Here is a 576,716-nt window from a genome sequence, read left to right on the forward strand (position 1 = left end):
AATAAGGTAAAGCTAGCTATGTGTGTCAGAGAAAGTTCAGTTCATTTCAGTCGCTCAGTCATATCCAACTCTGTGACTCCATGGACTGCAGCATGCCAGAGAAAGTAATTAATATTTGTTGAGCCCGTACTGTGAGCTCTGCCCATCTATATATTATCTTATTTAATCCTTAAAAGTTATAAGTTGTATTAAATATCTTCCATTTAAGAGAAGAAAACTAAGCTTTAGAGAGATACTATAACTCCTGAGTACATTTACCTTCTAAGTAGGTAAGTAAGGTATCAAACCAGATCTGATTCTAAAGGCTGGGCTCACCAAAATCTATTATAGTTCCACACTTCTTTAATAAAGAGATCCTCCTTTTCATGATATGTAAAACTGAGAAATATTAATTGGTACATGAACTGCTTATACCATCTATAAAGGATTATTCCTAGATATTCAAATGACTAAATATACAAATACTATAATATTTTAATATTATATATTAGAAATTATATATTTAAATTGTATAATGTGTGTTCAAACAATTTTGTATTTAAATTTAATATATCACATCACATTGTTAAGTACTTCCTATACACACACATACATATATATATATATCACATATACGTGCACCACATAACTTTTTTTTTTTAATTGGAGGCCAATTACTTTACAATATTATAATATATTTTGCCATACATTGACATGAATCAGCCATGGGTGTACATGTGTCCCCCATCCTGAACCCTCTTCCCACTTCCCTCCCTCCCTCAGGGTTGTCCCAATGCACCAGCTTTGAGTGCCCTGTTTCATGCATTAAACTTGGACTGGTGATCTATTTCACATATGGTAATATACATGTTTCAATTCTATTCTCTCAAATCATCCCACTCTCACCTTCTCCCACAGAGTCCAAGTCTGTTCTTTATATCTGTGTCCCTTTTGCTGTGTCACATATATGGTCATTGTTACCATCTTTCTAAATCCATATATATGCGTTAATATACTATATTAGTATTTCTCTTTCTGACTTACTTCACTCTGTATAATAGGCTCCAGTTTCATCCACCTCATTAGAACTGACTCAAATACATTCCTTTTAATGGCTGAGTAATATTCCATTGTGTATATGTACCACAGCTTTCTTATCCATTTGTATGCCGATGGACATCTAGGTTGCTTCCATGTCCTGGCTATAGTAAACAATGCTGCGATGAACATTGGGGTACACGTGTCTCTTTCAGTTCTGGTTTCCTTGGTGTGTATGCCCAGCAGTGGGATTGCTGGGTCATATGGCAGGTCTGTTTCCAGTTTTTAAAGGAATCTCCACACTGTTCTCCATAGTAGCTGTACTAGTTTGCATTCCCACCAACAGTGTAAGAGGGTTCCCTTTTCTCCACACCATCTCCAGCATTTATTGTTTGTAGACTTTTTTTGATAGCAGCCATTCTGACCAGAGTGAGATGGTACCTCATTGTGGTTTTGGTTTGCATTTCTCCGATAATGAGCGATGTTAAGCATCTTTTCATGTGTTTGTTAGCAATCTGTATGTATTCTTTGGAGAAATGTCTGTTTAGTTCTTTGGACCATTTTTGATTGGGTCTTTTATTTTTCTCATATTGAGCTGCAGGAGCTGCTTGTATATTTTTGAGATTAGTTGTTTGTCAGTTGCTTCATTTGCTATTATTTTCTCCCATTCTGAAGGCTGTCTTTTCACCTTGCTTATAGATTCCTTCGTTGCACAAAAGCTAAGTTTAATTAGGTCCCATTTGTTTATTTTTGCTTTTATTTCCATTACTCTGGGAGGTGGGTCATAGAGGATCCTGCTGTGATGTATGTCAGAGAGTGTTTTGCCTATATTTTCCTCTAGGAGTTTTATAGTTTCTGGTCTTACATTTAGATCTTTAATTCATTTTGTGTTGGGAGCCTCATTAGACATTACTGACAAAATGAAGGCACGGCCCCAGACCCCTCTTCTCATTCTGTAGGCACTGCCCCAGGATGAAGGAGTTAGGCCTTGTAATTCTGACTTGTCTTTTCCTTTCCTTGGCTAAGTTGACTGAAAAGGAATATTAAGGTGCTTATTGTTCCTGAGAAGAGCATGAGAAGGCACAAAGCCTTCTGCAGCTGTGCTCAGAAAATAATTCATAAAGTTAACCATTGACATTTGTTCAAGGATTTTTACAAAAGAGTGTTCCAGGATGAGTACATAGGCCATAGCTTGGGGCCATGGGAGGGATTGCTATCTGAAGCCTATTTGTGAGGAGAATGTTTATGGCAAAGGAGTTTACTGAATTTAGGGCTTAGAAATAATTAAAACAGTTAGAAGTTAAAGATTTAAGGAATGTTGTAAAGTTAACATATTTTACTATAGCTTATAGAAGTTAGGAAATTTTATTTTATTTTATTTTATTTAGAAGTTAGGAATTTTTAGAGACACTATAGCTAGAAGCCTTTTTAAGAGATAGTGAGTTCAGGATGTTAGGGGCAAACAGGATTTAGGAAGATAAGTACTAAACTGAGGAATGTAGCATGAGTTACTAGGTAATCACAAGTTAACTATAGGACACGTTAGAGGAGGTAGATAATAGATGATAAGGCTGATTCCAAAAGAATCACTGAAGCAGGAACTCTGTTTGAAGAGCAACAATGATTTATGGAGATAATAAATCTGGGACAGGGGGAACTGAAAATGTCAAACCTCTGGTCTAATGTTTTTGTAAAAGTATAAAAGAGAATCTTAAACTTGAAATAAACAGGCAGTCCAAGAAAAATAAGAGGCTGTCTCATTCGCCGACACCGTTCACCTCTTCAGGTTGAATCCCTGGTTGCTGGAGTTGGAATTGCTCAGGCAATTTTGAGTTTATTTTTGTGTATGGTGTTAGAAAGTATTCTAGTTTCATTCTTTTACCAGTGGTTGACCAGTTTTCACATCACCACTTGTTAAAGAGATTGTCTTTTCTCCATTGTATATTCTTGCCTCCTCTGTCAAAGATAAGGTGTCCATAGGTGCATGGACTTATCTCTGGGCTTTCTATTTTTTCCATTGATCTATGGTTCTGTCTGTGTGCCAGTACCATACTGTTTTGACGACTGTAGCTTTGTAGTATTGCCTGAAGTCAGGCAGATTGCTTCCTCCAGTTCCATTTTTCTTTCTCAAGATTGCTTTGGCTATTCGAGGTTTTTTATATTTCCATACAAATTGTGATATTATTTGTTCTAGTTCTGTGAAAAATATTATTGGTAGCTTGACAGGGATTACGTTGAATCTATAGATTGCTTTGGGTAGTATACTCATTTTCACTATATTGATTCTTCCAATCCATGAACATAGTATATTTCTCCATCTAAGAAATCTTCGATTTCTTTCATCAGTGTTTTATAGTTTTCTATATTTAAGTCTTTGTTTCTTTAGGTAGATTTATTTCCAAGTATTTTATTCTTTTCATTAAAATGGTGAATGGAATTGTTTCCTTCTCTTTCTGTTTTCTCATTGTTAGTGTAGAGGAATGCAAGGGATTTATGTGAATTAATTTTATATCCTACAACTTTATAATATTCATTGGCTAGCTCTAGTAATTTTCTGGTGGTGTCTTTAGGGTCTTCTATGTAGAGGATCATGTCATCTGCAAACAGGGAGAGTTTACTTCTTCTTTTCCAGTCTGGACTCCTTTTATTTCTTTTTACTCCCTGATTGCTGTGGCTAAACCTTTCAAAACTATGTTGAATAGAAGTGGTGAGAGTGGGCATCCTTGTCTTGTTCCTTACTTTAGGGGAAATGCTTTCAATTTTTCACCATTGAGGATAATGTTTTCTGTGGGTTTATCATATATCACTTTTATCATGTTGAGGTATGTTCCTTCTATGCCTGCTTTCTGGAGAGTTTTTATTATAAATGTACATTGAATTTTGTCAAAGGCTTTCTCTGCATCTATTGAGATAATCATATGGTTTTTATCTTTCAATTTGTCAATGTGGTGTATCACATTGATTTGTGAATAGTGAAGAATCCTTGCATCCCGGTATAAAGCCTACTTAGTCATGATGTATGATCTTTTTAATATGTTGTTGGATTCTGTTTGCTAGAATTTTGTTGATGATTTTTGCTTCTATGCTCATCAGTGATACTGGCCTGTTCAGTTCAGTTAAGTCACTCAGTTGTCTCCAACTCTTTGTGACTCCATGGAGCAAAGCATGCCAGGCCTCCCTGTCCATTAACAACTCCCGGAGATTACTCAAACTCATCTCCATTGAGTCAGTAATACCATCCAACCATCTCATCCTCTATCATCCCCTTCTCCTCCTGCACTCAATCTCTCCCAGCATCAGGGTCTTTTCAAATGACACAGCTCTTTGCCTCAGGTGGACTAAGTATTGGAGTTTCAGCTTCAACATAAGTCCTTCAAATGAACACATAGGACTAATCTCCTTTAGAATAGACTGGTTGGATCTCCTTGCAGTCCAAGGGACTCTCAAGAGTCTTCTCCAACACCACAGTTCAAAACCATCAATTCTTCGGTGCTCAGCTTTCTTTATAGTCCAATTCTCACATCCATACATGACTACTGGAAAAACCATAGCCTTGACTAGACAGACTTTTGTTGACAAAGTAATGTCTTTGCTTTTAATATGCTATCTAGATTGGTCATAACTTCCTTCCAGGGAGTAAATGTCTTTTAATTTCATGGCTATAGTGACCATCTTCAGTGATTTTGAGCCAAAAAAATAAATAAATAAAGTGTAAGGGAGTAAGTGTCTTTTAATTTCATGGCTATAGTGACCATCTTCAGTGATTCTGAGACAAAAAAAAAAATAAAGTCAGCCATTGTTTCCACTGTTTCCCCATCTATTTGCTATGAAGTGATGGTACCAGATGCCATGATCTTAGTTTTCTGAATGTTGAGCTTTAAGCCCATTTTTTCACTCTCATTTTTCACTTTCACCAGGAGGCTTTTTAGTTCTTCTTCACTTTCTGTCATAAGGGAAGTGTCTTCTGCATATCTGAGGTTATTGATATTTCTTCCGGCAATCTTGATTCCAGCTTGTGCTTCATCCACCCCGGTGTTTCTCATGATGTACCATGCATATAATTAAATAAGCAGGGTGACAATATACAACCTTGTCATACTCCATTTCTAATTTGGAACCAGTCTGTTGTTCCATGTCCAATTCTAACTTTTGTTTCCTGACCCGCATACAGATTTCTCAAGAGGCAGGTCAGGTGGTCTGATATTCCATCTTTTGAAGAATTTTCCACAGTTTGTGGTAATCCACACAGTCAAAGGCTTTGGCATAGTCAATAAAGTAGACAGATGTTTTCTGAAACTCTCTTGTTTTTTTGATGATCCAGCAAATGTTGGCAATTTGATCTCTGGTTCCTCTGCCTTTTCTAAAACCAGCTTGAACATCTGGAATTTCGCCATTCATGTACTGTTGAAGCCTGGCTTGGAAAATTTTGAGCATTACTGTGCTAGTGTGTGAGATGAGCACAATTGTGTGGTAGTTTGAGCATTCCTGGGCATTGCCTTTCTTCGGGATTGGAATGAAAACTGACCTTTTCCAGTCTTCTGGCCTGTGCTGAGTTTTCCATATTTGCTGGCATATTGAGTGCAGCACTTTCACAGCATCATCTTTTAGGATTTGAAGAAGCTCAACTGGAATTCCATCACCTCCACTAACTTTGTTCGTAGTGATGCTTCCTAAGGCCCACTTGACTTCACATTCCAGGATGTCTGGCTCTAGGTGAGTGATCACACCGTCGTGATTATCTGGGTCATGGAGATCTTTTTTGTATAGTTCTTCTGTGTATTCTTGCCACCTCTTCTTAATATCTTCTGCTTCTGTTAGGTCCATACCATTTCTGTCCTTTATTGAGCCCATCTTTGCATGAAATCTTCCCTTGGTATCTCTAATTTTCTTGAAGAGATCTCTAGTCTTTCCCATTCTGTTGTTTTCCTCTATTTCTTTACACTGATCACTGAGGAAAGCTTTCTTATCTCTCTTTGCTATTCTTTGGAACTCTGAATTCAAAAGGGTATATCTTTCCTTTTCTACTTTGCTTTTTGCTTCTCTTCTTTTCACAGCTATTTGTAAGGCCTCCTCAGACAGCAACTGGACTCATTATATTTTTTGTTGTCCTGATGACAATAGCAATATATGGAATTAGTGTTCCATCCAAAGGGTTGTTTAGATTTATAAATAGTAATGCTGTGGTTTTTATGCTGTATTATTGATGGAATGAAATTTACATTAACCCCCTCAGTATCATTACCCAGTGACTGTTGGCATTGCACCTAAGAAAAACTGCCAGTAAGACAGTTCTTGTCAGGCTAGCTCCATTATTCCCCATTCTTAACCAGCGGAAGTAGTATATGGATGTGTATAGCTGAGGGTGGAAATCGACTTCTCGGTTTCTTCTTTAAAATGTTTTTTCCAGGCTTTTGATCCAATGGAGAAACGATGTGGTTGGAAGCAAAATCAAATGGGCTTTACCAAAATAATTTACATTCCAATTTAGAAATGAAAGAGCAGAACAGAGCAGTAGAGGTCTGGGAACTTAGAGGTGTACGGGGAACTGTTCAGTTATGACTTGATTCTCCAAATCAGTTCTTGTTCCCAGATTTAAAGCACATGTATTTGGAATTGCAGTTAACTGATCTTTTGCTAAAAGAGGACTTGGTGATATGAAGCATGTCACAAAGCTTCCACAACCTTTGATTTTCTCCTTGGCTCACATTTCTTCTTAGAAGAAGACACACCACAGCTCTACCATAGGATAAGTCCTTTCCTTCCATTCCTCTCTTTGTATGTTTCAGAAGATGTTTCCTAAAATTAAATGCTTTTGCAAGCAGCATTCCTGTTTCTTCTATGTCTATCTGTTACATTAGTTACCATGATTATTTTCCCTAAATTGTCTTCATACTCTTTGCATGTGACTGTAGTTCTTCCTAGAAAAAGGTGGAGCATATTTTCCCACCCCTTGACTCTAGACTCAGCCATATGATTTGCTTTGACCCATAAAATTGTGTAGAAGTGACCAGTAGCCATTTTCTTATTCTGGACCTAGGCCTCAAGGGGCCTACAACATTTCTTCTTGCCTTCTTGTCATCACCATGAGAAGGATGAGCCAAGACAAGCCTGTTAATGCCAGTAGGAGGCTGAGGACCTTTGGACCATATCTGTACCAGGTCAAGTGCCTCAGACAAGCCTCGGCTAGATCAGAGCTCCTCACCAGCCACAGTCATGTGAGCAAGCTCAGCCAAGATCACCTGAGCCCAGGCCACATCAGCTGTCAGATGACCCACAGACATGAGCGTTATAATAATAGAGGGTTGTTTCAAGCTACTGAGTTTTGAGACTATTGTTATATGACAGTAGATAACTGGTACACCTCTGCAGAGGCAAATAAGTTCCTGGTTGACTTCTGAGGTCAGATTAATATCAAAAGGATTTCTCCTCTAAAAATCAGAGACATTTCATTAAAACCCCAATGATTAGATTTTTGGGCTTCTGAAATGCTTCCCTCTTCTCTGACCTTTCTGGGATCAATGTTCTCCCACCAGGACCTCCAACTCTTCTGTGTGGCATTAAATGCACTTTGGCATCAACACATAGAATTATCTGGAGCAATGCCAAGTAGCTATCCAGCAATCTTAAGTATATAAGTTGTAAGTGTATATACAAGCTTCTGGTCAGGCTGGGCACATTATGTGTTCTGTCTGGCTCTGGCCCACACTCATCCCTTCTCATTGTTCCAAAGTTCAGCATTCAAGACAGGTTCATATAATTGCTCTCTCTATATGCTCATATAATTACATGCCAATACTTTTCCCAAATTAGAAATTATATTCAGGCTAGATATTCCGCTGACACCACATTTCTCACCAAATGTCAGAGTCTCTTAAAAAATATTCTTAGCTCAAAAGGCCTAATTAGGTTTTCAGTAATTCATGTCATTGGTCATTAGGACAATCATACAAATCAGCAAGCACTCAGGTATTCAGACACTAAGTCAGAACATGAATCTAAAAGAGCACAGGCAACAACCCAAAAGATATCAGGAAAGTTTTCTCTATGCTTTCATTAACCTTTTCCTTTGTTTTCACATTTCAGGCACCAAGTTTTAAAGACATAAAAGTTCTCAGCAGGAAGGTTCAATGTAAGCAGAGGAAAATATGAATAGGGCTATTTAAATAGCGAATAATTGGGATGGCGTTATTAAACAGACATACACATGCATACGGACTTCCCTGGTGGCTCAGATAGTAAAGCGTCTGTCTACAATGTGAGAGACCTGGGTTCAATCCCTGGGTTGGGAAGATTCCCTGGAGAAGGAAATGGCAACCCACTCCGGTACTCTTGCCTTGAAAATCCCATGGACGGAGGAGCTTGGTGCAGGCTACTATCCATGGGGTCGCAAAGAGTCGGGCATGACTAAGCAACTTCACTTTCACACATGCATACACCCTCACTGAATTCTCTTGCAACTTTTGCAGATCCTGCAGACCCAACTCTCCACTACCTCCGAGATAAAGTAATGGTGACGATGGTATGAAGGGAGAGAAGGGTACTTTATTTCTTGTGTTCCCCAAATGGCACAGATTATTCTTGAGAGACAGAGGTACTTATTGGTTTAATGAAAAAATTGCAGTCTTTGAATGGACTCCCAAATGAATAGGGATCTGTAACTTATTTAGCAGTGAGGCCTGGAGCGCAAGACTCAAAGTCCTGAGCCTCACTTATCTCATCTGTAAAATGGCAAGAATGGTGATTACATCAGAGACTATTGCCTTTTAAAGAATAAAATACAAATGTTAAGGAGAAAATGACTCTGTGTGCACTACTGAATGCAAATTGGAGCTTTTGGCAGAGCAGGGAAACCCGGTAAAACAGAGTGTAGATTACAAAGATGGAGGCAGTAAAAAAATAGGTATTTTTTTTTAAATATCAAAACTATGAACAGTATCTTTTTCTGCATTAGAAAGACAAAGTCTCTGAGAACTGCTGATGTGCTGGTGCTATGTGGTCTAATAGATTAGCTCCTGGGCAAATTCTGGCCTGTTTGTAGTTATCCTTGGAAATGGTCTTGGAAAACAAGACCTTGGAAAACACCCATGGAAGGGTCCTCATTCTAGCTTAAAGTCAGATCTGTGCCACTGTCAGCACGCTCAATGGCCCTGTCAAGGTCTGACATAAGCAAAAGGACCACAGGACCAGCTGAACAGGAGACACGGGATGGATGTACGTTCACCTTACTCTGTTCTAGTCTACTGCAGTTTGTAGCAATATGGACGCACATGACCCAGTACAACTAAGACTGATAGAGTGTTGTTTGGGGTGACATCACCTCTTCTAATTCAATCAGTTAGTTACTTGCTTCCTTTGTAGCTTCAGGTCAGTTCAGTTCAGTCGCTCAGTTGTGTCTGACTCTTTGCGACCCCATGAATCACAGCATGCCAGGCCTCCCTGTCCATCACCAACTCCTGGAGTTAACTCAGACTCACGTCCATCTAGTCAGTGATGCCATCCAGCCATCTCATCCTCTGTTGTCCCCTTCTCCTTCTGTCCCCAATCCCTCCCAGCATCAGGGTCTTTTCCAATGAGTCAACTCTTCGCATCAGGTGGTCAAAGTATTGGAGCTTCAGCTTCAGTATCAGTCCTTCCAATGAACACCCAGGACTGATCTGCTTTAGGATGGACTGGTTGGATCTCCTTGCAGTCCAAGGGACTCTCAAGAGTCTTCTCCAACAACACAGTTCAAAAACATCAATTCTTCGGCACTCAGCTTTCTTCACAGTCCAACTCTCACATCCATACATGATCACTGAAAAAACCATAGCCTTGACTAGATGGGCCTTTGTTGGCAAAGTAATATCTCTGCTTTCCAATATGCTATCTAGGTTGGTCATAACTTTCCTTTCAAGGAGTAAGCGTCTTTTAATTTCATGGCTGCAGTCACCATCTGCAGTGATTTTGGAGCCCCCAAAAAATAAAGTCTGACACTGTTTCCACTGTTTCCCCATCTGTTTCCCATGAAGTGATGGGACCAGATGCCATGATCTTAGTTTTCTGAATATTGAGCTTTAAGCCAACTTTTTCACTTTCCACTTTCACTTTCATCAAGAGGCTTTTTAGTTCCTCTTCACTTTCTGCCATAAGGGTGGTGTCATCTGCATATCTGAGGTTATTGATATTTCTCCTGGCAATCTTGACTCCAGCCTGTGCTTCTTGCAGCCCAGTATTTCTCATGATGTACTCTGCATATAAGTTAAATAAGCAGAGTGACAATATACAGCCTTGACGTACTCTTTGTCTTATTTGGAACCAGTCTGTTGTTCCATGTCCAATTCTAACTGTTGCTTCCTGACCTGCATATAGGTTTCTCAAGAGGCAGGTCAGGTGGTCTTGTACCATCTCTTTCAGAATTTTCCACAGTTTACTGTGATCTACACAGTCAAAAGCTTTGGCATAGTCAATAAAGCAGAAATAGATGTTTTTCTGGAACTCTCTTGCTTTTTCGGTGATCCAGCGGATGTTCACAATTTTATCTCTGGTTCCTGTGCCTTTTCTAAAACCAGCTTGATCATCTGGAAGTTCATGGTTCACGTACTGCTAAAGCCTGGCTTGGAGAATTTTGTAGCTTAGTCTATTGCGTCTGTGACCTACTGTGCTATATTGGAGGAGGAGAATATTGAATAATTAGAAGAGACAGCTTTAAATATCCTCCAAGGCCAGAGACCTTGAAACCGTCAATAAATAAACTTCCTACCTCTCTAGGCTTTTCCCTCCTCCTTCCCCATACTCCAAGTCCCAAAAGTCAAAGCTCCAGATACAAAGCAAGTGTGTGGTGGTAATGGGGAAAAAGCAGTCACACTGCACTTCTGTGCTCAAGCTTTAGTCAGAGCAAAATAGAAAATGAAAAGCCTTCCTTCACAATGAAGATTGAGTTGTCAAATTGTTGATTAATATCTTGGACTGAACATTCTTCCTTGCTGAAATGAGACTATGTTTTGTGATTTCAAGTAATTACAGAACTGTCTATTAGCTCTCAGTGAGCCAAAAAGTCATGAGTCCTGTCCAAGTTTCCATCCAGGGATAGGGGACTCAAAAAGAAGGCTCTTTTCTTCTGGGATGTCTGGTTCTTTAGACTGAAAGTCATTGAATGGACACTACAGCAACCAAACAATTGCTGATTTAGCCCCATTATTATTTGTATACCTAGGCTTAACAAAGGAAAAATGGTCATCTGTGTTGCGGAATCCATTAAGTGGCAGCAGTTAGGCTGCTGAAAGAAATTAAGCAGTTGATAAAAACCACATTTGTGATCCTTTCTTGCTTACTGTTCCTTCCACTTTCTCCTCTTTCTCAAGTCTACCCACACACCAAAAACAGGATGCCACAAATTATCTGTTCACCACTACAACTAATGAGATGACCTTTCTATTGCACACAATTACAAATTCGATTCAGTAAACAAATGCATCTTTTGTTGTGTCCTGATATGTAACTTTGTAAACAGCTTTACAAAAGCCTCCCAATGACTGCCAATGACAGTGGACTTAAAGGACTAGAGGTCATTGATCTAAATTAGTGTGTGGTCAGATTAGAAAGCCCAGTGCAATGCAGTTCATCCTTTAAAGGAACTTTTCCTAAATTAAGGTAACATATGGTTAGAGTATCATTTCCTTTAATTTCTTCTGTATCTCAGGCAGCTAATAATCAACATGCAAGAACAATCATTCCAAGTTCAACATTTAATACCACTGACACATCCTTCCCTTAGAAGTTAGCATTTTAATCCCTTTATTATTAATTTGATTAATGCAAACTACTATATATGGCTGTGAAGGAACAGAGGCAAATCAAAGTTACCACATTGATTCATTTAAATTTAAATTGCTGAAAATTTATCCTGTGATATCAAGCAAAAGAAAAAAAAATATTCCCTGTACAAAATAATAGATTTGTTCCTATATGAGGAATCCAAGGAAATATTTCAAGTTCAAGATGACTAAATGCATTTAGGGAGGATACATATTCTCCATGGATTTAAGGGAGGAAAAATAAAATTCATAACACATATGAGTAACAGCAAAGTAACTCCAAAGACATCTTATTTAAACAAGAACTCATGTGCTAAAGGTGTGGGGTGGGGATCATCTGGGCTGAAAACAACACCACAGAGAAATATATCCAAGATAATTTTATAAACCTCATTTATGTTTCATTTTCATGCTGCTGCCTTTTTTGCATTTCACTGATCATCATTTTAGGCAGAAGTCTTTCTTCTTCACCTTGACGAATACATGATGTTCTGTACAAATAGCTCCATATGTATTTCAATTTTAAAGAGTAATACACACACATACATAATTTATGCACATAATTATGCAAATGATTAATATAAAGATCAGAAAGTAATTTCTGAAGAGTTTAAATTGACTGTAGGAAAAAATGTTTTTGTTTTGATTGTTGACTTGTTTGCATAGCCCACTCATCTAAAGTATCTTTATTTTTCTCTACAATTTTCAGATGTTTCTTTTCCTTAAGATTAAAATCAAAATGGATAAGGGTGTGATCCTTATTTTTTTTTCTAATGACTTCCAAATACCTATACTAATGTCTAGTTCATGACAGACATTCAATAAATATGTGCAGGAAGGAAGAAAGGAAAGACAGGGAGAAATTAGGGAGAAAGGGAGGCTGTTGCTGAAACACTGCTGCTGCTGCTGCTAAGTCGCTTCAGTCGTGTCTGACTCTGTGCGACCCCATAGACGGCAGCCCACCAGGCTCCCCTGTCGCTGGGATTCTCCAGGCAAGAACATTGGAGTGGGTTGCCATTTCCTTCTCCAATGCATGAAAGCAAAAGTGAAATTGAAGTCACTCAGTCATGTCCGACTCTTAGCGACCCCATGGACTGCAGCCTACCAGGCTCCTCCATCCATGGGATTTTCCAGGCAAGAGTACTGGAGTGGGTTGCCATTGCAGTAAGTAATTTAAGAGAGGATTTAACCCAGGCAGTCTCCCAGCTGGTTCTGTCTCCACACCTCATAATGTTTAAGCAAATACGTTATTTTCCACTACCATATTTAGCAGTGCAAAGGCCTTCATTTTTCTTTCTCACATTTTAACACCTCTGTAATCAAGATACAAGTTATACCCAATGACACCTTATTTTGCCTCACAGCATTTGTGCCATAGATGTCACTTTACAAGAAAATATGAAAATTTATAGCATCGAAACTTGCAGAATTAAATTTCAGTATATTGGAGGAAAATCAGAAGCACTCTTTTACCTCATAGGATAAAGGCATTTGCAGGAGGAGGTGGGAAGGACATGAAAAAAAAATGGATTAAGTTCTAAGTGGAATTCAAAAGTAGACTATCTGTATATTATGGCAAAACTGACAAGTACCCAACACCAGTGGACTTTAAGTATATTTTGGCTCTTGATGGCACAGAGGAAAATGTATAGAAGAATATAGACCTTGCTGACTGAGTTGAAAAGCAATGTAGGAGAGTCCACATTGCATGCTAAGAAATTTTAGGAATCCTTAGCCAACATAGTTTGCTAATATCATTAATTTTATATATAATAACAGTGATAGGTGATGCAAAATAAATGTCTAAATAATACCATAGAAATTCCTTCAATGGGTAGCAAATAAAAATTCTAAATGATGAAACATTGTATTTTACCCTAATTGACAGCATTTTTCTTGGTACATGAAATCATTGAGTCTTGTAATTGAAGGTATTTGAATCAATTAAATATAATATATGATAAATAATCCAGGGACAAGTCACAAAGAGTGATTTGCATTTTAGCTAGAGAGGTATAAGCAATACTTTCTTCAAGAATTTCCTATTCTATTGTCAAGAAAGCAATGATGTTGAACCTTTGAAATCGTCTTTGTTTGTAAGTGTTGAGTGTCCTTGGGGACCTTGGAGTAGGAAATGGCAACCCACTCCAATATCCTTGCCTGGGAAATCTCACAGACAGAGGAGCATGGCAGGCTACAGTCCAGGGGGTCACAAAGAGTTGGACACAACTGAGCATGTGAGTACACACGTCCTTGAGGACATCACTTATCCTTTTGTAAGCCCCAGATTCTTCATCTGTATAACAATGAAAGCAATGCCTCTCATACAAGATTGCTGAGAAATAAATGAGCACAAAAAATCCAGTGCCTTGCCCCTATAAAGCACTCATGAGTGATTGCCATTATTTTTATTTATTTGTGTCTTCTCACGTCTACATTCAAGGTCTTCCAGAATGCAGCTCAATGCCTATTATTTCCTACAGGAACAGCTTGCTCCTCCTTTATTCTTGTGATATGGTCCCTGCTTTCAATGCTTTCCTCTAAGCCCTCCCTTCTCCTATCAAACTTCAATCTGCTTATCATTCCAAATTCAACTCAAGTGGCTCAGCAGTAAAGAATCTGCCTGCCAATGCAGATGTGGGTTTGATCCGTGGGTCAGGAAAATCCCCTGAAGGAGGGCACAGCAACCCATTCCAGTGTTCTTGACTAGAGAATGCCATGGACAGAAGAGCCCCGTGGGATACAGTCCACGGGATGGCAAAGAGTTTGACATAACTTAGTGACTGAGTACATACATATACATTCCTTGTAAACACGTGGTTAAATGCAGATGCTTGAGTAGATTTAGTTGCAATTATCTAGGCAAACATCTCTTGTAGGTTGTAATATGCAGTTCCTTTTGTATCACATCAGGAGGTTCATGCCTGATAGTCTCAGTTTTTAAAAAATTGTGGTAAATATGCATAGCATAAAATGTGCCTGCATGCTGTACTTTGTGCTGTGCTCAGTTGCTCAGCCGTGTCCAACTCTTTGTGACCCCACGGACTGTGGCCCACCAGGCTCCTCTGTCCATGGAATTTTCCAGGCAAGAAAACTGGGATGGGTTGCCATTTCATACTCTAGGGTATCTTCCCAACCCTAGGATTGAGGCCAAGTCTCTTGCATCTCCTGCATTGGCAGGCAATTCTTTAAAACTGCGCCACCTAGGCACCAGCATAACCACTTTTAAATGTACAGTTCAGGAGTATCATATTCATTTATATTGTTATGCAACTGTCAACACTATCTAGCCCTACAGCTTTTTATCTTATGAAATTGAAACTCTAAAACTATTATAAAACAACCTACTTTCCCTTTCCCCAGCCTCTAGCATCCACCATTACACTTTCTGTCTTTATGATTTTGACTATCAGAAGTACCACATACAAGAGAAATCACAGGATATTTGTCTTTTGTCACTGGATTCTTTCACCTAGCATTATAACCTCAAGGTTCATCCATCTTGTAGTATTTTCAGAATTTCCTTCCTTGTTAAGCATGAATAGTATTCCATTGCTTGTGTATACTATATTTTGCTTATCCATTCATCCTTCAGTGGACACTTAGGTTGCTCCCACATTTTAGCTATTGTGAATGGTGCTGCTATGAAAACAGGTGTCCAAATCTCTCTTCAAGACCCTGATTACAATTTTGGTAGATATACACTCAGAAGTGGGATTGCTGGACCATATCAGAATTCTATTTTTAATTTTTTGAGGACCTGCTGTACTGTTTTCCACAGCAGTTGTATACATGTCAACCAGTAGTGCACAAGGGTAGCAATTTTTCCACATTCTTACTAACACTTGTTAAGTGGTAGTCACACTTTTAATGATTATTAGATTTGGGGTTCAAAGTATTTCTTATGAATTTCCCTATCAATCTTTAACAAATGGTTGAACATACATTGATGACCTTTTTCCAGCTCCATTGATAACCTGGAGGTTGCAAATGGTGATTTTCTAATTATACCATTATTTCAGCATATGTTAGAGGAGCTGCTGCTGCTGCTAAGTCGCTTCAGTCGTGTCCAGCTCTATGTGATCCCATAGACAGCAGCCCACCAGGCTCCGCTGTCCCTGGGATTCTCCAGGCAAGAACACTGGAGTGGGTTGCCATTTGCTTCAATTCATGAAAGGGAAAAGTGAAAGTGAAGTCGCTCAGCTGTGTCTGACTCTTAGCAACCCATAGACAGCAGCCCACCAGGCTCCTCCATCCATGGGATTTTCCAGGCAAGAGTACTGGAGTGGGGTACCATTGCCTTCTCCGATATTAGAGGAGAGTCTTCTATAAATAACTACACACATTAATTACTTAGTTACCCTACCCTAAAGTTTCTACAGGAAAGGAAGAATAGATGCCTGGTTCTTCTTGCATCAGTTTTTAGAGGAACAGCATTGGGTCTTACGAACTCCAAATGGTAACCAAGGAATAGTTTTTCCTCAGGAATATTAATGAGCTAATGGATTTTTATATATCATATGCATTTCAATCTATCATTGGCATTATTATTATTTTGATGCTCACATTGTCCTATTCATCATGGTCTGTGTGCAGGTTGAAAAAGAATTTCCAAACACGAGGCAGAATGAGAGGAAAATAAAATTATTAGAGTGGGAGATGCTGTTAGAACAGCAGGCCTGCTCAAGGGAGAGCAAAACCATTTCACAGGCTAGTAGCCAATTTTTATGGCCTCGAGACAGAGAAAATTCCTTCTAGAAAGGTGGCACTAGGTGATTGGTTAGGATGCTACAGGGTGCGTAATAGCATGGGTATTTTTACCAAACATGGGGTCAGGGACCTGGCCAGTTTAGATCACAAGGCTCAAGGCAACAGCTGCTATGGGGCTTGGTAAGTTCCAGAGATTTTTCTCCTGTGACTGTGGTCCACGGCTGCTGCTGCTGCTAAGTTGCTTCAGTCGTGTCCGACTCCGTGCGACCCCACAGACGGCAGCCCACGAGGCTCCCCCGTCCCTGAGATTCTCCAGGCAAGAACACTGGAGTGGGCTGCCATTGCCTTCTCCAATGCAGGAAAGTGAAAAGTGAAAGCAAAGTCGCTGAGTCTTGTCCAACTCTTAGCGACCACATGGACTGCGGCCCACCAGGCTCCTCCATCCATGGGATTTTCCAGGCAAGAGTACTGGAGTGGGGTGCCATTATAGGGCTCCACATTTTAGGCCAATAGGGAGAGAGCACTTTACATTTTGGTTTCTGTTTTCTTTTGATGTGAGGACATTGGTCTAGACAAACTCCTTATTTCCTGTTACAGTAAGATGTCTCAAGTTCATGTTCCCATCATTTGCCCCAGGTCTGGCTATAAACACTTATTTCATCAAGAGCCCTGGAATATTTTAGTAGAAATTATATTCACAAACCACACAGCTTCTCGTTGCTATTAGGTGTTTTCTGTGGACAGAGTCAAGAAATGTGCTTGTTTTTTAAGAGAAAAATGAGTTTCCAATTCAAATTTAAGCTAGCAGTTTTACATTTAACTTGTTTTACTTTGCATATCTTTGTTTTCTCACACTGAAAGTCTCTTTAACTACCTTAATATAATTAAGTGACCACAGGTTAAAAAAATTATCTCTGTGTGGTTACCTGAAAACAGAGTTCATTTGTTTACTGGTACAAATTGAAACTATTTCTTTTTTTGTCATTCTGATATGTAATATAGATATTTTAATTTACTGTTAATGTGCTTTCCCTAATCTTGAAAAACATTAAGTGTCTTTGGTATTTCTTTTTACGTGAAACAGTCACAGAACTGTCTTTTTTTTTTTTTTTTTTGAGAATTCTGTGCCTTTATTGGCAGAGCAGGCTACTTGAGCACTGGAGTGGGTGGTGCACTCCCCCCCACCCGCCCCCCAAGAGCTTCAGAGGCATATAGATGACTGAGAACATGCTCAGGTGGGGGCCCATCAGGCTTGATTTGCACCTGGTTGAAGCTCTTGCAATTGTAGCCCACCCACCCCATCCCACGCTAACCACCATCTCAGGCAGGACGATCATGACCCACACATGCATCTTTACCATCTCAGGCTTTCCATGGGCGGCGCCTGGGTTTCAGCCTCACGCAGCCGCGTTGGCCCAGAGCAGGCTTCTTGCAAAGGTCTCTTCCGCCCGCCGCGCTGTCCCCGCTGCTTGCGCTGCTGGTGGGATGTTTTCAAGCGGGTGATCGAAGTCCACGTCAAGGTAGGTGACCTTGCAGAAGGTCTGCTTCTTCTGCTGATTTAATTTTTGGGTTTTCTGCTCAATTTTTGATACTCTTTATATTTTAGGGATCTTGTATTAGCCAGAGTCTAGAGAAACAAAGCCAGTAGGAGAAAGAAAGAGATTTGCCTTAAGGAATTGGTTCACATGATGGTGGGGCTTGCGAGTCTTGAAATCTGTACAGCAGGCTGGAAATTCAAGGCAGGGTTAGTGTTGCAGTATTCAGTCCAAAATCTGAAAGCTGGGAATCTGCTGGCTGGAAACTTAGGTGAGGTTTTTATGCTGCAGTTTTGAGGCCAAACTGCTTTTTTGAGAAACCCGTTTTTGCATTTAAGGGCTTCAGCTGTTTAGGTGAGTTGTGCACAGTATAGAGACTAATCTGCGTTCCTGGGTCTACTGATTGCAGTGTTCATCACGTCTAAAATGTACCTTCAAAGCGACGTCAAGATTGGTGTTTGACAAGCGATTGGACACCATAGCCTAGTTAAGTCGACAAGTAAAATTAGTCATCACAAATGTTAAGGATGTTTCCTCAAAATGATCAACTATATTTTGACATTATCTAAGCTCAAAATCTTATGCATAACAAGTATTCAAATATTTGTTGAAGTTAACGGATGTCTATTTACAGATATTAGCCATTTTATGGAACCTAAGATGCCGACTGAGAATTTAATTGTAGTCTTCTTTGCATGTCAATTGGAATATTAATTTGTTTATGTGAAGGTTTTAGTGAGTAACTTAATTTTTTAATCACAGAACTAAAATTAAGTGAAAACTTTTTATGTATCACAGAACATTAGGTTTCTTTAAGAAATATCTGCCTTAAGATATTTCCACAAGAGGAAATACCCTTTTAATTTTCAAATCTGTAGATATGTGTGGTTCCTCTATGGTGAATGTAAACATTTGAAAATCTGATAAAGAATTCCCACAAAATAGTCCATTTATGTGAACTTTCTCTCCGCATACGCAATCTCCTTTTCTCCTGGGAAATGCTTTCCTTTTTCCTATTCTGAGTCATGCAGGTGGTACTCATTAGCATCTTCAATACTCTGCCTCCTGGTCACAGTGATGTTCTAAAATGACAGAAGTCTCTTTACAAGGAGTCGTCTCCTGAGACCTCTTGGGAAGAGAGAGAACCAGTTCCTCTCGAGTATGGGTGAGTGATAGTCTGAATCCATGCCCCTCAACATGTTTTTGAGGAGCTGGTCAGCTGTGTAAAAGTGAATATGTTATGCAAAAACTAGGTTTGCTGAAATACGCAACCAGAGATCGGGAGGAGGGATTTATTATTACTTGCAGCAAGTATGAAGAATGCGAGGGATCGTTCACAAAGTAGTGTCTCCCCAACACCAAAATGAAGGAACCCTTGACAAAAGGGTATGTGTGTACTTGAAGGGGCTTGAGCAGAGCAGAATTCATTATAGAATTGGGGCAAAGGTTGCCAGAGTCCAAGCTTTAGTTGATTGAAGTTTGGAGGATCAACATCATCATTCCATCCTCCACCTGGGTGGGGGGACCTAGTTCCTGTAGAACTCAGATTTGTATCAGATTGTTGTGTATACCTTAGAGAAGGAACCAGGACTCTGTTGTATTTTTTTTTTTTTCTGTTGTATTTTGAATGACTGTTTCTTGACTACTTTTCCTTTGTTTCTGCATTTCCTTAAGAACATCAGTTACTGAGACCTGCTCAAGAGCAAGCATTCTAGCTAGGCTTAGATCACAAAATGGTTAAGGCCAAAATAGTTTCTCTTATGTAAAGAAAACCATGCCTGGTTCTCTTTCTCTAGGACCCCCCGACACCCTATCTGCTTACAAATAATGCCCATTTGAGAAAGAAACAGCTACCAAGTGGGGCAAGCAACTTGGCTGTATTCCAAGCCCTGGTTCCACCTGTTCCAAGCTCCTCAGGCTTCTACCTGTACTTTCTTGTCTGGGTAAGTTGATATGGGTTCAGTTTCTGTCACTTGCAACTCAGAGTCCTAACATACACAGGTGCCCGGAAGTTTTGCTCATTGTTTTCAGGGTATTTGTGGACTTCCTGGGGAACTCCATCTTTGAAACTTTATCCATGGTCCTCAAATATGGGACCTCTGTTTAAAGCTATCCTTCCGTCTGTGAACGTGAACCGCTACCCAGGAAAACACTGTCATAAACTGTTTCACCTGGTAGCTTTTGTGTATTTAATTGATCACATTCAACTCATATAGCTACAATTCAACTCTAATAACCACAACATTTTCATTTTCATAGACACTTTCATCCTTGTTTTATACCTAACGACACTGGGGCTGGAAAGGGTAAATAACATTTTCTAAAGTGATACAGTTAAACTAAACCTAGTGTTTTGTCTCAAATCTGAAGTTCTTTCTCCTATACTGAAGTTTATTGTTGACTTTGACTTTAAATCTTTTAAGTTACAACTTTGAAATTTGTCTTTAAAAAATATAATTGACACAAGAAAGTAGTCACTCTTGGTAATATAAAAATGTTAATAATGGAAAGATGCATAAAATGTGATTTTAGATTGCCTATTGCATATCCCCCTTACTTCAATTTTTAAACAAATAACCTGTGATGAATAGCAGTACCCTAGAGCATGCTGAAATCTAAGTCCTTAGGAGAAAAGAGCCATAGTAATAGAAGTGTCATTATAAATAATTAGAAATGTCTGTTACACATCCACCTTCAAAGATTTGTTGAAAAACTGGCATGTAACCCACCTGGATTAATCTTCCCAGTTTGGTTCAGTTTCTGCGAGAATCTAGTTCTCCCAGAGAGAGTGGAACTCTGAGAAGAAAACTGGGAGAACAAAGCCCACAACTGTGTGGGAAGGCTTGGGTTTTTCCTAAATACAAATCTGCCCTTGCACTTTTGCATTTCAGAAATAATTGAGACAGCGGGGCGATCATGCTCCCCGTTATCTCCAGCTGGAACAGTCTGCTCTTCCAAGCTCCTCAGGCAAGGCAGAGGGACGGATCCACTGCAGAGATAAACTAGCCTCTGCCCTCCCCAACCCTTCTCTGTTCACACAGGAGGTTTTCCTTTTGATCAGGCAATATTCACAAATGACAGATCCAAAAACTTAAGTACTGAGTAAAAATAAAGACACCAGGACTGTGGCTTCTCTGTGGCTTTGTTGTAGCTGCTGTCCTAGATTTTGTCCTCTCTGTGAAGCGATCGCACAGCATTTACCTTCACTGGGTTTACAAAAAGCTTCTGTGCTCCTTTGTGACTGGAATACATACTCTCACTGTTCTCAGTGGAGTTTTCAGGTTGTTCAGCAGCTCTGTGATTTACAAGGCCCCCTGAGTGCTCTGAATCTGGTTAACTTTCAGCTTCCTTACTCCAGGAATGAATATTTTCTGTGCTAACAATACTTGCCAGCTCAAAATGAGCTCTGCTTGAGTAGAGTACATTGTGGTATGACATCTTCCAGCTAACCTTGACTCCCTGGCTTCTCTCAGGCCTCTGAGCAGTTGGTGGAAGGAGCAGCCAGGCAGGAGGTCCATCATCTCTTTCCTTTGTCTGCCCTCACTGAGCCTAATCAGGTGCTTTGAGCCCAGTGGGCACCTGGAAAACGTGCCTGTCTGTCAGGCCGCCTGTGGTCTCATAGCGGGTGGGGCCACAGTGTCACTGCTTCTTCCCAGGAAGGCTCCATCCTTCCCATCCCCGCCACCAAGCACGGGAGCTCTGAAATTACACAGTTGGGGTATTTCTGCAGCTACGTGCTCACAAATTGCTTCTCTGAAGTTGTGACAGGGCTGAGTTAAAATAGGCAAGAGGCTCAGAGTAAGTTTTTAACAAGGGGAATCAAGGATAGACTGAGCAAATCGGTGTGTAGAGAAGGAAGACCCATAGAAAAGTTGAGCATCAGCTATGTGCTAGGCATTTCCCTTTCGTGTGTTCACTTAAGCTTCAACCATTCTTTACCAGAATGCATTCTTCTCTCTTTCATAATTGAGAGAAGCGAGGCTTGACTGATATAGATCCCCTACAGAGAGACGATCAGTATCCTGTATCCTGCTTGCCTCCCAGATTACTCTGCCTCTCTGCAGAAGTGCTAGTACAGGATTCATGTTAATATTCATCTTGAATTTCTTTACAAACTTCTTGGTGGCCAGTAGAATAGATAAGAATGGTGGAAAGAGATAAAAAGTCATACAATAGCTTAAATCTGGAGAATGACTGGAAATTTCCTGGGAGAAAACTTGCAAAACAAATTTAGGAACATAATTGGCTTTAGAGATAAACATAAAAACTGGGGCATTTTAAATGCACAATTACAATGAATGGACTTTTAAGTGCTTTGTAAGCATGCAGTGTTGCTGGAAATGGGGTAGTTAAGGACGCGATCACTCTTGTACCCATCCAGGTCCAAATTCTGAATAGGTTGACTGCACTGGTTCACATACCGTATTTGGGTTTTTCACTCCTCCAGAGAAATGGTCAGCTGACTATGGGCCATAAAGCATCACTGTCTGCTCACAACATGTTCCGGGAACACTTGTGTGGCAGTCAACAGCAGCTGCTGCTTAGAAAGAGATAACAGGTTTTCATCCATCACTCAGAGTAGGAAGGAATGGCAGGTGTACAACCCACTGATTCAAGTGCTGCGACCTCTTATCTCGAGTGGAGACACTCACAGGCAGGGTTTAGAAGAAGATCGCAGAAGATACTGACATTTATCCATCACCAGCCACTTCCTAATTATTGTACATCAATTCCTTACAACAATCCTGAGGTAAATGCTACTGCTCCATTTTACAGAGGGAGAAGTGGAGATTCAGGGAGGTAGAGTAAATAAGCCAACTCTCTTGAATGTGATTCCAGGTTCAGCACTTTACATTATATCACAATGAACTCATTATGCATAATGGTTAATGCCTAGATTATGTGTTGCCTTGGAATCAGACAGTAGCAGCAACAGTAGTAACAGTAACAGCAGTTTTTATGAGATTGCCATGTACAAGGAATTTTATAAAATTTGGCTCAGTTACTAGTCAAAACAACTAAATGAATTAAATGCTTTTATGGTTTTGGTAAATGAAGAATTTTGTCTTTCCTCCCTTGAGGTTGGAGTGCGATGTGTGTGTGTGTGTGTGTTGGGTTGGGTAGGGATACAGATAGCTGCCTGGGCTGGTGTTCACAGCAGAGGAATGGATCATATGAACTCTAGGCTCCATCACTGAAAATGAAACAACAGGAGGGTATCTTTTTAATCAAAATTGGGGATGTCAGTGAATTGGTGGAGCTTTTCGAACTAGGCATGTCTTGGATGTCATGTAGAGTATTAAGTGAGTTGGGTTTATGCATATCATAGTCTTGCTCATTTTTTCCCTCTACATTCTGGGCTATATGTAGAAGAAAGATTCTTTCTTTCTTCTACAGATTATTTCTTCTGGTGTTATCTTGATCCTAGGTATACACTTTAGAATACATACATTTATGAATACTATTTTCTAACTAATAGAATACATACAGATATACATACATTTTCTAAAGTACAGATATACATACGTTTATGTATGTATATGGATATACATGCATTTATGTGTGTATGTATAGAAAAACATCTACTTCTGTTTACTGACTATGCCAAAGCCTTTGACTGTGTGGATCACAACAAGCTGTGGAAAATTCTTCAAGAGATGGGAACACCAGACAACCTGACCTGCTTCCTGAGAAATCTGTATGCAGGTCAAGAAGCAACAGTTAGAACTAGACATGGAACAACAGACTGGTTCCAAATTGGAAAAGGAGTACGTCACGGCTGTATATTGTCACCCTGCTTATTTAACTTATATGCAGAGTACATCATGAGAATTGCTGGACTGGATGAAACACAAGCTGGAATCAAGATTGCTAGGAGAAATAGCAATAACTTCAGATATCCAGTGACACCACTCTTATGGCAGAAAGTGAAGAACTAAAGAGCCTCTTGATGAAGGTGAAACAGGAGAGTGAAAAAATTGGCTAATACTCAACATTCAGAAAACTGAGATCATGGCATCTGGTCCCATCACTTCATGGCAAATAGATGGGGAAACAGTGGAAACAATGACAGACTTTATGTTCTTGGGCTCCAGAATCACTGCAGATGGTGACTGCAGCCATGAAATTAAAAGATGCTTGCTCCTTGAAAGAAAAGTTGTGACCAACCTAGACAGAATATTTGAAAGCAGAGACATTACTTTGCCAACAAAGGTCCATCTAGTCAAAGCTATGGTTTATCCAGTAATCATGTATGGATGTGAGAGTTGAACTATAAAGACAGCTGAACTCCAAAGAATTGATGCTTTTGAACTGTGGTGTTGGAGAAGACTCTTGAGAGTTCCTTGGACAGCAGGGAGATCCAACCAGTCCATCCTAAAGGAAATCAGTCTTGAATATTCATTGGAAGGCCTGATGTTGAAGCTGAAACTCCAATACTTTGGCCACCTGATGTGAAGAACTGACTCATTTGAAAAGACCCTGATGCTGGGAATGATTGAAGGCAGGAGGAGAAGGGGATGGCAGAGGATGAGATGGCTGGATGGCATCACTGACTCAATGGGGATGAGTCTGAGTAAGCTCCTGGAGTTGGTGATGAACAGGGAAGCCTGGCATGCTGCAGTCCATGGGGTTGCAAAGAGTCAGACACGACTGAGCAACTGAACTGATATACAGATGTACATAATACAGATATGCATACAGATATAATAGAATACATACATCTGTAAGCACCATGTTCTATCACTAAGCACATCCCTACAAACATTTGTATTAATAAGTGTATATTACAAAGCCCAGGGGATTATGTGAAGCTGTTACCGAATTTTGAAGAAGATAAAGTTTCCCATCAATGGAGATTCTCCCTCCTTGGTTCTTGTCCCTACCCCACATGTCCCTCATAGTGGCAGCGGGAGAGGCTGTGTATTGTTAGGGTCATGGCCTTCTTTCCCTTCTAGGTATGTAACACTGAGTAGTTATTGCTCTCTTTAGGTCACTTGTTTTTCTCAGCTAATGTGGCATTAGATTAGCTCTCACTTATGTCAGTTGTTACCAGTTTAAACTGCTCCATAGGTTGTGTACTAAACCTGCACATATCTGCCACGTGTGCCCTAATTCTAGCAGCTGCCTTCTGCTCAAAGATGGGAACTTTCCTGAAGGGAAAGAGCCAGTACCCCTCTGAGACTCATCCACAAAATCAATTTTTACATCCGTTCTTAACTTGCCCTCGAAACACAGATGCTGTGCTTAAAAGAATAATTGATCATTTTATTTCAATTGCACAGAAATGATGTTGAAAAAATGAGCAGACCTTGGCCATTAGAGCTCAATAGTTGGCAAAAGCAATCTGCTTATCAATTAAAATCAGCAACTCAAATCCCCACTGTTTCTGATTGTCAAGGTAATAAAGAAAAATATACCCCCAAATGGTACAGCATTGACTCCAAATTTATTCTCATGAAACTGTGTTTATAGTGTTAGCATTGTCAATTACAATAGGAATCTGCTAGCTCTAATAGCTAATAATTTATATGTATTTTCCTTCACCACAGCCCCTAAGTTAAATGTGATATTTTTTATATTCAATAGATCCGATTTCCCTTTCCACTACATACTTTACATGAAATCACTTCCTATTATTATTGTTTGTGTAATTTAATAACATACACTGTCTCTCCATATCATTCTCTCTATTTTACAAGTAAAATGTAATTTGGGTCATTAGCAGTGAAAGAGGACCAGGAAATCCAAATTGCTTTGGAAAACCAAGAAAACAAGACTTTTGTGACTAAATTATCACTTCTCTTCTACGTTTTAAATTACTGTTTCCAATTAACAGTCACTTGGTCCCACTTACATGCCTTGCACTGTGCTTAGTGTTATAATTGAATCAAAATTAAGATAAAGAACTGGCCCTCAAGGGGAACAGATTCAAAAACATACAACAACAGCATAACATAAGGCCAACCAGGATCAATAATAAGGCACTAGCAGGATGTTGTTGGAAAACAAGAGGAGGAGGATAATTTTTGACTAAAGGATACAAACAAGATTTATGGAGAAAATAAAAGTATCTGGTTAAGAAATGAAAAGAACTTTAATACACAGAGAAGGGGAGTTTGGAGCCCTCGAGCTAAGGGAAGAACATCAGGAAATGTACCAGGGTGTAGAAACGCAGTTGTATTCAGGGCCTGGGTTGGGAATTGCTAAGCCATTTGACCAGAAGCCTGGGGAGATGAATTAAGAGATGAATCCGGAGGTTTGGCAGATGGTCTTTGATGCTGTGGTAGATCGCAAAAGCAGTCACAAATTCATCTTATCCTTTTATGCGTATTTCTTCCTCTAGCTATTTTTTTAAAGGCTTTCTAGAGAATTTACAGGAAAACTATGCCAAAAGAATGGATTCCCCATATACTCCTTTTCCCCAACCCTCCTTTCTCCCCCCTCTCACACACATGCACATTCCTGTTATTAATAACTTGCATTAGTATGGTACATGTGTTCCAGTTGATGATCCAATATCTATATTATAATTACCTAAAGTCCGTAGTCCACATTAGGGTTCACTCTGTTGTGCATTCTGTGGGTCTTGACAAATGCATAATGCGGTGTGTTCACTGTCAGCATCATAGAGAATAGGCTCACTGCCCTAAAAAGCCTCTGCTTTCCACTTGTTCATCATTCCTTCCTAACAGACCTCTAGTATCTATCCATTGATCCTTTATTGTTGCTACAGTTTTGCCTTCTCAAGCCTGTCATATTGAAATCACACAGTGGAGAAGCTTTGCCAACTGGCTTCTTTCATTTAGCTATATGCATGTAAGTTTTTTCCATGTATTTTCATGGTTTGATAGCTCTTTTCTTTTTTTGTCACTGGATCAAATATTGTGTCTGAGAGATAAGGTTAATCCTAAATCCCTTGCTGCCTGGAGTGTCTTTCCTCTGGGCATGCACGTCAGCACTCTGCTTTCAATTAACTATCCACAAAAGTATCACCTACCAGACTTTATTTGATTGTAAATTCCAAGATGACCCTGCTTCCCACAGCACACCCCTTATCACATACCTGTTTTATTTTTCTTGGCACTTAGCACTTCTGGTGTGTATGTATGTGTGTGTGTGTGTGTATATATATATATTTATATAATTTGTTTTCCGTGTCACATTGTCTCCAGAAGATGGCCATACCCATGAAAGCAAAGACATGGTATCTGGCACATCCTCAGGGCCCAGGACAATACTTGTTTTTAGATACTCAAGAAATACTTCTGAATTATGGAGTAAATGAAAGAATAAATGACTATTAAATTTATCCAAGTGTGGCAAGGAATGGAATTTTGTCCTTCAGTCAAAAGAGGCTCAGGTTCTGGAGCTCTTATTAATGTAAGTCTCCATTACACCTGGGCTTCCCTGGTGGCTCAGATGATAAAGAATCTGCCTGCAGTGCAGGAGACCCAGGTTTGATCCCCGAGTCGGGAAGATACCCTGAAGAAGGTAATGGCTACCCACTCCAGTATGGACAGAGGATCCTGGCAGGCTACGGTCCATGGCGTCATGGAGAGTCAGACATGACTGAGCAACTAACACAACAACAAAAGGAGACATCTATGCATCATCTATGGTAAACTTAGGCAAACAGAAGCTGGCTGTTAGGGCAGGTGACAAGTAATGATAAGTTTCTCCTCACTGATTGTATTGGTTCTACTGACAATAAGATACATCATGTGAAAAGGTGGTGGTGAAAGAGTATACCTCACAAATGATAAAAATGCAGAACTATAATTTCATAGTAATTTTCTGCGTTAATCATTATTTACTGGAGGTTTAAGATGGAGATCACATGGACCACAGCCTTCTCTAACTCAATGAAACTAAGCTTTGCCATGTGGGGCCACCCAAGATGGACGGATTATGCTGGAGAGGTCTGACAGAATGTGGTCCACTGAGAAGGGAATGGCAAACCACTTTAGTATTCTTGCCTGGAGAACCCCATGAACAATATGAAAAGACAAAAAGATAGGACCCTGAAAGATGAACTCCCGAAGTCGGTAGGTGCCCAATACGCTACTGGAGATCAGTGGAGAAATAACTCCAGAAAGAATGAAGGGATGGAGCCAAAGCAAAAACAATACCCAGTTGTGGATGTGACTGGTGATAGAAGCAAGGTCCAATGCTGTAAAGAGCAATATTGCATAGGAACCTGGAATGTTAGGTCCGTGAATCAAGTAAATTGGAAATGGAACGTCGACATTCTAGAAATCAGCGAACTAAGATGGACTGGAATGGGTGAATTTAACTCAGATAACCATTATATCTACTACTGTGGGAAGGAATCCTTAAGAAGAAATGCAGTAGCCATAGTCAATGAAAGAGTCCAAAATGCAGTACTTGGATGCAATCTCAAAAACGACAGAGTGATCTCTGTTCGTTTCCGAAGCAAACCATTCAATATCACGGTAATCCAAGTCTATGCCCCAACCACTAATGCTGAAGAAGCTGAAGTTGAACGGTTCTATGAAGACCTATAAGACCTTTTAGAACACCCAAAAAGATGCCCTTTCCATTATAGGGGACTGGAATGCAAACGCAGGAAGTCAAGAAACACCTGAAGTAACAGGCAAATTTGGCCTTGGAATACAGAATGAAGCAGGGCAAAGACTAATAAGAGTTTTGCCAAGAGAATGCACTGGTCATAGCAAACACCCTCTTCCAACAACACAAGAGAAGACTCTACACATGGACATCACCAGATGGTCAACACCAAAATCAGTATGATTATATTTTTTGCAGCCAAAGATGGAGAAGCTCGATACAGTCAGCAAAAATAAGACTGGGAGCTGGCTGTGGTTCAGATCATGAACTCCTTATTGCCAAATTCAGACTTAAATTGAAGAAAGTAGGGAAAACCACTAGACCATTCAGGTATGATCTAAATCAAATCCCTTATGATTATACAGTGGAAGTGAGAAATAGATTTAAGGGACTAGATCTGATAGAGTGCCTGATGAACTATGGATGGAGGTTTGTGAAACTGTGCAGGAGAATGGGATCAAGACCATCCCCAAGAAAAAGAAATTAATAAAAGCAAAATGGCTGTGAAGAGAAGTGAAAAGCAAAGGAGAAAAGGAAAGATATACTCATTTCAATGCAGTGTTCCAAAGAATAGCAAGGAGAGATAAGAAAGCCTTCCTCAGTGATCAATGCAAAGAAATAGAGGAAAACAGTAGAATAGCAAAGACTAGAGATCTCTTCAAGAAAATTAGAGATACCAGGGGAAAATTTCATGCAAAGATGGGCTCAATAAAGGACAGAAATGGTGTGGACCTAACAGAAGCAGAAAATATTAAGAAGAGGTGGCAAGAATACACAGAAGAACTGTACAAAAAAAAATCTTCATGACCCAGATAATCACGATGGTGTGATCACTGACCTAGAGCCAGACATCCTGGAATGTGAAGTCAAGTGGGCCTTAGAAAGCATCACTACGAACAAAGCTAGTGGAGGTGATGGAATTCCAGTTGAGCTATTTAAATCCTAAAAGATGATGTCAAAGTACTGCAGTCAATATGCCAGCAAATTTGGAAAACTCAGCAGTGGCCTCAGGACTGGAAAAGGTTGGTTTTCATTCTAATCCCAAAGAAAGGCAATGCCAAAGAAAGTTCAAACTACTGCACAATTGCACTCATCTCACACACTAGCAGAGTAATGCTCAAAATTTTCCAAGCCAGGCTTCAGCAATACGTGAACCGTGAACTTCCAGATGTTCAAGCTGGTTTTAGAAAAGGCAGAGGCACCAGAGATCAAATTGCCAACATCTGCTGGATGATCAAAAAAGCAATAGAGTTCCAGAAAAACATCTATTTCTGCTTTATTGACTATGCCAAAGCCTTTGACTGTGTGGATCACAATAAACTGTGGAAAATTCTGAAAGAGATGGGACTACCAGACCACCTGACCTACCTCTTGAGAAACCTGTATGCAGATCAGGAAGCAACAGTTAGAACTTGAGATGGAACAACAGACTGGTTCCAAATAGGAAAAGGAGCATGTCAAGGCTGTATGTTGTCACTCTGCTTATTTAACTTATATGCAGAGTACATCATGAGAAATGCTGGGCTTGAAGAAGCACAAGCTGGAAACAAGATTGCTGGGAGAACTATCAATCACCTCAGATATGCAGATGACACCACCCTTATGGCAGAAAGTGAAGAAGAACTAAAGGGCCTCTTGATGAAAATGAAAGAAGAGAGTGAAAAAGTTGGCTTAAAGCTAAGCATTCAGAAAACAGATCATGGCATCTGGTCCCATCACTTCATGGCAAATAGATGGGGAAACAGTGGCTGAATTTATTTTTCTGGGCTCCAAAAATCACTGCAGATGGTGATTGCAGCCATGAAATCAAAAGATGCTTACTCCTTGGAAGGAAAGTTATGACCAACCTAGATAGCATGTTAAAAAGCAAAGATGTTACTTTTTCAGCAAAGGTCTGTCTAGTCAAGGTTATAGTTTTTCCAGCGGTCATGTATGGATGTGAGAGTTGGACTATGAAGAAAGCTGAGCACAGAAGAATTGATGCTTTTGAACTGTGGTGCTGGAGAAGACTCTTGAGAGTCTCTTGGACTTCAAGGAGATCCAACGAGTCCATCCTAAAGGAAATCAGTCCTGGGTGTTCTTTGGAAGGACTGATGTTGAAGCTGAAACTCCTATTTTGGCCACCTGATGCAAAGAGCTGACTCATTTGAAAAGACCCTGATGTTGGGAACGATTGAAGGCAGGAGAAGGGGATGACAGAGGATGAAATGGTTAGATGACATCACTGAGTCAATGGACATAAGTTTGGGTAAACTCCAGGAGTTGGTGATGGACAGGGAAGCTGGCGTGCTGTGGTTCATGGCATCGCAAAGAGTTAGACACTACTGAGCAACTGAACTGAAGATGGAGAGAATATTCAGATTAAAATACGTACCAAACTGTTGCAGAGACAGCCATTGTCCTATGTCATGTCCATTCTTCCCCTCCTCCTTGGTATCAGATCCATGAGTTTTACTAGTTCATATCTCTCAGAACTAAATATTAATTCCACAGGTTTCCAGCCACCCTTAGAATGAGATTGGTCACATGCTAAGTTCTGACCAATGACACAGAGATGGAAGTGTCGTGAGGACTTCAAAGTACACAGCTTAAGAAGAGTTGACTTGGTTGGGAAATGCTCATTTTTAGTAATTCTCCATTTAACCCTCAATAGGGAGGGGATGGCTGGAAACCCCAGGAGACCAATTGTGCTCTTGGAGCATAAACTGTTGCTGAGGGTGGCAGCCATGTTGAGGAATAAAGACAGCAGAGGGAGTCCTGAATCATTCCCTAGGGTCACCACAGCGGCTCAAATCTGCCCACCTCCCCATAGAGACAACAGAAAAGAACTTCTGTCTTGTTCCATTCTGGATATATGCAGCGAAACCCAATCCTAAATGATACATCTGGCTTCAAGAGTTATAACAGATTTTTAATGGAAACAATCCTGGATTTATGAAAGCATGAATTCCTGTTGTAGATTTCCTGATGACCAAATCATCACTTACAACTGAGAAAGTAATTTAATCTTTTGGAGAACATTTTCTTCCACTTTAAAATTTGGCAAAATAATGCATACTTATAAAGTTGTTGTGAAAGTAGATTATATAGAGTATTAAAATTAATTCTAAACAAGAAAGGGTCTTTGCAGAAAAAAAAAATCCTTCTACTGGCCTATTTAAACATTCCTAGAAGCAATTAGTGTCTTATTGTACAATGTAACTGACAGTTTGGAACTGCCTACTATCTGCAAATCAGTCTTGGATGTTGTGATGAAAAAATCATTTATAATACCAGCCACCAATCAGTTCAGTTCAGTCACTCAGTCGTGTCCAACTCTTTGCGACCCCATGAACCACAGCACGCCAGGCCTCCCTGTCCATCACCAACTCCCGGACTCCACCCAAAGCCATATCCATTGAGTCGGTGACGCCATCCAACCATTGCATCCTCTGTCGTTCCCTTCTCCTTCTGCCCTCAATCTTTCCAGCATCAGGGTCTTTCCAAATGAGTCAGCTCTTCACAAAAGGTGGCCAAAGTATTGGAGTTTCAGCTTCAACATCAGTCCTTCCAATGAACACCCAGGACTGATTTTCTTTAGGATGGACTGGTTGGATCTTGCAGTCCGAGGGACTCTCAAGAGTCTTCTCCAACACCACAATTCAAAAGCATCAATTCTTCTGTGCTCAGCTTTCTTTATAGTCCAATTCTCACATCCATACATGACCACTGGAAAAACCATAGCCTTGACTAGATGGACTTTTGTTTACAAAGTAATGTCTCTGCTTTTTAATATGCTGTCTAGGTTGATCATAACTTTCCTTCCAAGGAGTAAGCGTCTTTTAATTTCATGGCTGCAATCACCATCTGCAGTGATTTTGGATCCCAGAAAAATAAAGTCAGCCACTGTTTCCACTGTTTCCCCATCTATTTGCCATGAAGTGATGGGACCAGATGCCATGATCTTAGTTTTCTGAATGCTGAGCTTTAAGCCAACTTTTCACTCTCCTCTTTCACTTTCATCAAAAGACTTTTTAGTTCTTCTTCACTTTCTGCCATAAGAGTAATGTCATCTGGATATCTGAGGTTAGCCACCGATCAACTCCAATCTAAATAGAAAGGAGAAATTTTTACAAATCGATTATAAGCCAATGGTGAATTACTGCTGCCCCCTCACTATGGGCTTCCTGGGTGGTGGTAGTGGTTAAAAAAAAAAAAAAAAAAAAACCCACCTGCCAATTCAGGAGATGCAAGGGACACAGGTTTGATCCCTGGTTCGGGAAGGTCCCCATTAGTAGGAAATGGCTACCCATTCTAGTATTCTTTCTTTCTTTTTTTTTTTTTTTCACTCTAGGTTACTTTTATTTTCTTAAGAATTTTAAGGAAGACTGTCCTTGGAGATAAGAACATACACACAATTCTGTGAACGTGTATTTGGTTCAGTCCCTTCTTCCTAACTCTGTCCTCCACTTTCAGTCACTGATAACATCACCACTGATAATGCCCTCGTTAGCCACTACCCTTGGACTTGTCTTGTGACTCAGCTGGTAAAGAATCCTCCTGCAATGCAGGAGACCTGGGTTCATCCCTAGATTAGGAAGACCCCTGGAGAAGGGAAAGGCTACCCACTCTAGTATTCTAGCCTGGGGAACTCCATGGACTGTATGTCCATGGGGTCACAGAGTCGGATGTGACTGAGCCATTTTCACTTTCACTTAGTCCCTTTTCTTAATGCTCTTTCTTCCTCTCTATTTGTAACTGCAGTATTCTTCACCTTTATTGTGTTTCATTTGTTCAGGGTTTGAAATTCAAACTATATGTTCTGACAAATGAATCTGGGCCAAAGCATTAATAGCCACTCCAGTATTCTTGCCTGGAGAATTCCATGAACATGGGAGCCTGTGGGCTACAGTCTATGGGGCTGCAGAGAGCCAAACACGACTGAATGACCAAGCACGTGCACATACACACACAGCCCTCACTTTAAGACTAAATGATATAAGTGACAAAAATTCATTTTGGTTTATATCTACTACTAATCTTTGGCTCGCTTTTGTCTTTCCTTGGGGTAATTGAAGAGACTGAGAATCTTCAGATTATTTTCTGACAATTCTCATGCAAGAAAGCTTTCAGGCAACATTTTAGAGTGAATTTGGCAAAATTCCACACTTCATCCTCCAGCTCTTCTATAGCGTGTATAAAATATTTTGTTGACAATACTTAGAAAAAAGGAAACTGGAGATTCAGAAGAGAAAAAGGAGACAGTAGAGTAGAAAGAGCTGTTTTTGCAGTACATCCTTCAAGATATAAAATAAGTGGCAAGAAACAAACTGTGTCAAAACCTTAGAAATTACACCTCTGCATTTGTGGGGGAGAAAAATGAGAGGTGGGTTGAGATGTTATTAATACAGCATGGTAATCATTAATGATGACTACAAGTATTTCTGGCTTCCCGCCTTCTCCACATATAGAATAATGTGCTTTTTGGCCTCTCTGTGGATGGGTAATAAGGTATAAGAAGATATATAGCACATCTGGACCTGTGCATTCAATTATTGCTTTCAAACCACCTCCCCCCCCCAGCACCCCTACCTCCCCGCCAGCAGAGCTCTCTTTTCTCCTGTTACTGTGACCAGGAATGTTTGAGATGGTGTTTGCTTCATCAGACTAAGTTCTGGAGTGTGGTGGGAAGCCACAGCAGGTATGCAGAAAGGGCAAGACATATGTTTAGATTTTTTTCCTATCACCAAGATTTTGGATTCCTTTGTTACTATGACTTAATCTAGCTTTTTCTGCCTATATAGTATTATGAAGTTTGCTGTAATAATGCCATGAAGAGGCCATAGGTAGGGGTAGGTAGGAACTATATAATTAATGAAGGAGGTGGGAAAATTATATAACTGGGTGTCGATGGAGATTTATTCCACCAGTTACATGAACCTAAGTAAGTTAAAAATATGATAGAAAATAATGACAGAATAATCAGCTATTTACTGACTTCTCAGAAAAATGGAGTGTAGGAAGACTGCATGCTTTGCTGAGCAAATGGTAAGGCTCTGTATCTAGGGGAGGAAATAAGGGAAAGATTATATTAATAGCAAGACCTGAGAATAGAAGTGTTGGTGAAATCCAAAGTCAAGAGAGCTGGAAACATTGAGTTCTGAAAGGATGGGAGGGAAATAACATGACTGTAGATGCATTAGAACTTTGGAGACAGAACTCAGAAGTCTAAGGGGGGAGTTATATTGAGTATTTTTGTGTGGCAAAATTTTTGCAAATACAGCCCTCTCCTCCTTTTTCCTACAAAATTTGTATTGAATCCCCCAAAATGAATTTAATTTCACAAAGCCTTAGAAACTGCTATAGGTTTTACTGAAATGTTAATTCCCCCTTCAAGGTAGGTGTAGGATAAGACTATTAAATCCCCATGGGGCCCAGACACACTTGGTAAACACATATTTTATCCTTATTTCAAGCCTTTACATTACTCTGTACTTCTAGAATCACACTGAGACTTTTTTGAGACTGCAGAAAAAACAAGAGACTTATAAGTGTAAAAATTGTCAAATATGTAGGAGGATAATTTATAACTACCATTTTTACAATTTTCAAATACATTTTTGGGGAAAGCTTGGGTTGTCTTCCATTTTAATTTGATGCTGTTTTTTTAAAAATGCAGGTATGATTTTGTTCTCAGTAAAAACTTAAACACTGATGGCTTTTAAACCAGTGGCAGCTTAACAGTAGGAAGGAGACCAAGACAGGGAAGCAGTCAGCTTCCAGCATGTCTCCCATTCAATCAGAGTGTCTTTGCTTTTGTGTATTTTAAATGTTAGAATTCCACATAAGAATTTCTAATTTTTTTAAATGTTTAAAAGCTCGATTCTTTTGTGAAGGCATAAATACTTATGTGTATATTCTCTTTACTAGATAACACATAGTAGCATCCAATCTAACTCAAATTTCAAATACTTGTTTGCCTAGTCTCTTCTGAAAAATCTCCCTGCTAGGTTTTTTCCATACACCCACTCCCTCCCGCTAGTCAGCTCTGTTTCACGTGTTGGAAGCTCCCTTTATTGTACCCTCAGGACAGGTACAACTGCCACGCTGACCTTATGTATTAGAACATCTGTGGCACTTACCTAGACTTCTGCATCCTTCTCTGGTTTCTATTAATGATTGTCACTTCACACTAAAGGGATAGATCTTCCATATCTTTGAAGAGAATGTCAGTAAAGCAGTTGCCATTTTATTGTTCAGTCAACTTTTCATAGGGAGCTTTCTCATGAGACCAAAAATGTGGGACGAGGGAGAGGAATCAGTGCATCGGGTTTAAGTATGCTATACATATCAGTCACCTGCTCATGCAAAATTCTTGCGCCATTAGATGCCGCTCTGCTGCTGCACATGCCCAGATGGCTTAGGCCATGGATGATGCTCAATGTAACATGGGTAGTTCAGGTTCCTGGCTCTTTGGTGACAGACTCCTCCAGTCTCTACTAGAACCTGCAACAGCCCAAAGCTATGTCTCAAAAGGAGAGTTGTTGAAAAGAGTGTTTTATTGCTTGAAACTCTGAAACACTCATATGGAGTTTGTGGCAGGCTCCCTTTAGCATTCCACTGGCCCACAGAGAAGGAAATGGCAACCTACTCCAGTATTCTTGCCTGGAGAATCCCATAGACAGAGGATCCTGGCAGGTTACAGTCCATGGGGTCGCAAAGAGTCAGACACGACTGAGCGACTTCACTCACTCTGGTCCATGGGATATTTAAGCACTGTTTGATCATCTGAAGACTCAGGTGATAGAGCTCTTGGAACACAATCTAGGACAGCTGGGGCACCTACTCTGCTGCTGCTGCTGCTGCTAAGTCGCTTCAGTCATGTCCGACTCTGTGCAACCCCATAGACAACAGCCCACCAGGCTCCCCTGTCCCTGGGATTCTCCAGGCAAGAACACTGGAGTGGGTTGCCATTTCATTCTCCAATGCATGAAAGTGAAAAGTGAAAGTGAAGTCGCTCAGTCGTGTCCGACTCTTCGCGACCCCTTGGACTGCAGCCTACCAGGCTCCTCCTTCCATGGGATTTTGCAGGCAAGAGTACTAGAGTGGGGTGCCATTGCCTTCTCTGTTGGTAGATAGAGCAGTACATCCCGATATGATTATGTTGCATCCAAAATCAAAGAGGCCCACTGAATATTTAACCTTTTCGCTGTAGTTGGTAGGACAAAGTGAAGCAATTGTCATTCCTCTACAGCTGTACCATGCCTGGAAATAGACATCCAGAAATTTCCCTAAACTGGCATGTCCTTGAATGTTCTTGGGGTTTATTGTGCATTATCTGCATGCGTTTTTCTTCCTGAGATATTATGTGTATTATGCTCATCAAGTCCAGTAGACATGAAGTCTTTAATGTAGCAGACAGGCAATGTTCGATGGAAATGTGATGACAGAAATCCCTGTGGACCTAGGTATGATGGAGAATTAGAATGTTAACATAGAGATTAATTAAGATTGTAAAAAATACTATTGGCTCTTCCAAGTGAAAGAAAATGGATTCTGATAGACTTGGCTTAAAATAAACTAGTACAGCCACTATGGAGAACAGTGTGGAGATTCCTTAAAAAACTGGAAATAGAACTGCCATACAACACAGCAATCCCACTGCTGGGCATACACACCGAGGAAACCAGAATTGAAAGAGACACGTGTACCCCAGTGTTCATCGCAGCACTGTTTATAATAGCCAGGACATGGAAGCAACCTAGATGTCCATCAGCGGATGAATGGATAAGAAAGCTGTGGTACATTTACACAATGGAGTATTACTCAGCCATTAAAAAGAATACATTTGAATCAGTTCTAATGAGGTGGATGAAACTGGAGCCTATTATACAGAGTGAAGTAAGCCAGAAAGAAAAACACCAATACAATATACTAACACATATATATGGAATTTAGAAAGATGGTAATGATAACCCTGTATGCAAGACAGCAAAAGAGACACAGATGTATAGAACAGTCTTTTGGACTCTGTGGGAGAGGGAGGGGGGGATGATTTGGGAGAATGGCATTAAAACATGTATAATATCATAAAAAAAATAATAAACCATCTGCCTTCTCAGTAACTTTGTACTATGTACTAGAGATTTTGTTGATTTTCTTCAGGCAAGGCCCATCTGAGTAGTCAGCTATAATTGAGGTTACTACCTGATCTGCTAAGATATTGAATTCTTCAAGACCCATCTAACTTTTTCACTGATGAAATGGAAGTTAAATGAAGATAGGAAAGGGATCAGGTCTCTTGTATTTTCCTATGGCTGCTGTTACAAAGTATCATAAGCTGGGTGTCTAAAAACAACAGAAAATATATTGTCTCACAGTCTTAGAGTCGAGACATTCAAAATCAAGTTGTTGTAGGGCCATGCTTCCTCAGAAATCTGCAGAGAAAAATCATTTTTTGCCTCTACCTGGCTTCTGGCCCTGCCCATCAGGCCTTGGCATTCCTTAGCTTGTAGCTCATCACGTCAGTTTCTGCCTCCATCGTCACACGGGATCATCCCTCTGTGAGTATCTGTGTCTTAACATAGCATTCTCTTCTCTGTGTCTCTCCTCTTCTAATAAAAAGACACCAGTCATACTGGATTAAGAAACCACACCAGCCTGATTTTATCTTAATTTAACTAATTATATCTGCAACAACCCTATTGCCAAATAAGGTTACATTCTGAGGTACTGAGGATGAGGATGGAGGGGGACACAACTTAACCCAGACCAGCACTCTTATATCTTCTCAAGACTTGATGTTGGTACTCACTTTTGACATTTTTCCAAAGGTTAAGTATTGTGTTTTATGGGTAAGGATTACTTTAGGGGTTTCAAATATCCCGTTTTCATTTTAGCAGGCTTCACTCCCTTGGTCAGGGAGCCAGTGGTAGAACTGTGTTAGTTGCAGCGTATGTATGTACCAATAATGCATTCATAAGGAAAATGACCTTAGAGTGTATTTGCAGACTCACTTGGCCTATTCTGATATGCACTTAGGCTGAAGTTTGGTTTATCTCCTGACCCCCTGCCCTCAGCCTGTCATGTCTTATGCTGGCATCCAGACTCCCAGAGCCAAGGTCCTTTCCTGGTTGGCTGTAACTAGTAAGGAGATGCAGCACCTTTGTGGAGGCTGTAAAGAAGCTTTGCATTACATACTTGTGACAGTGTCAAAGGGATACCTTATCTCCTGATTCAAAGGTCTTAGATAAGCCAGTCTAGATAAAACCAGTCTCTATCATTATAATGATAGAGATTCAAGTTAGGGGCACATAGATCAGACCTGTAGCTTGATAGGATTTAGTTTGTTGTTCAAAGAAAAATATGTTTGGCAACAGTATTCCACCCAAATATTTTAAGCCACTGCCAGTGATTCCTAATTATCAAAACATTTTGATTAATATTCTGGACTTGGTTTCTATTACAGCAGCCATGCTTACTGATTCTAGTGCAGTCATTTGTCTCTGCCTGCACCAGTGGGGAAGAGAGATCAAGGAACTGGTTTCCATGATTGTGAGGCCTGGGAAGTCAGATCTGCAGGGCAGACCAGCAGGCTGGCCACTCTCAAGCAGGAGCTAACTGCAGTCCACAGATGGAATTTCTTCTGACTCAGGGACATCTCAGTTTTGTTCTCCCCCACCCAGTTTTATTAAGAGTTGGTTGACACACACCACTGTACAAGTTTGAGGCTCATAGCATCATGGTCTGATTTCGGCTAATATCTGTCATCTCATATAGATACAAAAAAGAATAAAGAAAATTTCCTACGATGAGAACCTGTTAAGATAACTCTCTTAACAACCTTCTGTATATCATGTTGTTTGTTTAGTTGCTAAGACATGTCCGACTCTTTTGTTACCCCAAGTGCAGTAGTAGCCCGCCAGACACCTCTGTCCCTGGAATTTGCTAGATAGGCAAGAATACTGCAGTGGGTTGCCATTTCCTTCTCCAGGGCATTTTTCTAACCCAGGGACTGAACCCTCATTCCCTGTACTGGCAGGCAGATTCTTTAAGACTGAGCCACACTCTTAAATTTCTATATATCATTTAACAGTGTTAACTACAGTCATCATGTTGTAGATGAAACTCCTAGTGCTTCTTTATCTTTTAATTGGAAATTTGTGCCTTTGACCACCTTCCTCCAGCTCTTCTCCCTCAGCCCTCAGCCTCTGGTAACACTAAGTCTGACCTCTTTGAGTTTGCTTTGTTTTTTATTTGTCTGAGATTCTATATAGGTGAATTCATACACTATTTGTATTCTTTCTCTGACTTAGTATACTTAGCATAATGCTTTCAAGGTCTGTCTGCACTGTCCCAAATGGTAGAATTTTCTCACTTTTGAATATTCCATTGTGTATTTATACAACTACTTCATTCATTCATTCATTGGTGGATAATTAGGTAGTTGTCATGTGTTGGCTTTTGTAAATATAATACTACTATGAACACTGGGGTACAGATATTTTCAAGTTAGTGTTTTTGTTTCCTTTGGATACATACCCAGGGATGGAATTGCTGAATCATATGGTAATTATACTTAAACATTTTTGAGAATCCTTTGTATTATTTTCCATAGTGGCAATGCCAGCTTATATTCCCACCTGTGGTACACAGGGGTTCCCTTTTCTCCACATTCATGTCAGTATTTATTATCTTTGTCGTTTTGATGATGGCCATTCTAAAAGGTGTGGTGATATCTTATGTGATTTTAATATGCATTCCCCTGAGGAGAAGGCAATGGCACCCCACTCCAGTACTCTTGCCTGCAAAATCCCATGGACGGAGGAGCCTGGTAGGCTGCAGTCCAAGGGGTCGCTAAGAGTCGGGCATGACTGAGCGACTTCACTTTCACTTTTCACTTTCATGCATTGGAGAAGGAAATGGCAACCCACTCCAGTATTCTTGCCTGGAGAATCCCAGGGACGGGGGAGCCTAGTGGGTTGCTGGCTATGGGGTCACACAGAGTCGAACACAACTGAAGTGACTTAGCAGCTGTGGTGTTGGAGAAGACTCTTGAGAGTCCCTTGGACTGCAAGGAGATCCAACCAGTCCGTTCTGAAGGAGATCAGCCCTGGGATTTCTTTGGAAGGAATGATGCTAAAGCTGAAACTCCAGTACTTTGGCCACCTCATGCGAAGAGTTGACTCATTGGAAAAGACTCTGATGCTGGGAGGTATTGGGGGCAGGAGGAGAAGGGGATGACAGAGGATGAGATGGCTGGATGGCATCACTGACTCGATGGATGTTGAGTCTGGGTGAACTCCGGGAATTGGTGATGGACAGGGAGGCCTGGCGTGCTGCGATTCATGGGGTCGCAAAGAGTCGGACACGACTGAGTGACTGAACTGAACTGAATGACTAGTAATGTTGAACATCTTGTCATGTACCTGTTGGACATTTGTACGTATTCTTTAGAAAAATGTCTATTATGTCCTTTGCATGTTTTTAAGTTGGGTTATTATTATTATTTTGCTATTGAGTTATATGAGGTTTTTAAAAATATATATATATATATGTATGTATTAGATCCCTTATCATATATATGATTTGCAGATATGTTTTTTCTCATTCTGTAGGTTGTCTTTCCATTTTGTTGATTGTTTCTTTTGTTTCACAAGAAGCTTTTTAATTTGATGTAGTCCAATTTTGTTTGTATTTGATTTTGTTCTTTGTGCTTTAGGTGCCATATGCAAAAAATCATTACCAAGGCCCAAATCAGGGAGCTTTATTCCTATGTTTTCTTTCAGGAGTTTCATGGTTTTAGGTTGACATTTAAGTGTTTAATCCATTTTAAGTTGTGTAGGTGGTGTAAGATAGGGATCCAGTTTCACTTTTTTGTGTGTGAATATCCACTTATCCCAGGACCTATTTATTGAAGAGAATGTATTTTCTCCATTGAGTATTCTTCCCTCCCTTGTAAACCCTCTCTACTTGGTTTATATTTTAGCTCTCAAAGGTGTTTCATTGGTCTACTGTTTTGATGAATGTAGTTTTTTGTTTTTGTTTTTGTTTTTGCCATTTTTCATCAGTTTCTAGTTGATTTTTTTCTAAAATTTATTTTTTAATTGAAAGATAATTACTTTACAGAATTTTACTGTTTTCTGTCAAACCTCAACATGAATCAGCCATAGGTATACATATATCCACTCCCTCTTGAACCTCTCTCCCATCTTCCTTCCCATCCCACCCCTCTAGGTTGATACAGAGGCCCTGCTTGAGTTCTCTGGGACATATAGCAAATTCCCATTGGCTATCTATTTTATGTATGGTAAAGTAAGTGTCCATGTTATTCTCTCCATTCATCTCACCCTCTCCTCCCCTCTCCCCATGTCCTTAAGTCTGTTCTCTATGTCTGTTTTCTCCATTGCTGCCCTGCAAATAAATTCTTTGGTACCATCTCTCTATGTCTATATATATGCATTAGTATATGATATTTATCTTTCTCTTTCTGACTTTACTCTGTAAAATAGGCTCTAGGTTCATCCACCTCATTAGAACTGACTCAAATGTGTTCCCTTTAATGGCTGAGTAATATTCCATTGTATATATGTACCACATCTTCTTTATCCATTCATCTGTCAATGGACATCTAGGTTGCTCCCATGTTCTAGTTATTGTAAATAGTTTGCTGCAATGAACATTGGGGTGTATGTGTCTTTTTCAATTTTGGTTTCATCAGGGTATATGCCTAGGAGTGGGATTGCTGGGTCATATGGTGGTTTTATCCCTAGTTTTTTTTTTTTTTTTTTTTAAACTTTACAAAATTGTATTAGTTTTGCCAAATATTGAAATATCCCTAGTTTTTTAAGGAATCTCCAAACCATCTTCCATAGTGGCTGTATCAATTTACATTCCCATCAACAGTGGAAGAGTGTTCCCTTTGCTTCACACCCTCTCCAGCATTTACTGTTTGTAGACATTTTGATGATGGCCATTCTGGCTGGTGTGAGGTGGTATCTCATTGTAGTTTTGATTTGCATTTCTCTAATAATGAGCAATGTTGAGCATCTTTTGATGTGTTTGTTAGCCATCTGAATGTCTTCTTTGGAGAATTGTCTGTGTAGGTCTTTTTCCCACTTTTTGACTGGATTGTTTGTTTTTCTGATATTGAGTTGTATAATCTGCTAGTATATTTTGGAAATTAATCCTTTGTCATTTGTTTCATTTGCTATTATTTTCTCCCATTCTGAGGGTTGTCTTTTCATCTTGCTTATAGTTTCCTTTGCTGTGCAAAAGCTTTTAAGTTTAATCAGGTCCCACTTGTTTACTTTTGTTTTTATTTCCGTTTCTCTAGGAGATATAAGGACTTCCCTGGTGGCTCAGACGGTAAAGTGTCTGTCTACAATGTGGGAGACCTGGGTTCGATCCCTGGGTCGGAAAGATCCTCTGGAGAAGGAAATGGCAATCCACTGCAGTACTATTGCCTGGAAAATCCCATGGACAGAGATGGACATGACTAAGCAACTTTACTAGGAGATGGGTCACAGAGGATCTTGCTTTGATTTATGTCATCTAGTGTTCTGCCTATGTTTTCCTCTAAGAGTTTTAAAGTTTCTGGTCTTACATTTAGGTCTTTAATCCATTTTGAGTTTATCTTTGTGTATGGTGTTAGGAAGTGTTCTAATTTCATTCGTTTACAGGTGGCTGTCTGGTTTTCCCAGCATACTTATTGAAGAGGCTGTCTTTGCCCCATTGTATATTCTTGCTGCCTTTGTTAAAAATAAGGTGCCCATAGGTGCATTGGCTTATTTATAGGCTTGATGACTGTAGTTTTATAGTATAGCTTAAAATCAGGACGTGTGATGCCTCTGGCTTTGCTCTTTCAGGATTTCTTTGGTTATTCAAGGTCTTTTGTGGTTTTATGAGGCCTCCCTTGTAGCTCAGCTGATAAAGAATCCACCAGCAATGTGGGAGACCGGAATTTGATCCATGCGTTGGGAAGATCCTCCGGAGAAGGGAATGGCTACCCACTCAAGTATCCTTGCCTGGGGAATTCCAAGACATGACTGAGCAACATTCAGTCATGTGTTTTTCCTACTTTCATAAAAGTAGGAAAGTGTTTTTCCTACTTTCATAAAAAATGCCATTTGAATCTTGATAGAGATCATATGAATTTACAGAAAGATTTTGATATTACTGATTGCTTTAACAACATTAATTCTTCCAGTTAATGACTAGAGGATAACTTTTCATTTGTTGGGTGTCATCTTCAGTTTCTTTCATGAATGCCTTGCATTCTCAAAGTAGAGATCTTTCACCTTCTTAAATTTATTCCTAAGTAGTTTTTTTTTTTTTGATATTTTTGTAATAATTTCAGAAAATTTTTTGTTAGTATATAAAAACACTGTTGGTTTTTGTATGTTAATTTTATCTGCAATTTTAGTGAATTCATTGATTAGATCTGTTTTTTTGGTTGAGTTTTTAGACTTTTTGATATATAAAATTATGGCATCTACAAATAGAGATAATTTTAACCTCTTCCTTTTCAATTCCGATACCTTTTCTTCTTTTTTTGGGGGGGCTGTAATTGCTCCAGCTGGAACTTCTAGTACCGTGATAGAAGTGATGAGGGTGGACACACTTGTCTTGTTTCTCGTCTTAAAGGAAAAACTTTCAACCTTTCACCATTAAGATGTTAGCTGTGGCCTTGGTATGTCATTTATGGGCTTTATTATGTTAAGATATTTTCCTAATATATGCCTAATTTGTTAAGTTTTTAAATCATGAATGAATACTGAATTCTGTCAGATGCTTTTTTTGCGTCTGTTGAGATGATTATATGATTATTTTATTTTACTCATATGATGTGTCATGTTGATTTTTTTGTATATTGCATATTGCATATCTTTGCATTTCAGGGACAAATCCCATTTGATCATGATTAATGATTCTTTCAGTGTGCTGCTGAATTTGGTTTGCTAGTATTTTGTTGAGGATTTTGCATCTATATCAGGAATATTGGCCTGGAGTTTTATTTTCCAGTGCTGTCTTTTTGGTTTTGGTATGAGGTACCAGGGCTGACCTTGTGAAATAGGTGTAGGAGCACTCCCTCCTCTTGGATGTTTTTGGAAGAGTGTGAGAAGGATTGATGTTAATTCCTCTTTCAGAGTTTGGTAAAATTTATCAGTGAAGCCTGCGCTTTTCTTTGTTAGGAGATTTTTTAATCACCGATTCAACCTCCTTACTAGTAATTGGTGGTGGTGGTCGTTCAGTCACCAAGTCGTATCCGACTCTTTGAGACCCCATGGACTGCCGCATGCCAGGCTTCCCTGACTGTCGCAATCTCCTGGAGTCTGCCCAAGTTCATGTCCATTGAATCGGTGATGCCATCCAACCATCTCATCCTCTGTTGCCCTCTTCTCCTGCCTTTAATCTTTCTCAGCATCAAGGCCTTTCCAGTGAGTCAGCTCCTTACATTATGTGGCCAAAGTATTGGAACTTCAGATTCAGCATCAGTCCTTCCAATGAATATTCAGGACTGATTTCCTTTAGGATTGACTGGTTTGATCCCCTTGCTGTCCAAGGGACTCTAAAGAGTCTTTTCCAGCCCTACAGTTTGAAAACATCAATTCTTTGGCACTCTGCCTTCTCTAAGGTCCAGCTCTCACATCCATACATGACTGCTGGAAAGACCATAGCCTTGGCTATATGGACCTTTCTTTGCTTTTTAATCCACTGTCTAGGTTTGTCATAGCTTTCCTGCCAAGAAGCTGTTGTCTTCTAATTTCATGGTTGCAGTCACAATCCACGGTGATTTTAGAGCACAAGAATAGGAAATCTGTCACTGCTTCCACCTTTTTCCCATTTATTTGCCATGAAGTGATGGGACTGGATGACATGGTCTTAGTTTTTTTAATATTGAGTTTTAAGCCATCTTTTTCACTCTCTTCCTTCACCCTAATCAAGAGGCTGTTAGTTCCTTTTCGCTTTCTGCCATTAGAGAGGTATCATCCACGTATCTGAGGCTGTTGATCCTTCTCCTGGCAATCTTGATTCCAGCTTGTAACTCATCCAGCCTGGCATTTTGCCTGATGTGCTCTGCATATAAGCTAAATAAGCAGGGTGACAATAAACAGCCTTGTGTTCCTTTCTCAATCCTGAACCAGTGAGTTGTTCCATACAAGGTTCTAACTATTGCTTGTTGACTCGCATACAGGTTTCTCAGGCATGCTTGTGTATTTTAGAGCTTAATCCTTTGTCAATTGCTTCATTTGCAAATAGCTTCTCCCTTTCTGAGGGCTGTCTTTTCATTGTGTTTATGGTTTCCTTTGCTGTGCAAAGCTTTGATTAGGTCCCATTTGTTTATTTTTGTTTTTATTTTCATTACTCAAGGAGGTGGGTCAAAAAAAGATATTGCTCAGATTTATGTCAAAGAACGTTCTGCCTGTGTTTTCCTTCAGGAGTTTTATAGTGTCCTTACATTAGGTCTTTAATACATTTTGAGTTTGTTTTTGTGTATGTTGTTAGGGAGTGTTCTAATTTCATTCTTTTACAAGTAGCTGTTGTTTTCCCAGCACCACTTATTGAAGAGACTGTTTTTTCTCCACTGTATATTCTTGCCTCCTTTGTCATAGACTGGGTGACCATAGGTGCATGGGTTTAATCTAGTTTTTCTAACCTGTCCCATTGATTTATGTTTCTGTTGTTGTACCAGTACCATACTCTCTTGATCACTCTAGCTTTTTGTATGGTCTCAGGTCAGGGAGGCTTGTTCCTCCAGCTCTGTTTTTCTTTCTCAAGATTGTTTTGGCTATTTGGGGTCTTTTGTGTTTCCACTCAAAGTGTAACATTTTTTGTTCTAATTCTGTGAAAAATGCCATTGATAGGAATTGCATTGAATCTGTAGATTTCTTTGGGTAGTATAGTCATTTTTGGAATATTGATTCTTCCAATCCAAGAACATGGTATATCTCTACATCTATTTGTTTCATCTTTGAATTTTTTCATCAGTGTCTTATAGTTTTTTTGTGTACAAGTCTTTTGCCTCCTTAGGTTTATTCCTAGGTCTTCTTTTTGTTACAATGATAAATGAATTAACAACTTACAGATATCATCCCTTCGGTCATTTATTAGAGTTCTTTAATTTCCTTTGGTGCCCTATTTATCTGCCTTTTCGTGACTCTTCCTTATGTTGGCATCTCTGTATTTGCATAACTGGGTTCCTCTTCCAGACTTTACAGGTTTGCTCTGACAGAGACAGATCTTCACCAGTCAACTCAGTTTGGGTTTCTGGACATGTCTGGTGGTAATGACTTTTAACAAGAGGGACCTGCTATTATTGTCTATTTTGGGAGTGTGGCAAATATTTAAATTCCAAGATTGGGCTGTGCCACTGGCTGAGAGCAGTTGGATAGGACTGCTTTCTTGGTCCCCTACCTACGTGATATAGGCTATATATAGGATGGGCTCCACAGTTGCCTGGATTCTCTGCTCAGGCTCACAAGGTGACTGAGATGGGGTACTGTATTCAGAAGTAGCTGGGGCTATGAATTAGCTTCCCAGCCATAGCAGGGCAGCAAGATTAAATCCAGGGCCTGTACAGCTCACTGTCTGGGAACCTGAAACAGGCAACAATGTGCACTGAACTCCCTGGTTGCATGAGATCACCAGTTGTGATCTGCAGATGAGGAAAGTCATGGGCTGTGCTCTCTCTTCAAGCACTTCTGTAAGCAGCATCATTGAATGGGCTATACAGCTTCTCTTATGCTCTGGTTCAGTTCCCTGGTCATGTAGGATGTGGCTTTATTCAGGAATGAATGGGCTGTGGACCTGTTTCCTTATATGAATGCATTGTGAGAAGCAGCTCTAAGGCTGGTAAAACTCTTGTTTATTGTCTTGTCATTAACTTGATCTATGCCCCAAGCTCCCTGGCCAAAGAGGACCACTGGCTTTGCTCTGTAAACCATTGGCTCTGCATTCCCTTGTGTTGGCTTGAGTACCCCTGGCTGCATAGCTTCCAGGTTCTTCCCAGCCCTTCTGGCAAGATGGGGTCAGGAGCCACAGTCAGTAGGGCTGTGTCTCAGCTCCCTTGCCTGGGTGAGTGGAGGAGAATCCACTCCAGGCAACTCTCAGTTTCCCAAACAGGTTCTCCAGTTGGGAGGAGCTGAGTACCACCCTTAGCCTTGGCTATGAATTGCTCCCTCTACCTGTGTCCAGTGTTGGCTTTGCTCTGGAAGAAGTCAGCTCTGCCTGCCTTCCTCTTGGTGTGAGAGTTGCTGGGCTATACAGCTTCCAAATGCTCCTGGCAGCCCATCTAGTCAGAAGTGGCCAAAAGACATTCTCCACAGCAGGTAGAGGTGTGATTAAGCTCCTTGCCTGCTAAGTTGCTTCAGTCATGTCTGACTCTTTGTGACCCTATAGACTGTAGCCTGCCAGCTCCTCCAACCATGGGGATTCTCCAGACAGGAATACTGGAGTGGGTTGCCATGCCCTTCTCCAGGGGATCTTCCTGACCCAGGGATCGAACCTATGTCTCTTAGGTCTCCTGTATTGGCAAGAGGGTTCTTTACCACTAGTGCCACCTGGGAAGCTCCTTGCCTGGGTGTGGGCAAGTCAACCTTTAGGGCCAGCAAAATTCCTTATTTGAGAATCTACATCAGGCAGATCTGCACCCTGCTGGATTCTCTGGTCAGTGTATGCCACTAAGTTGGATATGTGGATGAGCAAAGCCTCTGACTGGTATCTGCTGGGCACTGGAAGTACGAACTCTGTCTTTCAAGCTCCATGTGCTAGTATGTTGCAGGCCCCCTTCTCCATTCCAGTGAAATTCCCAGCCTGGGTCCCACAGATGCCCCTGTAGTCCCAGTGGTGAAAGATCGGAATAGGGGCTCCCACGGTGCTGGAGTGGGCTGATGTCTTTTCCCATTGAAGGAACCAGAAGCTCAAGGGAGACTTCTCTGCAAGGTGCTGAGCTGACCTAGGGGAGAAGTGATGAGTCAACATATTTCCACTTCTCTTAACCTTCTAATGCAGTATGTTTTGGGTTTTATGGTTCAGGGGGATGTTTTAGCCTTAACCCCATGTTGTAGGATTCTTGTAGTGTTATCTTGCTCTTGAATGGTTCTTCTTGTGAGGGAGGACAAAGTCTGGAACAACCTATGTCACTGTATTGGTGATGTCATCCCCTCCAGTTTTGTTCTTAAAGCTTTCTAGGGTCACCCAGATTATCAGGGCTAATCTCCTGAAAGTCAACTGATTATAGATGTTAACTTCATTTAGTAAATACCCTTACAAGGTATTCAGGAATAATGTTTAAGTGAATAACTGAGCACTCTGTCCTGTCAAAACTGACTCATAACATTAACCACCACATTTCTCTTTTGCAGATACATCAACTCATGAAATAAGTCAGACCATGTAAATGGCAACATTTCCCACATTAATGCTAGCCTGTAAGGGACAGTCTCTGTAGTGCTTTGTAATAAGCTGGTGCCTCTCTGACTTGTGCATTTGTCAGTGCTTTGGTGAAGAGTATGCTCTTTGGGTTCTCCTACAGATGTAATTTTAGTTAGGATAAGTAAGCTATAGATAATAAATATCTTCCTAAACCTTTGTATTCTTTTTTCCATCATAATAAGAATTTTCTGGAATGTTTATATCATTCCATGTAAGCTAGTCTTAGTCAGAAGCACTCCCAAATGCTTTCGTTAGCACACTGAATTACAAATCTCTGGAAAATGTACACACATTGATAGATTAGACCTAACCTGAAAAATTGAAGCTCTCTTCCTATTTAGGACCTCAGGAATCTATTCTTGCACATTTTTTTCACATGGTCAAGCCAAATACATTGGCAAAATCTTAACATTTTGCTGTAAAGCTGTCTCATCCCATGTTGGGTTTTTTTGGTTGTTGTTGACCCCTGGGTATGCAGAGTTCAATTATTCTAAGTCAGGAGACTGTAGCATGTCATGAGGATAGTGGGGTTTTTGCTTATGAGGTAACTAATATGTGTGAGAACTTAAAGAATCTCTAAACAAAGTAGAATAACCTTATAAGACAGGAAGGAGAGGCTGCTTCTGCTGACATGACATCAGTAGATTTGGAGGGCAGAGAGTTCAGATTTCTTTGAATCTGCCTAGGTATATTCATTGAAACTGGGGAAAAATTTTCTGGAAAATTACACTAAATTGTATAGGACAGTTGATGACATTGTATTTTGATCTATATTTTAATTTGATAGCCTGTGTGATCAGACTGTACCTTTGAGTTTTAGCTGTATCACACTAATAGAGAACATTTTAGAGCAGGCACAGGCTTCTGGTACATGGTAATATCTTAAAGCAAAGAATTTAAAATCTTGACTTTGTCATTTTGACTTTGTCAATCATGATTTTGTCATTTTCTTCAAAGCACCCTCCTTTTCCCCACCATCCTTTGTTTTGTCTCTCTGCCCCCTCTTCTTTCCCCATCTCCCTCTTTTTCCTTCCCTCCTTTTCTTCCTTCCTATTTTCCTCCTTCTCTTCCCCCCTTTTCTTAATCTGTATCTGATGGAATTAACAAGCTACCAGTCCAATTTACAGTCTCTGTATTCTTTTTTGTCTCTGTCAGGGCTCATTTTGGAAACCTATTGTTTTAACAAACTCTGTTCTTTATTCTAGGTGACATTGTATGATAATTTAAGTAAATTTTTTGATCATTTCATGCACTCTATTTTGCATATTTTGTTTTCCAATGATAGCATGCCATTACTGCCTTTAATCCAAACCAAGTAAAATAATCCCAGATAATTATCTTTGTGTTAACTTCTTACTCCACATATTTTATGTGTTGAAAAAAGAAACCACTTATAACCATTTATATTCAGAAGTTAAAGTTTAATATAGAAAACTAAGTGGTTAGAACATTATTCGAAGGGCTTAAGAAAGCTGTAGCTTTGGTCTGTGGCTTGATTTCCAGATTTATACAGGACTGATTCACTAGAGTGTTAATTCACTAGAGGCCAATACTAGAGTTCAGAGTTTAAGAACACCCCTGGGGTTCTGATTCAGGCTTTGTAAACTTGGATATGAGACGTTGAACCCTCTCTTAACAAGGAGGAAGAAAGAGAATAGACATATAAACACTGCTGCTTAACACCGCCTCTCTTAAGCCTTCCAAATATTAAACTGGTTCATATAACCGAGTCTAAATCAGATAAAAAACCTTAAGTTGCAAGGGAATCTGGAAAATAGAGTTTACACCCTTCCAATCTGACTGATAGGATGGTCAGTTGGAGAATGAGCCCTTAATTGTGTCAACAGTGAAAATCTGGATGTTGCCACTGAGAAGGTGACATAAGGGGCTACTGAATTATTCCTCCCATGGACCCGTTGACTATGCAGCTGCACACAACAGTTCCTTCTGAGAGAAATGCAGAAACCAGCTCAGTTGACTTCTGTACATCAGGCAACTGGAAAAAAAAAATCAAAACAGGAAAGTTATTGAGACACACTCTCAACAAAAACCCCACCTCTGCCATAGGGCCATAAATGGGGAGGGAACCCCACTCCCAACTTTACCTTGAGGAGCAAAAGTTTTGGGCCATATATCTAGAGCCCCAACTATTAAGGCTACCCCCTGAGAGAAGGGCCCCCAAGTCACCTAGGTCTGAAAGCCAACAGAGCTTGCATTCATAAGTCCCACAGGCCATAGTAAATGAAGAGGCAGTCATTAACAGGCACAGGAGCACTGGCTGTGGCTATCCCCCCAGGGCTCAGTGCAGAGGATCCAGGCAAAACCATCCATCTCCCAGTCTTTTTCCTGAAGTTCAGTTCACTTGCTCAGTCATGTCTGACTCTTTGCAACCCCATGGAATGCAGCACACCAGGATTCCCTGTCCTTCCCTATCTCCTGGAGCTTGCTCAAACTCATGTCATCGAGTCAGTGATGACATCCAACCATTTCATCCTTTGTCGTCCCCTTCTACTTCTGCCTTCAATCTTTCCCAACATCAGGGTCTTTTCCAGTAAGTAAGCTCTTCACTTCAGTATTGGAGCTTCAGCTTCAGCATCAGTCCTTCCAGTGAATATCCAGGACTGATTTCCTTTAGGATGGACTGGTTGGATCTCCTTACTGTCCAAGGGACTCTCAAGAGTCTTCTCCGACACCACAGTTCAAAAGCATCAATTCTTCGGAACTCAGCTTTCTTTATAGTCCAAATCTCATATCCATACATGACTACTGGAAAAACCAAAGCTTTGACTAGATGGACCTTTGTCAGCAAAGTAATGTCTCTGCTTTCTAATGTAATGTCTAGGTTGGTCATAGCTTTTCTTCCAAGGAGCAAGCGTCTTTTAATTTCATGGCTACAGTCACCATCTGCAGTGATTTTGAGCCCCTCAAAAATAAAGTCTGTCATTGTTTCCCCATTTATTTGCCATGCATTTATTTTGCCAGATGCCATGATCTTAGTTTTTTGAATGTTGAGTTTTAAGCCAACTTTTTCACTCTCCTCTTTCACTTTCATCAAGAGGCTCTTTGGTTCTTCTTTCTGCTGTAAGCGTGGTGTCATATGCATATCTGAGGTTATTGATATTTCTCCCAGCAATCCTGATTCCAGCTTGTGCTTCATCCAGCCCGGCATGCATATAAGTTAAATAAGCAGGGTGACAATATACAGCCTTGGCGTACTCCTTTTCCGATTTGGAACCAGTCTGTTTTTCCATGTCCAGTTCTAACTGTTGCTTCTTGACCTGCATACAGATTTCTCAGGAGGCACGTCAGGTGGTCTGGTGTTCCCATCTCTTGTAGAATTTCCACAGTTTATTGTGATCCACACAGTCAAAGGTTTTGGCATAGTCAATAAAGCAGAAGTAGATGTTTTTCTGGAACTCTCTTGCTTTTTCAATGACCCAACACATGTTGGCAATTTGATCTCTGGTTCCTATGCCTTGTCTAAATCCAACTTGAAACATCTGGAATTTCTTGGTTCACGTACTGCTGAAGCCTGGCTTGGAGAATTTTGAGCATTACTTTGCTAAAGTGTAAAATGAGTGCAATTGTATGGTAGTTTGAGCTTTCTTTGGCATTGCCTTTGGGATTGGAATGAAAACTGACCTTTTCTAGTCTTATGGCCACTGCTAAGTTTTCCACATGTGCTGGCATATTTATTGGAGCACTTTCACAGCATCATCTTTTAGGATTTGAAATAGCTCAACTGGAATTCCATCACCTCCACTAGCTTTGTTCACTTCCTAAGGCCCAGTTGACTTCTCACTCCAGGATATCTGGCTCTAGGTGAGTGATCACACGATCGTGGTTATCTGGGTCATGAAGATCTTTTTGTATAGTTCTTCTGTGTATTTGTGCCACCTCTTCTTAATATCTTCTGCTTCTATTAGGTCCATACCGTTTCTGTCCTTTATTTCCATCTTTGCATGATATGTTCCCTTGGTAGCTCTAATTTTCTTGAAGAGATCTTTTTCTGGAAGCAATTTGCCTAAGTACTTTCAGAGCTGGTCCCTGAGGGTTGGGCTTCTGATCAGACTTAATCTCACTGCTGACTATGATCCTCCCAGGAGCCCAGAGGAGTCAGTATGCACTTACCATATCTTCCCCTTCTGTCTCACTCCATTGGTAAAACTGAGTCTCCTCCCTGGAAGGAGCTTGTCCACACCTTTGGACAACTTGGGGACTTGAGTGAGGCCTTTACAAGTACTACAGGACCCTATTAAACAAACACAAAAAGCAGTTTTCAAATGTGCAAAACAAATGCTTCCTGCAGCTGTCTCCCTAGGATTAAGCACAGAGGAAGCAGGCAAAAAGGTTCATCTTCCTGTTTCTTTGGAAGTGATATGACTACATGCTTCCCCAGCTGCTGCTTGAGGTTCTGGCTTCTGATTGCTGCAGGTGCTAACTGGGATCCTCTGAGGAATCTGAGAGAGCTGGTGGGCACATCATTTGCTGTTTCCCTACAGCTTCCTCCAATGATAAAATCAAATGTCCATTTTCTCCCTGGAAGGAGCATATCTACCTATCTAGGACCCCAACTGTTATGGCTGTCACCCAACTGTTAGTGACTCCAAGTCACCTAGCATTAGAAGCTGACAGGGATTGACATTCTTGAGTCCCCAGGAACTACACAACATAAAGAGGCAGTTCTGTTTGGGTGCATAAATAATTCCAGACACTATTCCCTCTGGCTTAGCACAGTGTGAGTGGACAAAATACCCAGCTCCCAGTTTCTCCTTAATCAGGGCTAGACTGAGTATCTAACATCCTGACTTTCTCAGCTGCTGCCTGAAAGTTGAGATTTCAATTAGTGCACTGGGGAGCTGAAGGGGCAAGCAGTTAGTAGTCATCCCAGAGCCTGAACAGGCATAAGGACATTTCCCATGCCTTTGGGAAACTGACAGGTCTTGGCATATCCTCAATTTCCGAGAGCCACTAATTACAAAGATGGTGGCTTGGACAATCACAAAGGTTTGAGAGGCAAGTAGGAGCTTCAGTCTGGCTTGTTGACAGGGTTCATCTACTTGAGGCAGTCTGTCAAAATAGAAGTGCCTCTTTAATGTACAGAAACCAACATAGAGAGTTAAGGAAAATGAAGAGACAGGGTTATATGTTCCAAACAAAAAAGTAAGATAAATCTCCCAAAAGCAACTGTAATGAAACAGAGATAAGTGATTTATCTGATAAATAAGAATGTATATGAGTTCAAATTAATGGTCATAGAGATGCTCACTGAGGTAAGAAGACCAATGCATGAGCAAAGAAAGAATTTCAACAGGGAAAAATTATTAAAAAGTATTAAAAAGTACCAACTAGAAACCATAGAACTGAAAAATACAATAACTGAATTGAAAAATGCAATAAGCAGTTCTATAGTAGAGAAGTTTAGCAAATGAGAGGATCAGAGAACTCAGGGTCATTTGTTAAGCCACAAAAAAGTCTTAACAAATTTAAGCTGATTTAAATCCTATTTAAGCCCCATCATGATGGTATGAAAGTAGAAATCAGTTACAAGAGGAAAACTGGAAAATACACCGACATGAGTATGAAACAACATGCTCCTGAACAACCAACCAAAGAACAAAGCAAGAGGGAAATAAATTACTTGAGATAAATGAAAATGGAAGCAAAACATACCAAACTTATGGGATGCAGCAAAAGCGGTTCTAAAAGGGAAGTTTATAATAATAAATGCCTGCATTAAGAAGAGAGAAATCTCAAATAACCTAACAGTAAGCCTCAAGGAACTAGAAAAAGAAAAAACTCAGCCCAAAGTTAGTAGAAGGGAAAAAAAATAGCAAATATCAGAGTAGAAATAAATGAAATAAAGGCTAGAAAGACAATAGAAAAGATTAATAAGTGGTACTGAGAAAACTGAATATCCACATGTAATAGAAGGACACTAGACCCCTATCTTATACCACATAAACACACACAACTCAAGATGGAATAAAGACTTGAATAAGACCCCAAACTATAAACCACCTAAAAGAAAGCCTTAGAGGGGTAAGATCCTTGCTACTGATCTTGCCAATGACTTTGAATTAGACATCAAAGCAAAGGCAACAAAGCAAAAATCAACATAAAAAACCTTAGAGCAATGTAAACCATCAACAAAATGAAAAGGCAACCTGCCAAATGGGAGAAAATATTTGCAGACCACGTATCCAGTAAAGAGTTAATATCCAAGGTAACAAGGAGCTCATAGAATTTTTTAAGTAGGCAGAGGACCTGAATAGACATTTTAAAAAAGAAGACATACAAATGACCAACATGAAAAGGTACTCAACAGCAATCAGAGAAGTGCATATCAAAACCCAAATGGACAGTACTTCCCATTTGTAATGATGGCTTTTATCAAAAAGGCAAGAAAGGCAAGTGTTGATGAAGATGTAGAGAAAAGAGAAATCTTTTGTACTGTTAGTGGGTATGTAACTGGTGAAGCCACTATGAAAACAGTATGTAACTTCCTCTATAAATTAAAGATAGAACTAAATGATCCAGCAGTCCCATTTCTACATATATATCCAAAGAAACAAAATCATTATTGCAGTGAGATATCTGTATTCCCATGTTTATTGCAGCATTATAACAATAACAAAGGTATGCAAACAACTTAGGTGTTCTTTGATGGACAAATGGGTAAAGAAAAGCTATGTAAATGTTTTATATAATGGTCTATATATCTCTCTCTCTATACACACAGACACAATGTTATATGTATATACATGTGATGTTATGTATAAATGTATATACATACACACACAAAATATTATTTTTAAAAAATAAGGAAATCTTACCACTTGGAATAATGTGGATAGACTCAGAGGGCATTATGTTAAAAAATGAGAGAAACCAAAGAGTGAATGGTTAACAATGCCAAAGAATGTTCAAACTACCGTACAATTGCACTCATCTCACATGCTAGCAAAGTAATGCTCAAAATTCTTCAAGCCAGGCTTTAGCAGTATGTGAACCATGAATTTCCAAATGTTCAAACTGGATTTAGAAAAGGCAGAGGAACCAGAGATCAAATTGCCAACATCTGTCGGATCACTGAAAAAGCAAGAGAGTTCCAGAAAAAACATCTACTTCTGTGTTATTGACTATGCCAAAGCCTTTGACCATGTGGATCACAATAAACTGTGGAAAATTCTTCAAGAGATGGGAATACCAGACCACCTGACCTGCCTCCTGAGAAATCTGTATGCAGGTCAAGAAGCAATAGTTAGAACTGGACATGGAACAATAGACTGGTTCCAAATCAGAAAAGGAATATGTCAAAGCTGTATATTGTCACCCTGCTTATTTAACTTGTATGCAGAGTACATCATGATAAATGCCAGGCTGATGCAGCACAAGCTGGAATCAAGATTGCCAGGAGAAATATCAATAACCTCAGATATGCAGATGACACCAGTCTAATAGTAGAAAATGAAGAACTAAAGAGACTCTTGATGAAAGTGAAAGAGGAGAGTGAAAAAGTTGGCTTGAAACTCAACATTCAGAAAACTAAGATCATGGCATCTGGTCCCATCACTTCATGGAAAATAGATGGGGAAACAGTGGAAACAGTGTCAGACTTTATTTTTGGGGGGCTCTAAAATCACTGCACATGGTGACTGCAGCCATGAAATTAAAAGACGCTTGCTCCTTGGAAGAAAAGTTGTGACCAACCTAGACAGCATGTTAAAAAGCAGAGATATTACTTGCCAACAAAGGTCCATCTAGTCCAAGCTATGGTTTTTCCAGTAGTCATGTATGGATGTGAGAGTTGGACTATAAGGAAAACGGACTGCTGAGGAGTTGATGCTTTTGAACTGTGGTGTTGGAGAAGACTCTTGAGAGTCCCTGGACAGCAAGGAGATGAATCCTGAGTATCCATTGGAAGGACCGATGCTGAAGCTGAAACTCCAGTACTTTGGGTACGTGATGTGGAGAACTGACTCATTTGACAAGACCCTGATGCTGGCAAAGATTGAAGGCGGGAGGAGAAGGGGATGACAGAGGATGAGATGGTTGGATGGCATCACCAACTCAATGGACATGAGTTTGAGTAGGCTCTGGGAGTTAATTATGGACAAGGAAGCCTGACGTGCTGCATTCAGTCCATGGGGTCACAAAGAGTCTGACATGCCTGAGCAACTGAACTGAACTGATCACTTATATGTAGAATTTCTTTAAAAAGTCATAGATACAGAGAGTCGATGCTGGTTTCTGGCACCGGGTTGTGGGGGTGTGTGAGTGGTAGAATATAGAGAAATAGGGAGATGTTGGTAAAAGGAGACAACGTTTCAGTTATAAGGTGAATTCATTGTGAGGATCTAATGTATAACGTGGTGAATACAGTCATTAACACTGTACTGAATAATTGAACAACAGTGTTCTCAAAAAAGAAATTTATGCAGTAGAGACACACCTTGTGATGCTGTTTTGTTAAATACTTGTCCAGCAGCTTTGAGTCATATGTGGAGTCATATGTTGTTAAAATCCTATAGTTTCTGTTGTAGATTCCCGATGTATGGCCCTCATTCTGATGATGACCCCACTCTACCTGTGCCCAGGAAGTAGGTGGCCAGCAGCCTGGAGACAGGACTGTTCTAGGGGCACTGAGCTCTTTCTGAAGACCTGCCTGATGTTTCACCCAGAATGATTAGCATAGACAGACCTCCCTACTTCATAATAGGAATATTGACCATAGCTCTGGCACATCAATCATCCTATGCCTCACATCTGACACTCCAGACCCTAGGACACTTAAAAACATTGGGGCGGGGTATATCCAGAGTGGTAAAGAACACTGGGGTAGAGGAGCCCTAAATTTTATGTTAAGTGTTTTCAGAATGTAAATTCTCTGTATGACATCACGGCCAATTTGGAGCTATCAACAGGATGTTGAAAATGGAAGAGATGCACATAATCAGCTCTTGAGGATCTTCTGGGGCAGACTTCTGCACTTCAGACTTCCTAGCAGAGTGGAAGAAGTGTGCATTTAGTTCAGCTTTGGCTCACCTTGGTCTGAGGCCTGTTAGTACCCCTTCTCAATGTGGTTCTGAAGCTGTTACCACGACTGGGTAGTTCTGGAGTGAAGAGAGAGCGTTAGAAGGCTAGCAGTGGTGTTTGATTCTAGGTGTTTGATGCAGTCCCTATTACTATTGTCTGAAGAGGAAGGGAGCGGGGGGGTGTCAGTCTGGGAATCCCAACCTGACTAGTTGGGCTACCTTTGGAAAGATGCTGAGTACACACCTGATTATCCTTAAATGTAGAACTGTCTTTCTTTCTGTCTCAGAACTTGCATCAGTTCATTATAGATGTGAATAAGCATTTCTATCATGCGATGCCTTTCCATGAAAGAGCCATGAAAATTTGTACCCTATATGCTCTTATTCATTATTGTATTCTCAGTATCCAGTAGTGGCACCCAGACTGGCACATAGTGGAAATTTCCAAATGCTTTTAAATTAATGAATGAAAAAGTGAAACTGCATATTTTGAATAGAAATAAAATGTTTGACCCCTTTGAAAATTATAGAATGCCCAGAGAATTTCTTTTTTAAGGTGATCTACCTTGGTCACACAAACCTGCCCATTAGCAGAAAGGCTGTCCACAGCCATATTAAGCCTATAGACATCCCCAAACACACTACTGGGCACGGCACTACCCTTCAGAGAGACAGGATCCAGCTCCATCCACCAGAAAACAGGCACAAGTATACCCAACCAGGGAACCTTCTTAAGGCACTCGTCCAAACCCATCCATGGAGGGGCAGCCTGCAGAAAGGAGACCCCAAACACAATAAATCAGACAAAATGAAAAGACAGAGAAACATTCAAGCAGATGAAGGAACATAGTAGAAACCCACAAGACCAGACAAATGAAGAAGAAATAAGCATTCTACCTGAAAAAGAATTCAGAGTAATGGTAGCAAAGATGATCCAAAATCTTGGAGATAAAATGGAGGCACAGATAAAGGTGATCTACTAATTCCTTGTTTTATTTGTATGCCCATAAACTGCTTCAGATGGCCCTGGATCATATTATAATAAAATAACTAAATTATCCTTTTGGATACCTTGTGAGCAGTGTTCTAATACAGGTGTACTTTGCATTTGCTTTGCTAAATATACAAATGTACCTTTTAAATCTTCATTGTAAGTCAAATACCTTTATAACCCTCTTTTTCAGATATTGTATAGCCAAATAGTGAATGCAAAGAAATATATCCTGAGTCTTAATAAAGTCATATTTCTTTCTTTTATTTATGATAAAGACCTTCATACTATTCACATTTAAGGACATAGTAAAATCCCAGAAGAATGGGACAGATGAATCATACTGAGTTTACTGTTATTAAGGTAAACGAGAAGAATCTAGGATAATTCTTCAATTGTGGAAGGGTTCAGAGATGCCTCCTAATGAGACACTGAACTTAGAAGATGAAATCTACTTCAGTAACTTTCTGCCTGCATTTCTAAACCAATCTGCCAATTTCATATCCACAGCTGAGATCATTCATTCAAAAATGTGTTAAATAGCTACAGTCTCGGAACCCCTCTTTGCCCACCTTTAAATTGCTATGATGCATGCAGGGCTATGGATTTCTTCAAGGGAGACAGAAAAGAAATCTAACCAAAAGATAAGTGAAAATTAATTTCAAGGACAGTACAAAGAGCCAAAAGTAATAAAGAATTCTGGATTAGTGAATGACAAAATGTTTTTGATTGTCAATCTCATCAGTTCTTCACAATGGAAAGATTCTAAGAAAATTCACAACACTTGGAGAAATACTGTGCCTTACAAACTAAATCCACACCATTCAGTTTGTGCACCCAGCAGTCTCCTTCTGGTGCTATGTCACCTAACAAAGACAGCAGTAATTGATTAAAAGCTTTCCAGTTGTAGAAAAACTGTCAAAACACGTAAGAAATCTTAAAGGTTGACCTAAAATGGAAACTAGTTAAACTAAGTCTGGATCTCTATCAGATGGGAATTTGGGGTCAATATTTATGTATTAGGTGAGGAATTGATCTAAGTGATTTATAAAGCCTGTCACCACACGCAGAAAGAAATGATGGATGTTTCACTGGACTGTATCATGGTAAAAACCCAAGGGCACCATAAAGTTTCCTGACTGTCTACATATCTTGATGTCAATTTATAAGCTTCACAGAATCATGGGATGTCTGTCTACTTAACAGAAGAGAAAACTGCTTACCCCTGCTTTGTAGTATCACCATATTGATGGTTTTGCAGAATGCTGATGTGCTTTGCTCACAGTTACAGAATCATATGCAGTTACATTCGGAGACAAAGCAGGATCTCCTGCTTCTAACATAAGTGCAGGTTTTTTACTGCTCTACCTTGTGTGTCAAGTTACAGCCCCATAAAGAAGAGAGACCATGTGTATTTAACTTCTCACGCTTTCGGGAAAATAAATATGCTTAAAATATGTTAGCCACTCCTGTTGCTACAGAAGGCATTTCTGTTTTTAAAATTGTAGAGTTAGGAATTTTGAATAAGCAGACACACTCCTCTAATACCTCACCTTAAAGCATCTTGCATTATGCTGAAAGGTAATTTAACTGCACAACAGCTCAAAGGCTGGGGCTAGCACGAAAGTATAAAGTCCCAAATGCAAATAAGTCCAGAGGTAAGAAACGGTTATTTGGGAAAATTGCTGTAGAATTTCCCCCTTGTTTTGAAAACTTCTGAGAGCAGTTTAGAAAGTCTGGCGCTAGATGAAAGATGCTTTTTAAATACACTTTAAAAAATACAGTGCACTGAGAATTAAATCACCAGGCAGCTCCCAACTATAGGGTAAATGAAACTACAAATTGCATTTATAGGATACATTTCATCTGAAGGAATCCCAGAGTACTTTATAACCTGATTAGAAAACACACATCTAGGAATCACACACCTGCAATTGAAATGCTGCTGCCTTTGGGGCCAGTCCTCCAGCTCTTTAGCAAGAGAGCCAACCACACTCAGACAGGGGCAAGGAGGCCACGGACTCATCACCGACACGAGTTACCTCCTGATTCAGTGCCACGGATCTGCTATTAAAAGCCTGGCCTTGAAATGAGAATGTCTCGGAAATTACATTAGGACCAGCCATGTGGGGAATTGTGGTATTTTTCTCTCCTAGCACCAGGATTCCCTGGTGGCTCATCTGATAAAGAATCTGCCTGCAGTGCAAGAGGCTTGGGTTCGATCCCTGAGTTGGGAAGATCCCTGGGAAAGGGAATGGCTACCCACTCCAGTATTCTGGCCTGGAGAATTCCATGGACAGAGGAACCTGGCAGGCTGCCGTCCATGGAGTCACAAAGAGTCAGACATGACTGAGCAATTTTCACTTTCTCTCATAGCACAGTAAAAAAAGCATAGGTTTTGGTGTCAGACCAGCCTTAGGAAGAAAACTCAGTTGACAGTTTACTAGCTGAGTGACCTTGGGCAAGTTATCTAACTATGCAAAGTCTTAATTTCCTTGTATGTATTACTATATATAGTAAATGAGATGATAGATGATCTTAGCTCAGTGCTTGGGACATAGTAGATGTCCAGGAAATCTTTGTTCTCTTCTTTTGCTTACTGGTTACAAAAGTCATCTTTTACTTTTAAACAGTATTTTATACCTAAAGTTGCTTTCTTATTCACGCTCACCATCATTTTTGATATACACTTGTGTGTGTGCTTAGTCGTTCAGTTGTGTCCTACTCTTTGTGACCCCATGGACTGTAGCCCACCACGCTGCCTCTGTCTCCAGGCAAGAATACTGGAGTGGGTTGTCATTTCCTTCTCCAGGGGATCTTCCCAACCCAGGAATTGAAGCAGGGTCTTCTGCATTGTAGATGGATTCTTTACCAGCTGAGCTACAGGGAAGTCCTCCCACAATGTATTCTAGCACATTTATGGTTTCACCCTTCATATATAAGTTTTCACCCCAGCTCAAATTTCTTGTATGAGATAGCAACTTAAATTTATACTTTAAAATTTCCAAAGCCATTAAAAAAAAAAAAAACTTGATTTATTTTTGACTGTCTGAGTCTTTATTGCTGCGTGGGCTTTTCTCCAGTTGCAGTGCACAGGCTTCTCACTGCAATAGCTTCTCCTGTTGCACAGCATAGGCTCTAGGTACACGGGCTTCAGTAGTTGTAACAGTTTTTCATATGAACTCACGCAGATATTAATTAACCCATCCAAAATCCTGGGTGCCGAACTGACAGCTGACCTCTCTTGCGGTGCCCTAATCTTGTCCATGGTCCTATACTGTTTCTCACCACTGTTATCTGTGAGTTTCCAAACATCCCTTCAGACACCCCTTTCTCTCACCAAACAGCCCCTATCGTCTTTGGTCAGTTTCCTGGGCATCCTTCACCTGACCATTCTGCAGTGTGATGGTGGTATCCACTCTTCTGATGCTAAAATCTCCTTACTCTCCCACAGTGCCTCAATTTCTTATCTCTCTGGGGCTTCTTCTTGGAATTAACTTCTTTTCCTCCCCTTATTCATGCCTTATACATCATCTCCTTATTCATGCCTGGTGTCATGTGGACATGTGAACCTGATTGAACCAAGCTATCTCCCTTTGTGCATGAATCCAAGGAGCTAATTACTCAGTGAATGTGACTGCTTCCTTTCTTTTTTTAATAATTTTGTTTATTTTATTTTATTTTTTTTAGCCTCATGGGCTCCAGAGTACAGGGTCAGTAGTTGTGCTGCATGGACTTAGCTGCCCCACAGCCTGTGGGATCTTCTTGGACCAGGGGTCGAACCCATGTCTCCTGCATTGGTAGGTGGATTCTTCGCCTCTGAGGCACCAAGGAAGCCCTCCAAAGCCATTTTTGACAGCCTAAGTTTTCCCCAGTGATTTGAAATTACAACATGACGTATCCCAAAGATTAGAAAAAGTCATCTTGTCTTTTGGGCATCAAATGAAACGGTCTTGAACTGGAAACCTGGAACTCCTTCTACTCTGGATATTTTTGTGGAAGTTTCTATTCTTCCAGTCATCTTGGGCTTAAATTGAATGACTTTAGCTTTTGTTTATCTAAAAGAAAATTGTATTTTGTTGTTTTTGTTTTCTGGAGGATATAGATTCTAGATTGAGAGTTTTTCTTTTATTATGTTAAAAATGTTATCTTTATGTAATATTTCTTTTTGGATGGGGAAGGAGCTACTGCTTAGATTTTTCTCTCAATATTTGTCTTTCAGAATGGAAAATTGTGTGACTTGGTATGATACTCCTCAAGTCAGTGAGGAATAATCTCTTCCAACTTTCAAATTTTTCAAACAACATTTCTCCACATATTTTTTTCCTAAGCCCTTCTCTCCTCTTGATTCTTCAGTTATACACGTTAGAACATTTGGAATGGATCACAGGTCAAGTGATGCTCCTTTTTCAGTCTGTTTCTTTATGCTTCATTCAGATATATGTTGTTGATATATATAACTAAAAGGTTAATTTAGGTTTTTCCATAACATTTTTTGGAAAATCCCAAATTAATGTTTTGGCCAGTCCAGTATCTTCATGTGTGTGTGTGTGTGTGTGTGTGTGTGTGTATCATATCTGTTCAGTCCTGTCTGACTGCAACCCCGTGGACTGTAACCCACCAGACTTCTCTGTCTATGGCATTTTCACAGCAAGAATGTTGGAGTGGGTTGCCGTTTCCTCCTCCAGGGGATCTTTCTGACCCAGGGATTGAACCTGCGTCTCTGTGTCTCCTGCATTGGCAGGTGGATTCTTTGCCACTGAGCCACCTGGGTCTGTATCTTCAAATACTATATTTAATTTGCTGTTCAGCCAGTGCAGTGAAATTTCAACTTCAGACATTGTGGGTCTCATCTTTAGAAGTCCCTTTTATTTTTTAATAGCTAACATTTCTATATCTAATTTTATCCATATTTTCCTTAAACACTTAAATAATATCATATACAAATTGTGATAGCTATTGTGATATACTTTTATGTTTGTTCTGTCATTTCTCACAATTCTGCAAGTGATTCCATTGGTTGAATTTTTCCTAGTGAGGAGTTACATGTTCCTGCTTTTTGGCGTATCTAGTAATTTTTACTGGACATTATGATCATTTGTTGAAGGTCTGGATTTTGTTATCTAACTTGAAGGGCTGCTGGGCTTTCTTTTAATAATTTATTTATCATCATTGTTTAACAATAAGTTATTTATAGTTATTTAAAGTTTTATCTTTTTGAGGTCCTTCTTTTAAGTTTTGCTTGACTAAATGGACATACGTTTGAGCAAACTCTGGGAGATGGTGAAGGACAGGAAAGCCTGGTGTGGTGCAGTCCATGGGGTCACAAAGAGTTGGACCCAACTGAGTGACTAAACAACAGAGTGAGTCGAGGGCAGCGTACCCTCTAGGGATAATTCAGTCTTACTGCTAAGACATAAAGCAGCTGGGTCTCCACTGAATGACCTGATGATCAGTGAGGACTTCCTACTTGGTTGGAACTCTGATAACTCCCTAGCCACTGTGAGCTGTGGGAATTGCTCACCTTAGAACTCCTTCATTGTTCTTCATTTTGTGTTGTGGAGTTTTACTCTATGCATGTGAGACATAGTCCTTGACAAAGACTCAAGGAGAGGCCAGTGCAGATATCTGGGACAATTTTTCTGCATACCTCTCTCCTTTTCTGGAACTCTGTCCACAGATTTCTTTTGCATTGGTCTCCCTTGATACCTCCAATTTTTCAGCTCTATAAGATGCGGCTGCTGCTACTGCTAAGTTGCTTCAGTCGTGTCCAACTCTGTGCAATCCCATAGACGGCAGCCCACCAGGCTTCCCCGTCCCTGGGATTCTCCAGGCAAGAACACTGGAGTGGGTTGCCATTTCCTTCTCCAATGCATGAAAGTGAAAAATGAAAGTGAAGTCGCTCAGTCGTGTCCGACTCTAGTGACCCCATGAACTACCGCCTACCAGGCTTCTCCATCCATGGGATTTTCCAGGCAAGAGTTCTGGAGTCGGGTACCATTGCCTTCTCCACTATAAGATGCTATATACTGTTTAATTTTTACCTCTTTCTGTTCCTGAATTGGAAACTTCTTATTGCCCAATGTCTGAAAACAGTTGTTTCTTGAACATTTTTTTCAGTTAGTTTTCTGGTTAATTATTTACAGAGATTTAGTCTTGTTCATGTTATGTCTTCATTGCTAGAAAAAAGTCAAAACTTTTCTGTTGGGCTACTTATTCATAGGTGTGTGATCTTTCTGCTTGATTTGTTTTTCAGGGCTCTTTCATAGCCCTTGGGAATATCACTATAATGAATCAGCTCTATCTTCTAGTGTTCAGTCTCTATATCTAGATGTCCTAATTGGTCCTTATTCAAATTTTTATTGCTTTTTTGTCTTTTTTTTTAAATTTTTCCTTACCACAATAAATATGATCTGTATTTATTTTGTACTGTTTTTCACATTATCAGTTTAAGGGTATTGTACTTTTAAGATCTAAATATGCAGGATTTTTCGAAACTTAGCTCTTCAAATTTTCAAAGGATACTTGTTTTCTGTCTGGAGGATAGGTTGAGATGGGTAAGCTTCTTCTCCAATACCCTGTGTTTTTGTGCAGACATTTAAAAAAATAATCTGCCTTTTGCTAAGTTTTTAGCCTTTTGAGATCCTAGCTTTATGTAAGAGTCTCAGTTTTAGCTCCTACGTTGCAAGGACCCACAGTCCTATCAACTTTCTTTTGCATGAACTTTACAAAACACGACCCCCCCCATTTGTTTGTTTGTTCAGTCGCTCAGTCATGTCTGACTGCAACCTCATGGACTGCAGCATACCAGGCTTTCCTGTCCTTCACTATCTCCCAGAGTTTGCTCAAACTCATGCCCATTAGTCAGTGATGCCATCCAACCATCTCATCCTCTGTCGTCCCCTTCTCCTCCTGCCTCAATCTTTCCCAGCATCAGGGTTTTTTTCCAGTGAGTCAGTTCTTCACATCAGGAGGCCAAAGTATTGGAGCTTCAGCTTGAGCATTAGTTTTTCCAATGAATATTCAGGGTTGATTTCCTTTAGGATTGACTGGTTTGATCTCCTTGCTGTCCAAGGGACTCTAGAGTCTTCTCCAGCTCCTCAGTTCTCCCCTTGCATGATTCATTATAATAACAGCCCCTTGAGCAGCAACGATATGAGTTCATATGCTTATTACCATACTTTCAGTTTGCTCTTCGTTTCTTGCATCTTGAGATTTTCTTTCCATCCTTACAAGCCCTGTTATGAATTTCCAATTACTTTTATTGTGTTTAGCGTTTTTACTTACTTTTAGGAGCAATGTTTCAGTGCCACAGATAATCATACTGCCTGACCAGAAATTCCATACTATTTTCTAAAGCATCAAAAATGGAAGTTGCTTCTCTGTGAATCACATATTGAAAGTCATAATGGTCAAGAAAGATTTCCTAATTCTTCTTTATATTTGGAATTATCTATTAATTTTATTTTGGGAGGAATGTATTCACTAACTTTTGGACTCATAAAATATCTTACTGAAGTTGAACATGCAAGGGTATTCTGTGTTCAGTTTTGAATGCCACTGTGTGAATTCAGGAGTGGTAAAGTGTAATTTCTAGTTTGAAACAGTGGTTTGTAAACCTGGCTCTGTGTTAGAGAAATTTTTAGAGCTTGGTGAAAATAATTTTGAGATTGTGATTCAGTAAATTTAGGGTGTAGCCATGTATAAATGGAATTAACTCTTAATCCTACTTCAAATATGTCCCGATACTCTCATGGCCTCAAAAATCTTGTGGCACACCAAGTCTAAAATGTTACAAATCAGAATCTAGCTAGCTCTAGAATTTGTTGATAGTAAAAAAGAAGGAAAGAAAGGGGGCAAAACAGAAGCACTCATTTGAACCATAACATTTTCATTTAAGGCATGCAGACTAGTGTATTCTGCCCTGCCCAGCCCATGTGGTAAAGTGCAAGTTGGCATAATTTTATTTTTGGGAGGTACAGAAACTTAAGTTTTTATCCTGCTGATAAGTGGAACTAAATGTCCTGATTTTTTGTCTTATTCACTTCAGCTTACTTTAAATGGAGAAAGGTTTAAGCTCTATATATGATGGACATGCTGAGTTCTGCTTTGTAATTCTTTCAGAAATCTTATTATGTTTTCTAAACTTCTGTATAGTGTTTGAATTTTTATTTGCAATTATCCATGTAATTTTTTTTGCTCAAGAAAACTGTAAAATTCTTGGGGTCAAATACTCTGAAATAAATAGCCTTCAGTTTTACCGCTGTGTCTCAGTTCAGTTCAGTCACTGAGTCGTGTCCGACTCTTTGCGATCCCATGAATTGCAGCACGCCAGGCCTCACTGTCCATCACCAACTCCCGGAGTTCACCCAGACTCACATCCATCGAGTCAGTGATGCCATCCAGCCATCTCATCCTCTGTCGTCCCCTTCTCCTCCTGCCCCCAATCCCTCCCAGCATCAGGATCTTTTCCAGTGAGTCAACTCTTCGTATGAGGTGGCCAAAGTATTGGAGTTTCAGCTTCAGCATCAGTCCTTCCAATGAACACCCAGGACTGATATCCTTTAGAATGGACTGGTTGGATCTCTTTGCAGTCCAAGGGACTCTTAAGAGTCTTAGAGCACTAATACAAAAATACTCCATACTTTTTTGATACTTATTTGACATCCATTTTTCACAGAATTACCAACTCCCTAATCTACTCTCATTTCATTTATTCATTTTTTCTCGCTGTACACTTCCTGAAAGTGAAAGTGTTAGCCACTCTGTTGTGTCTGACTCTTTTTTGACCCCGTGGACCGTAACCCACCAGGCTTCTCTATCCATGGAATTCTCCAGGCAAGAATACTGGAGTGGGTTGCCATTTCCTTCTCTAGGGGATCTTCCTGACCCAGGGATTGAATCTGGGTCTCCTGCATTTCAGGCAGATACTTTACCACCAGGGAAGCCCACCCCTTCTTAAAACCCAACATAAATGTCAAATCTGGGAGAAAACACACTAATACATTAAAAATGGTAGCCTAGAAGTAAGTGCCTGTTCTGCTCATGAATGAGTAACTGGTGTTGGATCAACCCATTTGCCAACAAATAAGAAATGGAGAGAGAGAGTGTGTGTGTGTGTGTGTTTAATGATACTGGAGAGAAAATAAGTAAGAGAATAGAGCACAAACCCAAACTCTGATTTATATGGGCTGAGGATACCAATTTAAGTGCTGCTGATACAAGAGGAGTACAATCCCAGAGGAAAAGGAGGCTTAGAGAAGAGAGGATAAAAATTCATGTATAAGTGTACCTTACCTTATTGACTCCTAAACTGCATAGAGATAGATTTTACAAAACCATGAAAATAGCAGCAGTAGCAGGAACTTGAAGAGTTTAGTACAGATCTCAGTGCTATCTGGGGGACCTACCGGTGGATGTTCAAATCCTGTTAAATTAGAGGACTCCAATAAACACTTGCACATTCCTGTAGACCCCAAAAGACCATATCCTAGGATTTCAGACCTATCAAAGACTAAAACTCACCTCAGAATTCTAGATTCACCTGAACTCTAAAACAAGAACCTCTACAGTTCCCATCCACAATGTCAAGCTTACAATCAGAATAATAAGATAAGCAAAAAAAAAAAAAAAACACACACCAACTTAATAGACACAAAGATGATTCAGATTTTTTTCAGGAAAAATCTTTTTTAGAAAAGATTTTTAAATGAATGCAATTAGTATGTTCAATTAGTGTTTGTACTTTCAGAATATACTTGGATTTTATAAATGTAAGTCAGAGAATTCAGTTTTAAAACAGAAAAATGTAACTTTAAGTAATTACCAAGAGAAAAATGACTGTATCATTGAAAAAACTGATAATGGAATAAAAAACTGGAATGATTTTAAAAAGTTTATTTAAAGGAAGGCAAAAAAATCAAGAAATTCATAAGCAAAAATATATGAAAACAAATAGCAAGACCATAGTCTTAAACGGAAGTATATGATTAATTAATTGAAGTTCATTTGGTCTAAATACTCCAATTAAAAAAATAAAAATGATCTTCCTGGCTAATAACATAGTTATATATATTTATGGGAAACACACTTTATGTAGAGAAAGTGTTAAAGGATTGAAAAATGTATCATGAACACATTAATCAAAAGAAAATGAGTGTGGCTTTATTGTAGAAGAAAAATAGGTTTTAAGGAGGAAATATTATCAGAAATAGTATTTCATAATGATAAAAGTCAATTCAATAGGAATGTGTAACAGCCCAAATTTATATGCAACTAATACTATAGTTTCAGAATATATAAATAAGGTTGTGTGTGTGTGTATGTGCACTCAGTTGCGTCCAACTCTTTGTGACCCCCAGGCTCCTCTGTCCATGGGAAGTTCTGGGAAAGAATACTGGAGTGGGTTGCCATTTCCTACTGCAGGGCATCTTCCTGAGCCAGGGTTCAAACCCACATCTCTTGTGTCTCCTGCATTGGCAAGTGAATATTTTACCACTGTGCCACATAGGAAGTCTATAAATAAGGTTGCATGTGTGCTAACTCGCTTCATTCATGTCTGACTCTTTGCGACCTTATGGATGGTAGCCTGCCAGTCTCCTCTGTCCATGGGATTCTTCAGGGAAGACTACTAGAGTGGGTTGCCCTGCCCTCCTCCTGGAGATTTTCCTGACCCAAGAATCGAACCCACATCTTTTATGCCTCCACATTGTCAGGTGGGTTCTTTACCATCAGCACTACTTGGGGAAGCCTGTAAATAATGTTAGTAAAACAAAAAATGAAATAGACAAAAGACATAATTCACTAGAGATTTTAACAATCTAAAGTGTAAAACATATATGAAAAAAAAAGTATAAGTATCCAACTTAATTTAGTTGGCTTCAATTACATTTATAGAATATCATACTCTGCAACTGCAGAACAAACATTGTTTCAACTGCAAGGAATTTTTATAAAAATTGGCCATACACTGGCATCAAAGCAAATATCAATAAATTTCTAATAATTAAAATAATGCATAGTATATTTTCTAACTACTTTAGAATTAAATTAGAAATAAAAAGATAATCATTTTGTTTTCTGTAAATTAAGCAATATACCTCTAAAGAACCAATTCCACTCAAGAGAAATGAATGCATATGTTTACCAAGAGAATGTGTAAGAATGTACATCACAGCTCTATTCATAATAACCCTAAACAGAAAATAAACTGCCCTTCACTGGGTAAATGAACAAAATATGATATATTCATACATAGCAACTGAAAAGAAGAGACTCTTGCAGCATGGAACCAACCACATGGATGGATTTTATAGATGTATTGTTGACTAAAAGAGGCCAGACATGCAAATGAGCAAATACTTTATTCTATCTATGCTATGCTAAGTCACTTCAGTCGTGTCCGACTCTGTGCAACCCCATAGACGGCAGCCCACCAGGCTCCCCCATCCCTGGGATTCTCCAGGCAAGAACACTGGAGTGGGCTGCCATTTCCTTCTCCAATGCATGAAAGTGAAAAGTGAAGTGAAGTCGCTCAGTCATGTCCGACTCTTAGCGACCCCATGGACTGCAGCCTAACAGGCTCCTCCGTCCATGGGATTTTCCAAGTCAGGTCTGACTCTTTACTACCCTATGGACTATACAGTCCATGGAATTCTCTAGGCCAGAATGCTGGAGTGGGTAGCCTTTTCCTTCTCCAGAGGATCTTTCCAACCCAGGGATTGAACCAGGTCTCCCAGGTGGATTCTTTTTTTTTTTTTTTTTAGTTAGTTTATTTTCAGTTCAGTTCAGTCACTCAGTTGTGTCCGACTCTGTGACCCCATGAATTGGTGGCTAATTGCTTTACAATATCGTAGTGGTTTTTGCCATACATTGACATGAATCAGCCATGGGTGAACATGTGTCCCCCATCCTGAATCCCCCTCCCACCTCCCTCCCATCCCATCCCTCAGGGTCGTCCCAGTGAACCCAGCCCTGAGCGCCCTGTCTCTTGCATCAAACCTGGACTGGCGATCTAGTTCACATATGGTAATATACATGTTTCAATGCTATTCTCTCAAATCATCCCATCCTTGCCTTCTCCCACAGAGTCCAAAAGTCTGTTCTTTATATCTGTGTCTCTTTTGCTATCTCGCATATAGGGTCATCATTACCATCTTTCTAAATTTCATATATATGTATCAATATACTATATTGGTGGTTTTCTTTCTGACTTCACTCTGTATAATAGGCTCCAGTTTCATCCACCTCATTAGAACTGATTCAAATGTATTCTTTTTAATAGCTGAATAATATTCCATTGTGTATATGTACCACAACTTTCTTATCCATTTGTCTGCCTATGGACATCTAGATTGCTTCCATGTCCTAGCTATTGTAAACAGTGCTGCGATGAACATTGGGGTACACGTATCTCTTTCAATTCTGGTTTCCTCAGTGTGTATGCCCAGCAGTGGGATTGCTGGGTTGTATGGCAGTTCTATTTCCAGTTTTTTAAGGAGTCTCCACACTGTTCTCCATAGTGGCTGTACTAGTTTGCACTCCCATCAACAGTGTAAGAAATTTCCCTTTTCTCTACACCATCTCCAGCATTTATTGTTTGTAGACTTTTTGATAGCAGCCATCTGACTGGTGTGAAATGGTACCTCATTGTGGTTTTGATTTGCGTTTCTCTGATGATGAGTGATGTTGAGCATCTTTTCATGTGTTTGTTAGCCATCTGTATGTCTTCTTTGGAGAAATGTCTGTTTAGTTTTTTGGCCCATTTTTTGATTGGGTCATTTTTTTTTTTCTGGTATTGAGCTGCAGGAGCTGCTGATATATTTTTGAGATTAATTCTTTGTCAGTTGCTTCGTTTGCTATTATTTTCTCCCATTCTGAAGGCTGTCTTTTCACCTTGCTTAGAGTTTCCTTCGTTGTGAAAAAGCTTTTAAGTTTAATTAAGTCCCATTTGTTTATTTTTGCTTTTATTTCCATTACTCTGGGACGTGGGGCATAGAGGATCCTGCTGTGATTTATGTCAGAGAGTGTTTTGCCTATGTTTTCCTCTAGGAGTTTTATAGTTTCTGGTCTTACATTTAGATCTTTAATACATTTTGAGTTTATTTTTGTGTATGGTGTTAGAAAGTGTTCTAGTTTCATTCTTTTACAAGTGGTTGACCACTTTTCCCAGCACCACTTGTTAAAGAGATTGTCTTTTCTCCATTGTATATTCTTGCCTCCTTTGTCAAAGATAAGGTGTCCATAGGTGCGTGGATTCATCTCTGGGCTTTCTATTTTTTCCATTGATCTATATTTCTGTCTTTGTGCCAGTACCATACTGTCTTAATGACTGTAGCTTTGTAGTATAGTCTGAAGTCAGACAGGTTGATTCCTCCAGTTCCATTCTTCTTTCTCAAGATTGCTTTGGTTATTCGAGGTTTTTTGTATTTCCATACAAATTTTGAAATTATTTGTTCTAGTTCTATGAAAAATACCATTGGTAGCTTGATAAGGATTGCATTGAATCTATAGATTGCTTTCTCTTGCTGATTGCTGATTCTCTTCCAGTGAACCACGAGGGAAGCCCAAATGAAGTTCAAAGAGCAGTGAAATTTATCATGATGAAATAAAAAATAATGGTCATTTCTAGAAGAGAGGATAGTAATGATTGGGATAGCACATGATAGAGCATTTCGAATGAAGGAAAAATTTCTAAGTCATCTTCTAAGATGTAGTTACAGATATGTGTGTGTGTGTGTAAATTTACTGTAAGCATGTTATACACTCTGTTATAGACTAAATTCAGTCAAAACTTCATATGTTGAAGTCTTGACTCCATGAGAATGTGACTGTATTTGGGGCTAAGATCTTTAAGTAGGTAATTATAGTTACATGAGGTCATATGAGTGGATGTGAATCTGTTCTAACGAATATTCTTATTAGAAGAGGAATTTAGACATGCAGAGACACCAGAGTCATGTGTGCACGGAAGGAAGACCCTGTGAAGAGGTGGCAAGAGGGTGATCATTTGCAAAACAAGAAGACATGTCTTAGGAGAAACCAACCCTGATGGCACCTTGATCTTGGAGTTCTACCCTCCATTTATCTTCTGTGAGAAGATAAATTTTTGTTGTTTAAGCCATGAAGTCTGTGGAATCTTGTTATGGCAGCCTGGAAAACTAATACAAGCCCCCAAATAGAAAATAATAGCTAACATTATAAGCATTTACTATATTCTCATTTAATCCTCTCAACTTTACTATGAGGTAAATACAATTACAGATTATCTCTTTTATGGAAAATACTTAAGATGAGTAACTTGTCAAAAATCATGAAAGCAGTAAGATGCATTTCGGTGATTTTTGACTACATGCTGCCTGACTCCAAGTCAATATGTTTAATTCCTAGATATGTTAAATTTCTAGATGATGCTCCTAGATTACAATATGAAGTTTCTTTTATGTTGGTAGGTAATAGGCTGCAGTGTCCTGCAGAAATTTCCAGGAATATTCTTGGACATGGATACTAAAGACAAGAAAATTTCAGAGCATGGGGGATTGCCAAAAAGAATCAAGCTAAAGAGGACCTCTGACACTGAGTGTGTAGTTGAGGATGGCTGCCCTGAGGGTACCCATCCTCTGGGTTAAGTGTTACTAACAACAAGGAGACTGTTCACACTTGCCAGTAGATCCTTGATTCATTCCATTCTAACTTGTTATGTTCCCCACCACATCCCCAGACCTTGAAAAAAGACTGTGTCTCATTTCCATTATTTTATATGGGACACTGGGTACACTCTCAACAAATGTGTGTTGAATTAAATGGAAAGGACTGACAGATCTTCCCAAATGACCTTGTCCTCCTTTATACTTTTTCCTTGAAATTATTCCTACTCTCATTTCAAATCTCTAATGGTGGAAAATAAATTGCAGGCTTACTTCCTACTTGACAAGTTCTGATAAGTTTTATTTATTAACTCCAATCAAATATGTTAAAGATGCCTGTTGAAAATAAAATGAGACTCAGCAGTGGATTTTTGGTGCCATCTTTTCTCCATCCTTCTAATATCTTTATTCTCCTCTAGAGCTTTGTTTTATCTCTGTGTCTTGCCTTCCCTCACTCTCATCCTCTGTATGCAGTCGTCTCCTTGTCTTTTTCTTCCATTTCTTCTGATTTACTCTCTTTTTGGGGGGACTGTCACCAGTTCAGCAGCTAGAGATTGATAATAATGTCTTGTTCTTGCACTGTAATTGCTATGTCAAGACAGCAGGCGCAGCAGACTGTCACAATTTTAACACCAACTAAAGAGGAAATTTGCTGTGTGCCGATTAGTATCGGGGAGGAAGGTGCCTCAAGTAAGGATGTGACTGTCTCACAAGAAATGCATCCTACCTTCACTTTAAAGATGGAATAACTAGCCATGTGCAAGCACACTGATTCACAGTGGTCAGAGCAATGCATCTTCCATGATATTATTAATGAGTTTTGAATAGTCTTTTCAGAACTTTTCAAGATAATGTTTATTTAATTTTTCCCAAGTTATTTTAAATCAGTGAGAGTCTGTAGTACCATTTTTTCCTTATAGATAAGGAAACTAGGTCACAAATAGTACAGTTATCTTTCTCATCATCATGTAAAGAATCATTAATGATGACACAGCTAGTATTTCAGGATATTTTTCCATTAAACCAATTTCAGATTACATCCTTTCTCAATGCACTGAAATATACACACATACAGTTAATTGATGTAAAATTACTATAGAGAGCTTACAGTTGTTTGTTCCTAATATTAAAATTTATCACTAAAGGTATGTGGTGGAATTTTACATTTGACAATGAGTCAAAAATATCCACCTTAGTGAAGCAATGATAATGTTTGACTCACAGGGAGCCAGAATATATGTGTGTGTGTGTATTGTTGTTATTCAATCACTCAGTCATGTCTGACTCTTTGTGACCCCATGGACTGCAGCACGCCAGGCCTTCCTGTCCTTCAACCATCTCCTGGACCTAGCTCAAACTCATGTTCACTGAGTCGGTAATGCCTTCCAACCATCTCATCCTCTATTGTTCCCTTCTCCTTTTGCCTTCAGTCTTTCTCAGCATCAGGGTCTTTTCCAATGAGTCGGTGCTGTGCATCAGGTGGCCAAAGTATTGGAACCTCAGCTTCAGCATCAGTACTTTCAAAGAATATTCAGGATTGGTTCCTTTAGGATTGACTGGTTTGATCTCCTTGCTGTCCACACTACTCTCAAGAGTCTTCTCCAGCACCATAGTTTGAAAGCATCAATTCTTTGGTGCTCAGCCTTTTTTATTGTCCAGCTCTCCTATCTGTACATGACCACTGGAAAAACCATAGCTTTGACTATAGGCAAAGTAATGTCTCTGCGTTTTTGTCTAGGTTTGACATTGCTTTTCTTCCAAGGAGCAGTGTTTTTTAATTTCATGGCTGCAGTCACTGTCCACAGTGATTTTGGAGTCCAAGAAAATAAAGTCTGTCACTCTTTCCATTGTTTCCCCATTTATTTGCCGTGAAGTGATGGGACTGGATGCCATGATCTTCATTTTTTGAGTGTTGAGTTTTAAGGCAGCTCCTCTTTCACTTTCATCAAGAGGCACTTTAATTCCTCTTCACTTTTTGCCATAAGACTGGTGTCATGTGTATAGCTGAGGTTATTGATATTTCTCCTGGCAATCTTGATTCCAACTTGTGCTGCATCCAGCCTGGCATTTTGCATGATATACTCTGCATATTAAACAAGCAGGGTGATAATATACAGCTTTGATGTACTTCTTTTCCAATTTTGAACCAGTGAGTCAAACATAATCCATCTTAGTGGGTGAAGCATTGATAATATTTGACTTACAGGGAGCTAGAATATATATAGAATATTTATATTTTAACCTATACAATTAAGGAAACATAATTGTCTCTCAGTACAGTTCTAGTCATTCAGTTGTGTCCGACTCTTTGCGACCCCATGAATCGCAGCACACCAGGCCTCCCTGTCCATCACCAACTCCCGGAGTTCACCCAAACTCATGTCCATCGAGTCGGTGATGCCATCCAGCCATCTCATCCTCTGTCGTCCCCTTCTCCTCCTGCCCCCAATCCCTCCCAGCATCAGGGTCTTTTCCAGTGAGTCAACTCTTCGTATGAGGTGGCCAAAGTATTGGAGTTTCAGCTTCAGCATCAGTCCTTTCAATGAACACCCAGGACTGATCTCCTTTAGAATGGACTGGTTGGATCTCCTTGCAGTCCAAGGGACTCTCAAGAGTCTTCTCCAACACCACAGTTCAAAAGCATCAATTCTTCGGCACTAAGCTTTCTTCGCAGTCCAACTCTCACATCCATACCTGACCACTGATACTTTAAAAATTTTCGTATGACCGGAAGTTTGGGTCGTCTGTTAAGAATATGTGTTTGCTCTCAACTTACATAACTAAAAATTACTGTGCAGGCTATGAATTCCCTCTTAGAGTTGGAAGAAATGTCATGAAGTGACCAAAAATAGCAAACAGCTCTTAGTCAAGAAATCCAGGCAAGCTTGGGTCTGGATGGCACGTGGTGTGCATATCTCTTAAGATAACAAGGACAAAGCAATGAGGTCAGGAAGCCGAACAGGATGAGGTCTTGAGAGACCTTCTGGGTCTATCCATCCATGAAAATAACTCATCAGTAATGCCTCAAATAAGTTCACACTTCGCACATTTGCTTTAAAGGTTTCTTCAAGTGGGTAGGTTTTTCAGTATGTGCTGTGAGTGTTTTGAGATAAAAGAAGAGACTGCAAAGCCCTCAGCTGCTGCTACTTATCTCTGGGCTCCCAGAACTTAACACTTAGGGATTTATAGCAAACCTACAGCCCTGATGGAAACAAAAGGTCACTCATCTTGCTCAGAACTAAACTAGGAAGTGCCTAAAGTTAATTACACTAATAACATACCAGAGACATCCATGTAGTGAGGTGAAAGCCAGTGCAGAAGTCTCCCAGCAGTTCTGCCTTAAATTGTTGGCTTCCAAATTCCTGCATTATTGAAGTTCAACTGAAAGTATACGTTTGTCTAAAACATGTCATGCATGTGCTTCTGGATTATTACTGATAGGGGTCCCAACAATCGGATCAGGTGTATATAACTCTTGTGTCATTGAGCTAACTTCTCCACTTCTGGGAAAGATTGAGGGCAGGAGAAGTGGGCGACAGAGGATGAGATGGTTGGATGGCATCATTGACTCAATGGACATGAGTTTGAGCAAACTACGGGAGATAGTGACAGGGAAGCCTGGCGGGCTGCAATTCATGGGGTCAAAAAGAGTTGGAAGTGACTTAGCAACTGAAAAACAACAATACCGGTTCTCCAATGTCAAGGAAATGCAAGTTTTCAAAATTGTCTTCACAGTCCTGATGAAGAGGCTGAACAGTTTCTGTGTGTGTGCTCAGTCATGTCCGATTCTTTGTGAACTAATGGACTGTAGCCTACCAGGCTCCTCCATCCATGGAATTCTCCAGGCAAGAAACACTGGAGTGGGTTGCCATTTCCTTCTCCAGAATAGTTTATATAGAAAGTTTTTGCCATATAGATATATCTTTTTCATGTCTCTCTTTTTTTCAGCTTTATTGAGGCATATCAGGCAAATAGAATTGTAATATACTTAAAGCGTATTACCTGATAATTTGAAATGTATCGACATTGTGAAAGCATTTCCACAATCAAGTTAATCAAGTTAGTCAACACATCCATACCTCTTATATTTACCTTTATTTTTTTAGTGAAAACAAATGTCATACTTGGCAAATTTCAGTTACGTAATACAATATTATCAACTGTTCAGTCTCTCAGTCGTGTCCGACTCTTTGCGACCCCATGAATTAGAGCACGCCAGGCCTCCCTGTCCATCACCAACTCCCGGAGTTCACTCAGACTCATGTCCATCGAGTCAGTGATGCCATCCAGCCATCTCATCCTCTCTCATCCCCTTCTGCTCCTGCCCCCAATCCCTCCCAGCATCAGAGTCTTTTCTAACGAGTCAACTCTTCGCATCGGTGGCCAAAGTATTGTAGTTTCAGCTTTAGCATCAGTCCTTCCAAACAACACCCATGATTGATGGATTGATCTCCTTCAGAATGGACTGGTTGGATCTCCTTGCAGTCCAAGGGACTCTCAAGAGTCTTCTCCAACACCACAGTTCAAAAGCATCAATTCTTTGGCGCTCAGCTTTCTTCACAGTCCAACTCTCACATTCATACATAACCACTGGAAAAACCATAGCCTTGACGAGACGGACCTTTGTTGGCAAAGTAATGTCTCTGCTATGGAATATGCTGTCTAGGTTGGTCATAACTTTCCTTCCAAGGAGTGTCTTTTAATTTCATGGCTGCAGTCACCATCTGCAGTGATTTTGGAGCCCAAAAAAATAAAGTCTGACACTTTCCACTGTTTCCCCATCTATTTCCCATGAAATGATGGGACCAGATGCCATGATCTTTGTTTTCGATTGTTATACATTATTTAGCTTCTAACCGGAAGTTTGTACCCTTTTATCAACCCCTTCCCTACTCAAGGAGAAGCTTGAAATTGGGGTTTCTCTCTGGGGTTGAATGGGGCTGGGCGATTATTGGGCTTTTGGCAAGAGTGTGTATTAGCTGTTTAGTTTAGATGTGTTTAGATTTTCTCAGCTGTCCAATGTGTAGGAGTCACTCAACTAGTTTCTGGATTTCTCTTAGGTTGGATTGTGTACTGCTATATATTCAGTACATCTGTGGAAGATGGGAAAATCAGGAGCCTCTCATATTGCCATTTTGGTAATGCCCTCCTCCCCAGATATATGTAGATTTGAAAGAATCTATAGAAAAAGTTTAGTTGAAACTTGATGTGTTGTAGATGAGGAAATGGGCCTGGAGAGATGATATGACTTGCTTAGAGTTTCAGAAACAAAAAATGGCAGTCATTCATCTGACTTGAGTGAGGGCAGAACATTTGTCATGTGTCTTTATATGACAAGAAGGAGATCATGAACTAATTACTTCTGAATTTATGGATGGATATTGTTGGAGACAAGAACTCTTTCTCAGGGCTTTTCCCACTGAGATGACCACGTTTCTGGAATTGCCCTCTAAGAACTTGGATGAGATGTGGAGATAGTTTATTAGAGTGATTGGGAGAAAATAGTCTATAAACAAGCAATGAAAGGGTTCTGGTTCCTGGTTTTTGTAAAAAATAAAAACATGTAAATAATTTAAGAATATATACTTTAAAAAGTGTAGAAAGCATCACCAAAGTCTTTTAAACTTGCCCATGGATTTTTACCGTGTCTCTGCCATATAGTAAGCCCCCTACATACCAACCTTCAAGGTGAGACCTTTAGAAGATGTTAAGCTGGCATGCTGCAGTTCATGGGGTCGCAAAGAGTCAGACACGACTGAGCAACTGAACTGAACCTGTGTTCGCATGTCCACTCATGTAGGTTGGTTCATGCGTCTGGCATACATTGTCAGGTGTGTGCATCCTCTACAAGTGACCGTGCTTTTGTGTAGTTTACAGAGCACAGTTGTACAGTATCTTTATTTCAAGCCCAGGATGTCCAGATGCAGGTGTTAAAAGCAGTGGTGATATGGCTGGTACAACTGTACTTTTCAAAGTAAGGTACTGTAAGATTAAAAATGTTTTCTTTATTTTGTGTGTTTGTTTTTTTTTTAATGCACTATTTGTGTGAAAAGTATTATAAAGCTATTACAGTACAGTACTATGTAGCCGATTGTGTTAGTTGGGTACCTCGGCTAACTTTGTTGTTACAAATGTGCTCTCAGAATAGAACTTGTTCCTATGTAGAGGACTTACTGCAGAAGGCAATGGCACCCCACTCCAGTACTCTTGCCTGGAAAATCCCATGGACGGAAGACTTCTCTCTAGGTGAGGAAATGTGGGCATGAAGTAAAATCTGAGAATGCTTAGTTTCACTTAACTAAAGAACTCAAAATTAGAGCAGGAGCACTGCTAAACTCTGCTGTGATTTAGCATTTTATCTGTGATGTTTTATCAAATCCCTGCCATTCTGAGTAAATGAATGCTTGACTCTCAATGATATCAGAACAGATTTTAATCAACAGTGGAGGGTTTGAATACTTCTGAATTTTCCAGGTGGAACTCTAAAGGAAAGCAAGTGCTCTTGAGCCAGTCTTCAATTCCAAGTGAGTTTAATTTAAGGGGTTAATATCACAAAGGATTGAGAAGTCACGCGCTGAAATAATAGTGGTCCTTTGAGAGGAGAATAAGAACATTGGTCTTCTCAAGGTGCTGAAGTGATGATGAGAGGTGTAAGTGTCCTCACATGCTATTAATGCGAAAAGCAAAGTATATTCAAGCTGAATTTGCAGTGTCCTTAACATGACAAGTTTATAGCCTCTCAGAGATTAACAGCCTGGCGGCCAAAAGTGCTTCTGTGTTACACACTGGAGCTTCACAAATGAAACAGATGCTTTTTGATGTAACCTGTGAGAATATTAATTTGTTCCCTTTTCCTGTTAATTGGCTTCTCACTGAATCAAGCAGTTAACCACTTTGGCTGAGAAATGGCATGCTGTAACATACCCTTTTCTTTGCCTCTTTTTAACATACACAGCAGATTACTAACAAAATAGCTACTTATACACATTGACCATGGCTAGCTGGAATGACCCATGGTGCTAGGCCACTTTGAAATGCAGATTGTTCTGCATTTCTCAAATCGCTGATCACTTTGCAGAACTTCCGGTGCATAGTTCACCTTCAGCTACCTGACTCTGTTTACTTTGCTGATACTGTATACCAATTACTAAATCATTCTTAATTTAAAAAAAAAAAAAAGCCAAACAACTGGTAAGGAAGCAAACACGTTTATCGTCCTGGCCCACACCTGCTACAGTACGAGGTGAAGGCAACTTGCTCACTTTCATTTCCCTTTCTTGTCCACAGAAGGATTGCTGAGATCTTGCCTGAGTATTTTTAGGTCTGTTTTTAATATCTAGTGTGTAGAGTGGGACTAATTGATGGATTATAACTGTCTATTCTTGTAAATTGTTAACTGACTGAGGGAAATTTTTTTTGTTCTCTGGCTTATGAATTCTCTCTGTGTGCAAAGAGAATATACCAAGTGTATTGTTCCCATTTCATAAGAGATTTGGGAAACATATAACCTTGAAAACGAAAGCTAAAACTTTCCCAAGCACAGAGTGCTGTATAAATGTTTAATGATGTTAGCACTGATTAAAAAGCCCAATAGAGACACATTAGTCTTGCTTTTGACCATCGAGTCTCCCTTATTTTGCAAGAAATTCCAGATAAATAATATTGCCAGTTGCTCTTGATTAAACATTCATACAAATAAGTACCTTGGTACTGCCGTTTTTGACTCGTGTCTGAATAGCCTTAGGGCCTAGGTGTCTGTGATTAACTTTAATTTTCAGCAAAGATAGCTTGCATTTTACATTGGAACATTTCTTCAGGGAAAAGTTCAGCTCTTTTTGAGAGTAATTTCAGCACTGTCACTGATATTCTGGGTAAGATGCTGCCAGATGTTCTATTTTAGGCCCCATATATTTACTCCCTAAACAAGCTAACACATGAGCTTTGCATAGTTACTGGAGGAGAAAGAATGTCTGCAGTGAAGGGAGATTTGGGGATGAGAGTGGACCCTAAACTGTTGGGTGACAAGGAGGAGAGGATCTCCAGTGAAGAGACTGTTGCAGATGGGGGTGGCAGTTAGCCAGAGTTTGCAGCTCAAGGGTTTGGACGATTGAATTTGCCAGGCAGGAAGTTTTTCCAGAGAAAGAAAATGGATCCACCCAGCTCACAGCATCTTCCCAGAGAAGGACCCTCTAAAGATAGCCACCTGCATTTGATTTTTTTTTTTTTTTGTCTTTAAGCTAAGGAAACCTTGGAAATCTCTTTGAAGTGAAAGAACTTTTGCTTTATTTTTAGTAATCCATTAACTGAACACTTTGAAACTAATGAGCTGTGAAGATAATAATGTATGATATTTTCTCTCCAATTGCTACTTTTGATGATTGGTTCTCTTTTTTTCTTGTCTGGTCACTAACATTCTAATTCAATCTATCCTGTCCACTGAATCCCAGCCCTGCCAGGCTTCAACCTCAGGGATTTGAGAAAAGAAGGTGCAAGATTTATTCTTTTCTACCCTTCCTCTTCACATTTATGTTTCTGATTATTCAGTACTGGGACAGGGGAGGAAGCGTCAAAGGGAGCAAAGTTATTTTTGCTTCACAAGTGTTATTGTAGTGCATTTTTTACTTCCTCTATGTAGTAAGTCCCTAAATGTGAACTCTGCCATTAAATTAATGTCCAAGTTCTTTAGGAGGTCACTCACTAGGTTATTGTCTTTTATTTTTTTAATGGAGGTTGAATTGACAATATTAACTTCAGATGTTTGACATAATGATTTGATATTTTATATATTACAAAATGATAACCACTATGAGTCTAGTTACTGCCTGCCAGTATACCAAGTTATTATATCTCTGTGACTTATTTTATAATTGGAGGTTTGTACGTCTTCATCCCCTTCACCTATTTTGCCCATTCTTCCACCACCGTATCCTCTGGTGAGTTTATTCTCTGTATCTGCGAGTGTGTTTCTGTTTTGTTTGTGTTGTGTATTGGAGCCTACATATAAGTGAAATCATATGGTATTTGTCTTTCTCTGTCTGATGTATTTCACTTAGCATAATACCCACTAGGTCCATCCATCCATGTTGTTGCAAATGGCAAGAGTTCATTCTTTTTTATGGCTGAGTAATATTTCGTATACACCCCCCCACCCCCCGCCATATCTTTATCCATTCATTTAGCACTGAGCACTTAGGGTGGTTTCATTCCTTGGCTGTTGTGAATAATGCTGCAGTAGACATGGGGGGGATGCATATATCTTTTCAAATTAGTGTTTTTGTATTCTTTGGAAAAATGCCCAGAAGTGAAATTGCTAGATTGTGTGGTAGTTCTATTTTGAATTTTTTGAGGAGCCTCCATACTGTTTTCCATTGTGGCTATACCAATTTACAGTCTCACCAGTAGTGCCTGAGGTTTCTCTCTATTCCACATCCTCAGCAACACTTTGTCTCTTGTCTGGTGTATGAGGTGCTATCTCATTGTGGTTTTGAGTTGCATTTCCTTGGTGAGTAGTGACATTGAGCATCTTTTCACGTACCTGTTGGCCATTTGTATGTCTTCTTCGAAACAATGTCTATTTATGTCCTATGCCCATTTTTATTCAGATTGCTTATTTATTTATTTATTTTGTTGAGTTACATGAGTGCTTTGTATGTTTTGGTTATTACCTCTTATGGAATATATCATTTGCAGCTACCTTCTTCCATTCAGTGGGTTGCCTTTTTATTTTGCTGATGTTTTCTTTTGCTGTGTGAAAGGTTTTTAGTTTGATGTTGTCCCATTTATTTTTGCTTTTGTTGCCCTTGCCTAAAGGAGATGGATCCAAAAAGAATATTGCTAAGACCAATGCAAAAGATCATACTGACTATGTTTCCTTCTAGGAGTGTCATGATTTCAGGTCTTCAATTTAAGTGTTTGACTGATCTTTATTTTTGTATATGGTGTATAAATGTAATCTACTTTCATTCTTTTGCATGCACCTGTCAGTTCTCTTTACTGTTTATTTAAGATACTGTCTTTTCTTCATTATATATAGAATCCTATATCCATTATATATTACCTCCTTTATCAGAGATTAATTTACCATATAAGTGTGGGTTTACTTTCGGCCTATGTGTTCTGCTCCATTGATTTGTGTGTCTGTTTTGATGCCATGCTGCTTTGGTTACTATAGTGTTGTAGTACAGTTTGAAATCTGGGAGTGTGATACTTCCAACTCTATTGTTTATTCTTTAGGCTGCTTTGGCTATATGGGGTATTTTGTGGTTACATTAAGATTTTAGGATTATTCTATTTCTATTAAAAAATGCCTCAAGTATTTCGATAGTGATAGCATTGAATCTATAGATTTCTTTGGGTAGTATGGATATTTCAAAATATTAATTCTTCTGATCCATGAGCATGCTGTATTTTTCCATTTATTTATATTGCCTTCAGTTTCTTTCATTAATGTGTTATAGCTTTCAGAGTATAGGTCATTCATATCTTGGTTAAATTTGTTCCTAGCTATTTTTTTTAATGCAATTGTTAAATGGATTTTTCCCTAAATTTTTCCTTCTGATAGTTTTTAGTGTATAAAACTGAACAGATTTCAGTGTATAAATCTGTGTATTGTAGTGGTACAATGTGGTAATTATTTTGTAATATATAAAAATATCAAGTCACTATGTCAAATAAATGATATTGTTTAGTTCTAATAGTTTTTTGGTGGAGTCTTTAGGGTTTTCTGTATATAGTATGTCATGTACTAACAGTGGCAGCTTTACTTGTTCCCTTCCAAATTTTTATTTATTTACTTTTGGTTGTGCTGGTCTTTGCACGTGGGCTTTCTCTAGTTGTGGCAAGCAGGGGCTACTCTCTGTGGCGGTGCATGAGCTTCTCACTGTGATGGCTTCTCTTGTTGCAGAGCACAGGCTCTGGGCACACAGGCTTCAGTAGTTGTAGCGTGTGGGCTCACTAGTTGTAGCTTGCGGGCTCTAGAGTGCAGACTGAATAATTATGATGCACAGGCTTTAGTTGCTCCAAGGCTTTGGACTCTTTCCAGACCAGGGGCTGAACCTGTGTCCCCTGTAGGGACAGTGAGCATCTTTGTTTTATTCCAGATCTTAGGGGAAAAGCTTTCAGCTTTTTACCATTGAGTATGATTTAGCTGTGAGTTTGTTGTTTTGTTAATGTGGTGTATCACATTGATTTTATGAATACTGTATCAACCTTGGATCCCTGGAATAAATCCTACTTGCTCATGTGTGTATGACCTTTTTAATGTATTGTTGAATTCCATTTGCTAATATTCTGTTGAGAATTTTTGCATCCATCTCTATCAAGAATATTGGCCTGTAATTTTTTTGTCTGATCTTTGTCTGGTTTTGGTATAATGGTGATGCTGGTCTCATAGTATGGAAGTGGTTCCTTCTCTGTGATTATTTTTGGTACAATTTGAGAAAGATATGTATTAACTCCTCTTTAATGTTTGGTAGAATTCTCCTGTTAAGCCTTCTGGTCCTGGTCATTGCTTTCTGGGAGCTTCTGCTTTTTTCGATTACTGATTTAATTTCATTACTAGTAATTGGTCAGGTCAGATTTTCTATTTTTTCTTCTTTTGATCAGTCTTAGAAAATTATGTTTCTAGGAATGTATCAGTTTTTTTGGTTGTACAGTTTGTTAGCATATCTTTGTAGTCTCTTATAATTGTACAATGACTTTTGAAAACAGTGGTTTGAAATGCATGGTTCATTTATATGTGGATTTCTTTCAATAATAAATACTACAGTACTACAAGACCCATGATTGATTGAATTTGTATGTGAAACCACAGATATGGAGGAATGATAAATAAGGAGGGCCAACTCTAAGTTGTACACAGATTTTTGACTGTGTGGAGGGTCAGTACACTAACTCTTGCACTGTTCAAGGATTAATTTTATTTCTTCAATATCTTTGATACCTTCTGCTCTTCCATTTGTAGTTTTATTTGGGCCCTCTTTTCTTGAAGAATCTGTCTGAAGGTTTGCCAATTTTATCTTTTAAAAGAACCACCTCTTAGTTTAATTGATATTATCTTTTTCTACTCGGATCTTTATTATTTCCTTGTTTCTACTAACTTTGGGGGATTATTTGTTTTTCTTTTCCTAATTCTTTAAAATGTAAAGTTATGTTCTTTGAGCTTTCTCTTATGTCTTGATTGATGTAGGTCTGCATTGCTATGAACTTTTCTCTTAGAACTGCTTCTGCTGTATCTCATAGATTTTGAAAAGTTGTATTTCTGTTTTCATTTTCAAGGTATTTTTTCTTTTCTGTTATGGTTTATTACAGGATATTGAATATAGTTTGCTGTGCTCTACAGTAGGACTCTGTCTATCTATTTTATATGTAGTAGTTTGTATCTATTAATCCCAAACTCCTAACTTATCCCTCTTACCTCCTTTAGCCTTTGATAACCATAAGTTTGTTTTCTATATCTGTGGGTCTGTTTCTATTTTGTGAAAGTGAAAGTCACTCAGTCATGTCTGACTCTTTATGACCCCATGGACTGCAGCACACCAGGCTTCCCTCTCCTTCATTATCTCCCAGATTTTGCTCAAACTCATGTCCATTGAGTTGATAATGCTATCCATCCATCTCATCCCCTGTCACCCCCTTCTCCTCCTGCCCTCAATCTTTCCTAGCATCAGGGTCTTTTCCAATGAGAGTGCTCTTTCCATCAGGTGGCCAAAGTATTGGAGCTTCAGCTTTAGCAGCGATCCTTCCAATGAATATTCAGGACTGATTTCCTTTAAGATTGACTGGTTTGATCTCTTTGCAATCCAACAGACTCTCTAGAGTCTTCTCCAGCACCACAGTTTCAAACCACAGCTTGAAAACATCGCTCTTTGGAGCTCAGCCTTCTTTATGGTCCAATTCTCACATGCATATATAACTACTGGAAAAACCATAGCTTTGACTACACAGACCATTGTTGGCAAACTGATGTCTCTGCTTTTTAGTATGCTGTATAGGTTTGTCATAGCTTTTCTTCTAAGGAGCAAGTATCTTTGTATATCTTGGCTGCAATCACTGTCCATAATGATTTTGGAGCCTAAGAAAATAAAGTCTCTCACTGTTTCCATTTTTTATCCATCTATTTTCCATGAAGTGATGGGATCAGATGACATGATCTTAATTTTTTGAATATTAGGTTTTAAGCCAGCTTTTTCACTCTTGCCTTTCACCTTCATGAAGAGGGTCTTTAGTTCCTCTTCCCTTTCTGACATTAGTGTGGTATCATCTGCATATTTGAGGTTGTTGATATTTCTCTCAGCAATCCTAATTCCAGTTTGTGCTTCATCTAGCCCCACATTGTGCATGATGTACTCTGCATGTAAGTTAAATAAGCAGGGTGACAATATACAGCCTAGCTGGACACCTTTCCCAATTTTGAACCAGTTCATTGTCCCATGTCCTACTGTTGTTTCCAACTGTTGCTTCTTGGCCTCCATACAGGTTTTTCAGGAGGCAGATAAAATTGTCTGGTATTTCCACCTCTTTAAGAATTTTCCAGTTTGTTCTGATACACATAGTCAAAGGCTTTTGTGTAGTCAGTGAAGCAGATGCTTTTCTGTAATTCTCTTGTTTTTTTTTTTTTTTTTCTATGATCCAACAGATGTTGGCAATCTGATCTCTGGAACCTCTGCCTTTTTCTAAATTCATCTCGAACATTTGGAAGTTCTTCATATACTGTTGAAGCCTAGCTTGAAGGATTTTGAGCATTACCTTGCTAACATGTGAAATGAGTACAATTGTGCAGTAGTTTGAGCATTCTTTGGCATTGCCTTTCTTTGGGATTGGAATGAAAACTGACCTTTTCCAGTCCTGTGGCCACTGCTGAGTTTTCCATATTTGCTGGCATATTGAGTGCAGCACTTTTAACAGCATCATCTTTTTAAGATTTGAAATAGCTCAGCTGGAATTCCATCACCTTCACTAGCTTTGTTTGTAGTAATGCTTTCTTATGGCCACTTGACTTCACACTCCAGGATGTCTGGCTCTAGATGAGTGACCACGCCATACTAGTTATCCAGGTCATTAAGACCTTTTGTGTACAATTCTGTGTATTCTTCCCACCTCTTTTTAGTATCTACTGCTTCTGTTAGGTCCTTACCATTTCTAACCTTTATTGTGCCTATCTTTGTATGAAATGTTCCCTTGGTATCTCTAATTTTCTAGTCTTTCCCATTCTGTTATTTTCCTGGATTTCTTTGCATTGTTCTTAAGAAGACTTTCTTATCTCTCCTGCTCTTCTTTGGAACTCTGCATTCAGATGGATGTATCTTTCCCTTTCTGCTTTGCCTTTCAGTTCTCTTCTTTACTCAGCTATTTGTAAGGCTCCTCAGGCAACTGTTTTGCCTTGTTTTTCCTTTTCTTGGGGATGGTTTTGGTCACTGCCTCGTGTACAGTGTTACAAACCTCCATCCATCATTCTTCAGGCTCTCCGTCTGTCAGATCTAATCCATTGAATCTGTTTGTCACTTCCACTGTATAATCATTAGGGATTTGATTTAGGTTGTACCTGAATGGCCTCGTGGTTTTTCCTCCTTTCTTCAATTTAAGTCTGAATTTTGCAATAAGAAGCTCATGATCTGAGCTACAGTCAGCTCCTGGTCTTGTTTTTGCTGACTGTATAGAGCTTCACTGTCAATTTCTCCCTTTATTCCCTTTATGTCTGTTAACATTTGTTTTATATACTTGGGTGCTCCTGTGTTGGGTGAATAAGTATTTCTGAATCTTCATATTGACCCCTTTATCATTATGTAATGCTCTTCCTTTTCTTATAATCTTCATTTTGAAGACAGTTGTCTAATTTAAGTATGGCTATCTGAGCTTTTTTTCTTTTTTAAACCTTAGCTTTCTTTTTGTTTTCGTTTACATTGAATATCTTTTCCCATCTTTTTACTTTGCCTTTGGGTGTCTTTAAACGAGTCATAAAGTGAGTGAAATGAGTCTCTTGTAGGCAGTGTATATGAGTCTTGTTTCCTTATCCTTTCAGTCACCCTGTGTCTTTTGATTGGAGCATTTAGTCCATTGCTATCTAAAGTGATTATCAATAAGTATATCCTTACTGCCATTGTGTTAAATGTTTTTTGGTTGCCTTTGTAATTCTTTTTTCTTCTTTAAATCTTCCTTTTTGTGGTTTGACTCTCTTTAATGTTATATAGGTTCCTTTATTTTTTGTGTATCTATGATACGTTTTTGCTTTGTGGTTACCATGAAGTTCATGTCCGTCTATTTGTTTAAAGCTGGTAGTCAGCTAAGTTTGAACACATTCTAAAAGGTTTAGGTTTTTTTTTTTATTACCACATTACCTCAATATTTTATGCTTTTGACATCATATTTAATATCTTTTTATTTTTTATATCCCTTAACTCCTAGTAGTGATAGCTGATTTTGTCTCTTAACCTTGATACTCGCTATTTAAGTGGTTGATCCATTGCCTTTACTATGTATTTGCCTATAAGTGATAGAAACTTTTTTCCCCTTTAAATATTTTCTTATTTCTGGGTGTACCCTCTTCTCTTTTCCTTAAGATCCTTTAACATTTCTTGTGAGGCTGGTTTAGTGGTGATGGACTCTCTTAAAAAGGTTTTTGCCTGTCTGGGAAATTCTGTCTTTAATTCTTGGTAATAACCTTGCCAAATAGAGAATTCTTGGTGGTAGTTTTTCTTTTTAGCACTTGAAATATATCATGGCACTACTACTGAAAACTTGTGCTGAAAAATCAACTCTGTGGGGGTTCCCTTGTATGTTTTTTCTGTTGCTGCTTTTAACTTTTTCCTTTTCACTGTTACTATCTGACAGAAAATATTCAGTGGCAGGGTTCCCTCATGCCTGGTCCAGTGGAATACAAATCATAGTCTTTTTGTACTTGGGGTATTGTGTTCTTGTGACAAGACGGCTCAGGGTCAGCTGCCTCAACAGGGGTCTGCTTGTCTTGTAAGAATATATATCCTTGCCCTGCAAACAGTGAGGCTCCTTCTCAGGTGATTCGCTGCCAGTCTCTCTTCACTGTCTTGTTTTCACTTTGCTCAGACACAGACGGCACATCAGTAAGTCCACTGTGTAAGCAGATACTCAGTGGAATGCAATGAGTTTCTTAATCTCTGTAATTGACTCTCTTCTGGACTTAACATTGTTTGGCTTGGGAGGGGTGGATTCAGTCAGTAACATCACACCCATTACTCCCTTCTCCCAGGCCAGCCCCTGAGTCCATCATCTTCTGTGTATATATCTAGAGGGCTGTGGATGAGAGTGCTGCTCCTAGAATGAATCCTGCAGAGGTTTGCTAGGTGGGTTTTAGAATATGGAGGCATTTAGTTAATACCTGTTGCTTTCAGTACTGGGGCTTTAGCCTCATTCTAGGAAAAGTCTTCAATCTGTGGTTTAGTTTGAAGAGACTAAAGGAACCCGCTAATTTTGCCACTTTTCTCTATATCCCAAAGAAAAAAGTTATTTGTTGTGCTTGAGCTAGATTTTAAACTTTAAAATTTCATCATTGATAAGAGAGCTTCTGAATATTTGGTCTGGGGGGGGAGGTGTCAATGTGGGAGAATGTAGCTCTTGAGGAACCCAGAGTAACCATGGAGATTTAGCCACATTATCATCTCTAATCTCTACTTTCATTGTACTGGGCTTTGTGTACCAAGTACAGAAGAGCACATGATGATAGTAAATGTTTTATGTTAAAAAACTCAACTCTACAATTTGTCAACAGAATGTGTAGCTCATTACCTTTCAGAGTTATAAGTTTTCTCAGTTTAGCCAGAACAATCTTGTTCCTTTGCTGTCTACCTTTTGTTATATGACGTAACAGGATAGATCTGACATGCTCCTTTGCCATCTACTCTGCAGATCCTAAGAGATGAAATGGGGCTTAAGTTCTTTAAGGAATGCGGTAATTAGAACTGCCACTTATTGAGCATTCAATGGTACTAGACACATTTTAAGTTCTTTATCAGTATTGACTCACAAGCCCCCTATAAATCCTTTACTGTAGGTTTAGCTGCTATTCTTATTTTACTGATGAAGCAATGGATGCACAATGAGGTTAGGACACCTAAGGTCATATAACTTGGAGCAGAGGTAGGAACTGATCTTAGGCAGTCTGATTCCAGAATTAAGATTCCTGCACTCTTAACCACTGTTACGTCATGGGAATGTGTGAGTAGTAGTTTCTTGGACATGTTTGTCATAAACTCTTTATGAAGAATTAAGTATTCTTAAGTTACTAAAAAAGAATAAATTTAAAAATTTATCTCTAAATTTTAATCTAGCTTTTGTGAATCTGATTTCTTACTAATTTTGCTCCCCATCCATACAGTGAAGAAAAACTTAGGCTTCTACTGTAATCACATTAGTGAGTAGACTTATCTATGTCCTGGTCCATGGATGAAGAAAGCAAATTAAAGAGACGGCATTGCATGCAGGGAGCTGGTTGCAGAGCTTTCAGAACTGTTTCCACTGTTGGCTGCTTAAGAGTGCATTTTCATCTATTTGAAGCATTTTGTTTAGTATGTGCTGGGCTCTATAGTAGGAGCTTGGGACATAGACATGTATTAGACATGCTTCCTCTACTACAGAAGTTCAGTCTAGTTGGGGCCATCTGTGGAATGAAGTAACTGCAAAAACCACACTATAAGCATTAGAATATGGTACTATGTGAGATGTAGACGATGACATGCTTAACTCAGACTGTGGGATAAGATGAGAAATGCTTCACAGAAGAAATACTTGAGGTATTAAAGAATGAGTTGGCTAGGCTGGAAAAGGGGAAAGGAACAGTCAGAAGAACTAGCAAGTATAAAGATGTAGAGCCTATGTGGACAGTTGCCAGCTCAGCAGAACTGAAGAGGGTCTAGGACAGGAGGTGAGTAGGAAAAGGAATGCAGACAAGGGATCTCTACCATAGAGTATTCAGGGGTTTTACATGGAGGCGGCACATTGAATTTGAATTTCAGAAACTTCAGTCTGCCTTGCACTAGAGCCACAGAGGTCAATTACAGGCTATTAAAAATTCTAGGGGAGTCAAAATTAAGACCCCAAAGAGGGTGGTGGTAGTGAGGATGAAAAAGCAGCAAAAATAGGTAATTAAGAATACCACCCAAGTTTCTCTTGAAAATCAAGAGGGACATAAAAGAGAGGCCTGAAAATTAAATTTCCCTTTAGTTTATAGCCAGATTGTAATTTGATGTGGCAATTCCTGTTAAATACCCCCCAATCTCTAAGCATTTTCATGGATGTTATCATCTGAGTTCCAGCAAGTGATTCCTAACCTGATTCCTAGGACCTGAGACGCTGCGTGGCCCTTCACCTTCGGTCATCAAGGTGGCCTCCTAGTCTCTTCTGTGTTCCAAGCATCCTACTACTTGTCACCTTTGTCTAAATAACAAGTGTTCTATCATGTGTGCTGTTCCTGTTTGAAAAGCTTTACCTCCTGAGTTCTTAACAACAAAAACCCTATTTCTCTTTAGGCTAACAAAATGCTATTCAGTCTTATTATTTCTCTGACTTTTCAGAAGGAACATATCACACCCTACTTTGACAGTCCTAGAAGAGGCATGATGGTTGTTGCATGCTTTAACACTAAGTTCCTTGCATATATTAAGGGCCCAACATAGTTCTTCTGGGGCTTCCCTGTAGCTCAGCTAGCTGGTGAAGAATCCGCCTGCAATGCAGGAGACGCTGGCTCAATGTCTAGGTCGGGAAGATCTGCTGGAGGCATATGCCACCCACTCCAGTATTCTTGGACTTCCCTGGTGGCTCAGCTGGTAAAGAATCTGCCTGCAATGCAGGAGACCTGGGTTCTTAGCACTTACCATATGTACATAATGCCAGTACAATGTGATAACTTCTGTACAGTGTTCTCTGTATTGGAATTATGTGCTTGCAGCTCCCATTTAATTGTGTGTTCTTTGAAAGTATAGTTATTACTACTATGCATGTACCAGTGATTTTCACAACATTCTGTTATGGTTTCTGATATAAAAGCAGTTATTAACATGGTTTGTCTCCATTGTCCTCTCCCTGATATGTACTGGTCAGTGACAAATGATTAGAATAATCAAGAATTTAAAGAATATAAAGAACAGATGTTACTTTTAAGAAATATCAATTATATGGTATGTCATTAGAAGACAATCAGCTTTTCCTGAATTTGATATTTCTTACTCAGAGCCTTAATATAACTTTGACTTTTCAGTTCTAAGGCATGGGAGTAGCTTATCTATGTGAAATACCTTTAAATGATATGGTTTTGTTATTTAATAATTGAATCATTTGGGATGGGTACTTGATACAATGTTGACCATTAGCTCTGAATGTGAAGATAAAAAATACAACATAGAACTGCTCTGAAATGTTTGCATTCATTTGAAAAATAATATACCAACTCTGCTTTTGTTAACATTCATTTTATAAAATACCTTAAAAGAACAGATAAAATTGTACTGGAGTTTACATAATAATAACCAGAATTGAAAAAGGATGAATAAAATATAAATTAATTGAACACATAGCTATTTTGCCACATTAGACAAGTTTTAAAAAGGCATTAAAAATAAAATAGTAATTGAGAAGAAAACCCTTCACTCAACTGCTGTCATTTTCTGCAAACTCTTCCTAGAAGCACTAAAATTCCAGGTCAACAGGCAGTACCTGTATTGTTGAAAACATACTGTGATTTGCTTTCAAATCTGTCAGCATAAGAGAAAAAAAACTGAAAAATTTAACTGGGTTAGATAATTCAGTGCAAATTAAAGCTTCAAGTTGAAGATCTGAGAGGAAAAATAATGTCCAAACTGTAAGAAATGCTTCTGGAACTGAACAAGAGAAAAATTCACATTATGAAGAAATCTTTGCAAGTGTTCGTGTGAGTGGAATATTGAGTTAACCAATGGGCCCTCTGAGGTTCATGGGCAATTAGGGTTCTGTTATTAAGACTATTTGCAATATAGGCAAGGGAATATGGACGGGGAGGGGTCACCTTTATGGAAAGAAGTTCAAGTTGACCATAAGCTCTGCTGATTCAATTCTAGAAAATTTGGCCAGGATAGATATTATAGACATCAAAGGGGAAAGAGAGATTAATTATGGAGATAATTTACTGGATTATCTTTAAAGGTAAGTACTTCTGCCCCAGAATATGTTAGGCACAGGGGAGAGCAGGTTAATGTTGGCCACGATCTGTTTTAATTATATAAATAGCATGTTGTACTGGCTTTAAAAATAATCATATTACCAAATTTTGAGAAATCAGAGGAATGTCAAACTTTGGATCACAGTGAAACCAAACCTGGATCATTTCCAGCCATTAATGGCTAGTCACTTTTATGATTAAAAACTGTGTTTTTAATTATTTCCTCAAAAAAATCTTTTTTGAGTTAAGTAATAGGTAGCAGTAAGTTTTCAATGACAGTGTTTGATAGAAAGTTTCCACTCTTTCCATTCCATACAAATTTTTGATTTGGTCTTTTTCATGGGAAAACTAATGGTTGCTATTGAGAACTAGGTACAGAGAGATTTTCGTGCAGGCTAGTAAGTTTTCTTGCAAAACAGATTTTAAAAATTTCAGATCTAACCTTACTATGTTGTCACTATTTTTTTTCTCACTTTCATTGGAAATGTTCACTCATTTTTTAAGATTGTTTGAATGAGATTATACTATGCTTTCTAACACTCACATTTTACATCCTTCCCTGATCTATTAAGAATGTTATACAATGTTATCACAATGAAGTGGCAACTTTTGGCTTTTAGACTGTACCGAAGATCAGCAACTCATAAAACAAACTCAAAACACAGTGCTATTTCAGCATGACATCAGAAACTAATAAAAACAAATGAAAAATCACGATGCTGTAACATGGAGTTCATAAAGCGATGGAGAATTAGCCAATGCAATTTTTAAAAGTATAAAAAACTGCCCTCATATACTTACAGGAAGAACATTTAAGGCAAATTAAAAATTCTCTTCCAGGGACATGAACCAGCTCAGAATCAGATGAAGAAATTAAAACATGAGCACAAACTACCCAAGGCCTATGACTCCTCAAGGACCTCATGTTAGGAGACCAAGTTGTCAAGTCAGGGCACGTGTCAGCTCGCAAAGAAATGTGCTGCTTCCCTCCCCGGGTCAACACAAGGACTGTACAAGTCTTGACTTAGTTTCCTTTGGCTCTGCTACACGTTTGGTCACATGCTTTCAAATCCCAAAGAGGCACTCATTATCAGATGCATCTTTTTACATCACACTGTGTGAAGGTAAACGAGTAACAGAAATGTGCACAAACCCGCAGGCAGTACACATTTAGAAAACCACCTGTGGGTCAAGCATTTAACACAGACCTGGTTTTGTCTCAATTCTTTACTAAATAATAATTTAAAAAGACGACTGCCTGAAAATTCTGAAGCGCTGGTGGAAACCTTCCATGCTTTTGTCTAGCAGAGACACTTTCTGACCATCCAAAGTGCGGATAAAGGATAACAGAATACCACAATGCAATCACTTTGTGATGGTTTGTGCTTTAAGAACACAGTGCCTGACAGCACAGAGCACATCACAGGTGCCCAATAAATATCTGTAGGTTTAAAAGTAATAATGTGGTTTCTGAAGAACCTACTTTCATTTTGCAAAAAAGGCAAAACTATATAAATTTCTTTCACCTGACTGGATGGAACAACGTGGAGCAATGAATGAGACTCTAAAAATTAAATATGAACTCTAATTTGATGGTACAAAATTATTAAGAATTTTGCAAAAAAAAAAAAAAAATACAACGTTGCCACAGTAGCATTAGCACTTAACAGTGCATCAAAGATTTACTGTTTCCACTGCAAGATGAACTGGTTCCTAAACTTGTTAGGTACCAGAGTGTAATCACTCAAACAGGAAATGAAGTCTGTTCCACTTTGGGAAAGGTATGCTCATAATTTTATCTGAAAATTACTAATACACTTCTGGGAGATGGCCCTCTTACTCAGTAGGCCTCATCGGTCATGCGGGCATAAATACCAAGGGACCTCGTGATCTAACTTGAGCATGGCGCTGTCATCTGCGAGAGTATTTCTCCCACCTCTGCAGTAGTTGCTTTCCAATATTTCAGGTTATTATTGTTTGTTTGTTTTTTTTTATAGTCATTACACCTCGAGGATGACAAAGATGAGAGTGTGGAAGATTAACGATCACAAAACTTACACCAAAAAGGGAAGCGTGTCTATAATATATGAAAATCCCTTATAAAAGGCAGTTCATTAACCAAAAATGCTTTATACATTCAGATTTTCCCCATCTCTCAACAGTGATGGTTTCCAAAGAGAACACTCAGCAGTGAAGGCCACGCACTTGTTTTGCATTAGTTTGATATGCTGAAAATCAGAACCTTTAAAGCATCTTGTAAATGGGAGAAATGAAACTGGACCTGGGTAGGGGGCTGGGATGGGAGCGATCACAATGAATATGTGACTTCGCTGTTGACGCACACAGCAAGGGAGCTGGTGGGAAATGTTACAGCAGACCTGACCACTGCACAGAGGGTTGATCAAGAACACAGTACAGGTATCAAAAAAAACCAAAAATCTGAAAACAAAAGTAAAAAACAAACTGCAACTTTGCCAACTTGTAAACAGGAAAAGCATTTCACAGATTCAAAGTTCAAGGGAAGTAAACGTTTTAAATTATTTTTGTCAGTTCAACCCTGATTTAAAAGTATGGCTAGCAAGAGGAAGGAAGCCGCAGCCCTTGGCATCCTGAGCAAGCAGCAGCTGTCTTCTGAGAAGCAGCCACTTCCAAGCCTCTCTTCTCAAAGATGCCACGTGAGGAGGAGAAAGCTTCTCTCTTGAATCCCGTCTCTTTCTCTCCACACGCCTGGGATAGTCAGCGATTGCTTCACCTTCTGGTCTTTATGATCCTGGTTGCTATAGATTTAGACGTGGGGAGACTGGAGGGGGGAAGGCAAATTCCCGAAGGATGCTACGGGCCACTTCCACGTTATTCTGGGCTATCTCTAAGGCTCTTTTCACTTCTTCAAAGGCATAACCCTCTCCCATGAGTTTTGCAATTTTTGCATCGACATTTTCCAATGCTGCCTCAGGCCCGTGGGGTTTTCTGTGGTGAATTTCTGGTGCAGTCCTGCGGGGTCGTGGTTTAGGAGGTCTGGCTGGTGCTTGTGAACCATCTGAGTAGATTTTAAAGAGAAGTATTTAAATAAAGAGATAAAAAGAAAGACATTATACATCAGTAGGATTTCATTATTTTATATTAAAACAGTTTTTCATTGTTTCTACAAAAACCATTTTTATATACTGTGGTTGAATAGGTTATATTGTGTCTACTTTGAATGTCGGGAAAACAAAGGTAAGGTGTGTTGGAAATTTGAGAAATTAACACAAATGTCTTCCCACTTCTACATATTATTCTTTAAATCAGATGAAATAAAAGATATAGAAGGAAAAAAAAATAACTGAAAAAGAAAAGCTTTCACTCTGGCAATACAGTAACCCTTCTCTACTATGGTGGAGATAATTTCCTGGGAAGTTGCTACTGAAAGAAACTGTTATAAGCTCAATGATATTCCTGCTAGAACATCCCCATCAGGTCCTACGTCCCACCCCATGTCATAAGCAAGACTTCTGAGAAATATGCTTTGCAGCATATTTTTCCAGTTAGAATGCTGGTGAGGCCTTACTGATGCTGGGGGGAAATAATGAAATAGCAGATGCTTTCAGACAGCCGTTAGTCAATAGGTTGGTGCTTTGCTGAAATACTTCATCCAGATTCCAACGTAGAAAGCTTAGCTTGGAAAAAAAAAAAAAAGCAAAGCCAGCAGAAACAGTGGAGAACTGGGTTCCAGGTCAGTCTCTTGGTATTCGTTTCCCAAAGTTAAACCAAATGACACTGGTGTCCAAAAATGGAAAGTAATCTCATTAAGAACAAAGAAAATATAGGCCACCACCATGCAGATCACCAGGAAGTGGGCCAGTAACTTAAGGGGGCACTTTTATCACATATTTCCATTTATCTGTACATGGTATGTACTATCAAAAGCCTAGATTTTAAAGAGATTAAAAGTTGTCTTAAACCCATAAATGTTTGATGGCATACATTTGACAAGACAGACATCAATATTTATTTAATCCCTTTTTTCTTAGATGACTGACAAGTGCAACATTCAGGGACACAGTTAAACAAACGAAGAAGTGAGGCTAGAACACAAATGCCTCATGACTCCTGTGCTCGTCCTGTCCTTCCTCATCTCTACTCCGCCAACTTTCCTGATGGCGTCTGCAAACACTGTAAGCTGATATTTTCAATAATAAATGTAAATCTGAGAATCATCTGATACATTATTTCACATTTTCTCAAAAGTATATTTGTCTGAGAAGGTAATAAAAAAAAATTCTATTTGCAATTCTAGCACTATCAACATACACAAAAGCTTCCAGGATGAAAATATTTAGTTCTACACAAAATTGGATGATAGTCTTATTTTTGTTTCTTTCTTACAGAATAATATCTAGTTTGAAAAAATATTATAGCTATAGATAAAGCTCATTCTACTTAGACATAAGAACACACATTAGTTTCTGGTTCTTGGTAAAGTCTGCTGTTTTGTGTATCTGTAACTAAACATCTCAAATTATTATGGTCTAGTAAATTGCACTTCTTACTGTTGAGGTTTCATTTATTTTTCTATTAAGTATTTCCATTAATGTCATGCAGAGATGGACAATAAATTATGCTTCTAATCCCTTCCAAAAAACTATTAGAGATTCTAGCAAGACTTCCTTTAATCAGTTACCACGGAATTTATACATTGAAATACTGTCTGTTCTGGCTTATTTTTCGGTGAAAAAAGGACCTAGAATTAAATACAAAGTTAAATTCCTTGTAGTTTTTGAAGAATTTTTCCAATACTGTTCTTTTATTCCTGTCTACAATACTGAGAAAGGCACATGACTATGAAGCATTTTTGATAAGTATAGCTGTGTAGACTACTCAACTGGGAAAGATGCTGTAACAGCAAGACATCTCATGGTATAATAAAAAATTAAGTTTTAGAACTTTTAGATTTTAGACTTAATAAACACATGTCTTTGATCTCAGTAGATGACTCTAAAAAATATGACATCTATCACCAAGAAAATCCCCCAAGAAATCTATTCGCTCTATGAGGCTGCTGTAGGTAATACTGGCCAAATGTAATGGGAACATGCAGATGATAATTTTTTCTTGAGAAAGTTATTCTCTTCTTAAAAAATCATAAGAACTAAGCATAATTCAGGAAGCCCAAGTTAGGTTAAACCAAATGTTAGGGAAAATGAAACACCCCACAAAATGATTAAATTAAAACTAGAGGAGTTAAGGTGTCTCTGGTCTATTTCAAATATCAATAGATATGATATTTGAGGAAATGATTCAAACCACTTGTGGAAAGAATCACAATAGATTTTGGATATATTTTCAGTAAAAAGGACAAACCTCCGAAGTAAAGATTAGTGCGTCCACAAATACATTTTTTTTTAAAAATACAAAACTCTCGTATATACCGGCTTATTTAACCCTAGTCCTCGCCACCCTAACCTGACATGTCTTTGGAATCTTACAGATGCCCTGAGTTGAACAGTATCATGTATTAGAGCCCATGAATGGAAGTAAGTGGAAGATATGTTGTGACTTTTTGCCACCTGTTATATATAAATTTCTATTTATTGCTGAGTATTTTATTCAATTTGGAATTTAATTTTTTGTTTGACTGTTTTATTGTATAGTGTAGCTCTGCACCAGCAACTGACAGCTACAACTTTTCCAGGTGAGGATGTCAATGAGGAGCACCACTCAGAGACTTAGATTCATCTCTGCTTGGCCACTAAGATTTAGAGTGACTTGCAGCTAAGTAAGCAGTTTGCTTTTATAATTCTCACTCTGCAAATATACTTTTTTGTCTCCATTTTTAGAGGTGTAACTTATCTCTTCTCAGGGAGTATATGAATTAATGTAATGCTTGGTGTATGTGCTGAGGAGACTGAAAAAGAGAAGACAATGAATTCACATCTGTAATGGTAACCACTGTACTCAAATGCTGTATAGAAGAGCAATTACTATAAATCAATAGGGATTCAAGTGTGGAACAGGAAAAAAAAACCTTGGAATTTATAGTGAGCTCTTATAAACTTTTAAGCAAGATACCAACAAGCAAGATCTCTTACAACTTGAAGTGTAACCTTTAAGAATTAAAAAAAAAAAAATGTTAAAAAAGCTTCATGCTGATGATTATATCACATCACTTAAAGCCAACCCCTCTCTCTAGACACCTCTTCCTAAAATTCATGGGCTTCAGCCTTCTCTGTCCCCACTTCTTCCTCACAGTGTCTAAAAGAGGAGACACCAGGTCCTTACATTGGAATGTGTAGATGAAGGAAAGGAGCAGATGAACCCATCTTAGAGTTCCCTCAAAGGAGTTATGTTGTAGTTTTGTAGTACACTGGAATGACTGTGAATTTTACAAGCTCTGTGGGGATTTCTGTACCTGAATACATGTATACTTAAAAATGTGATTGGAAACACATGTGTTTATTCTGGGGTCACTGTCCATGCTCATGGTATTTTTGAACTCCTAGGAGCAAGGGCAACAATATCCAAGTAAGTGCAAGAAGATGAGGAGCCACCAGATACAAACAGTACATCTTCCTGGTCACTAGTTTTACTCAAGGATATGAGAGACTTAAATGTTTTTAAAGATGGAAATGTAGACATACCAAGTAAAAAGTAAAATTTGTAGACATTTTTGAAATAACAAAGATTTTTAAGGCAATTCCCTGCATGTGACTGTCCACTTTTAGTTAAAGACGTAATCCCCTTGTCATTCAGAGTTAGCTCTTTGGTGGGGAAAAAGATTTGAGAAGTGCTAGTGTGAGAGTATATCAAAACGATGGACTATCATACAATAATTTAAAGTGACACTGACATTTCAAAAAAAGTTTAATGATGTGTAAGAAAGGTATGATACTATATTATACTGTGGAGTATGATTTCCACTGTGTGAATGTGTGCATGGTCAACCATTAGAAAGACGGGCTCCAAAATGGCAATACTGTTTCTATTGATGACATGGTTCCAGGTGACTTTTGCTTCTTTAAATTCTACTTTATTCTCTAATGTCCATGTACTACTTTAATAATTTTAAACAAAGCTTAAGATTCTGTCTACTGTGCTTTTTACAAGTCTGAATCTTAAAGAATCTTGAGCTTCTTGAGCTTCTTAAACTCAAGAATCTTAAAAAAGTACAGAAAGCACACAGTAGCTCCCTAAAGTCATGTGATCATAATGCAGTTTTGAAATCTCTCCTACAATTTTAGATTTCTTAGTACCCTCTTTCTTCGCTACTGTTTTTGATTTTTCTAATTGGTATCTCCAAACTCAGCTTAGCAATCATTATTATATGAATGGGTGAGTTAAGTTTTTAAACCTAACAATATAAATGGCTGCATACTTACTGAGTCAAATCCCATCATTTACTAGCTTTGAGACCTTGGGTACATTACTAAACATTGCTGTCTCTCCCCCATTTAAGTTATGGCTAGATCTTTATCCCATAATAAAAACTACTGAAAACATATTAAACTAAATTCTGTTATCTATATTTAAAATTATAGGTGCTAAACTGTACATAATCTTTTTTAAAGTTTGAGATATAATTTCTAAGATTATTTTAGTAATTCACTGACAACACTTGGGATGGACATGAAGAATCTTGGAATACATATTTGTTCATGTATAACAATACCTGAGTATTAAAAATAAATAACTCATTAAGACATAAATCTCATTTTATTATTGACACATAAGTTGGATCAATTATTTCTGAAACTCATTATGTAAACTTGAATTGCTACCACTATCGATATACTCTCTAATTTTAGAAGGACATGTTTTAGATACACAGTTTTTACTAAATTACAAATATCTTCACATACACTATAGTAGGTAATTATGATTGTTAAAAACAGAGCCTAGGTTATAACTTTTTTAATACATTCAGAAAATTGTTATAGAAGTATTAGTATTATGTTTGTAAGAAAAACAACACTATGTTCTGTGGTTTTAAACCTGAAGCTGTGTATAAGGAAAAACATTTTAGGTAGCTGAACTAAAGTAAAACTCTATAACACTGCAATTTCCTTTGTTGGAACATAAAACCTTAAAAACACTATCTTAAAACATCTCTAATAACAATACACAATTCCAACTCTTATGTGAAATGAAGCCATAGTTTCCAATTGAGGTCTTAATATAAAATTCATTCAACATCTGATCACTTTTCCTTTAAGCTAATGAAGGAAAAGTAGTACTGGAATCAATTCCTTCTATGAGACCTCCTTTACTTTGCAGGTATACTTGGTAATAATATCTGTTACAAACACATTTAATACAAGTCATGTGCTGAAATTCTAGCATTAAGTGTTGCCTTAAATGTCCTTCTAAATACTAAGAATATTAAAAAGCTCAGCTGTACTCATCAGCATGAGCAAAAACACATCATCATTACGACTTTGTATTCTGTCAGCTGGATTCCCTGGGTTTTTAAAGAATGGTATTCAAACTGTAGCACATATGTGTCACAACAAGAGAAAAGCGAACTGAAGAATGTGTAAAAGCTCCTGCATAGCTAGTATAGACATGAACCCCACGTGAAGAAATAAGCAGATTATTAGCAAAATAATAATTCTGCTAATATATGTCACCCATATACAGGTATATATGAATTTAACACAAGCTGGTAAAATCCACTTATTAACTATCATTATAACATATTCATATCATTAAATACTGTTAGATCTAAGAACTTTAGAGAGTTATAAACTTTTGGAGGGGGAAGAATAAAACATTTGGAAGGCTCTTTGTATATGAAGACATGCACACATCTTTTTTAGGTAAGTGTATAAGGAAAATACTTTTAAATCAATTAAAATTTTGGAATTAGAAATATTCTTTTCATAAAGTTTATAAATATAAATTGATCACCATCAACTAGACCACCATAAAAAACAGAAATGGAATTTATAAGATGCAGCAAATTATACTGGAATCCTCAACAGTCATCTTAAAAAGGCCTTAATGGTATAAAAATGCTACTGCAAAATAAGTGCTGTTAGTATCCCAAAGGCACGTATCATCCAGTCTCAAGTTTTTGATGGAAAGATCTAATCCAGAAGGCAAGCTAAGTCCCTCTCCTAGTATGAAATAAACTAGTGGACAGCTTGGTAGCCCTGTGAAGGAGCATGTGAACAAGTATCTTGCTAGAAAAAAAGTATCTTATTTTCCGTAGTTTGACTGTGTTTGTAAAGAGAGTTCAAGGAGTCAGTTGAAATATTTGATGTTACAGCTAGCTGAGACCCTCAAAGTAATATCAAGACTAGTTTTTCCACTCAGGTAAAAAGCCAGTTCAGGCTTCTGGTAAATGCCTATCTGGGGATGTTTCAACGGGTTTGTCACTCAGAGTTCTTCCTTGAAATTTCTACCAGTTGAAATCATATATGTAAATGATGTTATTCTGGGCTCAATAATACCTGCATGCTATGGTGTAAACTATAAAGTTGTGAAAATAGAATGTTTAGGCCACAATCCTTTTTGTAACTTGAGAATATGTTTCTGTTAATACAGAGCTGGTGATACAGAATGTTATTTTTAAATCAGTCAAGGCACTGTTCTCAAAGTTGTACTTTAACATCTCAAGGAATTTGCTTTATTTTCATATATATATATATGCTGCTAAGTCACTTCAGTTGTGTCCGACTCTGTGCAACCCCATAAATGGCAGCTCACCAGGCTCCCCCATCCCTGGGATTTTCCAGACAAGAACACTGGAGTGGGTTGCCATTTCCTTCTCTAACTATATATATATATATATGTGTGTGTGTGTGTGTGTGTGTATATATATATATATATAGTTAGATACTGTCTTTCCTGACTTTCACATTTTTCTATCATTCTGGAAATCTTCCCTTTCAACTGAAAATAGTGTTTCAGTGGGTATCCATGGATATATCTGAAACATTGGACTGGCTAGAAGTAAACTGGTAAAGACAGCATGGACCAAAATTTGAAAAAGTTAGTAAAATTTTCCGAGTTATATTCAAGTGTGAAAACTTATGAAACTACAGAGGGATTTTTACGTATCTCCCATGCGTGTCATCAAGTACAGAGCTATTGTGTTAGTAATTCTCAAAGCAGCTATCTACCTTGATTGGATGTTACAGAATGGACAACTGCTCACTATTAACAAATCTGTGAGCTGATATTTGAGCTTGAAAGCAAACTGAATTCAACAATACATTAAAAAGGATCATACATCATGATCAAGTGGGATTTATCTCAGGATTGCAAGGATTTTTCAGCATCCATAAATCAATTTGATATATATCACATTAACAAGCTAAAGACTAAAAACCATATGATCATCTTGATACAGAAATGCTTTTGATAAAATTCAACATCCATTTCTGATAAGAACTTTGGCATATAGGGAACATACCTCAACATAATGAAGAACATACAGGGCAAACCCATTATGAACATCATACTCAACAATGAAAACCTGAAAGCATTCTAAGATCAAGAATAAGACAAGGATGCCACTCTTGCCACTTTTGTTCAAAATAGCTTTGGCAGTCGTAGCCACAGCAGAGAAGTAAAAAAAAAAAAAAGGAATCCAAATTAGAAAGGAAGAAGTAAAAAAAAAAAAAAACAAAAACCTGTCACTTTGGAAGACAGCTTGCTATTATACACAGAAAATTGTAAAGATGCCACTAGTAAACTACTAGAGCTTGTTAATGAATTAGGTAAAGCTGCAGGATACAAAATTGATATACAGAAATCTGTTGCATTTCTATACATTAACAATAAAGTATCAATGAAATTAAGATAACAATCCCATTTACTGTCACAACAGAAAGAATAAAATACCTAGGAATAAACCTACCTAAGAAGGCAAAACACATACTCTGAAAACTATAAAACACTGATGAAATAAATTGAAGGTGATGTAAACAAAAAGATATATTCTGTTCTTGGATTGGAAGAATAAATATTGTCAAAATGACTATACTACCCAAAGCAATCTACATATTGAATGCAATTCCTATCAAATTACCAATGGCACTTTTCAGAGAAGAAATAATTTTGAAATTTGTATCAAAACACAAAGGACTTTGAGTAGTCAAAACAATCTTGAGAAAGAAGAATGGAGCTGGAGGAATCACCCCCTGACTTCAGACTATACTACAAAGCTACAGGAATCAAAACAGTACTGTACTGGCACAAAAACAGACAACAGGAATCAATGAATAGGACAGAAAGCCCAGAAATAAACCCACACACTTATGGTCAATCTCTAACGAAGGAGGCAAGAATATGCAATGGAGAAAAGACAGTTTCTTCAATAAGTGGTGTTGGGAAACTGGACAGTTGTATATAAAAGAATGAAATTAGTAGCATATACAAAAATAAACTCAAAATGAGTTTAAAGACCTAAATAGAAGACAGGTGTTATAAAACTAGAGGAAACCAAACAAGGGATTAACTTCCAAAATATATAAACAATTCATCCAGATCAACTTTTACAAAACACAAAAAATGGGCAGATCATCTAAAGAGACACTTTCCAAAGAAGACATACAGATGGCCAAGAGGCACATGAAAAGATGCTCAACACTGCTAATTATTAGAGAAATGCAAATCAAAACTACAATGATATATCACCTCACACAGGTCAGAATGGCCATCGTTAAATGTCTACAAACAATACATGCTGGAAAGGGTGTGGAGAAAAGAGGACCCTCCTACACTGTAGGGGAGGATATAAACTGGTACAGCCATTATGGAGAACAATATAGAGATTCCTTAAAAAATGAAAAATCAAGTTACCATATGATCCAGCAACCCATTTCCCAGGGATATATCTGGAAAAGATAAAAAAATTCAAAAAGATACACGCACCCCAGTGTTCATAGCAGCACTATTTAAAGTAGCCAAGATATGGAAACAACCCAAGTGTCCATCAATAGCTGAATGGATAAAGAAGAGACTATATATACACACATACATACATAGTGGAATATTATGTAGCTATAAAAAAAGAATGAAATAATACCACTTGTACCAACATGGATGGATCTAGAGATTATGATACTAAGTGAGGTAAATCAGACAAAGACAAATATCATATGATGTCACTTATATGTGGAATCTGAAAAAAGTGATATAAATGAATCTATTTATGAAACAGAAACTCACAGACATAGAAAACAAATTGGTGTAAAAGGGGAAAGGAGCAGGGAGGGATAAATTAGGAGTTTGGGATTAGCAGATATATAGTACTACATATTGGAGAAGGCAATGGCAACCCACTCCAGTACTCTTGCCTGGAAAATCCCATGGACGGAGGAGCCTGGTGGGCTGCAGTCCATGGGGTCGCTAAGAGTCAGACACGACTGAGTGCCTTCACTTTCACTTTTCACTTTCATGCATTGGAGAAGGAAATGGCAGCCCACTCCAGTGTTCTTGCCTGGAGAATCCCAGGGACGGGGGAGCCTGGTGGGCTGCCGTCTATGGGGTCACACAGAGTCAGACACGACTGAAGTGACTTAGCAGCAGCAGTACTATATATATAATAGGTAAAAAACAAGGTCCTACTGCATGGTACAGGGAACTATATTCAGTATGTTGTAGTAACCTATAATGGAAAAGTATCTAAAGATGAATATATATATATATATACACACACATACACACACAGATATATATACACAGTACATATATATACACATACAAAAAAAGATCTTCACAACCCACAAAATCACGATGGTGTGATCACACACATAGAGCCAGACATCCTGGAATGCGAAGTTAAGTAGGCCTTAGGAAGCATCACTACAAATAAAGCTAGTGGAGGTGATGGAATTCCAGTTGATCTATTTCAAATCCTGAAAGATGATGCTGTGAAAGTGCTGCACTCAATATGCCAGCACATTTGGAAAACTCATCAGTGGCCACAGGACTGGAAAAGGTCAGTTTTCATTCCAGTGCCAAAGAATGCTCAAACGACTGCATAACTGCACTCATCTCATAAGCTAGCAAAGAATGCTCAAATTATCCATGCCAGGCTTCAACAGTACATGAACCGTGAACTTCCAGATGTTCAAGCTGGGTTTAGAAAAGGCAGAGGCACCAGAGATCAAGTTGCCAACATCTGTTGGATCATTGACAAAGCAAGAGAGTTCCAGAAAAACATCTACTTCTGCTTATTGATTATGCCAAAGCCTTTGACTGTGTGGATCATAACAAACTGTCGAAAATTCTTCAAGAGATGGGAGTACCAGACCACCTGACCTGCCTCCTGAGAAATCTGTATTGCAGGTCAAGAAGCAACAGTTAGAAGTGAACATGGAAAAACAGACTTTTCCAAATTGGGAAAGGAGTATGTCAAGGTTGTATATTGTCACCCTGCTTATTTAACTTATATGCAGAATACATCATGAGAAATGCTGGACTGGATGAAGCACAAGCTGGAATCAAGATTGCTGGGAGAAATATCAATAACCTCAGATATGCAGATGACACCACCCTTATGGCAGAAAGCAAAGAAAAACTAAAGAGCCTCTTGATGAAAGTGAAAGACGAGTGTGAAAAATTTGGCTTAAAACTCAACATTCAAAAAACTAAGATCATGGCATCTGGTCCCATCAGTTCATGGCAAATAGATGGGGAAACAGTGACAGACTTTATTTTTTTGAGCTCCAAAATCACGGCAGATGGTGACTGCAGCCATGAAATTAAAACATGCTTGCTCCTTGGAAGAAAAGCTATGACCAACCTAGACAATTTATTAAAAAGCAGAGACATTACTTTGGCACAAAGGTCCGTCTAGTCAAAGCTATGGTTTTTCCAGTAGTCATGCATGGATGTTGAGAGTTGGCCTGTAAAGAAAGCTGAGCACTGAAGAATTGATGCTTTTGAACTGTGGTGTTGGAAAAGACTCTTGAGAGTCCACTGGACAGCAAGGAGATCCAACCAGTCCATCCTCAAGGAAATCAGTCCTGAATATTCATTGGAAGGACTGATGCTAAAACTGCAGTACTTTGGCCACCTGATACAAAGAACAGACTCACTGGAAAAGACCCTGATGCTGGCAAAGATTGAAGGCAGGAGAAGGGGACGACAGTGGATGAGAAATGGTTGGATGGCATCACTGACTCAATTGTCATGAGTTTGAGTAAACTCCGGAGTTGGTGATGGACAGGGAGGCCTGGCATGCTGCAGTCCATGGGATTGCAAAGAGTTGGACACGACTGAGTGACTGAACAGAACTGATATACACACACACACACATATATATACTCAGTTATATAATACTTTGTTATACACCTGAAAGTAACATATTATAATCAATTGTACTTCCTATATCAGTATTTTTTTAACTATATTTTGACATTTTCAAAAAAAATGTCAAAATATAGTTAAAAAAATACTGATATAGGACAAGAATTTACATAGGAAAAACTTCTGATGCTTCTAATTGTGAGACAAATATATTGTTTTAATTGTTTAATATGTGTATGTTCAGCATAACATCTATCAGTTACTCTTCCCTCCTCCCTTGTATCCAGCCACTCATCCAAAAAAAAATGTGCTAGGCACTCCTCTGGACACTTGGGGATATAGCAGTGAACCAAATCATGATATATCTTTAAAACATTAATATTCAAGTGAGGAGATAAACAGTCAAGCAAACAAATTAATGGAAGGTGGTATTTAGAAACATAAGGCAAAAGAAGGGGATAGAAAGTGACTGTGTGAAGTAGGGGGAGCTATTTTAGATATGGTGGGTCAAGGAAGGCATCCTGAAGAAGCAGATCAGCAGCATTTCATTAATAATGGCTATGAGTATGACTTGTACTTACTGAAATGGTACATCCTTCTATTGGGTTAGTCAAAAAGTCTGGGTTTTCCGAAACATCGTACCAAAATCCTGAACCAACTCTTTGACCACCCCAGCACTTACTGACTGGCAGCTGAACATTGCATGATAGTCCTAAATAAGCTTGAAAATTAACAGTCTGGTGCTAATAGGAATTCTAAAGAGATTTTTTTTTTTCCTTAATGGAAAAATAAGAGAATGCAACATTTCAGTGTATATAGACATCTTTCCCATTTCTCATATTTGATAAGGCAAAACAAAAGTTAGAGAATGCAGTATTTACTTACTTGGATGCCTTGGATCTTCCCATGAGCTCAGTTAGAGAATGAATAGATTTTTGAGGCACAGAACACGCCTTACTGACAGATCAAAATTAATATTAAGGCTTAGTTTAATATTTTCTGTGAGACAATTCTATAGGCATTCTTCACATAATACATGCTTTATGAGCAAATGCAGAGGTGATAAAAATACTTTCTTAGGCTGGCAGCACTCGTTAAATTATATAAAGAATGAAAGGTGCTCTAAAAAGCACTATGCAAATGTAAGTATTATTCTTAGTACTGTTAGCCAACTCACCTGAAGATGAAGGAAGCGGATCATAGTCCTGTGATGCTCTGTTGGATTTGACATTTTCACCTGGTAATCTCCTAGCAGGAGGCAAAGGAACTTGGCCACTTGCCGGATCAAAAAAGGGATCTTAAAAATAAAGGTAATTTTCAGATTAAAACTATTCTCTCTGCCAACTGGCTGAAGAAAACAATTAGAAATTCTCTGTAAAGATCAATTTTTGAAAGTAAGAAAACATTTCATGACTGATAGTAACCATTTCTAATCTGCCTGCATATTTTCAAATTTATTCATCACTTGGGCAAAAATGCTTTTCCCTGTTTTTCCTAACTGATGCACACTACTAATTTTGTATCTTTCAGATCTCTTATTTGATGGCAAAATTGTTTGATGATAAAAACTGTTTCTAATTTTAATTTTATGCCCCAATTTGTCCTGTACAATAAATATAAACTGTTGTAAAGTCAACAAGAAAAAGTGGATTTTGAATTTTGCCTGTTATAGTATTATCATATCAATTAATCTCTCTCGAGCATTAGGCAGACATAATCTGTAAAATGGACTTGACATCTAAAGGACAGGGACCTTATCTTATACTCAACTGGTTTGAATTATTATCTCCTAACAGAAACACGGTACCAGGCACACTGCTTGGTAAACAGCTTGCACTTCATAGATATTTACTTTTAACTACCAAAAACTAATTTAGATTCTGATTTTTCATAAATTCAAATTCTGTGAAATTTGTATTGCTAACATAAGGCTAAAATGTTAACTATTAAAGAAGAACAGATATTTCATTGTTTTAAATTTCATTTGAGTTTGATATTAAAAAACATGTAAGAATTTGATAATTTAAGAAGGAAATGCATACTCAGACTAAAGTTTGACTAGATAATGTAAGGCAAGAGTTGAAGTCATTATTTTCTTTCCTTATTTGAATACAATAATTATCCCTAGCTTTGCTAGAGACTTTTTTTTAACCTAACCAAGGCTACTTAATTTGCTTTCATTAATTTTGAGATTAAAATGAGTCTTAGATTCTGAGTTTTCGATAATTAAAAGGTCAATAGATCAGCCTCATTAATTTTGCTGAAACATTTTAGGAAGGAGTAAGAAGATAAATTCCATGCAACATATATTAATCTTTTGATTTTGGAAGGCTAACCAAAGGGACCAAATATGGTTATTTCTGCATAAATACAGGAAATTTCCAAAGATTTACAGTTAAATGTTCAATAAAATTTACTTTTAGTTCTTGTTCATTCTAAAACATCACAGATTTATTATTGGGTCAGAGAACAGACTGTCTTCTACAATACATAAACTTTTCTGTTTCCTTAAGGGTAAATTTACAGTTTTGTTAGATATACCTAAGCTATTTCTAATCATCTATTTAAGGCTAAATATTAGATTCCAGACTGATTACTGAGTCATAAATAGACTACATAATATACAGTAGTATGATATTGTACCATTAATCTATTGCATCTAAAAAGTCACTGGGTACAATGAAATGTGAACATAAATAGCATGGAATATTTAATTCAATTCTGAATCACTATGATGCTTCATGATAAGTTTGGCTACTGGTCAGGTACAGGGTAAACTGGGCTTCTGCAGCAAATTGTAATGTTGGAAGGGTTCCTGCGCCAATGGGAAAATACATATGATACAGTTCCCACAGAGAGCACAATAATTACCAAACTTGAAAATCAATAGTTTTTAAAAATAAATTCTTCAAAAATCCACTAAAATAAAATTTTATATCCACACTTAGGATTAAAACATACAAAGTGAAAATACCATAGCCAGTGTATCATTATATGTAGTAATAAATGTTTCAGAAATGAATGAATAAACATGATGGGATTAGTCTACTCTAAAATGCAGGACACTACTGTCTCTGATTTATAGTATGGTAATGCTAAACTGAAAATTTTTAACACTTATTTTAAGAGATTATTAAAAACTGAGGAAAGATTGGGAGGAAAAGGTTTGCTCTGCACTTTAAAGTGCAGAAATAGATATCAAAATAATGCTGTGCAAGAAGGAAACCTAACGAGGTTTTCTCTGGGAGGAGGCATTATGCAATTTTCTTAATTCTTTTTCCCCACTATCTGAAATACTTACAATCTTTTACTCAAGTGTAGGAAAAGAGGCAATTTGAACAGTTAAAACAATGGCATCTTTCCTCTGGACTGCCCCCAAATTATCTCAAAGATACTGCCCAAAACTTATCTCAAAGATTGATCCAATACTCTGAAAGTTTTAAAAGACTATCAATGCTAGATGTAACTGATAGGCTTGTAATAGGGTTTAAAGAGCTACTGAAGTGAAACAAAACTCCTCACTCTTTAACTCATATTCATAAAATCCCCATATGTAGTGGTTTGTCACTGATTAAGCCTTCCAGTGTTAGAGAATTCAGTACCCATCTGAGATATACGAATTATTATTAATTCAGGAAGCTTAAGAGGAATGCATTTTTTCACTCCTAATTCTTCTCACTGGTCAGTCTTTGATCATTTGAGGAGACATGGAAGAAATCTAATTATTCTCTCACAAATACAGTGGTTGAAGGCAACTCTATATATTCAAGATCTTCGATCCTCTTGGCTAAAACACCGTCAGTTCCTTTGATGTACCATAGTTCACATGGTGTGGTTTTATTTCCCTTTCTCATGCTGGCTGCATTCCATTCCTCCAGGAATAAGCTAGTCTCGGGTTTCTCCAACTTGGGCATGCATCAGAATCACCCCAAAGGCTTGTCAGAATACAGACTTTTGGTCCTACTCCCAGAGTTTCTGATTTAGTAAGTCTTGAGTAGGTCTAAAGCACTGGCATTTTTAACAAATTTCTAGGTGATGCTGATGCTGCTGGTCTCAAGACCACAATTCATGGTTTTACCCCATGAATCCTTCTGTTCTACCCCATGAATCCTTCAACACTCAGACATCGTAGTCTCCACACTGGCTGTGCCCCAGGGAGGACCTCGCCTCACTGGATCTCTGACCTGAACTCTGTGAGGGCAACCCTCAAAGGGCATGAACACCCTCGGAAACCATGTCATGGGTGTGCCTCATAAAGGTCATAGGCAACCAAACCCCTAAAGCATTCCCAGTAACTGTTGCTAATGATCCAAGCTTTCTCTGTACTGTACTTATGCAATTGCATTTCTGGATCCCAGTGAAAAACTCTCCTTTATCTCTAATAAAGATAGCTAGCTTTTTTGGCTAGCTTTCAGAGTTGAATTGTGACTTTCAGATTGGATACGGACTTCAAAAGATTCCAGGTAGAAATACAGTGAGGAAAGGTTCAGTAAGGGCTGCCAGATACATTGTGTATTTTGTGCACTGCACAAAGACGCAGTACTGGGAATGAGCAGACATAACTACAGCCTTGGCTTTGTTCCTGGAGCACTGGCTCTGGCACAAAGCAGAGGGAGGCATGCCTATTTCAACCCACCAACACAAAAGAAATGTCTTTTTGTAATGCACATAAAAGCATATATGTGCTAGCAGTAGCCCTGGTTTGTAGACAAGAAAGCATAAAGCTTTTTTTGAGGACTCTTCAGGTTTTGTTAAGATATGACTGACTTGTCCAGAGTAGATGGCTCATGTATCGTGGGGTGGGTATTCCTATTTTACCAAAAGAAATCTTGCATGAAGGCCTACAATGGAAACCAGATAAAAGCAGCATCAGAGCTGTGTCCCTGCTTCACTTCCCCTTTTTGATCGTATAGGAGCCCTAAGGCTCTTTTGCAGAAACACTGGGCCCTGTAGTTTAAAAACCACTATTTTAGAGCAGTCAGTGGGCTTGTAAGGCTGGAACGGTGGGCCTGACTCAGGTGTGCAGGGCACTGAATGCTGCAATAAAGAGGCTGGTTTAAAGAGGCACTTAACATCATGAAGATATCTAACCTCTGTCTTTAATTAGGGATACTGATTTCCTCAAGGAAACCAAATCTTCATAATGCCAGAAAAGGCTTATCATTACACTGATCTAAAGTTTTAAATGGCAGTAAAATGCTCATATATCTGTTTAAATTTAGCAATCACCTTTATTTACCTTATATGGTTTTACAACTACTGAGTTAAACTTCGGTTTAGTATTTATAAATGATTCTTTTAGGAAGTTCAATTCAGAGTGAAGAACTGATTTTATGATTTTCTATTTCACTTTTTAGACACTATAATGTGTTAATCCTTTGCAGAATTATATAGTCAAGTGCTTATTTATAAGCTGAAAGAAACCTTCGTGTTCTATGATATTCCATTAAGAACAATTAAAATACTTTTTTGATAAAGAGGAAGTCTAATACATGTGGTTTAAAAATGAATAAAAACAGTGACTCATTGGATCTCATAAAGCAACTAGCAACAGACTAGAAATCTGTTCTGTGCAGAGTACATCATGAGAAACGCTGGGCTAGAAGAAGCACAAGATGGAATCAAGGTTGACGGGAGAAATATCAATAATCTCAGATATGGAGATGACGCCACCCTTATGGCAGAAAGTGAAGAGGAACTCAAAAGCCTCTTGATGAAAGTGAAAGAGGAGAATGAAAAATTTGGCTTAAAGCTCAACATTCAGAAAACGAAGATCATGGCATCTGGTCCCATCACTTTATGGGAAACAGATGGGGAAACAGTGTCAGACTTTATTTTTTGGGCTCCAAAATCACTGCAGATGGTGACTGCAGCCATGAAATTAAAAGATGCTTACTCCTTGGAAGGAAAGTTATGACCAACCTAGATAGCATATTGAAAAGCAGAGACATTACTTTGCCAACAAAGGGCCGTCTAGTCAAGGCTATGGTTTTTCCAGTGGTCATGTATGGATGTGAGAGTTGGACTGTGAAGAAAGCTGAGTGCTGAAGAATTGATGCTTTTGAACTGTGGTGTTGGAGAAGACTCTTGAGAGTCCCTTGGACTGCAAGGACATCCAACCAGTCCATTCAAGAGGAGATAAGCCCTGGGTGTTCTTTGGAAGGAATGAAGCTAAAGCTAAAACTCCAGTACTTTGGCCACCTCATGTGAAGAGTTGACTCACTGGAAAAGACTCTGATGCTGGGAGGGATGGGAGGCAGGAGCAGAAGGGGACGACAGAGGATGAGATGGCTGGATGGCATCACTGACTCAATGGACGTGAGTCTGAGTGAACTCCGGGAATTGGTGATGGACAGGGAGGCCTGGCATGCTGTGATTCATGGGGTCGCAAAAGAGTCGGACACGACTGAGCAACTGAACTGAACTGAATGACTGGAAACAGGGAAGAAAGCTGCATTTTTTTCTTCTTACAAGTATTTAGTATCAAGGGATGTCGATATTATTTGGAATGGAATTACAGTACTTCCGTGTATAAAAGTAGGTCAAGTGCGTGTGTTAGTTGCTCAGTCATGTCTGACTCTTTGCGAATCCATGGACTGTAGCCTGCCAGGCTCCTCTGTCCATGGAATTCTCTAGGCAATAATACTGTAGTGGGTAGCTGCTCCCGTCTCCAGGAGATCTTCCCAACATAGGGATCAAACCTGGGTCTTCTGCATTGCAGGCAGATTCTTTACCCTCTGAGCCATCAGGAAAACCCAAAAGCAGGTCAAGAGTGAGTCAACAGTTTCAAAAGACCCTGCTCTGGTCTCATGTTAGCCTCACACCATAGGCTAAGGATAACTGCTCCTGAGTCTCTCTCTGGCAGTCAAGCAAAGCTATGCATGAAATAAAACAGTTTATACAAGTTTCATTCTGTCTAATAAAAAAGGTGACTTTTCATTTTGAAGTATTCCTTTCTCGTAATTAATTATGAGTAAAAAATTTTTGAAGATTTTTACAAAGCGCAACAAACAATGAAATTATGATAACTGAAATATATTACAACTGATTCTTTTGAAACAGGTAAAAGCATGTGTGTAAAATGTTCTAATTCCTAGAAAGCTTAATTTTAAAAGAAGTCACTGCACTTAGCTTTCATTCAATGGGCTTAAATGTAACTGAGACTAGTAGCATTCAGTAAATTAATGGGATCCATGAGGTCAGGGAGGCATTTCACAGGGTGAGTGACACAGGACAATTCAGTATTTAGTGACAAAAAATTAAACTCAAAATTATTCCTTGAACATAAACTATAAACTGCCTTTAGAACTGAAGCTATTATATATTCCAAGTTATATGTCTATAATTTTGTGTGTCATATGTACAAACTGCTTCAAACTTCTAAATTATCAAGCCAAATTGAAAAAAAGAACCATGAGAAAAGTGTAAAAGGTGAATGACAATGGTTAAGATCCCGAAGTTTTCTATGAAGCATGTAGGTGGTCAAAAGACAAAGTTAGTACTCTTAAAAGGCTTTCATGATTTATCTCATACATATAAGTAAAGCAGTTGCTAAGAAAGAAAATCTTTATCTTATGTTTAATCAAACCAAACTGAGGAAGCAAACGTTTGAGTATAGATCACAGTATCACCAACAGGGCTGACTGGAACAGTTAATATCAGCAGATTCAATATAACAGAATTTTTTTTCCCTGATAATTGTGACTAGTGAAGTGGATGGTTTACTAAGTCTTTTTATTTCTACTCCTCACTTGATTTTACAAAAAGCTATATATTAATTTTCCTCAACCAATAATTTTAGTACATACACTGAGGCATTAGAAACAGTAACACAACAATCAAATGCAGATATTTCAGAAAAAACATACCTACTAATATTACAGCAGTATAATTTACGAAGATAGTGAGTTTTGGAATAAAAAATGACCCTAAAGCATATTTAGTAAAAAATTTTAAACACGTTATTAGAAATACCACACAGAATTAGGAGCGAGTCTAAATTTGTCCCCATCACTATTAGCTCAAACACAGCCCTTCTGGTTCTCAGGGATGCCTTTTGTAGCATAGAGGTGTTATTTGTAGCATACAGCAACATTTCTAAATTCTGTGATTCCTTGTTGCTTTCACCATTTTTAAAAATCCTTTTGGCAATAAACCAAACAACTGACAAACCCACCCAACTGCTATTTTCCGCCCAGGATTTTTCAGCTTGAGAGCTAGAAATCAGTGAATTACTAATGCTTATTTGACAGTATGATCTTAGAAATACTTTCACTTCAAGTGAAAGGTTTGCTTGGGTTTTCTCTCCTACCTGAAGGAAGGAGGAAAAGGTCCTGTCCTGAGGATGGTCGGCTGCCAGAGCCAGGAGGTTTCGAATGTTCGATGAGACTGTGCCTTGCGGGAGGTGGGGGAGGTGGGAGGGACGGAGGCAGAGCGTCAAAAGCATCTTCGCCTGCATTTAAAGAAAGGTCAGTATCAGCAGCAGAACTTCAGGCAAAACTAATAATCTTCTGTTACTGCTTATAAAGAACTTCGCCTGCAGTGTTTATACAGCAGTTGACCAACTTTGGTAAAGGGAGCTGATTATTTTGTGGGGGGTGTCTGGAGAGAAGTACAGACACACAAACACACACATGCAGACTTTTTCTCTCAGGTCTTTCTGTTAAAAAGCTGTGTAACCTTTGTAATATTAAGACACTGGAGGTTTGAACTAAATATTATAAGATCAACATCATCAAAACAGAATTTCTGTGTAACAGTAAGAGTTCACAGTCTAACTGGAAAATCACTACATGCACACAAATTTAATGTCCAATAATTTAAATTATCTTTTAAAGTTTGCTCCACTGGATTTTAATTCATTTAAGCTAATGCTCCCCATATATTTCATTGTCAAAATATACAGAAAATGTACCTGCAGTAGAGGAATATCATCTTTTTCTACTTACCAGATATCTCTAGAGAGACACAGTTAAATATAGAAATAACTCTTGTGGTGGTCCCGAAGCTAGTTACTTATATTTGCATAGTTCCCGCCTTTTCTAACTATAAAATACTGCAGCAGATTTTTATGTCTACTTATGTTTCACTTGCCACATCTTACTATCTCCTATTCATATTTTTCCTCATCTTGATTGTTTAAGAAGTAAAATTGCAGTATATGTATTTCTGTAAGCAATCGCAAATACTTGTGAATGAAATGGAGTATAAATACCTACATATTATAGTAACAAATATTCTTCTGGATTTAAATATATTGACTTGAATATAAAGGTTTATTTAAATACAAATGGTTTCACCACTCATCCAGCTTGCCTTGGGAAAAATATTCTGAATATCTTTGCTAATGATCATTAGAGAAACTTTTCTAATGTAAAATATATGAAAGTATAGAAGAGAGAGCTTAGTTCTTAGTATCATTTGAACCTTTAGCTATCTCCTACACTATCTTATTTATTCAAATCCTTTATCTGCCCCTACTGTTATTTTCCCCACCCTGATATTCCTGTATACCATGCTAGGCACATGGATAATGTAAAGATCAAAATCATAAGGCCTTGACCTGAGGAGCTTAGATTCCATAAAGAGTTCTAAAAAAAGTTCACAAATGATTCAGAGGTGAAAGTCCCATAGGTCACACAGAGAGAGAAAGAGATGCCTTGTAAGAGGGAAGAGGAAGGTAGAAAGTGGCATTCAGCAAGGTGTTACCAAGAAAAGGAAGGTCTGGGATATTAGGGCTCAAAAACATTTGTTCATCAAATACACTCTGGAGAATGGCAATCTACTCCAGTATTTTTGCCTGGAGAATCCCATGGACAGAGGATCCTGGTAGGCTACAATCCGGGGGATCACAAAGAGTCAGATACAACTGAGCAACCTTACACTACATCAAATACAAGGATGGTATCTTCTAGGTTGAGTGAATAGTATAAATAAAATATGAGATGTACATGAAGAGCCAAAGGATGAGTTATATGTTGCTGAATGGCAGAAACCAACATAACACTGTAAAGCAATTACCTTCCAATTAAAAATAATTTTAAAATGAAGGTTGGAATGCTTCTCTGCATTGTCCGATATGGTAGTAACCATCTACATACAGATATTTAAATAAACTAAAATTCAGTTCTACAGTCATACATACAGATCTTTTATGTCACCACATAAAGTTCTATAGGACAATGCTGATCTAATCATAAAGACTTAGGTAACAGGTAAAAAACCAGCATAGAGGAAGAAGCAGAAGAAAAGAAAAAGACTAGGTAAAGAAGGCCCTTGTAATCCAGGTAGGTGATAGTAAAGCACTCAACTGCAGAAAGAATAGGAGCAGGACATTCAACTGCGTAACCAGAAATACCAGGTGATGGTGTCTTTGGGGGGAAAAAAATGGAAAAGTTCATTTCCAGTAACCTAATAATTCAAATAAGCTCACAAAAGAACCTTCATCATACATTATTTCATGTTATGGTGACACATTATTGTGAAGCTTTAACTTCTAAAAGTTGTCTTCCTCTGAAAATAGGGTGAGAAACTTCCTACCTAAAATTAATGAAATAGACACCCACACCAGACAACTTTTATGTACATATACACCTGTGGGTACCTTCACACATACACACACACACACACATTAAGTGTACTTCATAGTAAAATCTGAAACAGATTATTTCTAGCTGCAATGATTATAAGAGAGAATTTGTTTTTGGCTCTCTGCAATAAAATACATAATTCCTCATAATGTAATTAGCTAAGTGGAAATGGGTCATTATATACTGAAAGAAAAAGTAAATACACATTCAGTAAGAACTGTACTTTAAGAGAATCTCAGAAGAATACTCCAAATCCATAAGAAGCACAAGCACCTGAAGGAATGAACAGTGCCCTCAGAAGATGTTTTACATGAAGAGACAACTTGATAAAACCCTGACCAATGCCAGCTACTTACAGCACTGTTTCAATCATCTAAATGGAATAATGGTCACATGAACTTGAGAGCCACCATCACCTGGAGATTCTAATCTGCATTCTAATTCAGACAATTTCAGAACCCAACAAGTCTGCACTGCATTGAACCCTGAATTCTGATAATTCAGATGTTAATCGAAAGAGATGGCAGAGTGGTTTGCTTGAAATTGTTTTAAAGGTTTCAACCTAATGGAGGGATGAGAAGATCATAATCAGAGGGCGTCCTGTTGAGTGAAGAACCATGCTTTGGATTGTCCCGAGTTGGAGGCCTGGCAGGTGGCAATGGCACTGGATCAGAGGCTGAATCAAAAACATCTCCTAGAGGATAACACAAAATCTTAATGTATCTTCAGTACAACAATGGCATGGAATTTTGCCTTTAAATTCTGACCTTAAGATGTAGAATACAAAGAGAATGTTTTATACATACCCTTTAAATATATGCCTAACTCAGGGATGTTTGATTTCTTCATCTCTGAGGATGTGCCATGTGTTCCATTCAATATACAGTGACCGTTATCACAAGATCTAGAGCAGAAATCAAAGGACAAAAATCGTAAGGGTCATTGCTTTCCATTTAAAAGTCATTTGGGGGTGGAGATGATGGGAACCAGCAACCTTGCTCATATGATAAAGTTGGAAAATAAATATAATTAATTGACTTTTCTGGAAAAAGTACAGGTAATGTTATCTACATACTATTACTCAAATACCTTTACAAAGCAGAAGTAAATATTCCATAGAAGACAATCATTTTTAAAAAAAACTGCAACCAATAATTAGAAGGAACACAAAACTGTTCATACCCTAAACACTTGTGGAATTAATATATAATTTTGGAAGATTTCCATATTATCAAGTTTTTGAAGAAAAAAAATGTAATATGCAGGCAAAAATATGTAAAAGTCCCAGTGACTTCATTATTGATTAGTGATACTTAACAGTGTATTTATATTTCTGTAATTTAAGCTTTCCTTATAAAAACCAGGAACCTATCAAGAAAGGAAAGAAACTGAAAGTCGTTCAGTTGTGTTCGACTTTTTGTGACCCTATGGACTATATAGTCCATGAAATTCTCCAGGCCAGAATACTGGAGTGGGTAGCCTCTCCCTTCTTCAGGGGACCTTCCCAACCCAGGGATCGAACCAAGGTCTCCCGCATTGCAGGCAGATTCTTTACCAGCTGAGCCACTAGGGAAGCTCAAGAATACTGGAGTGGGTAGCCTATCCCTTCTCTGGCGGATCTTCCCGACCCAGGAATCGAACTGGGGTCTCCTGCCTTGCAGGTGGATTCTTTACCAACTGAGCTATCAGGGAATTATCAAGGAAGGAGAATTATTAAATATTCAGCAAGTCCATGAAAATTCAGATAGGCATTTTCAAAGAACTAGAGCCTGGGGCATAATTTCACCATTGCCATGAACAAAACTCTGGTATTTCTGTCAAGTAGAAAAATGACTTTTATTTCTTTTTCTGCTCTGATTGCTGTGGCCAAAACTTCCAAAACTATGTTGAATAGTAATGGTGAAAGTGGGCACCCTTGTCTTGTTCCTGACTTTAGAGGAAAAGAAGAAGTAAAACTCTCACTATTTGCAGATGACATGATCCTCTACATAGAAAACCCTAAAGATTCCACCAGAAAATTACTAGAAATAATCAATGACTATAGTAAAGTTGCAGGATATAAAATCAACACACAGAAATCCCTTGCATTCCTATACACTAATAATGAGAAAACAGAAAGAGAAATTAAGGAAACAATTCCATTCACCATTGCAACGGAAAGAATAAAATACTTAGGGATATATCTACCTAAAGAAACTAAAGACCTATATATAGAAAACTATAAAACACTGGTGAAAGAAATCAAAGAGGACACTAATAGATGGAGAAATATACCATGTTCATGGATTGGAAGAATCAATATAGTGAAAATAAGTATACTACCCAAAGCAATTTATAGATTCAACGCAATCCCTATCAAGCTACCAACAGTATTCTTCACAGAGCTAGAACAAATAATTTCACAATTTGTATGGAAATACAAAAAACCTCGAATAACCAAAGCAATCTTGAGAAAGAAGAATGGAACTGGAGGAATCAACCTACCTGACTTCAGGCTCTACTACAAAGCCACAGTTATCAAGACAGTATAGTACTGGCACAAAGACAGAAATATAGATCAATGGAATAAAATAGAAAGCCCAGAGATAAATCCACGCACATATGGACACCTTATCTTTGACAAAGGAGGAAAGAATATACAATGGATTAAAGACAATCTCTTTAACAAGTGGTGCTGGGAAATCTGATCAACCACTTGTAAAAGAATGAAACTAGACCACTTTCTAACACCATACACAAAAATAAACTCAAAATGTATTAAACATCTAAATGTAAGACCAGAAACTATAAAACTCCTAGAGGAGAACATAGGCAAAACACTCTCTGACATACATCACAGCAGGATCCTCTATGATCCACCTCCCAGAATATTGGAAATAAAATCAAAAATAAACAAATGGGACCTAATTAACCTTAAAAGCTTCTGCACATCAAAGGAAACTCTTAGCAAGGTGAAAAGACAGCCTTCAGAATGGGAGAAAATAATAGCAAATGAAGCAACTGACAAACAACTAATCTCAAAAATATACAAGCAACTCCTACAGCTCAACTCCAGAAAAATAAACGACCCAATCAAAAAATGGGCCAAAGAACTAAATAGACATTTCTCCAAAGAAGACATACAGATGGCTAACAAACACATGAAAAGATGCTCAACATCACTCATTATCAGGGAAATGCAAATCAAAACCACTATGAGGTACCATTTCACACCAGTCAGAATGGCTGCGATCCAAAAGTCTACAAATAATAAATGCTGGAGAGGGTGTGGAGAAAAGGGAACCCTCTTACACTGTTGGTGGGAATGCAAACTAGTACAGCCACTATGGAGAACAGTGTGGAGATTCCTTAAAAAACTGGAAATAGAACTGCCTTATGATCCAGCAATCCCACTGCTGGGTATACACACTGAGGAAACCAGAAGGGAAAGAGACACGTGTACCCCAATGTTCATCGCAGCACTGTTTATAATAGCCAGGACATGGAAGCAACCTAGATGTCCATCAGCAGATGAATGGATAAGAAAGCTGTGGTACATATACACAATGGAATATTACTCAGCCATTAAAAAGAATACATTTGAATCAGTTCTAATGAGGTGGATGAAACTGGAGCCTATTATACAGAGTGAAGTAAGCCAGAAGGAAAAACATAAATACAGTATACTAACGCATATATATGGAATTTAGAAAGATGGTAACAATAACCCGGTGTACGAGACAGCAAAAGAGACACTGATGTACAGAACAGTCTTATGGACTCTGTGGGAGAGGGAGAGGGTGGGAAGATTTGGGAGAATGACATTGAAACATGTAAAATATCATGTAAGAAATAAGTTGCCAGTCCAGGTTCGATGCACGATACTGGATGCTTGGGGCTAGTGCACTGGGACGACCCAGAGGGATGGTATGGGGAGGGAGGAGGGAGGAGGGTTCAGGATGGGGAACACATGTATACCTGTGGCGGATTCATTTTGATATTTGGCAAAACTAATACAATTATGTAAAGTTTAAAAATAAAATAAAACTAAAAAAAAAAAAAGAAAGAAAAATGACTTTAGCAAAAAGGCCTTGGGTACACAACAAATATTTTAATCTGGGTGTCACTAAGAGGACAATACTTACTAAACAGGTATTTTTGTTGTTGGCTTTAATGCTTTGGAATCAAACTGAACACAATGGATAAGTCCAAGGCACAGGAAGAGAAGCACTGGGCTTATTTTGTTTTCAGAATATAACTGTGCAGCAGACTATCTGCTCACTCTGCTCACAAAGAGCTACAGAAAGCAGAGTTTATATTTTACTTTTCCTCAATTTACTCTGAATTCTTGGGGCAAAGTAAAAGTACATATATAATGGAGGAGATATTGGACATTTGAATAGTTATTGCAAAGCGCTTCATCTGAAATTCACTTCCTTTCTCTCTGGTGGCCACATCTCTTTAAGGGGACAGAGATGGTTCATTTAAAAATAGTTACCATGTATTTTCATAAAATGATGGATTTTTACTGAAACTGAATTATTCATCTACAGTTTAACATTTTCTATATATTGACAATTTACTTCTCCTGATATTCCAAAAAGAGGAAAAATGCAGAAAGAAAGGTGTCTAAGTTTAGAGTGCTTTGTAGAGGACCTAAGAAGATACTTCATCCATCAGCTCTCAAGATCAATCAAATAAAAAATTCACTTCAATTAAATTTAGGGATTATCAACATTTATTATTCCTCTATAACTGTAGAAAGATGCTAATGGTGGTCATAAATCAAATTTATTTTCAGGATTTCAGAGGCCTGTCACCAAAAGTCTCATCCAATATGATGTGACAATTAAAATTTAAAGTCTTAAAATTATACCCTTTACTTCTCCAGTGATGAAAAAAAGTGAGATCCCAAGGAGACCAAAAACAAAATCTCATCTTACTTCAGTTTTTAAAATTACTACAAATTTTTAAGAGCCAGGGGAACTGAAAATTTTAACAGTAGATATTTGATGTTAAGGAATAACTTTTTTCTCTTAATAAGAGCAGTGGACATACGGCTCTTCTAACATAATAAATTCGGAGAAGGTAATGGCACCCCACTCCAGTACTCTTGCCTGGAAAATCCCACGGACGGAGGAGCCTGGTGGGCTGCAGCCTATGGGGTCGCTGAGGGTCGGACACGACTGAGCGACTTCACTTTCACTTTTCACTTTCATGCATTGGAGAAGGAAATGACAACCCACTCCAGTGTTCTTGCCTGGAGAATCCCAGGGATGGGGGAGCCTGGTGGGCTGCCGTCTATGGGGTGGCACAGAGTCGGACACGACTGAAGCGACTTAGCAGCAGCAACATAATAAATTATTATCTCTCAGTTATTTCTCTGTCTTCTCAATGATATTGTTTTACCAATAAATGCCCTTAAGGCCAGCAATCTGCAAAAGAACACTGGTTTTCACTGTGAAATGTGAAAGTGAAAGTGTTAGTCGCTCAGTCATGTCCTATTCTTTGTGACCCCATGGACTATTGCCCACCAGGCTCCTCTGTCCATGGGATTCTCCAGGCAAGAATACTAGCATGCGTAGCCATCCCCTTTCTCCAGGGGATCTTCCCAACCCAGGATCTTCTGAGCTGTGATGGTAAAGAATCTGCCTGCAATGTGGGAGACCTGGGTTTGATCCCTGAGTCAGGAAGAATCCCTGGAGGAGGGAACGACAACCCACTCCAGTATTCTTGCCTGGAGAATTCCATGGACGGAGGAGCCTGGCGGGCAACAGTCCATGGGGTCACAAAAGACATGACTGAGCGAATAACACTTTGAAATGTGAAGCGCTGGACGGCTAAGTGTTAATAACCCTGGTTAATAATTGTGCAGAGTGCTGAAATGTGATAATTCTAACCATGTAATTCATTAAGGCAGATCTATGCTTTAAATGGAAATTTGCTTCTCTTTTTCCAAGTATTATAGTACAATACTTGAAGAAAGGCATCAAAACATTTTTTTTAGATATTTCTTCTGGAAAGGAACACTCCACTCATAAAACACTCTGTTGACTGACTTGACCTCAAAAATAAATGGCACATAAGTAAAGATGACATAGATGACTGAAGTGTTCAACAGCTCTCCTATTCCTCAGTCAATAAAGAGATACTGCAAGGCAAGAAGGCTGGGATATGAGCAGTAGCTGAGCCCTCTTCTGTATACACCAGGCAGAGCTCCAGGGATGTAATTATACAAAGAAAACTGGAGCTCAGGAAAGAAGTTTGAAACTGAGATTTGACTTCTTGAGTACTAAATATATTTGGAGAAGGAAATGGCTACCCACTCCAGTATTCTTCCCTGGAATATCCTACGGACAGAGGAGCCTGGTAGGCTATAGTCCATGGGGTCACAAATAGTCAGACACGACTGAGCATTCACTGAATGTTAATACGTCAGATGTAAAAAAAAAAAAAAGTGAAATATTATTAGATTATGATTTACTAATTCAATTATATAAATGCAGAATCATAAAGACAATCTAATATTTCAATACACACCACCCATTTTTAATAACAAAGACCGAGGCTGTCTCCATAGGAGGAAGAATAAACAGCTGACAAGAAGAAAAGAAAGCCAAACACTATTCCTCACATGCTTGTTTAATCCAAAAGGGAAAGTAAAATAGTACCTGATAAAAATAGTTAAGTGAAATAATTTGTTTCAATTCTTCGAGATCTGAAGCAGGTAGCACACCAAGAAGGAAAATAAATATGTTATACTAATCCTTATATTATAAAGAAAAATTCTAAGGAAGGTTGGTATAATACCTTAGTTTCTAAGCAACAGCATTTCTTCATGAGATATGTGCTTAGAAGTGATAAAAAGCATTGAAAATAGCTTACTTTTGAAAATCCATGAAAATCACCACTGTATGTACCCTACAGCAAAGTTTTACTAGAGTATAATTTGTTTTTTTGTGGAGGGGGGGCAACAAATTATTCCATCAGACTTTTAGTCAACTAATTTAGTCAGAGGGCTTCCTAGTTAAATAGAAATCTGCATCGTTTTGTTTTCTCTGAAAATCATGGAGAAAAACAGTATTATAGGTGGAAGAGGTTTTGAGCAAGAAATGAAAGGTTTTTCAGTAGACAGATGTGATTCAGTTTAAAAACAAATACCATAAATGATAATGCTTATCCAGATGTGAGGTGACAAAAAATGGCCCATAGTCTTACCTAGGAGGAGGTTTTACATTATGGCAATGAGATGGTTGTGAACTCAAGGGAACAGGATGGGATGAAGGAACCTTGTATTCATCGTCATCTTCCTCTACCGGGTCTCTTGTTTTCTCTGAAAGGGAATTCGCTAGTGGACCAGTACACCTACCAGAGGGGGAAAAAAAATCCAGTCTAGTTTTAGCATAATAATTTAGGACAGGCAACTCTGATGTGACCTATTTAAATCAAAGAATCTATGTTGTCACTTGGGTTCATTTTTTAATTACAGGGTAACATCCCTAAGGGCTATTCTTATACTAAATACAAATGAAAAGGATTTTTAATCTTTTGTTAAGACCCTATTGATGAAATAAAAGCATTTTCATACTTATAACTTCAAAATGGCACAATAAGAGAAACCAGTAACCTATCAAATAAAACGAAAAGTTCCTGGAGTTGTAAGTGAAGGCATAAAACTATTTATATCAAAGTTAGTAAAATATTAACATTTTGTTTCAACTTAAATTTATAAATTAGGATGATATATATGCATAGATGGTTGTTTTATACATTAAGTATTTATAGGTCAACTTTCAGTCTCCTGTATTACGTACAGTTGAAAAAAACCCAGTTTCACTAATGAAACAGTTCTTTCTCCTGCGAAGTTACAATTCAGATTGTTAATTTTTGCCCCAACAACAACTAAGATCTAAAAATGACTGGGACAATTAGAAGTAGATAATAAAAGAACTTAAGTCTTTAAGTAGAGTCCATTGTTTTCATGGTGCAAATTTCCTGGCTATATAAAAAAGAATGAAAATATGTAAAACAATTACCTAAAAAGAAATTTTTTCAAGCATTTTACTCATTCATGTGAGTAAATAAACAAAGTCAATTAACAAGCCCAGAAAAAAGTATTTTTTTTTAACAGTTGTTATTAATGGAGTTTACTCTAAACCCTTGCTGACACCAATGAAAAACACCAAAGTAGAAGCACAGAAACCTACTGTGACAAACTTTAGGACAACCGACCAGTTTGCAAGACACTGGAGGTACATATGGATCCAAAACATTTTGTGAATCATGAACCTCAAGATAAACTTGTTAATGTCTTTTTTTTTTTTTTTTAAAATCTTTGTGACTGCAATTTTGCAACACCTTCTGTAGAGGGAGCAAGAGGCCTTTGGTATTTGAGCCATTAAGACAAACAATTTTTTCATTTTTATTTCTCCTTACTAGTTTGAATGAAAACAAGTTTAAGACTTTTTCTCCCTGCCCATTAAAAGAAGACATTCTGAAAAACCTAAAGGTTCTCAAATTTCAACCATATATCAGAGTCTCTAGGAAGTTCAGAGATGAATTTTCAAGTCTATTTTTGCCCGTCTTTTGAAGACTTTTTCAATACTGATTTTTGAATTCTTGTTTGTTTGAGCGACCTTGGGATTCAAAATGACAGTTCAGGGTGAAATCAAAGCACAGTGATGCAGTGACAGGAGTCCACTGTCACCAGCCAGAGCACAGCTAATAACCTAAGGGTTACACCTACCACGGTGTAACCTAGAAAGATGTACATCCCAAATGAAGGCCATTGAGTACACGGACTGCGAAATGGTGATCTGATGGGAATTAGAGCAGGGATTTCAAACATTAACTTTTCACAAATTCTTATAAACATGGATATAAATTTAGCTAACACAATGGCCAGAAAGGGTTCTGTTAGCAAAAGAAATGAAAAAAGTCCACATACTTTCTATGTCCTAACATACTTTCATGAACAATGAATTTTTTTCCCCTAGGAAATTGAGGCATATATCATATAAAATAAAAAGATTTGTTAACCAAATATTCAAAACTCATTAATGTCAGGAATGTTCTGCTTGTTCCAGCTTAATTCTAAAGATTTAAGAGTTTTCAAAGAAGCAGTGTACTATCACATAAGAATGTACAATTTTTGAAATCAAATCTGGATGTTTGATTTTCTCTTCAATGATAAAGAATTTAATCAAAGTAGTTCCCCCCCAACCCCCTGCACTGTTTAGCTGCAAATCAATAGATGGAGTATCCTGAAGAAAATGAAAAGCAAAGGGCATCTAATATTTTACTGCTAAAACCTACTGTGGAGTGAAGTGTTTCAGACACTCAGTTGGGTCTGACTCTTTGTGACCCCATGGACTGTAGTCCATGGAATTCTCTAGGCCAGAATACTGGAGTGGATAGCCTTTCCCTTCTCCAGGGGATCTTCCCAACCCACGGATCGAACCCAGGTCTCCCGCATTGCGGGCAGATTCTTTACCAACTGAGCTATCCAACTAGTTGTAGAGAGTTAGCTTAAATATATTTTAAGGAAAGTCTTCGAGTGGCATTTGCTTCATATCTAAATCTAAAAAAAAAGGCCTGGATATCCTTATATCCCACTCATCACCATCTTAATAAAGTTCTAAATAGATTTTATTTCTCTTCTTTATTGTATTTTTAATGCAGACTTTTTATATCAGTGTAATATTCTAATTAAAAATAAGCCAATATATAAGAATACTATTCCAGCAGAGACATTACTTTGTCAACAAAGGTCCATCTAGTCAAGGCTATGGTTTTTCCAGTGCTCATGTATGGATGTAAGAGTTGGACTGTGAAGAAAGCCGAGCACCGAAGAATTGATGCTTTTGAACTGTGGTGTTGAAGAAGACTCTTGAGAGTCCCTTGGACTGCAAGGAGATCCAACCAATCCATTCTGAAGGAGATCAGCCCTAGGATTTCTTTGGAAGGAATGAGGCTAAAGCTGAAACTCCAGTACTTTGGCTACCTCATGCGCAGAGCTGACTCATTGGAAAAGACCCTGATGCTTGGAGGGATTGGGGGCAGGAGGAGAAGGGGATGACAGAGGATGAGATGGCTGGATGGCATCACCGACTTGATGTACATGAGTTTGGGTGAACTCCAGGAGTTGGTGATGGACAGGGAGGCCTGGCGTGCTGCGATTCACGGGGTTGCAGAGTCGGACATGACTGAGCAACTGAAATGACTGACCACTATGATGAAGGTCACTGAAAATGAAGATGGGTAGGCATGTGTAGGGACTTCCCTGGTGGCTCAGACGGTAAGAGAATCTCACTGCAATGCAGGAGACCGATGCTCTACCCCTGGGTCGGGAAGGTCCCTTGGAGAAGGGAATGGCTACCCACTCCAGTATTCTTGCCTGGAGAATTCCATTGACAGATAAGCCTGGCAGGCTACAGTCCATAGGATCGCAAAGAGTTGGACACGACTATGTGACTAACACTTTCAGGCACGTGTGGGGGCTATACAGAAAATATCTGTAGCTTCTCCTGAATATTGCTGTGAATCAAAATGGCTCTAAAAAATAAAGTGTTAATAAAGACTCTAAAAAAGAACAGATGTATGTATATATAACTGAATTAGTCTGTTCACCTGAAAATAACACATCACTACAAATCAATTATACTCTAATAAAATTAAAATTTCTTTGGAAGGAATAATGCTAAAGCTGAAACTCCAGTACTTTGGCCACCTCATGTGAAGAGTTGACTCATTGGAAAAGACTCTGATGCTGGGAGGGATTGGGGGCAGGAGGAGAAGGGGACGACAGAAAATGAGATGGCTGGATGACATCACTGACTCAATGGACGTGAGTCTGAGTGAACTCCGGGAGTTGGTGATGGACAGGGAGGCCTGGCGTGCTGCGATTCATGGGGTTGCAAAGAGTCGGACACGACTGAGCGACTGAACTGAACTGAAAATTAAAATATTAATAAAATGAGAAAGGTACAAATAGATAATTTTCATATAAAATCTGCCTGTAAATTTGTCTATAAAATTTTATTGTATATAAAATACCACAAAAGAAATCTTAATTTATGAAAATTATTACACTATTTGTAATTATTTTGGGAATTTTGTGTTTTTTTTGCCTTCAAAAACTCATTCAAAATATAGGTTCAATTTTACTTGCAATCAGATAACTGGTAAAATTAAGTTTAAGAACTTTTGATAACTATCATGTATGTTTACTTCTGGTAGTAGAGAAAGTAATTTACGTGACATGGGGGAAGGTTCACTCATTGATTTAGCTCATGGGACATTTTTAGGATACCAAAGGAATAAAATAGAGCAATTTTATTTGGTTGGTTCCAAGTTAAAGCTGCCAAGTAAACCATCTTTCCATTTACAGCCAGTACTTCATTCCCTTTATATTATCATCATACATTCACAGAGTGCTCTGCACTGTGGCTGTCATTTCTGGGTTAATACACTGGTAATGCACAAAGACACACAGTACTGAAGATACATACCCATCCTTCCCACAGCCTGCACATCTTGTTAAATTCAGCATGTGCTATTTAAACCTTTAGTGAGAAATACATCCACTTTCAGCATGTGCACACTTGAAACAGAACAACAATGTATTTTCTAATGCTTTTATTAGTGATTTTTGCATTCTGAACTGAAGGCTCACAGATACACTCCTCTACAGCCTTCGACATTCCTGATTTCAGAGGTATATAATCAGAGGGGTGACCATCTGCATAGCCCTTTGGCTTCACCTATATAACTTATACCTCAAACATCACCCTTACCAAGTACTTTTTCCCTTCATTTGAGCAGTTCCTGATACCTTGATTAGTTCATTAGCTTTTCCAGAACCAAAGCAAAGTAGGAACATCCATCTTTACTGTTTATAGATGAACCTCCTGTGACATTGCCCCACAAAACAGTAACTTTCTTTGAACTTTAATCTTTTCTATTACAATTATTTAGTAAATGTTCATTCATTGACACTGTGTTTTCTATATAGTCATCTATGTCTTCCTTCTTTTTCTGTCTTAATTGCAAAATGCTTAAGGGTAGACCCTGAGTCAACCAAGATCTGGCGTGGTGTGTCCCACAGAACACTCACGGCTTTCAGACAAAAAGAATGAGAGGCTACTAGAGAGATACATGACCAAACTGTTATGGGAAAGAAAGCTATTTTTAGCAACCCTTTATAATGTAGAAAATGTTTGAAATATATTATTTTGCTTATTTTCCACATGTAACAAGCTTTAATAATCTCTGAAGGCAAGGTTTTAAAAAATATCTTTTATTAAAGTTGAATATTCAGAGCCTGGCATATATCTTAGTCCATAGGTCTTATACTAATTATCCTGGTCCTAAATGAGAAAACACCCAACTCAGAGAAATCACAGCCCAGCAAAGTGGTAACACATAATCCAGCTGTATTTGAAATGAGGATTACATATGTGCCACCTGTAAGCCAAATATTTCCCCAGCATCTCAGAGTGTGCTCTATAAACATACATACTAATTTTGAGGATTCTTTTTATGACATCAAGAAGAACCAGGGTGGTATATTATTAGGCCAAATGTAAGCCTTAAGTATAAACACTTTCACTAACTTGCTTTTAAGTTGGAGAAACAAATCTTAAGTTAATTTTTAAGTTAACTTATCTAGGCTCAATATGCATTCCTAACACTTCAAAAGGACTGTTTTAGAAATCAAGAAGATAAATGTTTAGAAAACGTTTTTTTTTGAGAATCTAGTCTTCTATTAACAATGCTGAACATTAAAAACTTCACAATGATATTAAAAGTGTCACTACTTATAACTGCCAATAACTAGAGATGGCTGGATGGCATCACTGACTCGATGCACACGAGTTTGGGTGAACTCCAGGAGTTGGTGATGGACAGGGAGGCCTGGCGTGCTGCGATTCATGGGGTGGCAAAGAGTCGGACACGACTGAGCGACTGACTGAACTGAGACAACTCGAATGTCCCTCAGTAGAGGGATGGATAAACCACAGTGTGTTTTACAATGGAATACCTACTCTGGACAGTAAAAAAGAAACAAGCTATTGGTACGCTTGACAGCTTAGATGAATGTCAAATTCCCTGTGCTAAGTTAAGTAGAAAGAAGCCAAACTCAAAAGAGACTATAACTAACTGTATGATTCTATTTATATGACCTTCTGGAAAAAGCAAAACTATATGGACACAAATCAGATCGATAATTTCCATGGGTTTGGGTAATGGAAGAAATTGACACAGGGCCTGGGGGACTTTTTTTGGAGTGAGGAACTGTTCTGAACTGTGGTAGTGAATACATGACTCAGAATTTGCCAAAACTCACAAAACTGTACACTAATAAAGCAGGGTGAATTTCACTGTATGAAAATTATGCTTTAACAACTGGAAAATTTTCACTTAAAGTCCGTAAATTCACTTTAACTCATTTAAAATATTGCAGATAGGCATCTTTCACAAATATGCTTAATATCCTTAGTGGCTTTCAAATTACTTATCTAATTCTATTTGCGTCTACAGAGAAATGTTGACAGAAACAAGAAATGTTTGAATGTGGTGGAATACGTCAAGATGCCTGTGCTTAATGTGAAAACAAAAATCTCATTCTAACCACATGCCTTCTCTATAAACAGATCAATATATTCATGGGGAAATGGAGAATATATGATAAACTATGCCACTGTGGGACAAAAAAAGACAGTATGAGGAATATAGTTTAGATTGTATATTTAAATAGAATGTAGTGGCTCACGTTTTTGTCTAAGACTTCTAATTATTTGTGAGCATAAATCAGTTGTATAGTAAATTACAAGTAAATTTGTCAGACTACTGGGATTAATGTTAATATCAGTTTTCATCTGAGCTTTCACTCAGAGAAAACGAAAGATTAGTGAAATTAGTGGCATTCCCACACCCAGATTATAGCCATCCTCCAAATGTCATTTTAACCTCAAAGGAGAGAGAGAGATTACAATACTGTATCAATTTAGATATTATAAAACTAAAAAGGAGAAAGATAATATCCATAGTGTTTTTTACCTTTTCCACATATTCTCTTTCTGTTGAGACTAGTTTAAAATGATATACTTGCAGCCCTCAATTCTTTTCGTCACTGTGTCAACAAGTAGGTTTTAGGGATCCACCACAAAACATTAGAAAACATGTGTTAGGATGGTCAAGCTGCTTTGCAGGAGATTTGAACAAAATTTATAAGTCAATAGGAATATGCAGAAAAAATAAAGTCTGAGTTTCAAATACTGAGTTATATCAGTAGGTCAAAACCAAATGCACACACATTTCTACATAATACATCAATGAGAGAATGCCACAGCAATCATTGTGAACAAACTGAAAAGAAGGACCCAGTGATACCATTCCTTACACATTAGGTCGATTGTAGCTTACAAAGAACTGCCATCTTCAATAACAGTGCACCTTTCCATCTACCCAAGGTAAAGCAAACAAAAATGAAACAATACTAATGTATCACCTTGACAAATATTGAAAATATTTTTACTTGAATAAAAGCAGGTTCAAAAATTAACAAGAGCATCACTGTTCATTCACTAGGGTTAAGAAAAAGAGCAGCTGCTAATTACATCTTGATCTTCCATCTAAAGTTTTCTACCATCTTTTCTTATCTGTAAATCAATGAAATTGATTCCTTATTGTTAAATATAAACAGGATTAAGGTAAAAGTGACATGCATACTGTCTACACAGATCCTCAAGTGAACAAACAGAACATGTTTTTCTGCTCTTTTGCCGTTAACTATAAACAATGAAGCCTGGTACGCACCGTATATAAGATGAAAAATTTCCATCAAGCTTCTTTCCCTTAAGCTTTTAAAAATTACAATGTGATGTTTGCTTTAATAGCTCCTGTGGCTTAGTAATTTCTTCTCTGTTTTTAACTCCCCGGTCAAAACCAAGAAAAACAAAACAAAAATATCCCTTCTCCCATGAATTTGCTTATATATAATACAAAGTTTAAAGCCTCGATAGTATGTCCAACTGTCCCCTCAGCATCACTATTTGGACGTGTGTGTGTAATCAGCACCTGAAACTCAACAAATCCTTAAGTCTTAAATTTACCACCTTTGCCCCCTACCCACACCTGCTCCTTCTCCAATCTCCCTCCATCTGATAAATGGCACCAACCCATTCACTCAGTTTCTTTAATGAAAAAACCTATGTAAGAATCATCCCTGATTTATCATACTTCACAGACATCCAAATTATTAACAGGTACTCTTGGATGGTGGGCCATGTAACTCCATCACCATCATTCTGGCCAAAGCCCTGGCCATCTCTTACTGGTTCAGTGCATCAGATGACTTCCGACTGACTACACTCTCACTGGTCTCTCTGCCCCCATTTCTGCTGTCCTAAAGACGGTTCACATAGCACCGAGTGAAACTCTTTAAACACACAAACCAGCATCAGGTCACAACATTGATCAAAACCCTTCATGGCTCCTAAAACTTATCAAACCAGAGTTCTCTCATGGCCTTAAAGGCAATATATGATTTAGCTCCTGTCTACTGTACTCAACTTCAACCCTCCTGTCCCTCTTGCTCTTCTCCAGATATGCCAAAGGGATTCACCTGCTTCACTGTTTTGTACTTGAGTTCTACCCCTTTATGCTCTTCACCCTGACAGCTTCAATGCTTGCTACCTTCTTTCAGGTTTCTGTTCAGTTATTACCTTTCCTGATGACCTCAACCAAAATATAAACCTTCCTTATCACTATTTATCTCTTTCCTTGGTTTATTTTTCCTTCCAGCACTTACCACAACCTGACAATATACTATGGTTATTTGTTTACTTGCTGTTCTCCCTAACTAGACCACAAATTCCAATGAGGGTGTGACTTTACCTAATTGACTCTGAATCTCCAGTCAGTACATGCAACTGAATGAAAACAGAATAGTAAGGCAAAACTATTCACTGAGCTTTTTGAACTGTGGTGTTGCAGAAGATTCTTGAGGGTCCCTTGGACTGCAAGGAGATCCAACCAGTCCATCCTAAAGGAGATCAGTCCTGGGTGTTCATTGGAAGGATGGATGTTTGAGCTGAAACTCCAATACTTTTGGCCACTTGGTGCGGACAGCTGACCATTTGAAAAGACCCTGATGCTGGGAAAGATTTAGGGCGGGAGGAGAAGGGGACGACAGAGGATGAGATGGTTGGATGGCATCACTGACTCAATGGACATGGGTTTGCGTGGACTCTGGGAGTTGGTGATGGACAGGCCTGGCGTGCTGCGGTTCATGGGATTGCAAAGAGTCGGACACGACTGAGCGACTGAACTGAACTGAAAACACTAGCACCTTATCTGTTTAGAAAAAAATCTATAACAATGATCAACACCACCACCTCCCACAACAAAAAACCTTTCTTACAAAACTATGAAGTAATATTGATTCAATTTAATATTGTGTATTTAAAAGCTTAGTAAGTCAAAAGTACAAAAGGTCTATTCATAAAGGACAAGAAACAAAAAGAATATTCTTTTAAAAAATGATATTCCTCAGCATTTCAGAACATTATCTTACCTGAAGTAATTATTCCATTAATACCCATAATAATATCTTTGCTTATTGGCCAACATCTTGTGTAAAGTAAAATAAATATTTTTAATTGTTTCAGGTTTCTATTTAATTTGAAAAATCAAATTATCTCAAGATAAAACCTGACAATACAATGAAAAGAATCTACATAAATTTTTCCTTCTTCCCCTAAATTACAATTACCCACATTCAGTTCAGTTCAATTCAGTCGCTCAGTCGTGTCCGACTCTTTGCGACTCCATGAATCGCAGCACACCAGGCCTCCCTGTCCATCACCAACTCCCAGAGTGGTGATGGACCAGAGTTCACCCAAACTCATGTGCATCAAGTCGGTGAAGTCATTCAGCCTCTGTCATCCCCTTCTCCTCCTGCCCCCAATCCCTCCCAGCATCAGGGTCTTTCCCAAATGAGTCAACTCTTCACATGAGGTGGCCAAAGTATTGGAGTTTCGGCCTCAGCCTCAGTCCTTCCATTGAACACTCAGGACTGATCTCCTTTAGAATGGACTGGTTAGATCTCCTTGGGACTCGCAAGAGTCTTCTCCAGCACCACAGTTCAAAAGCATCAATTCTTCGGCGCTCAGCTTTCTTCACAGTCCAACTCTCACATCCATACATGACTACTGAAAAAACCATAGCCTTGACTAGACAGACCTTTGTTGGCAAAGTAATGTCTCTGCTTTTGAATATGCTATCTAGGTTGGTCATAACTTTCCTTCCACATTTCAAGCATTTATTTAAGAATTTATAGCTAAGTGTCAATCATCTTAAATAGAAACATTTAAGGAAAAAATAAATAAATCTATACACACTAGTTGGGGTTCCCTTGTAGCTCAGCTGCTATAGAATCTGCCTGCAATGCAGGAGACCCTGGTTCAATTCCTGGGTTGGGAAGATTCCCTGGAAAGGGATAGGCTACTCACTCCAGTACTCTTGGGCTTCCCTGGTGGCTCAGACAGTAAAGAATCCACCTGCAAGGGAGAAGACCTGGGTTCGACCCCTGGGTTGGGAAGATCCCCTGGAGGAGGACATGGCACTCCAGTATTCTTGCCTGGGACAGAGGAACCTGGTGGGCCACAGTCCACGGAGTTGTGAAGAGTTGGGCACAGCTGAGCGACTAAGCACACCACACACTAGTAGTTTCAGCTTGCTTTCACGAGAATATATTTTAAAAATTAATTATATATTCTTCTAGGTCACCAGATAAATTACACCATAAAAGTCACAGAATCATACTGTTTTACAAGAAAGTAAACACTATCACAGAGTAACCTCTTCCATCAATATAATGGGAATCAGAGTAACATCAAATGATTTGACAATTACATTTCAGTAAATACTAATAACACAGTATAGATTTAAAAGTAGACATTAGGTGTGACATTACTGAATTCACCATTGGGGCTTTCAACATGTGGGAGGCCCGGCCAAAGTCTGTGTTGGGTAGGTTCTTTACCATCTGAGTCACCAGGGAAGCCCCTATGTTGGGTAGCAGTCTGTTATTTTGCTATGGCATAATTTTGAGCCATGCACTAAGACACTAACTTGGAAACAGGGACTTGAATATCCAACATCCCTGTATCACTGATGACATTTTGCTAAGACCTCTATTCTACAACCCTCCAGAGCTGAGAATCTATACTCATTGTACTCTGGTTATACACTCTAATGAAGCTGAAATAACCAAAAAGAAAGCAAGCAAATAAAAAAACCCAGAGTAGTAATCCAATTTACACTGGCTTCAAAAATGGGATACAACCAACTAACTAAATATAAATGGACATTCAAGTTGCCAAGTATACATTTGTAATTAATACTTTAGATAACTTTCTCTTAGAAAACCACTGCATGAAACCTAAAAAGTTGAAGTTCTAAAGGATTTAATTTTGTTTGGCTGCTAAATTGTATCTGACTCTTTTGTAACCCCAGGGACTGTGTAGCCTGCCAGGCTTCTCTGTCCATGGGATTATCCAAGCAAGAATACTGAGTGGGTTGCCATTTCCTCCTCCAAGGGATCTTCCTGACCCAGGGATTGAATCTGCGCCTCCTGGACTACAGGCAGGTTTTTCACCAAGCCACTAGGGAAACCCAAAGGATTTGAGACACCATTTAAGATAAACAGATCCCTTCATTTATCAGATGGAGAAAGTCAGGCTCAGAGAAGTTCCCTTGTTGAAAGATACACAAATACTTGATACTGGAGTCACCTCTGGGACTAAGTCTGATTTTATTAATATTTTAATATTCACCTCAGAATTCCATCCTGGTTTCATAATAAATACAGTGTAGCATAAATAATTAAGAAAAATGCTTATTAAAATACTGACAAAGGACAGCATGAAAGTATCTCTACAATATAATCTAAATCATATAAAAAAGTAAAAAAAAAAAAGTAAAATATTAAGACGCTGGCCATTGATTGATATTTGGGGTATGTATATGCTTGTATTTATGTATCTGTTTAATTTTTTTCTTCCTTTATATATTTTCCATATTTTCTACAATGAATAATTGCTACCCATATGTCAGAGTAAATAATAAAATGGAGAGATAAACATGCTATTAAAAGCCAACACTTGTAATTTTAACTATGGTTAATTTGCAGCATGCAAAATAGGAAATTAATTTGCTATTAAGGATGCACTGTTAAAGTATTTTTCTGTTAAGTAAAGCAGCTACATTGTTTCTGAGGGAAAAAAAATCAAGAGTAATTTTACTATGGGACAAAAATATATCCACCTACATATACAAAATGAAATGTTATAAAAATATCAATTAAATGTAGTTTACTACGAATTTGTTGTTCTTTATTTATAGGAAAAACAAACACTTCATATTAAATATAAATGAAGCAAATTGTAACCTCTGCCTTTTATCCCATTTGCCAATATGAATTTAATAAACAGAATGCAAAATTTTAATCTCTAATTGTAGCCAGATTTCATGTAATTCATTTTCTGACGTTCTCTGAATTAGAGGTAATTGAGCTTAGATGTTTTAATTATGTATACATATATCCAGAGTTCATTTGGGGCTATAATATCATATGTTATTACTAATGTAGAGCCCACTACACAGAATATGTATATTTGCTTCTAACTTCCATGTCTTCTACATATCTGGCAGCTCCAGGAAAACTGGCCACTGGAGGATGGTCCAATTAGCTTAGTTCCCCACTGTCCCCTAAATGATGTCAATTTCACACGCTTGGCTTTTCCTCATGGACACTCCTTCCCAACTGTGCCCATCCTCTGTGACTCAGTAAATTTCCAACTTCTCTAAAAACATCCTTGACTTACAAAGTCTATACTGCACTCTTCTCCAAGCATGCACAAAAACTACCAAGTTAGATTCGTTCAATTTACTGCATGATGTTCTCTTGTGATTTTATGTATATTAACTTTATTTTAAAGCAGATTGTAAATTTCTTGGGAGCTGGTATGGACTTTCCAGTTGGTGCTAGTGGTAAAGAACCGCCTGCCAATACAGGAGATGCAGGTTCGATCCCAGGTTCAGGAAGATCCCCTGAAGGAGGAAACGGCAACTCACTCTAGTATTCTTGCCTTGAGAATCCCATGGACAGAGGAAACTGGAGGGCTACAGTCCATGGAGTTGCAAAGAGTCAGATACAACTAAAATGACTTAACATGCAGGCATGGTATCTAGCTAGCTTATTGTTCTTTTGCATTCAGTGACCAGCAGAAGAAGGACTGAAGATGCTCTAAGATGTTCAATTAGAAATGAGGGACTTGGCAGATGATAGAGTTAAGCAACAAAGCATTCTTAGTATACTCACTAAATAACAATTGTTGTAAGGTATTAAGGGAAAAGCTGAGATTACAAGAAAAAGTTTTTGCCCTTAAAACCTTACAATCTTTTAAATGTGGAAAGGCACTTTAATATCAGAAAACAGTAAAGTTCATAATTTAATGTGTAAAAAATACACTTGAGGAAGAAGAGGAATGAGATTCAGTCTTTTTATCATCACTATAACAGAAGTCTCAGTTTTCATAAAGAAGTGGAGCCTGAGACATGGATCTTGAGAATAAAGATTCTGAAAATCTGGTGCATAGGAGGGTACTGTATGGATGCACAAAACCAAAAAAAAAAAAAATCAAGACAAGATTAGAGGGCAAGCATTAGGAATTCCTGAACAATATTTTAGTTGAGTAGAATTCTGTGGATCTTACTGATAGCAGGAGAGCACAGAATTAATGTAAAAGGAAAGAAAGAACAATGTTGAGTTTTGAGTAGGAAAGTGATTTGTGGAAAGCAGAATTTAAATTAAATCAGCTATGTGAATAACATATATTGGATGGGAGACAAGCAGCTGGATTTAATATAAGGAGGAGGAGAATGGCAATCAGGAGATTTGGTTTTCTCCAGGTTTTATCTGGATAGACACTATCACTTAACTATCTGATGTTGCTTCTTGTGTCCCTATTTTTCAAATGAGACATTTGGTTAAACTAATTTTTCTAGCTTTAAAATCCATCGATGTTAATTCTGAGATCAGGTAGAAGGCTATTTCTGCTGGCCTGTTATAAGCCAAAACTAGTGCAATGGGGAAGATTAGATGAATATGAAAAACTCAAAAGAACAATCAACAGGGATGGGTGGCTGAATGGATTTGAGGAATGAGACTACTGGAGGAACCAAACATCACTTCACAATGTCAAACTGGGTAGCTGGCATAAATGTGACACTTCTGAGGAAGAGACAGGGGTGGGAAGGGGAGCACTGTGCTACTGGAGCCTCCATCTGGATGTAGGGAAGATTTAGCTTTTTCTCTGTTGGTTTCTGCATAATCTCAGAGTGTAGATAAGTCTCAAAAATGCTGTCGTTATTAGCAAAGAATCAGAAAGGATCTGATTTCTGTTGCTTTACTTTAAAAATCCAGCTGGTTCATTTTCATCGACGCACTTCTATTCACCCTGTACTTTTCGTACTGAGAACCTCAAAACCACTCTGGACAGCAACTTTGTGCATGGAAAATTGGTCTCCAAATCCAGAAATACTTACTTGATGTTGGGGAGAAGGGTGGCAGCTGGAGGGGGAGGAGAAAGCCGGGGAGGAACATCATATTCTTCACTTCCCAGGTGACCGTTGGAAAAGACCTGAAAGGAAATCAAAGGGTTAGCTTAGAATTTTAACTTCTGGAGGACCTTAAAACAATAGCAGCTCTTAGACATTCTGTAATTTTGAAAAGAATATATCATTTCAGCTTATTCGAACAAGTGAAATATCATATAATTTACTTAGAAGAACCATAGTGATTATCTGCTGCTACCCAAAATAATACCTAGTTATGTGAAAAAATAAAATACAGCATAATTCTTAAACACACTGAGGGGAGATGCTATAGTTTCTATAAATCAGATACAGATCAACTAGATAAGTAAGTAGTAAAAGTTCCCAAACATGATGAGTTTTTGTTGAAAAGTTAGCACTCTCTGTAAGGATTTAATAAGGGAAAAAAGTAGCACTGGGTGCAATTCTTGTTTCAATTCCTCCCAAATAAATTATATCTCTCTGGGGTTAACAGAACATTTCTAAAGTTCTTGACAAAATAACACAGGAGTATAATCAGAAATGCCTTTGTTCTTCCAAGGTCGAAGCTTCAGCACTACAGGCAATTAGAGACCTGGTCTGACTTTCAAAGAGCAAGCAACATTAAACATAGTTTTCAGTGTGTGAACAACACAAACCAAAACTTATGTTACCTTGCTCATAAGATACAACAACCAGCATTTAATTATTCAGAATTCAGGAATTCTGATTTCCAGGTTGCTCAGTCACATTATGGGAACTGAACAACTGCTCTTCACTAATCCAATAATGTGAAATTAAAGCAATTTAAAAGGAAAAAAAGAATAACCTTGAAGAGACAGATTAAATATATTTAAGTAATGATTAGCTCTCTCCCAAACTATGTATTAGTTCCTATATAAATAGTACAGGCTAATCTGTGGCAAAAAGGATGTGATGTAACTAGTTCTAGGTAACCCAATGAGTAACCTACCAATTTCCTTCCCCCTGCCTCAATATTCTAGAATGATGCTGAAGCTTTAGAAGTGAAACAGCCACATTCATCCTTGTCAACATAAGAAAAGGAACATGTTTAAAGAATCCATTTGAAATATATCAATGTTTGCAATTCAAAGCTACACAGTATAAATTTTATATCATTCAAGTTATCACTAAAAAAAAACACCCTGTGCTAGTTTTTGATTTCTCATTACATTCAATACACTAGAGATGAACTATGATAAAAATATCAATAAATCTTTAATTTTATCATAGGTTATGACTATGGATGAAAGAACAAGGTAGAGTTTTTTAGATTTTGCTACGACAAGAAATTTCTAAGTCGATATTAATTTTTGTACAGATCAGTGAAAAACTTTAAACATTAAAAATCCCTTTAACCAACAAATACGCCAAGGGAACATTTCATGCAAAGACTGGCACAATAAAGGACAGAAACAGTAAGGACCTAACAGAAACAGAAGATATTAAGAAGAGGTGGTAAGAATACAAAAAAGATCTTCACGACCCAGATAACCAAGATGGTGTGGTCACTCACCTAGAGCCAGACATTCTGGAGTGTGAAGTCAAGTGGGCCTTAGGAAGTAACACTACGAACAAAGTAGTGGAGGTGATGGAATTCCAGCTGAGCTGTTTCAAATCCTAAAAGATGATGCTGTGAAAGTGTTGCACTCAATATGGCAGCAAATTTGGAAAACGTGGCAGTGGCCTCAAGACTGGAAAAGGTCAGTTTTCATTCCAACCCCAAAGAAAGGCAATGCCAAAGAATGTTCAAACTACCACAAACTTGCATTCATTTCTCATGTTAGCAAGGTAATGCTCAAAATCTTTTCAAGTTAGGCTTCAACAGTACACGAACTGAGAACTTCCAGATGTACAAGCCAGATTTAGAAAAAGGCAGAGGAACAGATCAAATTGCCAACATCCATTGGACCATGGAAAAGCAAAAGAATTCCAGAAAAACATCTACTTCTGCTTCATTGACTACACTAAAGCCTTTGACTCTGTGGACCATAACAAACTGTGGAAAATTCTTGAAGAGATGGGAATATCAGACCACATGAGAAATCTGTATGCAGGTCAAGAAGCAACACTTAGAACCAAACATGAACAACACACTGGTTCAAAATTGGGAAAGGAGTACGTCAAGGCTGTATATTGTCACCCTGCTTATTTAACTGATATGCAGGGTACATCGTGCAAAATGCTGTGCTGGTTGACTCACAAGCTGGAATCAAGATTGCCGGGAGAAATATCAATAACCTCAGATATGCAGATGACACCACCCTTATGGCAAAAAGTGAAGAGGAACTAAAGAAGCTCTTGATGAAAGTGAAAGAGGAAAGTGAAAAAGTTGGCTTAAAATTCAACATTCAAAAAATGAAGATCATGGCATATGGTCTCATCACTTCATGGCAAATAGATGGGGAAACAATGCAAACAGTGACAGACTATATTTCCTTGGGCTCCAAAATCACTGCAGATGGTGACTGCAGCCATGAAATTAAAAGACACTTGCTCCTTGGAAGAAAAGTTATGATCAACCTAGACAGCATATTAAAAAGCAGAGACATTACTTTGACAACAAAGGTCCATCTAGTCAAAGCCATGGTTTTTCCAGTGGTCATGTATAGATGTGAGAGTTGGAGTATAAAGAAAGCTGAGCACTGAAGAATTGATGCTTTTGGACTCTGGTGCTGGGGAAGACTCTTGAGAGTCCCTTGGACAGCAAGGATATCTAACCAGTCAATCCTAAAGGAAATCAACCCTGAATATTCCTTGGAAGGACCGATGCTAAAGCTGAAACTCCAATACTTTGGCCACCTGATACAAAGAGCCCACTCACTGGAAAAGACCCTGATGCTAGATAAGACTGAGGACAGGAGGAAAAGAGGATGACAGGGGATGAGATGGTTAGATAACATCGTTGACTCAATGGAAATGAATTTGAACAAACTCTGAGAGATAATGAAGGAGAGGGAAGCCTGGTATAGTGCAGTCCATGGAGTTGCAGAGTCGGACACAACTGAGGAACTGAATAACAACAAAAATATTCTGATCCTATCATTCCTGTGCCAAAAAAGCTTTAAAAGCACTGTTTTGTCTACCAAATTAAAAATAACATAGTATAGAATATAAGATACTTCGTAATTGCTTTCATTTTTTACTGCCATAGTTTGACCTCCTGTACTCTCTCTCTGTATGCACTACAGTCTGTCCAACATTCACTTCCTGCACTGTGCTTATATTCCCACTCACATGCTACTCCTTCCTGTCCTGTTTACACAAACATTACCTACTGATCTTTAATGCCAGTAACCAGTGACTGTCTTTCATGAAGCTTTCTTTAGTCCTTCTTCTACTCTGCATCTCAATTAGAATGTTTTCCCTCCTTGGAGATCCCACATTGTATTTTCTAGATGCTTCTGCTATGCCTCATCTGTTAGGTAACTGTATATCTGTCTCATCCTCACTAGACTCTGCTTGATTTGTTTTGTATTCTCCTCCGTGTCTTGAATATCCTACTCATTTAACTCAAAGAGGTTGAAGGAATAAGAATACTTATTAAGGGGAATTTATACTTGTGGAAGAAGTATAACCTGAGTTATCACAAAATTTATTATCAGATGTGAAAGCTGGACTGTGAAGAAAGCTGAGCACTGAAGAATTGATGCTTTTGAACTTTGGTGTTGGAGAAGACTCTTGAGAGTCCCTTGGACTGCAAGGAGATCCAACCAGTACATTCTGAAGGAGATCAGCCCTGGGATTTCTTTGGAAGGAATGCTGCTAAAGCTAAAACTCCACATGCGAAGAGTTGACTCATTGGAAAAGACTCTGATGCTGGGAGGGACTGTGGGCAGGAGGAGAAGGGGATGACAGAAGATGAGATGGCTGGATGGCATCACTGACTTGATGGACATGAGTCTGAGTGAACTCCGGGAGTTGGTGATGGACAGGGAGGCCTGGCGTGCTGTGATTCATGGGGTTGCAAAGAGTTGGACATGACTGAGCGACTGAACTGAACTGAACTAGGTTACCCTAGATTAATATTTTTCTACATGCCTCAAATTTAATATTTTATTAATATTTTAATAAATATTAAAATTAATATTTTCCTACATGCCTTTCATCATAACTTTGAAGTTCGAAATGTTTTCTTATGGCTCAGATATCACCTAAAATTAACATGAAAGCATTTGGGGCCCTCGAGATGTAGGGAAAACACTATTTGACACTGCTAGCACAATTAAGAAAAAGCCTTTTTAACATACAAAATCTGAAACACAACCTCCTTTTCCCCATCCCACACATGTAAACCCACACCTGCACAAAACCGAAAACATGCTATAATTTATCCTCCAACAACATTAGATTAAAACTACAACACTGTACACAGAGGACATATTTTCTGAAAGATGACACTTGAGATTCACAGATAAGTTTAAGGTCATTCTTATAAACATGTGCCTCTCTACCAAAATAGCAAAAGCCACAATATCAAAAAGAGGAATCATTCCATGTATTTATCTAGCAGTATCTTCAACAGATTCTTGTGCACAGGGTCATTTTAGAATGATGTCACTTGAAGTAACATGACAAGTCAGAGATAGTGTTTAATCACATAAGAAACAGTAGCATTCTTAATCTTTTAAGAGGAACAAATAAAGACAGTTGGACACGGTGTCAGTATCTATACATAAGCAGATAAATTTCAAGTTCCCAATATCTTAAAACATTTAGTGCAAAATATTTTTACCTCAGATAATTAAAACAAACAAACCAGCAATAATAAACAAATATCTAGCCAACATAATATGAATTAAGGAACAGGTTTATAATGGGGCTGGAATTTGAGGGAATAGAAACAGTCCTATAGGAAAGAAATCTCATACCAATAAAATAAAGCAACCTGATAACTCTTAGCTTGCAAGTCTCATGTTAAAAGGAAAGTAGTACCTTAGCTAACTTGATTATGCTAGGTGGGATGGGGGAAGGGAATGGGGAGTAAATGAAAGTCACAGAAAATTCTTACACTCCATTTTAACTATGAATTAGAGGGCTTTTTTTCCCTTAGAGCTCTCTACAGTTAGCAAAAAGAGCAATTAGCATTTAATTTATTCTTGCTGCCGTCACCATTTATCTAGTGAAGATGCAAATAAAAAGTGCAAATAGTTCTAATGGATGACAGGGGCTGGCACACCGACAGAGGACACACGGCAAAGGGGAGCGAGTCCTCACTGCATTTACAGAATGTTCCATTTTATGAATTCCCTTTATGGTGTTCCATATGTACACTTAACTTTAAATTTTTAGTACGCATCTAAGTTTTCTTACCTTTAAAAAGGTAGGATGATATTTGAGACATTTCCTTTAATAAAACAAGTCTAAATGATAGTTGTTACTATTTGACACAAAAACATTATTTTCTTACGTTTGGAGTCACTGATGGGTTATTTGAAGATAATACATCAGCCTCCAAGTATCTAAGTCCCTATACCCTTTATTCCCAGGATAATATGTTTTTAAAAACAGTTTTTAAAAACTGCATACAATTTTTGCAGGGTGAGGATACATTGTAACACTTAGCATTTCATAAATATATCAGATCAGATCAGTTGCTCAGTCGTGTCCGACTCTTTGCGACCCCATGAATCGCAGCACACCAGCCTCCCTGTCCATCACCAACTCCTGGAGTTCACTCAGACTCAACATCCATTGAGTCAGTGATGCCATCCAGCCATCTCATCCTCTGTCGTCCCCTTCTCCTCTTGCCCCCAATCCCTCCAGCATCAGAGTCTTTTCCAATGAGTCAACTCTTCACATGAGGTGGCCAAAGTACTGGAGTTTCAGCTTTAGCATCATTCCTTCCAAAGAAATCCCAGGGCTGATCTCCTTCAGAATGGACTGGTTGGATCTCCTTGCAGTCCAAGGGACTCTCAAGAGTCTTCTCCAACACCACAGTTCAAAAGCATCAATTCTTCAGCGCTCAGCCTTCTTCACAGTCCAACTCTCACATCCATACATGACCACAGGAAAAACCATAGCCTTGACTAGACGAACCTTTGTTGGCAAAGTAATGTCTCTGCTTTTGAATATGCTGTCTAGGTTGGTCATAACTTTCCTTCCAAGGAGTAAGCGTCTTTTAATTTCATGGCTGCAGTCACCATCTGCAGTGATTTTGGAGCCCAGAAAAATAAAGTCTGACACTGTTTCCACTGTTTCCCCATCTATTGTCTTCTTAAATCAAAATCATTCTCCAGTCCTTCTTCCCTTCTCCTTTGTCTCCCTCTTACTGTGACTACCTATGTATAATGACTGCTTGTCTAAAAGAGTAAAAATTCCTATTTTAAACACACCCACAAAAATTAACATTCAACTTTTGGCTGAAAGCCAGTGCTGGAACAATACATTAAAAAAAAAAAAAACCTCTCATACTGTTAGTGTACCATGATCGTCCTCATCCTCCAAGCCCTTTCCTGCCTGACTCGTGCCCACTGCCAACTCCAGCATGCAGACTCTTTCACCTCCATCATCAGTTTCAGCACTGTAATAACTCAGCAACCAGTTATAGAGTGCCTTTGGAATATTCATTAGGAACTATGCTGAATAAAAGGAGAGAGGAAGGGGAGAAAGAGATAATGATTTGGTTTTAAATTATAAACAAAAATAAGGAGAATTATTGTAAATGAAAATGAACTCCCTACCTGGTTTGTTTTTATTCCAAAACCAAGGGATATGGAGATTTAGATATCTGGAGGGAATAGATAACTCTTCCCCTAGAAATGAGGTACTATTATTGGCTCATTTCATAAAGTAAGGGAAGTAAGTGGAATCTGGGGCAAGGATGTAGTAAGTTGCTTGTACACAACGAAGCCAGTAAGTTCTAGAGCAGGAAGTAAAATTCAGGCCTGATTCCAGAGCATGGTTGATCTATGTTGATGAGATTTTTTGTTAAAATGCAGCTATCAGATTTGCCTTATCATTTTTACTTCTGCCTAAAGCAGTTGGATGGATACTCTTCTACAAAAACACTTTGTTAAATTTGAAAGGAGAGAGAACACTGGGAAACTGGTTATCCTGATCACTTGGAAAGTCTTGCATGTAGAAAGTATTTACAAATATATATTAAGTAATTAAACCAGTCTGGATTGAGGAACTACAAAGACGTAAGATGAGAAACAAACTCCAATCCAAGGTCATGCAGAAACGAACTACAGGATTCTAGATGGACTCATTCTTTCATCTGCTGGACTCATTCTTCCATCTGCTGAAGTCAGACTGTTACATCTCCCAACAGTGAAATGAGAAGAATTAGGCTTTTTCTACTTTATGTCAGTTGTTACATGCTCTGTGGCCTACCAAAGTGGAACTATGTTTCCTTAAAAAGATAATAAAAAAGGAGACTAAGGGCAGACATGCTCTGTTTTATGGCATTTAATACATTATATATAAATCCTTCTTTATAATCTGCCTTAAAAGTCAGACAGCTAGACTGAAATGAGAAATCTTAGACGTCTAATTTGGGTTACAATAGTCTAGTTGTAACGTGTAATTAACTTTGAGACTATAAGCACTGCAATGCTAATACACACAGCATATGAGATTAGACCCTAAAGAATTTTAATTAGGATTATTTAGATAGAACTAAATAGATCCAGCTTTCAATAAGAGGGAAAGTTTGCAATTTAATCAATGTCCTCTGGGATATTAACATGTATCAAAGACCAGGACATGAAAGTTCACAGAAAAAACATGCGAAGGAATCTTTATAGCTGAAATCACTATTATACCTAAAGTTATTATACCTATAGTTCATTACACCTATAGTTAATATAATAAAATAAAATTCTCTACCTATAACCTAAGCAATTATAACTCTAATTTAAAAAACCACCACTATTCATAGAGAAATTAATAGCCTATGTTCTAGGGCTTAGAAGGGCAAGATTATATTAGTGTTAAGATTATATAACATATTATCTAAGAAAAACCCTGAAACAAGAGGTCTTCAATGAACTGGATAGTATAATTATTATATTTTAAGTATTTCTCAAGTTCATTCAGGAAATAAGTTGTAATATGTTGCTAAGATATAACTATTCATGTCAGAGCTTGTCTGAACATTCTCCTGAAGTCAAGTGTGACCATGTATGAATGAAAAGTAACAGACACTAAAGGAGGAAAAAAAAAAATCACTGGAAAAAAAGACAAGTCATTCTTACCAAGATTCTAGGTTGTAGAAACATACTTTTGAGGATGAAGTCTCCATTTTTAGAGAATACTATAAAAATGCTTTTACAAGTACTATCTCTTCCATTTACATCACCTTTACATGACCTTGGAGAAAACCTTTAAAGATCTTCATATTTATAATAGGTGAAAGACTGAAGGTACCCACAGGAGGCACGAACAAAAACTTTCTGCAAACTGCCACCACTCTTCCCCTTTGTTTTGAGTGCCAGAGTAGATAGTTTGACTCCTGCTATCCTGGCCACTCTAATAATATTTAATTATTAGAAAACTAATAATATTATACAAAGTATTCCTTCACACATGTGCATGCACACACATATGTGCACATACACAGAAGAATTTAGTACAAGCCATTTTTCACACTTGTTTCTTGATTAACTCACCCACTACAAACTGTTATCTGGAAGGAACAGTCTACTCCCCTAAAATAACAATGTAAGATCAAAAGAGATAGGAACACTTTAACATTACAGTCTTCAAAAGAGGCAAAGCCTTCTGCAGCTGCAGGAAGATGGTGACAATCTAATCCCAGAGTCAAAAATATCATGGAAGCAAATACCAGGAAACATGACAGGACAGCTCTGTCAAGGGCCCACTGAGGGGTCTAAACTCAATGAGTTCTGCTGTTGCCTCTTGGTTTCCTGTGTGCTTAAATTCTTTCCTGTACATGTAACTGACAGTGGTAATATATAGCATGTTAAAACTCATTATGTGTGAGGGTCTCTTTCAGTATTATGGAGAAAGAGCTTGCTCTGTAACAATGAACTAAAAAACTTGGTGTTTTGATGTATGTGAGAAGTTTAATTTACCTGTCTAAGGTATACATACTCTCCCAGGCAACAATAATTCCAATGACTGACTGACGATATGCTATAATAATACAACTTTTTTTCAAATTAGATGGAACTAGAAGAGTTGGGATTCCCTGGTGACTCAGACAGTAAAGAGTCTGCCTGCAATGCAGGAGACCCGGGTTGAATCCCTGGGTTGGGAAGATTCCTTAGAGAAGGGGATGGCAACCCACACCAGTACCCTTGCCTGGAGAATTCCATGGACAGAGAAACCCGGTAGGCTGCAGTCTATGGTGTTGCAGAGTTGGACACAACTGAGTGACTAGCACACTTTCCCACTCTTTTTCCTTTTTTTCAGATGAGTTAAAAAAAAGTGCTGATTCTCCCATGATAATTTATTAATGGGAAAATATTCTGCAGATGAAATAAGAGAAGGTATACTAAACCTCTGGCAAATTGTCTAGTATCTTCCTATGAAACTTAAATCATTACTTAGACTCTTCTTCCTGACTTCTTTTAGGTTCAAGTTTTAATAAGCTTCTGATTATTTATAACTTGCAGATAAATAAAGACTTGCATGGAAATGTCACACTAGACACAAAAAAACACCGCCCAACCTTTTATACTACCTCCTATCAGAAGATTATAAGCAGGTTGTTTAGCTTCTGCTTTGTGTATTTCTTACCTTGGCTCCTTCTAAAGGCAAGTCATTGCGTCTGTGTTTCCGGAGAAGCACTGGGTCAGAGCCCATCCGACTATGCCTTCCATTTGCATTGGAACTTGCTGTGATTCCGGGCTTCGGAGAGCCATCCCCAAGGAGGCGACATCCCACTGACTGATTAGTCCCCAGCACATCCCGCGGGCACCAGGCTTCAAGAGGCATGGGCTGATCTCTGGAAGGCACACTTTCCACGTGATGGAAGTGACGACTCAGTCTGTTGTCAGGGGGGACTGGGGGAGGTCTCTCGGGTGGAGGGGGAGGAGGGTCTCTTAAGGGCGGTGGTGGGGCTGGGAGTGGTTTATCTTGTTTTCTCACCATGCAAGGAGAAGACTGAAGAAACACAAGAGGAAAAAAGAAAAGATGTTCCATGCACTGAAATATCTTCCAGACTAATATATTATTGCTATTGTTTTCTAAGCCACAATAGAGCTTTATTAGATTCCTGTGCCTTCTTTTAATGAGTTTCTTTTATCACCAATTAATGAAAGTTTAAAAAATTATGAAAAACTCAAATATATCTCATTAAGATTTCTTTGTAAAAAATGAATATGTAAACTCAAAATTTAGGATAATAAGGACTACAGGGAAAAAAGCAGAATATCAAAATTATATGATGATTCTGACCAGTTGACATTAAAATAATGTCATTAAGTATTTTATTTTCACGTTTCTATGATTTAAGAGAGACAGCAGAAACCATCAAGAAGTTGTTGTTCTACTTTTTACAAGAGCACCTTGATTTGCAACATCTCTGAAAGGCAGAAAATGCTGGTTTTGTTATTTTTGTTTTCACCTCTGTAATACAAAGCAAATGACAAGGGCAAGATGTGCTCTGGTTCTTTATCAGTCATTAGGTGGCGCCAGTGGTAAAGAATCCACCTGCCGACACAGGACACGTGGGTTCGATCCCTGGCTGGGAAACATCTCCTGGAGAAGGAAATGGTAACCTACTCCAGTATTCCTGCCTGGAAGCTTCCACGGACAGAGGATCCTGGGTAGGCTATAGTTCGTGAGGCTGCAAAGAGTCGGACGTGACTGAGCATACACACACCCCCCAGAAAAATGAAAAATCACAAATAATAGAGCAGCATTACTTATAGACCTTATTTGAATTGTATTGATCCTTGGGGAAAAAATCAGTTTGATTCTTATATGGAAATATAAAGGTATAAGCTGCTAAACTGATCTATGTGACTTTCACAGGCTTTATTTTCATTTACACAGTTCATCTGACAAATGATTTGTGCTTTCATTGTTAGAAAATATTGCAGAAAAAAGGAATGTGTTGTGTTTACATAATTCTGACTAAGAAACATCCTAAAAAGTCTTAATATGATCTTAAAACCATGTTAATTGTAATGTAGAAAAATCCAGTATTACTAAAACACTGTGTTTCCAACTAGTTTTACACTGTAGAGCATATCACCAAATGGGATTAATGTTTAAAATCTTATATTTAATAAAGCAAAATATTGCCTTATCAAATTTGGAAAAAAAAATCTGCACAGAACTAAAATAAACTGTGGGCTTAAATGTACAGATAGAATTATGTCTTTAATATTAAAGAGTAATATAATTACTTTGCAAATACTGTAATTCTTTGTAATTAATCCCTTCATATATAAAAGGTACATACAATTCCCTCTTCTGAGTCACCCTGAAACATGGGTGATAATTTATCACATCTTAAGCCTTTATGCAAATACACTTCCGTAACATTTTTCTTGTCAAGACACTATGAAAATGAATACAAAATATCATTTAATAAGAACATGCAATTTATTTTAATACCTATAATGACCTTTTAAATCCATTTTACAGAATAACTATACTTACTCTACTGTTTATTTTAGCAAATCAGGGGGCTGTTACAGACATGTGCTTTCTTTGAATAATTATGCAACTCTTACAGTAATAAAGGCAAGGAATATGACAGTGGATTTGCTACACACAAAATGAGAGACCCATCAAAGTAGCTCATAAACGAGAGTATAAGAAATATGATTAATGGAGATTTAAAAACCTGAGCAATCAATAATCATCACATAAAACTATTATCTGTGTTTCTAGTAATATTGATTTACCTTTGGTGAACCAGTTGGGCTGCCACAGGGAGACCGAACTATGCCTTTCTGAATTAGGTCCAGGCGGGGAGGCACTGGTGGGAGGCTTAGATGTGGGATCTGGAGCGGGTCTGGGTGTGGCTTTCTTCTCTGTGCCAGGGGAGAGGATCCAGGTGACGTGACTGGGGAATTCTGCCTGTCAGTACACTAGAATATAAAAAGAGAACGATGCTGCTTATGTGATGGGTGAAGTGTGTACCCTTCAGCTCTTAACACACTTGGTTTTGAGAATGTATCTGCCATTGAACATCTGTTAAAATAAACTCACTTAGTTTACTCTGATTAATAGATGGAAAGAGCATACATTGTTCCCTCAAGGGCAGTATTATGTAAAGAATAAACAGATTAGTTTCTCCTACATATTGCACAAAGGGCCTAGGAAAAAAGCAGCAGAAGTGCAGTTTAAAGACAATCAAATGCAGCAGGCCTTCTAGAAACCTGTCTCCAGAAACACACAATGCAGTGATGCACATTGCTCTTGGTTATCTATGTTATAGAATTTTCTTAGGTGTTTGGTTTAGAGTACAAATCTTTCTGTTCCATATAAAACATGTATACTATCTAACGTGTAATCTACTTTAATGAATAAAATCAGTTTTAAGTTGTATATTTAAAATAAACAGCTTTAAGACCAAATATTTCCCCCTAAGTCTTCACATGGAAATTAAATCCTCAAGTTAAATGTTCTTCTTGAAAAACAATTAAACCTAGGAAACTCTGTTACTTCTAAAACACTGATAGATTTCTATACTATTACAGGGCTTCCATGTTATTTGGTAGATAAAAGAGCAGCAAAAAGCCATCAATAAGTACTCTGATTTGTATGTATGTATGTAATCCTTCTGATTTGTATGTTATGTATGTACGTATACTTTCCTGGTGGCTCAGACAGTAAAGCGTCTGCCTACAATGCAGGAGACCTGGTTCAATCCCTGGGTTGGGAAGATCTCCTGGAGAAGTAAATGGCAACCCACTCCAGTATTCTTGCCTGGAAAATTCCATGGACGGAGGAGCCTGGTAGGCTACAGTCCATGGGCACAAAGAGTTGGATACGACTGAGCGACTTCACTTTCATGTAACCCTTTCTATTTCAAAAGAGTGTGTGTACATGTGTGCGTCAGACATACCCTGATTTCCATATTTGATGTAAAAGTTATCCTAATTAATTAAACAATATTCTATTCTGAAATACCAAGCAGTTTTCTTTTCAAGGCTAAGTTGCTACCTATTTATTTGGAGATCTAGCTTACGCTTGATACTTAACATTAATCTAATATGATTTGATATTCATCTGTTTCCTAGTGTGAGTATTTATGAAGAATTTGAAGCTTGTGTTTAAGCCATTTCCCTCCTAACATTACTCACCTTTACAAGAGTAGTCAATGTCAACTGTCAATTTAATTTCAACTCTAGCAACAGCAAGAAATTTCCTTAACTGAGATGAGATAATAAATTTGTGTTCACATCCACACTAAGTTGCATCATGGAAGGTTTTCTTTTTTAATTTACTAAAATTGAGGTTTGTCTGATTTTCTTTTCTCATGACTAGACTAGCCTTATGGGTTTCTGGGAGGAAGGCCATGTTGATCAACTAACACTTTAATCACATCACATCAAGGTTGACCTTGACTACCTGGTTAAGGCATTGACTGTCAGGGTTTCTACACTATAAAATTACTTTTTCTACCCTTTCCCTTACTCTACTCTTTGCAACAAAGTTACTATGTGAAGCCCACATCAAAGGAGTCGAGACTTGCTTTTTAAAAAAAGCATGTCTAAGCAGAAGCTTCCAGGCCATACTTCAGGTATACCTGAATATCGGCATGACATCACTAAACTATCAATTCTCTGCCTCTCTACTCTCTGCCAAATAACTGAAAAATAGGTCAATAAATGTTGATGTACTTTCACATGTAAATTTTAAGAACATTTTCTTTTTATTCATTTCATGGTTCTTTTTTTATATCTCTTACCTTGTGATAAGGCAAAACATTCAACTGTTACTTAATTGAAGGAGAAAAAATAGTCATAACCTGATTTTAATGCAGCTAGTCACTCTTATTAGTAAAACAACAGTTTTACCCCAAAAGCCATGGAGACTCAGATGGTCATGAATTTGAACCTGACGGAGTAAAACCAACAAAAATGATCACACAACAGAAAAAAATCCTGATGTCAAACTACCAGCATCACAGTACGTAGCAACTCAGATCAGGAGAGGTCACCAGACAACTAATTCTACCCAATTCCCATTAAGGATAAATTACATTATTTGAGAACTAGCGAAACTGATCTGGTTATTATTCTTTACAAAAAAAGATTCAAGAAACAAAGCTATCTTATGTAAGTTTTACATATACATGGACACACACACAGAATACAGAGCATGTCATTGTTTCAGTTACTTAGAGAAATTTTTCAGTGCTAGATCCATTCACAGGAGAAGGGGGTGACAGAATATGAGATTGTTGAATGGCATCATCAATTCATCAATGGAGTCTGAACAAACTCCAGGAGATAGTGAAGGACTGGGAAGCCTGGGATGCTGCAGTCCACGGGGTCACAAAGAGTCGGACATGACTTAGCAAGTGACAACAACAAGTTGCATTCACTGCAAAGACTATCTATGCTCCACCATGCGTTTTTTCTTCCACAACTATCTGCGTGCTTCCTTAATTACCTGGAACAGGAAGGAGAATTCTGACAGAGTCAGCGGCCCACTGTCACCATCAGAACTTGACTTCTGCTTTAATTACTAATTTAACATTTAAGCAATACCAAATACCCAAGAAACAGAAATTCAAAAAAGCAAAATGGCTGTCTGAGGAGGCCTTACAAATAGCTGTGAAAAGAAGAGAAGCGAAAAGCAAAGGAGAAAAGGAAAGATATACCCATTCAATGCAGAGTTCCAAAGAACAGCAAGGAGAGATAAGAAAGCATTGCTCAGTGATCAATGCAAAGAAATAGAGGAAAACAATAGAATGGGAAAGACTAGACATCTCTTCAAGAAAATCAGAGATACCAAGGGAACATTTCATGCAAAGATGGGCTCGATAAAGGACAGAAATAGTATGGACCTAACAGAAGCGGAAGATATTAAGAAGAGGTGGCAAGAATACACAGAAGAACTGTACAAAAAAGATCTTCACGACCCAGATAATCACGATGGTGTGGTCACTCACACTCACCTAGAGCCAGACATCCTGGAATGTGAAGTCAAGTGGGCCTTAGAAATCATCACTATGAACAAAGCTAGTGGAAGTGATGGAATTCCAGTTGAGCTATTTCAAATCCTGAAAGATGATGCTGTGAAAGCACTGCACTCAATATGCCAGCAAATTTGAAAACTCAGCAGTGGCCACAGGACGGGAAAATGTCAGTTTTCATTCCAATCCCAAAGACAGGCAATGCCAAAGAATGCTCAAACTACCACACAGTTACACTCATCTCAAATACTAGTAAAGTAATGCTCAAAATTCTCCAAGCCAGGCTTCAGCAATAAGTGAACTGTGAACTTCCAGATGTTCAAGCTGGTTTTAGAAAAGGCAGAGGAACCAGAGAGCAAATTGCCAACATCTGCTGGATCACCGAAAAAGCAAGAGAGTTCCAGAAAAACATCTATTTCTGCTTCACTGACTACGGTAAAGCCTTTGACTGTGTGGATCACAATAACCTGTGGAAAATTCTTCAAGAGATGGGAATACCAGACCACCTGACATGCCTCTTGAGAAATCTGGATGCAGGTCAGGAAGCAACAGTTAGAACTGGACATGGAACAACAGACTGGTTCCAAATAGGAAAAGGAGTACATCAAGCCTGCATATTGTCACTCTGCTTATTTAACTTCTATGCAGAGTACATCATGAGAAATGCTGGGCTGGAAGAAGCACAAGCTGGAATCAAGATTGCCGGGAGAAATATCAATAACCTCAGATATGCAGATGACACCACCCTTATGGCAGAAAGTGAAGAAGAACTAAAGAGCCTCTTGATGAAAGTGAAAGAGGAGACTGAAAAAGTTGGCTTAAAGCTCAACATTCAGAAAATGAAGATCATGGCATCTGGTCCCATCACTTCATGGCAAATAGATGGGGAAACAAGGGAAACATTGGCTGATTTTATTTTCCTGGGCTCCAAAATCACTGCAGATGGTGATTGCAGCCATGAAATTAAAAGACGCTTACTCCTTGGAAGGAAAGTTATGACCAACATAGACAGCATATTAAAAAGCAGAGACATTACTTTGTCAACAAAGGTCCATCTAGTCAAGGCTATGGTTTTTCCAGGGGTCATGTATGGATGTGAGAGTTGGACTATAAAGAAAGCTGAGCACTGAAGTAATGATGCTTTTGAACTGTGGTGTTGGAGAAGACTCTTGAGAATCCCTTGGACAGCAAGGAGATCCAACCAGTACATCCTAAAGGAGATCAGTCCTGGGTGTGCACTGGAAGGACTGATGTTGAAGCTGAAACTCCAGTACTTTGGCCACCTGATGTGAAGAACTGACTCATCTGAAAAGACCCTGATGCTGGGAAAGATTGAGGGCAAGAGGAGAAGGGGACGACAGAGGATGAAATGGTTGGATGGCATCACTGACTCACTGAACAAGGGTTTGGGTGGACTCTGGGAGTTGGCAATGGACAGGGAGGCCTGGCGTGCTGCAGCTCATGGGGTTGCACAGAGTCGGACACAACTGTGCAACTGAACTGAACTGAAATTCCTAGTATTTTTAAGTAATGGGATGCACTTGATTTGAATTGGGTGAATTGTTAAGATATTAAAAGAATATACTGAAGATCCTCAGACAGACATCCAAACCAAGGTGTATGGTGCAGCAGTAATCCTGACCATCTGTACACCTCCAGACAAGCACCCTCTTCACTGTACTGTGAATGTAATCTGAAGCAAATCTTAAGAATAGTTCATACTACACTCTCAAAGTGATTTTATACTGTCCTCCTGAAAGACTACTTTATTTTGAAGTATTATAGTATCTGTAAGTTGGTTTAGTCATAAGGATTTAATGGAGGGTATATCAGTAGTGAAGAAAGAAATTTTTTTATCTTTATTGATTATGTAGTCTAAATTTATCATAACTTATTCATTTTCCAGAGTTCTCCTAAATAACAGTAAAATTCCCATGTAAGAGTAGAGAGTCTTAATACCCTTTAGATAATAATGCCTTTTTCTTTGCTGAAGCCTTTCTGTTGTCTCTATGAACAATTCTGAAACTAGAATAGGGAAACTCTGTATTAACTTTTATTGCTGGGAAAATTCAAATGCTAACTATGAGTATTTACGAACATTTTCAGTAGATGGTCACATTAAAGGTCAATCAATTATATTTTTCCCTTCCTCTTTGAAAGTCTAAAAAGAAAAGAAGTCTTACACAATACTTCACAAGCCCACTCATGCTATATTCTTTGCCCATTATCTATCATATTCTTTTATTTACCCCTCAGTGATTTGAAAGAGCTCTGTATATATTAGGATAGTGAATCTGTAATCTGTTTTAACAGTAGTGAAAAATTTTTTCTTACTTTGTCTTTTAAATGTTTTAATAGTAGAAATTTTATTTTTAAAGAAGAGACTTTACTACTGCACTTCTGGTTTTAATCTTCTAATGAATAAATAAAATTAATTAGTATAATAAAAAGCCATACTAATCAAGGGTTTCTTAAAAAGATCATACCCTTTTTGCCATAGCCTTACATGAAATCCTTTTTAGTTACTCTATTTCTGTCCACTGTATTAGGTTAGAACAAGTAAATGGAAAGCTAGAAAAGATTAACTAGGAAAGTAGGAAGTGGAAAGTAGGATGTGGACACAGAATTTATTGCACAGTATAAAGAAAATCATTTATATAGAGGCAACTGTAAGAACTACGAAGGATGGAATCATCCTTTCAAGTTATAGGTTAGCTTATTTGAATGATTCCATCCCTTTATATTGATTTTAGTTATTCTCAAATTTTTCTGGAGCTATTTCAAATCCTGAAAGATGATGGTGTTAAAGTGCTGCACTCAATATGTCAGCAAATTTGGGAAACTCTGCAGTGGTCACAGGACTGGAAAAGGACAGTTTTCATTCCAACCCCAAAGAAAGGCAGTGCCAAAGAATGTTCAATCTACCACAAAATTGTACTCATCTCACACACTAGCAAAGTAATGATCAAAAATCTCCAAGCTAGGCTTCAATAGTACGTGAACCGAGAACTTCCAGATTTTCAGGCTGAATTTAGAAAAGGCAGAGGAACCAGAGATCAAATTGCCAACATCTGTTGGATCATAGAAAAAACAAGAGAATTCCAGAAAAACATCTCCTTCAGCTTTACTGACTATGCCAAAGCCTTTGACTGTGTGAATCACAACACCTGGTAAATTCTTCAAGAGATGGGAATCCCAGACTATCTTACCTGCCTCCCGAAAAACCTGTATGCAGGTCAAGAAGCAACAGTTAGAACCGGACATGGAACAATGGACTGGTTCCAAATTGCAAAAGGCGTACACCAAGGCTGTATATCATCACCCGGCTTATCTAACTTAACATGTAGAGTATATCACGTGAAATGCCAGGCTGGATGAAACACAAGCTAGATCAAGATTGCAGGGAGAACTATCAATAAACTCAGATATGAAGATGGCCATCCTTATGGCAGAAAGCGAAGAGTAACTGAAGAGCCTCCTGATGAAGTTGAAAGAGGAGAGTGAAAAAGCTGGCTTAAAACTCAACAGTCAAAAAATGAGGATCATGGCATCCAGTCCCACCACTTCATGGCAAGTAGATGGGGAAACAATGGAAATAGTGAGAAACTTTATTTTGGGGGGTTCCAAAACCATTGCAGATGGTGACTACAGCCATGAAATTAAAAGACGCTTGCTCCTTGGAAGAAAAGCTATGACAAACCTAGAAAGCATATTAAAAAGCAGAGACATTACTTTGTTGACAAAGGTCTGTATAGTCAAAGCTATGGTTTTTCGAGTAGTAGTGTATGGATGGTGAGAGCTGGACCATAAAGAAGGCTGAGCACCGAAGAATTAATGCTTTTGAACTGTGGTGTGGGAGAAGACTCTGGAGTCCCTTGGATTGCAAGGAAATCAAACCAGTCAATCCTAAAGGAGATCAGTCCTGAATATTCATTGGAAGGACTGATGCTGAAGCTCCAATTCATTGGTGGCTCAGACGGTAAAGCGTCTGTCTACAATGAGGGGGACCTGGGTTCAATCCCTGGGTAGGGAAGAATCCCTGGAGAAGGAAATGGCAACCCACTCCAGTACTGTTGCCTAGAAAATCCCACGGATGGAGGAGCCTGGTGTCCATGGGGTTGCAAAGAGTCAGACACGACTGAGCAACTTCACCTGATAAAGAGTCAACTCATTAGAAAGACCCTGATGATGTAAAAGATTGAAGGCAGGAGGAGAAGAGGACAATAGAGGACAAAGTGGTTGGATGGCATCACCGACTCAATGGACACGAGCTTGAGCAAGCTCCAAGAGGTGGTGAAGGACAGGGAAGCCCAGCGTGCTGCAGTCCATGTGGTTACAAAGGGTCAGACACAGCTGAATGACTGAACAAAAACAACCCTTGTTTTCAGAACTTCAGAATATATGCTCTTTCCACCCCTCATCCCATTTCCACTCCTTTTAAAATATAAAAGCTGGGTGCCTTGATTCCTGCCTGTATTATCATCAGTTCAGTTCAGTCACTCAGTCGTGTATGAGTCTTGCGACTCCATGGACTGCAGCACACCAGGCTATCCCTTTCTTTGGGATATTATCATCACACCAGTCTATTTGTCTAACTAACAATTTCTCTTAAGTTCTTTAATACTGGTTGTTGATGAGCTGCCTTTAAGAAACTGGAGTCTTGGTGTTCTAGAAATTTAAAGACCACATTTGGTTCTTTTATGTGTCTACATGTTCACCAATTTCTCCAAACCCTTTGCTTCATAAAATGATAAAATGTTCTTCTTTATTTTTCTGACAAAATTTCCAGAATTCTTTAGCACTTAGAATAGGAGACGAATAACTATCACAAAAAATAGAGAAATATGAATTTGCAATTTTAACAGAAAATCCTGAGAGAAAAGGCTCAAGAAGTAAAGTAGTTAAAAGCTCATCTCAGCATGCTCAGCAATTACCAGAAATAATCGAGGACTCATTGTATTTTAGTCACTCTTCATTTTATCCACACCTTTTAAAGAGAGATTCTGTAAAAGCCTTATTAATAAGATCCATTATTACGGAAATAGCAAAACATCTGGTAAGAAACTTCAAACCCTGCCAGGCTATTATTAAAAACAGGATAAGAGAAAATCTCTCCAATCACTAATAAGATGAGAGTTCTGAAATCTCAGCGATAATCAAAGTCAAATTTATAGTATTTCTAAGAAGATTTTTACTTAATGAATTTTCATGTCTGAGCAAGGTAGATACAAGTATTATAAGGATGATAAAAGGACAACATTTCTCTAAATACATGAAAATTAATGAAGGACACTGATAAAACATCATAGAAAATATAATATTCTAAGTAAAATATCCTATTAAAATAAAACATTCTATTTTCATTCTAACTATTCCCTTGGTTATTCTTTATTCATAGTCATTTGTAAACATAACAAAATCAAGATTTTAATAACCCATGCAGTATATTATTCAGAAGATATCCATTACAGAAATATTTATACACACACATACCCATGTGTCATGTGTAATGTCTAATTTAATATTTAAGTAATTATCAAATGCCTAATATGTTTAAATAATGGGATGGTCTTGATTTTAATTGGGTGAATTGCCAAGATATTAAAAGGGTATATTGAAAATGCTCAGACAGACACCCGAAGGAACTGTGTTGTCTGTTTTGGAGTACTGTACCACTGTTCCTTTTTAGATGACGAATGCTTACATGAGGAACATGGTATAAGAGTAACAATATGGTCATTTTATACCTAGACTGCTTATCCAGAGTTGCACTTCAAGAAATCTCAACATGTAGGAATTTAGGGAAGAATTTATAGTGAAAAAGAAAAGTGCTCCCAACTTGATCTACAGATTGAATGCAATCCCAATTAAAATCCCAGCAAGTAATATTTTAGATGTCGTCAAACTGATTCTGAAGTTGAGATAGAGACAAAAGACCCAGAATAGGCAATAGAGCAAAGGAGGACAAAGTTGGAAGACCAACACTACTTGACTTCAAGACCCACCAAAGAGCTACACTAATCAAGACTCTGTGATATTGGCAGAAGAACAGACAAATACATTAATGGAATAGAAATAGATCCTCCAAAATACAGTCAACTGATCTCTGACCTAAGAGCAAAGGTAACACAATGTAGTGCAGTTACTCTTCTCAACAAGCGGTGCTAAAGAACAGGACAGCCAGACGCAAAAAAATTCTAGACACAGACCTTATTCTTTCACAAAAATTAACTCAAAATGGGCCACAAACCTAAATGTAAAATGCAGAATTACACAACTCCTAGAAGATAATATGGTAGAAGTCCCATATTAAAAGATGAGATGACTTTGATGATCACACAAAGTTGCCATCCATGACTTCATGAAAATGAAAAATTTCTATTCTGTGAAAGAAACTAATAAGTAAATAAAAAACACCACAGACTAGAAGAAAATTTTTGGAAAATACATGTCTGAGAAAGGACTGTTATCTAAAATATACAAAGAACTCTTAAAACTCAACAATAAGAAACTAACAATCAGATTTTTCAAATGAGCCAAAGACCTTATCAGATATCACACCAAAGATAATACAGATGGAAAAATCACTATATGAGAAGACACTACACATCATATGTCATCAGGGAAGTGTAAACTAGAACAACAACGAGGTATCACTATGACATCCAAACCACTGACAACGTCAAATGCTCATGAGGAGGTGGTAAAAACAAAAATCTTATTCTTGTTTGGAAGAGTTTGGTGGTTTCTTACAAAACTGAACATACTCTTAACATACAATGCAGCAATCATGCTCCTTGATACTTACCCAAAGGAGCTAAAAACTTATGTTCACATAAAAAACTGCATATAGATGTTTATAATTGTTTTATTCATAATTGCCAAAACTTGTAAGCAACCAAGATGTCCTTCAGTAGGTGAATGGGTAATAAACAAACTGTGGTACAACCAAACAATGGAATATTATTAGTACAAAAAGAAATGAGCCACATTGAGCTAGGAAAGGACATAGTGGAAATTTAAATGCATACTACTAAGTGAAAGAGCTTCCCTGGTGGTGCAGAGGATAAAGCGTCTGCGTGCAATACGGGAGACCCAGCTTCAACCCCTGGGTTGGGAAGATCCCCTGGAGAAGGAAATGGCAGCCCACTCCAGTATTCTTGCCTGGAGTATCCTCATGGACAGAGGAGCCTGGTGGGCTACCGTCCATGGGGTTGCAAAGAGTGGAGCACGACTGAGCGACTTCATGTTCAAGTTCACGTTCAAGTGAAAGAAGCTAATCTGAGAAGGCTACATACGGTATTATTCCAACTACAATAACATTCTGGAAAAGGCAAAGCTATCAAGACAGTAAATAGAGCAATGGTTGCTGGAGGGGTTGGTGGGTAGATGAATAGGCAGAACACAGGATTTTTAGGGCAATGAAAATATTCTACATGATACTATACTTGACACTATACATTTCCACAAACTTACAGAACGGACAGCACCACAAGTGACCCTATTATAAACTAGGGACTTTAGACAGTAATGATAAGCCATGTAGGTTCATCAATTATGACTAATGTATGAGTCTGGTGGGGGGTGTTGATAATAGGGGGAGGCTACCCATGTGTGGAGAGGCAGAGGGAACATGAGAAATCTGTGTATACCCCCCCTCAATTTGTCTGTCAACCTAACACTGCTCTAAAAGTCTTCTAAAAAACAAAACCAATCAAAGAAAGAAAAGTCATCTCAAAAGAAAAATTCTGCATTTCTTCCTCTAGAAACAGTAACAAGAAATAAGCACCTTGCTAACTTACTAAGAATATAGATATTACATTTGTGTGTAAACTGAGTTTTACTATTTTACATTATTATTATTATTTACATTCCACTAATAGCTTCGGTAAATTTTTTAGATACAAAAATTATGAGCAATGAAGAGGAGGAAAATGGTTAGAAAGTTACATATGGAGGAATATCGACTGGATTAAGAGCTAACATGTCTTTGAGGTTTGACAGGGAGATAGTCAGTAAAACTGCCAATAGGGTCTACTTTAAAGAAGTGCAAACAGCCTCGCAAGTGGAATAACCCCAAGGGCCCTCTCCATTAAAATGTTAAACATTATTAACTACTTAGAGTTATACTGCTTCTCCCTGAAGTGCCTTTTATAAGAGGGACATAATCTCCTAGCCTGTGACCAGCCTCCATAAACCTGAAATTTCTTTGAAGTTTCATATTTTACTTTAAACATTTATATGAGTTTTGCATTCTGATCCAAATATACATGTGATATTAATTCAAAGCTATGGTTCCACTGTCTGTGTGCAACTTCCCCTTAAATCCTGTAGCAAAATGTAAGCCTTAAGAAGTATGTCACGTTGATTATAGTGGCTTCTTATGCCCTTTGGTTCATTCAGCTGCATAACCAATTTTGAGAAGTCAGGGAAGAGTGACATATAATTCAGAAATATTTCCATAAAAATGGCTAAGGAACAAGAACATCCTGGGAATTAAGGGAATTCTATCTAGCCACTGAAAAATGCCCTCATGTGAAAGCCCTACTGCTTGCTAACTGTAGTTGCTTTGAACAATAAGCAATTGCTATTTAGTTACTTAAGTTCTTCATCCTACTTGAGAGAATATGCACTTGATCATGTCTTAAAATTAATTTTATTGAATTAGGTATAGTTGATTTACAATGTTGTGTTAGTTTCTGCTATACAGCAAAGTGAATCGGTTACACATATATCCACTCTTTAGATTGTTTTCCCGTACAGGTAGGTCATTACAGAGTATTGAGCTACCTGTACCTAATCATTTGAATATACTTCTGTAGAAAATAAGGCTGTTGTAAACTTATCTAAATTATTTAGTCCTTAAAATAATATTTCAGCTGATATGTTGGCAACTTTGCATTTTCTGAGTTTTAAACCTACAAGGTAGTCGTACTATAGGAGAGCTGGGACCATAAAGAAGTCTTTTTTTTTTTTTTTCCACTGGGGAATTGTTTATGAACATAATTATTGGATTAAATTGTCTTCATAATAAACAGAGACTGGATTGAAAATCTACAACCTCTGTGATTGGATATAGAACAGCGGAGTATCAAGAAGGGCCCTTGTCCAGACGAGACCCCCTGTTCAGAGGCAACAGAGGCAACTTGAATATTCATTGGAAGGACTGATGCTGAAACTCTAATACTTTGGCCACCTGATGCGAAGAACTGATTCATTGGAAAAGATCCTGATGCTGGGAAAGATTGAAGACAGAAGGAGAAGGGGACGACAGAGGATGAGATGGTTGGATGGCATCACGGATTCAATGGACATGTGTTTGAGCAAACTCTTGGAGACAGTGAAAAACAGGGAAGTCTGGCGTGCTGCTGTCCATGATATTGCAAAGAGTCAGACATGACTTAGTAACTGTACACTAAGTACAGTCACTGTACTTAGTGACTGTTAGTACAACAAGGTAGTTGTACGGTAAGTTTAATGTGGCCCATGATATCTTAATTATGTATACATTAATACAGAAATACAGCCAACCTCTTGCCAAACCAATCCTATTGTAATGTCTATTTCTTTTTAAACAATGACACATGATAGTATCTAAAAGAAAAAATACTTCTATAGACATCTCAAAAATACTAATAGTTAATTCTCAGAAGTACAGCAATAATTGTAGGAGTCTTGAACAACACTATATAAAGAATAATGTTAATAATAACTGATACTTATGTACTCATGTACTATGTACCAGCACTGTTCTAATGGCTTCACATTAATTAACTCATTGAATCTCAACCCTAAAGTTTTCACAGGCCAGGTCACTGAGGCATAGGGAGTTAAATAACCAATGATGGCACACAAATACTAAGGAGCAGAACTGGAACATGAACCCAGTGTGCTGCACACCAGGGACCACAGCTCTCTTAAGGACTGTATAGTTAACAGGGTCATCGCTGGTAACTCAATGAAAAAATTAAAAAACAAAACTTTCCCAAAGGCCTGCACTGTGTGTCAGGCACTATGCAAGTCTCTGAGAATGAAAAGAGCAAAGCATGCCCTCCAGGGCTCACAGTCTACACCGCAGGAGGCCAACCCAAAACTAAGTCCAAGATCAAGTGCTTGCCTCTTCACACATTCAAACTACTTCTGAGGAATGCGTGACAGGGTCTTCAAGGTCCCCTATATCATATTACACTTGAACAAGGTAGTTTTTTCCTTTGATATTCACATACTAATAAAGAAAATGCTACTCATTTGCATGGAAAGCTTTAAGAAAATGAGTAAACAGAATGCAATTACACGGCAAACAACAACCTGCGACTGTGGACTGCTTACGGTCGTTCAGGACTTTGCCTGTGTTGCATGGGAGGAGATGAGAACCGCTAGCGTGCATCAGTGTCATTTTTTCTCGATGGGTCTGTCCCATGGGTTGGAGGATGCTTGCATCTCTGACCCCAGCCACTAAATGTCAGTGGTTCCCTTGATCTCTCCGTCACTGTGACAATGAAAGTGTCCCCACATATTTCTGAAGGTAGAACTCACCCATACTTGAAAACCATGGTCTACATTTCAAATGTATGGTTATTTTTGAATTTCACTTTCATTGTAAATTTTGTCCTTACTGCTCCAGCATGGACTTGAGCCCTGTGGCTGGAATCTAAGTCACATTAAAAAGGTCATACCACCCTAAGAACACTGCAAAACCACTGTGATCTATACACATGAATTCTTTGCTCAGAATAGGAGTACTATGGATCCTTTCTTCACACATTAGGAAAAGGAAGAATTAAATGATATATTAAATTTTCAATTAGCAATATGTATTTAATTAGTGATGGGAACATTAGGAGGATGTATTAAAAAAGATAAAGGAATAATAATTCCTTTGACATCTGGTCACACCTGATTTTCCTCTTACATGGTCACTCACTAAAATTTTAAATATTGTTTTAAGATAATATAATGTTTAAGACCAAGGAAACTAATCTTGGTTCACATACTAGGTCAGTCTATCAATGTATTTGTACCAAATCTTCATTTGTTTGTAATTTATGTATTTTATAAATAGTATGTTCTGTCAAAGTAATTGCTAAGGAACTGTGGAGATTCTTTACACCTCTGGCAAAATAAAATAAAATTCTGACCTAGCAACAGATACCTTTTCTTAGCTTTGATCTGACTAAAGTCAGAGAGGATTTGATCTTACCAATCACACCCTGGACTTCCTCTAAGGGCTCACTCAGATCCAATTATCCTAGAAATTCAGACAGCTTGAGAACTCAAGCAATGGTACAATTTCAAGCAGAACCTAAAACAGCTTCTAGTGAAACTCATAAAATAGCCTATATCTAGAAAGGCAACTAACACACTATATTATAGATTTATAGGTTCTTGCTTCTGCAAGATTAGCATTACTAAATAAACTTATAAAACAAACAATAAAGATACATTCTATATGTTCAGTTTGCTACTACTTATAAATTCCAGCTGCAGATATCACCATGACAACAGGAATATACAAACAGCTAGGTTCTCTATGCTTTGATAGAAGCATTACTAATTTGAATAATGTAATATGCTTCAGACAGACAGGAACAATTTCATAATATAGTTGTAAAAGAAGGGAAAGGTGAAGAGTATTTGAAATGGCAGATAAAAGAGAATTAATTCCTTATGCTGGACAATGACTGACCGTCACTCATGGAGTTGAGAGAATGAAATGTTTTTAAAATGAATAAATTAAAGAATGAATGAGGCAACAGAATGATAACAGAGTAGAAGAAAATCAAGTAGAAGAGCTATTGTGTCAAAATGATCTGTGGTATTTGTTTATAACCTCAGCTGAAGACAGAACTGCATAAAATCTGTAATTTGGTATTTTGCACAGATATAGCCAAGTCTTAAGACTGGAATGAAAAAGATGCTTAAAATCAGGCCACTGCCCTCATAGACCATGTGAACATGCATGTGCATTTATTATTTCACTTAATATATGTCTAGGTACTAAGAAACACAAAGATAAATAAGATATTGGCACTGGCCTTAAGAACAGTCTAATGCAGAAGACAGTCCTCTGAATAAAACATAACAATTTAGTGTAACTCTTGAAACAAAAGTATCTATAAAGTGCTATGGAACATAATATCATAACACTGTTTTTCCCAATTATTCAGAAAGAACTGATGCTTGTAGTTACAGTAAAATTCAGGTTTTACTGAAAGTAAAGTGGCAGTGATTTATGAAATATTATAAAATTCACAATCTGTTTAACTGACAAGAGGCAGGCCAGTGCGCACATAAAGACATATAATTGAAACATGATTCCTCAATTTAAAAACAAATAATCATAAGTTCTTTAAGTTTCTTCAATCTAACTGCTCCTGGAAAGTAAAGAAATGACACTGACTGAAGTGACAGCTTTGCTGAGTAACACTACTGACTTCTGGGACAATAAAGTCTGAGAGCAGCAACAGTCTTCTATTTTTTGGGGTAAACTCCTTGGAAGGAAAATTATGACCAACCTAGATAGCATATTCAAAAGCAGAGACATTACTTTGCCAACAAAGGCTAGTCAAGGCTATGGTTTTTCCATTGGTCATGTATGGATGTGAGAGTTGGACTGTGAAGAAAGCTGAGTGCCAAAGAATTGATGCTTTTGAACTGTGGTGTTGGAGAAGACTCCTGAGAGTCCCTTGGACTGCAAGAAGATCCAACCAGCCCCATCCTAAAGGAGATCAGTCCTGGGTGTTCATTGGAAGGACTGATGCTGAAGCTGAAACTCCAATACTTTGGCTACTTCATGCAAAGAGTTGACTCATTGGAAAAGACCCTGATGCTGGGAGGGATTGGGGGTAGGAGGAGAAGGGGATGACAGAGGATGAGATGGCTGGATGGTGTCAATGACTCTATGGACAAGAGTTTGGGTAAACTCTGAGCGTTGGTGATGGACAGGGAAGCCTGGCGTGCTGCAATTCATGGGGTCGCAAAGAGTCAGACACAACTGAGCAACTGAATTGAATTGAATTGAATTGAAAGAGAAGATCATTGTCAAAAAATCTCAGCTCCCTCAACAGAAAGTTCACCAGCGTGCCAGAGAGAACACAACATGCATGGTTTGAGAGTGCGTGAAAGACCAGGGAAAACCACCAGAGTCACCTTTGACTGTTCTGTGCTCATTTCATGTTACCAGTGATTCCCTTCAATCGTCAGCGCCACTACTGAAACAAAGCTCCAGTGTCAACTTAATTCAGTGGAAATCAGGCTGAAACTGCAACCTTTCCCAAACTCATGTAGGGTAAATACCATTTTCTCCCAACCAGTAAGGTGTACAAAGTTCTTGAAAGAATTACTTTTATGGCCCTTTTCCCCGTCTTCTGACATGAATCACTGAAAGTAGAAAGCCCATTTAGTAAAGAAAATTGAAAATGCCTTTTTCCTAGCTAGAAAACATTACCATCTAGTTCACTGGAACTACTTCAGCTGTTGTACTTGTCTCAAATACTTTTCTGTCAGCCCCTATTATCCATGCATTCAATAAGCATTCTTCAAATGCTTTAAAGTGTCCCAGATCTGGAGATGGAAATGTTTTTCTTAAAGGGCCAGAGAGTAAATACTTAAGGCTTTACAAACCAAGAGGCAAAATCAAGGAAATTACATAGGTATCTAAAAAATCATTTAAATATATAACCATTTAAAATGTAAAATCATCATTAGCTCACAGGAAAACAAATACAGGCCATAGATTAATGATTTTAGTGCTAGATCATAGTCAAATATTCAGACCAAGCTAAGACCATTAGGTTCCTAAATTAAAAGGAAAGGTCTTTTGCAATAAGACCTAGCCTCTTCTAATAAGAACCTGGAGGAATGATCTAATAATGCTGTCCAAAAAAATTATCTACTGGTTATTAAGTATTTCTATTATATCTATCTATAATAAATATTTTGATATGTATAGAAATGTTCTACATCTGTACAGTTTGACAGTGTAGCTGGTAGACACAAGAGGCTCTTAAGCATGCCAAATATGCTGAGTGTGACTGAAGGACAAAATTTTTAAATTTATTAAATCTTAATTAGAAACATTTAAATAGCCACATACAATGAGTATATTGGAAACAAACATAATAATTACTTATACATCTAATTATGAGGGCCTAAATGAATTAGTTAGGTTTTTAGTGACCAATTATGGCATAAGTAACTTTATAGGTTAATGCCAACAGATCACAATTCAAATTATTTTTAATTTCTGGTTATTCGTGATGTACATTATATTATGAAACTGAAAAGAACTGCAGAAGACAGGTACTTATGCACTATCAAGTACAACTTGTGTGACATGTTCCAAAGAGGACAAAAGAGGTGTACTGCATGATGGCGCACAACTAAAGTTTTAAGTACCAGGAAGACCTGGGATAAAGCACCAGTTCTGCTTAAAGTATCACTTGGATCTTTGGCAAGTCATTGCACCTCCTTCTTCAATGGCCTCCTTTGTAAAACAGCACATTAACAGTAGCTTCTCTATGGGGTTGGTGTCATGACCGAATGAGATCAAAGATTTAAGAACCTAGAACACTGTAAGCTCACTGAAATCATGTTACTACTTTATTTTACTTCATTAAAATAATATTATATGACAAATATTTTAGGATACAGTCCACAATCTGACTTGGTAGAAACCATTTCATCACATTGCATGTGAGAGCTACATATGAAGTGTTGGTCATCACTGCATTTTTATCCAACAGACATAACTGAATTCTGGCTCCACAACTTCCTAATGCAGCACATCAGAAGCCTACCCCGAGCCTCATTTCCTTATCTGAAAAATGAGAAGGGTATCTTCCTCTTCAAGGTGAGAGAATAAAAGATGTGAGAAGTTTTGTTCATATACATATTAATACTGGTAGAAAATACTGATTAGGAGTTCATCTTAAAATTTAAGTCTCAATTCCCTGTTTCAGTTAGAGCTTTTTGTTTCTTGTTCATCCTTTACATAGGATTACTGAGGAACTGAGGAATAATTACTTCCTTTCTTCCATCTCTTGGGCTAAAGGTATCACAAACTTCAAAACTGAATACAGTTGTCAGCATTAAAAGACAGAATCAAGAGTACTTTCTCTTAAATGATGACATATTTACGAAAAACCAGTGAGGTGAAGAATAAAAATCATCTCATACCAAAGCAAACTTTGAGAGTAGCCATTCTGGTGGTGGTAATCTTATCTCCATATGCAGAAATTTGAGAGGACTGAAATATCTACATGACCATGTGTAAAACAGATAGTGGAAAGCTGCTATGTAACAGGGCACTCAGCCTAGTGCTCTATGATGACCTAGAGGGGTAAGATGGGGGGTGGGGTGGGAAGGAGGCTCAGGAGGGGGATGGATATATGTTTACTTAAATTTGATTCACACTGTTGTACAGCAGTGACCAACACAACATCATAAAATAATTATCCTCCAATCAAAAATAGAGTAAAAATAAATCCTAAGGACAAGTACTTGGTAAGCATGGGAACACTGGAACACAAAATGCAGGAGGGCCAAGAAATAAACTTTGACATAGCCCTAAAGAAGCAGTAACCCCCCAATCACCTCATCTGTTTCCTGTACCAGGTGTCTCCCTAACTCAGAGACCCAGATGCATATGGCAGACATGGTCTGGTGCCATCACACATTATCATCACTCTACCTACACAGATGGCAAACAAGTTGCATATTACCTGCCGTATCCTAACAAATTAGAGCAGAGGTTCTACAAGGCCATTCAGGCCAAGTCTGAACCCAGCAGGGACGAGGACCATGACTGATTAGCCACACCTGCCCTGAGTCAGACGGAAGGGGGGCACCTTCAGACTGTGTGTGCCAACCCTTTCATACCACTCGTTACCATTTCTCTAATTTTAAGAGCAAATATCACTCAATCACTTCTGAGTGTAAGCTGAATTTCATGTATCCTTTTATACAGAGAATAGCCTGATAGCTCAGAGTCCAGTTCTCTGGATCATTACATTTCTCGTTTGTTAATTACTCAACTGGCATTTTGGTTCACTGACTAGTCCCTGTGGGCTTGATTGCATAAACTGTGTAGTAGCATCCATTCCCAGTGAACTGACAAAGTTAATTTCCTTCGAGAGCAATATTGATAAGCAAACCCCAGACTATGGTAACTTCACAAAGGTAATATCATCACTTCTAATTTTAATAATTTCCTTTCTTCGATTTTCTTCATGGATATGCTACTGCCAGTTAAACATCAGATGATGTTTAATTCTATATGAAGGCTCTCACCATCTCTCATTTTGGAGTTTAAAACCAGCAAGAGCACTGGGAGTAGTTTAGTTCTTTCTCACCCAATGATTCCAACAGCCTTTCAACATTACTTATATCTTCACCTTTCTTTTGATTCTGGAATCTTTCTTTCTCAAACCCAAGCAAATTCAATCATACCCTACTTGTGACAGCATCATTTCTTTTTCATGTCCACACAACACATGGAAAAAACCTATATTTCCTAGTTTACCTTTCGAACATTTGCCAACCGATTCATCATCAAGGACTCTTCCCGGTCATCATCATCGTCCAAGTCCAGCATTGGCATTCCAAAAGGGTCGATGATGCTACAGCACCTTGATCCTTCATCCCTCGGATCAAAGGGGTCCACGATGATGGGCTCCGTTCCTTTTATTTCGCAGCGACAGAATGGGCAGCCCTGGCCGTCTGACTCCTGAACAAACACAAAAATTGTACTGATTGGTCTCTGTTCAAAAATAAAACAGAAAGAGGCCAACTATAGGAAAACTATACAACTATAAAAAAAGATGTATAGAACAGTCTTATGGACTCTGTGGGAGAGGGAGAGGGTGGGAAAATTTGGGAGAATGGCATTGAAACATGTAAAATATCATGTATGAAACGAGATGCCAGTCCAGGTTCAATGCACGATACTGGATGCTTGGGGCTAGTGCACTGGGACGACCCAGAGGGATGGTATGGGGAGGGAGGAGGGAGGAGGGTTCAGGATGGGGAGCCCATGTATACCTGTGATGGATTCATTTTGATATTTGGCAAAACTAATACAATTATATAAAGTTTAAAAACAAAATAAAATTAAAAATAAATAAATAAATAAATAAAAATAAAATAAAATACACGAAAAAAAAAAAAAGGAGTTAGGAGGAAAAAAGAGGGTTTTGAGATAGGCAGTAAGGTTGGGGGAAGGTCAATCTTGATGGTGGTGGAGTAGAACACAGAGCCAACAAAATAAATGCTCATTATTTCAAACTTTCAAAGAAAAATTTCTTTAACAAAACCTTTGATTTGCCAAAGAAAAAGAGCCTAGCTTTACTGAATGTTCATTTACAACTTTAATGTATCAAAGTTTACAGAAAAATCAAAATTGACTCATATATCTCATTACCAAAAGGCAGTAGTCCAAATTAAACATTTGATAAAGAGGACATTTTGATAAAAATTTCTATCATAAAAAAAGTGGTAGTATCAGTTGGAACAGTACCTTTCAAAGTCAATTCTGAAAAAAGTTCCTGTGCACATAACTATGGCTAAATATTTCCATTTTGATTGCTGAGGTCTTTTGAAGTCCTGATTTATAAGCAATCAGTGGGAAAAATTAAGTTTATATTTAGAAGGCACAACTGTCTTAACAGCTGGTCACCCTGACACAGCCCATATGGAATGTAGTAATATGTGAGTTAACACATTTTGTCCCTCATCTTGCTTCCAAAGTAGATAATGCAAAAAGATCTGTGCAAATACTTTGGGGCCAGAAATTCATTTATTAGTTAATTACTGAAGTTTTAAAAAAATCTCCCAATTTCATTTCTAAAAAACTAACTACATTAAGAATTCACAATTGGTAGGAAAATACGATGACTGTTTTCTAGCCCTGCAGATAAGCCTGACTTTTAGAGACAGATGGTATATGACATTCACCACCATCTTTTTGTTTCTGTATTATACTCTGACTTTAGTACTTTATTACTGTAAAAACAGTAAAAATATAAGATCATATTAAAGGCAGAAATGGCATGAATGAGCATCATTTCAGAGATGAGACTATGAATAAAAGGGCTAACATCTTTAAAGAAACCATTCAGTACTTAAGACTGTCCCGTCTGCTTGGTTCGATGGGAACGTGGTGATCTACCTGCCCTCCAGTGATACTCTAATCAATGGTGGAGTAACACTTCCGCTCTCCTCTCACAGGACGAGTTAGTATACATTCTGTGTCAGATTCTGTGGTAGATTTATTCTGTGGTAGATTTCTGTGGTGGGTTTATTCTTTCCCAAGGCTTACTCTGATTAACAAACCGAACATCTCCTTTCCCAAACAAATTGTCAAAACAAGAAAAACAAATGTTCGTTGGATTGGTTAATTAAAAAAAAAAAACTACAATTCTTTAGTCATCTACTGCTTACATAATTTGGGAAAGAAACTTGGAATGGTAAAAGAGTTGAAGAGATATAGACAGGTTATTACAAAATTCTCTGATGGTTATTGCCACATGTGCTCAGGTCTGGTGGGCTTCAAGGCAATTCAATTATCTGCTCCATCATTTTACAGATAATAAAACTGTTACTTAATTCTCCCATCTTACACTGATATTTTCTAACACAGGAGCAAATATTTAAGGAAAACTCAACCTTTCTCCTATCTTTTGATAATAAGAACTGTAAGTACATATTCAATATAGGTTATCATCCAGGTATAATCCCCTAATTATAAAAGTCAAAAGGGGTCCATATTGTGTTCCTGCAGGGAATTTTCCTACAGATCTACATAAGAAAATTTCAAATAGATAGTTCTAATATAAAAGAGCAAGATGCAAAAGAACTGATGTTCTCCGCATCTTTAATGCATGAATGATGGAAACTGGTACTCTGGGCCCTAAGTAGAGCAATACAAATCTACAGTAATTAAAACAGTATGGAACTGGCATAAAGAAACACATATCACTGAACAGAACAGAGCCTAGAAATGAACCCATGGATATATATGGTCAATTAATTTACAACAAAGAAGCCAAGAATATACAGTGGGAAAAGGGCAGTCTCTTCAATACATGGTGTTAGGAAAATAAGAGAGTCACATGGCATAAATAAATTAATAAAGACTGGACTGTTACTTTATACCATATATAAAAATTAACTTAAAATGGATTAAAGAATTGAAAGTAAGAACTGAAACCATAAAACTTCTAGATAGAAGAAAATTTAAGTGGTAAGCTCCTTGACATAAAACTTGGCATGAATTTTTTAACCTGACACCGAAATTGAAAGCAGCAAAAGCAAAAACAAACATGTGGGATTACATCAAACTACAAAGGTTCTGCATGGCAAAGGAAACCATCCACAGAATGAAAACATAACCTACTGAATTGAAAAAAATATTTGCAAGTGACATCCAAAATATAGAAAGAACTCATACAACTCAACAGGAAACAAAAGACAAAAACAAACTACTAACAATCTGATTAAAAAATGGACAGATCTGAACAGACATTTTTTCAAAGATATATACATGACAAACAGGTACATGAAAAGATATTCAGTGTTACTCATCATCAGGGAAATGCAAGTCAAAACCACAGTGACACGTCCCCTCACATCACTTAGGTGGCTATTAGCAAAAAGACTGGAAACAACAAGTGTCGGTGAGGATGTGGGCAGGGAAAACCCTTGTGTACTGCTGACAGGAATGTAAATTAATGCAGGCACTATGGAAAACAGTATGGAGGCTCCTCAAAAAACCAAAAATAGAACGACCATACAATCCATCCAAATCCCACTTCTGGATATTTACCTGAAGAAAATGAACACACTAATTAGAAAAGATAGATGCACATCCTGTGTTCACTGCAGCATTATTTACAGTGGCAAAGATACAGAAACAGCCTAAGCGTCCGCCAATGGATAAAAACTGTGGCATGCACGTACATGGAATGTAATTTCACCACAGAATAGAACGAAATCTTGCCATTTGCCACAAGATGGGTGGACCTCAAGGGCATTATGCTACCCCGTGGAGTATAGGCCACCAGGCTCTTCTGTCCATGGGATTTTCCAGGCAAGAATACTGGAGTGGGTTGCCATTTCCTTCTCCAGGGGATCTTCCCAACCCAGGGATCGAACCCAGCTCTTCCACATTGCAGGCAGATGCTTTAACCTCTGAGCTACCAGGGAAGCCCAAGAAATTAGCCAGAGAAAGACAAATACAGTATGGTCTCTGTTGCACATGAAATCTAAAAATCAATTAATTCCAAAGAAAAGTAAGTTCAGATACAGAGAACAGACTGGTGGTTGCCAGAGGCCGAGAGTGGGCGATGGGGGGAGTAGGTTGTGGAGGAAATGGGTATACAGCTTTTTTCTTTAAGTAAGCTAAATGCCACTAAGTAAACAATTAAAGTATAAAGGAGCTGATGTTCCCTGTGTCTTTAAGGCATGAAGGGTGGAAAGCAATACTCTGGGGCCTAGGTAGACACTTCATTCATTTAGACATTTTTAAAAAAGTATTAGAAATTTCCAAACATAAACAGAAGCACAGAGAAGAGTGTAATAAATCTGTATGTACCTATCTCCCAACTTCAACAATTATCAATTAATGCTCAATCCTGTTTAAGCTATATGTTCACTTGCTCCCTCCACCCTTGGATAATCTTGAAGTAAATCCTATGCTTCACATAAAGTGAAGTGAAGCCGCTCAGTCGTGTCCGACTCTTTGTGACCCCAGGGACTGGAGCCTACCAGGCTCCTCTGTTTATGGGATTTTCCAGGCAAGGGTACTGGAGTGGGGTGCCATTGCCTTCTCCAAGGGATATTCCCAACCCAGGGATCAAACCTGGGTCTCCCACATTGCAGGCAGACGCTTTACCATGTGAGCCACCAGGGCAGCCCTGGTAACATGGCTTACACGTCACATAAATCATTTGTAAATGTTTTAGTATAAGCACCTAGAAAACAGGAAATCTTTTAAGACCTAACATACAGTTATCATGACTACAATTAATCTATCCAATCTAAATAATTAAAATCATATTACTTTTGAGCACAGTGGCTAGAATGAATAAGCAACTGCATTCCCCTACAAAGGATTCCTTAGGTCAGTTTGCATGTTGTCTGGTTAAAGATAACTTCCAGTTTATATGATCTATTTCCTGATAAAGGATAACTGAAAAGATTGTGTTTGGAAAGAGGAGAAAGTGATATGCAATAACAGTATCTTGATGGTACAAGAAAAAGACTGGGAACAGTTCATCTAAAACTGAACTTAGGTTTTTGGCCATCTCTCCTACCTTCAAGTATAATGCTATACAATTACTTATGTAAGAGTAGCTGCTTTATGGGTATATGTCACAAAATATATTTTCTGTTAAGCTTTATCTTTGTTGAGAGTTTACATTAATTATTAGGATCAAAATCCAGCTGCAATGTACTTCAATTTTCATTTGCAAACACAGATCACACAACTTGCCTCTTCCAAAATGATTTCATCCACTACTTTCTCTACAAACTGACTACTGTCATATGAAAATTAGGTTTGACCATATTCTCAAATTTGGTACTCAAATTTTCAAATTTGGGTGCTATTTCAGTACTTCACCCTTGTTTCTGTCAGATGGTTGATTAAACACAAAGAGTGTCTTAAACAGACATAAAAATTATCAGAATTGCACCTTAATAATTAAAATAATGCTTCTGTCAACATACACTTAACATAAGATGGTAGAACACATGTTAATGAAGAAGAACCAAAAAATAATTCCTTCTATCAGCTCCAAAAAGTCACATTCTAAGAAAGTTAAGAGGAAGTACTTGGACTCCATCCATTCTGATTTACTCAGTAGATTTCACTTCCTCAAATAAATCCTACCAAACCAAAAGAGACAGAAAGTTAACAGCCAGTTCTACATGCTCTGAAACTATGTAAGATGCTCATGATAAAATTCTAAGATTCATTCGGCAACAATAAATACTGTAAGTTTATATATCAGTCACCTTCCATATTCTTTGTTTAAATATTGTTCAGTTCTATATTATCTCTTACATACTTTCTTTTATTTTTTTAAAGATAAATATAACATATAGTACAATTTATTTTGCCCTCTGGATGATTAATTATTTGGAGGCATACTTTAAGGTCAATCACTTCATGCCTTCCTGCAAATACAGTATAAAGTGAGGGTCCTAGAAAATACATAGTGCTTCATGAGTCCCATTCTGGAGTGCATTTTATATTTTTACTGGTTTTATGTGCGTGTGTGTTTCCCATCTCAGTAACTTCTAATGTATATCACCATGCTATACTTCACACAGATTAGAAGCTACCATAAATCTTTTTTTACAACATGAAATGACTATAAACAAATAACTAACTAAGTAGATAAATACACATACACATACTGACAGTACCTTGGGTCCAGGCTAAGCATTTTCAGAGCACAATATATTCCACAAAAACTCAGCAAATTCTTGTTATAAAGAATGAGGGCTTCCCTGGTAGCTCAGTGGTAAAGAATCTGCCTACCAATGCAGGCGGAGAAGGCAATGGCACCCCACTCCAGTACTCCTGCTTGGAAAATCCCATGGATGGAGGAGCCTGTTAGGCTGCAGTCCATGGGGTCGCTAAGAGTCGGATACAACTGAGCGACTTCACTTTCACTTTTTACTTTCATGCATTGGAGAAGGAAATGGCAGCCCACTCCAGTGTTCTTGCCTGGAGAATCCCAGGGACGGGGGAGCCTGGTGGGCTGCCGTCTATGGGGTCACACAGAGTCGGACACGACTGAAGCGACTTAGCATAGCACACCAATGCAGGAGACATGGGTTCAAGCCCTGGTCTGGGAAGATCCCACACACTGGAGCAGCTAAGCCCATCCACCACAACTACTGAGCCTGTGCTCTAGAGCCCATGCACTGCAACAACTGAAGTTCACACACCCTAGACCCCCATACTCAGCCACAAGAGAAGCCACGGCAATAAGAAGCCTGTGTAGCACAATACAGAGTAGCCCGCACTCGCCACAACTACAGTAAAAGCCCATGTAGCAACAAAGATCTAACACAGCCAAAAATACGTAACTAAAATTATTTTAAAATAGAATGAATGAGGAAGCAAACTGGCTCTCCCTGCAGCCAAAGCCCGGGAGTCTGAAACAACTGGACAAACTGCCTCCGGGACTGCGGGAGACAGCCCGGTGGCCCCCATATATGTGGGGACTTCCCACATATGCTGTGGCCTCCCACCCACACCTCCAGCCAGAGACCTCGCACAGATTACATCTAATACCCTGGCTGTTTTCGAGGATGGCTACAAGAGACAATCACAGGTCTCCACAGAGCACTGGGTAGGATTCTCTGAGCTATACACGGTAATCAGGAACCCAGAGGCTTCAGTGCTGTCTTCCCTTCTCAATGGCATTTCTGGTGTCCACCTAAGGAGTCTTCTTAGCCAGCCCTGATACACTTGGAAATTAAACAGAGAATCCACTGCATACATTCTTGAAAATTTTCATCATATATGTTCAAAACTTACCATAAGCATAAAGATTTGAAGAAATCAAGCCCTGAGCCTTTGGAGTGGGAGCACTAACTCCAAGACCCTAGACTACTAGAGAACTAACCCTGCTGCTGCTGCTGCTAAGTTGCTTCAGTCGTGTCCGATTCTATGCGACCCCATAGATGGCAGCCCACTAGGCTCCTCTGTCCCTGGGATTCTCCAGGCAAGAACACTGGAGTGGGTTGCCATCTCCTTCTCCAATGCATGAAAGTAAAAAGTGAAAGTGAAGTCACTCAGTCATGCCCAACTCTTAGTGACCCCAAGGACTGCAGCCTATCAGGCTCCTCCGTCCATGGGATTTTCCAGGCAAGAGTACTGGAGTGGGGTGCCATTGCCTTCTAGATGGTATCAAATAGTGAGAACTCACACAAAGGAAACCACTGGAATACAAGATCCAGCATCCCCCAACTACCAATAGCACTCTGTGCAGGACACCTCATCTAAACAACATCTAAACAACAAACAAAACAAAAATACAAACCCAGTCATCAGCAGACAGGATTAGCACCTCACTCAGCCTTGCCCATCAGAGGAAAAACAAACAAAAACTCAGCACAAATCTCACCCTAGAAGAAGCTTACACAAACCACTGGACCAACCTTAGGAGCACAGAAACCAAAAGGAAGAAAGAATTCAACCTTGAAGCCTGGGAAAAAGAGACCACACACACAATAAGTTAAAAAAAAAAATGAAAAGACAGAGAAATACTACAAAAGTTAAGGAACAAAATAGAAACACAGAAGTCCAAATAAATGAAAAGGAAACTACCCAAGAAAGAATTCAGAAAAATGATACTAAAGATGATCATAACCTTTGCAAACAAAATGGAGAAAATGCAAGAATCAATTAACAAAGACCTAGAAGAATTAAAGAACAAACATTCAGAGACAACACAATTACAGATATTAAATATACTCTTATCCTCTTCCATCAGAGGTCAAACAGAATAAAAACCACAATCACAGAAAACTAGCCAATCTGATCACATGGACCACAACTTTGTCTAACTCAATGAAACTATGAGCCATGACATGTAGGGCCACCCAAGACGGATGGGTCATGGTGGAGAGTTCTGATTAAACATAAAAGCTTTTGCACAGCAAAGGAAACTATAAGCAAGGTGAAAAGACATGGGTGAAAATAATAGCAAATGAAACAAATGACAAAGGATAAATTTCCAAAATATACAAGCAGCTCATACAACTCAATAGTAGAAAAACAACCCAATCAAAAAGGGGGAAAAAGACCCAAACAGACATTTCTCCAAAGAAGACATACAGATGGCTAACAGACACATGAAAAGATGCTCAACATCGTTCATTATTAGAGAAATGCAAATCAAAACCACAATGAGATATCACCTCACACCAGTCAGAATGGCTATCATCAAAAAGTCTACAAACAATAAATGCTAGAGAGGGTGTGGAGAAAAGGGAACCCTCTTCCACTGTTAATGGGAATGTAAACTGATACAGGCACTATGGAAGATGGTATGGAGATTCCTTAAAAAAAAACTAGGAATAAAACCACCACATAACCCAGCAATCCCACTCCTAGGTATATACCCTGAGGAATCCAGGGTTGAAAGAGACACATGTATCCCATTGCTCATTGCAACACTGTTTACAATAGCTAGAACATGGAAATAACCTAGATGACCATCAACGTATGAATAGATAAGAAGTTGTGGTACATATACACAATGGAATATTACTCAGCCATAAAAATGAGTGCATTTGAGTCAGCTCTGATGAGGTGGATGAACCTAGAACTTATACAGACTGAAGTGAGTCAGAAAGACAAAGATAAATATCATATTCTAACGCACATATCGGAGAAGGCAATGGCACCCCACTCCAGTACTCTTGCCTGGAAAATCCCATGGACAGAGGAGCCTAGTAGGCTGCAGTCCATGAGGTCACTAAGAGTCGGACACGACTGAGTGACTTCACTTTCACTTTTCACTTTCATGCATTGGAGAAGGAAATGGCAACCCACTCCAGTGTTCTTGCCTGGAGAATCCCAGGGACAGAGGAGCCTGGTAGGAGGCTCCTGGGGTCGCACAGAGTCGGACACGACTGAAACGACTTAGCAGCAGTAGCAGCAGCAACGCACATATAAGGAATAGAGAAAAATGGTACTGAAGAATTTATTTACAGGGCAGCAATGGAGAAAAAAACATAGAGAATAGACTTATGGACAATAGGGAGTGGGGAAGAGAGGGTGAGATGTATGGAAAGAGTAACATGGAAGCTTACATTACCATATGTAAAACAGATAGCCTATGAGAATTTGCTGTATGGCTCAGGAAACTCCACCAGGAGCTCTATATCAACCTAGAGGGTTGTGATAGGGAAGGAGGTTCATAAGGGAGTGGATATATGTATACCTATGGCTGATTCATGTTGACGTCTGACAGAAAACAACAAAATTCTGTAAAGGAATTATCCTTCAATGAAAAAATAAACTAAAAAACAAAAAGAATGAATGAGGACAGTTGATGATATTAGAATAAGTAACAGAGAGAGAGAGATCCTTAGTTTTGATGTTCTTTTATGATGGGCAAGTGGAAATGACATTGATGAATCTAGACTCTTCTAGTTTTAATTTGGGAGGCCCATGAAAACAGTTTATCAGGAACATAGACATTCTGATCTGGAGGCTTGGACTAGAATCCTATACCCACAAACTCTAACTGTGTGACACTGGGTAAGCCATTTCATCTTATTTGTTGGGTATAATGAAAGAATGCACATTTTAAGGGATATCTGAAAGGTAAAGTAAGAAAAATTAATTCAAAGCTTTCCAAAGTGCTATGCAAATTCTGGTTGTTATAATTACTACAAAAATAATCTCAGGAACAAAACAAAAGAGGTAAGATAGCTGAGGAAACCACAGCCATTACATGACTCTCAAGTGAAAGAGGAGTTTCAACATTTTATCATGTAGTAAGTACTTGTAGTTCTAAGTCTAAAAAGTTTCACTGAGGCTAGAAATTTGAAGCCTGGTTGCTTTTGAAGGAATTTCTTAGTGCCTTGAATGTGGTTCTTTGAGCTGACTTCTCAACTCTCAGTTACATATTTCTTCCCCAATAATGTTCTCTAAATATGGGACATATATAAATCTCTTTAACTACATGTCATGTTAAAATCAGAGCTTATCAATTTTCATCTATTGACTTTTTATGAAGCATTTTGAATATTCCAATATCTTTCCTCTAAATTATTTTGAAAAAATATGCAGGAGGAATAACTAGAAGAAAACATTAATTTTATTTTTAACTGAATTAAAGTCCTTGGCAGTAATTAAAAACAAGGCTGCATATCCAACTGGCATATATATATATATATATATATATATATATATATATCCATTTTTTATTTTGGAAGGAAAATTTGAAGAATATAGTTTACAGTCTGTCCTGTTCATGAACTCAGAAGATACTTTCTATACTCTTGAAATGAAAAATCAAATAAAAACAGTTCCTTACTTGACACCTTATGTAGTAACCCTGCAACATCACTTCCACATAATGTGCTATTACAAAAAAGAAGACATGGAGGAGTTCAGGGTAAAGAAGAAAATGTTTTGTAAATATTCGTGGAACAGTGTGGAAGTGAAAGAAAACTCTCCCAAGTTTCATTGCCAAGGATAGAACAGAAATGCCTCACCCACAGTGATACTGCTTCAAAGAATGCCTCTAGAGAGGTGATTACTCAAGCTTACTTAGTATTCTGTGCAAACTCAGGCTTGCTTATCCAATTTATTAAATAACACAGATGTTTCAGAAGGAGAAAGTATCTGACACCTCTTTGGAGGCATGACTAATGGGCCATTATGACAGCAATTAGAGTAACCACTTGCAGCTTGAAAGAACTGACTGACACCTCTACTGCGCATGTCTTAGGTTTCCATTAATTACATAAACTTTAAGTCTCTGATGAATTTCAATTAAACCAAAGTAGGGCATCAAGTGGAAGGAAAAGTTAGTGAAGAGCGACTTGCTAAAGATTCACAATGGTTGAACACAAAATGTTTTATGGTCTGGGTTTAATATTTCCTACTGGACTCTGATTTATCAGAGCTTCTTGGCAGACATACAGCTTTTAAAATCCTTTTCGTGTCAATATACCCAACCAAAGTAGCAGAAAGTAACAAAAATATTCCCCATCCATAATTAAATCTGAAAGATAACAGGGTATTCATTTCAAGTGATTATTAGTACTGTGCCCCTCTATAAAATTTTTATATCTAATTTTATCGTCTTGCGGGTATGGACTGGGTCTTTAGTATAGAACCTCGGACAGAGAAGATGCTTAAAGATTGTTTCCTAAATAAATAACAAGGGTTTTGAGATACTAGAGAATGATGGCTGTCATTCCATGTCAGCTTGTATCAAGCAAGTTAAGGGATATCAAATTATTTTTGTGCCCAATTAAGTTTGAAGACTCAATTTTTTCTCTCAGAAAAACAAGCATATAGAAACAAAAACACTGGCTTTAAAGTCACAAAATACATTCTAGCCCTTTACCATTTTGAATAAGGAAAAAGTTAAAAAAAAAAAAAACACATATTACTACATGTATTCATATCCAGAGAGACACATAACATTTCCAATTACATCTACAAGCTTATATACAATGTTTGACAGCACAGTATAAAACTATAGAAAAGTCCCATTCTTGTGTTCATTTGTCCTCATTTTGACAATTAGGTTAAATTCAGTGAGCAGCTCACTCATGTGAGGATTTAGTATAGCTGATGTCTGTTAACTGTTTTAACTAGATTCACTGTATAAGACCTTTGTTTTTATTAAATAACAGGGGTATTTTGCAATAATGTGTTTAAATGATTGTCAAATACTGCAGTCCATACAAAACTATGAAAGCTGTCAAAACAGATTTTTTGTTTGGCATCAAGAGGCACTGAGTGAAATCTATATGTACAGGTAGAAATATTCAGATTATCTAAAATGTTCACAAGTTGAAGCTTCTTTAACGACTAAATTCCTATTGAGATATAGACTACTGAACATCACTTTGAAATTCCCAAATGTTGACCCAACAACAGTTCTCTTTGGCATAGAGAAAACTTGAACCAGAGATCACCTGCATGTCCATTGGTGTTAAAAAAGCAATAAATAGAAACTTGGTCTTCCTGGCTATAGGTTTAGTACCAAAAAAGTGCAAAAAAACAAAATGTGAAAAGCTGAAGGGAATTACTCAGCAGCTAATGAATGGAACAAATGGAGCTGAGGCTTGAAATTCTTAGAATTCATTCACAGATCTTGAGCATACTGAAGAGTCTTTGAAAAGACTACATATACATTTCAGAAGAGAAATGGACAGAACTGAGACATTACAAAGGCTTTTTGACAACTGATCTTCCATATCAATGTCTTTTAACTTGGCATCTTAGTTCTGGACATCCAGGTGGTGCTAGTGGTTAAGAATCTGCCTGCCAAAGCAAGAGATATAACAGACACTGGTTCAATTCTAGGTTGGGAAGATGCTCTGGAGGGCATGGCAACCCACTCCAGTATTCTTGCCTGGAGAATCCCATGGACAAAGGAGCCTGGCAGGCTATAGTCCATAGGGTCACAAACAGTTGGACATGACTGAAGCAATTTAGCACAATCTTAGTCCTAGTCTTGTCTTTTCTGTATATTATCTAGCATACGAAAGTGAAAGTGAAGTCGCTCAGTTATGTCGGACTCTTTGCGACCCCATGGACTGTACCTACTAGGCTCCTCCGTCCACGGAATTTTCCAGGCAAGAGTACTGGAGTGAGTTGCCATTTCCTTTTCCAGGAGATCTTCCCAAACCAGCAATCGAATCTGGGTCTCCCGCATTGCAGGGAGATGTTTTACCATCTGGGCCACCAGGGAAGATCTTAAAAATCTGCCTAGCAAAGCAAGAGACATAACAGACACTGGTTCCATCCTAGGTTGGGAAGATCCCCTGGAGGAGGACATAGCAACCCACTCCAGTATTCTTCTCTAGGAAATCCCATGGACGAGGAGTCTGGCAGGCCACAGTTCATGGGGTTGCAAAGAGTTGGACACAACGTGGGCTTCCCTGTGGCTCACCTAGTAAAGAATCCACCTGCAATGCAGTTCGATCCCTGGGTTGAGAAGATTCCCCTGGAGAAGGGAAACGCTACCCACTCCAGTATTCTGGCCTGGAAAACTCCATGGACTATACAGTCCATGGAGTCGCAAAGAGTTGGACATGACTGAGAGACTTTCACTTTTCACTGAGACTAAACAAGAACAACATGCAGATTACAGAGACATATACAAAAACGTATCAGAAAAATGCTTATTAATCATTAAACATCCTGTGTGGGAAGAATTTTAAAGATGCTGAAATCCTGCCTTTGCATATTTTTCATTAACCTATATACAAAATTCTACGATAATATTATAATAATATTATTCACTAGTGACATGAGTGTGATTTATTTTGATTATTCCAACTTTCTAAGCACTTTCGAATTTGTCAAATTTTTTTTCCCTACTTAACTTACTCAACTACTACTTTATTACTACTTTTTCACACAGCTTCTCCTAAAACTTTACTCAGACACAATTTTTAGCAATTGACAATTTATGTACTTCCTCAATCTCTAAAACTAAGTACTAAAGAGTTAAGAAAAAAAAAAAGAAAAGAAAAAATTTCAAATATTAACAATTACAAATTGACTGAACCTATCTTAATATAAGGCCATTAGATCAATATGAAAAACCATAAAGAGAATCAAGTAACTGATTAGCTACAAGCAAGAGGAACTGTACCATTTGGAGACTACAGAATAAAATATAGAAAAGCTGTGGTGATGTAAAGGGTGAAGGATTAATAACACAGCCATGAATACTGGGCAACACCCCTGTGTCCTTGCACGTAACAAACCTATTGTAGTGCACAGACTCACTAGATCAAATACATATCACTGGCCCTGGAGTTTCAAAAGATTAATTTCATTTAAGAAGAATATAGAAACTAAAATAAGTAAAACCTCTTTGTTTTACATTCAGCTCTACTCTTTCACTTACTCTGAGCCACAAGGTAAACAGCTATTTTGAATGACACGATAAACCACAAGGTAAACAGCTATTTTGAATGACACTATAAATGATAATCTTTACTAACCAAAGGTTTCTGCCACCATAGTGGGAACTTCCTCTGAACTTCCAAATGCTAAGTTTCAAGATGAAGATGCTAGGTCTATGCTTGTATTTGTATGCTCCAAGCCCAGGACCACAGAGAAGGGGCTGAAGCATGCAGGGCACCTGTGGAGGTAGAGTACTGGGAGCCTGTACCAGCCTAAAATTCTGGTTTTCTTTAGGGAGAAAAGCAAACTTTTACTTTCTTCAAACCTGTAAGAACCATACTACTGCACCGAAGACATAACTCAGTCTAAAGGGCTTGACAAACATATTTGGCCTCTGTCAGTTTAATACTTGCCCTGAAATACTTAAAGGGTTTCAGGTAAAGCAAATAATCTTAAAGTGGTCCCCTCCCTGTCAGCCAGGCACTGAGTTAATAACATCTCTAATATTTTCTACTGGTACATTTGAAATCCATTTGCAAACTGACAGTTTTATCTTCTACCAGTGTAACTAAATTTATTGAAACATTTATTTTTTAAAAAAGGCACTGCTTTGTCTGCAGAACTATTATTTGTTAACACAAACAGCAAGTAACTTTATGTTCAGAGTTTGCTGATGCCATACTGGGCATTGCTTTTCCTCCAACTTCTCCCTGTACTACTCAAAATTCACAAGCATCATGAAGGGATAAAGGGAAATGAGGGTAAGGAAAACAAGGAAAACCTCAGGTAAAATATAAATCAAATGCATATTGAAAGAAAGCCGTGTAGGGAGGTGGAACAATCTTTACTAACGAAGGAAAGATGTCTGGGAGCTCAGAAACAGCTCTGTAAATGTAAATCAGTTGTAATTCATTTCCTACTTCTTCCTCTTTTTCTTCATCCATTTTTAAAAGTTCCCCAAAGGTAAAAAGAGGCCCTCTTCATAAGAATGCGAAAATGTGAAAATCATTAATATTCTATCATTAAGTAATGAGCTCAACAAACATCATCGCTCCTATGAGTTTGCACTGCCCTGTCCGGATCCCCTGAGGCCATCCTTCCTGAGGAAATACACAGGTTCTGGGTTGGAAAGAAGGTTCAGAAATACGGATACTCATGATAACGCTCAATTCCAAATTCTTTAACAGGCTTGAAAGTTTAATGATTTGTTTTCTAAATCCAATCAACATTACTGACTTCAACACTGACTGTGTTAAAACAGAGTAGCTAAAAAAGTGCTTGAGCAAAATATTCTGTGAATCCTCCAAATACTCAAAACTAGAAATCTGTCCAAAGATCTATTTTAAAATCTCCAACCTTCATTACAGATAAAGAAATATTTTAAAGAAGCCCTTGGGAAAACCAATTATTTTCTAGGTCTTATTCTAAAACAGCAAATCAATTTCTATTTATTGAATGCCTACAGAATGGAAGGCAGCTTTGCCTTGTAAATTGGAAAATTTAGTGACTTTGGGAACTAAAGACATTTGGGAAACTTTCTGTCTGATTCTCCTGTTTTAGCCTTACAGAGCAATTGGAGACATTCGTGAGACAGGAGCCATACCTCCTCAAGAGAAGTGTTGAAACATCAAAGTAAGATTTATCTACTAGGGTTTACTTTGCTTGAGAATCTGATCTACTATAAATAGAATCTTGGCTACAATAAATAAATATGGTTAGTTTGCAACATTGGTAAGTGATATTCTGAAATAAGTAGTGTTATAGAAGCAGAACTACTTATGATTAATATTGTAAGATTAAGTTATTTTAATTTTATATATTAAATAAATAATAGTGAAAGAAAGGGCTTCCCTGGAAGCTCAGCTGGCAAAGAATCCACTTGCAATGCAGGAGACCCTGGTTAGATTCCTGGGTCGGGAACATCCCCTGGAGAAGGGATAGGCTACCCACTCCAGAATTCTTGGGCCTCCCTGGTGGCTCAGACGGTAAAGAGTCCACCTGCAATGTGGGAGACCTGGGTACAAGCCGTGGGTTGGAAAGATCCCCTGGAGGAGGGCATGACAACCAACTCCAGTATTCTTGGCTGGAGAATCCCCATGGACAGAGAGGGCTTCAGTCCATGGGGTAACATAGAGTAGGACATGACTGAGCGACTAAGCACAGCACAGCACAGCACAAGGAAAACATGAAAACCCAACAGAAAGTCAAATTATGGAAGTGAAAGATTCAAACATGTGAGGTTTTTTAAAAAACCAACCGTTCAAACAAACACTTACCAGTGTGACTTTTTGAATCCTTAAGATGAAGAAAACTGAAAAAAGACATATTCATAGGGAATATAAGAAGACATCAAAGTGACTAAATCTTGACTATACCTGCCAGGCTGTAAGACAAGAGGTGCACATCAGGTGCCCACAAGGCTCGATCTTGACATCCTTGTCGTTCTCAGCACAAATCTTACAGAGCTGGAAAGTGGAACCCATCTCACAATATAATTCATATTGTTCCTGGAATTGGGGGAGCAAAAAAGGCAACATTAATGTATTTTTTTGCATGAACTGATAATACTGAATTTTCTCAAATACCATGACTTACAGTAAATTCCTCACACTTGATCCTGTCAGATCAAACTACCATTTAAGATATGTTTTAAATCGGTAGTCACAATTTGTTCTATAAAATTAAAAAAATTTTATCAGCAACTGTGTAAACTTTTTTAATACTTTGGATTATTTAACATTTTGTACTGTTCCTTTAGGAAGGTACCTGCATCAACAGGATGATTTAAGAGACAAACGTATGGTTTTAAATGCAATAAAAAACAATACTTTTCTCTGTAAATACCACATACTCATCTAATTTTAATGTCAAAATTGCAATACAGCTGACAATTTTATTTCTTAGACATCTATCTAGGAAATTTCAGGACGGAAAATTTGCCAAGGCCTTTCTGCATGCTATGTACTGTTGTCCACATTTATTATGTCATATAATCTGCAAAGTATAATAAGATACACTGAATTAAAAAAAAAAAACTGAGGCTCAGTAGTATAAATTATTTTCCTCAAATTCTATATTAAATCCCTATTTTCATACTCTTTTCCCAGTCTAATACTATCAAAAACCTAATCATTTCAGCTACCAAAAACTGTTTTATTAAAAATCTATTCTCTTTATTCACTAGTTTAGATGCTTTTGGCATAATTAAATTCTCAGTGTTCAAATAATGAAAAAGTCTCTGTCACAAAGAAGATTCAGATATACTGGTAAGTATAAAGAAAGTATGAACAGAGACTCTTACTTAATAGGGATACAAAGAAAAGGAGTTATTGAAACAAAAATTTGTTTAAATAAGGCAATGTGTTAGTCTAGTAAGTACGTACTACATACATGGCCTTGGACAGGATGAATAAATGACAATATTTAATTCCTAGCCTAGTGAAAGATCTTACAATCTCAGTGAGAAAAAATATATATGTATAAACACATAGATACACACACCCACATACTCATTCATATATAAATTCTGTACCATGGTATATGTATGACTATATAATTTTAAAATAAATTAAGGGAAAGAGTAGATCAAGATGGAAAAGAAGTCCAAAGTATCATATATATCACTGAAATCCCTAAAATACTAGATAAGTATCTATGTGTGTGTGTGTGTCCTCAGTCACTTCAGTCGTGTCCAACTCTTTGTGACCCTATAGACTGTAGCCCGTATACTGGTTATGCAATTCAATGGGCCAATCTACAATTATTAAAAAAATTAAAATAAGATACAATCACACTTGCAGAAGCCAATGCAACCTAAGAGGTAAGCTATTCAAATATTTATGAGTAGTTTAAGAGAATGATACTACTCCTGAATATGAATTTTAAAACATTTTTTAAACAATGGCTTTATAATGAGGAATTGTCTTCTGTGTCTCTTTACATATGTTAGAAAACATAGAATCAGTACATAACTTTTTAAATGGCTTTCATATATTAAATTTTTAAAACTGCCCAAAAGAGTACACATGTCAACAAGTATATTTTAAATATCAAAACCATAGAAATCTAAAGAAGTAGAAATGAAAAATTATCAACTGTTTTCCCTAAAACTTACCATTTGGTTTTATTAGTTTTATTATTATACAAAGTGCAAAATATCCAAATTATAAAATTAAAAAAAATTTAACTACAGCTACATAATATTGGAAGTTCTCTCTCAAAGACTGTTGCCAAATTTGTGTTTTTCATTTTTATTTTTTTAAAGTGCATTCACATGTTCACACATGGTAATTTTTATTTATAAAATTGAAGTTACACAATGTCATTTTACAAAATCAAATGTTACATAATTAAGCTTTACATAACTTTTTTACATAACAAGATGCAGAAGTTCCCATGTGAATGTTCAGAGCTACCTTCCTCTTGTTAAAGACTTTACAAGATAATGAAGTATGAGTATACTATGGTATTTAACCTAAGACTGAATATAGGTATTTGGTATACTGTAATTGCACTGATGCTAAAGCTGAAACTCCAATACTTTGGCCACCTCATACAAAGAGTTGACTCATTGGAAAAGACTCTGATGCTGGGAGGGACTGGGGGCAGGAGGAAAAGGGGACGACAGAGGATGAGATGGCTGGATGGCATCACCAACTCGATGGACATGAGTTTGAGTGAACTCCGAGAGTTGGTGATGGACAGGGAGGCCTGGCGTGCTGCAATTCACGGGGTCACAAAGAGTTGGACACGACTGAGTGACTGAACCGAACTGAATATTTCACTTTTAAGAAAAATGCTAAAGTGAACATCCTGGTGTAGAGATCTTTGTGTGTATATTCAAGTAATATGTATATGGCATCTAGAGTCAAACATGTTTAGGTTTTGGTAACATTCAATATCACCCTTGAGAAAGACTTTACGAAGTTAACCCCCCGAGTCATAACCTATGAGGGTGCCAACAGTGGATTTACAAGAATACAATTATTGTTTCCAGGAGGTTTCAATTACTCATTTGACTCTAAAAACTAATGCATACAATTATTCTAATCTTCCCTGAAGTTTTCTAAAGCTAAATATCTCTCCTTTCCTATCAATCTGCCTACCTATAGATTTATCTATTTCCCCACATAAATGTCAGTATTATATTGGAAGCAGAAAGATTAACAAGAGATTTTTATCAAAAAAATGAAGAAAGTTCTATAATTTCTTTTCAAACACTCTTAGAATTCCTTAAATATATTTTGCATTAAATATCTGTACATGACTTTACCAATTATTTAGAATGTTATTTCAAACGCAACACAAATACTTATTAATTTTAAACATGTCTCCAGAAATTGTCCTTACCTGTGTAACTTTTATATGATCATGGGGTGTAGGTTCACATAATCCAGTTAAATCAGGATTATAACTCCTCCCATCAGGATAAAGATAACTGGATTATAAACAGAAATTTTATTTACATAACTATATACAAGTCTTAATTGCCTCTAAGGTTATGTAATCAGATTCTTCTAAATTTAAACACACATTTAGATGTTTCCTTTTTATGTATCTTACATCAAGAATTTATTCTATCACTGTTTCCATAATATTACAATGTTATTTTTAGGAAATTTAAAATCTAGGAAATAAAAGAAATATATAATGAATATGGACTCAGTCATTAAGCAATCATTTTCAATTAAATACCTTTACTATATGTATTGGAGAAGGAAATGGCCACCCACTCCAGTCTTCTTGCCTGGAGAAGTCTATGGAGCCTGGCAAGCTGCAGTCCGTGGGGGTCACAAGAGTCGGACATGACTGAGTGACTAACACTTTCACTGGTTACTCATGTTCTATTCCAAAATACTCAGAATATACACCTATTTGCAATTATTATGTCTTTCACATGAAGCACAATTAATGTTACATTTTACACTAGGCTTAGTACCACTAGGAAACAAAAATAGAATTAAAGCCCACAATTTTCTCATAAAAGTTATCCACACATTTTTGTGGTGTTTTCGCTCCCTAGTTGCCCATTCCCTTTCTGTTTCACCTTCCATTTACCCTGGCACACATACACATGTGCACTTACACAAAGGCCACGACTCTAGGTTTCATTCATTTCAAACGAAGCTACCAACAGAATGGCTTATAAACACAAGGTTCCATGACTAGAGAGAAGTAAAATAAGAACTAAAAGTTATCATGCCATTGGCTGTGCTAAACCAGTGCTTAGTTATTCAGAAATCCATTTTAAAAAATGAAGCTGATCATATTGGCAAGTACCTATAATAGATTAGGAAATGAATAATATTACTGCTGGATTTCATCAACTCATTAAGTTACCGGTGATTTTGTTTATTAACTTTTTGTTTTAGATTTCTGAATGATAACTTAAGAATATAATACTACAGTGGTGAATAAAAGGCAAAACTATACTAAAACTATTATGTGAAGGAACAAAAAATATTTATCCATAAACAGTCTATAAATATGTTAGTGTTTAAAATTCTACAAGAAAACCAGGAAAAAATAAACCTAGAGGACAGACAATTTTCATATGGTAAGGAGAAAATCAGTGAGTGGGTTTTTTTTGTTGTTGTTGTATTTTTAAGATTTAGGAAAAGGAGTTGACTACATATGACTGTGATAAAAATTTTAGAGCATCATTACAGGGGTAGGATAAAACACTACAAATGTTATAGAAGTGATAAACAAAAGTTGGTAACTTTCTTTTTATACTTGTTCACCATACTTTAAGAATGTTGAATTCTAGGGAGAATTCAGAAATAAAAGATTACAAACACAATAATTTTGCCAGAGAACAGGTTTAAAAATTCTGTATAGGAGCAATTAAATGATTATGGTCTTCAACACTGCTGCTGCTGCTCAGTCCCTTCCAATGGCATTGAAGGAATAAGGAATCTTGGCTAGTTTTCAAAGTAAACTTCTTTATCACTTATGTCCCACAATATCAGATTAACTATAAGGAATGGACAAATGACCCTGATAGTTGGAAACAGTCAGACAGATGATATCCTGTGTTTTTACTGATCTTTTGTTGTTGCTGTTGTTTCATGTCTGACTCTTTGCAATCACATGGATTGTAGCCAGCCAGGCTCCTCTGACCATGGGATTTCCCAGGCAAGAATACTGCAGTGGGTTGCCATTTCCTTCTCCAGGTCATTTTCTGGACCCAGGCATCAAACCCAGGTCTCCTGTATTGGTAGACAGACTCTTTACCTCTGAGCCACCAGAAAAGCCCATAATAAGATATATCAAAATTAGTCCATTCACAGATTGGCCCACTTGTGATCTCTTTTTATAAATTAAAACTCTGAAGTACATTTTCTTCAAGACAAAAATCCTGTTACAGTGGATAGAAAGCCACACATATGAATCCTTGATGTATCAGAGGTAAGGTATAAATAACAGAATAGCAAATTTATAATTAAAAAAAAGGAGAAATACAGACTTTTAGTACCAGTTTGCCATTCATTCTTACATAACTATTTCTTAAAATTCAAAACTTCTATCCATTCACATAGAGCCCATCACTTTTTCTTTTTTCTGTTCTTACTTTGGCAAAATAAATTTTTGCTACTGGAAACTATTTGCTCTTTCTGGTAGACTTCCCCCTCTCAGGTTTCTATCACAGGAATACAGTCAATATTTTACAATAACTATAAATGGAGCCCAATGAGCGCCAAAGAATGGGCACTTTCGGACTGTGGTGCTAGAAAAGACTCTTGAGAGTCCCTTGGACAGCAAGGAGAGCAAACCAATAAATCCTAAAGGAAATCAACCTTGAAAATTCACTGGAAGGACAGATGCTGAAGCTGAAGCTCCAATACTTTGGCCCCTGATGCAAAGAGCTGACTCACTGGAAAAGACTCTGAGGCTGGGAAAGATCGAGGGCAGGAGGAAAAGGGGACAACAGTGGATGAACTGTTTGGATGGCATCACTGACTCAACGGACATGAGTCTGCACAAACATCAGGAGAGAGTGAAGGACAGGGAAGCCTGGCGTGCTGCGGTCCATGGAAAGAGTCAGACATGACTGAGTGACTGAACAACAACAGCAAATGAAGTATAACCTTTAAAACTTGTGAATCATTATACTGGTCACCTGTAACATTTAACATTGTACCTCACTTATACTTTAATTAAAAAAAAAAAAAAAAGACAAAAGAGAGGAAGCGAAAGAGGAGGGTAGGAGAGAAGGAAGGCATGTTTCAGAGACATAGGAGCACAGTGCTCCCCAGGGAAATGAAATTCCAGGCCCCTTTAATAGCCAGTTGTATTTTTCTGAGACAGAAGAGCAGATGGATGGCTCTTTGGGGCGGGCTGCTTTTGCGAGCTGTCTATGGCAATCCCACAAAGGGAGCTTCTTTGCAACTTTACTAACAGTCCAAGAACAGAGCCTATCAGAATCTGCCCATGATCCCAACAGCAGGATTAAAAGACCCTATACTGATTGAGAGTACAAATTGGGAGCACAGGAGCAGAGCTAGATAGGGAACAGTCAAATAATCATTCTGCTGCGTCCATTCTCCAACTGTACAGTATTTTCTAACATTTCTAAGGAAATACTGAGATCTGAAGGTTGTGAAGACCATGCTAAAAAAAAAAATCAAATAATTAGGTTACTTTAAATTGACTATTTTAAGAAATGAACAATAAAATCTAAGGATCATCCATTTCTTAGTTTTAAAATAAAAACCAGTCAGACCATCAGCCTCACTGTCCATTCCAACCATCAAAAGGAGCCTCTACCTTCCACATCTGTGAACAATAAAAACTCCAACCCCCATGTCTCATACTCACAATCCTTCCCTGCTGCCATCAATCAAGGCTTGAAATAAGGGCTTGTTGTGCGGTATGGTCTGTAAGATATTGCCATCCCCTGTCACATAGCCAATGGCCCACTGCCCCAGCCTGGTGCAGCTTAACCGGAAAATGTAGCTGTGAAACATAAGAAAATTATGTTTAAACACTTTCAAAATGTCTGCTCGCTAACTACTACCCAACAATTGGTAGATTTTTCTTAAGCAAAATAAACAAAATCATTTAGGATTTCTATCTTGAAACTTATTTTTACACTTTTCTCCTTCTCCATTTACTGATCTGCAAAAGAAATAATGATAGTAATTCCATTTAAATATCCCTAGAGTTCTGTGAAAAAATAATTGAAGTTGTAAACCATCAAACAATTTACCACCATCATCATTAGAGGTTTGCTCTGCATGAAAGTGCTGGTGGTGTGAAACAGCTGTGACATTTTTGGAAAGTAAAAATAAAGTAAGTAAAAATTAATTTGGCTAGCTCAGACAGAAATTGAGCCAGTCTACTATGGAATTCAATACATTGTTTTGTCATCTTAAAATTATGCACTTCTAGTTCTTAAAAACTTAAAATAATACTTATCTTTCAAGTATTACAGCCACTCATGTTTAAACAAAAGACCAAAGAGCTGAACTATATTAATGGGAAAACAAACTAGGTAAGTTCATGGTCTCCCTCTAATCCTGTCAAGTTCAGTGTCTTGTGATAGGAAATAAAAATAGTTCTAAAATAAAAAACAAATTAATGACAATGTCAGAAGACACTGACTTGGTTTTAAATTCATTATTTACTACGATTAGCTAATTATCTTATCAACTTACTACATTTTACAGCATTTCCCTGAATTTAAGTGTATTACACTCAATCTTATTCATGATATCCATATCTGGATTTTATAACACCTTAAGCAGATCAAAAGTAGGCCAACTTAAGCTATATTTGAGTACCCTGATTGCTATATGTACGTGGTAGAAATAAGCATCTGTTAACTACATTAGCTATTGATTAAACAGTACTGTAATAAAAACTTTAACAGATAATTTAGCATATATAACAGCTACACAGTCATTAGATTTACTTAATTTGGATATCAAGTACTGTAATGTGGTTTCATCTTTGAAGAAAACTGGGCTCTTTAAAGAAAGGAAGAAGTGATTTTCATACTGGTTTTGGACTGTTGGAAAGGACTTTTCAAGAAGTCTAAAAACATTCTCCTAGAAAGCTGAAAAATAAATATCAACCTCTCACTTAGCATCCTTAATCATAATCATCTAAAGAATTCCACACAGACATGACTGTCAGTTGGATCCAAATAAAGTACAACCTTAAGAACTCAAATGTCCTTGAAATATAGCCAACTATTTTCTTTACCATCAAAGTAAAGAGATGAACCATTTTCCGAGAGAAAGGACAACTCCAGCAAATATTTATTAAAATCATTTGGCTGTTCACTGAATTTTCCTAAACACATTTTAAATACCCTATTACACATACATACAACAGTTTACCACAGACTGATCATTTCACCATTAAGGAAAACTTAGAAGAAATAACTGATACAAGGCAAGAAGGGAAGGAAAAGAAGACATCCTTTCAGAGAGCACTATCTTAAAAGCACTATTCGAATAGTGATGAGTTCTGGCTTTTATTAATACTTCCAACACGGTCATTAATTATCTCCATGATCTTGAACAAGAGAACACAAAAAGGACTCACTTTATTATTTTTTTTAGAACTGGAGATAATTTCCCAAATAACTTCTGTGTTAAATCTGTATGACAGAATGATTCCAATGGTATTATATCTTTCAAATCATACTCCAGGAACAAGAGGATACTTTGATGTCAATCAAGAGAGCAAAAGTTATGGAAAAATTTGGTTATGAGAGATCCCTGAATGAAACAAAATGACTCACCTAAGCCACTGTCAATGTGCACAGTATCTGACCTGCTCTTGTAGTCACATTGAGAACCAGTTCTCAGTCTACACCCATGACTCCACAGGAGCCACACTGCTTTCTGTTCCTACAACTGCCTTCTAATATACAATAAAATTCTTAGAAATATAAGAGGTGGAAATTTTTCCATTATGGCAAAGAGGGAAGAAACCATCCATAACTGACTGTTTGAAAAGACTTTCTTAAAGGACAAATGACATTTGCACTAAAAATCAAATAAAAACGGTATTAGAAGAAAAAGGCAGACTTGAAAAATACTCAACTTCTAAAATGAAATGACCCCTATATGAACATCAGTGCTCTCATGGACAGTGGGATGGTGTCTCCTACTAAATACTTTAAGTGTCATGACCATCATATCCAGCAGACTGCATGCCACAGCACAAATGCCTACTATGTGCCTGGTCCATTTCTAGACTGGCCATGGGGAAAATGTCTGCACCAGGGGAGAGAGATTTTCTGATCCCAGATATGCCATTAATAAGGTCTGCTCTCTTAGACAAAGCCAGAGAGGCTGATCACACAGCTAAACTCTGTGAGTTTCATTCGATTTCAACACCGGCATGAGGGTTTATGGAAGAAGTTCTCAAGGACATGACACTGCTTGGGAGTGCTAGCAACAGGTTTCTATGTTTATGAACTTGCTACACATTCACCATGTATCTGTACACTTAAATGTACTTATATGCATTAATATGTATTTATATGTAATTACGTGATTATCATAGAACCAAACTGAATGTCTTGAAAAATACCCTAAAATAATGAACATGAAACTGATTTGTCATTAGCACAGTATTCAAGTACTCAAATAAACAATTTTATACACAAACACGTCATGAAAAGAGTTAATATGCTAATATCTTATTCCAATTTTAAACTCTGAGACTTACTCTCTAAATTCACCAAATTACGTATTACCATATCCTCTTTCACTTTATGAATATTAAGTTTCAGAACAAGCATAACATACCAATTTGAGTAACTGAATTAGGAAGCACTGTTTTGGTCTATTAGCATTTCCCTCCCCTCAACCCATGTGTATAACTGATTTACTTAGGAATGAACCGCCAAGGACTTTCCATCTTTACATTCATCACATACTGCCAAAAAGTCTTACCTTCCGGGTTTGGTGCTGTATTTCTGTAGCCGTGCTTTTACTTCATCATATGTGAGAAATGCCATGTAACCCGGGTGTGTTACAGCTAAGAAATTCCAATTCCGTAAAATAGAACCCCAAGGCTAAAAGTATAAGTAAATTAAAAGGTTATCTAGAGAATATCAACTATCATTTACACACCAAGCCATTATTTAATACACATACTAAAATTCTTCTGGATATTTTTAAAGTGAATATGAGTTTACATGGCTTAGGTCAACTTATATTATCCAAAAGCAAACATAAAACTACTTACTTTCATTTTGGAGAAATATAATTATGCAGAAAACAGATTTTAGGAAAAAAATATTGAAAGCAAAAAGGAAAACCACATAATCTCTTTTCCACATATTCTATTCCCAATACAGCAGTTGCAATCATTTTGAAACATAAACCACATCACTCTTTGGTTCAAAAATCTCTAACTTTGACTAAAAGCCAAAGTTCTTATAAATGGCCTAGAAGGACCTTACGGGGTTGAGACCCAGTTCCCCTGTATCCCCATCTGCTGTGACTCTCTCACATCTGCCTTTCCTCTAGATCCGCGGATCACTTTGCTGCTGGCTTGAACATAATTATACTCTCTCACCTCAGAGCCTTTGAATCTGCTGATCCCTCTACCTGAATTCTTCAAATATGTATGTGACTCCTTCCTCTTCAAACATCTTTTCCTCAACATAGCCTTCTCAGACCGAAATCACTACTTCTCATCTTATGCCTCATCTCCCTGTGTGTCTGTCTTATTCACTACTCTAACATTTAGATATCACATTTTGTAGAACAAAAGACTATCAAGGAATGTGAGTAATTTGGCAAAGTCCACACACTGACCCTAAGCTACATAAGAACAAGGAACATGCCTGTCTTGCTTCCCAAAGGGAGACCAGCACTAAAGCAGCATCAGAGCAGAGCAACCAGGATAGCTGCTCTGAACTGACTTGTCTACAAAGCCTTGACTCCCATGGTAACACACTACAATTCTAACATTTGGTTCATCCTTGTACAATTAGAAAATCAGAAAAGGTTCAGTTTAGAGGTGAACAGAAATCCTTCACAGAAATACACACACACACACACACACACACACACACAGAGGCTTTGTTATCACTCTCTCTAATGGGATTAGTTGTCCCTCCAAATCATGGCAAGGGAAAAAAGGCAGCCAGTAATAAACAACTTTGCTTGAGGGTGTTGAATGAATTATCTCTGCTGTATCTTTAAGGCTGAAGCTACATTTATCCCAAGGAATTGGCAGCATACTCTATCTAATGTGCCAAATTATTAACTCAAATCTTCTATGTAAAAGAAAAAAAAAAAAGTATTCTGTGTTGCCAAGTGAAAGTTGTCAAAATAGTTATCCTAGACTCGATTACTGGTGGAGGGCTCCTACTTCTGTTTGTTTTGAGACTTGTTCCTTGTTATTGTTAAGCAAGGTTCAAATTTACAAGGCGGAATTCTTTTAGGATTATACCCTTGAGAGGAGGATAACAAGGGAAAGAATGATTTAAGAATGATTTAGTAATGAAGAGTTTAACCTTTGCCGAAATAACAAGAAAAATCTTTAGGGTATTTCCCCATCATACTAAAATACCTAATTGGGGAAAAATGAGCTCTGGAGAACACTCTTATGAGAGGTTCTGTCTATGTACTTGAAAAAAAAAATGTTTTTAATTTTCTTCTTAAGGGATGACTAAAAATTACATAAACAATACTTGGAAGAGTATTAGCATGTGTTTTTAAAAAAACTGAATAATAACTATCAGGAGTCACTGAGTTTGTTTTGTTTTGCTTCCTCATCTATAAAGGACAAGGATGAAAAGAATATAAAATATTTGGGTCACTTCCATTAGAATCCACACAAATTAATGAAAGCTGTTTTTTTTTATTTAAAACAATGCTGAACTTTATAGACAGCCCATGCACAGACCAAATACAAGTGGAGTTTTGAGCCAAATGCTGTGCTATATAGCAACCATTTCTTGGTAATAATTCCAAGGCCTAGCTTCTAACTGCAAATATATATACTTAATAGGAAGTCTGTGCACTATTTTATTTGAGAATGAAACCCACAGTCAGAAACACGTGGTAGTTTTGTATTTTGTGTGTGCGCGTTTAAAGTATGTTGCCAAAGAATGGCTAAATAAAGTGGGCAAAATAAAGTGCTTTGAAGAGTGATTATTTTTGCAATTTGTTGTTAGATTATAGGAAATCTTTTTTCACACACCAAACACAACATTATTTGGAGATTCTCTTTTTAAAATTACTGATTTTTGGCTGTGCTGGGTCTTCACTGCTGTGTGGGCTTTCCTCTAGTTGTGGCGAGTGGGGGCTCCCCCCTAGTTGCGGTGCACAGGCTGCTTATCGTGATGGCTTCTCTTGCTGTGAAGCACAGGCTCAGCAGTTGTGGTGCACGAACTTAGTTGCTCCATGGCATGTGTGACCTTCCCAGATCAGGGATTGAACCCGTGGCTCCTGCATTGGGAAGCAGATTCTTCACCACTGGGCCACCAGAGAAGCCCCTATTTGGAGATGCTTAAATGACTACAGAAACTAATGAAGTCTCTTAAAAAGACTAGTTCCTCCATTCTCTCAAAGGTCACCGTGTTCAGGAACACTCATTTACTGACTTACAACCTACCCTGGGAGCAGAACCTTGGCTGGTCTGCCCAGATTCTCTCTCAATCCTCACTGCGAAAGATGACTTCCTTCACCTCTTTTTCTCCCTATTCCACAATGTGTACATTCCATAGGCACTACTACATATAGCCCCAAATCACTCACTTCTTATCCTGCCACCTTACCCATCCCACTTATTGCCCCATTTCTCAACAATCCCATCTTCTCTTACGGAAGAGAATGGGAAATGGAAGGAGGAAGGAGCAGCAGCCCCAAGGAGAGCAAAGAAGAATGTAAAAGCCCATATTTCCAATCTGGAACTTGAGCACTCGACAATCCCAGCATCTCTGAACTACCTGGAGGGGAGACGGATAAGGTAACAGGCAGATGGAGGAACATAGCCATTGCAAGATCTTCCCAGGGACTCACAGCACTGTCCAAGTTCTGGCAAAATATCAGGATGAGGGAAGAAAGGAAGAAGAGGAGACCAGAATCCTCCAGCTTTCTTCTTTCATGTCCTAGACAAGTCTCAACTCCATCTCCTCGCCGCAAGTGACACCTTCTTCAAATCTGATGCTAGATCTCTAGAACAAAGCCCAATCCTGAAGGTGTCCTTTGACCACTTTCAGATCCCACTCTGCTAAATACTCCACCCCCAACAGTTTAACGCTAGAAGAATTCACAACCACTTTACCATCTATATCACAAGTAGAGCAGAATATATGTCTGTGCAGTAATAGTAACCATAAAACTTACATTTTAAATATAGAATACACAACTATAAGAGGGAAATATTACTCAATTTTTAAAGTTATACAAAAATAAAAGAACAGTAAAAGTTAATACATCCACTTTCTGTACACAAAACCAATTTTTTTGTATTTTAAAACACATACATGATTACAGTATAAGCTTAATGAAATGAGGAGAGGTAAAGAATCTTAGAAAAACACAGGGGCTAACAAGAGTTCTTTAGCTACTTCTATAAGCCTGGGTTTTCAAAGACACCAGGTATACTTTGGTCCACTGGTGCTGTTTTGTTCTGTTACCTAATACTTTTCACAGTAGCTCTACTTAAAAGGTTCTTTTCCTCTCCCATCCCCTGGAGCATAAAGAAGATATATGCACCTTAGAGTGTTAAGATTACTTGGCTATTTTAAAGTGAAACAGCTTATAAGAAAATATGTATACACATTAAGCAGCTGTTTGGGTAAGTGTTTAACCAACATTAAATTGCCATCATACTTTTGATATATAATTCTGAGGCCTTCTAGTATTTAACATTCTGACTGAAAGTCATCCAGGCTCCCCACAAAAAAATACACTCTTTCTAGAATAAACAGTTAGGTTTAATGTATGGGGGGAAAAAAAAAAAACAACTTAGTTTTCTTCCTTCCCAAGGGGAAGAAGCAGAGTGCCTAGTATTAGAAGGTCTTGGTATCATGTTCAGTCAGTATATGTAAAATTATCAGAAACTTTTAAAGAAAGGAGAAGTTCCATTATAAAATAATCAGTATCAGATAACACAGCCTTTTCCTAAAATGTATCTTAAAGTCGTTGGAAAAACATTAACTGACAACATACATATACCAAGGGAATAATCATGAAACTACTGTAAATTGAAAACAACCAAAAGCGTACTTTCTGCAGTTACTTATCTAATTTTCTATTCTATACATCTAGGTAGAATTACGATTATAAAGTTGTAATAAAGTAAAATGTATTCTGTAAGTACTGTCGATAAGAGTTAATTTGCCCTCTGTTAATGGGTTCTTTTATAAATTAAAAGTTAATCCCATGTAATCTTGTTTTCTTACATAAATCAGTTACCCGATCCTTGCAGGCAAGTACCAAGCAGAGTCATAAATCAGAAAAGCAAAATTCTTACAACATGAGAAACATGAAAACCAATATTATACTCTAACATTTGTTGAAAGTATGTTTCAAACAGAATAAATCTTACTGCAGACTAAAATAAAAAAAGAAAGAAAAACTGTGTTGGAATATCAGCAAGCCTCATTTTTGATCAATTAAACCTCACTTGCTATATAATTTACCAGGGATTTTAGGTGGGATTCTCATTTTATGACCACTTGAATCTCAGAGATGATATGCAATTTAATGGCAGAGGCAAATTCAAAGCAAATTGCAAGTCTTCATATTTAGGGTAATTCTGTCTACACATACAAAAGCACAAAATGATGATGCCCAGCTTTTATTAAATGATACCTACTTCTGAATAGCTATGTGAAGACAATCATAAAAGAATGATTCAAAAACAAAAACAATAAATAGGAAAAGAAGGTTAATCTCAAAGTCACTGATATCAGGGAAAAAAACAGGAAAACCTAATTTCCCAAATGAGAGATATGCTAAATTAATAACAGACTATTTTGATGGAATATTCTGTAGCAACTGAAAGCTGAAAATTACACTGATGAAAATATTTACTGACGTTGAAAAATGTTTATAACATATGGTTGAAAGAGCAAAGCTAGCTGTAGAATCAGTATACATCATAGTAATCTCCTATGCAGAAGAGGTTAAGTTTGCTATTTATTCCAAAGCTTACTATTTCCCTTCTCATCTAATGGGTGTGGGAGGTAAAGGCAGCTGTTGAGATACAACCTCAGCAAATGCCCACCTGTAAAACTTGCATTCTGTCAGTTACTGGGCTAGAATGATCAACAAAGTAAAATGAGAAACTAAATAGGGACTTTTTATAAAGCAAAGCTCCTTTACATAATAAGCAATAAGCTTATTGCTTATTACTAACTTCCAGTTGCTTATTATCAGAACACCAGATATCCCAAACTTAAACTCTAAACTTAGAGCAATGACCAACAACTTGCTTTTAAATGAAGTGAAGTGAAAGTCGCTCAGTCGTGTCCGACTCTTTGAGACTCCATGGACTGTATGGTCCCTGGAATTCTCCAGGCCAGAATACTGGAATGGGTAGCCTTTCCCTTCTCTAGGGGATCTTCCCAACCCAAGGATCGAACCCATGTCTCCCGCATTGCAGGCAGATTCTTTACCAGCTAAGCCACAAGGGAAGTCTGCTTTTAAATAGGAGACTATCAAAAATGAGACTATTTCCCATATATCTGTACATTATGCATGCATGTGCAAAAGACACACATACGCAGAGAAGGAAGAGAGTAGAAGAGAGGGCAGGATTAAGCAAATACAAAGCTTACCTGAAATAGCCTGGTAAAAATATCAAATTCAAAAACTGAAATGTAATCATTACAAGTCAAATCAATGGTTGATTTTAGAGCCATTGCTTCCAGGCCAGAGCTAATCTGATGCACCTCATGAAGGCATTGTCTGAATACTTTCCATGGTACAATAGTTCTGTGCAAGAAAAAAAAAAAGTAATTGAATCAAGTGTCATTTAAGACATACCTTCCAGTGAAACAGCACAATTCAATCATAACATTAATATAATTGTATTTGTACTAAAAGACAAATAGTTGAGAATACTATTTATAATTCAGAACATAGGTAATGGGTTTTGCTAAATGGATTATTTTTCATTTGCTAAGAATGTGACCAAAATGCAGATCAATTTTTCTCTCAAACAGTCCTCGACTATCAAGATATTTCTAAAAATGCTTCCAAAGAAGGTATTAGATCAAAGTCCTGTATGTCTGAACTCTTCCTTTATTTTCTTAAAGTAATAACAGGATGATGTGTTCACATAATAGCAAGAATTCTTTGTTCATTGCATAAGAAAGTTCAGGCAGAAAGTCATCAAGATATTTCTGCCACCATCCTGATATGTTCTAAAGAGATGGAAAACCACTTTATTTAACCTTTCATACTAATGCAAAGGGAAATTTCAATAATTTTTAACCAACCCCACTAGGTATCAAATGGAAAGTTATTTATTCAACACTCACTGATCAACTTAATAGTAAAACCCTTGTATCAACATTTTTTAGGTAATATACTTACATGGTTCAAAAATTTTGAAGAGCATAGAATGGTACCCAGGGGAAAGTCTCCCAACTCATTCTCTACCTGACCAGTTTCCAACATTCACCCACCTCCTGTCCACCATGAAAATGAATAACATTCATTATTTGTTCTTCACTTTTCCTCCTTTGGGAATGTTAAATGCCTATTTCTGAACAAGTGGAAGAAAATAATCATTCATATGTTGAAAATTTTAAGCTGCAGTTTTCATAATTGTTGTGTTTAGTCACTGAGTCACGTCTGACTCTTTTGCAGCCCCATGGACTGAAGCCTATCAGTCTCCTCTGTCCATGGGGTTTCGCAGGCAAGAATGCTGCGGTGGGTTGCCATTTCCTTCTCCAGAGGATCTTCCTGACCCAGGAATTGAGCCCACATCTCCTGCACTGGCAGGCGGGTTCTTTACCATTTGAGCCACCAGAGAAGACCAGTTTTCATAATAGGATGGCTATAAAAGCTATATACACTCTCTTCTAAGATTGCAAATATTTAAATAAAGATTTTTCTTTACTAGTATCTCTTGAGAATTAAGACTCAAGCAGAATGGACTAAATTAGTTGGCCCCATGTGATGCTAATCCTTCCAGTGAAGCATCACCATAAAGGTAAAAGGTTCGTATTCATTCAGTAATTATCTCCTGCAGTGGCTGTCAAACTTGAGCATGCATCAGAATCACCGAAAGGCTTGTTAGCATAGAAACTGATCAACCCAAGATATTCTGATACAGTATGACTGAGGTGGAGCCTTGGAACTTGCAATCTTAACAAGTTCCCAAGTGATGCTGATGTTGCTGGGGACAACACTTTGAAAGTCACTGATCTATTGTATCTATTAATTGCTAAGGCAGGGCACTGTGGAGAAATACAATTATGGAAATACAAGATACTATCTCTGCCCTTGAAGAACACACACTTTCAGGGTAGAAATAAATCTGTAATGCTAAAGACTACAGAAGGGGCATTAAGGAAGTGCTGGAGGAATTCCAGAGAAGGAACGGTCTGTGGCAAGATGAGTAAGTGAGTGCTGAGACAGCCTAACAATGCTATACTGTATATATAAGAAAGTTTATGTTTGATATGCCATTAAAAAAAATGAGGCTGAATACATCAAAAGGCTTTGCTCTATGTATGAAAAAAACAGGAAACCACAGAGAACTGAAGAGAGACACCACATCAGAAGCCATTTAGAAGAAACACACGTCAGGCTCTGATTAAGGTTAACAAGATGCTGCTGTTTTAAAATAACAATGAAAACTTCTGATAATATGAGGAGGCTTTTTATTTACGGTGAACTGTAAGTATGCAATTATGTCCAACTTCATTACAATTAACTCAAAAGCAGTGCCCAAGAAGCCGTTTTCTTTTCCAAATTAAAGTTTCAGATATTTAACACATAAAAGGGACATGAACCATAATATTCAAAATTTTTTAAATAGTAAACAAAGAACTACTTATTTAAGAAGGGTATGTGTTTTCTCTTCTGTACGGAAATGTTAAGACAATTCTGTCTTGTGTATATAGTATAAAAAACAAATTGATTGGCCAAATAAGACACCATTTGATATCAATTACCATAAAAAAATTATTCTCCTTCCAGTATTTAAGGTGCATGCAAATCATAAGTCTTTTGAATACCCAGTGATTTCACACAGTGAATTATTAAAAACTGTGCAAACATCTAATGCTGTAGTCTAACTTACTACTTTGGAACAACAATTCACAAAGGGGCAAGTTACATTTCCACAGTACTTGTGCAAATAAGACTTTCCCAAGCTCCTTTGTGATAAGTGTAAAGTACAAACAGGCATTCATCAGAACCTTAATTAAGGGTAGTAACAGGATTGAAAAAGAAAGGGCCTTATTTGGTTAACTCACCACATATAAAAGTATATACAACAGAGACCTTTCCTTTGATCAGCTGAGCCAAATATCCGTGATGGGAAGAAGAGACACAGAGTACAATGGTTTCTTTAAAAAAAGCTCTAACAGTGCTGCACTAAGGATCTAAACTTTTTAAAGAAGATTTCAAGTTGCCACCACATTCTTTCCTGAGGTTTGTGGGGGCAGGGGGAAAGGCAGAGGATGACTGTTCACACCTTTAATTAAACTGTAGCAATACCACAGAGTGGTGGTTTCTACCACCTCTTCCCCTAGAGATTAGCTAGTGAGAGAAGATATTAATGGCAAATTATTGTTTTACAGATACACAGAAACTTCAGTGTACTCGCAGAGATCTAGGAAAACAGAAGAGGCAGAGAGAAAAGGAATAGAATATAAAAGGGCCAACTAAGCTTCAAGCTCTCACCATTCCAGAAGTACTTTAAATTTGTTCTGTTGCCACTTACAATTATAAATCATTTTAATTACGAATTGAATTAAATTTAAAATCCAACGAAAAGTAGAAGTAGCCATCAATCCACAAAGAAATGAACAAAAGACCAATGGGTAATATAATAATGTTTGATTTCAATATAATAATAATATGAGTTCAGGATCTTTAGAGTTACAATAGGAATAAAAATGAGAGCTGCCATTTACTGTTGACTTACTATCTGCCAATCTCCAAATTAAGTACTGAGTTTCTCATAGTAACAATGTTAGGCAGATAACATATTTATCATCATGACAGAGATGGGGAAACTGGGACTTAAAGAGGTTAAGGTATTCACCCAAGAAAGACCTTATATGTGCCAAGCATTGGCTAGGTTCAGAATGAAAATATAAATAAAGTCACAGTCTAATAAATGCAAAGACTTATAAGTAAATTATGTTGTGCCATGTGACTACGGTTATCATAGAAAAACATTCATGTGCTATGGGAATCCAAAGGAATGGAGGTCCTGGCAAACAGCAATCATCTTTTATTCATCTTTACTCAATACAGAAGAGTATGTAATCTGTGACATTAAACTGTGTCTATGGTGGGTGAGTGAGTGCTTCACAGAGGAGGAAGCTAGATATTTGACTGCAATTAACACCCCTCTACTGGAATCAAGACTGACACGAGAAATATAAATATTTCTCAGATATGCAGATGACACCACCCTTATGGCAGAAAGTGAAGAGGAACTAAAAAGCCTCTTGATGAAAGTGAAAAAGTTGGCTTAAAGCTCAACATTCAGAAAACTAAGATCATGGCATCCTGTCCCATCACTTCATGGGAAATAGATGGGGCAACAGTGGAAACAGTGTCAGACTTTATTTTGGGGGGCTCCAAAATCACTGCAGACGGTGACTGCAGCCATGAAATTAAAAGACGCTTACTCCTTGGAAGGAAAGTTATGAACAACCTAGATAGCATATTCAAAAGCAGAGACACTACTTTGCCAACAAAGATAAGTCTAGTTAAGGTTATGTATGGATGTGAGAGTTGGACTGTGAAGAATGCTGAGCACCGAAGAATTGATGCTTTTGAACTGTGTGTTGGAGAAGACTCTTTGAGAGTCCCTTGGACAGCAAGGAGATCCAACCAGTCCATTCTAAAGGAGATCAGTCCTGGGTGTTCTTTGGAAGGACTGATGCAGAAGCTGAAACTCTAGTACTTGGGCTACCTCATGTGAAGAGTTGACTCATTGGAAAAGACTGATGCTGGGAGGGATTGGGGGCAGGAGGAGAAGGGGATGACAGAGGATGAGATGGCTGGATGACATCACCGACTCGATGAGTGAATTCCGGGAGTTGGTGATGGACAGGGAGGCCTGGCATGCTCAAATTCATAGGGTCGCAAAGAGTCAGACACGACTGAGCAACTGAATTGAACTGAACACCCTTCTACTATTCAGAAATGGTTTAATAATTTAAAGTTGGGGGGTAGGAGCTAGTCTATTTACACAATGTCGGGAGAGACAATAAACTTGATAAATTTTAAAATCCTAGAGTTTTAACACAAAAGAATAAGGAACAGAAGACAAAAATGTAAGCAGACTGATACTTGAAAGATGGACAAATCATTTCCTTTAAACCACAAGTTCATAAAAGGTTATTTAGGTTTTATTTTTAACTCGTTTGGAAAAAAAATCCATATCATAAAAGTGTGAATCTGAACAAAGGTTGGGTGTGTGGAAACAGGAACTTTCGTGTACTTCTGGTGTGAACGAAAATTTACGCAGCATTTCTAGAAGGCATTGTGGCAGCAAGTTTCAAAAACCTATAACAGTTTAACTCAGAAAGCCTACTTCTAAGGATTTGAAAAAGGAAATTGTTTAAAATAAAATACACAGCAATAAAGACTCATTCATGTCTCTTTAACACTGTTGTCCATAATACCAAAAAATTAAAACAAGTATGTTCAGAAGTAACAATACTACATATATCCATAGAGTAGAATATCTTACAACAAATAAAAATTATATGGAAAAAACATTTACTGTTCTAGAAAATTGTCTGTGTCATTAAATGGAAATAGCATTTTTAAAACTGTATGGCCTTGGGTATTCCCTGGCTGTCCAGTGGTTAGAATTTCGTGTTTTCACTGCTGAGGGCCTGGGATTCAACTGAGATCCCGTAAGCTCCACAGTGAGGCAAAAAGAAAAAAAGGTATGTCCTTTATGATTCAATGATAAAAACTATCTGGAACACAAATTTTAACTGATGATGTCTAGACATAGAAACAAGATTGCCAGGAGAAATATCAACAATCTCAGATATACAGATAATACCACTCTAACAACAGAAAGTGAAAAGGAAATAGACAGCCTCTTGATGAGGGTGAAAGAGGAGAGTGAAAAAGCTGGCTTAACTCAACATTCAAAAGGCTAAGATCATGGCATCTGGTCCCATCACTTCATGGGTAATAGATGGGAAAAAGTGGCAACTGTGGCAGATTTTATTTTCTTGGGCTCCAAAATCATTGAGTATGGTCTATAGCCATGAAATTAAACGCAACTTGCTCCTTGGAAGAAAAGCAATGACAAACCTAGACAGCACATTTAAAAGCAGAGACGTCACTTTGCTGACAAAGTATAGTCAAAAGTATAGCTGACAAAGTATAGTCAAACCTATGGTTTTCCCAGCAGTCATGTATGGATGTGAGGGTTGGACTGTAAAGAAGGCTGAGAGCCAAAGAACTGATGCTTTCGAATTGTGGTGTTGGAGAAGACTCCTGAGAGTCTCCTGGACAAAATGGAGATCAAACCAGTTAATCCTAAAGGAAATCAACCCTGACTACTCAAGGGATCACAATAAACTGTGGAAAATTCTTAAAGAGATGGGAATACCAGACCACCTGACCTGCCTCTTCAGAAATCTGGATGCAGGTCAGGAAGCTACAGTTAGAACTGGACATGGAACAACAGACTGGTTCCAAATAGGAAAGGAGTACATCAAGGCTGTATATTCTCACCCTACTTATTTAACTTATATGTAGAGTACATCATGAGAAATGCTAGGCTGTAGGAAGCATAAGCTGGAATCAAGATTGCCAGGAGAAATATCAATAACCTCAGATATCACCCTTATGGCAGAAAGTGAAGAAGAATTAAAGAGCCTCTTGATGAAAGTGAAAGAAGAAAGTGAAAAAGTTGGCTTAAAGCTCAACATTCAGAAAATTAAGACCATGTCTTCCAGTCCCATCACTTCATGGCAAATAGATGGGGAAACAGTGGCTGACTTTATTTTTCTGGGCTCCAAAACCACTGCAGATGGTGATTGCAACTATGAAATCAAAAGACACTTACTCCTCGGAAGGAAAGTTATGACCAACCCAGACAGCATACTAAAAGCAGACATTACTTTGTCCACAAAGGTCTGCCTAGTCAAGGCTATGGTTTTTCCAGTGGTCATATATGGATGTGAGAGTTGGACTATAAAGACAGCTAAGCACCATAGAATTGATGCTTTTGAACTGTGGTGTTGGAGAAGACTCTTGAGAGCCCCTTGGACAGCAAGGAGATCCAACCAGTCCATCCTAAAGGAGATCACTTCTGGGTGTTCATTGGGAGGACTAATGTTGAAGCTGAAACTCCAATACTTTGGCCACCTGATGCGAAGAGCTGACTCATTTGAAAAGACCCTGATGCTGGGAAAGATTAAGGGCAGGAGAAGAGGGGGACTGGATGCCATCAACGACTCAATGGACATGGGTTTGGGCGGACTCTGGGAGTTGGTGATGGACAGGGAGGCCTGGTGTGCTGTGGTTCATAGGGACACAAAGAGTTGGACATGACTGAGTGACTGAACTGAACTGAACTCATGGGAAGGACGAACGCTGAAGCTCTAGTACTTTGGCCACCTGATGTGAATAGCTGATTCACTGGAAAAGACTCAGATGCTGAGAAAGATTGAGGGCAGGAGGAGAAGAGGGAGGCAGGGGTGAGATGGTTGGATGGCATTACAGACTCAATAGACAAGAGTTTGAGTAAACTCCGGAAGACAATGAAGGACAGGGAAGCTGGCATGCTGCAGTCCATAGGGTGGCAAAGAGTCAGAAATGACTTAGCAACTGAACAACAAACAACAGATCATGGTAGGATTACAAGCAGGTTTTTAAGAATATCTCTAATATTCTCTAATGGCTTAAAGGAGTAAAAGATATACTAAAACTGTTTGAAGTATATTTTATAATCAGAAATAATCAATTAAAAGCAAAAACCAAAATAGTATTTGCCAATGAAATAGTTTTATATCTAAGAAACACAAAAAAGTTTACGGATTAAACTTATGATAACAGAAATCAACATGGTTGCTGAATATAAAACCAATATACAAGTATCAGTTGTATTTCTGTATATAAGCATACATAATAAGAAAATAAAACATTTACAAGAGCATCTGAAAATATCAAATAAACAGTAATAAAGCTAACAAAGTACAAGCAAAGGCACAGCATAAACACGCACACATACATGATCAGATGTAAAAGACATAAAGAGATATAATGACTTAATGGACTGGCAGACTCAGTATGATAAAGTTGTATGGTCAATCCTCCACAAACTGATTCACAGATTTATTACAACCCCAATCAGGAAACATTTTCATAGTAGGAATTGACAGACTAATTCTAACCTTCATAGGGAAATGCCAAGTGCCAAATAAAATCAAGCCAAACTTCCGTAAGAATAACATTGGCAAGCTTATGGTCCTTACATTAGTTAAGACAGCATGGTATTGGCACAGGAAAGACAATAGAACAAATTTTGGTAATAAATGCAATCATATCTGAACACTGGATATGTAACAACACTCTATAAACAGTAGTAGAGAATGGATGATGATTTCAATAAATGTTGCTGGGTCAAATGAATATACAAATGGAAGAAAATAAATCTTGATCCTGAATTAATTTCATATAAAAACCAATTTTAGCTGAACCTTAGACCTAAGTATGAAAGATAAAGCAATAAAGTGTTTTGAGAGAAACAGAAGAGAGTATCTGCATTACACTGGCACAAGCAAATAATTTTAAACAGGACCTCAAATGTTCAAAGGATAAAGGAAAAGGTAAACTAAAAACCTGCGTTCATGAAACAATGTCATTAACAAAGTGAAAAAGTCCCATACTGGGAGAGCAATAAACATAAAAGAATCACGTCTATAATACATAAAAATTTTTAAATATTAATACTTACTACTCAGAAACTGGGCAAATAATTTTTATAGTCAAAAACACAAAAAATCAAATTATTCTAAATACACACAAATATGTACTCAACTTCATCTATTATCATTCAAATGCAAATTAAGAACCAAATGAGATTCCACTCATCCCCACCAGAGTAACTTATTAAAATCTTTAAAAAGACAAATATTATAAAATGTTGGGAAGGATATATAACAACGGGAAACTTCAGGTACTCCTCATTGGTGATGAGGGTGGCAAATAATTTTGGTAAACTCTTTGGTGGTTTCTAAAAGCTAATAAAGCTAAAATTAAGCATAAACTAGGAGCCAGCAATACCACTCCTAGATATACATAACAGAGAAATGTACATGTTTTTTAAAATGTACAAAAAATGTCCATAGCAGCACTACTAAGAATAATCCAAAAGAGGAAGAATCCAGTGTCCAACACCAACATAATGAGTATGTAAATTGTGGTATAGCCATACAATGGAGCAAGGAGAAGGAACGGACTTGCTATATGCAAGAATGTGGATGAATTTCATAAATATAATAAAGAGTGAAGAAAGCCAGATTTTTTTCATAGTGTAAGATGTTACAGAAACTCAAATGGACTTTCTGGCTAAGCCAATATACTAAACTTAAAAAAAAAAGTTTACATTAAAATTCTAAGATTAAAATAGAGTAAGAGATGTAGGAATGGACAAAGCACCTGCCAGCATATAAACAAGGAAATTAACATTTGTTGATTTTTGGTTTTGTTGCTGAGGTACTGATGGTGGTGTGATAGCAGTTGTTTAAAATCCATTCTAAGTCAGGGATATTTCATGTTCACTTTAGAGAAAACAAAAATCTATTATACTATATTAACCCATTACTATTTTCAATTTCGTCTGAATTTTGTTCAGAAAATTCACCTGGATCAGAGATGTGTTCAGTGGCGCTACCTTTAAGTTGCTTTTGTTCAGAAGATAAAACATTCATAAGCTATTTGGTATGTTTGGATTTTCATGACATAAAATATGAGTACCGTGATCCTAAGTCTGTTGATATTCTGTATATAGTTTTTCCTTAAATCCAATCTTCTTTTGAAATGACTATTTGTTTATGGAAATGAAAACAGATGGTTAACAAGCTATTACACCTTTTACTCTTCCATCACTAAAAAAAACAATTATTTTCCAGCTACCCACAGAAAGAAGATATCAAAATCACTGTGGTCTAATAGTTGCTGTACAACTCATTGTAGACAGGATGGTAACCAGGGTTACCGAGAGTATGTGTGATTAGATCTAACTTATCATCCTCATAAGTAAAAATTCCTTACTCACATAGAGAAAGATTCAAGATGCTCGGTATTTCTGATAGTTTTTTTTCATTGTCAAAAATGTTTACAACATTTTCTCTACAGCATAGATAAGCATTACTGCCATGTATAAGCGACAAGTATTCACATGCTCACGTTCTGAAACTTAAACATAGAACCAAACATTTTTATAAGATTGCAGAAATAATAGGTTATTAAGTATTATGCTTGATTTTTTAAAATAAACTCCCTCATGAGAGATGTGATTTATAATATCGTCTCATAATCTAACTTTTGAACATAATAAATAGTAAACTTACTGTAACAAGGAAACTATATTTTGTTTTCCTTTATAATTTGCAATTTGACTTCTTTCCCAACTTTGAAAATACAATTTATTAGTGAAAGAGAAACTGTAAATATAATCCATAAAATATGTCAAAATTTCATATAAAAATTTTCCACTTAGTACCCACTGACCACAGAAAATCAGAAAGATGCAGGCTTGAAATTCTGGGTACTGGCTCTTTTCCTTATAAAGCAAGACTCTTCTTCACAATATTTGCTCTACATGTTCAATGATACTTGGTAGGTTCATAATACATGGATCATAGCAAGATGCCTCTGATCTACTGAGGTCAGATTTTAAAAAGTTAGTAAATTATATACCATAAAATTAGAAAGTACAACCAAAGATCTTCTCATTAGTGTTAACAATCTCAGTTCAGTTCAGTTCAGTCGCTCAGTTGTGTCTGACTCTTTGCAACCCCATGAATCGCAGGACGCCAGGCCTCCCTGTCCATCACCAACTCCCAGAGTTCACCCAAACTCATGTGCATCGAGTAGGTAATGCCATCCAGCCATCTCACCCTCTGTCATCCCCTTCTCCTCCTGCCCCGAATACCACCCAGCATCAGGGTCTTTTCCAATGAGTCAAATCTTCGCATGAGGTGGCCAAAGTACTGGAGCTTCAGCCTCAGCAATAGTCCTTCCAATGAACACCCAGGACTGATCTCCTTCAGAATGGACTGGTTGGATCTCCTTGCAGTCCAAGGGACTCTTAAGAGTCTTCGCAACACCAGAGTAAAAAAGCATCAGTTCTTCTGCGCTCAGCTTTCTTCACAGTCCAACTCTCACATCCATACATGACTACTGGAAAAACCACAGCCTTGACGAGACGGACCTTTGTTGGCAAAGTAATATCTCTGCTTTTGAATATGCTATCTAGGTTGGTCATAACTTTCCTTCCAAGGAGTAAGTGTCTTTTAATTTCATGGCTGCAGTCACCATATGCTGTGATTTTGGAACCCAAAGAAATAAACTCTGTCACTGTTTCCACTGTTTCCCCATCATTTGCCATGAAGTGATGGGATTGGATGCCATGATTGTAGTTTTTGAATGTTGAGCTTTAAGCCAACTTTTTCACTCTCCTCTTTCACTTTCATCAAAAGGCTCTTTATTTCCTCTTCACTTTCTGCCATAAGGGTGGTGTCATCTGCATATCTGAGGTTATTGGTATTTCTCCCGGCAATCTTGATTCCAGCTTGTGTTTTGTCCAGTCCAGTGTTTCTCATGATGTACTCTGCATATAAGTTAGACAAGCAGGGTGACAATATACAGCCTTGATGTACTCCTTTCCTTATTTGGAACCAGCCTGTTTTTCCACGTCCAGTTCTAACTGTTGCTTCTTGACGTGCACACAGATTTCTCAGAGGCAGGTCAAGTGGTCTCGTATCCCCATCCCTTTAAGAATTTTCCACAGTTTGCTGTGATCCACACAGTCAAAGGCTTTGGTGTAGTCAATAAAGCAGAAGTAGATGTTTTTTTCTGGGTAATAATATGAAAAAATTCCTCTAAAATCTCTCTACATAGGCCAATTCCATCAACAAGCAATGAGTAAAGTCTGCTAGATATATATGCTAAATTGAGGCAAAAAAATATACAATTTCCAATAACACCTCTAAATTCTCACAGGAGAAACTACATACATAATATTGGGCATAAGTAGGCTCCCCAAAATTTCTTTTATTTAAGGGAAACAACTAATGACTGCAGATAAACAAGGCAAGAACAAAGTTACACAGAAAACATATTACTGTCATTTCCTACTGATAATCAACATTCAGAATAAGGAAAACAGGAAGATGAATCATTAGCAATTTATTAATGAAAAATAAATACTAATTGTTTTATAAAGCTTTCTTTGCTTTTAAGTCACAATTTCTTCACCAGTAGAACGTGGTTCTAAAGAACTGCAGGGTCAGTTCCAGGTCCAGTTCACTTGCTCAGTCGTGCCCAATTCTTTGCGACCCCATGAACCACAGCATGCCAGGCCTCCCTGTCCATCACCAACTCCCGGAGTTCACCCAAACCCATGTCCATTGAGTCGGTAATGCTATCCAACCATCTCATCCTCTTTCGTCCCCTTCTCTTCCTGCCCTCTATCTTTCCCAGCATCAGGGTCTTTTCAAATGAATCAGCTCTTCGCATCAGGTGGCTTAAATATTAGAGTTTCAGCTTCAGCATCAGTCCTTCCAATGAACACCCAGGACTGATCTCCTTTAGGATCGACTTGTTGGATCTCCTTGCAGTCTAAAAGACTCTCAAGAGTATTCTCCAACACCACAGTTCAAAAGCATCATTTCTTCGGCGCTCAGCTTTCTTTATAGTCCAACTCTCACATCCATACATGACCACTGGAAAAACCACAGCCTTGACTAGATGGACCTTTGTTGACAAAGTAATGTCTCTGCTTTTAAATGTGCTGTCTAGATTGGTCATAACTTTCCTTCCAAGGAGTAAGCGTCTTTTAATTTCATGGCTGCAATCACCATCCGCAGTGATTGTGGAGCCCAGAAAAATAAAGTCAGCCACTATTTCCACTGTTTCCCCATCTATTTGCCATGAAGTGATGGGACTGGATGCCATGATCTTCGTTTTCTGAATGTTGAGCTTTAAGCCAACTTTTTCACTCTCCTCTTTCACTTTCATCAAGAGGCTCTTTAGGTCTTCTTCACTTTCTGTCATAAGGGTGGTGTCATCTGCACGTCTGAGGATATTGATATTTCTCCCGGCAATCTTGATTCCAGCTTGTGCTTCTTCCAGCCCAGCGTTTCTCATGATGTACACTGCATATAAGTTAAATAAGCAGGGTGACAATATACAGCCTTCAGTTCAGTTCAGTTCAGTCGCTCAGTCATGTCCGACTCTTTGCGACCCCATGAATCACAGCACGCCAGGCCTCCCTGTCCATCACCAACTCCCGGAGTTCACTCAGACTCACATCCATCGAGTCAGTGATGCCATCCAGCCATCTCATCCTCTGTCGTCCCCTTCTCCTCCTGCCCCCAATCCCTCCCAACATCAGAGTCTTTTCCAGTGAGTCAACTCTTCGCATGAGGTGGCCAAATTACTGGAGTTTCAGCTTTAGCATCATTCCTTCCAAAGAAATCCCAGGGCTGATCTCCTTCACAATGGACTGGTTGGATCTCCTTGCAGTCCAAGGGACTCTCAAGAGTCTTCTCCAATGCCACGGTTCAAAAGCATCAATTCTTCGGCGCTCAGCCTTCTTCACAGTCCAACTCTCACATCCATACATGACCACTGGAAAAACCATAGCCTTGACTAGACGGACCTTTGTTGGCAAAGTAATGTCTCTGTTTTTGAATATGCTATCTAGGTTGGTCATAACTTTTCTTCCAAGAAGTAAGCATCTTTTAATTTCATGTCTGCAGTCACCACCTGTAGTGATTTTGGAGCCCAAAAAAATAAAGTCTGACACTGTTTCCACTGTTTCCCCATCTGTTTCCCATGAAGTAATGGGACCAGATGCCATGATCTTCGTTTTCTGAATGCTGAGTTTTAAGCCAAGTTTTTCACTCTCCTCTTTCACCTTCATCAAGAGGCTTTTTAGTTCTCTTCACTTTCTGACATACCGTACTCCTTTTCCTATTTGGAACCAGTCTGTTGCTCCATGTCCAGTTCTAACTGTTGCTTCCTCACCTGCATACAGGTTTCTCAAGAAGCAGGTCAGGTGGTCTGGTATTCCCATCTCTTTCAGAATTTTCCACAGTTTATTTTGATCCACACAGTCAAAGGCTTTAGCATAGTCAATAAAGCAGACATAGATGCTTTTCTGGAACTCTCTTGCTTTTTCTATGATCCAGCGGATGTTGGCAATTTGGTCTCTGGATCCTCTGCCTTTTCTAAAACCAGCTTGAACATCTGAAAGTTCATGGTGCATGTATTGCTGAAGCCTGGCTTGGAGAATTTTAAGCATTACTTTACTAGCATGTGAGATGAGTGCAATTGTGCGGTAGTTTGAGCATTCTTTGGCATTGCCTTTCTTTGGGATTGGAATGAAAACTGACTTTTTCCAGTCGTGTGGATACTGCTGTGTTTTCCAAATTTGCTGGCATGTTGAGTGCAACACTTTCACAGCATCATCTTTCAGGATTTGAAATAGCTCAACTGGAATTCCATCACCTCCACTAGCTTTGTTCATAGTGATGCTTTCTAAGGCCCATTTGACTTCACATTCCAGCATGTCTGGCTCTAGATGAGTGATCACTCCGTTATTATCTGGGTTGTGAATATCTTTTTTGTAGAGTTCTTCTGTGTATTCTTGCCACCTCTTCTTAATATCTGCTGCTTGTGTTAGGTCCATACCATTTCTGTCCTTTATCGAGCCCATCCTTGCATGACATGTTCCCTTGGTATCTCTAATTTTCTTGAAGAGATCTCTAGTCTTTCCTATTCTATTGTTTTCCTCTATTTCTTTGTACTGATAGTGGAGGAAGGCTTTCTTGTCTCTCCTTGCTATTCTTTGGAACTCTGCATTCAGATGGGTATATCTTTCCATTTCTCCTTTGCTTTTAACTTCCCGTCTTTTCACAGCTATTTGTAAGGATTCTACCTTATTTGCAAGATAACAAGTTAGCCTATCACATCTGCATGGATGCTAGCAGAACATACAGGATTTGTGGGTCAGAGCATCCGAGTCAACAGACTTTGCTACTCATAGGAAGCAGTGGTCAGCATACCAGCATTTTCTTGAACTTGCTCCTTGAGCTCTAATTCCCACCAGATGATGCAAAGAGCAGTGACACCTATTCACAAAGTGACTTTTGTAACTGAAGAGGAACCCAGGTTTTAGGGAGCCCAAATACTTCATAATGGTCACTAAGTATACTTGTCCCTGGATCTGCAGAGAAAACTATTTTTAAGTTACAAGGTTGTAAGCAAACATGCTCTTTGCTTCAGAAGGAGAAAACATCTCTCTTCGCCTATCAAGGCAGAACCATCCCACAGAGAAGGGAATACATGTGCAGAGGGACTGAGAATCAGGACCTTTTTGATTTCAGGAACACATTATTAAATAATTCATTAAGAAAACAATTCTTTCTCCAAATACAATATAAAGACTTCTGAGAACAAGAATATAAGTGACTTTAAAATGATTTTAATTAAATCCAACTGCGGGTGACTAAAACTAAGAGATGGAGAAATGTGAAGTCTGTGGTTTTTTGTTTTTTAAAAAAAAAAAAACCAGGGCCATACACAGGAGAACTTTTTTAAATCATAGTTTAGAAATACAACTTTTGAAATTTATAATGATAGGTTTAATACTCAGAATTATTCATGAAACATTAATGGCCTCAGCAAACTTTTCTCATTTGGCAAAAAATGCCAAAAAAAAAAACCCCAAAAAACAAAAAACCTAAAAACAAAATACTTCTCAAGATGGAGAAGTAAAATAAGTAGCCAAAATCTGGATATAAACAGGTTTAACTTCAGAGGCCAAGGGGAGCTAAGTCGTGTCTGACTCTCTGCTATCCCATGGACTATCCATGGAATTCTCCAGGCCAGAATACTGGAGTGGGTAGCCTTTCCCTTCTCCAGGGGATCTTCCCCAACCCAGAGATTGAACTTAAGTCTCTCGTACTGCAGGTGGATTCTTTATCAGCTGAGCCACCAGGGAAGCCCAAGGGGATCTCAGGAAGTTCAAAATAAAGACATTGTTTTCAGACTCTTCCTCTTAGGGCTGCTAGATGTAATTCACCAGCAGTCATGGTATTAAAAGGAGGCCAGATCCATTAATCTACCAGCTGAGTGCATAGCAAAATCCACTGTGCCTATTCAGTGCAACAAGAGGAGCCTATTAAGACTCTGGTTATAAAGAAGACTTGCAGAATGTTAAAAAGAGAAAATAAATTGAGTTATAAATGCCTTGTTGTCCCTATATCTGATGAAAACTTTTTAGGCTTGATCTAGTTTGGAGATCTGGCTAATCTCCCTCCTTCTTTCCTTAAATCCTACCTTCCTTTAGCATCTATAATTCCACACTCCCCACATTTTAAGCCTACTTTTCTGGTGATGCCTCCACTTCCTTAAATTTCCCTGGTGCATACGTAATTCATCAGAATTCTTTAAGAATCTGTCCTCTGCATTCTCCCTGGTCCCCTTTAACTAGTCAAATGGCTTCACACAGTTTTTAGACATAACAAACTCAAGTATCTGGAAACTAGGCAGATAATGTAAATAAGTAAAGAGGTCCAGGTAATGACTGCAATGAATTGGAGGAGGCATTACAGCTCAGATGGTAAAGAATCTGCCTGCAATGCGGGAGACCTGGGTTTGATCCGTGGGATGGGAAGATCCCCTGGAGAAGAGAATGGCAAGCCACTAGCAGTCTGCTTGGAGAATTCCACGGACTGTATAGTCCATGGGGTCGCAAAGAGTCGGACATGACTGAGTGACTTTCACTTCTGTTCAACTCTTTGTGACCCTATGGACTCCTGCCAGTCTGTCCATTGAATTCTCCAGGCAAAAACACTGGTGTGGTTTGCCATTGCCTTCTCCAGGGGATTTTCCTGACCCAGAGATTGAACTGGGGTCTCCTGCATTCCAGGCAGGTTCTTTACCATCTGAGCCACCAGGGAAGCCCAACCAAGACATGGAAACAACCTAAATGTACATCAAAGGTTGAATGGATAAAGAAGATGTGGTATATTCACGCAGTGGAATATTACTCAGCCATAGAAAAGAAGGAAATAATGCCATTTTGCAACAACATGGATGGACCTAGAGATTATCATACTAAGCCAGAAAGACAAATAACATGGTATCACTGATATGTGGAATCTAAAGAACTGATGCAAATGAACTTATACAACAGAAACAGACCCACACACATAGAAAACAAACTTACAGTTACCAGATGGGAAAGGGGGGAGATAAATTAGGAGTCTGGGATTAACATGTATACATTATTATCTATTATTTAGATAAACACCAAGTATCTACTGCATAGCACAGAAAACTACACAATGTTTTGTAATAACTTATAAGAGAAAGAATCTATAAAAACATATGTATGTATGTATCACTGAATCACTGTGCTATACACTTGAAATACAACACTGTAAATCAACTATACTTCAATTAAAAAAAAAATACTTCAATTTAAAAAAGGTGTAACTTTGTCTATGGGAAAAAAGAAGTCCAAAGAGGCAGAAACAAACAGAGCTTTCAAAGTACAGTCCAAGAGAGAGTGACAATTTTAAGTACTTTGGACCTTGAAGCAGGGGAATTTCTACAGTACCACACCATATTTAGATTCCATGTTCACCAAAGAATGTTCTGGATATGATATGGCTCCACATATAATTTATCTGAAGTGATGAGAGCATTCCCATCTGCTTTACAGTAGCACTGACCATTGTAAATTAATCAAAGTATCATTCTGTATTATAGATCAGTTTGTAAGCTCAGTAATATATACCCAGTCTATAGACACACTCATGATGAAACCATGTTTCAAGGTTAAGAACCAGAACTTAGTTCATGGTGACTTCACCGAAGTAAATGTCACTTACTGAGGAGTTCATAGTGAGGAAAAGAAGGTAAAAGAAAATAACAATAAAAATGCCATTTATGGAAACTTCAAGTTACTCTGCATCTTTTTTTGGAAAGACAGCAGACACCATGAAAATTTCATCCCCCTCAGAGCATGCTCCTCTGCCTCCTCCTTATTAACACATGTGCAACTCATACAGAACACCAGTTCCTCCATGGAGCCCAAGTAAACAATTCTGATCACTCTAGTAAACAATTCACTATTTGTGACATTTCTTAAGCACTTTTGTAATAGGACAGAACTGATTTTAAGTTATTTATCATCTTTGTATATACTGTATCCCCCAACTTGAATACATACTGCTTAGAGGTAGAAAATTATAATTTCACATGTTATTTGCTTTTTCTATCTGGGATCCTCCTGCAATGAATTGAACAAAATAGCCCTGTCATTTTATTTTCCTTATGATATAAAGACACTTGGCTGTTTTAAAATAGGCAACAGTAGGAGGTGACAAAATAACAGAAATATTAAATAGAAGCTCTTTAAGGTTTTTCTTTTAATAATTCTTTTTTAAAAAGAACTAATATTTCAGTTTATTTTTTCTCCTTATATCAGTTCTTCATTTCTATCATGCATTATTTAATTAAATATGACTAAGTTGCCTTTTCTTTGATTAGAGGGAAAACTGATCTAGTTAGTATGCTAAAAAATGTATTTTATGGCATATTTGTTTCTAATTAAAAGTGAAAAGAAAACACAGGAAACCAAAAGGTCCCTACAACTTCCTCAGGAAATCAAAGGTAGATGTAATGAACTGAATTTTAAACAGAGCATTTTTTTTTCCACATGGTCAGCAGGACAGTTTCTTATACTCTACCCTACTTTTACATAGCATATACACAATTTTAGAAAACTTTTATTAACTTTTCCTGGATTTCTGCTTTTAGAGTTCTAGAGACCATGGCATCTCTGTCGTGTAGAGTTGAATATTAGTTTTAGTATTTGTAGAATTAACAGTAAATATATTCCTGGGACACTGAGCAAGATTAAAGGTTTAAACTGTTTAATTATTCCACAACACAGAGTACTTATTATGTGCCAGACACTGTCCTACCTGCCTGATAGGTATATTTTAGCTCTTTTAATCTTTGCAATAACACAGTAGGTATTCTTGTTATTATCATCCACATTTTTCAGTATTATCATCTATATTTTATAGATGAATAAACTGATACATGGAAAAACCAAGCAGCTTGTCCAAAGGGATAATGCTCACAAATGCTGCAGTCAGAACCTGAACATGGATGGCCTAGCTGCAAGCTGGAACTCAGACACTGCCTCCAGAACAAGCAAGCACTGTCTGCCCATGTGCACGTGCTCACACACATGCCTCCACTCCACAACTCCTCAGAATTAAACAACTCTCCCGAGTGTCCCCAAGTGAGACACTGTGTTGAACTACTCTGGGAACCGCAAACACTGATTAAATCAGCCTGATTTCACGGGGCTTATACTCCAGTGGGAAGATAACCAGACAAATAACCTCAAAGAAGCCAATGAAAAATAATACATATGGAGAAAAATAATAAATATGGAGATAAGCAAGAGCTTGTGGGGATTTAAGAACTAAAAGATCCAGTATAATAAGGAACAAAAATCAAGAGCAAGAGGAACACTGAGGGGTCAGTGAGAACTTTTATGCCAGAGATAAAATCTTCAAGCTGGTTGGAACCACATGTCAGAATCTTAACATCAAGAAATGCTTAGCATGAAGAGCCTGGAAACTTCTACCTGACTTGCTTATTGGAAAAATGACTGCTACCCAGAGTCTAATCACATTAATGAATCTTTTCCTTAATTTTTTGAGCCTCATGCTGAAAGTTTCTGGGTCATAAACTACTAACCCAGAGGGTAAACATTCAGTCTGGTATTGGTCTCATTTAGCAGAATTTACTTCGAAACATTCACTCAATAATGCCACTCCTCTTTTTCTACATACTTCTACTATCTCCTGTCAATAGACTAAGAAAGCAAAAGCAGAACTCAACTATTAAAACATTCAATAACCTCACATAAAAATCTACCAACTAAGGACTTCCCCAAATCTAACAACTACAGAACTTCCCAACCAGTTTACCCTGACACATGATGTATTACTGATCCCCTCGAGACTTTGATAGGCGGAACCTCTTGGCAGCTGTGCTTAGGTCTTGAGCAGAGAGGCCGGCCTTACCATGACTTCAAAAAGATTGAGAAGCACAGAAATGAAGAATTAGGCACATGATACCTCAAAATTTTTGTCTGCTGCCTGGTTTTTAGGTATGCGTGCTAAACTTGCCTTTAGGATTTTCCTAAATTCCTTTGAACAGTAACTTTTTCCCAATTTTAACTCCATCTGAACATTGTGTTCTTATTGACTTTTTCTTATTTCCCTTTTGGGGAAAATGTCACAATAATATTCCTTAAGTTAAAGTTGGTTTATGAAAATCATAATCTGTTTGGCTGTTTGTAGAACTAACCACTCAATAGTTCCGTTTTATGAAACAATAATACATTCAGGTTTAAAGGCACTGCTGCTGCTGCTGCTAAGTCACTTCAGTCATGTCCGACTCTGTGCGACCCCAGAGACGGCAGCCCACCAGGCTCCCCTATCCCTGGGATTCCCCAGGCAGGAACACTGGAGTGGGCTGCCATTTCCTTCTCCAATGCATGAAAGTGAAAAGTGAAAGTGAAGTTGCTCAGTTGTGTCCGACTCTTAGCGACCCCATGGACTGCAGCCTAACAGGCTCCTCCATCCATGGGATTTTCCAGGCAAGAGTACTGGAGTGGGGTGCCATTGCCTTCTCCGTTAAAGGCACTAGTTAGGTCAAATGAAAGCATTGTCATATGCCCTCAATATGTAGATAAATAACAGGAACACTTCTGAATGAGAACCCAGTTATGCAAAAATGCGGACTAGTATTAGAGTATAAAAAAGATAAAAGGATTCAACCTTTTAAAATGCTACATCATTCATTCATCCATTAATTCAATAAAATACCGTGGAACTATAAGGTGAAAACCCACAGAGAATACAAAGATGGTTTTTCCAATGATCTAATAAAAGAACCATAATTCTGATTACTACAGAAATATGTCTGCGTTCCAGAAGAAGCTTTAAGTTTAGCTCTCATCCCAAAAGTAAAAATCTTAAAGACAAATTAAGAAGCTTTTTCAAGTAAGCAAAGATAGGAGAAGACAAAGTTACAAGGGTTTTGGGTGGTAGGGAGCATGTTTCATCAGCATTTCAAGAATCCCCCAATTGATTTAGAAGTGATTTCACTCACACAGCAGTTGGACAGAAATTTCAGCCCCTTAATGTCTATGGTTGTAAATAAAGGGAAGTAAAGATGTCTCAAATGCATAATTCTCTGTGGTTTGAGGTACTGGCAAAACAAACTCCTCTCTTGAAAAACGTGAGGAATCTTTCCATTTTTCACTGGCCTTCTGACTAGCAAACAACTTTATAACTCACCAGAATTTTCAGTTTTCAAAAAGAAATACCACAAGCAATTCATCTGATAGATTTTCTTAAAATTTTAAGATAGTTTGTGTTGAAGGATACCGACTGTTTGGATTAAGCTCAGAGTATTAATATATGAGCTGTAACTTCAAGAAGTCCTCAATTCTTACTTTCAGAACTCTGCAATCCCTTTCTGCTTTCTACTATTCACAAATATTTAATTAGTACACTCTTGGGTGTTAGGCTAATTCAGAGGAGGATAAATGTTTTCTTCTTTTAAGTCCTCATTTGTGAATGGATATAGGAGCATTACAAATAGCTAGATCTCTGGAATACAGAATGTCAGGGTTAAATGTAGAAATAGTATTACCTCCAGTAGTGCTTAAAAATAATTCAGAATACTTTTTCTTTAAGAGGTGGGATAAAGGCTTTAATATTTTTGAAGTAAAAAAATGTATATCTAATCAAATGTGCATTGCTCTGTATGTGCCCTAATCACATAGCAGCTTATAGATAAACACAGCACTTCATGAAGAAAAATAAGGGAAACCTAATGTTACAGTTAATTCATCAGTGTCAGAGGACTCAGATTGTTCACAGTTGTGTATTCCAACGTTTTATGTCATTTCATCAGCTAATGTATAAATACAGAAATTAACTACAAAAAGAACACAACAGTCTAAGTGTAAGCAATCACTTTTAACTCTAAGCTAGGGTTCTGCCTACACTCAAGACACACTGAGAAAATGTGAACTCGCTCAGTCGTATCCGACTCTTTGCGACCCCGTGGACTGTAGCCCGCCACAGGCTCTTCTGTCCATGGGATTCTCCAGGCAAGAATACTGGAGTGGGTTGCCATTTCCTTCTCCAGCAAGACACACTGAGGGACCCTTAAAAGGTTACTAAAGAAACCATCTGCCTCCTGATGCTCATGTCCTGATCATCTTACCAAGAGATTCCTGATAAAAGTTTTCCAAGTTTTATTTACATTATGCAGACTTCAGATATTTAATTCCTATTATTTACCAAGCTCACCTGAGCTTGTGTCTGGATAGAAAACACCTAAAGGAAAATACCTTTAGCTGTTTTGTGAGATAATGCAACTTTGTGATAGCATTATCCTCTTTTCTGTATCTTGCCTGTACATGTTTACTTTCTGTGCAGTGACACAAAGAAAACCTGAATCCCAGGGATAAAGGCCTTTTCTCATTTCAATTTCAGATCTTCATCAAGTTTATGTTTCACCTCCTCTAGGAAGTAGTGTCTGATGGCTGCAATCCTGAAGCAACCGTTGCCCTCTCTGAACTGTCAGAACAATTCATTTATGCCATTTTTTAAAGTATCTTTCCTTTTCTACCTTTTACTTTGTATATGTGTTTTATGTTCACTGAATTATAAAGTTATGAGCTTCTCGTGTATACTGTATCTTACATACCTCTGCTTCTTAGAGCAAACTATTTAATTCAATGAGTGCACATCAAATAAATACATAATATCTACTTGGTAATAACAAAATTATTCAGTTACTAAGGTATATTTTTGGTGGCTAAACAGGGAAAAAAAAAAGCAATCAAAAAGTACTTATCGAAAACACTGAAGAACATTCTAGAAATACTCAGGCAAAATCTATACCATTTGGAACTGGAGACAGGTTTCCTCATTCTTCAAATATGGATCCAAATTATAAAATGATTTGTACTTACTTGTCTCCAAAAAACTTTCTCCAGAATTCAGCAGCATCTGCTTTCGTGATACGAAAGTTATCTCCCTGGAACTGTCCATTGGGAAAGATTGCTTTGATTTCTGCCAACATGTGACTGAAGATAAGGGATAGTTTTGTGAGATTTCGTCTGTAGACACAAAGGGGGAAAAATGAAGAGAAGAGTAAATATATAGGCACATAAGTTTCAATGGGAATATATATCATGAAAAATGAAATTATCCAACCTAGGTCAAATCAATAAAGCCCTTAAGAACAATGTTCATAGAAACTATACATTTAAATTCCTAACAGGGTTTTTATTAATCACCCATGTATTCATTTAATATAAACATGAACAAGATAAATTACATGGATTTAATGGGAGAGATGGACACCTAGAAAACTCATAATCAAATATAAATGTTAATCAAAAATGAGTAACTATTTCTACATGGGGTAATAAGGAAAATTGTGTCACTTACGGAGAATCTAGGAAGATAAGCAGTTGTTCGACAGATGAAAGACTCAGAGTAGAAAGGGGGGGAAAGACAGGAGGGAAAAAAGAATTTTGAATAGTAGGAAGAGTGTATAGAGAAGTACAGAAGTGTGAAACAGAACTATTTGGATACTATCTAGGCTTAGTATGGCTAAAGAAGAGCAGAAGGTGAGTGGAACAGATGGCTTGAGATGGGATGAGAAAGTTTAGATGGGACATGACAAAGAGCCATCTGAACCAATGAACAGATTTTGTCAAATACACTTGCCACTTCTATTTAAAAATCAGTTTCTGATGATAAGCCTCAGATATGTACACATTTTTAGAAGCTCTCTAGGTAATTCCAAGGTAGTCCATAAAAAACTACTGTGATAAGGAATGGGGAGCCAAAGTGGACTAAAAGATTAAGGAAATGATCAAGTCTCTGTTTTAGAAAGAAAAAGTTATGGTATGGAAAAAATGGTTTAGAGTGAGGGAAATGTAGGTGTTGTCTCTTCTAACTTCCATGTTAAGTTCTGGGGGTTTTGACGTGATTTACAGCATGTTTCAAATCATGATTCATACTTTAATAGTATCATCTATATTCCTTCCAAGCTTTTCATAGGTTTACAACATATATTGTATTAATCAGCCCCAAACTGTTACTGCAATAGTAAGGAAGCAATTGAAAGATAAAATACAAAAGAACTTCTCAGTTTTCAGCTGACCTTGTCTCTTTATATTCCTGCTTATTCAGAATCCCCAGAACACAACAGGCACATACATAATATCTTTCCATTTTGAAGCTTTAGTTGCTTTTGTGTATGTGTTGAGGGGTCAAGGGCAGGTAGGAGGCAAGTAAATACAGAGGAAAAACAGAGAAAGCCATCAAATCTGCAATGCATATAATGCCATACAAAGTTTCAGAAGGACTTTGAAATTGAAAATTGTGGCTATCTGCCTCATTTTTATGCATGTATCTGTATTTATGACTCCCAAATAACAAACAAAAAGACATGCTACATACCAAAGAGATTATATAGTAAGCACCTCTCAGTAGTTAATGAAAAGAAGCATGTATCCTATATAAGATGAACACAGAATAAATAAAAGTACTTGTGATAGAAAGTGGGAAAAGTAGGAAAGAAGAAAGCAATAAAGTAACTTACATCTCAAAAAGTTCATCTCTATTGAAAAACCAGAAAGTCCCAATTTCCATATCCTTTATTATTTATGAGAAAGAAATTTATGAGGGTCAGAACTTGGGCCTTATTATAGTGTTTGACTGACAACAAGAAACAATCTGCAAAATCATTATGGTTGGGCGATGCAAAATGTTTCACCATCTTCTTAGGTTCAGTCACACTTCCGTACAACTCAGCCTAATTCAAAGGTAAAACTCCCTTAATTAGTTGAATCTTTGTTCTTCTCATTTATGTCAACACATCCTCATTTAGATGATGGTTGATATAAGGATTCAGTCTTAGGAAATGAAAAGCGAACTGATGAACTTTATCAAAGGAAAGAACTGTGGCCAATGAAGCCAATACAAACTGCAACTGTCTTTTGAAATTTGAGTTTAAGGAAAAACATAAAGTCACTTTTGAAAAGCTGCAACGAATTTATTTCCATAATTAGGCAAAAGAGTTAATTTCTGACCAAAACTTCCAATTGATACACACAAACAAAAAAGAAAAATCAGGATGGCTGTAATTAGGGTAAACCAACTGTTCCTTATTTTCTGAATTGGTTGCTCTCCATCCATCCCCTTGTTTCTTTGTTCTTTAATCATATCCAAATGTTTTTCATTTTTATTTGTTAGATCTAAAGCCTGAAGCACAATACCAGTGATTATCCATCTTGGATATTTGATCCACTGGCTATGTAGGCACTAAGCTTTAAAACAGAAATAGCAGTACTTTATAATCTTCAGTCTAGAAGCCCTAGTATCACTTCTACCTACACAACCAATCACTGTTAAATTATAAACTGTGTGTATAGTTCAATTTTCTTCTTCCTACAAGAAGATTACATTTCTATTTGACTTTCTGTACAAACTAAAGCAATGGAAAAATCTCTTTTGCCTTTAATCTTTAAAGAAATGGAAATTCAAGTTCTTAAAAACATGCTAATGCAAGTTTTCTGTTACCTTATTTTTCACATATACCAGAACATATATTTTCTAATTTTTTAAAAAAATGCATATCATACATATGTAAATGATTATTCTTGAAATCCTTTATCTGAAAGATTGATTTACTGAGGTTGCAATCCACACAAAGAAATGAAAATAACTTACAGCTAATTCGGCTGATGTCATTTAAATTTACTGTCACAACAAATGAGTTTGTCTTTTATATGACTGTGTGGGAGTTTGTTTACTATATTTTGCTTTACATTATAAGCTTTAATTCCCCACTCCACTATGCACTTTTATATACCAATTTAAATATAAATAACTTCCAATTTTGAAACTGAAATCCAAGAATACAGTCACCTCTAATCATCTAGACACAGAGGGAACAAAGTCAACAACTACATACCTTCTTTGCAGATGAATTTTCTTTCCTATTAGGATATTTTTTCCATACCTTGCCAATTTTCCCTAAGCCCACTTGATTGCTGCTCATCCTATGACCAAAAGTGATGACTACTTAAAAAGGATTTGAAGCATCCTAATTGAGAATATGTATCTTTCTCACTAAACAACTAAGGAAATAATATTTATCTGACTGGATCTGGGCATCCGGTCCCATCATTTTGCAGCAAACAGATGGGGAAAAATGGAAACAGTGACAGACTCTTATTTTCTTGGGCTCCAAAATCACTGTGGATGGTGACTACAGCCATGAAATTAAAAGATGCTTACTCATTGGAAGGAAAGTTATGACCAACATAGACAGCATATTAAAAAGCAGAGACAACACTTTGCCAACAAAGGTCCATATAGTCAAAGCTATGGTTTTCCCAGTAGTCATGCACAAATGTGAAATTTGGATCATAAAGAAGGCTGGGCATCAAAGAATTGATGCTTTTGAATTGTGGTATTGGAGAAGACTCTTGAAAGTCCCTTGGACTCCACGGAGATCAAACCAGTCAGTCCTAAAGGAAATCAACCCTGAATATTCATTGAAGGACTGATGCTGGAGCTGAAGCTCCAACACTCTGGTCACCTGATGTGAAGAACTGACTCATTGGTAAAGACCCTGATGCTGGGAAAGACTGAAGATAGGATGAGAAGGGGGAAACAGAGGATGAGATGGTTGGATGGCATCATCAACTCAATGGACATGAGTTTGAGCAAACTCTGGAAGACAGTGAAGGACAGGGAAGCCTGGCATGCTGCAGTTTATGGGGTTGCAAAGAGTTGGACACGACTGAGTAAGTGAACAACAACCAAAAAAAACTCAATAATCTTAAATATAACTTTACAAGAAATTCTGCAACACTTTGACTTTCAATATAAGAGATACTTTATTTTGACTAATTACTACCACATTAATCCCCCACTAACAATCACAAGTTACGTCATTTTTTTCTGCCACCCCTACAGTGAAGTCACTCAGTCGTGTCCAACTCTTTGCAACCCTGTGGACTGTAGCCTACCAGGCTCCTCCATCCATGGGAATTTCCAGGCAAGAATACTGAAGTGGGTTGCCATTTCCTTCTCCAGGAGATCTTCCCGACCCAGGGACTGAACCCGGGTCTCCCGCATTGTAGGCAAACGCTCTAATCTGAGCCACCAGGGAAATCCATATAGTAGGAATCCCCAAGCCATTTAAAAAATTTGTTCGGTGTGAGATTTTGTTTTTAAGAAATAATTTTGAAATCAAGGTATTTTGATATACCAGGTAACCAAAAAGTAGCTTCTAGATGTCAATACTGGGTAAACCAGTAAATATGTTAATATATTAAAGAAGAGGGATGGTATGGGGAGGGAGGAGGGAGGAGGGTTCAGGATGGGGAACACATGTATACCTGTGGCGGATTCATTTTGATATTTGGCAAAACTAATACAATTATGTAAAGTTTAAAAATAAAATTAAATTAAAAAAATAAAATAAAATAAAGAAGCCTTGAAGCAGCGGGAGGGAGAGAGGAAAAAAGACAAAGGAGAGGGCAGAGATGATACAGAAAACTATCTGCATTCACAATCTTTGAAAAGGCTACAAATGAACTTACCTACAAAACAGAAATAGAGTTACAGATACAGAAAACAAATTTACGGCCACCAGCGGTAAGAAGGGGATAAACTGGAAGATTGTGATAGACATATACATATTATATGTATGTCTCACCTTTCATTTCCTCATCCTGGGAACAGAGACTATTATTAAGATGACTCCTGAGAGTCTGAAGTAAAACTGGATCTCATCCACTCCCCTGCCTAAATGTTTTAAAGTTTTCAACACAACTAAGAGGAATAAGAAGCAAATCTTTTTTTTTTTTTATTCAAGTATAGTTGATTTACAATATTGTGTGTATAGCAAACTGATTCATTTATATGTTTTCTTTCCCATAGTCTTTTCCATTATGGTTTATTACAAGATACTGAATCTAGTTCCCCGTGCTATATAGTAGGATTGTGTTGTTCATCTATTTTATATAGGGCAGTTTGTCTCTGCTAATTCCAGATTCCGAGTTTATCCCTCTCCAACCCCCTTTCTCCTTTGATAACCATAAGTTTGTTTTCTATGTCTGTGAGTCTGTTTTTTTTTTGGTTTTTTTTTGTTTTTGTAAATAAGCTCATTTGTGCCATATTTTAGATTGCACATATAAGTGAAATCATATGATATTTGTCTTTCTACTTCTTACTTCACTTAATACGACAATTTCTAGGTCCATTCATGTTACTGCACATGGCATTATTTCATTCTTTTTTATGACTGAGTAATGGCTCCCCACTCCAGTACTCTTGCCTGGAAAATCCCATGGACGGAGCAGCCTGGTAGGCTGCAGTCCATGGGGTCGCTAAGAGTCGGACAATACTGAGTGACTTCACTTTCACTTTTCACTTTCATGCATTTGGGAGAAGGAAATGGCAACCCACTCCAGTGTTCTTGTCTGGGGAATCCCAGGGATTGGGGAGCCTGGTGGGCTGCCATCTATGGGGTCACACAGAGTCGGACACGACTGAAGCAACTTAGCAGCAGCAGCAGCATTCCATTATGTTTATATACCAGATTTTTTTCATCCATTCATCTGTTGATGAACATTTAGGTTGCTTCCATGTCTTGGCTATTTTAAATAGTGCTGCAAGGAACACTGGGGTACATGTATCTTTTTGATTTATGGTTTTCTCTGGATATATGCCCAGGAGGAGAATTGCTGGATTATACGGCAACTCTATTTTTAGTTTAAGGAACCCCCATAATGTTTTCCGTAGTGACTGCATCAATTTACAAGGAATATGAAGCAATCTTAAAAGACCAAGCCCCAGAGTCTAACCCAAGACATAAGAGAAGTGTGAGCAGAAACTTTCTAACCTGAGACACAAGCAGTAGGGTAATTTTTCAAGCTGCTCCAGGTTACTTCATTGAACTGCTCACTTTAAAAGAATTTAGCAAACTATGTCCGTCCAAAAGCTTCACTGGTAACCAAGGAAGGTTTTATCCCTTTCATTAAAAGATAAATCATCCAGTTCTATTTCCAGTTTTTTAAGGAATCTCCACACCGTTCTCCATAGTGGCTGTACTAGTTTGCATTCCCACCAACAGTGTAAGAGGGTTCCCTTTTCTCCACACCCTCTCCAGCATTTATTATTTGTAGACTTTTGGATCGCAGCTTCACTGAAATAGGTAACCAAGAGGTTTTGATTTGCATTTCTCTGATAATGAGTGATGTTGAGCATCTTTTCATGTGTTTGTTAGCCATCTGTATGTCTTCTTTGGAGAAATGTCTATTTAATCTTTGGCCCATTTTTTGATTGGGTCATTTAAGTTGAGCTGTAGGAGTTGCCGCTTCATTTGCTATTATTTTCTCCCATTCTGAAGGCTGTCTTTTCATGCTAATAGTTTCCTTTGATGTGCAAAAGCTTTTAAGTTTAATTAGGTCCCATTTGATTCTGGGAGGCATAGAGGATCCTGCTGTGATGTATGTCAGAGAGTGTTTTGCCTATGTTCTCCTCTAGGAGTTTTATAGTTTCTGGTCTTAAGATCTTTAACCCATTTTGAGTTTATTTTTGTATATGGTGTTAGAAAGTGTTCTAGTTTCATTCTTTTACAAGTGGTTGACCAGATTTCCCAGCACCACTTGTTAAAGAATTGTCTTTAATCCATTGTATATTCTTGCCTCCTTTGTCAAAGATAAGGTGTCCATATGTGCGTGGATTTATCTCTGGGCTTTCTATTTTGTTCCATTGATCTATATTTCTGTCTTTGTGCCAGTACCATACTGTCCTTTGTAGTAGAGCCTGAAGTCAGGAAGGTTGATTCCTCCAGTTCCATTCTTCTTTCTCAAGATCGCTTTGGCTATTCGAGTATTTCCAACTGCCTTATGATCCAGCAATCCCACTGCTGGGCATTTCAATGCATCGCAGCACTTTGCCAGTCCAGGTTCAATGCACGATGCTGGATGCTTGGGGTCCATGGAAAGTTACATTACCATATGTAAAATAGGTAACCTTGCTGTATGGCTCAGGAAACTCAAAAGGCTCTGTATCAACCTAGACGGGTGGGATGATGGGAGTGAGGTTCTAAAGGGAGAGGGTACACCTATGGCTGATTTATGTTCAGATTTGACAAAAAACAACAAAGTAAAGGAATTATCCCTTTCATTAAAAGATAAATCATCCACCACTAACAAGGCCAGGGAGACCAAGCGCAAAATTGTGGCTGGGAAGGATGAACCCTAGGCATCCTTTGATCTCTGCAGTATAATCTCAAACATGTTGCCTACATAGGTCCAATAAGTGCAAGACACTATCCCACAAAATAAGGATGATGCTTTCAGGGTAAAGGAATTTGCTTTATGACATAAAGAGTTTTAAATGGACAATTTACAAATGTCTTACCTAAACACAACTAAAACATGAAATATTCCCATCACATTCAAATGTAACATCCTTTGACAAGTTCCTGGGAGATACCAAGAAGACATTCTGTCTAATTCTTCAGCTACCCTATATTAAAGAAACCGTCCTTGAACCGTACATACTGAGTGCATATCCTTACTCTGCTGGTAGTTGTGAACAAGTCGCTTAACCTCTCTCTTTGAATCAGTTTCCTTATCTCTAAAAATTTTAAATAAAAATGCCTGTCTTGTGAGGAGTATATAAGGTATAAAGGTAAGACCCTAACGCATCTAGTAACTCTCAGTAAATAATCATTACTATTATTATTAATTCTACCTACCACCTCTGTTTAAAAGTATAAATATCCTAGTCTTTAATCTCCCCATATAATACTATTGTCATTTAAACTGATGGCTATCTCAATAAGGTAAAAATCATCATTCTCATATTAGGATCATCAGTTGTCATGGTGGCTTCTTATAATTCCACGGCAAATAATGAAAGAGTATTTGACTCATCCATTCATTTATTCTGCATATCCTAAGTGTCTACTAGACTATGTCATATACTCTTGATGAATTCATCAAGTATTCATATAGTTTTAATGAATTTAAGGGACTAAGAGATTGCCAAAGGTACAGAACAATGTGGTGGGAATAAAACTGAGATAGAACTAGAATAAAGGTAGTAATCAGTGAGAGAGACAGAGGAGTCTACAACTTTGGGGGTGATGGATGCAGTTCTGACCAGAATATAGCCCTGAAGTGGGTAGGAACAGTACAGTAAAGGTGAATTAGGAAGGAATTAGATAATTCCAAGGGTGAATAGGGTCTTTCACGTGGATTTTGAAATTTCCTACAACTATGACAGCAGTTTGCATGAAAAAAAATAACTACAATAAGCCTTATCTCAATACATTCAATAAAGCTTCCCATATAATCTTTTTTAAATGTCAGCTATTTTAACTTTGCAGCTATGCCAACATAGGATTATCTCTTTGATAATTTCAACAAATAATTTTATATGAAAAATTTATTATGAGAAACCATGACAGTATGATATGATCACTAATACTTTCATCTGGTTTAAAAGCTTAACAACATTTACTTCAAAAAAGAAAAACTTTCGTCTTTAGCGCTGGACTCCTTTTGATTAAACCTAAAGGGTAACAAGTACTTTTTTATGAAACCTTTTTTTTTTTAAGAACTCTTAAAAATGTAGACCATTCTATTACATGAGAGAGAGAAAAGAAAAACATATCTATTCCTGCATTCCTATTTAACATAAAATACAATGAAATTTCTGTGAACTATGTGGAAAGCTGTCATGAGAATGACTCAAATAGAAGCGACCAGAAGCAATCATAGTAGAACTTCATTGTGTATTTTTGTTTTTTGTTTTTTGGCTAGGCTCTTCTTGAAAAGAAAAAGCAACATTGGAAGTTTAAACTATATTTTTATGTCCTGGGGTAATGTGATAAAAGAACAGTCTCGTCATCAAATAAACTTGGCCATGAAAAACAATTTAATTTTTAAATCTATTAATAGATTCATTTTTGTTCTTTTCTCAGATCACCATAAAAATTATAATGAAGTAGCAATCTGAATTATATCAATTAAGTCAGCACTTAGTTTCTACTGAAAATTCTTAATTATTTTTACTTGCTACATTCCCTACACCACTATTTCTATTTTTTGTCACATTCACATTTCAGAGATAGCTTTTACTTTTACTCAGTAGGATAGAGTAACAGAATACTCTATTAGAATACAGTTTAAGTCTTTTCTACAATAATATTTTTTTTTTTTTTTTTAATTTTATTTTATTTTTAAACTTTACATAATTGTATTAGAAAGCTGTGGTACATATACACAATGGAGTATTACTCAGCCATTAAAAAGAATACATTTGAATCAGTTCTAATGAGGTGGATGAAACTGGAGCCTATTATACAGAGTGAAGTAAGCCAGAAGGAAAAACATAAATACAGTATACTAACGCATATATATGGAATTTAGAAAGATGGTAACAATAACCCAGTGTACGAGACAGCAAAAGAGACACTGATGTATAGAACAGTCTTATGGACTCTGTGGGAGAGGGAGAGGGTGGGAAGATTTGGGAGAATGACACTGATACAATAATATTTTCTTCGAGGATTTCTCCTGTCCGTGGGACCAAGCTACCTTCCATCATTCTTCACACCACTTCTCTGTTTCCTCCTTGGGCATCTGAATGGCCTCCTGCCCTTTCTGATATACACTTTGGATTAAGCCACCTCTTCCTCCTCACTGACTCAAAGTTCCTACGTCTCAGCTTGTTGCACTTTCGTCTGCACCAGCTTTATGTTAAGCTAGTGTGGCCATGGTATCTTTTCCATCCCCCTTTCTGGAATGTCATCTAGCAGGCTACTAAATGCCACCACTTGGACTTTCCTGGTGGTCCAGTGGTTAAGAATCTGTCTGTCAATGCAGAGGACATGGGTTCAGTCTCTGGTTTGAGAAAATTTCACATGCTGTGAGACAACTAAGCCAGTACACCGCAACAACTGAGCCCGAGTGCTTAACTACTGAAGTCCATGTGCCTTAAAGCCCACACTCTGCAACAGGAGAAGCTGCTGCAACGAGAGGCCCATGCACCGCAACCAGGGAAAGGCCATGCACAGCAACGTAGACCCAGTGCAGCCAATAAATTAAATAGAATGCCACCGCTTCACACCACCTGCCACAGGAGAAAGTTCTCTCTGAAAAGCACCACAGTTATTTTATATACATATTGCACTTCACCTCGATCAAAGCAAAGGTCTTTGTTGGAGAAGAAAGTCTTACTATACCTGTAACAGCTTCTTACAAATAATAGATACCCAATAAATTTTAACGCTAATGACCATTAAAATATTTAAAGAATAAATACATCAGAATTTCCTGACCTAAACAGATCGATAGCAGCAGTACAAAAAAACAGTTTATAGAACACTACAGAGTGAAACATCAACTTTACCGAAAGCTGCTGTAAGAGAGAATTAAAAATCTAGTGTTTGACACTAAGTGAGAAAAAGAAAAAAAACCTTAGTGAGTTCCACCATCTTTTCTCTATCTTTTTCTCCTTTGTGAATGACAAAATATAACAGCAGCAAGCAAAAGGAAATTAATGTGAAGTTTCCAGAATCCCAAGTAAACTGATCACATTTGTCATACTTTCTGAGGAAGTATAAACACAGTTTCCCATCACATTACCTGCTCCCTGACAGTTACTTCCTCTTTTGGCTCTAGAGTTTCCTCCTTGACACCTTTGTCCCACGTCAACCCAGCTCCCCAGAAACGGAACAAGTGAAAGACAAATGAGCCACAGAGCAGAGAGCTAGCTCATCTCTTTGCTGGTGCTCAGGTTGTGCATTACTGACAAGAAAACTACAAACCTGACATTTACTTCATCTTTTCCCCAGGGTTGAAATTATCTTTATTCAAATGGTTGAGGCAAATGTAAAAATAAACTTTATTTTGCCAAGCAATTCTCATTTATTTTCGGTACAATCTGATATGGATACCACATGATAACACAGAGTGTGTGTGTGTGTGTCTGTGTGTGCACACACATGAACATGCTCTATAAAAAGTGTGAAGTGAAAAAGGCAAGACAATAAATAGTATGCCCAGTACTAAGTACTATTTAAAAGCTAAGTATCACAATACAGACAAACAGAAAATATAGACTATACAGTAAAAGACATAAACAGTAGTAATCTCTGGATAGTTTATAAATGGTTTTTCTATTTTTTTTCTTTAAATATTCCTATTTTCAAAAATATTGCAAGCCATTATACTGACTTTCTCAGGCAAATCTGCAAGGTGCCTGAAGGAGAGAGTGACTAGATTTCCATACCCACTGCAACAACCCGACCTCTGACAGGCCCCAGTGGCATCCCGGCTGCAAAGCTTGACTTCAGGTCCAGAGCTATCTCTGGTGCACAGTCACCTCAAACCTTTTACTTGAGCACTGACTTCCAATTTTCTAGAAACTATTAACCCCTTTACCACAGAATATTCACCACTGGCACAATAGTATAATTTCTCATTTTTAGGATATAAGGCAGGGAATACAAAGGTCAAAGAGTACAGCTACTGACAAACTAAATGTGGAAATCATCTCATTCTGGTTAAGTCTCGTTATTTTTAAATCTAGTTGGTGACATTATCTCCTACCTTTACGATAATCTAAAAAATACACCATTCAAGTTGAATTATTTTCGGGAGCAAGAGACTGCCTGATAGTTATTATAGATAAATTAGCACACCACATATAATCCTTGTCATTCGATAGCATAAAGAAATGTATAGTGACATATGACCAGAGCATTCAATTGTCTACCTTTTCCCTTCAGCATACCAGACACGGACAAGACATATGATAATGATTCTAGAGAAGGGGGCTAATTTAGATCTACAGCCTCAGAAAGAAATGCTGTGCTTTTCTAAGCAGTGAGACTGATTATATTGGGATTTTTTTTTTTCCTTTCAAAATGAGAAACAGGTGAAATAATCGCAGAACATAGCTGGAACAGATGTTAGCTGTACAGTTTCCCCGGACCCACTGTTGTTTAGCTGCTCAGCAGTGTGCAATGCTTCTGCGACCCCATTAACTGTAGCCCTCCTCTGTCCGCAGGATTTTCCAGGCAAGGATACTGGAGTGGCTTGCCATTTCCTTTTCTAATGGATGAATAAAAACTTGTTAAACTTTCTGAGTATAGCAACAATCGGTATATGTTTTAAGTTAAAATAAAGATCTAAGGTTTTCTTAAATTTGCCAAAGTTAAACTGCATTTAGCTTATTCTGCTCCCAGAGTGGTGATAGGACCTTGCAGACAAGTGGTTTCTACACTCCCAATGTCAAGTCTCATGAAGGAAATACTGGAATACGGTGGAGGAAAGCATAGTATGGGAGCACAAAGCTCTAGACACAGTACTGCCTGTCTCTTACTTCAAAGCCTCTAATCCAAAGTTTTGTCCTCTATAAAAATGAGAAGACTATAGGCACATAATCTGAGGCCCCATAACATTCCATGGAGTTGTCATCACCTTTATTTTGGCTTGTAGGAGGTGACTAGATAGCTCACAAAGCCCATAGGCTTTAGGTAAAAATTATGAACATACTTCACAACCTACAATTAATATGAAGTACAAGGTGTTATATATCATTTTAAGTTTACAGACTTTTCTCAATATATTTTAGTCTGAGACTGAAGAAATCCTAAAGACAGGATAGAAAAATCTAACATAGAAAACTGAAATTACATTGGGAAGCCTTAATTTTTATTTTTTTCATTACTATAATAGGCATCGCTGATGTTTTCTTTCCTTTTCAACAAAGTAAAATACTTAAATAACATTGTCTTCCAAAACTAAACCACAAAGCAGCAGAAATTACAAAAAATACATACATAAAAGGCAACTTAAAAGCTCTGCTCTTCATGTTAATGAATAAACACTAGAATATTGAAACCATACGAAAAATGTAGACTACTAGAACAGAGTATGCTCAATGGGAAACATGGCTTAAAAGTTGATTTTATTTATTTGTTCTTGATAAGGAAATGTGCCAACAGTAAGCAAACTACAATATCACATCTAAGAATTTTAACTTTCATCTCAGTCGAGAGTTTAGAAATATCTTAATTTAGAGAGACTTATGTTTACCACATGATGGCTGATCAATAATATGAATCAACTCTCTCTGCTATTTTAGTCTTGATTGCAATGGAATAACCACCACATAAATAAAACCACCCTTAGACAGTGGCTTTGGAGTAGAAAGACAAACATATTTAATCTATCCACACTCTGAAGATCAAACATTACAAGAGTTAAAAGCTCCAGCTCTAGAGTCAAATTAACCTAAACGTGAGCTTAAATCACTCAGTGTCTGAAAGACTTTGCGTACTAAGTTAACCCTTCATTTCTAAAGTATGAATTACAACAGCACTTACAGGATTTGCAGAAGATTACAGACAGTCAAACTGCCTTTGCTCCTCTCCCATCATGGAGTCTGTTCCCCGCACCCCGCACCTGGGCTAGGCTGCGCCTTGCTTTGATTAGTAGAAAGTGGTAGAAATTACACCGTGTAAATTCTGAGGTTGGGCCCTAAGAGATCTGTGGTTTCTGCCTTTGCATCTTGGAAAACAATCTTGGAATTTAGTGGTCATGCTGTGAGGAAACCCAAGCAGTCACGTGGAAAGGCCCTAGTGAGTCCTCAGGTACAAGGGGGCAACAAATGCTAGGCATGTGAGGGCAACCAACACCCCAGCCAAGACCACAGAAAACGGAACCCAACACCACGGAATCTTAACAAATAATACTGTTAAATTTTATGTGGTTTGATACACAGCAGTAAATATAAGCCACTGCAAGCATTTGATAAACTTTACTAGTAGTATTAGTGCTACCAACTTACTATTATTATCATTATTGTCATCAACAGTAGCAGTTGAAAGGTTGGGACACTCTTCTGTCAATGTAAGTACATAACTTATGGATAAAGAATCAAACACTATTTAAAATAAAACTTTTATTCCTACTTAAAGTATTTTTACATTGGAAATTGCAAATTTTACATCTTCTATATTTTACTTGATACTAAAACAAACTAACCAAAAGAGATTTTTGGAAGAAATCTGGACTATACTAATTGGAAAGTTAGCCTACTCAGATTTGGATCAGAAGAAATTTAATTTCCAAAACATACTTATTTAGATAACCACACAAGGAACTGAAGTGTGAAAATACCATTAGGCTAATCCACTGATTTATACTGACAACAGACTTAATTTCTACAAGTCTTAAATGCTCAGTCAAAGGTAGAGAATCCCCTTAATATTATACGTACATAAAATGTAAGCAAAGATCTGAAATGTTTATAGACTGTATAGCAGTCTTTTTAATTGAACTGCCATTTAAATCACATTTTCTAAATACGACTTAACATTAACTAGATTTGACATGTGTCTAGATAAGAAATCATTCTGGATTTTGGCTTGTCTAGTTCTATTCACTGGGGTCTCTGATCAAAAGTCAAGAGCTATTAATAATCCCTTACTTATCAACACTGAAGTATACACAATGACTTTTTTTTTTTAAAGAATAATTATTTTGGCTTCCAGCTGTACCTAAACCATCAATATAGTAATCTTTAGAAGACATTTAAGGATACTGTTAAACATATCATTGTACCATGTAAATAAATTTAATGAAATGGTTATTCAACAGATGTACTACTGTACCCAAGAACTGTAAGTTTTAATTTATACACTAATCATGAGAATCAATCATTATGCCTCTCCTGGTGATACCTATCATTTAAAGCTTAATAGAAAAAAGAAACTACAAATATTTAAAGAAATCACATTTAATATTTCAATTAAATATTAGAATGATGAAAGAAGAATCATGCATTAACTTAAGAAAATTTTATTTCCTGTATAATTATTTCCTGCTTAATCAAGTATTTCTTAAGGAACCAAATACTAAGAGACAAAGAAAAACTACAAATAATTGACAAAGATTAGGCTGTAAAAGCAGCACCAATTAATCTTTTCATTTTCTGGCATATCACTTATGATGAAACATGCTATTTCTTGAAAAGTCTACCTTAATGGCACAAAAGTAAGTTCTCCCCATTTTTCAGAATGATATTATATGTACAGAAACTGAGATCTACACATATGAAATTCCAATGACTTTAAAATAAAGTTTTTTCCATTTAGTAAATATTATATTTTTGAGGCTCTGTAATAATCTGCCACTACACTAGGCAATGGGTTAATAAGATGAAAACCAGCTACATCCCTGCCTTCCAGGAGTTTATAATCAGATATAAAAATGCACAGCGACAATACGGTGTAATTGTACAAACAAAGTATAATACATTCAAGGTTCTTCAGCCAACACAGGAGCCCATAGGATAATGTACTCAACTCTGGCCCTCTTTAAAAGGGTTCAGAAGCAGGAAAAAAGCAAGAGAACATGCCAGGTAAAAGCAGCAAGGTTGGTATACCAAAGTATGTGGGTGTAGACTGGCCTCACAATATGACACACTGCAGGGTCAGAAGTGATCTGTATTCAGGAAAGAGATGGCTAGGGCAGCAAGACCACACTGTAGATATCACTTCATCATGTAGCCCTGTGCATTAAACCAGCACAGCCCATCACCTACCCAGGCTGTTCAAGGATGCAGAGGCCTGCATATCCAACCATGACTCCACCAGGCAGCACTACAGCCAAGGGGAGTTTGAAAAACAAAACCACTTTCCATAAAATATATCAAAGCTATAATTTAATAAGGAGGAACACATCTTCAGCCAAATTTAAAAGCTTTCATTGAAGATTTCTCTGTTGTTAAGACAGTAATTGAATTTTGAGGGTTTCTTTCCTGTGTCATTGATGAAATATAATCTAGATTTAACAAATTGAGAAAACAAGCAAAAGAAAAGAGCTCTCAGAGAGGAATGCTCCAGAAGCCTATGTCTTAGAAGCAGATGTTCTACTCTGGCAGACTTTCCGCCCCTGGTGTATTACCATTTGAAACCCACTCATAGATCACACTGCAAATGCACATCTGAGAAGATGTGTTCCCATTTCAAAATACCACAGTAATTCCCTCACTTCCAGAAATGATTCACCAGATAAATATTTAGTGTCGTAAAGAAATACAACCTTTTTTTCCATGATCTAAAGTAGAACTCTGAGCTGACCAACTCCAACCCCCAAACACAACATTATCAATAACCCCTGAAGTACCATTCCACCAGGTGACACTCTCAAGAGTTAATTCTCTGGGTATGGAGACTGTGCCAAAGCTCCTAAGAGAACACTCATTTGATTCCACTGAAAAGCACTGCAATTTGTTCTTTAAAAATGGACTGTAGTTCAGCAATACATTTTTCCATTAAGTTTTATGGAGCCTGCTGCATTTCCTGTGTCAAAATCTGTCACAAAAATCTGTTTCTCAGACATCTGTTTGGTACAACACACATGTGAATAAGGTACTGCATGGAGATGTCTGAAAATAGCAATGCACAGCCTAGCATTTGGTTTCTGATCAGAAAGAACTTCCAGTATGTTGGGGGTAGATTTAATTTGGATCCTGTTAATATCTATTATTAATCACTGGTCTTCCAATAGTACCCATAATATACATACCACCAGGAAAAATTAAGTTATTATCTTCTTCATGTCAATAGCCTTTTCATAGTCAAGTGAAAAGAAAAGCTAAATATGAAGAAGAATATATGATAAGAGTGAGCCTTAGATTTCAGTTTGGCAGTCTAGTCCCAGGCAAGAACAAAAATAAATATCTAACAATTATGCTTTTCAAAATCCGGCCCTTGGACCACAGTTAAACATCACTCCACCACTTGTCAAAAATGCAAACCTTCAGGCCCCACCCCAGAACTGCTGACTTAGAATTTGCACTTTGATGAGCCCCTCAGGTGATCATATGCATGTTTAATACCTGAAAAGCACTTTGTTAGCAGGAACCTCAAAGGATATTTTTCACTGTGGTGCCTCTATGTAAAGTATTTAAGTATTTTTCTGCAGTAGCACTATAGGCCCCAAACTGCGCTGTGCTCAGTCATGTCCTACTCTTTGTGACCCTATGGACTACAGCCCCCCAGGTTCCTCAGTCCATGGGATTCTCCAGGCAAGAATACTGGAGTGGGTTGCCTGTCCTCCTCCAAGGGATCTTCCCCACCCAAGGATCGAACTGGCATCTCCTATGTCTCCTGCATTGCAGGCAGATTCTTTACCTGCTGAGCCATCAGGGAAGGCCTCTATGTAAAACTGCATCTAAAGCACCCTTGAGGTCCAAGTATTTTTTTAAAGATTCATATAAGAGATTCCGCTCTGTTGTCCCTCACCACATACTATCCGTCAGTGCTTCCCGTAATTTTGCCAACATGCTGGGAGTCACAGTCATCATTACTGGGCTGGAACATCCTTGTTTTGAGTGATTTAGTTTCTCTTCCAGGACAGACCTCAACAAGGCTAACTGCTGATGGGACTCTCATTTTTCATCCCTCTTGCTCAATAACCCTAAAGAACTCACCCCTAATCCTTGATGGTTCCAACCTAGGACAGCCTGTACTATTCCCATTTGTAAATATCAACATCAGACTGATAATAACCTCATCACCACACCCCAGCTCAGCCCCCACATCTCTACCCTGGAAGAAGAACTAAGTTCTTCTGATTGGTTAACACATTGTCAGAGGTCAGGGAGCAGGCTTGCTTCCTCCTACTACAGGAAATAGAAGACAACCACACACATCACTAGTTCAGTGTAACTGTGGCTCATCTATGCCTAATGTGAGAAGGGAGCAAATTATTCTCCCTTCAATCATCTTCCTCTATCAGTGTTACCCTTTGAGATCCCTAAATTCAAGGATTTCATCTGCTATGTTTGGTTCTACCTCCTTAAGAATAGCAAGACTGGAAAAAAAAGAAAGACCTGCCAGCTGAGAAATAAAAAACACCTTCTTTAAATGCCATTAAGGTGCTATTTCCTCCTAGAACTGAATTTGCCCACTGCTATATATCTCCTTGTAACTTAATAATTAAAAAGCAATCAGGGCCTGCCTGCCTACCCACCAGAAGAAATATCCTTGGAAAACGTCAGTCAAGCCCGGCTGACTAATTTTATCATGAGAACCTCTAATCAGGGAGAGAAAGATCTTGGCACTGCCTGTGGTGGAGTGATGAATGCAACACTAGAGGCTGGAACAAGGCCAGGAGTGCTGGGGTTTGAAAGGAGCAGCTGAGCAGCCTGGGTGATGCTGCTCCATTCTGGCACCTGAGAGAAGCAAAGTGAAAGGCAGAGACAGACTCTGGGCAGAGCATGAGAGCTTGCAGCACCCTGCAAGATCAACCTAGAGTAACAAATGAAGGATAAAGGTAACAAAGGGGCTCTCAAAAGCTGATGCATAGAAGCTACCCTTTTCAGTATAAAAAGGTTCATGGAGGAAGGTGTTTTATAAACAACTTGTTCCCAGACACCTTTATATACGAAAATAATTTTTCTTGAAATGTTTAACAACACTCAAAACAAAAATAGAGAAAACTAACCTAGGATTCCATTTTCACCAAAAGAGTATTAATATTAAAATTATCATCTTTTGACATGAAATATCTTCACACCACAAGAACAAGAGGGACATAATTTCAGAACATAAAGAATTATTCCTTTTAAATGGGTAAATTTAACTTCCTGAAAGACTCACTAAAATGCTTACTATAACTTCCAATTCCAGGCCACAGATAAGTGGAACCCATGAGAAGCAGTCCAATCATGCAGAATGTAGAGGTTTCAGCCCGAGGTACTTTCACATGCCTCTAATCACAGATGAAGCACTGAGCTAGGGACACACACTACAAGCTTTGAAAAAGAAATGAAACAAAAAGTGAAAAGGAAACTTCTCACAAAAATGCATTAAGTATGGACTGCTCATAAGTAGTTACAATTCACTTAAGAAATATCAGTTCATTTTTTCCTACTCTGGAAATGACTTACAAATAGGAATTATACATGGGGAAAGGCCTTGAAGAAAAAGAATGGACTATTAAAATATACAAAGCCAACACTAAAACTAAAACTGAAGACAACCTTCTTATTTAATTCATTGGATTCAAATGAAAGTTGAATACAAAATACAAAGATTCTATGGACATGAAATTCCAGATTATCAAATTATTTGGAGAGTAAAATTTAGTGCCATAAATTAATTTTATGTATTTTCTGTTAACTTCTTGACAACTGTTCCAATGTTAATGATTTTTTTTTCCTTTACATGGGTTTTACATGAGTTAGACTATCACTAAAAATCATTGTTGTGTACTAAAAAAACCAAATAGGTTTCTGCATATTCCAGTACTACATGTTATGAAAATTAATAGTTTTAATTAATTTTAATAAAATGAAAAGTTTAAATTTAACTAAAAATGAAAATTTAAATTTAATTATTAACTTAATTTTTAAAAATATCTGAACAAATCAATCTTACTGGGTAGTTTCCTTCCACCTGAGTTAGCAGTTATCACAAAAGCACACCTATGTAACACTGTTTTAAGACATTTCAAAATCATCACAGATATGTAGAGATGAAGGCAACTTAGAAATCATATAATTATCTCTGCCTTCTCATTTAAAGAAATGCAACTATAACTTGAAATGGTGATGACAGGTCAAGTGTCACAGACCAATTAGGTGCTAGAATTGAATCTTTGAACTCCTACTTATATTGAAACCATACATATGTTTTGTCCTCAAGACAAATAGGCAATACTTTGTGAGCTAACCAGTTGATCAGCCACAACTCATTTTTAAATGACCAAAAAAGTTGATAATAGATACCATACAAAGGTATTAAAACATGTTAAAAATATACATATATATTCTACTAAGACAAAATACATGTATAACCTATAAATCTGAAATTTCACTCTTTGATATGTTTATCAGCCAGAAATACAAGCATATGTACACCAAATGACATGTTCTAGAACCTTCACACCACTATTACTCAAGCCAAAACTAGTCAAATGACCATTAATAGCAGAAGGGATAAAGAATGGAATAGTCATAAAACGGAACACTAAACAGTAATGAAAATGAATAAACGGCAACAACGTGTAGTAAGGATGACTCTCAAGCATAATGTGGAGCCAAAGGAACCAAGGCCCAAAAGTCTCTATCATGAGATTTCACTTCTCAGTATTTACTTATTCATAGTATATTAACAACTATCGGACATCAGTTCAGTTCAGTCGCTCAGTCGTGTCCGACTCTTTGTGACCCCATGAATTGCAGCACGCCAGGCCTCCCTGTCCATCACCAACTCCCGGAGTTCACCCAAACCAACGTCCATCAAGTTGGTGATGCCATCCAGCCATCTCATCCTCTGTCGTCCCCTTCTCCTCCTGCCCCCAATCCCTCCCAGCATCAGAGTCTTTTCCAATGAGTTAAATCTTAGCATGCGGCGGCCAAAGTACTGGAGTTTCAGCTTTAGCAACAGTCCTTCCAAAGAACCACCAGGACTGATCTCCTTTAGAATGGACTGGTTGGATCTCCTTGCAGTCCAAGGGACTGCCAAGAGTCTTCTCCAACACCACAGTTCAAAAGCATCAATTCTTCGGCGTTCAGCTTTCTTCACAGTCCAACTCTCACATTCATACATGACCACTGGAAAAACCATAGCCTTTGACTAGACGGACCTTTGTTGGCAAAGCAACATCTCTGCTTTTGAATATGCTATCTAGGTTGGTCATAACTTTCCTTCCAAGGAGTAAGTGTCTTAATTTCATGGCTGCAATCACCATCTGCAGTGATTTTGGAGCCCCAAAAATAAAGTCTGACACTGTTTCCACTGTTTCTACATCTATTTCCCATGAAGTGATGGGACCACATGCCATGATCTTCATTTTCTGAATGTTGAGCTTTAAACCAACTTTTTCACTCTCTTCTTTCACTTTCATCAAGAGGCTTTTTAGTTCTTCTTCTCTTTCTGCCATAAGAGTAGTATCATCTGCATATCTGAGGTTATTGATATTTCTCCCGGCAATCTTGATTCTAGCTTGTGCTTCTTCCAGCCCAGCGTTTCTCATGATGTACTCTGCATATAAGATAAATAAGCAGGGTGACAATATACAGCCTTGACGTACTTCTTTGGAACCAGTCTGCTGTTCCATGTCCAGTTCTAACTGTTGCTTCCTGACCTGCATACAAATTTCTCAAGAGGCAGGTCAGGTGGTCTGGTATTGCCATCTCTTGAAGAATTTTCCACAGTTTGCTGTGATTCATGCAGTCAAAAGCTTTGGCATAGTCAGTAAAGCAGAAATAGATGTTTTTCTGGAACTCTCTTGCTTTTTCCATGATCCAACATATGTTGGCAATTTTATCTCTGGTTCCTCTGCCTTTTCTAAATCCAACTTGAACATCTGGAAGTTCACAGTTCACATACTGCTGAAGCCTGGCTTGGAGAATTTTGAGCATTACTTTACTAGCGTGTGAGATGAGTGCAATTGTGCGGTAGTTTGAGCATTCTTTGCCATTGCCTTTCTTTGGGATTGGAATGAAAACTGACCTTTTCCAGTCCTGTGGCCACTGCTGAGTTTTCCAAATTTGCTGGCATATTGAGTGCACACAGATATCCATAAATATGCGAATAGATATGATGAATGTGTATGTAAAATACATATATTTTTTTTCCCCCACTTTCTGGGTAAAAGAGAAAGAGATTTTTCCTCTTCTCTTCACATTCACTCCTTGCAATTTAAGTTTATAACCACAAGAGATGTATCTCCCCACAGGCTACTTTCCAGTCCAAGCTTACCCCCTATTAAAAATAAGACAACAGCCCCAAAGTGGAGTTGCTTATGCTAAATCCCATGTCACCAACATGAAAATTACAGTTTTGGCTCACCTAGACATAGAAACTTAAACAAGTCAATCAAGAATCACCTGATCAGCACTAGCAAGGTTATCTGCCAGAGACCCCTGCCATCCCCTAAATGAAAGTAACCTTGCAACAATCAACCCATTTTTTCTGCCTAGTATGACTTGCTTGTTCCTGCCCCTGCCTGCCTGTAGAAGTCCTTCCTTCTGAACAGCTCCTCAGAACTCCTTTTTTTCTGCTACATTGGATGATAGCAGATTTCGATTGATTTTGCTCAAATCAACTCTCAAAATTTTTGGTATGCCTTAGGTTAGATTTTAACAACCCTAGGGCAAAGTGTGAATCTGCCAGAGTCCATAAATTGAAGCTAATATCAGAAAGAAAGCTGTCTCATCATTTTTTCAACCTGCCATCATGGGTGTCATAATACTTTTGTCTGTTTGTTTATGATAAATCTAACTTCCAAAGAAAGATCCAATTTCATAATAAACTCAAGATTTCAATAAAAATTCCATTTTCCCATAAAGTACTTTTATATGTCTAGTGTAAATATGGAAAACAATGCAGGTAAACTTAGGCCTAATTTAAGTTTCTAATTTATAAATTCAGATATGAGAACAACTGGATTTTCTTGGTATGAATCCTTTCTCAGGCATCCCCTAATGCTGTACACTGAAGCAGAAAAAAATAATGGTAAGTGGAAGCCTTTTCCTTTTTACTAACCTACTGAAACTCGAGCAAGGCAGTTACCCCGGTTGCAGCCACTGCAATGGGAAAAGCACAGCAAAGACTAATTACTGAGCTGCACTCAGGTGCCAGATGTAAATCAGATCCAGACTACCTCATTCTGGTCACCCCAAAGTTGAAGGTGACACCCACTGTAAGAAGCAGGCACACACTCAGGTCTTGTAAGATACAAGCTAGGTTTCCTAGGTGGTGCTACTGGTAAAGAACCCATTTGCCATTGCAGGAGACTTAAGAGATGCAGGTTTGATCCCTGGGTCAGGAAGATCCCTTGGAGGAGGGCATGGCAACCCAATCCAGTATTCTTGCCTGGAGAATCCCATGGAGAGAAGAGCCTGGTGGGCTACAGTCCATAGCGTCGCAAAGAGTCAGACATGACTAAAATGATTTAGCACGCATGCATGCAAGATACAAGCTAAACTCCAGAGTAATCTCAAGGAATTATGAAACATTTCCTTTTCAAAAATGCTAATTTAAACTAGTTATATTGAACAAAGAAGTATAAAGGACTAGTTAAAAAAAAAATTTTAAGTGGAGTTTTAAAAATACACAGATATTTCATAACACCATTTGAAGCCTCTTCCTATGAATGTAATACCTATGCAAAAGTTAAAATATATTAAAAAAATAAAAATAAAATGCCTTCAGATGAATTAAATGTGTCTGGTTTTTGTCGTCTCTAAAACAAGACAAAAACACATGGAGTTCTTTCCTTCAGTTGCATTAAAAGGATGATTAAATTTAACCCTATTCAGAGATTTGAAATGTTGGCATGTTACATTACGAACACTCGGAGAAATAAGGCGTTAGGTAAAACTTTCAGATCTCCTGTTACAAGTCATTAACCAAATATCTGACCCTACAGACGACAATAAAAATAGAAATGTTATCACAAATCAAATTGTTTGGGGGTTAAGAGCAGGCTGAATGGGGATTTAAATGTGCTTTTTTTTTCCACCCATCTGTAGTCAGAACCAGATGCTAGAGATCGAGATTAGGGGCAAGGAGGAAACTTCCTCTTTTAAAACCCAAGAACTACCCTTTCATCCCCCTTACAGCTTATTTTGAGTGACATGCGTTTATGCAAACATACAAGGTTTCAAACAAACAGTTGCAGCCTTGATGTCAAAACCTCTTAACTGTTAGTCAATGTGTGCATGTATGGAGGTCAGGAATTTAAGGAGGCATTTATGGTTTGGTTTCATTTTATTTGGGTAAGACAATGGCACCCCACTCCAGTACTCTTGCCTGGAAAATCCCATGGACGGAGGAGCCTGGTAGGCTGCAGTCCATAGGGTCGCTAAGAGTCGGACACGACTGAGCGACTTCACGTTCACTTTTCACTTTCACACACTGGAGAAGGAAATGGCAATCCACTCCAGTATTCTTGCCTGGAGAATCCCAGGGAGAGGGGAGCCTGGTGGGCTGCCATCTGTGGGGTCACACAGAGTCGGAACGACTGAAGCGACTTAGCAGCAGCAGCAGCAGGGCATTACACGGAGAAGGAAATGGCAACCCACTCCAGTATTCTTGCCTGGAGAATCCCAGGGATGGGGGAGCCTCGTGGGCTGCCGTCTATGGGGTCGCACAGAGTCAGACGCTACTGAAGCGACGCAGCAACTGCAGCAGCAGGGCATTACACAGAGAAGGCAATGGCACCCCACTCCAGTACTCTTGCCTGGAAAATCTCATGGACGGAGGAGCCTGGTGGGCTGCAGCCCATGGGGTCACAAAGAGTCGGACATGACAGCAGCTTCACTTTCACTTTTCACTTTCATGCATTGAAGGAAATGGCAACCCATCCCAGTGTTCTTGCCTGGAGAATCCCAGGGACGGGGGAGCCTGGTGGGCTGATGTCTATGGGGTCGCACGGAGTCGGACACGACTGAAGTGACTTAGCAGTAGCAGCAGGGAATTACAAAACAACACAAAAACCAATTAAGTTGGACCCCTCAGAAGAATACCACATAGTGGTAGGGCTAAGTAGCCAGGAAGCACCCAGTTTCTGAATATATATATAGAAAGATGCACACACACAAATAAGCTCTCCAGGGTGATAATTTGTTGATCATCCATCAAGATGTAATAAACAAAATGTCTGGATGGAAAAATGAAATGTATAAAAATGACCAGAGTAATAAAGATGAGTTTTGTTCTGCTGGACAGTTTAAAAGAATAGCAAGGAGAGATAAGAAAGCCTTCCTCAGAGATCAGTGCTTAATAGAGGAAAACAATAGAATGGGAAAGACTAGATATCTCTTCAAGAAAATTAGAGACACCAAGGGAACTTTTCATGCAAAGATGGGCACAATAAAGGACAGAAATGGTATGGACCTACAGAAGCAGATGATATTAAGAAGAGGTGGCAAGAATACACAGAAGAACTGTACAAAAAAGATCTTCACGACCCAGATAATCACGATGGTGTGATCACTCACCTAGAGCCAGACATCCTGGAATGTGAAGTCAAGTGGGCCTTAGGAAGCATCACTACGAACAAAGCTAGTGGAGGTGATGGAATTTCAGTTGAGATATTTCAAATCCTAAAAGATGATGCTGTGAAAACGCTACACTCAATATGCCAGCACATTTGGAAAACGTGGCAGTGGCCACAGGACTGGAAAAGGTCAATATTCATTCCAATCCCAAAGAAAGGCAATGCCAAAGAATGCTCAAACTACCACACAATGGCACTCATCTCACACACTTTAATAAAGTAATGCTCAAAATTCTCTAAGCTGGGCCTCAAAAGTATGTGAACCATGAACTTCCAGATGTTCAAGTTGGATTTAGAAAAGGCAGAGGAACCAGAGATAAAATTGCCAACATACATTGGATCATCGAAAAAGCAAGAGAGTTTCAGAAAAACATCTATTTCTGCTTTACTGAATATGCCAAAGCCTTTGACTGTGTGGATCACAACAAACTGTGGAAAATTCTTCAAGAGATGAAATTACCATACCACCTCATCTGCCTCTTGAAAAATCTGTATGCAAGTCAAGAAGCAACAGTTGGAACTGGACATGGAACAACAGACTGGTTCCAATCAGGAAAGGCTGTATATTGTCACCCTGCTTATTTAACAGAATTGCAGAGTATATCATGAGAAATGCTGGTCTGGATGAAGCACAAGCTGGAATCAAGATTGCCAGGAGAAATATTAATAACCTCAGATATGCAGATGACACCACCCTTATGGCAGAAAGCCAAAAAGAACTAAAGAGCCTCTTGATGAAAGTGAAAGAGTAGAGTGAAAAAGTTGGCTTAAAACTCAACATTCAGAAAACTCAGGTTATGGCATCTGCCCCCATCACTTCATGGCAAATATATGGAAACAGTGGAAACAGTGACAGACTTTAATGGGGGTGGGGGTGGGGCTCCAAAATCACTGCATATGGTGACTACAGCCATGAAATTAAAAGACACTTGCTCCTTGGAAAAAAAGTTATGACCAACCTAGACAGCATATTAAAAAGCAGAGACATTACTTTACCAACAAAGTCCATCTATTCAAAGCTATGGTTTTTCCAGTAGTCACATACGGATGTGAGAGTTGGACTATAAAGAAAGCTGAGTGCTGAAGAATTTGTGCTTTTGAACTGTGGTGTTGGAGAAGACTCTTGAGAGTCCCTTGGACAGCAAGAGATCCAACCAGTCCATCCTAAAGGAAATCAATCCTGAATATTCATTCGAAGGACTGATGTTGCAGCTGAAACTCCAATACTTTGGCCACCCGATGCAAAAAACTGACTCATTGGAAAAGACCCTGATGCTGGGAAATATTGAGGGCAGGAGGAGAAGGGAACGACAGAGGATGAGATGGTTGGATGGCATCACTGTCTCAATGGACATGAGTTTGAGTAAACTCCAGGAGTTGGGGATGGACAGGGAGGCCTGGTGTGCTGAAGTCCATGGGTCGCAAAGAGTCGGACGCGACTAAGCAACTGAACTGAATAAAGATGGAAAACTAGGAAAGAAAAACAGCAGTGGGAGAAAATAACACGTGATAAATAATGAGGAAGAACAAAAAAAGAAAGAAGTCGCTGCATCTGATAAACTTTTTAAAGGGAAAATACCAAAAAGGAATTAACAAAATAAATAAATTAAGCAAAATAGAGGGTAGGGAAAAATAAACAAGGATTTACTATAGACATCATAAAAAAGGACATCCAAGTATGATAATGCTACCTTGTGGCAGTCTTTACATTTTTATTAACTACATAAAATAGGCATATTAGTACACATTTGTGAAATAAATCAATAGTTGCATTGTGAAGCGTTAGTATCTTATAAATTCAGATTAGTCCCATCCACAATTAAAATACTTGAATAATCAAAAAATAAAATGTATTTCAGCATTTGATCACAAAAAAACATTTGTGCTGTTATCTCTGGGTGATAAGATTACATACATATTATTTAATTTTATTGTTTTTGCATACTCATATTACCAAATTTTCTATAATGAGTATGTATTCCCTGGTGGCTCAAGCAGTAAAGAATCTGCCTCCAATGCAGGAGACCTGGGTTCGATCCCTGGGTCACAAAGATCCCCTGGAAATGGGAATGGCAACCCATTCCAGTATTCTTGCCTGGAGAATTTCATGGACAGAGGAGCCTGGCGGGCTACAGTCCATGGGTTTGCAAAGTGTTGGACACGACTAAGCAACTAAGACATATATACTTGGTATGTATAATCCAAACAGGAATCAAATATATTTTCAAATGTTCAGCTTTGATGTCTGAGGTGGCACCACATGAAAAAATGTCCTCCTAGCAATTGAGATTTTACTGCATACCTTTAATTGGTGTCTATACCAAACACCCCTCCACACAACCAACTCAGAATCAGGTATGTATATTCTTAAGGCTATTGTCATAACTGATAAACCTACTTCAAGGAAGATCTTCGCCAAGACTCCAAAATAAACATCCATATAATCATATTTTTAGAGGAAAACAGGAAGTATGCTATACTGAAATATTTCAGAATTTGAACCTGTCATTTATTATACCCATTTTTGTTACAGATCCACATTTTTTAAAAATGCTGTCTGCAAAGACACTATTTCTGCCAAAAGCAGGAATAAAACAGTTCTCCATTACAAAAAAAGTAAGATGTGCAACCCCATGGACTGCAGCCTGCCAAGCTCCTTTGTCCATGGGGATTCTCCAGGCAAGAATACTGGAGTGGGTCGCCATTTCCTTCTCCAGGAGATCTTTCCAATCCAGGGATTGAACCCAGGTCTCCTGCACTGCAGGCAGATTCTTTACCATCTGAGCCATGAGGGAAGTCCAAGATGTTAAAAAATAATCACAAAGATAATTCTTTTAAAACATCCTTTTGTTTTCAAAGGATATTTATCTTGCACCTTTAGACCATTAATATTCTACGAAGAACAAACAAATCAAGAAACACTTATTGACTAAGTTACAAAGCAGTTATAGATTCCTCATCCCTATATGTAGCTACCTTTGCGACCTGACCACTTCTTCCACAAAAGTGAATCTTTTGCTCCACCCCTTTAATCAAGGCTTTGTCATGTGACTTGCTTAGGCCAATCAGCCATTAGTAAATGCAACAGGTCTAGAAGTTCCTGTGAATTGGTGGGTCCCTTTTCCTGCTGCTGGGAACCATTATGCAATCACCTGATCATGCCTAGGCTATCACAAATGATGCGTGAAGAGAAGCTCCAGCAACCCCGCTGAGGTCCCAAACACACAAAATGAAGCCACCTTAAGCCATGCAGCCTCAGCTGAGTAGCCCACAACATAGGAACCACCCAGCCAAGCCTACAAGTCATGAGAAATAATAATTGTTCTCTTAAGCTACTAGGCTCTCTATGCAGCAAAAGCAAATTGATAGAGATTCTAAGTACTAAACACCCTAATAATATCTGTAAAGCATCCAACATAGTACCTGATTGCTTTGTAAATACTATGATCTTATTCTTTATTCTAGATCCTTCGAAGAATACAAAAAGGTTTGGTAATCCTCACCACGTAACAGGGAACTTCAGATATCTAAAGGTTTCTTAAATCACTGATGACTGAGCCCCACTTCAGAGTCTCTGATTCAGTGACTCTGTGGTAGAGACTGAACATCTGCCTTTTCATCAGGTTTCCCAGGAGTTGCTGCAAATTCTGCAGATCACATTTTGCCAAACACAGCCCTGAGAGTTTACAGTCTCCAAGATTCATTCAACAAATACTTCTTAAACACTTCATGCACAGGCTTTGCACTAGGCTACAGACTAAAGGAACATTAGTAAGTAAAGTAAGGTTCAGGTGTTATGAGGGCTACAGGTGCACCCAGAGAAAGGCTCGTTGGTGTGTTTGGCAGGTAATGAGATGTGGGCTGAAGAGTAACAGCCAACTTAACACTCTCCCTCTGCCCTAAGAGTATCAAATACACATTTGTTTTTCAAATAAGAGACTGCACAGTTAGCCTATATTCTGTCAATGTTTCTTTCCCCTTTTGTGACATACAGAAAATTATATTTCTAACAGCTGCTCTAATCTCCATCTTTGCTACTAATGTTATTGACAAAATACACTTTGTAATGTGTATTACAGTTGTAACTTTAACTGCATAGACTCTCCTAAAGAACCACTCATGTTATTTTACAAACACAATCATCTATAATTCCTGCTACCGCAATGATGACATGGGGTTAACCTGCCCTAACTTATTTTCAGTTGGATTATCTCTTTGCCTAATTTCCTTCCAGATAATGTGCACAAGTGCTAGAAAACATGAATATGTCTAATTCTTAGCTCTTAATTTTTCTTATGTCATAACTGAGGTCATGACTGAATCTTGGCTGTGAACTTCCACAATTCTAGTGTTAAAATAGAGAAAATATTTGTTGTTTTCTGGAGTAAGTAGCCAAGGAACATGATTTTGTGGGTCCTTCTGACATACCAAAACCTACACTTCTATAAAAATATCATATGTAATGGTAAAAACATTTGACTTCTGGTCTAAAAATGAGAATACTGGTTCTGTTCAGTGGATCTTGGACATGACATTTAATCTCTTTGGTTTGAGCCTCAGATTCCTCATCTGAAAAAAACAAAAAAAAGGAGTTGGTGACCAGCAGTTCTTAAAATGCCTTTGTATTACAATTACCTGGCTGTTTTATAAAAGCACATGCCTTGGGCAACATGCTAGAACAATTCAATCAAAATTTCTGGGGGTGGAACCCACAGAGCAGAGTTGCTGGGAGCTCCCCAAATGACATCAATGTGCAGCCAAGGTTGAAAACTGAGTAGGAGGATCTGGAGGTGCCTTCTATCACTCAGTGGTTCCCAAGGTGGGTTTCTCATCAGAGTCCCCTGAGGAGTTCTAGAGCCGATCTTCACCAGGGCCTGCTTCAGGCCAGGCCCATCAGAGTCTCAGAGCAGATCAGGCACTACCGCCACTTTGAAAGCTCTCCAGATGATTCTAATGGGTCACTGTGGGTGGGAAACACTGTCACGACTCACACGTTCAATTTATAGAAAAATCAACTTTTGAATTCTTTCAATGATAAGCTTTATCTGGTGTTAACAGGTATGTTGATAAAAACTTCAAATTATATACAAATTTCTAGAAAAACAAAATATACATAAAACCATGAACCCCAACCTGAAACTATAAACCGAGTAACATCCTTTGGACATCCATGGATAATTCTAAAAGAAATCCCTGATATGATCTGACTCACTGGGAAATTGGAAATTATAATTATAGCATATTGGCATAGAAATAAAAAGAGCAAGTGTAAAGACATAATTTGGGCTTTAGAAAACTACTGCACAAGTCAAATTTAGTAAATAAGCCCCAAAATTGTGAAGGACAGTCAAATGCATACTTTATGAGAAAATAACGTTGATCCATTTGGCTTATTCAAGTACTTAGAGACAAAGAGGGAGAGAATGTTACTTTGGCATGTTTAAAAAAAAAAAAAAAAACCCTGGGAAGAGATTTAAAATCCTGAAGACTTCTTGAATGTGTAACTAACGCATTTTCATGAAAAAAATTTTTTTAATCACTCATGACTTGAGCAGGTTGAAAGCTAATTTTTAGAGAGGATTTACCCTTTCTTTCGCACTGAAATATTGGGTTATTAATAAAAGTAATCTTTAAAACAGCCATGAAAATAACATAAAAAGAAGCAGCAGCCATTATTAATGTATAAATGGTCTATAACTTTAATAGCTTTCAAAGCCCAGGTATAGGAGACTAAATGATACTTAATCACTATGTTAAATGCCATGCTTATAAAAGTGGAAAAAGATAGTATTTTTAATAAGAAAGCATATCATATTTTTAATACTTCAATGTATTACAGACAATTTAAAATATGTTTGGCTACTTAAAGGATAATGAACTCAAAGGTTAAAAATGAGTAATCCTCTAAAAAATGACTAGTCAAATTAGTCATTTAGCCTTTTAAGTACATATTAAACACTAAGACAGGTCTGAACAATTTTAATTTTCATTTAATAAAGAACTTTGTTGTGCTTAACCACATCACTGAATTCATTTACATATAGTGGTCTTCTTCTCCCCTCTGGGCGGTACAGTGAACAGCCAGGGGACTTCCTAAAACAGGCTGGACCTGGCCCACTGCTGAACTTGAACGGTGTTGTTGTTACTGTTTGGGCACGGCAAGGTACAACTCTAAGCTATCCTAGTGCTAACAACAACAATTTGTTAAAATACCTAAAGCTAAGAATGAAGAATCCCGTTTACACAAGAACATGTTTCATAGTGGTGAAAAGCTCAGGACTCCACCTTTGTCACAGGACACCTTACACCTGTAGCCCAGAACAGAATCCTAAAAGATGCCAGGATGTATGGGGTAAGATGAGGAGGTTGTCTGGGTTGTAAAAGGGAACAGAAACAGATTTCTTCATATACATAAAGGGAAATATACACACCTGAATCAGAGATGATTAAAATAGCAATCTGCCAAAAATAACTGGCTGAATCATACTAATAATTTTCAAGGTAATTCTGTAAGCAAGCCACTGGAGATACAAATCTACAACACTTCAAGGAGACACTCTCACACCCACAGACGCCCATATTAGACTGGATTCCTGCATGTGCGTGCACACAAACACACACCACATACGTGGAGAAACCACCATACCCACTCACGTCAGACTGGAATCCCACACACACACACAACGTGCAGTTACCTCAATGGTTCTGATTCCTTCTTATATTCAATCCCCCACACCTACCCACATTAGACTGGAATCCTGCACACACACACACATACACACAACTTGCAGTTACCTCAATGGTTCCGTTTTCTTCTTATATCCAGTCCTCTCCAGCTGACAGGCACACGCACAGACACGACTCGCAGTTACCTCAATGGCTCCGTTTCCTTCTTATATCCAGTCCTCTCCAGCTGAAACAGTTCCCAGTTTGCTTCTTAGTCTCCCTAATCCCTCCATGGCGTTATGCAAAACTGTTCATGACCTTACATCCATCTTTTTGGGGAAAAAAAAAATTTCATAGGTCTCTACCAGATTAGGAACCAGTGCCCTTCAGAGCTGTCAACTAAAAACTTAAGTGAAAATTTTATTATGTGCAGGCGCCAATTACCAAACTTTTAAAGTCCCAGATTTTAACGTCTGTCACCAGGGCAAGTACCACAGAATTTCCAAGCGATTCACAACCAGGATGAAAAGAGGATAAAAATGTTCAAATCTCAAAAGAGTCTACAAATAAAAACCAATCATGTGTCCCTCTGTGTGGGGAGGGAAGGTCAGAAAGAGGGAAGGGGGAGATGGTTAGCTGGCTCCATCTAGATATACCTTTGGTCACACTCCAGGAAGAAACCGACCAGATAAAGCAGCTCGGACACGTTACAGTATCAGTGGATCCTACCATTAAATTAATTGTTCCCTAAAACATTTAGAAGACACTAAAATTTGCTTTTAATAATGGAAAAAATTAATGAAGCTAGCAAATATTAACATATGAAAGAAGTTAATATTTTCTTGGAATATATATAGGTCTTTGTATATATTTTAGTGAAGGAGAAGAAAGCCTGGCAAGCTTCATTCCATGGGGTAGGAAAGAGTTGAACACGAATTAGTGACTGAACAACAACAAATGTATATATTTCAATATAGCATTTGATGTCACCAATTTAACTGCTTTATTCTAAAAACAGGATAGGTCATTGGTTTAGATACTGAGGCAAGTTACATTTAAATCTGTGGTACTGATGAAAAGCAGAGAAATCAGCCAAGTCTTCGCATCAGCCAATGCCAGCAAGCACTTCATTATAAATATCACTCATGCACAGTTATTTCATGCACAAATTTTGGTTACTGAAGATATTCACTGAGCAAGCAATTCCAGGTAATTTGCTAGTTGTGATTACTGTAATGTGTAATTTTTAGTTGTGATAATTACCCAAGAGATTTAGAATACACAATTTGTAGACTAATTATGGAACCTCTATTTATTCCTTTAGGCTCAGCATTTGAGGAGAGAACATTTAGGAGGCTTGAGATTCACTTTTTAAGCCCCCACTGAGTTACCTCTGTATGGCAGTTTGCATGTCTGACTCCCCACCATAACTGCTATTTGTTATTAAATACATCTATTTTCAAAGTAACAAGGTTTCATAGAGACATTCAGCTTATGTTCATGGAGTGAAGCACCGCCTCGAGATTTTCAAAGCTCGGTAAAAACAAGTCCAACATGAAGTATTCTGTTCATGCCTTCCATCTTCCTGGAGTGGAAGGTCAAGCGGCCCAGACTAGAGTGTGGCTCTTCCCTCCTCAGCTGCATCCCAGAATTCTTTCAAGTGCTACTTTTTATTATTCTTTTATTCCAATGAGTTGCAGGTGGGGATGTGGAGATGGGGTGCATTCTCAGTGGAAACTAAAATAATCTAGAAGTTGTTTCACACAACTAAAGTTAATAAAGTTGGGTACATGTTCTTAAAGATAATGGAACAAACTGAAATTTATGATGTTATATCCCTCAAAGTGGCCACTTACTTGTTTTCTCATTATACTATTTTAAGTTACATTTCCCCCAAAAAAATGTACTGCTGGTTTTAAAATATTTGAATCTAGGAATAGTTACTAGACTAACTAGGTTAATGCTGGAAATTTCGCCCATTCACCCAAGAACCTGCGAAGGGTCTTCTCTTAAATATGATTCCACTATATTAATTATTAATTAGAAATAAGTGGTTCTCACACAGGACTCTGATTACACATTAAAGTCCCTGCCTCCAGCACTGTTAATATGTATAAACTGCTGATGACCTAAGGGAAAATCTTCTTAAACCTTCATTTTCCTATGGGGACAGTATTTAGGCACATAAGCTATTGAGCACTTCAAGTGTAATTAGTCTAACTTGGGATCTGCTGTGAGCGCAAATAAGTACACACTATTTCCAACAATTAGTATGGGGAAAAATGTAAAATATTAAGAATTTGTTATTTTGATTACACACTGAAATGATAACATTTTAGGTTAAACAAACTACATTTTTAAAATTAATTTCATCTGCTCCTTCTTACTTAAAATATATTAATAGCTACTAGATAATGTAAAAATGCCTGTGCTTCTATTGGACAGCATTGTCCTTTGAACTCATGTGATCCCACCTTTTGTTGTATCTATGGCTTTGTTTACATTTTTCTTCAGTTTTCATTTGTCTTTGAATCCACTTAGATATTCCTCTACTGTAGAACAGCTGTTCCTCTATCCTCACTTCATAGTGAGAAAGCATTCCATTTCTACAACCCTCCACTACCAATACCCAATTGGTGTATTAGTCAGCTGGTGGTCTTCACCATGCAGTAACTTCCGTATCTACCACACAATGGTTCTTCAGAGTTCAGATCCTCCCCATCTCATATACAAAGGACAACCATGTAATCCCCCGGCTCCAATCTAGCCCTGCTGCTATATTTACGTACTTTCCCCATGATCACCTTTCTAAAGCACAGGTCATATCACTTCACTCACCTCCTGGAATAAATGTCAACAGTATAATTTTTATAAAGCCCACAGCTCTGAGCATGGTATCCATTCTCTCTGGCCTGAACAGACAATCCTAGCCACATTTTTCATTACATCTCTTCTTAAAATATTTGACTGAACTTTTTATACTATTACTTAGAATTCCCCGGAGTAACTAGGTACAATCAGAACCCCAGGCCTTTACACATACTTCAGACTGCAAGATCCGTCCCGCACTTGGGTGCTGGAAAATCCCACTCAGCCCACAGTGAAGCTGCCTCCAGTCCCCGAACCTGCACTCATCACTGTCTGCACTCTGAAGTCCCATACTCCCTTTGTGCAGCATAAATAGTGCAGCATCTATACTTGTTCTTCCCTTGTACTATATTCACATTTCTCTCTACTCTGCTGTGAGTTTTTAAAAAGAAAAAAAAAAAGAAAGAAAGAATGTAAAGGGGGGAGGAGAAAGGAAGGGAGAAAGGGAGAAACCAACCAAAGAATATTAATAATAGGAAGCAGATCATGTGAAGCACACTGTTCCTACAGTGCTGATTCCCACGATCTGCACACTGCAGGGACTCAATAGGATGTTTGCTCAATGAAGAACAACATGAATCAAATTTCAGGTTTTAAAAAATCAGAAATTCAAAGAGATTTAAATTCTCACTTTAACATGGCATTATGTATAGCATGTGTTGAGTTAATGAATAAATGATTTAGCTTCTCTATACATTCAGGTAGATAGACACCTTGTTTACAACATAACCATGTTGGTGTGCAAACGAAATTTTAGGATAATGAACACAATCCTCCAAGGGCAGCTACCTGTGTTCTCAGCTATTCACCAACTCCACTTCAAAGTAAAAGTAGAACTTGATACTTTACTCATATGGTCTAATGAACTGACTCATGAAAACATCTCACAAAAGGCAGAGATAGAAAGTCTGAGATCCTTATCTGTTATCAACAAGCGGATATTCTTTTTAAAGGTCACAAAGATATGCTGAGCCTTAAACCCCTCACTAGGCTTTGCCAAATAGCAGGTTGAAAAGCAAAAAAAAAAAAAAAAGATATGCCACAGAAAACAGCACATGTTATACCAGGGTATTTTTAAGCTAAAACTTAATGAGTAGAAATTTTCAAAATAGAAATAGAGCAAAAAAGAAAAAAAATTGAGAACTGTTAAAATATAAATCAATAATAGACGCATTTAGAAACTAAATTTTAAGTTAACCAGAAGAAACTAAATATGAATTTGTGTAAAACATTCCTGTTAACTTCCAAAAAAATTTTTTTAAACCTTATTTTGAAGGAACTCATTTTCATGACAAATCTTAAAGTAGAACCATATGAATTACTGAGCATTTTGGTTAAGCTACTCAGAGAAACAAATCCAGATTATTTTAAGCTTACTCACTGTCCAACCATATTTTTAAACAAATATCTAACTAAATCTTTAATAAGTCAATTAATACTTATAACAGCCCTTCATATACATAATAGAATACCATTAGAGAAAGCTTTACATTTTCTAAGTAAATTTGTATTTATAAATCTAAATATCACTGGAATAAATTTAACTATATCAAATTTTACAGAAAGATTAATCACTTTCTTTCCTAAATATTCTACTTTTCATTAAAAATTATGACGGGTAGGAATATTTTCCGTTATCAGTAATTCAGAGCAATGCAGGAGACCTGGGTTTGATTCCTGGGTTGGGAAGAACCTCTAGAAAAGGGAAAGGCTACCCACCCCAGTATTCTGGCCTGGAGAATCTCACAGATTGTATAGTTCATGGGGTCGCAAAGAGTCAGACAGGACAGAGCGACTTTCAATTATTGTACTAACTTGCAACATAATCTTGTAAAGAATTGCGAGGAATTGTCTATGTCTAGTAAGCGTTTAATAGTTTCTTATGTAGTTTCCTAGAGGAGGAAATGGCAACCCACCAGTATTGTTTCCTCGAGAATGCCATGGACAGAGGAGCCTGGCAGGCTACAGTCCAGAGGGTCACAGCCAGCCAGACACGACAAAACACACACACACACACACACACACACACACACACACACACACACACACGAGTTTTATTTGTGAAATTACCTAACAGTGTTCACAAACACACACACACACGTAGTTTTTTTTCTGAAATTACCTAACAGTGTTCAGAGAAACACACACAATTAAGGGAAAACAGCATAGATGCATAGACAGATAGCACAAAGCATAATAAAATTTACAACAAAACCAAAAAACAAAAAATCTTATTTGCTTTTTAAAAGTCAGAGGTCCCCCCACCTCAGGATTATGCTGTTAATACAGAGGCTACTCAAAATTACCACTTCTAAAGTAGACTCTGATACATCAATATCGAGTTGGAAAGGCCTTTGAAGATCATGCAGTGTAACTCCATCTTCAACTTTATGTCACTGCACTCTGCCCACCTATATTCCTAAGCTTCACAAGGAAGTCACAATTTCTATTTTTTTGTTTTGCCCCACATGCCTTGTACAGAGTAACTGCTGACTAGCTGGTCTTAAAGACACTTTTCACAGAGTCTATGACTTAAATCTCACTTGTTTAGCCACCAACAATAACATCCATTCAGTTTAAAGTAGTTTAAAGAAGAACATTAGTAAATATTGTTTCCAGTATTTCCAAATATTAAATTATTATTTCTTTAGCTGGTTTTATTTTCTTTAAAGAAGTCAATAACTACTGATGCAAATGCTTTCATGTGACAATTTAAAAAATCATTTTAGGACAAATCCAAGGCTAAACTATATTGAAATACTAGGATTGCTGAAAGTAAACTAAGAAAAATATTCTAAAACTAAGTATTAGCTAATATCCTTGTAGCTTTTAGATTATAAGATCAGAATCAATGCTATCTCCCAACAGATAAATGAAAAAACAAAATAACCTACCATTTAAGTAGATTCACTCATTCGTTCATTCATCAAATATTTATTGAATCATCCACCAACCACACTTCTGGTCAACAGTGATACAGCAGTGAATGTACATAAAATACTTGGATATGTGAATGGATGGAGAATCCGATGAAAACAGACAAAAATGACTTTGGTTTTACTATACTCTGCTACAATAAAATCAGAGGTAGTTTTAAAAATATACATATATATATATATATATAAGCAACACATATTCCATCTACAAAGAACTCAGGAAATAACTATATATAAAACTTGAGTTAAATTATAGGAAACTATTAACACAGTCCAACTAAATGACAGGAAAGCAGTACTATTACTTGAAAAATATTACTTGTGTCAATAGTCATTTGACTTCTATGTCAAAGCCTAAAAGCTGACAGTGTTCGCAGGACACACAACCAGCTCAGTACCATGTTTCTACTGCATAGCCATTTGTAATGGCTCCTCATAAGCCTATGAACAGTGCCTTCAGACTTCTTATTTTTAAGCATATACATAGTCTGTCAAGAATAGCAAGGCAAAAATCACCTATTAGCAAAAACTAGTGAAATAGTAAAAAAGATCAGTGGTTGCTAGGGGTTTAGGGGCTGGCACCCAGGAGCAGAGATGGAAAGGGGGATAAATAGGCAGAGCACAGAAGATTTTTAGGGCAGTAAAAATACCCTTTATGCAATTATAATAATGGATATGTGTCATTGTACATTTGTCCAAACCCACAGAACGTATGCTACCAAGAGTGAACTATATAATGTAAACTATGAGCTCTGGCTGATTATGACGTGTCAGTGTAGGTTCATCAGTTACAAAAATCATGCCACTCTGGTGGGAGAGGATAATGGTGGGGGTTACGCATGTGTGAGGGCAGGGAGTATATGGGAAATCTCTGTACCTTCCCCTCAAGTTCGCGGTGAACCTAAAAAAGTACAGTCAATTAAAAAATAATAATCTCATCACTGTCTTGTATTTTCTTTTTTAATTTTAACATATCTAATACAAATGTCTGCTTTAGCTCACTGTTGTTTTCAGTTATGTGAGTCATAAAATCAAGGACTTAGAGATAGGAATGTGTACAAACCCCAGGCAGACACAGCAAACTGCCAAACACTGTTCCTACTGTTTTCTTTGCAAATTCTGGCTGCTTAACTTCTTTCTCAAACAGATAGGGCTCAGATGGGGCAAAGGCCACATACACTGTTTAATGGTTTGTAACAAAATAAAGCAATGGTAAATGACATGTGATATTAATGTCTGTTATTCACCTGAAATGAAGACTCGGTAAAAAATGAAGATGGGACATTTAGAGAGAGGGAACCAGCAGTCTCTAATAAAGCATTAGATACCATATCAAAAATAGCAAGTCTAAAATTCCTAGATATTTTTGTAGATATCAGAAAAAAAATTTTTTTTTTTCCTGCACTAGCTTCAAAAAGAAATATGAGCTAATGTTACACCAAGTACATCTAGAAATATGCTTTAAGTCTTGCTGGGAGTGCTACAAATTAAGTGAGACTGGTTTTGCTATGGATTTATGCCCATTTAAAATCAATATTGCCTGGAAACAGAGATAATCCAAAGACATTTTCTATTGGGAAATGCTTTTCCCTCATTTTTATTCAATGAAGTTAATGATATAATTTATATTTCTGATTCTATTCCATACAGTATTCTCTATTTTATTACTAAAAGTTTCTTAGCCCAAACTCTTTAAAATGTTTTTCTTACAAAAAAGTAAAACATTCAGTTGAAACACACAGAATTATTTTCTGTGAATTAGATTTATTTACAGCAGCTTAATATTTTTATTTTAAATTCAGAAGAATCACACATTTTAAAAGACAAGCTGTATTCTGTAGTTCACCAAGAAGCCTATCCTAGTGAAATTTAAAAAAAATAGAAGCTATTGTATAGGTGTACTTTGAATTTAGGGGAGAAATAAACCAAACCTAGTAAAACTTTATTTTTAAACCTCAAAACTGAAAATCAAAGGAAGCCTAAACACTGTCTCCATCATGCCAAATGGTAAAACACTTAACTACTCAAATCAAAGATATCCAGTTTAAGAAAATAATCTATAGTTACAAGCCATTTTTCTATAATCATAAAATGTAGAGATGATTAAATAGAATTGCTTGCAACACAGGAAGAATTTGATTTTATATCAGATTCTAACATCAAATCAAACTCATAATTTCTTTATACTTTTTGTTAAGATTAAAGGCCTGCTACTTCCAAGAAATGCTGATGTTGCCCAATGATCAGTTTTAAACTTTAAGCACTTCATAGGTGTAAGTTTAAAACACTGCTTAATGCATTAAATATGCATTTTCTATAAGATATAGTTCAGAAACCAGATGTTTAAAATCCATTAAGCCTCCACTTTTATTACTACTTTATATTATCACAGCAATTACTTACAGAAGAAAAGCATTAGCAGATACATATGTGATTACAAACATTTCTTTTTTATTTGAATCCAACTGATTAAAGGGTAGTTTCCGGAAACCTTAATTAGGCCTTTCCCTGAATACCAGAGGACTCCTGCTGGGTAAAAACAAAAGTAGGTCTTCAATTCCAATTTTTGACACAGATCCAAGTTGATAAACCTAAATGTTTTGAGTCCAGATGAACATAATTGGCTAAGAGGCATAGTTAGTATGTTTCAATATAGGAAAATTAGTCCAATTCTGGCACTAATGCTAATGAACAATCCTGATACTTGCAGAAATCCACGCTAGAACTCATGGCTGATGGACATATAGCAACATGGAGTTAAAAAATTATTTTGTCTCCTGGCTGGGTGACCTTGAGCAAGTCACTGAAACAAGTCTATAAGTTCCCATTTTCTCATGTTAAAAATGACTGACCTATGCATACATATGCAAGAGTGCACACACACACTCTCTTAAATGAGTGTGTCCTTAAGTAGAAAAATCTGAACAAGCTCCATGGATGAAGCCAATTTCCTGCTATTGACACTGTGCTGCAGTAATGCAAAATGTTAACACTGGGATGAACTGGATGAAATAAAAATAAAAATCTGGGGGAAAAAAGGTTTGCCTAGATAAATCCCAATGTTCCATCTAGCTCTGAAATTCTGTAACCCTGTAAAAATCACTTTCTTTTTTTCTTCTATTTTGTTTCCCTCCCTTTCTTCCATTCCCCTTTCTTAAAATTTTGTTTGTTTGCCGTTTGAACTTATTCTCCAACGACTTAAGCCTACTAGTATTAGCTACACTACTGATTTGCTGCTAGTGGCACTCATAAGTAAATGCAGAAACCGATAAGGATGACTGGTTGATTGTAAATGTTAAAAGGTTACGGTAGAAACTTCAGCAAAGTTAATCTCATAAACCTATCCACTCATCTAAAAAATACTTACTGAGCACCCATTACGTCTCAGTGTCTATGCCAGTCACTGCAGGGTACAAGAGTGAATAAAAACAAACATAGAAGTCTTCAGAGAACTAACAGATCAGTATAAGAAAGGCAGGAGTCAAACTATCAGGCAAATGAAACTACCACTGCAACCAGACCAAAGACTATTCAAAAGAATCCAACTGGTGAAGTCTGAATCGTCTCTCCTGAGAAAGATCAGATCTGAGAAATAAATTGGAGTTACTGATACTGAAAGAAAAAAAATGACTGCTCCAGGGAGAAATAAACATTTTCAAAAGCTCTGTAGTAAAAGGGAGCAGAGCAATTCCAAGGGACTAGAAAAAGAGTCAGCATGGATGCCCCAAAGAAAAGAAGCTGCTGCCAAGATGAAGCTAGAGGGGCTGGTAACAACGGACAGACCTGGGAGGCCCTTACAGGGTATGATTCTGATCTGAGACCTACCAAAGAATTATTCTTCTTTGTTCTTCCCACTTCTATAAAAAATGTACACAGGAGACTGCTAAGCTTCCCCTTGACAACTAAGTTAAATGAAATCAATATCTTAATTTCAGAGTCCTCTAATTTCTAATTTCAACTTAGTCATCTTACACAGCTCACTTAAGCTGACAGCCTATCAATTTTCTTATTTATAAAATGTAAATAAAATCACCAAGCCCATTTATATCTCAGAGGTATTGAGAGAATTAAATGGAAAATCACATTTTAAAGGATGAAGCAAATAATATAGTGGTCAGATCAGATCAGTCACTCAGTCGTGTCCGACTCTTTGCGACCCCATGAATCGAAGCACGCCAGGCCTCCCTGTCCATCACCAACTCCCGGAGTTCACTGAGACTCACGTCCACTGAGTCAGTGATGCCATCCAGCCATCTCATCCTCTGTCGTCCCCTTCTCCTCCTGCCCCCAGTCCCTCCCAGCATCAGAGTCTTTTCCAATGAGTCAACTCTTCGCATGAGGTGGCCAAAGTACTGGAGTTTCAGCCTTAGCATCATTCCTTCCAAAGAAATCCCAGGGCTGATCTCCTTCACAATGGACTGGTTGGATCTCCTTGCAGTCCAAGGGACTCTCAAGAGTCTTCTCCAACACCACAGTTCAAAAGCATCAATTCTTCGGCGCTCAGCCTTCTTCACAGTCCAACTCTCACATCCATACATGACCACTGGAAAAACCATAGCCTTGACTAGATGGACCTTTGTTGGCAAAGTAATGTCTCTGCTTTTGAATATGCTATCTAGGTTGATCATAACTTTCCTTCCAAGGAGTAAGCATCTTTTAATTTCATGGCTGCAGCCACCATCTGCAGTGATTTTGGAGCCCAGAAAAATAAAGTCTGACACTGTTTCCACTGTTTCCCCATCTATTTCCCATGAAGTGATGACCGGATGCCATGATCTTCATTTTCTGAATGTTGAGCTGAAAAAGCCAACTTTTTCACTCTCCACTTTCACTTTCAAAAACCTTTCAACTACTATCAAAACCAACCTACCAAAACAATTATTTTTAAATGGGTAACACTCAGCTGGCTCATCAAATTCAAGAAGGAAACAATGGTAGATCATTTTCTATGGAAGGAAGAAGGATGATAAAATGATTAAGAAAAACTCTGGCAAACATTTCACTATATAATAACACATTCTTTCTGAGTGATGCAAACATAAAGCAGGAAGAAGTCAAATTAATGAGATCAAACAAAACAATATGGGTCTCTTCGAGCATATCTCTGCTGGCTTGTTGTGTGGGGAAAAGTATTTTAAAATATTGGTAAAGACAACTGTGGGAACAAAAAAAATCCCACTTCGCAGACAGTATCTTTGATTATTCTGAGTTTTAACTAGATACATGTAGGTTCTTCTTAACCACTTTATTTATAACATAATTTTTATACAGAGTAAAAAACTGAGTAAAATTATAAGAAGGCTTCATTTTTCCTCCTCCCAAACATCAGCATTTTGACTATGAAAATATTAGTTCAAATAACAATTGCAAATTTGTCTTTCAAGGTCCATAAGGTTATGTCCCCAAAGGCCAAAAAGAGTACTGCATTTATAGTTTGTCACGGAAATATTAGAAAATAAATAATTTTGTAAAGGAAGACTTCCATCTGAGGCACAAGTAAACAGCTACACATACAGAACCAATTACTAAGGGATAACTGGTAAGCCTATACCAAAAAAGGGGAAAAAAATCAATAACAAGAACCCCAAGTTGGGTATTACTCAACTACTTTTAGAAAACTGTGACTGTTTTGCTTGTTTTCCCCTCTCCTGGGAAATATGCTTTTTTCCTCCTTCTCATCAATGGGAGCATTTCAGTAAACAAAATCTGTCTTACATTCTGCCTGCAAAGCCTATTAGAGTCCCCTGTGAAGCAAGATCCTAGGATAGAAAAAGCTGATTGACAGTATAATGAAACATAAATACTGTTTGCCTTAAAATGAAGTTCAGTGAGGCACTTCTGGATTTGTTTTTTGTTTTTTTAATTCTAATGAAAATGAAAAGAAAGATCATCTTTGGCTTTAAACTCAAAGTCACACCCCAGAATTTGAGAAATTATGGAGCAAGACTCAAAATCAGAAAAGGATTTTGGACAGGATTAAATTATCTCAAAGTTTTATGTGCTATTATAAAAGTGTTATATTTAACTTGATTTAAATGTTGTGACAAATCTAAGTTACTTGTCACGAGAATAAACAGACTGTGATGCTATTAGTAAAATCTTTTAATCAGTGAAGTATCTTCCACCACTGACAACATTTGAGCAGAATAGTATAAATGTGTAAGTGCCCTGGTGGCGCAGCAGTAAAGAATCCACCTGAGAATGCAGAACACCTGGGTTCAATCCCTGAGCCAGAAAGATTCCCTAGAAAAGGAAATGACAACCCACTCCACTATTCTTGCCTGAAAAATTCTATGGACAGAGGAGCCTGGTGGGCTTCAGTCCATGGGTCACAAAGAGTCAGACATGACTCAGCACACACAGAGACATAATAAGTGCTAAAAAAAAAAATTAAATAGATTCATAGAAGTGTAAAGGGATGTGGCACCAAGGCACTGATTCGTCTGAAATCACTCTCGGGCTCATCCCTTCCTTCCCATTCTCATTGCCACCATCATAAATGTAGGCATCAATTATGTCATATAGCACTAGCAGAGCAGTATCTGAATGTTCTGATTATCAGCTTCATCAGATTCCAGTGTACTCTGCACAGTGGTGTCCAATCTTCATAATCACACTTTTGGTTACATCGTTGCTCTTCAATTGTTTCTCACGTCCTAATGTAAATGAGACATATTCTTTAGTTTAAGATTCAAGGACCTCCAAGATTTGGTATCGGCCACCTGCAAAGCCAAATTTCCTACCCTCCCCGCCCCAGAACCACCACAAACCTTGTGTCTGCTGTACTTGTGGCTGACACAGTTCAGTCCCTCCATCTCCTATCCTCTACCCACCAATATCTCATCTGAAATCAAATGCTGATTTGATTTCCTCATGAGATGAAATTTCATCATGAGATGAAATCAAATGGTCTCCACAAAACTCTGCACCATCAAGCGAGCCTGCCACAAGAAATCTCTCCCTCTTCAAGAGTTTATTCTTTGTATTTCTTTAAAATCAATTACCAGCACCCTTCTACACAAAATCATAATGTCTCTTGTATACCTACATTATTTTCCAGATTGATATCTCCTTTAGATATCAATGAGCTTTAAATCTAGGGAGAATATACCTTATACACTTGTAGACATCCATGCCTTTATTAAATGATTGATAAAAATATCTTTCCTTCATTTGAGTGTAGTAGTGAAAGGAGAGAGAAATAAAAGCATCCATCTCATTCAAACAATGCCAAGAAAAACCACTGGAATAAAGACTACTGGTAGATTTATATTACAATGGAATATCAATAGATAATTTTTATCCATTCCACTGAAACATACAAAGATTTCATGGTAGTCATTTGACTTCTCTGACAGTCTTGACTTCCACTGTGCTAACCTATATAATTAATAAGAGCAAGCTGACTACCTCCAAGTCACATCAAGTAAACTTGTCAATTTCATCTAAACATGTTTGCCCAATCTTCATATTTAGCACTTAAGCTCTCACTCCTTCAAAATTTAATTTTTCTTTGTTAAATTCTTTTAGTACACCTAGGGTTCCAAGTGCATTAATGAACTCTTACAAAGACTATTCATCATTTCCTATGCTAAAAACAATTTTTAAAAAAAAGCGCTCCAGGAAAAAAATTTAAAACAGGCAGAAAGTATCTTTTAGAAGTAGCTACAGGAGTCAATTGTGCATAAACTGAATTCTTCTTTACCTGTCTGTCTAGTACATGGTCTGTTCACCCAATATCCAGCTAAATACTTTTAAGAAACAAAGTCTATATGAATGTTGAATTATCACCTCCTTAATCAATTAAATCAACCATCAGGTTTACTGAGCACCAAAACAGAGACCCAGCACTACTGAAGGGCTTGCTGTGCTGTGCTGTGCTGTGCTGTGTTGAGTCACTCAGTCGTGTCCAACTCTGCAGCTCCATGGACTGTAGCCCACCAGGCTGTTCTGTCCATGGGGACTCTCCAGGCAAGAATACTGGAGTTGGTTGCCACGCCCTTCTCCAGGAGACCTTCCCAATCCAGGGATAGAATCCAGGTCTCCCTCATTGCAGGCGGATTCTTTATGGTCTGAGCCACCAGGGAAGCCCCACTGAAGGGGATACCAGAAATAAATGATCTTCTCCAAAGAAATCCAATTTCCAATTGAAGTGACAGGTCTACCACAACCACAGCAATGTAAAATAAAGTGTACTTTGGCATACATCAGTATCCAGCTTTTAAGAGCTAAAATTCTTTCAGGAAAATAAGAAATCAGAAAGGTGTAAGGATTCATGGAAGAATTGGAACAGGAAATGGGTCGGTATGATGAAGAAATCCCAGATGGGTGGGAGGGGAAATCATGACCAAAGGCAAAGAGACAAGAATGAGCATGACATGTTTCTAAGAAAATGAACAAATAAAAAAAGAGATGGTGACAAGTCTGAAGTAGTGAGAAATGAGACTGGATAGGTAAACCAGCTTACAAAGAAGATGTTTAATCGTGTGCAACAAAGGCAAATGCCTCCAATGGGGATTGGAGTGTTAAAAAAAGACTCCCCTAGCTTTAGCACAATGGAGGAACCAGATACTAAAGGCCAGCCATCGACAGTGATCTAACCACGAGTTAGGGAAGGCTGAAATTACTCATTTGCAAGAACAGGGAACAAGAAGCAGTAGCAAAGATTATTTTTTAAATAGGATTCAACAGAAATCAGGACTACATGAATAGGATAAATAAATAAAAAGGACTAGTAGTCATAGATGACATGAAGCTTGATGACACTAACAGAAGCAAGGACCAGGAAGCATGAGGAGGAGTTCAGGCCCATTAATTTGAGTCAGTGTTATGACTTCCAAGCATATGTATTTATAGGCAATATGGAACAAGCACTTAGTTTGAACAGAAAGGATTAGAGACAAGAAAACCATAAATATGACAAAAAGATAGTTGAGAATTAAATGAAATCACCAAGAAAAACATAGATTTGAGTTGAAGACTGAGCCTTGGGGAATACCAGCATTTAGGAATTCCAAAAAAGGAATGCCAATGGAATAGTTTAGAGGTAAGAAAGGAATCAAGACAGATAAACATTACTAAAAACCAGTCTTGAATATTTCACAAAGCAGTAAGTGGTGCAGCAGAGGCCAAGCTACTGAGGTGAACCATGAGGTCAAAGGAAACCTTACAGCAAGTTCTGGAAACTGGAATATAACAAGCCCCAATCCAAGAAATAACAGAAGGCATTGTTCAGGAGAATTTGAAGAGTTGTGTGCACCACTAGTTCAGCAATAAAGGTAGGCAGAAAAGTGACTGATGCAAGTTTTCAGCTTGATGTGAGAAAAAAGCTGTTTTTTTAATAAGCATTTTGGATGTCTAAAGTATTACATAGAAAGATATATAGATATTTACAGAAAGCAAGGAACACAGCCAATAAAAATCTGATTTGCCTTATTATGTGTTATGTCTATCAATTTATCATTTTAAATCATTATGCTGAAACTTGTTTCCAGGAATAAAAATACATTTATGAAAATAAACAACTATTGTTTTAAAAGGTTGAATTAAATTATAGCTTTTTAAAATATCCAGGTTTCCAGAAATCCATGTGTTTTCATTTAAATATGTCACAATACCACTAACTCCGTCAACTTAATGAAAACTTATCCTGAAAAAATTTCAGACAAAATTACTACAAAAAATGGAAACTAATAAATTGGTAATAATAAAAATGTATTTACAGGTATTATCTTGTAAAATCAGACACCACACTTAAACACAAAAACACTTAAAGCCATAATAATTCAATACAGTAAATAAGCCATTAATTTTAAGATTGACCGTCATCAACAAACAACTTATTAAGATTATATTCCCATACTGACAAAAGTATGGCTGAGACATAAAATCTCCAGGTATTGATTTACACTGTAGTTAAGGAAACTGGAAAGACATTGAAAAGGTAATGGAATGGGTTCTCTATTGAAAGTAAGAAAGCAATTTAAAAATAAAGCACAATGACTACACAGTTTTTGTACATCATACAAATGTGGAGAAATAGACTTTTTAATTAAGGCAATAATAAATTCAACTGTGCATCAGCACTGAATTTAATGCAAATACTGTTTAATTCTAAACACAACAGAAATTATGAATTATTTAATAATTACAAAAAGCTCAGAGAAGTTTAGAAAAGTGGTTAACTGTGAGAAACGATCATAAACAATAAAATATACAGTTATTTTAAGCTACTCTCTCACTTTAAGATCTTAAGTATTAACAGTTCGTGGAGTACGTGTGTGTGCATGCTTAGTCACTCAGCTGTGTCTGACTCTTTCCAACTGCAAGAACTACAGCTCACCACGCTCCTCTGTCCATAGGATTCTCAGGCAAGAATACTGGAGTGGGTTGCCATTTCCTCCTCGAGGGAATCTTCCCACTCCAGGGATCAAACCCACATCTCCTGCACCTCCTGCACTGACAGGTGGATTCTTTACCACTGAGCCAGCTGGGAAGCCTTTGTTCATGAAGTATAGGGTAGGACATAGAAAAATTAAAGACCAGAGAGTTAAATTTAGAAAATGAGAATCTCTTGGTGCTACTAACTTTTAAAAAAATCCTCAGAAAATCCTGTTATGTTCAAGAGCAAAAGGAAAATGAAAAAGTTTGTTTCAACTTAACTCTCTCTGACTTAACTTCACAACTGCACCTGTCAATCTGCAAAACAGAAATCCTTCTACTTGTTGTTGTTGCTATTTAGTCGCTAAGTTGCGTCTGACTCTGCGACCCCATGGGCTGCAGCATGCCAGTCTTCCCCATCCCTCACTATCTCCCGGAGTTTGGCCAAGTTTCATGTCCATTGAATCAGTGATGCTATCCAACCATCTCAACCTCTGTCAGCCTTCTACTTACATGTAGCCAATATGCTTCCAACATACTAGGTAAAATGTTAGATATAACTTAACTACATCTAGACTCATACATCAGCTATATGTAGTCAATCATTGTGGAAACCACTTGAAAAGTATAAACATAAATATTTAAAGTGGAGGCATGAAGTTTCACAGAAAATCAAATGAACAGACTCAAAAACACATAAGGTGGAAGTAGCTAATACTAGCTTCTACACGCCTGAGGGGTTTTACAACTCAGCTTTAGGCCAGAAGTAATCAATAGTATGGTTTTGCTGTTGCTGCATTTCTTGTGTCTTTGTTTCCTTGCTCCTGAAAAGTTTCAGTTTTCATTTCTAGAAATACAGTACCATCCCAACTTGTCATTAAATCACTCCACTGCAAAATTCTTTAAATGGATACCATGTTTCCTTTCAGTTTTACTCACCCTACATATGGAATATCACATAAATCCAAAATTCTGTTGATACACTATTTTCCTATTATTATATAGAAAAAATATTTCTAAGATGAAAATGTTATCTTTATATATGAAATCCAGAGATGCAAGCTCTTAGAGTTAGAAAGAAGCAGCCAGCAGAAAAAGTTTAAAGTAGTACAAGCAAGATTGGGGAGGGAGTGAGGGAAATGACATATAATTTGATTCTAAGGAAAAAAAATGTCATATATAAACGCATGGCTAAGATATCAAGTTCATCCCATCAGTTAGCAGTTCTCTCCCAACTATCCCACTCACCCCCTTCTTTGTTCTTGCAATGACACAGGAAAATAACCTGTTTGTTCTTATAGAGAGAACATCAACTCATTTGTTCTAAACCCAATATCAAAACTAAGTTACATGAATCTCACACATACACAAAAAGGTGAAACCTCAAGAATTACAGAAAGAAATTCATTAGGATGATTTTAAAGAATCTTTTATTGTAAAAATCAAGAAAATACATACAGAAAAGCCAGACTTTGTCCCACCAAGAAAATCAACAGAACTGATAAGATGAGCATTTAGATGGCTTAAAAAGTCCTAGAAAGTTTGTTTTCCAACTTTGCTACTCCCCATTCCATTTTGTTCTCTACTGGGCGAAGAGAAATTTTAATTTCAAACCCAATAATCCAACAATTTTAATGGAAGTTCATAAAATCCAGGTTAAATTTTACCAGGTCCTTAAAGGTAGGACATGAAGTGATTGCCAACATTTAATTGTTCTATAAATGCCAAATAAGAATTAAATATTCCATCATTTCTATTTTCTTATGGAGAAGGAAATGGCAACCCACTCCAGTTGCCTAGAGAATCCCGTGGACAGAGGAGCCTGGTGGGCTGCTGTATATGGGGTTGCACAGAGTCGGACACGACTGAAGCAACTTAGCAGCAGCAGCAGCTATTTTCTTAATTGTATGGGATTCAGAAAAGTGATCTGGGTAGTCATTCTGCTGTCCCTTAGATACGAACACAAAATAATTTCAGTGCTTGGTTAACATTATTCAAAATCCTAGTCCCTTAAAGATACTATTCAAATACTTATCTGCCTAAGAGATCCATCAATATTTCAGAGCCAAACAGTTTCAAAGGTTTACACATTCACCCTCCTAAAGGTCAAATACCAGAGAAAATGACTAACCAGTAAGCCATTTCTAGTTCTACCAATAGGCAGTATCCTATCACAAAAAAAAAGTCTACAGACCGGATGCTGAAATTTCACAGTGAATACAGATTCATATAAATGTTACTGCAAAGAAAAAAAGAAAAGAAAATTTCTGCAAGGCAGGTAAAAAAAGAAACTGATTTACAATGCTGAGTCGCACTTCAGCATGCAAGTGCCCAGCATGTATTTGTACTCTTACCTGAACATGTAAGAAGGTGCTGCAATCATCCGACCAATGACCCAGCTTTCTCCAAAGTCCCACGAATTAAAATGTGCATTTAAAATACACACACACACAGAATTTGCCCTAACTTCCCTTCTTTTATTCCTCAACTAATTTTTCAGTATTTCAATATTTCTCTGTATCTTTACTCAACTTCTTCTTCTCTACTAAGAAACAGAGCCTCTCACTTCCAAGGTCATGACTCCATCCCATTTTACCTCTTCTCATGGTCAAATATAAACAAGCATAGATGTGAACCAGTCTGTATATATTCCTGTTCACATCATGTTATCATACTAAACACGCTGCTGCCCCTTGCTTTGTGTTCTTTTTATTTCTGTAAAACCTTTAAAAATCGTTCTACACTAGCAAATAGAGATACAACTCTATTTTTACAAATGTATCAATAAATTTTCACTGTATTGACAGATAATTTCTTTAACGAATTCGCTGTGATTTGCTAAATTACAAGTTTAATTTATAATTATCTTATTCACATGTATTTATCTATGAATACAGTGGGGGGGGGGCGCTTGCACACATACACACATGAAGTCACATGCATTTAACCTATTTAACAACAAATTACACTTCTGAATGGGATAATGTTAAACAGTATCTCTAAACACAAGAGGCACAGGAAAACTGCTCAAGAAAAGGTGATGAATATGAAATAAACAAAATGCCTTGACAGTTCTCAGGCATGATAATTCTTTAACAACTCCAATAGCTCAGGTCCTGTGCTCAGGATGAGCATGCAAAGATGCTAAGTCCTTCCATGGCTGGTCAATTTTGGAATGATCTGGGGCTCTCAATTTGGGGTACCATGAATGGGATCTCATCCTCTTGAGAGTGAACCCAAATAATGCTCTCACTCTGTCACATCTGATAGACACAATCAGAACCCAGGGAAACAAGTTAAATCTAAAATTGAGTGAACGGACCTTTTCAGAGGATGAAAAAACAGACCTCCCGTGTGATAGAAGTATAAATTTTCTTCAGTCTCCTCCACTATTCTTAGTACCCTAACAATTCTATCCATTTTGTTTTGCCATTTCATCTTGTGATTTCTTTAAAAAGCAACGTGTGTTTAATCAGCCTATAATATTACTCATATATCATCTCCCTGTGGCACTGTCTGCAGACCTGACTAATGGTGGGTAGGTACATCAGCATTTTCCGATTTATAACTTCACTGCTCCTTAAATCAAGGACAACAGAGTTGCTTCCCCAGACTGGAGCAGAGAAAGGGCTGCAGCCTTATTCCTTCATCACAGCCCCTGTCCTACTGACATGCTCTGTTTGTGCTACTCGTGTTCCTGTTTATGCCTCAGAAATATGTACTTGTTTATAGAACCCGTTCAATGCCCTATTCATCTCCAGAAACTAAGTGTGTTGAAATTAAAAGGCTGTGCTTGAATTTGATAAGTGAAATGACAGAGGATGGAAGGCCTAAACAGTTTTATCTTAGGCCCTTATAAAAGGCCCTAAAATTCAAACATTTCCCCTGACATTCTTCCTGCTTCTACTGAAAACAGACAGCAAGTTTGAACTTCACTGAAACAGCTGCTTCTGGCTATGATCAGTGTCACTGACAAAACCACACAGCACAGAGGGCTCCCTGGCCTGACCTCTTCTCTGCTTCCCTCGGAGACCTTCTGCTCACACCACTAAGGGTAAAGTAGGGGAAGGACGGTCTCCCCTCTAGACAGAACCCCTAGGATATGCACTGCTCTTGGTACCCCAGGCCCCTGTCTGGGCCAAAGCAGTTCAAAACAGACATCTCAGATCCACAGACTACATTTGCTGCTGCTACTGCTACTCAGTCGCTTCAGTCGTGTCCGACTCTGTGCCACCCCAGAGACGGCAGCCCACCAGGCTCCCCCATCTCTGGGATTCTCCAGGCAAGAACACTGGAGTGGGTTGCCATTTATGTTATACCAATATCTTGAGTTCAAAGTAACCAGTTTAAGGAACACACGGAAGGTTTCAGGTTACGTGATTATATAGCTTCTAGCCTACTTCTAAATCAATCAGTCTATCTCAAACCTTCAGCCATCGGCACACTTTGAAATTGGGCTATGATTGCCTTTCCGACTGGGTTTCTCTTTGACTGCCCACCGTGGGCTGAGTCCTGACCTTTGAAAGGAGGATGCTTTTCTGTCTTGGTCACAATTACCCTCTGTGTTTCAAGTTGCAACTGATCTTCTCTAGTGCTGAGCTCTAATTTGCCAAGGTCTCCTAAACTCTGAGCCTGGAAATTCTCCCCGGCTCAGGGCAGAAAGCACCCTGCAGGGTACCTGTGAGCTTCCAGGATTATCATTTCTCTATTATCCACCTTCCTCAATGCCTCCCCCTCCCCAGCTCTGGCCCTACTACTAATTCTAAATAGCTGACTCTCCATCTCCCTGCCACGCTTCACTTTCTTCTTAAAAAAACAAAAAAAAACAGTAAGCTTCTTTCTCCCCATTTCTTCCTATATGGTCTCTGTTCCTACTTTACCCTTTGAACTCAGAGGTTCCCTGAAACTCCCCCTCTTTCATGATTCTTCTCCCTATCATCAGTCTTCAGAGAAGCAGGTAGTTAACTGGGAATCTTCAAACCTAAGCCTAGTAGTGTTTTCTTCCTGTATTCTTCATACTCCACATTTATGGGTTCTCAAATCCCCGGGAATATCTTCTAAGACCCTAGTCACTCTTCAGGGATGAATGTGAGATAGCCACATCTTCTTTCTTTAAAAGCCAAGTTTATGTTTCAGGGGCCTTGCAAAGGGTACAATTTGTGGAGACTGTAACCACAGCCTAGAAATCAAATGTCAAACACCTCCCCTGTTTATATGTGTACAATGGACAATCGGCTGGTGTTCTTCTGTCTAAGCAAGGCTGCTATAGTCAACAAACATGTACCAAGAACCTAAACCATACTGTACAGCAGAGACTGGCACGACATTGTAAATCAACTATACTTATCGGTCAATCAATCAACAGAACCTAAACCAAATGCCATGCATTTCCGTCACCTTAAGAGGGCTGAAGAGCACAAACACAGCACTGGCTCAGGGCAACTGTGATGTAGACTCAGGCTGTCTTGAGTGAATTCCACCCTCTGCTCTCTGGGCCCCTTTCTTCTTTGTACCCTTCCCTAGTGCCCACCAGCTAGCCCATTCTTACAACTGGCTTAACAACTGAAAAGAGGATTTTTATACCAGTTGGGGACATCCAGGTGGTGGAAATGGAGGAGAAGCTGACAGCTCAGCCTGATACAGGAACCACGATGGGGTGGCAGAGGCAGTGAGAACAGGATCAGCCTCCAGCCTTCTTCCCCTTCACACCAGCCCTGAGAGGGAGGTTTCACTCATCTACCTTCTCCCTCTCGGCCTCACAGGAAGAGGACCTGTGCACACACCTTGGGAAAGTGTTAGGAAATGACAGAGCCACGCCAACAATCCTAGAGTGTAACCACGTAGCCTCTTATCCTAGAGATTACTCTTTTTCTTGAACATATCACTAAGTGAGATTCTAACATGCTGTATAGATTGATTTTGTGGTCTGTGTCTCCCAGTAGAATGTCTACTCCACGAGGACAGAAGGCACAGTTTGGTTACCAGTGAATCTTCAAGCCTGGGGAAAACTGGCACCCTGAGTGTCCTTTACCAGATAAGAGTGGAATGAAGGGACCGAGTCAGTCATGGCTATCTCTTCTTTTCAAAGTTTTGCAGCTAATGGCTTATCAGACACTGTGATGAGACTCAAACTCATGGTTGGAAAATAGTTTCCTTAAACCAATCTTCCCCTCCAAGGTCCCATTCTCCTCATCAACTTGAGCCCTGAGATGGGGAAGAAAGGAAGGGCTGGGATGGAAAGGAGATGGAGAGGAAAAGGGTGAAAGGGAGAAGGAAAAGGAGAACAGAAAAAAAAAACATTCAAAGCAAAATGCAGATACTGTTCAGGTTTTCCGATATTTTCTATCTACTCTCTAATCCATATGGAAGAGGAATCAGGCTCAACAATTCATAACTAGTCTGTGTAACTACAACAGGGTCAGGACAGCATAGGTGTTCAACAAATCATATTAAGGAACCAATTAATAAATGAATGAATTCATAAAAGTTTGAGGGTAAAATAAACTAACAACTGAGCTGCCATGCAGCTCTTTTCTCAGTTTTCATATTAAAAACAACTCCTTATTAAAAGGTACAAAGTGTTTGCCATTAGTTGAAATTCTTATCTTTTCTCACTGACCTATCCTGACGAAAATGTGTGAAAACAATAGTATAAGAAAGTACGGCATCACCATCCTAGGCTGATGTTAAGCATTCACTCTGCAGTGTAATAAACAATGTACGACATCATCAAGGGAACCCCAGTCTTTTCATTCATATTTCATTTCAAATATGAATGGCACCTTTGAAAGTATTTTGATAACATATAAATTCAGAGATTAGACATCAATTTAATAAGATTGATGTTCTTGAGGAGACTGCTATGACTTAGCACCTAAACAACAAATCCAAATGGTTTGGAAACTTAAAGTCAAGCACCTTAGGCATTTCAATGGCTCCAGCATGACCAGTCCCTAGTTTTATTTATGGAGACACAAGTTCATCGTACAATTCAATTAGTGCAACAAGACAGTAGGTACGTCAGAAGAAACCCATTATCCCCTTGACTACAGAAATAAACTCACATTTACTATATACATAAAATGTTCTCTATTAAGTCAGCCATAAAGAAGAAAACTATGTGGTACAAAATGTAACAGTACAGTAGAAAACATGATCTATATTTTTAAAAGATAAAATATGAAACAGATATGCTAACCTGGAAATATACAACAAACCTCCTACTGTTCTCTAGTCTTTATTACTATCACACAAACTGTTGTTTTTTGGGGAAAACCTTTCACATGAATTTTAAATGGTGCTACTTCACTGCTGAAGAACGTACAAATCTATACTCCTTAACTCTGTATTATTCTGTCCCCAACTTCATTCACCTTTTCTTCATATATCATTCTCTTAACTAATATTAAAGATAAAAGCAGCTCACATGAATAACAACTAATGGCCTTGAACTATATTAGGCAGTTAACCAAAATTTTTCTATATACTATACTTTCAACCACTCCACAAGATGGTATTATAATATCCTTCTTACAAGTAAGAATTTTGAGATGCAGAGAAGCTAGGTAAATTACTATTCTTTGAGAGCCCTTTGTATTTATTTTTAATTGGATAATTGCTTTATAGTACTATAAAGCTGGTTTCTACCCAACATCAACATGAATCAGCCATATTATTAATATCAACACACCATAAATAACTTGGAGAACTCGAGTTTGAACTCAGATCTGTCTAGCTAATGACTAGTGTGATCCAAAATGCGTATGGAAATGAAAGAAGCCTGAAGACGTTCAAAAGACCAGAGAACGGAACAGGAATAATGGAGAATATCATTAAAAGTGAAGAGAAGATTTTATGGGTACAAGGAAATAAGAGAGGCAGGACTATGGGTGAGTTTGCAGAATGAGATTTTGGAATTAAAAATTCCTGAGGGTAGCAGGACTTGGCAGGGATACACACGGCTGAGCAGAATAACGATAAGAGTTCCTGATAGTGAAGTCAACAAGCTGAGAATAACAGTTGCATCTGAAATGTCAAAAAGACTGTACGGCAAAGTCCCATTTAAACACTAGAATACAGTATGAAGACTAATATTGACATCTCCAAGGATGTGACTGCAACGGGAGTCAGAAGACGCTGGAAGCCTAGACAGGAAACCTTTCTGAACGTGAAGAGAAGAGTTTTGGTCTATAAGCTGCTCCAGCAAAATGAGAGGTTTTCAATATTGCTCAAGGATCAGGATATAGACCACAGTGCTTGAAAGTTTGTACAGGTTGATGTGGAACGAAATGTTCCTTCTTTTCCGTTCCTATATACACTGAATTTCAAAATGTGAATGAATCACAGGCAAGGAAGATTACATGTGGCCATCCCCTAGTTTTCTTTAAAATGAAAGATGCCTGGTATCTGCATGCAATTATATATATGCATACAGAATGCGATGGAATTTGGCAGAGCCATAAATATAAGAGATGAGAAAGGACATCAACAGGAAGATTTGGGTTGTTCTTATAACACTGTCCTCCTTCAAACCTTGCCCACCTAGGGCTTCACACACAATTCATGATTACTTTGCAAGGACAAAGTACTTTAATATTATAATGAAACATAACTAAATTACTTGAGACTGAACCAGATCATTCAATGAAGCTCCACCCATCTCCCCTGCAAAGATGTAAGTTGCCTTTTGCACTGAAAATGACAAACTAAACAATGCTTTCTGAAAATTTCACACTCATCATTTTGAAACATTTTTTTTTTCCTCGTACTCATCTCCCACACAGACGGTGGTTCCTATAACATTCATAATTTCTTGTAAGTGGTATTATTTAGTCTAAAAGGTTGCAAAGCAGAGGGCATTTTTCCATCCATTATAATAGAAGCCCGCCAACTCCCTAGGCAAGTAGCTGAATTTCACCAGTGTGTATGTGTTCAGGATCAGGGCCAGGCACCTGGTCTCTAGTAAGGTCCTGGAGCTCTGGTGAACCGGGCAGGCAGAGCATGCACCAAAAGCTTCCCCAGACACGGGTCAAACAGAGAAGTAGAAGAGAAAGACCTGGGAACAAAAATAAAGGAAGGAAGGTATAGGAGAGCAGATACAAAGACAAAACACAGGAAATCTGGATCATCAGCAGACAATATCCTGTGAAACCCTCAATGTGTCATAAAACCCAACAACTAGGGATGGTCATAAATCCGTTTAACGTAAAGTCAATGTGCATTATAAATCACAACAATATAATATTAAAGAGTCTCATTAGCATGAATCCTATGCTTAGTTTTTAGCTAAGCAAGGCACAGTTAATAAAGCTCTACTTCATATGGCCATGACTTCACTTATTACTACTATACAAATTTGAAACAATCTCAAAAGAATGTGGCAGAAACGATGATTACTCTCAGCAGAGTGGTGATTTTTGGCATCTAGTTTTGGCTGGGTGTGACAGAGACAGAGAATAGCAGCAGCTTCCACTGGTGTTTCTGTCCCTCTCACCTAAAAGTCTACAGCAGTTCTTGTCTGCGAGAGAGCTCACAGTCATTGACTGGGGCTCCTTCTTTCTTGGAGCTGGGTCATTCCTATGCCATAGCTCCCCTCCATGTGGCCCAAGGTGACTCAACCCACTGTAGCTAGCAGCGAGCCGGGAAAAGAGGGAGAGGAGGGCATGTGGACTCCCTTTAAGGACATGATCTAGAAGCCTCACTTCTGTTCACATCCAGTTAGTCAGAACTTACTCACAAGGAACCATCAGGTCCACACGAGCCCAGGAAATACTGTTTACTATGGGTGGATGAAAATGGAGGAATGCATTATGAAAGAAAGTAGCAAAATGAGTTTTTTGAATAATTAGCAGCTGTCTTTAATAGAGATGGCAATGGAAATTCCAAAATGATTTTTATTAGACATTAAATGACGTTTCACTGAGTGAAATAAGCCAAACTAGATTGTCTTTCCTTATATGAAAAAAAAAAAATTAACAGTGATGCCAAACTACATTAAAAGCAGGATTATATGAAATACTAAACACTTTTATCACCACCAAAATGAGTATTTTCTCATTTTAGTCTCAAGGGGTTTTTTTAAGCATAGAATAGAAAATAAACAACTACGCATCAACAAATTTAAGTAACATTACTCTTGATCCTGAGGCAAAGTATTCTTTACCTTTCTTTCAGTGATAAATTTAGAAGCAAAAGATGATTATATATAAAACAAATTGAAGTTTCTTAAATCAACTTTACCATCTAAACACAACATACTTGATTTTAAAAATAAGCAGCAGGTCTAAGGTATCTCAGCCCTGAGTCCAGAAAAGGTCAAAGGAAGTTTTACACCACTTTCTCCAGGCACATTTCAACATCTCACCTACATCGGCAGTAATGAGGTCGTTCACAAAGGTGAGAAAACATTTTAACCACAATGGAACAGAAGCTTCTAGGGAACTTCTATGCCAAATTTCTAGACCAGAAAATTTAACATGAACAACTTGCTCCAATCCTTTTTATGTTACTGCCTTCCTGCAAACAAAGAACAATTTAAGGGTTCAATTTTTTTCTCCTATCTTCTTATACAGTAACTGCTAAAGAGACATTGCAATATCCTCTAATGATAAAATTTTTAAATATTATTTTTATAAGGCTCATGAAATATGCCTACTTCAGGAAACAGAAGTAACCTTTTCAATCTGGTTTTGTGCTTATGACAAACACTTCAACATCAAACACTCAGGTGAAATAAGTATAATGAATACTGTTTTTCTATACAGTTGTTTTTTTCACAGTGAAGGCGGAAGATTAACTCCTACACACAAAAACTGTAGCTATCTTCATGATATGGAAGATCTTCTAAAATCAAAATTCTCTCTTTATTCTCAGTTTCTATGGGAAGACCCATTATCAGTAGTAATTAGTAATTCCTAAGCCTGTGTCATTTCACAATTCTCCCAACTATCTTTAGGGGGAACCTAAATTCTAAAATGAAAATTCTTTCAAAGTTAGCTAGCATTTACTTTCACTTAAAATTTCCTGGACTCCCCTGATGGCACAGTGGATAAGAATACACCTGCCAGTGCAGGAGACACAGGTTCGATCCCTGGTCCTGGAAGATCTCACATGCCGCAGAGTAACTAAGCCCATGAGTGCAATTACTGAAGCCCTGTGAGCCCAGAACCCATGCTGTGCAATGAGAGAGGCCACCACAGTGAGAAACTCATGAACCACAAGAGTAGCCCCTACTCTCCGCAACTAGGGAAAAAACCGTGTGCAGCAACAAGGACCCACCCAGGGCAGCCAAAAATTAAATAAAATTTAAAAAAAAATAATAATGTAAAATAAAATTTCCCATCAATCTAGCATAGTACACAAATATTTTTACGATACACTATTGCTATTTTGGAAACATTTCTTCACACTTATTGATTATCCCGGTCCAAGAGAAAGTCCTGCATTGAAAAACATTACAAGGAGTTGCAAATTTATTTATCACTGCTGGAAATTTAACTCAATACAGTCCTAATAACAGCATTTGAAATAGTATCTGCACATACTGACAGTTTTAACTTAAAGGGATATATCTCATTTCACATTTAGTTAGCACACCTATAGACTCAAGGACCCTAACAATCAAATGTGGTTGACCTGCCTCCACTTTCACTGGAACCTTTACTGAGGAATTCTACTGCTTTAGATGTTAAGAAACAAATAAGAGAGCAACAATGTACACTTATAATCTGTACTTTCTCCTCCTCCCCCATAACGTACTGCTGTCAACATCAAAACAACTGGTTAGACTGTGTGGTATAATCAGTGCATAAATCCTCAAGAATCATGATAGGAAAAGCCTTCCAATAAAGCCACTGAATGGGTATCCAAAACTGCCTAATAAGGTTGGCCCTTGTTTACATGACAGACATTAGATCCTCATACTTCATTTCCTAGAGGAAGCAACATTCCCTATTCAAGAATTTTCCTCTGTATGTAATATTACACTTCCCTTGAATCAGCAACACAATCTGAAAGTTTTTCTGTATTGGTAACCTTGATACAGTATCAAACGTATAAAACATCATAGAATAATAAGACAGATCAATCAGATTATGTTGTGAGAGGACACAGATAAGAACTACATTTTTTTTCTTTTAAAGAACCATTTCTGTCTATGAAAGTTTATTTCAAAACAAACAAACAATCCTGCAGGCTAAGAATAAATTTTAAAGTTGAAGTTATAAGGCAGAAAAATATCTGGCTCTATCATTTCCAAGACAAAACTGTTTTAGAGTAAGATACACATCTGCATATAATCAAATGCTTATCTCATGTGGAGCCTAATGGAAAGTGTAAGTGTCTAGTGTAAACTGAGTTAGGCCACAATGAAGAAAACTCACCAAACTTAAAGGGCATCTTCTGTTCTCAAAATCTGAGTCTATTCTTTCAGATGCTCACTGAATCCCCTGCGTGCACAGGGCACATGATCTAGTACAAAGCGACGAGTGAAGCACCAAACGTACTAATCAGTAACACCAAACTTCAAAATGAACAGCTAACAATGAATACCCAAAATGCAAAACTTAAGTTATTTAAATGTGAAACTGTATGATACACTATTAATTTCCTTTTCTTCTTGATATATACTCTCCCCTCTACCCTACATCAGAAACACAACCATTCTCATAGCTTGGTTAGAGAAAGAGAAAAGTATAAAAAGACAACCAAAATCCCCAGAAGCCCACCCTGCTGAGATACCTAACACCTCAGAACCCCAACACAGTATGGTTTCACACACTCCCGAGCTAGCTGTGACCTCCCATACTCCTTTACGACATCTTCCATGACACAATCGCAGCCTGTATCTAGCTGCTACTCCTACCTAACTCCTCACCCAACTCTTCCCTGACCGGCAGGTGAGCTCAGCTACTCTCCTGTGAGTTCTGAGGACCCTAAGTGTCCTTCAAATATTAACAGTTTCGTACATCGAAGAACCAAGACTGAACTCTGCTTCTACACTACCAACTACAATGCTTTGACAAATAGCAAAAAGTTTAAAAAAAAAAAAAAAAAAAAAAACCTCACATGCTAGCACTCACTATTCAGAAAATGTTTCAAAAATAAGAACTTCAATTATTCCTTTAAAGATAGGTAAAACACTTGGGAAAAGAAAAAAACAATCAAACACTCAAAATACTTATTGAGTGGGACAATCTATTTTAGATAGAGTAGTCAAAGAAGACCCATCTAAGGAGGTGATACTTACACCTGGATCTCTGCCCTTACTCTAAAAATGTGAAGACTCAGAGGAAGAGCTTTTCAGGAAGTGGAAGCAATTTGAAGAGGCAACAAGGTAGAAAAGATCTTGGCAAAATCCAGAAACTGAAATCAGGCAAGTGAGGCTAAAGTTTAAAAGTTATTAAAGAGTTAAGTAAGTGAGTAACATGATATTTTTTAACAATTTCAAACTGAGCCAAACAAAGTTATAAGAAGGGAACACCATCATATGAGATACTGCACAATGGTTGAAAGTACAGAATATGGCTCAGAAATGTAGGATGGAGCCAAAAAGCTAAAGTGTTTTGGATTGATACAACTGGAAAAAAGGAACAACTAAAAAATTGTTTAAAAAAAATAATCTGGCATGATACATAATTATTTTTTAAAAAGATGACAATTATTTCAAAAAGGTATAAACACCTGAATACTATTCACCTGCCTCATGAAGAAAGAGACGTGTGTACCAAAGACACCTGCGTATATTCATGTATTTCATAAACTTCAGAGTAATAACCAAGAAACCACCCAACAGTGCTTCTGTCACAGGGATTCTGAAACTTTATGTAACTTGCATTAAGAAGAAATATAACATGGATACATCAAGCTCCAGTTTCCTGCTTCTCCATACAACTTTTAAATATGCTAATTTTAAGCATATGCTAATTTAAGCATTTAAAGTACAACAAATAATTAAATATGTAGAAAGTAGTTTCACTTGTAAATCTGATGTCTCTGTGCTATTTGGTTTTATTTTAAAACATACTCTGGACCCTGTTTCTAATTATGATCAGCAGGCAAAAGAGTGATGCATGTGGCTGCAAGGCCCTTTTCATCCTTTCTAAAACATCACATGAAAACATAATCCTCAGCTGATTAAAAGAAATAACTCTGGACCATACCAGATTAACAAACCCAATGTAATTAAATTTCTCCAGCTTAACTACTACTAAATTTCTGATTTCATCCCCAGAAAGAAAACAAAACTGAACAGTAATAAAAACTAACAACAGCTCCTGTCTGTGCACAGATTTAATGATGCTTGCAAAGTTCCATGATGCTGCTTAAATAGCATCTAGGTTGGTATTAGAGTATATTCACCCCCTCATTCCTTTAATACACAGTTATTGAGCATCCACAATATGCAGGAACCAGAGTAGGCCCTGGGGAGAAAGTGGCAAAGACAAGAAGGAACCTTATATACAGTTCATTTAGAATCTGGAAAGAAGAGAATAGAGGACCATGACAGAAAATAGTATGCAGAATAATTTAGTGAGATCTGCAAAGAAGGCCTCTCTTAGGAAATGACATTTTAAGTTATAATCTGAAGGATGAGCAAGAGTTAGATAGATAGTAGAAAACATTTCTGCAGGCCTAGAACACTGAAAGATGGCATGTGGATGGAGCAAAAAGACTTGAGGAAGGCTAATTTAAGATGGGGCTAGAGAAGCAAAGAATGAAGAAATATAAAAGGTAAACCACTCATATGAATAAACAATGCTTTGCGTACTATTTACTCAAGGTTATAGCCATCACATCCACTCATTTCTACCAGATACTACTGTATAATGAGAATAGATTTTGAGGCAACAGTTAGAACTGGACATGGAACAACAGACTGGTTCCAAATAGGGAAAGGAATATGTCAAGGCTGCATATTGTCACTCTGTTAACTTAACTTATATGCAGAGTACATCATGCGAAATGCTGGGATGAATGAAGTACAAGCTGGAATCAAGATGGCTAAGAGAAATATCAATAACCTTAGATATGCAGATAACACAACCCTTACGGCAGAAAACAAGGAAGAACTAAAGAGCCTCTTGATGAAAGTGAAAGAGGAGAGTGAAAAAGTTGGCTTAAAATTCAACATTCAGAAAACTAAGATCATGGCATGGCAAATAGATGGGGAAACAATGGAAACAGTGACAGACTTTATTTTGGGGGGCTCCAAAATCACTGCAGATGGTGACTGCAGCCATGAAATTAAAAGACGCCTGCTCCTTGGAAGGAAAGCTATGATCAACCTAGATAGCATATTCAAAAGCAGAGACATTACTTTGCCAGCAAAGGTCCACCTATTTAAGGCTATGGTTTTTCCAGTAGTCACGTATGGATGTGAGAGTTGGACTATAAAGAAAGCTAAGCACCGAAGAATTGATGCTTCTGAACTGTGGTGTTGAAAAAGAGTCTAGAGAGTCTCTTGGATTGCAAGGAGATCCAACCAGTCTATTCTAAAGGAAATTAGTCCTGAATATTCATTGGAAGGACTAATGCTGAAACTGAACCTCCAATACTTTGGCCACCAGATGGCAAGAACTGACTCATTGGAAAAGACCCTGATGCTGGGAAAGATTGAAGGTGGGAGGACAAGGGGCCGACGGAAGATGAGATGGATGGATGGCATCACTGACTCGATGGACTTGAGTCTGAGTAAGTTCCAGGAGTTGGTGATGGACAGGGAAGCCTGGGGTGCTTCAGTACATGGGGTCACAAAGAGTTTGACACGACTGAATGAATGAACTGAACTGAACAGAAATGACAACTCATTCAGCATGATAGTTCTGGAGAACATTCCAGATCCTTGCTTCAAGAAGAATAGTGAAAGCAGATCAACCACCTTTCTCTGGGACAAACAGGTTTATTACTTTCCATGACCAGTTAAAACCAAAGACAAAGTTAAAAACAATAGTGCAAGATAAAAACTAGTGATTTTTTTACTCTTTTTATAACTCCTTTGCCTTTCACACATACAGTAGGATATTTTCTTTCTGGTTGTAATCAGTGTCGCTTTCTGAATAAGAAATGCTGTTAAGATTTGTTTTCAGTATCCAGGGGTACTGTAAGTATAAATGTTTGAGATTAATTCTGATTTAAAAACAAAAGATGCACATTCTTAGGCATTTTCCTTATAATTCAAATAATTTTATTACTCATCAAAATTTCAAAAATCTGATGTGCTTCTCTTTTAAATCTACTGATACCAATAATGAACAACTCAGATAATTTTTTTTGTAATTTTGTAGCAGCATAAATTTTAAGATGAAAATTCTAAGCTTTATATAAGTAAAACAATCACTAAAGAGCAGTATCCCAAAAGAATTAAAACTTGATAATTAAATGAAATGTTTAAAAAAAAAGGCTGAAAATTTACTATTTTTCTAGACTTAAAATTACTAGGTCCAAAATAAACACTTCCTCAAAGTATCCATTAAAACAGTCCTTTTGTTTTACTACTGATTTTTTCTTTTTTTTTAACCACAAAAGAGATCTTTAACTCTACCTCCTTATAAACTAGATTAAACAAAACATCTTCACTGTACAGTAAAATGAGCTCAAGAATTTGAAAACAAAATGTTAAGGACTGGGTTAACCTCTAATAATAAAAGAAAAGATTATATAGGCAAAATCAAGCCTTAATAAGAATGTCAGTACTCCGTACTTCTTTTACCGTGTTGACTTCATCTGGAGAAAGAGTTCTTAAAACTCTGTAATATTCAATGGTACAGCAAACTTTCTGATGGTAATTGTCCTAAATCTTTCACTCAGAAACCAAAAAACTACTTTTTTACAAAGTCATACACAGCAGGTGGTACTACTCAGATAAGCAATGCTAAGTGCTACTTATATCAACAAAAGAGGAGCTTCCAGGGTAGCTCAGAGGTAAAGGAGCCTCCTGCTAAAGCAGGAGACAGGGGTTCAAGGCCTGGTCCGGGAAGATCCCACATGCCACAGAGCAACTAAGCCCGTGCACCAAAACTACTGGGCTTACGCTCCAGAGCCCAAGAACTGCAACTACTGAAGCCTGCGTGCCCCACAGCCTGTGCTCTGTAACAAGAGAAGCCACCACAGTGAGAAGCCCACATATCACAACTAGAGCAGCCCCTGCTCTCTCTGCAATGAGAAAAGCCTTGCATAGCAACGAAAGACCCAGAGAAGCCAAAAATAAATAAAATTTAAAAGACAAAACAAACAAAAAGTCAACAAAAGAGTTGAAGGAAACATAAGTATATTCCTAACAACTGAAGAGAAACCAGAAGGGTAAATAACTAAATGAGGGGAAAGGGCTATATAATATTGATATGATGTCGTATTTACAATTTTTAGCAGGAAATTCACTGTATAAGTGAATTACAAACCCAAAATGAGAAACAAAAAGGACTCAATCATGTTAAAAACACACACACAGTGCATGCACTCTTTTTTCGAAATTATGTTATCTTCTATAAGTGTATACAAATTAAGAAAGTTGCTTTTCAATCTTTACTACATTCTTCAGAAGTGCTATAATCTTAAGGGGAAAAGTCATCTTCCGAAACTTTCATTGGAAGCTTTTCTAATTTACCAATTAAACTATGAATACATGTTATCTCCAATGCTGGTGAGTTGTACCAATTGTAACACTTTGCAACTGAAGGACAGTCTGCCTTCTGCATATCATTTGTTAACCTCCATGAACTCTCAGCACCAGCCATTTTCCAAGGCTCTTTATTTTTACTTTAATGGTGAGAAGCAAATGTTTATTCAAGATATTCACATTATTTGTATAGGTGAAAAGAAATATGTAATTCTACAAAGAATAACCTAAGAAAGCATCATACATGAATTATTTTCCTATAATAAATCATTCTAAAAACTATCTTCAAAATAAAAAAAAAAAAAAAACCTTAGGTCAAGGTCATATTTCACAGAAATTCTTTGTGAAAACCGAAGAATTGAATTGTGAATTATCTGTAACAGTTACTATCTCATAGTGAAGAAAATCTTCAGTAGAGCTATGGAAAATTAAAAATAATCACCATGAAGAAAAATGAACATGACCTTACTAAAAAGGAGAGGTAAGACATCACTAGGAATTTTTAAACATTTAAACCAACTTAATTCTGAACTTCAACCAGAAATTTTATATTATAATATTTAAAATTACAAAGAAAAATACTTTCATTCTAAGGCATACTGAGACCCAGGAAAATTTTCACACCCTTAAGGATATAACCTACTAGTTCCAGATGAACTCTCAACTACATGCAGTAGACTGTTGATATATTAAATACTGGGTGTACATTCTGCTTCTTTCAAAGCTTCAGTGACCTGCAGTGAATTGGAAACTTACTAAAATAACATCTAATTAAAATTCTTCACAGTAGCCTGAGATTGTAAGACAGCAAATGAAGTCCCATTCTCACCTTGTTTACTTGCCATCTGTCTCTTTCTTAAATGTCAAGTGCTGAAAATGCGAGAAGAATTCTAGTTATTTTACTCCCACATAAATGACAGTTTACCATACATGCATACTAAGAAGACTCTCAACTTGGTGTGGGAATGATGCCACATGTATAGCACGGGAAGTAAATAAAGAGCAGTTACATAATGGAAAGTTATCAGGGACAAAAGACAGCCACACTATCTTTAAATGAAATGGGTATTTTGGGTGACTAGAGGAAAATAATGTTTGCCTTTTGTGTCTCATTTACAAGACTTTACTTTCCAGCCTTAAAGTCATGCCAAAGATGTGCTAGAACCACCACACTGCACAACTTCCTGGAGCACCACTTCCCTTAGGAAAGAGTAAAAGCATCAAGACACACCTGCCTAGGCCACCTTCCCTCTGTCAATGGTTTCTGAGATCAGAAGACCCATTCGGTCAAGTCCAGGAGGCATGTCCTCTCCTTCAGATGCCACTAAAGACTTCCTCTTCCAGGATCAAAATAATTTATCATGGTTATCTGTGCCTAAAACCACCTCCCTGGAAATGAAAAGTGAATTTGGGAGTGTCCCCAATCTTGACAAAATAAATAACATTAAATTTTATTATGTAAGAAGAACTATTAAGATAAATTGAAAAGAACAACTTAAGAGGTTCCTAAATTAGTCTGAGGAGATACTATGAAAGCATCACAGAGGCAACAGAAAACAGAAAACAAAGGTTATAATCTTAAGGACTTCCACAGTTACAGGAAGAGGAAAAGTATTTGCAAAGATTTTCAGGCAAGTTTCAGTATTAAAATATGGCCTGAGAAATGGATGGATCATGGCCAATCAAAATGGTAAAGTTGAGATTACTGACATCCCACACTAGTTAACTTACAAAAACACACAAAACCACCCCCACCTTGGTACAGTGAGTCAAAACAAACTGCTGACAAAACCTCACAGCTATGTGAGGGGGCGCAGTAATAATACACAGTGAGAACACACATGTCTCTGTTTTCTTTTAAAGTCTGTTTCTAAGTCTGCATGGTTGATGTAAGAGAACAGCAATTCCTTTCTTTAAAAGCCCTGTCTACGTATTCAAAATGTCTCAGATGTCCCTCTGAGCTGGTATGCTCATGCCAAAAAAAAAAAAAGGAAAAAAGCTTTCCGCTTATACAGCAAGAATTCCAGATCTAACTGCCCAACCCTGCCCTTTAAAAGGGAAGAAAAAAAAAATGGCAGTTAAGGAAATATATATAAATGCCAAAAAAAAAAAAAAAACCTCCTAGCTCAAAATTGAAAACTAATTTTCAAGTTTGAAAATCCTTATCTGTAACAGGGAATTCCATCAGTAAAAGCACAAGAGGACCACCATAATAAAGACTTTTTTCATCTGTGCACATGTATTTATGCACTCCCTGAAGAGTCGTGAAATGATTTAACGACCATCTGCTGCACAGCAAGCTGTAAAGAGGATAAAGCACTTCTGTCAATAATACATATCAAACGAAACTGGACTATTCATGTGAAGAACATAGATTTCTGGAGGATTCCCCAGTTGCTGAGAAGTTCTGGGTATTCAGGGTCATAAATACAACACAGCATAAAAACAAAAACAGTCTTTGAAGAAATGGTAAAGGAAGAGGAAGTGAAAACATTCATAGGAGTTCAGATGGAGAGCTAGTATGTCAATAGAAAAGCTGTAAAAACATGCTCATTGCCATGTGCAATTTGCAGCAACAAGCAGAATGGTGACACAGTGGGTTTTTCAGGAGTTTATGTCAGGTACTAAGGGTGACCATAAAGACACTCCATTAGAGTGCTTACAAACTGAAGAAATTTTACCAACTTTATCCAAAAATATCACTACATTAAGGACATTTTGCATATACACAGAATTAAATATTGAGGATTCCCTGGTGGTCCAGTGGTTAAGATTCTGCACTTTCATTGCAGGGAGCATGGGTTCGATCCAGGGATTGATCCAGGGATTGAACTAAGATCCCATAAGCCAGACCGCCAAAAAAAAAAAAGAGAGAGGAATTAAGAATTGCTGTAAAATACAACCATTCTATAATAAATAATAGTGGTATTATTGTGCTTATGGACAGTTTTCCTTCTAAAATCAATGGCACTTATTGCCAAGTCTGAAGAAGCTTACATTCAGAGTTTATCTACAAATTCTAAAAACTAAGCCTTTGGACACTTCACTGGCCTCCCCCACACCATGTAACACTTTCATTTTCTCATGTCTCTAGGCCCTAGTAGCTCATAAACAAGGAATAAATCAGAACCTTCAAATAAGTTTACACCAATTCTAGAGAAACAATCCTATACTTTTATGAGTGTTGGCCAATTCTGAAGCACTGTTCTTGATACTGTGGGAGAAACACAGGAGTGCTTTTTGCTTTTAAACAACTTACATTGAGGCATTTTAAATGATCTGTCTTATCACTATTTTAAAAGGATGACAATATGTGGTTAAGGGTCATATGAAAGGTCTTGATAAATATCAGAAGAAAAAAGATACTGGAGTGATCAGAAAATGCGGAAATAAGATAGGGATGGGACAGAGTGGGAGCGTCAGCTATATAATAATAGAAAAGCTTGAAGAAATGGGGGGTGCATAGGAAGATGAAGAGGAATTAATTAGCAAGCTAAAAGGCTGCATGTGAAGGTAAATTTTAAGGACAGTGATTAGGCCAATCTGCCAAGAATATGAAAAAGAATTCCAATCCCTTTTGTCCAAAAAAACTCTTTCAAAAGCCTTTCAGAAACTTACCTGTCTTGGGACCCTGAGTGACAACTGGGAGTGGTCATCTACCTGCTGCTGCTGCTAAGTCACTTCAGTCGTGTCCGACTCTGTGCAACCCCATAGACATCAGCCCACCAGGCTCCCCCATCCCTGGGATTCTCCAGGCAAGAACACTGGAGTGGGTTGCCATTTCCTTCTCCAATGCATGAAAGTGAAAAAGTGAAAGTGAAGTCGCTCAGTCGTGTCCAACTCTTAGCGACCCCATGGACTGCAGCCCACCAGGCTCCTCCATCCATGGGATTTTCCAGGCAAGAGTACTGGAGTGGGGTGCCATTGCCTTCTCCAGGTCATCTACCTACAGTGATGATAAAGGAAGTTTAGTAAAGCAAAAGGAGTGCTGAACAGATCTGGGCTTCTTCTAGCCTCACCTGTGCCATCTCAATGATCCCAGGGGACTGTACACATAAACTGAGACGATTTGACTTAGGGAATCTTAAGAGCAGGCAGAATATCGGAAATAACTAGGGCACTTTTTGAAAATGTGGATACATTTAGAATTCAACTGGTAAAGGCAGAGGTACTGCAGAAAGTCAGGGATCTATACTTAGCCATTCTAGGGGGTGAGAATGCATCATTTGGTCTGGGCTGTGTACAGAAGCCACTAGATTAGATGACTGCATAAAGACATTAATAATAGATCTTGTGTATCTTGTGTTTCAAAAAATACCCTATGAAAAAAGTTTAAATTTATCACACATTAAAACTATATACAAATTAAATATATCATACTGACACAAGACAGAAAATGGGGGTCTAATAAAGATTTAGCTCTTGATCATTGACTCCCTTCCATTAACATTTTATTGTCCTCAGAATATCACAAGGATCAGTAATGCATAAAGCATCACTAGCAAAACAGATGGAGAAGGAAATGGCAACCCACTCCAGTGTTCTTGCCTGGAGAATCCCAGGGATGGGGGAGCCTTGTGGGCTTCCGTCTATGGGGTCGCACAGAGTCGGACACAACTGAAGCGACTTAGCAGCAGAACAGAACAAAAATCAAGAGGAAGAAAAAAACGTTTAAGTTAAAAATGCCAAGTTTCTAAGACTACCATCAAAGATTGTATCAACAGTGCAAAGGTCAGTAAACTTTTTCAGTAAAGGCTCACACAGTAGATATTTTCAGCTTTGTGGGCCATTCAGTCTCTGTGGCAACTACTGACATCTGTCAGTGAAGCCACAGAAGGGCATGTCCACGTACCACTGAAATTTTACTTACAGAAAGAAGCACAGGCTGGATCTGGCTTACGGGCTGTAGTTTACCATATACTGATAAAGTGGAGAAAAGACTGTGACAAATTACCAACTTTACTTCAGTTGCTTTATAAAAAAATAAAAATCTTACATATCCAACTCTGGAGAATAAACTAAAATTAGAATTATACAGAGGAAGAAAAATAAAAACACCAAAAATATGGTTAAAGGGAATTTGCTGTTTCATATTAAAGAAATTAATAAGAATTAAGAATTTGACTAAATTTAAGAATTTAACTAAATATTGAAGAATTTAACTAAATTTAACTGAATCCGGGCAAACCTACTTTAACTGGATAAGTGAGACCTGGCTGACAAGAACAGAGATCTATAGTCAAATTAAAATTTTCTAAATTTTTCTGGAAAAGAAAAAACTAACAGCTCCACATGCTGTTACTATATTGAAAATCAATATACTCCATAAAAAGCCTTCAGAACAAAAACTGAAATGTTTTCAGTATGTAGAAGATGAGTTAACATTTTACCTTCATTAATATATTTCAGCCAAAAATATTTAAGTAAACCTCTCCTATTTCCTCAAAGGAATTAAAAGTTTTAAGTCACAGGCAACTTTTGTCTCTCACACACTCTCTCACAGATAAATGCAACAAAAAAGCATGTTTCAGAAACGCAGCTTTCAACAAACAATCCTGAATTTAATTAATATATGCTGTCTTGTAAAAAAAAAAAAAGTTTCTGAGCATTTGACATATATCAATAATGGCTTAATAAAGATGAGGAAATACCTCCTTTTCACAAGTATAAAATGTGCTAATTGTTCAAATGAGTCTTCCTGAAAGAAAGTTGAAAAGGGCTTACAAAGCTGATACCCTTCAGCTGTCGACAGCTGCAGGCTCACACATGCTGACTGGTAATAAGACATTATTTAGAAACACATCACATCTGAATATATACAATTCCTGTCAAGTCATGTAACCTCCAATCAGTTTAGTTTCTCCATATAGAAAATGGAATTGGAATACTTAGCGCTCATCTCTGAGGCATGTTTGATAACAAAGATAGTAATACAAGGCCTATAAAACAGAATTTCATTCTTCCTTACCTACTGAAACTAATTACTCGCTTTCAATTACGTGGGTCTGAACATAAGTTTGCAGTTGTCAAAGTTCAGAAGAGAATGAGGTATTACTCAATGAAAACAGAAAACAATTGTTTTCTCTTTTAAAGGATAATGAGTTCAAGATGAAACTGTCTTAGTCTTCCTTCCTTTAATTTTAAATATCGTCCCCTAGAAAGCCAACAAGAAGAGAAAAAATTTACGTCTACTGTTCTGGATATAACAATTTCTCAGGCCTAAAAAGACCTAAGAGAATCTGCTTGGAGGGAGCAAGCTGGCAGAAAGGTTCCTGAACAGCTTTTTGATCGACAGCAGAAAGAGGACAGGTGTATGTAGCCGTACTCTTCCTTCCTCAGTGTTGTAGGCAAAAAATATATGACACTGCAGCAGGAATTCTACAACCATGAGAGGTGACTAGAATGAGGATGAACCCAACTCACTGTAGTTTACTAAAGAAGTAAACTACAAAGCCAGAAAGAGCCTGGGTCTCCGACAGCATGCTGAGAGTTACACATCCCTATATACGTAAACAACTGTTGCTCACATATTACTACTTTCATCCAAACATATTTCTAATACATGCAACTTATATACTCAGCCTATGTTGACAGAATGCTTTTAAAATTGTACTGTCCAAAACCTGGACAAAATGTAAACCCTACTTTAAGCCAAGACTTGGCAAACCAAAACCCCCAGGGCTAATTTAGTCTACCACAATATTTTTCTAAATAAAGTTTTACTAGAACACAGCCATTCCAATTCATTTACATATTGTCCATATCTGCTTTCCTATAATAAAGAAGAGCTAACTATTTGCCAGAGACCATCTGGCAAGTTTAAAATATTTACTGTCTAGTTCTGTAGTTTGCTGACCCCTGGTTTAAGTCACTCAACCTGTCATTTTTAGAAATGATTTACCCTTGTTTTACTAATATCCTTGAGTTTATTTTTTAAAATCTTAATTTGAAACCATACTTGTAACACACTTTTCAGAATTCAGAATCAGTCACGCTCAGGCATGTCTGACTCTTTGCAACCCCATGGACTGTAGCCAGTCAGGATATTCTGTCCATGGCATTTCCCAGGCAAGAATACTAGACTAGGTTGCCATTTCTTACTCCAGGGGACCTTCCCGACCCAGGGATTGAACCCATGACTGTTGGGTCTCCTGTATTGGCAGGCAGATTCTTTACCACTGATATTAAAGATACAAAGTGAACATGAAGTACAACCGCCTCTATGCCACCAACATGGAAAACACCTCCCACATCTTTTTTTTTTAATTTGCAATACAGAAAAATCCTAAACAGAATTAATGATAATGAAGTAAGTCATAATTAACCACTTTAATTAATCCTCCAGAGCTTATCACAAAATAATAGAATAAAACAGGGATTCTTAATCAAGGGATAATTAGGGCTATTAATATTATAACTTAAATATTCATACTCATAGTACTAATAATTTCTTGAGATGGCATTTTATACATTGAAATAAAAGTAATTATGAATTCACTTATTTCAACTTATATAATTTTTTATTGATTAAAGTCAAATTTCATCATAGTTTTCAATGTGTAAAAATTAATTAATTCACAGTGCTTTTCATTATAAACCTGAAAAAAAAAATACAAAATTATTGGAGCTACAGATCCTTCAAAAAATAATTTTCAGTAATTTGTTTGGCATTATCGTCTACTGAGCAGTTTTTCACTCTTTCATGACATATATTGTAGTAAGTTTAAATATTCTTCCACCTCCATAGTAAAAATTTTACACTGCTATATTTGATCCATGTTATAGGTAAACTGTGCCCTCTAAAAATATATACTGAAATCCTAGCCTCAACCCTACCTAGGAATGTGACCTTATTTGGATATTATTTCTCTATAAATGTAATAAAATTAAGATAGAGTCATTAGGCTAGGTCCTGAGCCAAGGTGATTGGGGCCTTCCTAAGAGGTAAATCTGTAGACATACACACACACACATACACACAATGACAGTCTTCAGAGGCAGAGACTGAAGTTACATGGCCACAAGTCAAGGAGTGCCTGGGGCTACCAGAATCTGCAGGAGTCCAAAGCACCCTGCCCTAGAGGGTTGGAGGGAGCATGGCCCTCTGGACATCTTGATTTCAGACTCTAGGCTCCGGAAATGTGAGAGAATCAACTTAAGGCAACATATGCTGCAATTTAAGCCATTCTGTTTGTGGTCGTTTATTACAGCAGCCCTAGGAAATTAATAGTCACACATGTGATTACATGTGATCACATCACATGATCAGATGTTCAAAGTAACACATTTCAATAATAAATCTAAATTATCTTTGAGTTTAATCTCCTCCTCAGTGGTTCTACCAAATGAGACAGCCAGTCTCAATCTTTATGATTTAAATCTATAAATGGGCACCTTCTGCAATGACCGTAAGTGTAACCTGCTACAACTAATACATCTATCTATAAACAACTCATGCACAAATGAAAACTCCAACAAGAACTCATGCTCTAACAATAATGATCTTTAAGAGACAAAAGATTAATACTAAAAATGGGTTTAGAAAACTGAATACTCCTGAAGCACTTTATTTCAAAACAGTGAGACATGAGGACTATTTTATGACCTAACCAATTAGTGCTGGATGCTAATCTGTTTGGATTCCCAGAAACTCCACTTCTACATTAAACCACCAAAAGAAAGAAAGAAAGAAATGCTTCTTGGGCAAGATTTCCAAGCATTCTTCAGGCTATAGAATTATCACTGCAGCTTTTCTGTTTTATAAACAAACTTCAATTTAGTTTTGTAAAAAACTGCCAAAGGAGCGCTCTTTAACTATCAATAAATAACAAATCTGCCACTTGAAACACATCATTCATCAACCTTCTTTGTGGGAGTATTGTTATCATGAAACTGAAAACAGGCATTCTTTCTTGAGTGCTTCTGGATTTTAATTATCAAATTTGAATGTCACCGGATATTTACCGAAGGGAAAACATCAATTTTAATAAGCTGCCTTAAGACTGAGAAACATAAAAGGTGTTCAACCGTAAAGCCAAGTTCTCTTGAGCCTTGTGAGTTGGCTTTACTGTCTTATGATACAATGGTTATTACTCAAAAATTTTAATCAACTGCAAGTAAAAATTCTCCAATTTTAAAATCAAAATATGTGTATATAATATATATTTTGGCCTGGAAGGAATTTAAATAAATTGCAATGAAATGCTTAATACCTAATAAACCAGGTGTTATAGACTGAATGGTGTTAATAGAGGGCTGGGGAAAGAAAGTAAATAAATACCAAATAAATGGATTAAATGTAAACATTTTGGTTAAAATTTAAAAAAAAGTGGGCACTAGATCCAGCTTTAAATTTGAGTATCTGGATAGCAAAATAAGTTGTATTATTTTGCATTCTGAAAATATATCCCAAAGAGAAAACTGCTGAAGAAACCCCTTTCTCTTTTGACTTGTATGAAAATCAACAAATAAACTACTTTGTATCCAGTTAGCAAAAGCAGCATGGATGTAGTTGGTCATAAAGTCCTTAACAGTCAAAGATTCTGCAAGCTCTGACCTGCCCACTCTAACAGACTCCTTTTGTCTAACTGTGAAAGATTTATCTAAACAACTTTCTTGTGGCCTATATATTCATAGCATATTAAAGAAAAAAGCCCCTTCATGTCCAAACTTTAGAAAAGTATATTCATGTCTCTCAGATCCTTGAAATATGAATGAAAGTGTTCTTATCAAGACTAAATAAACTATTCATTGATGATAAATTAATCTCAGGAAGATGCTCACTTTTTCTAGAGAAAATTCCATTTCCTACTTGGCAGACACACTTGGACTGATTACTATTTTCCTCTGTATCCAAATTATATATCATCATTTTAAAATATCACAAATTAATCTTTCCCTTCCTCTACTCTTACACTGAAAAGGAAAACATGCCTAGAATGCAGACACATATAAAAAATTAAATAGCAATGGAGTATGTTTATATTAAAATATTTACGTTCAAAAATCTATCCACAACCTATTTTGACTTATTTAGAAATCATATTTTTCTACTTGCAGCTTGTCCCTTGTTCTCATGAAATGCAAAAGAATTGAAATTTTCACCATTAGTTTAAAAAAAAAAGAAAATAGAAAGATTAGGTTAATATTTAAAATATAAAATTGTTTTCTTAAAAGAGTATAAACCATTCCTTCTCGTGCATCATTAAACAATAGATATTTCATGAAACAAATGGAATGCATTTAATACCGCACATTATTTACAGACGACATAACTTTCCTAAGATTAACTCTCCTGCAAATGATTATTATAATAACAAAAAATAGCATTTTTTACTAGAAACTACTATTGGATTCGAAAAAATATTTAAGAGACTAATGGAGCAACAGGGACATTTAGTTTGAAACAAACCACAGCCTCATTTTTTGACGTTGAAATGTCTAAACCAACAAATACTGTGAATATCCAGAAAACAAGAAAAGACTGGAAAACACATACTGCAATCAGAAAAGCAACCAAGGTCACAAAGAACACTGGAGGAGAAATGGCATCAGACCACGGGATCCCTGCACTCTTCCCTCACGGCCTTCTCACAATGCACAGGGCTGCCCAGGAGAAAACGTGGAACTTGATGAGAGATTATAAACAAGGCCACTAACCTGTGAGGTCCAGCAATAATTAAAACTACTACACAGAACACAAAGGTCCGTATCTTTATATGGTGAAATGGGAAACCCATGAGGAACTTCAACACTGCTAACATGTACTCATGTTTATACAAATGTAAACACTTCAGTTAATACACTAGTCTTTGGCCAAAGCAATGCTGTCATACAGCCCTATGAGGAAGGCAAGCAGGTTGGTTTGCAGCTTTGTATTCTGTTGTTGCCCTTATTGTTGCTGCTGTTGTTGTAGCTGATGTTGTTTTGATTCAACTTATCTTTAGTGTATCAGTTTCAAAATGTTCTTGGTACACTATTTCATGAATTACAACACAGGCATAAACATCAAGCATGGTGATTTGTGGTTCTTTAAGGAGAAAGGCACTTTATTAATGAAGCAGGCTATACATTTTTCTTTGCTCAGCCAAATGGTCAAGAGAGAAAAAGACTTTTGCCTGATGCTCCTGCACGAATTTTAAACAAAGGCTAGCATTTTCTAGAATTAATTTTTTAATGTCAAAATACATTTTAAAAAATCTTTTTTTGGAATGACTATTATTATACTAGCTATGCACACTATGATTTGTTTTCTACAACACATGTACATAAAGAATGGCCCAGGGGCTTTCACATGATATTAATAATAAGACAACATCTATGTATTACTCTTTGGCATGAATTTTTTTAGGGCCTTTATTTTCTTCTCAGATCGGCTATCAAACACAGAGCTATTTTTCCATCTCAGTTGACTTCTGGTTTTGTTTCAGTGGTTACAAACCAGAGTGTAGGAGGGAAAAATGGGTTGTAGCACTCTGGTTCACTGAAGCAGTTCTAAAACATGGAAAATCTGATTATCATTATGCCATCACCTCTGGGTGTTCTACAAAAACAGTGCCCGACACCAGGGTGTGAAGAACAGGTGATTAATACATAACTTTTTAAAAGAGAGAGAAAACTTTTTTCTTTTAAAATGATCAACTGATGAAACTGCCAGGCACATCATTGAAGAGAGGCATCTTCTGTCAATTTCACAGCTGTCATCTGTAGCTACCCTGTAACTACTTCACACCCACTTTGACTTTTGCCACTAAAACTTAAGAAACGTGTTATAAAGTTTCTCCTCTTCTCTGTGCTTGAAACTATAAATTGTCCCTTCTCTACATGACTCCTAACTCCTATTCCACATTTGCAAACACCATGTGTGCCAGAGACCAGTGAATTCTCCTTACCAGAAATGCCAGTTAAGAATGGTGTAGACCTTGCTCAGAAAGCACCAACTCAGTGTGAGGTTCAAATGTTTGGGGAGGGGGGATATGGGGAAAAAGTGATTCTGGAGCAGAAAGAGGTTTACTATAAAACTCAAGTGAGGCATACAGGCTTCTATTCCACCCATTCTCAAAGCAAGAGGCTTGGACTATGTGCTCTTAATATCTATTTCCATGGCAAATAAATGTATTTAATTTCTACCTCTCACCCTCTACACATGGAATACACTGCATGCCCTTTGCTATATCTATTTATTTTTCTATTTGTTATTATATTTATCACATTTATGTGAAACTGTCTTAAAAATTCAGGCTGCTGATATTTAAGCAATCAATTAAAGCACAGCTGGTTCAAAACTGATGACTGATTTTTTCCCCACTAATCCCTATATTTAAAAGAAATCCACAAAGAAGTTTATTTTTGATACAACAGGAACATTAAAATAAAATTTTGATTCATGTATTCATTCAGGACAATTTTCTTCAGTAAAGTATAGAATCTTTCAGGGAAATGCTGGTTTTGTCAATGAACTCCAAATTACTATTTCTACTATAACTGTCCTTCATTTTTAGCTTAAAAATACTGATGTCCCTAGCGACATTATTTACAAAATTAAAAAAATATATATTGTTCAGAGAATTTATAATATTCCCAATAATCAATGTATCATACACGTTAGGTAAGAGTCATAATACTAAACAGAATACTCAAATGCCTAACAACCACGAGAAGATTCTAAGTTTCTTTCAAATTCTATAGAGTAAGACGTCCCAGAGCTCCAAGTACAATGGCATGCTTAAGCCTCAGTTAACATTTGAAAAACTAAGGGAATACAGAATGAATTGTTTAAAAATATATTACCACTAAAAGAAACACAAATAGAAAACCTGCATCTTGCTACAGTGTACCAAGGACAGTACATCATTACGAATTATGATCAGACATCTATCAAATGCAAGCTTTGCATAAACAGTGGCCATTGAACATTATCAGAAAATGGAACACGGATGAAAGAAAAATCCAATTAGAAATATGCTACATCAGCACAGAAGCTAGTAAGCGTAGGGTTGAATTTCAAACAGAGACAAAATTTACTTGGATACTTAAAACACAGAATTTACAGAGTTGCCTCAATATGATCACTTAACATTATGCAATCTGTCATCATCTGTGGAAATCTATACACGATCAATCGAAATTTATAAAATTTCACCATGATATGTTCACACATAAAAAGCCAAAAAAAAAAATCAAAACTTATGTATGAAATGGTAATTATAAGACATCTCCTGAGCTAAAAAATATTTCAAGTTTCTAAAAATGATATAAAGTGAAATAAAGCTAACCCCATTAAATATTACTACATCCAATTAAAACACTGTATCCACTTGAATTCCTGGATCCTAGAAGTTATATACTTTCTCACTGACCTGATAACCTAAAAAGTAAAATTTCATGGACTGCACTGCTAGGTTAAGAATTTCAGGGCTACCAAATCTGATTAAGATGTAGAAAGATATTTCTAAAACAACTTAGTGTTATTAGATCAATGGCAAAACTACAAGGTAAAAATACAGTTTTAAACACAAACATGTGCCTTTCCATAACATTGGACCATTTTTGGAAAGTCTGTAAGAAACCAACACTATGATAGTTCTCTTCCTTATTTCCAGAACCCTGTGGCAATTCAAATTCCCATTAATAGGCCTGGACAGAGTCTCAGAGCTTGAAGCTAAAAAGGCAACTAACTAACTGGAAGATTCACCACCCTCAAGATGTGTAAACTGTGGTCCAATAATATTAAGTGATGAGCCCACAGTTACATAATTGGTTAGACTCCTATGATTATGTTAGGATTCATCACTAATTTAGAGAGCAAATTATAAATAAGTAAACATTCATGCCATTTTACCTTTGGCAGAGGGTTTTCCTACATTTAAATTTGATGGTTTTACTCACTCTGTGTATTTGTTTGGCTGGTATTTACAACTTCAGTGTCTACATACATAGATAACTGAATTTTCTGTTATACGATCTTATATATATTTCATTAGACTAAAGGAGGCAACTGTTTCTGACCTGTAATAGAGATTTCTTAGAAGTTTTTCCAATATCTAAGGAAACTAAAATCCAAAGACATTAAGAGTCTTAAACTAAAATTCACCTCAACTATATTAAGACATTATATACTTTAATTAATATTTGTTTTACAGTCCAGAAATATAAATAGACGATCACTATCTAGATGTATTCTAGATATAAATGTCCCAGAAACGGAAAACGCTATTATTTTTTCTATTCGGCTAAAGACAGATCATGAAATTTAATGTTGAAATAGCCAAACAACAAATTTTAATGAAGAATCTCCAAGTCAAAAATTCTGGCTATGAAATGAGGATTCAGTTGATGTTATTCCAGGCATCAACACTCCAGCTTCTCGCTTAACAAAGAATAGGAATTGAAGTTACATCTGCCAGTCATATCTAGCACACCCACGCATCCAATCAAGACTCTGTCCTAAAGACACTGTCCAATACCAAGTGCTGGCTGAGTGGAGCAACAGAAACTCTTCACTGCCAGTGGGAATGTAAACTGTACAGCCACTTTGCAAAACAATTTGGAAACTTCTTACAAAACTTCACATAGGCTTATCATAATATCAAGTAATTATGCTCCTAAGTATTTGCTCAAATGAGCTGAAATTGAAATTTATGTCCACACAAAATCCTACACATCAGTATTTATAGCCGCTTTATACATAACTGCCAAAACTTGGAAGCAACCAAGATCTCCTTCAATAGATGAGTGGATTAAACAAATTGTACTACATCCACATAATGGAATATCACTCAGTAATAAAAAGAAATCAACTATCAAGCTATGAAAAGACACTGGGTAACCTTAAATACACACTGTTAAGTAAAAGAGGCCAGTCTAAAAATGTTACATATTACATGATTTCAACTATATGCCATTCTGAAGAAAGCAAAACAATAGACTAAAAAGATGACAACTGCTAGGGCTTCAAGAGGTGTGGTGAAGGCAGGCCGGTAAGGAAACAATGAGCAGGTCAGGCACGGGGCATTTTTAGAGCAGTGAAACTATTCTCCATGATACTAGAGAGATGGATACATGACCTTATTATACATTTGTGGAAATTCATAGAGCCATGCAACACAAGGAGTGAACCCTAACAGACACTATGAACTTTAGTTAATAATACTGTATCAGTAATCAGTTCATCAGTATAACAAAAGTACCATTCTTGGCAAGCTGTTAAGAAGAAACTGGCACTTGGAGGATGGAGGCAAACAGAACTCTACTTTCTGAACAACTTTTCTGCAAACTAAAACTTCTCTGAAAAATAATGCCTATTCAGAAAAATAAGAACACCATCTCATGAACTAGCTACTGACACAGATAATTTTGTGCAAACCTTATGTGAAACTACAAGGTTTAAATAATGTGAAAAGCAAATACACAAATGCAATATTTCCCTTAAAACACACACATGGTGACATTTATCCAAACCATGAAACAAAAAGCAACATCGACTAACACTAAGAAAAATAAAATCTGAAATATTCTTACCTGTCCTGCGACTGCTCTTCATACATCCTCTCCTTGCCTTCTTTAAAGAGCCTTATTGCCCTTTTTGACTTTTTCATTAGACTATCAATGTAGATTTTAAAATATTCATTCTCACTGAGTTGGGCAAGTTTCTGGTTGTCATCATATTTACTCAATATAAGTCTCAAATGCTGATATGTATCAGGTAAAATATCAAGTATATATGGTGGGCTATTTTTCAACTGAAGTTTGGGGTTTTGGCACAGTCTGACCTAAAAGAAACAAGGACAGAAATAAAACATTTTCATGTGAACTGCAACACTTTCTTCCACAGAAAAACTGAAAAATTATCAAACTGTGTACTATTTCTTTGCTTTCCATAAAACAAATTTTGACTTTAAAACTATAATCACCAACCTACAAAGAATTAAATTCCCATCTGTTCTCAGACAATTAAATCCTATTTTCTTTTGTTCTCATTCAGTTTCTCTGTCAGACCTTTACTTTCAACCCCAAAGTTTTCATCCTCTCTCCAATATCCCATTGTTCACAGCTTAACAGAACACCAATGTGCTAGTTATTGTACATCACTAACAGTCTCTTTTTTAAACAAAAATGAGGGAACAGGCCTCATCTGCTGGCCTATCTTAATGTCTCACATTCAGATATTAATTTCCCAACTAAAGCGATTTGATTGATTTTATGTTTTGGTATACTTTTCCCAAACACTGAGGAGACTAAAACAGGTACGATTTTAATAACCAGATTATTAAGTAGTAAATGGGTGTCAGGTCAGAACAAGTCTTTTCCACCTCTTTACATTACATCCCAGGCTTAGAAACACCTGCTACATAACGGTTCAGTCATTCCATCAGGTGTCACCCAACCACTGGGGCGTTCAGGGCTGCGTGCAGAACTGAAAATACTTTATGTTAGGAAAAAAAAAAAGGCTGTAATTCTACTACTACATTCGCTGGTACACATTCATGTGATTTAGTCAAGAGTAAGTTAACCCATCTCATTCTTACCCCTCCAACCTCAGTATAAAGAGCCATCCAATTAAACATTTAAATGTAATCACTGGGAATTGCACGAGTGTGTACATAAAGATGCCCACTTTAACAAAAGGCAAAACGTACACCTAAAGGCAGATTTACTGAGAAGCTCGTGAACCGTAAGCTTGATGGTCCCTCAGATACTTGGCCCCCTTCTAAAGCTTTCATCATAGATCTTTCTGCAAAGTTTTCAAGAGCAAGGTATTTTAAACACAACTGGCTAAGATTTCTGTCTTTTTCCCAGTGTGACATCCCTTCTGTCAAACTGAGCCTTCTATTGGGTGGCACTGAAGTGGTGGGGGACATGTCTGGAGTCTGGCTAATGCAAATTTGGGTTGAAGATACATTTAGTTTGATTTTAATGGAAAATGAATGTAAAGAACACAGTCACTTCTGAAACTAGTTAAATCAAACCAGCAGCTGTGATAAAAGAATGGCTTTGGGAATATTTCAAGTGTCTGTGATGCTGACCAGCCCAGCACAGGAGCAGAAAGGTCACGTTCAAATTTCCTGGTACCTGGGACTGGTGGCATATGTGAGCAATGTAGAGAGTCAAAGCATAAAGTATACAGAGCCTAGATTATTTCTCTGATGTTTGTGGACTTAACTTTTTTTTAATTTATAACTTGTGACTTTTTATTGTTCTAAAAAAATACACTTTCATACCCAATTCTGTATTTTTTTTCTCTTTAAAAAGACCACTCTAAATGTCAGGTTCCACAAAACATGGATGCACTTTTGGGTACTCAAAAAAGTGCTGGGACTAAATGAAAAAGAGTTGAACAATAATATTTTCGAGAACTACAAACACAATGAATCAAGGAAACAACAAATGAAGATAGCTCTCTTAAACTTACTTTCTCAATTGCTTTCTTGAGAAATAACCATATCGTCTTTTGTGAGGAGAAAAATCTGACTCAAACTATCAAGCATCAGCTCCTAAGACAAACATTTCTCACATTAACAATGGGCATTTTATCTCCCTCCTTTTTGTACACAGTGCCTAAAATAATTATCCAGCATAGCAGTCAGTTCAGCCGCTCAGTCATGTCCGACTCTGTACAACCCCATGGACTGCAGCACACCAGGGTTCCCTGTCCATCACCAACTCCTGTAGCTTGCTCAAACTCATGTCCATCAAGTCGGTGATGCCATCCAACTATCTCATCCTCTGTCGTCCCCTTCTCCTAAAGATTATCCAGCATGCAGTACATAACTAATAAATGGATGTATAAATGGTTGGTTGATTTGATTCTGAAATTCTTTATATATATTTTGACACACAAATATTATATTACTTTCTCATTTTCATGACTGAATTATACATAATCGTTTTTGTTTTCCCCCCTAAAGACTGACGAAGTCTCAAATAAATCAATGACTTAACAAATCCTGGTTAAATCAAGAACGTTTCTCAATTCTTAAAACTAAAAGATAGTATCACAAATATACACAAATTTCAGAAGTATCACCAACAACATCCTACAACAGGTAATTTAATTTTAGCAACATGGTACAACATGTCACCAGACTGATAAATTATTAACCTGCAGTTAGGGGACCATGCAGTTTTAAATTCATTTCCTCTAACTGGTGAATTTTTTAACTGATAAATAAAAAAATTCTCCCAGGTATTTTTTTCAGACATTGCAAATTACTGCAGTTTAACAGATTCTTTTAAACATTACAGATTTTTCATTTCCTATTCGCTACCTGAACTTATTTCTCATTTGCTTTATTTAAACTGTAATTCCATCTGAGAATTTATTGCTTTATTCAGTAAAATTGTTTGATAACTACTATATACCAGGTACTGAGCTCAGTGCCAGGAAATTATAGATGACTAGAGCATACTTCCTGCCTTAAAGAGTCTGGCAGAAGAGACCTAGTTCTCTATAATTAACTTAGGAGCAATGTAATTCTTGCTCTAAGGGATCTTAGTAAAGATCCTGTCCAATCCATTCATTTTCAGATAAAGAAACTAAGAACTACAAAGATTAAGGGACTATTAAAAAATCATTAATCCAACACAAGAGTCTGCATCTTATGAATCTCAGGCTGGTCTTCTTTTTAACTATATCACAATTTAATTAGAATTGGGCATATAATTAATGATTCCTGGCTAAACTCATTTACATTTTTATTTTATTCCATTTGTGAATTTACATGAACTTCAGGACCCATTTGTTAATTCTACAAATGTTGGTGCAACAGGCATTGTTTCCAGCCCTAGGGAATACAGCAAGGAATAAATCAAAGACCTGTCCTCAAGGAGTTTTCTAGTGAAAAAAATCGGTGGCTTGAAAAAGAATGACAGGAAAATGGGAGCGCTATAATGGAGGAGAGTACAAAGTGCTGGAGGAGGAATGAAGCAGATATGTCCATGTGGCAGTACCATGAAAGGCATACCTAAATTTGCAAAAGGAATATTCCAGGCAAAGGGATGTGCAAAGGCTTGAGAGGCCCCAGAGAGCAGGGTGTGTGAAAAGGAGTCAATGCAATCACTCTAAAAGGTGGACGCAGAGGAAGCCCGTGGTGAGTGGAATGAAGAGCTCTGAAATAGGCTAGAGGCAGTTCAGCCCTTGTAGGCCACACGGTTTTCTAAACCCGCACTTGGGCAAGCGCAACATAAAATGCTGAACTACTACCGGATGCCGCTGACTGTGCAGTTCATCAGCTGGATTAGTATTAAATTCTGTGGTTTATGACAGCTCCTGCAGAAAATGAATAACCTTATCCCAGGACTACTTCTTCTAAGCAGGTCAAATTCAATTCAATAAATATTTATTGAGTGCCTGCTATGTGCAAGGAACTGTGAAAGCCAGGGACAAAAAAAATGCTCTTATAAAAACAGTATTTTAAGGAGAAAAATCAAGCTCACCACAAGGTTCAAGTTCAGATTCAAATGACTTAGATGTCTTCTAGAACTGTCTAAGTTGCTCCCTAGAATGACAGCAGGTCCCAACACAGAAGAACTTTCACGGAGAACAAATCTACAGTCACATTACAAAATGATGGACTTTTTAAGGCACCAACTGGTACATAAAAGGATTGGTTCATTACTCTTTGCTTTTGAACTGAAAGGTAAAACATTTAGTGTTGGAACTGGGCTAAAAATTCCATTATAGTCAGTGACTCAAAGGGCTTTAAAGAAGACTTTGGAGATCACCAAGACCAACTACTTCCTTGTGACATGACAACACTTAAACACAGAAATGGAACTTAGTGGAGTTTACTGCTCAGAACCCTGCCTTCTGAACTTACAAGTGAGGCACTTTCTCCTTAAAGGTAGACAGCTGCCTGATGTAATTCTTGAAATGTGTTTAAAGATTTTTAAGTAGACCTCTCTGTATATGTCTATATATACATCATCCCACACACATCAAAAATACATTTTATATATATTTTACACACTAGGTATTTCAATAAATACATGAATATGTATTCAAATATATAAAATACATATTCAAACATATCAATGCAAAGACACAAATGTAAACACAGGATTTACTAGTGCTATACGAATTCTCAAAGCCGTTAATTATTTTTGGAACATTCTCGCATTTAAACAGTTTCCTGACTGTGCTTTAATTAATATTTCTAGCCAAAAGGTAACAAAGAAGTATTAGGTCAGCAAACATATTTCCTGCAAACAAGATTCAAACCAGTCCCTGAAATCTATGAAAGAAATTTTACTGAAGCAAATGGAAACTTCAACAGTAAGGAATTGGGTGCATACCACAGCAGACGTTCATTATAAAACACACCTCACTTCATGGAGCACTCAGTTGTATTATATCAAGTATTATACCTTCAAAGTGAAATATCCCCTTTTTTAAAGATAGTATGGGAAGTCTGAAAGAAATCCTTATTTGTGCTTCCCAGGTAACTAACTGTTCTAAGAGATTCCTTATTGCAGTTACTTAAAAGCTTGTTGTTATGATAAAAAGTATCTATGAGTTCTTCAGATTCTTTACATTTTATCTCAGCAAATCACCACTAAGTATATAAACGTATAAGAACTTGTACAGCATAAAAAGTAAAAAAATAGAAAAATAAAATAGAACTCTTTCTACATAGAATATTAACTGGGCAAAACCAGAAGGTTAGCATATGATTTGTTATGAATCTGGAAGTTACTCATAGTAGGATCTGGGCAAACCACCAATTTTTTTTATGGTTTTCAAAGTTTTCTTTAGAAGACTAATATATTAAAAAGCACCATTAAATAATTGTCTAGTTGTATTGAGGTCAATTATGTCTTCATTTGTTCACTATCCTTCCATATGAGAATGGAACTTCTTAAGGGTGAAGGGTGTATCTGTCTCACTGGTCTATTTCCATCACGTAATATAGGACCCTGCATATAGTAGGTGTAAAATAAAGATTTCATTGGAGGGAAGTAGGAAGATATGGAGGAAAGAAACGAAGTAAGGAGGAACCTCTCGGAAGTAATATTACAAAAAGAATATCCCCATCTATATTGAATAAATCTGTCGACATGAGTACAAAGCTTGGAGAAGAACTTGGTCATTACAAATATAGAGGTAAAGGTCCTTTTATTTCTTGTGTAAAGAGGAAGAGTCAAACATGCTTGAATCTTCATATCATGAGCATAAGTCATACATGCTTAAATCTTCGTACCATGAACACAGGCCTGAGAATCAATCAGACCTGGGATCTAGCCCTGGCATTCGCTAGCTTTACAACCTTGGGCCAGTTTCTTCTTCAGGAAACCATGGAAACTTCTAAGGATGTTACAAAGTCTCAGAAGAAGAAAAGTAAAGTGCTCAACACAACACCTGGCATGCAGTGGGCACTGGCAACTTTTTAGGATTTCTTCCCCTTCCATATTAGACCACAAGAAAGGTAGGAGAATTAGACCAGGGGCACTGGCCACCTTGTTGGGGATCACTAAGAGTTCTTTCATTTGGTTCATGTGTGTGTAGACATGTGCACACTCAGTCAGGTCCAAATCTGTGCTATCCTACATACTATAGCCCGCCAGGCTACTCTGTCCATGGGATTTTCCAGGCAAGAAGACAGGAGTGGCGTGTCATTTTCTCCTCCAGGGGGAATCTTCCTGGTCCAGGGATTGAACCCACATCTCCCGTGGGTGAGATTCATTACCACTGAACCATTGCTGAAGCCCATAATTAGTTCCTAAAGTTTGTTATACTACCTGAAATCCTTACAAAGTCTCCTGCTTTGGGCAGAATAGCAGCAAATAAGACCGAGTCACTACTCCTCACATGGAATCAGTACATCGGTACTCAGCTGATCTGGAATCTTTTGAAAGGTAGAATACTTAAGTAGTATTTTTGTAATTCCTATTGAAAAACAGTGTGAGCTTAACAATTATTTAAATATTAATGTGTTAAACAGCTAAAAATTTAGTCAAATATTTTCCAAACAGTTCTTTAATGACTAGGAGAAAATCAGAATCTTTCAAATAAATTTGTAAAAATCTTAAATATGTGCCCAAGCAGAGTAGACACAGGTAATACTGTGGTGTCATTTAAGTTGCAGGATGTTTTAAGGTGATCTTAATATAAAGGTTCAGGACTGATTTCCATTTCAGTTTTTTTACTTACATACGCAGTTAACTGCTGGAAAACTATATTGTTTATAATATGCAATTTGAAAATATGGTTTAAATATTACAAATATGAGTTAAAACACTTCCTGACAACCCTAAGTAAAATTTACAAATTCCTCCATAACTTCACTGTATATTTCCTCATTTCCCTCTTATCTACATATAAATTAGTTATCTACCAAGCATTGCCCTTCTACTTGTTCTGAGCCTTTCCTTCCTACACTGTAATCCACAATACTACTTTATCAATTACCTCTTCTTCCATCTTAAATCACTCCCTACCTATATTCCTTCCCCTCAATTCTATGAACCTCTACGATAGCATCCACACACACACAAGGCTATGCTCTGCTCAAATCCTCAAGCTATCATAACTTTCTTTTACTAGTTGTCCCAGTTCTAGAACAATTTTCTTGAATTCACATACTGAATTTAATCTAGCTGTCACTTCAATCTAGCTGTCATTGATGCGACATGGAAAGATAAACAATGGCTTGACTCAAGAAATGCAATGATTTATTAAATTTTCATTCAGCTTGGATTTTTCCATTTGAGCTTATTAGTTTTCTTAGATGTTGAAATTACTTCCTTACAAAGCTCTCTCTACCCAGGAAATCAATATGCTCTCATTCCTTTCCTATCTGTTCCATCACTGTTCTTTGTAGGATTCGTTTTCCTTCACCACCATCTAATTATAGATACACAAGTGATACAGCCAAAAATTCCAATCTCTGACTTTTTCTCCCCAATTCTCACCTTCTAGTCTGCCTTCCAAATCTCTTGCTGTTGTACAGCTTGAAATGCCACCTCTATGGGCATATCTACCAAACACACATTTCTAGTTTTAATTTCTTTCTTTAACTGCATATTCAATTTTCTGACTTCAAAATGGATATTTCACTCTGGCATGTCAAATTCAACATGGCCAAGAAACAAACATCATGCACCAGGCCCCAAGCTTCCTCTTTTTCTTCGTATGTTCCTTATCTCATTAAGGGCATCACTGCTTTTAGAGTCAACTAAGCTGAAAACCTCAAGAGCCACTTTCACTTCAACTTCTCCTTCATCCTCTATCTCTGAAGGGTCGCCAGGACCTTAGGTTTTACTCCAAAATGTCTCCCACTTTTGAACCAACATTGGCTATATCTACTAACAATTTTCTAGCACAGCCCTTCCTTATTTCTTACCCAGTCTGTTTTAATTTCTCTTGATCATTATTTCTACCTTTAAAGGGTTTTTTTCCCCCTCTTAACTCATCCTTTCTAGAGTCAAAAGAGTAACTGACCAACACAGCCTTGACATTCTCTCACTCTGCTCAAACATTTCAATGGTCCTCTGCCTACTAACTAAAAGTCCAAATTCCTTGACAAAACACTCAAAGTCTCTTTAAGCTTCTCTAACTTTCCTTCGCTCACTCCATCATCTCCCTTTACCCATCACTCCTTCAGCCTGCTGTGTCCTCCACCTCACTGGAATCCAAAACAGCCTCTAAAGAACAGCTAGATAATACTACCAGGTATACCACACCATACTGCCTACACCAACTTTCCACCCTAGCAAACGATACTCACATACTACGTTACAGCACTCTGTGGTTCACTCAGTCGTGTCGGACTCTTTGCAACCCCATGGACTGCAGCGCACCAGGCTTCCCTGTCCTTCACCATCTCCTGGACCCTGCTCAAACTCATGTCCATTGAGCAGATGATACCATCCTTATTTACACCGTATTACAGCACTTACTGTATCTTCCAGGATAACATGGTTATTTATGATTGTCTATCTTTCCATACTTTGCATATAATTAATGAATGATGAAATCACTAATAGCATAGAAAGCAAATTTGAAAGAAAGAAGATGATTCAAAAATCTGAATGGTTATAATTTTATAGGAGTTAAATGATTACTAACTAATGAAGCCTCCTATTAAAGGTATGCTCTATATCACAAGGATAAACCCAGGGAACTCTTGGGAAGATTCCTTTACATCTTTTACTTTATCCGAAAGTTTTACCTAGAAAGGACAGGAAGCAAACTTTGGGATCACTTCATTTATCTAAGCACAAATTCAAAAATCTAACTCAGTACTAAACAAAATAAGCCAGATATGTATTGTGTTATCCTCTACCCAAGTCTATTTGGGCCCATGATCCTGCTAATAGAGAACAACCTCACTGAGGAAAATGAAATATGTGAAGAATAATTCAAATAAATGATATTCCTTATTCCAAGAGCCCAAGGACGGTGATATTCTCAAATCCATCAAACACAAACAACCAGCATCCGAAAATAAAGTTTTAGTCTATGTGCAATATTTTTCAGAGGTATGAGTAAATTAATTTAGAAAAGAATACTATTTTTTAATAGCTGTATGTATTTTAAGACATTTTGACTGAAAAGCTTTAAAATATATTATAGTTGAAATGAGATTACAAAGACAGAGAATAAATTAAATTCCAAGCTTGAAAATGTATTAAATGAACCAAGGACAAAAGGCAGGAAAAGGCTGTTTGACATCATCACTTTTTAAATGCTTTTAAAACTCTGTCAGTAATATAATTTCAAATAAATGACAAGGACAGCAAGACAAAAATATAGGCAGGTACTCAACTTGTTTTGCTCTTTGGCATCAATTAACTATTTTTTAATTTCCTGAACATCCATGTATGCTCAGTACATTTAGTATTTATTAGATGGAAAATTGTTTCTTCCACTTTCCATCACCTGGCTAAGATGCTTGTGAAAACCATACTCAGGAACCTCACATTAATAAATCATCACTCCTACACACTGATTAGCAATCATTTCCTTACCCTCACCACAGCATTTTCAACAAGAATACAATAATGCCTTTCCTATAAAGGCAGTGGCCAGCAGAACCCAGAGAGACAACAGTCTAAGAAGTGACCAGAAGAAAAACAAGGCAGATGTTGTTGACTCTGCTCCCACTGTACTTTGTATAGGTCTGTGTTACAGACTTCTCCATGTGACATGGCAATTACCCACCTACATACCTGGCTCTGATGATGGTCTTGGAGCTTTCTTGACAGGTCTAGGGCAGATTTATATCTTGTCTAGCTTTGCATCTCCAGGTAACAAGGACTTCATAGAAACACAGTAGGTCCTCAATAAATGTTTAGGTGTTTAAGAACCTCCAGCTCTGTGAGAGTTTTGGAACAGACTCCACATTTCAGGTGTATATGAACCTCACTGTGTATTCATGACTAATAGTTCTGTCTCTGTATCAGAGAGGCATCCACTGATCTGAACAGTTTGGGGTCAGCTATTGACTTCCACTGACACATGGAGCTAAGACCAGAAAAGATATCTAAAATAAATGAGATGCTCTGGGATATGTTACTACTCTTTTCCTAATAAATGTACCACGTTAAGTTTGTGTCACTGATGTTTTCTTTCAAAACACTTTATATCTTACAAGGAACACAACTGAGCAATTACTCCCTCCTACTCTCAGTGACCTTGCATAGAAAGCGTGCCCTCTGAAAACTTAACAGTTAGCTAGAACTGGAAGCAGAGTTGACCGTTTTAAATTCTAGAGGCTAGGGAATGGTGTAACTACACACTTACTAGGTCTAAGTCTACTTACTACAGTCTAAGACTGCTTCATAAGCCCCGTGAGATAAGTTATTTTACTTTGTAGGTAGCTAAGACATACTGTACTTGGAGCTTGTTTACAAATTTACACTTCGAAGATTTGACCTTGTTGAAGAGGTTTTATAAAGAAAAATGCTGAATACTTAACCCTGTCTTCTACATAACTACCAGTTAGATTTGAAAGTTACTATTGTTATTCACAAGCTAAACTCCAGCTGTGGCAGTTATTTTACAAAACAGTTAGGCAATGTGTCAAGGGATTACCTTTTGGACTAATAATAAAGTTCCTGATGTAATCACCAGGACAGTGTTCATTATATGAACCACTTCCTTCACCACTGACAAGCAGAAAGATAAACACATGTGGGGGGTTCTTCTACACTATACAATTAAATAAAATATTCTTCCAATTAGTAACTATCAGTGCTTTTTCATTACTGTGAGATAGAGTAGCAATAAACGTACTGGACTTTCATAATGATTTACATGGTTTCCCTCCACAAAGCCCACAAATGCATACATAAACGAACACAACAATATTCAGCCTTGACAGATAATGAAGACAAATAGAGAAAGCCATACAATGCACCTTTGCCAATACCTGTACCCACATTCCACTAAGTAGAGACTTCAGGTAATAGATTTCCTCTTGAGTCAAGATTCTCAGTTGGAGAAGCTAAACGCAAACCCACAAAAGGGTTAATAAAATAAACAATGGCAGAAGCCTTTTTTTTTTTTTTTTTTTTTACCATAACCCATAATAGATGGCCCATAAGCCATCTATTTTACCATAACCCATGATGAAATAATTAAAAGAGGATAAAACTTAGGTCAACAATCAGTTACAGGCCAAAATTACACACACATTTTTTAATGTTTCAAAAATAATGACTCTATTAACCATATTTTACCACTTCCTCATACAGATCTTTTTCATTTGATGTTCTAATATTTACTTACAATTGTACAAACTCTGACCACTCAAAGAAGGGGGTGGGGAGAGAGGAGATCTCCTTGGTAGAACCTGACCCATTTTTGCCCACTCATGTAACAGATAAGTTAAAGAAAAACCTTGACTCTCCTTCTCTTACGCCCAACTAGTGATACAAGCATGAGTGACCTTAAATTGCTTACTCCTCAGAAAAGCAAAGACAGCTAGTATTGTGCCGCCAAATATACACAATTTTTCCAACTGCATGCTCCTCATTCTTAAGTATCCAATGTTAAAATGAAAACCTGACCTCAAGCAGCAAGTTGCAATGTTCTAACACTATGACATCATTCTATCTGAAGTACTTTAAAATCACAATTTGAATAATTGGCAGAAGCTTAAATAGGTCACACTGAAGCCCAAAACTAAGGATATTTATCTGACAAAAATATTCTGGCTCTTCCTTTAGTGCCACCAGCCATAGAATGCCAGGCCTATCGTTCATCTACCCATCTGTGCTTTTCATAAGGATAAACAAAAATAAAGTAAATCTTATCCCCTTCCAGTATTGCTACCACCACCAACAGTGGCTTTTTGTGGAAAATATTTGAAGTTATGAAAAAAGTAAAGGTAACTGCTTTACTTTTTACTCTTCATAATATGACTTCATGAAGGCTTTAGCACACAGCTACAAAGAAATATTTTTTTAAAACTTCCATTTCTGCAGGTATAAAGATATCAAGAGCCCTGCATCAATTAATTTTATAATTAGCCCCAAATATCTATCAAATGAAACTATAAAGGGCTACAAATATTTACCATTATATAGCTTACAGTACTACTGATGCAAAAGCAGAACTATTAATTTTGCACAGCAGCAAGCTACATCTTAGGCTTCCCTGGTGGCTTAGTGGTAAAGAACACACCTGCCAATGCAAGAGACTGGGGTTCAATCCCTGGGTTGGGAAGATCCCCTGGTGAAGGAAATGCCAACCCACTCCAGTATTCTTGCCTGGGAAATTCCAGGGACAGAGGAATCTGGTGGGCTACAGTCCATATGGTCATGACTTAGTGACTAAACAAGCTACATTTTAATCATATTTATTTCATAATCCCACTTAGTAAGACAGGACAGTGACAGCTACAGTTTTCTCAGCAGACCTCTGTAAAGTATTCAGGTTGCCTAGACTTGTCTGGGTACTGACATCCAGCACCATTTCTTCTTGTAACTTGTAGTTCACCTGAAAGCAACATGCAAAAACCACAGAGGTTTCTGATACTCTCAGTCCCACCACCTCCATCATAAATTTTCCTTTCACAATAAACAATGTGCAATCAAAAAGGTTTCCTGTTTCAAAATGGAATAGATGAAACAAACTGTGACTCTACCATTAACAACCAAAAAGTTCCTTAATGAAGATGAATTCTCAAAGATGAAAATGGAAACTCTCAAATACTGCTTCCTCACTTTAAGACTAATATGGTTCTTTCCCCAGTAATCATTCTCAGCATCACACACTGTGGATGTCAGAGACTTTTCTTAAATTACTTGTATGCACTCTTTTGTTATCTAAGAGCAACACAACCTTACATAAGACAGAACAAACACTTCCAAAAGATTCTATGCCATGCACCAACAAAGAGCAGCCAACAGTAAAAGCTTTGCATATCTGAGTCATATAGAGGAACTTTGAACCTTGAAGAGTAGGACAGAAGGTGGGGAAAAAAAAAAAAGTCTTGGCTCTGAATTCAACTTTTCAAAACACCCAGAGCAGATATAAGAAACACAGTCAATCCGAATCAAAATATTGTTGCCATACCAATAATTATTACTAAATGACAGTACAAACAAAACTGGAGAAAACCACATCCAGGGTCAACCCTGCTGTTGTACAGACACAGTCAGACAGAACTTACCACTTTGTCCATGAGTTTCCAAGTTTTCTCTACTGTCCTGCGATCCGCTGCGGCTTGCTTAGGGGGTCCAACTGCATCTTGAATAGCATCAATAATACCCAAAATCCGTCCTTTTCGGGGGTTTCCTCCTCGACCACCAGGGTTTCTGCCATTCATAGAATTTGCCATCTGGAATCTTAGCTCTTTGAAAGAAAGAAAAAAAAAGTTAGTTGGTCATGAAAATATTTATGCAACAGCAAACAGGTTAACTTGTACCCATTACATCCTCCTCCATCACTGAGAACAAAATCCAGGGTCCCAGATTCAACTTTTCAATACCGTGTGAATTTTTCACTCACAATCTTTACACACAACACACAGGTTTAGGAGCAATGACCTTAGATCTGTTTTGGGAACACTAAGAGTTAAAGACGCATCATTCTCACATGGCAAAGAGTGAAGGCTTGATTAATACATAACTCACAACAACAGTAATAAAAACTTAGATTTCCTCTATCTACGTTAGAACACATCAGTTTCCCCCTCTCCCTGACTTAACCCCAATTTAAAAGACCAGAACTGAAGCCCCTAGAAAACACTTTGGGAGCCTCACTCAAAAACTGCACTTTCACTGTGTGATTTCGCCAAGTTATATAAACCTAAAGATTATTCTACAGGAGCAGAAAGGGCACGACTGTTGTTATCAAAGGCTGAGGACTTGGATTTTCCCGGCTAAAACCAACAAGTTCGGACTCATGAACACACGAGCACACAGTTCTTCAAACAACGCGGTTGAGGAGTTGTTCCCAAGTGAAGAGCCAAACGAACCAACAGACAAATAGCCCATTTTAAAAGAGAGTGAGAAACTGACAAGAGCGGGCACAGAAAGGAGAGAGAGTTCACTTCTTGGGCTTCCTGCGTTTCATCTCATCCAAGTCGGGTGGGGGTAGGGGGTCCAAAGCTTTGTCTCGGGACATCTGTGCCTCCCGGCTCAGGCTCCTCCCCTGCCACTCTCGGACCACAGCTTGGCGGGGCGGGGGAGGTGGACAGAGAAAGGACGAAGAACCCCTCCCGCTCCGGCACCCGCAGCCCCGTGCGTCTGGGGCACTCCGCGTTCGGCTCCCCGGAGGACGCTCCTCGCTGGGTTGTCTGCAATCCCAGCCCCCTGGCTCCCCTGATTCCCTATTCCTCCTTCCCCGGCCCAGCCCGGGTCCCGGCTTTAAATACCCCTCTTCAAAGTGTGACGGCGGCGGCGACAGCAGCTGGAAACCGGGGCTGTCCCCTCTTCCTCGGAGGCCCGCGTCGGGCTGCTCCAAGCCCCTTGGGCGGAAAGCAGCGCCGAGCTTCCCCGGCACCCCCTTCCCTCCCGGCGTCTCGGCGCCGTAGAGACACGCGGGTGAGCGGGTCCGACTCTACGCGCACGAGCCCAGGGTGCGTGGGTAGCCCCGGCAGGGTGTGTGTAATCACCGTAAAAGCCCCGCTCCCAAGGAAGGAGCGACCCAGAGACGCCGGCCACCGAGGTGGGGAAACGCAACAATTACCGTCAAAACCAATCCACGCCCGCTCTCCCCTCCCGCCCGACTCTCAGGGAGGCCACGGGACGCCGCAGCAGCACTAGCCGGAGGAGGAGACCACTCGCTGGCCACCCCACCCCTGTAGGATACACACAGAGAGAGCCAGGCGCGGGGCGGGGCTGGGGGCGGGGCCGCTCGGGGCTAGGCCAATCCAGCGCAGCCCTGCCCTACCCGACAGCGGGCGGCGCCAATGGACGGGAGGCGCCCGTCCTCCTCGCACTACCACCCGGTCCACGTCTCCCACAGTACACAATGGCCCCAGAGGAAGGCCCTCTCGCCACACGTCCCAAATGGAAAAGGATTCGGAGACAAATGAGGGGACTGGATTCACCCGAGAACGAAAGTCGTAAAGGAAATGGAAGAAAAGATGCAAAGCACTAGGGAATTAACCAATAAGGAGTGGGCGGGTGGGCGTGAGCTTTGGGAAACGGAGCCAAAGCGGACTCTGGCTAAAAGGCGGGACTTCCTGCTTCGCTCACCTTCCTAGTCTTTTGTTTCATAGCAACAGAGTAGTGGCTGAGAGGGTGTTGCTTCTTTACTCTGGGCGGATACGAGGCTGAAGAATTCATCTCCTTAGGGCTGCCAAACTTCTACCCAGGACAGCAGCCAAACGGGTCTAAAGCATGGCTTCTTGTGGACTAGCAAAAAACAGCACACAGTCATTCAGCTTCTAAAATGAAGTATAAGCCTTTCACAGAATAGACTAGGGTTAACACCTGATTGCCAACCAAAGCTTCCTTAATTTCTGAACGTGTTTCCCTTTTGCTTTTAGTTCTGGAGGAATTGCTGATCAAACATCAGGTTGATGAAAAAGTAAACAATTGACAACGCAGGCCAAATTGTCTGCACTAATCATGCCAGGGCAGTAGAAGAACCAGACTACAGGAACTGCTAATGTATACACTGCACCTTTTTATTTACTGCAAGTTGCTGTGTAAATGACTGAAGAGGAAACGGCTTTTGTATTTTGTCTGAGTCACCTTTACTCTGTGTCTGCCATTCTCTCCCAGCATTTGTAATCTTTCTGTGGCTCCACCCCCAATGTCTTTAGAAAAGCCCATATCTGACCAGTCTTACAAAGAAAAAGCTACTGTTCTGGGGCCCTTCTTTCAACAAGATCATAGATTAAATAAATGGCTTCTATTAGCTCCAGCCCCACCACAGGTGCTACTAATAATTGCTCTAGATTGTTATGCTTCAGAATTTTTTTCCACCTCAGTGGCAGTGTGGAATAAACTTTACACCTTCGGTTTCTCAGATGTTGTAATATTTTGTTAATTTTAAAAAATATTTCTCTAAACCAGTGAACCTGATAAGATGTTTCTCAGTGGTTCTAACCACTTTCTAGTTAAATAACCGTTTTAGTGATAATGACTGTCAAGGATCCTGACTTCTTGTTAACATTCTTTACAGCCCTAAATACAGATGGTTAAAGTTTTCATTTGATTAAAACAGGCAAAACGTTATCTTTGCAGCTGGTCAGGTGATAAAATGTGGTTGAGGAAGTAATTTTGTTTCTTTGCCATTATTTCTATGCCAATAATTAAAGAGTAGTTCCTTGTTTTCACATTGTGTTTATCTGCAAAAGAACTGGCTTCTCCATATCTCTTCCACCCATGCATATCTCCTTTACTCACAGTGACAGTAGCTAAATTTACTAGAGAGACTCCAAAAGGGAAAAAAAAAAAAAAACTTGGGTCACGATTTAAATAAATCCCAAAAGAATATATATATAAAAGTTTTTTCAGCACGTAGGAAAAGAGTAGCTTAAGGAAACATTACAAATAAGTATATACATTCTTACTCATATTCATACTCATATACTCTAATTCTATACTCATATTCATATCTAGATAAATGCAAAATAAATAAAATACATGTTATAGCATGTGGCATTCTTTTGGTGTTAGCTTTGCAACTGAAAGAGATGACTTAGTAAGAAAATAGCACTGACTATGGTATCAAGCATATCACATTGATACAAATTACAAATTTTGTGGGATATGGTTTTATGTATATATAGATATATATACAACACATATACACAATGCACACATAATTTATTTTATATATTATAAATATTACGAATAAATTACAGCTTCATTCTCCACTAGGTATTTTATTAAATCATCTTGAGTCCAAGTTAAGTTCTGGTGTAGTAGGGCTCCCATTTGAACCAGAACTAGGATTCAGGATTTGCTTGTGTCTAATGAACTGGGAAATAGATGGGGAAACAGTGGAAACAGTGTCAGACTTTATTTTTGGGGCTCTAAAATCACTGTAGATGGTGACTGCAGCCATGAAATTAAAAGACGCTTACTCCTTGGAAGGAAAGTTATGACCAACCTAGATAGCATATTCAAAAGCAGAGACATTACCCTGCCAACAAAAGTCCATCTAGTGAAGGCTATGGTTTTTCCTGTGGTCATGTATGGATGTGAGAGTTGGACTGTGAAGAAGGCTGAGCGCTGAAGAATTGATGCTTTTGAACTGTGGTGTTGGAGAAGACTCTTGAGAGTCCCTTGGACTGCAAGGAGATCCAACCAGTCCATTGTGAAGGAGATCAGTCCTGGGATTTCTTTGGAAGGAATGATGCTAAAGCTGAAACTCCAGTACTTTGGCCACCTCATGTGAAGAGTTGACTCATTGGAAAAGACTCTGATGCTGGGAGGGATTGGGGGCAGGAGGAGAAGGGGACGACAGAGGATGAGATGGCTGGATGGCATCACTGACTCGATGGATGTGAGTCTGAGTGAACTCTGGGTGTTGGTGATGGACAGGGAGGCCTGGCATGCTGTGATTCATGGGGTCGCAAAGAGTTGGACACAACTGAGTGACTGAACTGAACTGAACTGATGAACTGAGGGAGTGATAGCCCTCCCTGCAAACTATTAGCATGAGCAGTTGATGTCTGTGGGAGAATAAAGACCTACTGGGATGAAACTTTACATCCCAGATGCTTCCAATGAAGACAGAAGAGAGAGAATATAATAAAGTACTGCATGCTGAGGGCTATAAATAAAAGCACAAGGAAATGTTTTTATAGGAGACGTTGTGATACTCAGAGCATAAGCGTTAGTACTTCAAGGTGACAGAATTGGCTAGAGAAATACACTGCTCGTTTCTACATGGAACAAGTCGATCTCAAACACAATGCACTTTAAGGTGAATGTGCTATTCTTCAGAAACATGGATATTTGTGACCTAGAGAGAACTTGGGTGTGACACCCTTTATAGGGGAGGAGTGTTCTTCTGGAGGATCCTGGCATGAAGGAGAATGGCGTAACTCCTAACAAAGAGCCTTCCTTCCATGCACCATAACAGCCAAGAAGTGAATTATATAAACAAACTGATTGTAAGTTTATGTGAGACCCTTCCCTCAGGACTCCCAGAAAAAAACTGGGAGATGCTATGGCAGAGGTGCTGAGAAACTATAATGGCAGACATGAACCCTTGTTATTTGAGCATTAATACCTGACATTAATGCTTGTACTCACAGGCTGGTGCCATTTGAGAAAATTCAGCTTAGAATCCTGTCTTTAAACCTGGAGAAAAAAATTAAAAATAAGACACCTATTGGGGAAACCATTTACAGTTTTTTCCATTTGATTCAATTTTTCTTCTTTCTACTTTCTTCAAATTCACAGGTGACCCATGTGATACTAGACCAGTTGCCTAAATAAAAAAGTCTCCCTGTAACTTATTTGATCTATAAATAGCCCCTCAAAAAATATTTGTTGAATGAATTGACTGTTTAAGGTTATTGTATAGAAAGTATAAGGTTTCCTATTTCTGTGTAATGGAGAGTCCACTTTATTCACAATTTCAAACAAGATGTTACTTTTCCTACCGGGTAGATTTACAGTGCCCCTCCAACTCAAAATCATAATGACACAACACAAAACATTAATCCCCCAGGTATACAGATTCACAGGTTAGAGATAGATAAGCGGATTATTACCTAGTCATATTTTGGTTTACAAGTCCTACCTTGTTATGGAGAAGGAAATGGCAACCCACTCCAATATTCTTGCCTGGAGAGTCTCATGGACTGTAGCCTGCCAGGCTCCTCTGTCCATGGAATCGCAAGAGTCAGACACGACTTAGCGACTAAACCACCACTGCCACCTTGTTAAGGGGAATAGATTTCCATCGTTCCTTAATAGCACATACAGTAGCTAGCAGTGAGGGATGCTCATCTCTGAACTTACCAGATATTACCTAAGTCTGAATACTAGTTTGGGATCAACTGAAATTCTTGTTTAGCAACAAAAGCAACAATAAATAACAATGCTGTAAACAAGAGGAATCTTATTTCTTTCACACCTAGAAAATGTCTGAAGCTAGGAAGTACAGGTAAGGATAATGGATCCACAATTTTTTCAAGGACCCAAGTTCCTGTCTTTCCTCTGTATCATCCCAACACCTTGTTTCTCACCCTCCGATCACCTTATGTTCCAAAGTGGCCACTGGTGCTCTAGCTATCACCACTTATTTTCAGGTTAAAAGCTAAGAAGAAAGGTAGAAGGGTATATCAAACTCCTCCCTGAATCAATTTCCCTTAAGTAATTTTAAGAGAACTCCCACAAATATTTCTCTTTAATAGCTTCAGTCCAGAATTCAGTCTCATGGCCAAATTCAGTTGCTAAAATGTCTGGAAAGCAATGTATTTTTTATTATAGAAAACAATATAACCAGGTAAAACACTGAGTTTTGTTTCTAAAGAGAAAGAAGTGAATAAATGTTTAGCAGAACACCAACAAATACTATTACAAAGGTCTTGTTCAAGAAATAAACTTACGATTATTAGATCAGTTCTTAAAACAACTTGAGATCGCAGGTGGCATGAGATAATAAAAATCTGAAATACCAGAATAACATATATATGTTTTATATAGTATGCTTATATATATATAAACATACAGGGTGTTCATTGGAAGGACTGATGCTAAAGCTGAAACTCAAATACTTTGGCCACCTCATGAGAAGAGTTGACTCATAAGACCCTGATGCTGGGAGGGACTGGGGGCAGAAGGAGAAGGGGACGACAAAGGATGAGATGGCTGGATGGCATCACCAACTCGACGGACATGAGTTTGGGTAACTCCGGGAGTTGGTGATGGACAGGGAGGCCTGGTGTGCTGTGATTAATGGGGTTGCAAAGAGTCGGACACAACTGAGTGACTGAACTGAACTGATATTTGTTGATATATGAGATGTATATGAGACATTTAAATATACAGGGTACATATGATATAAGCATATGTGTGATGAATAAACCTACTGCTTTGTCTCAGTCTGTATTCTTTTGTACCCCCGTTGCATTCTTTTTATTTCACAGTACATTTTCCAATAATGCCTTGATTCAGAGAAACATGGATAATTTTCTTTTCCCTCAAGAGTTTGTGTAAATAATGTGAAATGTGATAGAATGTGTCACAATAATTTATCTACAGTCCTTACACCTTTTGATTTATACCACAGATACAACAATTGAATTATTTTTTAAATTAAACAAAATGTAAACTCAGAATTTCAAGGCTGAAGGGGATCGCAGTGCTGATCACATTGCTAAGTTTGGCAAATCTGGAAACTGGCAAACTTATTCAAGGTGATTGGACCCTAAAAAACATAGACAATAAACTCAAATTCACAGGAGATTAATGTGTAGTATAAAAAACAATTGTGTGGGAAATATAACTGCTAATCAGACCAGTATTAATACATACCGGTTATATATTCCTTTTTCTTCTCAAAAAAGCCAAATAAAGACTACTGATTCTCAAAATGAATGTATAAATCGAATAAATTATCTGCAGGAGTAAATCTAATAATGTCAACAAAGATCTAACATATTCTAACCCTACAGAAAGTCTTCTCTACTGGTTTCAAAATTTCCTATTCTCAGTGTACAATAATTATCCTTTTCTAATTTAAATCTCTTGTTTCAGGACACAAGATCTATTAGGCATCCATCTTTATCTTATCAGCTATAACTTCTAACTGCTCACTGACTCATTTATTCAATAAATATTTTTTGAGCATCTGATATATGCTAGACCCCACGGAATACAAAGATGATCAAGTACCAGTCATTGTTTCAGGAAAAAAATCAGGCGTATAAAAGACTATTATAAAATCAAGCAATAAAATAACAGTAATTTCTTCAGGCAAAGATCATCACAAGAAACTGAGTAAAGCCACTTAAGCCAGCTTGGAAAAAAGTGATCACAAAGTCAAGACTTGCAAAGTAAATAGGATTAAAGTTAAACACAAAAGGGTATTCTAGTCAGAGACCTCATGAGCAAGGGCAAAAAAGAAAGAAAATAAGCACATTATGTACAGGAATAAGTGGGACCATTTTGTGGGAAGCAGAGAAAGGTAAATAAAAGGCAAAAATGTGTCAAGTGATAAGTAAATTAAAATAAGGCCTCAGGTACCCAGTTGAAGTACTTGGGTTTGATCCTTTTTTTGATGGGAAGTCATTAAGTGTTTTAGACCAGGGGAGAGTGTATTGCATTAGAAAAGCAAAGGAAATGGCACTTGAACATTTATATTTCTGAATGTTCACACAGATGGTCAAATTGATAATGGATTGCAGAAGGATGAGACTGAGGCAGGGAGCTGGTCAGGACACAGGCAATAAGTAAAGATGATGAACTAAAATGAGACAGTGGAACTGGAGATGAAAGATGAGTGAGTGACATATTTGAGAAGTATAGAGAAAAGTGGTTTTTATTCCTGTCTGCCATTAGAAAAACAAATTTCCAGGCCCCAATATCAGAGTTTCTTCTTTAATTGAGCTAGGATAATGTTAAAGCTTCCCAGCTGACCCTAAATAGAAACTGAGGCAGATCAGTTAATTAACCAGATTAGTGATTTCTGTAGTCACTGATAATTACAGAAATAGGAAAAGTGCAGAAAACGGAAGAGTCGGGAATGATGGTCAATATTTCAGGTCTAATAACTCGGCAAAAGACAGCCTCAACAACTAGCATAAAGAATATCAAAAGACAGTCTAGTTAGGGAAAAGGGAGAACTAATTTGATTTCTAAAAATAAAAAATATAAGACATCCATTGAATAAACTGAAGGATAATTTAGTTAGATGATGGCATATATATAATCAGAGGTTTGGCAACACTGACAAATGACTAATACCTGAGACTTAAGTCATAAAGAGAGATTGTATGGGATAAGAGGAGCACAGACTTGAGAGCTGGACCTTGAGGATCAACATTCAGAGAAAAGCAGAGAAAAAAGAAATCACACACAAAAAAGATCACACAAGAAACCAGTTGAGTGTGGTTATACTAAAAACCAGGGAAGTACAATGTTTCCATGGGGCGAACAACAACCCAGAAGAGGTCCAATTAAAAAAAAAAAAAATTACAGAATATCCAATGGCATTAGCAATTGAGAGATCACTTGGGACCTTGGTGGGAACAATGTTAATCAAAGAATGGATTGACAGGAATGCTGCTACTGCTGCTGCTAAGTCGCTTCAGTCGTATCCGACTCTGTGCGACCCCATAGATGGCAGCCCACCAGGCTCCCCCGTCCCGGGGATTCTCCAGGCAAGAACACTGGAGTGGGTTGCCATTTCTTTCTCCAATGCGTGAAAGTGAAGTCGCTCAGTTGTGTCCAACTCTGTGCGACGCCATAGACAGCAGCCCACCAGGCTCCTCAGGCCATGGGATTTTCTAGGCAAAAGTACTGCAGTGGTGTGCCATTGCCTTCTCCGTGACAGGAATGGGAGAACCAATTTTTTTTGGTTCATTCTTATAGGATAAATTAGAAAGATTAAAGGACACATTATCCTATAAGAATGAACCCCCCAAAATTTAAAAAGACCTCTGAGAATAAAAAAAAAGTGAAGACAGGGAAATATATAAATAATGATATCTATAAAACTATGTAGGCATAGATTTATTACAAATACATTTCTAGAGATGGTAAGAAGTTGATGCCAACTATGCTCGATGGCTTCCAATTCTACTGGATGAAGTAACAGACATAACTGTCTTCTCGGATTGAAGGAAACTTGAGAATGATGAAGATTTTGAGTTAAGGAAAAGGACAAGTATTAAATAAAAGACTGAGAATCTATTCTAAAGATTCAGTGGGGTTTGAAGATAAGGCATTGGGTAGTGGTGCCAACCTGAAATGAAGTGAAGTGAAGTCACTCAGTTGTGTCCGACTCTTTGTGACCCTATGGACTGTAGCCTACCAGGCTTCTCCGTCCATGGGAATTTCCAGGCAAAAGTACCGGAGTGGGTTGCCTTTTCCTTCTCCAGGGGGGTCTTCTTGGCCCAAGGATCGAACTCAGGTCTCCTGCATTGCGGGCAGACGCTTTACCCTCTGAGCAACCTAGCAGGATTTATAAGTTTCTCCAGCCAGGCTCTGGGAAAGGAAGGTTGTAGCTTCAAAACAGTTTTGTGCTTTGATTGAGCAGATGCTGCAGAGATATTGGGATGGCTGAAAAGTTCATTCAGTTAGTGAATACACTGTTCACTAAAGTTCTTTGTGAAAATGAAAAATGTATCTTAGTTTTACCTAAAGCTGGATAAACTTTTTGACCAACCCAATACAAGAATGAAAGAGATCAAGGCTTTTGATGAAAGAGTAGTACAGATGATCAACGATTGGGCTTGAGATGGGCCAGGAAGGAAGCAACAGTGCATAGAAAAGAACAGAGTTATCTTTTTAACAGGGTGCATGCCTCAACCTCCCAGGAAAGTCATCTCATAATAATCCAACCCCAAAAGAAATTATTCCACTTGGTCATGTGTGTGTGCATGCACTTGTGTAAAATTTTCACATTGTTATACATGGCATTTTAGTTCACTCAAGATAATTTTATGTATAGTTAAATGTTTTTAAATACTACATTTCTTTTGTAGAAAATTTTATATTCCAGCAATTCAAGTAAAATAGGAAATAATATACTTTCTCACATTAATAAAATATTGCTTTGAAATATTTGTGGTTATGTGTTTTTCACAAAATAACTAAACATTAAAAAACAAAGCTATTAAATTCATTTTACTACTTGTAAATGTATGAGTTGCCCCAGATTATAAAAGACATTTTAAAGCCCAAAAGGCTTCACTTTTTATCCATTTGTATATTCTAACGACTTGGGCTCCAAAATCACTGCAGATAGTGATAGCAGCCATGAAATTAAAAGATGCTTACTCCTTGGAAGTAAAGTTATGACCAACCTAGATAGCATATTACAAAGCAGAGACATTACTTTGCCAACAAAGGTCCGTCTAGTCAAGGCTATGGTTTTTCCAGTGGTCATGTATGGATGTGAGAGTTGGACTATAAAGAAAGCTGAGCACAGAAGAAGTGATGCTTTTGAACTGTGGTGTTGGAGAAGACTCTTGAGAGTCCCTTGGACTGCAAGGAGATCCAACCAGTCCATCCTAAAGGAGATCAGTCCTGGGTGTTCTGGAAGGACTGATGTTGAAGCTGAAACTCCAATACTTTGGCCACCTAATGCAAAGAGCTGACTCATTTGAAAAGACATTGATGCTGGGAAAGATTGAGGGCAGGAGGAGAAGGGGATGACAGAGGATGAGATGGTTGGATGGCATCACCGATTCAATGGACATGAGTCTGGGTGAACTCCGGGAGTTGGTGATGGACAGGGAGGCCTGGCGTGCTGCAATTCATGGGGTTGCAAAGAGTCAGACACGACTAAGCGACTGAACTGAACTGAACTTTGTACATGCCCTTTCTTGATACTTTATCAAACAATAATCACATAAAAAGAAAGTGGCTTTAGAGAAGGCATACAGAAACACGATACACCAAGGACAACCTTCTGGACTACTGCATGCCCTGTGCTGTGCTGTGTTGTGCCGATTCTTTCTGACCGGTTCGGTTGTGTCCGATTCTTTGCAACCCCGTGCACTGTAGCCTGCCAGGCTCCTCTGCCATGGGGATTTTCCAGGCAAGAATTAGAGTGGTTGCCATCTGCACGCCCAACTATGTGACATTTTAATTCCTTGACCTATGGGTAAAGGGCATATATTCACCAGCAGTATTCCTTTCCATTTGAAGGAGGATGTGGCAACCCACTCCAGTATTCTTGCCTGGGGAATCCCATGGACAGAGGACCCTGGTGGACTACAGTCCATGGGGTCACAAAGAGTAGGACATGCCTGAGCAACTAACACACATTCATTTCTGTTAACTGGATGCTGCATGTTGAAGAATCAAAAGGAATACTAATCAAGCCCAACCTCTCTCATATGATCATCTAAAAACATCAACAGTGTTAAGTTCATCATCAAAACTCTTCTTTCCATCAACTGTCTGCAGTTTTCAAGAGACTTATCAGACTACACCACTTATGAACTAGATTTCCAGTCTTTTCAATAAGAACTGAACCTGAATATGATGGAAATCATCTGGTCATTATCAGTGGTCTCCCACTGAGCACTCCATCCTCACTTCACAGTGTTACCCCATTCACATTTACCAGCATCGCAACGCACGCGTGCACACACACACACACACACACGCCTTCGTGTGGCCCATCTGAACAAATCCACTTTACTTAACCAATCTCAAGTTTCTAGGACTCATCTATCTGTGCTCTTTAATGTCAGTGTACCTCCACTGTACACCCTGTATTCAGATTGTATTCAATTTTTTTGAGGGTAGCTACACTTCTCTCTCTTTCTCTATCTTCCCCATTCTCCTACATCCTAGATCAAAGTATTATCTTTTTCCAAATAATTACATTTATTCCAGGGTAATAAAGATGTCCTCATCGGGTAGTGTTTTACTCAGTGTCAGGCTTGGGTAGTAGGATTGATGATTTTGGTTACACGCACCCCTCCACCACCATCACCACCACATCAGACACCTCCCCAGAAGGAAGTCACTTAGACCACTTCCATTCTTATTCTCCCTGTCACATCTTGTTCTTGTTTTGCCTTCTGACCAGAAGAAAATATCTATTTCTGTTATTACAAAGGAAGATCACAAAGGCTTCATGTTGCTATTTAATTTTTGTTATTAGTGTGAAACCAGGCGTATTTTTAAAATACGGTTTCATGGCTAGCAGGCAAGAACAAGAGGAAGAGACTTCAGCCAGGACATATGTGCAGCTTATATTTTCTATAGTAATGAAAAGGAAAACACATGAGTAATATTTATCTATGGAATATAGATCAAAAGCTCTCTTAATAGCTGCAGTTACATCTAAGTATGAAGAAAAATGAATTCAAAAATAAAAGATAGCATTTTGGAAGGCATCCTCTGGGAAGGGACTAAGGTGATGAACATAATTGATTTCCTACTCTTCTTTCCCCTGCACCTGCTCTCTAAATGACCTCTTTTCAATTTCCATCTTACTCTCTGCTGCTGCTGCTGCTAAGTCGCTTCAGTCATGTCCGACTCTGTGCAACCCTATTGACAGCAGCCCACTAGGCTATTCTGTCCCTGGGATTCTCCAGGCAAGAGTATCTGAGTGGATTGCCATTGCCTTCTCCGCATCTTACTCTCACAGGTCACCAAAAGATTGCTAAGAAGGCAATCAAAATTGTGAACATTGATTTTTTAAATGTACATAAAAGGATAAATAATAGGATTGTTTGAATTGAATGTCAACAGCAGAAAGAGACGGAGAAGTCAATGGCACCGCACTCCAGTACTCTTGCCTGGAAAATCCCATGGATGGAGGAGCCTGGTGGGCTGCAGTCCATGGGGTCACTAAGGGTCAGACACAACTGAGCGACTTCACTTTCACTTTTCACTTTCATGCATTGGAGAAGGAAATGGCAACCCACTCCAGTGTTCTTGCCTGGAGAATCCCAGGGACGGGGGAGCCTAGTGGGCTGCCGTCTATGGGGTCACACAGAGTCGGACACGACTGAAGTGACTTAGCAGCAGCAGTAGCAGCAGAGATAGAGAGAGAGACTAACTGCTACCTGCCAAAGTTAGTCAATTTCCTAAAGGAGAATTCGAAAAAAAAAGTTTATAAAAATTCTAGGGGAAAATAAACACTTCATCTCTTCTTGGTGGTTAAATCTTTAAAGTCTTTTTTTCCAGTTACAAAGAAGTCATAAAGAAACAAGAGAGAAAGGGAAAAAGAGAAAGGAAGAAAAAAGAAAGAATGAGAAAGAAAAGAAAGGAAGAAAGCAGGGGTGGGTGGGAGGGCTGAGAATGAAGGAAAGCAAAATTCTTCATAGTCTATAAGTCTCTTTGCTTTTTCTCATGTTCTTCCTTTATTGGTTTTTAAAGCATTAAATAATTTACTGTTGCATCAGTATATATGTAAAAGAGCCAGAGAGTTTGCTCTGGGTCAGGGGAAAGGTAATTTTTGCATAAAATGAGCTTTTCTTGGTAGAACTAAAAACAACAAATTGATATGGCTCGTTCAGCTTTCAAGCAAACTTCTTTTCTAAATTCTGATGTAGATAACTTATCCTGTGCCTCTCAGCTATAATGCACCCAATGGAAGCACTTCCTTCTACCTGTGGATACTGACCGAGAATTACCACATATGTTTTTAGTCTAATGTAGTAGGAAATCAATTGGAGAAGGAAATGGCAACCTACTCCAGTGTTCTTGCCTGGAGAATCCCAGGGACGGGGGAACCTGATGGGCTGCCATCTATGGGGTCCCACAGAGTTGGACACGACTGAAGCGACTTAGCAGCAGCAGCAGCAGCAGTAGGAAATCAATGTTATTGTGGAATGCAGATTACAACATGTACAATTAAGTCTTTTTATTGGTAGAAAATGAACAGGACACAAAGAAAGCTGAGCACCAAAGAATTGATGCTTTTGTTTTTTGTTTTTTTTTTTCAGAATTGATGCTTTTGAACTGTGCTGTTGGAGAAGACTCTTGAGAGTCCCTTGGACTGCAAGGAGATCCAACCGGTCAATACTAAAGGAAATCAGTCCTGAGTATTCATTGGAAGGACTGTTGCTGAAGCTGAAGCTCCAAAACTTTGGCTACCTGATGCAAAGAACTGGTTCATTGGAAAGACCCTGATGCTGGGAAAGATTGAAGGTAGGAGAAGAAGGGGATGACAGAGGATGAGATGGTTAGATGGCATTACTGACTTGAGGGACATGAGTTTGAGCAACCTCTGGGAGTTGGTGATGGACAGGGAAGCTGGACATGCTACAGCCCATGGGGTTGCAAAGAGTCAGATACAACTGAGCGACTGAACTGAACTGAGGCTTGAGACTATCTTAGGCGATAAAAGAGGTCTTTTGCATATGTATACCCCTATGTTCATAGCAGCACTGGTCACAAGCTCCAAGTCATGGTAACAGCCTAAACGTCCATTAACAAATGAATGGATCACTTCTTGGGCTTTTGGCTAAGATCAAGTACAGAAACAGATGAATGGATCAAGATGTGGTATATGTATACAATGGAGTATTATTACTCAGTCATCAAAAAGAACAAAGTAATGCCATTTGCTGCAGTAGGGATGCAACTAGACATTATCATACTGAGGTATGTCAGAAAGAGAAAGACAAATACCAAATAATATCACTTATATGTGGAATCTAGAATATAGCACAAATGAACCTATCCACAAAAAAAGAAACAGCCTCACAGACACAGAGAACAGACTTGTGGTTGCCAAGGGTGGGGATGGGGGGGATGCGGGGAAAGACTGGGAGTGTGGGATTGGAGATGTAAGCTATTATATGTAGGATGGATAAACAACAAGGTCCTACTCTATAGCACAGGGAACTATATTCAATATCCTGTTATAAACCATAATGGAAAAGAATATTTATAAAAGAATATCTATACATGTATAACTGAGACACTTTGCTATACAGCAGAGATTGGTACAACATTGTAAAACAACTAAACTTCAATAAAAAATGATTAAATTTTTTTTTTTAATGAGGTCTTTTTCACAGAGATTCACTGTCTTCTTCTATTCATAATATCTACCAATATCTGGCTAAATAATTACCAGTCTAATAGATGGGGAAATATGATAGAAGAAATCTCTAGATTAAAAAGACCAATGCTTCAACTCAATATACACAACCTGACTTAGTGATATAATAGCCTTTGGTTAAACAAATTAAGGGGGGATCCCACTCCTACATAGATGTGGGAATAAAGCTTCTGAATGTGAGAATAAAGCTTTTCCTTATACAGAGCCACAACCTATGTACCCTGAGATACCTCAGTGACCTCAATCCTGTCACTTGGGAACATAGAGAAAAATACAAGTTTCCTTTTGGTTGAAAGCTCTTCAGTATATTAATTTAACAGCATAGAGTCCCCTGCACCTTCTAGTCTTTAGGATAAATGACTTTAAGTCAGTCCTCAAGTATCTGGTTTTTATCCTTTCACCTTTTGGTGTTTCTTCTCTGACTACACTCCAATTTATCTGTTTTCCCTTAAAATAATAAGTACATGTAAATAGGTAAGATATTTTGATAAAATATGGGCTTTGGGTGATTACGGTGTCAATGTAGGTTCATCAATTGTAAAAAATGTACCACTCTGGTAGAGCATGGTGATAATGGGGGAAGCTATCCATATATGCGGGCAAGGGGATCATATGGAAAATATCTGTACCTTCTTCTCAATCTTGGTATAAACTTAAAACTTCTCTAAGTTTCTTAAATCTGAAAAAAAAATATGTTCAGATATGAAGCCTCTTGCCAATATGGTCTCATTATGGAGGGTAGTTGGACTTAGCCATTTTATAGACTATGGCTTATTAATACTAAGGTACCCTCTATGATACTACTGTGATCTATCATGTATAACTATATACATAGCACGTAAAGAGGTGTGCTGACTTAGGATTTGAGAAGAATATACTTAATTCTGTATAGATATTTTAGATTTGTGCTTTTTCATCAGTTCAGTTCAGTCGCTCAGTCGTATTTTACTTTTTGCAACCCCATGAATCGCAGCACGCCAGGCTTCCCTGTCACCAACTCCCGGAACCTACTCAAACTCATGTCCATTGAGTCAGTGATGCCATCCAGCCATCTCATCCTCTGTTGTTCCCTTTTCCTCCTGCCCCCAATCCTTCCCAGCATCAGGGTCTTTTCCAATGAGTCAACTCTTCGCATGAGGTGGCCAAAGTACTGAAGTTTCAGTTTCAGCATCAGTCCTTCCAATGAACACCCAGGACTGGTCTCCTTTAGGATGGACTGGTTGGATGTCCTTGCAGACCAAGGGACTCTCAAGAGTCTTCTCCAACACCACAGTTCAAAAGCATCAATTCTTTGGCACTCAGCTTTCTTTATAGTCCAACTCTCACATCCATACATGACTACTGGAAAAACCATAGCCTTGACTAGATGGACCTTTGTTGATAAAGTAATGTCTCTGCTTTTTAATATGCTGTCTAGGTTGATCATAGCTTTTCTTCCAAGGAGCAAGCATCCTTTAATTTCATGGCTGCAGTCACCATCTGCAGTGATTCTGGAGCCCCCCAAAATAGTCTTACTGTTGCCAGTATTTCCCCTTCTTTACCATGAAGTGATGGGACAGGATGCCATGATCTTAGTTTTCTGAATGTTGAGCTTTAAGCCAACTTTTTCACTCTCCTTTTTCACTTTCATCAAGAGGCTCTTTAGTTCTTCTTCACTTTCTGCCATAAGGGTGGTGTCATCTGTGTATCTGAAGTTATTGATATTTCTCCCAGCAATCTTGATTCCAGCTTGTGCTTCATCCAGCCCAGCATTTCACATGATGTACTCTGCATATAAGTTAAGTAAGTAGGGTGACAGTATACAGCCTTGACATACTCTTTTCCCGATTTGGAACCAGTGTATTTTTCCATGTCCAGTTCTAACTGTTGCTTCTTGACCTGCATACAGATTTCTCAGGAGGCAGGTCAGTTCATCTGGTTCTCTCATCTCTTTAAGAATTTTTCACAGTTTGTTGTGATTCACACACAAAGGCTTTGGCATAATCAATAAAGCAAAAGTAGGTATTTTTCTGGAATTATTTTGCTTTTTCAATGATCCAGCAGATGTTGGCAATTTGATCTGTAGTTCCTCTGCCTTTTCTAAATCCAGCTTGAACATCTGGAAGTTCACGGTTCATATACTGTTGAAGCCTGGCTTTGAGAATTTGGAGCGTTACTTTGCTAGAGTGTGAGATGAGTGCAATTGTGCAGTAGTTTGAACATTCTTTGGAATGAATGTTTCATTCATTCTGGAATGAAAACTTACCTTTTCCAGTCCTGTGGCCACTGCTGAGTTTTCCAGATTTGCTGGCATATTGAATGCAGCACTTTCACAGCATCATCTTTTAGAATTGCTTTTAATATGTAACAGTTAACTAGTTAAGGAAGCCTATCACTGTGGAAACAAAAATGTTTACTTGAAGTCTGAAATGGAGAGTGGGATTCATTCCAAAGAGGTCTTAATGATGTTTTTATAATAAAATCCATGTTAAACTAGAACAGGAGTTAAGCACAGCCATTACAGCACAATATGTGTGAAAATAAGTATTTAATACGTGCTGTTGCTGCTGCTGCTAAGTCGCTTCAGTTGTGTCCGACTCTGTGTGACCCCATAGACGGCAGCCCACCAGGCTCCCCCATGCCTGGGATTCTCCAGGCAAGAAGACTGGAGTGGGTTGCCATTTCCTTCTCCAATGTATGAAAGTGAAAGGTGAAAGTGAAGTCGCTCAGTCGTGTCTGACTCTGTGCGACCCCATGGACTGCAGCCTACCAGGCTGCTCCGCCCATGGGATTTTCCAGGCAAGAGTACTGGAGTGGGGTGCCGTTGCCTTCTCCGTTAATACATGCTAGCTTTTCCAAATAGTGAAAAAATTAGAGAGGGTTCCAGAGATTGACAGAAACTTCTTTATTTCAGTGTAATTTTAATCAGTAACCCAACATGCTAAAAATAAAAGTCAGACAGAGAAGGAGAATATTGCATGGCATCCCTTATATTTGGAATCTAAAAACAAATGATACAAATGAACTTACTTACAAAAGGGAAACAGACTCACAGACTTCGAGAACAAGCTTATAGTTGCCAGAGAGAAGTATGGGAGGAAGGGATAGTTAGGGACTTTGGGATGGACATACATACTGCTGTATTCAAAATGGATAACCAAGGACTTACCAAATAGCACTCTGCTCAATGTTATGGGGCAGACTTGATGGAATGAGTTTGGTTTGGGGGAAAATGGGTGTGTATATATGTATGGATGAGTACCTTTGCTGTTACTTGAAACTATCACAACATTGTTAACTGGCTATAACCCAATATAAAATAAAAAGTTAAAAAAAAAACTAAATCAGATTAGGCCAGAAGAAGTGTGAATAGAGCTTGAATTAATAACTTTTTATGAGATAAAAAAAGACATAGCTGCAGAGGGATTGAGCTATATAGGGACTAAAGTTGATTGTAGAGGTTTGTGGTTCTTGCACATCAATGGAAACCACACTGTTCATAGCCAGAAACCAGATTTATAGTTTCTGATGTAAAGACATTCGAAGTATAAAAGCTATGGTAGCTAGAATCAGAATATTAACAGGCCCTGGAGATGGGCACTTATAAGTGAAGATTCTATAGGGTGTTAAAATTTTATTATCTTTGCCCTAAAAATAGTCCCAGAAATTAGTCGATTACTCTCCCCTGTTAACAAAAAAGGAAACAGTGTCTATAATTTCAGAAGGGAAATAATGGTTCCAAGGCAATGGTCTTTGTATTTACCCTTAGATACAGAAATAAGATTTTTCTTTATGATCTTGATGAAATGAGAAATACTTGAAAATCCTATTCCATTCTCTAAACAATGAATTACCTGTACCTCTAATTATCTTCACTCTGAAAGTATATTGATACAGGCTTACAGAAGCAGAATTTTCAGGCCAACAGCTGGGTATAATAATAATGGTAACATTATGTCAACAATCATAATAACATTAACTTTTTTTTAATAAATTTAGAAATTTATTTTCAATTTAAGGATCAAAAAGCATCATATTAAACACTTATGATGAGGACCTTAAGGGCAGGAATGGTAAGAAAGAGGGTTAATTTGATAGTAAACTTTTAAAGATTGGATAGAAAGGCAAATGAAACCATCAGGAGAACGTTGCCTCAAAATATTTGTCTGTCCATAAAACTATAAAATCAAAGGGGAGGAAAAGAAGAGAGTGGTCTTAAATCAAAATGAAACTAAGCTATTCCATTCTCAAAATGTTGATGTTTTTAGTAGACCAACAATTTTGGTTGAAGCTATTTTTCTCCCATCACTGAATGCTTTTGAGTAGTAATGGGAAGAAAAGCTTTCAAAATTATTTAATTTATATATGTTAAATAGCTAAATTGATTGCTTAATTTTAAATCAAAATGTTACTATCATTAAACATTGACATTACAATTTTATTTAATGCACATTTATTGGGCACCTTTTATGTACAAAGGGAGGTATGCTGGTATAAAAAGTCAACAAGAAAAAGTATGTATTCAAAATTTTTTGTGTCAAGTAGTAAAATCCTAATTCAAATCCATTTAAGTAAAATTAGAAGGAAAGAGGGTATAGGGAATGGTGCTTTTGGCTCAGACTTGCATGGTTTCCATGTGCTCAAACACCCATTGTGTTGGTCCTACTTGTAAGCAAGCTCTCCCCATATGGGAATAAGTTAGCCACTGGCAGTTCTAAATTTTTCTCACTCTCACAGCTTATTTTCCCTGTGAAAAGTCTCTCTGTTGCCCATTGAGTTTGAGGGAGCTCCCAGAGAAGACTCTGATTAGGTTGGTTTATATAAAAAATCCATCCCCCAAACAGTTCGTAGAGCCAGAAAGTAGAAGAGCTGAACAGAAGGCCTCACTCAAGTCTCAATGGAGTGAGAGTGGAGTAGAAAGGTCTAGATGATAATTGGATAACAACTAAGTGTTCCGTCAGGTATCTTGTGGTTATAAGAAATAAGGTGAGTAAGATCTGAAACTAGCTCTCACACTAATGACCACTACCTTCTACTCAGCTACCCAATCGCATTAACCTTCAGGTTTTTTGTAAAGTGAAAACATAAATGTTGGTCTTACAAGATGATGGAGTATTTTGTTTGTTGAATGAAAATTTCAAGATGACAATTTTCCTAGTTTTTCTTTTGCTTGTCCAGCTACTCCTTGTCTTCCACTGTATCCTTCTCTTATAGATAATTTCTAATATGGAACTAACTAGCGTTCTCTCCTTTATCCACCTCCTGCCGTTTTCCATTTACAACATCTTTTTAAACAACCTCATCTACTCTTGGAGAAGGCGATGGCACCCCACTCCAGTACTCTTGCCTGGAAAACCCCATGGATGGAGGAGCCTGTTGGGCTGTAGTCCATGGGGTCACTAAGAGTCGGACACGACTGATCGACTTCACTTTCACTTTTCACTTTCATGCATTGGAGAAGGAAATGGCAACCCACCCCAGTGTTCTTGCCTGGAGAATCCCAGGGACGGGGGAGCCTGGTGGGCTGCTGTGTATAGGGTCGCACAGAGTCGGACACGACTGGAGTGACTTAGCAGCAGCAGCAGCAGCAGCAGCATCTACTCTCATTGACTTAGATACCATCCATATATCCATTCTGAATACCTACATCCAACTCTGACCTCTCCCTGCAATACTAGACACATATATCCAAATATGTATTTAATATTTCCACTTTAATGTTTAATAAACCTGAAACGGAACCTCTGATAATCATAGACTCTCAACGCTACTTCTGTTAATGAACACAAGTTTGTGTGTTCATTACCATTATTCAATGAGTTCACATATCTCATTGTGATGCACAGTGAGGCCAAACAAATTGAAACATGTGAGTTGGAGCAGATCAAGGTTTACTTCTGTGTCAAGCAAGAGGAACAGGTGTCTCATGCTCAAAAAACCCTGAAATCCCCAAGGGTTTCAACAAAACATTTTCAAAGGCAAGGTGAGACAGGAGTGTCCCAGTGTGTGATCAGCTCATGTACAGTTTTCTGATTTTTGGTTGATGGTCATCAATCCTTAGGTGCTAGAAGGTCTGGGGGCTATATGCTTATGATCCTCAAGTATTGAATAGTTAATTTCTTTCATTTGGTGGTATTTTAGCATTTGAAATACTCAGGAAATAGGCATCAGAAGCTATTACCTAGGTCCTTCAGAGCAGAGCTAAAGCAGAGGATATGGGGGAAGGGTCTTCCCCAAGAAGGCCCCATAGGGTCCTGCTTGGTTACACTTCCTCCCTTGAGTCCCTCACCCCCACCATTAATAAACAGCATTGCAACTCATGCAAATACTTGAGACAAAAATCTAGAAATTACTCTTGACACTGCTTCTTTCTTCATCCTTCAAATCCTCATTATTGGCAAGTCATGTAAATTCTACTTTCAAAACTTACTCCAAATTCATGCTCACTCTCTGTCTCTGTTGTTAACAGTCCAGCCAAAGACACCATTGTCTTTTGGCTTGACTATGAGCATCCTAATTGATCTTCCTTCCTTTCCTATATCCTATTTCTGCAGAAAACAGCCAGAATATCTTGTTAAAATGTGACAGTTCACATCACACAAAACTCTCATGTCTCATTCAACTTCCCTTTTTACTTGGAGTAAAAACCCTCATCTCTAGTATTACCTTCAAGGCCTACTTAATCAGGCCCCAGTTATTTCAGATTTCATCTTAGACCATTCCTATCCCTCTCCCACCACTTCCCTGGTGGCTCGGATGGTAAAGCGTCTGTCTACAATGCGGGAGACCTGGGTTCAATCCCTGGGTTGGGAAGATCCCCTGGAGAAGGAAATGGCAATCCACTCCAGGACTATTGCCTAGAAAATCCCATGGACAGAGGAGCCCGGTAGGCTATAGCCCATGGGGTCGCAAAGAGTCAGACACATCCCTCTCCCATGCTAGCTCATTTTTAGGGATTTCATTCCAGTTTCTCCTTTTGCCTCTTCTTCGACTTCATCTTCTCAGAATGGATGCCTTCTAGTCAGCTATCAGTTTAAATGTCATCTGTGCAGAATGCTGTTGTCTAGGAAAAACTTACTTGTTATTTCTCTACTACTCACTCAATACTTATGTACTCTTAAGCGTGTAGGAGTTTTTTCCCCCATATCAAGCAATTCTGCAGCTGTGATGGACACCAGCTGGCTGTCCTACAGTTCAATTTCTTCTGACACCATATACCGGGAGTTAGCATCAGATTCTACAGGTTAGAGGCTCAGTCCCATTAGACTACCCCACCTCACCCCCACCTGAGACACAGATCACAAATCTAGGTTAATACTTGTGCTCCTGACTGGCTAGATATCAGAGCTTCCCATGATTCCCCACTGCATCCCTACCCTCAGGTTTTACTAATTTCCTTGAGCAGCTCACACAGCTCAAGAAAACTGTTACTGATTAGATTTCCTGTTTATCATTACAAAGAACATTAAAGGATATGAATGAACATTCAGATGAAGAAATACACAGGGCGACGTACAGAAGTGTCCAGAGCACAGGAGCTTCTGTCCCTGTGGAGTTTCGGGGGTAATAAACTTGTTCACCAATCCAGAGCTCCTTGAAACTTCTAAATCATTGGCCATTGGGGATTAAGTCACTCTCTATTCCCTCTCCCCATCTTACAGGTGAGAAGTGGGGTTATATGGTTGAAGCGGATCTAGTCATGTCTAGTTACTCGGTTTGTTCCCCCAACAATCAGCCCCTTCCTTCGGGATTTTCCAAAGTCTCCTCGTTAACATAAATAACCAGGTGTGGTAGAAAGGGGCTTGTTCTAAATAACAAAAGACACCTTTATAGCTTTAATCACTTAAGAAATTCCAAGAGTATGGGGAGCTGTTTGCCAAGATGGGCAAAGACCAAATACATATTTATCATAAATCTCAATATCAAAACTGTCCTCCAATTATTTAATCAAAAATGGCCCCCCAAGCTCACACTCTTACAGGAGTCTGCAAATTTTTTCTGTAAAGGACCAGATAGCAAATATTTTAGGCTTTGCTGGCTACATGTTCACAGTTACAACTAATTGACTGGTGTTGCAACAGGAAAGCAGCATAGACAATATGTAAATAAATGAGTGTGGCTCTGTTCCCATAAAACTTTATCTGCAAAAGCAGGTCAGCATAGTTTACCAATGCCTGCTCAATGACACCGAACTGTTTTGATTCTCTGCGTTTTATTTGTGCACTGTGTTTTCTGTCACTCGAATTTAAGCTCTGAGAACAGCAGCACCATAGTTCATCTCACTCATTGTTTCTTTCCTAACATCTAACAACTGGAGCGGAGAGGGAGCCTGGCAAATACTTATTGAACGAGTAAATGAATGAAGTCTCTCAGTCGTATCCGACTCTTTGCGATCCCATGGACTGTAGCCTACGAGGCTCCATCCATGGGATTTTCCAGGCAAGAACACTGGAGTGGGTTGCCATTTCCTTCTCCAGGAAATGAATGAAACTGGTATATAAAACGTAAAACACCACAGGAAAAATACTACCTCAGGCTGTTTACCCAATTGTTCGTTAGGACAGAAAAGATTAAGAAGTTATTACTATCCATAGATTTATCCTGTAGGTACAATTATACTTTGTAATGACAGAAAGACAAAGAGAAATTATGTTTCCACAATGTATATCTTACAGAATCTATTTATTCTTCCTTTATATTAAGGCACTTCTCTTAGGCCAGTGGTCTCAACCTGAGGTGATTTTGTACCCCTGCCCCGCCTCAGGGACCTATTGTTAGGGGAAGCACACTGACTGAAACTGCCCACCCTGGCCAGGCACCATAATAACCACTTGCATGAGCTGTTTTATGACAGGAGGTCCTGGTAAGGAACACAGAACTAATAAGCCACCATCAACCGGAAGAGTTCAGGAAAGGTCAAAAGGAGACACCACATGGCTGACCACCTCCCAGAATCCTTCTCTCTGGCACCCATTTTGGCACTGCCAGGAAGGACTCTGAGTCAGAATGATTGGCTAAAGACAACCCAGAAACTAATCCCATCACCATAAAACCTGAGACTGCAAACCAAGCCGCAGAGCTGTTCTCCTGGGCTCCCTTACCCTACTGCTCTCCACCCCGGTGCCCTTTCCTAATAAAGTCTCTTGCTTTGTCAGCACATGTGTCTCCTCAGACAATTCATTTCTGAGTGTTAGACAAGAGCCCAGTTTCGGGCCCTGGAAGGGGTCCTTCATCCCCCAACACTGACAAGGTCTGGAAATATTTTTGATTATCACAACTTGGGAGAGTTGTGCCACTAACATGTAGATGACAGTTAACAGGGATGCTGCTAAATATCCAACAAGGCACAGGACAAACCCCCACAGCAAAGATGATCTGGTCCAAGATGCAACAGTGCTAAGGTTAAGAAACCTGGCCTTAGGTTTATTCCCACGGAAATAGGTCTCTGTTTTTAGTGAAGCTTTTATGAAATATAAGGATGTTACCTAAGTCTATAGGTGAGTTTTGAAAATTTGTGAGAAGGCAGGTTATATTCTTCAAAGCTATAACTTTCATACAAGATGGAAAGCAATTCTGAAGTGTGCATTTCCCTTGGCAATGAAAAAAGACAAACCTCACCGTCGCATTTGTATTCCAAGAGCATTCAGTCAACGTGATAACCTCCTTAGAGGACTCAGACTTCAGACTGCCTGCTCATGGACTCACCCAAGGTTAAGTGCCCACTACATTTCATGATATTCATTGGCCAAATGACAACAATGACAGTAAATCTGAGCTGACATCCTATGGCAGCAACAAAACAGGAAAGGAAGGAAGAAGCATTCCAAGGGCATGAACAACACAGTGAGTATCCTTTTATAGTTTTCATGTGAGCCCGTGACTTTGTTGTTACACGCTGATACCATCCATTGTTCAGTTAAGCTGGCCCTACGCCACAGTATCTCAACATATTATCTTAGATAAGTAATAGCTAGAGTCTCTTGATACTTAATGCTAGAGGTAATTTTCAGTTTCTTTTAATTTTTTAGATCACAATAAAACATGGGAAGAACCTGTTGGTCTGAATATAGACCTATTATTGAGGAACAGAACCCTGTTTCATAACCATTTATTCATGGTTAACTAACAGCAGGAGGAGTGTGTATGTGTGCGTGTGTCTGTGTGTATGTGTGTGCGTGTGTTGGAGTGGTGGGGAAAGGGTGGCTAGAAGATAAGAAAAGGCAATGTTTGCACATTTTGAAACTGTTTGTATCATTAAATAAATAACAGGGATTACACATGAACAGTGGGCAATTACATCTTCATGAAGCTCGATGGTGTTTCATTATTCAGGCTCTACTTCTACCTCTGTGATTATTCCTCCTCTGCCACCTTCTGTCTCTTTCTGTTTCCTCATGTAGATATTTCCTAAAGTTCTGTCTTTGGTCTCCCTCATCTCATTCTATAATATATTTTAGGATCTTATTCATTCTAATAATTAGGCTTCAACTATCACTTCCCTGTCAGTCACTTTCTAGTCTTCACTTGCATTTTTCACCTATTTCAGGAACATCTATTCTTCAATTTTAATAGCTACAAATACATCTATTTGGAAATCCTCTTAGTGCCTTAAATTGCATATGTTCAAAATTTAGCTCACAGTTTCTTCCTCTTCTGTGACCTTGTCCACTAATGTCCATCTCATCCATCCCATTGGATGATACGAAAATACAGAAACTCGCCTCGACCCTTCCTTCTCCTTAATGGTCAATTTGCAAGCCATCATAAAGTTCTATTCTTTTTACCTCTGAAATATTTCTTAAACAAGCTCACTTCTCCCCTGCCTCCTAGTCTGTGTTACAACCTCATTCCCTGATTATGATACTTTCACGCTTAAACATTTTCAAGCCATCTTATTGCTTTAACCATAAGGGTCTGTTCCGATACTTTGGCAGCTGATACAAACAGCTGCTGGTAAAGATTGACGGCAGGAAGAGAAGGCAGCAACAGAGGACGAGATGGTTGGATGGCATCACTGATTCAATGGACTTGAACTTGGGTGAACTCCGGGAGATGGTGAGGGACAGGGAGGCCTGGTGTGCTGCAGTTTATGGGGTCTCAAAGAGTTGGACATGACTTAGCAACTGAACAACAGCAAAGGTCTGCATGGATGAGTTCTTTCTTGACCCTCTTGTCCAACATCACACCTATGCCACCACCCCACTCCCCGCCACCCTCCACCTTCTCTCACTGCCTCCACTTCAGCAACATGACATGGCCATCTTCCCATTTGTCCCTCCTTTTCTCCACAAGGTGCTGTAGCAGTGATAGCGGTTATTTTTACAGCACACACACACACACACACTCAACTTCAAAGGCCCTTTGCTGCTCTCTTTTTCTATTTGGCTCCCATCACCTAGTCTTCAGATATCAGATAAACAGTCATTCTAGTGGGAGTAGCAACCCCTAGAGGCACCAGAAGCATTCCTTTTACTGTAGCCTCAAATGTAACTAGGTATCTCCCCTTGGTAGTGCTTGTCACATTTGTTATACTTTTAAGTTTATATTTGTTTGTATTATCAAATAGCCCAGCAGTCACCCCTAATAAAATATAATCTATCGGTTCCTGTTCAGTATTTTATCCCCAGTATGTATTGGTTTTTGTCACATAATAGGATGTCAATATTTTATCCCCAGTATGTATTGGTTTTTGTCACATAATAGGATGTCAATATTTTATCCCCAGTATGTATTGGTTTTTATCACATAATAGGATGTCAATATTTTATCCCCAGTATGTATTGGTTTTTGTCACATAATAGGATGTCAATACATATTTGTTAAAAGTACGAATAAAAATTAAGCTCATCATTTCAACACATCAATTCACCCCTGAACGCTTAACATTTCTGAATTCTCTCGTTCTGTTGGTGTTCCCATTATCTCCTAAATGCCAGGCCCAAATCGTCAGACTTCCTTGGCTTCTCTTTCTCTTTTTCAACTGAAAGTGAAAGTTGCTCAGTTGTGTCTGACTCTTTGTGATCCCATAGACTATAGCCTGCCAGGCTCCTCTGTCCATGGAATTCTCCAGGCCAGAATACTGGAGTGGATAACCGTTCCCTTCTCCAGGGGATCTTCCCAACACAGGGATTGAACCCAGGTATCCTGCGTTGCAGGAGGATTCTTTACTGTCTGAGCTACCCAGGAAGCTCAGAAAACTTGGCTACACAGAAATTTTACAGGATCTTAGTTCTCCAACCAGGGATTGAAACTGCACCCTTGGCAGTGAAAGCACAGAATCCTAACCACTGAACTGCCAGGGAATTCCAGGGAAATCTCTTGCTACCCATATCTAATTGTTTGCCAGGCATTACTGACTCTATCTCCAGAGCACATTTCCACATGCCTTCTCAATGCCATTACCACTATCCTCCTGATTGTGGTCTACCCCACCCTGTCTATGGGCTATTGCAAATCACCCAATTAGGTTTCAGATCTAATCTCTTCTAGCCTTCCTGTTTCTTTCTGGCTTCCAAAAACACTCTTCTTGTTGCTCCTGTGACCAAATGATTTTAGGATTCTTAACTTTCTACCCAATATAGCACCCAGTATGCAGGTTCTCTATGATCTTGAGTCATAAACCTTTTCTCAATTAACTTCAAACATTCTCTAACATTTTGTATTCCAACCAAACTGAAATATTTTGTATACCCAGCACATTCCTCATGTTTACCATTTCCAGGACTTTATAACACTCTCCTCCTATTACTTCTTGCCCTTCAAGTACAAATTCTACTTTCCTTTTCTGGACTACCCTTTTATGTCCAGGAACTCTTTCTTATTTACCACTGTATAGACTACAGTGATTAACATCAGGGTTTTGGACACAAATGATGTTTAATTGATATATTTAATGAATTGTTTCATTCTTTTCTATCTTTTTTTTTTTGGTAACTTCAGTCTATAAAGGAAAAATACTTTCTTATGTATTATATAATGATCTTTCAGAGATATTTTTTGAAAAGAGAGCCAAAAAATAAGATTTTATGAAGTCTTCCTCCTCTGCCTTTTAAGAATGCTTCACTTAAAAAACTGACAAATAATAAGAGCAGGATTTTGAAATTATGATCTAGGTGCAATGAGAACAGACACTTGTTTAAAATTTGGGCTTTTCTCTACTCAAAGATGACGTGTAGTTCATAAACTGGCCAAAGACTGGATAAAGATGAAGTTTATCTTATTTAATAATATATACTGTCAGTACTAAAATAGTAGCCCTGGGAAACTTTAAGTTGGCTTTTACTGCAGTAGTAATCTTTCATTTCAGAAAATAAGTGTTTCTGGGGGACATTAAACATGAGTGTTCCAACTTAAGCTAAGAAAGTTATTATCATAGTATTGATTGTATTCATTTCCATGTTAGTCAACCTAGAAACTATGATATTGAATTGCTAACACCACAGAATTTTTTCTTTTTTTCAGAAATACTGTTTTCAAAATAGTGTTTGTAAATAATTATACCCTACCAAATGCTTTGCCCATATTTTCTAGTAAGACTTTACAATTTAAAGCTGCTTTTGTCTTCCACTTTAAATATTTTTTATATAAACTATATAAATATTACAATTTTTACTAAGCATATAATCACTTCATTTTTACCTTAAGTTTCTCTTATATAGTTTATTGCTCTAAGCTACTATGTACATGAGCACACACACAATTACGGTTAATAAAGTATATACAGTGTAAAAGATTTACAGATTAAAAGATATGAAAGTACATAGTTTAAAATTTAAATACCATCTATAAAGAATCATCACATATAAAAATCATGGTGGTAAAACCACAAAACAACCAACACATGGAAATCTTTCTTTTTAAGTTTCAAGGATTTTCCAAACAAAATTTAAAGCCACTGAAGGACTTTCTGTGGAGTAAACTTAATGTACATGCATAGAAGTATCTAAAAATAAAATAATCCCATGCTTGCATTGTTCAAAATGTAACTCTTGTGGTCATGAAATCTACAGTGCAAGTCATCCTTCAAAACTGAGATGTGGTATAGAAACTGCCCAATATCTGTGTAGACACCATAGCATACTCAAGAGTAGTTCAGTTCAGTTCAGTCACTCAGTCATGTCTGACTCTTTGTGACCCCAAGAATCGCAGCACGCCAGACCTCCCTGTCCATCACCAACTCCCAGAGTTCACTCAGACTCACGTCCATCAAGTCAGTGATGCCATCCAGCCATCTCATCCTCTGTCGTCCCCTTCTCCTCCTGCCCCCAATCCCTCCCAGCATCAGAGACTTTTCCAATGAGTCAACTCTTCGCATGAGGTGGCCAAAGTACTGGAGTTTCAGCTTTAGCATCATTCCTTCCAAAGAAATGCCAGGGCTGATCTCCTTCAGAATGGACTGGTTGGATCTCCTTGCAGTCCAAGGGACTCATAAGAGTCTTCTCCAACACCACAGTTCAAAAGCATCAATTCTTCGGCACTCAGCCTTCTTCACAGTCCAACTCTCACATCCATACATGACCACTGGAAAAACCATAGCCTTGACTAGATGGACCTTTGTTGGCAAAGTAATGTCTCTGCTTTTCAATATGCTATCTAGGTTGGTCATAACTTTCCTTCCAAGGAATAAGCGTCTTTTAATTTCATGGCTACAGTCACCATCTGCAGTGATTTTGGAGCCCAGAAAAATAAAGTCGGACACTGTTTCCACTGTTTCCCCATCTATTTCCCATGAAGTGATGGGACCGGACGCCATGATCTTAGTTTTCTGAATGTTGAGCTTTAAGCCAACTTGTTCACTCTCCACTTTCAGTTTCATCAACAAGCTTTTTAGTTCCTCTTCACTTTCTGCCATAAGGGTGGTGTCATCTGCATATCTGAGGTTATTGATATTTCTCCAGGCAATCTTGATTCCAGTTTGTGTTTCTTCCAGTCCAGCGTTTCTCATGATGTACTCTGCATATAAGTTAAATAAACAGGGTGACAATATATAGTCTTGACGAACTCCTTTTCCTATTTGGAACCAATCTGTTGTTCCATGTCCAGTTCTAACTGTTGCTTCCTTACCTGCATAAAAATTTCTCAAGAGGCAGATCAGGTGTTCTGGTATTCCTGTCTCTTTCAGAATTTTCCAGTTTATTGTGATCCACACAGTCAAAGGCTTTGGCATAGTCAATAAAGCAGAAATAGATGTTTTTCTGGAACTCTCTTGCTTCTTCCATGATCCAGCGGATGTTGGCAATTTGATCTCTGATTCCTCTGCCTTTTCTAAAACCAGCTTGAACATCAGGAAGTTCATGGTTCACATATTGCTGAAGCCTGGCTTGGAGAATTTTGAGCATTACTTCACTAGCATGTGAGATGAGTGCAATTGTGTGGTACTTTGAGCATTCTTTGACATTGCCTTTCTTTGGGATTGGAATAAAAACTGACCTTTTCCAGTCCTGTGGCCACTGCTGAGTTTTCCAAATTTGCTGGCATATTGAGTGCAGCACTTTCACAGCATTATCTTTCAGAATTTGAAATAGCTCAACTGGAATTCCATCACCTCCACTAGCTTTGTTCATAGTGATGCTTTCTAAGGCCCACTTGACTTCACATTCCAGGATGTCTGGCTCTAGGTCAGTGATCACACCATCATGATTATACAGGTCATGAAGATCTTTTTTGTACAGTTCTGTGTATTCTTGCCACCTCTTCTTAATATCTTCTGCTTCTGTTAGGTCCATACCATTTCTGTCCTTTATCGAGCCCATCTTTGCATGAAACGTTCCCTTGGTATTTCTGATTTTCTTGAAGAGATCTCTAGTCTTTCCCATTCTGTTGTTTTCCTCTATTTCTTTGCATTGATCACTGAAAAAGGCTTTCTCATCTCTTCTTGCTATTCTTTGGAACTCTGCATTCAGATGCTTATATCTTTCCTTTTCTCCTTTGCTTTTTGCTTCTCTTCTTTTCACAGCTATTTTTAAGGCCTCCCCAGACAGCCATTTTGCTTTTTTGCATTTCTTTTCCATGGGGATGGTCTTGATCCCTGTTTCCTGTACAATGTCATGAACCTCATTCCATAGTTCATCAGGCACTCTATCTATCAGATCTAGTCCCTTAAATCTATTTCTCACTTCCACTGTATAATCATAAGGGATTTGATTTAGGTCATACCTGAATGGTCTAGTGGTTTTCCCTACTTTCTTCAATTTCAATCTGAATTTGGTAATAAGGAGTTCATGATCTGAGCCACAGTCAGCTCCTGGTCTTGTTTTTGTTGACTGTGCTTCTCCATCTTTGGCTGCAAAGAATATAATCAATCTGATTTCAGTGTTGACCATCTGGTGATGTCCATGTGTAGAGTCTTCTCTTGTGTTGTTGGAAGAGGCTGTTTGCTATGATCAGTGCATTTTCTTGGCAAAACTCTTATTAGTCTTTGCCCTGCTTCATTCCGTATTCCAAGGCCAAATTTGCCTGTTACTCCAGGTGTTTCTTGACTTCCTACTTTTGCATTCCAGTCCCCTATAATGAAAAGGACGTCTTTTTTGGGTGTTAGTTCTAAAAGGTCTTGTAGGTCTTCATAGAACCGTTCAACTTCAGCTTCTTCAGCGTTACTGGTTGGGGCACAGACTTGGATTTCTGTGATATTGAATGGTTTGCCTTGGAAATGAACAGAGATCATTCTGTCTTTTTTGAGATTGCATCCAATTACTGCATTTCAGACTCTTTTGTTGACCATGATTGCTACTCCATTTCTTCTGAGGGATTCCTGCCTGCAGTAGTAGATATAATGGTCATCTGAGTTAAATTCACCCATTCCAGTCCATTTTAGTTCGCTGATTACTAGAATGTCAACGTTCACTCTTGCCATCTCCTGTTTGACCACTTCCAATTTGCCTTGATTCATGGACCTGACATTCCAGGTTCCTATGCAATATTGCTCTTTACATCATCAGACCTCGCTTCCATCACCAGTCACATCCACAGCTGGGTATTGTTTTTTCTTTGGCTCCATCCCTTCATTCATTCTGGAGTTATTTCTCCACTGATCTCCAGTAGCATATTGCGCACCTACTGACCTGGGGAGTTCCTCTTTCAGTATCCTATCATTTTGCCTTTTCATACTGTTCATGGGGTTCTCAAGGCAAGAATACTGAAGTGGTTTGCCATTCCCTTCTCCAGTGGACCACATTCTGTCAGTAAAGTTTACTTAAAAGTACCACTACAGCAGAGAAATCCTACTTTATTAAGTTTATTTTAACATCAATTTAATGGTTATTTATTAATTTATTCTCACTTAGGTAAAGCTTCCTTGGTGGCTCGGATAGTAAAAAATCTGCCTGCAATTCAGGAGACCCAGATTCGATCCCTGAGTTGGGAAGATCCCCAGGAGAAGGAAATGGCTACCCACTCTAGTATTCTTGCCTGGAGAAGGCCATAGACAAAGGAACTTGGCCAGCTACCATCCATGGTGTCACCAAGAGATGGACATGATTGAGTGGCTAACACTTTCACTTTCTTTTGGGTAAAGCTAGTTATGAAATAAAAAGCATTATTTAAAACATTGATATCAGGAAAATGTTTTAGTAGCAACCTAATTGAATTAATAGAACATCTCACTCAATAATAGCAGTGACAACTATTATTGCTACTTTTGTACTTGGTAGCATTTTATAGTTTTTACATTTTTGTTTATGGAATTTATGGAAGTTCTTTGTCGCATACAGATTTGCCTTGGGTATGATAGGTGACTAACATTTTAACACCTATTACCTTGTATTTTTTAATATTTACCATGTCCAAACAGTGGAAACAGTGTCGGACTTTATTTTTTTGGGCTCCAGAATCACTGCAGATGGTGATTGCAGCCATGAAATTAAAAGATGCTTACTCCTTGGAAGTAAAGTTATGACCAACCTAGATAGTATATTAAAAAGCAGAGACATTACTTTGCCAACAAAGGTCCATCTAGTCAAGGCTATGGTTTTTCCAGTAGTCATGTATGGATGTGAGAGTTGGACTGTGAAGAAGGCTGAGCGCCGAAGAATTGATGCTTTTGAACTGTGGTGTTGGAGAAGACTCTTGAGAGTCCCTTGGACTGCAAGGAGATCCAACTAGTCCATCCTAAAGGAGACCAGTCCTGGGTGTTCATTGGAAGGACTGATGCTAAAGCTGAAACTTCAGTACTTTGGCCACCTCATGCGAAGAGTTGACTCATTGGAAAAGACCCTGATGCTGGGAAGGATTGGGGGCAGGACGAAAAGGGGACAACAGAGGATGAGATGGCTGGATGGCATCACCAACTTGATGCACATGAGTTTGCGTGAACTCCGGGAGTTAGTGATGGACAGGGAGGCCTGGCGTGCTGCGATTCATGGGGTTGCCAAGAGTTGGACATGACTGAGCGACTGAACTGAACTGATCTGAACTGATGTAAAGTATTATACTTGTATTTTCTCAGATAATCCCATAATTCATATAAAACCCCTATAAAGTGGTTTCTGTGAACTTGATTTAAAAAAATTAATGTTTAGAAAATGAAGTATTTTGCCCAAACCACAGAACTAGTAAGTAGCTGAACTTGGATTCAAACTCAGGTTCTTTGGATTCCAGGGTCTATGCTTCAAACTCTCTGACAATACTTGCTTCCTAAACTGGGCTTTCCTGATCTAAGACACAACATTTAATCCTAATAACAATGACAAAAAGCAGAAAACAATATTTCTATATTAAAAATTGAAATTGTGCCTCAAATGAATCAGCTCCCAAATAAGTGTTATAGATGAAGAACTTGATTTTGATATTGAGTTTTGTCTAAATTCAGAATCTGTACTCTTTTCACTATACTAGTCCAATTGGACTTTCAGCAAGGATGGAAATGGTCTCCCTCAGCTGTCCAGTAAGGTGGTCACTAGCATGCATGGCTGGTGAACACTTCAAAATTGGCTACTGGCAGTGAAAACTCTATGTATGTTTTTGCTTAGTCACTCAGTCATGTCTGACTCTTTGTGACCCTTTGGACTGTAGCCCACCAGGCTCCTCTGTCATTGCTATGGCCCTTCTCCAAAGGATCTTCCCAACCCAGGGATAGAACCCATGTCTCTTGCCTTGCAGGTGGATTCTTTACCCACTTAGCCATTGAAGAATCCATATTTTAAGTTTTACTCTATTTTCGACTCCCATCACCCATTTCTTTAACCCCCTAGCCTTTGCCTCTGGCAACCAATAGTCTGTTCTGTATCTACGCTTTGAGCTTGTCTTTTTTTTTTTTTAAACAATTTCACATATAAAAGATCACTACTATATTAAAAAAAAAAACAGCATAGGGAACTATATTCAATATCTTATAATAATCTATAATGGAAAAGAAGATAAAACTGAATCACTGCTGTACACCTGAAATTAACACAACATTGTAAATCAACTATGCTTCAATTGAAAAAAGAAAGAAATCATACAGGATTTGTCTTCCCTTGTTTGACATCTTTTCTAAAAAGTTGGGCATGCCAACATTCATCTATTTATTTATTTATTTGGCTGCACTGCTTGGCTTGCAGGATCTCAGTTCCACAACCAGGGATTGAACCTGGGGTCATTGCAGTGAAAGCCCAGAATTCTAACCACTATACCACCAGAGAACTCCCATGACTTATTTCATTTAGCACAATGCTCCCCAGGTCCATCCATGTTGTTGCAAAAGGCAAGTGAAGTGAAAGTCACTCAGTCGTGTCTGACTCTGCGATCACATGTACTATACAGCCCAGGAATTCTCCAGGCCAGAATACTGGAGTGGGTAGCCATTCCCATCTCCAGGGGATCTTCCCAGCCCAGGAATCAAACCCAGGTCTCCCACATTTCAGGCGGATTCTTAACCAGCTGAGCCAACAGGGAAGCCCTAATGGCAAGGTGTCATTCTTTTTAAGACTAGAAGGCAATGGCACACCACTCCAGTACTCTTACCTGGAAAATCCCATGGACGGAGGAGCCTGGTAGGCTGCAGTCCATGGGGTCTCGAAGAGTCGGACACGACTGAGTGACTTCACTTTCACTTTTCACTTTTCACTTTGATGCATTGGAGAAGGAAATGGCAACCCACTCCAGTGTTCTTGCCTGGAGAATCCCAGGGATGGGGGAGCCTTGTGGGCTGCCGTCTATGGGGTCGCACAGAGTCGGACACGACTGAAGTGACTTAGCAGCAGCAGCAGTTTTCCACTGTGTATATATACCACATCCTCTTTATTCATTCATCCATCAGTGGACACTAGATTGCTTCAATGTCTTGGCTGCTGTAAACAGTAACATGGGAATGCAGATGTCTATTCAAGTTAGTATTTGTATTTATTTTTAATAAATACTCAAAGTGAAATTGCTGGATCATATGATGTTTCTATTTGCAACTTTTCAAGGAGCCTCCACGTTGTTTTCTATAGTGGCTGCACCAATTTACATTCCCACCAATAGCGCATGAGGGTTCCCTTTTCACCAAGTTCTCGCCAACACTTATTCTTTCTTGTCTTTTTGATGATATCTATTCTGACAGGTGTGAGGTAACATCTCGTTGTGGTACTGATTTGCATTTCCTCTGATGATTAATGGGAAGTCCTGATGGTTTAGTGGGTAAAGAATCTGCCTGCAATGCAGGAGACACAGGAGAAGAGATTTCGATCCCTGGGTCTGGAAGATCCCCTGGAGGAGGAAACGGCAACCCACTCCAGTATTCTTACCTGGGAAAACCCATGGACAGAGGAGCCTGGTAGACTGGGCTATAGTCCAAAGGGTGACAAACAGCCTGACACAACTGAGTGACTAAGAAAAAAATGTTAGTCACTCAGTCATGCAATCCCATGGACTGCAGCCCACCAGGCTCCCCTGTCCAGCAGATTTCTTAAGCAAGAGTACATGGACATGAGTTTGAGTAAACTCTGGGAGACAGTGGAAGACAGGGAAGCTTGGTATGGTGCAAGGGTGGCAAAGAGTCGGACATAACTGAGCAACGGAACGACAACAAACCTTGCTAGTCTACCCCTTTATTTTTCAACACTTAAAAAATGTGAACTCAATCTCCAATCTTTTTGCTGTAAATCTATTTTGTATTTCATGCTGTGACATTCACATATTGGCAAATTCCAATTTAGAGGAATAGAAGTCAGAGATAAGGCAGTTCAGTCAAAAGGGCATTGAATATCTGAATTTAATATCCTGATTCCTAGTCTGGGCAAATGACCCAAGGAACAAAGCTTCCAGTTTTCCACTCTTTCCGTAACATGGGAAAACAATCCAGACATCTACAAAATTAAATATTTCCCCAGGCTAAGGTCTGCAGCAAAAGTTATTGGTTGTCAAGCTGCCTCAGTACCAGTTTAAGCTGCCTACCTAAGATGAAGGATGCTGAAGCAGCCCCTGTCCTCTTACTGATCTTGCAAACCCAAGGCTACACAAGGATGTGACAGTTTAGAACTAGTCTTAGAATCTGGTGGGAAGATATTTGGACTTCTAAGAATGAGCAAATAAAATAGCTTCTCTTTAGCTTGTAGAATTCCTATAGATCATCTGTATGCTACTTCCTTTCCCTCTGTTTCCAGAATCCAGAGTGCTCCCAAAGTCACCTGATCAGAAAAAGGTATTAGTCTGTAGGAATACACATTCATACCTGCAGAACAGTTTCTATTATGCATATTTCCTTGATTTTTTTTAGAATTCAAATCATTTAGTATTTGGACCATAAAGAAGGCTGAGCACCAAAGAAGTGATGCTTTTGAATGTGGTACTGGAGAAGACTTTTGAGAGTCCCTTGGACTTCAAGGAGATCAAATCAGTCAATCCTACAGGAAATCAACCCTGAATATTCTCTGGAAGGACTGTTACTGAAGCTGAACTCCAATACTTTGGCCACCTGATGCAAAGAGCTGACTCATTGGAAAAGACCCTGATGCTGGTAAAGACAGGGCTGGATGAGATGGTTGGATGAAATCACTGACTCGTTGGACATGAATTTTAGCAAACTCTACAACAACAACCTTAGTGTAAACTTTAATTAAAATATGATATCATTGGAGATAACATTATCTGGCTTGTCTTCATGATTTAAAAACCAAACATCCTTCTCCGTATCATAATCATTTCCTTTATGTCCTTTTCTTAAGATTCAGTTCAGTTCAGTTCAGTTCAGTCTCTCAGTCGTGTCCAACTCTTTGTGACCCCATGAATCACAGCATACCACACCTCCCTGTCCATCACCAACTCCTGGAGTTTACCCAAACTTATGTCCATCGAGTCGGTGATGCCATCCAGCCATCTCATCCTCTGTCATCCCCTTCTCCTCCTGCCCCCAATCCCTCCCAGCATCAGATTAGGATTAAGCAAAACTTTCATAATATAGTTCATATATCAACAGATGGAGATAATTTTAAAACTATTAGCCACGTTTTTCATCACTCACCTCTCCAGACCTCTTAAAGGTTTTATTATCAAATTAGATTGATTAGGGATACACTTTACAGTTTCCTTGTAACTTGTAAATTTATAGTTTCTTATAGACCCTGTTTCTTATAAGCTGTGACCTTGGCCATGTTGTCCTAGTCCTCTCAGTACTGGTTTTCCTTTTCTGGAAAATGGGTTTAAAAATGGTACTTATTACATGGAGCTACTGTGAGAACTACATGAAATAACTTATGTGAAGTACCTAACCCAAGACTTGACATACTGAAAATACTTAATAAATGGTATTATTATCTTTCTATTGTACATGTAAAAACATGTAGGAAAACTAATGACCACTAATAACACATTTAAGTCTATTTAAATGTAGACCAATACATAGTATACTTTTCAATAGAAACTAAGGAGAATTTAAGTTAATAAAATGACCAAATTTGAAGTTTTCTCATAATTCCAAAGTTGAACTCTTACCCAAGCTAACAAATAATATTTAAGTATTAGTTATAAGGAAAAATCTTTGAGAGAATCTATATAAAGAATTGAACCTAAAAATAGGTGGCTAATCACTGAAAATACACTTTTTCCTACCTAAGAATAATTAAACATGAACCAAAAGTAATTATAATTTTTTGAGACTTTACCTGGAGCTAGATCATGTCAATTTGTGTATTTTCAAGAAATAATCTTCAGTGAACAAACCAGAAATGAAGCACCATGTCTTATTGATCAAAAATTTTCTCCTTTCTGATTTTATTTTTTATATTTATTCAAAGAAGGCTTCTTAAAGTCTGAATCAAGACTCCAGCATCAAGATAAGGTGAAACACTAACTTCTTGACCACATATAAAAAGTACTTAGATCGGGCTTGTGTGTGTAGTTAGGTCACATTCAGCAATGATGGTAAGGCCTATTTTGATATACACTCTAAATGTAGAGATTATCTCAAAATTGCATCTTCTTTGTAAATTTCAGCACATAGCCCCACATCATCTTCATCTACTACTGTTTTCCAGAATTTTGCAGGACTATGTATATTTTTATCTTTGTGAAAATATAATCATGATGATCCTATGAAATGTAAACCTAACTTTTTCATTCTTATTTATGGAATAAAACCAGAAAAAGGTAGGTTAAAAGGCAATAAATTGGAATTATAAAATAATAGTGTGTATTCTTTCTATTTACATACTAATTCACTACACTGTGAACATTTGGGCACATATTGAATGTAAGCAGTCAAAATATGGCAGGTTCTTCAAAACATACAGCCTAAGACATACAAATACAAAGGATTTTGATAAAAATTGCAAATACTATTTAAAGCAATAAAGCCCATTTCAGGACTGACATAATAACCTATTCAGAAATCAAAATTAAGTTTTCATAGAATCTAAGTTCGATCTTCATTAAATTAGCTTTTTCAGAAAAGTTTAAAAATGGCAAAAAATTATTTCTGTAAAACAGACAATATATTCAAAGACAACTCTGCAATATACTTGCAAATATCTAGGGAAAGTGAGGATAATAAATTATTCTCATTCAGGAAGATGTGTCTGCATGCTTTTATCTTAACTTTACATATAAAATTTAATAAGAAATTGTCAAAATGTTAAATATGGTTCTTAAGAAACAAAATACCCTAACTACTTGAATCCTTCTTTTTCAGAGAACTCTGATTCTTGTTTTTAAGGTAATAATATTTTCAGTTAAAAACAGTCTCCCTAGCAGCTAGAAGTGGCTTTGAGATCCAGTACTAGATTATATGTACTGGGAGAGGACCCTACGGAGAGAAGAGGACCCTACGGAAAGGGTTCCATTTCTCAATAAAAAGGCAAAGCTTGCTATGATAAAGCACTTTTGGTATTTGTGTTTTTCTTTGCTTCCTGCCCAGAACACAGACATGATGACTAGAGGTATAATATCAGCTTACGCCCATGAGGATGGAAACATATATGTTTCATATGGTGGAGGCAGAAAATAAAGGGGGAATTGATGACATCACAGACCTCTCTCATCAGTCTGGACTGCTGCTGCTGCTGCTAAGTTGCTTCAGTCACGTCTGACTCTGTGCGACCCCATAGACTGCAGCCCACCAGGCTCCCCTGTCCTTGGGATTCTCCAGGCGAGAACACTGGAGTGGGTTGCCATTTCCTTCTCCGGTGCATAAAAGTGAAAAGTGAAAGTGAAGTCACTCAGTTGCGTCTGACTCCTAGCGACCCCATGGACTGCAGCCTACCAGGCTCCTCTGTCCATGGGATTTTCCAGGCAAGACTACTGGAGTGGGTTGCCATTGCCTTCTCTGCTACCCTCAGACAAATGGTTATATGAGAAAAATGAACAATCTAACTGATTAAACCCCTATAGCTTGGGTTTTTGCAGAAGGCAGCCAAATGCAAACTTAATGGATTTCAAACACTAGAAAATGACAAACCCTTTAAAAAGTGACATTAATTAGTTGGTCAAGATCAATTATAGAATAAAAAATGATAATGTGGAGACACGGAAAAGAGAAATAATGATTTCCCTATTTTCAATTTGTGCGTGTTAATTGTTCTCTAACCAGTCTGTTAAAAAATAGAACTTCAGCATCTATTTTTGCAAATTTTTGCAAATTTGCAACTATTTTTGCAAATTTTTAGTCATTCCAAAATAATGTTTTTAATGGCCTAATGTTGGCAACTCAATCATCAAGCAGGTAGCAACCTTTTCTTAAATTAGCTCAAATCTAAAGCACAGTGATGGAGATTATCAAAGTCCTTAGGTTAAAATGATCAAAACAGAACTATTAGCCAATAGACAAAATTGACTTTTCATTTGGTAATTATTTCTTTACATGATAGAAACGTGTGATATAGCAATTGGATTTCTAATATTTGTAAGCATTACAATTTCTAATATTGTAAGCATTTGAAAACACTAATGAAGAAATAATTTCACATATGAAAACTTCAAAAATGAGACTTTCAAAGAAGCACAAGGTGTTACTTCATGATGCAGACAATATTACTTTACTTTTTTAAACAAAATCTTTACTACTGGATTTATATTTATACATGAGTTCCAATTTGTTATTGTGTGTAAATGAAATTTGCTATTTCCTATAAAAATATTAGAGGTGAAGAGACATAAAGTGGAAGAATGCAGGGCCCTTGAAACATCAGATGGAGGGAAGTCGCTGATGTGGAAATGATAAAAACTAGAATCACACTATTACATGAATAAGAAACTTCTATGATGTGAAGAGAATAAAATTCAGAAGTTTGTTAGCCAACTGTCAAAATGTTTCATAAAAATTATTTAATAAAATATTAACCACACAAGCTAAAAGTAAAATTCTGATTTTTATATGGATTAACTATGATATCCTGATATTCATGCACTTTCTAATTAAATCTCAAAGATAAAGTTTAATATCATTACATTATTTCTTCTATGTGTTTTAAAAACTTAACTTCTATGATATTCCCTTATAAAGCCCATTAATTTTTGTCAGTTTGAAATTTAATTATTGAAGCCAGAGTATGCATTACAGAAGCCATTAAAATTCAAGAATTTTTTTTTCTGTAAATGAATGGTCAGAATGGAAATTTACAATTTTTAAAACTAATTAAAAGGAAGGATGTTCTACTAATTGATGTTCTAGTAATTTTGCTGGTGAGCAAAATGCTGTACAAGTAAGACCATATTTCAAGTGACATTTGCCTGAAATGATATTATCTGTGGTTATAGTTATGATATTATGACTAGAATCAATAGTTCTATCTTTATATAAATAATTAGAATTTTATTTTAAAGCTTCTGTAACTCGATTTTAAAAATAAGTGGGTGCAATGTAAAATTGTGGTAGTAAAAAAATCAAACCAAATTTGGTAGTAAAAAACAACAAAAATCTTGACTATTTTTTGATAAAAGTTGAGAAATGTTTATTCTGATATATCTTATGATATATTTAGATCTTATACATCTGTCTATTCACATACACAGATAAATTTGTTCACAGAGTATCTACATATACATATAAAACATGTTCACTCAGAGTATGGGTATGGTACAGTTTGTTTGCTCAGCTAAATCCCATTTATACACTGTCTCTCTTCTTGAAATGAGCACTGTGTTCATATATGACACTAGCAGTATGTCTGTGTTATGTGTTTATGTTCATGTCTGCGTAATTGTGCATTTATATATGGGAAAAGATAGATGAAAACTATTATTCACTGTGTTTTGGTGCCCCATCTTCTTGGAGACCCTTGTTATTTAAAAATTAAAAAATGCAGGTCTCTGCCTGCAAGCAACTTACAACATTAACAAAATTATTTTGGTAATAATAAATAGTACTTATCTTAAAGATATAATGATATGCTTGGTTTTAGCATTAACAATTGATTTAAACGAAGTTTTACTGCTTTTTGTGTTGATAAGAGTCAACAGTTAAATTATGTTTACTCAAAAAAAGAGACTTTCAACTTGTCTAGTTGCTATGGGAACTACTTTCTTTTGTTCACTAGATTAACCTGTGCAAGAAAAGAAATGTCTTAGGCAGTATACACTTAGTAATAAAATTTGGAAAATAGTGAATAGTATTAAAAATGCCACCCATAATTATTTTACCAAACATATTATTAATATTTTGAGACATTTCCCTTTTATTTCACTGCACATATGTTTTTGCTGTGGTAGAGGTATTTGGATCATTCACACATTTGCATCACTGTTTTCCAGTTAACATTATATCATACTTTTTTCACTAAAGTTTTACTTCCAAAAGAAACACACACACAAATCACATAAGATTACATGTTCTTTAAATATCATTTTGCCATCTTGCATGTTAATGCCTTTAAAACAATCTGTGATAAAGTGCATTTATATTTCTTCTCCAACTGTTCTTTATAACACATTTTCTCTCAAAATTCACCCCATTCTCTATCTCAGAATCCATTGCACTTCATCACTTACCATATTGCCATATATGGACAGGCTTTTACAAGGTTTACTTGTGGTTATGTGTCAGACTAACTTCTAACATAAACATACTTTGAGAGAAATTATCTGTGGTGGCTATGTCCCACCTCTACTCCTCTCTGTTCATATATCCCTCTCTGATTGTTCTTTGACTCCAACTTTCATTCGCTTACTCATTTGGTGAATATTCATGGAGCATTTTACAAGCCAGGTGTTGAGCTGGACGCTAGATTCTAACAGTGAGCAGAGTACAGTTTTGACAGTAAGTTACAATACAATGTGATAAGGGCCAACTGGCATAAATAGAAGGTATTTTGGCAGAAACAGGGAAGGCAGTCAGTCCTGTCTTACACGATCAAGAACAGCTTTCTTGAGAACATGGTTTTATCAACTGGAATACTGCCAACTCTGGATATGACTGATGGTCAGAAAAGGAAGATCTAGTTATTATGAAGAATTTCCTCAAATGTAAATTTGGTAACTCAGGTAAATTCAGAACTTTACATTCTACATCTGGGATAATGCAAGGTGTTAAGGAAAGGATAATCAATATCTCATCAAAGATTAAGGCATGGAAGGAACTGGGCAAATTCATTCAGCCACAGATAACTGCCTCAGCAAACTGTTCCATGCATAGGCTGCCCAATTCATAGTGCCTGATGGGCATAGCAAGCTCCCATGAATATATGTGTCCATTAATATCAGGTGGTTTAGCCTAGTGGGTTCAGTAATGCAGCAGAATTCTAGACAAATACTGGACATTAGGAGAACTTTACATAGGAGAACAGTGGACAGAAGTGTGGAGACAGGATACAGAGCCAGGAAAGGTCCACAACCTTCAGCTTTGAATTCAGTACACTTCACTGCCAGATAGAAAACCATTGGTATCTAGAAGAATTAACGAACAACTGAATCCTAGGTGAGGAAACCCAGGCTGAATTCTAATAGTCTGGCTCAACATGAAACATATGGAAAGCTAAATTTTTTGGGAAGGGGACATACTTCAAGCATTAGCTGTACTGAATTGGTTATGTGGTTAGGAATATTCATTCCTCCCTAAATAAAGGTATGTGCTTGCACACACACCAAGTTCTTTTTCTCCATCTGTAATCCTTCAAAATAGAAGCCTATACTATCAAGTTTCAGTATTATTTTCAATAAAGTGCTATTTAATGATTAATTCTCTGAGAATAAAAAGGAAAATTTATGTAGAAAAATATTGTCAGAGAAACACACTGTCCCACAGAGATTCCATTTTATTAAATTAGAGGAGCCAGGATCTTTACAAAGCAGATTGTGGGGCTTCTGAAAAGTGTTTGGGGAAGAGCAGGTCTGTGATATTTTTACTGGTCTGTGAGCTCTGATAGTAGGCGTTGATTTTGTGGATTCATGACATAGAAGTTTAGGAACTGAGTCAACTTTTGAAACCAGTTCTCTCCTTAAGTTCTGTTATGGTAAATCATTTTTGCTGATGGTCTTCAAAAAAGAATCTGAGGACACAGAAATTCCCACAGATTATTTATCTCAGGAATTCAGTTCCTGACTCAAGAATCCCAGTCTATTAAGCAACAGGCAGAAGCTGACCCACGGCATCTGTGACTCTTGTGAGCAGTCAGATGCACGAACTTCCTCTGATCAAGAATTTCCCCTGACCTTGCAATCTTCTTGAAATTCTTTATTTTATTATTGTTTATAAAAACAAGTTGCCCAGTGAATATTATGTTCAATATATAACATTTAGAAGGTTCAGATTAAGTACAAAGAGAGAGGAAATATCTAACTGTAATTACAATGACTTTTTAAATTTAATATGCCAGGGATCTAAGTTTTTTGAAAGTCAGTATTTGTAAGATTAAAACTCCCCAAGGCAGAGCAGAGTATCCGAGACTCCTATATTTTGGAGGAAAAGGGTGAGGGGACTCTTCCTTTACCTATAAAATTATTCAGAGAAGTGAAGTAGAATTGCTACTGACCTGAACAGCAAGTGAATATTCCACTCTTGAGCTTTCAAAGGCTAGTATAGTTTCTAGCCAAACCTATATAATCATTAGGAAATCATTGCTCAGTCGTATCCAACTCTATGCGACCCCATGGACTATACATTCCATGGAATTCTGCAGCCCAGAATACTGGAGTGGCTAGCCTTTCTTTCCCTTCTCCAGGGGAACTTCCCAACCCAGGGATAGAACCCAGGTTTCCCACATAGGAGGAGGATTCTTTACCAGCTGAGCCACAAGAGAAGCCCAATCATTAGGAGAAGGCTATTTCTAATATCATTGTTCATTTATATAATAGAACATCATGCTTTCATTATGAAAAAAATGTAGTTCTTTATTCATTAATATGAAACAATATTAAAGATATATTAATTAAAAACACAATTAAACTTCATAATGAGTGATGATGTGCCTATATTAGTGTTAAAAAGGTAGATCTATCTCTGAATGATCTATAGATAGATGATATATACTTGTATATTTGGATGATTTTTCCAGTAGAGTATATGAAAAAACTCATAATTGATGACAGTAGGTCCTTCAGGGTAGACTGGTAGAGAGGAAGGTTGGGGAGGCTGCAGAATATGGGTACGGGTGGATGGGGAGGAAGGAAGACTTAATTCTTATTTCACTGCCTTTTTTATTACATAAATGTATTTCTATTTTTATTAAAAACTTGTTAAATGAACATATCACTTCATATGCCTTATGAAATGGAATAGATTTTAATCTAAAACTTACTCCTTTAGCATGTGATTGTTACATGATATCCAAATATTTATTTAACATTGAATTTATAAATTAAGACTGTTATTTGGCCATTTCCAATATACTGCATATTTATAGAAACTGGATCTGTAGAAGACAGCAATGTAGACTTGGGGAATAACATAGTAAATTTATCTGTTTTTTCAGGGTAAAAAGTTTCTATAGTCTTAAAAATTATTATTTAGGAATTTAAAACTTTCCTATGATTCTACACTATATAGCCATCCTCTATTTATTTTCCATGTTTTAGACTATTGCGCATTTTGATAAACTTCAATACAACCATCACTTGTTCTGCCAAGCAGAGGTCTCCTGAGAATATCACCCATAACCCAGTCTGAAAAAGCTGTAAGACAACAATTTTATTCCTTTTGGAAATGCAATATTTCCAAAAAGAATATGGCTGTGAATAGCTTCTCTACAGTGGTTGATGACCTTGACTATGTGGATGAAGAGATTTGTAATGTACATCCATTTGCTTATTTTTAATCCCCTGAAGAAAAATATAGTATTTTAAGATCTCATCGTTATTCTTATAGATAATTACAATTTAATGTTCAGAGTAATTCTCAGATAATTCTTGATGATAGTCCATGAAAGCAGGCTATTCATAACATCCTAAGAGACTGACCACTTTCTGAATTTATATATTTAAGAATGCATTTCTCTTCTATTATTTAAAGTCTTCTTATTTTAGAATCTGCAAAAAGGAGATGGAACTTCAGTAAAGGAATTTTATCTCATTGTGGAAGACATGATGAAGTGTCAAGAAACAATGTTTCATTGGAAATATTACCTGAGACTTGACAGATAAAAATATGGCATGGCACTGAGTAAGCAGATGAAAGGGAAGTGGAGGAGGTTTGACTGAAATAGTCTTTATTCAGCTAACTTTTTTCCTTTATTTTTGACCCTAGGCTTTTAATCTCATTTTTGATTGCCTAAGCATACCCATCTTTCATGAGTCTTTAGTCTACGCTACAACTTGGGCTCAAAAGTAAGTTGCATTATAGTAAGGTTATAAAAACCACATATGTAACTGATTTTTATAAAAGAAAAGAAAACAAAAACAAAAGAAAATTTCACATCAAATACACTTACATAGCAGTTCCACTTCTAAAGTAACTGTCAGTGTTTGAAAAATTGAATCTGCTCCTATAGCACCTTTTACTGGCTTTGAAATATTCCAAAAGAATAGTGATCTGATTGTCCCATAAGGGACTCAAGCTAAAAATATCCAGAATTAAATTCAGTATTTTTCTCTACTCATGCATGAGTGCTCAGTTGCTCAGTCTTGTCCGACTCTTTGCGACCCCTTGGACTCAGCCCACCAGGCTCCTCTGTCCATGGGATTCTCCAGGCAAGAATACTGGAGTGGGTAGCCTTTCCCTTCTCCAGGGGATCTTCCCAACCTAGGCATCAAACCCAGGTCTCCCACATTGCATGTGGATTCTTTACCAGCTGAGCCGCAGGCAGCAGTTTTATAATTAGTCTCCCTTCACATTTTCAGTCTTTTCACTTAAAGTCCATTCCCCACAAACTTTTTTTAAGATACGAATATGATCATGCTGTTTCCTTCAAATGACTTCTTTATGAAAAGCTCAAGGCTTTTAAAAAGCTGACACTTGCCTAAATCTCCATGCTCAAATTTTGCCCTGTTTTCTCTCTATATTATGAATTCTCAGGCATAGTACACTCATGACCTCTGCTTGTCTTAATATGACAATTTTTCTTATGAATTTGTGGAATTTAAAGTGTAGTTGGGCAAACAAGAGTCCTAAGAAAGAACTTCTGCATGTATCACAGAGCAGTGAACAATTAAAACAATTAAAACACACACACACACACTAAGAGTAAGTTGGGCTTACTCTCAAAACAAACTATACATATAAGAAAACTTTTCCCCCCAAAGACAGATATGAAGGAAAAGACTACCAAGAAATGAAACATGACCTTGATAGATTGTACTTTTCTTTTTGTGAAAGTGGAAAAAGGCATTAAAGAATAGTATTGCTTTATTTTTGTTATTGTTTTCATCTTGAAGGGGAAAGAGGGTATCAGTCATTTACACGAAAGTGTGAAATGATGTCTTAGGAAGGAAGTGGCAATATGGTAATTCAGGCAGATGAAGAAATACATTTTTTCCTGTGTCCCTTAAATTACAGGCAAACCACACTCATTACCCAGAGTCCCTGAAGTAGGGTAGCTTTCTGACACCTTTGGGCATTCTGCTGTCTTTCTGCCTAGAATGTCTTCTGCTCTCTTTGCCTGACAGTTTAACTCCTATTCATCTTTCAAGTTTCTATTTCAGTAGCAACACCTCGGTGACTCTTTTCCCATTCCTCTCTTCTAACACTCTCCAATGTATATTGAAGCCGTTTACTCACTTGTCTATTTCCTCAAATGTTTCACGCTTTCTTTAAGGGCACCACTGTACTCCTAAGGAAGGAATCTATGCATATTCTGAAGACAGAAGCAATGAGCAGTACTATTAAAATTATAAGATAAGGCCCAGCTTTATAATCATTAATTTGAAAAAATTAACATTCAGCTCATAGGGTAAATTCAGATTAATCTGTTAAAAGTTATCATCCTCATTCCCATCCCAAGGCAAACTGTCTAGCCCCTTTTCCCATGTCCTACTCCCTTCACAAATAAGGAACTTCCACTCTCTCAAAAATATTACAATGAGACCACTTATCTTTCTCTGACCTTTAACTTGTTCCTTTCCTTGGAGGGGGGAGTGATTTATATAATGGACATGATGGTGGGAGTCTGACTTGCTTTGACCTACATTTCTTTTTTCTAATGCTCAGTGTCAATACTCTCAAGGTTACTAAGCCATGTGTGACCTTTCCTTTAGAGCTTACTGTGTGCGGCAAAATGTGAAGCAGCTAATAGAGCATATGGTGCTTTGCAGACCCAACTCTTTCCAAATGTAAGTCTCCATGCCTAGACATGGGAAGTCACCCATTTTGGTTTCGGAAGCAAGAGGGATTTTCTAATCCAGCTCTATCAGATATAAGTTGGTAAGATATTTTCATTTATATCTGAACCTCCTGTTTATTTCTCAATTACCATAAAATCAATCTGTGTGGGATAAGAACAAAACTCTCAAAATCAAACAACATTTAGCAGACCTCATCAATGCATATATCTGTATGTGGTAAAGCAATCTTTTGGCTTCCTGGATGTCAGAGTTACCAAGTTGGTGATTCTACCTGGTACTGGGACCAGAGTGTAACTAGGGGATACTTAAATGAACTGGCAGGAGATAGTCCATGAAAATAGGACAGATCCTATTCCCAAGAAACCTATTCATAAAACAGAAATCAGTGCTCAACTCTTCTCCCTCACTACCAGACTCCTGAAAATCCCTTAGTCAGTCAATCAGTTAAGTTGCTCTGTCATGTCTGACTCTTTGTGACCCCAAGGACCGCAGCATGCCAGGCTTCCCTGTCCATCACCAATTCCCAAGCTTGCTCAAACTCATGTCCATAGAGTCAGTGATACGATCCAACCATCTCATCCTCTGACATCCCTTTCTCCTTCTGCCTTCAATCTTTCCCAGGATTAATGTATTTTCTATGGAGTCAGTTCTTTGCATCAGGTGGCCAAAGTATTAGAGCTTCAGCTTCAGCATCAGTCCTTTCAATGAGTATTCAGGACTGATTTCCTTGATAGACAGAGTGCCTGAAGAACTGTGGACAGAGTTTTGTGACATTGTACAGGAGGCAGTGATCAAAACCATCCCCAAGAAAAAGAATTGCAAAGAGGTAAAATGATTGTCTGAGGAGACCTTACAAATAGCTGAGAAAAGAAGAGAAGCAAAAGGCAAAGGAGAAAAGGAAAACTACATCATATGAATGCAGAGTTCCAAAGAATAGCAAGGAGAGATAAGAAAGCCTTCCTAAGTGATCAATGCAAAGAAATACAGGGAAATAATAGAATGCGAAAGATTAGAGATCTCTTCAAGAAAATTAGAGATACCAAGGGAACGTTTCACGGAGAAGGCGATGGCACCTTACTCCAGTACTCTTGCTTGGAAAATCCCATGGATGGAGGAGCCTGGTAGGCTGCAGTCCATGGGGTCGCTAAGAGTCAGACACGACTGAGCGACTTCCCTTTCACTTTTCACTTTCATGCATTGGAGAAGGAAATGGCAACCCACTCCAGTGTTCTTGCCTGGAGAATCCCAGGGACAGTGGAGCCTGGTGGGCTGCCATCCATGGGGTCTCAAAGAGTCGGACATGACTGAAGTGACTTAGCAGTAGCAGCAGCAGCAGCAGCAGCAGGGAACGTTTCATGCAAAGATGGGCACAATAAAGGACAGAAACAGTATGGATGTAACAGAAGCAAAAGGAAATCCCTTATGCATTCCAGCAAAGTAACCCTTAGTGCTTTATACTGAAATCAGGACTTGACTTTTGGCCCTTGCATTTTACTGCTAAAGCTGGATTTTACTTATATCTGATCTGTTGTACATCTTCTTCCTTCATGTAGACTGCTGTTGCTGCTAAGTCGCTTCAGTCGTGTCTGACTCTGTGTGACCCCATAGACGACAGCCCACCAGGCTCCCCTGTCCCTGGGATCCTCCAGGCAAAAACACTGGAGTGGGTTGCCATTTCCTTCTCCAATGCATGAAAGTGAAAAGTGAAAGTGAAGTCACTCAGTCGTGCCCGACTCTTAGCGACCCCATGGACTGCAGCCCACCAGGCTCCTCCGCCCACGGGATTTTCCAGGCAAGAGTACTGGATCGGGGTGCCATTGCCTTCTCCGTCATGTAGACTAGACAACTCCAAATGATCAGGATATTGGCGAAGGCAGAGTAATGTCTCTTGATCTGAACATGGTCTTCACTTCACTTTTATGATTTAGGTCTAAGATACGGACTTGGAAATGGGGTCATTTGTTTTTCTCCTCCATCCTAAGGAAAGGTTTGGGTAGTCAGTTGGTCCCTGTCTCTTTATTACATGGTAAAAATCCTTTCCCTGCAAGAATTCAAATTATATAGCATAAATATGGGAAAATACACTGTGAATTAATATACCTGTGGAAGAATATACCCAGGAATGTGTTATACTAAAGTTTTATGGGAAAAAAAATGGGTGATTAGCCAGGAGAAGTTTTGGAAAAAGAAGCACTTAGATTGCTGTTAATTTTAACATGAGGGTTGGTGGAGGTAAGCTAGAAAGTATGGGGAGTGTTCCATGAATGGACTCCCTTGGGAAGCACTCAGCTCTTGTGCTTTTGCCCTGGAAATGGAGAATATATTATTTTCTACAAAGCTCTGTTGTTGTTGTTTAGTCACTAAGTTGTGTCCAACTCTTTTCCAACTCCATGGACTGTAGCCGCCAGGAATTCTGTCAGTGTAATTTCCCAGGCAAGAATACTGGAGTGGGTTGCCATTTCCTCCTCGAAGGAATCTTCCCAATCCAGGGATCAAACCCACATTCCTGAGGCTCCTCCATAGCAAATAGATTCTTTACCATTTGAGACACCTGGGAAACCCTACCACAAAGCTTCAGGTTTTCTCTTTTGTTTCATTATCATCTTTAACAGAAGTAACACTTCAGTAAAGAGTTATATATAGCTATATGTATATAGCTTGATGGTCTTGGAGAGGCTAAAGGGAAGAAGTGGTAAAGAGTTAGGATAACCTGATTCACCCTCTTGACGGAAAGCAACCTTCTTTGTGAACAGTGGCCATCATCCTAGGAAGTGTGTGACCTCACTTTTTTCCATTTTAATTCTCAAGCTGGGATGCAGCTTTTCTATGAAGAACAGGGCAGGATGCATCCTGTTGTTCTCATGGATAAAATGATGTGCAAGTCAGAAGGTCTAATGAATTTTAGAGAACAAAATTACGGTTAATTTTCAGGTGAAATACTGACTTGAAGGAACTGGAAAACACAACTGAGAAAGACCTAAATATAGTACAACATGAAATCACAGAACTCAGAGCTAGAGAAAGCTTTAGAAATTATTTAATCCTCACTCTGGATTTTGAATCTGAGCTTTAAAAGAGGTTAAAAATCTTGTTCTAAGATCACATAGTGTGTGATGTGGGGTAGGGATGTGGTGAAGCCTGGAAAACAAGACTCCTGTCTGTAATTTGTGTCTCTTAACACACAACCCTGTGCCGATTCCTAAATGGTCCCTATTAGCTCTGATGAAAACTGGTCCATGCCTCCACTTAACAGAGTCCAAGAATGATGAGTTCTCTAGTCGACTGTGCCTGATGAGCACTTTGACCTGGATTTCTCGTGCAATGTCTCAATTTTCCCTTGCCCAGTCATTTTTATGACCTGTTTAATAAGTCATAGAATTAAACTCTAAATTAAAAAGATTATAACTTGTAAGCCTATATTATGAGAAAAATGTCATTGGTAAGGAATCTTAAGTAGACTATTACTTTTTTAATTTCATAGATATCTATAAGTTCTACTTGGGGAGCTGGTTTGAACAGGATACAAATAAATTAGCCATGTTATCATGAATCTCTTTGGCAAAGCCATTTTCTTAGTTCTTCAAGATGACTCCTGCTTCAGAAATGAACACAGGTCCAAAGCCACTATACACATCTAATGTCATTGCAATAATATTGCAAAATACCATCTGACCTGCCCAAATACGTATTTTTAGACAGCTCTAAAAATGGCTCCTTCCCACGGGGATATATATTTGTTTCTTTTTTGTGAACGAATGTGTTCCCCACTCCTGCACCCTTCATTTACAGGAAGAGGAAGAAACATTGGAATTACTAAATGGAGTGTGACTTTTTTTCCAGACAGCAGGCCCCAGTATGACAATTAGAACGTCACTTGGCAACGGGGTCCCTTTTCTATCCTTAGAGATGATGACACTTCAGGAAAGCGCTTACCTCCACATACTTCCCAAAGCCTTATAAGGTCAGGAATGTTTGCTGAGAAACATTTATTTTCCTCTGCTCAATTTAAAGCCATCACATTTTTTTTTTCCCCAGAGAGGTTTTGTTCCTACAAAATAATTCTAATAAAGAGACTTTGGATCTAAAATTTGTCATATTAAAACCCACTAAATTCAATTCATTGTAATTTGCTTCAATTTAAAATATTATTAGTATGGCTCTTTGTGTGCATATGTGCTTATAAAATAAATTTATTGTAATTTGCTTCAATGTAGAATAATTAACATGAGAATATGGCTCTTATATTTCTGTTTGCTTTTTAAAAAATCATCATCCTTTTAATTCCTTTTATATTGTTTCATCCTAAATATATGTATTAAAATTAATCAAAGGCAAGGTTGTTTTTTAGCTTAACTGGCAAAAATGGAGAAGAAAATTGCAAAATTTTAAGACAGTCAATATTGAAAGTATACTTTTAGAATAAAATGTTAAATTAATTTAATCAGTAAAGAACGTATTTGCTTACATTCCTTTAGGAATAAACAGGAAACCATGTCCATTAATATGAGTTATTTGTACCTTTAGGACCCGTCATAGTAACTCTGCCTGCCTAGTTCTTTCATAATAAAAGCCAAACCCTCACTAACTAGCAGAAAAAAGTCACTTTCAGCAGAAAAGGAAGATATGCACCCTAAAGGTATTGGAATTTACTTGGAAAGACAAATATAGAAAGCAAATTAGGGGCTGATAAATATGAGATATCTTTAATAACTAAAGCCTCACATTTTAAAATGTTACAAAGCAGATGCAAGCTGCCTAAAGGCCAGTTCCTGGACAGATTTGTTGAGTCCTTACCATATGACGTCATGGAAGTCTCTGGAAACATTAGAACATAAAAGTCATCACCATACTTCCTTCTGAAAGAGATTCTAAATGCCACTGAAAGTTCAAGGTACTAAAATGCCCTGATCTCTTAAAGATCTCCACTCCTGAAATAAGGATCTAGGATGTTTTAAATGTTACTTGGTTAGAATGACAAAAAATAACGCTTAAGTCTTAGAATGCTCTTGATCTTAAACTTATTTCTTAAACTGCCAATTATAGACAGTGCTATTATAAAACGGCACAGAAACTGATTGCATTCTGACAAATAATGACAGTTAAGCTTAATGACTGTAGCTTTGAAAAACTTTAATTCACTTTTACTTTTTTATTATTTAATTATATTTGGCATATACTAATGAAATTATGGCTGATTTCCCATTTCAAAGCAAAAAAAAATATTAAAAAGGAATCCAAGGTTTTTTTTGAGATATGTTAATGCAAAAGGCAATGTCTATTTCTTTAGATAACACAGTATTTTAATAGTTTAAAATAATACGAATCTGTGGTTACTGAATGGTGGTGTATTGCTGGTCCTGCTAGAGATAGTCTTATGATGTGTGGAATTGGAACTGAAAGTTTGGTTGACTTTAGCTGCTAAGTTCAACTAGCAGAGTTTTGATGATTATATAATTTGTCTTTCAATTCAGAACCTGCTCCTACCAATCATTATTTGCTTCATAAAGGCCGTTTCTTGGCTAGTAAGGCCTTTGTTTTATAGGATAAGAGATACCCAATATTTTGCTGTTGATATAAGCTTTTGATATAAGTTTTTATCCATATTATGTCAGCAGCAGGATATTCCCCTTTTGTACATCTAATATGTATTGTACATATATAATCTTGGAGTGAATATCCGTAAATTGTTCTCAATGTCTCTGATTGGTTGCTACTCCTTAATCTTTCTATAGCAGTATACTGATAAACCTTGAAGACGTTGTGGGTTTGCAGCAATAAAGTAAATACTACAATAAAATGAGTTACAAACTTTTTGCTTTCTCAGTGCATGCAAAAGTTATATTTATACTATCCTATAGTCCGTCAAATGTGCAACAGAATTATGCTTTCAAAGAGTCGTGGTCTTTTTGCTGAAGGAGGGTCTGGCCTCCATGTTAATGGCTGCTGATGGATCAGGGTGGTAGTTGCTGAAGTTTAGGATGTCTGTGGCTATTTCTTAAAAGAAATAATGAAGTTTGCTGCATCAAATGACTCTTCTTTTCACAAATGATTTCTCTGTAGCAGCCAATGCTGTTTGATAGCATTTTAGGTACAGCAGATCTTCTTCCAAAACTGGAGTCAATTCTCTCAAACCCTGCAGCTGCTTTAGCAACTGAGTTAATGTCATGTTCTAACCTCTTTTGTCATTTCAACGTTCCTCACAGTTTCTTTCGGAGAAGGCAATGGCACCCCACTCCAGTACTCTTGCCTGGAGAATCCCAGGGACGGGGGAGCCTGGTGGGTTGCCGTCTATGGGGTCGCACAGAGTCGGACACGACTGAAGCAACTTAGCAGCAGCAGCACAGTTTCTTCACCAAAAGTAGATTCTATCTCAAGAAATCATTTTCTCTGCTCATTGAGAAGAAGCAACTCCTTATTCATTCAAGTTTTATCATGAGATTTCAGCAATTTAGTCAGGCTCTATTTCTAATTCAATTTTGCTATTTTTTTTTAAAACCACATCAGCAGTTACCACTTCCACTGAAGTCTTCTTGTTGTTCAGTCACTAAGTCATGTCTGACCCTTTGTAACCCCATGGACTGCAGCATGCCATGCTCCTCTGTCCTCCATTATCTCCCAGAGTTTGCTCAAATTCATGTCCATTGAGTCTGTGATGCTATCTAACCATCTCATCTTTTGCTGTCCCTTCTCCTTTTACCTTCAGTCTTTCGAAGCATCAGGGCCTTTTCCAGTGAGTCAGCTCTTCACATCAGGTGGCCAAAGATCTGGAGCTTCAGCATTAGTCCTTCCATGAATATTCAGGGTTCAGTTCAGTTGCTCAGTAATGTCCGACTCTTTGTGACCCCATGGACTGCAGCACACCAGGCCTCCCTGTCCACCACCAACTCCCGGAGTTCACTCAGACTCACGTCCATCGAGTCAGTGATGCCATCCAACCATCTTATCCTCTGTCATCCCCTTCTCCTCCTGCCCCCAATCCCTCCCAGCATCAGAATCTTTTCCAATGAGTCAACTCTTCGCATAAGGTGGCCAAAGTACTGGATTTTCAGCTTTAGCATCATTCCTTCCAAAGAAATCCCAGGGCTGATCTCCTTCAGAATGGACTGGTTGGATCTCCTTGAAGTCCAAGGGACTCTCAAGAGTCTTCTCCAACACCACAGTTCAAAAGCATCAATTCTTTGGTGCTCAGCCTTCTTCACAGTCCAACTCTGTCAGGCTCTATTTCTAATTCAATTTTGCTTTTTTTTTTTTTTTTTTTACCACAGCAGTAGTTATCACTTCCACTGAAGTCTTCTTGTTGTTCAGTCACTAAGTCATGTCTGACCCTTTGTAACCCCATGGACTGCAGCATGCCAGGCTCCTCTGTCCTCCATTATCTCCCAAGTTTGCTCAAATTCATGTCCATTGAGTCTGTGATGCTATCTAACCATCTCATCCTTTGCTGTCCCTTTTCCTTTTGCCTTCAGTCTTTCGAAGCATCAGGGCCTTTTCCAGTGAGTCAGCTCTTCACATCAGGTGGCCAAAGATCTGGAGCTTCAGCATCAGTCCTTCCAATGAATATTCAGGGTTCAGTTCAGTTGCTCAGTAATGTCCGACTCTTTGTGACCCCATCGACTGCAGCACGCCAGGCCTCCCTGTCCACCACCAACTCCCTGAGTTCACTCAAACTCATGTCCATTGAGTCAGTGATGCCATCCAACCATCTCATCCTCTGTCATCTTCTTCTCCTCCTGCCCTCAATCTTTCCCAGCATCAGGGTCTTTTCCAATGAGTCACTTCTTCCCATCAGGTAGCCAAAGTATTGGAGGTTCAGCTTCTGTGTCCATCCTTCCAATGAATATTCAGGACTGATTTCCTTTAGGATGGACTGGTTGGATCTCCTTGCAGTCCAAGGGGTTGTCAAGAGTCTTCTTCAACACCACAGTTCAAAAGCATCAATTCTTCAGTGCTCAGCTGTCTTTATAGTCCAATTCTCACATCCATACATGACTACTGGAAAAACCATAGCCTTGATTAGACGGACCTTTGTTGGGAAAGTAATGTCTCTGCTTTTGAATATGCTATCTAGGTTGGTCATAACTTTTCTTCCAAGGAGCAAGTGTCTTTTAATTTCATGGCTGCAGTCACCATCTGCAGTGATTTTGAAGCCCAAGAAAATAAAGTCTGTCACTGTTTCCATTGTTACCCCATCTATTTGCCATGAAGTGATGGGAGCAGATGCCATGACCTTAGTTTTCTGAATGTTGAATTTAAGCCAGCTTTTTCACTCTTCTCTTTCACTTTCACCAAAAGGCTCTTTGATTCTTCTTTGCTTTCTGCCATAAGGGTGGTGTCATCTACATTTCTGACGTTATTCATATTTCTCCCAGGGTTAATTTCCTTTAAAAGAGGTTGACTGATTCTATCTTCTTGCAGTCCAAGGATCAAAACACATTCATGATGATTGGAATAAACTTCTTCCAAACTCCTGATAATATTGATATTTTCACCTCTTTCCATGAATCACAAATATTCTTAAGACATTAAAAATGGTGAATTATTCCGAAAAAGATTTCAATTTACTTTGCCCAGATATATCAGAGGACTCACTGTCTATGGAAGCTATAGTTCTATGACATGAATGTCTTAAATAATAAAACTTTAAAGTCAAGATGTCTCTATGATCCATGAGGTGCATAATGGATGTTGTGTTAGCAGGTACGAAAACAACATTCATCTAGTTGCACATCTCCATCAGAGCTCTTGGTGATCAGGTGCACTGCCAACAAGTATATGTTGAAAGAATTTTTTTTTTTTTCTGAGCAGTAAGACTCAATTTTGGGCTTTAAATATTCAGTAAGCCATGTTGTAAACCTGTATTGTTATACAGGTTTTGAGTGCTCTGCCTCTTAAGGGCCCTAGGATGTTCAGAGTGGAAAACGAGCTTTGGCTTCTACTTAAATTTAAGAGTTGCGTTAGTCCCTAATAAGAGAGCCAGACTGTCCTTTAAAGATTTGAAGCCAGGCTTTGACTTCTCCTCTCTAGCTATTAAAGTTCTAGATGGAATCTTCTTCCAATAGACTGTTTCATCTACATTGATAGCCTGTTTAGTGTAGTCACCTTCATGAATCATTTTAGCTAAATCTCCTGATAACATGCTGCAGCTTCTACATCAGCATTTACTGCTTTATCTTACACTTTGATGTTATGTGCTGTGCTGTGCTTAGTCACTCAGTCATGTCTGACTCTTTGTGACTTCATAGACTGTAGCCTGCCAGGCTTCTCTGTCCATGGGGATTCTCCAGGCAAGAATACTGGAGTGGGTTGCCATGCCCTATTCCAGGGGATCTTCCCAACCCAGGGACTGGACCCAGGTCTTGATGTTATGGAGATGACCTATTTCTTTAAACCTCATGAACTAATCTCTGCTGGCTTCAAAGTTCTCTTCTGCAATTTCTTCGCCTCTCTGAGCCTTCCTAGAATTGAAAAGAGTGGGGCCTTGCTCTGGATTAAGGGAATGTAATGGCTGGTTTGATTTTCTATCCAGACAGCTACAATTTTCTCCCCATCAGCAGTAAGGTTGTTTTACTCTGTTATCATTCATGTGTTCACTGGAGTAGCACCTTTAATCTCCTTCACTTTAATTTTCTTGTGCATTCACAACTTGGCTAACTGTTTGGTGCAGGAGGCCTAGATTTGGGCTTATCTCAGCTTTAAACATGCCTTCCTAGCTAACCTTATCACTTTTGGCTTTTGCTTGACAGCGAGAGATGTACAACTCTTCCTTTCACTTGAACACTTAGAAGTCATTTCAGGGTTATTAACTGGCCTAATATTAGTGTTGTGTCTTAGAGAGTAGGGAGACAAGGGAGAGGGTGAGAGATGGGGAACCGCTGGTCACTGGAGCAGTCAGAGCACATATAGTAGCAATGTCAGTGGCTCAGTCTTGTCTGACTTTGTGACTCCATGGACGATAGCCCCACAGTCTGTCCATGGGATTCTCTAGGCAAGAATACTGGATTAGGTAGCCAGTCCTTTCTCCAGGGAATTTTCCTGAACCAGGAATCGAACCTGGGTCTCTCGCGTTGCAGGCAGATTCTTTATCATACGAGCCACCAGGGAAGCCCAGAAAACATATAACATTTATCAATTAAATTTGTTCACCTTATGTGGGCACAGTTTTTGATCTCCCCAAACAATTACAGTGAAAGTGAAAGTCGCTCAGTCATGTCTGACTCTTTGCAACCCCATGGACTGTCCATGGAATTCTCCAGCCAGAATACTGGAGTGGGTAGCCTTTCCCTTCTCCAGGGGATCTTCCCAACCCAGGGATCAAACCCAGGTCTCCTGCATTGCAGGTGGATTCTTTACCAACTGAGCTATCAGGAAAGTCCTGAATAACTACAGTAGTAACTTTGAAGATCATTGATCAAAAGATATAATGATGAAAAAGTTTGAAATATTGTGAGAATTACCAAAATGTGACAGAGAGATGAAAAAAAGCAACTGTTTCTAGAAAAATAGTGCCAATAGACTTACTCAATACAAGGTTGCCACAAATCTTCTTATTGTAAAAAACACATCAACTTCAAAGTACAATAAATCAAAGTGCAATAAAATGAGGTAAGTCTGTATGCTATCAAGCCATAAGGCAGGAAAACTTAAGGAAATGTGAAATAAAAATCAGAAATTTAATCTTGGATAAGAAGCTAGGTGCAGAAAGACTCTACAATAGGCTGATCAGAAAAATTTAGATTATCTATTTTTTCATGTATTATTTCACTTGAAACATACTTTTACCAATACTAATTGTGTTCATTATAAATATTTTGTAGTTTATAACTATTTCATAATATCATTTTGTATTTTAAGACATTAAAGCAAGGAGCTTTCTTGGAGGAAAAGCATAAAGGTTCAACATCAATTTATTAAAATTAACTTCATGATCACTAGTAAGAGAAAGTCAAATTATAATAACTCTATTAGAGAAATGTAAATCAAAACTAAAGTGAGGTATCACCTCACACCCATCAGAATGGCCATCAGTAAAAAAATCTACAAACAATAAATGCTAGAGAGAATGTAGAGAAGAGGAAACATGCTTGCACTCTTGGTGGGAACGTAAATTGATACAGCCACTATGGAGAACAGTATGGAGATTTGTCTTAAAAAACTAAAAATAGAAGTATCATATGGCCCAGCAAGCCTACTACTGGGCATAAACCCAGAGAAAATCATAATTCAACAAGACACAGACACATGCACCTCAATGTTCATTGCAGCACTATTTACAACAGCTAGGACATGGAAGGACAGGGAAGGAAGCCTGGTATGTTGTAGTCCATGGGGTCACAAAGAGTTGGATATGACTTAGTCACTGAACAACAGCACAAAACAGAAATAAAGACACCAATGTAGGGAAAAATCATATGGACACTAAGTGGGGAAGGAGGGGGTGGGATGAATTGGGAGATTAGGATGACATATATACACTCTTGATACTATGTATACAATAGATAACAAATGAGAACCTACTGTATAATTCAGGGAACACTACTCAGTGACTGGTAAATAGAAAGATCTATTTCTAACTAAATAGAAAGAAAATCCTATAAAAGAGGATACACACACACACATACAGCTGACTCACTTCCTTGTACAGTAAAAACTAACACAACATTGTAAAGCAACTATACTCCAATAAGAATTAATTTTTAAAAATAATAGCTGTGTACAACGGAGAAGGCAATGGCACCCCACTCCAGTACTCTTGCTTGGAAAATCCTCTGGACGGTGGAGCCTGGTGGGCTGTAGTCCATGGGGTCGCTAAGAGTTGGACACGACTGAGCGACTTCACTTTCACTTTTCACTTTCATGCATTGGAGAAGGAAATGGCAACCCACTCAGGTATTCTTGCCTGGAGAATCCCAGGGACAGAGGAGCCTGGTGGGCTGCCGTAGATGGGGTCTCACAGAGTCGGACATGACTGAAGCGACTTAGCAGTAGCAGCAGCAGCAGCAGCCATGTACAAATAGCTGAGAAAAGAAGAGAAGCTAAAGGCTTCAGACAAAGACAGGAAAAGCTAAAGACAAGGAAAGATATACCCATTTGAATGCAGAGTTCCAAAGAACAGCAAGGAGAAATAAGAAAACCTTCCTAAGTGATCTGTGCAAATAAATAGAGGAAAACAATGCAATGGGAAAGACCAGAGATCTCTTCAAGAAAATTAGAGATACCAAGGGTACATTTCATGCAAAGATGGGCTCAGTAAAGGACAGAAATGGTATGATCTAACAGAAGCAGAAGATATTAAGAAGAGGTGGCAAGAATAAACAGAAGAACTGTACAAAAAAGATCTTCATGACCCAGATAACTACAATGGTGTGATCACTCACCTAGAGCCAGACATTTTGGAGTCTGAGGTCAAGTGGGTTTTAAGAAGCATCTCTAAGAACAAAGCTAATGGAGGTGATGGAATTCCAGCTGAGTTATTTCAAATCCTAAAAATGATGTTATTAAAGTGCTGCACTCAATTTGCCAGCATATTTGGAAAACTCAGCAGTGGCTGTAGGACTGGAAAAGGTCAGTTTTCATTCCAATCTCAAAGAAAGGCAGTGCCAAAGAATGCTCAAACTACCGCACAACTGCACTCATCTCACACGCTAGCAAAGTACTGCTCAAAATTCTCCAAGCAAAGCATCAACAGTACATGAACCAAGAAATTCCAAATGTACAAACTGACTTTTGAAAAGATAGATGAACCAGATATCAAGCTGCCAACAACTGTTGGATATAGAAAAGGCAAGAGAGTTACAGAAAAATGTCTACTTCTGCTTCATTGACTACTCCAAAGCCTTTGACTGTGTGGATCACAACAAACTGTGGAAAATTTTTAAAGGGATGGGAATGCCAGACCACCTGACCTGTCTCCTGAGAAATCTGTATGCAGGTCAAGAAGCAACAGTAAGAACCAGACATGGAACACGGACTGGTTCCAAATTGGGAAAGGAATACGTCAAGGCTGTATATTGTCACCTTTTTTATTTAACTTATATGCAGAGTACATCATGTGAAACGCCAGGCTGGATGAAGCACAAGCAGGAATCAAGATTGCTGGTAGAAATATCAATAACCTCAGGTATGCAGATGACACCACGCTTATGGCAGAAAGTGAAGAAGAACTAAAGAGCCTTTTGATGAAAGTGAAAGAGAAGAGTGAAAAAGCTGGCTTAAAACTCAACATTTAAAAAACAAAAATCAGTGATGGGCATCCAGTCCCTTCACGTCATGGCAAATAGATGGGGAAACAATGGAAAGGGTCACAGACTATTTTCTTAGGCTCCAAAATCACTGCAGATGGTGACTGCAGGCATGCAATTGAAAGACACTTGCTCCTTGGAAGAAAAGCTGTGACCAACTTAGCATATTAAAAAGCAGAGACATCACTTTGCTGATAAAGGTCCATCTAGTCAAAGTTAGTAGTCATGTGCAGATGTGAGAGTTAGATTATAAAGAAAGCTGAGCACCGAAGAATTGATGTTTTTGATCTGTCATGTTGGAGAAGACTCTTGACAGTCCCTTGGTCTGTAAGGAAATCCAACCAGTCAATCCTAAAGGAAATCAGTCCTGAATATTCATTGGAAGGACTGATGCTAAAGCTGAAGCACCAATACTTTGGCCACCTGATGGGAGGAACTGACTCAGTGGAAAAGACCCTGATGCTGGGAAAGATTGAGGGCAGGAGGAGAAGGGGATGACAGAGGATGAGATGGTTGGATAACATCATTGACTCGATGGACATGAGTTTGAGCAAGGTCTGGAAGTTGGTGATGGACAGGGAAGCCAGGTGTGCTGCAGTCCATGGGGTCTCAAAGAGTTGGACATGACTGAGTGACTGAAGTGTCAAAAATAATAATAGGTCTTTCAAAAAATGCAGTGGTTGTTGTGTTTATGGTTTAAAACCAGAGGAGTTCTTAGGTTAGATTTATACAGATTCTTGGCAGAATATGTTTACTCATTCATTCATTAAAAAATGATTTATTGAGGATCTCTGATGCATCATTCTGGATAATCAAAAACTATGGCTCCTGCTGTCAAAGAGGGCACCATCCACTGAGGAGATAAGTCCACAGCACAGTATAGTGATTGAGTACTTCCGAGTAGACTCTAATGTGGCTTCAGGATGATAGAGAACAGAGGAGGGGAATCATCCTGGGGTTTCTTAGTGGATGAAGATAAGTTGGTCAGATAAAAATGAGTGGGCATTTGGGACCAGTAATATAGTCAACAACAAAGGTAGAGAAGCTTAAAAACAGATAGTTCTCTAGGGAAATCCACTAACATTGCTAAAGCATAAAATAAAGATTAGAAATGGCAGTGGATGGGTCAAGGGAGGGGTAGAAGACAGAATCTGCAGGACCTTCTATGTCATGCTTGGAATCTTGGTCCCTTTTTGTATGAGCCATGGAGAGATGTAAAAGGATTATAAACAGAAATAGATATTTGGAGAATGAATTTGAAACAGTTAGCCTGGAGCTAACTGAGATGCTCCTAAAATAATCTATAGTAAAGATAATATAGTAATAGTGGAAAGTGGAGAACTAGATATATCAGAAAAATATGTGGGGGTAAAATCAGCAGGATATTTACTGAATGGGAAAAAGAGATGGGTGAAGGAACAATTAAAAATATTTAAAATGTGAGTGATTAGATAGGTGGCAAAGCCCCTAACGTATGTAAAAGTTCCTAGTGAAGTAGGTTTAGAGAGGAACGGGTGAGGCTGGGTGAGTCATTTTAATTTTAAAGAAGGCTTTAGGCCACTCATATGGCAGTATCTGGCAGACATTGGAATGTACAAAGTCAAAACTAACAGAATATTTTTAACTGGGAATATCAAATTGCAGCCCACTCTAGTATTCTTGCCTGGGAAATCCCATGGACAGAGGAGCCTGGTGGGCTACAGTCCAAATGTTCACAAAGAGTTGGACATGACTGAGTGTTATTGTTGTAAGACTATAATAACAAATCAATTCTGAAATCATTTTTATGTAGCTGGTAGTTAACATAATAAGCATGGGCTGAGATTTCCCAGTGAAAGAGTATGTAATAAAACTAGCAGACCAACAACACAGTATTTAGAAAGTTTTAAGTGATCAGAGAAGGAAAAATCCAATAAGGAGACAGAATAGGATTGGCTACAAGGTATTAGAAAATCTAGGCTGGAGGCCAAGTGCCAACAAAGCTTGGTAAGTAGAAAGCTTTATGTGTTCCTACATGCTTCTGGAATGATGGACAGAAAATTATTAATTTTGTTTGCTATAGGAAAATCTAAGACAATAAGGAATAATATTTACCTACAGATAACTATGATGAGGAAGTCATTAGTATCTTGGTGAGAGACAGTCCAGGGCTGTGATAGAAAAGAATGATTATTACTACGCACTGGGGATGACCACATGAATGGCAAAGCAGAAGTTTGGATGAGAAAGTACTGAGAAAGATTTAATAGTTCTCAGAAGGAAATATTGCCATTAAAAGGAAATTTGTTTATAATGGGGTAGACCTGAGCATATTTCAAGGCTGGGAGGTAAGAGCAAGTTGAGAGGCAGAGATTGAAAATACTGAGGTAAGGGGCAAGATGGTCCTTAACTAACAGAGCAAGACTCAAGAGGAATCAGGATGGCATAGGCTTATTGATGGACAAGAGGTGGTAGGTGGGAAGTCCATGCATTCTCAGATATGAGAGGGAAAAGAAAATGAGCCTGGGTTTGTATAGAGACACATTTGTGGTTTTGGAGCCTGGATGTAGAGCTAGATCATATCTGAAGGCTTCAATAGTATCAGTGCAATTGGAGACAAGGTCTTCTGCTAAGAAAGAAGGTGATGGGAGTTGATCAGGGAATTTGAGAGAGAGGAATCTGGATGACACATTGGCAGAAAGGGAAGAAGGAGATGACCCAGGACAAATAAACACATTAACTATCGGTGCAGAGGAGCTGCTTTTGAGATTTTAAAACTGTGTACTACAGATAATCACAGTCTGCTTGGTTTGGTAGTTTTCTGCACGGGGCTCAGTGCCTAGGAATAGGAGCACAGAAGGCATATTTTAGCACTAGTGCGAGTTTGAAGTTTTTGAGTGAAGAAAGCAGGAGAAGAATGTAAAGAAACTGAGGGTGATCTAAGAGTCATTCAGATAACCATATTAAACGTTCAAGAGTACAGAAGTCAGAGATTGTAGGAGTGGCTTAAGTGAGGGAAAGAAAACAGAGGGAAATAAAAAACTATAGGAATCAAAATCATTAAGGACAGAATGCTGCTGCTGCTAAGTCACTTTAGTCGTGTCCGACTGTGTGCGACCCCATAGACGGAAGCCCACCAGGCTTCCCCGTCCCTGGGATTCTCCAGGCAAGAACACTGGAGTGGGTTGCCATTTCCTTCTCCAATGCATGAAAGTGAAAAGTGAAAGTGAAGTCGCTCAGTCGTGTCCGACTCTAGTGACCCCATGGACTGCAGCCTACCAGGCTCCTCTGTCCGTGGGATTTTCTAGGCAAAAGTACTGGAGTGGGGTGCCATAACAGAATAGAAGGGCCTAAAAAAGACAGGAGACTGTGGACAGGGATTAGAACTAATGGGAAATTATTGAGAGCCTGGGACTAAGATGTGGTTTGGCCAAGACCACAATACTGTTTAGCATTGATCTTAATCTTTATGTCTCTAAGTGTGTTAGTCGCTCAGTCGTACCTGACTCTTTGCGATCCCATGGACTGCAGCTCACCAGGCTCCTCTGTTCATGAGATTTTCCAGGCAAGGATACTGGAGTGGGTTGCCATTTCCTTCTGCAGGGAATCTTCCCAACCCAGGGATCGAACCCAGGTCTCCTGCACTGCAGGCAGATTCTTTACCGACTGAGCTACATGGGAAAACCCATTATGTCTCTAGTGTGTTCTCATTAGTTACTTCTCACTTAATTTCTGTTCTACTAAAAAAATTACAAATATGGAGACTGAGGTAGTGTCTGCTGTTAAGAAACTCAGCAAAGTTAAGTAGGGAGTTAGTGAAGAGGGAAAAATATAAGTCAGGGTGTTTGTTGGGAAATTAGGTTAAATGTATCACTAAAAAACTTGAATAAAGTCTTAAAAGTTTTTCTTCTTATGTGTTTAAGAGATATAAGTTTTATCACAAACATAGCTGTAGAACTCTATACTTAGCTAAGGGTGTTTGCAAGAGTAGAACAGATGAAGATGCCCACATTCTGTTTGCTGAGGCATTCAGAAGAATTATCAACACTTGCCCAATATTATGTAGAAGGCAATGGCACCCCACTCCAGTACTCTTGCCTGGAAAATCCCATGGGTGGAGGAGCCTGGTAGGCTGCAGTCCATGGGGTCGCTAAGAGTCGGACACGACTGAGCGACTTCACTTTCACTTTTCACTTTCATGCATTGGAGAAGGAAATGGCAACCCAGTCCAGTGTTCCTACCTGGAGAATCCCAGGGACAGGGGAGCCTGGTGGGCTTCCGTCTATGGGGTCGCACAGAGTCGGACACGACTGACGTAACTTAGCAGCAGCAGCAGTCCAATGTTAGGAAGAAAGAAGGAATTAGAGAGAGGGAGAGAAGAAAGGAGGGGAAAAGTGAGAAGGGAGGGAGAATGAGAAATAAGAAAGAAAGGCAATTTAAATGTCTAATGAAGTCTATCAAAATATAACAAAATAGGAAATTGAGTTCTGCTGGAAGATTTCTTTTTATACAACTGATCAAAACATCCTAGAAGTCTCTGACTCTCTCTCTTAATATTTTACAAATCCTCTTTTCTACTCAAACAAAACCCCTCAACTTTCCTTCAAACTCAGACTATGAAAGGTAATATCTTTCTCTTCCTTCCCCACTCATCTTCTGAACTCTTTTCTACAGGCAAATCTCAGCCTTCCCTTGCACGAAATCCATTTTATTGGACTGCAGAAAAGTGAGGGAGAAAATAGGGGGAGCTGAAAAATATAATAATACGCTAATATGTATTTTTCTGTTGGCTAAAGTGTTGCTAAGATATTACAAGGAACAGTCCTAAAATTCCACATGTCATTATTCTATATTTGTAGGTTCATGTGGGGAATAAAGAAGCAGATGAAGAGAAATACTGGTAGATTCTTTTTCTGTTGTTAAAGAAATCTGCCTATTATTCGCTTTCAAGCTTCTGGTATCATATAGCAGTGAAGCTTGGACTCTGGAGTTGGGTTGCTTGGATTTAAATCCCAGCTCTTTCATATATGAGCTTTGTGCCTCTAGGCAAGTTATTTAGAGAAATTAAATATACCTGCATCTCCTCATCTATAACACAAGGATAATGATAATAGCATTGAACTCACGGTATTATTATGAGGATTAAAGAAGATAATATTGGTAATATACAGTAAGTCCTCAGTAAATGCTAATCATTATTACTTTGACTACTAACACAGAGAAAAGAATAAAAAGAGGTCAGAGAGAAGACAACCTAAATGTGTGTCTGTTTACTCTAGAAATAGTCTGTGAAATAAGAAGTTATTAGAATTTTTCCTTACATTGAAGTCCTCAGAGCTAGGAAGCCAGTAAACCTTCAAGGGTGTTTGATGGTAGGTTCTCTGAATATGAGAAGGCTGTTTAGTGGTCCTAAGTAAGAGTTAATTACACAATTGAACTTAGAGTCAATTAGAAAGACAAATATCATATGATATTGCTTATATGTGGCATCCAAAGAAATGATGCAAATGAACTTATTTACAAAACAGAAACAGACTCACTTTAGATAATAAACTTATGGCTACCGAAGGGTAAAGCTTTGGGGAGGTGAGGGCATAAATTAAGAGCTTGGGATTAACATATACACACTACTGTATGTAAAATAGATAGCCAACAAGTACCTACTGTATAGCACAGGGGACTCTGCTAATATTCTATAGTAATGAAATGGGAAAAGAATTTGAAAAAGAATGTGTGTATATGTACAACTGAATCACTCTGGCATACACCTGACTCTAACACAACATTGTAAATCAACTACAGTCCAATACAAAATGAAATTTTTAAAAAAGCATGTATGAATATGTACATATTTCTGGAAGAAGGGACACTGGCTTATCACAGAGAGACCTTCCACTTTGGTGACATAGACTATAGGGTTTCTAATACAGCAGGTTTAATGATAACTGTGAAGATAACACTTTTATACTGTGAAGTTGCAGTTATAAATATAAATGATGATATGAGTGATTAATAGGCTTCCCAGGTGCCTCTAGTGGTGAAGAACCTGCCTGCCAGTGCAGAAGATGCAGGTTGGATCCCTGGGTCTGGACGAGGGCAATGCAACCCACTCCAGTATTCTTGCCTGGAGAATCCAATGGACAGAGGAGCCTGGCGGGCTACAGTCAATAGGGTCACAGAGTCAGATACAACTGAAGTGACTTAACATGCATCCATGAACGATTAGTACTTGTTAGCATATGATTATGAACATAATTGCAAATACAGGTAACATATCTTTGGAACAGTTATTAGAAATGTAGTATAGCCTTTCAAACGACAAGCTGATTTCTAGATGTGACCAATAGTAGAGGCTGACATTTATTTTATGGAAATATTCTAAGATCTTTTCATATAGTAATTAATTTTATGCTCACAACAACCAGAGAGGTAGGCTCTATGTTTCATATCACTTTATGGATGAAGAAACTGAAGAAGTGTTGAGTAAAAGTCATATATACAGCAAAGAGTGTCCTGAAACCCAGCTAACTCTATATTATCTCTCAAGAACACTAAACATAGTTTGTTTTAATATGGATTTTTAAATAATACATGAGTTAAATCTTACTTTACCAAGGACTAGAATAAACTTTCAATAATTCAATTCAAAAAATATTAAAATTTTCATAATTAATATTTCTGAATACTTAATGTAACTTATATTTGTAATCCAAGATTTCATCATTTGAATTTACCATTCTATAGAAGTTAATTTCCAGAAGCACTCTTAGAGAGGATCGCCATTTAAAAACCCAATTTTGAAAAAAGTAAAACATAATTTACAGAAATTTACTCTTTCAAACAGTACTAGTCTTGAGCACTAATCAGAACACATTCTTAACTTAAAGGTTAATCTATAATTTAAGGGAAAATGACTATTGTTTATGATTATTAATTTGGTTAAATGTTTTGAGAAACTGGTTTAATTATGAGCCAGAAAACAAATTGATTTACAGAAATATATTGGCTTCATTTAAGACATAATAGAATAAAACTATACATGTAGGTTTCTTTTTCCTTTCTTTTCTAAACCAAAATCTTTTAGAAGGCTTACATTTACAGAGGAACTCTGATGAGTAGCATGTGTTGAATATATAAATCTGGGCTTGGAAAATTATACTACATACACAAATTCTGTCATGTGAAGTGAAATTTGTGTATATTATCTTTGATTTTATTTTCATGAATAGACACAGAAGCATGCTTATATCAGTTGCTAAATGATGTTGATGGGAATGTAAGCCTTTAATGTGTTTAATTAAACACATTTAAGTGTTTAATGTGTGGATCACAATAAACTGTGGAAAATTCTGAAGAGATGAGAATACCAGACCACCTGATCTGCCTCTTGAGAAACCTGCATACAGGTCAGGAAGCAACAGTTAGAATTGGACATGGAACAATACACTGGTTCCAAATAGGAAAAGGAGTACGTCAAGGCTGTATTTGTCACCCTGCTTATTTAACTTATATGCAGAGTACATCATGAGAAACGCTGGGCTGGAAGAAGCAAAAGCTGCAATCAAGATTGCTGGGAGAAATATCAATAACTTCAGATATGCAGATGACACCACCCTTATGGCAGAAAGTGAAGAAGAACTAAAGAGCTTCTTGAGGAAAGTGAAAGTGGAGAGTGAAAAAGTTGGCTTAAAGCTCAACATTCAGAAAACAAAGATCATGGCATCCGGTTTCATCACTTCATGGCAAATAGATGGGGAAACAAAAAACAGTGTCAGACTATTTTTCTGGGCTCCAAAGTCACTGCAGATGGTGACTGCAGCCATGAAATTAAAAGATGCTTACTCCTTGGAAGGAAAGTTATGACCAACCTAGACAACATATTAAAAAGCAGAGACATTACTTTGTCAACAAAGGTCCGTCTAGTCAAGGCTGTGGTTTTTCCAGTGGTCATGTATGGATGTGAGAGTTGGACTATAAAAAAAGCTGAGCACCGAAGAATTTATGCTTTTGAACTGTGGTGTTGGAGAAGACTCTTGAGAGTCCCTTGGACTGCAAGGAGATCCAACCAGTCCATCCTAAAGGAGATCAGTCCTAGGTGTTCATTGGTAGGACTGATGTTGAAGCTGAAACTCCAGTACTTTGGCCACCTGATGTGAAGAGCTGACTCATTTGAATAGACCCTGATGCTGGGAAAGATTGAAGGCAGAAGGAGAAGGGGACGACAGAGGATGAGATGGTTGGATGCCATCACCGACTCAATGGACATGGGTTTGGGTGGACTCTGGGAGTTGGTGATGGACAGGGAGGCCTGGCGTGCTGAGGTTCATGGGGTCGCAAAGAGTCAGACATGACTGAGTGACTGAACTGAACTGAAGTTAGTATAGCCACTATGGGGAACAGTATGGAGATTGCTTAAAAAGCCAAAACTATTATATGATCTTGCAATTCCATGCCTGGGCATATATCCAGTTAAAAATCATAATTCAAACAGATACATGCACCCCAATGTTCACTGAAGCACTATTTACAGTAGCCAGGACACAGTAGCAACCTATTACGAATGTCCATCAATGGAATGGATAAAGAAGATGTGTTACACATATACAACGTAATTTTACTCAGCCGTAACAAAGATGGGATAATGCCATTTACAGCAACATGGATGGACCTAGAGATTGTCATACTGAGTCAAATATGTCAGACAGAGAAAGATAAACATCATATGATATCATTTATATGTGGAATGTAAAAAATGGTACAAATTAACCTATTTACAAAGCAGAAGTTGAGTCACAGAAGTAGAAAATGAACTTACGGTTTCCAAGGGGTAAGTAAGGTGAGATAAATTGGGCGACTGGGATTGATATATACACACTACTATAAATACTTGATAATTAATAAGAACCTACTGCAAAAAAGCAAAATGGCTGTCTGGGGAGGCCTTACAAATAGCTGTGAAAAGAAGAGAAGTGAAAAGCAAAGGATAAAAGGAAAGATATAAGCATCTGAATGCAGAGTTCCAAAGAATAGCAAGAAGAGATAAGAAAGCCTTCTTCAGCGATCAATGCAAAGAAATAGAGGAAAACAACAGAATGGGAAAGACTAGAGATCTCTTCAAGAAAATCAGAAATACCAAACGGATGTTTCATGCAAAGATGGGCCCGATAAAGGACAGAAATGGTATGGACCTAACAGAAGCAGAAGATATTAAGAAGAGATGGCAAGAATACACAGAAGAACTGTACAAAAAAGATCTTCATGACCCAGAAAATCATGATGGTGTGATCACTCATCTAGAGCCAGACGTCCTGGAATGTGAAGCGAAGTGGGCCTTAGAAAGCATCACTACAAACAAAGCTAGTGGAAGTGATAGAATTCCAGTTGAGCTATTTCAAATCCTGAAAGATGAGGCTGTGAAAGTGCTGCACTCAATATGCCAGCAAATTTGGAAAACTCAGCAGTGGCCACAAGACTGGAAAAGGTCAGTTTTCATTCCAATCCCAAAGAAAGGCAATGCCAAAGAATGCTCAAACTACCGCACAATTGCACTCATCTCACACGCTAGTAAAGTAATGCTCAAAATTCTCCAAGCCAGGCTTCAGCAATATGTGAACCGTGAACTTCCTGATGTTCAAGCTGGTTTTAGAAAAGGCAGAGGAACCAGAGATCAAATTGCCAACATCCGCCGGATCATGGAAAAAGCAAGAGAGTTCCAGAAAAACATCTATTTCTGCTTTATTGACTATGCCAAAGCCTTTGACTGTGTGGATCACAATAAACTGGAAAATTCTTCAAGAGATGGGAATACCAGACCACCTGATCTGCCTCTTGAGAAATTTGTATACAGGTCAGGAAGCAACAGTTAGAACTGGACATGGAACAACAGACTGGTTCCAAATAGGAAAAGGAGTACGTCAAGGCTGTATATTGTCACCTTGTTTATTTAACTTATATGCAGAGTACATCATGAGAAACGCTGGACTGGAAGAAACACAAACTGGAATCAAGATAGCCAGGAGAAGTATCAATAACCTCAGAGATGCAGATGACACCACCCTTATGGCAGAAAGTGAAGAGGAACTAAAAAGCCTCTTGATGAAAGTGAAAGTGGAGAGTGAAAAAGTTGGCTTAAAGCTCAACATTCAGAAAACTAAGATCATGGCATCTGGTCCCATCACTTCATGGGAAATAGATGGGGAAACAGTGGAAACAGTGTCAGACTTTATTTTTCTGGGCTCCAAAATCACTGCAGATGGTGACTGCAGCCATGAAATTAAAAGACGCTTACTCCTTGGAAGAAAAGTTATGACCAACCTAGACAACATATTCAAAAGCAGAGACATTACTTTGCCAACAAAGGTTTGTCTAGTCAAGGCTATGGTTTTTCCTGTGGTCATGTATGGATGTGAGAGTTGGACTGTGAAGAAGGCTGAGCGCCGAAGAATCGATGCTTTTGAACTGTGGTGTTGGAGAAGACTCTTGAGAGTCCCTTGGACTGCAAGGAGATCCAACCAGTCCATTCTGAAGGAGATCAGCCCTGGGATTTCTGTGGAAGGAATGATGCTAAAGCTGAAACTCCAGTACTTTGGCCACCTCATGTGAAGAGTTGACTCACTGGAAAAGACTCTGATGCTGGGAGGGATTGGGGGCAGGAGGAGAAGGGGACGACAGAGGATGAGATGGCTGGATGGCATCACTGACTCGATGGACGTGAGTCTGAGTGAACTCCAGGAGTTGGTGATGGAGAGGGAGGCCTGGCGTGCTGCGATTCAAGGGGTCACAAAGAGTCGGACACGACTGAGCACCTGATCTGATCTGATCTGAAAAACCTACTATATAGCACAGAAAACTCTATTTAGTACTCTGCAATGACCCAGATGGGAACAGAATCTAAAATCATAGTGGGTACACATGCACGTATCACTTACTCACTTTGTTCTACAGCAGAAACTAACACTACATGCACCAATAAAAACTCAAAAATAAAACAACCCATTTAGACTATTATAGAGGTAAAGAATACTAACAGAAAGGAAGTTATCTTATAAGTTCAATATTTTAATGAATAAACTGGTTCCTCAGTGTCTACGGATAAACTCCTATCTTTGTAGTGGACATGAAGCCAGGGACCTTTTCTACAAACCTTACTCATTTGCGCCACAGCTACTTCCCCTTTCTAGAAATAATAAACTCCAATAAGTATTCTTTGAATCTGGAACCTATAACGTGTTCCATGCAAAGTCTGTACTTTTCATAAACTCCTCGTAAAATCTTGGTTCAAGATTTGGTTTGAAAGGCTCCTTCTTTTAAAACTTACCTTTAATTGTTTAGGCAGAGTGTGTCTCTTTATTTCTTGAGCCAGTTTCATAAACTGTTTATAAACTGGCATAGACTGTTTTTAAAACTGGCTCAAGAAATAAAGAGACTCACTCTGCTTAAACAGATTACTTCCTTTCTTTTTGTATTCATTCTCTCCTATAATAGTCTGTGTGTATGTATATAATAAGCACTTATACAGTTTCAGAATTTTAAAGTTTAGACACATTAAATGCAAAGCTTTAAATATTTAACATAATGATTCTATATGAAATTTCTTGAAAATGTACTGAATTTGTATGTCTCTTTAAAGTCTTATGTCATGAAATAAGATAAATTCTGTTGTATAATCTCATTCTTATGTAAATTTCTATTGATATGAGTTGGTAAGGCATAATATTAAATGTTATGATGAACTCAAACAAAGCACTTTTATGAATATTTACATTTACTATTGGTTTTGAGTTTCCCTTACATATAGGACGTCTCTTTTGTGTTTGTGTTCTGAAGCCAAGATTGTCATGTTAACTGATGTATCCTCACTTGAAAGAAGGGATATCAGTAGTTGGAAATAAGTGTTGGCCCACATACTATCACCAATAACATCCAGGTATGTGCTTGTGAAAGAGTTTACGGTAACTGTCAAGAGGTAGATCAGAGAATTGATAAAGATGTTTGGCCTGGGACTGCCCTGGTAGTCCATTGCCTAAGGCTCCATGCTCCCAATGCAGGGAGCCTGGGTTTGATCCCTTGTCAGGCAGCTAGATCCCACGTGCTGCAACTAAGAATTCAAATGCAGGCAGCAACTGAAGATTTCACATACCACAGCTAAGACCAGGCACAGTCAAACAAATAAATTAATTAAAAAATGCTTCCCATGAAAACAGCATTTACAACTGGATGAGAGTCATTAGAAGCAGATTTGATTTACTTCTGTTATACTTTCTTGCCTTTTACTCCTCAGTTTCTCGGTTACCCTCTTATACAAAATCCTCAGAAGGAGCATTAGTGGTTGACACAGTGGCAGTGGCAATGTAGCAATGTTATGCTTGTACGCCATGGCCTCGGACTCTTCTCCAGTCAATTTTCTTCAAAATTCTCCAATTTTCTGACCACATTCATGGGAGCTCTTGGAGCACAAGATGTAAATAAGCATTTTCAAACCAGTGGCTCACAGATCAACTACTAGCAATGTTTTGGTTTGCATGTTTGTTTGGATCTTTGCTGTGTGTTTTAATTATGTTTGTTCATTTACTTTTGGATCTTAGGTAGAGAAAGTCAGATAATCACACTTCTCAGTCCGTAGCCTATTTTTATCATATGTCCATATAGCACTTTTGGGTTTTCTAAAAAAAAATTTGATATTCCTTTCTCATTTCTCATAATCAGTCTTCTTTTCCATAACCAAGGCAGGATCCTAATATGTTTGATTTATATCATTCAGTGTACAGGAAATCTTATAGAATATTTTGTGTTGCTTTTAATGTAAACATTTTAAATTTCTATAAATGACTTTAAGCTAGAAATATCACTCAAGTTCTTTTTTCCTCAATGCAATGTTTTATAAATCATGTTGCTATGGGCCATAAACTATTTTTATAAAAGTTGAATTAGTTCTCAACATTTACAAATTAGATCTTTACATACAAATGTATGTTGTTGGTTTAAGTCTGTATTTCTTTATGGCAAACAGTCATAGGAGCTGTATTGACTGCTATTTTAAGAAGGGGCATATGCTACCCACTCTGGTATTCCCTAATAGCTCAGTTGGTAAAGAATCTGCCTGCAATGCAGGAGACTCTGGTTCAATTTCTGGGTCAGGAAGATCCACTGGAAAAGGGAGAGGCTACCCACTCCAGTATTCTTGGGCTTCTCTTGTGACTCAACTGGTAAAGAATCCGCTTGCAATGTGGGAGACTTGGGTTTGATCCCTGAGTTGGGAAGACCCCCTGGAGAAGGTAAAGACTACCCACTCCAGTATTCTGGCCTGGAGATTTCTATGGACTGTATACTCCTTGGGGTTGCAAAAAGTCAGACATTTCCATTTCTGGTCATATACCCAGACAAAACTATAATTCAAAAGATACAGGTACCACTATATTCATAACAGCACTATTTTCAATAGCCAAAAATGGACACAATCTAATTGTCCACTGATAGATGAGTGGATAAAGAAGATGCGGTAGATGTATAAAATGGAGAACTACATTTGGTGATCATTGCAGACAATATAGAATGAGGAGTTCACCAGGTTCAGAGGATCCAGGTCTTGCTTCTGCTGCACTTTAAAAGAGGTCCCCAACCCCAGAGCCATGGGCAAATACCAGTTCATGACCTATTAGGAACTAGGCCACACAGCAGGAGGTGAGGTGTGGGTGCATGAGTGAAGCTTCACCTGAATTTACGGCCACTCCCCATCACTTGCATTACCACCTGAGCTCAGGAAAACAAGCTCAGGGCTCTCACTATTGATTGTGCACTGTGGTGAGCTGCATAATTATTTAATTATATATCACAATGCAATTATAATAGAAATAAAGTACACAATAAATGTAACGCTCTTGAGTCATTCCCAAACCACCCCCCCACCCCCCAAAATTGTCTTCCACGAAACCTGTCCCTGGTGCCAAAAGGTTGGGAACCACCGCTTTAAAACATCAGGCTTGGGGGGAGGCGGTTCATTTCTGTGCCCCAATCACCCACTTTTCTGTTCTATTTCCAACGTGTCACTAGACCCGCAAGAGGCCAGGCCGTGCTGACTACAGTAGGCAAGACATTTCTAATTATCAGTTTTCTGCTCTCTCTAGATGAGATCTGGCTTGTGTTTGAGGTGAGAAGAGTCTGTCGCTTGATAAAGAGGTTGTAGAACCTGCACTAAATGGTAACTCTCTTCTCTAAAGGAGGTAGAAAGAACATATGTGAGAGACTTCTCTGACAATGCGCTTTGTGTATCTAAAATGCAGTCCCTGGCTTCAGTCCTGAATGATAAGAAGCAAGGTGTTATCCATTTATGATAAAGCTTTTTGTCTTTTCTTAACCTAGCTAGAGACCAGGTTTGTAAAAGTCCCAGGCAAGACAAGTTCAAGATAAAAATCTATATATACCTATAAGAAAAATTGTATATACCTACAGAAATTTTTATATACCAATTTTAAGTTAGATTTTAATGATTTATTTTGTTTTTACTACAGCTTTAACTAACATGTTTTTGTAATATACACAAGGTATTCTGATATTTTGAAGTTAATTTCTTTCTTTTTTGTGAACATTGTTTAAAGTAAAAATGTCAATAAATCAATTTAACAATATCACACAAACCTACCAAATATGTTTGTTCTCGGTAACTGAATCATATTTATGCATTTTATTTATATAAATAAAATTTTGTTCATGCTACTTTCAGAGAGACAGGGTACATTAATGAAATTGCTTTCTGTTCAATGACAGAATCTAATGTTTATCGACTGCCTACTATATGTCAAGCACTGTACATGTTGCTATACATATTCTATTTTGATCAACTCCACTTACATTAAGGATAGGGTTAGTACTTCTATTTTAGATCTGAGGACAATGACTATTGTAGAAGTTGTATCACAGAGTAACCTGGTAGAGATTACACAGGTAGTATGTGGCAGAATTGTAATTAAATAATGATATTGAAGCCCCTCCCCACAACACATATACACACACACTTTGAAGACTAAGCCAACTATTCACAACTTGAACCTATCTGATTTCAGATCTCATACTTCCCTCATTTTAATAATGATAGTGTTATAAGAAAGAGACAAGCTGCCTTGATTCTCTTCCCTAGTGCTGGCAAGGCTGGGGAGGCTTAGCCAGTCTGATTTGAGGGGCACTGGGAAGGAAAGCCAGACCCAGACTAGTCCTAGAACAAATCTCCATCTTCAATTTAAGATCTATTCCTTAAGGCCTTCCTTGATGGCTTCTAGGTCTTTTCAAGCCCCTTAGTAAATTTTCAATATTCCTAGAGTATTACGCTTTGAGTCAATATCAATAAAACTTTGGGCATTTGTTAATCCAAACCATTTCCAGTGGTGACAGATTAACAGAGAACATAGTCGCCAAGAATTAAGACAGAGGATGACATACAGGTTTTCCCCTGGGAAGGGCAACAGGCAATGGCGAGAAGGCCATATGACAGATGTGAGGTAGCAAATAATAAGCTGCACTGATTTACAGTTTTCTCTGCTCAGCACATGGAAAGGTGTCAATACTGACCTTTAGAAAAATATTACGTTTTGATATGATATTATTAATTAGGTATAAATATCATTTAAGAAAGTAAACATACTATCCTACAATGTCATAAGCTTGCTTTTTGTTTTTTATAATAAAGCATACCTGCTTTGGATGTGTCAAATGTGTAATGTGTCAGGTCAAATGAATCCCTGCAGAGAGACCACAAACACACAGCATTATAAATGACCTCAGGAGAACAGAAAAGTGAATATTAATCATTAGTAAACACTCCAAGACAGCAGGAGACTATTTTGGCTAGGTTGCATGACACTTCTAATGGCATGATAACTTGACAGCTCTTTCATTCTGGGGGTAAAAAAAAGTTGGAAAAGAGTCAGGGAGGTCACAGCCAAATCAAAATCTCAAAGGAAAAATCAAACCCGAGAAGTACTCTTTAAAAAGATGCAGTGTATCCAATGTGTGGACATATTATGGTGACTCATATTTGATTATAAGATTGGTTGCTGAGCACCAGTAATTTCAACTTGATTAAAACTATGACAATTTTTCAAAAACAAAGACAAAACTAGAAAAATTATACAAAGCAATTAGTTAAATGGGGGCAGCAAACCAAGAAAGAATAATTAAATTACAGTTTTTATTTTTTACCACTAGCAATATGGTGATTGGTATTCTCTGTTGATAGCAAAATCTGCATTTCTGTTTATTATATACATTCATCTATTTATTACTTCATGAGCATAAAAAAATTAATTCTACTATATGCTAGTTCAGTTCAGTTCAGTTCAGTTGCTCAGTCATGTCCAACTCTTTGAGACCCCATGAATCGCAGCACGCCAGGCCTCCCTGTCCATCACCAACTCCCGGAGTTCAGTCAAACTCACGTCCATTGAGTCGGTGATACCATCCAGCCATTTCATCCTCTGTCGTCCCCTTCTCCTCCTGCCCCCAATCCCTCCCAGCATCAGACTCTTTTCCAATGAGTCAACTCTTTGCATGAGGTGGCCAAAGTATTGGAGTTTCAGCTTTAGCATCATTCCTTCCAAAGAACACCCAGGACTGATCTCCTAAGGACTGTCAAAATCAATAGGGTTAAAAAATACCAGAAGATAGCACAGATGAGATGAAAAGCCAGAAGAGAAATGGAAACTCTAATACCTGGGGAAGGAGGCAGTGTACAGGTCAAGAGAAGAGAAGAAACTGAGTGTCAGTGGTGTTAGGTTGGAACCCAAGAACAAAAGAGGTGGAAGGGTGAGTATTGGACTTTTCTCCATAAAGAAACAATCACCTGTCTGTTGGCATTTTGAGTTCTTGCCGGCTGTGGTTGCTGGGCTTCCATACTGTGGAAGTTGTACAATATCCTGCACCAAGAGTGTTTAAGTGAAAGTTTCTGTGCTTCTAGCTGTCATATATCTACTTTGTATGTTAACCTTCAGTTCAGTTCAGTTCGGTTCACTCGCTCAGTCGTGTCTGACTCTTTGTGACCCCATGAATTGCAGCACGCCAGGCCTCCCTGTCCATCACCAACTACCGGAGTTCACTCAAACTCATGTCCATCGAGTTGGTGATGCCATCCAGCCATCTCATCCTCTGTCATCCCCTTCTCCTCCTGCCCCCAATCCCTCCCAGCATCAGAGTCTTTCCCAATGAGTCAACTCTTCGCATCAGGTGGCCAAAGTATTGGAGTTTCAGCATTAGCATCATTCCTTCCAAAGAACACCCAGGACTGATTTCCTTTAGAATGGACTGTTTGGATCTCTTTGCAGTCCAAGGGACTCTCAAGAGTCTTCTCCAACACCACAGTTAAAACGCATCAATTCTTCGGAGCTCAGCTTTCTTTACAGTCCAACTCTCACATCCATACATGACCACTGGAAAAACCATAGCCTTGACTAGACGGACCTTTGTTGGCAAAGTAATGTCTCTGCTTTTGAATATGCTATCTAGGTTGGTCATAACTTTCCTTCCAAGGAGTAAGCGTCTTTTAATTTCATGGCTGCAATCACCATCTGCAGTGATTTTGGAGCCCCCAGAAATAAAAGTCTGACACTGTTTCCACTGTTTCCCATATATTTCCCATGAAGTGATGGGACCAGATGCCATGATCTTCGTTTTCTGAATGTTGAGCTTTAAGCCAACCTTTTCACTCTCCTCTTTCACTTTCATCAAGAGGCTTTTTAGTTCCTCTTCACTTTCTGCCATAAGGGTGGTGTCATCTGCATCTCTGAGGTTATTGATATTTCTCCCAGAAATCTTGATTCCGGCTTAATAATTATTAAATGTTGATCAGAAATGTTGTCATTTTAACAATGTAAACTGGATCATATTAACATCTCCAGTGAAAAAGCTTTAAAAACTTCCTATTGACTTTGGAACCATATTCATTCTCCTTAGCACCACATTTTAGGCCTTATGTGATCTAGTCCCTGAAGACTTCCCCAATTTTACTCTCTTTCACTCAACCCTGACTCTCCATTCACCACCTGCACTCACTTGTCTTTAGTGCCTCAAACACTCCAGGGCTCTGCCTATGCTGTTCCCTTTGCCAGAATTTCACACTCCCACACCCATAATTATTTTCCAGCTGACTAGCCTCATTCATCTTTGCAATTTGATTTCAAATGTCCCTTCCTTAAGAAAGCCTCTTTTAACCATTAAGTCTAAGATAAATTACTAGTCAGTCCCTCATTATTTTCTATCATTGAACACTATTCTTCTCTATAGCACTTGTTACAAATTGAGATTGCATGATAGTATATAATGCAATTATGTTATAAAGTACCTAGCTCCGTAAAGATAGGGACCATGATATTTTTCATTTACAATGTAACATATGATTTAGAAGAAAAAAACTAGATAAATATTTGTTAAAAAGAGTGAGTAAAGACCAATTATGAATGACCTTGAAGAATATAGGTAATTAGTTATGTAATATAGGCAAGATTCTAGAGTCAAAATATTATTGTAAACTTAAGGTCTCTAGAGAGAAATAACAAGTACAGCCGATGGTGGTAAATGCTTGAGCTAGATGACCTCCAAACGTCCTTGGCACATTTGGCATTTCAAGAGTCCAGAAAAGCTAGGTCCAGTCCTGGCTTTGTGGTCCTGTCCCTTTACTTGTTTAAGCCTCAGTTTCCCAAAGTGTTAAATGAGTGGTTGAATTGGATGGCTTTTGTGATTTTTCTATGAAAGAAAATCACCTGTTCATGTAGGAGTTTTAGAAAGTAGTCCAATATGGCAATCAGGATGTTAATGCCTAACAGCCTCTTGCTGTGTCAAGTTGCTGGCAAAATATCTGAAGGTTAAGGACCTAGGTCTGTGTACTCACATTTCATCCATTCCTTTCACCTAAAGAGTGCATCTGATTTCTGCAAGCAGAGACTAGAAACATGTATGGGCAAATACTCAAAAAAAGCAAGCATTTAACTTTCTAAGCACCCTTATCACTTCAACATCTAGGTTTGGCACAGAATCACAGAACTCTACACAACAGCTGCCTTCACTATCACGTGTGCATGCTGAATAAGAGATTTCTGCTTTACAAGAGGCAATTTCAGAAAGTCAAACATTTGGCTGCGCTAACTTCATGTCACCACCTAAGGAAGCCATTTTATAGGCTATTTTGGACTTTTTTCTTTTTTTAGCCTGTAGTTGCACAGTGTAAGCGGATAAAATCCAAAATATATGAATCTGTCCTCGCTCAATGTGCTTGTTACTGCTACAGTTAACTGTTTCAACTCTAAAAGTACCATCTGCCAAAGGCCGGTGTCACCATTTCTCACAGTATCAGCGTTATAGAGTACTTGCCAGGTGGTTTGGCATGTTATATAACTACCATTGATAAAGTTCAATTCACAGCCAGGAAATAACAGCCTTCAACTAAGGCTCACAAATGCAAGTCTGATAGAAAAATCTGTTAGTGAGCTCACCTATAATTTACTGTGAAGAAACTTTCTAAGTTGAAACATTGCTTACACTGAGAACCAAAAGATGTTACAGCTCATTTTATAATTTAGGAGAAGGAAGTTTTATTTCTAGTGTTTTCTTTCTTAAGAAAGATAAACTGTATTAGATACACGTCTTGGACTCAGATATAGTCATATTTATGAACTGGTGGGATATGACCTGATCTGATAGATAGATCCTTTATGAATAGCTAAGAAAAAGCATTATGGATATGTTAATGGATTTCTAATGGTTAGATTTGGAGTGAGGCAGGTTTATTAATTACTACATTAGTTATGGGTTGACATTGAATGAATTAGTACTGGAGGTACAATTGGACGATGACTTTGGTTTATACAGTTTCTCCTTTCGACTGGGTTACCCTTTGCTCTTTCTCTTCCCAACAGGAACATCAAACCTCAACCTGAACATCACCTGCTCTATAAAGCATCTCTTAACTTTGCCTCCCCCAAGCAAATTGACTGCTTTCACCTACTTCTCTGTCTCTTCCCTCTGTACTCAGCACACAGGGCTGTTATAAACTTTAACTACCAGGTTTAACTGCTTCCGTTTGGGCAGTAAATCTCATGAAAGAAGTCGCCATCCTATTCCTTTTTTGTTCACCTTCACTGTCTCACTATTATAAGGCAGGGCTAAAGATGAGCCAAGTATTTACCCTGCTTGCAGGCATCTCCAGTGTGATCAGATCCCTAATAAATGTAGTTCTTGACACCTGGGATTAATACTTTGCCAAAGATGAAAGATTATTTTCAGTGGAAAACTGGCTTTGGACTCTAAGGAAAAAAATTAACAGTGAGATAGATTTTGTTTGCCTTCTGCTTCCCATTCCACATCTTTCTTCCAATCCTCAGATTCCTAGAGTCTTTATTTTGTCTTTAGGGATTCAAAATCTTTACATGAGGTACCCACAGGAGGTCTGCCCTGCCCAGAAAGGTTTCATGTCCCTCCATTTTCTTACTCCTCTTCTTCTAAGTTCAAATACAGGAACACTTCCTACTGTAAAATATTTATGCTGGGCATTGTTCTGGTTATCTGAACAAAGTAATGTATGTTACACAGTGAGATATAAATTATTGATGCCTTATGGGGTATCATTAGGAATACCTTTGAATTAAGAGAATGTATAGGCTTATAGGGAGATATCGTTCACTCTAACAGTGAGTTACTAAACAAAAGCCTATCAATTTAAATCTTGTATTTTTATTTCTAGGATAGGGTAATAAAACCCTTAGATGAGCCTGTCATCTCTTTTATATTCAATTTTCTGAAGAGGGAAGAAAATACATCCTTGACACTTTAATGTACCCTAATAACCTCTGTGGAGAAGGCAATGGCACCCCACTCCAGTACTCTTGCCTGGAAAATCCCATGGACGGAGGAGCCTGGTGGGCTGCAGTCCCTGGGGTCGCTAAGAGTTGGACATGACTGAGTGACTTCACTTTCACTTTTCACTTTCATGCATTGGAGAAGGAAATGGCAACCCACTCCAGTGTTCTTGCCTGGAGAATCCCAGGGATGGGGGAACCTGGTGGGCTGCTGTCTATGGGGTCGCACAGAGTCGGACACGACTGAAATGACTTAGCAGCAGCAGCAACAGCAATAACCTCTGTTTATTTTTTTAATAATATTATTTATTAGATAATTTGTATGTTTCTTTAGAGTAGCTTACACAGGTTACAAAGCATCTTCTGGATTAAACCGAGAAATTTAAGGACTAGTTTATCTCCCTAGTACACTTGTTTATTTCGGCCAATTCATGAATTTTACTTTCCCCTAGGAATGTAGGGGGGAAAGGTGTTTTATTAAGATTTTGTATGTAGACAAGTAAAAAGATAGACAAGTCACATATCACCCATATTTGAATTTTGGTCTTAGGTTCCAGTGTAGGAATATACCCAGGAACTGGTTATCCTCTGCTCTGTGAAAGTCAGTAACAGGCATTGGGGGCCAATCCTCCCAAACTGCAGCTGTTGTAATTTACAGCTACTGGACCTTCAAGCAGTTGGCTACTTGTTCTAGGAAGTCATGAAGCCTGGGCTGACTGTAGTACTATTTGACCAGATCATCTGTGACTCATAACCTCACAGTGGCAGCCCCGCTCAGTAAGTGCTCCTATAATGCCCCCTGTGCTTCAGCCTTCCTTAAAAACTTCAGCCCATCCAAAGTAGATTTTCTCCCCTTAATCCATTGCCCCAGTTTTTTTTTTTTTTTTTTTTTGCTTCATTCCCTCATAAGATACATTTTTAAGAAATGGTTGCCCCAAATCATTATTGGAATCTACTAGGAAGATAGACAAATATCAGAATAATTTATACTGAATTGATTTGGGTTTCTTTCAACTAATATACCACATGCATTTTACTACCTTATTTAATATTCCTGCAGAATGACTCCCTTGGCTGCCTAATATTCCATAGTATAAAATAGTATGTTTTATTTTGCCAGTCTCATAGCGCTGGATATTTAGTTTCTTTCTAAATGTTCCCTGTTATAACAAATGTTCAGCAAAAATTTAAATATTAAAACTCTCTATCACCTTTTTCACACATTTTTATTAATGATTTAAATGTAGTTTACTTGTAAGGCACTAGTTAGAACACTAATTGAAAATGACCTTGGTTTGTAGCTGGGGTACCCCTGTCCAATGATGAATTTGTCATCATTTTGGCAACTGAGAAGACATTCTTAAGACAAAAGAAAATTGCCTTGATTTACCGAGTATTTTCAGTTCTTTTTAACAGCATTCTTATTGTCTTAACAGGGGTCTTCCAAAGCTTTTATTAGCAGATTGAAATAGTGATAAACCTATAAGCAGAACTATCATTTTAACTATCTGTGTAACTCCTAGAGATGTGTAGAGTATCCACTACCTATGAGCACAAAACAAAGGAAAGATTAATTACAAATAGGAAAAAAAAAATGATGGCCATACATAAGAAAAGAGAGGATCATTTTGTCTCTCTATATCCATTTGTCTACATCATCTCTTGCCTTGACAGCTATTTAGAGAGGATTCTTCTTCCCTTGAGAAAAACCATATGCTTTAACACACAAACTTCCAGAAGGTCAGAAAACACAGCATTTCCAGGGAATACTGCTTTGCATAGGGCTACCTGTGTTAGAGCCAGGAAGCCTGCTTTTATGGATCCAGGGGGATTTGGGTCTTTCCTGCTGGAATCAAGCTCTTGGTATTTCTTTTACTATGTTTCTGGCCCTAGCAGAATCTGGAACAGACTGCAGGCTGGAGTGTGTTGGCACATGTATGCAATTTTACCATCTGTTTTGCTTCTTCAATTCATCAATTTCTTCTACTTATCATCTCGCCCATCACTAAGTACAGTTATGAAAAATATGCACTCTGAGTATTTTGTCTTTAATTACTTGTATAGATCTTTCCAAAGGAAATTGTGCTGTAATATGCAAGAAATGATAAAGTAAAATACAATTGTGAAAAATGTAGTAAATCATTAAAATTAAATATTTAAGCCTCAACTAATTAACAAGTCAGTGGAAGTTGTGGTTGAGAAAAAGAGTTGAAAAAAGGGAGCTGAATATTGCTGTCTTTGACAAAGGCAGGATCTGACATTGTTCCAGTGCAAGCTTATTTTTTTTAAACTACTTTATATTTATATTAAAAACTTATAAAGCTATTTCCTCTACATATACTAGTTGAAATATTTAAATGCTAATATGGATTGTATGTATCTCTTGTGGAAGCTGGAAAATGATTGCTCCCTTGAGAGAAGAATCACCACCATTTATAAAAGCTAAAATAATTGGTAAAGGCGGAAAACATTTTGACATTTCAGAAGGGATGTATTTATGTTAACGTAGTAATTATATTTCTGTCATAGATGGTACAAATGTAAATGCCACTCTGCCAGGAAATTTTCCCAAACCTCTTCAGTTCATTGCAAACAACTGCCAGATGGATAGCATTATCATTCTTTTACAGGAAAAAAATCTGGGACAAAGAATCAGCTAGAAGAATCAGACAGAGAGAAAGAGAACAACTATAAAGATATAATAAAGGATACATGAATATATTTTGGATCCTATTAATACCCACAGGAGTTCGCCTGTGGTAAAAAAGGACTGTAAAAGAATTTTAATACACCACCCACAGAACTGTCTGACAAAGAAATGGTAACTTGTTGAACATAATATAACCTAATGAGTCTGTTGCAGAATTAGAAATACAACCTAAAATTCCTGAGAAAAATAATCAGTTACCAGCAGTAGCTCCCCTTCACCTCATTTCAGTTTTATTTCAAAGAATGCCTTGCGGCCACAAAAACTTAAATTCAGTTCAGTTCAGTCGCTCAGTCGTGTCGGACTCTTTGCGACCCCATGAATTGCAGCACACCAGGCCTCCCTGTCCGTCACCAACTCCAATCATAAGGTGATAAAAATACTGAAGGCAGTTAAATTTGTATTTGTCCATTCTTCAAGGAACTAAGAAAAGAAAATAGAAATTCTGCACTTATATCCTTTACTTTTCTGACCATTTACTAGTCATTTTAAATAAGAGTTTATAATTTGGCTTTAAAACCTGATGCCAACTCTATGACGCAAATGTAAATTTTCCTAACCCTTTGAACAAAGAACAAGCACTTTCTCTACCTGTTAACATTTGTTGCAATAACTTAAAATTGTTCTTTTGTATAATATGGCAAAGTTTATTAGATTCAAAACCAATTTATTCTAGTCTGCCTACCATCCCCCTTTATTTTACATCAATCTGCAGAAGAAGAAGGCGCACAGAGGACTGTGCATGAGACTTTCTTAATGCATCGGGCCTGGAAACAGTCCACATCATTTCCAGTCACATTCATTGACTAGAACTCAATTAGATGACCATATATAACTGAAAAACAAAGGTGGCAAAACTAGTGTGGCAGCACACACCTGAGGAAGAGAAAGAGCTAGGCTCTGCAGGAGGTAGAATCATCACACATCTTCAAAGCCTGAAGAACCCGCAGTCTCAGGTGGAGAGATTATATCAGGGATTAGAGCTGGTTTGGAAACTGAGGCAGTACTAAATCAGTGTATCAGCCCGGAGGGGAGGGTCAACAGAAGGCTAAAATAAGGAAGAATGGACAGTGGTTTGCAGTGAGAAGATCCAGAGCACGGGCTCAGGATTCACCTAATAAAATGCTTGCGGTCTGCTAAAGTATTTCTTATCTGGGGCTCAAGTAAATAATGCAGGGTCCTGGGAATAGATGTTTCATGAGTCTGGAATGGTCACCAAATAAGGCCCATTTGAATTTGGATGCCTTCTTGCCTTGACTGGTTTTGTGGGAGAGGGTATGTGTGCAGACTGAAGCCATGAAATTAAAAGACGCTTACTCCTTGGAAGGAAAGTTATGACCACCTAGACAGCATATTAAAAAGCAGAGACATTACTTTATCAACAAAGGTCCATCTAGTCAAGGCTATGGTCTTTCCAGTAGTCATGTATGGATGTGAGAGTTGGACTTTAGCTGAGCGCCGAAGAATTGATGCTTTTGAACTGTGGTGTTGGAGAAGACTGTTGAGAGTCACTTGGACTGCAAGGAGATCCAACCAGTCCATCCTAAAAGAAATCAGCCCTGAATATTCATTCAAAGGACTGATGCTGAAGCTGAAACTGCAATACTTCAGCCACCTGATGCAAAGAACTGACTCTTTGGAAAAGACCCCAGCATGGAAAAGACCCTAATGCTGGGAAAGACTGAAGGCAGGAGGAGAAGGGGACGACAGAGGATGAGGTGGTTGGATGGCATCACCGACTCAATGGACATGAGTCTGAGTAGACTCCAGGTGTAGATTTGTCTCCTTCAATGGACTAAAATCTCCACAGAAGTCAAGAGTGTTATATTTGTTAATCTGTGCATTCCTGGAGTCTGGCATCTCACTGGTTCTGTAGGTATATCTTAAACATGTCATGTAGCCTTTGATGGGCATGATGGATTCTTATTCATAAGATTTCCTCATTTTTAAAGAAGTAGTACAGAATTTTTAGCTTGAGGTTTATAGAATCTGGACACTCAATATTAAAGAATTTTCAGGGTTTATTATATTATGCTGACACACTTAATGTGGAATATAGTATAATATATTAGTTCTCTCCTGCTCTGTTAAGCACCTTAAATATCCTAAGTAAACATAATAAATGGGGCTTCCTAGGTGGCACAGTGGTAAAGAATCTGCCAATGCAGGACACTCAAGAGACATGGTTTTGATCCCTGGGTTGAGCAGATCCCCTGGAGTAGGAAATGGCAACCCACTCCAGAATTCTTGCCTGGAAAATTCCATAGACCGAGAAGCCTGGAGGGCTACAGTCCATGGTGTCACAAAGAGTTGGACACAACTGAGCACAGCACACACAAACGTAATAAATATACAAATCAATCCTTAATATGGGGGAAGGGAAGTAAATAGAATTTCTAGACTGAAGAATACTAACAAAGAGGATATCTCAAAGTCTAGAATTATGGTGGGGAAATGCAAAATATAAAAGTGACCTAGAAGTATACTTGAAGTAACCTTATTATTCTAAATTTTTTCTTAGCTGCCTGAGTCTAACTTTATTATAGACAACATTTTACAGAAATTCTCTTTATAACCAATTTTACTGCAAACTGTACCCTGAAAGGGACTGAAAATCCTATATGAAGTCTTGTTGAGGTGTCCTAACATTGTAGGTGAATTGACAGTGGGTGCTGACAAAGCATTTTACTGCATGTTCTTGTAACAAACACATAAGCTATGCATCTATGTCGCATTTTCCAATGGAGTCACTTTGTGGTGGCGCAATCTATATTCAGTCCAGAGTCATGCTTCTTTTCAGTTTGGGGAACTTTCCACTGGGCCTCAATAAATCTATTTTATATGTTTGAATTTGCAAATTGAAGGTTTCACTTCCTCCTAAGTATCATTCGATTTGCATCCAGTGAATTATTTTTCCATCTTCCTTTTTGTCCCTCAAAAGTACAAAAATGTGGAGTTTTCTGCTTAAGGAACTAAAAAGGGATTAGCAATCCTCACAAATCCCGACTTTATTTCCCCTGCTCTCTCCAAAACTGACTTCCTATCTCTGCTTTCCTCTTAAATCCATAAAGACCTGGATCATCTGCAACTATGTCCTAAGAATTCTCAAGATGGTGATGACAGCTTTTCAAGATTCCTGGGTAACTTTGTGAAGATCACTTTAGTACTGAAGCAAAATATGTATTAACAAACATCTTTCTTCTGTCCCTTTCCTTCCTTCTCTTTTTTCTTATTAATTTATTTAGCTATTATTTGGCTTAAATTTTAACCAAATTTATTTATTCATTAACATATCCTTTTAAATAAATAAATTTTAATGGTTTAAATAGATGCTACAAGATAAAAAAGAGTGCAGTGCAAAGTCTCCCTTACTCATCTGTTTCTCATCCAATAGTCCTCAACCCCTGCTTTCATTCTGTACTTTTTATTATTTACCTTTTTATTTCTTAATATAAACCTGACTACTAAATTTGGCATACAAAAAGATTTTACTTCTCTGTCCTTCAGCATTATTTTTGTAAAGTGGCACTAAGATTTACTTGGATATATGTAATACTTACATGAAGAAAAGGAAATTGAAAAGATTCATCGTGTATATGACAGCAGATATATTACTAATAAATTTAAGTTGTACTGAACACTTGATGAAGGTTAATATAAAAAGTTATTATTTATATGTTAATTCAACACTGGGTTATCATGGAAGGGTCTGTCTAAGAGTAAATGCAAAGCTGGTACCAAAATACATTCAATCCAACTCAAATTGAAGCTGACATCTAATCCATTCTTCTAGAAGCAGAGCCATAATTAGAACATATATGTGGATCAAATGATGGAAAGAGGTCATTGTTGCAATATTGAAATAACTTCTGGGTTCATGTGCCTGCTAGGTTACTTCGGGGTATCCAACTCTTTGTGACTTTATGGACTATAGCCTGCCAGGCTCCTCTGTCCATGGGATTCTCCAGGCAAGAATACTGGATGGGTTGCCATGCCCTCCTCCAGCAGATCTTTCACATCCAGGGATCGAACCTGCGTCTCTCATGCCTCCTGCATTAGCAGATGTGTTCTTTACCACTAGTACCACCTGTGAAGCCTCTCTGGGTATATGGAAAAGCATAAAAGTCCTCAATGAATAATATGGGAAGGACAGAATTTTGCTTTTAAAGAGTATATGGATTTAAGAAATAAGTATTATTATTATAAAAATATTTCATTATGTCTACCAGAGAAGGGTTTGCCAACTCAGTAGTAGAAGAAAAAAGGAGTAGGGGAAAAAGGAGAAATTGGAGGAAGAAGAATTTCTATTTTCACTGCACTTATTTGGAATCAGGCACACCTGCCTGATGGTGTTGAAGATTCTGGTCCTCAATACCTTCACTATAAAATGAGAATAATGCCTGTTTTAAAGATGGAAACGTGCTTTGCAAACTATAAATAGCATTAAAATAATTACTTTGAAAACGCTTTTCTATTCTTTCCAACTTTAGTTACTAAATTCAACCAGAGAAATCTTTAATAACGTTGGAATCACTGTCATGCTAGCTAGTACACATGCCATCCTTGTGCAGTTCTCCATTCAGCTTGCAAACATAGGGCATCTTTATTTAACGAGTTGCCTCAGTTCCAGAGAAATTGGCATTATTTTGCAGATAGACAATCTGAAAGTTGTTTCAGACAAGCCTGAAAGTTTCAGTCTCTACCTGACTCGTTGGCTTTGCTTTCATGCAGGACAAAACCTGCTGAATTGTAAGCTGGGCTTTGGTTGGAAGACTTTACGGAAGACAGCTAGTCTAGTTCTTTCCCTCTAGAGGATACACGGAGAGTGAGGGAATCATTCATTATGCCGCAAATTCCATTTATTACTGGCTTGCTGTATATCCATCTTTAACTTCCAAGCATTAATCTTGGATTCCCTTCTTTTGAGCCACAGGGTGTATTTCCATATGGCAACCCTTAAATAATTGAAAGCTACTATTAAGTTTTCCCTAGGACATTGTGTGGTAGAACTGGTTGGTATCCTTTCTGATAGAACTCTCGATTTTGCTCAAGTCCCTACTCCCTTCCTCATACATCATCATGTCTCAGAGGAACACGACCTTTCGTAGTTCTCAGGAGCCCTGGTTAGTGTGGGACTAATTCCATTCCTTTGAGGGTCATGTGTCAAGGAATGGCTGTGCTCTGCTAAGTCGCTCAGTTGTGCCCGACTCTTTGCAACCCCACAGACTGTCACCCACCAAGCTCCTCTGTCCATGGTGATTCTCCAGGCAAGAATTGGCATGCCCTCCTCCAGGGGATCTTCCCAGCTCAGGGATTGAACACAGGTCTGCTGCATTGCAGGTGGGTTCTTTACCATCTGAGCCACCAGGGAATGTTAATGAGACATAATTTTGACCTATGCAATCAAAAGAGAAGTCTTCTAGAAAAAAGTTTTCTTTCTCTCTTTCCTCTTTTTAATAAGTAATAGGAAGACGTATTACTCTTGGATGTACTGTCTGAGTTTGATGCTTCGATCTGTCATTACCATGTGAAAGCTACTTTAATTCTGGACCTCTTATTACATAAAATACAATTTCTTATTTTTCACACCAACTTGATTTGGAGCTGCTCCTTGCACCCAAGGGCATTATAACTGATGAGCACGCATTTTTCTGCAGATGAAGCAGCTTTAGTGCTTTTTCTTTAAGGCTTTCGTCATATGTTTTTTCCCACTGAGCTTAGATTATCCTGGTCACTCTCTTACAAATGCTTTTTAACTTGTTGGAACCCAAGATTGAATGCAATCGTTTCTTTTGAGATGTTCAGTTCAGAGCATTATGCTGACTCCTGTGGAACTTATGTCAAAGTCCCCAGACATTTTTGTGCTTGCTTTTCAGACATTACATCTCCTGCATCTTATAACAGTGTAATTGCCTATTTGTGCAAACATTTACAAATCATCATTATTAAATTATACCTGGTTAGATTATATCCATTATCCTATTCTGTTGAGATACTATGGAAATCCTTCCTGGAAAACTATGCTTTTGCTATCTCTTCCCCTTTTAGTTATTCTTAAATATGTGAAAGAGGACCTCTGTATCTTTGTTGGTAAAAACTTTAATCCAGACAGGGCTGAGAGGAAATTTATAATCAAGTCATTAAACAACTTCTTCTAATTGACAGTACTCTAGCAGTAAACTCTTTTCATAAACTTGCACAGCCACGTAAAAGTCTTGAGCATACTACACAGTCCATGGTCTCTCCTACATCACATAAATGCTCTCTATCACTTTCCTTTGATAGAAAAAAATTTAAGCATTAGAATTTATTTTAGTACATTAAAAATTTTAAACATAAATATTTTCATCTGCCATGATTCATTTTAATAAATACAAGCTGATCTTTACTGACCAAATAATTACTTTCTCAACCTTTTTTGATAAACCAGCTAAATTTTTTGCTAAGATGGACATACTACAAGTAGTATATTTTTAATACAAATTCAAATCTCTCATTATTCTAAAAGCTTCAGAAATTATTTTTCTGATTCTAGATACCAGATGACTTTTCCAGTGTTTATCATAGATTATTGTGAGAGGTACAGTGTTCCCATAAGTATCTAGTATTAGTTTCCTGAAGGGTAACTGATGTTGGTTAGGGGGCTAAACACATTTAAAGTGTCTTGGAAGGAAAGTTATGACCAATCTAGATAGCATATTAAAAAGCAGAGACATTACTTTGCTAACAAAGGTCCATCTAGTCAAGGCTATGGTTTTTCCAGTGGTCATGTATGGATGTGAGAGTTGGACTGTGAAGAAAGCTGAGTGCTGAAGAATTGATGCTTTTGAACTGTGGTGTTGGAGAAGACTCTTGAGAGTCCCTTGGACTGCAAGAAGATCCAACCAGTCCATCTTAAAGGAGATCAGTCCTGGGTGTTCATTGGAAGGACTGATGCTAAAGCTGAAACTCCAATACTTTGGCCACCTCATGTGAAGAGTTGACTCATTGGAAAAGACTCTGATGCTGGGAGGGATTCGGGGCAGGAGGAGAAGGGGACGACAGAAGATGAGATGGCTGGATGGCATCACCGACTCAATGGATGTGAGTTTGAGTAAACTCCTGCAGTTGGTGATGGACAGAGAGGCCTGGCGTGCTGCTATTCATGGGGTCGCAAAGAGTTGGACATGACTGAGAGACTGAACTGAACTGAACTGATTGTTAATATTTTGTAATTTTTGCAAATTGTAATAGACAGATATATCCACTTATTTAAGTGGTTAAATCTAGATAAGCCTACTAAAGTTACGAAATTCCCACTGTTTTATTTTTCCCCTTTATCTGACAATACAATCTTTAGCAAAGATTGTGGTTTCTACCTTTTAAATTTACCTGGTTTCTGACCAATCCCCATCATTCTAGTCTAAATCAATAACTGTCATCTATCAATGATACTGTAGCCTTCTATTTGATCTCTCTCATTCTTGACCCTAGCAGACCATTCTCCCCATAAAAGACAGAGATTATTTAAGAACATAAGTCACATGGCTTTTTTGCTTTCCTCCCTCCAATGACTTTTCATCTAACTCAGAGTAAAGACATCACAACGTCCTAGAAGAGCTTGCATGATTAATTCTTAGCATTTCCAGGACTTTAGGGAGATCCATCTTTTTACCCCATTCCAGTTGCATAGTCTTCCTTGTTATTAAAAAAAATACCATTCATAGTCCTGCTGAAGCAGTTTTTCACGGGCTTCTCCCTCTTTGTGAAGTGATATTTGCTCAGAGACACAAATGGCTGGACATCTGACTTCCTTCATGTCTCTGTTGTAATGTTGGGTATCAGAGAGGCTTTCTTGGACCACCCCCTTATAAACTAAGACCCTTCCTCATACTTCTTTCCATACTTTCTCTTTGTAGCATTTATTAACACCTGATTAATATGTGTTTCCTTAGTTTTGTTTGTCTCTTTGTCTTATTTTTGTTTGCTTTTCTGTATCTGGAACCTTGTCTGGCATATACTGGGCACACAGCAATTATTTGAGTGAACAGAACTATCACAGATATAACAACTATATATCCTGGCTTCGATAAGTGAGAACATATTCGTAAGGAAAAAGCAATGTAATGTTCTAATCAGCACTATTCCAGAACTCCTGAGAGTGTCATCACCAGGAAAAGAATCAACTTGGAAAAGTTAGCTAAAACTCAATCACCTGGATTATGGAATGTATTTTCTTGTACAAACAATGTGATAAAGCCAATCAGATTAGAAGCAGAGACAGTATATTCATGTTTATAACTCATGTATAACTTGAGTGTGGTAGTTCTCAGAACCTCCCTATCCCCAGGTCCAAGTGACACTTGGTTCTTGAATCTATCCTACAGCTTTTCTGGAACCTGAATTCCCTTGAAACCTGAGCAGTGAAGTAACATTAGGGCTTTAGGGCTTGGGAGAAGGGTCTCTTGCCTGAGGAATACCTAAATGAGCTGTGAAGAAAGGTTACTCTAGTTGTGTAACAGGAGGGAAAGGGGCAGAGCACAACTTTTGAAAGAATGACATAGCCCAAGGACACAACATAAACCAGTTAGAATCAAATGGGACCAAGACGGCAGACAAGACTAGACCTTGATCCTCAGCCAGCAAGTGAAATGACACTCCCAGAAGTACCATGACAGTTCTAAGGCACTGTTAAAAGACCACGGAGTGGAAGGTGGCCAAAATCCTAGAAATCTTCACCCCTTTTCAAAAATAGTTGGAATAATCCTCCCACTCAATAGCATATGAAATTACCCAGCCTATAAAAACTAAACACACCACATTTTAAAGCTGCACTCACCCTCTGCAATGGCTCACACTCTGTCTATGGAGTGTGCTTCTCTCTGAATCTGAATAAATCTACTTCTTACCTAACACTTTGTCTCTTACTGAATTCTTTCTGTGATGAGACATCAAGAACCAGAGCTTCATTAGGTCTTGAAAACAGGTACCATGGGTTTTGGCTGGGTTTGAGCCATGTGAGTTTGAGTTCCAAGCAAGGTTTTGGCTGGGGTTGAGTCCCAGCACATGGGTTCAAGACCCAATCTGTGGTAAACAGTTTCAGTTGGGCTGCTATAACAAAATACCACATAGATCGAGGGGCTTAGAAACAGGAATTAATTTTCTTACTATTCAAGACAACATATTAAAAAGCAGAGACTTTACTTTGCTGACAAAGGTCTGTCTAGTCAAAGCTATGATTTTTCCAGTAGTCATTTATGGATGTGAAAGTTGGACCAAGAAGAAAGCTGAGCGCCGAAGAATTGATGCTTTTGAACTGTGGTGTTGGAGAAGACTCTTGAGAGTCCCTTGGACTGCAAGGAGATCCAACCAGTCCATCCTAAAGGAAATCAGTCCTGAATATTCATTGGAAGCACTGATGCTGAAGCTGAAACTCCAATACTTTGGCCACCTGATGGGAAGAACTGACTCATTGGAGAAGACCCTGATGCTGGGAAAGATTAAAGACAGGAGGAGAAGGGGCTGACAGAGGATGAGATGGTTGGATGGCATCACTGACTCAATGGACATGAGTTTGAGCAAGCTCTGGCAGTTGGTGATGGACAGGGAAGCCTGGTGTGATGAAGTCCATGGGGTTGCAAAGAGTTGGACATGACTGAGAGACTGAACTGAACTGAACTGAATTATTTGAGAGGCTGAAAGTCAAGATGAAGGTGTGGGCAAGGGTTGGTGTCTGGTGATGCCTCTTCTCCTTGAGTTACAGATGGCCACAGACTCACTGTGTCCTCACACAGCTTTTCCTCTGCACTCTCATAGGGATAGAAAGATTTCTAGTGTGTCTTCCTTTTCTTATAAGGATGCCAACCCTATAGAAACAAGTCTTCACTCTTATGACCTCATTTCCAAGGTGGTACCAGTAATAAAAACCCACCTGCCAATGCAGGAGATACAAGAGACACAGGTTCAATCCCTGGGTCAGGAAGATCCCTGGAGATGGAAATGGCAACCCACTCCAGTATTCTTGCCTGGAAAATCCCATGGACAGAGGTGTTTCATGGGCTATAGTCCATGGGGTCGCAAAGAGTTGAACACGATTAAAGCGACTTAACACACACCTTTATTACTCCTTTGCACGTCCTGCACATCGAATACAGGGGATTATAGCTTTAAGATGAATTTTGGTGGGGGGGGATACAATTTAGTCTATAACAAAAGGCTTTGTATGAGAAAGTGGGGAGGCATCTGAGAAAGCCAGGGATAGAGAAATGGTCTGCCTGGGGGCCTGTGGCAGATGGACATCTTCTGCTTGGAGCCTCAGGAGAAGTTTGGTAAATCTTCCACCACCTGTGCTGATTCCCCAGGACATTTTAAATCTAAGCAGCTGCTGTTTGTCATCCCCTCCCTCCCCTAAGCTGGCAAATCTTAACAATAAGCACTGGCTGTTTACAGTGTTTGTTAGGGACAATCTAAACCTGCAAAGCTTCTCAAGGTGATATTTTCCTAGTCTACCAACACCAGAGCTGCCTGGGGAGAACATTAGAAATGCACATCCTAGAGACCCGTTCAGACCTACTGCATCCGAGTTTCTAGGGCTGGGGCCCTACAATCAGCAATGGTAACAATTATCCCTGGTAAATGTCACTGAAGGGTTTTGGACAAATTGCAATTTTGCTACATCGCAGTTTTAATTGTCTTTCTCCTTGACTCCCTTTCTTTCTTCCTCCCTCATTGCTTCCTTTGTTCCTTCATTTTCCCCCCTCTTGAAATTCCAGGCCAAGACTTTAAAATTATATATATATTAAAAAGTTAGTATTCTGTTTATCAATGTATCCACAGTAACTGTCAGAGTATAAAGTGAATATTTCCCAGCAGTGTGGGGTGATGCTGAGTAGCTGGCAAAAGGAAGGAAAAAAAATACTTTTAAAAGAGGGGTTACAGTTCATAAAATCTCTGAAGAGGAAAAAAAAGGTGATCAAGAGTTATTCTTAGAAGATGCTAGCCTCATCACTAGTTCTAAAATAGTTGTTTAAGGAATGAGGGTAAAAAGCCTGGAAATGAATGATGGAACACACATATTAGATGTGTGTTCCACTCCTCTGATTTTTTTTCAGTTTCTATTTGTGTTTAGAAGCCCTCAGGCAGCAGGGACCCTCAGGAGGGGGAACATCCTCCAGCTGGCCTGTGTGCAGGATTTCTGCTTCTTGATAAGAGCTCCTTAGCCTCAGGAGGTTCAGATCAGTTGCTTAGAAGGAGTTTTTTTTTTTTTTCCTTTCCCCTAGGGCTGATGGTACCAAGCATTATAGATAAAGCAAGTAACACTTTTCAGCCAAGAAGAGAAAACTGGGTTTGGAAAAGCGTTCTAACCAGTTCAGACTGAGCCCCTCTGATTGCTAGAATTCAGAGATATCATATGTGTGATTTCAAAACAGATCATCTGTTTGACATGCCCTTTAAATTTTGCATTATTGCATAAAGGCTTTTTGATGTATGGATTTTATCCAAGCCCCTTAAGTATAATTTGGAGAACTGGATGAGGCAAGAGCAGAGGCAATATCTCTGCTTCTTTTTTTTTTTCTTTTTGACCCAGAAAGAAATGTAATTTTAAGTGATTTGGTTATCTAAGGGAGCTTCTCCTTGCCCTGTCACCTAGCTTTTGTGACCTCAATCCCACTTATAAAGTGCAGCCCAGGCAGCCTGTCTGAACACTGTCAGCTTATGCTTTATCCCAGGAGATTCATTACAAAGAACCAAGCCTCATGCATATCTGGCTAAGACTAAACTCCAGGCAAACCATAATTACACAGCTGGGGTCAAGAGAGAATTATGCATAGAGGCACATTGCTCCAGGTTTCCCAGGCTCCCCAAATCACTGATGCAGAGGATTCAAGCCTTTCAGTGACTCCTGGCAGGACCTTCAATTGGTTTGTTTCTCTGTACAGATTCTCTCTGTAATCCAACGTGTCCTATCTGTTGCTATTTGAGTAATCTTCATAAAGAGCTGTTCCTATTCATGACCCTCTTTTTGCCTAGAATTTGAATTCCTGACATCTTTTCAGGAATCTGTAACTCTCTGAAAACCGGTTCTGAAAAATGTGGCTCACAGACCAGGAGCACCAGCACCACCTCAATATTTGTTAGAAATTCAGATTCCCAGACCTCATTTCAATCACACAGAATCAGAAATTTCTGGGGATGGGTTCCAGTGTGTGCTGTCAAATTCCAGGTGATTCTAATGTGCTAAAATTTCAGAGGGACGGCTCTAAACCCTAACCACCCACCTTTCTGAAATTATCATATTTCATTATTTCTCCACTTACAGATTTGATATTCACAGTTCTCTAAAAGACCTCCATATTTTATTATCCCTTGTCTGTTTTATGGCAGTTTCTTTGACTGGAATAAAAATTTTCTATCTGTGCAATTTGAACCTTACCAATTCTTTAAGTTACAGCTTGAATATTATAGTTTCTCTCGATGATTTTTCAGCTTCTACACTATTGACATTTGGGACTGAAGATAGTTTACTCTTGTGGGGACTGTCCTGCACATTCTAGCGTGTTTGTAGTACCCCCAATCTCTACCCACTGAATACCAGTAGTACCCTCCAGTTGTGACAATCAGAAATGTACCTAAAACTGCATACTTAAACCCTGTTCCAGTGGCCACATAATTTGACATAATTAGGCTCCCTAAGAGCAGAATGGGTAGACTGGGAGTATTTAGGAATGGTCACTCAACCTTCTTTTTAGTATGAGACAGATGCTGGGACTGGGAATGAACCTATCATATATTTGGAAGATGAAGTCCAGTCAAATGGGCAGACTATAGTGGCTGGGGCATGGGGCATTGTCATGGTTAATTTTCTGTGTTAACTTGATCCTATAAACTAATGTATTTTTGGATGAGATTAACCTTTAAATTGGTAAACTTCTAGTAAGCAGATTGCCCTCCATAAAATGGGTGAGCCTTATCCAATAAGTTGTAGGTTCAAACAGAACAAGGAGACTGGCCTCAAGTAAGAGGGAATTGCCCAGCAAACTGCCTTCAGAATGGAAGTGCACTATGAGCCCTCCTGGATCTCCAGGCTGCTGACCTTGGAATTTCATCTGTACTGTTTGCTCCCAGGGGTCTTCAGCCTACCAGCCCCATTGCAGATTTTGGACTCATTAGACTTCATAATCACAAGAGTGACTATAATAAATCTCTTTGTCTCTGTCTCTGTATATATGTGTGTATGTGTATATATATGTGTGTGTGTGTATATATATATATCCAATTGATTCTGTTTCTCTGGAGAACCCTGACTAATACAGACATCTGAATAACAGCTGTAGAAGGTATCAAATGTCTCAATAGTGATTGAAGGACGAAGTTATTCAGAGGATGGTGGGATAGATTCTTAAGGATTTCAGAAACACAAGGCCGTTAGAAATTCAGGCAGTTAACTGATATCAGAGAAGTCTTTCAGCAGTTAGGAATATCCCCAAGCTTCTTTCATGGATAGAGAAACTGGCAAGTAAGGTATGGACCTAAAGATTTGTAGAGTAGTAACTTAGATCAGGAAATGTATGCTAAATTGATGTTTGGGTCCATGAAGAACAAGGTAGCTTGTTGTTTTTTAATTGCTAAGTCATGCCTGACTCTTTTGCGACCCCATGGACTGCAGCCTGCCAGGCTCCTCTGTCCATGGGATTTCCTGGGCAAGAATACTGGAGTGGATTGCCATTTCCTTCTCCAGGGGATCTTCATTACCCAGTCACTGAACCTGCAGCTTCTGCATTGCCAGTGGATTCTCTACTGCTGAGCCACCAAGGAAGCCCAAAGTTTTTAAAATCATATGATACCGGGTATGTGAAAATTGTTCTAAGAATTGCTAAGCAATAATCCTAATAATGACTTACAGAGTGGACAGAGGAGTCAGAGAACCATATAACTGAACTAGCACATGCTGACCTAGTTAGTATATGATGATTTATCGGTGGGAGGCCTAACGTTTTTCAGAGAAGACAATAATTAGCTCCTAACTTCCTGTTGTTCTTCACTGAAAATGGCTTTGTAATTTCTAAAATCCCTGCTGATAAAGCTCTCTTTTTTTTGAAAAACATCAGAAAACCCAAGTTTTTATTTGCTCAAAGTATTTCATGCAATCATTGTATTCTAATCATTGATTTAAAAGGAAAAAATCAACCTCATATGGTGGCCTAAAATATTCTCAAGAATCACTGTTAAATATCATAAAACTCAATTATAAATAGGTATATTGAACTTGATTCATAAAGATGTTGATCTCTTGATAACTTTGAAGGATTAACAACATATTCTGAAGTAGTCCTTTTATTTGTAACAAGAAGTTATTTCCAGCCTTACCCTGCTTTCTGTGTTCACAGTAATATCCACAGAATACCAGTGCACTCACCTGTTCTATTTGCTGCCACTTTCCTTGAACTCTACTGTTTTTTTGTGACCTTCCTCTTTAAATTGTTAGGGAGTGTTACCACCATCACTTTTCCTCTGCCATCACAGAACTTAAGAAAGTGGTTCCCAGACTGAAAAAGAAAAAAGGGTATGGAAGCATGATAAAAATACAGATTCCCAAGGCTTATCTCCTTCAAGATTCTGATTCAGTGGGTTTGGAATGGGCCCAGGACTTTTGCATTTTCACCAATCACACTAAGTAATTCTAATGCAAGAGGATGGTGAATCATGGTGAGTCATTAATGCAACCAATAGTCCCAGTCTTAATATATTAATCAAATGCAGCAGACAAAAAACTTTAAAGGCTTTGTTATAAACAAAGATACAGAAAATGACTGTGAAGGGGAAAACCATTGATTTTAATCACTAAATTCACTCTATTTCTTCCTTCTTCCTCTTTTTTTTTTCTTTTAGAAACTTCTAAAGTTATAGCTGTTTGGGAAGCTTTAGTTCAGTGGTCAAAGAAGAAGCCACCATATCAATTATTTTCAATTTTCAGTTCAGTTATTCAGTTTTGCTTCCAATGAATATTAAATGAAGGTCAACACCAAAACATATCTTTGAATTGTTAATTAAGTAAAGAGGCAGGTAATATTCCCACTTTTCAAGAAAAAAGTATTAACAGCATCTCATATGTTTCATTTCAACTTGCTTGACTGTTTGCAAGGAAGCTTTGTACACCATTATGACATGAATTTAACATTCTTAAGCTTAATGAGTGGGAGGAAAATATTCCAGTGTGTAAGCCAGAATGATCACTTGTCAGAAAAGAGGAGGAAGATTCCTGAAAACTCTGTGCTCCTAATATGAGTGTGGTACAAGGCCAAAGAATGAATAACATTTGCAAGAAAAACAATTAGCAGCAGGCAAAGTCAGAAAGGCATTAGAAAAGGAAAAACCACAAATACAGAGACATAGAGCAGACTGAGGAATTCTGAGGACAGCTTGCATGTCTACATGTGTAGACATGATGAGTACTCCCAAGCAAAATTATTACTTTACTGGGCCTGAGAGAATATGGTGGGTACTAATAGGAGAGAGAAATTGTTGGAGCAGTAAAAATGGCCCATGTATGTGTTTGCTAGGGCTGCTGTAATGACATATCATGAACCACATAGCTTAAACAACAGATACTTATCTTCTTTAGTTCTGGAGCTAGAAATCTGCGATCAAGTTGTTACCAAGGTTAGTTTTGTCTTAGTCCTGTCTTCCTGATTTATAGATGACCATCTTCTCCTGTGTCTTCATAATGTCATCTCTTGGCGGGTGTCTCTGTCCCAATCTCTTCTTATAAGGATACCCTAATGACCTCATTTTAATATAATTACTTAGTCTCTGAATATGCTTGAATTCTGAGTACAGGTATTAAAATCTCAACCTATGAATTTTGAAAGAGACACAATTCAGACCACAACAGTCTGTCACAAAGGTATATGCTCTATGTATGTAAAAATAGTCATGAAAAGACTAGGGTCTTTGATGAATTCTGACACTTCAGTTTTGAAATACTGAAATACTTATCAAAATTATTCCAGTTGCAGCTTTCTCCCATTGCATCCTACTCCTATATCCTACTGCGTCCATCAGAAATCTTGGTATAAAATCATTTTGGCTCTCACAGACAGATTTCAGGGCAGGGATAACATACAAGAGCTAATTTATTACAGCCAAGCATCAAACAACCCAGTAATACTAGAAGATTAATTTCTCGCAAACAAACTCTGAGAGTTGCTGTCATGATGACTTGCATGGCGCGTGATCAAAGTTCACGGTTTGAACCGGCCTGTCTACTGTCAGTAGGGGGTTGAAGGAAAGAGTCTATATACCACCGCGTCCTCTGCAAAGAAGCTTGAAGATTCACTGAAGCTTTCTCTTGTGCTAGGTAGTACATTAAGCCTCTGACAGAGAAGTATTCCAATTAATTGATGCAATAGCCTTATTAAAGTTGACAGAATTTTTACCACCATGTATGAGTAAACTCAAGGTTTAGAAACTTGTTCAAGGTCATAGAGATGTTTTTAAACAGCTTCATTAAGGTATAATGACATACAATAAACTGTACGTATCCAAAGTATATAATTTAATATATTTTGACATGTGTATACATCTGAGAAACCACTAGTGTAATCATGGTGCTGAATATATTGATTATGCTGAAAGTTCCCTCATGCTCCTTTCTAATCCCTCCCTCATTTACTTCCTTGAGACCAGCAACCCCTCAGTACATCCCCCGCCAACCACTGATGTGTGTTTTTACCAAATCTTAGTACCCATTGTCTAGAATTTCAAGTGCAATCATATTATATATATTATTTTGTATATAGTTTGGCTTTTTTCACTCAAAGTAGTATTTTGAAATCAGCACAAATTATACTTGGAGAAGAAAATGGCAATCCACTCCAGTATTCTTGCCTGGAGAATCCCATGGACAAAAGAGCCTGAAAGGCTACAGTCCATGGGGGTCACAAAGAGTCGGAAATGACTAAGCGACTAACGTGCGCACACACACACACACAAACACATTATACTGTATATCAATAACTTATTCCTTTTTATTACACTGCAGCAAGTCCATTTTATGGGTACACCATAATTTGTTTATCCACTTACTTGATGGACATTTGTGTTGTTTCTAGTTTTTGTTTGTTACACATAAAGCTTGTACAAACATTTTTTAATGCAAGCCTTTGTGTGGACATATGGCTTCACTTCTCTTGAGAAAACACCTAGAAGTGAAGTGACTGGGTCACAAGGTGAGCATTATCTAGTTGAGTCTTGCTTTTTTAACTGAACTGACAACTTCTATGTTCAATTGGAATATTTAGACCATTTACCTTTACTATGATTATTGACATGGTTAGGCTTAAATTTATGATCTTGTTTATTATCTGTCTCAACTAACTTTGTTGCTTTTCCTTCTTTTTCTGATGTCTTTTGAAATAGTATATTTTATGACTTTGTTTTATCTCCTTTGTTGTCTTAATACCAATACCAGGGTCACCTGATGTCCAGTGTCATGAAGACCATTTATTTCAAATGTTTGTCAGACTTAATGGTTGTTTCAGGTGGAACAGTAAATCCAGTCTTTGTTACTCTGTCTTGGCTGGAAGCTTCTTATGACTGTCTCTTGTATACATTTTACATAGTGGACTGAGACTGGAGGTCAAATCGCTCTTATCTGTGACATTATATTGACAACCACCACCAGAGCAAAGGGGTCTAGAGTTTCACTCATGTTTCTCAAGTCACCTTTCTGTGATTTTGATCACTTCCAAAAATTGGCTCTTGGGGTTTCTTATTGTCCTTTATATAAACATATATGTCAACATATGATGTTCTTTCTATCTTCTTTTTTTAAGGCCAGTCTTGATTAAATTGTGAATGTGATTAATAAGTGATAGATATTTGTTAGGAATTCATGTCATATTATGACTTTCTTAAGGGTCCAATTAATACAAACAAATACTAGAAAGTTTGTTAAAAGTTCTTATAAAATGAAACAAATCATACAAAAAATTTCCTAAAGAAGAATATTATGTGAGAAATTGGTTAAAATTTATGTTACCAAACATACACTGTGAAAATATCTGTAATAAATCAGAGTTCAGAAGGCTGAATGCTGAAGAATTGATGCTTCTGAACTGTGGTGTCAGAAAAGACTTGAGAGTCCCTTGGACTACAAGGAGATCAAACCAGACCATCCTAAAGGAAATCAATCCTGAATATGCATTGGAAGGACTGATGCTGAAGCTGAAGCTCCAATACTTTGGCCATTTGATGTGAGGAGTCAGCTCATTGGAAAAGACCCTGAAGCTGGGAAAGACTGAAGGTAGGAGGACCAAGGATGAAATGGTTGGATGGCATCACCAATTCAATGGACATGAATTTGTGCAAGCTCCAGGAATTGGTGAAGGACAGGGAAGCCTGGCGTGCTGCAGTCCATGGTATTGCAAAGAGTTGGACACAACTGAGAGACTGAATGACAACAACAGGAGTATTTCTTAAATTCAGATATAATTCTTATCTGTCTGACTTAAGAATACTTTTTTATTTTTATTTTTTTATTTTTTTATTTTTTTTTGCAACTCGTTTCATACATGACATTTCACATGTATACCCTGTATACGAGACAGCAAAAGAGACACTGATGTATAGAACAGGCTTATGGACTCTGTGGGAGAGGGAGAGGGTGGGAAGATTTGGGAGAATGGCGTTGAAACATGTGAAATGTCATGTAAGAATACTTTTTTAAAAGGTCCTTACCATTATTGCTATTCACTGAAACAAGAGCACAACTTCTTTTTTTCCAAGGGGAAAAAGAGACACACATTAAAAATTTTCACATTTAAAAAAATGTCTACATACCTCTCTGCATTTAAAAAAAAATGATAAGTTTCTCTATTTCCATAGAAACCCCAACAACAGGTACATCTGAGCACAGGCTACCATCTGTAGTCACACATAGATTTGTTCATGTTCATAGAGGTGGAAAGCATTTAAAAATATCATTATCTCTCCAAGGACACCACTCTTATTTAAGGCAATGAGGAGACTACAGATAAGCTGAATATTACGACCATCAGTGATATCTTTGTGGAAGTTACTAAGGACTTATCTTTGGAAAATATGTATCTTTCTCTCCATTAGGGTAATTGAAGCGTTTAGTTATAGGGAAAATGAAGAACAAAAACACAACAAAATGAACAAATGTTCATCTTGAACAAGCTACACTCTTATTTTATGTAAAGGACCCCGCATGGCTAAAACATACGGTTTGTACTGAGAGGTAGAAGAACTCAGCTGTCAGTCACTTACCAGCTTATAATCTTAGGCAATCACTAAGAGTCTTTGACATTCAAGGTTGATAACAGGGTAAAAGAAACAGAGATGATGATGCTTTGAAAACCATTAATCGTGTCAGAAAGAAAAGGTGTTTATTAGAAATCACCTTTTTCACACTTTAGTTACAGTAATTATATGTTAAAAATATGACTCACTATCAGATGTCCCATTCACCTCCCCCTCCACAAATTTTCCATTCTTTAACCCTAATTTAGTGTTGGTGTGTGTGTTTCTCTATGTATTGATGGACTGATGGTAGACTTCAACTCAAACTGATTTTGGAAAAAATAGTTTCAATCTGACCTCCTTTCTTTCCTATTAGTCCTGCATATTTCTTCCCCCATGCCTTTATACATGTTATTTTTACTTTTTGTAACACTCTATGCTCTTCCCTCTTTTCTTCTCCCTTCATACCAATTTTCACTTCTTCTACAAAGCTGACTGAAATCCCACCTCTTTAGTGAAGATGGTTTTTACCTTTCTGGTTAATGACGAGCTCTCCCTTCTTTGAATTCCTTATAGGCTTAGCCTCCGTGCAAACTCAGTTTTGCACATAGTATTTATTTACTTATTTATTTTTTCTCTTCCCAGCTAGATTACTCAATTCTCTTGAGAAACTTTTAAGTGTATTAGCTACTGGACAACACCAGTCAGATGTCCTATAGACACTTCAAACTCAATAAAAGCACATAAAGTCTCTAAATCGATTTTTCTTCTCTATTCCCTCAGTGACTAGTATACACATCCAAATAGTTTTGCAAGCCAAGAAACCTCAGAGAAATGCTTAATTTCACTATGAATTTTACTTCTCCATTTTAGACTAAAGCTTGATTTTTTTTTTTTAGCATGGCATGCAAAACTTTATGATATGACCTCTGCTTCTTGCCATAAATTTTGCTTGACTCCATATTTTCTCGGCCTATTTTACTGATGCTCCACTGTTCTGCTCTTGAGGATCAAACTTCTCAAAATATGTTTCTTTCTTCTTATCTTCGCTTTCTCATCTCTCAAACAACTTTGTATTCCAGAGTGATTTCCATATCTAAGATACAACTGAAATACCCCTTGACAAAATATAATCACCATCTTGGTGAGTCTAGCAGATCATTTTTCTAATTTTATTTGCTTTCCTATCACATTCAATAAATCACTGCACCGTTTCTGAAACATTATCTGACTGGACTTCATAAGAATACTTTATCTTGGATTTCCTTATGGCTCGCTAGTTGTTCCTTGTCTATATCTCCTCCAACACATCTTCTCTTACTTGAAGCGGTGAAGATTCTCAAGGCTCTTTTCAAGACTCTCTTCTCTTTTCAGCTAACATTTTTTTCTCCTAGGTGATTTAATCATTCTCTTTTATAACCTTACTATCATTTATCCTTTAATGACTGACCCAGGTTTATTTCTTCAAGACACAATCTTGAGTTCCTGATCCACATATCCAAACAGCCTACTCAACATATTACTTGAACATCTTACAGGCAGCCCAACTTCATACATTCAACATTAAATCCCTGCTTTCCTCCCAGTCCTATCTCTGTGTGCCCCATTTCAGTAAATGATGAACCTGTTTAAAGAAGGTAAACATAAGAAAATAAACACTTCCATCTTTCTCATTCTTCAGATCTAATAAACCACTGAAAATTGTTGATGCATCCTCCCAAATATTTTTAAAAATCTACTCATTTATTTCCAACTCAGTGACCACCATCCTAGTATAAAGTATTGCCTGACTTGTTGACATAACCTTCTGATCATTCCATATCCACCTTTGCTCAATTACAATCTATTCACTACACTCTGGCCAAGGCATCTCTCAGAAACTGCAAATTGCATCATGTTACTTCTTTAAAAATCCTTCTGTGACTTCCTAGTTGCTCTTAGAATTATGTGTGTGTGTGTTAGTTGCTCAGTAGTGTCCAACTGTTTGCAACCCAGTGAATTGTAGCCCGTCAGGCTCCTTTCTCCATAGAATTCTCCAGGCTAGAACACTGGAGTGGGAAGCCATTTCTTCCATCAGGGGATTTTCCTGACCCAGGGATCAAACCCAGGTCTCTTGCACTGCGGGCAGAGTCTTTACTGTCTGAGCCACCAGGGAAGGCATTGAAGCCTTAATGTAGTCTATAATACTTTGTATGGAGTACTGAGTGCCTCCCCCTTGCTGCTTCTCCTCTTAGCTAATCCTTGCTCATTCTAAGGTAATCACTCGCTGAAATTCCAAACTGGTTTAGCCAGCTCCCCTAATTAGATACCGTTAAAATACCTTGTGCTTTTCCTTTGTTGCATTTGTTATTATTATAAACAATTACTGATTTCTGTAATTACTTAACTTAATCTTACTTGAGCTGATGTATCTTAAATTTCACAAAGGCAGAGATTCTCTAGGTCGCCACTGTATCCTCAGTATTAGTGAGGGTGCTGGCCAGTAGTCACTTCTCAATATACATTTCTTGAATGAACGTTTAAATACATTGATGCTTAAATCTCATCTCTTGCTCTCAAGCCCAGTCATATACATAAACTGCCAGTTCTAACCGATAGCATGTTTCCTGTAACTTAGCATCTCTGCTTACACTATTCTCTGTGCCTGGCTGCTCATCGTACCTTCACTGGCCGATTGACGGCACCTTTCAACATCCACCCCAAGTTTCCACCCCATCAGGAGGCTTTCACTGACTGTCCACCTACTGGGTCCTGTGCTCCCCTCCCGTGATAGTATTCACATTCTGGTGGGACTGCTACCAGAGCACCACAATGCTAATTTCTGCTCTAGATGCGTTCACTCTTTTGTTTCTGAATATCTATGCTTTGTGTCGCTCCTGAGATTTAAATTACTAGAGAGTGAATCAGTGCCGTTTAGACATGAATCTTCAAAGGCGAATGCTGGACCTGGTATTTAAACAATGATCAATCCATAATTATAATAATTGATAATTTTTGAATAAATAACTCCTTGACAGCTGGGACAACGTACTTGACATCTTTATCATCTCCCACAGGGTTTGGTACCGTTATATTGTCGTTGTTGCTGTTTACTTGCTAAGTCATGTCATGCTCTTTGTGACCCCATGAACTGCAGCAGGCCAGGCTTCCCTGTTCTTCACTAGCACCCAGAATTTGCTCAAACTCATATCTGGTGATGTCATCCAACCATCTCATCCTCTGCTGTCCCCTTTTCCCCTTGCCCTCAACCTTCTCTAGCATCAAGGTCTTTTCCAATGAGTCAGTTCTTTGCATCAGGTGACCAAAGTATTGCAGCTTCAGCTTCAGCATCATTCCTTACAATGAATATTTAGGGTTGATTTCCTTTAGGATCGACTGGTTTAATCTCCTTGCAGTCCAAGGGACTCTCAAGAATCTACTCCAGTCCTACAATTCGAAAGCATCAGTTCTTCGGCCCTCAGCCTTCTTTATAATTCAACTCTCAAATCCGTACAAGACTACTGGAAAATCATAGCTTTGACTATATGGACCTCTTTGGCAAAGTGATGTCTCTGCTTTTTAATAAGCTAACTAGGTTTGTAATAGCTTTTATTCCAAGAAGCAAACATCTTTTAATTTCATGGCTGCAGTCACTGTCTGCAGTGATTTTAGAGCCCAAGAAAATAAAATCTGTCACTGTTTCCACTGTTTCCCCATGTATTTGCCATGAAGGGATGGGATCGGATGCCATGATCTTAGTGTTTTGAATGTTGAGTTTAAGCCAGCTTTTCACTCTCCTCTTTCACCCTCATCAAGAGGCTCTTTAGTTCCCCTTCATTTTCTGTCATTAGAGTGGTATCATCTGCATATTCAAGGTTGTTGATATTTCTCCCAGCAATCTTGATTCCATCTTGTGATTTATCCAGCCTGGCATTTTGTATGATGTGTTCTGCGTAGAAGTTAAATAAACAGGGTGGAAATACACAGCCTTGACATACTCCTTTTCCAATTTTGAACCAGTTTGTTTTTCCATGTCCAGTTCTAACTGTTCCTTCTTGACTGCATAAAGGTTTCTCAGGAAGCAGGTAAGGTGGTCTGGTATTCCCATTCTCTTAGAATTTTCCACAGTTTTTTGTGGTCCTCACAGTCAAAGGGTTTAGCGTGGTCAATGAAGCAGACGTTTTTCAGGAACTCACTTGCTTTCTCCATGATCCAATGAATACTGGCAATTTGAATTCTGATTCCTCTGCCTTTTCTAAATCCAGCTTGTACAGCAGAAAGTTCTCAGTTCATCTACTGCTGAAGTCTAACTTGAAGGATTTTTAGCATTACTTTGTAACCTGTGAAATGAGCGCAGTCGCACAGTTGTTTGAATATTCTTTGGCATTGCTTTCTTTGAGATTATAATGAAAAATGACCTTTTTTAGTCTTGTGGTCACGGCTGAGTTTTCTAAATTTGCAGGCATATTGAGTACAGCACTTTCACAGCATCATCTTTTAGGATTTGAAATAGCTCAGCTGGAATTCCATCACCTCCTCTACTTTGTTGGTTGTAATGCTTCCTAAGGCCCACTTGACTTCACACTCCAGGATGTCTGGTTCTAGGTGAATGATAATACCACCGTGGTTGTCCAGGTCATTAAGATCTTTTTTGTAAAGTTCTTGGTGCAGTTCTAATTAAGATCTATTCAGTTAATACTAAGTAACTAATTACCCATTTATTTCATTTAATACCTGTGAACAGACTCTTATTCTATTCCTTACCCTCTGTACCATTCTCATTTGTATTACCCCTATATATTATATTCCCTGGTGGCTCAGAGGTTAAAGTGTCTGCCCTCAATGCGGGAGACCTGGGTTCAATCCCTGGGTCAGGAAGATTCCCCTGGAGAAGGAAATGGCAACCCACTCCAGTATTCTTGCTGGAGAATCCCATGGACGGAGGAGCCTGGTGGGCTGCAGTCTACAGGGTCGCAAAGAGTTGGACACAACTGAATGACTTCATTTTCACTTTATGCAAGAAAAAGATTTTGCAGGAAAGGGAGTGCCAAAGATAAATGGAACTACTAGTAATATAGAGATATGTCCTTAATGATTTTTCTTTTAAAAAAGGCTCAATGAAATATTAAAGCAAGTCAGACAATCGAGGTTCATTTATACACCTCATTCTACCTGAAAATGTACCATTTTTATCTGATAAACGTCTCATAAAAGTCAGTAATTTAAGTACGAATTGCTAAAAGTGTCTATTCATGTCCATTTATATTTTCATGGAAAATCTTAGTTCTCTATATTAGTCTCCATTTTATCTCCTTTTCCATTTAAAAAATAACAGTGATACACTTGGGTTGTGAACTTGCATACATAAGCTTACTGCTTGCATTTAAATTATGTCAATGATATAATATGTGACTTATATGCATTTTTAAATTTTAAAAGTCACTTGAAACTCCAGGTACTGTGTATTATAGAACTCTTTGGTGGAAATTTGAGAACTATAGAGAATAGGTTTTTAAAAAACATATGTTTGTAAACCAGTATTTCTTTTTTTGTGACATAGTATTACTATATATTGTTTAGATTAGTTTTTGAATACATCTTTAGATCCCTGGGTCAGGAAGATCCCCTCAAGGAGGAAATGGCAACCCACTCCAATATTCTCACCTGGGAAATCCCACAGACAGAGGAGCCTGGTGGGCAGTGTTCATGGGTTCACAAGAGTCGGACACAAGAGTCGGTAGTGACTAAACCACCACCACTGCCAGATATATACTATCTTCTCTGATTTTGGCAATAAGGTTTTTGAAAAGTTCCCAAAATATTCTGAAAAATGGCCCAATACTGTCTTCTGTCCTTGCCTCTCATAGTTTGTGTAACTTTAATGATCATTTGTGATAGCTTAGGAGATCTGACACTCATTTTTTGGTAATATAATTCAAGTCCTTAGATGTTTGATCAGACATGTATAATAACTCTATAGCAAAACATGAGAATTAATTGCTTTTAAAATTATAAATCATTGAGATTGGTAGATTTCAGTAAGGCCATAATCTAAAAATGCTGTCTTGTAATTTTATCTTCAGTTATTCAGCTATAATCACATATAATATCTTATTAATCTTTAAACAAAGACAATTTATTTAAAATGTGATATAGGGGCTTCCCAGGTAGTACAGCAGTTGAGAGTCTACCTGCCAATGCAGAGGACATGGTTCAAATCCCTGATATGGGGAGCCAGGATCCCACATACTGTGGGGCAGCTAAGCCCATGCGCCACAACTACTGAATCCAGAGTGCCCTAGAGCCAAGCTCTGCAACAGGAGAAGGCTTCACGCTATAACTAGCGAGTGGCCCCTGCTTGCCGCAACTAGAGAAAGCCCGTGTGCAACTATGAAGACCCAGTGCAACCAAAAATAAATAACAAATATTTTTTAAAAGATGTGAAGTACAGTCTAATTATTCCCTAAATACTAACTTTTAAATCTACTGATTTTATACAGAAAAGTACTTTAAAATAATAAGGTAAGCATTAAAAAAATGAAAAATCAAAAACACCAAACATCAAAAACTTGTCAACTCTCTCCATGACTAAAAAATTTGATTCCATTTGGTATCAATATAAATTGGTTGGAACATTTATAGGTACTATCAGGGATTTTCCACCGAGGGCTCTGACCTTTATACAACTGAAAAATGAAATCCCCCAAGTGCAGAGGTCACTCCTCTCTTGTTTCCTACCTCATACAAAAATCCAAATCGACTGTGTGTCCCAGATGGTCCATGCTGTTATTTCATATAAAGCTGAATTTTCTGGCCCTTGAATATTTGGAATAGCTTCTGAGAGAGCACAATTGGCCCAAATTATTATGAAATATATTGGTTCATTGAAATATATTCCCTCTGAGGTATTTTCTTTGCTAGGGGAGATGGTAATAAGTGGGCCTAGCTATTTTATTTTAGTAATGGCATTTTAATACAGAGTCAACTGCACTTATAGGTCTCAGGCGACCCTTAAAGAAGACCCTCACAAGACTAGAAATGTGAATGAATTGGTAGGATGAAAAAAGCATGCTCCTTTCTTTTCTATGGGTTGCCCTCACTTTCATCTTTTATTTCCCTTATGTGGATGTACCCAGTTGGCCCAGAGATGGAGTACCTTCTGGAAATCCACCTGCAATATACTGACCATTAAGGCTTTAATCAGAAGAGTAAGATGTACTTACATGGAATAGAGCTAGTCATTTGAGGTGAGAAGATACATATTTGCATTAAGTATTTTATCCTTTCTTGGTACCCATTTTAAGGTTACCTAAAATACCTTCCCTGGGATTTCTTTGGAAGGAATGATGCTAAAGCTGAAACTCCAGTACTTTGGCCACCTCATACGAAGAGGTGACTCATTGGAAAAGACTCTGATGCTGGGAGGGATTGGGGGCAGGAGGAGAAGGGGACGACAGAGGATGAGATGGCTGGATGGCATCACTGACTAGATGGACCTGAGTCTGAGTGAACTCTGGGAGTTGGTGATGGACAGGGAGGCCTGGCGTGCTGCGATTCATGGGGTTGCAAAGAGTCGGACACGACTGAGCGACTGATCTGATCTGATCTGAAAATACCTTCAGAATGACCACTTTAAAGGAGTTCAGCAAGGGAGGTAGGTGCCTTTACCCCAAGCACTGAGATTTTACTAAGGGGTGACAAATGTACCAATTTAGTATATGAAATCATATGACATTAAATAAGGTCAATGGGTTGAATAGGTTATGTACTTAATATGAATGTATAAATCTGACAAAGAACCCACCTTCCAGTGCAGGAGATGTAAGAGATGCGGGTTCAATCCCTGGGTTGGGAAGATCGCCTGGAGGAGGGCATGGCAACACCCTCTAGTATTGCCTGGAGAATTCCATGGACAGGGGAGACTGGAGGGCTAGAGTCCATAGGGTCACAAAGAGTCAGACACCACTGAAGTGATTGAGCACGCACATACACTGAGTAGCCCAGCAAGACCGGAAGTGAAGGCTTCTTTACAAGAAGCAGTATGTTGCAAAACTGAAGAGAAGTATGGGATCCAGGCCTTGAGCCTCAGGATATGGACTTTGTCTTTAATCTTTAGGGAAGGGAGAGAACTCTGGACAAGGGACTAATGTGATCAAAGCACTCAAGTGTTTCACAGCCCGCAGCAATCTTGGAATTCAACAGTGACTTTCTATCCTGCTGTGAAGCAAGACGATTTTAATTCAAATGCTCTGGAAACCTCATGAAAGCTCTTGATAAGGCTCATCATTTCAAACTGATTTTAAAATTCAGAAGTGCCTTGGGATTAATAGCGCCCTTTCAGTTTTAATCTCTAGTAAGATCCCAGCAGCCTCTGCCTGCTCAAATAGAGGTACACTTGAGGTGAAATGAATGATGGTGAGACAGCTCACACATTACTCAGTAGAAAAGCCTGGAAGTGAGAGCAAGAAGTCAAGGTTAAGAGATGTGAGCACTGTCGACCTACTCACAATGAGGGAGGAAAGATAAAACCACGGTGTATAATGACATAAAGGGATATTAAATAGAGGCCAGGGAGCCATTATTTCTTACTGACAAGGGGAAGGAATAGGATATAATGGTCATGAACTGAAGTAGGGAATGTTTAGGTCAAATAGAAAAAAATTAACCTAAAGAACATTTAAACATGATTTCACTGGAGGCCATTGTTAAACTGCATTTTTGAGACAGAAACTGACATTCCTTTTTAAGAAAGTTCAAAGAGTCCACTCTGTGCTAAAATTGATTTTGAGTGTCTTTAAAGAAAAACAAACAAAAAAAACAAAAAACTCCCCTCTACCACTTCTGGGATTATATTTTATTATCAATGGGATGGTGGGGATCACACACCATATAACCCACATTCTTAGGAGCTTTCTCATACTATGATTTAGATTGTGCTCTCACTAATTAAAAAGAATTCAGAAGCAGAGACTGTGATGTTGTGAAGTTTTAGTGAGTAAGAAAAAAAAAACAGAACAAATGCTCAGTGGAAACATTAAATGCTGAATGAAGTCTTACAATTTTCAATAACTGTTCATCTAATTTGATAGGTTCTTTTCATACCTTAGTGGTTTGCATGAATCTTAATATACAACTTGGGTATAAAAGAGAGATTCCTTTATTTTCTAGAACCACTTAATTTCTGTACTTTAAGGGCTGTTGGAAAATGTTGACCTCAGTTCCTGTGGGGGGTCTTTCTCTTCCCCAGACCTGGGCCACAACCCAGTTTTTGGGGCTGTATACCCTGCTTCTGGTTCTGTCATCAGTTCATTCCCCATGTCAGTTGTTCTGCCTTCATGTGTTGTTGTTTCTGTCTGCCTGACTCTTTTGGGTCAAGAAATTCTTTGCTACTTCCACCTCCAGAGGAGAGAGGAAGCAAGGAGAGAGAGTGAGAATCCGAGTCCAAGTTTGAAGTGTCTGAGGAAAATTACGGCCATGCTGAGAAACTGAAAGAAGGCTGAGGTGGCTAGAGCTCAGAGATGAAGGAGGAAGGGCTGGAATCACTGACAGATCTGCTCCTGGGCCTGTCTACTTATTCACCTTGATTGTGCCTACAGGTTACCCGACTAGGGGACAGGGCATGGTCCTGAGTTTCAGAGAATCACAGCACAAAACAATTTGTTTTGAGGAATGATGGGAAATGCTAAGCCCTATCTATACCTGCTTCTCCAGGGCATATTTTCTATTCCCAAGAATCCCCTATTTACTCTTTACTTCCTTCACAATTATTAACATATTTTTCTAGGGGTTTAGATGTACTATATACTTTCTCAGAGTCAATATAATGGAGATCCATTCCAGGCAAATGAAAGGAAGGGAAAAGAAGAAATACACTGATTAAAAAGGAACAGGTCAATACCTCCAAATATTGTCCAGTCCCTATTTAGCAGCAACAACTGAATTTTAACAATGTACCAGGTACTGTATTGTGAATTCAGAGATAAGCAAGGCATTTGCCATGCCTTAGAGTTTCTCATAATCTTGTGGGAAAACATAAAGAGGAAAAAGGACCATTGCCAGGGAATGGATTCAGAGTACAGTATTTGTAGTCCATTTGATTTTAGGACTGAATGAAGTCACACTATTAGAAACCCCTCAGACCATATTTTCATAGACTCATGAATTTCAAATGAGATTGGATCTCAGAGGTCACTTGGTCTATTTCTAATGCAATATCCAAATGCCCTTAATATCACCCATAAGTGATCATAATCATTGTGTGAAGATTTTCAGTTTTGGGTAAGTCCATTCTGTTTTTTCAATAGATCTATTTCTTAGAAATGTCATTCTAATAAAAAAAAAATTGTACTCCTTATAATTCCACTCACTGGCCCTTACTCTGCCCTTTGGAGCCAAACAAAGTAAGTCTAATCACTCTGACACTGTAGAAGTCTTATTATTAATTATGGAGCTGTGTTTGACACTAACATATTTCTCAAAAATTGGGTGCTTAACTAGAAAGTCCCCAAATGTGGAGATTTATCATGATGACTTGCCTAGTAATGCCTCATAATTAATGCTTAGGAAATTGAATATGGTTTATTATTCTTTTTTGCATATTACTACATCAATATGAGGGCTTCTCTGGTAGTTCAGTTGGTAAAGAATCCGCCTGGAATGCAGGAGACCCTGGTTCGATTCCTGAGTTGGGACGATTCCCTGGAGAAGGGATAGTCTACCCATCCCATTAGTCTTAGGCTTCCCTGGTGGCTCAGTTGGTAATAGAATCTGCCTGCAATGCAGGAGATTCGGTTCAATCTCTGGGTCTGAAGATCCTCTGGAGGAGGGCATGTCAACCCATTCCAGTATTCTTGCCTGGAGAATCCCCATGCACAGAGGAGCCTGGCAGGCTATAGTCCATGGGATTGCGAAGAGTTGGACACTGCTGAGCTACTAAACTCAGCACAGCACATCAATATAAAATGCATTATGAAGGATGTTCTGAATTAATATCATTAACATGTTCACATTTAATGGAAATTTTTTTTTGGTAGCCAGATATTCACCATCATATTTATAGTAGTTTTGCTTTTTTAAAACCCAAACATACTTTGGTCACCAAATTGAGGGGTACAGAGACTCAAATATATAAAAAAATTTTTAAAGGAGAAAATGCACTAATTACTGTATTTTTTTCTTTTTAAAGAATGTTAAAAGAAGGGGTCCCTGAGTTGCTAAGTCATTGTCCGGGTCTTAAGGTCATGATAAACCTGGTGTGCTCATCAGAGCATAGAGCGAGGGGTGTGACCCTTAACTTTGCTATTCCAGAAATAGAAGCTTATGAGTTAATCCAAAACTGAATAGCTCTATGAAAGGGGACTTTCATTCACCAAACTCTCAATATGTTGATACATAGTTCAGAGACTATCAGATCAGATCAGATCAGATCAGTCGCTCAGTCGTGTCCGACTCTTTGCGACCCCTTGAATTGCAGCACGCCAGGCCTCCCTGTCCATCACCAACTCCCGGAGTTCACTCAGACTCACGTCCATCGAGTCAGTGATGCCATCCAGCCATCTCATCCTCTGTCGTCCCCTTCTCCTCCTGCCCCCAATCCCTCCCAGCATCAGAGTCTTTCCCAATGAGTCAACTCTTTGCATGAGGTGGCCAAAGTACTGGAGTTTCAGCTTTAGCATCATTCCTTCCAAAGAAATCCCAGGGCTGATCTCCTTCAGAAGGGACTGGTTGGATCTCCTTGCAGTCCAAGGGACTCTCAAGAGTCTTCTCCAACACCACAGTTCAAAAGCATCAGTTCTTCAGCACTCAGCCTTCTTCACACAGCCCAGGAGAGTTGATTTCTAGGGATAGTGGGAGTGGTTAAGCCCCTCCTCACCCCTTGCTTCTCCAAGATTATGTTTTTATTCCCAAGAGAATGTATATATATATATTCTCCTCTTTCTTCTTCACTTCATTTTCAACACTTGAAGTATTTTTTTTAGAACCTAAATGTTACCAAGTACCTCCTCTGAGTCACTGTAATGAAGATCCAGCCTCTAGCTGAATGGCAGAAAGGGAAAGAGGAAAATATATAGATTTTTGCAATGTTAGAAAACCTCAAAGGCCAAGGTCCATGGTGTCACCTTTTTCTCTCATAGGGCACCCTGAGGCCAAAAAATAACCAGAATATAGCTTACTTCAAAAAATTATTTATCCATGGTTTTACTAGTTATTTGGTAAAAACAAAAGTTAATCCCAGTGAATTCTCCTTGTTATTTATTAAACTATTCCCCTCTAGTGTCTTATGTCTACCAGATATATTAACTCCTTTCTCTGGTCAGTGCTAGATATATATCAAAACATTATTACTGTTCAATTATTTATTTTTGTGTTCTTTATGCAGGTCTCCTCCCTACTTTAACATATTATCATATTAAACAGATAACAACACAGCTTTATTCTTCCATGGTTAAATTGTAGCCTTGAAAATACATTCTGGTCACCTTAATTAGACTGAGGCACTCTAGTTTTTATTAGACACAAGAGATGGCTTGATGGTTTTGCAAAAGGCTTGCTGAGTATCTCATTAATACCCCTTTCAGATACCATCAAATAGATGGCAGAACCTACCCATTTTATATTTATTTTATTAGATTATATTTCAAAGACTGAGCTTTCTGACCCGACCTTGTCACTGAGTTAAATATATGATTACACAGTTCTTCTGGAAACTCTAGTAAGAATCAACAACAGTCATTAGCAAAAACCTAGATGATCATTAGAAAATTTTTGGTCAGTGAAGTTAATATTTAGACTAATCAGACTTACAGTCTATCCTTTATATTTTTTTCTTGAAACCTCATCAAAGATAAATGTGATTGTTCACCCTGAGATTCACATAACAAACGAAATAGTAACAACTAACATTTTAAAAGTTTCATGTTTAAGATATTAAGCACTTTAATATATAGCATTTCCTTTAGTCCTTACAGCACTGGTAGATGATCACATTTTATCACTTTCAACCTTTAGACTAGAGCAGCAATTCTTAGAACATGGAGCCTGCATCAGCAGCATTAACATCATCTAAAGCTTGACAGAAATGCAAAATGTTGGTGCCATCCAGATGGGCTGAATGAGAAACTGTCTTTGTTTGTGTGTCTTGATTTTAAAATACTTTTCGTTATCACAAGACATTCAGATTTCTGGGGCACAGAGCTGGGAGGTTCCACACTAAGTTGCCTTCTCATATGGAGGGGACATCTGTTGTATTTTCTTCTCAGTATTCATTCATCATCCACTTTCCTCCATTTATTTCTGTGGGATATTCCTCTTCTCATTTGCTTTGAGTGAGCTTCATTTCATAACTGCCCCAGCCCACTGGTTCACGGGTAAGCCTATCTGCTGCTGCTAACTCCAGTTGTGTCTGACTCTGTGCGACCCCATAGATGGCAGCCCACCATGCTCCATTGTCCCTGGGATTCTCCAGGCAAGAACACTGGAGTGGGTTGCCATTTCCTTCTCCAATGCGTGAAAGTGAAGTCACTCAGTTGTGTCCGGCTTTTTGTGACCTCATAGACTGTAGCCTACCATGCTCCTCTGTCCATGGGATTTTCCAGGCAAGAATCCTGGAGTGGGTTGCCACTGCCTTCTCCAAAGCCTATCTAGCCTAAGCTAATTAGTCCCTCATATTCTCCTAACACAGTGCTTGGTTCATGGGTGGGGTATATATGGCCAAATAAAATCCAGTACATAAAGAATTTTGGTGGATTGTTCTCCTAAATGTATACTAGGGAAATTTTCTCCCAGGCCCACGAGGGTCCATGGAGAAGGATGTTCATCAGAGTAGTGTCTTATTCACTGTTGTGCCTCATGTGCCTGAAACTGTCCCTGGTACATTGTAGAGACCCATCACATTTGTGAATAAACACATTGCTTGAAACATAGGGAGTGGGGGGCAGCCTGAATGTCTATCACCAAGAGAGCTAAGGGAAAGATAATAGTTGTATGCTGTTTTCTAGCAAATAGAATCAATGGATTCCATGTACAATAGTAACATAATTGGAACCTAAAAACAGTGCTTAGTGGAACAGTAGGATACATAACATCCATCTCATTATGTTAAAACACAATTACACAAAATAACATACATTGTTCAAAAACACAGTAAGACAAAAAGACAAACAATAAACAAATTAAATGGTTTTCATAGGGAAAGCAGAATTGGATTGGCACATAGTGATGAAATACATAGAAAAATACATAAACATATACTGAAAGCATGATGTTTTGTAAGGACCTGTTGCAAGATGTGTTATAAACTGAAAAAAAAAGCAATCCATTCAACTCTGGGCACCTGATTTAAGAAGGAAAATTGCTGGAAATTCTGAGAAAGTGATTCTACTTTTTGTTCTACATTGAATCCAGGTAAGATAGAGCCCTGGGAACTGTATGGAAAAAGAAAAACTAGAACCTGACTACATGATTAAAATTCTCTGGATCTAACCTTGCCTGAACTGTGTCCACAAGCCAGATACAATCAATTACTACTTCTTACCCCACCTTCAATTTTTTCTTTTATTGTGGTCAGTTAAGATGTTTGAATTCATGTTTTCTTTCACTTGTAACCAAGAGAATCCTGATTGATATATCATCTCTTACTTTGCTTCCCTCAACCAACTTGGAAAATAATAGTGTTTCCTAACCCCATTTTACCACAAATATACTCTTGCACATGAGTATGTGAGCCAGCTGGCACTGATCCTCCTACCTGTCTACTAAAACTGCTTTTGTTTGGTATCAAGAATCCCCAAATGGCACAAGTATTTGACACCTTAATATGCTCTCCTCCTATTATTCCACTGGCTGTTCATCCTCAGATTTTATCCTTGGATCCTTATTAAATATCCTGATTTTTAGTCCATGGTAGTTGAAGATAAGTATGTACCTAAGTATGAATCACAGCAGATTCATCAACCAGCAAGAACAGCTGCTGGTCTATAAACAACGAGAATGGTGTCACTGGCAATTGCTGGCTGGCTATCAGATTGAGTGGGAGCTATCTTTACTATTGCTCTGAGTATCAAGTTGCTCTATTAGCCCTCTGTGATTTATATTCTCTTCTTTATCTAAATTATCCAATGAAAAAAATGATTTTAGTATCATTTCAGAGATAAAGACTTCTAAATCTGTATTTTTAACTTCAATTCCTCCAGAACTGGAAACCTGAATTCCCTACTAACACAAAGACAGAGGTTGAACTCAGTGACTCTTACCCACTGAAAATCTTTCCCATGTTGAGTCTCTTCTCTGCTAATGGCACTACCAGGGACCCAGTTTTAAAAGTTATAAATACTAATCATTTTTCATTTTTTCCTATTTTTCAACTTTCTATACCCTTTCTCACCCAAGTAGCCAAGTACCAGAGATTCTACTCTATTTTATTTCTTTAATGAGTACATCCTTCCATCTACTCCTCACAGCAATTATCTTAAGCTTCACAGTCTTTTGTCTAGGTCACGGTATTAGTCATTTAACATCTCTCCCTTCTTCTAGTCTTCTTTGCATTGCTGTTGAAATATTTTTTCCCTAAATCACAGACTGGATCATCTCACATGTCACTTGTAGTCTCAAGTAATATTCAGTGATCTTCTGCTGAATATAGGCCTGCATGCTCTTATGTAGTATTGTAAACATTTTCTGAAATGGCCCAAAAGAAAACGTCTACTTCTTCCTATCCTTTCCTGAACTCTAGAATTCAATAATATTAAGTTCATGGTCATCCTGGAGGAGATAATGAAATTATAAGACTATGACTTTTTAAATATCATTTCTTGAGCCTGGTTCTTCTTCTCTTTATTTATAGAAACTCCTTTACTCTTCAGGGTATAATTCAAGTTTACTGTTTCCTTTATTGCTTCTATGACGCATACAGTCACAAAGAATGATTTCTTCACTTACAATCCTATGCAATGTCCCTTTTGCTCCCCTTAGCACTCATTCAAATTAACCTTGCAGTACATATTTTCCCACTCATATATATCCTCACTAATTCCCCATGAGAACCAGGTTCTAAGAAATTTTATGATAAAGATCCTGTCTTATTCATCTTTAGGTCTCAATTCCAAGAATAAGACTTGGCAAATAGATGTCCAATAAATACTTAATTAAATTTAACATATATAAACATCTGTAAAACTTTCCTGGATCATGGATCCACTGAGATTATGGGTAAGGTTATAAAGATATATTCTCTAACTAAAATATACAGACATATACACAGAATTTTGCATATAATTTAATGAGATGTGTGGTGAACATCTGGTCTGGCACACTCAAAATTTGTTCCAACCTCATTCCAGTCTACAGAGAACGGAAAACTTAAAATTATTTTTTGTAGGTTTCTTTGAAGCTTTTCATCTCCAGCTGCAGAATTCAATTTTTTTCAAAATATAATACCCACTCTTGTTTTTTATTGTTGTTGCTGTTCAGTTGCTAAGTCGTGTCTGACTTTTTGTGACCCCATGGACTGCAGCAGGCCAGGCTTCCCTGTGCTTCACTAACTGTCAGAGTTTGCTCAAATTCATGTTCATTGAGTTAGTGATATTATCCAAGCATTTCATCCTCTGTTGCCCCCTTCCCCTCCTGCCCTCAATCTTTCCCAGCATCAGAGCCTTTTCTAATGAGTTGGCTCTTCACATCAGGTGGCCAAAGTACTGGAGTTTCAGCTTTAGCATCAGTCCTTCCTATGAATATTCAGGGTTAATTTCCTTTAGGATTGACTGGTTGGATCACCTTGCTCAAGAGTCTTCTCCAGCACCACAGTTAGAAGGCATCAATTTTTCAGTGCTTAGCCTTCTTTATGGTCCAACTCTATATCTGTACATGACCACTGGAAAAACCATAGGTTTGACTAGACAGACCTTTGTTTGCAAAGTGATTTCTCTGCTTTTTAATACGCTATCTAAGCTTGTCGTAGCTTTTCTTCCAAGAAGCAAGCATCTGTATTTCATGGCCACAGTCACTGCAGTAATTTTGGAGCCCAATAAAATAAAATCTGCCAGTGTTTCCACTTTTGTCTCATCTATTTGCCAAGAAGTGATGGGACTGGATGCCATGATCTTAGTTTTCTGAATGTTGAGTTTTAAGCCAGCTTTCTCATTCTTCTCTTTCATCCTTATCAAGCAGCTCTTCAGTTCCTCTTTGCGTTTTGCCATTAGAGTGGTATCATCTGTATATTTGAGGTTGTTGATATTCATCCTGGCAATCTTGATTCCAGATTGTGATTTATCAAGTTCAGCATTTCACATGATGTACTTTCTTATTAGCTGTCCTCATATACTACTGGCATTGCTTAAAGATTTTAGTTTCTGGCTTTCTTGTCATTCCTTCCAATACCATACAGTTCATAACTCACAGTGATTTCAATATTTGTGGAAAAGTGTAAGATATTCTTTTCAAGTTTTTGATCTCACTATTTCATACCTTTCTGTCCTCCCCTAATCTCTGTGGCCTTACCTCATTATCCTATTATGAAGGTCACATGCCAGATTATTTTACTACCCAAAACTGCACTAACTCTGTGTTCTTAGTTTCAAACACTTCACTCTGTCTACTACCTCCTATATTTCTAGCACACCACTTCTATTATCCCAATTGCAAGAGTGTTATATGACTAGGACATAAAATCCAATGATCCTATTAATTTACTATTACTATTACATAGTTCATCTTTCTGAGTACACCCTTGCTTATGACTTCAACTGTCTTGCTTCTCTATTTCTCTTTTACACTGAGTTGGAAAAATACTAATGCTGTTTAAATTCAACTCTCTTCATACTCTGCCAGCACCTGAGCAATAAAAATCCATTCAGAAAATCATGCAACCGTGCTGATTAGTCTTATTTTAACTTATGGCCACTAACCTCAAGTGTAATCATTGCGCTGCCTTACGATTCTATATTACACCATTCTATTCACTCTCCTCTTAACCTGGGTGGGATATTATATATCTCCTTTGCTCAAAAATCAAAAGCGATACTACCTCTGTCCCTTCCTATCCTCAATCTCAATTCATTGAGAAAATAAAAGCAATCAGATAAGATTTTCCAAGCAACGCCACCATATACTCTTGTCTCCTATTTGTTTGAATGAATTTCACATGCATTGCATGACTTTTGACTTCTCAATGATACCCTTTTATTTTTGTCCTTCTTTATCTCTGACATCATCAAATTTCACTCTCTACTAAGTCATTGCATCAGAATACAAACCTGCTATAATATCTCCTATTTTAAAAAGCTAATTTTACTCATATGCCTTTCAGCTGCAGTCCCTGGAAGAATTGTCTATATTTGTTGTTCTTATTTCCTCTCCTTCCATTCTCCTTTGAACATACTGTAATCAAGTTTTCATTCTTGTAATTCTCCTGAAGAGTTGTCAAGATCACCAATGATTTCAGCATAGCTGTATCTAATGGTCAACTCCCTGTTCTTGTTGACTTGTGAAGAGTATTTGATACAGCATACAGTTTCTTCTTGAAATGTGTTCTTAGTGTTCAGGAAATTACTCACTCTTGGTGTCATTCTTAGTCTCATTTACCAAATTCTCCTCCATTCCTGTATTACTAAACCTCATGGTATCTTAGAGTTTAATTCTTAGGTCTCTTCTCTATGTACTTGAACTCTCATCATGGCTTCAAATACTTTATATTGACACATTCCATTTTATATCTTACTTCTCTCTTGAACACCAAATGAGCTTCTAACCAGCAACTCAATATCATCTCTGTTAATGGCAATTTTAGTTAATCAAGTAAAAAATGTTGGTGCCATTCCTTGACTCATTTCCTTCTCTTACATTTGACAGCTATTCCTCTAGACTCTGCCTTCAAAATACCTCAGAAGCTGACACCTTACTGCTTTCATCACTACTATCTTGATTCAATACACTATAACTTTTTAAGTGGATTACTGTAGACTTTTCACTCAAGGAATAGAGGAACCCAAAGCTCTATAGTGCAGTTAGACAACCACCCTATTCTCTACAGAGCAGACACAGTGAAATTATTCAAAACTCTGTCAAATTATGTCACTGTTTTACACAGAGCCTTCCAGCATCTTACTATGTCATGCAGAATAGCCAAACCTCTTAGCACAATCTAGAAGGCACTACTTAATCCAGAGGACCCACACCAGCTCTAACTCTTGCTCTTCCACTCACTCTTTTTTCCACTCTGACCATCCTCAACTGAACTTCTTTGCCATTTCTTGAACATACCAGATTCTTGCCTCAGAGACTTTGAACACATTATTCTCTTCCTAGAATTCTCTTTACCCAGATATCTGTGTGGCTTATTCCTTCAATTCTTTCAAGTCTCTGCTCAAATGTTACTATAATTGCCATTCATCATTAAAGTTTTTCCTGACTGAAAAGCATAGAATAGTAATCCTTCTTTTTTTTTAAAAAAAACTTACTCTTTCCTTTTATCCTACTGTAATTTTCTCAACATCTTTTATTACCATATAGCATAGTATATAAAGAAATTTCTATTTGTTTATCTCCTGCCTCTATAAAAAGGAGATTTGCTTGTGTTGTTCACTGCTGTATCCTTGGTACCTTGAGCAGTAACTAAGTGTCTGGTAGGTGTTTTAGGAATAAATGAATGAATAAATGGCAGAAGGAATGCAATTTAATGTCTAAATACTTCATTAGGAACTGTGCCATATTAAGAGAGGGAGGTAATGAAGCATCTTATTTTTTTTCCTGACCTGTATCATGACAGAGTTGATGTGATTTTATACTCAGGAGAAGCAACAGCATTTAGAGTCTTTGATCTTTTGCATCGGTATCCTTTTGATAGATTTTATACAGAGCTAGAGTTGTTACTCAGAACTTAGTTTAGAGCCTGCTAATCTACAATTTTGCATTCACATAATTTCTTCTCTTAAGCCCCTTCTGCCTGAACTCACTAGAATGAATTCTATTGTGTATTTGTAGGTGAAATTTGAGTGTCACAGTAACTGCCTCATGAAGTGCTTCAGGTAATCAATATTTAAAGAAATGCAAGTCATAACCCCAAGAATGGGAGAAAATAATAGCAAAGTAAACAACGGACAAAGGATTAATTTCCAAAATATAAAAGCAGCTCATCCAGCTCAATGCCAGGAAAACAAACAACCAAATCAAAGTGGGAAAAAGACCTAAATAGACATTTCCCCGAAGAAGACATACAGATGGCTAACAAACACATGAAAAGATGCTCAACATCGCTTATTATTAAGGAAATGCAAATCAAAACTACAATGAACCTCATCTTCTGGGAGAGGGGTTTGAGTTTGTTCTATTGTCCCTTGGCTTGGCTGCCGTGTAAATAAACCCTCTTTTTCAGCAAATCTCAGCATCTTAGCAATTTGGCTTCCTGTGCATGAAAAAGGAACCTGGGTCAGTAAAAAAAATCTCTTGGGTCAATTCCAACTGATTGATGTACTCTGTTAGAAGATTCTGAGGCCATGTCAAGCCTGGGAATATCCTTTCTACTATGCTGTATATCTTCAAAACTCTACTCAGGAATCACTTCATTCATGAAGCTGTCCATTGAAAAACTTGATGTTTATCACTGATAAACCTGGTTACACTTGTGTTCCATTTCATTTAGAGATGAAGCCCTGAGCCTTTTGATTGGGAGCACTGACTCCAAGACCCTAGACTACCAGAGAACTAACCCTAGGGAGTATCAAATAGTGAGAACTCACACAAAGGAAACTGCTTGAATACAAGGCCCAGCATCACCCAACCACCAGTAGCACCCAGTGCACCTAACCAACAAACAAACAAAAGTACAAGCCCGATCAGCAGCGGACAGGATGACACCTCACTCAGCCTTGCCCATCAGAGGAAAACAAACAACAAAAACTCAGCACAAATCTCACCCTATATGAAGCTTTCACAAACCACTGGGTCAAACTTAGGAGGGCAGAAACCAAAAGGAAGAAGGAGTTCAACCTTCTTCAAGGAAAGAATTCAACTTCCCTTGAAGCCTGAGAAAAGGAGGCCTCAAACAAAATAAGTTTAAAAAAAAATAATGAAAAGGCAAAGAAATACTATACAAATGAAGGAACAAACTAGAAACACAGAAGTCCAAATAAATGAAGAGGAAACAGGCAAACTCTCTGAAAAGGAATTCAGAATAATGATGTAAAGATGATCAAACACCTTGAAAACAAAATGGAGAAAATGCAAGAAACAATTAACAAAGACTTAGAAGAATTAAAGAATAAACATACAGAGATACACAACACAATTACTGAAATTAAAAATACTCTAGAAGGAATCAATAGCAGAATATCTGAAGCAGAAGAATGAATCAGTGAGCTGAAATATAAAATGGTGGAAATAACTTATGAAGAGCAGAATAAAGTAAAAAGAATGAAAAGAACTGAGGACAGTCTTGGAGACCTCTGGCACAATATCAAATGCACCAACATTTGAATTATAGGGGTCCCAGAAGAAGAAGAGAAAAAGAAAGGGTATGAGAAAATTTTTGAAAAGATTATAGTTGAAAATTTCTCCAACATAGAAAAGGAAATAGTCAATCAAGTCCAAGAAGCACAAAGTGTCCCATACAGGATAAACCCAAGAAGAAACATGCCAAGATACATACTAATCAAACTAACAAAGACTAAAAACAAAGAAAGAATATTAAAAGTAGCCAGGGAAAAGCAATATACAGGGGAAACCACATACACTTTTTGGCTGATCTTTCAGCAGAAACTCTACAGGCCATAAGGGAATGGCAGAATATATTTAAAGTACTGAAAGGGGAAAACTACAACCAAGATTACCATACTTGGCAAGGATCTCATTCAAAATTGATGGAGAAATAAACTTTTCAGGCAAACAAAAGTTAAGAGAATTCAGTACCACTAAACTAGCTTTACAACAAATGTCAAAGGGACTTACATAGTCAAGAAATTACTTTAAATGTAATTACTTTAAATGAAATTACTTTAAATGTGAATGGGTTAAATGCTCCAACCAAAAGACACAGACTGGCTGAATGGATACTAAAACAATATTCATATACAGGTTGTCTATAAGAAACACACCTCAGACCTAAAGACACATATAGAGTGAAAATCAGAGGATGGAAAAATATATTCCATGCAAATGGAAGCAAAAGAAAGCTGGAGTAGCAATCCTCATATGAGACAAAATAGACCTTAAAGTAAAGATTACAGGAGATAAGGAAGGATACTCCATAATGATCAAGGGATCAGTCCAAGAGGAAGATATAACAATTGTAAATACCTATGCACCCAACACAGGAGCACCTCAATACATAAGACAAACACTAACAAACATAAAAGGAGCAGTTGGCAGTAACACAATAATAGTAGGAGACTTTAACACCCCACTCACACCAATGGACAGATCATCAAAACAGAAAATTAATAAGGAAACACAAGTCTTAAATGATACATTAGTTGAGATGGACCTCATTGATATCTTCAGGACATTCCATCCAAATGCAGAAGAATACACCTTATTCTCAAGTGCACATGGAACATTCTCCAGGATAGACCACATCTTGGGTCACAAATCAAACGTCAGTAAATTTAAGAAAATTGAAATTGTATTAAGCATCTTCTCCAACCATAATGCTATGAGACTAAATATCAATTACAAGAAAAAAATGCAAAAAACACAAACATATGGAGATTAAGCAACACGTTTCTAAATAACCAACAGGTTATTGAAGAAATCAAAAGGTAACTAAAAAAAATTTCTAGAAAAAAATACTAATGAAAACACAAAAACTCAAAATCTATGGGATGTAGGAAAAGCAGTTCTAAGAGGGAAATTTATAGCAATACAATCCTACCTCAAGAAATAAGAAAAACATCAAATAGACAACCTAACTTTACACCTAAAACAACTGGGAAAAGAAGAACAAAAAAAAAAAAAACCCCAAAATTAGTATAAGGAAAGAAATCATAAAGATCTGAGCAGAAATAAATGAAAAAGAAATGAAAGAAACAATAGTAAAGATTAATAAAACTAAAACTGGTTCTTTGAGAAGATAAACAAAATTGACAAACCTTTAGCCAGACTCATCAAGAAAAGAAGAGAGAAGAATCAAATCAACAAAATTAGAAATGAAAAAGGAGAGATTACAACAGACAATGCAGAAATACAAAGGATTATAAGACACTATTATGAACAACTATATGGCAATAAAATGGTTAACCTGGAAGAAATGGACAGATTCTTAGAAAAGTTCAATCTTCCAAGACTGAACCAGGAAGAAATAGAATTTATGAACAACCCAATTACAAGCAATGAAATTGAAATTGAAGCAGTGATCAAAAATCTCCCCCAAAACAAAAGCCCAGGACCAGATGGCTTCACAGAAGAATTCTATCAAACATTTAGAGAGGAGCTAACGCCTATCCTTCTAAAACTCTTTCAAAAAATTGCAGAGAAACACTTCCAAATTCATTCTATGAGGCCACCATCACCCTGATACCAAAACCAGACAAAGACAACACCAAAAAAGAAAACTACAGGCCAGTGTTACTGATGACTGCTACTGCTGCTAAGTCGCTTCAGTCATGTCCGACTCTGTGAGACCCCATAGACAGCAACCCACCAGGCTCCCCATCCCTGGGATTCTCCAGGCAAGAATACTGGAGTGGGTTGCCATTTCCTTCTCCAGAGCATGAAAGTGAAAAGTGAAAGAAGTTGCTCAGTTGTGTCCGACTCTTAGCGACCCCATGGACTGCAGCCTATCAGGCTCCTCCATCCATGGGATTTTCCAGGCAAGAGTACTGGAGTGGCATGCCATTGCCTTCTCCAGTTACTGATGAACATAGATGCAAAAATCCTCAACAAAATTTTAGTAAACAGAATTCAGAAACACATCAAAAAGCTCATACATCATGAGCAAGTTTGATTTACTTCAGGGATGCAAGAATTCTTCAATATATGCAAATCAGTCAATGTGATACACCGTATTAACAAATTGAAAGATAAAAACCATATGGTCATCTCAATAGGTGCAGAAAAAGCCTTTGACAAAATTCAGCACCCATTTATGATTAAAACCCTTCAAAAAATGGGCATAGATGGAACCTACCTCAACATAGTAAAGGTCATATATGATAAGCCTACAGCAAACATTATTCTTCTGGTGAAAAATGGAGAGATATTCCATGTTCCAGGTAGGAAGAATCAATATTGTGAAAATGATTATACTACCAAATGCAATCTACAGATTCAATGTGATCCCTATCAAATTACCAATGGCATTTTTCACAGGACTAGAACAAAATATTTCACAATTCATATGGAAACACAAAAGACCCCGAATAGCCAAAGCAGTCTTGAGAAAGAAGAATGGAGCTGGAAGAATCAACCTTTCTGACTTCAGATTATACTACAAAGGTACAGTCATCAAGACCCTATGGTACTGCACAAAAACAGAAAATATAGACCAATGGAACAAGATAGAAAGTCCAGAAATAAACTGATGCTCCCATGGGTACCTTATTTTTGACAAAGGAGACAAGAATATACAATGGGGCAAAGACAGATTCTTCAATAATTGGTGCTGGGAAAACTGGACAGCCACATGTATAAGAATGAAATTAGAACATTTCCTAATACCATACACAAAGATAAACTCAAAATGGATTAAAGATCTATAATCTAAAAGAAACTATAAAACTCTTAGAGGAATCATAGGCAGAACACTCGATGACATAAATCAAAGCAAGATCCTTTATGACCCACCTTCTAGAGTTATGTAAATAAAAACAAAAGTAAACAAGTGGGACCTGATTAAATTTAAAAGCTTTTGCACAGCAAAGGAAACTATAAACAAGGTGAAAAGACAACCCTCAAAATGGTGACTATCATAGCAAATGAAACATGTGACAAAGGATTAATTTCCAAAATATACAAGCAGCTCATACAACTCAATATCAGAAAAACAATCAACCCAATCAAAAAATGGGAAAAAGACCTAAACAGACATTTCTCCAAAGAAGATGTACAGATGGCTAATAAACACATGAAAAGATGCTCACATCGCTCATTATTAGATAAATGCAAATCAAAACCACAATGAGATATCACCTCACACTGGTTGGAATGGCCATTATCAAAAAGTCTACAAACAATAAATGCTGGAGATGGTGTGAGGAAAAGGGAATGCTCTTTCACTGTAGGTGGGAAAGTAAATTGATACAGCCACTCTGGAAGATGGTATGGACATTCCTTAAAAAACTAGGAATAAAACCATCATATGACCCAGCAATCCCACTCGTAGGCATATACCCTGAGGAAACCAAAATTGAAAGAGACACATGTATCCCATTGTTCATTGAAGCACTATTTACAATAGCTACATGTACATGTAACATGGAAGCAACCTAGATGTCCATTGACAAATGAATGGAAAAAGAATTTGTGGTACATATATACAATGGAATATTACTCAGCCATAAAAAGGAACACATTTGAGTCAGTTCTAATGAGGTGGATGAACCTAGAACTTATTAAACAGAGTGAAGTAAGTCAGAAAGAGAAAAATAAATATTATATTCTAATGCATATATACGGAATTTAGAAAAATGGTACTGAAGAATTTATTTACAGGCAACAATGGAGAAACGGACATGGAGGATATACTTATGGACATGGGGAGAGGAGAGAACGAGATGTATGGAAAAGGTAACATGGAAACTTATATTACCATATGTAAAATAGATAGCCAATGGCAATTTGCTGTATGGCTCAGGAAACTCAAACAGGGGCTCTGTATCAACCTAGAGGGGTGGGATGGGGAGGGAGATGGGAGGGAGGTTCAAAAGGGAGTGGATATATGTATATCTATGGCTGATTCATGTTGAGGTTTGACAGAAAACAGCAAAATTCTGTAAAGCAATTATCTTTCAATAATAAATAAATAAATAAATAAAAATACCACAATGAGATATCACCTTACTTTGGTCAGATGGCTATTATCAGAAAATCTACAAACAATAGTGCTGGAAAAGGTGTGGAGAAAAGGGAACCCTCTTGCACTGTGGTGGGAATGTAAATTGATAAAGCCACTGTAGAAGACAGTATGGAGAGTCTTTAGAAAACTAGAAATAAGACCACAATATGACCCAGCCATCCCACCACTAGGTATGTACCCTGATGAAACCAAAATTGAAAAAGACATGTGTACCCCAATGTTCACTGTAGCATTATTTACAATAACTAGGACATGGAAGCAACCTAGGTGTCCATCTACAGATGAATGGATAAAGAAGCTGTGGTACATACATACAATGGGATATTACTCAGCCATATAAAGGAATGTATTTGAGTCAGTTCTAATGAGATAGATGGACCTAGAGCCTATTATACAGAATGAAGTATGTCAGAAAGAGAAAAACATACTGCATATTAACACATATATATGGAATCTAGAAACATGGTACTGATGAACCTATTTGCAGGGCAGCAATGGAGACACAGACATTGAGAACAGACTTATGCACATAAGAGACAGGGAGGAAGGAGATGGTGGGACGTATGGAGAGAGTAACATGGAAACATATACATTCAGTTCAGTTCAGTTCAGTTGCTCAGTCGTGTCCGACTTTTGCGACCCCATGAATCGCAGCACGCCAGGCCTCCCTGTCCATCACCAACTCCCAGAGTTCACCCAGACTCATGTCCATAGAGTCGGTGATGCCATCCAGCCATCTCATCCTCTGTCGTCCCCTTCTCCTCCTGCCCCCAATCCCTCCCAGCATCAGAGTCTTTTCCAATGAGTCAACTCTTCACGTGAGGTGGCCAAAGTACTGGAGTTTCAGCTTTAGCATCATTCCTTCCAAAGAACACCCAGGGCTGATCTCCTTTAGAATGGACTGGTTGATTCAAATGTATTCTTTTTAATGGCTGAGTAATACTCCATTGTGAATCAGTTCTAATGAGGTGGATGAAACTGGAGCCTATTATACAGAGTGAAGTAAGCCAGAAAGAAAAACACCAATACACTATACTAACGCATATATATGGAGTTTAGAAAGATGGTAACAATAACCCTGTATACAAGACAGCAAAAGAGACACTGATGTATAGAACAGTCTTTTGGACTCTGTGGGAGAGGGAGAGGGTGAGATGATTTGGGAGAATGGCATTGAAATATGTATAATATCATATATTAAACGAGTTGCCAGTCCAGGTTCAATGCATGATACTGGATGCTTGGGGCTGGTGCACAGAGACGACCCAGAGGGATGGTATGGGGAGGGAGGAGGGAGGAGGGTTCAGGATGGGGAACACGTGTATGCCTGTGGTGGATTCATTTCAATATATGGCAGAACCAATACAATATTGTAAAGTTTAAAAATAAAATAAAATTAAAAAAAAAAAAAAAAGAATGGACTGGTTGGATCTCCTCGCAGTCCAAGGGACTCTCAAGAGTCTTCTCCAACACCACAGTTCAAAAGCATCAATTCTTTGGTGCTCAGCTTTCTTCACAGTCCAACTCTCACATCCATACATGACTACTGGAAAAACCATAGCCTTGACTAGACAGACCTTTGATGACAAAGTAATGTCTCTGCTTTTGATTATGCTATCTAGGTTGGTCATAACTTTCCTTCCATATACATTACTATATGTAAAATAGATAGCCAATGGGAATTTGCTGTGTGACTTAGGGAACTCAAACTGGGGCTCAGTAACAACCTGAGGGGGATGTAGTGTGAGGTGGGAGGAAGGTTCAAGAGGGAAAGGACATAGGTATGCCTATGGCTGATTCATGCTGATGTTTGGCAGAAACCAGTATAATATTGTAAAGCAATTATCCTTCAATTAAAAATAAATAAATTTAATATAAGAAATATGAAATGTAAATCATTGCTTGACTCCATTCCAGGGTCCAGTTATCATTAGAAAATCAGACATATTGTGTCAGCCAGTGGTAAACAGTTATTTAAATTAGCTTTTGTGTTGATACTACAATGCAGTCCTACTGAACACAAGCTATCCAGAATGAGTGATTGTTTCTACAGTCTATTTTAATGCTGGGTCAAACATAGAAAGACTGTGTGGATGGAATGGCTAATTTTAACCACATTGTAGAGTTTTGAATGTCTCAAAATATCATCAGGGAACCAAGGAATGTCTATGACTGCCTTAAAATGATATCTTATCTCTTGTATCAGCAGAGTTCTGATAATGAAAAAGTCAAGAATCTTCTAATTTCTAAGTGTTATGCAATTTTGCCAAAGATGGCCTTTGTATATTGGCTGTATATTGTTTATTTGTTTGTAGTCTCATATTAGCTCAAAAGCCCATGAGCAGCAATATCAAAATTTTAGATATCCACTTGTTTTAATCATAGCCCAGATAAGCATATGTTAAGCTAATTGAGAGCCTGCCTGCTTTCCACACCCATGAAACTACACCCAACATCTGCTAGCCATAGATAAGACCTGTAGGTATAAAAGATGCCAAGCTACTGCTGCCTTTCAAAGCTCTCTAACCCAGACTCCTTGTTGGACTGTTGAATGACATTACCTAGACACATAGGCCCACCTCTCTGATCTCTCTTTCCCCTTGGAGTTCTCTTACCTTCCTATTTCTGAATAGTAGTCCCTGGGTATAGCCTCTGGATGGTCTCATGCCATGAGGGACTCCTACATGCAAGTGTGTTGCCTGAATAGAGAGCTCACTGTGAGTTCTGACATTATATATATATATATATATATTTTTTTTTTGGATCAGCCGAAATCCCTCATATCCACTATATCAAGAAAGCTGAACTGAACGGCACTATAGGTAGAATTCACAGCCACGCCAGATCTCTTTTTTTTTTTTTATCAATTAATCTTTTATTTTTTATTTCAAACATCAATATTTTATAGAAAAGGGCCTCTTAATGTTACACTCTAATTACAATGTTTGATTCTTTCTAATGTAGAGACCTCAATTTTTACACAGTCAGTAAATACAATAACTTAACACTTTCGAGGCTCATTTAAACATTTCCCATACAGTTTTACATATATCAATACTATTAATGGCTATATAACATTCTATGAAAGCAATAGCAATACATGAAAATTTACTTATCCAGTTCCCAATTACTGGGCTCTTTTAGAAATTCAAATAAATGCACTCACTAGAAATATCTTTATACAAATAGCATTTTTTCTTTTAAAATATTTTCCTGGGCATATGCTACTCAGAGTAAATTAGATCTATCAAAAGACAGACTGGTTATAGGGTTCTTATTATATTTTTCTAAATAGTTCTTCAAAAAACGAATATAATAATGCCACTGGTATGAGGATACATGCAATTAAAATTTTTTTGCATGAACTACGTCAAAGTTGCTTAGTTTGCATTTTTAGTATTAGGCAATCTGAATATCATTCTAAGAATTAACTTCTATTTGTTATCTTCTTGTTTGAACTTAATTCTTTCATAAATTTGCCTAGTAAGCCTTATGGATTTGCATTTACCTTTTAAAAAATAGAGTACTTTATCCTTGTATAATGCAGGTAGGTTTTACCCCATCTCTTGGGATGCAAGAATCCCTTTTTCCTCCTAAAGTTAAAAAGACATATCTTTGCTTGCTTATTAGCCTAAATTATCATAATTCTGTCAAATTATATAAATCATCCATCCATCCACACGCCAGAGCATTTGACTGCACGCCAGATCTCTTGAATGAAACACAAAGCAATGTTTGGAACTGAGCACTGGACTGCTGAGCAGTGACTTGTGGTGAACTGGATAAACAGGAGTTTCTTGAACACTCCAACTCTAAGTTGTATCCTGTGCCAGGAGAAGCACCCTTTCCTTTTGAGGCTCAGGTGTCTGGTTCGTAATCACATGATGACCTAGTAAAGCTTTACATGCAAGGGGATGCCAGTTCTTCTCATTTCAATATGTCTACTTCCATTCTTTGCCTCAAGGCCTGTAAATGGAGTCAGGTTTCAATATGCCTCAGGAAGCCAATGTAAAGTAAACCAGGAAAAATAAGGCTTTCGTATAAAAATAATTGCAAAATTGTGTTAATATGTAAAAGAAAAATTTGAGGAGTAGACTCTCATATTCTAGACAAGGATGGCAAAAATATTTTAAGATAGGCTTGATATTGTGAGTATAGGTTTATATGATGAGCTTATTTAACCATTTTTTGATTTACAGTTCTAGTCTGAGGAGCTGAGATTGCTTTTAAATGGTTTCCCGTGAGCTGATTAAAACCTAGACTCAATATTGACCTCTCATTAATGAAATTAGGGTATCAGGATTTCCTGAATATAATGTAGAAAAATAATCCAAAGTCTTACGGAAATAAGACTGTGAATTATTTTTTATAGGTAACAGTCTCAATCACACCCTAATTCTGTTTTCACCACCGAATTGAGAATTATGTCATTATAGATAAACACATTAGGCAAAGTTCTGTAGCGTCTGTTCTCTGTAGGCCATGAATGTTAATGGGAAGTGATGATACTGAAACAGACTCTCTGATATCAATGGGGTTGTGAAATCACTGAGTAACAGAGGTGAAGCAGCAGCAGTCAATGAAAAGGGACAAGATTGTAACAGTTATTCTAATAGGCAGCAGAGCCAAGGTGGTAATAAAAGTGCTTTGATCTGCAGTTATTTTTGGTGGTAACTAATTGTACCTGGCATTTCTAGAACTGAAATGGATGAGCAGTCCATTAATTCTCTACTTGATCTGTTTTATTAGAGAGGAACAAAATTTACTTGTGTTAGGAAGGTCAAAGTGGAAAGCTTTGCAATTGGAGAAATGGTCAGAAATATAGCTCTATGGTAATGCATGAGTGGTGAAGAATTTCTTTTGCCCAATTATCAGGGACATGAAGAGAAGGTTATTGTGTTGGTAACAATGAGCATTGAGGAGGAGATATGTGAATGGATCTGTTGAGATGGGATGAAAATTGAAGATGATTTGTTTTCCATATAAATGATCATCAATGGCACCCTCTTCTATGCATTGTCATACAGATTGACCTATGATCCACACTGTGGGTATTAGTGTTTCTTCATCCATTCCAATTCATGCCCATTGGACTCATGAACAAAGTGGATATAATGTCAGGGACTCAACATTTCCCCCCACTGAAGTTTCTATCTGACTACTTACATTCAGTTCAGTTCAGTTCAGTCACTCAGTCGTGTCTGACTCTTTGTGACCCCATGAACTGCAGCACGCCAGGCCTCCCTGTCCATCACCAACTCCCAGAGTCCACCCAAACCCATGTCCATTGTTGGTGATGCCATCTAACCATCTCATCCTCTGTCATCCCCTTCTCCTCCTGCCCTCAATCTTTCTCAGCATCAGGGTCTTTTCAAATAAGTCAGCTCTTCACATCAGGTGGCCAAAGTATTGCAGTTTCAGCTTCAACATCAGTCCTTCCAATGAACACCCAGGACTGATCTCCTTAAGGATGGACTGGTTGGATCTCCTTGCAGTCCAAGGGACTCTCAAGAGTTTTCTCGAACACCACAGTTCAAAAGCATCAATTCTTCGGTGTTCAGCTTTCTTTATAGTCCAACTCTCACATCCATTGTGGTGTGCTAAATATTGCATTAAGAAAGAACAGTGATGAGACCATGATATAGCAGTATATTGAAGGAATCCCACCAGCCACCTGGAGACAAGTGAACCTGTTTCATTATATAAGGGGTAGACATTTTTCATCCTGTAATTGACTCATATTTTGCAAATGGCAGGAACCAATGAATAGATGTACTGAAAATTACAAAGTATTCAATAAATTACTCGTGTGAATAATTCAAATCATTTCTATAAATCTAATGAGCACCATTGTATGGGTCTATGTCATCTCTTTATCATCAAATCAGGGTCTAAGAGCTAGTATAAACACATGTTAAAAATTGCTTGTAGCATTGGAAATCCTTGCTGAGGATTATCTTTAAATTCTTAACAAAGTTGATATCTGTAATAGAATTGTATTGGCTCTGCTGCCATAAAATACAACCCACATCTTAGTGTCTTTTTTTTTCATATCTCAGTGTCTTAAAATTTTTTGTTGTTCAGTCACTCAGTCGTGTTTGACTCTTTGTGACCCCATGGACTGCAGTACACCAGGCTTCCCTGTCCTTCACAATATCCCAGAGTTTGCTCAAACTTATGTCCATTGAATCAGTGATGCCATCCAACCATCTCATCCTCAGTCATCCCCTTCTCCTCCTGCCTTCTATGTTTCCTGGCATCAGGGTCTTGTCCAATGAATCAGGTAGCTAAAGTATTGAAGCTTCAGCTTCAGCATTAGTCTTTCCAATGAATCTTCAGGGTTGATTTCCTTTAGGATTGACTGGTTTGATCTCCTGGCTGTCCAAGGGACTCTCAAGAGTCTTCTCCAGTACCAGAGTTCAAAAGCATCAAGTCTTTGGTGCTCAATCTTCTTTATGGTCCAACTCTCATGTCCATACATGACTACTGGTAAAAACATAGCTTTGACTAGATGGACCTTTGTTGGCAAAGTGATTTCTCTGCTTTTTAATATGCTGTATAGGTTTGTCATAGCTTTTCTTCCAAGGTGCAAGCATCTTTTAGTTTCTTGTCCATGCTACTCAACTGTTACACACTGCCACGTGGTCATCATGGTACTAAGATAGACATTTTGAATATTGCCTATTGTGCCAGAGGGAGAAGAGCATCCTAGAAAGTCTTCTCCAGATGTAATACTTCAGTTTTGCTCACTCTTCATTTGCCAAACTAGGGATAAACTGTTAGGAGGTACAATCCTGTAATAAACCTGGGGCAAGGAGGACTGGAACAGTGCTGCTCACTTTGGAGAAGAATTGATGCTTTTGAACTGTGGTGTTAGACAGGACTCTTGAGAGTCCCTTGGACTGCAAGGAGATCCAACCAGTCCATCCTAAAGGAGATCAGTCCTGAATATTCATTGGAAGCACTGATGCTGAAGCTGAAACTCCAATACTTCAGCCACCTGATGCGAAGAGCTGACTCATTTGAAAAGACCCTGATTCTGGGAAAGATTGAAGGCGGGAGGAGAAGGGAACGACAAAGGATGAGGTGGTTGGATGGTATCACCGACTCAATGGACATGAGTCTGAGCAAGCTCCAGATGTTGATGAACAGTGAAGCCTGGAGTGCTGCAGTCCATGGGATCGCAAAGGGTCAGACACAACTGAGTGACTGAACTGAACTGATCTAACAGATAACTTTCAAATTTTGAAGAAGACTAATTCATTTCTCCTATATTTTCCTAAGGATTTTCTTGGAGCTATGCTGCCTTGCTTGATTTTCCTTTTTTATTTTTTCTTTTTCTCCATTTCCTCTTTTCCCCTTTGTCTTAGGCATGTATTCCAAGAATGACAAATTCAGTGTGAAAACATAGGCTGATTCAGTATAGGCAAGGGAAATGTTTCTGTTGGGAAAAGGTCAAAGGCTTAAAAGAAGATGATTCTGCGATGTACTTTGCTGGACAATAAAGAGCATTTCCTAAAATTTAATTTTAGTCTAGCTATTTCAAAATGCTTCCAGATTAATGAATTAGAAGATGTGTAAATGGTGTGACTGTGGAGGAAAATGTGGCCTCCATTATCCACTTAGCCATAGATCAAACAGAGATGTGGATATTAGGACATGGTTTTGTAACTGGATTATGAAATGTTACCCAGGCTACCTCAGTTATTTCAAAGCGCCATGGGTCTCTTTGCTTCCATCTGACAACCAGATGGACAGGAAAAGGCTGTGCAGACAGGGTGCTGAATGAGGATTATTTTATAGTCTGTTTCTTGCGGCAGTGAAGGAGGGGACAGAGACATAAGGAATACAGTCTCACCATAGATGCTAGAATATCTAGATACACTAAAGCAAGACAGATTGATGAACTTTCACCTAAATGTAAACTCACTAATATTAAAGTTCCTACAAATATTCAATATTTGAATATTCAATATTCCTACAAATATTCCTTCAACTTAATATTACATTTAATTAATGACTTTTAAAAATTATTGAGTATCTGTTACATGCATTGCACAATGCCACAATCAAACACGTTTCAGCTTGGGGTAGAAGTTCTATACAAAGTTCATCAAATCTAAAAACTACACAGAAGCACCACAAAAGTGATCACAACATTGGGGAATTGCATTTACTGAATAAATTTAACTTAACAACAATAAAGACTAGATGTATGCTTTCACTACTGAGAAAAAACGATGGGAATTAAAAGAGGGATGCAAAACTGCACACGTGACAGGTTTGAAGTCAATAACATGATTTTCCCAAAGATCCTAAAAACAATGAATTCTAAACTGTTAAACTGGACTATTTCCCCTTGAATGAGTATACCAATGGGATCTTGAATCCCCAAACCCTGTCGTGACTCAACCACACACTTTTTGACTTACGCAGTATTCTTATCTGATGAACTCAGAACACTCCATTTTGTTAGTGTTTGTTCACAATCTTCTTAAGAACCACAAAGGGGGAAATATAATCTTCAAGTCAGTGACAGAGAAACTAAAGCCAGATGAGAATTAGTGACAAGCCCAAGACTGTGTAAATACTACCTGAAACTGAAATAGAATTTACTTATCTTCCCAACCAGCAATCTTTCCCTACATCACATTGTCTATTCAGTTCTCAAGTGAGTCACTTTGTTGATAAACTGGAATAATGCTGAATCCCATATAATTATGCTAACCAAGTAAGATTTAATGACTGTGTGATATCTGTCTCTCCAGAGATTGGACAGACATGTTATTATTCTTTAGCAAATTACTAAGCAGCAATTCAAACACAGTATAACTCTTAATGCCATACTTTGGAGTTGATACTGGGAATTCTGTAGTACAATTTTCACTTTCAAAAGTTTTCCAAAAGATAATTGATAAGAGGAGGAAATCAGTTGCCAAAACAGTTTGTAAGATGATTACAACAATTCAAATGAAAAAAAAAATCTGAAATTAAATTTGACTTTTAAAGTTGAACTAATACTTAAACCATAAGTAAAATTGACTTCTAATTACTATTTTTTATAGTGTGCACTGAATATGATTCTCTTTATGAAGGTAGAATGTCAGATTCCCTTGCTAGACTCAATTGGTTTTATATAAGCTACCTGTTTGATAATGAGAAATAGAAGTGTTTGTACCTTCACCCATATTAAGTCATAGGAATAAACTTAATGAGTGGTCTGATATTTCCTGGAGAGTGTCTGATCATCAGATAATATGTGTGGACACATTTGAATAGATTTTATGCTATCAGTAGTTCACGATTGTGCAGTCAGGGGAATTATAGTTAGAAGGCATATGAAATTCTACCATTCAATGATGGTCTTTTTGCAATGACAAAAACCATTAAGCTTATAATGGCTATAAAGAATCTATACAGCATAAGATTACATATATGGATAAGGATAAGCATAAGCATATATGCATAAGCCTGCATATAAGGAATCTATACAGCTTCCCTTGTGACTCAGCGGGTAAAGAATCTGCCTGTAATGCTGGAGACCTGGGTTCAATCCCTGGGTTGGGAAGATCCCCTGGAGAAGGGAAAATCTAACCACTCCAATTTTCTGGCCTAGAGAATTCCATGGACTGTACAGTCCATGGGGTCGCAGAGTTCGACACGACTGAGCGACTTTCACTTTCACAGCATAAAAGGCATTCATTATTATAAATGTAAAATACAAGCTTCAGCTCATGTCACATGTACAATGGTATACAAATAAGTATTTTATGATGATTACACCATTAAATACTAGCAGTTTGTGTTTCAGAATGTAGATCACCTAACTAAGCCTATAGAAGTAAGGCTAACTTAGTAAATTTTAAGCTTGAAACTAGTGATTTTACATATTCATAAAAAGATTAAAAAATTCCCATGCCTTTCTAATGGCAGAAAAATGTATGTAAGGTGACATGGTGAAGAATATAAGATAGAACACAGCAAGCCTGAATTCTAGTTGGGCTGGACATGACCTTGGATTTTAATTATCATTCATATTTTCTTTATCTATAAAATTATGATAATGAGCTTAACAGTTGTAAGTGAAAGTTATAAATGTATAAAATGCTAAGCAAACACAAAATGTGATCATATTAGTAAAATTTATGTATGCTAATGGGACATTAGCATGTAGTCAATGATTATATACTTTAATGCTTTTTATTTATTTTTAATTACAATTACATTGCTTTATCTATTTTCAAAAGCATTCTCCAAAAGAAACAACTGTTTTCCGGTAGTTGATGCACTTATAGCCACATAATTCAAAAGACATGGTTTGAAAGATATGCTTGAGGATGAGTTAGCTGTACTAACCTACATTTTCCATACAGGACAATGAGATGTTACTACAAGCACAAGTACCAGCAAACTCTAACCAATGTTAGCAATTTGCTCTTTGGTGAAAAACACTATTGGGCACAGCCAAGCCTTTGAATCTGTTATACACATCATCTTATAGTACTATGGGAATTTGAGACTGGTGTTTAGTAAATTGTTCACAATAAGTGTTTTTAAATTTTCAATTATAAATAAAAGTTTCTGATTGATGAAGCACGAGTATGCAGTCATGTGATTTATGGGGCACGTCACTTATTCATATATCTGGAAGTGACTGATTTATTCATCCAAGGAGTTGTTTCCAAGTCATGCAACTGCTTGGAGACCATGACTGATTTATATTCTCAGGAAATGGTGAATGGTTCATGTACTTGATTTATAAGATGCATTACTGACTTATAATTCCTCCAGCTGAAGCAGAAGTCAGTGCTATATACCTGGGATATAAATATCTGTTTTATTAATAAGATTGATTTATTTTACTTATTTGTGTACACAGGCTTTCAATTTTAGCTATAGTCTTGCTCTAAATCCCATTGATTCTATAATGGGTCTCTTCTCTAAGGTGCAGATTGTGTAATTACAGTTCAGTTTATGGAAACATCTATTGTATGCGGCACTCTATTCTTTCAGAACATTCTCTGACCAAGATGTATGATTTGCCTATTTCTTTTTTCTTCTAGAGCCAAATACACAAGTCTATACTTGTTTTGCCTGTCACCTCTTATTCTCTATTCTCATTATATTAAAAAAATGCAGACAATCACAACTGGTACTTAGGGACCTTAGCTGCCACTTTAGGAGCCAAAGGCTGGCTTCATGGTGGCCTTGTGAAAGTTACTGATTCAGGATAGCTTGTCTTATGAGGGAAGTGTTACCAATCCCAGGGAGACACCCGACAGGCAAGGACAAGTGAGGAGCAAGCTAAGAATGGAAGAGTCTGGGACAGAGGCAAGTGACCTTGTTGCAAACACTCACCTTTAAGAGAGCAGCAGGGGTCTAAGTTAAGAGTTTAAAAGCATGTGGATCTGAATTTTGTTTCTAAAATTCTTGGATCTGAACACATCTAAACTCATTACAAAGGTATAGCGTATATAGTGACTTAGCATTTATGTGACAAATACTTGGAAGCCAGGTGTTGATGATTCTGAGAAATAATAGTGGCTAATATTTATTGGTGGTGTTTCAGTCACTAAATTGTGTCCAACTATTTGCAATCCCATGGACTGTAGCCCACCAGGCTCCTCTGTTCATGGGACTTTCCAGGCAAGAATACTGGAATGGGTTACTATTTCCTTCTCCAGGGCATTTTCCCAACCCTGGGATCAAACTTACATCTCTTGCATTTCAGGTGATCTCCTGCATTGCTGGCAGAGTGCTTACTGTATTCTGAATACTGTTCTAAAGGCTTTACATATATAGATTCAATTCCCACAACAATTATTTGAGGCAGATACTAATAACAATTTTTTCAGAGATGAACAGAGACCTGGAAATGTTACATATCCCACCCAAGTTCAAACAAAGAGAAAGTGACAGAGACAGAAATTAAATGCACCCTGCTCTCTACTGTCCTGTCTAAGAACAAGGTGGGAAATTGACCTCAGATCCAGAAAAGAGAGGTTGAAAGCAAAAATGACTGTGAGAATTACAGAATATCAGAATTTCAGGAAAGTACACTGCTATTGAAGGTGGAGGCTACTTCTTTTGTAGGGAGGGTGGTAAAGAGCTTGAATTGTGCTCAAGATAATCAATTGGAACTAAGGAAAAAGAACTGTAGGCTGCTAACTGAGACGTGGGAAATGGGCAGTAGGCTAAGGAAGCATTTGAGTATCAGATGGCTTCAGAAAATCACTCTGTCCTGTAGTGAAGAGGGTCAAGTAAGTACTGTGCCTGGAATAAAGATGACTGAATAAGACTTTATCAAATAAACACAGTTGAAAGAAAAATACTTGGGGAGACATACTATAGTCCATTCCATGTATTTGGAAGACCTATGAAATTTGTGAATGTGGGCTATTTGTTGACCTATGAATTGGCTGAGGAGCCAGAGAAGGTAGCTGAGTTAGGGCAGATGTTTACCACAAACAATTTTAGAAATACAGATTTTATAATATTCTTGTTGTAACTCATTGAATAAATATTAGCTTTATAAATCATTTCAATTATAAAAGCAATTCATTTCTATGGCTAAAATACATGTCAATGTTTAAAAACAGAACTTTCTTCTTCACATCATAGAACAGCCATGTTTGAACTTAACTTCTCATCATAAACAATGAGAAAGCTGTCCAAAATTCATGAAACATCTGCTGTCAGACATTGGGCATCAGGGAGAAGAGATCTGCAATTGTTGTGAAAAGGAAAATGCACAAGAGGTGAACATTTTGTCAGAAGGCTCTTTCTAGATCTCAAGCAAAGCTCAGTGGTCCTGGGGAATAAAGAGACAGAGACTGTACCCAGGGAGAAGAGGTGATGTGAATTTTCAGGCCACATTACAATATAGGCGGGAGTTAGAGAAATAATTTCTCAAGTCTGCATAGGAATCATTTTGAATCTCTGCCTGAATTCTAACATGTACATGTGTAGGGTATTGCTTACCATCTATAACCAAAACCAAAATCAAATCAATCAGACTTAAGAACAGAGGAGCATGAGGTCGAGGTGGTCTCCTTAATCCAACGTCACGACCCTTTACTTCGTGTGCATACCTGAGCCAGTGTTCAGATCTAGAAGCCATTGATTGGGTTTCTGGGAGGAAGGACCCTGAAAGACATGGCAAACACATATGAGTGCAATTCCTTCAATCCTTCCCCAACAGAGCCAATGGCCATTTATCTGGGTGCATGTCTGCTCTGGGGAAGATAGCCGAACACAGGGAAGCCTGGTGTGCTGCGGTTCATTGGGTCACGAGGAGACAGACACAACTTAGCGACTGAACAACAACTTGACACAGGGTCTGAGTTGACATTGACACCCAGAGATATAAAGATCATCACTGTACCCTTTCAGAGTGGGGGTCAATGGGATTCAGGTAATAAGTAGAGTACTAACTAAAGTCTGGACTCGCGGCGGCCACAGCGCAGATTCGACTTCACTCGCTCGCAGTTCGCTCCGCGCCCTCTGCAACCATGTCTGACAAACCTGATATGGCTGAGATTGAGAAGTTCGATAAGTCGAAATTGAAGAAAACGGAAACGCAAGAGAAAAATCCACTGCCTTCGAAAGAATCGATTGAACAGGAGAAGCAAGCAGGCGAGTCGTAATGAAGCGTGCGCCGCCAATATGCACTGTACATTCCACAAGCATTGCCTTCTTATTTTACTTCTTTTAGCTGTTTAACTTTGTAAGATGCAAAGAGGTTGGATCGAGTTTAAATGACTGTGCTACCCCTTTTCACATCAAAGAATGGAGAACTACTGACAACGTAGGCCGCGCCTGCCTCTCCCATCTGCCTGTGTGGCTGGCAGGGAAGGAAAAGAACTTGCATGTTGGTGAAGGAGGAAGCTGGGTGGGACGACAGTGAAATCTAGAGTAAAAAGCTGGTGCAAGGTGTTCTGCGGGCTGTAAAATGCAGTTTAATCAGAGTGCCATTTTTTTTGTTGTTCAAATGATTTTAATTATTGGAATGCACAATTTTTTTATTATGCAAATAAAAAGTTTTAAAACCTGAAAAAAAAAAAAATAAAGTCTGGCTCACAGTGGGCCTCCCACAGTTACTTCTCTAGTTCCTAAGTATATAACTGAAATTTCTATATTTTGCCATTGTAACAGCATCAGCATTAAGTCCCTCATCCCTGGGGTAGACTTCACACATAGTGTGGGAGGCATAGCTGTGATTATGCTTATTTCATGTTTAAGCAAGAGGGAGTCTACAGTCTATACTCACTTCCCAGGATCCATCTGTTTTCTGTAAGGGCAAGACTGGCAAAATAAAGGAAACATGAAAGGGACTAGGACTCCTACCTCATTTTACTTTCAATGGTAATACTCTGCCAAAATCCCTCTCTCACCCTGGGATACGATGTTGTTTTTGAGAACCACGGGCACTACATTGATATGATGACTGATGGGAAATCAGTAAAAGTGGATCATATGCAGATGCTCTTGGTAAGACATATCAGAGAGTGGGAGATAAATCCTACATAGATGCAAGAAGAGCCACTTCAGGGAAGGTTTAAAAGGTCTAGTGGTCAGGGCTGTGCTAAAATATTGCTTCTAAGTCTATTGCACCCCCTATTACAAGATAGGCTGAAAGGCTTTTTTGGGTTCTTGAGGCAGTATATTCCATGCCTAGCAACACTATCGACCCATACGCTGGGCGGCATGGAAAGCTGTTTGCTTTGGGGCTTTGAGTAGGTCCAGACTGCAGTGCAACCATCCTATTGTTTGGGCTCTCCAATCCTGCAGACCTTATGGTGTTGGAAGTGCTAATGGTAGAAGAGATTCAGCATAGAAATTATGGCAAGCTCCAGTGGGAGGGGCTATCCACTCTCTCCACATGTTCACACTCATAGGACCCTTGTAGAGACAGATGATTTGACCAAGGAAAATCAAGTGACATATTGTGGAGAAGCAAGTCTCCAGGGATCTCTCAGATTTTTCATATTAGAGCAGGGGTGCTACTTTTGTTCTGGACTATCTCTTCTTTTTTCTTTTTAGCAAAGTATAATTTAATGATTAACTTCAGTGGATTTATGTTTTATCAGATACACTAAGTAAATTATCTGACTTTACAATCCTTGTCTGTAACACAGAGAAGCTACGTTGAATTTATTAATCCCTTTCTCTTTGAAGAACTTTGCTATGAAGCAAAATAGAGCTTCAATAGACATTATACTACACATCAGTACCGCTGGACAGAAAATAAAAGTCTATACTAGAAAACAACCCCAATACATTCTTTTGTGTTTTCAGTTTTATAACATAGCATTTAGGAAAAAGTCTTTTGAATAAAAAGTTGTTATGCTGATCAGGGTCCTAAGGCAACTATCAGAAATTGATTCAGGCCTGTTAAAGTGGTAAAAACCATTTATATTTAAACAGTTTTGAGAGGTACTGATAATACGGGAGCCTGGAGAATATTGTGTCCTAAAATGAAAGAAATGAAGTGAAATGAAGTCGCTCAGTCGTGTCTGACTCTTTGCGACCCCGTGGACTGTAGCCCACCAAGCTTCTTCGACCATGGGATTCTCCAAGCTAGAATACTGGAGTGGGTTACCATTTCCTTCTCCAGGGGATCTTACTGACCCAGGGATTGAACCCGGGTGTCCCGCATTAGAGGTGGATGCTTTAACCTCTGAGCCACCAAGCAAATCACACCACACCACCAGCCAGCAGGGGAACAGAGCTGCACCACTAAGCATGAGATGTCCAGCCTGCTCACTGGTATAGCTGATGCCATGTCCTGGATGTCACCTGTGTAACTCTGGACACCCCTATTACTTAACCCATAAAAAACTAAATACTACTTCCAACATCAGTGTGTCCAAAGGAATTTGCCATTATCTCTGCACTGGGGCCTGGGAAAATGAGTGTGCAGCAATTTTAGATTCTGCAGTAGGAGACAGTTAACTCGTCTCTCCCCATAAAAAGCCAATGGAAGTAAAAGTGATAGTGAAAATTGCTCAGTCATGTCTGACTCTTTGCGGTCCATGGAATTCTCCAGGCCAGAATACTGGAGTGGCTAGCTTATCCCTTCTCCAGAGGATCTTCCCAACCCAGGGATCGAACCTAGGTCTCCCGCATTGCAGGCAGGTTCTTTACCAGCTGAGCAACCAGGGAAGCCTAAAAATACTGGAGTGGGTAGCCTATACCTTCTCCAGGGGATCTTCCTGAACCAGGAATCAAACCAGGGTCTCCTACATTACAGGCAGATTCTTTACCAACTGAGCTACCAGGGAAGCCCATAAAAAGCCAATAAATATCTGCTTTATTCCATCCTAATACAATATTAAGATCATCCTTTTCTTCATACTTCCAATTTTATAGATTATTCCTTCATAACAAAAACACGATTGCTCATGCAAACCAAGCACTTTCACCCTCTCAACAAATGGATTACCTCAATTTCTCATTAGGTGGATGCATGCAAATCCATCTTTAGAATTTGTGATGTCTACTCCTCCTCTATGGACTATCTTTTCAAGGATATTTTTGTAGCTAAAAGTCTTGACCAATAGACAATACAGATAGCCTGCCCCACTTCTTTCTTTCATGCAAAAGGTAGATTTGTTTATTGTCTAGTAAAATAAAAGTAACACATCCTTTCAAGGTAATTATCAGGCAGGCTCACCCAAATGGTGATGCTCTGGCTACTGATAATGCTGTGAGTAATGACATCATTATCTCTCCCCAGGAATCTCATGTATTCTGTCAGAACCCATGAAACTGTGGCAGGATGACTTTTTAGCTTACATATAGAATAAAATCCCATTTCCTTCACTGTTTGACAGCCTTGACATTTAAGTGTCATTTGTTGTTTATTCCTAAGTATTTTATTTTGTTGTTGACCCATAAGGTGTCTTCTAAGTTTTAGGGATCTCTGTGGTTTTTAAGAAGCACTCCTGCTCAACTAGGCCATCTTTGAGCCTTTGAGACTTTTAAACTCATGTCTTCTTGATACTAGAGATTTTTATCTCTTGGTTACATTCCTTCATTTCCCTGCCAAAAATTGTTGCAAGTAAGATTTCACACCGCATAGGTCATGAGAATGTGTTACCAAGACTCTATCATGCACAGGGAGTTTCAGTTCTCTTACACTGGGGCAGACCTTTCCTGTTCAGGTCTTGCACAAGCCCCTGAGTTTCATTTTTGTTTTGTGATTCCTGGAAAATAAAAAAGAATTCATGCAAAATAAGCATTCATGCAATCAGTGTCTCCTAGGTTTAAATTTTGTTCTGAGGATTTCAATAGAGCCTTTGCAGGATATTTGGTTCTGTTCAAAAATCCATAAGACGTTTGGTCTACACCAAAAGATCCCTGATATTTGGTCCTATCCAAAATCACTTGGCATGAACCAAATATACTCATGGACAATTTGGACAGGACCAAATTTCAAGGACCTTTTTGCTGTGAACCAAATGTCTCATGGACCAAATGTATTATGGATGTTTTGAACAGCACCAACTATCTGCTAACCAGTCCTATATTATTTAAATAAGTATTGATATAAATTGAAATATAGATGTGAAGGAATACTGAGAATAGAGTTCTCTGGCAGAAAAAAGTAGAATAAGCATTAAAAAGTTAAGCTGAAAACTTAAAACTGAAATCCCATTCTTTGTTATTTACCAAAGAGAAATAAAACATATGTCCTCATACAGATTTTACATGAATGTTCTTAGCTGCATTACCTATTAGCCCCAAATCAGAAACAAACATATAGCTGTCAGAAGGTGGACAGGTCAACAAGTAGTGGTATGTTTATACAGCAGAGTGACATCAGCCACAAAGCAAAATACTGATACATGCAACAACAGGGATACATCTCAAAAACTGAATGGAAGAATTAGATTGACACGTGCACATGCACACAAATAGTACTATTCCATTCGTGTGAATTTCTACAATAGGCAGAACTAACCTATGATTACTGAAGGCAGACCAAGAATTGCCTTTGGTTGTCGGGTAGTAATTGTAAAGGGACAAGAGGGAACTTTTTAAGGTAATGCAAATGTTTTATAACGCGATTGTGATGGTGGTCACAAGGGTATACGTGTTGGTCAAAACTCATCAGACTAGATACTTAAAAGAGATGTATTTCATTGTGCATAAATTATACCTCAGTAAAATTATTCTAAAAGAAAAAAATTATGATTATAAAAAATTAATAATTTTAAATGCCTTAATTTAAAATGTTATATATTTGGAGTTAGAAATACAGCTTGTATTGTGCAAGAGAAGATTCTAAGGTAAGGATTGCACAGAATTGTGGCACCTATGATGAAAATATGGAGGTAGGTGTCTAGAAACTGAATGTCAATGGATTGAAATATATGCTTAAGAACTCAGAATGTTTAATGATGCTTATAGCACTTTTATCGGAGAAGGCAATGGCATCCCACTCCAGTACTCTTGCCTGGAAAATCCCATGGGTGGAGGAGCCTGGTAGGTTGCAGTCCATGGGGTCGCAAAGAGTCAGACATGACTGAGCGACTTCACTTTCACTTTTCACCTTCATGCATTGGAGAAGGCAATGGCAACCCACTCCAGTGTTCTTGCCTGAAGAATCCCAGGGACGGTGGAGCCTGGTGGGCTGCTGTCTATGGGGCCGCACAGAGTTGGACAGGACTGAAGCGACTTAGCAACAGTAACAACAATAGCACTTTTATAAACGTGATTACTCCTACTCTGTAAATTTATATTTTTTCTACCAAAAATTTACATTAAAAATGTTAAGTGCTGATACTTCATAAATGGCACTGCCACATATGTTTGCTTAGGTTGTATGTTGTATAACTCCAGGGTAACATTCATGATACTGCAACATGATTTTATCACAGTTTTACCTGGCATTAAAAGTCCTTTCCAAATATCCTTAAGATAAAGACTCCCTGTTATTTTAGGGCTTTAGGTTACCTTGGAGTAAAATGCTTCTTTGGGCTTTCTTACAGTAGGGTCCTAAGTTTCCTTTCAAGAAAGCTGTCAGCTGACAACTTGACTGAGGAACAGTCTAAATGCTCTTTCAGTGTCTGATGGTTCTTTTTTGTCATTACTAAACTGAAAAAAAAGAGAGAGATTACAAGGAGAGTTGAGTGGTTGATTTACTTCATAGCCCTCCTTAGAGGAAATTTTTATGGTAAAGAAGGAGAGATGTTTCACTACACATGCTTAGCTGTAGGTTCCCTAAGCTTTTTATATTTGAGTCTCTGAGAAAGACCATAGAGTCAATGTTCCTTTTGTATCAGACATATTAGTTCTGTCTCATTTTAGCACAAAGGGATGAAGGAGATTTTTCTCACATACATGTCAGTGTAAAGCAAGCCAGAACATATTTTTGGAAATTTGATAGTTATTTATTCCATATATTTTGGAATTAATTGATATGATAATTCCCTTGTCTCAAAGAGTAATGAAAATGGTAATTATATTGTGTGTGTGTGTGTGTTTTAATAAAATGTAGGGTATAGGCAATTATGACTTGGCAAAATTTTTCTTAAAGGTCAAATAGTAAGTTATTTAAGCTTGTGGGCCATATGATCTCTGTTGCAAGTACTCAACTCTGTCACAACAGCAGGGAAGCAGCCATATACACTGTTTCAGTGAATGGAAGCACCTGGGTTCCAATGAAACTTTATTTACAAAAACAGGTGATGGGACCATGAGCCAGAGCTTACAGACAACTGAATTAAATGCTATTTAAATTCCCACAATAGTCTAAAATGTTATCACTATTTTAATGGACCATTAAATAGAAAAATAGAATGTGAAATAGAATGTAATAGAAAAATACAATGTGACTTGCTAACAAAAGTTCCTTGTCAGAAAGCTGGAACTATAATTCTGTAAGCCAAGATTTTGCATGACAGATCCTTTAGCATTTAAGATTATTATAGAAGCAAACATTCAATTTCTCTCTCTCACTATGTGCACTTTCAGTAAACTATTACACGTATTTCTTTGATAGGAATTAAGACTGTGTATATTCAGATTAAATGAGCTTGAAGTGCAAGGTGTATTTCAAGAGGACTTTGATCAAAAGCCACGTTATATTATAAAAGTAAGATGTTATCATGAGTAATTTATGGAACATGAATTTAATACTCTAGCATGTCAAATTTAGGGCATAACCCAATTGACATTGTCACAGTGTATAACCTTTCTGGGTTGGTGTTTCCTTGATAAAATATTATGAAAATATATTCTGTTCTTTATAAAATGCAAATTATTTCAAAGTACATTAAACTTGAATAAATAAATTTTTAATGAAACAGAAGGGTTGTTTATGAAATTCACTGTTCTCTGACAGACTCTAAATGGCTTCATTTCTCTGTGCTTATCTGCTTTTCCTAAGGTCTATGACTGCTAGTCTGTAAGTACTAAATTCTGGGCAATTTCTTGCATCTCTTATAGAGTTTGAAGAAGGAATTAACGAGCAATAAGCCTGTAAGTTTCTTGCTCAACTTCTCCTATTAAGACAATTCATCAGAGATCACTCACAAACAGCTGTGCTCTGCAAGTCATAAACGGTAGGTCATGTGTGGTGACTAAAGTATGACTCTCAATCAGTGTTCGTGAAGAGCTCCTCGTCAAGAGTGCTATTTTCACTATGTGAAAAGTTATTTTAAAGGACTCTATCATCACTGAATAATCCGAGCCCTACATAGCCCCTGCCATTTTAAAAATCTGACACATGGTCAGAGGCTCATTTACTCTCTCAAGTCATAGGAAGAACTGTAAACCAATTTAGGGCTCCCAGATCCCCAGGGACAGGATTTATCGGTTCCTTAAATCCTTTTCTCTTCTTCCTGAAGGCATTTGCCTTATAAATTTCATATGAAGTTCTGATAGTGTCAGCAACCAGAAGCAGAGAAGTATTTTTCATTCTCTACTGCAGTTTTCACTAATCTTAGAATTAATGTAAGTAGACACCACCTTTCTGAAAGCTTATATTAGGAGAGCTGGAGCTAGAGTGTTGGATGACAATAACAAATAACAAATAATTGGGCAAATAATACTGTAAAGCTGGTTTGGAAGGCTCAGGGTAGGGGGGAAACTCATTCACAGTCCAGACTTCGGCTATTTTCTGGTTCCAGTCAGACTGAAACACTCACAAACATGAACACTTTTCTAAATTGCATTCTGGCACATGCTTCTCCAGTTCCAGCTGGATTCAGGAAATGTGCCAGGAGGAAAAAAAAAATGTATTTTGAGTAAGACTTTCTTTCTTAGTACCCTCCCCGCCAATCCTTAAAGAGCCTCCAGGACACTGTTAATACTGTCAACAGAGAGCTGTGATTGCTTTTTCTTGGCATCTATCAAGTTTTTAGAATTACATTCTCAATCCCTTTGATAGAACCCAGAGTCAGACTGGTGTATGGAGCTAGGAGGTACGTATATAATATGAGAAGTGGATCCAGGAGTGGGGCAATGGGTGCTTCCAAATGCAGCTGACAGGCAGCATCGTCCCAACTTGATTTCACCCTGACATGTCTTCAAAGTACAGACTGTAAGGCCAGATCAGAGATAGACACCTCAAACATATACTTTCATGTGTAGTCTATGTTTTCCTTTCCCATTAAATCTGTGCATCTTATTTTTTTCTTACAACAGTCATGTGCCATCTGTAAGACCTTAGCCTTACAAATGGCTATCCACAAAGACAGGATATTAGCAATTTAAGAAACTAAAATTTAGGTAGAATTTCAGAAAATAGAGTGGCAATTTCTTGTAAAGGTAAACATAACACTCACCCTATGATCCAGCAATCCCATTCCTAGATATTTACCCAGTGCAAATGAAAACTCATTCACTAAAAAAATCCTGGTTACAAATTTTTCTAGTAGCTTTACTCATGATAGTCAAACTGAAAATAACCCAAAGGTCCATCAATTGGTGAATAAACTGTCATATAGCCACACAATGGAATAGTCCTCAGCAAAATAAAACAAAATAAAGTAAAAGAAAATGAACTACCAACACATACAGCAGCATAGGTGAATCTCAAGTGCATTATGCTAAGTGAAGCGAGCCAGGCTCAAAAGCCTACATATTGTTTGATTCCATTTATACGACATTCTGGGGAAGTCAAACAATGGTGACAGAAAGCAGATCAATGGGGATGGAAGAAGGATATTGAGAAAGAGGACTGAGGGAAATTTTGGAGGTGATGGAAATGTCTATTATGGTTGTGTGGTATTTAGATTTCTTTGTGCTTGTCAGAATCATAGAACTATATGCTAGAAAGAGTGAATTTTTATAGTATGTAAATTATATATATTTTTTCCTCTCTCTTTCTGTCTCTGTATACATATAAAAGTAGATCTCCACTGCAGTATTGAGAAACTTAATGTACATTTTCTGTGTCTCTTTGTTTCCTTTGTTTAAAATTTACCTCCTCTCTCTCACCCACCCCCAAACCAGCAAGCTTATTCTGTCATCTATTATGACAAGCTAAGCACAACATTGTTATTGACCAATGCTTAATTTAATGCTTTCTGACATCTTTTCAGTCTCCACTTATCTCTTATAACTCTTTGTCTTTCTTGACAGCCCAGCTGTTTCTGAAACCTCCTGCCCTCTGAGAACCATCAGATCTACTTTTCTGATTCTGTCATTCAAAACTCTCCAGACAAGGGGATAGAACCCAGAACAATTCCCATCATCTTTACAGTGGCTATGAGAAGGATAGCAGACATGGCCAATTTATGTAAGTCATTCAACAAATATGTACGGATATTTGCTGTGTGCCAAGCACTGCTAAGCATGGTGATCTGCACTGTGCAAGGAGGTGAATCCCTGTCTTCATGTTATTGCCTGGCATTAAAGAATCACAGAGATAATTATGATCTCTACCGGAAAGAGAGAGCAACGGTGGTGGTTAGAGCAGGGTTCAGAGCATTTCTCCTGTCAAGGCACACGATTCCATGTGATAGTATATGATGGTACATGATTAGCAGATGAGATCAACAGAGGATGGAGAAGGTTAATACCTGACTTTATTAATGGGTCATGTTAGGCTGGTAGGAAAGCACTGGTTTGAGGACTCACTGTATCTGGGACACTGGATAAGGCTGACACCTGAAAGAAAAGTCTTAGCAGTAATAGTAGTGGTGGCCTTGGTGGTGGTGATGGTCGTAATAGTTACGTAATAGTAATGGTAGTAGAAGTAATGGCAATAGTAACAGAGAAGAGTTGGGCAGGGGAAGTATTTCAAGCGCAGAAAGTAGTAAATGGTGAGTATGTGGGGCTCTCCTAAGGTGATTAACCATTATTATAATACAAATAGGATAGCACATGTGCTGTGCTGTGCTTAGTCCTTCAGTCATGTCTGACTCTTTGTGATTGCATGAACTGAAGCCCGCCAGACTCCTGTGTTCCTGGGGATTCTCCATGCAAGAATACTGGGGTGGGTTGCCATGCCCTCCTCCTGGGATCTTCCCAACCCAGGGATCAAACCCAGGTTTGATCCACATTGCAGGAGAATTCTTTACCATCTGAGCTACCAGGGAAGCCCAAGGTATACATATTAGGTAAGAATTCACCCATAATTCTTTAAAAATTAGGAGAATTAGACTAGATTGGATTTTATACTGACAGATACGTTTTTATTTCTACTCATATCAAGATATGTAGGACTACCTGGTTGTTTTGCCTATATACTTTCTGCTATTAAGGCACTAATATTTTGTAAAAAAAAAAAAAGACACACAAAGGGAGTAATTAGAAAATGGGATAAAGCAGAATATTCACATCCTAAAACAACTGAGAAAGTAAATAGGAGCGAGTTAACTAGGTAAAAAGGGCCAAGAACGGCTTTGTGGAGGAAGACAGGAGGGTGGAGGGTATGAGACTCGAATCCATCTGGCTGGGTGAAGTGGAGGGGAGGCCTGTCTAGCCATGGGGTTCTCCTGGAGCAAACCCAGAGATGCAAGGAGGAGAGATGCAAGGGAGAGAAAGCAGAAGCATATTTTGTTGAAATTATTAAGATCATTTGCTTGTCTGCTATTTCAAAATGGATGTGTCCCAAACACTATGTCCCACTCCCATTAGAATCAATATGCTGCTTACTGCCATTAGCTTGCTCCACTGGGGGAAAAAGCATTTATTCTCCCATTATGCATGCTCCTTATTATCTCACCATAAAAAGCGCTAGATGCTGTGATGAAATTAGCAAGCTTAACATCTGTAGTGATGAAAGGTACATAAGTACCAGATCAAACAGCTTTTGCACTTTTAATATCTTTTGGCTTAGACCTCCTGTGAGGAACACAAATCTGAGAGGTGTTTGATCCTGGCTTGTAGTTCCCTCTTATCCTGGAAACCTCTGTAGGTATCTTATCTGAGCCTTGGGGATGGTTCCACATCTCAGTAACCTCAGTGTTGATGATCTTTAGACCTTTTAATCTTCAGGCATCAGATTCAGGAAGTACAGGAAAGGGTTAAGCTCATATGACAATGAATCAAGAGTTTGCGGTCAAGATCTGAAACTGTTCTCGAAGAGTTAACAAAATCAACATCAGAACCTAAGCCTGAATGATGAGAAAAAGCAACTTCCTGCCTGAAGACTCCACTGCTGAGTTCACTGTGATTTTCCGAATGATAAATTTCTGATTTCTCCTAGTATATGAATGATTTCTCCTCAAAAGACAGTGACACTGGGATTCTTACCTACTATCCTGTCAGCAAACTAGCCTTACCTAGTTGGTCACCATGCAAAACTACCACACTGCATGAACATAAAAATACAAAGAATATATAAATACACGATGACAAGCCCAGTGCAGATTTAAGTCTAGTTTGGCAAAGGTCAAAATCTATAAGTTAGACTCTTGATTTATCATCCTGTAATGCTTCCCAGGGAATGTTAGTGGTAAAGAACCCGCTTGCTAATGTGAAAGACATAAGAGACACAGATTCAATCCTTGGGTCAGAAAGATCCTCTTGAAGAAGGCACAGAAACCCACTGCAGTGTTCTTGCCTGGCGAGTCCTCATGAACAGAGGAGCCTGGCGGGCTACATTCCATAGGGTTGCAAAGTGTTAGACACGACTGAAGTGACTAAGCATGCACACATGACCCTTTTCCATTCATATTTACTTCAGGCTCAGCTGTTAATGAAACTCTCATTAGTCTGGTATAAAGTTTTTTTTTTTTAATTATTTGATTCAATTCCCTCTTAAGTGCAGATTGTACTTTTTCTTTTCACAGGCTTGTGAATACTTGGTCACTAATTTAGTGTATATTTCAATTCAGTCCATTTAAGTTGATTTCACTTCAGCAAAATTGTATTGGACATCTACCAGGACCTTGGCCCTGAGGGACAACAGAGATGGCTTTTGTCGGAGGAAAATCTTTTCTTCCATCCTCTTATGTTTATGTCTTGAGTGCTTGCAAATTAAACTGACAAAAGACAGATTAGCAAGAGAAAAGACAAATGAGAATTCACAGAAAAATGTGACTCAAGGAGGTATTTAGAATTTGGGGCATGAATCTTAATAGGAGAAGAGGAGATGAAGAAGGACATTTATGGGAAAATAAATGACTTTAAGGGAAGATAAATGGGCCCTTAGGAAAATAGATGGGAGATACAGTTTTGTGACAATATCTTTTTAGGTGTGATATGGGGATTGCTCATCTCTAGTGATAAGAGTCAAATTTTTTGATAGCTCCCAAGCAGGCGATTTCTCCGCATTAAGTTTTTTGGGAGGTTCTATCTTTAGGCTGATGGGAAATTTCAGGAACTCAAAATAATTTTTGTGCTCAAATTTTTTTTCTTTGGCCACAGTGGCATAACTCTTTCATTTCCATTTAGTGGAGAAAGAAAAGCATACATAAATCACTGTGTCACAAGCAATTCACAAGTACATCATGAGAGCAGAGGAGGGAAAGCTGAATTCTGACCAAAAAAGTTTTGGGCAGTCACAGGATTCCTGGACAGACCCTAAAACATTGCGTAGGACAGAGGAAATTGGGGACATGAATCAAAAGGAGGAACAAGAAGGAAGGGAGTCTGATGACTTTCTTGGATTAAGAATTCTTTTGAAATGTGATCTCCTCTTGGTACTAATTTACATAATTTTTTCTCACTTTATTTTTCTGGTTTTCTTTCTTGTTCTTTTTGTTGTTTTGCCCTGATTTGTGCTTCATGCTTTATCAAATCCAATTTTCTTCTTCATCTTCTTTTTTGCAGTAACAAGGGGTCTAGCTCAGCAACTTTCTTGCTGTATAAACTTAAGCAACAGTCTGAAGATTGCAGATAAACTAATACCACAGTGCATCACACACAGGCCACGCTGCAGACGATGGCTAAAAATTCAACACTCTACCCACACATACATTTTCAAATGCCTATGGGTGTATGCTCAGTCGTGTCTGACTCTGTGTGACTCTTTGGACTATAAATTGCTGGGCTCCTCTGTCCATGGGATTTTCCAGGCAAGACTACTGGAATGGGTAGCCATTTCATCCTTCAAGTGATCTTCCAGACCCAGGAGTCGAACCTGCATTTCCTGCACTGCAGGTGGGTTCTTTACTGCTGAGCCATCAGGGAAGCCCATTCAAATGCCTAGTTACCTTGGTAAAATCTATGTATCTAGTAGCATTTATAGTATGATTTCATCCAGAGTCCAGTTAATTTCAATATACTTATGCATTACAAAATATGAGCTTTTATAGTCAGCCAGGTAGGATAAGAATCCAGAATTATCAAGATGATTTGATCTCAATTATCAATTACTAAAGATGGCAAGACTGACCATAAAGTACATCCTGTGCTGAGGGACTCTTTAAAGTGGCTCCTGAGGCTGGCTGTTTCTTTAGAGAATACAGGGCAGTAGCCCTGCCTTTCAGATTAGACCTTCTAAAAGTGTAAACCACAGGGTTTTCAGCCCAGGCCTCAAGATACAATCAAATCAGCACAAAGGGATTTACAGTTTGGAAAACCCCTGCAGTCTCCTTGTATTCTAATTTTTCCAGTCCATTCCCTATTAAGTTTTACTCCAATTTATAGTTGGAAAGTCTTAAAATAAATCTGATTATGGAAGAAATTCTACAAATGGCTCAGAGAGGAAATGAGTCTGTAGAACCTAGACAATACTTAGTTATTCCTTGTGTAGAATACTATAGTTGCCTGCACACAATTTTTATTTTAACTTAGGACTTCCCTGCTCCAAAGGCAGGATGCCCCCACCTGCATGGGCACGAATAGAAAGAGGAAATGCGTACAATTGGCATAGTGTTGCTTTTTGGTTACCTTAACACACCCTGGGATAGTGACGTCTGTGTACCAGCAGTGTTTGTTCAGGAACGAATTCTATAAAGTCAAACAGCTTCACAGATCAATTCAGATGCTTAATGCACAACTCTACCCTTTAATACATATTCAAGGCATTTAATGAATACAATCTGAATTTACCCCTGTTCTGTTTAAATGTGTCTAGGATTTACATGTTGAACCTTAGCAAAATGACAAGTATTTGACCATTTTCCACCTTCCAAAGTTAAGTGATATTGCTAAGAACCTCTTAAGCATAGTAATATCCTCTAAGAAAAAATGCATATGAATTGGAGCAAAAAAAAGGATTGTGAATAAGAACAGAAGTTTAGGCATAGCTGACTGCATGTTAGGTTCCAAGGCTGCGCACAGTGCTTCTTTTTGACGCAGGTCGGAAGGACGTCATCTAGTCTAAAGAGTTAGAGTAAAACTCAGGCCGCTGGCTTGTGACAGTTCTTCATCCACCACGCTTACCAATCTGCCCACTTGCATTATCATCTCTTTTCATATTGGCAAGTAACATGCAATCCTCTTAAATACACATCATTTTTAGCTGAATAGAAGTTGCCTGGAGCTAAAGAGTGTGGATATCAACAGAGCTGAGACCAGATGTGACTCCTTAGTTGAAATAATGAAAGAAGTATACTTCATTAAGAAGAAAATGTTACTGTTTATTAAGAAGATTCATTTTTCCTGGTATGCTGTTCTCACATTTACATTATTTGTGCCTACTATAGGGTCAGGAAGATCCCTTGGAGGAGGGCAGGGCAACCCACTCCAGTATTCTCCCCTGAAGAATCCCCATGGACAGAGCAGGCTGGTGGGCTACAGTCTATGGGGTTGCAAAGTTTTGGACCGAGTAACTAAGCATAGCCCTATAGGGTCTAGAAACTGAATTGAAGACACTTGTTGAATTAAAAGTAAAAGAAGGAAAGACTACATATTTTATGAATATTCCTACAAAATACATGTCTGGGGGGTGTGATGTGCAAGGTTCACACACAAATCTATGTGTACGTGTGTAGGGAGGAGGATGGATTAAAACCAGGCTAAATTAGATAGCCTGGTTTTTCTTTATGGTATGAAACAGTGGAAACAGATTATCTCTTCCCATTTTAGCAACGAATATTAAGGGAAGAATTTGTACATTACACTGTAATAGTAATGCTAATACATTATAATCATAAAAACAATATATTGAAGACCAACTACAATTAAAATTGTGGTCAAGGCTCAAATATTAGTTTAGATCTTGCCTCTACCATCTACTTCCTGAAGGATACCGGATCTATTACTTTGTTCTTCTGATCTTTGGTTGTAGAAGTAATAATAACATCTATTTCTTGGAGTAGTAATAAGATTAAAGACAATGATGAATAAAGGCACTAGTGTAGTCTCAGAATGTTATAAGCTCTCAATATATGTTAGGCTAATTCTTGTGGTGAAATTAGTCAAATTATTTATTTTTGATTTTTATTTCACTGACATGAGATGCCAACTTCTTGGAAGCTGAAGAAGCTCCAGACACTTTTCATATAACATGAACATTAAGAAGAGTGTCAATATTAATAGAGGTTTTCAGGGAAAACCTTATTACATTCATTTTTTTTTTATATGAGGCTTTCCTAGGATTACATGGCCTTGAAGTCAGGGTTGACATATTCATTAGTGCCTAGGACTCACAGATAATCACAAAAATAATGTATTTTAAAATCAGAAGAAAAACATAAACTTGTAGGTATACAGTGTTTCGATATATCATATCAATATATTCATCTTTATACCAACAGCGTAAAATAACATTTAAAACATATTTTTATGAATAAAAGAGCCCAAGAAGACAAACCTGCTTAAGGTCTATGAAAATCATAATGCAGTCTTACTTAAAATGTGATGCAGGTAATAGTATTTTCCCTAGGTGACATAACTGAGTTAGCTGAAAAAGGAAATAGCAGTTTGCTTTGTTATTTTTCTGCTTGATTGTTGGTGGATGGTGGATGGGTGTGCGGAGGTTGGTGGCCAGGCAATGGCGCCCCACTCCAGTACTTTTGCCTAGAAAATCCCATGTACGGAGGAGCCTGGTAGGCTGCAGTCCATGGGGTCGCTAGAGTCGGACAAGACTAAGCGACTTCACTTTCACTTTCGTGCATTGGAGAAGGAAATGGCAACCCACTCCAGTGTTCTTGCCTGGAGAATCCCAGGGACGGGGAAGCCTATATAGCTTGCCGTCTATGGGGTCGCACAGAGTTGGACATGACTGAAGTAACTTAGCAGGCATATTTTTCTCAGATTCACATTGACACATATCATCACAGGAACATCGGCATATGGAAGGACACAGTAGAAAGAAATGTAGGTGAATAAGGCCAAGGTGAGTAATTCAGATAATAGGGAAAGGGTAATAGAGACAGAAGTGATTTTTATGACTCTTCAGATCAGAGCACCTCATTTAAAATCATACAAATAATTTTTGAAACCCACTGAAGAGCTAAAATAAAGTCACAGTGAGACATGCTGCTACAAATATTACAAAAGTCCCTTTGCTCAAGAGGAACTAAGTTATATCTCAAACATGCTGACATACAAGTGCAATGTCTTAACCAAAAGAATCTGAACTTGTTGCTAAGGTAAGCCATGTGCTTAAGCCTTCGGTGTAGTTATTTGAGCTCAGTATCTGATGTCTCATAAGTTAATTCTGGACATATCAGGACATGTTACACTTACTAACAGTAAGGAGGAGTCTTTTCTTTCTTGTTACTTGGTTTTGTGGTATCATACGAGATTACATTTACAAATTGCTTTCATTACTGGTTTGGAGTTAGCTATTCAACATGTTGCAAACTGCTAGGAAGCTCTAAAACAAAAAAGATAAAACAGTTTCACAGCAGACAGGAATTTAGAAATCTCTGGTTTTCATTATATGCCAAAAACATGCATTTTGATTGTAGTCTGTAACATGTTCTAAAAAATCTTGAGCATATGATTTTGAATATACTGCATAACTTTCAGTCCAGAAAATCTTACTCATAGCCTGCAGTAAAATTGGAGGCACCCACAGTGTGGATGGCACTGTACTTGGCACTGGAACTCTGCCAACTATGCCACAGTTGAATGAGCTTCAGATTACTTGAGAAAATCATTTCACCTCTCTTAACCTCAGTTTCCTTATCTGTGTACTAGAGGTTGTAATTTCTACTTTATTCATTTATTATGAGGCTCAAGTCAGACAATGTCTATAAAAGTGCTTTGGAAAGCTGCAAGAACTTGGAAAATATAAATTATGGTTATTACTGTCCTTTGGGCTCAGTTTTGACGCCATGGAAATAATTGTGAGATTTTCATAAGAGTATTCTGGGTCTTGGGGCTAATTTGTGGACTTAAATCATCTGTACATGTAATTTAAGATTTAGTTCAATGACAGTGTCCTGGGCATGATATTTCTCTCAGAAGTAATAAAAGCAAACACCTCTAGCGAGCAACAAACTCAGTTGCCCTTTGTTGCCTGGTAAGCCATTCTGCAAAGTGATTTGTTTTTCTCTTTGCAGATGTGTTAGTTCACAGTCTCCACTGAAAATTGTCAATGAAAATAATAAATGTGCGATGACAACAAATTGGTTCAGACTCTTTGACTTCAGTTGTTAATTGAAGCCTATCTGTTTTGAATGCTTTTCTCCAAAGCCATGATTATAAGATCTTCACACCTAAAGTATATCCCCCAAATTAATAACCAGATACTTAATTTTGCAGAGATAGGAGCTAAATTATTTATGCAGATGAACTTTATAGAAATTGTGACCAACAAGGATGAAACTATGTAAATGACTTTGGAAACCTTTTTGGAGATTCAGCTTTTACTTTCCTGTTTTGTTTTTTTTTTTAACTATCTTTCAGCTAACTTTTGTTGAATACCAACTCTGTGCCCAGTGCTACTACATGTATCAGCTCATGTGATTGTCACAAAGATTCCATTTTAGAGACGAAGCAAACTGAACTTCACAGAAGTTGAAAATCTCTCCAAGATCACACAGCTATCAGCAGCAGCACCTCCTACTTACTGACTTCAAGACCACATTCTTCAAAGCATCAGAGCTTATCATCCACATCTACACTCTAGACAGAACATGTCCTCATATTCTCTGTCCTTCTAATTACAACTTGATCTCAGGAAAGAATTTGACAAACTGATTCACAATAAGGTGGTAGGACATAAATGACCCGTGATGCTTAAATTATAGGAAATGGGAGCCAGACAAGTAAAGATCTCCCTGCACTGTGGGAGATGCAGTTTCAATCCCTACCTTGGAAAGATCCTCTGGAGAAGGGAACAGCAACCCCCTCCAGTATTCTTGCCTGGAGAATCCCATGGACAGAGGAGCCTGATGGGCTATGGTCCATGGGGTCACAGAGTTGGACAAGACTGAAGCAACTTAGCATGCTTGCAAGGCACCTCACAGGTAGCTCAGTGGTAAAGAGTTCACCTGGCAAGCAGGAGACACAGGTTCAATTCCTGGGTTGGGAAGATACCATGGAAGAGAAAATAGCAACCCACCCCAGCATTCTTGCATGGAAGATCCCATGGACAGAAGAGCTACAGTCCATGGGGCCACAAAGAGTCAGACACAACTGAGTTGACTAACACACACAAGGCTTAAATTCATATCTAACACAAGGAGATATATATTTTACCAGGAGAAAAGACTAATTATAATATTATGGCACATGCTTAAAACACTTCCCCAAATTTTAGACATCAAGATACAAGTGGATTAAAGAAACTAATTTCAATACTCTGCAATCATGTTGCATGTGATCCTCCCCAATTTAACAAGTGGTACCCAGAACTGTAACTGTGACAGAAGGACTGATGCTTTACTACTTTCATGTAAAGCTCATATTCAGATTAGACTGCTTCTGATGCCTGCAATGAGATTGCTGTTCAGTGAGATTGCTGTTCAATGCTGGCAGTTTATGCTGTTTAATTGGCATTGGCAGTTTATGTAAAATATTCCCCCTACTCTTCCTCCAAAAACCACAGCAAAGATGGATGATACATTACATATATTTTCTAAAAACGTATCTACAACCAAAAGTAAGACACACATCTCTGAATATCAGAAACAGAATAAAAACACAAACCAGTAAGTGCAGTTTAATCCACAGGCCTACTGAGTTTCAGGGTGACAAACAAGCAGAAGTGGTCATGAATTCATTTCCTGAGGGTCAAATGGATGGAGAACACAGCTGGGTTCAGTGAGTGAAAAAGAAAGTTACGTCAGGGCATCCACAGTCAGAAGCAAACGTTAAGTTTTTGCCTGGAGGGTTAGAAGGAAGCACAGATAGTTGTTTTACTGAAGCTGGGCCAAGCCCCAACTAGCTTAGTGAGTTATTCATAATATCCTTGCATTATGAGAGCTTTGGTTGCCAATAAAAAAGCATGGAAGGTAGAGACAACTGTAAAACAATCACACATGGAAAGGTGAGGAAGAAAAACTTAAACAAAACTAAAAAAAGACACAAGGAAAGGAACATTGAAGAAGACACAATACAATTTCAAAACATACAAAGAAAAAAAAGCAATATGAAAGACGATCATCAAACAATCTAGTAACCTAATTATGTCTGAGTAATCTGAAAAAGACTTAAGTATGTACATTTAAGATCTTGGAATGCATGAATGAAAGAAAAAAGCCAAATAATTATAATACTGAAACAAAGGTTAAGAATAAAATTCATGTGGCTATTAAAAAGTTCTGAAGAGAAATCTTAGAAAAGAAAAAAAATGTAGCCTTTAAAATTATATAACAACGAAAAAACAAAAAAACCTGAGTAAACTGGATGGGCATCATGTTGGAAGAGCTATAGAAAGCATTAATAAGGAGCACTGAGGATGCAACCTGGAGCATGTAAAAGAAAGATAAAGAAGGGAAACTCTGATGTCAGCATTATAACAAACTTGGAGAATGGCCTGACTTAAAACTTTTTTTCCATAAAATTTTCAGAAGAGAAAATAACAATATTTAAAGAGATAATTACTTAGAAATCTCCAGACTGAAGTATCAATTCTCATTTACAACATGCAGATAGTTAAGAAGGATAAAAATGAACTAATTTTATATTTTGACAAACATATTTTACTTATAAAACCATACCTAAAAAGAAAATCTTAAAACTTCCCTGGGAGAAAAGCAAATTATCTGATAATTAGAATGAGAGCAGTCATTTCTTGAGAAGCAATAGGGCACAGAAGACAATGAGGCAATAGCTTCAAAATGAAGAAGAAAAAGACACCAAACTTACTATAACATGTATCCTAAACTATTACTCAAGAGTAAGGATGCTAGGGAACATTTTTAACACATAAACAGCTAATGGAATTTTTCACCCATAAACTTTGACTGAAGGAAGCCTGGAGCATTTACTTTAGCAAGCAGAAAAGTGTATCTGGATGGAAGGAACAGGATGCAGGAAGTAATTGTGAGGAGAATGTGTGGTACATTTGATTTAAAATAAGTAATTTTTGTTGGATTTTTATTGTTCCTTTTTTAAAAAAACTGAAACTAAACCTCTAGATAGAAATAATATATATGAGGTCATGTTTGAGTGGAGGAAAGATACTAAATTATTTTAAATTTGTTAGAAAAATCTGAAGTTTAAAACGTATAGGCTCCACCTCAGGAAGCCCATCTGTTGAAAGTGGGTTGATGTGTTACTAAGTGACACAGGCCAGTTCCACTCCTCTGACTTCCCCTGTTTCCTACAAACACTAGATAATAAAAAATAGATATTGATAAAAATAAACAAAAAATAAAGGCAGAGACATAAAATTTGTTACATGGTAATTATATACCTAAATGTATATCTAAAACATGTAACTACTAAAATAATAGAAGTGCAATTGATGAATTCATACAAGCAAAGCATACAAAAAGGATTAAGAAGAACTTTATCATTATAGCAGAAAGTATTAAAAAAAAAAAAGGAAACAAACCCAGGAAAATCAAAGAGAAAAGACAACATGCCAAATATAAGTCAAAATCAGTAATCCACTCATGTATTAAAATGCATAACCTATCAGAATATATTTTAAAATATCTATATTAAATGCTTTTTTGGAGAGACACAAATAAAGCCAAATGTTACAGAAATAAAAGGGTATAAAATGAAATAGGAATAAAAATGATACTGACATACTGATTATGTTAATAAAAAGAAAGCTGGTAGAATACTACTAAATAATGAAATCACTAACTAGAATTTAAAACCAAAGCTCTAACAAGGATGAATATCTTCATAATAATAAAATATTCACCAAAGCATACACTTTACTTATTATTCAAATAATAAAAACTGTGATACTCTAACCATATATAATTATAGGACTTAAAACTGATAGGGTTATAAGAAGAAATCAACAAATCCATAATTATAGTAAGAAACTTTAAAATATTCTCCAAGTGTTTATTGAGCAAAAATATTATCAAGGCTATATAAAATACAAGCAATGTAGTCAAAGCATTATTAGCTCTCTGTTTACCTCCAAAGATCTACTTATTGTCAAACTCTATATTCAAGAAATAGACATTGTGTATTCTTTCTAGCACATATTAAATGGATGCTGCTGCTGCTAAGTCGCCTCAGCTCTGTGCAACCCCATAGATGGCAGCCTACCAGGCTCTGCCATCCCTGGGATTGTCCGGGCAAGAACACTGGACTGGGTTGCCATTTGCTTCTCCAATGAATGAAAATGAAGTGAAAGTGAAGTCGTTCAGTCCTGTCTGACTCAAGGACCCCATGGACTGCAGCCTACCAGGCTCCTCCGTCCATGGGATTTTCCCGGCAAGAGTACTGGAGTGGGTTGCCATTTCTGACCCCAGGAGATCTTCCAAACCCAGAGATTGATCCCAGGTCTCCCACATTGTAGGCAGATGCTTTACCATATGAACCACCAGGGAAACCTGACAACAAATCAATAAGAAGAAATCAATAACAAAGGAGTAAAGAAAAACAAGAACAAGCATATACATGGAAATATACATACATACACACATGGTAAATAACAGTTTAAAGAAGAAAACACAATGGAAATCCCAAAGTATTTAAAAATTAAAGGCAGCAAAAAATTACATATCAAAATGTGTGAGGCATGGGTAGAAGGTTAATTATCAAAAATCTTATTGGAATACATTTTGAGATAGAAAAATATTCAACATATGAACTACAGCTAATCTCAGGAAGGTTCAGTTCAGTCCAGTCACTCAGTCATGTCTGACTCTTTGCAACGCAGCATGCCAGGCCTCCCTGTCCATCACCAACTCCCAGAGTACACCCAACTCATGTCCATTGAGTCAGTGATGCCACCCAACCATCTCATCCTCTGTCGTCCCCTTCTCCTCCTGCCCTCAATCTTTCCCAGCATCAGGGTCTTTTCCAATGAGTCAGCTCTTCACATGAGGTGGCCAAAGTACTGGAGTTTCAGCTCTAGCATCAGTCCTTCCAAAGAAATCCCAGGGCTGATCTCCTTCAGAATGGACTGGTTGGATCTCTTTGCAGTCCAAGGGACTCTCAAGGGTCTTGCCCAACACCACAGTTCAAAAGCATCAGTTCTTTGGCGCTAAGCCTTCTTCACAGTCCAACTCTCACATCCATACATGACCACTGGAAAAACCATGGTCTTGACTAGACGAACCTTTGTTGGCAAAGTAATGTCTCTGCTTTTGAATATGCTATCTAGGTTGGTCATAACTTTCCTTCCAAGGAGTAAGCATCTTTTAATTTCATGGCTGCAGTCACCATCTGCAGTGATTTTGGAGCCCAGAAAAATAAAGTCTGACACTGTTTCCACTGTTTCCCCATCTATTTCCCATGAAGTGGTGGGACCGGATGCCATGATCTTCGTTTTCTGAATGTTGAGCTTTAAGCCAACTTTTTCACTCTCCACTTTCACCTTCATCAAGAGGCTTTTAGTTCCTCTTCACTTTCTGCCATAAGGGTGGTGTCATCTGCATATCTGAGGTTATTGATATTTCTCCCGGCAATCTTGATTCTAGCTTGTGTTTCTTCCAGTCCAGCATTTCTCATGATGTACTCTGCATATAAGTTAAATAAACAGGGTGACAATATACAGCCTTGACGTACTCCTTTTCCTATTTGGAACCAGTCTGTTGTTCCGTGTCCAGTTCTAACTGTTGCTTCCTGACCTGCATACAAATTTCTCAAGAGGCAGATCAGGTGGTCTGGTATTCCCATCTCTTTCAGAATTTTCCACAGTTTATTGTGATCCACACAGTCAAAGGCTTTGGCATAGTCAAGAAAGCAGAAATAGATGTTTTTCCGGAACTCTCTTGCTTTTTCCATGATCCAGCGGATGTTGGCAATTTGATCTCTGGTTCCTCTGCCTTTTCCAAAACCAGCTTGAACATCAGGAAGTTCACGGTTCACATATTGCTGAAGCCTGCCTTGGAGAATTTTGAGCATTACTTTACTAGCATGTGAGATGAGTGCAATTGTGTGGTAGTTTGAGCATTCTTTAGCATTGCCTTTCTTTGGGATTGGAATGAAAACTGACCTTTTCCAGTCCCATGGCCACTGCTGAGTTTTCCACATTTGCTGGCATAGTGAGTGCAGCACTTTCACAGCATCATCTTTCAGGATTTGGAATAGCTCAACTGGAATTCCATCACCTCCACTAGCTTTGTTCATAGTGATGCTTTCTAAGGCCCACTTGACTTCACATTCCAGGATGTCTGGCTCAAGGTGAGTGATCACACCATCATGATTATCTGGGTCGTGAAGATCTTTTTCGTACAGTTCTTCTGTGTACTCTAGCCATCTCTTCTTAATATCTTCTGCTTCTGATAGGTCCATACCATTTCTGTCCTTTATTGAGCCCATCTTGGCATGAAATGTTCCTTTGGTATCTCTGATTTTCTTGAAGAGATCCCTAGTCTTTCCCATTCTGTTGTTTTCCTCTATTTCTTTGCATTGATCGCTGAAGAAGGCTTTCTTATTTCTTCTTGCTATTCTTTGGAACTCTGCATTCAGATGTTTATATCTTTCCTTTTCTCCTTTGCTTTTTGCTTCTCTTCTTTTCACAGCTATTTGTAAGGCCTCCCCAGAGAGCCATTTTGCTTTTTTGCATTTCTTTTCCATGGGAATGGTTTTGATCCCTGTCTCCTGTGCAATGTCACGAACCTCATTCCATAGTTCATCAGGTACTCTATCTATCAGATCTAGGCCCTTAAATCTATTTCTCACTTCTACTGTATAATCATAAGGGATTTGATTTAGGTCAAGATCCCACATACCACCAAGCAACTTAGCCTGTGCACCACAATTATTGACCTTGTGCTCTAGAGTCCAGGAGTCACAACTACTGAGTCTTTGTGCCTCAACTACTGAAGCCCTAGCACCTAGACCCTGTCTGCAACAAGAGAGGCCACTGCAATAAGAAGCCTGAGCACAACTAGAGAGTACCCTTTGCTGACCACAATCAGAGGAAAGCCCATGTAGCAGTGAAGACCCAGCACAGCCAAAAGTGAATTAAAAAAAAAATCAAAAACTTCCAAAAAATGAAAAAAACAAAGCTACCTAATCATTCTGTGAGGCCCATTTAACTTAAATAGAAAAATCAGATATGTAAGTAGGAGAAAACAAAATTACTCATCAATCTTTCTTATGAATATGGAAAAATACTAGTAAATGAACCCAGCTATGAATTAAAATATTAGTGTGTCCTGATAAGATTAAGATCATTTCAGAACAATGTATTAATACAGTAATCTCTTAGCAAGTCAATATCATATGATTATTTCAATACATGCAAAAAAGAGTTGATAAAATTTAATACTTTTTCAAGATTTTTAGTCTATTAAGTGAATAAATAGGAATACATAGACTAATTAATAGGTAAGTGAAGTGAAGTGAAGTTGCTCAGTTGTGTCCAACTGTTTGCAACCCCGTGGACTGTAGCCCATGGGATTCTCCAGGCAAGAATACTGGAGTGGGTTGCCAGTTCCTTCTCCAGGGGATCTTCCCGACCCAGGGATCGAACCCAGGTCTCCGGCATTTCAGGCAGACGCTTTAACCTCTGAGCCACCAAGGAAGCCCAATTAATAGGTAAACAATGTCTTAAATAATTTCTCCAACAAATTAATAATCACTGTAATTGACAAAGTCTTGGATCTAGACAAAAATTATCTAAGTCAAAATTGAGAAACAGGAAGCAGAGAAAAAGGACATGATCCATCCCCTAACTGTGCATGCTAAGTCGCTTCAGTGGTGTTTGACTCTTTGCCACCCTACTGAATGCAGCCCACCAGGCTCCTCTTTCCATGGGATTCTCCAGGCAAGAATACTGGTGTAGGTAGTCATGTCGTCCAGGGGATCTTCCTGACCTAGGGATCAAACCTGTGTCTCTTATGTCTTCTGTTTTGGCAGGCAGATTCTTTACCACTAGCACCACCTGGGAAGCCCCATTTTAAAGCCTCAATATTAAGTAATATTTAATTTAGACAAGAGTCAGCAAAAAGAGTCTAAAATGAGAAAATCCATTTGGTACAATGTATGAAAGGTGACAATACAAAAATCACAGAATGATGAGCTCCTCAGTAATTGCTGCTGGGTCAACTGGCTTCCCTGGTAACTCAGTCAGTGAAGAATCAACCCGCAATGCAGGAGACTGAGGTTCAAACCCTGGGTTGGGAAGATACCCTGGAGAAGGAAATGGCAACCCACTCCAGTATTTTTACCTGGAAAATCCCATGGATAAAGGAGCCTGGTAGGCTACCGTCCATGGGGTCGCAAGAGTCGGACACGACTTAGTGACTAAAGCACCACCAACTGGCTTTGCATAAGGTAAGAGCATACTAGGATTCCCTGTCACATACTGTACATATCAAAGTAATCTTGTCTGATCTAAGACCTAAGATAAAAAGCAAAATTATCTTTCTTATGTGGAAGGGAATAATTTCTTAAATAAGATAATATCTTTCTTAAGAATTTCTTAAAGTAGTCATGAAGTAAAGATAAATTCAACACATAGCACTCAAAGGTATAAGAAGAGAATTTCTCACATCCGCAACTAAGATGAGGTAACTATAATGATAAAAGATATCCATAAAAGTGAATAAGAAAGAAATATTAAGCATTCTAGTAAACAAGTAGACAATATATGTGGAAAGAAATTCAGAGAAGAGCAAACGAATATTAAAAAAAAAGTTTGAAACAATGCTCAATCTTATTACTAATCCAGAGAATAAAATTTAGACAGAAATGAAGGATTCTTTTATACCAATAATAATGGGAAATTTTAAAAATTTTGACCTAAGTAGAATTGAGAATGTGAGTAAATAAAAATTCTAATATCCTGGGGAAAGTATACAGTCTAAAGATCACTTTACAGTTTGATGATATAAAGATGAAGATGCTTCTCTCTGTGCTTACTGGTTCTCCTCATACATCCACATACTAGAGGCCCTTCCACACATCTCATAAGGTTTCAAATCAGATAGAACTGGACATGGAACAACAGACTGGTTCCAAATAGGAAAAGGAGTACGTCAAGGCTGTATATTGTCACCCTGCTTATTTAACTTATATGCAGAGTACATCATGAGAAATGCTGGACTGGAAGAAACACAAGCTGGAATCAAGATCGCCGGGAGAAATATCAATAACCTCAGATATGCAGAGGACACCACCCTTATGGCAGAAAGTGAAGAGGAACTAAAAAGCCTCTTGGTGAAAGTGAAAGTGGAGAGTGAAAAAGTTGGCTTAAAGCTCAATGCTCAGAAAACGAAGATTATGGCATCCGGTCCCATCACTTCATGGAAAATAGATGGGAAAACAGTGGAAACAGTGTCAGACTTTATTTTTCTGGGCTCCAAAATCACTGCAGATGGTGACTGCAGCCATGAAATTAAAAGACGCTTACTCCTTGGAAGTAAAGTTATGACCAACTTAGACAGCATATTGAAAAGCAGAGACATTACTTTGCCAACAAAGGTCCGTCTAGTCAAGGCTATGGTTTTTCCTGTGCTCATGTATAGATGTGAGAGTTGGACTGTGAAGAAGGCTGAGTGCCAAAGAATTGATACTTTTGAACTGTGGTGTTGGAGAAGACTCTTGAGAGTCTCTTGGACTGCAAGGAGATCCAACCAGTCCATTCTGAAGGAGATCAGCCCTGGGATTCCTTTGGAGGGAATGATGCTGAAGCTGAAACTCCAGTACTTTGACCACCTCATCAGAAGAGTTGACTCATTGGAAAAGACTCTGATGCTGGGTGGGATTGGGGGCAGGAGGAGAAGGGGACAACAGAGGGTGAGATGGCTGGATGGCATCACTGACTCGACGGACGTGAGTCTGAGTGAACTCCGGGAGTTGGTGATGGACAGGGAGGCCTGGCGTGCTGCGATTCATGGGGTCGCAAAGAGTTGGACACGACTGAGTGACTGAACTGAACTGAACTGAACTGAATAGTGAAATGCCAGAAACTCATAAATCAATATCAAAAGGAGAATGAGTGATAAAATGTATATTCTTACAGGTGACATATATCAACATGAAAGTGAAAAGTGAAAGTGAAGTTGCTCAGTCGCGTCCGACCCTTTGCGACCCCGTGGACTGTAGCCCACCAGGCTCCTCCGTCCATGGGATTCTCCAGGCAAGAATACTGGAGTGGGTTGCCATGCCCTCCTCCAGGGGATCTTTCAATGGGTTTCAAAAATGTAATATGGAATGAAAAAGAAAACCAAGTTGCAAATGATACCACACAATGTTATCACTTTTGGAAATTTGAAATATGCAGTGTTTTGATAGTGACAATATATGTATGATATAAAAAGGAAAAAGCATCAATTGATTGGATACACAAAGTTTTGATGGTGGTGGCCTCTGGATAGTTCAGGGATGAGTAGAGTGATGAAGACCAAATGCATTCTTAATAATTTCATTTCTTTTGTGGAAATATGTCAAAGCTAATATGACAGAATAAACACTTTTCATCCTATATTGTGGATGTATGCATGTGTGTTATTTTATTAACCTTTTTGAGTCTTAAAATTTTTTCAAGACCTGAAACAATGAACTACACTTTTCCAAGATAGTGAGCTTGCCGTCAGTCAGTGTGTGTGTGTGTGTGACTTTGTATGTGTGTGTGTTCAGTTGCTAGGTTGTGTCTGGCTCTTTGTGACCGCATGGATTGCAGCATGCCAGGCTTCCCTGTCCTTCACAATCTACCAAAGTTTGCTCAGATTCATGTCCATTGAATGGATGGTGCTATCTAACCATCTCATCCTCCATTGCTCCCTTCTCTGTTTGCCTTCAATCTTTCCCAGCATCAGGGTCTTTTCCAATGAGTTGGTTCTTCGCATCAGGTGGCCAAAGAATCCAATGAATATCCTGGGTTGATTTTCTTTAGGATTGACTGGTTTGATCTCTTTGCAGTCCAATGGGACTCTCAAGAGTCTTCTCCAGCACCACAGTTTGAAAGCATCAATTCTTCAGCACTCAGCCTTTTTAAAGGGGCTTCCCTGATAGCTCAGTTTGGTAAAGAATCCACCTGCAATGCAGGAGTCCCTGGTTTGATTCCTGGGTCAGGAAGACCTGCAGGAGAATGGGTAGGCAACCCACTCCAGTATTCTTGGGCTTCCCCTTTGGCTCAGCTGGTAAAGAATATGCCTGCAATGTGGGAGACCTGGGTTTGATCCCTGGGTTGGGAAGATTCCCTGGAGAAGGGAAAGGCTACCCACTCCAGTATTCTGGCCTGGTGAATTCCATGGAATGTTTAATCTATGGGGTCACAAAGAGTCGGACATGACTGAGTGACTTTCAGCCTTTTGTATGGTCCAGTTCTTACATTCATACATGACTACTGGAAAAGCCATAGCTTTGACCTTATGGACCTTGATTGGCAAAATGATGTCTTTGCTTTCAGTATGCTGTCTAGGTTTGTCATAGTTTTCCTTCTAAGGAGAAAGCGTCTTTTAATTTCATTTCTGCAGTCACTGTCTGCAGTGATCTTGGAGCCCAAGAAAATAAAATCTGTCATCCAGGGCACTCTTTAATTGTATCTCATGCCTTATTATTATTATTATTATTATTATTTTAATTCCTTTGGTTCCAAGGAAGAGGAATTTTTCCTAAATAGTCCTGGCTTTTTGGCCTAATTTTTACTGTGCCTGACTTGATTATAATTTAACTTCTTCTCCTCTAGCTTTTTGGAGTCAATGGCTTGCAGTATACATGCATTCTTTGTTCTCCCTATAATCTTCCTAGATTGCTAAAGCAGCCTTTAAATTTGGATGGTATAGTAGGTCCCATTTATTTATTTTTGTTTTTATTTTCATTACTCTCAGAGGTAGATTGGAAAAGATTTTGCTGTGAATTATGACAGAGTGTTCTGCCAATATTTCCCTCTCAGAGTTTTAAAAGCTTTTGCGTAACAAAGGAAACAATAGAGAAAATGAAAAGACAACCATAGGAGAGGGAGAAAATATTTGCAAATGAAGCAACTGAAAAGAGTATACAAACAGCTCATGCAGCTCAATTAAAAAAAATCTCCAAAATAGGCAGAAGATCTAAACAGACATTTCTTCAAAGAAGAGGTGCTCAATGCTCAGTTGCCAGTTGTGTCTGACTCTATTGTGACCTCATAGACTGTAGCCTTCCAGGCTCCTCTGTCTGTGGGGTTTCCCAGGCAAGAATACTGGAGTGGGTTGCCATTTCCTTCTAAAAAGCACATGAAAAAGAGCTTCCATATCACAAATGAAGTATCATCTCATATTGGTCAAAATGGCCGTTATCAAGAAATCTGCAAACAATAAATGTTGGAGAGGGTATGGAGAAGCAGGAATAAGGAAAGTATGACCAACCTAGACAGTGTATTAAAAACCAGAGACATTACTTTGTCAACAAAGGTCCATCTAGTCAAGGCTATGGTTTTTCCAGAGGTCATGTATGCATGTGAGAACTGGACCATAAAAAAAGGCTGAGCACTGAAGAACTGATGCTTTTGAACAGTGGTATTGGAGAAGACTCTTGAGAGTCCATTGGACTGCAAGGAGATCCAACCTGTCCATCCTAAAGGAGATCAGTCCTGAGTGTTCATTGGAAGGATTGATGTTGAAGCTGAAACTCCAATACTTTGACCACCTGATGTGGTCATTGGAAAAGCTGACTCATTGGAAAAGACCCTGATGCTGGGAAAGATTGAGGGCAGGAGGAGAGGGGGACGACAGAGGATGAGATGATTGGATGGCATCACTGACTCAATGGACATGGGTTTGGGTGGGCTCTGGGAGTTGGTGATGGACAGGGAGGCCTGGCGTGCTGCAGTTCATGGGATCACAGAGAATTCGACACGAGTGAGTGACTGAACTGACTTATGCTGTTTGTGGGAATGTAAATTAGTGCAGCCAATATGTAGAACACTGTGGATGTTCTTTAAAAAACTAAAAATAGAGCTAACATATGACCTAGCAATCCTCAGATCAGATCAGATCAGATCAGTCGCTCAGTCGTGTCCGACTCTTTGCGACCCCATGAATTGCAGCACGCCAGGCCTCCCTGTCCATCACCAACTCCCGGAGTTCACTCAGACTCATGTCCTTCGAGTCAGTGATGCCATCCAGCCTTCTCATCTTCTGTCATCCCCTTCTCCTCTTGCCCCTAATCCCTCCCAGCATCAGAGTCTTTTCCAATGAGTCAACTCTTCGCATGAAGTGGCCAAAGTACTGGAGTTTCAGCCTTAGCATCATTCCTTCCAAAGAAATCCCAGGGCTGATCTCCTTCAGAATGGACTGGTTGGATCTCCTTGCAGTCCAAGGGACTCTCAAGAGTCTTCTCCAACACCACAGTTCAAAAGTATCAATTCTTTGGCACTCAGCCTTCTTCACAGTCCAACTCTCACATCTATACATGACCACAGGAAAAACCATAGCCTTGACTAGACGAACCTTTGTTGGCGAAGTAATGTCTCTGCTTTTGAATATGCTATCTAGGTTGGTCATAACTTTCCTTCCAAGGAGTAAGCATCTTTTAATTTCATGGCTGCAGTCACCATCTGCAGTGATTTTGGAGCCCAGAAAAATAAAGTCTGACACTGTTTCCACTGTTTCCCCATCTATTTCCCATGAAGTGGTGGGACCGGATGCCATGATCTTCGTTTTCTGAGTGCTGAGCTTTAAGCCAACTTTTTCACTCTCCATTTTCACTTTCATCAAGAGGCTTTTTATTCCTCTTCACTTTCTGCCATAAGGGTGGTGTCATCTGCATATCTGACGTTATTGATATTTCTCCCAGCAATCTTGATTCCAGCTTGTGTTTCTTCCAGTCCAGCATTTCTCATGATGTACTCTGCATATAAGTTAAATAAACAGGGTGACAATATACAGCCTTGACGTACTCCTTTTCCTATTTGGAACCAGTCTGTTGTTCCATGTCCCATTCCAACTGTTGCCTCCTGACCTGCATACAAATTTTTCAAGAGGCAGATCAGGTGGTCTGGTATTCCCATCTCTTTCAGGATTTTCCACAGCTTATTGTGATCCACACAGTCAAAGACTTTGGCATAGTCAATAAAGCAGAAATAGATGTTTTTCTGAAAATCCTACTCCTGGGCAAATACCCAGAGAAAACTATAATTGGAAAAGGTATATGCACCCCAATGTTCACTGCAACACTACCTGAGCCAGGACATGGAAGCAACCTAAATGTCCATCAACAGAGAAAATGGATAAAGAAAATGTGGATTTAAAATGGAAGAGCACTTGGCCATAGAAAGAACAAAATAATACCATTTGTAGAAACATGGATGGACCTAGAGATTGTCATACTGAGTAAAGTAACACAGACAAAGACAAATATCATATGATATCACTTGTATGTAAAATCTTAAAAAAGGGCAAAAATGAATGCATATACAAAACAGAAATAGCATTACAGATTGTAAACTAACTTATGGTTAACAGGGGGTAAGAAGGGAGGGATAAATTGGAAGATTGGATTGATATATACATAGTATTATAAGTAAAACATAACTATTAAGGACCTACAGTATAGCACAGCAAACACTACTCAATACTCTGTAAGGGCCTACGTGGGAAAAGAATCTAAAAATGAATATATATATATATATATGTGTGTGTGTGTGTGTGTGTGTGTGTGTGTGTGTGTGTGTGTGTGTGTGTCTGTAACTGAATTATAATTTTTTTTTAAATTTGGAAGATGCACAGGAATATTTCCTTTCAGGCTTAGGATCAGAAATTTTATATTAACAAGGGAAAATGGTGGCACAATGGCAGTCTGACCTCAGTTGTTTTTTTTTTTTTAATTCTCAGGTATTAGATATTTTGGTGGCCTAACAGAACCTGAGTACAGCACATAGAATGAAGAAAATAGCCATATATTCAGGAAGCAGTATAAGGATACTTACGCTAACAGACTGGATCAAAATTGGGAATTCAGTACATCAAGGCTGTATATTGTCACCCTGCTTACTTAACATATGCAGAGTACATCACATGAAATGCCAGGATGGATGAAGTACAAGTTGGAATCAAGATTACCAGGAGAAATATCAATAATCTCAGAAATGCAGATGACACCACCCTTATGACAGAAAGTGAAGAGGAACTAAAGAGCCTCTTGAAGAAAGTGAAAGAGGAGAGTGAAAAGCTGGCTTGAAACTCAACATTCAAAAAACTAAGATCATGGTATCTGGTCCCATCACTTCATGGCAAATAGATGGGGAAACAATTGAAATAGTGACAGGCTTTATTTTATTGGGCTCCAAAAGTACTGTGGATGGTGACTGCAGCAATGAAACTAAAAGACGCTTGCTCCTTGGAATGAAAGCGATGAGAAAACTAAACAGTATATTAAAAAGCAGAGACATTACTTTGCCAACAAAGTAAAGTGTATGTAGTCAAAGCCATGGTTTTTCCAGAAGTCATGTACACATGTGAGAACTGGACCATAAAAAAAGGCTGAATGCCAAAGAATTGATGCTTTTGAACTGTGGTGTTGGGGAAGACTCTTGAGAGTCCCTTGGACTGCAAGGAGATCCAACTAGTCAATCATAAAGGAAATCAGTCCTGAATATTCATTGGAAGGACTAACACGGAAGCTGAAGCTCCAATACTTTGGCCACCTGATGCGAAGAGTCAACTCATTGGAAAAGATCCTTATGTTGGGAAAGACTGAAGGCACGAGGAGAAGGGGACAACCGAGGATGAGATGGTTGGATGGCATTCCTAACTCAATGGACATGGGTTTGAGCAAGCTCTGGGAGATGGTGAAAAACAGGGAACCTTGGCAGGCTGCAGTCCATGGAGTTGCAAAGAGTCAGACATGACTGAGTGACTGAATGACAACAAATGCTGAAAGTAATTTGTATTCAGTTTTAAAAAGAGTCTCAATGCTGCTAGGAAGGAAGATAAGGTGTTTTGGGCTAAAAATAATTTTCTTCCAGGTCTGTAAAGAGTATAATATCCATACATGTTGCAAGTTCTTTATAATTTTTTGAGGATTGCAGTAACTTATATTCCTATGCATTTTGATTAGCACAAATGGAAACACTCAAGATTTAGGTAATTAGACCCTATACATTAGATAATGACTTTCTCTACATAATACATTTTTACTTTGTAAACATTCTATTAAAAAGTAAAAAAGCGGCAGATGTTAGAATAGTTTCCAGTAATTAGATTTGATCTAAATATTCTGGTATGGCAAATTTTGATATGATATTTGGAAACATTCTAATGAATGTACAAGATTTTTGTCATTTTTTGTCTGTTTATGGTAATGCTAGAAATATCTAAAGCAATGGAGTTATTTTAAAAACTGTATTCCAGAAGAACAAACATATCTTTTTTTTGTTTAAAAATTCTGCTTTTAGGATAATACAATTTGGTGATTTTTTTCCTTTTCTTTTTGAGTATTCACATTAAAAAAAATTTATTTTTAATTGGAGGATAATTGCTTTACAATATTGTGTTGGTTTCTGCCATACATCAACATGAATAAGCCATAAATATATATGTATAGGTATATTATATATATAAATATATATATATATTTATAATATACATATATAAATAATGTATATATATTATATATACCTTCCCTCTTGAACACCCCCCCTCCCACCCTTCATCCTACTCTTGGTTGTCAGAGATCTCGGGGTGACAGGTGAGCTCCCTGCGTTATACAGCAATTTCTACTAGCTATCTATTTGACTCTAATGTATATGTTTCAGTGCTACTCTCTCAATTTGTCTGACCCTCTCCTTCCCGCATTTGGGGATTTCTGTTTTAGCTCCACTGCCTGCCTCCCAAACAAAGATAAGGCCTATAACTGTCTTCTCTCATTCACACAGGGACAATTAGTTTAAGCTACCAGACAGTCCTTTGCCACACAATTTAAATGATCAGTGTGAAGAACTTTACAGTAGTATTTTTAGATAGTTCTTCGTTTTCCTAAACTACAGCCATTTTCTACAAGATAGCGACACATTAAGCCAGTGGTAAATATTTTTCAACTGTGACATACACAGATGATACTGTTGATGAACATAAAAACTTGGTGTTTCCTCATCTACCCCATCATGCTCCCAGAGTGTCCTAGTAACACTGCCCCTCCAATGCCCCAGTAATGCTACCTGAAAACCATTGTGTTTGGGACAGAGAGAGCCTGGAGACCCCTGTGCTTTCAGAACCAGCACCCCCCTCCTTGCCCACACAGGCCAGGCTATGAACACAGCTGAGGAGAGCTCTGCATGTGAGGGGGCAGGAAACAGAGTCGGACATGACTGAGCATCTGACATGCACCGTCTCCTTTACTGGCGCCTTTGCTCAGCTCTCCAGTCTGGCTGGAGTCCACGTTGAACTCCAAGGCCTACATACTTCACAGACTGTTATACCCTTAGATCTCTCTATACCCTACCACCTTTACTTTCAGACTGGGATAGATTGTTACTCTGATAACACACTCAGAGTTGTGGGGGGCAACAGCTCTTGGTATGAATCCTGACCAATGGGGAAAGGGAGATGCAAGGGAACAGGGCACATAAAGATTCCCTTATCTTTCCCTTTCATGGACGGCTCCAATGGATGTTTTCTCCTTGCAGACTTTCCAGAGAAGGCTCACATAGAGTAAAACACCTGCCGGATGACTGACCTCATCTCTCTATACAGTGTGCGTCCTAGCTCTCATTACATCAGGAGCACCATTCCTTGTCTCATCTCTCTCAATTTCTTCATCTTCACTGCCCTGACTTTCACTTACTAACAAACTATAAGCATTTTAACCCCTTTCTCAGGCTTTATTTTCTGATAGCCTAGGACAAAGACAGATATGGTTAATATCCATGATATTAACTACAAAATATATATTTTGTGGAGGTCAGAAGGAAATCAATGAGAAACTTTCAAGGTGAAATAAAGAAGATATCATATTCATTTCAGGGGACCCTTCAGTTCTGATCACATGTTTAGGAAAAATGATGTTCAATCAGAGTTTAATGAGCGATAACATCTTTTTTTCAGCTCCCTTTACTAATGGGCATTCTTTGATTTTTCACCTGAGATTACATGTTATTATTTGTTGTTTTCTTAATAAAAATGAAGAGTCTATGGTTACTGTAACTATGGTCAACAAATTCAAAACTAAATATATTAAAAAATGAATGAAAATACCTGAAATGGAAATTTTAGAAATAAAATTACATTTTCGGAAAAAAAAAAAAAACTCTAGATAGACAAGATAGTCAAATGAACATGCTGGATAGAAAAGTAAATGATCTAGAAAAAAATAGAACTAGAAATTATCCAAGGTAAAAAAATAGAACAAATATTTTTAAAAAGTAAATAGAGTCTCAAACACCTGTTTCAGAAGTCAGGAAATTATGGTCCATGGGCCAAATCAACCTGCAAGCTAAGAATTCAGTTCAGTTCAGTTCAGTCACTGCATCGTTTCTGACTCTTGGCAACCCCATGGACCACAGCATGCCAGGCTTCCCTGTCCATCACCAACTCCCAGAGCTTGCTCAAACTCATGTCCATCAAATACTATGTTCTTCATTTCCTGCTGAGCCTTCAATGGCAGCACCTTTAAAATCCATATTCCTTTTTATAGTATTTTCAATATAGTATAGGCTCTTTTTTTTTAATAGAAAATTTTTTTTATGTGTTATGAATCTTCAGTTCAGTTCGTTTAGTTGCTCAGTCATGTCTGACTCTTTGCGAGCCCATGAATTGCAGCACACCAGGCCTCCCTGTCCATCACCAACTCCCGGAGTTCACTCAAACTCAAACTCATGCCCATCGAGTCGGTGATGCCATCCAGCCATCTCATCCTCTGTCATCCCCCTCTCCTCCTGCCCCCAATCCCTCCCAGCATCAGGGTCTTTTCCAGTGAGTCAACTCTTCGCATGAGGAGGCCAAAGTATTGGAGTTTCAGCTTCAGCATCAGTTGTTCCAATGAACACCCAGGACTGATCTCCTTTAGGATGGACTGGTTGGATCTCCTTGCAGTCCAAGGGACTCTCAAGAGTCTTCTCCAACACCACAGTTCTAAAGCATCAATTCTTCGGTGCTCAGCTTTCTTCACAATCCAAATCTCACATCCATACATGACCACTGGAAAAACCATAACCTTGACTAGATGGACCTAGATGGACCTTTGTTGGCAAAGTAATGTCTCTGCTTTTCAATATACTATCTAGGTTGGTCATAACTTTCCTTCCAACGAGTAAGCGTCTTTTAATTTCATGGCTGCAATCTCCATCTGCATGATTATGAATCTTAGCTAAATACAAACAGCATTTTTATTCTGTAAGTTATGTTACTTTACAAATTCCAATTTATCAGAATCTTAAAACAAAAACAGATGGTTCCCTTTTTCTTCATACTTTTTCAGTATGATACATACATTTTCAAAATGATACATACTGAAAATATTTGCGCTCAGCTTTTTGAAGCAAATTCCATGAGACCAATAAGCAGTGACAAAGAACACAAGATCACGAAGTGCTGTCTTCTGTTGCTTTCATTTAAGCAAATACACTGAATTTAGGCCTTTCTATCACATTGCTCAAAATTTTCTAGCCAGTGCTCAATGCCCAGCTCCATAGCCAATCTATTTCCACATTTTAGTTTTCTTTCCAAAAGCATCCTACTTTCAGCTACCAAAATCTGTGTTAATTTTCTATTGTAGTTGTAACGAGTTATTGCAATCTTTATGGCTTAAAACAACACAAATATGCCATGGGGGACTGGTCCAAGATGGCAGAGGAGGATGTAGAGCTCACCTCCTCTCACAAATACATTAAAAAAAAAAAAAATTACATCTACATGTGGAACAAGTCTCAGAGAATATCTACATAAAGCTTGCAGAAAATCTTATACAACCAAAACTATAAGAAAGATCTCCATGCAACTGGATAGGACAAAGGGAAAAGGAAAAGAGAACTCAGGGCAGAACCTGCACCATGGGAAGGAGGTGTGAGAGAGGAAAGCTTCCCTAACTCTGGGAACTTTCTTGACTGATTGGAGGTCTGCTGGAACAGACAGGGAGTTTCAGAGCAGGAGAGAAAAGTGTGGGAGCTGGCCTTGAGCACCACAGTGTAGAGAGAGACAAACACAGACAATCTCGGGCATGTTACCACACATTCCCCTAAAAAGTGTGCCTGTTGGTGTGGGCAGTGACTGGGTGCTGAGAGTCTAGAGACCAGGAGAGAGGACTGGATAGAGAATGGCTGTGTGGATACAGCCCAAAGGGCCTGAAGTCTGACTGGGCCACACTGAGGGCAAATGCAGGACAGAGCCTGGGTCTGCCATAGGAGCCCCCTTGTCAACACAACGTGAAGAGAAGGGCATGGCTCCACCATAGCCACCTCATTGTCAGTGTGCCCACAGAGGACCACGGCTTGGGTGACCGTGGGTTCTGAAAACTTTGTGGGCATGCACATGTGCAGGCAGGGCTGAAGCCTGAGCTGATTGCCAGAGATCCCATTGTAGGCATGGGGAAGTAGTTCCAGTGGGTTTTTGCTCCAGCAGAATCTGGAACCAAGTCTGCACCTGCCCCTTAGGACCATCTGGGCTGATGGTCTTGGGCTCAGGGGACTCAGATCCAGTGGGTTTACATGCTGGCAACTTTGTGAGCATGCATGCATGCTTAAGGGAACTCCAAGCTGATTACTGGAGCCCCCAAGCGGAGATGGACCCCAAAGGCAGTGTCAGCAGCAGTGATCTTTGGGGACACACACCGTGGATGGCAGGTAGCATGAGTATAACATGGCTGGATGGACATCTCCTGAGAAGGAACACACCATGGCCCCTTTCTCAGAGGGAGTGCTCCCGTCCTTCTTACTTCACACTACCACCTAGAATCAGATCTGAGGACTTCTGCAACAACTGGGAGCACACCCTGCCCCTGACAGGGATGTGACATCCACAGGGCAAAGGGGAGGATTTGCCCAACATCCAGGGATGGATGTGTTCACCACAACACAAAACTCACTTCCTATCAAGGAAATAAGGGTCACCATACACTCAGAAAAGACATGGCAAGCATCCATACTCAAAACAGCTCTTGCACCAAAAATATTAAACTCAGACAGGCTACACAGAGGTGTTCCCACATAAAAACAATGCTTCAAGACCACAGTAGACAACTGTTTATCCTAAATTCATTGAATCAGAGAAATAAAAGAAAAATAAAAAAGCAAATGAATTACTCCCAATTAAAAGAATAAGTTCCTTAAAAGAACAATGATACTGACTCTCCAGTCTAGCAGACCCTGATTCTAAAAGAGGAATTAAAAACAGTGAAGGACTTAAGAAAATCTATCAATAGAAAAGTGGATCATTGTAACAAAGAACTAAAACGGTAAAGAAGAGCCAATCAAAATTAGACAACTCAATTGCCAAGATGAAAAATGAGCTAAATGGAATAAATAGAAAACTAAATAACTCAAGAGAACAAATAAGTGAGCCAGAAGACAGAATAACAAAATCACCCAATCAGAACAACAAACAGAAAGATCAATGAAAAAAAATGAAAGCAACATATGAGATCTATTGGATAATATAAAACATGGCAATCTATGCATAATAGGAATCCCAGAAGGAGAAGAAAGAAAAAAAAAAGGATTTGAAACAAATTTGAAGAAATTATGGCTGATAACTTCCCAAACCTAAAGAAGGAAATACACTAGATAGCCAGGTACACTGAGCACAGAGGGTCCAAAAAAAGATGAACCCAAACAGAGCTACACCAAGACATATTATAATTAAAATGGCAAAGCTTAAAAATAAAGAGCTTAAAAATAAAAAAAAAGCTTAAAAATAAAAAGGCAACAAGAGAAAAACAAAGAGTTAGTTAAAAGGGAACTCTCTTAAGGTGATCAGCTGATTTCTCTACACAGAGTTTGCAGGCCAGAAGGGAGTGGCAAGATATATTCAAAGTCCTTAAAGGGATCTGCAATCTTGTATACTCCACCCAGCAAGGTTATAATTTAGAATAGAAGGAGAGATAAAGAATTTCTAAGACAAGCAAAAACTAACAGAATATAGTTAGGACTTAAGACAATCTATCAATAGAAATGTGGATCATTGTAACAAAGAACTAAAAATGGTAAAGAAGAGCCAATCAAAATTAGAGAACTCAATTGCCAAGATGAAAAATGAGCTAAATGGAATAAATAGCAAGCTAACCTATCTTAAAAGAAATATTGAAAGGTTTTCTCTAAATAGAGAAGCAGCAAGAATCTACTATAGAGCTACAGTAATTGAAACATTGTAGTATTGGCACAAAAATATACATATCCAACATATATAGATCAATGGAATAAAGAACTCAGTAATAAACCCTATGGTCAACTAATCATCAACAAAGAAGGGAAGAATATACAATGGATAAAAGACAGTCTCTTCAGTGTTAATAAGTGGTACTGGGAAAATTGGGCTTCCTAGGTGTAGAGAGTGGTAAAGAACCCACCTGCCAATGCAGGAGACTAAGAGACATGGGTTCCATCCCTGGGGTTGGGAAGATCCGCTGGAAGAGGAAATCGCAATCCATTAAAGTATTCTTGCCTGGGAAATCCCATGGACAGAGGAGCCTGTCAGGCTACAGTCCATAGGGTTGCAAAGAGTTGGACACAACAGAAGCAACTTAGCATGTATGCACCCACAGTGAAAGAATGACATTAAAACATTTTCTAAGACCATGTGAGTTCAGTCACTCAGTTATGTCTGACACTTTGTGACCCTATATACTGTAACCCTCCAGGCTCCTCTGTTCCATGGAATTTTCCAGGTAAGAATACTAGGCTGGTTTGCCATCTCCTCCTCCAGGGGATCTTCCTGACTCAGGGATCTAACCTGAGTCTCCTGCATTGCAGGCAGATTCTTTACTGTGGAGCCATCATGGAAGCCCACATACAAAACCACATACAAAAATAAACCCTGAATGGCTTAAAGACTTAAATATGTGACTGCTGCTGCTGCTAAGTCGCTTCAGTCGTGTCCTACTCTGTGCGACCCCATAGACGGCAGCCCACCAGGCTCCCCTATCCCTGGGATTCTCTAGGCAAGAATACTGGAGTGGGTTGCCATTTCCTTCTCCAATGCATGAAAGTGAAAAGTCAAAGTGAAGTTGCTCAGTTGTGTCCTATTCTTAGCAACCCCATGGACTGCAGCCTACCAGGCTCCTCTGTCCATGTGACTAGGAACTATTAATATAAAACTCTTAGATGCAGAACACTCTTTGACATAAATCACAGCAATATTTTTTGAATCTGTTTCCTAGGGTAATGGAAATAAGAGCAAAAACAAACAAACAGGACTTAATTGAAATTAAAAGCTTTTGCAGAGCAAAGGAAACCATCACAAAATGAAAAGAGCGCCTACAGATGGGAGGAAATATTGCAAATAGTATGATTGACAAGGGATTAATTTTCACTATATGCAAACAGCTCATATAGCTCAATATCAAAAGAGCAAACAATCCAAACAAAAATGGGCAAAAGACCTAAATAAACACTTTTTTCAAAGAAGATAGATATATGACTATTAAGCACATTAAAAGATGATCTGCATTAATAATTATTAAAGAAATACAAATCTCTCTACAGTGAGGTATATCACCTCATACCAGTCAGAATGGCCATCATCAAAAAGTCCAAAAATAATAAATTCTGGGGATAGTGTGGAGTAAACAGGACCCTCCTACATGGTTGATAAGAATGTAGGTTGCTGCAGTAACTATGAAAAATACTATGGAGATTCCTTAAAAAAATAAAAATTGAGCTATCATATGATCCAGCAATCCCTCTCTTGGGCATATATCTGGAAAAGACAAAAACTCTAATCCAAAAAGATACAAGGACCCATTTGCTCATAGCAGCGCTGCTTACAATAGCCAAGATGTGGAACCAACCTAAATGTACATTGGCAGATGAGTGGACATTGTGACATATATACACAATGAAGATGTGACATATATTCAGGTTCAGTTCAGTTGCTCAGTCGTGTCCGACTCTTTGTGATGCCATGAACCGCAGCACGCCAGGCCTCCCTGTCCATCACCAACTCCCGGAGTTCACTCAAACTCATGTCCATCGAGTCAGTGATGCCATCCAGCCATCTCATCCTCTGTCGTCCCCTTCTCCTCCTGCCCTCAATCTTTCCCAGCATCAGGGTCTTTTCAAATGAGTCCATTGTGACATTTATACACAATGGAATACTGCTCAACTATAAGAACAATGAAATAATGGCATTTGAAGCAACATAAATGGACCTAGAGGTTATCATACTAAATGAAGTCAGACAGAGAAAGACAAATATTATATTATATCACTTATATGTGGAATCTGAAAAAAATGATACAAATGAACATATTTATAAAACAGAATCCTAGACATACAAAACAAACAATTGTTACCAAAGAGGAAAAGGGGGAATATATTAGGAGTCTGGGATTACCATATACGTACTACTATATATATAAAATAGATAATCAACAAGGACCTACTGTATAGCAAGGGAACTATATTCACTATCTTGCTATAACCTATAATGAAAAAGAATCTGAAAAAGAATATATATGTATTTATTTATATATAAATGAATCATTCTCTGTACGCCTAAAACTAAAAAACATTGTTAATAAAATACACTTCAATTAAAAACAGAGAAATATGGCATGGAATTCAGTGAACTAAAATCAAGGCATTAACAGGCTGCATCCCTTTCTGAAGTCTCTAGAAGGGAATCTGTTTTCTGATCGTCTGTATTTATGATAGAGATGAGTTCCTTCAGGTCTCTGTTAAGATTCAGGTCCCTGTTTCCCTCCTGGCTGTAAAATGAGAGCTGTTCCCAGAACTAGATGCTACCATTTCTTGGTTCCTTTCCTTTATTTTCAAATCCAACAATAGCAGGTTAAGTCTTCCTCATGTCACATCTCTCTGAACCGTCTTCCACTGTGGTTTTATCTCTCCCTGGCCACATTTGAGAAAGACTCCCTGCTTTAAAGGATTTATAAGATTAGAATGGGTCCATCCAAATAATCAAGGATAACTTCTTAATTTCTTGTCCTTAATCATAATGACATTTTCAATATCTTGGAGTCGGGGAGTAAATAACCTTGAGGACTACTTTTCTCCCTACTACATTAACTATGTCAATAATTACATTATCATAATTATGAAAGACTAAAAGGCTCCAATTAAAAGAGAAAGACTTTTGAATGAGCATGAAACAAAATCCAACTATATACTGACTCCATAAGACACATTAAATATGAGATCACAGACATTTCCAAAGTAAAGGAATGAGAAAGATATACCATGGAAATATTAATAAGATGGCTACAGTAGCTATATTAATGTCAGATAAAATAGACTCCAAAACAAAATATTACCAGAGATAAAAAGAAATCCTTCATGAAGATGAAATGGTCAATTTATTACAAAGATAAAGTAATTATAAACAGAGCTCCAAGTTATATGAAGCAAAATTTAGATAATTAATAGATAACCAATTACACAATCACCATAGGGAGTTTTAATATCCCTCTCTCAGCATTTGATAGAACTAGACCAAAAAAGTCAGTAAAGATGAAGAAGTTTTGAACAGTGCTATCAACTACCTTGACTTCTAATATTCAATAAATCACTATTCCAAGTGACTGCAAAATACACATTCTTTTCAAATGCAATGATAATTTTAGTAGGGTAGATCATATTCTGCTCTCATAAAATAGACTCAATATATTTTTAAAACATCTGTACAGATTATTTCTAATATAAATTAATAAGGGGGGAAATGAGGAAAGTAGTAACTCATGGGTCAGTAAGGAGAATAGCTATCACTGTTTTCTTTTCAATTACAGTAGAGTTTTTTGTGGTTCCTAAAGAAGCAATGAACTTAAAAAAAATTATTTTTGACTGCGCTGGATCTTCATTGCTGCATGAGAGCTTTTTCTAGGTGTGGTGATTGGGGGCTACTCTCTAGCTGTGTTGCGCAGGCTTCTCGTTGCGGTGGCTTCCCTTGTTGCAGAGCACAGGCTCTAGGCTCGTGGGCTTCAGTAGTTCCGGTGCATGGGCTTAGTTGTCCAGAGCATGTGGAATCTTCCCAGACCAGGGATCAAACCTGTGTCTCCTGTATTGGCAGAAAGATCCTTAGCTACTAGATCACCAAGGAAGTCCAGCAATGTACTTTTTAGCAACAAAAACTCTGGTGAAGAAACCTCAAGGTGCAAGACATGAGGAGATAGGGTAGCAAGAAACTGGGTAATTATCTATTCCTTTTTGGCTGTCCTGCGTGGCTTGTGGGATCTTGGTTTCCCAACCAGGGGTTGAACCTGGGCCCTTAGCAGAGAAAGCCCAGAGTCCTAACCACTGGACTGCCAGGGAATTCCCAAAACTGAGTAATTATGAACACATGGATTTACTTCTCTATAACAAAATATTTAAACCAATAAACATTTTAATTTTTTCTAAATGCTTTAAAAATTTTTTTCCTGAGAATTTTTGTCTTTTGGTAATCTCTCAAATAAAATTTTGACTTTCTAAAGGTTACCCCAGTTAGGATCCATCTATATCCATAGATGGGCTTCCCAGGTGGCTGTGTGATAAAGAATCTGCCTGCCAGTGCAGGAGACGTAGGTTTGATCCCTGGTCGGGAAGATTCCCTGGAGTGGAAACAGCAACACATGCCAGTGTTCTTTCCTGGGAAGTCCCATGGACAAAGGAGCCTGGCAGGCTACATTGATGGGATCACAAAAGAGTTGGATACAACTTGGTGACTAAACAACAACATATTCAACACATACCAAATTATTAGAGAGAGCACCCAAACACCATCCACACATACCAAATCTGTATTTTCATTATTTTTGTGTCCAGTTAAAAATTTTGTTTCTATAAAATATTTTAAAAATATAAATGTCTTTCAGTAAGTAATCAAAAAAAAAAAAAAAAGGTAGCCTAAAAAAAGATAATGTAGGTGAGAACATTTTGTAAACTTTAGAGTCCTAAAAATAAATCCACTGTATATTCTATTGATATAATAGAAATATTCCATGTGATATCTTCATTTTATAAATTCAGTTCTAATACTGGCTTCTCTAGGGATTTAACCTAATATAATGAAGACCTAATTATTTCCCCTAAAAATGGGAGAAAACATTTCAGTTCTGAAGACACACATACGTTATATATTTAGCAGTATAATTTACTTATGAGAAAGTAGTAATTAATAAACTATTTATGAAATACACTTCAGCGTTCAGGTTTCTCTTTGTCAAGAAAACCTTCTTGACCTATCCCACTGTGACGAGTTAATTTTATATGTCAATTTGTCTGGACCATAGGGTACGGGTGTTTCTGTATGAGATTGACATTTAAATGGGTAGGGCAGAGTAAAGTGGATTGCCATTCAGAATGAGGGTGGTCCTTGACCAGTCAGCTGAAGACCAAAAAGCTAAATAAGAGAGGACTTTGGCCTGACTGATTGAGCTGAAACACTGGTCTTCTCCCATTGAGTAGGAACTACCCCATTGGCTCTTCTGGGTTCTAGCTTGCCAACTGCTGAATTGAGACTTAGCATCCATAATCCTAATCATTAGCCTCCAAGCTCATAATCATTCTGAGCTTTCCTTGTGGCTCAGTTGGTAAAGAATCCACCTGCAAACAGGAGACCCAAACCCAGGGTTCGATTCCTGGGTCAGGAAGATCCTCTGGAGAAGGAAATGGCAACCCACTTCAGTATTCTTACCTCAAGAATCCCATGGACAGAGGAGCCTGGCAGGCTACAGTCCATGGGTTTGCAATAGTCAGACACAACTTAGCAACTAAATCACCACCACTTCATAATCATGGGTATCAATTCCTCATAATTGTAATCTCAACCTCTCTTTCCATATACCTATATCTATTTACCTACATCTTAATTCCTATCTATCTATTCCTACTAGTTCTGTTTCTCTAGAGAACCCTGATAATAAACCTACTATTTCTAGGAACCAGAGATCAAATTGCCAACATCTGCTGGATCATCAGAAAAGCAAGAGAGTTCCAGAAAAACATCTATGTCTGCTTTACTGACTATGCCAAAGCCTTTGACTGTGTGGATCACAATAAACAGTGGAAAATTCTTAAAGTGATGGGAATACCAGCCCACCTGACATGCCTCCTGAGAAATCTATATGCAGGTCAGAAAGCAACAGTTAGAAGTGGACATGGAACACTAGACTGGTTCCAAATAGGAGTCTGTGAAGGCTGTATATTGTCGTCCTGCTTATTTAACTTCTATGCAGAGTACATCATGAGAAATGTTGGGCTGGATGAAACACAAGCTGGAATCAAGATTGTCGGGAGAAATATCAATAACCTCAGATATGCAGATGACGCCTACTCCACCCTCCATTGCAGAAAGCAAAGAACTAAAGAGCGTCTTGATAAAAGTGAAAGAGGAGAGTGAAAATGTTGGCTTAAAACTCAACATTCAGAAAACTAAGATAGCATCTGGTCCCATCACTTCATGGCAAATAGATGGGGAAGCAATGGAAACAGTAATAGACTTCATTTATTTGGGCTCCAAAATCATTGCAGATGGTGACTGCAGCCATGAAATTAAAAGATGCTTGTTCCTTGGAAGAAAAGTTATGACCAACCTAGACAGCATATTAAAAAGCAGAGACATTACTTTGCCAACAAAGGTCCATATAGTCAAAGCTATGGTTTTCTCAGTAGTCATATATGGATGTGAGAGTTGGACTATAAAGAAAGCTGAGTGCTGAAGAATTGATGCTTTTGAACTATGGTGTTGGAGAAGACTCTTGGGAGTCTCCTGGACTGGAAGAAGATCCAAACAGTCCATCCTAAAGGAAATCAGTCCTGGATATTCATTGGAAGCACTGATGCTGAAGTTGAAACTCCAATACTTTGGTCACCTGATGGGAAGAATTGACTCATTTGAAAAGACCCTGATGCTGGGGAAGATTGAATGCAGGAGGAGAAGGGGACAACAGAGGATGAAATGGTTGGATGGCATCACTGACTCAATGGACATGAGTTTGAGTAAACTCTTTGAGTTGGTGATGGACAGGGAGGCCTGGCGTGCTGCGATTCATGGGGTCATAAAGAGTCGGACACAACTGAGCGACTGAACTGAAATATTTCTAGGGTAACTTCATATATCAGTTTATGTCCTTAGCTCCTGCTCCATCTCTCTATAGAGCATATCACTCCATATCATTATTGTCTCCAGTTTTTAAGTTCTAAGAAAGCAGAAATAATGCCTTTTCCTCCACATCCTTTATTCACAGTTCTTAGCATGGTGACTGACACCTCGTATACACTGAACAATAGCTGTTGAATAAATGAAAGAATAGATCAAGTTTCAATCAGAAAAATATCTAGACTGCTTTCATCATTTATTTATTTATGTATTTTAACTTTAACCCATAAGTACGTTAAGCCTAGGTAGACATTGCTGAATGTGATTTTTCAGTAATTAAATCCTTTACTATATAGATGTAGCAATTTATTTTTTTTTAATTTCAATTTATAAATTTCTATTCAGCTTATAAATTTCTAAAATATAATGGCTTTTAAAAATACAAATTAATTATTCCTGAAGAAACTGGACATTCTAATGGATTTGGGCATTTCCATTCTTTGTTTGGTATAAAGGCAATCAGGGACCAAGAATGGAAAAGGATTATGACGTGCAAGTGAAATGCTCCTCCTTCCATTGTAGTCAGCCACTTTCTCAATGGGAGATAATTATTTCCCAATAATAATTAAAGGCACAGATGACATAGGATAATAATTATCATGATTGGAAATTTCTTATTTTAAAGTAATTCCGGTTGGCCCTCTTTCAAATTACATTCATTGACCTAGAAAAAAATATTGAAACTTAAGTTAGGCAGTGTTGTGGCATGTAGACATACTTCAAGATTTTTTTTTCTTTTGCTGGGGTTTGTGAATTAAGAACAGAATGGAATTTTTGAAAGTAGGTCAACGATGGTTAAAATTGCTCTTTCTCTCTATTCTTTCTGTTAAAATTGTTTTAAATCAACACTTAAAGCCAAATGTCTAGGTTTTGTACACATCAATAGAAATTACAAACAAGAAATAGAAAGAACACAGAGACTACTATTGATCCCTCCTTACACAAAAGGAGTTATTTTCTTTGGTACTGGCTTTAAAAAGTTGTGTTCCTTCCAACCCCTCCCCTTCAATACTTCAATAAAGGAACAGACAATTCATTGTGTATAAGCTAGAGCTGCAAGGAATTATTGAAAAAGAAGTAAAAAAAAAAAAGTATTATACCAAAGAGAGAAACACTTTTTAAGTCCGACTTATCTACTCTCTTGGATTTAGGCACATGCATTTTCTGCTGTGAGCTGAATGAATGAGGGTGGATACAAGCCTGCGTTGATGGTGCATTGCACTCAACCATATTACTAGAATCCTTTTCTATAAAAATTGTCCAATGTTTCATGCCTTTTATTCTTTACATTGTTGTACCATAAATACCTAGTTTAAAGTAAGATGAAATGCCATTTTAGTAAGCCTCTGGAGAACCGTTCATTTAAATATTGATACATGTAATAGGAAGGAGAACACCCATTATGTTAACATACACTTCCGTGTAAAAAACGACATATTCTGTCAAAAGCTGATATTTATGACTCTAAATTTTAAACTGAACTTTTGAGACAAAAGTTGTCCTTTTTTTCCAAAGACTAGTACAGTGTTTCTGACTTGTATAAAAGTACCATTGATGTATTTTTTAAAAAATTTCTTTTTACATATTTATCACAATGTAATACAATTTTTTCAAGGGCTCAGTACTCACAAATGGTACTTTTTTCTATTTTCCTTCATTTTATATTTTACACAGGCAGTTTTATAGTCAGTTTTCTTCACTTATTCAGTTCAGTTCAGTTCAGTCTTTCAGTTGTGTCCGACTCTTTATGATCCCATGAACTGCAGCATACCAGGCCTCCCTGTCCATCACCAATTCCCAGAGTCCACACAAACTCATGTCCATTGAGTCGGTGATGCCATCCAACCATCTCATCCTCTATTGTCCCCTTCTCCTCCTGCCCCCAATCTTTCCCAGCATCAGGGTCTTTTCAAATGAGTTAGCTCTTAGCATCAGGTGACCAAAGTATTGGAGTTTCAGCTTCAACATCAGTGCTTCCAATGAACACCCAGGACCGATCTCCTTTAGGATGGACTGGTTGGATTTCCTTGCAGTCCAAGGGACTCTCAAGAGTCTTCTCCAACACCACACTTCAAAAGCATCAATTCTTCAGTGCTCCGCTTTCTTTATAGTCCAACTCTCACATCCATACATGACTATTGGAAAAACCATAGCCTTGACTAGACGGACCTTTGTTGGCAAAGTAATGTCTCTGCTTTTTAATATGCTGTCTAGGTATACTTTCCTTCCAAGGAGTAAGCGTCTTTTAATTTCATGGCTGCATTCACTTATTACAGTATCATAAACATTTAACTCTGCTCTTACTTATTGTGGTGCTTGGAGAAGACTCTTGAGAGTCCCTTGGACTGCAAGGAGATCAAACCAGTCAACCGGAAATCAGTCCTGAATGTTCTTTGGAAGGACTGATGCTGAAGCTGAAGCTCCAATACTTTGGCCACCTGATGCAAAGAACAGACTCACTGGAAAAGACCCTGATGCTGGGAAAGATTGAGGGCAGGAGGAGAAGGGGACAACAGAGGATGAGATGGTTGGATGGCATCACTGACTGACTGGACATGAATCTGAGCAAACTCTAGGAGATAGTGAAAGACGGGGAAGCCTGCTGTGCTGCATGCAGTTCATGGGGTTGCAAAGAGTTGGATACAACTTAGCGACTGAACGACAACACATCTTTTCTCAATATCCCTTTGCAAGCATGTGCATTTCAACTATTTATTTTTTCCTGTAATAACTCACATTGCAATAAACTTGTTTGTATATATGAGTTTTTATATTAATTGATGTGACTGTGCCCCAGCTTTAACACTTGCAGTTAAGCTTGGTGGATGCCTTTTATCCCCATCTAGTAATATGTTCTGGAGAAGGAAATAGCAACCCACTCCAGTATTCTTGCCTGGGGAACCCCATGGACAGAGGAGCCTGGTAGGCTACAGTCTGTGGGGTCGCCAAGAGTTGGACATGACTGAGTGACTAAGCACAACACAAGATGAATTCTTAGAAATAGAATGCTCTTTTAATGTCATTCTTTCTGAATATAAGACATTGAGTCAGTAACTCAATTTAGTCACTTGCTTTTAGAATGGATAAGAATCCAAGCCTCTTCTTACACAATAACAAGACAGGTTGATAACTCAGACTTGGGTTAGTGGGCCTAGGTCTCAATTCTATCTCTAATACCTGTATGATCTTTGGGAAGTGACTTATCTCATACTCTTCTTATTTTTCCTCATAAAACACCAATACAGTATACTAACACATATATATGGAATTTAGAAAGATGATAACAATAACCCTGTGTACGAGACAGCAAAAGAGACACTGATGTATGGAACAGTCTTACAGACTCTGTGGGAGAGGGAGAGGGTGGGAAGATTTGGGAGAATGGCATTGAAACATGTAAAATATCAGGTATGAAACGAGATGCCAGTCCAGGTTTGATACACGATACTGGATGCATGGGGCTAGTGCACTGGGACGACCCAGAGGGATGGTATGGGGAGGGAGGAGGGAGGAGGGTTCAGGATGGGGAGCACATGTATACCTGTGATGGATTCATTTTGATATTTGGCAAAACTAATACAATTATGTAAAGTTTAAAAATAAAATAAAATTAAAAAAAAAATGAGAATCGTGATTTCTGGTTTCCATTTCAGCATGTATGTAGCTTTGAAACCACCCCCATCCTAATAATGTGTAAAAAGCTAAAGAAACAAAAATCAACAGCTCCTAGAATCATCAAAACTGTGATGTCACTCAAGACAGAATTGCCTCCAAACCTGGAGAATCAGACAAGAAGAAATGGAGAATCCTAATTTTCCAGAGCAGAAACCCACAAATGCCATGGGAACAAATGCCAGTGTAGGAAAACCTGAACTGTAATTGATGAACTGCTGGAAGCTCAGCATGGACAACCCTAAGTGTTAACAACTCAAGGCAGAACCCCACTGTCGGAGAACACAGTTTTGTGAGTTTTGGCTTCAGGAGCTCAACCATGTACATAAAGTGACTATCAGAGTAAAAACTCCTCAAGCTTCTGGCAAGAGAAGATGAAAAGGGGTAAATTTGAAATGTACTAGAACATTCTGTTCTTAACAAGGCCTACGTTCAGGAGAAATTGATTTTCCAGAGCCTAAGCTACAGTCTGTGGGGTTGCAAAGAGTCAGACACCACTGAAGCAACTTAGCACACAAGATTCTGTAACTTTGTAATAGCTTGGAAGAAAGGAAATACTCAACTCAATTTTCCCTCTAGACTTCCACATGGGGAAGTGAAAGTGAAAGTCGCTCAGTTGTGTCCTAGTCTTTGCAACCCCATGGACTATACAGTCCATGGAATTCTCCAGGCCAGAATACTGGAGTAGGTAGCCTTTCCCTTCTCCATCCCAGGGATTGAACCCAAGTCTCCCACATTGCAGGCAGATTCTTTACAGCTGAGCCACAAGGGAAGCCCATGAATACTGGAGTGAGTAGCTTATCACTTCTCCAGCAGATCCTCCCGACCCAGGAATCAAACTGGGGTCTCCTGCATTTCAGGTGGATTCTTTATCAAGTGAACTATGAGGGAAGCACATACATAGGGGAAGGAAACCACATACATAGAGGAAGGGAAACACACAACTTCAACCTGCTCTATCCATTTTGTGCTAACAGAGAGAAAACCTGGGAGTTACTGATGAAGTTTAATCCAAGAGTAAAGGTTCACCAGAAGACTGAGACTTAATCAGAGGACTATAGAATGCTTCCCCCTCCACCACATCTTACTACTAAACTACTAAAGGCCCATTTAGTATAGTTCTTGCTACCCAGTACATCATGTCTTCCTTTCAACACATAAAGCATACTAAAAGGCAAAAAAAAAAGTTCTGGGAGGCTGAACAAGCATTTGAATGAGAGTCCGCAAGAATGTTGTAGTTATCAGACCAGGAGTTTTTGACAAATATGACTAATGTGTTAAGAGGTCTAATGTAAAAGTACACAGAATGCAAAAACAGATGAATAATGTAAGTGAAGAGATGGAAATTCTAAGAAAGAATCAAACAGAAATTCTAGAGATGAAAAACACTGTAATAGAAATGAAGAATGCCTTTGAGAAACTCAGTAGTAGGTAGGAAATCACCTAGGAAAGAACCTCTGCACTCAAGAATATGACAATAGAAAATTCCAAAAGTGAAAAAAAAGGAGAAAAAAAGACATACATAGACAAAACCCCCAACAGAACAGCATATGCAAGTACTGTGGGATAACCACAAAATGTGTAACATGTGTAATGGGAATACCAAAAGGAGAAGCTAAAGAGAAAAAGGAAAGGAAGTAGTCTTTGAAGTCATAATAGCTGAGAATTTCCCCCAAGGCTGAGCACCGAAGAATTGATGCTTTTGAACTGTGGTGTTGGAGAAGACTCTTGAGAGTCCCTTGGATTGCAAGGAGATCCAACCAGTCCATTCTGAGGGAGATCAGCCCTGGGATTTCTTTGGAAGGAATGATGCTAAAGTACTTTGGCCACCTCATGCAAAGAGTTGACTCGTTGGAAAAGACCCTGATGCTGAGAAAGATTGAGGGCAGGAGGAGAAGGGGACGACAGAGGATGAGATGGCTGGCTGACTCGATGGACATGAGTCTGGGTGAACTCTGGGAGTTGGTGATGGACAGGGAGGCCTGGCGTGCTGAGATTCATGGGGTTGCAAAGAGTCGGACACGACTGAGCGACTGAACTGAACTGAATGCCAGCCACCAAAATTACATCCAGGAATCTCAGAGAACACTAAGCAGATAAACACCAAGACAAAACCCTACACATAGGCATATCATATTCACACTTCAAAAAATCAAAGATAAAGTCATGAAAGAAGCCAGAGGGAAAATCTCACCTTACCTATAGAAGCACAAAGACAAGAATTACATCTCACTTATTAAAAAAAATACAAGTAAGAAAAGAATGGAATGAATTATTCAAGTACTGAGAGGAACATTCACACCAATCTAGAATTTGGTATCCTGAAAAACTGCCCTTTAAAAGTGAAGGAGAAATAAAGACTTGCTTAGACAAATAAAAATTAAGGGTATTTGTTTCCAATAAACTTGCTTGCAAGAAACATTTAAATAAAATTCTTCAGAGAGAAGGAAATGACATAGGTCAAAAATATGGATCTACATAAAAAGGGAAACACATTATAGAATTAATAAGCAAAGAGGAAATAAAAATTTTTTTCTTATTCTTAATTGATTTAACATAATTCAGTTTTTTTTCAAAATTATAACAGGAACAAATCTTAGACTATGTCTATTTATCTGTAAGTGAAATAAATGACAGCAATGATGAAAGGGATAGGAGGAAAGAATTATGAATATTTTATTATCAGGTACTTGCAATACTTTTGAAGTAATGTTATTTGAAAGTGGGCTTGAATTCATTACAGGTGTATATTGCAAATCTATGGCAATCACTAAGAAAAGTAAGAAAAGAAATGCAAATGATATGCTAAGAAAGGAGAATATGGAGTCATATAAAATGCTCAATTAACATCACACAAGACAGAAAAAGAAGACAAAAAAGGATCAAAGAACAAAGGCAACAAATAGAAAACAGACACAAACATGTTATTAATAGATATTCATCCAGCTATGTCAAGAATCACTTTGAACATCAGTGGTCTAAATTCACCAATTAAAAGATAAGAGATTGACAGAGAGGATCAAAAAAAAAAAAACAAGAGTCAACTAGATGCTGTCTACAAGAAATCCACTTTCAGTATAAACACAGCCACTTTCATTCATTGGTGGTGGGAATGCATAATGGTATAGCCACTTTAGAAGACAGTTTAGCTGTTTCTTGCAAACTAAACATACTCTTACCCTATGACCTAACAGTCCAACAACCCAAAGGAATAGAAAAGCTATGTCCGCAAAAAGACCTGCACGTGAACGCCAAAACTTGGAAGCAAACATAGTGTTCTTTAGTAGGTGAATGGATAAACAGTGGTATATCTAGGCAATGGAATAGTATTTAGTGCCAAAAATGAGTGAAACTATGAAAAGACACAGAGGAAACTTAAATGCATATTACTAAGTGAAAGAAATCAACCCCAAAACTATATACCATATGTTTCCAAATATACGACATTCTAAAAAAAGGCATAGTCATGGAGACAATAATAATTTCAATATTTTCCAGGGGTTATAGAGAGGAGGGAGGAATAAATAGGCAAAGCAGAGAGGAATTTTTTTTTTTTTAAAAAAAACCTATTTTTCAAAGCATATTTAGGCTAACAGAAAGTTAAGAGACTACAGGCATTCCCAAATACTCCCTGTACCACACATGCACAGCCTTCTGAATTATGAACATCCCCAGCAGACTGGTACATTTGCTACCACTGATGAACCTACAGTGACACATCACCATAACTCAGAGACTAGACTGGGGTTCACTTGGTGTTATACTAGTGTATGAGTTTGGACAAAGGGATAATGACAGGCATCCACCATTGTATGTAGTATTGTACAGAAGTTTCACTGTCCTAAAAATCCTCTGTGCTTAGAGGATTTTTAGAGCATGAAAATGCTCTATTTGATGCTGTAATGATACATGCCATAGTACATTTGTCAGAACCCATAGGGAATACAACACAAAGAGTGAATGGGTCCTAGTAAAAACTGTGGACTTTGGGGCATAATGATGGGTCAAAGTAAGGTCATTACTGCAACAAATGTACCATTCTGGTGGGGAATTTTGATAATGGGGGAGGCCATGCATGTGGACTGGGGTAAGTGGGAATTCTCTGCTCTGTTCTTTTTCTTCAATTTTGTTATGAAGCTAAAATTGCTTAAGAAATGAAGTTTATTAATTTATAAAGAAATTGGGAGCAATGATGCTTATTTGGCCACACAAGTGATCATGTATATTAAAAAGGTAAGGTCAATACAAATATAAATTATTATATTGCTATCAGTTCAGTTCAGTCGCTCAGTCGTGTCCGACTCTTTGCGACCCCATGAACCGCAGTACACCAGGCCTCCCTATCCATCACCAACTCCCGGAGTCCACCCAAACCCATGTCCATTGAGTCGGTGATGCCATCCAACCATCTCATCCTCTGTCGTCCCCTTCTCCTCCTGCCCTCAATCTTTCTCAGCATCAGGGTCTTTTCAAATGAGTCAGCTCTTTGCATCAGGTAGCTGAAGTATTGGAGTTTCAGCTTCAACCTCAGTCCTTCCAATGAACACCCAGGACTCATCTCCTTTAGGATGGACTGATTGGATCTCCTCGCAGTCCAAGGGACTCTCAAGAGTCTTCTCCAATACCACAGTTCAAAAGCATCAATTCTTCTGTGCTCAGCTTTCTTCACAGTCCAACTTTCACATTCATACATGACCACTGGAAAAACCATAGCCTTGACTAGATGGACCTTTGTTGGCAAAGTAATGTCTCTGCTTTTGAATATGCTGTCTAGGTTGGTCATAACTTTCCTTCCAAGGAGTAAGTGTCTTTTAATTTCATGGCTGCAATCACCATCTGCAGTGATTTTGGAGCCCAGAAAAATAAAGTCAGCCACTGTTTCCACTGTTTCCCCATCTATTTCCCATGAAGTGATGGGACCAGATGCCATGATTTTAGTTTTCTGAATGTTGAGCTTTAAGCCAACTTTTTCACTTTCCTCTTTCACTCTCATCAAGAGTTTCATCAATATGTTGCTATATTCAAGGTAATTGCAATATTTGATGAATTAGTAAACACTTGGGTAGCAGAAACAAAAAAAGAAATTCATGGCATAAACATGTTAATGCAACTGTATTTCATTTAACACATGCTTAAAAACAAATGGAATTTTAATGTAATTTTCTTAGTTTTGGAAAACTGATGCTTCCAATTTGGAAATAGTGCTATTAGAAAAAGATGTCAACAGATAAACAGCTCAGCTTCTTAGACATTAGCAGAGGCTCACTTGGTGGGCCCCTGGTTCCTTCCACTCAGTTGATATTGCTCAGATCATATAAGAAGAACCCAGTGTCTCATAGGACAAGAAGAGAGAGAGTTATCCATTCTACCTACTATAGTAATAAAGCTTTTCAGCCCTATCTCCTTTTAGGAAGCCTTTCCCTTCCACCTGAAGGATGAAGAGATTGCACATGTGGAGGGTAGTCTTCACTGTGGAGAAGTTATTGCAACAGTGTTAAACAAGCAATAATTTCCCTACATAATAATCACCCAAAGCTACAATGCTATAGTCATTTTCTGAGCCTTGTTTTGAAAAGTTCTTTTAAAAGGCTAAATGTTTGAATATTATTCTTAAATGCTTTCTCTCTAACTTGCAACGGAAGCTATATAGTTTTGAATTTTAATATATCTACCCAGAAATTTTGGTAAAAATTTTACTCCAAGAACTGTTGGCCAAAAATACTCCATTATCTCTACTAATACTTCTTATCAAGTTAATATTTAATATAAGTATTATTAATATCAGATGATGTATGCCTGGGATTGTTTTTTAATAAATCAATATATATATATTGATGCTCTCTAAATATGAAAATACAAAGTGTTCTTGGTCAAGGTAGTCTGCCTGATCACTGAAATTCAAAGGAGTCATAAAAGAGGAATGTCACTGGCTCATTAATATTTGAAGCTCAGTTTCTTCCTACTCTATTTATTACATAAAAACAGAGCATGGATTGCAAAGAGGAAATTTTTATCATGTGGTCCAGGTATGTATCATTTAGAAAGTCTGTGTTGATTTGTGTGTATGAGGAGGTGGGGAGGATTGTAGTGTGATGTACTTAAAAAAAAAAAAAAAAACTAATGGTTTTTAATCTTTATTCCACACAGAGATAAAATAGGCTTTTGTCAGAGGGTAAAGTCACCAAGAAGAGTTAGGTTGCAGACCTCTCACTTCAAGGATTCTCCTCTAATCAGTGGTTCAGCAAACCAGGCAAGTCAGATCTGAGGCTTTCCCTAAAGAGGGTTTCTTCAAAGACTTGCCTTTAAACCTCTGGGACTCCTCAGATCATTTGCTCCTCAAGTGAGCTCCCTGGCATCGATATTAGTGTCTTCTGTTCCTGCTGGATGCCACACACAACCCTGCGGTGGTGTAGAAACAATGGAAAAACTCTCTAGAAGAACAATCTCGTCACTCAAAAAGGCAGAATCAAAATGCATATAAAAACACATCTACCTTTTCTCCCCAGCTTTACCGAGCCATAATTGGTATATAATACCTTGTAAATTTAAAGGTATACCATATGCTGACTTTTGCCACGAACGTAATATAAAATGATGACGGAAACAGCATAAGTTAGCACTACCATCACATCACATAGTCATCATGTGTCTTTTTTGAGGTGAAAAGATTAATTCTCTTTGCAACTTTTGAGAATATAAAACAGTAATGTTAACTATAATCACCATGCTCTACATTAAATCCCCAGAACCTATTCATCTTATACCTGGAGGTTTGCACTCTGATCAAGATCTCTCCATTATCCCCACCAACCAGTTCTTAGTAACTGCTATTCTTGCCTCCATTTCTGTGAGTTTGGCTTTTTAGATTCCACATAGAAGTAATATCACATGGTATTTGTCATTCTCTGTCCGATCTCTTTCACTTAGCACGATGTCTTAAGATTCATCCACACTGCTGCAATTAGCAGGATGTCCTTCTTTCTCATGGCTGAAAAACATTCCCCTGCATATGTATACCACATCATCTTTATTCACGCATCCACCGATGAGCATTGAGGTTGTTTCCATATCTTGGCTACTGTGAATAATCTCTTATGGTTTTACTTCTTCCTTTTCAATTTGGATGTCTTTTATTTATTTTTCTCTTTTTTCCCCCATAAATACTCTGTCTAGGACTTCCAGTACTATGCTGAATAAAAATTATAATAAACACAGAAGAGTAGATATCTTTTTGATATCTTGTTTTCATTTCCTTTGAAATGAAAGGAATATGTTAGTTATCATATGTTAGTTCTTTTTCAAAATGTTTTGAGGTCTTTAATGCTGTTTTCCATAGTGGCTACACCAACGTGTATTCCCACCAACAATGCGCAAGAGTTTCCCTTTATCCATATCCTCGCCAACCTTTGCAAACTCTTGTCTTTGTGATGATAGCCCTTATAACAGGTTTGTGGTGATATCTCACTGTGGTTTTGATTTACATTTCCCTGATGAGTAGTAATGTTGAACACCTTTTCGTATATCTGTTGGCCATTTGTATATCTTCTTGAAAGGAACCAGTTCCTTTGTCCACTTTTTTTCCCTTTGTTCACTTTTTAATCAGACTTTTTGTTTGTTGCTATTGACTTGTTTAAGTTTTTTAGTGTTTTCAATATTAACCCCTTAACGGGCTTATGATCTGCAAATATTTTCTCCCATGAAAGATTGTCCTTTCATTTTAATGGTTTTGTTTGCAGTGCAGAAGCTTTTTGGATTGATGTAGTCCCACTTGTTTATTTTTGCTTTTCTAAAAAATTAAAATACAAATCATTGCGAAGAGCATTGCCAAGGAACTTACTCTCTGGATTTTCTCCTGGGAGTTTTATGGTTACAGGGCTTAGCTCACATTTTATATTCATTTTGAGTTGACCTTTGTGTGCAGTGTAAGATGGAGTTCAGTTTCTTTTCTTTTTGTATGTAACTGTTCAGTTTTCATAACACCATTTATTGAAGAGACCATCCTTTCCCCCATTGTTCTTGGCTCCTCTATGATAAATTAATTGACTGCATGAATTTATTTCTTTGTTCTTTATTCTGTTCCATGTGTCTGTTTTCACATGGATAGCATATATCTTGTGATTACCATAGCTTTGCAATGTAAGTTTGGAACCAGGAAACATGATGCCTCCAGCTTTGTTCTTCTTTCTCAAGATTGCTTTGGTTATTTGGGGTCTTTTGTGGTTCCATTCAAATTTTTGGGTTGTTGTTTCTATTTCTGTGAAAAATGTCAATTGAATATTGATACGGATTGCACTGAATCTGTAAGTAGCTTTGGGTAGTATAACTATGTTTAAAATATTCATTCTTCTAATCCATGAGCAGGGGATGCCTTTCTATTTATTTGTGTCTTCTTTAATATCTTTCATTAGTGTGTGATAGTTTCAGTGCACAGATCTATAAACTTCTTGGTTAAATTTATTTCAAAGTATTTTTTAAAATTGTTGCTGCTATTTTAAAGGGATTGTTTTGTCAATTTCTCTTTCTGACAGTTTGTTGCTAGTGTATAGGGTAACTGATTTTTTATATTGATTTTCATCTTGTAACTTTACGGAATTTGTTAGTTCTAACAGCTTGGATGGAGTCTTATGGTCCTTCTTAGATATTATTTATATTAATATTCATTACTTCATGTTATTTATTAATAATACTATGCATCAGATATGTAGATGATACCACCCTTATGGCAGAAAGTGAAGAGAAACTAAAGAGCCTCTTGATGAAAGTGAAAGAAGAGAGTGGAAAAGCTGGCTTAAAACTCAACATTCAAAAAACTAAGATCGTGGCATCCGGTCCTATCACTTTATGGAAAATAGATGGGGAAACAATGGAAACAGTGACAGACTTTATTTTCTTGGGCTCCAAAATCACTGCAGATGGTGACTGGAGCCATGAAATTAAAAGATGCTTGCTCCTTAGAAGAAAAGCTATGACAAACCTAGACAGCAGAGACATTATAAAAGACATTATTAAAAAGCATTATTACAAAGCAGAGACATTACTTTGCCAAAATAATGTCCATCTAATCAAAGCTATGGTTTTTCAAGTAGTCATGTGTGAATGTGAGAGTTGGATCATAAAGAAAGCCGAGTACTGAAGAACTGATGCTTTTGAACTGGTATTGGAGAAGACTCTTGAGAGTCCCTTGGACTGCTAGGAGATCAAATCAATCAATCGTAAAGGAAATCAGTCCTGAATACTCACTGGAAGGACTGATGCTGAAGCTGAAGCTTCAACACATTGGCTATCTGATGCAAAGAGATAACTCATTGGAAAAGACCCTCATGTTGGGACAGATTGAAGGCAGGAGGAGAAGGGGACGATAGAGGATAAGGTGGTTGGATGGCATCACCAACCTGATGGACATGAGTTTGAATAAACTCTGGGAGTTGGTGATGGGCAGGGAAGCCTGACATGCTGCAGTCCATGGGTTTGCAGAGATTTGGACATGACTGAGTGACTGAACTGAACTGAATATTAATATTATGACATCTACAAATGCAGACAGTTTTACTTCATTTTCAGTTTGGCTTTTATTTTTTTTTCTCGTTTTTCCCCCTAATTACTCTAAGACTTCCAGTACTATGCTGAATAAACATTGCAAGAACAGATGTCTTTCTTGTTCCTGACCTTAGAGGAAAAACTTTTAACTTTATATTGTTGAATATGTTAGCTGTGGGCTTGTCATATGATTTTTTTGTGTTGAGATATGTTCATTACCTCTATATACATTTTGTTGAGTTTTTTTTTTTTTTTTTTTATCATGAATGGGTGTTGAATTTTGTCGAATGTGTTTTTCTGCATCTGTTAAGATGATTATATGAGTTTATCCTTTGTTAATGTGGTGTGTTACATTGATTAGTTTTCAGATATTGGTCCATCCTTGCATCCCTGGAATAATTCCAACTTGATTATGATGTATGATCCTTTAATGTACTGTTGAATTTGGTTTGCTGATACCTTGTTGAGGGGTTTTGTGTCTAGGTGCATTCAGAAATATTGGCTTGTAATTTTCTTGTTTTCTTGTCTGATTTTTGTATCAGGGTAAATCTGGTCTAACAAAATAAATTTGGAAGTATTCCTACCTCTTCTAATTTGGGGGAGAATTAATACAGATCCATAATGAATCCAAATCCTCCTCAAAATGAAAGAATTCACTAGTGAAGCCAAATGGTCCTAGATTTTCCTTTCTTGGAAGGTTTTTGTTTACTGATTCAACCTCTTTACTAGCAATTGGTCTGTTCTGATTTTCTCTTAATTTGCTGTATATATCTAAAAATTTATCCATTTCTTCTAGGTTGTCAAATTTGTCAACATATAATTATTTATAATAACCTCTTATGATTCTTTGTGTGATATTCCTCACTTATGATTTTTATTTCTTTGAATCCTTTCTCTTTTTTCCTGGTTAGTTCAGCTAAATCTTTGCCTATTTTGGTTATCTTTTCAAAAAATAAAAATAGCTCTTAGTTTTGTTGATCTTTCTATTGACCTTTTAGTCTTTATTTCATTTATCTCCTATCTGATCTTAGATATTTCATTCCTACTGCTAACTTGGGGCTTATGTTTGTTTTTCTTTTTCTAGTTCCTCGAGGTATAAAGTTATGTTGTTTATTTAAGATCTTTCCTTTTTCTTAATGTAGGCATTTATTGCACATTTTCAGTTTTAGAAGGGACCTTACAGATCATGTTTTCAGTTTTTATTTAATAGGATATCTTCTGCTTGATCATCCAGTGATCAAGAGCTCATGGGCTTGAAATTAAACAAATCTCAATCTTGAATGTTTACTAAATACAGGAATGTCTCCCCTGACATTGAAATGATCTGTGAGGATGATAAATATGAAAACATTAGTGGTGATAACCATCGACCTGGGATTCAAACATCTATTGATGACATATACTATACCCATGTGAACTGAAGTATGTTAGTCGCTCAGCAGTGTCTGAGCATCTCTTGCATTGCAGGCGGATTCTTTACTATTTGAGCCAGCAGGGAAGCCCATACTTTACTGATACTCACACTTTTTTCTTAAATTCTCCCAGATAATTATTTTTATGGATATTACTGATTAGCATATTTCCTCTACCCCCATTCCCTGTACCCTTAAGAATATCTACCATTAGCTGCACAAGTATTTAATTAAAAGAAAACACTAAATTATCCAAAATTAACACATCATTAACACTCAAAATTCCTGGAAAAACTCTAACTGTGTGTCAGTAAGTTTACTGAAGCCAATGGATCACGGTTTTTCTCATGCAGTTTAGTGAGGCTTGATACACCTTTGTCTCTTTATTCAGTCTCTCAGCATTTCCTAGAATTTTACTGCATGAGAACAGTACATCCAGGAATATTCATTTGAATTCACCTTTGTTGTTCCAGTCCTTTCCTCTTTGGCCCTGGCCCTGGATCATTGTGTTTCGGGATTGTCATGCTTTCCTTTGCCAAAGGTCACCCATTACTACTGGCTATGCCAGTTTTACATCTGCAATATTTTGTCTACAAAAGTCCCTTCTGAATCACCACAGAGAGTGGGTCTAACTTCTTTTAACAGCAATTGCCATTATCTTTCTGTTAATCTCATATCCTTTTCTCCAGGAGAGAGGAAATCAGCCTTTCAACAGAATATTTTAGAATTTAGTTATAAATTCATCTAACTGCCCACCATTTTAGAGTTTAGAAGTGTGTTTTGGTGGAGTTTCAAAAGAAACAAGCATAACTGATGGTAAGATTGGTAAAGCTCTGGACAAGACAGCTATAAGTAATTTTTCAAGAATGTCATCTATTATGAGGATAACATAATAGATGTCATGTTATTCTCCCCAAAGACACCAATTTCACACCACTGGAGAGCATTTTTCACTTCCCTTCTGACATCTCCAGGCACTCAGTTGCAACACATAGAAAGCAGTGCTTTGAAGGATAAAAAGGCATATTCAGCCCACAATTTTGGCTTGCTTTCCCTATTATTTTTCCTCAGAATTATGTAATCTTTGGGTTGTTCCAGAAAATAATTAAAATGATCATCATCTGTATAGGATCCTGTCCAATATGCTTAAAGATTTTTAATCACACTTCAGGTCGTGTTTGAGTTTTGCATGCAACCTCCACTGGGCTAGAAAAATGTAAGCACTAAGGGATGGCAATGGCCTTCTTATCTAACATCAGGAAAAAGAAAAATTATTTTCTTATTTTCCCGAAAGGGAAAATTCTTTAAGTAAGCTGATTGAACTAGGGACCATGGGTATTAGGAGGCACAGTGTAAAGTATGTGTCTGCTATAAGCCTATACCTTTTTAATAAAATATTATTTCAGCTGATTGAACTGGGGATTATTGGTTATATGAAGGGCACGATAAAATTGTGTGTCTCCATTACAAACCTAAATCTTTTTTTAATAGAGTGTTTGGGCCATTATATTTTCACATTTGCTTTTGAATAGGTAATGACTATCAATCATGCTCTTCTATGATAAACTTTCAGTATGATTCCTAAAAGCCCTTGCATTAAAATGTGAGAATGAGTAGGAGTGATTTGTACCTTTGACTGCTATTGTCATTAGCATTAGATGATTCCTCCTAATACTTTTCACTTGAGTGGCTATTACAAAATTATAATTTTTCAAATGGATATTTAAAAATCACAGAAAAAACAAATGGGGTGTACAAAGGTGGAAACTACTCATGCAGGAAGTGTTGTTCTTTCCTGGGGAGCTCTATAATTTCCTGGGAAATGCTGTCTTAAAACGTTTCATATTTTTAGGATGCTTTCAATATGAAAAACCTGCTATATTTCAATACTTCCTCTCTCCTTTTATTTCAAAAGGAAAAATCCAAGCTTCATGTGTTTTAAATAAATGATTGCCTTCACGCTCCCCTTCTTCTATCTTCCATTTGCCAAGATTGATATTATCTGGGCCTTTCTTTGGCCTCTTCTAGAGCATAAAGTTGTGCCTGGCATTATCAGACATGTGCAGAGGGCCATTAAGTTTTAGACACTGAGTGGTGTTACCCTAGCTAATGATATTGGTCATGCAAACACATACGTTAATTCTGGCTTTTGGACTTGTTAAGACATCCAAATGTATGTCATTCCAGTATTTATGGGAAAAGAAAAGTTTTTTTCTTTTTTTTTAAAGGGCAATAAGACTATAAAATAGTGGACCTTAAAAACAGAAAATCTCTGTCATTGTGACTATTAAAAATTTCATTTTTTAAAAAGGCAGCATTAAGCTCAGGAGCAAAGAGGGACTTTCTGCTTCTGAGAATGGAAACCCATATGGCAGGAGACAAGGCCTCTAGGGACAGTACATGTAGATCAAAACAGTGGGAGTGGAATTTTCCTGAGTTTTACTTCTATAAATAATTAACTGAATGTCTTTACATAAATAAATATTTTCCTCTGGGAATTACAGCATCATTAGGAATTTCTGAGTACTAATCCTAATTTGGGCATCTCATTCTCATCTTTTATTTTTCATCTTTTTAGCATATGTCTGCCTCTCTTTTAAGAAGAGATCTCTTATTTTCTGGAACAAACAAAAGAGAAATTGCATAATAGTAAAAAAATAATGTGCATTATTAAGAGCAAAATGAAATTACTGTAAGGCGGTATGACAAAGGGCCAGGAATAAATAGTTTTTTTTTTTTTTTAACCATCAAAATAGTGTTGCAATTCATAAGGAGTATTGCTTAGCTGTCTATTTCTCATTTTAGGCCTTTATTTCATTTCTCTCTTCTTGGAAAAAGGATATCACTGAAAAAGGAGGAGGCTTATATTAGTCATATTCCCTTCATTTTTCAAACTAGTTACTCTTTTTTTATTAACATTATAGAGAAGACGATGGGGAGTTAACCATCTAGAAATTAAAGAAGACAAGTGTTCAAATCTCTTATTTCTGAAGTTATGATTGCTCCTTTTGTTATCTCAATATAATTCAACACAAGAATTTTTAAAAAATTGTTAAACACTTATTTCCATAAATAAGACTCTTTACTAGTGCTCAGAAATGCAAAATAAGCTGGAAATTTTTTTAAACTTTGGGGGAGCAGGGACTCTAAAATAGGTAATAATGATATAGTCATGCATGAACGGTAGATTTTGCCTATCATTTATATAAATCAGCTTCATAACTTCATTAGGAGAACTATTTGTTAAAGGAATCCTGTGTAAATTTGTTTACAGTACAAGTAACCACCTCTTCTTTGGTCAGTTCTGGAAGTCAGAATCTGATAGGTCATATATTCTTAAATCAGGGAATTATGCACATTATAAGACAACAATGTCTCTCTGAAGACCCCTTTTAGCTAGTACTGGGGGTCTAGTTTAGGAACAGAACTATACTGGTGGAAAGTAGTGTTTAATGATGCCCTAACCTTTGGCCTTCCAGATGCATGACCTGAATTTCCATACTTTGGTCTGTATAGGGAACTGGCCCCAAGAACATGTCAAAGGCTTCCTTACCCTTTGGTTTCTTGTTGATGCTGTTAACAGATCAGCAAGTAAGAGGAGAGAGTGACTGTTCATTTTGTCAAGTCCCTTCCTTTCAGGTTGCTGTGTTCTGTCTGGATGTTACCTCTATCATAGGTCCTAGTTCCTACCTAGCTGCACTCCCTTACAGCTACCCAGGCTGAGATGCCCCTCCAGTCCTAGGTGGTAACATCTCTGTATTGCTATTCATCTCCAAATACTACTCTATCCCTTGTTACTTTCCTTAAACCTTGTGTTTGTCAATCATCTTTTATTAAAATCTTATCAACTTTTTTAGTGAAGATCCTTGGTTCTTGATCATACATAAACTTTTTTGATACAGTAGTAGATTATATTAGTAGAATATATTGTAGTAGAAATAGTAGATTAATTTTTAATAGACTATGAACAGAGACTTCTACAAGTATTTTGCCTTCTGAATTTCTCATCACCCTGTCTTCTAAATTGTCTTGGACTACAGGGAAAAATGCTCCTGCCAGACTAAAGGATACTGATCCCTTCCTACAAACGAAGGCACTACAGAAAAGTTAAAGAGAGATTGTCCATAATAATTTCTCAGCCCTTCAGGAACAAGAGACATGGCTGTATCATTATATTGTTATTCTTAGATTTAAAAGACAGGTTAAAATATTTTCTGATTGATAATTAGACCAAAAGGGAGGAATGGACATATTGATAACAGACCCCAAATTTGGGATCCATGGAAAAGCACTGGGCAGTACAGAACACCATTATATGGCTTCATTATTTATAGATTATTACACCTTACCTTAATTTCAACCAATCACCTATGTGCTCATTCATGTACATATTCACTCAACAAATATTTGAGTGGTTAACTATGTCCTGTGATGCAATGATAGGCCTTAGTATTATAACAGTGAACAAGGTAGGGTCTATCCCCTTAGGAAGCTTTGTGAAGAGGAATCACAACTCATATTGGAACACACTACACTCCCTTTATATAACAAACAATAGCTTGTTAAAGATTATTCTCAATCTTTTATCATCTTCTTAAAACATGAAGTCATAAGAAAAAAACACTTTATTGATAGCTAACTCAGTTCAGTTCAGTCACTCAGTCGTGTCCAACTATGTGTGACCCCATGAACCAGAGTACACCAGGCCTCCCTGTCCATCACCAACTCTCGGATTCCACCCAAACCCATGTCCATTAAGTCGGTGATGCCATCCAACCATCTCATCCTCTGTCATCCCCTTCTCCTCCTGCCTTCAATCTTTTCCAGCATCAGGGTCTTTTCAAATGAGTCAGCTCTTCACATCAGGTGGCCAAAGTATTAGAGTTTCAGCTTTAGCATCAGTCCTTCCAATGAACACCCAGGACTGATTTCCTTTAGGATGGACTGGTTGGATCTCCTTGCAGTCCAAGGGACTCTCAAGAGTCTTCTCCAACACCATAGTTCAAAAGCATCAATTCTTCGGTGCTCAGCTTTCTTTTTAGTCCAACTCTCACATCCAGACATGACTACTGGAAAAACCATAGCCTTGACTAGATGGACCTTTGTTGGCAAAATAATGTCTCTTCTTTTTAATATGCCATCTAGGTTGGTCATAACTTTTCTTCCAAGGAGTAAGAGTCTTTTAATTTCATGGCTGCAGTCACCATCTGCAGTGATTTTGGAGCCCAGAAAAATAAAGTCAGCCACTGTTTCCACTGTTTCCCCATCTATTTGCCATGAAGTGATGGGACTGGATGTCATAATCTTAGTTTTCTGAATGTTGAGTTTTATGCCAACTTTTTCACTCTCCTCTTTCACTTTCATCAAGAGACTTTTTAGTTTCCCTACTTTTTCTGCCATAAGGGTGGTGTCATCTGCATATCTGAGGTTATTGATATTTCTCCCAGCAATCTTGATTCCAGCTTGTGCTTCAGAGGCACCTAAATATGGCAGCCTCTACACCATTATTATTACTTTTCTGCCACTGTATCTTTGTTATAGGAACAATTACATGCACAGACCCAATCTAGGCTTCCTTCAAGAACTAGTTTAATATTTTGTTAAGTATTTAATACTTTTTACATAATGTTATGTATCCTTGTGATCCTTTTTTTCCTTTTTCTCACAATAAGCTATGAGCTCTTTGAGGACAAGCTATGTCTCTGATTCATCTTTGCATTCATAGAGGCATATAACCATAAACGTACCTGAATGTAATATGGAAGATGCTCCAGTGAATTTGGCTACATTAATGAATAGATGGATGTGTTCTAGGCTGAAGTTTAGATTCTTCTGATTTATAAGATAATTACCTTAAAAATTTCATTATATCCTAAAACAAGTAAAAAAATATATATATATCTATTATTGATTTGAAAGATTGACATAGATAAGAAAGATTTTTCCAAAGGACAAAACAAACTCAAATTCTATGCACCTTCCCCAATCTCCTAAAGATATTAAAGAGAGAACATGACAAATTAAATTTTGATTATCCAAGATTTCAATGTCTAATGTACAGATTATCTAAGCTTCTTTTATTCTTTACTCCTTTTAGGTACTCTATTATTTACCAGTTAATGATTAGCTGAAACAAATCAGCTATTTCTTTTTCTCGTCAGTAGCCTTCATAAAATATTTAATAAACAAAAGAATATAAATGTCAAATAATATAATAAACAGATTTAATTGATTTCCATTCCTTTTATTATAGATCTAAAAGTCATAGATGGAAATAATTAAGTTTTTTTGTCTGAAATGAATATAAAATTATAATTCTAAAATAGCTCTGCAAAAATAAACACTATGATTAAAACATGTGCAGAGAACCTGAATAGATAACTCTCCAAAGATAAACAGATGGCTAACAGACACATGAAAAGATACTCAACATCATAATCATTGGGGAAATGCAAATCAAAATTGCAATGATATCACCTCACAGCTACCACAATGGTGATTATCAAAAAGAAAACAAATAACTAGTGGTGGGGAAGATGTGGAGAAAAGGAAACATTGTTCATAGGAATGTAAATTGGTGTATCCACTACAGAACACAGTATGGAGTTTCCTTAAAGAACTAAAAATAGAATTACCATATGATCCAGCAACTCTACTTTTTGGTTCTTAGAAGAAACAAAAACACTAGTTTGAAAAGATATATGTGCCCCTATGTTCACTGCAACATTACCTACAGTAGCTAAGATTTGGAAGTGACTTAGGTATCCTTTGATAAAGAAGATGTGAGATATATATATATGCACACATACATTAGAATACTATTCAGATACGAAAATAGCATGAAATCTTGCCATTTGTGACAACATAGATGAATCTAGAGGATATTAAGTGAAATAAGTTTAAAAAGACAAATATTGTATGATTTAATTTACATGTATAATTTAAAAAAAAAGCATACTTACAGAGAAGAAATGAAGATGCAGACATAGAGAATGGTCCGGTGGACACAGCAGGGGAAGGAGAGAGGACAACTTAAGGAAGTAGCATTGAATATACACCATGGTTTACAAGATAAATAGCTAGTGGAAAACAGCTGTATCACACAGCGAGTCCCGTCTTGCCCCCTCCATGACAACCTAGAGGGGTGGAATGAGGGGGAGGCTCAAGAGAAGCGGGATATATATATATTTATATATATCCCGCTTGATTTGCATTGATGTACAGCAAGAGACCATCATAACATTGTAAAGCAATTATCCTTCAATTAAAAAGACAAAACACGGGTACACGTGTCTCTTTCAATTCTGGTTTCCTCGGTATATATGCCCAGGAATGGGATTGCTGGGTCATAAGGCAGTTCTATTTCCAGTTTTTTAAGGAATCTCCACACTATTCTCCATAGTGGCTGTACTAGTTTGCATTCCCACCAACAGTGTAAGAGGGTTCCCTTTTCTCCATACCCTCTCCAGCATTTATTGCTTGTAGACTTTCGGATCGCAGCCATTCTAACTGGTGTGAAATGGTACCTCATTGTGGTTTTGATTTGCATTTCTCTGATAATGAGTGATGTTGAGCATCTTTTCATGTGTTTGTTAGCCATCTGTATGTCTTTTTGGAGAAATGTCTATTTAGTTCTTTGGCCCATTTTTTGATTGGGTCATTTATTTTTCTGGAATTGAGCTGCAGGAGTTGCTTGTATATTTTTGAGATTAGTTGTTTGTCAGTTGCTTCATTTGCTATTATTTTCTCCCATTCTGAAGGCTGTCTTTTCACCTTGCTTATAGTTTCCTTTGTTGTGCAGAAGCTTTTAATTTTAATTAGGTCCCATTTGTTTATTTTTGCTTTTATTTCCAATATTGTGAGAGGTAGGTCATAGAGGATCCTGCTGTGATTTATGTCTTAGAGTGTTTTGCCTATGTTCTCCTCTAGGAGTTTTATAGTTTCTGGTCTTACGTTTAGATCTTTAATCCATTTTGAGCTTATTTTGGTGTATGGTGTTAGAAAGTGTTCTAGTTTCATTCTTTTACAAGTGGTTGACCAGTTTTCCCAGCACCACTTGTTAAAGAGATTATCTTTTCTCCACTGTATATTCTTGCATCCTTTGTCAAAGATAAGGTGTCCATAGGTGTGTGGATTTATCTCTGGGCTTTCCGTTTTGTTCCATTGATCTATATTTCTGTCTTTGTGTCAGTACCATACTGTCTTGATGACTGTGGTTTTGTAGTAGAGCCTGAAGTCAGGCAGGTTGATTCCTCCAGTTCCATTCTTCTTTCTCAAGATTGCTTTGGCTACTTGAGGTTTTTTTGTATTTCCATACAAATTGTGAGATTATTTGTTCTAGCTTTGTGAAAAATACCATTGGTAGCTTGATAGGGATTGCATTGAATCTATAGATTGCTTTGGGTAGTATACTTATTTTCATTATATTGATTCTTCCAATCCATGAACATGAAAGAGACACGTGTACCCCAATGTTCATCGCAGCACTGTTTATAATAGCCAGGACATGGAAGCAACCTAGATGTCCATCAGCAGATGAATGGATAAGAAAGCTGTGGTACATATATACGATGGATTGTTACTCAGCCATTAAAAAGAATACATTTGAATCAGTTCTAATGAGGTGGATGAAACTGGAGCCTATTATACAGAGTGAAGTAAGCCAGAAAGAAAAACACTAATACAGTATACTAACTCATATATATGGAATTTAGAAAGATGGTAATGATAAACCTGTATGTGAGACAGCAAAAGAGACACAGATGTACACAACAGTCTTTTGGACTCTGTGGGAGAGGGAGAGGGTGGGATGATTTGAGAGAATGGCATTGAAACATGTATAATATCATATAAGAAACGAATCGCCAGTCCAGGTTCGATGCAGGATACAGAATGCTTGGGGCTGGTGCACTGGGATGACCCAGAGGGATGGTACGGGGAGGAAGGTGGGAGGGGGGTTCAGGATGGGGAGCACGTGTACACCCGTGGTGGATTCATGTTGATGTATGGCAAAACCAATACAATATTGTAAAGTAATTAACCTTCAATTAAAATAAATAAATTTAAATTAAAAAAAAAAAACACAAAAAAGCAAATGAGCAAACTAAACAAACCAGAAACAGACTCATAGATACAGAGAACAAACTTGTTGTCACCAGGGGTCAGGAGTGAGGGTGGGTGGGTGGGATGGAAGGTTGGGTAAAATAAAAAGATACAAACTTCAGTTATAAAGTAAATAAGTCTTAGAAATGTAATATATAGTCAATAATACAGTAATAACTTTGTGTGATGCTGGATGGTTACTAAACTTGTCATGGTGATCAACTCATATGTATTTAAATGTCAAATAACTAAATTTATATATCAGAAACTAATATAATATTGCATGTCTACTATACTTCTATTTAAAAAAGTAAAAGAAAAAAATAAAACAGCTTTGGATCAAAAAATAATGAGACATTTGAACATTGTTACCTTGGTCAAGTTGTTTATCTTCTCTGTGTCTCTCCTCGCAAACGTAAAATCAGGTTGGATGAGTAAGTTACAAGATTTTCTGTAACTTTCATATTCTTATTTCCATTTTTAATCCTGAAATGAAAAGAAATTTTTAAACAATTCCCCTTTGTATAAATCTTTCCACACATGGTTTTATACTTAACAAAACATCCCTTAACATGGACAAGTCGATATGGAAGGAAATTAGGGCTTAGAAAAGACTACTTAATCATTTGCCCAAGGTTACATATCCAGTAAATGAGAGCTAAAAACAGCACATGCAGAAGTACAAGCTCATTGTCCAGTGCTTTTTCTGTGTTAGCAGTCTGCTTCTCCAAAAACTAGACATTGCACTCACATACAAACCCACATGTGCATGTGAACACATACACTCACACACACTTCCTTCCTTTCTTTATAATCACAGTGAGCTTGTATTGATATTGACATCCATAAGCACACAGATTTCTGGATCAATTACTCTTTACCTTGCGGAAAGATGGAAATATTTCAATTATTGGTTTTATGCCAATGTATAGCCTAAAACCTCAAAATGAAGGCAATTATTTGAGAGCTGTAACATGTCCAATGGGCAGAGGAACCTGGCAGGCTACAGTCTATAGGGTCACAAGTGTTGGAGACAGGCACAAACAAACATGTCCAAAGCAGTGCATCTTCCCTAGACTTGCTATGTTCACAACATATAGCTTTTACCGCAGCAGTAAGATGAATCCGAAGTTGTTTGAAGTACATTATTAAATACAGCTTGGGGCTAGTACACTGGGACGACCCAGAGGGATGGTATGGGGAGGGAGGAGGGAGGACGGTTCAGGATGGGGAACACATGTATACCTGTGGTGGATTCATTTTGATATTTGGCAAAACTAATACAATTATGTAAAGTTTAAAAATAAAATAAAATTAAAAAAAAATAACCACCAAAAAAAATAAATAAATAAATACAGATGAAAATAAGGTTTGCACCTTATTGACCTTAAATACAAATGAAAATATTGTCACATGTAGATAAAATTAAAATAAAATGTCATAGTTGTCTCTAAAATTTTGTTATTTACAATTTCCTATCTAACTTGTGGCAAATACCCCTTGTGCTATTCTTGGTTTATAATTTTTAGCAATTTTGGTTTTTTACTCTGTAGATGTATAAATGATTATGCTTGCTATTGTACTGGAACATTGAGGTTAAAGAAACTGAGTTTTAATAAAAACAGTTGAGTACAATATTGATGCTTATGGTCTTCTTGAAATCCAGTTTTATTATCCTCAACCTCTCTCCCCACCCTCCAGCTAGAAAAGATGACTTTTAGGTGTATGGAAGTAAAACTGAGATTGTGCTTTTTTCTTATTATCTTGTATTGTTCAAATAATAACTTAAGACAGCTTACATGGAGTCAGACAATATGGAAAGAAGCAATAATTTAAAATAATATAGTTAGACATTTCCAATGGTCAATAAACAAACAAAAAGTTACTCAACTATATTAAATAAACTTTTGGCAAAGCATACACTACTGTTTCTGAATAAGACAGAAGGGGATCATTATTTATAAAACAATTCTATTTGAGGGCTACTTGTAAAAACAATAAATTTAATTTTACATTGGTAATTTGAAACCATAATTAGGAACACAGACCATTAAATGTTATAACCAGGCCCATCTTCTCTTTTTAAGCACCCAAAGTAATATTCATAGTAAGTTGAATGATGAAAATATAACATACGGGTATAAGAGAACATCGGTCTTTTTGTGTAACACAAACAGAAGTATTCCTCTCATTTTAAAGGTGTACCAAGCACTTAAGGAAAAAATTAAACGGTAGGTAAACACACACACAATACCACTGATAAGGGAGGGTAGTTAAGTAAGTAGCAGGAATGATTAGTGGTCTATATTGAGTTCATGCAATTTTGCTAACCAATTAACCTCCAAAGACTGAGAGGTTAATACAGCCTTCAAATAAGCATTTCATATGGTCAAGTTTTGCTGCAGATGTGTAATATATAGTGTAATTTGTTTTTGTTGTTTGGTCACTAAGTCGTGTTCAATTCTTTGCAATGCTGTGGACTGTAGCCTGCCAGGTTCCTCTGCCCGTGGGATTTACCAGACATAAATACTGGAGTAGGTTGCCTTTTACTCCTCCAGGGGATCTTCCCCACCCAGGGATTGAACCCACATCTCCTGCATTAGCAGGTGGTTTCTTTACCACTGAGTCACGTAGGAAGCCCATATAGTGCAATAGCTAAGCCTAAAACCTATCTAACTTACTGGTGAAAGACTGGTCTGGTCAATCCTATTGGGCACTTAATGAAACAAGAAACAGTTATTTTGCTAATATTTTAATACATGAATCGACTGTCATTTGGAAGATTTTTAAAAGGGGGGTTCTTTTTTTAAAAAAAGATACAACTGAAAGCAAGGTACAAATATGGTACCATAAAGTGTGGTACAAATACGGTACCAAAATCACAAAGCGCTGTGCTTGGAGGATGACAGATAGACAAATGAGCAATGATGAAAGCCTGTCATTGTAAGTGGTCCTTGAATAGATCCATGAATTGATACCTTCCTGAATACTTTATTCAAGTTTTCATCATTATGAAAACTGCTTCCTGTATTCAATAAGTTCAGCCTGGGATCCCCAAAATTGGGTGGTTAATTTGACCTATAGTTTTACTAAGCTCTTCAGGTAGCACAGATACAGGAAAAGTGAAGTCGTTCAGTCGCTCAGTCGCTCAGTCGTGTCCGACTCTTTGCCACCCCATGAACTGTAGCCCACCATGCTTCTGTGTCCATGAGATTTTCCAGGCAAGAGTACCGGAGTGAGTTGCCGTTTCCTTCTCCAGGGGATCTATAGCCACAATTTCAGTAGCCACTTTCAAACTGTGGGTAACTGATCCAGATATGCAAAAAAAAAAAAAACAAACTAAATTACAGTCAACAGATATTTATGCATTGAAAAGAGTGAAAGTGTTAGTTATTCAGTCGTGTCGAACTCTTTGTGACCCCATGGATTGTACCCCACCAGGCTTTCTGTTCATGGAATTCTGCAGGCAAGAACACTGGATTGGATTGCCATTTCCTTATCCAGGGGATCTTTTGACCCAGGGATCCAACCCGGGTCTCTGGCATTGCAGCCAGATTCTTTATCCTCTGAGCCACCAGGGAAGCCCAGATATCTGTGCAGACTTTTCCAAATAAACTTGTATTTCTTCATTCATTCTCCCATTCTCAACAGTGAAAAATGAACTTTTCAATAGGGACAAATTCTTTGGGAATGGTTATTAAATGTAAACTAAACTTCTGTTGCAGCAGAATTAACTACTTTGCGGACATAAGAAAGGTAAAGACTGAATAATCCAACTGATTCTGCTTCTTAGACCTGGAGTTGTTATCTGCAGGCCCTATCAAGTAGGAAAATCCTTGATTTATTTGGTCTATGCAGTTGGATGGCTATTCAAGTACCTATTCTTTTGTTAGGAAAAAAAAATTAAAAGCAAAACTCCAAAAGCTTTTAAAAAAGGGCTTCTTGAGGTCCACTGTCAGACTGCATTTGTAAAAAATGTAGTAAGTTATACTCTCTCCAACAGTGTAAGAAAGTACCTCTATTTTGAAAATTTTTCTCTTATTTCCTAGAAGGCTCTGTTGGGTGCTTATCTGTCTTTAATGCTTTTCTTTAACGCTTTATAAATTTGCTTTTAACAAGGAAGGCAGAATAAGCTACAGATGGAAGGAGCTGCCAGAGTAACAGCAAACAATGAAACAAAGTCGTGTGTTAGTTCACAGCAAAGCAAATGTCTAGAACTGTGAATAACTGAATTCCTGAATCTGGAAGATGACTGTACTAAATGTATCAGCAGTTACACTCAGTGAATTCATACTTTTGTCTGAATTGTAGAGAAAATTTTACAAACAATTGTTACTGAGATTATTATTCAATAATTCATTAATGACTTAGAGTTCAAAGAAAATTTAACACTGTTAAAAATGTGTAAATATTAGTGACAACAGTAGCAAATACAAACATTTAATAAGAATATGTATGAATTGGCACAACTTTGTTAAACTACAATTGAGTTTTAACATACTGGAGTGACCATAATCACACAAGGATAGTATATCCCTGACAGTGGTACACATTGGGAATGAGTGTGTAGTTGTGAAGAATATGTCTTATGTGCCATGTGCTCAGTCATGTCCAACACTCTGTGACCCCATGGACTGTATGGGGTGTGACCCCATGTATGTGACCCCATGCCAGGCTCCTCTGTCCATGGAATTCTCCAGGCAAGAATACTGGAGTAGATTGCCATTTCCTTCTCCAGGGGATCTTCCAATCCAAGGATTGAACCTGTGTCTTCTATGTCTTGGGCATTGCAGGAGGATTCTTTACCGTTGAACCAGTGGGGAAATCCAATGAAGAAAGATGAGATAATTATCAAATAGAAAATGTGTGCTTTCTATATGTTATTTTTTAAAGGCAATTTTGTAAGGTCAGAAATTACAGCATAAAATTCACCATGACATTTTAAAAATGATTTGGAAAGAATACTTTTAAATAATAGGAAATTGGGTTATATTTTCAACAGATTTTTTAATGTTGAACATTTTTCTCATACTTTGAGGTAGGTGAGTTACCATTTCACTTTGTAAGGGTCTGCTTCTAAACCATTGGCAGCATTTCCTGATGGTTAACCTACCATTTGTTGAGTACTGTGCTAGGTGCTGGGGTGAAATATTTTAGTGAACATATATTAGGTGCACAATTAGTAGCTTTGTGTATGTGTGTGTGCGTGTGTGTGTGTGTGTAGGCCTGAAATGGCAGAGATATAAACTAGTTTAGAGAAAAGAAACTGTAAAAAGAGAAATGAAATAATTAAAAATTGAAAAGGATATTATGAGCTCTGTGAAAAGTCATTAAAAAACCCAAAAAGGACAACTACATTAGGTTAGGTAAATAAGGAAGGGTCATTCAGGAAATATGCAAAATGAGGTGAATCCAAGAACACCTTATATGAGTAACAGAAAGTGCTTAGAATCAGAGAAATCACACTCATTGATTCATTTCCTCCAACAGAGAGACCTCAGACTCCTGTCTCCCTTCCCCATGTGTGTGTATGCATGCTCAGTCTTATCTGACTCTTTGCAGCTCCACTGACTGTAGCCTGCCAGGCTCCCCTGTCCATGAAATTTTCCAGGCAAGAATACTGTAGAGCTTGTCACGCTCTCCTCCAGGGCATCTTCCCTCTTTTGAGTCTCCTGCACTGGCAGGTGAATTCTTTACCACTAATGCCAGCTGGAAAGCTCCCTCCCTTCCCCACACATATTTAAGTTTAAAGAGATTAAAAATTCAGCTATGAGTAGTGGCTATTGTATTGGACAGCACAGCTTTACTTTACATTGAAGGCAGGGGCTTTGTAAATGACTTCATCTCTCACTGAGCCCCACACAAGGTGGACTCATGATAAACACTCATTAACTGCTAGTTAACCCTGGGGACGACAGAGGATGAGATGGCTGGATGGCATCACCAACTCGATGGATATGAGTTTGAGTGAACTCCGGGAGTTGGTGATGGACAGGGAGGGCTGGTGTGCTGCAATTCATGGGGTCACACAGAGCCGGACACAACTGAGAGACTGAACTGAACTGAACTGAACCCTGGAAAGATTCAGTAATCACAAAAACAAAAATAAGTGTATAGCCACCAACAAAAAGTCACTGTAAATATAAACAGTTCTTATTTTAATTGCTTAGGAAAATAGAATATATCCAGTCATATCCATTGGTATAGCATAAGGGATATGATCAACATATCCCTGCAAAGTTGATCAAGAAGACCATACGGCTTTCTCCTTGAGAACTGTAGGCTATGATTTACCATCAACTTTTCAGGACATGGGGTCAAAACAGAGCCAGAATCAACTTCTATGGATTTTCTATTCGAGCTTAGCTTGAAATTCTAAGTTCCGTTTTGCAACACTCTCACTATATATGTCACAGTGGTGAGTTTTTCCATGTCTCCTAAGCCTCAGACCCTTTGTTATGAATTAATTTCTAATAGCATTTTAGTACAAAGGGTCTATTGCAAGATGAGATACTTTTTTAGGTGGCTTGAAAGAAACAAAGGAACATTGACTTCTATTATGATCACAGATTTGGCTTAAATTTGAATGGAAATCTAAGGTGATATTTTGAAAAAGAATAACAAGCAACATCTATTGTATTCATTGGGAAATGCACATTGGGCACCAGGATCCTCACCATCACACCACTGTGAAAACTGTTAAAAAACAAAACTTACTTCTCCCCTGAAAAACCTAAATCCTTTTCTTGTAATCATGATAGACTGTTCACAACACCAACCATTAAAATGTGCCACCAATAAATGAAGTGACATGGTTAAAACTGAATAATAAAATCTGCATTTATATATCTTATATATTAGCCTTCCCCTCAGTTTGACTTTCATTAGTTTTTGTTTTTTGTTGTTTTTTGGCCACACCACGTGGACTGTGGAATCTTAGATCCCCAGGGATTGAACCCAGGCCCTCAGCAATGAAAGTACGGACTCCTAACCACTAGACCACCAGGGAGTACCTGACTTTCATTACTTTTCAAATTCCTTTAAAGAATTTCTGTATAATTGATATTATCATTTTTCTATAAAAGTATACAAAAACTTTGGTAATGGAGAAATGAACTCTGATTTACACACTAATAAATAAATTGTATGAATGGTGCCAAGTGTTAGGATTTAAAGGGAACAGGACTGGAGTCTTCTAGGTTATAGTGCTCACTCAGGAAAGAAGGAAGTGAAGGAAGTGAAAGTCGCTCAGTCGTGTCCGACTCTTCGAGATCCCATGGACTATACAGTCCATAGAATTCTCCAGGCCAGAACACTGGAGTGGGTAGCTGTTCCCTTCTCCAGGGGATCTTCCCAACCCAGGGATCGAACTCAGATCTCCCCCATTGTAGGTGGATTCTCTCTTTTTTTTTTTCGCCTCCAAATCATTTTATTGTTACTAAGGGTTGTAGGTGGATTCTTTACCAGCTGAGCCACAAGGGAAGCCAGTGCTCTCTAAGGTAGGGGTCAAATTGAGTTAAATTTGGTGGCATATTACAAGACCATTTGTAAAATATAAGCTTTGAATCTGTACACTGTAGGATTCAAAACTTGGAAATTAAGGATATTGACATTAGGAAGTGGGATGCTTAGACACCTTTAGGAAATGGGGAGTAAGAAGCTAGCAGGGAGGTATATCGTCAATTCTCATTAACTATGGATTCTGTATTTGCCAATCTGCCGACTTGCTACAAACTTCTTGCAACTTCAAAATCAGCATTCATGGTGATTTCATAGTCATTTTTGTTCATGTACAGAACTATGAAAAATTTGAGTAGACTGTGGCTCACGTCCCCAGCTCAGGTCACTCAGGCAATGCTTTGCATTCTTATTTCAGCTCTCACGCTGTTAAGACATAGTCTATTTAGTGGTCATTTTTCTGCCTTTTTTTTTTTTTTGTAACTTCACTGTTTAAAATAGCTCCTGTGAGTAGTGCAGAAGTGCTGTCTAGTATTCCTACAAGCAAGAGAGCTGTGGAGAAAATACCTGTGATAGAGAAGTTTTGTATAAATTATGAATTAGACAATTGACTGTAAGTTCAATTTCAATATAAACGATAAAACAGTATATATTAAATAATATGTCTTTAAATAGAAACACAGATGAAACAAAATTATGTATTGATTGGTCGATAAAACAATTGTGTCCAGAAGCTCATAGGAACATAACTTTGTATTTTCCCTAGGAGCAATGGTTCAGTGTTTGCTAATTCAATGTTTCTGGTGACTTCTAGGGCAAAACAACTATGAATAATGAGAACCAACAGTACATGTCGGAGGAGTGAGGGATGATGAGACATTTAATTACTATCTTTCAGGGAGTATTATTTATGTCCATAATGGACTCTAGGTCCCAAGCAGAGCATTACAATAGAGGAGACCTGAAAATTCCTGAGATATATTTTCCTCACTTAGATCTATGGGTTAACTTTGGTAAGTCCCAAACACCATGAAATGAAATATATATATATATATATATATATATATATGCATACACACATATGTGTACCTTTCTGGAAGTATGTTCTAGAATACTTAGTAAATTTAGTAAATTTTCAAAATTGTCCATGACTCAATTAAAAATTGCTGCTCTGTGAGGTAAGCATGAGGTCTAGGACTGCGGTACCATATACAGAATTTCAGCTGAGTTGGAACTTGGCCTTTGTCTGACAATGCCTAGCAAGAATATAGGTTTAGGTTTGGTGAGAGATAACACTTGAAGGCCCACTGGGATTTCAAGGAAGAATGATCACTGATCCTTTTATATCTGATCATATATAAGGGTTGTTCAGTCATAAAAGAAAAGCCTGGAGAAACAGCCTCTGAAATCCTGTAATGAACGTGAGAAGTCTGGCTCTTCAGACACAGGTCCACTTTACAAAATCTGGAGGGTCAGAAAGCTCTTGGTATAAGAAATTTTATACGCAAATGTTTATACTTGAAAATCATATATTTTAATTTAAATTTTAATACAAAGGAAAAAAATCTTGGTTTAGGAACTGGTAGTTTGCATAAGTGTGAATCACTACCAAATATACACATTTGTCTCAATTTGAGCATTTGCTCCCTGAATTCTGACAGTCCTGGCATGCTTTAATAAAATGGAGACCTTGACAAAGCCTTGGGGGAGCCTGAATCCTATTAATTGAGGCTTGAGTTGTTTTGAAATCAATTGGTCTTATTTTTATGACCAAATATATCTGTAGATCATTAACTCTGAAAAAGACCATTGTTATGGAAAAGTTTAAAAGCTCATTCCTCCTTCAGGCTAAAAAATGAGGACTGTGGAACACATATCAGGCAATTACATTGTTTATTCTCAATTTACTGACTTGCTCCATAGGCATAACTCTCAGGTTTATAAGTCAGAAACATTTTCATAAGGTGGGAGGGCTCATGATGTTTGATACATAACATTTAATAATTGTTATGGATCCTTAGTGATTGTGGAGCATTGTTGCAACTGGGTGGCACATGGGTTATTTAAAGTTATACACTGAAATATGACATTACATTTTCAAATATGTTTCACCATTGTTAATATATTAGCAATGACATTAGCTTTATCTTCATTTTTACACATGAAAAAACAAGAGCAAATAACTAGCCCAAGGTCATACTCTATGTTAGTAGATAATTATGAATAAAAGCCAGAGTATTTAGCTCTCATTTTAGAGTTTAAGCAATTTTCCCCACTGCTTCAATCATGATAGTAGACAAGGAAAAGAATCTCTTTAAAACAAATTATTGTTGGTGTTATACTCTTTCACAAAATGTGGACTATAGCCTTAAAATTAAATTCACTCTTTAAGAGATGGTTTCCCAGAAGTCTTAGGTTAAAGTAAACAATGGTAGACAGGAGTTGTTGACAGTTGTAGACAGGACTATTCTTGTTCATTGGCCAACATTTGATGCTCATATTAATTGCCAGCAACTTTCTCAGCCATTGGTGACAGCCAAAGACAATATGGTTTCCCATCTCATTATTATCTATTCTCTACTGCTACTGCTAAGTCGCTTCAGTCGTGTCTGACTCCGTGCGACCCCATAGATGGCAGCCCACCAGGCTCCCCCATCCCCAGGATTTTCCAGGCAAGAGTACTGGAGTGGGGTGCCATTGCCTTCTCTCTATTCTCTAGAGGCCCTTTTAGATGCCTTGATGGCAGGTGAAAGAACCCAAGGCCACTGACTTTTGATAAGTATTCTTCTTTAAGAGCTCTTGGCATTAAGTTCCCCACTTCCCACCACCTTTTGTACATTTTCAGTGTTTTATCTACACACATTTACACACATTTTTCACACATTTCACACATTTTTACACAGCTCCTTTACGCACACATTTTTAGAAGTCTATATGGAAAATAAAGTTAATTATGCCTTTCTGAGCTTGACATCCATTTATATTAAAGGATAGCAGAGTATGCAGGGACTTCCTTTGTGGTGCAGCAGTTAAGAATTCATGCTCTCAATGCAGGGGGCCCAGGTTCAATTCCTGGTCAGGGAACTGGATCCTGCATGCCACAGCTAAGCAGAATAAACGTGTCTTACCCCCAAGCCAGCCAAGACAGAAGTTAATCACAAGACAACCCTAGACCCCTATCAGCTCAGAAAGGGAATCAAAGAAATATACCTAACAAACCTTGTTAAAACTAGCCCTAATCCATCATTAATTTCCCCATATGTTTGCCTTCCCACAGTCTGCCAGTCACTAGAAGATCATGGCATCTGGTCCCATCACTTCATGGGGAATAGATGGGGAAACAGTGGAAACAGTGTCAGACTTTATTTTTTGGGGCTCCAAAATCACTGCAGATGGTGACTGCAGCCATGAAATTAAAAGACTCTTACTCCTTGGAAGAAAAGTTATGACCAACCTAGACAGCATATTCAAAAGCAGAGACATTATTTTGCCAGCAAAGGTCCATCTAGTCAAGGCTATGGTTTTTCCAGTGGTCATGTATGGATGCTAGAGTTGGACTGTGAAGAAGGCTGAGCGCCGAAGAATTGATGCTTTTGAACTGTGGTGTTGGAGAAGACTCTTGAGAGTCCCTTGGACTGCAAGGAGATCCAACCAGTCCATTCTGAAGGAGATCAGCCCTAGGATTTCTTTGGAAGGAATGATGCTAAAGCTGAAACTCCAGTACTTTGGCCACCTCATATGAAAAGTTGACTCATTGGAAGACTCTGATGCTGGGAGGGATTGGGGGCAGGAGGAGAAGGGGACGACAGAGGATGAGATGGCAGGATGGCATCACCAATTCGATGGACGTGAGTTTGAGTGAACTCCAGGAGTTGGTGATGGACAGGGAGGCCTGGCGTGCTGCAGTTCATGCGGTTGCAAAGAGTCGGACACGACTGAGCGACTGAACTGAACTGAACTGAACTGTTTTTTTTCCTTTGTCTTGTCACTTCTTTTTTAACAATTTATTGTTCTTTTATGAAGCTGCTATAGAAGTCCAAGTTCTAACCATGCTTTCCGTTACTCTTCTCTGAATGTTCCCATGTGTATGCGGGATGCACATGTTAGTAAACTTGTTTTTCTCTTGCTAATCTGTCTTTTATTAGTCTAATTTCCAAGGTCCCAGCCAGTGAACTTAAGATGGGTAGAGGGAAAACAATTTTTCTTTTTACAGTACTCTGACACTAAATGCCAGTAAATTAGACAAAATGACTTCAGTGGTTAGGCAGTTTTCCTTCCTCACTTACTTAATCTATGGCTGTCTCTTGTCTTCCTTTAGCTTTTCCATAGTCATAATACCTTACCCTTAAGGTCATGCTCACTATCAGTGTATACATATAATTCTCAGACTTGAACTGCTTTAAAAGTTCAAGTCAAACCAAATTCTCACAATTTATGACTGTACTTCTTTTCACTGTGTCCTAATCCCTTCTTCTGAAATTAAATGAAAAAAGATTTTCCTTTAGAAATAAATATTTTTTAATATTCCCTTAGGAAGAAGCAATTCATCTTAGTAGCAAAGTACCAATTATGGAGTAAGACTACCCGAGTTTTAATTTAGCTTCTTTTGTCCTTAGACTCTGTATGCATAAAATGGGGATATTAGGAGTATCCTCATTACCATGAAAATGTAACAAGGTAATGTATAAAAAGATGTTATATGGATCTAATACATAATAAAAACTCAGCAAAACTTACTCTCTCTCTCTCTATATATATATACACACACATATATATGTTAAATATATACAATGAAATGAATTTGATGGTGATGACACAACTCTGCCCTATGGCAATATCTTATTTCAACAAATTGTTATCCATTTGTATTAAATTTTTAACAAGTTTCAAAATTTAGAGAAATAGCTAAAATAATGAATGGCAGAGTCAGTACTTGAAATTAGTTAACTAGATTTAAAAAATGGGTGAAAATCAGTGAGATATGTTTTGACAGGAATAAATGAAAAGACCTGTATGTCAATTTAAATGATTAATGGTGCTGTCAAAAAGACCTAAAAGTTTTAATTCCCCCTAAAGTCAATATCGAGATGCAGTAGTTAAGAAGTAAACATAATCTTGGAGTGAGTTAATCAAAATTTAGTTTCCAAGAAAGCTGTAGATTTGGAAAGTCTTTCTCTGTGCTTGTATCTTACTGTGGGATTATATTTTGTTCTGGGCTCTACATTTTAATGGTACACTGAAAAATGAAATAAAATATTTTACAACATATAGTGCATACATCCATGCTAAATGCCTTCATTTGTGTCTGATTCTTTGTGACCCTATGGACTGTAGCCCACCAGGCTCCTCTGTCCATGGGATTCTCCAGACAAGATTACTGGAGTGGGTTGCCATGCCCTCCTTCAGGGGATCTTCCTGACCCAAGGATTGAACCCGAGTCTCTTACATCTCCTGTGTTGGCAGGAAGGTTCTTTACCACTAGTGCCACCTGGGAAGCCCTAATAATGAGGTCATAGGGTAGGACTAGCAGCCTCACAAAAAGAGGAGGAGAGATCCGGAGTGTATTCTCAGAGGAAAGGCCACTTAACAACATACTGCACAGCCAGCTGTCTTCAGGTAGGGAGATAGGCCTCACGAGAAACCAACCTTACTGGCACCTTGAGTTTGAACTTCCAGCTTCCTAAGTTGGAAGAAAATAAACTTCTGTTTTTTAAGCCACCCAGTCTGTGGGTGAGGTAACTACACTGACCAAGACAGAAGCCCGTACGGTTTTTTCTCTGAAAAGTGTGAAATGAAAGGTCTTTCTATAGGAGATAAGCAGCTATAGTTGAGAGCAAGTTATGGGTTAGGAGGAGTCAATGTTTATATAAGGAATGTAGAGAACCCCTTAACCTTCTTTTCTCATTCAGTTTTCAGAATATTGGCAGGGAAACATATATCTGAAATATTATTTTCTGTAAATTTTTAACACACCAAGAGAAAGATCTAAAATACTAAAATTTAGAGTCTCTCAATAAAGCAGTACAGCCAGATCTTCATACAGCACAGTCTGCAACAGAAAGTCACTATCATTGTGTACTTCCCAAAGATCTTTAAATCAATCTCTTATGATTGAATATAGAAAAAAAAAAAAGAACAAGCAATGTGGAGGAAGAAGATATTATACAGATCGAAGGAAACTTTTACATTTACTACTATGCTCACAGTTAGGAAAAATATTGCATCCATAAAGAACAATAAAATTCTATATAAAATAAACAGAATAGTTGTTCTTAAAAATTAAAAACAGCAGAAATAGAACCTTTAGAAAAAGTTTTGAAAGATAAAAGAAATTCTTCCAGGAAGTAGAGCAAAACAAAACACATTTTTTCCCCAAGACCCTACAACACTGAAAATTTTTTAAATAAATAGAGAATCGAAGGACCATTTTAGAAGATTCAATATGTGACTATGAGGAAACTCAGATAGAAATAATGGAAAAGCTAGAAAGTAGAAGATCACTAATAAAACAAAAAAATTTCCCATAAAAGAAGGATATGAAGTCCTAGATTAGACCCAGCACAACAGATGAAAACCAGTAGATGCAAAGGCATTTAACTGTAAAATTTCAGGACTAAAGGGATAAGAAAAAGATTTTAAAAGCTTCTATGATCAGAAATTAGAAAGGACTTTAATGTCTCAAAGTTACATTAAAGCTAGAGGACAATGGAGAAATGCCTTTGAAATATGGAGGAAAGAAAATTATTTTGAATCGATTAACACCATGCCAGTGAAACTACCAGTCAAATATGAGGGTAGACTATAGATATTTTTCAGATGTGCAACCTCCTTAACTATTTATTTCTCATACTGTCTTTCTCACAAAGCCCCTGGTAAAGTTACTTCACCCTGATGAGAGAATAAATCAAGAAAAAGGAAAGCATGAGATGTAGAGAATGGGAGCTTCAATTCAGGAAAGAGAATGGAATTTCTCTAGGTTTAAATTGAAAGTAGATCTTGGGATGATGGCATTTCTAAGGTATACAGCATAGTTGATCCAGTTTGAAAGACCAGCAGCCTCTGAAGAGTTGTATCCAAGAGCCTGATACAATCTTAATAAATCTGGAACAACTCAGGGAGAGTGAGGGCATAGAAAACCAAGTCAATAAAAAAGAGTTCCAGGTGGCACTAGTGGTAAAAGAACCAGCCTGTCAACAAAGAAGACATAAGAGACACAGGTTCCATCCTGGGTGGGGAAGATCTCCTGAAGAAGAGAATGGCAACGCACTCCAGTATTCTTGCCTGGAGAATCCCATGGACAGAGGAACCTGGTAGGCTACAGTCCATGGGGTTGCAAAGAGTCAGATACAACTGAAGCAACTTAACATGCACATTTAACATCCTGTTGGTTCAGCAGGTAAAGAATCCGCCTGGAATGCAGGAGACACAGATGTGGATTTGATCCCTGGTTGGGAAGATACCTTGGAGGAGGAAATAGCAACCCATTCCAGTCTTGTCTGAAAAATTTCAAGGACAGGGTCACAAAAAGTTGGACATGACTGAGTGACTGAATAGACAGACACTGAACAGCAAGAAGATACACAGAGGGTTGTTCAAGAAAGCAAACAATCTTAGCATAAAATACAGTACTGTCAACATTTACAAAAACAAAATTATGTGAACCCTAAATACTAATCTAAGTAATACTGTTTAAGTCTTGAGTATGGGTAAGTTTTTACAGCAATGAGAGTTAGAATGTGAAAAAACACTAATTCCACATTTCCCATAGTGGGAAATTAATAAACCGATGCTTAAAATTTTTCTTAATGCTAACAATGTAACAATGTTATGCGACAACATGGAGGTAAATATACATAAGTGAGTACTAAAAGGGACCTTAGAGTTGTGAGAAATGCAGGAGTCAGGGAGGATAGAACTTTTCCATAATTGTTATGGAAATGTTTGGCCCATTAAACCATCTGTATATATATTTTTGTTGAACATATAAAATTTAATAACAAATTTAGGAACAGCTACATTTTATGATAGTATTTTCACCTGAGTGACATTCTGTCCTACTACTGCAAATCCTAAACTGAAGCTAATCTTGGTATTTGCAACCTACATTTGAGTAACGTTGTGTTTTATTTATAATTATGTGCTTTAGCCTTTGTAAAATATATGCTCACTATAATTATTTTCAAAAGTTATTTATGGTCTAGGCAATATAAGAATGCACTGCGTTTTAAAGCCCTTTACATCACTAAACTCTCATCAGATCAAAGACTAAGATAAATCTGAGGCACGCATAACTTTGTAGGTGACCTCAGAATGTGCTGATGTTGTATGCAATAGGAAAAAAAGCCAGCCACCCTCATCCAGTACAGATAAATGAGCAATAAGTGACTACGGAATTATATTTTCTCACCTCACCAGAAGCTTTGGCTTCAAACAATGTTTACCCAACTTGAGGAGACTCATTGACACTTTGCTCACTTCTATAAAACGTTTAAAATCTTTATCTGCAGGTTTCCTAAATGACTTCCATTGCTCCTGGTCTATTTGAAGATCTAGTTCACATGTTTCTCTCTTCATTTTAAACCTCATTTGAAAATATTTTCTTCTCACCTCATTATCTGTTTCTTTTTTTTTTTTTCCTTCACTTGCTTTATTATTTCTACACACTTCACTGAGCTTTCTGACACTTAAGTCTGTAGAAAAGATAATTTACTGTTTCAGTAAATTCCTTGCTGGAATTAAAAGTACAAGAAAAAAAAATCACAGAACTATTAAAACAGTGTTGTACAAGCTACTGGTGTAGAAAAGTTGAAGCAAAAGCCTTGTCTGTTCCCTTCATTTCTTCCCCTTCCTCCCCACCTCTAGCATATATCTTCCTGCTCTTCCCCAAGCATTGCAACTCATAAAATTCTCAAAATCATCATTTTTTTTTCTGACTAAGGAAATGACTTACTGCTTTGTTATTTTACCATGAAATGAGAAACAATAAAGCAAACACTGTAAAAAATCAATGAATTTAAGACACCAACAGGAAATGACAGCCTTTTAAAGCAGGTCAAGCTTATTATCTTGGTGTCAATGTATCTAAAGAACTTTCAAGCTGCTCTGGCCTTTTCTATTCCTCTAACACATGTACATGCTGAACCATACCCAAAGGCGTTATCTTTAAGCATCACCACATAGACCACTGGGTAAATGCTCCATTTTTCTATGTCTGCATAGATATACTCCCTTTAATTCAAACCAGAAGTTTTACCGACAAAAAGAAAGCAAGTAAGGCTTGCCAGAATTTATGTCACCTTGAAAGGTTTTCAGTATCATTTTGCCCAAAATGTAGCATTCTAAACCAGTCATTCTCTGACAAGGAAGCACACTCTTATCAGCAGACCACTGAGCAAACTCAATAGCTCAGACATGTTTAACACAAGGATAAAATAGGTATTTGCTACTTTTTGGCATTTTTAATAGCCGTCATTTTCTACTTGCTTTTCCCAGTGTGCAGTTTGGTGGCAGAGAAGTCAACTCACTGGTAATTTACCAAAGAAATGCCAATCTTTCCTCTCACCATTTAGTCAACCAAGAGGAGAGCAAATGGCCGAAGCTCAGCCAATTGAACTGTACCCAGAGAAACTTGAATCTTCAGCATGTGATGCAAAAAGAAAAGAATGGGTTAGAGTTTCCTCTTCACAGTGGTGGTGGCCTCGTCAGACTGTTCTCTTGTCCAGTCCAGGCCAGCGTTTGGTTTCTTAGTCCTCTGAAGTTTTCCTGGCTCTTCCAGGCTAATTCTAGTCCAGTCTACGTTCTCCTCATCTCCACAATGCATCCTTAGAATCTCAAACCTGCCTTTGCTTAGGCGAGCCGGCATCGTTTCTGTTTACAGTCAAAAATTCCTAAGTGATACAAAGCCATTTTGCAAGGAATCTAAGAAAATAAAGTTACAATATTCCATTTCATATCGTAAACACTACCCTTTGTTATCAGATATTCTGGAAAAAAAGTTTTTGTGGTTGTTGTTCATTCCCTCAATTGTGTCCAACTCTTTGCCACCCCATGGACTGCAGCATGAGAGTCCTATTCTATTTGCCATTTCCCCCAGGTGTGAGACCACAGGCAAGCCGCTTTTCCTCTGGGGCCTCAATGTCCATGTTTTCAAATGAGCTCTAGCATTCAGTAATTTCAACAAGGTGATCTCAATAAACACCTGTAATTACAGATTATAGATGAGAGGGCATCTATATATCACTCTGTGTTCAGAGTTTTGTTCAATTTTATATCAGTTTAACATTTGTTTTGGGAGGGGTAGCCTATTTCCCATACCTAAGTAGTTAATAGGCAATCACACAATTTTAGGTAAATGGACATATGCCATCCTGAATTTAATGACTATGACTTAATAATAATGACAGTAATAACAGCACCAAGCTATATTTTTTAAATCAATGGCCCAACAACAATAAGTTGCATGTGAATAGATATTTTAAGAGAAGCTGCAATATGAGATTTCTATAAAAAATCGATTACCTTGGCTGTATAAGTTGATGACTCTGTTTCTAATTGTTAAAAATCAACACATTTCAGTGTAAACATTTTCCTACGTTTGATTTTTATGATTGTCAAAGTTATTTTTCAAACATTTAAGAGTCAAACAACTCTGTAATTCTTAATAAAAAAAAAAAAAACATAGCAATACCCCAAACTTCCTGCCATTTCCATTTTCTCACAGGCAACCTTTTCTTAACTGTTTAAGCTTTCTAACTAGCTGTTATTTTTGATAATGTTCCTCCACTTGTGTAAGTAAAGTAACAATACTGTTATTTCTTGATCTTTCCCTTTCAGGTAGTATTTATTGATTTTCCTACAATGGAAAAGAAGGATTGAGCTTTCTTTAACTCACTAGGCCCTAGCAGTAAAAACACATACTTCCCATGTCCTCTATTCTCCCACTAAAATTATTGCATAATTTTGATTAAAATTTTTCAGGGAATATTATTATGTTTATACAAGAACTAGTCACAGAGAAGCTGTGTATAAACCATGACTATTTTTTATTTCTTTAAGTGACTTTTTGTTTTATTTTTTTGGCTTTACTTTATATGTACTAATCACTGAAAAATGCCCAAACTCTCCCAGTTATATCAGATATTCTATCATTTTTATTTTGTTAAAGATAATCTTCCTGGAAACTTCTGGGCTGTTCTATTCTTGCTCTTTCTGACCATTGATTTGCTACATTCCTGTTATATTTCATCATCTTCATCCTGGAGATAATCTTTGCCTCTTTCTTAAAGGAAGGAAAATCCCATTTTCTGGATTCCCTTTCTTTTTTTTGGTTACTTCTTCATTTTAGGGAGCTCTACAACATCTGAAAATGTCTATCTTTGTCTTTGATTTGCTAGTTTGTCTATAAATAGAAAATCAGAATCAATATCCTTTTACTTCAGAGTTCTGAAATTATATTTTCATTATCTTTCAGTTTCCAGCACTGCTCTTGAGAAGTCCCAAACCATCCAGTTTTCTAATCCCTTGTTTGTGACCTATTTTCATCTTTCTGGAAGATTTAGAATCTTCTATTTAAATTGTGAGTCTGAATTTCCACACTGATGTGCTGTGGAATAAATCCAGTATATCTACTCAACAGGCACTTGATAGACACTTTCAATCTTTGAATTCATGTCTTTTAGTTCAGAGAAATTTTCTTGATTGTTTATGTAATGATTCCCTAAGTTCTGATTCCTCTGTTCTTTCTTCATGGAATTTCTATTATTGAGCTGTTATTCCTTTTGGACTGGATCATTAATTTTCTAATTTTTTTTCGTTTAATTCTCATCTTTTTGCTGCTTTGCTGTACTCTCTGGGAGATTTCTTTGATTTTCTAACTGCTGCATTGAGTTCTTCTTTTTCTGCTATTATATTTTTAATCTTTAAATGGTTTTCTTATTCTCTGAACAAACACATTATATATAAATTATTATATAAAGTGTATTGCTATATAAATATATATAAGGTACAAACAGGAAGCATATGAATATATACACTCAACACATTTATATACATATATATTTCTATATTTGTTTCATGAATACAGTGTCTCTTTTTATTCTTCTATGATTAAAAGAATCTTCTACTTATATATTTGAACTTACCCCTTCTTCCATAATGTTCCCTTTTAATGCTTTTTCTGCTGTTTGTACATTTCTGTCTTTTGAGTCTATCATTCGTTACATGCTTGAATGAAGAGTCTATTGATTCTTTAATGTTTATTAATGTATTAAATGGTTACAAAAAATTGTTTAGAAGCTATAAGTTTGTTGAATTTAGCCTTACTGTAGTGATCTGGTTATAATCTTTTATTGGAAATAGCAGGATCTTTTCTTTAGCTCTGGTCATTACTTAGAGAATAGTTTTGCCTAAAGTTCTAAATCTGGCTGCCAGTCTCCTGGAAATTGAATGGGGAAAGATATCTGGTCAGTTTCAATTTGCATATATACTTCTGTTTTGAGAATAGTACTCTTCCCACTATAGTACTTGGCTTCCTGAGGCAATCAAGAACTTTCCATTTTATCGTCACCAGAGAATAAGCCTCCAGTCTTCCACTGTGGGATTTGGACTTCCAAATGGTTCTCAAACAGAAAATTTATCAAGTTTCCATTTGCTTTGCACAGGCCTTTACCCTCATCTGATATTTATGCCATTGCCATTTCTCAGCCTTTTACGAATTCTGATGTACAATTAGATTGTTTCTTGGATTTCCCCACTGCTTGATTAGGTTTCAGCATATTTGGGCCTTCTAAATCCCAAATTATCATTTATACTGGTATGGATACATTCCACATTGCAAAAGGCTATTCTTAATCTGCTTTGTTTTATCCTTTCTGTCTTTTTGAATTTACATTTTAGAATCTCTTTACTGTTATTTTCTAGTTTTGGAAAGAAAAGAAGTAAATATATATGGACAGTCCATCCTGCTTAACTGAAAGTTTGAGCATTATATTTTTACTTCAATGAAACTTTGTAATATATAGTACATATTATATATAGTTATATGTAATATTTGTAAAACTTAAACTACCACCATTGAAACTTCATGTTTTTTTAAACAGTATAATAATTACAATATTTCATAAAGAAACACATATATATCTATACTTGATCTATAAAATAGTCTATAGTAAGAAACTGATAAAAAGCCCATCAGTGCCTTCCTACGTATTGACAATTTTTTTAAAAGTGAGAACTTGTGAGGATCTTTAGGGGAAAAGAGGTGTTTGAAAGAAATATTTATGAAGTCTGTGATGTAATATGCTTTCCCATTTCCAATAAATGTACTTTATGCAAACATATTTATGGGTTAGATTTTATATCTTTACTTAAGCAAATATCAATAACCTCAGATATGTAGATGACACCACCCTTATGGCAGAAAGTGAAGAGGAATGAAAAAGCCTCTTGATGAAAGTGAAAGAGGAGAGTGAAAAAGTTGGCTTAAAGCTCAACATTCAGAAAACTAAGATCATGGCATCTGGTCCCATCATTTCATGGGAAATAGACGGGGAAACAGTGGAAACAGTGTCAGACTTTATTTTTATGGGCTCCAAAATCACTGCAGATGGTGATTGCAGCCATGAAATTAAAAGACACTTACTCCTTGGAAGGAAAGTTATGACCAACCTAGATAGCATATCGAAAAGCGGAGACATTACTTTGCCAACAAAGGTCCGTCTAGTCAAGGCTATGGTTTTTCCAGTGGTCATGTATGGATGTGAGAGTTGGACTGTGAAGAAAGCTGAGCACCAAAGAATTGATGCCTTTGAGCTGTGGTGTTGGATAAGACTCTTGAGAGTCCCTTGGACTGCAAGGAGATCCAACCAGTCCATTCTAAAGGAAATCAGTCCTGGGTGTTCATTGGAAAGTAAAGTGAAAGTGAAGTTGCTCAGTCGTGTCCGACTCTTTGAGACCCCATGGACTGTAGCCTATCGGGTTCCTCCATCCAAGGAATTTTCCAGGCAAGAATACTGGAGTAGGTTGCCATTTCCTTCTCTGGGAGATCTTCCCGACCCAGGGATTGAACCCAGGTCTCCTGCATTGTAGACAGACGCCTTACCGTCTGAGCCACCAGGGAAGTTCACTGGAAGGACTGATGCTAAAGCTAAAACTCCAATACTTTGGCCACCTCATGTGAAGAGTTGACTCGTTGGAAAAGACTTTGATGCTGGGAGGGATTGGGGGCAGGAGGAGAAGGGGACGACCTAGGATGAGATGGTTGGATGGCATCACAGACTCAATGGACATGAGTTTGGGTGAACTCTGGGAGTTGGTGATGGACAAGGAGGCCTGGCGTGCTGCGATTCATGGGGTCGTAGAGTTGGACATGACTGAGCGACTGAACTGAACTGAACTGAAGCAAAGAGAGGAATTATATTCAATGTTCGAGCATACCAATTATACCCATAGTGCACTGTTTTGAAAAATGTCAGTTTATCTCCAGTCTCAGTTTCTTCATATGTAAAATGAGGATGATACCCTGCTGAATTATTTAAAGGAGTAGAAATAAAAATTAAATAGATACTAGAAAAGCACTAAGAATAGGAAAACTTCTACCTGTTAGTAACATGTGCAAATTCAAAACCATGTATATATTCACTTTATTCACTATTCATCTTCCTTCTAGTTTCACCATGAGTAATTCTGACAAAATATACTAAGTCTTAAGGAGAAGCTCTCTATTCTAACTACAGTCTATTTCCTTTCCATCTTCTTGCCAGGAATAATCAAAAGGAAGACTCATTTTCAGAGTGCTTCAATATAGTAAGAAGTCGACTAATGTTTAAATCTGTTTAATGTTTAAATTAATGTATGTCTGTAGCATTTCAGGTAGCAATCGACATATAGTATGCTTCCACAAATATTTATTGAGTGACTAGGTCAGCAGAAAATATTGCTAAAATTAAACTACTGTTTTTTTTCTAGTTATGCTTTCAAATTATGTTATTCTTTCCTAACTTATCTTTAGATATATAGCTTATATTAAGGCAAGGGTGGGCAAATGTTTTCTTTAAAGGGTCAAGTAATAAATATTTTAGGTTTTGTAGGCCATCTGGTCTCTGTTAAAGCTACTAAACTCGACCATTGTAAATGAAAGCAGCCATGGAAAGGATATGGCTGTGTACCAATAAAACTTTAATTATAAACACTAAAATGCAAAGTTTATATAATTCTCATGTCATAAAATATTATTTTTCTTTTGATGTTTTCAATAGTTTAAAAATTATTTTTAGCTTGCAGACTTTTCAAAAGCAGCAAGTGAGCCAGATTTGCTAAACAGGCTGGTTTGCCACTTCTTTATTAAGGGATGGCCCTTTGTTTAAAAACAGAGAGAGAAAACTGGATGAATAGTTTCCTCTAGTTGTCAGCATAGCTATACAGCAAGTACAACATATTTTTATTAGAAGTTAACAGTTGGATTTCTTTTCACCTTATTTTCATAAGACTAGCATTTTGAAATCCAGTTTCCTTAGGTATGTGGTTTTCATGTCATGACAATAATGTTTATCAAGGCATTTTAATCATCTTTCAAAGTTCTGACTACCTCCAGAAAACAAGCAAACAAGTAATTATTATTTCAATTCTTTCACCTTACTTAAAACCGTAATCATAATTAAATCCTCCCCTTCTTTACATCTTCCCCATCCCTCAAAGCCAATCAATCCCCAAATCTTGTCAACTTTTCTTTTTTTCAAGTCCATGATGTCTTCTTTTCTATCCCCATTCACAGCCTAGTTCGAGACCTCATCAATGGTTATATTTTGTGAAATAAACATTTTATATACTCTATTTCTATTCTGTCAATCACTTGTCACCATAATCCTCTGAACTGTGAAGATGATACAAATAGAGTCTCATTAGAAAAACTGCCACATGTTTTTTTACTTATAAGGACAGGCATAGGGCATTTGTCAAAATTATAAGACAACTAGTCTAGAAATAAATACAAAGAAAATAGTTTTCAATGTCATAGGTCATGACAGAAAACAAATTGCATGGATAGGTTGCATTTAACCCGAGCCGCTTATTCATAGAATTTGAAACTGAGCAATTGAGGAAAAGAAGATCAAGATGGCAGGCAAAAATGACTAACTTTAGGGATCAGAAAGACTCCTTTAATCATCTCTCTCTTTTTTTGGATTTAACTGCATGAATTTCTTTATGTAAAAGTTTTTTATTGGATTCTGAATATTAGATGTTTGGTATTCACACACCAGTATATAACTTTTGAAGTTTCTGCTACTGAGATTTCATGAGTTCACTAAAATCATTAAATATTATTAGAAATTGATGGACAACTAGGAACTTTTCCAGGTCCCATTCTAGAACACCACATTATTACTTTTCAATTTTTTTTTGTTTGTTTGCAACAATAAATGTAAACCTCCTTATGAAGTACCTGTTAGATCTAAGGACTAGAACACAGAGGAAGGAAGACAAGTGATTCTGATAAAATGAACTTTTAAAACAGTCCTGACTTCCTGTGTGCCCAGATATTGCCTTCCAGACCTATAAGAGCAAGTTAAATATTCAAGGAAATTGACCACATTTTGAATTTTCTCTGTTCCCAAGCAATGTTGGTTTGATCTTTCCTTGACAAAGCTCTAAATCCAAAAAGTTTCCACTGCTAACCTTGATTCTCATTTCTGGACCTTTTAGACTCTTTGTTGGTGAATGATATATTCTATCTGGGGTCCTTGACTTTACACAGTGGATTGTTGTCTGGCTTTATCTTTTGTTTCTAGAAAAAAAAAAAAATTTCTGCCCCACAGTTAGTGCAAATAATTTAGTATTCCCCACTTTTTGTTTTTGCCACTTTAAGCCCATATTTACAATTTTAATCACTCCCCAAAAATTCAAGGAAAGAGGCACCCTACCATGGTATGAAAACTTTGTAGGAAGCGCATAGTGGATTTTAACCACTATCCATTTGTTTGATAATTGCCAAATGAGAAGATGCCAAGAGGGAAAGCTGGAAATCTGTCTGGTACTATTAATTATTTTGATGATATAAATAAAGCCTTGGGAAGCTTATTTATCAAATTCCCAGATGACTCTATTCCAGGTGATCTGACTAAAATGAAATGTAACAGATATTCAAAATAAATGGCTATCTAAGAATAATAAGCATAGGAGTTAGTTTTATTTCTTTTCCTGTATTTTCAATATTTTCTATATGTATTATTTTTAATAAGAAAAATTATTTTAAATATGCAAAGAGGATCAGAAGAGGTTTGAGTATTTAAATACAATAAGATGATATTCAAAAGAAAGATATAAAAAGTATGTTCATGCTTTATTTCAAAAAATCTGTTATAAGAACACAAAACAGTGGAGACACAGCTTATCAGCTGTAAGGAGCAGACTTATCAGCTGTCAGTATGTGGGAAAAAATCTGGATCTCAGGGGCACAAATTGACTTGATAACAATAGAAAATTATTGATCATAGGCTGAATTAATAGAAATATAGTATCCAAATAAAAGGAATAAGACTGTTAATGAAAGAAGACACTCAAATATTTCTATGATTAAACATATTTGAATGTGAATATGAACACAGTCTGAACTTCATTTAGAATAAGAGAAATTCATATTAAGCTTACTTCAAAATACATTTCTCCTTTCAGATGACTAAGAGTCTGATATCAAAATGTATCAGTGAGGGAATGGTGGAGACACTCATATATTTTTATGAGTTTAAATTTCTAGTATGTTTAGAGATAACAATTTGGCATCTTTCAAATTTATAAAATATATCCACTCATTGTGGTGAACTGTGCTAGTATTCTAATTATTTGCTTCCCATTCCTAAGGGTAAAGAAGCTCATATCCATATCCTACTGATGTCAGGTTTGACCACATGACCTTCCTTGTCCAATGAAATGTAAGTAGAAGTGACGTGTACTATTTTTAAGCAGAAGCTATAAGAACTATCATATAGCTTAATCACGTCCACTTTACCTTCTGCCAAAAACTTAGCTTGCCTGGAAAGGGACTGCTCCTTTAGCCTAGGTTCAATTTTGATTTCAATTCAGTCACTCAGTCGTGTCTGACTCTTTGCATCCCCATGAACTGCAGCATGCCAGGCCTCTTTGTCTATCACCAACTCCCGGAGTTTACTCAAACTCACATCCATCGAGTCGGTGATGCCACCCAACCACCTCATCCTCTGTCGTCCCCTTCTCCTCCTGCCTGCAATCCTTCCCAGTATCAGGGTCTTTTCCAATGAGTCAGCTATTCATATCAGGTGGCCAAAGTATTGGAGTTTCAGCTTCAACATCAGTCCTTCCAATGAATACCCAGGACTGATCTCCTTTAGGATGGACTGGTTGGATCTCCTTGCAGTCCAAGGGACTCTCAAGAGTCTTCTCCAATACCACAGTTCAAAAGCAGCAATTCTTCAGCACTCAGCTTTCTTCACAATCCAACTCTCACATCCATACATGACCGCTGGAAAACATAGCCTTGACTAGATGGACCTTTGTTGGCAAAGTAATGTCTTTGCTTTTGAATATGCTATCTAGGTTGGTCATAACTTTCCTTCCAAGGAGTAAGCGACTTTTAATTTCATGGCTGCAGTCACCATCTGCAGTGATTTTGGAGCCCCCAAAATAAAGTCAGCCATGATTCCCACTGTTTCCCCATCTATTTCCCATGAAGTGATGGGACCAGATGCCTTGACTTAGTTTTCTGAATGTTGAGCTTTAAGCCAACTTTTTCACTCTCCTCTTTCACTTTCATCAAGAGGCTCTTTGGTTCTTCTTCACTTTCTGCCATAAGATTGGTATCTGCCATCTGCATATCTGAGGTTATTGGTATTTCTCCCGGCAATCTTGATTCCAGCTTGTGCTTCTTCCAGCCCAGCGTTTCTCATGATGTACTCTGCATATAAGTTAAATAAGCAGGGTGACAATATACAGCCTTGACATACTCCCTTTGCTATTTGGAACCAGTCTGTTGTTCCATGTCCAGTTCTAACTGTTGCTTCCTGACCTGCATACAGATTTCTCAGGAGGCAGGTCAGGTGGTCTGGTATTCCCATCTCTTTCAGAATTTTCCACAATTTTATTGTGATCCACACAGTCAAAGACTTTGGGATAGTCAATAAAGCAGAAATAAATGTTTTTCTGGGACTCTCTTGCTTTTTCAATGACCCAGCATATGTTGGCAATTTGATTTCTGTTTCCTCTGCCTTTTGTAAAACCAGCTTGAGCATCTGAAATTTCATGGTTCATAGTTCTTCTTCTGGTACCCCTATAATTCAAATATTGGTGCATTTGATATTGTGCTGGAGGTCTCTGTGACTCTCCTCAGTTCTTTTCATTCTTTTTTTCTTTATTCTGTTCTTCATAAGTTATTTCCACCATTTTATCTTCCAGCTCACTGATTCATTCTTCTTCTTCATGTATTCTGCTCTTGATTCCTTCCAGAGTATTTTTAATTTTAGTAATTTTGTTGTTTGTCTCTGTATGTTTATTCTTTTAATTATTCTAGGTCTTTGTTAATTGATTCTTGCACTTTCTCCATTTTGTTTTCAAGGTTTTTATCATCTTTACTTTCATTATTCTGAATTCTTTTTCAGGGAGTTTGCTATTTCCTCATCATTTATTTGAACTTCTGTGTTTCTAATTTGTTCCTTCATTTGTTTAGTATTTCTCTCCCTTTTCATTATTATTATTATTTTTTAACTTATTGTATTTGAAGTCTCCATTTCCCAGGCTTCAAGATTAAATTCTTTCTTCCTTTTGGTTTTTACCCTCTAAGGTTGGTCCAGTGGGTTGTGTAGGCTTCATATAGGGTGAGATTTTTGCTGTTTCTTGGTTTTGTTTTGTTTTGTCTGTTTCTTTTTTGCTTTTCCTCTGTTGGCCAAGGCTGAGTGAGGTGGTAATCCTGTGTGCTGCTGACTGGGTTTGTATTTTTGCTTTGTTTGTTGTTTAGATGAGGCATCCTGCACAGGGTGCTTTTGGTGGTCGGGTGATGCCAGGTCTTGTACTCAAGTGGTTTCCTCTGTGTGAGTTCTCACTGTTTGATACTTCCTAGGGTTAGTTCTCTGGGAGTCTAGGGTCTTGGAGTCAGTGCTCCCACTGCAAAGGCTCAGGGCTTGATCTCTGGTCAGGAACAAAGATTCCACAAGTGGTTTGTTACGGCATTAAGTAAGCTTAAAACAAATACCCAAAAGCAAGAAGCCAAAGATGAACTCCAGACAAATGGCAGTTCCAGAGTCAGTCAGATAATATTAAAGTAATGCAATATACACATATACGTATACACCCATAAGAAAAGTCAAAATAGTCCAACTATTAAGTATAGTAGATTGACCTGGTGAACAAAGGAAATAAAAAATTATATTTACCAGTTAAGAACAAAACTAAAGTGCAAACTGGAAAACAAAACTAAAGCAAGTGCCAAGTGGGGAATAAAGCAATGAAAACAAAACTAACAAATGTGTTGAGAGGAAAGGAAAGAAGGAAGAGAAAGAAAGAATAGATAAGCAAAGTTAAATCTTCTCCACATTTTTAAATTTTGAATGTTTGTGAATATGTATATATTCAAAAGAAAAATGAAATAGTAAGTAATAAAAAAAAGGATATTAGTAGTTGACTAGGTCATATCTGGATTCTAGAGTCCTATTCCCCAGTAATTCTATACTATAATCATTTCTGCCTCTTTCCCTTCTTGCATTGAAGTTGCTAAATAGCTCTAATCATTTTGTACATCCAAGCTCAAAGCCATGATGCTATGCAGCTTGGTCTTAACCAGTGTAGCCTCCAAACTGCAGTAACATGGTGCCCTGCCTAAAACTACTTGGTTAGGGAACCCATATGGCAGCTACTATGAGTGTTGGCTGGTAATAACTCACATCTATGCATTTCTCTGAAGAATTGTCTTTGGCCAACAGGAGGCATCCTACCCCAGGACTCCTGGAAGGTCATGCCACTCTTCCTAGTGGAGGATGACAGCCAGAACTGACTGATAAGGGTAAAAAAAAATGCTCAGCTTTTATGCATTGAGTTGCAACAATTTTGTGAAGTAATTTGTGCTCCAGAGTTCCCCCATAGAATCAGGTGCTAAAACCACTTTATTATTAATTAATTGAGCTTTTTCTGCTGTATCCTGATTACTTCCTCATAGGTTTGTCCTAATAACTTCCTTGGGAGGACCCACAGGGCACTATACTTAAGAACATAATAAGGAAGATATGTGTGTGTATAGAGACAGCAGTATTAAGGTCAGAGATGGCTATCTTTGGTACATTGAGCCTTATAGGAAATGATGCTATTAACAGATTGAAGTTTTTAAGCAGTTCTGGGAATGACAGAGTCCTGAAGTAGCAAAGAACAGGTAACAGTATTTAATAATCAAAAGTCAAGAAAGTGTAATTACTATAAAGGGCTGTTTTGTCCTCATGACAGCTGGGAGGACTTGATTTAACAAAATAAATTAAAAATGCTCAGTATAATATACTATTATAGGAAGAAGGCAGATGCATAGATCACAAGGGTATTGTTTAGTATATAACCAAAAAATGTGAAGACCAGATGAGCTCTCATACTCCTTACATATTTCCCCGATTAAGGGCTTAGACTCAAAATCCATTGATTGAACAAGGGATCTGTTTCCCAAGAGGAAACACTTTACAGCCTCAGGGGGAAAATATAGTGGTGAGTATCCAGTCCTTCCATAAATGATCTATGCCATTTATTTGAATAATCATTACTAAATACAAGGTAATGCCCAGCCATTTTGAGGGCCTATTCAAACCATCTATTTCATACTGAATAAGCTTTAGTAGTTTATCTTTTCTAAGGAATTGATTTATTTCATCTAAGATGTAAAATTTATGTGTGTAAGGATTTTTGTAGTATTCTTTTATTTTTCTTTTGATGTCTAGAAGGTCAATAGTAATATTCCCTTACACTCCTGATATGGGTAATTTATGTCTCTCTCTTTTTTGCTTTACTAGTCTTGCTAGAAGTTTGTCATTTTCTTTTGTGATCTTGCTTATTGATTTTTCTACTATTTTTTCTGTTTGCAATTTCATTTCTGCTCTTATTTTTATTATTTCCTGTCTTCTGCTTGTTTTGGGTTTATTTTGCTCTTCTAGGATCTTGACAAGGGAGCTTACTAAAATGTCTTTTTCTTTCTAATATATGCAGTTCATGCTGTAAACTTCCTTCTCAGCTCTGTCTTAGTTATATCTTTTGTTTTCATGTTGTGTCTTCATTTTTATACAGTTCAATGTATTATTTTCTTTTATTCCTTAAGATTTTCTCTTTGACCTATGGATTATTTGAAAGTGTGTTATTTAGTTTCCAAGTGTTTGGAAAATTTTCTGCTATCTTTCTGTTACTGATTTCCTATATGTCTTTATTACAACTTCCTATTTCATTGTTATTTTCCATTTTTAAAATTTGTTTCAAGCATGTTCATAATTGCTTATTAAAGCATGTTTATTGTGGCCAGTATTGATATCTTTGTCAGATAATTCTAACATTTCTGTTATCTTGGTGCTGGTATTGCATCAATTATCTTTTTTTTAGTCAGTTTGATAACTTCCTGGTTTTGCATATGCTTGATTTTTAAAATTGAAATGTAGAAATTTCATTGAAACTTAAATTATCAGACTTGTTGTTATATCAATAATTTAAGTTATAAGACTGTGGATCGTATTAATTTTCTGTTAGAAGACTTTGGATCTTACTTTAACCTTCTGTTTCAGGTGGATTTCTCTGACACTGATTCAGTATCTGCCTCTTTCCTGCCAGGCGAAGGCAGAAGTCCAGGTTCCCTAGACAGTCTTCAGTGTGTGTGCTTAGTCACTCAGTCATGTGCGACTCTGCAGACTCTACTCTACTCTACTCTACTCACGGACTGTAGCCCACCAGGATCCTTTGTCCACAGGATTCTCCAGGCAAGAATACTGGAGTGGGTTATTATTCCCTTCTCCAGGGAATGGTCCCGACCCAGGATTGAACCTGGGTCTGGGAAGCCCTTGCCACCAGATATAAGGGGAACCTTGCAACTGCTTGATGGGTATGGTAGTTCCAGCTCCCCATTTCTTCTTACTAACACCATAGTGTGAGTGGCTTCAATATTGTTGGTTGATAGTGAAAGTCCTGGATCTACACCAGGCTTCTTCTGATTCACCCCAGTGAAGATTGAGGAGCACCTCATTACTGTTGGCTTAGAAGAAGTCCAGGCTTGCCATGTGGTTTCCATGACAAGGATGGTGGCCATTCTTACCATCACTGGTGAGGGTTGTAGAAGCCCCAGGTCCATACTTGACCTTCTCTGACATGACCTGCATGGGAGTGTAGGGAATACCTCATTATAGCTAGGACAGAATGGAGTCTGGTTTCCCCACTCAGCCTTTGCTGGCATAGGTAGAGGTGGGAACCTCAGTATTTTCTGTGTTATTTGTCTAGAGTAGAGCAGTTATTATGAAACAGGTTTACATTTTTCCAGTCTGCCTTATTCATGGTACTTTGACCTGAGAGAGTAGGATTCTGAGGGGTCTTTTGTGGGTTACACCTGCTGGTATTCCTGGGTTACCAACTTCTTCAGCTCCAAGTCTTAAAAAGTGAAGTGAAAGTGTTAGTCACTCAGTTGTGATCATCTCTTTGCAAATATAAGGGCAAAAAAGAAAACTCAAGGAAGTCACTACCATGTCATTCCTTGTGTCCTGAAGTCAGTTAGTAAACTTTCTTCTTTCTACTTTTCAGTCTTCTTATATTTGTTTCCTACATAATACCTAGAGTTATTAGCTGTATTTATTTGGAGGAATAGGATAAAGTACCTCCACTTTATTTTTGTGGAAGCAAAATTCTTAAGACTTAAAAACAATTCACTGTTTTAGGATTTATGTTTTTTCCCTATTGAATCAAAACCAAATTTCACATTTTATTTCACTCTAGAAACAGAAACCTCACCCCTTTCTATTCCTAGAGGTTTAAAAATAAATTTTTCAGCCTTTTTCCATTCCTCAAACTGATATTTCCCTATTCTGACTTTAATAAATACTTTCATCAAGTGGCAGTCGATCAGATGGTTTGTGTGACCTGATAGGGTGACACAGAACCTCTTTTCAAAGTGACAGAATATTCAAAGCCTTTACTCTTCCTACCAGTAAAGCTGCTTTGTAAATGCCAGATTCTTTTAAATTTGTGTTGCTTGCAAGCACATGTATTATTCATCTGACTGAGGTATCCCACTCTATCAGGGGAAAATTGCAAGAAATCTATCTCTGAGTTTCCCTTTGATCCTGTGAGAAGATTCAGAATGAGTGGACTGGAGGGTGATTTTATTTTTCCTTTACCTTCTGGTTAAACTGACAATATCTGCTTTACACTTCATATTCCCATGTGACATGTCACCCAAGGGGAACACCCTGAAAACTTGAGTCACCCCAAAAGAAGAAAAACTAATTGTGCAATCCAAGTGTCACAGAAGAGATACCAATGCTGACAAATGGCCATACACATTTCTTTAGCTCTATACATGATGCTTTCTGAACAGGACTGCAAGTATCTTACTTCATAAAGTAGCAACAGCAGCTGAAACTGAAAAGCATCTAGATGTGCTCTTTTCAGTACACACTCTACAAGGCTAGATCTTAAATGAGATAGAATTATACAAAGGTAAGACTAAAAAGACATGAGAGGTCACTGAATCACAGCTTCCTTTCAGCTCTGGCCATTTTGTAAGTAGGAAACCAGACAGCTGCAGTGACTAGTGGCTCGAGTTAACTAGTGGGGAAACTAAGACGTGCTTCAAAAGCTAACTGTCATCCAATGTTCTTTTATACAGACCATACGGTCATCAGTGATGACTTTTAAAATGCTGGTTGAGTATTTTGCATTAGAGTAGAAAATTATCAATATATCATAGAAGTACAATCTATGTGAACTTTGAGAACTGATTCTGTTAAGGGTCAGGATTTTGATGACTAAGTCACTCAAAAACACCAAGAAGCTGCAAGAAATAGTCAGTGATTCATTCAGTGGGTAGGACTATTGCCTGTGACAGTCTACTCTCAAGTCTTCTTATGGTCAGCTGAAAAGTGAGCCAAACCTGGGCTTCTCTGAGGTCCCCACAAATCACAGAGTACAGCACAAGTTGACTGGTCTTCCAAAGGAGGTCCTAGTTGGGCAACAGTTCTAAGATTGCTTTCCAATAGCATTTTAAAGAATGACCTCTATGACCTATATACTCCCCAAAGCTTAAATTGGATGCGGTTTCCAACTTCCTTAACTATCCTAAACAACATAGCTCTCTGCACAGCTGTTTAAAAAGTTGTAGGTTCTATATAGGGCAATGAGTACTAGTAGTTCACACAATAGTTGCTTAGGTATATAAATATAATCTACACACACAGGAAGCTTTCAATATGAGTTTGTACAACCTAGATATATTTTATGAAATATACTTATCATTCTGTTAGAAAAAAATGAAGAATGTGATATAATGCCATATGAACACATGAGATTAAATATTGTTCTATTAATTATATTTTCTGGAACTCAAATCAGGGCACATAGTAAGGAAATGTAATAATAAGCAAAACCTGAACTCTCACAGATTTTAGGGTTGTTCGAGTTTGAGAAAACTAAGATGTCATAACAAGATCTATTAATTCTTTAAATACTTATTTATGGGAATGACTAGAATTATCCTTTTAATTTTTACCTTGATTACCTTTTAAATCTTTTATATCTGTTAGATATTAGTTTTTGCAGATATCTGATAATCATTCAAGTCTAATAACAAGCAATAAATAAATACCGATTAATGTGACAAGATGAGGAGTTTATCCAATAGATAATAAAGAGCCAGTGAGGGGTTTTAATACAAGGGTATAATGAGATATTTCTCCATTGATTCTTCTCATTTCTATATATTTTATGAGCAAAGCCATTGATAGCTTTTGTCCCTAAGCATTTTTTCAAGGGTATTTGTATGGTAAATAGCCTTGAAAGATGGAGAAAATATCTTTTAGGGCAGAGGAAAGATTTGTTATTATCCTGCTCTCCAGGATGATATGGAGAAGGCAATGGCACCCCACTCCAGCACTCTTGCCTGGAAAATCCCATGGATGGAGGAGCCTGGTAGGCTGCAGTCCATGGGGTCGCTAAGAGTCGGGCACGACTGAGCATGTCCGACTTCATTTTCACTTTCATGCATTGGAGAAGGAAACAGCAACTCACTCCAGTGTTCTTGCCTGGAGAATCGCAGGGACGGGGTCGCAGAGTCGGACACGACTGAAGCGACTTAGCAGCAGCAGCAGCCAGGATGATAAAGACACTGTTTCCCTCCAAAATTAAGGTTTGGTAGGTTTACCAACAGACTTTTTGGAAGACTGAGAGTTCCATAACCTGAGATTCTTAAGAAGTAATGTGTCCTCACAGTGAACACAGCATCCATTTGGGTATCACCCTATGGAACTTGAGAGGCAAGGGGAACTGAAGAGAACATGTAATTAGTGTAATAGAGTCCTTTGTTTCTGACTCAGGAGTCTCTGGTCATCTGCTAGCAACCATGAAACTATGGCAAGTGAAGTTAATAGATTGGAAGCAAAGTAAAATCTCAGACTCACAACAGTTCTTGACAATTGCCAAGGTTCACATACTACATTCCTACCATCCTTAGCTATGACATCTATGTTAGGGATTCTGAGTGGCATTGTGAGGAGCCCTAAGGAAGATCAGAACCAGTCAGAAAAATGGAATTAAAGGTTGTGTGGATGGTCTATTTCCTAGTCAATTATGGTAATATATTTTAACTGAAGGTACAGCTCCATGTTCTCATCAAAGCAATATACAAATATGAGAGTGCCACTGTTGGTGGTCTTGAAAGGTAACTAGAGGGGCATTACCCAGTTAAATGCTGCCTTGAGTACGACAATTATATCCTTTGCTTTCCTAAACTCTGGGTGTTCTTTCAGTGGCTTACAGCACCCATTGACATTTGCTTTCAAAGACCATAATTTTATGTTGCCATTATGGTTCTCCTACCATGAATGTTAAACATGTCTAAATACCGTTAGTAAGACAATATCAAAGCATCATGGGTTACCAGTTAAAACACTGAATATATATTCAAGAAAATTGAGTCCTACCTTATTGTCCCTGGCATTATCAAATATGGACACACCTCTCTGTTCCTTAAAATAATGGAGATTTGAATGTAGGGTTGAGTATAGATAGATAATGGAAATAAATAAACTACTTGGCAACTCAAAGGAAATGCTTGATCTGTGTTGTTAATACAGAGCCACTAGTCTCATATGGTTGTTTGAAGTGTGGCTGCTCCAAGTTGTGATATGCTATACATATGAAAAATACACACTGGATTTTGAAAACTTAATGCAAAGCAAAATATAAATACTTATCAATACATTTTATATTAATTTCATGTTGAAAAGATAATAGTTTAGATACGATTAAATAAATTAGTTTCTAAATTAAATTGACTTGTTTTTTAAACTTTTTATGACTACTAGAAAATGTAAAGATTATCCATGTAATTTTTGTCTATACTATTTTATTTCTACTAGACAGTGCTGTGCCAAACTATTCCTTGTCATTTATCTTAGTGATATGAGCAGAGTGGGCTTGTAAGGAATCTCAGGGCTGACCCAGTAGGTATAAACTAAATGATGTCAGTTATTACACACTATATGAAAAAACTAAATCACCTGAAGGCTTGTAAATAGACCACAAATTTCTTGACAGCAAAGGTCATGTATTGTCATAACCCTTTCCTTTCCCTAGTGACACGATCATTCCCCCAATTAGCTCAATAAAATTTTGCTAGTTAAATGAGTCATAAGAAAATTTAAAAAAAAGAAATGATGCAAGTGGCGTGGTTCAGTACATGAAGAGATTGTACATATTAATTCTGAAAAGGATGCCTGTGTGTCTTTTTTTTTTTCCATTCATTTATATTCTTCATTTAAGAATTCAGGCTTACAGTGCAATTTGTCTTCCAATAGGCCTCACTGCCTCTCTAGAGATCTAGGCTGGAAATGCTTATTTTCTAACACATATCTTCTTCTTTTAGAATACACAGAGCAGTCATGGGGGTTAATTAAAGTGGGAATCACTTGGGCACAGATGAGTAAGTTAGTAGATACATAGGTCATGGGGTTTTCAAATTTTCTGAAGATTGTGGCCTTAAAAAAACTTTCAATATTTTTAGTGTGCAGAGACAAAGAAAGTCCTAAAACAGAGGAGAAGCCAGGAAGTCTCAAGGATGTCCTTGTGCTGTTTCCATTTATTACTTCATCTACTGGTAGGAAGCAATAAAGTGAACAGGGAGAGATGTCCCCAAAATATAGGGTCCATGGCCATTAGCACTCATACACGTTGCAGCAGAAGTTAATGGCTGGTATATGAGGCTGACAGGGATACAGGAACCGGTGGTATTCTAAAACATATAAAACTTTCTTTGTATGTTCTTTATTAGATGCAGCTAATATTAATACTGGTAAATGAAGGATGATTACTATATATCACTTATAAATAACAATGTTGTGCACTTACTCTGTGCTAGGTCATTTGTATTATTATTATAAATTACAAAAACTTTGGAGAGGAGATGTTATCTTTGTTTTAAAATTAAAAATGAACTAAGTTTGAGAGAGTTGCCTAGGGACATCATCATGATAGTCATTGGAGGAGTCAGAACTTGAACCCAAGTGTAGTCTAACTCTAAAATTCATCTCTTTAATTAAACCAATGCCACCTCCTCTCCAGTGTAACAATGGCATTGTTATGATAATAATAGAGAAAACCCCCAGTTTTAGGGGCCTTGTCCTTACTAACTTCCTGTCTCTCCTGCTCCCTCCATCTTTCCTTATCTTTTCTTCCCTTTCTCTCTTTCCCTGCTGTCTTCCCCTTCCTCCCACTCTCTGCTCTCTCTTTCTCTCTGTAACTACTCTCCTTTTCTTTTCTTCATTCCAATTTTTTCTCTCCTCTTTTCCAGTTTTTGCTACCTAAGCAGCAGTCCTGCCAATGCCTTTGGAGAATCTTGCTATGTGACAGTCTGGCTACTGGGGAAATACAGAGGCATTTTAACAGCTGAAGAAGCAAACTGAGTCCAGAATTCTTTAGATTTGAAGATAATTTTTTCTTTGAATACCACTAATATTCCAGTAGCTTAGAATCCTAGAACAATAGAACTGGAAGGGAAATATATGCTTACGTAGCCTGATACCTTCATTGCATACCAGGGGGAACTCCAGCCAAGGGCAGCCAAGGGGCTGCCCACAGTGATCAAAGTTAATGGGAAAAGCCAGACTGGGATTCTGGAATTCTCAATTCCATACATAGGAAGATGCACGGAAAATTAAGTAGAAATGTGAAAATGCAAACTTACTCGCACTGAGTGAGGCCAGAAAAGATGAAGTTCATTTCTTCTACATAAAGTTGTTGAGAAGATAAATGAGATAATGCCTTGAAAGTGCTTAGAGCTCTTAAAGAGAGAGGACTGATTTAAATTGCTTGAAGCCAAGCCTAAAGAAGGGGACTGTTGAACTATAGACCATTATATGCTTCTGAACTCAGATGATAAGAAGACCTGGCTTTATATATAATAAGTGAGTATTGAATGGATGTCAAGAGATGTCTGTATTACCATTATTTCTATTCAATAAAAAAGTTCTTCTAGGTAAATATATAAGGTAGTGCCTGGACCCCTGAAGATAGAGTAGACAGAATCTCACCTTTCTCTTTCTCTGATTCTCCAGCTGACCCTAAAAGAAAGTTTATTGGTATAATTTAATCTGATTCACATTAGGTTCACCTTTTTATTCCAATATGTACTTTAATTGAGGGAGGTAGATCATTTTAGAAAAAAGGTGCCTGGACTAGGCGACAGAGTGGATCTTATAACTGGTTATGACTCTAATTGGCCAAGTGATTTGTACAAAATATAGAGCCATTTTCTTCTCTACCTTCTCATCTGTAAGATGCAGATAATATTGGTTCCAATCTTCAAAAGTAAATATTAACTGAGATATTATACATGTATTAGTTTGCATAGAGTCTGGAACATTGTGAAGTTTCATAAATAGTAGCTATTATTACTATTGTATTTATTTGAATAAAAGTTTTTCTTAAGATGTTTGCATGTAGACTGTCAATATTTCTGCTTCTTAAAAATGAAGCCTCAGAAAATTGTACTGATCACTCAGTAGATCAAAGCTCTGTGAACTGGAATTGGGTTTCATAAGAACAGATTGATGCCTCATATACAGATGTCTTTCTCTATCTCCAAACCAACAGGGAAAAATGTTTTACAGACTAGATGTTTGGCACAGGGCAGAATTCTGAAATAAAACTCCTATTGTTTTTCCTTCTTTCTTTCTTTCTTTCTTTTTTTTTTTTTTTTTTAGTATTTAAAGGGAATTGGAACCTTGGTTATTTATTTTCTTCCATGTGAAGAAAAAAAAGAGCACATCTGTTTGCAATAGTGGATTGAAAGGTTTAAAAATAATATGCTTTAAAGAAAAGAAACACAACTTTGTTGGCATTCTAAATCTAATCGACGCAGAGAAAATGTTTGTTCTAGAGATGTTTGGCTTCTTTTAAAAAAGAAAATAAAGAGCAAATAATGTAGAATTATACAGTTCTAGTTAAGTGGTTCACCACATAGAAATGTGTTATTTTTACTCATCTGGTAAATAGTTTTAATCATGACATAATGTCTTAACATTTACATTTCAATTCTCAATATACTCTGTATCTGTCATTTTCTCTAAGAAGAGATTGATGAGATATAAAAATGATTTCTTTACTTTCATAATCTGCAATTAGAAAGCAAAAAGCCAAAGTACCAGTAAGATATCTGTAATTTGTGTTGGCTGTGATCTTAGGAAATTCAGTTGCCCACTCTGGTGAAAAGTGCTATATTTAGATACATATTTTGGATTTTTCACTTTGTATAAAAAATAAAATTTTTTCATTTCACATAAAAATTATCCATTGTAAAACAGAGTTACAAATATTGCTGTGACCATTTCATAGAGAAGGGAATGATCCTGCCAGATGACTTAACATGGCAGTTGTCTCTTGGGAAGCCCAGATAAACTAAGATTAGGGAGGGGACAATGTCAGGGGAGTGATTAGGGTTGACAAGTAAAAAGGAGCTTAGAGGAACTGGAATAGAAAACAGATGGAGTTGATAAATATGGAAGGCCTGCTGGGGTATCTTGAAAGACAAACATTGGTTGCGCAGAAGTAGTTGAGCCAGAAAATCCTTGAAAACTACTGAAAAGAATTTGTTCAGGCAAAAAGGAGCCCAGGAAAGGGAGAGTTGGGTTAAGGAAGGTTTCTCTAGGTGAGAAAATAGGCTTGCTTTTTACACTCTATTCTAAGAAAGAACACCCAGAGGAAAACAACAACATCTGGGCTCCTCGGTGGGCCCAGGAAGTGAAATAGACTATTCGATCTGGACCAAAGGTGTGCCTTAAATGTTAAATTGGAAACAATCTAAATAACTGATTCATGTTAAATAAATGAATATTTGAATGTACTTTGAACCTGAGATTTTTACAGTTAAATGACTAGTATTCTACACTGGAAATACATACTATCATTAGTAATGTCAGCATGGAAATGCCAGGAAGATAAGTATATGAAAATCGAGCCCTTGAGTAGTGGACCTGGCTAGGTCAGACTTTATTATAGTTTCATTTACTTATCTAGAAAAATTGGGTAGAAGAGTTACGTATATCAATAATATACATTGCATATATAAACAATTTCTTCCCAGGTGGCATAAATGGTGAAGAATCCTCATACAATGAGGGAGATGCAGAGATGAGTGTTCCATCCATGGGTCAGGAGTGGAGTGAAATACCCACTCCAGTATTGTTGCCTGGAGAATCCCATGGACAAAGGAGCCTGATGGGCTACAGTCCCTGGAGTCGCAAAAAGTCGGACATGACTGAGGGAGTGAACAACAAAATCCTCCCATTCTCTTTTAACAGAGAATTGAACCCAATTCTGAGATTTTAATCCAAACACTTATTCAGGTATCAGAAAAAAGCATTTAACAATTCAAGAAAGAGGAATGTCTTTGTTTGCTTCCTAGACTTTGATGATTCAGGCAGAATTTTGCATTAAAAAAAAAATTAACGGTCATGTACATTTAGCATTCAAGTATAACAATTTCTCTAAGGACACATTTCAACAAACATTTGAACTAAAACTTCTTGCTTAAAATTTTCTATTAAATTCTGATGGCGATTTTCACATAAGTGAGAGGTTGGTAACAGTTTTGGTTTTGTTTTTCTTGGTTTTCTTTTTAATTGACAAGATTTCCAGGAAATGTCAGGCCTCTGTCCTTCTCATTTGTTAGTCTGCCCCAGGGTAGATATTTTTGTGCTTTAAATATTCATCAGCTGAAAATGTTAAAAAAGTTACTCATAACTTCTTGGAAAGTTTTAATTTTTTTCTTTTTCCCGGCTTCATTCTCATCAGATACTGCCAGGAATTCTTGCGAAGTGCCAGCTGCAGCCAGACTGGCCGTAACGGAGCCACATTTTCTCCTGCGGTGGGCCTGTCATCTTACATTCTGAATAGTCTGTTTAAGACAAGTTTATCCACACTCACCCAGCACCTGATACCAAGCCGAGGAGAGTAACTTTTCATGTACTTAGTGTAAGAGGAGCAGCTGCCTGGTATATGTGAAACTTTTAAGGAACACATTCATTTGGATTTATAGCAATCTACTTTCTTCCACGGCTGGTTAAACACACTCTGTAGAGTGCCAGGCCACAGTGCAAAGCACCGATTGAATCCTAGGTCACAGCGCCTGGAGCATGGGATTTTGTTAAACTTACAGCTAACTCTTTTCTCAAGCAGAGGCACACTGATTTCTTCAGTGTGAAGAATCACAGCAGTGAAATTCCTGGATTTAGATTGAAAATTGGATTATAAACTGCCTCCAGGCAGGTGAAGCAGTTTTAATCAGTGAGGCCAGATGCTTCTGTCTCAGAGGAATAACTGTTGAACAAGTGAGACAAAGTTCATTTCCCAGGCTGGTTTCTTTGGTGTTGTATGAACCCCAATAGATATTTTTTCATTATCTAGTTGTCTAGGGAACATGAGCACTACCAAAGGAATTTGCCAAAGCTCAGCCCAAGAAAAAGCTCATTTGGCAGCATCAGGAATCATAGGCATAAATTCTTTACCAAAAAACAAAACAAAACAAAAATAATGATTTAAAAATATTTTTCTGTGAGAAAATTTGTGAATTAAATTATTTTAGTTACTTTTTTTTGACAAAAACAATAAGGTTTTAGCCTGGCAAAGAATCTCTCCTGAAACCAGTGATATATTTTATCTTCTAGAGACACTTTATGAATTTTCAGGCTTTTTCTGGTATCCTGTCAAAACTCTAACAAAACCACAACTGTTCCAGATGTCCCAATATTTGCTTAAAAATTATAAATGGGAAAAAATTTTAAAGAAGAAAAGAACAATGAAGGCAATCATTATATGTATAAAATACTAGTTTCATCTGCCCAAGGCCTCAGAGGATTTCAAAGCCTGCTCTGTGTATTTGTATGTGAACATTTTGAAACAAAATTTAAGAATCTTTCTAAGTAAAACAAATAATATTTGTCTTTTTTAAATGTCAAATTACAGTTCTCTGTGAGGAAAACTAGTATATATTTTTTCAAATGAAATATCCAAGTTAAGTTTTTCCCCTTGACTCTTAAACATGTGATTACATTTTTGAGGTGTAATATTTCTCATTCTCAAATTTAGGTACAATCTTCACCAGGCCTTCTAAACTTGAAAAAAGTATAGAATAACCACTGTAGTGTGTATTTTATAACTATAGTATAGTGTTTTGTTAATTCTATTTTATTGTGTTTATCTGTTTTTTTCTTTAGAGTACAGATTTGCAGTAGATTTGAACTCTGAACCACTCTGCTAGCATATTTAGTATATTCAGTTCAGTTCAGTTGCTCAGTTGTGTTTGACTCTTTACAACCCCATGAACCGCAGCACGCCAGGCCTCCCTGTCCATTACCAACACCCTGCGTTTACCCAAACTCACGTCCATTGAGTCGGTGAT

The 576,716-nt window shown here is 37.9% G+C and overlaps 2 protein-coding genes across 12 annotated transcripts; one reads left to right on the forward strand and one right to left on the reverse strand.

Moving 5' to 3' along the window:
- Window positions 1–93,154: 93,154 nt before the first annotated feature.
- On the reverse strand, window positions 93,155–322,399 carry CBLB (Cbl proto-oncogene B). Of its 11 annotated transcripts, none has more exons than XM_061383358.1 (19): window positions 322,309–322,399; window positions 320,789–320,970; window positions 307,692–307,942; window positions 226,542–226,688; window positions 203,833–203,989; window positions 197,981–198,102; window positions 194,886–195,023; window positions 191,415–191,502; window positions 188,441–188,572; window positions 171,960–172,163; window positions 152,193–152,378; window positions 150,073–150,438; window positions 140,317–140,411; window positions 125,920–126,066; window positions 119,529–119,626; window positions 119,285–119,416; window positions 116,445–116,585; window positions 109,311–109,430; window positions 93,155–96,932 (listed from the first exon to the last, which is right to left on the reverse strand). In XM_061383358.1, the coding sequence occupies exons 2-19, from the start codon at window positions 320,954–320,956 to the stop codon at window positions 96,673–96,675; spliced, it is 2,952 nt and encodes a 983-aa protein (XP_061239342.1). In that variant the 5' UTR covers window positions 320,957–320,970; window positions 322,309–322,399; the 3' UTR covers window positions 93,155–96,672. The 11 variants fall into 11 exon arrangements, with proteins under 11 accessions (XP_061239342.1, XP_061239503.1, XP_061239790.1 ...); XM_061383519.1 differs by having other exon boundaries at window positions 322,235–322,321; XM_061383806.1 differs by lacking the exon at window positions 322,309–322,399 and adding an exon at window positions 321,995–322,079.
- A 141,327-nt stretch (window positions 322,400–463,726) lies between these two features.
- On the forward strand, window positions 463,727–465,419 carry LOC133251912 (thymosin beta-4-like). Its single transcript, XM_061424874.1, has 2 exons — window positions 463,727–463,786; window positions 464,790–465,419. Exons 1-2 carry the CDS (start codon window positions 463,727–463,729, stop codon window positions 464,994–464,996), a joined length of 267 nt encoding a protein of 88 aa, XP_061280858.1. The 3' UTR covers window positions 464,997–465,419.
- The last annotated feature ends 111,297 nt before the right edge of the window (window positions 465,420–576,716 follow it).

The sequence above is a fragment of the Bos javanicus genome, chromosome 1, assembly GCF_032452875.1.
Source record: "Bos javanicus breed banteng chromosome 1, ARS-OSU_banteng_1.0, whole genome shotgun sequence".
NCBI classification, from domain to species: Eukaryota; Metazoa; Chordata; class Mammalia; order Artiodactyla; family Bovidae; genus Bos; species Bos javanicus.

Coding starts and splice junctions, on each gene's coding strand:
- LOC133251912 (XM_061424874.1), top strand. CDS start 463,727: ATGAAATTTGTGAATGTGGGCTATTTGTTGACCTATGAATTGGCTGAG. Junction 463,787..464,789: donor TGGCTGAGGAGCCAGAGAAG/GTAGCTGAGTTA, acceptor TACTAACTAAAG/TCTGGACTCGCGGCGGCCAC.
- CBLB (XM_061383358.1), bottom strand. CDS start 320,956: ATGGCAAATTCTATGAATGGCAGAAACCCTGGTGGTCGAGGAGGAAAC. Junction 203,990..226,541: donor AGAAAGTTTTTTGGAGACAA/GTAAGTACAAAT, acceptor TTTCTTGCACAG/AACTATTGTACCATGGAAAG. Junction 116,586..119,284: donor TCTTCTCATCCCTCCATTAG/GTTGAAACCTTT, acceptor CTTTAAATGCAG/GCGAAGATGCTTTTGACGCT.